Genomic DNA, 576,716 nt, shown 5'->3' with positions numbered 1-576,716 from the left:
ATTGAATACATATCTCCCGTCAATAAAATTGAGAGAACTGTTCAAGTCTTCGAAAAGCTCTAGAAGGGTCATTTCAATGGTTGCTTTAACGACAATAGTCTCAAAAACCTCTGCAAAGTCTTTCTAATCAATCTGTATGACACTGTCATCACTCCGTGGTATATTATAGAATAGATTGCAAATGGATAGTTCTTGTAATCCAACTTCATACTTTCCACTCAGTTGTAGGGGTGCATTCAAAGCAACTGTAAAATTGTCCAGTGTATTTGATGGATATAATTCAGTACAGTCATTGGATAGGAGGTACATATAAAACTCTAGGCCTGGCAACATCTTGCACTGGAACCCACGAATTAAATGAATCGTCATAACCAGCCCACTTCACTTTATAATGAGTGACTCCATCAATTTTCTTACTGGATATAATTTTTTCAATTGGATATGGGTCATCAGCCTCTTTAATAACGCGCTGCAATTCGTTTGCATAATATGTGCCCTCTTCTTCTACACCATCTGGGCCTGCAATGTAAAAGACAGGGGGATCTGTTTTCTTATACCTCGAAACTGTATAGATTATGTGAGACAAGTGTCCCGTGTACGCCTTGTCAAAGATTGATTGATTTAATAGAACACGCACTTGCTGGACAATTTTGAATGGTATTGTGATGTCATCATCTTTTTTACTGTTTAGTCTATTGAAGAGTTCAACTTCGTTGCTTTCATTCACTTCATTCGGTGCCATTTTAATAGTTCTATGGTAAGAATTGTTATAATCTTCTATAATCTTTGGAAGAATTTTAAGGTATTTGTGATGTCCTTTACTTCGGAAATATCGGAATAGGCGACGTTTAATTGTCCTAATGGCGCGTTCAGCTAAAAACGCTTTGAGTCCTGTCCTAGTATGATATATTAAGATGCCATGACGCTTACACCATGCCTGCACAACTTTGTTGAAGAACTCACGCCCCTGATCTACATGGATTAGTCGGGTTTTTTTCCCTCTATTTCGATATAGCTTCATAAATCCTTTCTTCACGTCTTCACCTCGCTTGGTCTTGAGAGGTGTGGCCATGACTTGACTTGACAAACAGTCTCTCACAAGCAGTATGTAGGAGAATCCTTTATTGTATTTCTTGAAATTGAATGAATGAAATGAGATCTGCTTGGTGGAGATCGTTCAGGTGTAGTGAGATGACTTTCCTTATTTTAAATCTGCGTCTAGCATCTTTGTGGAGAGTATAGACATCGTCGCGTTGTAATTCTTGTAGTGCTTCTTTCCTTGTGATTTTCCATGCCTTTTGATAACGTTTGACCCCTCCGAGCCCACCATCAGGTGACCTGTAGCTCATTCTTCTTCTGAGAAATATTCTTCGTCCGAAGATGAAAGCAACTTTGTTCTTTGCGGCGACTTGTAGGTCTCCCACAATATTTTCTTCTTTGATTTTCTTTTCTGCCTGATTTTATGCGATGGTAGAAGTTTTCACACCTTTACAAACCAAGCGGGCCTCACTCAATTATGACCTGAGAGGTACAATACCAATTCCATTATACTGGAGCCTTGAATGGCTTTGCCGTTATGAATGATTTCTCCTTTTTCATTCCATGACAAACTCCTTGGTAGCGTTGACACTATTCGTCTTACTTTTTTAATATTTATTTCATCTGGTAGAGAATCATAATCGAAAGTTTCTACTAATGCTTTCCGTCATTTGTAGTGGTTTTATTATCGGCGGATCTGATTCTATTGATGGTTTCAATTGATTTTTTAGGGTGTAGTACATAGCTGTTAGCATACGTTTTACCTTTACGTCTTCGCTTTCATTAGATTCCAAAATAGTGTCCACTGGGCTTAATACCTCGATTTTTGTTGCCATTTTCAAACACAGGCTACTTTATCTATAGCCCGCCCTGCTACACCGCCTAATATACTGGTCGAACCTGTCAGTAATAGTGGGACTAATGGGACCAAACCTCCTCGTTGTCGATATAAAAACTTTTGTTGCTTCTTTGGTGATTTGTGGAATGTTTTATATGCGATGTATCGAATTGTAGCTTTATATTTCTTTAAATCTTTGTATAGTGTTGGTGACAATTTAACATTGCCATTCAATATATTCTTGCAAACTTCGGATAGAGCTTCAATGCTGTGTGGAGGAGCCTCCCTCAAAATGTTTTCCCCTTCTTTTGGAGTACAAGTTGCAAGCACTTTAAGGAAAGTTAAATGATGGCGTAGACTTTTCATTTTGGTATGAAAACAAATTGTGACTCGAGCTTGGTTATACCCGTTCGCAATCTTTTATCAGACTGTGTAAGTGGATGTAGGTCAATCGCTAGATAACCAAATGGTTTCTCTGTTGCCTGTTCGAATGCATTCATGAAGTATGGTAACCGTGATTTCCCATAGATTTGACTTCCTAGAAGTTCGAGTTGCGCTCGAGACCTTAAATTATTGAATAATATTATATATGTACTGTTGTGTGATAGGGTGCGATAGTTTACATCGTTATGGAATAAGTATTGACAGAGAAAAATAATTGATGCATTCTTTTGATGTGATGCTCGCGTATAGAGATGAACCATATCCTGCATAACATTCTTTTCAGTCATGAGATCATCAACTATAATCAGTGTTGGTATGTTCTCATTCCATGTCTTTGGTAATTCTTTACTAAATGTAATTTTAGTGAATTCATTCTGCCAGCTAGCATCATATTTACTGACATAAAATATTTGTTCGGAAACTACTGTGAATACTGATAAGTTTCTCAGGATGTTACGAACTAGGTAAGTTTTTCCTGACATGGAAGGTCCACATATAATAATTCGCGCCGGGTGGATGAAAGAAAACGGTCTTATGTCCGACATTGTGTCGCAGAGGTAGAAATGAAACTGAAAATAAGATGAGTTGAAAACTAGATTTATTACCACGTAGTGCTCCCCCAACCATCGATTTGATCAAATTGACTTTTCGCCGACTGTCGTTTGAGTGCGAGGAGACGTTCGTGTGACAAAACACGCCTGATAGCATCAGCTTTCGCTTCATAAATTTCTTGTTTCAGTCGTCATTTCTTCTCTTCGGTTGACTCAACCTCCTCCTCCTCCTCCTCCTGTTCCTTTCCAATACATTGGCGAAAGAGCTTCCACATAATTATATTTGGAAGTGAGAAAGTTGATAGTTTGGGGAACGAATAGGAAAATGAGGAGCTGACCCTGTTCCACATGTAATAAATGGAATCGAGTGGAGAGGAGGTTGTATGATAATGAGGTTGAGCACATTTAAAGTGAAAGTTCCTTCCTGTCAGCACTTCAAAGATGACGGACGAGAGTGGTAAGTTTTTGCTTTGCGGTGTTGATGTTTTTTCGTCATGAATATAGTCTTTTCTTAGTGTTCAGCACAAGCCCCCTGTTTTTCTTTGAAAACGGTAAGGTATTATAATGATTATGAAAAAAAGTGTTCAAATTTTATTTCTTGTTTCAGATCATGAATCACCTCCACCGAGATGTATGTAATAAATTTGTTTAATTTTGACTTTAATATATGACTTCCATTACAGACGATTTTGCTGGAGCTACCGATTGGTGTATGTACTAACATATGACTAAGTTTAGTTATTACTAACTGCATGTATCTTTTTAGCAACTAGAGAAGAACGAGCCCATCACCAGGAATGTGAGTAAAAGTTACGGGATACGATTATGATAATAAATGAGATTCTCTTTCAGATGGTTGGGGTCTACCACCACCACAGTGTATGTATTATTGGAGTTGATATATTATTGTTGCTATAACGTCATTGTGACGATACTGAATTGTATATTTTCCAGATTATCCCATATGGCCACAATATTGTATGTATTATTGAAAATAGAATATGATATTAAATGAGATTCTCTTTCAGACGCTTGGGGTCCACCACCACATTGTATGTATTATTGGAGTTGATATTATTGTTGCTATAACGTCATTGTGATATTGAAATGTATATTTTCCAGATTATCCTGTGTGGCCACAATATTGTATGTATTATTCAGTGCGAATATAGTGTCATATAAAGATAAGTCGTCTTTCAGGTCACTGGTGTGGGGGTCTGTAAGTGATCAATTGGTACGCAATTTGACGAATGTTGATTTTATGTTTTCTTTCAGAATCTAGGGAGTGGATATAATAAATTTTATATATTATCCCCATGGTACTGTCTTGTGTTTTTTGCTTCTTCTATTACAGGTCGTGAAGGTTTTTCAGCTGGGTTTTTCTCCTTCAACTGATTGGCATCACAATTGGTAGAATTCCCAGCACTATTGGCTTTACAATTGGCAACTTGATTGGCATCAGAATTGGCATTAATAAATATATTTTGACTCGTACTTTTTGCGTATGACCCTTCTTTGCATGTCTCTGCATGTTATAATCGCGCGGACAAGCCTCCGCACACGCGCCGCGCGGGGAAAAAAACGCGCAGGGACGCGCCGCGTTGGGAAAAATACGCGCAGGGCTCAGGGCAGGGGTGCCGTAGTTTGGACCGCAAGTTTCCTGGACACCCCTCTATACTACTGACGAGCCTACGAGCGCGCCACTGGTGCCCGCTTGCATTTCAACAATACAGTCACAACATCAACAGCGTTAGTTACGCATTTACATTCAATAAATTCATGGACGTCAAAATAGAAAATTCCGTTAAAGATTTTAACATTAAAGTCGTGAATTCACTATTCTTTTTACTTCACGAAGTACGCTCGCAGATGCACATTGAACAGAAATGTTCGCAAGAGATGCCGTGGATGACTGCATAAACCAAGGTTGCGTTCGTTTATTCGACTCGAACAACTCGAGAGCCGAGAGAGTAGACTCTTGGTGGGCAAAAATGCCGCGGCGCGGCTCTCATGACGTCGCCCACGTGACACTAACTCCCGTTCTAAAATTCGAGAATTCAACACTAGAGGTGCTCAAGAGTCGACTCGCAGCGACTCTCCTTTCGAGGTGGGTCGCTAGAGTCGATGACGTACGATGGCTCTCATACGTCACGACTCCGACTCGCGGGTCGCGCGAGTTTAATAAACGAACACACCCCAAGACAACGACAGTGTGACGAGCCTACGAGCCCGCTTGCATTTCAACAATACAGTCACAACATCAACAGCGTTAGTTACGCATTTACATTCAATAAATTCATGGATGTCAAAATAGAAAATTCCGTTAAAGATTTTAACATTAAAGTCGTGAATTCACTATTCTTTTTACTTCACGAAGTACGCTCGCAGATGCACATTGAACAGAAATGTTCGCAAGAGATGCCGTGGATGACTGCATAAACCAAGGTTGCGTTCGTTTATTCGACTCGAACAACTCGAGAGCCGAGAGAGTAGACTCTTGGTGGGCAAAAATGCCGCGGCGCGGCTCTCATGACGTCGCCCACGTGACACTAACTCCCGTTCTAAAATTCGAGAATTCAACACTAGAGGTGCTCAAGAGTCGACTCGCAGCGACTCTCCTTTCGAGGTGGGTCGCTAGAGTCGATGACGTACGATGGCTCTCATACGTCACGACTCCGACTCGCGGGTCGCGCGAGTTTAATAAACGAACACACCCCAAGACAACGACAGTGTGACGAGCCTACGAGCCCGCTTGCATTTCAACAATACAGTCACAACATCAACAGCGTTAGTTACGCATTTACATTCAATAAATTCATGGACGTCAAAATAGAAAATTCCGTTAAAGATTTTAACATTAAAGTCGTGAATTCACTATTCTTTTTACTTCACGAAGTACGCTCGCAGATGCACATTGAACAGAAATGTTCGCAAGAGATGCCGTGGATGACTGCATAAACCAAGGTTGCGTTCGTTTATTCGACTCGAACAACTCGAGAGCCGAGAGAGTAGACTCTTGGTGGGCAAAAATGCCGCGGCGCGGCTCTCATGACGTCGCCCACGTGACACTAACTCCCGTTCTAAAATTCGAGAATTCAACACTAGAGGTGCTCAAGAGTCGACTCGCAGCGACTCTCCTTTCGAGGTGGGTCGCTAGAGTCGATGACGTACGATGGCTCTCATACGTCACGACTCCGACTCGCGGGTCGCGCGAGTTTAATAAACGAACACACCCCAAGACAACGACAGTGTGACGAGCCTACGAGCCCGCTTGCATTTCAACAATACAGTCACAACATCAACAGCGTCAGTTACGCATTTACATTCAATAAATCGTGAAAGTCAAAATAGAAAATTCCGTTAAAGATTTTAACATTAAAGTCGTGAATTCACTATTCTTTTTACTTGACGAAGTACGCTCGCAGGTGCACATTGAACAGAAATGTTCGCAAGAGATGCAGTGGATGACTGCATAAACCAAGACAACGACAGTGTGACGAGCCTACGAGCCCGCTTGCATTTCAACAATACAGTCACAACATCAACAGCGTTAGTTACGCATTTACATTCAATGAATAGTGAAAGTCAAAATAGAAAATTCCGTTAAAGATTTTAACATTAAAGTCGTGAATTCACTATTGTTTTTACTTGACGAAGTACGCTCGCAGGTGCACATTGAACAGAAATGTTCGCAAGAGATGCAATGGATGACTGCATAAACCAAGACGACAGTGTGACGTGCCTACGAGCCCGCTTGCATTTCAACAATACAGTCACAACATCAACAGCGTTAGTTACGCATTTACATTCAATAAATCGTGAAAGTCAAAATAGAAAATTCCGTTAAAGATTTTAACATTAAAGTCGTGAATTCACTATTCTTTTTACTTGACGAAGTACGCTCGCAGGTGCACATTGAACAGAAATGTTCGCAAGAGATGCCGTGGATGACTGCATAAACCAAGACAACGACAGTGTGACGTGCCTACGAGCCCGCTTGCATTTCAACAATACAGTCACAACATCAACAGCGTTAGTTACGCATTTACATTCAATAAATCGTGGACGTCAAAATAGAAAATTTCGTTAAAGATTTTAACATTAAAGTCGTGAATTCACTATTCTTTTTACTTGACGAAGTACGCTCGCAGGTGCACATTGAACAGAAATGTTCGCAAGAGATGCCGTGGATGACTGCATAAACCAAGACAACGACAGTGTGACGAGCCTACGAGCCCGCTTGCATTTCAACAATACAGTCACAACATCAACAGCGTTAGTTACTCATTTACATTAATAAATCGTGGACGTCAAAATAGAAAATTCCGTTAAAGATTTTAACATTAACGTCATCAATTCACTATTCTTTTTACTTGACGAAGTACGCTCGCAGGTGCACATCGAACAGAAATCTTCGCAAGAGATGCCGTGGATGACTGCATAAACGAAGACAACGACAGTGTGACGAGCGTACGAGCCCGCTCGCATTTCAACAATACCGTCACAACATCAACAGCGTTAGTTACGCATTTACATTCAATAAATCGTAGACGTCAAAATAGAAAATTCCGTTAAAGATTTAACATTAAAGTCGTGAATTCACTATTCTTTTTACTTGACGAAGTACGCTCGCAGGTGCACATCGAACAGAAATCTTCGCAAGAGATGCCGTGGATGACTGCATAAACGAAGACAACGACAGTGTGACGAGCGTACGAGCCCGCTCGCATTTCAACAATACCGTCACAACATCAACAGCGTTAGTTACGCATTTACATTCAATAAATCGTGGACGTCAAAATAGAAAATTCCGTTAAAGATTTTAACATTAAAGTCGTGAATTCACTATTCCTTTTTCCTTGACGAAGTACACTAGCAGGTGCACATCGAACAGAAATCTTCGCAAGAGATGCCGTGGATGAATGCATAAACGACGAGAACGACAGTGTGACGAGCCTACGAGCCCGCCACTGACCCCCGTTCGCATTTCAACAATAGTCACAACATCAACAGCGTTAGTTACGCATTTACATTCAATAAATTGTGGACGTCAAAATAGACAATCCGTTAAAGATTTAACATTAAAGTCGTGAATTCACTATTCTTTTTACTTGACGAAGTACGCTCGCAGGTGCACATTGAACAGAAATGTTCGCAAGAGATGCCGTGGATGACTGCATAAACCAAGACAACGACAGTGTGACGAGCCCACGAGCCCGCTTGCATTTCAACAATACAGTCACAACATCAACAGCGTTAGTTACGCATTTACATTCAATAAATCGTGAAAGTCAAAATAGAAAATTCCGTTAAAGATTTTAACATTAAAGTCGTGAATTCACTATTCTTTTTACTTGACGAAGTACGCTCGCAGGTGCACATTGAACAGAAATGTTCGCAAGAGATGCAATGGATGACTGCATAAACCAAGACAACGACAGTGTGACGAGCCTACGAGCCCGCTTGCATTTCAACAATACAGTCACAACATCAACAGCGTTAGTTACGCATTTACATTCAATAAATCGTGAAAGTCAAAATAGAAAATTCCGTTAAAGATTTTAACATTAAAGTCGTGAATTCACTATTCTTTTTACTTGACGAAGTACGCTCGCAGGTGCACATTGAACAGAAATGTTCGCAAGAGATCCCGTGGATGACTGCATAAACCAAGACAACGACAGTGTGACGTGCCTACGAGCCCGCTTGCATTTCAACAATACAGTCACAACATCAACAGCGTTAGTTACGCATTTACATTCAATAAATCGTGGACGTCAAAATAGAAAATTTCGTTAAAGATTTTAACATTAAAGTCGTGAATTCACTATTCTTTTTACTTGACGAAGTACGCTCGCAGGTGCACATTGAACAGAAATGTTCGCAAGAGATGCCGTGGATGACTGCATAAACCAAGACAACGACAGTGTGACGAGCCTACGAGCCCGCTTGCATTTCAACAATACAGTCACAACATCAACAGCGTTAGTTACTCATTTACATTAATAAATCGTGGACGTCAAAATAGAAAATTCCGTTAAAGATTTTAACATTAACGTCATCAATTCACTATTCTTTTTACTTGACGAAGTACGCTCGCAGGTGCACATCGAACAGAAATCTTCGCAAGAGATGCCGTGGATGACTGCATAAACGAAGACAACGACAGTGTGACGAGCGTACGAGCCCGCTCGCATTTCAACAATACCGTCACAACATCAACAGCGTTAGTTACGCATTTACATTCAATAAATCGTGGACGTCAAAATAGAAAATTCCGTTAAAGATTTAACATTAAAGTCGTGAATTCACTATTCTTTTTACTTGACGAAGTACGCTCGCAGGTGCACATCGAACAGAAATCTTCGCAAGAGATGCCGTGGATGACTGCATAAACGAAGACAACGACAGTGTGACGAGCGTACGAGCCCGCTCGCATTTCAACAATACCGTCACAACATCAACAGCGTTAGTTACGCATTTACATTCAATAAATCGTGGACGTCAAAATAGAAAATTCCGTTAAAGATTTTAACATTAAAGTCGTGAATTCACTATTCCTTTTTCCTTGACGAAGTACACTAGCAGGTGCACATCGAACAGAAATCTTCGCAAGAGATGCCGTGGATGAATGCATAAACGACGAGAACGACAGTGTGACGAGCCTACGAGCCCGCCACTGACCCCCGTTCGCATTTCAACAATAGTCACAACATCAACAGCGTTAGTTACGCATTTACATTCAATAAATTGTGGACGTCAAAATAGACAATCCGTTAAAGATTTAACATTAAAGTCGTGAATTCACTATTCTTTTTACTTGACGAAGTACGCTCGCAGGTGCACATTGAACAGAAATGTTCGCAAGAGATGCCGTGGATGACTCCATAAACGAAGACAACGACAGTGTCACGAACCTACGAGCCCGCTCGCATTTCAACAATACAGGCACAACATCAACAGCGTTTGTTACGCATTTACATTCAATAAATCGTGGACGTCAAAATAGAAAATTCCGTTAAAGATTTAACATGAAAGTCGTGAATTCACTAGTCTTTTTACTTGACGAAGTACGTTCGCAGGTGCACATCGAACAGAAATCTTCGCAGGAGATGCAGTGGATGACTGCATAAACCAAGACAACGACAGTGTGACGAGCCTACGAGCCCGCTTGCATTTCAACAATACAGTCACAACATCAACAGCGTTAGTTACGCATTTACATTCAATAAATTGTGGACGTCAAAATAGACAATCCGTTTAAGATTTAACATTAAAGTCGTGAATTCACTATTTTTTTTACTTGACGAAGTACGCTCGCAGGTGCACATTAAACAGAAATGTTCGCAAGAGATGCCGTGGATGACTGCATAAACCAAGACAACGACAGTGTGACGAGCCTACGAGCCCGCTTGCATTTCAACAATACAGTCACAACATCAACAGCGTTAGTTACGCATTTACATACAATAAATCGTGAAAGTCAAAATAGAAAATTCCGTTAAAGATTTTAACATTAAAGTCGTGAATTCACTATTGTTTTTACTTGACGAAGTACGCTCGCAGGTGCACATTGAACAGAAATGTTCGCAAGAGAGGCAATGGATGACTGCATAAACCAAGACGACAGTGTGACGTGCCTACGAGCCCGCTTGCATTTCAACAATACAGTCACAACATCAACAGCGTTAGTTACGCATTTACATTCAATAAATCGTGAAAGTCAAAATAGAAAATTCCGTTAAAGATTTTAACATTAAAGTCGTGAATTCACTATTCTTTTTACTTGACGAAGTACGCTCGCAGGTGCACCTTGAACAGAAATGTTCGCAAGAGATGCCGTGGATGACTGCATAAACCAAGACAACGACAGTGTGACGTGCCTACGAGCCCGCTTGCATTTCAACAATACAGTCACAACATCAACAGCGTTAGTTACGCATTTACATTCAATAAATCGTGGACGTCAAAATAGAAAATTTCGTTAAAGATTTTAACATTAAAGTCGTGAATTCACTATTCTTTTTACTTGACGAAGTACGCTCGCAGGTGCACATTGAACAGAAATGTTCGCAAGAGATGCCGTGGATGACTGCATAAACCAAGACAACGACAGTGTGACGAGCCTACGAGCCCGCTTGCATTTCAACAATACAGTCACAACATCAACAGCGTTAGTTACTCATTTACATTAATAAATCGTGGACGTCAAAATAGAAAATTCCGTTAAAGATTTTAACATTAACGTCATCAATTCACTATTCTTTTTACTTGACGAAGTACGCTCGCAGGTGCACATCGAACAGAAATCTTCGCAAGAGATGCCGTGGATGACTGCATAAACGAAGACAACGACAGTGTGACGAGCGTACGAGCCCGCTCGCATTTCAACAATACCGTCACAACATCAACAGCGTTAGTTACGCATTTACATTCAATAAATCGTAGACGTCAAAATAGAAAATTCCGTTAAAGATTTAACATTAAAGTCGTGAATTCACTATTCTTTTTACTTGACGAAGTACGCTCGCAGGTGCACATCGAACAGAAATATTCGCAAGAGATGCCGTGGATGACTGCATAAACGAAGACAACGACAGTGTGACGAGCGTACGAGCCCGCTCGCATTTCAACAATACCGTCACAACATCAACAGCGTTAGTTACGCATTTACATTCAATAAATCGTGGACGTCAAAATAGAAAATTCCGTTAAAGATTTTAACATTAAAGTCGTGAATTCACTATTCCTTTTTCCTTGACGAAGTACACTAGCAGGTGCACATCGAACAGAAATCTTCGCAAGAGATGCCGTGGATGAATGCATAAACGACGAGAACGACAGTGTGACGAGCCTACGAGCCCGCCACTGACCCCCGTTCGCATTTCAACAATAGTCACAACATCAACAGCGTTAGTTACGCATTTACATTCAATAAATTGTGGACGTCAAAATAGACAATCCGTTAAAGATTTAACATTAAAGTCGTGAATTCACTATTCTTTTTACTTGACGAAGTACGCTCGCAGGTGCACATTGAACAGAAATGTTCGCAAGAGATGCCGTGGATGACTGCATAAACCAAGACAACGACAGTGTGACGTGCCTACGAGCCCGCTTGCATTTCAACAATACAGTCACAACATCAACAGCGTTAGTTACGCATTTACATTCAATAAATCGTGAAAGTCAAAATAGAAAATTCCGTTAAAGATTTTAACATTAAAGTCGTGAATTCACTATTCTTTTTACTTGACGAAGTACGCTCGCAGGTGCACATTGAACAGAAATGTTCGCAAGAGATGCAATGGATGACTGCATAAACCAAGACAACGACAGTGTGACGAGCCTACGAGCCCGCTTGCATTTCAACAATACAGTCACAACATCAACAGCGTTAGTTACGCATTTACATTCAATAAATCGTGAAAGTCAAAATAGAAAATTCCGTTAAAGATTTTAACATTAAAGTCGTGAATTCACTATTCTTTTTACTTGACGAAGTACGCTCGCAGGTGCACATTGAACAGAAATGTTCGCAAGAGATGCCGTGGATGACTGCATAAACCAAGACAACGACAGTGTGACGTGCCTACGAGCCCGCTTGCATTTCAACAATACAGTCACAACATCAACAGCGTTAGTTACGCATTTACATTCAATAAATCGTGGACGTCAAAATAGAAAATTTCGTTAAAGATTTTAACATTAAAGTCGTGAATTCACTATTCTTTTTACTTGACGAAGTACGCTCGCAGGTGCACATTGAACAGAAATGTTCGCAAGAGATGCCGTGGATGACTGCATAAACCAAGACAACGACAGTGTGACGAGCCTACGAGCCCGCTTGCATTTCAACAATACAGTCACAACATCAACAGCGTTAGTTACTCATTTACATTAATAAATCGTGGACGTCAAAATAGAAAATTCCGTTAAAGATTTTAACATTAACGTCATCAATTCACTATTCTTTTTACTTGACGAAGTACGCTCGCAGGTGCACATCGAACAGAAATCTTCGCAAGAGATGCCGTGGATGACTGCATAAACGAAGACAACGACAGTGTGACGAGCGTACGAGCCCGCTCGCATTTCAACAATACCGTCACAACATCAACAGCGTTAGTTACGCATTTACATTCAATAAATCGTGGACGTCAAAATAGAAAATTCCGTTAAAGATTTAACATTAAAGTCGTGAATTCACTATTCTTTTTACTTGACGAAGTACGCTCGCAGGTGCACATCGAACAGAAATCTTCGCAAGAGATGCCGTGGATGACTGCATAAACGAAGACAACGACAGTGTGACGAGCGTACGAGCCCGCTCGCATTTCAACAATACAGTCACAACATCAACAGCGTTAGTTACGCATTTACATTCAATAAATTGTGGACGTCAAAATAGACAATCCGTTTAAGATTTAACATTAAAGTCGTGAATTCACTATTTTTTTTACTTCACGAAGTACGCTCGCAGGTGCACATTAAACAGAAATGTTCGCAAGAGATGCCGTGGATGACTGCATAAACCAAGACAACGACAGTGTGACGAGCCTACGAGCCCGCTTGCATTTCAACAATACAGTCACAACATCAACAGCGTTAGTTACGCATTTACATACAATAAATCGTGAAAGTCAAAATAGAAAATTCCGTTAAAGATTTTAACATTAAAGTCGTGAATTCAATATTCTTTTTACTTGACGAAGTACGCTCGCAGGTGCACATTGAACAGAAATGTTCGCAAGAGATGCCGTGGATGACTGCATAAACCAAGACAACGACAGTGTGACGAGCCTACGAGCCCGCTTGCATTTCAACAATACAGTCACAACATCAACAGCGTTAGTTACGCATTTACATTCAATAAATCGTGGACGTCAAAATAGAAAATTCCGTTAAAGATTTAACATGAAAGTCGTGAATTCACTAGTCTTTTTACTTGACGAAGTACGTTCGCAGGTGCACATCGAACAGAAATCTTCGCAGGAGATAGTGTGGATGACTGCATAAACCAAGACAACGACAGTGTGACGAGCCTACGAGCCCGCTTGCATTTCAACAATACAGTCACAACATCAACAGCGTTAGTTACGCATTTACATTCAATAAATCGTGAAAGTCAAAATAGAAAATTCCGTTAAAGATTTTAACATTAAAGTCGTGAATTCACTATTCTTTTTACTTGACGAAGTACGCTCGCAGGTGCGCATTGAACAGAAATGTTCGCAAGAGATGCAGTGGATGACTGCATAAACCAAGACAACGACAGTGTGACGAGCCTACGAGCCCGCTTGCATTTCAACAATACAGTCACAACATCAACAGCGTTAGTTACGCATTTACATTCAATAAATTGTGGACGTCAAAATAGACAATCCGTTTAAGATTTAACATTAAAGTCGTGAATTCACTATTTTTTTTTACTTCACGAAGTACGCTCGCAGGTGCACATTAAACAGAAATGTTCGCAAGAGATGCCGTGGATGACTGCATAAACCAAGACAACGACAGTGTGACGAGCCTACGAGCCCGCTTGCATTTCAACAATACAGTCACAACATCAACAGCGTTAGTTACGCATTTACATACAATAAATCGTGAAAGTCAAAATAGAAAATTCCGTTAAAGATTTTAACATTAAAGTCGTGAATTCAATATTCTTTTTACTTGACGAAGTACGCTCGCAGGTGCACATTGAACAGAAATGTTCGCAAGAGATGCCGTGGATGACTGCATAAACCAAGACAACGACAGTGTGACGAGCCTACGAGCCCGCTTGCATTTCAACAATACAGTCACAACATCAACAGCGTTAGTTACGCATTTACATTCAATAAATCGTGGACGTCAAAATAGAAAATTCCGTTAAAGATTTAACATGAAAGTCGTGAATTCACTAGTCTTTTTACTTGACGAAGTACGTTCGCAGGTGCACATCGAACAGAAATCTTCGCAGGAGATAGTGTGGATGACTGCATAAACCAAGACAACGACAGTGTGACGAGCCTACGAGCCCGCTTGCATTTCAACAATACAGTCACAACATCAACAGCGTTAGTTACGCATTTACATTCAATAAATCGTGAAAGTCAAAATAGAAAATTCCGTTAAAGATTTTAACATTAAAGTCGTGAATTCACTATTCTTTTTACTTGACGAAGTACGCTCGCAGGTGCACATTGAACAGAAATGTTCGCAAGAGATGCAGTGGATGACTGCATAAACCAAGACAACGACAGTGTGACGAGCCTACGAGCCCGCTTGCATTTCAACAATACAGTCACAACATCAACAGCGTTAGTTACGCATTTACATTCAATAAATCGTGAAAGTCAAAATAGAAAATTCCGTTAAAGATTTTAACATTAAAGTCGTGAATTCACTATTCTTTTTACTTGACGAAGTACGCTCGCAGGTGCACATTGAACAGAAATGTTCGCAAGAGATGCCGTGGATGACTGCATAAACCAAGACAACGACAGTGTGACGTGCCTACGAGCCCGCTTGCATTTCAACAATACAGTCACAACATCAACAGCGTTAGTTACGCATTTACATTCAATAAATCGTGGACGTCAAAATAGAAAATTTCGTTAAAAATTTTAACAATAAAGTCGTGAATTCACTATTCTTTTTACTTGACGAAGTACGCTCGCAGGTGCACATTGAACAGAAATGTTCGCAAGAGATGCCGTGGATGACTGCATAAACCAAGACAACGACAGTGTGACGAGCGTACGAGCCCGCTTGCATTTCAACAATACAGTCACAACGTCAACAGCGTTAGTTACTCATTTACATTAATAACTCGTGGACGTCAAAATAGAAAATTCCGTTAAAGATTTTAACATTAAAGTCGTCAATTCACTATTCTTTTTATTGACGAAGTACGCTCGCAAGTGCACATCGAACAGAAATCTTCGCAAGAGATGCCGTGGATGACTGCATAAATGAAGACAACGACAGTGTGACGAGCGTACGAGCCCGCTCGCATTTCAACAATACCGTCACAACATCAACAGCGTTAGTTACGCATTTACATTCAATAAATCGTGGACGTCAAAATAGAAAATTCCGTTAAAGATTTAACATGAAAGTCGTGAATTCACTAGTCTTTTTACTTGACGAAGTACGTTCGCAGGTGCACATCGAACAGAAATCTTCGCAGGAGATAGTGTGGATGACTGCATAAACCAAGACAACGACAGTGTGACGAGCCTACGAGCCCGCTTGCATTTCAACAATACAGTCACAACATCAACAGCGTTAGTTACGCATTTACATTCAATAAATCGTGAAAGTCAAAATAGAAAATTCCGTTAAAGATTTTAACATTAAAGTCGTGAATTCACTATTCTTTTTACTTGACGAAGTACGCTCGCAGGTGCACATTGAACAGAAATGTTCGCAAGAGATGCAGTGGATGACTGCATAAACCAAGACAACGACAGTGTGACGAGCCTACGAGCCCGCTTGCATTTCAACAATACAGTCACAACATCAACAGCGTTAGTTACGCATTTACATTCAATAAATCGTGAAAGTCAAAATAGAAAATTCCGTTAAAGATTTTAACATTAAAGTCGTGAATTCACTATTCTTTTTACTTGACGAAGTACGCTCGCAGGTGCACATTGAACAGAAATGTTCGCAAGAGATGCCGTGGATGACTGCATAAACCAAGACAACGACAGTGTGACGTGCCTACGAGCCCGCTTGCATTTCAACAATACAGTCACAACATCAACAGCGTTAGTTACGCATTTACATTCAATAAATCGTGGACGTCAAAATAGAAAATTTCGTTAAAAATTTTAACAATAAAGTCGTGAATTCACTATTCTTTTTACTTGACGAAGTACGCTCGCAGGTGCACATTGAACAGAAATGTTCGCAAGAGATGCCGTGGATGACTGCATAAACCAAGACAACGACAGTGTGACGAGCGTACGAGCCCGCTTGCATTTCAACAATACAGTCACAACGTCAACAGCGTTAGTTACTCATTTACATTAATAACTCGTGGACGTCAAAATAGAAAATTCCGTTAAAGATTTTAACATTAAAGTCGTCAATTCACTATTCTTTTTATTGACGAAGTACGCTCGCAAGTGCACATCGAACAGAAATCTTCGCAAGAGATGCCGTGGATGACTGCATAAATGAAGACAACGACAGTGTGACGAGCGTACGAGCCCGCTCGCATTTCAACAATACCGTCACAACATCAACAGCGTTAGTTACGCATTTACATTCAATAAATCGTGGACGTCAAAATAGAAAATTCCGTTAAAGATGTAACATTAAAGTCGTGAATTCACTATTCTTTTTACTTGACGAAGTACGCTCGCAGGTGCACATCGAACAGAAATCTTCGCAAGAGATGGCGTGGATGACTGCATAAACGAAGACAACGACAGTGTGACGAGCGTACGAGCCCGCTCGCATTTCAACAATACAGTCACAACATCAACAGCGTTAGTTACGCATTTACATTCAATAAATCGTGGACGTCAAAATAGAAAATTCCGTTAAAGATTTTAACATTAAAGTCGTGAATTCACTATTCTTTTTACTTGACGAAGTACACTAGCAGGTGCACATCGAACAGAAATCTTCGCAAGAGATGCCGTGGATGAATGCATAAACGACGACAACGACAGTGTGACGAGCCTACGAGCCCGCCACTGGAGCCCGTTCGCATTTCAACAATAGTCACAACATCAACAGCGTTAGTTACGCATTTACATTCAATAAATTGTGGACGTCAAAATAGACAATTCCGTTAAAGATTTAACATTAAAGTCGTGAATTCACTATTCTTTTTACTTGACGAAGTACACTCGCAGGTGCACATTGAACAGAAATGTTCGCAAGAGATGCCGTGGATGACTGCATAAACCAAGACAACGACAGTGTGACGAGCCTACGAGCCCGCTTGCATTTCAACAATACAGTCACAACATCAACAGCGTTAGTTACGCATTTACATTCAATAAATCGTGAAAGTCAAAATAGAAAATTCCGTTAAAGATTTTAACATTAAAGTCGTGAATTCACTATTCTTTTTACTTGACGAAGTACGCTCGCAGGTGCACATTGAACAGAAATGTTCGCAAGAGATGCAGTGGATGACTGCATAAACCAAGACAACGACAGTGTGACGAGCCTACGAGCCCGCTTGCATTTCAACAATACAGTCACAACATCAACAGCGTTAGTTACGCATTTACATTCAATAAATCGTGAAAGTCAAAATAGAAAATTCCGTTAAAGATTTTAACATTAAAGTCGTGAATTCACTATTCTTTTTACTTGACGAAGTACGCTCGCAGGTGCACATTGAACAGAAATGTTCGCAAGAGATGCCGTGGATGACTGCATAAACCAAGACAACGACAGTGTGACGTGCCTACGAGCCCGCTTGCATTTCAACAATACAGTCACAACATCAACAGCGTTAGTTACGCATTTACATTCAATAAATCGTGGACGTCAAAATAGAAAATTTCGTTAAAGATTTTAACATTAAAGTCGTGAATTCACTATTCTTTTTACTTGACGAAGTACGCTCGCAGGTGCACATTGAACAGAAATGTTCGCAAGAGATGCCGTGGATGACTGCATAAACCAAGACAACGACAGTGTGACGAGCGTACGAGCCCGCTTGCATTTCAACAATACAGTCACAACATCAACAGCGTTAGTTACTCATTTACATTAATAAATCGTGGACGTCAAAATAGAAAATTCCGTTAAAGATTTTTAACATTAAAGTCGTCAATTCACTATTCTTTTTACTTGACGAAGTACGCTCGCAGGTGCACATCGAACAGAAATCTTCGCAAGAGATTCCGTGGATGACTGCATAAACGAAGACAACGACAGTGTGACGAGCGTACGAGCCCGCTCGCATTTCAACAATACCGTCACAACATCAACAGCGTTAGTTACGCATTTACATTCAATAAATCGTGGACGTCAAAATAGAAAATTCCGTTAAAGATTTAACATTTGTAGGACTTTATCTGTTTTCACGTTTCGCCGGGCTGAACGTTGTTACCATTATTTGCTGGCATTATCTACTGTTGTGGCTGCGGAACTGTTGTAGGGGGGCGTGGTCGTTCGTATTTAAGCAAGCGTTTTCCCGTGCGGAAAGGTCTTCGGGTGGTTGCCGGTTGTTACGGCGGTTGCGGGTCGTGCTGTTGTCAAAGGTATGAAATAAATCCTTGCTTGTTGTTTGAACCTTTTCGCTTGCTGTGTCTTCCTTGGCGACGGAACGGACGGACTGACGCCCCGAGGTTGTGGAAACACCGGGTTTCCACAACTGGCGCCCAACGTTTGGGGTCACAGTTCGTCCGTTCGACAGCGGGGAGGACGCAGCACGCGTTGTTAATTTTTCCTTTGGTACGTTTTTCCTTTTTCTTTTCTTTCATTCAGGACCCGCCGGTTTGTTTGTGTTCTTTTTCCGGGGTGTCATTTTTTTGACCGTCGACCGTCGACTTAACGCAGTAACTGTAAGGGACTCTTACCCCTTTCCGTCCATCGAGTCTATTATGTATTCCCTGGGCAACGCTACAGTGTTTTCAACGCTTGATTGCAGTAGAGGGCTTTTGCAAATCCAAGTTACCCCGGAGGATGTCCCGAAAACAGCCTTTACCTGTCATAGGGGTTTGTTTGAGTTTGTACGGATGCCTTTCGGTCTGTCTAACTCTCCCGCCAGTTTCCAACGGCTAATGGATACCGTATTGGGAGATGCGAAGTATAACTTCGCGATGGCGTACATGGATGATGTCGTAGTGTTTTCCAGAAACTTTCAGGAACACTTGGAACACCTGTCAATCGTCCTTGCACGGATGTAGCAGGCGGGGCTAACCATAAACCCCCGCAAGGTGCAGCTAGCATCGCCTAGGATCAGCCTTCTCGGCTTCATGGTGGACGGAGGAACCATCAGTCCTAGCGATGACAAGCTAAAGGCGATCATGGAGTATCCGGTTCCCGGTAACGTAAAAGCCTTGCAGCGTTTCTTGGGTATGGTTGGTTTCTACAGACAATTCATTCCTAATTGCGCTGAGTTAGCGCAGCCGCTTAACCGGTTGTTGCGCAACGACACACCCTGGCAGTGGGGAGAGGAGCACGAACGATCATTTCGAGCTCTTTCTCACGCGATCGCTAATACGGCCAGGCTATATTTGCCTGACCTGAACAAACCGTTTGTAGTGCAAACAGATGCTAGCGATTATGGGGTTGGAGCAGTTCTCTTGCAGGAGCATGACGCTATTCTCTGTCCAGTGGCTTTTGCAAGTCGCACGCTGAATCCCGCAGAACGGAATTACTCCGTCACGGAAAAGGAGTGCTCGCGATCATCTTCGCTCTCAGGAAGTTTGATCTGTACCTGGACGGCACCACTTTCACCGTCCAGACTGACCACCAGGCACTTTCTTGGCTGCAGCGGCTCCGCAACCCGTCTGGACGTCTTGCCAGGTGGGCCCTGACGCTACAAGGCTACTCCTTCAACGTGGAGTACAGGCGGGGCTCGACGAACGTGGTAGCAGACGCGCTTTCCCGTGCGCCTCTACCGGGGGGGGGGGAGAGGAAGGCACCGAGGCGCCTTCCCAGCTCCTGGCAGCAGCACAAGTGGCACGAGACGTATCTTCGTCTTGGGGCACGGTCGTGAGCAGAGAGCAGCTCCTAGACGCTCAGAGAGCGGACGGCCTTTGTCAGCGGGTGTCTCAATGGTTAGCTGAGCAGGACTCGGCAGGCACTGGAACGACTGACGGACGGCACGACTCCTATCTGCTGGGCGAGGATGGCATCCTGTTCAGATACATACCCCAGGCGGATGACGATGACGGCTCATCCCCATTCAGAGTCGTGGTGCCACGGAAGTTGCGTAAGTCTTTCATACGTTACTTTCATGATTCGGCCTTGGCAGGTCACAGCAGTGGCAGGAAAACTTATGAAAAGTTATGTCGTGTTGCGACATGGCCAGGAATGAGGCAGGATGTAACAAAGCATGTTCGTACTTGTCCCGTATGCCAGAGAGCAAAACCTCGTGGTGGTTTACCCCCTGGGCGCTTACAGCCTATTCAGAGTAATAGGCCCTGGCAGATAGTTGCTTGTGATGTGATGGGACCGTTTCCAAGTAGTCCTAGAGGTAACCAGTATTTGTTTATGGTTACTGATCATTTCACGAAATGGGTTGAGCTGTTTCCTCTCAGGACGCTGACTTCCCAGAGAGTGTGGGAAAGACTACTCGACACCTTTTGCCGGTTCGGGTTTCCTGCTCAGCTCATCACAGATAACGCTACCTACTTTACAAGTAAGGTGTTCTCAGATTCTTGCGCTGTCTTAGGCATTCAGCACAAGAAGACTTCCCCATATCACCCTCAGGCTAACATTACCGAACGTGTTAATCGGAACCTGAAAATGATGTTGGTTGCTTTTACTAGTCAGCACCACCGTGATTGGGATCTTCGCCTTGCTGAACTGGCGTTCGCTACACGGACAACAGTAAACAGATCCACAGGCTTCACCCCGGCGTTCCTGAACTTGGGACGAGAGGCCCCTTTTCCAGTGGAGAATGCTCTGGGCCTCCGGGATGGTGCTACCCGGCCTCCTTATTCAAGGTTTGCTGAGGACCTCCGGAGTCGACTGGACGATGCAGCCCGGACGGGTCGGGGGAACCTGGACGTCGCAAGGTTGGACCAGGCTCGCCAGTACAACCGTGGGCGACGGAACCTCACCTACAGCGTCGGTGACCTCGTCCTTCGACGGACTCACCCGCTAAGTGATGCCGCACGCGGCTTTGCAGCTTCACTCGCAGATAGGTGGGATGGCCCCTTCGAGGTAAGTGCGTGCTCCTCCGTCCTCACTTACAGGCTTCGTCGCTGCAACACCGGCGAAGAGACTGGGCCAGTTCACATCTCGGACCTGAAAACTTATCACCTCCGGGACCCGGACGGAAACGAGACCGACCTCCCGCCTCCTCCCCTGCAGGACTCGGACCAGGGAGCCCCTCCCGGACCTGCAAGACGTCGCTACAACCTACGTCCCCGTAGACAGCGCACGTGACGCCACCTCATCGGCCGCTAGTTTCTAGTGCTCTCGATTTGGTTTGGTATTTTCGCTAATTATCTGTCTGTCTTCCGTTTTCACGACTGTTTACGATAATTAGTGTTGTGCGAGGGCTGGACAGACCCTCTCGGCTGGGAGTTCCCTCCTGACCGTTCCCTTCTTTTATCATTTTTTTAAAGATGGCTCCACGTCACAACCAGACCGGCCGGAGCAGTAGCCGAGGGTGTCCCCGCCAGAGGACCCAGAGGCCCACCAACACCCCTCCAGGGACGCCTCCTTCGGCCAGGCCACCGCAGCCTCGACGACGCTTGCCTCCGAGGAACATCGCTACATGGACCGTGGTTGCGGATGGGTACCCGGTGGCATGGGCTTCCCGGTCGCGCTGGGCCTCCCAGCACCAACCCTTGCGCGGCGATGACCTCAACGAAGTGCCTCGGCCCTTCAGGGGCCTTACGTTGGAGGAGAGGCATCCGGCGGACCCTCTCTCCCCCTTGTCCGAAGAGGAACGGCGGGCACTCTGCCCTATGTGTGCGGTGCCGGAGATCCACCGATCCGCTCATCGCCGAGGACGCCTACATCAGTCCCGGCTCGATGCAGCACGCGCAGCACGCAGGGAGCGTGCGGCGGCGAACGACATCGCGGCGGCTGTCGCACTCCTCCAGCGCCAACGCCCAGACCTCCTGAACGTTCCGGCCGCCCCTCCACCCCGTCTTCCCGAGGACTGCGTCATCGATATGCCGGACGACGTGTGAGGACCGCTCGACTACCTGACCCTGGTCGCCGCTTGGTGCGGCGTTGGGACCTCCGGGGGCGAGGCCCCACGGACTTTCCGGTGGCTACTGCCATTTGTAGACGTCACGTCGACCTCTGGTCCTTCTTCACATGAACTTTTCGTCTCTTCGTCTTCTGTTAGTGAGCGGGTCGCCCAGTCTTGTGGGGAGGGGGAATTGTAGGACTTTATCTGTTTTCACGTTTCGCCGGGCTGAATGTTGTTATCATTATTTGCTGGCATTATCTACTGTTGTGGCTGCGGAACTGTTGTAGGGGGGCGTAGTCGTTCGTATTTAAGCAAGCCTTTTCCCGTGCGGAAAGGTCTTCGGGTGGTTGCCGGTTGTTACGGCGGTTGCGGGTCGTGCTGTTGTCAAAGGTATGAAATAAATCCTTGCTTGTTGTTTGAACCTTTTCGCTTGCTGTGTCTTCCTTGGCGACGGAACGGACGGACTGACGCCCCGAGGTTGTGGAAACACCGGGTTTCCACACATTAAAGTCGTGAATTCACTATTCTTTTTACTTGACGAAGTACGCTCGCAGGTGCACATCGAACAGAAATCTTCGCAAGAGATGCCGTGGATGACTGCATAAACGAAGACAACGACAGTGTGACGAGCGTACGAGCCCGCTCGCATTTCAACAATACAGTCACAACATCAACAGCGTTAGTTACGCATTTACATTCAATAAATCGTGGACGTCAAAATAGAAAATTCCGTTAAAGATTTTAACATTAAAGTCGTGAATTCACTATTCTTTTTACTTGACGAGGTACGCTCGCATGTGCACATCGAACAGAAATCTTCGCAAGAGATGCCGTGGATGACCGCATAAGCGACGAGAACGACAGTGTGACGAGCCTACGAGCGCGCCACTGGTGCCCGCTCGCACTTCAACAATACAGTCACAACATCAACAGCGTTAGTTACGCATTTACATTCAATAAATCGTGGACGTCAAAATAGAAAATTCCGTTAAAGATTTTAACATTAAAGTCGTTAATTCACTATTCCTTTTACTTGACGAAGTACGTTCGCAGGTGCACATCGAACAGAAATCTTCGCAAGAGATGTCGTGGATGACTGCATAAACGACGACAACGACAGTGTGAGAGCCTACGAGCCCGTTACTGGAGCCCGCTCGCATTTCAACAATACCGTCACAACATCAACAGCGTTAGTTACGCATTTACATTCAATAAATCGTGAAAGTCAAAATAGAAAATTCCGTTAAAGATTTTAACATTAAAGTCGTGAATTCACTATTCTTTTTACTTGACGAAGTACGCTCGCAGGTGCACATTGAACAGAAATGTTCGCAAGAGATGCCGTGGATGACTGCATAAACCAAGACAACGACAGTGTGACGTGCCTACGAGCCCGCTTGCATTTCAACAATACAGTCACAACATCAACAGCGTTAGTTACGCATTTACATTCAATAAATCGTGGACGTCAAAATAGAAAATTTCGTTAAAGATTTTAACATTAAAGTCGTGAATTCACTATTCTTTTTACTTGACGAAGTACGCTCGCAGGTGCACATTGAACAGAAATGTTCGCAAGAGATGCCGTGGATGACTGCATAAACCAAGACAACGACAGTGTGACGAGCGTACGAGCCCGCTTGCATTTCAACAATACAGTCACAACATCAACAGCGTTAGTTACTCATTTACATTAATAAATCGTGGACGTCAAAATAGAAAATTCCGTTAAAGATTTTTAACATTAAAGTCGTCAATTCACTATTCTTTTTACTTGACGAAGTACGCTCGCAGGTGCACATCGAACAGAAATCTTCGCAAGAGATTCCGTGGATGACTGCATAAACGAAGACAACGACAGTGTGACGAGCGTACGAGCCCGCTCGCATTTCAACAATACCGTCACAACATCAACAGCGTTAGTTACGCATTTACATTCAATAAATCGTGGACGTCAAAATAGAAAATTCCGTTAAAGATTTAACATTTGTAGGACTTTATCTGTTTTCACGTTTCGCCGGGCTGAACGTTGTTACCATTATTTGCTGGCATTATCTACTGTTGTGGCTGCGGAACTGTTGTAGGGGGGCGTGGTCGTTCGTATTTAAGCAAGCGTTTTCCCGTGCGGAAAGGTCTTCGGGTGGTTGCCGGTTGTTACGGCGGTTGCGGGTCGTGCTGTTGTCAAAGGTATGAAATAAATCCTTGCTTGTTGTTTGAACCTTTTCGCTTGCTGTGTCTTCCTTGGCGACGGAACGGACGGACTGACGCCCCGAGGTTGTGGAAACACCGGGTTTCCACAACTGGCGCCCAACGTTTGGGGTCACAGTTCGTCCGTTCGACAGCGGGGAGGACGCAGCACGCGTTGTTAATTTTTCCTTTGGTACGTTTTTCCTTTTTCTTTTCTTTCATTCAGGACCCGCCGGTTTGTTTGTGTTCTTTTTCCGGGGTGTCATTTTTTTGACCGTCGACCGTCGACTGTCGACTTAACGCAGTAACTGTAAGGGACTCTTACCCCTTTCCGTCCATCGAGTCTATTATGTATTCCCTGGGCAACGCTACAGTGTTTTCAACGCTTGATTGCAGTAGAGGGTTTTTGCAAATCCAAGTTACCCCGGAGGATGTCCCGAAAACAGCCTTTACCTGTCATAGGGGTTTGTTTGAGTTTGTACGGATGCCTTTCGGTCTGTCTAACTCTCCCGCCAGTTTCCAACGGCTAATGGATACCGTATTGGGAGATGCGAAGTATAACTTCGCGATGGCGTACATGGATGATGTCGTAGTGTTTTCCAGAAACTTTCAGGAACACTTGGAACACCTGTCAATCGTCCTTGCAAGGATGAAGCAGGCGGGGCTAACCATAAACCCCCGCAAGGTGCAGCTAGCATCGCCTAGGATCAGCCTTCTCGGCTTCATGGTGGACGGAGGAACCATCAGTCCTAGCGATGACAAGCTAAAGGCGATCATGGAGTATCCGGTTCCCGGTAACGTAAAAGCCTTGCAGCGTTTCTTGGGTATGGTTGGTTTCTACAGACAATTCATTCCTAATTGCGCTGAGTTAGCGCAGCCGCTTAACCGGTTGTTGCGCAACGACGCACCCTGGCAGTGGGGAGAGGAGCACGAACGATCATTTCGAGCTCTTTCTCACGCGATCGCTAATACGGCCAGGCTATATTTGCCTGACCTGAACAAACCGTTTGTAGTGCAAACAGATGCTAGCGATTATGGGGTTGGAGCAGTTCTCTTGCAGGAGCATGACGCTATTCTCTGTCCAGTGGCTTTTGCAAGTCGCACGCTGAATCCCGCAGAACGGAATTACTCCGTCACGGAAAAGGAGTGCTCGCGATCATCTTCGCTCTCAGGAAGTTTGATCTGTACCTGGACGGCACCACTTTCACCGTCCAGACTGACCACCAGGCACTTTCTTGGCTGCAGCGGCTCCGCAACCCGTCTGGACGTCTTGCCAGGTGGGCCCTGACGCTACAAGGCTACTCCTTCAACGTGGAGTACAGGCGGGGCTCGACGAACGTGGTAGCAGACGCGCTTTCCCGTGCGCCTCTACCGGGGGGGGGGGGGAGAGGAAGGCACCGAGGCGCCTTCCCAGCTCCTGGCAGCAGCACAAGTGGCACGAGACGTATCTTCGTCTTGGGGCACGGTCGTGAGCAGAGAGCAGCTCCTAGACGCTCAGAGAGCGGACGGCCTTTGTCAGCGGGTGTCTCAATGGTTAGCTGAGCAGGACTCGGCAGGCACTGGAACGACTGACGGACGGCACGACTCCTATCTGCTGGGCGAGGATGGCATCCTGTTCAGATACATACCCCAGGCGGATGACGATGACGGCTCATCCCCATTCAGAGTCGTGGTGCCACGGAAGTTGCGTAAGTCTTTCATACGTTACTTTCATGATTCGGCCTTGGCAGGTCACAGCAGTGGCAGGAAAACTTATGAAAAGTTATGTCGTGTTGCGACATGGCCAGGAATGAGGGAGGATGTAACAAAGCATGTTCGTACTTGTCCCGTATGCCAGAGAGCAAAACCTCGTGGTGGTTTACCCCCTGGGCGCTTACAGCCTATTCAGAGTAATAGGCCCTGGCAGATAGTTGCTTGTGATGTGATGGGACCGTTTCCAAGTAGTCCTAGAGGTAACCAGTATTTGTTTATGGTTACTGATCATTTCACGAAATGGGTTGAGCTGTTTCCTCTCAGGACGCTGACTTCCCAGAGAGTGTGGGAAAGACTACTCGACACCTTTTGCCGGTTCGGGTTTCCTGCTCAGCTCATCACAGATAACGCTACCTACTTTACAAGTAAGGTGTTCTCAGATTCTTGCGCTGTCTTAGGCATTCAGCACAAGAAGACTTCCCCATATCACCCTCAGGCTAACATTACCGAACGTGTTAATCGGAACCTGAAAATGATGTTGGTTGCTTTTACTAGTCAGCACCACCGTGATTGGGATCTTCGCCTTGCTGAACTGGCGTTCGCTACACGGACAACAGTAAACAGATCCACAGGCTTCACCCCGGCGTTCCTGAACTTGGGACGAGAGGCCCCTTTTCCAGTGGAGAATGCTCTGGGCCTCCGGGATGGTGCTACCCGGCCTCCTTATTCAAGGTTTGCTGAGGACCTCCGGAGTCGACTGGACGATGCAGCCCGGACGGGTCGGGGGAACCTGGACGTCGCAAGGTTGGACCAGGCTCGCCAGTACAACCGTGGGCGACGGAACCTCACCTACAGCGTCGGTGACCTCGTCCTTCGACGGACTCACCCGCTAAGTGATGCCGCACGCGGCTTTGCAGCTTCACTCGCAGATAGGTGGGATGGCCCCTTCGAGGTAAGTGCGTGCTCCTCCGTCCTCACTTACAGGCTTCGTCGCTGCAACACCGGCGAAGAGACTGGGCCAGTTCACATCTCGGACCTGAAAACTTATCACCTCCGGGACCCGGACGGAAACGAGACCGACCTCCCGCCTCCTCCCCTGCAGGACTCGGACCAGGGAGCCCCTCCCGGACCTGCAAGACGTCGCTACAACCTACGTCCCCGTAGACAGCGCACGTGACGCCACCTCATCGGCCGCTAGTTTCTAGTGCTCTCGATTTGGTTTGGTATTTTCGCTAATTATCTGTCTGTCTTCCGTTTTCACGACTGTTTACGATAATTAGTGTTGTGCGAGGGCTGGACAGACCCTCTCGGCTGGGAGTTCCCTCCTGACCGTTCCCTTCTTTTATCATTTTTTTAAAGATGGCTCCACGTCACAACCAGACCGGCCGGAGCAGTAGCCGAGGGTGTCCCCGCCAGAGGACCCAGAGGCCCACCAACACCCCTCCAGGGACGCCTCCTTCGGCCAGGCCACCGCAGCCTCGACGACGCTTGCCTCCGAGGAACATCGCTACATGGACCGTGGTTGCGGATGGGTACCCGGTGGCATGGGCTTCCCGGTCGCGCTGGGCCTCCCAGCACCAACCCTTGCGCGGCGATGACCTCAACGAAGTGCCTCGGCCCTTCAGGGGCCTTACGTTGGAGGAGAGGCATCCGGCGGACCCTCTCTCCCCCTTGTCCGAAGAGGAACGGCGGGCACTCTGCCCTATGTGTGCGGTGCCGGAGATCCACCGATCCGCTCATCGCCGAGGACGCCTACATCAGTCCCGGCTCGATGCAGCACGCGCAGCACGCAGGGAGCGTGCGGCGGCGAACGACATCGCGGCGGCTGTCGCACTCCTCCAGCGCCAACGCCCAGACCTCCTGAACGTTCCGGCCGCCCCTCCACCCCGTCTTCCCGAGGACTGCGTCATCGATATGCCGGACGACGTGTGAGGACCGCTCGACTACCTGACCCTGGTCGCCGCTTGGTGCGGCGTTGGGACCTCCGGGGGCGAGGCCCCACGGACTTTCCGGTGGCTACTGCCATTTGTAGACGTCAGGTCGACCTCTGGTCCTTCTTCACATGAACTTTTCGTCTCTTCCTCTTCTGTTAGTGAGCGGGTCGCCCAGTCTTGTGGGGAGGGGGAATTGTAGGACTTTATCTGTTTTCACGTTTCGCCGGGCTGAATGTTGTTATCATTATTTGCTGGCATTATCTACTGTTGTGGCTGCGGAACTGTTGTAGGGGGGCGTAGTCGTTCGTATTTAAGCAAGCCTTTTCCCGTGCGGAAAGGTCTTCGGGTGGTTGCCGGTTGTTACGGCGGTTGCGGGTCGTGCTGTTGTCAAAGGTATGAAATAAATCCTTGCTTGTTGTTTGAACCTTTTCGCTTGCTGTGTCTTCCTTGGCGACGGAACGGACGGACTGACGCCCCGAGGTTGTGGAAACACCGGGTTTCCACACATTAAAGTCGTGAATTCACTATTCTTTTTACTTGACGAAGTACGCTCGCAGGTGCACATCGAACAGAAATCTTCGCAAGAGATGCCGTGGATGACTGCATAAACGAAGACAACGACAGTGTGACGAGCGTACGAGCCCGCTCGCATTTCAACAATACAGTCACAACATCAACAGCGTTAGTTACGCATTTACATTCAATAAATCGTGGACGTCAAAATAGAAAATTCCGTTAAAGATTTTAACATTAAAGTCGTGAATTCACTATTCTTTTTACTTGACGAGGTACGCTCGCATGTGCACATCGAACAGAAATCTTCGCAAGAGATGCCGTGGATGACCGCATAAGCGACGAGAACGACAGTGTGACGAGCCTACGAGCGCGCCACTGGTGCCCGCTCGCACTTCAACAATACAGTCACAACATCAACAGCGTTAGTTACGCATTTACATTCAATAAATCGTGGACGTCAAAATAGAAAATTCCGTTAAAGATTTTAACATTAAAGTCGTTAATTCACTATTCCTTTTACTTGACGAAGTACGTTCGCAGGTGCACATCGAACAGAAATCTTCGCAAGAGATGTCGTGGATGACTGCATAAACGACGACAACGACAGTGTGAGAGCCTACGAGCCCGTTACTGGAGCCCGCTCGCATTTCAACAATACCGTCACAACATCAACAGCGTTAGTTACGCATTTACATTCAATAAATCGTGAAAGTCAAAATAGAAAATTCCGTTAAAGATTTTAACATTAAAGTCGTGAATTCACTATTCTTTTTACTTGACGAAGTACGCTCGCAGGTGCACATTGAACAGAAATGTTCGCAAGAGATGCCGTGGATGACTGCATAAACCAAGACAACGACAGTGTGACGTGCCTACGAGCCCGCTTGCATTTCAACAATACAGTCACAACATCAACAGCGTTAGTTACGCATTTACATTCAATAAATCGTGAAAGTCAAAATAGAAAATTCCGTTAAAGATTTTAACATTAAAGTCGTGAATTCACTATTCTTTTTACTTGACGAAGTACGCTCGCAGGTGCACATTGAACAGAAATGTTCGCAAGAGATGCCGTGGATGACTGCATAAACCAAGACAACGACAGTGTGACGTGCCTACGAGCCCGCTTGCATTTCAACAATACAGTCACAACATCAACAGCGTTAGTTACGCATTTACATTCAATAAATCGTGGACGTCAAAATAGAAAATTTCGTTAAAGATTTTAACATTAAAGTCGTGAATTCACTATTCTTTTTACTTGACGAAGTACGCTCGCAGGTGCACATTGAACAGAAATGTTCGCAAGAGATGCCGTGGATGACTGCATAAACCAAGACAACGACAGTGTGACGAGCGTACGAGCCCGCTTGCATTTCAACAATACAGTCACAACATCAACAGCGTTAGTTACTCATTTACATTAATAAATCGTGGACGTCAAAATAGAAAATTCCGTTAAAGATTTTTAACATTAAAGTCGTCAATTCACTATTCTTTTTACTTGACGAAGTACGCTCGCAGGTGCACATCGAACAGAAATCTTCGCAAGAGATTCCGTGGATGACTGCATAAACGAAGACAACGACAGTGTGACGAGCGTACGAGCCCGCTCGCATTTCAACAATACCGTCACAACATCAACAGCGTTAGTTACGCATTTACATTCAATAAATCGTGGACGTCAAAATAGAAAATTCCGTTAAAGATTTAACATTTGTAGGACTTTATCTGTTTTCACGTTTCGCCGGGCTGAACGTTGTTACCATTATTTGCTGGCATTATCTACTGTTGTGGCTGCGGAACTGTTGTAGGGGGGCGTGGTCGTTCGTATTTAAGCAAGCGTTTTCCCGTGCGGAAAGGTCTTCGGGTGGTTGCCGGTTGTTACGGCGGTTGCGGGTCGTGCTGTTGTCAAAGGTATGAAATAAATCCTTGCTTGTTGTTTGAACCTTTTCGCTTGCTGTGTCTTCCTTGGCGACGGAACGGACGGACTGACGCCCCGAGGTTGTGGAAACACCGGGTTTCCACAACTGGCGCCCAACGTTTGGGGTCACAGTTCGTCCGTTCGACAGCGGGGAGGACGCAGCACGCGTTGTTAATTTTTCCTTTGGTACGTTTTTCCTTTTTCTTTTCTTTCATTCAGGACCCGCCGGTTTGTTTGTGTTCTTTTTCCGGGGTGTCATTTTTTTGACCGTCGACCGTCGACTGTCGACTTAACGCAGTAACTGTAAGGGACTCTTACCCCTTTCCGTCCATCGAGTCTATTATGTATTCCCTGGGCAACGCTACAGTGTTTTCAACGCTTGATTGCAGTAGAGGGTTTTTGCAAATCCAAGTTACCCCGGAGGATGTCCCGAAAACAGCCTTTACCTGTCATAGGGGTTTGTTTGAGTTTGTACGGATGCCTTTCGGTCTGTCTAACTCTCCCGCCAGTTTCCAACGGCTAATGGATACCGTATTGGGAGATGCGAAGTATAACTTCGCGATGGCGTACATGGATGATGTCGTAGTGTTTTCCAGAAACTTTCAGGAACACTTGGAACACCTGTCAATCGTCCTTGCAAGGATGAAGCAGGCGGGGCTAACCATAAACCCCCGCAAGGTGCAGCTAGCATCGCCTAGGATCAGCCTTCTCGGCTTCATGGTGGACGGAGGAACCATCAGTCCTAGCGATGACAAGCTAAAGGCGATCATGGAGTATCCGGTTCCCGGTAACGTAAAAGCCTTGCAGCGTTTCTTGGGTATGGTTGGTTTCTACAGACAATTCATTCCTAATTGCGCTGAGTTAGCGCAGCCGCTTAACCGGTTGTTGCGCAACGACACACCCTGGCAGTGGGGAGAGGAGCACGAACGATCATTTCGAGCTCTTTCTCACGCGATCGCTAATACGGCCAGGCTATATTTGCCTGACCTGAACAAACCGTTTGTAGTGCAAACAGATGCTAGCGATTATGGGGTTGGAGCAGTTCTCTTGCAGGAGCATGACGCTATTCTCTGTCCAGTGGCTTTTGCAAGTCGCACGCTGAATCCCGCAGAACGGAATTACTCCGTCACGGAAAAGGAGTGCTCGCGATCATCTTCGCTCTCAGGAAGTTTGATCTGTACCTGGACGGCACCACTTTCACCGTCCAGACTGACCACCAGGCACTTTCTTGGCTGCAGCGGCTCCGCAACCCGTCTGGACGTCTTGCCAGGTGGGCCCTGACGCTACAAGGCTACTCCTTCAACGTGGAGTACAGGCGGGGCTCGACGAACGTGGTAGCAGACGCGCTTTCCCGTGCGCCTCTACCGGGGGGGGGGGGGGAGAGGAAGGCACCGAGGCGCCTTCCCAGCTCCTGGCAGCAGCACAAGTGGCACGAGACGTATCTTCGTCTTGGGGCACGGTCGTGAGCAGAGAGCAGCTCCTAGACGCTCAGAGAGCGGACGGCCTTTGTCAGCGGGTGTCTCAATGGTTAGCTGAGCAGGACTCGGCAGGCACTGGAACGACTGACGGACGGCACGACTCCTATCTGCTGGGCGAGGATGGCATCCTGTTCAGATACATACCCCAGGCGGATGACGATGACGGCTCATCCCCATTCAGAGTCGTGGTGCCACGGAAGTTGCGTAAGTCTTTCATACGTTACTTTCATGATTCGGCCTTGGCAGGTCACAGCAGTGGCAGGAAAACTTATGAAAAGTTATGTCGTGTTGCGACATGGCCAGGAATGAGGGAGGATGTAACAAAGCATGTTCGTACTTGTCCCGTATGCCAGAGAGCAAAACCTCGTGGTGGTTTACCCCCTGGGCGCTTACAGCCTATTCAGAGTAATAGGCCCTGGCAGATAGTTGCTTGTGATGTGATGGGACCGTTTCCAAGTAGTCCTAGAGGTAACCAGTATTTGTTTATGGTTACTGATCATTTCACGAAATGGGTTGAGCTGTTTCCTCTCAGGACGCTGACTTCCCAGAGAGTGTGGGAAAGACTACTCGACACCTTTTGCCGGTTCGGGTTTCCTGCTCAGCTCATCACAGATAACGCTACCTACTTTACAAGTAAGGTGTTCTCAGATTCTTGCGCTGTCTTAGGCATTCAGCACAAGAAGACTTCCCCATATCACCCTCAGGCTAACATTACCGAACGTGTTAATCGGAACCTGAAAATGATGTTGGTTGCTTTTACTAGTCAGCACCACCGTGATTGGGATCTTCGCCTTGCTGAACTGGCGTTCGCTACACGGACAACAGTAAACAGATCCACAGGCTTCACCCCGGCGTTCCTGAACTTGGGACGAGAGGCCCCTTTTCCAGTGGAGAATGCTCTGGGCCTCCGGGATGGTGCTACCCGGCCTCCTTATTCAAGGTTTGCTGAGGACCTCCGGAGTCGACTGGACGATGCAGCCCGGACGGGTCGGGGGAACCTGGACGTCGCAAGGTTGGACCAGGCTCGCCAGTACAACCGTGGGCGACGGAACCTCACCTACAGCGTCGGTGACCTCGTCCTTCGACGGACTCACCCGCTAAGTGATGCCGCACGCGGCTTTGCAGCTTCACTCGCAGATAGGTGGGATGGCCCCTTCGAGGTAAGTGCGTGCTCCTCCGTCCTCACTTACAGGCTTCGTCGCTGCAACACCGGCGAAGAGACTGGGCCAGTTCACATCTCGGACCTGAAAACTTATCACCTCCGGGACCCGGACGGAAACGAGACCGACCTCCCGCCTCCTCCCCTGCAGGACTCGGACCAGGGAGCCCCTCCCGGACCTGCAAGACGTCGCTACAACCTACGTCCCCGTAGACAGCGCACGTGACGCCACCTCATCGGCCGCTAGTTTCTAGTGCTCTCGATTTGGTTTGGTATTTTCGCTAATTATCTGTCTGTCTTCCGTTTTCACGACTGTTTACGATAATTAGTGTTGTGCGAGGGCTGGACAGACCCTCTCGGCTGGGAGTTCCCTCCTGACCGTTCCCTTCTTTTATCATTTTTTTAAAGATGGCTCCACGTCACAACCAGACCGGCCGGAGCAGTAGCCGAGGGTGTCCCCGCCAGAGGACCCAGAGGCCCACCAACACCCCTCCAGGGACGCCTCCTTCGGCCAGGCCACCGCAGCCTCGACGACGCTTGCCTCCGAGGAACATCGCTACATGGACCGTGGTTGCGGATGGGTACCCGGTGGCATGGGCTTCCCGGTCGCGCTGGGCCTCCCAGCACCAACCCTTGCGCGGCGATGACCTCAACGAAGTGCCTCGGCCCTTCAGGGGCCTTACGTTGGAGGAGAGGCATCCGGCGGACCCTCTCTCCCCCTTGTCCGAAGAGGAACGGCGGGCACTCTGCCCTATGTGTGCGGTGCCGGAGATCCACCGATCCGCTCATCGCCGAGGACGCCTACATCAGTCCCGGCTCGATGCAGCACGCGCAGCACGCAGGGAGCGTGCGGCGGCGAACGACATCGCGGCGGCTGTCGCACTCCTCCAGCGCCAACGCCCAGACCTCCTGAACGTTCCGGCCGCCCCTCCACCCCGTCTTCCCGAGGACTGCGTCATCGATATGCCGGACGACGTGTGAGGACCGCTCGACTACCTGACCCTGGTCGCCGCTTGGTGCGGCGTTGGGACCTCCGGGGGCGAGGCCCCACGGACTTTCCGGTGGCTACTGCCATTTGTAGACGTCACGTCGACCTCTGGTCCTTCTTCACATGAACTTTTCGTCTCTTCGTCTTCTGTTAGTGAGCGGGTCGCCCAGTCTTGTGGGGAGGGGGAATTGTAGGACTTTATCTGTTTTCACGTTTCGCCGGGCTGAATGTTGTTATCATTATTTGCTGGCATTATCTACTGTTGTGGCTGCGGAACTGTTGTAGGGGGGCGTAGTCGTTCGTATTTAAGCAAGCCTTTTCCCGTGCGGAAAGGTCTTCGGGTGGTTGCCGGTTGTTACGGCGGTTGCGGGTCGTGCTGTTGTCAAAGGTATGAAATAAATCCTTGCTTGTTGTTTGAACCTTTTCGCTTGCTGTGTCTTCCTTGGCGACGGAACGGACGGACTGACGCCCCGAGGTTGTGGAAACACCGGGTTTCCACACATTAAAGTCGTGAATTCACTATTCTTTTTACTTGACGAAGTACGCTCGCAGGTGCACATCGAACAGAAATCTTCGCAAGAGATGCCGTGGATGACTGCATAAACGAAGACAACGACAGTGTGACGAGCGTACGAGCCCGCTCGCATTTCAACAATACAGTCACAACATCAACAGCGTTAGTTACGCATTTACATTCAATAAATCGTGGACGTCAAAATAGAAAATTCCGTTAAAGATTTTAACATTAAAGTCGTGAATTCACTATTCTTTTTACTTGACGAGGTACGCTCGCATGTGCACATCGAACAGAAATCTTCGCAAGAGATGCCGTGGATGACCGCATAAGCGACGAGAACGACAGTGTGACGAGCCTACGAGCGCGCCACTGGTGCCCGCTCGCACTTCAACAATACAGTCACAACATCAACAGCGTTAGTTACGCATTTACATTCAATAAATCGTGGACGTCAAAATAGAAAATTCCGTTAAAGATTTTAACATTAAAGTCGTTAATTCACTATTCCTTTTACTTGACGAAGTACGTTCGCAGGTGCACATCGAACAGAAATCTTCGCAAGAGATGTCGTGGATGACTGCATAAACGACGACAACGACAGTGTGAGAGCCTGCGAGCCCGTTACTGGAGCCCGCTCGCATTTCAACAATACCGTCACAACATCAACAGCGTTAGTTACGCATTTACATTCAATAAATCGTGGACGTCAAAATAGAAAATTCCGTTAAAGATTTTAACATTAAAGTCGTTAATTCACTATTCCTTTTACTTGACGAAGTACGTTCGCAGGTGCACATCGAACAGAAATCTTCGCAAGAGATGTCGTGGATGACTGCATAAACGACGACAACGACAGTGTGAGAGCCTGCGAGCCCGTTACTGGAGCCCGCTCGCATTTCAACAATACCGTCACAACATCAACAGCGTTAGTTACGCATTTACATTCAATAAATCGTGGACGTCAAAATAGAAAATTCCGTTAAAGATTTTAACATTAAAGTCGTTAATTCACTATTCCTTTTACTTGACGAAGTACGTTCGCAGGTGCACATCGAACAGAAATCTTCGCAAGAGATGTCGTGGATGACTGCATAAACGACGACAACGACAGTGTGAGAGCCTGCGAGCCCGTTACTGGAGCCCGCTCGCATTTCAACAATACCGTCACAACATCAACAGCGTTAGTTACGCATTTACATTCAATAAATCGTGGACGTCAAAATAGAAAATTCCGTTAAAGATTTTAACATTAAAGTCGTTAATTCACTATTCCTTTTACTTGACGAAGTACGTTCGCAGGTGCACATCGAACAGAAATCTTCGCAAGAGATGTCGTGGATGACTGCATAAACGACGACAACGACAGTGTGAGAGCCTGCGAGCCCGTTACTGGAGCCCGCTCGCATTTCAACAATACCGTCACAACATCAACAGCGTTAGTTACGCATTTACATTCAATAAATCGTGGACGTCAAAATAGAAAATTCCGTTAAAGATTTAACATTTGTAGGACTTTATCTGTTTTCACGTTTCGCCGGGCTGAACGTTGTTACCATTATTTGCTGGCATTATCTACTGTTGTGGCTGCGGAACTGTTGTAGGGGGGCGTGGTCGTTCGTATTTAAGCAAGCCTTTTCCCGTGCGGAAAGGTCTTCGGGTGGTTGCCGGTTGTTACGGCGGTTGCGGGTCGTGCTGTTGTCAAAGGTATGAAATAAATCCTTGCTTGTTGTTTGAACCTTTTCGCTTGCTGTGTCTTCCTTGGCGACGGAACGGACGGACTGACGCCCCGAGGTTGTGGAAACACCGGGTTTACACACATTAAAGTCGTGAATTCACTATTCTTTTTACTTGACGAAGTACGCTCGCAGGTGCACATCGAACAGAAATCTTCGCAAGAGATGCCGTGGATGACTGCATAAACGAAGACAACGACAGTGTGACGAGCGTACGAGCCCGCTCACATTTCAACAATACAGTCACAACATCAACAGCGTTAGTTACGCATTTACATTCAATAAATCGTGGACGTCAAAACAGAAAATTCCGTTAAAGATTTTAACATTAAAGTCGTTAATTCACTATTCCTTTTACTTGACGAAGTACGTTCGCAGGTGCACATCGAACAGAAATCTTCGCAAGAGATGTCGTGGATGACTGCATAAACGACGACAACGACAGTGTGAGAGCCTACGAGCCCGTTACTGGAGCCCGCTCGCATTTCAACAATACAGTCACAACATCAACAGCGTTAGTTACGCATTTACATTCAATAAATCGTGGACGTCAAAATAGAAAATTCCGTTAAAGATTTTAACATTAAAGTCGTTAATTCACTATTCCTTTTACTTGACGAAGTACGTTCGCAGGTGCACATCGAACAGAAATCTTCGCAAGAGATGTCGTGGATGACTGCATAAACGACGACAACGACAGTGAGAGAGCCTACGAGCCCGTTACTGGAGCCCGCTCGCATTTCAACAATACAGTCACAACATCAACAGCGTTAGTTACGCATTTACCTTCAATAAATCGTGGGCGTCAAAATAGAAAATTCCGTTAAAGATTTTAACATTAAAGTCGTGAATTCACTATTCTTTTTACTTGACGAGGTACGCTCGCATGTGCACATCGAACAGAAATCTTCGCAAGAGATGTCGTGGATGACTGCATAAGCGACGAGAACGACAGTGTGACGAGCCTACGAGCGCGCCACTGGTGCCCGCTCGCACTTCAACAATACAGTCACAACATCAACAGCGTTAGTTACGCATTTACATTCAATAAATCGTGGACGTCGAAATAGAAAATTCCGTTAAAGATTTTAACATTAAAGTCGTGAATTCACTATTCTTTTTACTTGACGAGGTACGCTCGCATGTGCACATCGAACAGAAATCTTCGCAAGAGATGCCGTGGATGACTGCATAAGCGACGAGAACGACAGTGTGACGAGCCTACGAGCGCGCCACTGGTGCCCGCTCGCATTTCAACAATACAGTCACAACATCAACAGCGTTAGTTACGCATTGACATTCAATAAATCGTGGACGTCAAAATAGAAAATTCCGTTAAAGATTTTAACATTAAAGTCGTTAATTCACTATTCCTTTTACTTGACGAAGTACGTTCGCAGGTGCACATCGAACAGAAATCTTCGCAAGAGATGTCGTGGATGACTGCATAAACGACGACAACGACAGTGTGAGAGCCTACGAGCCCGTTACTGGAGCCCGCTCGCATTTCAACAATACAGTCACAACATCAACAGCGTTAGTTACGCATTTACCTTCAATAAATCGTGGACGTCAAAATAGAAAATTCCGTTAAAGATTTTAACATTAAAGTCGTGAATTCACTATTCTTTTTACTTGACGAGGTACGCTCGCATGTGCACATCGAACAGAAATCTTCGCAAGAGATGCCGTGGATGACTGCATAAGCGACGAGAACGACAGTGTGACGAGCCTACGAGCGCGCCACTGGTGCCCGCTCGCATTTCAACAATACAGTCACAACATCAACAGCGTTAGTTACGCATTGACATTCAATAAATCGTGGACGTCAAAATAGAAAATTCCGTTAAAGATTTTAACATTAAAGTCGTTAATTCACTATTCCTTTTACTTGACGAAGTACGTTCGCAGGTGCACATCGAACAGAAATCTTCGCAAGAGATGTCGTGGATGACTGCATAAACGACGACAACGACAGTGTGAGAGCCTACGAGCCCGTTACTGGAGCCCGCTCGCATTTCAACAATACAGTCACAACATCAACAGCGTTAGTTACGCATTTACCTTCAATAAATCGTGGACGTCAAAATAGAAAATTCCGTTAAAGATTTTAACATTAAAGTCGTGAATTCACTATTCTTTTTACTTGACGAGGTACGCTCGCATGTGCACATCGAACAGAAATCTGCGCAAGAGATGCCGTGGATGACTGCATAAGCGACGAGAACGACAGTGTGACGAGCCTACGAGCGCGCCACTGGTGCCCGCTCGCACTTCAACAATACAGTCACAACATCAACAGCGTTAGTTACGCATTTACATTCAATAAATCGTGGACGTCAAAATAGAAAATTCCGTTAAGGTTTTTAACATTAAAGTCGTGAATTCACTATTCCTTTTACTTGACGAAGTACGTTCGCAGGTGCACATCGAACAGAAATCTTCGCAAGAGATGTCGTGGATGACTGCATAAACGACGACAACGACAGTGTGAGAGCCTACGAGCCCGTTACTGGAGCCCGCTCGCATTTCAACAATACAGTCACAACATCAACAGCGTTAGTTACGCATTTACCTTCAATAAATCGTGGACGTCAAAATAGAAAATTCCGTTAATGATTTTAACATTAAAGTCGTGAATTCACTATTCTTTTCACTTGACGAAGTACGCTCACAGGTGCACATCGAACAGAAATCTTCGCAAGGGATGCCGTGGATGACTGCATAAACGACGACAACGACAGTGTGACGAGCCTACGAGCGCGCCACTGCTGCCCGCTCGCATTTCAACAATACAGTCACAACATCAACAGCGTTAGTTACGCTTTTACATTCATTAAATTGTGGACGTCAAAATAGAAAATTCCGTTAAAGATTTTAACACTAAAGTCGTTAATTCACTATTCCTTTTACTTGACGAAGTACGTTCGCAGGTGCACATCGAACAGAAATCTTCGCAAGAGATGTCGTGGATGACTGCATAAACGACGACAACGACAGTGTGAGAGCCTACGAGCCCGCCACTGGAGCCCGCTCGCATTTCAACAGTACAGTAACAACATCAACAGCGTTAGTTACGCATTTACATTCAATAAACCGTGGACGTCAAAATAGAAAATTCCGTTAAAGATTTTAACATTAAAGTCGCGAATTCACTATTCTTTTTACTTGACGAAATACGCTCGCTGGTGCACATCGAACAGAAATCTTCGCAAGAGATGCCGTGGATGACTGCATAGACGAAGATAACGACAGTGTGACGAGCCTACGAGCCCGCCACTGGAGCCCGCTCGCATTTCAACAGTACAGTAACAACATCAACAGCGTTAGTTACGCATTTACATTCAATAAACCGTGGACGTCAAAATAGAAAATTCCGTTAAAGATTTTAACATTAAAGTCGCGAATTCACTATTCTTTTTACTTGACGAAATACGCTCGCTGGTGCACATCGAACAGAAATATTCGCAAGAGATGCCGTGGATGACTGCATAGACGAAGATAACGACAGTGTGACGAGCCTACGAGCCCGCCACTGGAGCCCGCTCGCATTTCAACAGTACAGTAACAACATCAACAGCGTTAGTTACGCATTTACATTCAATAAACCGTGGACGTCAAAATAGAAAATTCCGTTAAAGATTTTAACATTAAAGTCGCGAATTCACTATTCTTTTTACTTGACGAAATACGCTCGCTGGTGCACATCGAACAGAAATCTTCGCAAGAGATGCCGTGGATGACTGCATAGACGAAGATAACGACAGTGTGACGAGCCTACGCGCCCGCCACTGGAGCCCGCTCGCATTTCAACAGTACAGTAACAACATCAACAGCGTTAGTTACGCATTTACATTCAATAAACCGTGGACGTCAAAATAGAAAATTCCGTTAAAGATTTTAACATTAAAGTCGCGAATTCACTATTCTTTTTACTTGACGAAATACGCTCGCTGGTGCACATCGAACAGAAATCTTCGCAAGAGATGCCGTGGATGACTGCATAGACGAAGATAACGACAGTGTGACGAGCCTACGAGCCCGCCACTGGAGCCCGCTCGCATTTCAACAGTACAGTAACAACATCAACAGCGTTAGTTACGCATTTACATTCAATAAACCGTGGACGTCAAAATAGAAAATTCCGTTAAAGATTTTAACATTAAAGTCGCGAATTCACTATTCTTTTTACTTGACGAAATACGCTCGCTGGTGCACATCGAACAGAAATCTTCGCAAGAGATGCCGTGGATGACTGCATAGACGAAGATAACGACAGTGTGACGAGCCTACGAGCCCGCCACTGGAGCCCGCTCGCATTTCAACAGTACAGTAACAACATCAACAGCGTTAGTTACGCATTTACATTCAATAAACCGTGGACGTCAAAATAGAAAATTCCGTTAAAGATTTTAACATTAAAGTCGCGAATTCACTATTCTTTTTACTTGACGAAATACGCTCGCTGGTGCACATCGAACAGAAATATTCGCAAGAGATGCCGTGGATGACTGCATAGACGAAGATAACGACAGTGTGACGAGCCTACGAGCCCGCCACTGGAGCCCGCTCGCATTTCAACAGTACAGTAACAACATCAACAGCGTTAGTTACGCATTTACATTCAATAAACCGTGGACGTCAAAATAGAAAATTCCGTTAAAGATTTTAACATTAAAGTCGCGAATTCACTATTCTTTTTACTTGACGAAATACGCTCGCTGGTGCACATCGAACAGAAATCTTCGCAAGAGATGCCGTGGATGACTGCATAGACGAAGATAACGACAGTGTGACGAGCCTACGAGCCCGCCACTGGAGCCCGCTCGCATTTCAACAGTACAGTAACAACATCAACAGCGTTAGTTACGCATTTACATTCAATAAACCGTGGACGTCAAAATAGAAAATTCCGTTAAAGATTTTAACATTAAAGTCGCGAATTCACTATTCTTTTTACTTGACGAAATACGCTCGCTGGTGCACATCGAACAGAAATCTTCGCAAGAGATGCCGTGGATGACTGCATAGACGAAGATAACGACAGTGTGACGAGCCTACGAGCCCGCCACTGGAGCCCGCTCGCATTTCAACAGTACAGTAACAACATCAACAGCGTTAGTTACGCATTTACATTCAATAAACCGTGGACGTCAAAATAGAAAATTCCGTTAAAGATTTTAACATTAAAGTCGCGAATTCACTATTCTTTTTACTTGACGAAATACGCTCGCTGGTGCACATCGAACAGAAATCTTCGCAAGAGATGCCGTGGATGACTGCATAGACGAAGATAACGACAGTGTGACGAGCCTACGAGCCCGCCACTGGAGCCCGCTCGCATTTCAACAGTACAGTAACAACATCAACAGCGTTAGTTACGCATTTACATTCAATAAACCGTGGACGTCAAAATAGAAAATTCCGTTAAAGATTTTAACATTAAAGTCGCGAATTCACTATTCTTTTTACTTGACGAAATACGCTCGCTGGTGCACATCGAACAGAAATCTTCGCAAGAGATGCCGTGGATGACTGCATAGACGAAGATAACGACAGTGTGACGAGCCTACGAGCCCGCCACTGGAGCCCGCTCGCATTTCAACAGTACAGTAACAACATCAACAGCGTTAGTTACGCATTTACATTCAATAAACCGTGGACGTCAAAATAGAAAATTCCGTTAAAGATTTTAACATTAAAGTCGCGAATTCACTATTCTTTTTACTTGACGAAATACGCTCGCTGGTGCACATCGAACAGAAATCTTCGCAAGAGATGCCGTGGATGACTGCATAGACGAAGATAACGACAGTGTGACGAGCCTACGCGCCCGCCACTGGAGCCCGCTCGCATTTCAACAGTACAGTAACAACATCAACAGCGTTAGTTACGCATTTACATTCAATAAACCGTGGACGTCAAAATAGAAAATTCCGTTAAAGATTTTAACATTAAAGTCGCGAATTCACTATTCTTTTTACTTGACGAAATACGCTCGCTGGTGCACATCGAACAGAAATCTTCGCAAGAGATGCCGTGGATGACTGCATAGACGAAGATAACGACAGTGTGACGAGCCTACGAGCCCGCCACTGGAGCCCGCTCGCATTTCAACAGTACAGTAACAACATCAACAGCGTTAGTTACGCATTTACATTCAATAAACCGTGGACGTCAAAATAGAAAATTCCGTTAAAGATTTTAACATTAAAGTCGCGAATTCACTATTCTTTTTACTTGACGAAATACGCTCGCTGGTGCACATCGAACAGAAATCTTCGCAAGAGATGCCGTGGATGACTGCATAGACGAAGATAACGACAGTGTGACGAGCCTACGAGCCCGCCACTGGAGCCCGCTCGCATTTCAACAGTACAGTAACAACATCAACAGCGTTAGTTACGCATTTACATTCAATAAACCGTGGACGTCAAAATAGAAAATTCCGTTAAAGATTTTAACATTAAAGTCGCGAATTCACTATTCTTTTTACTTGACGAAATACGCTCGCTGGTGCACATCGAACAGAAATCTTCGCAAGAGATGCCGTGGATGACTGCATAGACGAAGATAACGACAGTGTGACGAGCCTACGCGCCCGCCACTGGAGCCCGCTCGCATTTCAACAGTACAGTAACAACATCAACAGCGTTAGTTACGCATTTACATTCAATAAACCGTGGACGTCAAAATAGAAAATTCCGTTAAAGATTTTAACATTAAAGTCGCGAATTCACTATTCTTTTTACTTGACGAAATACGCTCGCTGGTGCACATCGAACAGAAATCTTCGCAAGAGATGCCGTGGATGACTGCATAGACGAAGATAACGACAGTGTGACGAGCCTACGAGCCCGCCACTGGAGCCCGCTCGCATTTCAACAGTACAGTAACAACATCAACAGCGTTAGTTACGCATTTACATTCAATAAACCGTGGACGTCAAAATAGAAAATTCCGTTAAAGATTTTAACATTAAAGTCGCGAATTCACTATTCTTTTTACTTGACGAAATACGCTCGCTGGTGCACATCGAACAGAAATCTTCGCAAGAGATGCCGTGGATGACTGCATAGACGAAGATAACGACAGTGTGACGAGCCTACGAGCCCGCCACTGGAGCCCGCTCGCATTTCAACAGTACAGTAACAACATCAACAGCGTTAGTTACGCATTTACATTCAATAAACCGTGGACGTCAAAATAGAAAATTCCGTTAAAGATTTTAACATTAAAGTCGCGAATTCACTATTCTTTTTACTTGACGAAATACGCTCGCTGGTGCACATCGAACAGAAATCTTCGCAAGAGATGCCGTGGATGACTGCATAGACGAAGATAACGACAGTGTGACGAGCCTACGAGCCCGCCACTGGAGCCCGCTCGCATTTCAACAGTACAGTAACAACATCAACAGCGTTAGTTACGCATTTACATTCAATAAACCGTGGACGTCAAAATAGAAAATTCCGTTAAAGATTTTAACATTAAAGTCGCGAATTCACTATTCTTTTTACTTGACGAAATACGCTCGCTGGTGCACATCGAACAGAAATCTTCGCAAGAGATGCCGTGGATGACTGCATAGACGAAGATAACGACAGTGTGACGAGCCTACGAGCCCGCCACTGGAGCCCGCTCGCATTTCAACAGTACAGTAACAACATCAACAGCGTTAGTTACGCATTTACATTCAATAAACCGTGGACGTCAAAATAGAAAATTCCGTTAAAGATTTTAACATTAAAGTCGCGAATTCACTATTCTTTTTACTTGACGAAATACGGTCGCTGGTGCACATCGAACAGAAATCTTCGCAAGAGATGCCGTGGATGACTGCATAGACGAAGATAACGACAGTGTGACGAGCCTACGAGCCCGCCACTGGAGCCCGCTCGCATTTCAACAGTACAGTAACAACATCAACAGCGTTAGTTACGCATTTACATTCAATAAATCGTGGACGTCAAAATAGAAAATTCCGTTAAAGATTTTAACATTAAAGTCGTGAATTCACTATTCCTTTTACTTGACGAAGTACGCTCGCATGTGCACATCGAACAGAAATCTTGGCAAGAGATGCCGTGGATGACTGCATAAACGACGACAACGACAGTGTGACGAGCCTACGAGCCCGCTATGGTGAGCTAGAAGGACTGGTGTGTTGAACGGCGGTTGCAAACGGGTCGCGCCGACGGGCCTGCCGACAGGTGGCTACGAAGGGCTCGGCTCGCTGTCGCGGCGCACGCCCTCGTGGTCACGTGGCCCCATGTGCAAACAGCACCACGGAGAACCCGGGAGTACCTGCGATAGTGCGAAATTATGGCGGGCTAGAAGGACTGGTGTGCCAAGCGCCTAATTTAATGCATGGGGAGCGCGTGGTCACGGCCGTGGACAAGATGGCGGCGAATTGTACGAGCTTTTGCGCTGTCGCTCGCAGCGCGCCACGCGGAAAGTCACATTTTTGTGGGGCTCACAAACGCTCTTCTGTTGCGAGGCGACCACGTGCTGTTCCTGCAGCACAGATTCGCGCCGGCTGAAAAGTTGTACAGCCCATCTGCGCCAAAAGTCGCGAGCGCTCGCGCAAGGTCTTCTCTCTGGTTGTTTATTTAGTTTTCATGTGCAAATATAGCCCGTCCGGTACGTTGAACGATTGCTGCGTAAGGCATTCTGTGAGTTGGCAATACAAAAAGGCGTTCTGTGAGATGAGACGCGCTAAAGCAAATATTCCGTCGCCGCAGTAACAACACTGTGAAACGTAAAATTTTTGGGAATGCCCAATATGGGTCGGCTAGCTACCAATGCATACACTCGTAGACATTGATTAATAAACACCCCCTGGCATGGGCGCCGCTAGGATTTTCTCCAGGGTAGGGGGCAAACCAATGCCGACCGAGGTGGTGGTGGTGGTGGTGATGGGGGGGGGGGGGGGTCGTTGTGGGTGCCGCGAGTGCAGGGCGGGTGTGGAGGCGTTCGGGCTGGTGCTCAAAGGTACGGGATGTTCCTCTAGTTATGGGTGTCGAATGCGTCCGCAACTATATTGTTTTGGCTCAATAACCCTATGCTTCGGAATTTTTACGTTTTGCCGTTTCTCGGCAACGCAATCCCTCGTCCGTGCAAAGGTTCGCTCCTGATTTTCTGTTTCATACTACGTTTGCCGTCGCCACTCCTGCTGCCCTTTCCGTCAGCGATTATCTCATTTCTGTTGATTTCGCAAAAACGAGAACACACGCTGAAACAGCCGTGTCTACTTGTGACAAGTTGACAATATCAAGTGGTGATTTATTTTCAGCAGATATGGACATCAGTATCAGTATCGACGATAATTCTCTACCCTCACTGTAGGCGCCTTTGCTTTTCCAGCGCAAAAGAGTTGACACCTTTTTCCACAAATATGTTGTCGGCACTCACTTTTTCGCGATGAACCGTTCATCATACACAGCGCGTTCAGCCGGTCCTCAGTCATTGTGGAACAACGCCAGGTTCTTACCCTCCGCAGGGTGCTGAAAAACTGTTCCACGGTACATGTTGTAGCAGGCAAACACCATGAAAGAAAAGTGTGCTGCTCCCAATACGAGCTGACCCCAGATGGACATTGTTCGTCGTCATCCTCCAAATGCCCATTTCCACCGACGTCCCAAATCAACCAAAAGCTCATTTCATCCGAAAAAAATGTTCGGAGGTTCTGGGCTTTCGGTTGATCTGGGTACGCGAGTGGCAGTGACCCATATCCCCCAAAAGCCCTTTTCATCCGAGCGCCCAGAACCACCGAAAGCGGGATACTCGAAAGGAAACGATTCCTCTGTTTGTCAGGGAGGAAGTTTGCAAAGCAAAGGTATTATTGATGTCGATCGCGTTCAAGAAATGATCCGATCCGAACAGAGAGGTATTTCCATGTGAGTGACCGGGCTCCAGGCACTGTGTAGGTGGTCATAGTGGAAAGCAAATAGTAACAAAGCGCCCACTTCACAGGTCTCGAAGAAGGTTACAAAAAGGACCTCCTCCTTTACTTTTCTTTTATGCGTTCTGTTAATACAGTTCCGACGTTCAGAAAACATGCTATTAACCGGCTGAAACAACCCCTAGAAAAAGCGTGCAAACAGTATGAATGCATGAAACCAGCATATCGTCTGAACTGTCGATCTCCTCTGAAGGCGCTTGAGGCTTGTGTGTTTTCCGCCGTCCCGCTAAATTTTCCAGCCACAGAACATACCAGAACAGACGTCGGTGGTAATGGGCGTTTGGAGGATATGGTCTGCTACCCCCGCTGTCTGGCGAATTAGATATCGACGTTCCCACGACAGGATTTATCTGGTGTGTCCTTGGAGGCCGGAATCGTCATAACAATTCGAGACGGACATAGCGTCTGAAGAGACAATCGACAAGGAGGCTAAACCTTGAGGAATACTGGATAATGCGTACTCAGGAAAAGAAATATCCTCAGTCAACATAATGTACAGCAGGCCATGCCAGTCATCTGTAACTGCTTACATGAAAAGCCAGTCATATTAACGATGAACAGAAAGTTCATTACGCACTGCACCAAGCTAACCACGTAAAAACGGGTCTCCACGGGTCGCCCTCAAGGGTCCCGGGGCAACGGGTGCCCTTAGGGCGAAGTTGCGGGTGGTTTGGGAATACGGCCGATAGAGGTGCTATGTGCGATCTTTTTTTTCGGTCCTCATAAACTGCCTTTTGTAAGCGTCGCTTAATACTTCAAAGGGTCCCCAACTTTGAATTGCCACTCAACCATGACTCCCAAACTCTGGTGAACGTTGAGGAGTTCATGCTACATCACTGATATCAAAATGATATCAAAAATGCCTCAAGTATGCATATGTAAAATGATCACAGGGTTTGAGCCCCGTACGACTTTCCCCTGTTGCACTCGAAGAGATTGCGTTTGACAATATCGTTTCCGAAACCGCACTTGTCAGGGCATATACAGCCTAAACATGCTCCTTAACCATGAAACCGTAGAGGCGCAGCTTATTTCATTGCACTGTGGTTAAAGGCCACAGGCAGTTCGTGTAGCTTTTCGCAGTCAATTGGTATTAAAAGTTGAAAGATGAAAGTCACTGAAAAGGTTAGCCAGCTGTAGGATTCGAACCCACATCTTCTGGATTACCGGTTCTGGATTCCAGCCTCAGAACATCAGTTCTCTCATGCTATTAAGAGTGTTCGTCGCGGAGAGAAGAAGCTCTCTTCCGCAACTTTGAATATGCTACTGAATATACTAAAACAATATCTGAAACAGTGCAGTAACCTGTATGAGTAACACACACACGATCTGTACTGTCACTGGGCGCATTAGGCCAGGACACAATGCTTGTTATTCTTCGTCACCCTCAATCTCCCTTGATGGGGAAATCAAATCGTGCCTTTTTGTGACCAGCTCTACACGAACCGTCTCCTTTCGTACGCTTTGAGATGTACTGCATGGGACGCATTTCATTGCCCAGTAGTTTGACGGCTCGCATTGGTTTCGTCATCCACCAATATGCTCTACCAAAACTGTGTTCGAAACAGGCAATAATATGCCTCATGATGACTTTTTATTTGGGATACGCACCTTTGCCTCAGCTGCCCAATGCAAGATCGCCCATCACAGTACACATCGATACTAACTCACTTAATTGATACGCCGCATAATTTTTTTGTGTAAAAAGCCGTGCGGCAGTCTAAAGTTTCTATTTGTGTGCTGCACCAGTCGTGCAAATGATGTTCGCACATTACCGTTTCTGCTTATGTTTGCCATATACATGTTGATCGAAACGCGATTTGTCTTTGAGAGTGCATTTGTTGCAGCTGCCCAGACCGACAGCACGTGCGTGTAAGACAGCTATGAGCACGCGCACGCTTCGCTTTTATTTATTTTGTATTTTCGGCGCATGAAAAAAATGTCTCAAGCAGCGCATGAGAAAAATAGATGGAATCTATTTTTCTCATGCGCTGCACTGCGGAGCGCGCTCAGATGCTGTTCACATACCCTATCACGTGAGGGTGCCGTAAACAACAGCGCAAGCGGCACGTGGTAGCCACCTGTCGGCAGGTCCATCGTCCCGACCCGACTTCATCCTTCGCTCAGCACACCATTCATTCTAGCCCGCCATACCGCAAATTCGAGGAAAAGAAGCATGCGCGCGTGCTGGTGCATCACGGTGCGCACACATCGTAAACTTGATAAACCGATAAACTTGATAAGCCCTCAACATAGCTTTATCAGAATGTAACTGGAAAGACGTGTGATTTGTCGCTTTTGTGTCTGAATGTGTCTTTTGTGTCGTAAAAAATAAAGTTGATGATTTCTGTGCGCTTTTGTCTACGATAAATCCTGATATGTATAATTATGGGATGTGAATCATGGCTTGATGATTACGTGAGTGATTCCGAAGTGTTTCCCCCGAACTCTGGCTAGCTCACCATACCCGAACTATACGGCATTTCGAGAGGATAGAAATAGCCATGGTGGTGGAGTATTCATTTGTCTATGCACGCGGAGGAAATTCAGATTAATTTTGACAACTGTGAGTCTGTATGGTGGCGTCTCTTGTCGAAAGGGAAATCTATTGCATTGTGTTCTTTTTACCGTCCGCCAAGCGCAGGCGAAGAATGGTTGAGAAATTTGTGCGATCAAACATCTTTTATCTCTGATGATATTGTGTTAATATTTGGGGATTTTAACATGCCGGATTTCAAGTGATGTACTACCGGATATGAGAGATTGAATAATTCATCTGCTTACCGAGTTTTTGATGAGATGTTATCTATGCATTCTTTGCACCAATTTGTTCATCTTCCGACACGCGGCTCCAACATTTTAGATTTACTACTGTGTAACTGTGTTTTTCTGAAACTGTGTACTGTGTTTTTCTGGGCCTCTCGGATCACGAATGTGTGACTGCTAGTGGTAAGACCCACTCTAAGGTAGTATCAAATCAGCATCAGAGAAAAATAGTCTTGTATAGCAGGGCTGATTTTGAGGCTATTTCTAGGAATCTGGTAGCTAATTACCCTGATTTCGAAACATTAAGCCAATCCTCATGTCTTGGCTTTCTGTTGAAGCATTTTCGAGATATGCTAACTAGCTTTGTTCAGAGATATGTGCCGAGACGGAAAATTAAGCACAAACGCAAATGCGATAAACCTTATTTTACGAAGAATATGAAAAGGATGATCAGGCGGAAATCCGCAGCCCTCTCCACGGTCAAAAAGGACGGCAATGCTTTGAACTATGATCAGATAAAAACGTTATCTAAATGTATTCGTAACGCAATTCGCAAAGAAAAACGCTCATATTTTACAAGACTTAAGTTGAATTTGGTGGGCAATTCAAAACTATTGTGGAAGTACATAAAATCTATGAACAAGGCGCCCATGGGCATTCCTTCTATTAAGACGCCTCACGGTCTTATTGATAACGATCTCGCTAAAGCTTGCACCTCGAGTAACTATTTTCAGTCTCTGTTTCGCTCCCCTGGTGTAGCTTCACACCCTGAGTACAACGTACACATTGCGGAGCCCATGCCACCTTTAACCCTGTCGAAAAACGGCATTTCATATTCACCTTACGTACGATCTGCGCATTTAAAATCCATACTGGAATGTGTGTCTTTGGACTCTCGGAGAACGCAAGCTCGGTTGAAATTTCTCCGTGATATTTATTTCGATCTTTCTGGTATTCCTTCTCGTAACTACTTCTTCCCTTCGAATTTTATATCTAGACGCCTAGATCACGTACACAAGATTGAGCCTTACCGTTTTAGATCAACAATTTTTCAAAACTCTTTTTTTTTTTTTTTTTGTTAGAACGATCCCCGATTGGAACAGCCTCCCTCGTGACTTAATTCATTCTGCCTCCAGGGACATGTTCCTGAAAGAGTGCACGAATTTCTGTTGCGTTAAACGTTATTGTGGTGTTTCATGAGAGGATGACGTCTAGTTGCACAGAGCCAAGCTTTATTGGATGCACTTGCATGAGAAGATAGTTACATTGTCCGCGGCTAGCACTGCCGCCAAAAAAGCAACCGGGCGCACGAGAGTGCTTCCTTTAATAGAGACAAACGTGATACGCCCCCCAACACATGTGATCACTCAAGAAGCGAAACAACACATGGCCTTCAACTTTCATGACAGATAATGTCCTGAAAACAGATATCACAGTTATTGTAGTCTTGTAACTTGAAATTATGTTCATTTGTATGCACTGTTATGTTCTCCTCTCCCCTACGTAGTGCCACTCACGTGGAATTGCAGGATACTTGAAATAAATAAATAAACTGCTGACAACGAAGCGAGCTTGAAACAAATGATTCCTCCAAGTACCCGTACCATACAATAAGGATCGAGCCCCCCCCTCCCCCTTTACAGCCGCCAAATGTTTTGTGACACTCGCACCCTTTGTTTCCCACCCACCTCTAGAGGGGTTGCAAGTGTAGCTTAGACGTGTGGCAGTAGCGCTGCCTGCACCACTACTCTGAGACCCGCAATGAAACGCATCCATACACCAACAACTTTAATTTTAAGATTAGGAATGGAGAGTTTCACTAGGCATTGGAAGCTGTCATGATGCCTTTGTATTCATAATGTTACGTTACAAACATCATGCAAAAAGCATGAAACAGCGAAATCGCGGCTCGTGATGCCGCGATAGGCCATCCACCGACGCTGTTTGGTTTCGGCACCACTGATCTCGATGGTAAAAGGCTGGATCGCGGATGGGAGCGCGAGCGTGAAGAAACCGGCCGCCATCTTACTGTACCCACAACAGTCGCCGCAGCGATCATGGCAACTTCTTGCAATTACGGTCGTACCAACCGTACTGGCAAGGATACAGGGCCTAAATTTCTACAGGTGAGTAATTCTTTATCAAGGAATAAATAGGCGTCCATTCTGTATGTTTAGTTGAACATTATGAAGTGTTTTTTTGCTCAAAACGAGCACTGGATGCAGGTTGCTTGATCGCTCTTCCGAGGTTCAATCGAGCACACTTGCATTTTACCTGGAGGCAAATACAGTTTGAGTGCATAATATGCTTGGAAGAACATGTTACAGTACACTGGTAGTGTTGTCATCAATATATGTGCGAGCACTCGAACGCTTTTTTGCATGCATTGCTAACATGATACACGATGTACTCTGCGGAAGCAAGTGCCACATCCATTTCTTTGAATTACCTTACGTCATAATGAACACCCATTATAACAGTGTTTTATTAGGAATACACTTAATTAAAGAGTGCATTAGAAAACACCCATCATTTGAGTGTAAAGGCAACACCAAAAAGGTGTGCGCCATGGGACAAGCCATTTACACCAAAAAAGTGTAAAAAAGTTTACTGTGCACTATGGTGAGCTAGAGAACTATGGTGAGCTAGAGCTCACCATATGTGCACTGCGCGCCTTGCGGAACGATTTTTGTGAGGCTCCGAGAAGCTCTTCTGCTTCGAGTCACGTGCCTTCCCGTGAAACGCAGAACCTTGCACCGTGCCGACTAAGAAACCAAACTATGGTGAGCTAGACTATGGTGAGCTCACCATAACCAAACAGTGTCGGTGGATGGCCTATCGCGGCATCACGAGCCGCGAGCTCTCGCGCAGTTTAACTTCGTTTTCGTTTGCTTTCGCTGTATGCGCTTTGCGCTTATGAATACAAAGGCATCGTGACAGCTTCCAATGCCTAGTGAAACTCTCCATTCCTAATCTTAAAATTAAAGTTGTTGGTGTATGGATGCGTTTCATATTGCGCGTCTCAGAGTAGTGGTGCAGGCAGCGCTGCTGCCATACGTCTAAGCTACACTTGCAACCCCTCTAGAGGTGGGTGGGAAACAAAGGGTGCGAGTGTCACAAAACATTTGGCGGCTGTAAAGGGGGAGGGGGGGGGGGCTCGATCCTTATTGTATGGTACGGGTACTTGGAGGAATCATTTGTTTCAAGCTCGCTTCGTTGTCAGCAGTTTATTTATTTATTTCAAGTATCCTGCAATTCCACGTGAGTGGCACTACGTAGGGGAGAGGAGAACATAACAGTGCATACAAATGAACATAATTTCAAGTTACAAGACTACAATAACTGTGATATCTGTTTTCAGGACATTATCTGTCATGAAAGTTGAAGGCCATGTGTTGTTTTGCTTCTTGAGTGATCACATGTGTTGGGGGGCGTATCGCGTTTGTCTCTATTAAAGGAAGCACTCTCGTGCGCCCGGTTGCTTTTTTGGCGGCAGTGCTAGCCGCGTACAATGTAACTATCTTCTCATGCAAGTGCATCCAATAAAGCTTGGCTCTGTGTAACTAGACGTCATCCTCTCATGAAACACCACAATAACGTTTAACGCAACAGAAATTCATGCACTCTTTCAAGAAAATGTCGCTGGAGGCAGAATGAACTAAGTCACGAGGGAGGCTGTTCCAATCGGGGATCGTTCTAAAAAAAAGAGTTTTGAAAAATTGTTGATCTTGTGTACGTGATCTAGGCGTCTAGAAATAAAATTCAAAGGGAAGAAGTAGTTACGAGAAGGAATACCAGAAAGATCGAAATAAATATCACGGAGAAATTTCAACCGAGCTTGCGTTCTCCGAGACTCCAAAGACACCCATTCCAGTATGGATTTTAAATGCGCAGATCGTAAGGTGAATATGAAATGCCGTTTTTCCACAGGGTTAAAGGTGGCATGGGCTCCGCAATGTGTACGTTGTACTCAGGGTGTGAAGCTACACCAGGGGAGCGAAACAGAGACTGAAAATAGTTACTCGAGGTGCAAGCTTTAGCGAGATCGTTATCAATAAGACCGTGAGGCGTCTTAATAGAAGGAATGCCCATGGGCGCCTTGTTCATAGATTTTATGTACTTCCACAATAGTTTTGAATTGCCCACCAAATTCAACTTAAGTCTTGTAAAATATGACCGTTTTTCTTTGCGAATTGCGTTACGAATACATTTAGATAACGTTTTTATCTGATCATAGTTCAAAGCACTGCCGTCCTTTTTAACCGTGGAGAGGGCTGCGGATTTCCGCCTGATCATCCTTCTTATATTCTTCGTAAAATAAGGTTTATCGCATTTGCGTTTGTGCTTAATTTTCCGTCCTGGCACATATCTCTGAACAAGGCTAGTTAGCATATCTCGAAAATGCTTCAACAGAAAGCCAACACATGAGGATTGGCTTAATGTTTCGAAATCAGGGTAATTAGCTACCAGATTCCTAGAAATAGCCTCAAAATCAGCTCTGCTATACAAGAATATTTTTCTCTGATGCTGATTTGATACTACCTTAGAGTGGGTCTTACCACTAGCAGTCACACATTCGTTATCCGAGAAGCCCAGAAAAACACAGTACACAGTTTCAGAAAAACACAGTTACACAGTAGTAAATCTAAAATGTTGGAGCCGCGTGTCGGAAGATGAACAAATTGGTGCAAAGAATGCATAGATAACATCTAATCAAAAACTCGGTAAGCAGATGAATTATTCAATCTCTCATATCCGGTAGTACACCACTTGAAATCCGGCATGTTGAAATCCCCAAATATTAACAGAATATCATCAGAGATAAAAGATGTTTGATCGCACAAATTTCTCAACCATTCTTCGCCTGCGCTTGGCGGACGGTAAAAAGAACACAATGCAATAGATTTCCCTTTCGACAAGAGACGACACCATACAGACTCACAGTTGTCAAAATTAATCTGAATTTCCTCCGCGTGCATAGACAAATGAATACTCCACCACCATGGCTATTTCTATCCTTTCGAAATGCCGTATAGTTCGGGTATGGTGAGCTAGCCATAGTTCGGGGGAAACACTTCGGAATCACTCACGTAATCATCAAGCCATGATTCACATCCCATAATTATATCAGGATTTATCGTAGACAAAAGCGCACAGAAATCATCAACTTTATTTTTTACGACACAAAAGACACATTCAGACACAAAAGCGACAAATCACACGTCTTTCCAGTGACATTCTGATAAAGCTATGTTGAGGGCTTATCAAGTTTATCGGTTTATCAAGTTTACGATGTGTGCGCACCGTGATGCACCAGCACGCGCGCATCTTTCTTTTCCTCGAATTTGCGGCGTACTGCTTCAATTTCGCCTATCGCAGGTACTCCCGGGTTCTCCATGGTGCTCTTTGCACATGGGGCCACGTGACCACGAGGGCGTGCGCCGCGACAGCGAGCCGAGCCCTTCGTATAGCCACCTGTCGGCAGGCCCGTCGGCGCGGCCCGTTTGCAACCGCCGTTCAACACACCAGTCCTTCTAGCTCACCATACCACTAGCAAGCAAACTGGTTTGGACCTCTTGAGCTTGTTTACAGGATAGCTCATTCCATAAAGAAAGCATATCAGTTACCTCGCCGTTACCAAAAACACGTTCCGCTGTCTACCAATTGTACTCTACTTTTTCATCACAGCCAGTGCTTGTATCAAGTACTGATGATGCATGCGTTATTTTGCACGCAGCAGTTACTTGCAACATTCAAAGCTCTGTTAGTTAGCCACCTACCAATCTTTCGACTTCCTTCTGATATGTTATTTCCCTAAAAGAACTAGGAAAGGAAATGTCTCCAGTATCACACTTTCTCTGCATGCTTCAACGGTTTTCTTTATTTTATTTTTAAACAATTTATTTTGCAAAGAAATTTACACAATTGCTGACATTTTAGGGCGTGTTCACACGAGGGACAGGACCGGGGAGAAATCCACTGCCACAGAAACAGCCACAGAAACATGTTTGTCAGCCCACGCAAGGCCCGCGGTGTGGCGTATTTTGACGGCCTGGGCCCGGCCGGGTCGGACCCAGGCCCATGCAGGGCTCTACCGAGGAGTCCTTGTCCCCGCCGAGCATTCACATGGGATGGAAGAAGATAAGTCAGTAGTACTATTAGGGTGAGAGACTCAAACAATGAGAAACTCAGACATTGCCACCAGGGCAGCCACACCGTCGTTCACGTATTTTTCCCCGCGCGGCGCGTGTGCGGAGGGTTGTCCGCGCGCTTATCGGCGGGGGGAGGGCTGCGTGCCCGTTTTCCCTCTCACATTTTTCAGCCTGGGCCAACTTCTTTCGTCATTTTTCAATCTGTGCCGACTTGAATCGCAATTTTTTTCCCGCTACAACAGGTGTGCAGTAGGCAGTTTACATGCAAAGGATAGCCATACACAAAGTACAAGTGAAAATATACTTATTAAAGTCATTAGTCTCAGGAATTATGTTATGACTCTGCGTGAAGGAGAAAAAATCATGCAAAAATCTGATGCAATAGCATTGAAGGGGTATCACAATTTTTTATTAGTGATAATTACGCAAGTTTTCAATTAAGCAGAAGGAGTAGCACATTTTAATCAAAAAAGATATTTTTAATCAATACGATTGCAATCAAAATTAAAAGTTTTATTATAAAAAGGCTAATATTATTATACGTGACCACCATAGTGGAGCTTTAATTACAAGTGCCGATAGATGTAGTTAATTGTGGACAGCAGAGATCCTAAAAGACCACGGGACACGAATGACACGAACACAAGAGGAAATAAAATCTATAACACTACATTTAACCAAAGAAGATATTCTTAATCAAAACAACAGAGGAGGAGAATAATCTATCATTTTAACTATCATAAAATCATCCTCATGACTTAAAGGGAGAATCCGCATGAGGTCCCTTCCGAGATTTTCGAATATTCGTCACCTTTAGCCATCAACGACCATGCCTGTAAAATATCTCCTTCGAAAACTGAGTCAAACTTGATAAAAATGATTTTCTTCTATGACGCGCTCGGTGACAGGGTAGTGCGAGCCACGAGCGCTTTTCTGCAAGCAACACCGAGCGTGATGTAAGTCGCGAGATATCCCACGCCGTCCGCCTTGCTTTGCTGTGTGTTTTGGCAGTTTTGACGAAGGAAATTTTCCGTAGCAATTGTGTTCGTTACGTCGCACACTGATCTTACACCCACCACGATGGCCGGTAAGACATGCTGTATAATAAGTTGTGGCAACAGGTTGGATACAACAACAGACGTAGCATATTTCCAGTTTCCGACGGCCAAACAACGTCGTTTGGAGTGGGAAATGGCGCTGCGCAAAATCAAGTGGAGGAAGACCAGCTCGAGAACGATATGTTCTCATCATTTTGAGCCAGGAATGTTCGACACGAAAAGACGGCTCATGCGGGAACTCGGAGTGGCACCTGCGGGAGGCCCCGACCGCATGTGCACCTGCAACATGTTTCATATTACGCGTGCACCCGTGGCACTTATGCAGGGTGTCCCAGAAAACGTGTCATTGAATTATAATAAAAAAACTACGCCACCTAGAATCATGCGGTCAACAGCATTTGTTCTTATTAGTTTTTGCCACCTCCTAATGTGAATGTCATGTACTCCAAGTTTAATTATGTAAATATTTGCGAACTGAACTCGGAAATTTGCCAAGTAAAGGTCACTTTTTTACCCCACCAATATGAAGAGCGTGCCGAATACACTCAAATTCATGATAATTCACAGTGATATTCACGAGCTATTCCATCGGAATCGGCCTCGGTGGCTCAGTCGGTAGCGTGTTCGCCTTCTGATCCCGAGATCGCGGGTTCGAACCCGGCCGAGGACGCCAGCAACTTGGTGGCAGGGTACAAGTTGCTTAGACACGCCGTCTTCCGCGAGGGACTTTAAATACGGGGTGCCGTGTGATGAGATTTCATCGCACGTTAAAGAACCCTCAGGTGGGCAAAAGAAATCCACAGACCGACCGCTGTGGCGTCGCTCATGATCTCAGTTGTCTCGCGACGTAAACCCCCAATTATTATTATTATTATTCCATCGGAAAAAATAGCCGAATATCATGCTTTTCGGAACACCGGACAATAGCGCGCGATGACGTTTTGAGCGCAATCGCTCTCAGTGCGACGAAAGGAGGTTCCGAAGCCAGCCCACAGAGTGATAGTAGAAAAAGTAACAGTTCCTAAAATTGGGAGAGGGAAAGCAAAATCCCAGCGAAAGTCGGACATGATAAGCCGTGCCTGTTTTATCTCTTTCTGCGATGTCGGGGAGGGCTGGGTTTCCAACCTCCTTTCGTCGTACTGACAAAGATTGCGCTGAAAAATTCATCGTGCTCCATTCTGTGCGACCTCCGTAGAGTATGATGTTCGGCTATTTTCTCCGATGGGATAGCTCCTGAATATCCCTGTCAATTATCATTAATTTGACTAAATTAGACACGCTCTTCACATTGGCGGGGTTACAAAGTTACCTTTACTAGGCAAATTTCTGACTTAAGCTCGCAAAAATTTAGATAATTAAACTTACGTTACACGACATTCATATGAGGAGGTGGCAAAAACCCAGTAAGAACAAATGCCATTGACCGCATGACTCTAGTTGGTGTTTTTTTTTAATTATAATTCAATGACACGTTTTCTGGGACACCCTGTATAAGAATGTGCGACAACCTATTAGAAACTCATCATTAGTTACTCCGAGTTCGACAGTCTTCAGTGTATGGGTCCGAGGCCTCGGTTTCAAGCGACGCGCGCACTGGTACAGGGTCCGTCGAATACGGCGAGTCGTTGTGGTTTATGGTGGCGGTCAAGTCATTCTCCTCATTAGAATACACGTCTGAATCGGGCTGAAGTCCCGTGGAGTTCTATTCTGATGCGGAGTCGGTTTCCATGACTGCACGTTGAGCGTAACTTGCTTCCTGGCGTCTTCAATGCAATACAACACATGGGAATCACGGCAGACGAATCTCGCGACTGACTTCACGGCGTGGCGCTCCTCGATTCCGATGCCACCGCCTGCTCTCATAGTTTCGGTTTCGCTTTATCGTTTTCGCTGTTTATAAATTATACGCGCACGTTTATACGAAACGGAGGCTGTTGTCAGCATCTGGGGGGTGGTCTCTGCTGAAATCAACTTTCACTTAATTTTGGGCACAACCGTTGCGGACCCTCCCTTTAAGGGGGAACGCTCCGGCTTGGTGACGTCTTCTTCTTTCACTAGATGGCGCGCGGGAGAAATTTTTATGCTTTGCTTTTTTTTTTACCCTCCTTGCTCTCCTTTACGTAAGTGACGGTTTCCTCCTCGTAAGGGCGGAGCCGTCGAGAGCACGCGGGCTTCGGCCTGACCTTGAGCTATGAATCACGTATGGTTTGCTGCTATATTTGTCCATGCTTTATTGTGTTTAGCGGCGGCGCGTGTTCGAGATGTGGCGTGTGGCTCAGCTGCTTCGATCGTCTCGGCTGGGGCCCTATTCCGAGCCGCTGTCGAGCGGCAGCGACGGTGTCGATAGAGGAGTATCGGTAGAAGACGATAACGAGCACCGGGAACGACACCTGCCACTTTTGGCATTCCCATGTAGCTTTTAACGACAGTGCGCTTGGTTTGTTGACTGTCGGTAGAGGTTAAGACGTCTGGGAACGAGACGTCGCACTCTGAGCCAATAGTGTAGCAGGAGGAGAATCACGCGGAATGCCTTATTTTGGAAGCAGACGACGACGACGACGCGTTGACGATGGAGAAGTCTCGCGCTTCTCGCTCAACGCACGAATAATATGAAATTGTGTTGCTGTTCGTGATAGAGCACCGCAGTTTAGTCACGGACATTTTACTGACGACCTACACGCAATTAGAATCAGTCGCGATATTAAATTCCCAGAGAAGGAGCTGTCAGAACAGTTAACAAGTGGAGAAATGTAAGCTTTAGGCAGACCTTTGTGTATTGTTTGATATGTATGATAGTAGAGAATTGTCTCTGTGGCAAAGTGGTTTCAATAAAGACGTTTCATCTGATACAAACCCGTTGTCGCCCGATCTAAACACCGGCGCCAACCGTGATCGTGTTTAGCCACGCGACTTGCAGCCGTCTTGACAGCTCTCTCTCCGCTTAACGACAGTATCATCCACCATATCGACAGGGTGGAGGCTGTCGTTCCCATGAGCGACGCCGTCGCTTACGGGCGACGCGTTTGGAGCGCAGGGAATACCAAATTCTCTTCGATAGCGTTACGTTTCGTCACATACCACGTGTTCTCGCTAACGAACGACACGTTCGCGCTACCGACATAGATCGGAATAGGCCCCCTGGTTTGTCATCGCTTCGTAGATTTGCTGACAGTTTCGCGAATGGCTTGAAGTGATAATCCATTTGGACTTGCTTACAGAATGAGGGACGCTAATTGGGAAGGCGGAACTGAGCAAAACCGAGCGACCAACTTGTGTCTGATTTTTCGTTCTTCGCAATTTGGGTGATAACATTGTGTACATTTACAGCATGCGGATTAGGCGGTACAAATCTATCAAGTAGCTTTGCGTGGCGTATTACAGAGAAAGCCCAGGATTCTCTACCTGTCTGCTGCAGTCCCAGTTGGTGAGCAGCGATAAAGGTAGGAAGGGACATAGTCGCTGGCCATGTCTCCTGTCTATGTTGGTATCCGGCTTTCTCTTCAACTGCCCACGAGTTGGAGATAGCGAATTTGGGGAACCAAACAACCACCACATTCTGACTATGGCTGGACACACAGTACATGCTGCACAGCGGCGCATTATCGCTATGATTACACGTGCCATGCGCCTCACTTCATTCTGAGTGTGCGTGCCTGTTTAAGAATAGTGGAACACAAAACAAATAAATAAAAAATAAAATACACAGACACACACACATTGACACATACACTCACGCATACACGTAATAATGGAATGACGATGGAATGCGAAGTTCACGGAATGTGTGAGCGTTTTCAAGTGCACTGGAAAATGAGTGAACACGAAGTAATCTTGTTCTTCCGTACTGTTTTTGCACTAATGAAACGCATCAATGGTTCATTAAGGAGGTTGAAGAGGTTGGAAAAAGTAAGCCCACTTCGCATATGTAACCACAAAGGTCAGAATGGAAGAACAACAGGCGCCTGCGAGAGATTTGTTCTGTTCCCGCGGACAGCCTCTGCTTTCGACAATGCATTTTGGAACAATGTACAGGGTGACCTCTTTTATTCAATACATATTTTTATATTATTAACTAATACTAAGCGATTTTTTTACTTTGGGTGCACACGCCACCGCAGAAGACATAACACAGGGCGAGCACGTAAGCACAGTTCGTTAATTACCTTTCTGAGTAGCGTTCTCTGTTTCTTCGTTTTTTTGTTTTTTTTCGTTTGTAATAATGCGACATAGTCGTTTGCAGCCAGGCTTCAGGAACTTGATTATAGTGTAAGATGCTCCGGTGCGGGTCTAGAGCACTGCACGGGCCCGGGCTTACCCGAAAGCCCGGCACGGCCCGGCCCGTGGGCCGGTCCGGTCCGCGCTTGGTGTTTTTTAGGCGGGCCGGGCTCGGGCTCCAGCCACCGGGCCCGGGCCCGGTACGGGCTTGACAACGCCAGACATGGTCGGACGTGTAGCGAACTTATTTCACGAGACTGAACACCTGAATTTTGACATTACTTTTTTTCCCCATTGGGTATAGGATATCAGGTATTCGCATCTGAGAACTATCACTTTCTTACATGTGATCATGCTGATTTCGTGAATTGTTCTTGATTTCACGCGTGCACTCACACACATTTGAGGACGATTGGTGTGGGGTCCTGCACGAGCGTCAGTTAGGTTAGGTGTTGAGACATATTTCGTTCTCGTGAGGGTCCGGCACGAGGGTCGGATAGGTTAGGCGTTCTGACATATATTTCGTTGCCGTGAGGGTTCAAGAAACAGGAACTAACACCGAAGCATGTGCCATAGAGTCTCTTTTGAACCGCAATGTACTTACGCCCACGCGCGTACGCTGCGTGCTGCGTTCCCAAGCAAGCCAGCACCAAGCACAGAGCGGCTTGCCGGCAGAGAAACACAGCCGCCGCTGCGTTGTACCTCCTGGCTCTCCACCAGTTAGCTACGTCCTTTTCCTTGCTGCGCTGTGCTCTTTAGTAAATCTAGTACGCCTCCGAACCTCGAGAACAGATAGAGCAGGGGCGGGCTGGAACCGGGCCTCAGCACGGAAACAACCGGGCCGGCGGAGTCGGGCTCGGGCCGGGCCCGGGTTGAAAATATATAGAAGACGTCAGGCTCGGGCCGAGTACGGGCCGTAGCAGCTGGGACTGGGCCCGGCACGGGCCTGAAAATTCGGCCCTTGCAGTGCTCTATGCGGGTCAACGATGCGCCTTATACGGCCATACTGGAGCGTGTGCGCATTTAAGTTGCCATTTTGAGCGCAATAAATGAGGGTTTCTGCTGTGTCAGATCTTTTGAAAAGCTGCCAATTACAGGGTTTATTAACGAATTATTGTTAATTACATGAAGGCGGGGGAGCAATATTATTTGCTGGATGTCCGTCCTTCCGTATATACCAAAGGCAAAGGAAAAAAAAAACATAAAAGACACTTTCTTTCCAAATTGTTTTCGTTTATTCAGAACAGGTTATGAAGCGTTACAAGTATATTCTGAATACAAATTCTGTTTCGCGCTGTTGTTCCGCGAAACCAGGACAGGGGATGCCTGTCGATCCTCAAACCGGCCCTGACGACAGAAGTGGCCCCATGAGCTCAGAGCAATCTGAGATGCAGGGGAGAGGTGCAGGCGGCCGGGTCCTTTCACCCTCCCTATCTGGCACTACTAACGTACGGCAACACAGTCAGCAGCAGGACGAGGCATCGACGTCCGGAAAAGTCGACACCCCGGAAGGTGTTCGCGCATCCACATCAACACATAAGGCGAACACCAACCACATTGAGATTGAAAGAACGAAGGGAACCAAGAGAGCAGCCTTGGTTGTTGACCTGCCACTGATGCTGAAAGACCTTGACCCACCAGCAGGCTGTAGCCTTGACCCACCAGCAAAACTGTCTATTTTGTGGTGAGATACAGTTGTACAAAGAAGTCAGAGTTGGACTTATCGCCACTCCGGAGTATCGTTGTTGGAAGTAACCTCTGTGCAGTTTCACTCACTTCGTGCGGACGGAAAAAATGACCGTCACAAACGACAGCATAAATCTTGATTTTGTTAGATGGTGCCTTTCCATCGGGATCGGGTACTCGCAGGCGCAAGAGCTAACAGCGTCAGTCGGCCTCCCATTCCTTTCGCATAAGCTCTACCAGAAATGTGAGAACAAAGTTGGGGAAAACCTTCAATCAGCGACATTAGACTCCATGAAGAGAGCCGCGGCCGAAGAAGTTGAGCTTGCCAAACAACGGAAAAAGTGTCGCGATCCCGACGGCTTTTGGAACATCCCAGTCATTGTAGATGGAGGATGGAGCAAGCGATCCTTCGGCCATGGGTACAATGCGAATAGCGGGGTGGCTGTCATTGTCGGTCGTTACACGCGCAAGATTCTCTACATCGGAGTACGCAACAAGTTCTGCACAACTTGTCGACGTGCTGAGTCGGAGCATAAGGAGCCTCTACCCCACTCGTGTTCTTGCAACTGGAAATCGTCTTCAACGTCCATGGAGCGAGACATTATTGTCCAGGGATTCAAAGAAAGCGAAGAAATGTATGGCCTTAGGTACACTACATTGATTGGAGACGGAGATAGCAGTGTTTTCGTTGCAGTCCAGGAACAGGTTCCTTACGGCCGTTCAGTGAGAAAGGTAGAATGCGTCAATCACATGGTAAAAAACTATACCAAACGGCTGTATAACCTAGCAAAGGGTACTAAAACATTCGCCACAGCTGAAGGCAAAGACGCCAGGAAGCTATTGTCTACTGCTAACATCAAAGCCCTAAAAGGTCTTGCCAGATCCACAATAAGACGGCATGCACAAGAGAACACTGCAGTATCGCCTGCTGCGGTCAGTAGCCTGCGCCATCAACTGAAGAACGGCCCATACATACCACGTATTTGGTATCCACAGCGGCTGTCCAAGCGAGCACTGCTCCGTCAAGAGAGGCGATGCTGTGGAACTTGAAAGCAGAACGGAAAAGGGCAATCTTCTTCTGAGATCCAACATGATGACTGAAATCCAGAAAGCAGTAGACGTATTCGCAGACAGATCCGATATGCTGCTCGTCGACGCAACAAGTAATGCCGCTGAGACCTACATGAGCATGGTGGCGCGTACAGTCGGTGGTAAACGCGTTGACTATGCAAAGGGTAAAAGTTACGGTAACAGATGTCGCGTCGCAGCTCTTGCATACAACATGAGAGGTGCGAGATGGCACGACTTCTATCTGCGCAAGTTCGTCGCGAAAAGTCCATCACCCGCTCTGAAGAAACTAATAACATCAAGACAAAAGCGCAACGAACGAAAATGCAAAAGAGCGTTGCGGTTCGACAGGGCTCCAATATCGAGAACACCCAAATTCGCAAGCACCGTTGGGGACAAGGACTATGGAGGACAATCTCAAAAGCCAGATCTGGACAGGACATTTTTAATTAAGAAAGCCAAAGACTTTGTGCGTGGCATACAGATGACCAGCCAGGAAGCTGACAGTCTGCAGAAGTCTACACTTGAACAGAACAAGTCTGATCTATGGCACTCACAAAGAAAGATGAGAATACCATCAACCTCAATACATAGTATATGTCGCCCACATAAAAAAACATTCAAGCACTCTTCTTTAGTGAAGGCCATAATGTATCCCAAGTCGTTCCGCAGCAAAGATTGTCAGTACGGCATCGACCACGAGGAAGACGCAGCATCAGCATTCCAAGCCAGATACCCGAACGTTGAAGTGAAAAAATGTGGCCTTTTCGTCGACCCTGATATACCTTACGTATGCACCACTCCTGACCGCCTTATCGACAACGACGGAATCCTCGAAATAAAATGCCCTGCAACAGCACAGAATTACATGACCATCGCAGAAACCGCTCGCAACCATTCCATCGGCGTAAAAATATCGAAAGACGGCAGCTTATATCTTCCAGAATCACACAAGTACTTCTATCAAATACAAGTTCAGCTAAACATTGCGAAGAGGAGCTATTGCAAACTCGCAGTGTGGTCGCCGACGGACCTGCAAGTTGTAACCATCGAGAGGAACCTTGCGTTCTGGCAAAAAATATTGCCTAACATTAAGAACTTTTACGTAGGATATATGATTCCTGAGCTAGTTGATCCACGAGTCACGAGACACATGGAACTACGGGATAAAGCAGTGGACATAAGCGAACTGGACGAACTTTTTTAATTCTGTGGCAACTTCATCATCCTGGCAAGCTGCATAATAATGTTATTCGCGTGCAGCGAGTGTAGATATCGTGTGTGTATACAGTCAGTCTAGACCTATACGTATTTGGTGTACTGTACTTAAAATACTGTCTTTTAAATACAATTAGCGGTATTTTGGCACTCTACTTGATACGTTTTGTTTTGTGTATTTGTACGCTATTTAAAATGGATTTCATGGTATTTTGTACTCAATAACCCAATTACATATTTTGGGTCTCCCTCTCAAACTTTCTGTGTCTCGTCTTTCATTATCTTGCTTGTTCAGTGGAAATTTCCCGAGTCCCTAGGGCTTGACCCGGACATTGGCCCTTCCTGGAAGCCTCCATTTAGAGATCTTGCCCTGTGTGTACTAATCCTTGGCGGGTGAGGGTTCAATTATGTGTGCCCTGACGCGGTGACGCCGAATTCTGACCTCGCCGGGCAGGGACCTGCTAGAAGTTTGCTTTGTTTTGGTCACATATACTTAGTGGAGTTATGTGGTACCTCTTTGTCATCTTTTTGGGACTTGTCTTTAAACGAGTTCTATCACACAGCGGCGGCTAGCCTATTGCGCGGGGTTTAGGTGATTCATGTCACATAGCAGCGACTTGCCGCATTGACCAGTGACGTTTTGCGTTCAAGGATAAATAGTATCTTAATTGTATTTCAAATACCATTTGAAGTATTTTACTCTATCTTCTTATACTCTACCTTAATTACAATCTAACGTTAGTATTTATTGTATTTACTTAAATACATTTTCGAGTACCTTGTACACGTCTGACTCAGCCTGCATGCAATGCAATCTAATGCATGCACAACTTTATACGCTCCTGTTGGTGAGCGCATTGCGGGAGCAATCGGACTGTGCGTGGCTGGCGCTTCCCTTTCATTCTTTTTGCAATAAATATATCCGCCCTCACCCATCCCCCAATCGAAATGTTGTGCAAATCACACCATGGAGATAGGGTGACGGCAGGAATATCCCCATGACTTGCCTGCGTCTGTTATTTCACGTATCATAATCGCACAATTCAACATAAGTTCACGGCCGAAAATATGATGTGCTGCACCATCGGTGCAAGCACGCGAATAACTGTGGATGAAGCCGTGTGGTTGGTCTCACACAAATCCTGTAGCTAGACCCGGAAAAACTCAACGGACATCCATAACGAGCAAGGCGCAAGCAAGATCAACCGTCGTCTTATATGCCCAGTGTCAACAACTTTAGCTGGATTTTTTTGTACCTCTTGTGCTTACGGTCACCCGCATGCATGTTATTTGCGCTCACCTGTGTGTACGTGGTGCAACTAAGCAGAAATGAATAACACTTGTCTATGCAGATGAACAGTCCATTTGATTGGCTTTAATTTTGTCCTCTGACAACTAGTACAGATCGCACCGACACTTAGGAATGACCCAGAATACATAGAAATGGACTTAGGAACGAAGAGAAGCACATGCACGATAAAATTCCATAAACAGATGGTCTGATTTATGACGAACAGAACCTGCTGTTGTATATACCACAGCCGCACACGGCGTTCGAAAAGTCCTCATGAGTGGAATGCTACACAATAATAATGGTACACAATTCACGCGTCTTTCCGACACACTTGTTCAAAATCAAGGCACGTCTTCTCGTTCTCAAGCCACATTTCACGGCGATCCTTCCCGTAGCGGCCGCTTAGTTACATCCTCGACACCTCATCACCCACACATCGACTTGTGTTGGTTGCATGACATGTCAGCACATCTTGACCATGCCAGATTCAGGTATGAATACTGAAAAATATATCGCTCCATATTTGGGCTGAAGCATACACTGGGTCGTGAACCACTGTAATAAAACAAGCGCACTCCCGAAAACATCACGCAACTGACACACAGAAAGTACAAGTCGTACCTTCTCTTCAACACCTATTTGTATCGTGCATTACGCCACGATTACGCCAATTTATGTCCTACTGATTGCAGCCGAGGTCGCAATAACAGGCCATGCGTGAGGAATATCCATGCACGACGCTGACGCCGGATAGAGCAGGCAAAGTCATTCACCATGATAAGACACGCGCCGTTCTGGCCCGTCGCCAAGGCAGGTTGAAACAACAACCTCACGCAGTGCACGTAGCCGTTTGCCTTCCCTCTCGCTCTCGCACCTCCCATTTCGATGTATCCCCTCTCCCGGAGCGGAAGCCCACTGGGGGCAGCACAATGCAGCCTATGCTAGCAGACGACAGATGTCCACACATTTGTCCCGTTCATCTTGAATAATACGAATGTTAACGTTGCAACTTAGCTTGTACTGTCATCAGGGGACACAGATGCACGTCCTGACATATTTTTCAGGCGTTTATTTCGTCGCTGAAAGGTCTGAGGAAGTAATTTCTGCTGCTCCCATAGGACTCCATGTATTCGCATTCACAGAAACAAAAAATCGTCTAAATTCGCCTATTTGCTGTATTCAGATAAAAAATATGTCAGGACGTGCAGAATTTGCCCATGTATTACCAGCTCGGCGTACTGCTCCATTACTGCAGTAGTTTTCGAGATGAACTTCCCAAAGCAATGCCCATAGAGAATACATTGGGTTGATTCCGCCTTAATCTAGTCGAACCCCGTACAATTTTCATTCTAAGAGACACTACAAACCTTACTTTATTTTATGAACCCAACACAGAAAATATATTAAAAAATGAACTTCACCGCATAGCACGCTCCTAGCCAACAACCAGCTCTAATAATATCTGCCCTGATTTGTTGAAGACGGGAGGCATACACCTGTTTTGTGACAGTTATGAACATTTTCGAGCGCAATAGGGAAGATAAGTTTATTATTCCAACATTACACAATTAATCAATTTCTTATTAAGTAAACAGCATAGACATACGGAAATAATGAGAAACAAAACGATCAACAGCTAATAGAGAACCAAAACCCATCACGTAAACAAGAGGTACACAAAGGATTACTAATTGAAAAAGAATCTATCAAAACGATAAACATGCACGGATGAATAGCAGAGAAACACTCTAAATGGCGCATCTGTCAACGTGTAAACAACAGACAGGAAAATATTATTGAAACAAGATCAACAGCTAATAGAGAGATAAAATCCAACACGTAAACAAGAGGTACACAAAGGATAAATAGTTGAAGAACCACCTATCAAAACGAGAAACACGCACGCACTTAACACTGAATAGCAGAGAAACACTCTCAACGGCGCATCTAGCCAAAGTGTAAACAACATGCAGGAAAATAATTGAAAAAGAATCTAACAAAACGAGAAACATGCACGGAGCTAGCACTGAATAGCAGAGAAACACTTTGAACGGCACACCTTCCACACGTAAACGATAGATACATGCAATAAAACAATGACAAATACAATCAACAGCTAATACAGAACCAAACAAATGCACCAAAGCAAACAAGAGGTACACAAAAGCAAATAATTGAAAAACAATCTATCAAAACGAGAAGCATGCACGGAGGAATAGCAGAGAAACAATTTGAACAGCACACCATCCACACGCAAACAACAGACAGGAAAATATTATTGAAATACAATCAACAGCTAATAGAGCCAAAATCCAACACGCAAACAAGAGGTACACAAAAGAAAATAATTGAAAAACAATCTAAAACGATAAACATGCACGGATGAATAGCAGAGAAACGCTTTGAACGATGCATCTGCCAACATGTAAACAACACACAAACGCGAAACAAACTATGAAACATTAATAAATTGAAATGGAAATAATATATCTTTTGAACTATCATAAAATCAACCTTGCGACCTAACAATATAGAATTTTCATCCTACTCGGGCACTATAAACATTACCTTGACAGAGGTATCCAAACACGCAGCACAGCTAAGCTTTACACAGTACAACCAGACTGGAGCCCGTCGGGGTCACTCTCTCCCTCTATACAGCCCAAAGCGAAGAATCCGCACATCCTTGTCAATCTATGGAGTGGGGAAACCCTCTCTTTTTCACATTCTTTCCTCCAAAAGGAAATATTCTTAGGATCGGTGTACAGAGGCGAAATTTTTTATTGATCGCAAATAGACATTGGAATTATTCGATTCTCAAGAACACATAAGAATTCTATCAACAAACAATAGCACGCAAAAAATCTAAGAATAGACTTTTATGTCAGTGCAAATTGGTTTTAGAGAAATATTATCGGCGCAGACAGTACTCAACCAAAACGAGAAACGCCGCATTTAATGTTATATTTCAGATCTGACACAACTATTATGCATACATTGTTCTCAACTCACAAAATATCAATCGAGTGAATATCTGAAGCAAAAAAGAGAAGTCAAATTTCAATGATAGAAACAATACTCATTTGAAATGAGAATAAAATTTAATTACATCATTTTATGATAACTTTGCAATAGTAATTTCTACACGCAGGAGCCGCAAACAACTCATCTGAAATGCAAATTAATGTAAAAGTTTGCTACAACGAAAATCAACGCACACAACCTAAAAATACTTTCCCAACTAGTAGAATATTTTTATTAATATCAATCGAGCGATCATCTGAAGCAAACTCAAAGCAGTAGTTAATTTAGGGAAACACTTTCTGACCAAGCAGGGCGATACATCACAGGAAACGTCTTTTTCATTCAGAGCCCACTAACAAAAAAAAAAGTAGGACAGGGAAGCTGAGCTCCCAAGTGATGGGCAAAGTACCTCAAAATTATACTTAAAGTAAAGTACCAAGTACCTGGCGTCATTAGTACTTCAAGTACAGTACAAAGTACCCAATTCCAAATGTACTTCAAGTAAAGTACAAAGTACTAGGCAAAGTACTTCAAGTAAAGTACAAAGTACTAGGCAAAGTACATCAAGTACTCATCAAGTACATTGCCAATTTAATTTGTATCACTTTGCATTTCACTGTTTAGTATCTGTGTCTTGCCTTTTTGTCAAAACTTTAGCGAGTATTCCTGACAAATGCTCTGAAGCCATAAAGTCCTAGGTTAAGTGCTAACCCGTGAATATGAACTTCATCAGATGTCATAATTTGCAGTAGCGTGTAGAGAGGTAATCAGCAGGGAAGGGTAACGGTAATGGTAGCGGAAACAGAAACGGTATATTACCGAAATTGAAGATGGTAACGATAACGGAAATGGAAACGCATACCACGGTCCTCCATTACCGGAAACAGAAACGGAAACGAATTTATCGTCCGCTATTGAATTCGGGTAATGGCTATTCCTGTTGTGCGATGACATTTGAGTGACTTTTCACTTTTTGTTTTTATATTTTGATTACCCCATTCCCTGTAATGTTATAAATACTACGCGAGAGCATGGAAAGAAAGCGCAAAATGGATCTCGAGGGTGCATCCCTCACTTACCTCGCCCCAGTCCTCATAACTCCATGACATCGACAGGTGACTGTACTCCACCACACCACACACACACACACATATGTCCACGCTAACTGTGAACATATTTTTTAAAAATATGTATAACACTTTTTTCCCAAGATGAAATCATTGCAATATAGCATATGCTGAAGGGCACTCCCTAGCAGGGCATTAGCAAAGTCCAAAGGCAATGTCTTAATTAACTTTCATTAATTAAGTTTTTAATTATAAAAGCTACAAAGTTGTCCCAATGAGAACATCTGTTCCTTTCGGTCACCTGATATCGTAGCCGTTTTCAGAACAAAAATCCGTTCGATAGATCGCCCGCAAAAAATTAGTGAAGGAACGCCTTTTTTTTGCTTTATTTTGTTCATTGCGCATCTTCGGAGACGCGTATTTCCTTCATCCCCAACGGAAGAGTGGGAAGGAGCACAGTGCCGCCTCATGCGTCGAAGATGAGCTTTAACTTGCGGAAACAAAACAAAAACAAATGTATCCGGTGACTCTATCGGAACTGGTCTTATCTTGGGTTGCATTTTCTGTTTCCTTTTAATCTTTTTCCAGGACGCGAGAGGCGATAGTGTACTCTTTCTCCCTCTCACATTGGGGGTGAAAGAAAGACGCGTCTTCTAAGAAGCGCAATGAACAAAATAAAGAAAAAAATGGCGTTCCTTCACGAATTTTGGTCGTATTCGTATTCACGAAGACATGGTCGTATTCGGAGATATGGTGCAAATATGGAATTCAAGATGCGAGAACTTGTATGCCAAATCTACAATAGTTATAAAAATATTTGCACGTCAACATCGGAATGACCACTGGGATTGATGGTGGAGTTTTTGAGGCTTGCTAACGAAGAATTGAAATACACTAGAACAAACGTAATTGTAATCATTGCAATGGGCATTGCATTAATCAAGAAAGCAATCAGATCAAATTATCACATACAAGCAGTCTATATCGCACGATTCATTACGGATTTGTTGAAATTACACCTAACGGTTGAAATGGAATGTACATAAAAATCTTATCACGTGATATATTCCACCCTAGAGCCTCTACACATTTATTTTATTCTACCAGTAAATGATGTCGAATGAATAGAAGTGCAATATTGTCGTGCAAGGTCTGATGTATCATCACTTATTGAAACTCAACAAACATATCAATTGCGGTGGACCACCGGACGATTTTCATCTAATACTCTCTTGTACGCCATTGAAGAATCTTCATACAAAGAAAGGAAACATCAATAAGAGACTATGCAAGTTCATCGCGACAAAGTGCAAGTTGTTGAAGCAATACAAACACGGCGACAACATATCACCCGCGTTAATCAACGCTGGATTCAAGCGCCCAATAATCAGAATAAACTACTTGATGTCTTCAATACATCAATCAAGACCACAAACGAAAACTTCAGAGTTTGGAATAGAACTGTAATTTATCTAAATAAACAAGTGTATAATTGAAATAATAATTGTATCCTTTGTCATCATTGTAATGTATTCTACACATCGCAACGAAAACAGCTTATGATTAGATTGAAGATTGCTAAGGAGACATTTATTTCACACTATGTACAAGGATCTTCGCATGGAATCAGCGCTGGCAAACAAAGAGATTTTACACGACCACACTCTATACAACACAGACATCTGAAAGAAAGAAATGCAGATGAATCGCTAATTTAAAAAATATAGAGGCATGTTACATCAATCCTTGTTTACAAAGAGGATCACTAATATTTTGCGAAAGCTTATTTTATGAATTAAATTGCGCAGTGTATATATTTTCCCAAACGGTTGAACAGTTGACAATATTATATTGAAAGGAATCTATTATAAAATGACGCCATGCAAGTGACGGACAAAGCACGATGCGCAGGTGGAGTCTACAATTCTAATCATCATAACATGCGGCACACAGTTCCAATAAGATTTTGGGAGAATCGAGTCACACAATTGTCATGAGAAATGTTTAACCACCATACAATGAGCACTATGCATAAACACAATGGAAGATACCTAATTATAATAAGTAAATATCCCTTTTGCAAACTTAACCAAAGCAGCACAGATGCACAGTCCGTGCATGTTGATCGTGTTTCTCATTAATTCCTTGCATGTATTCTATTGTTTACGTGTCGATGATGCGCCGTTCAAAGTGTTTCTCTGCTATTCAGCGCTAGCTCTGTGCTAGTCACTGTATTAAAATCGTCATGTTTCTCGTTTTGCTAGATTGTTTTTGAATTATTTTCCTGTACGTACCTCTTGTTTGGATGATGCATGGGTTTGGCTCTCTATTACCTGTTGATCGTGTTCCTCGTTATTTCCTTGCATATGTGCTATCCACATAATAAGAAATTAATTGTGTCGTGTTGGAATATTCAAATTAGCTTCCCATATTCTTTATTATGTGCATTGCGTTTCTTCTGCTTTCTTTCTCTTTTTTAGTTTTTCTCCCAACTTAGCTTCCCGTATTCTTTATGTGTATTGTGTTTCTTCCGTTTGATGTTTTTGGTTGGGTTTTTCTTCTTCGCACAGAATCATACCATAATTCCTGCCACTATTGACTTTAATATATTTAATCTTGTACATTTGTGTATGGCTATCCTTTGCATGTAAAACGTCCACCTCGCAGCTGTTGCATCGGAAAAAAATTACGAATGAAGTCGGCCCAAGGCGAAAATCGTGAGTGAAGTCGGCCCAGGTGTGATGCCACCATCGCATGGTGGGGTTGTCAGTGTGCATGTTCCTACTTGTACGTAAACCGACCACCGCGCCACTGTTGTATCGTAAAAAATTACAAATGAAGTTGGCAAAGACTGAAAAAATGTGAATGAATTCGGCCCAGGTGTTGTCAGTGTGCATGACCCTACTTGCGTGTAAACCGCCTCCCGCACCGCCTGAAAATATGAAAGAAGTCAGCCCCGGGCGGAAATATTGCCAAAGAAGTCGGCCTAGGTGTGACGGTATCATCGCCTGGCTGGGATGACAGTGTGCATGTAAACCACTCACGCGCCGCCTGAAAAAATTGCGAACGAACTGGGCCCAGGCGGAAAAATCGCCAAAGAAGTCGGCCCAGGAGAAAAATACAGCACGATAAGGGCACGCGCAGCCCTCCGGCTCGCTGGTATGCACTCGGACAGCCCCTCACCCGCGTGTACATACTTGCATGTAAATCACTCGCGCCCCACCTGAAAAAAATTGCGAATGAAGTTGACCCAGGGTGAAAAATGTGAGAGGGAAAACGCGCACGCAGCCCTCCCCCCGCCGATAAGCGCGCGGACAACACTCCGCACACGCGCCGCGCGGGGAAAAATACGCGAACGACGGTGTCGCTGCCCTGGTGGCAATGTCTGAGGTTCTCATTGTTTGAGTCTCTCACCCTAATAGTACTACTTGCGCCTAGCGGCCTCTCTCCAAACCACGAGCAAAGATTCAACACCGTGGGCGTGCGGAGTATGCGGCGCGTTCAGTCACGCGCCTCTAGGAGACATAACAGCGGCACCACGGACGTGGCTTTCGGCACCGGCACTTAACTGGGACACTCCCCGAGTTTCTGTCTGTTCACGCTGTTGCTGTAAGCTTTCAACGCCGTGGGCACGTCTGTTCGGTAAATTGTGCAGCCAGAAAGTGCGTCAGACTCTGCACCAGGGTGTCGAACCGAAACGTTTTTCGTTCTGGTGTTCGTTCCGGTTCTATCATAAACGGTCCGGTACCGGTTCTGCTCCGGAGCAAAAAAATAACGGTTGATACCGGTTTTAACCGGTTCCGCTTCTGGTGGGCATATTCATTCCCAGAAAAACAAATGTTGCAAAATGTAAACCCGTTTATTCCGCATACATGGTATTTAATATTAATAGGCAGCTGAGAAATTGATATGCTCCTGGTTCCTGTAGGTGACTGTCTGTTCAAATAGGCTTTCTCCTTCCTTGAAGCGCATGATACAGACGGATTTGTTTGTCGTGATGCCGTACGTAAAGTACTTTCTTGCTGGATTGGTGTGATCGTGTCCCATCCGAATGTCTGTTGCTGCTTCCTCGCCAGCAAGCACTACCGCACGAGTACGACGCAAATCGAGGAACACCTTCATTCACAAACGCGCTCGACGGCTTCGTTTTCTTTTCTTCGTGTCCTGTCCACAAGAGGCGCCACTTCGCACGCGCTTGCCTCGCGGATACGTAAATGTATTCAACTTCGCTGCTCTCAAACAAGGGACAAGTTGCGCGACATTACCGATAGAGAAGCCGTTTCGCCGCTTCTGGAGCCAGGCTAACCTTTCCCCTCTTTCGTGTTTTTTTTTTTTTGTTTTGTTTTGCAATAAACCTATATCCCCCCCCCCCCCCCGTTTCGCAGCCCCCTTGGGTCGCTGTTTAGTTGAAGAGAGTTTGGGCAGATGAAATTAAAACGAACGCTACGGCACTTTGCTAGAGAGTCACAACTGGTCACATGTACCTCTAAGTCTATGTGCGCGAACGATAAAACGTTACAGCCTAAGAGCCTAAGGGTCATAGTATACCGACATACATTGCACCGTAACCGTAACCCTCGTAAAGTATCCATGACATGACTTCAGAACACACGACGACAGTTTCATTCACCTACTCGTAGTACAAACCGGCGAAGTTTTTGCTTGGACCGAAAACCGTTAAATAAATTTTTCGGTTTCAAAAAACGTATACGGTTTCGATTCGGTTCCGGTTCGCACCAAAATAGCGGGGTTTTTTTTCGGTTTTCGTTTCCGGTTTTCGATTCGCTCCGACACCCTGCTCTGCACACGATCGCCTTGACTGTCCACTGCCCACAACCTTCAACTGCAGGCATGGTGAATGTGTTGTGCGACGAACCTATGACGTTCACGCAAATGCAAGTGGACATTATGATATGCCGGTGCCATACTCGACAGGGCATAGTTATACGTGGCGTGAGAAGATTTCCGGAAACATTTCAAAACGTTATTAGAAATTGATTGCAACGATTAATGATCACAATGCAAATTAGCACAGTGCTGTAGTTCTGTCAAAAGTTTTATTTGAGCTGACCGTCAGTGTTCTACCGTCAATATGACACTAGCTACAAGCTTCAGAAAATCCGGGCCCATGCGTTTTCAATGGCCTATACCGCATAGAGTTAATATAGGAAGACTCTAGAGAACGTACTTGGCGCGCCGTCAATGGGATTCTCCTACACACAGAAAAATAACCGTTCGAGAAATGACTTTTTAAAGTTCTTCAGCTTGTCCGTATTTTTCACTGCGGAAACGTTCTTCAGAAGTAGGACGCCAGGATATCCTTAGCCATTCTTTCGTTCTCGAAGATAGGAAAAGTTCAGAGAAAGGTTCTAGCACGATGAAGAACTCTTGAAGAACGGTTATTTTTCTGTGTGTATCCCCGAGCGTGACCGCTCGGGCGCAGCCATCCGTTGGTCATCAGTGTTAGTGGACGAATTTCTGCCCCCTAACTACAGCGGAGCTGCTCCGTTTGTTGCCCACCCTGTGCAGTCACGTGGGATAACAAACGGAGAAACGAGCCGATGGAGGGAACGGCGTCCAGCGTAGGAAGCGAGGCAAGCCGTGTAATTGCGTTGAGTACGTACGAACCTTCAGGATACGTGCAGAATTGAGTAGTGTTATCGGAATCACAAGGTAAACGTCATATCAAACGTGAATCGCATTTTATTTATGAGATTACTTGGGACACCGCCAACCCTTTGCTTTCCACCAACACAGATGAAGATGTTTACCGCCTATGACGTGTTGAAGCGGCGTTTGTATGCTTTACGAGCGAAATCAATAAATCGTTACCCATCGTAACAAATGTAGGCATGTATTTCCGGAGACAACAACAATCCAAAGATGAATACACACAATAAACCGTCATCTTCATGCTGCTCTGTGAACCAACGGGAACCAGAAATGGCAAAAACGAAACCATATGCTCTGGTCTGTCGAGTTTCGTGATAATAAAGTGAGGAACGAACGACAGCACACAGGCAAGTGATGTAGGGGGGAAATATTCACTGCTTATTTGTTCAACAAATACATGTGAGATACCCACATAATACGCCGAATTTAGATAGCAAGTGACGAATTTAGGAAAACGAGCACGTCAAGTTTAGCAGAATGGAGCAGCCAACGGAAGGCAACGCCTTCCATGACCAACGGATGGCAGCTCCCTTGTGGTCACGCTTTTTTGAGCGAGTTCAACACCCCTGCTATACCGCCATCGTTAGGCTTAGGCCCTCTCCGTTTCATGCTGCGTCGGGTGTTGGTGCACTGCAACCAAACCCGAAACTGATCGGTCGTGGGGTCCAGTGCCCGCAGGTCAGTCTGTTCGCAACAGTGATTTAAGGAAATACTAAGATTGCATTGAGCTCCATCCCACTTCAACGTGATCTCCGTTCAGCCAAATGCACAATTTGAGCCTCCTTGCGCACTCTTCAAATGTTGTAATGGACAACAAAGAAATAATAATATGAAAAATAACGGCAGAAGCAGATGTAATGGTTCGAAATCGTAACACGCAGATAAATGTACAAAGCAAACGACAGTGTCGTCTGCTAATGAGGACAAGCGACATTGCAAATTTTCTATGTATCGCTTCATTGTGCTCGAGCTGTAATGGTGCATTATGTTTTTTACTGAGCATTAAAACTCCAAGGCAACATATTTATTACCATTTTATTAAAGGAGCAGTCTAAGACCGAGAAAAAAAAAATAGTTTTTGATCCTGGTGGAATGTCCGATCATTAAATAACGTTTTCACGCAAGAAATATGAGCGTAGCAGAAAAATATCGCGCGCAGCAGTCGATTGATTCTCACGAGAGCGGAGAGCTCTCTCCTACTGGATCGCGGATAGGAAGCGCGAGCGTGAAGAAACCGGCCGCCATCTTACTGTACCCACAACAGTCGCCGCAGCGATCATGGCAACTTCTTGCAATTACGGTCGTACCAACCGTACTGGCAAGGTTACAGGGCCTAAATTTATACAGGTGAGTCACTCTTCATCAAGGAATAAATAGGCGTCCATTCTGTATATTTAGTTGACCATTATGAATTGTTTTTTTGCCCAAAACGAGCACTGGATGCAGGTTGCTTGATCGCTCTTCCGACGTTCAATCGAGCACACTTGCATTTTACCCGGCGGCAGATACAGTTTGAGTGCATAATATGCTTGAAAGAACATGTTACACTACACAGGTAGTGTTGCCATCAATATATGTGCGAGCACTCGAGCGCTTTTTTGCATGCATTGCTAGAATGGTACACGGTGTTCTCTGCGGAAGCAAGTGCCACATTCATTTCTTTGAATTACCTTCGCGCACAAGTTCGGTATTACGTCATAATGAGACCACGATTGTCACCTTTTTTCATGTATTGGTATTGTTTTGTGCCTTGGTTTGATTCGTGACAAAGAATCCTACGTAACGGTGGTGTGGCGCGACTTGAATAACGCCTTTGTGTCTGAGCTGTATCGTCAGCTTGTTACGATAGTAATAATTTTTAGCGTGTCGTGCTATTTGTAGCAGTTTTTAAGGCAAAAGTGGTCTATCAATACAGGTTTCGTCATGAGGGCTACCCAGTGAATAATCTGTGCAGTGTGATACGGCTGGGTGTACAGGTAAGTATCACGCTCCTCATCCACTTTACAGGAAGGAACAACATATTCATTTTTAAATTGTTGCACCCAAACCAATGTTCTGATGTATTATTTCCTTTGTTGTCGATGCACCATAAAAATTGGAATAACCATCATCAATGCAGGTTACTTCACAGCTGCCTCGACATACTCAATAAATGGGTGCAGAACCTGCGTAATGCCCACAAACGTTGACTACCACAGCACCTCCAGAAAGTAAAGGCATATGTGTCACATGGGACTTTTAAAGGCATTCACAGTATATAATACCTTGTATGAACTGTTGTAGATCTAAGCAGCCTCTACAGTACACTCTCAGAAATTAAAACTTGTCAGGGAACTGTGATAATTGTTTCAGTTAATAGGCATGCACATATACGCTATAAGAAGAAAATTATTTATTGAGAATGCACTTTTCTGGCTACTCATGTTGTTTACATCTACTGTTGATCACATTCATTTATCACATATTATATTATATATTATTATTATTATATTATCACATATTCGATCACATTAAATTTAAAATTTAGCATATATGAGAAAATATCAGGAGGGAAGTTGCTATTCATTGCTCATTCCAACCTAAAATTGAGAGAGCGTACCTGACCACTGTCATTCCTAAAATATATATTGCCATTGTAGCAAGGTCACAAAACAATAAATGTAGTCTTTTGCGACCTCCCTGCACGTTCATTGTATCCTGAAACGCATAAGTGCAAGAAATAAATCATGAACTTGAATAAACTTGATGTTGTATAAACTTGACATAAAATGTTGAATAGTATAATGAATGATATAAAATATTGAATAAACTTGAACTCGTATATTCTCTTTACTCATCATCAGTGATCTTCATTACAAAAGCATATCGTGTTAGACTTTTTCGTTTGTATTTCACAGACTGGGTACACGAGGGCCAAAATGACAAAATCACAACTGTTTCAAGCTCCAAATAGTCCTGTTGCAATTTGAAGACCATACGTGGAGCTGCATTTTTTGGAACATGCTCCACATAATAAGCATGACAAAGTCAGCACTGGATAGCAGGACCCCGTCCCCAAGCAGCTTTTTTCACGCTGCAGTTGTATTCAACAAAAGCATGTGAGTGCTGGAGAAGGACATTCAGTTTGGCACAACTGCGCCTGCAAATAATCAGAACAAATAAAGGAAGAAGCAAACAAACATAGAAGGGCTGTACTTCAGAAAGAGATAAGTCCTGTGTCTCAAGGAGGTGTTACCACTTTCTAAGTAACTTAATTGATTAAGCTTACATCACTACCTGATTAACTGTCCTAACGAGTGTGATCTAATTGCGTGAAGTAATTATTTGGGCTGCTTCGGTGTGTCCATATTTGCGAGACAAAGCACCGCTGTCGTTTACTAAAGGACTCTTTCTAAGGCGATGCTTGATATCAATCATACTAAACGCATACACGGCTAAAACAACGGCTGTGATTCTACAGAACGATCTCTTTCTGCCGTGCGAGTATATCTTTTCCCGGACCGTTCTTTATGGAACAATTTTTGTCCAGGACGCAGTACGGGATATTATATACATGGTTGTTGTTAACCTCAAGTCGTTTCTTATTGAAATATTGGCTGGGAAACATGCTGTAGTACAATCCCCAGCGCTGCACTGCAGTGACGGTCTAGTTTCGGAATGCAAAACATAACGTAATTAAGAATCGAACGGCAGGACACCTGTGAAACACTGTTAGGATACATCAGTATACTGGCACCTTACAAAATTGTGTGATGACAAACGACCAATGCTTGCAGCGCAATAAATACTCACAATCTCTGTTGCCTCCCATTGTTTTCTATGGGCACACACAGCCCGAAGGCACGCCTCTCCCCCACGAGCCCCTCTCCCATGCGCGATCCAGCCTTTCTACATAGAGATCGGTGCTCCTACTCTTGTGAAAGACACGTGAGAAATGACGGGCACCTCCGTCACGATGTGACGTTGTACGTTGCGTCCACTCCTAGGGCTCGCAAGTGACCTCGGCTGTGATCTGACACCGACAATTATTGTCAAGGTGACGGCGGGCTCCTTTCGCGCGCGTTGTTCTGCCGAGAGACGCATGTCAGAAACGGCTGCCTTTCTTTCCTCTTTTTCTTTTTTTTACAGAACATGGCGTCGGAAACATTGGTCATCTGATCAGTCTGCCGCCAGTGAACTTTCTTCGATTCTTTTCGGTTGCACGGCGAAGACACGCAGTGCAACGAAATCGGGAACTCGCGTGTGGATTGAGGTCAGCACTCCTCCAAAAGGGAATACGCTCTGCAAGTAACCGAACGTTCTGCGCATACCTCCTCTCCCGGTTACTCCGCTCGGGAAGCCCCATTGGCTACGGCGGCAACCTCCCTCTTCCCTCTCACTGCCTCCTCTCATGCGCAGAGACGCACTTGCACAGCGTATGGGGACGTGCAGGTGCAGTGCAGTGCGAGTGGAAGTTGCGATCGTTGAACTAGTTCAAGAAGTTGCAAACAGAAAGAACTCACTTTGTTTGTCTTGTTTTGCAGGAACGAATTCGAGGTGAGCCGCGTCATGTTGCACCGCTTCGCGAACAGCACGAACCGCCACCCTGCGTATCGCCTCATGTGAGACGCTGGCACTTTTCGTTAGTTGGAGATGTATACAACAAACAAAAACAATGACTATAAGACACACGATCGCGTTACCATTATAAGCGTAATGTCTTATTGTTCGTTTGCACCTCTGTTTTATGCCTCAAACCATCAGAACATAATGAACCGCTGTCAACAAGGAGCATGCCGTGTCCGAAGCAGACGAATTTTCCGTAGCGAATGAGAGCACGTTTAACGTTTGACGTCACAGTCAATGGGGAGGGGCTTGTGGCTGGAGCGCGCGAGCCTCCCTTCACGGAAGCGTTTTTATAAATCGAATTGCGCTGTAACAAAACAGAGTTCAGCTGAAATATTTTACGAGAATGACTTTTACACACTGCCTGACAAATTAAAAACGGTTTTCAGCCATTCAAATTTCCTTTCCATGCTCCTTTAATATAGTAGTATCAGTTTCCGTTTTGGAAGAGGTGCTCCAACACCCGATTCAGCATGAAACGAAGAAGGGCTGAGCCTAAGGACATCGGTACAGGCCATTGAAAATGCATGGGCTCAGATTTTCTGCCGCTTGTAGCTCTTGGCATATTGACGGTAGAACATTGAGGATGAGCTCAAATAAGACTTGCCATAGCTACAGCACTGTGCCAATTTCCATTGTGATTGTTGTTATGTACAATTTTTAATAACGTTTTGAAATGTGTCGGAAAATGGAAAGCTTCTCACACCCTGTAGACTTCCTTGGTGCTGCTGTGGTGAAATAATGTTGAATTTAGTGATTGTTGGGTTTTTCGGACTGCTGTATTACTGAGGACTTTTTTCTGGTCCCCTTCACGTCCGGAAAATCTGTCAGCTACTGTCCGTACTAAAATCACAGTTCACTCAACTAGAAGTCAAAAAGAAAGCAGCAACAATAGAAATGCACTGGTGCAAACCCTCCACAAATGGTTATTTTCCCTAATGCCCTAGAGTCTGAGTCCATGATTACCAGGATTACATAAGGGGGGTGGAGCCCCTCTTTGTATGTCAAGACAGCCGATAATGGAGTGCTCCAGAGGACCAGGCCTTCTGGGAAGTTTATCAAACCGTGGCCTCAACCCTGGGCTTCGCCGACAGAAATGAACAGGCTGTGTGCTGCGTGATACACTACGGTCTGCAACAGTTGGTTATGGTGCAACACAGTCAATGTTGCACACAATACATTCCAGATGACCACATCTTTTTGAGTGACCTCTACCCCAACAACACCGAATATCCACTGGGTGTACGATTAATGTCCTAATGTCCGTGGCCGGATTCGTCCGTCTGATGAACATCCCTCTCATATCCAGCGTGGATGAAGAAAATAAAGCGCGGGAATGATATCCTCAGAGAGTCCAGAAACGGACACACTTTGTGATCTATGCTCCGACAACATGCGACAGTCCGATGGCGTGTATATGTGATGTACGTCTGAAGTTGGATGTTGGAATATCCTGGGTATAACGAGTTTCATCTGACATTTATGTACGCTCACAGGTCCAAGTGGAGAAAGGAGCCCTCATGGACGTCCGACAGACATCCAGTGTTCTGCGCTGCTTGCCCCTGACATCTTTTCTTTTGTCTGTGAGATTCAAGCATTTGATGTCACAGTGAAACTAGAATTTTTTGCACCGTTAATGTGGATGGACACTTAAGAATTGAGAGACAACATGTTGTGACTGAAGCTAGAATCAGGAATTTCATCAATTTCGAAACACAACTGACAAGAAAAAGTGACGGTAGCTGTGAGAGTACAGTCCCCCTCAATTACAAAGAATTAAAAAACCCCAGTGCTGAGTAGGACAAGGACGGGGAATAAAAACGACAAGAACTGCACTGAACTGCAACCAAGTGATTTTTTATTTTCCGAGCAAGCCAAAGCAGACACCCTTCTCACTCCCAAGGGAACAAAAGAAAAGCACTGGAGTTTTTTAATTCTTTTTAATCGAAACATGTACCAACCAGCCCAAACACTCGCTCTGTTATAATCCCCCTCCTCTACATTTTTTGTACCCTATAAACGCGCCTTTTCTTTTTCGGAAACATCAAAGAACCAGCATACTGGTGGTTCTTGGAATACTTATTCGAACTTGGCTAGTGTGCACAACACGTCAGCGAACCGACACAAAGCGAACAACAAAGATGAGAGCCGAGAAATTGAGGGACTCTCCCATTGGAGAATTTCGCGAGGTTCTGGGTGTAGTATTTACTCTGTTAACAATTTATTTAATGTAGTCCAACAATGTCGTTAGATTAATTAGATTATTCACATTAGTAATATAGCATGTATGCTTTAAAATTAAGAATATATTATGCCTGCTTTATTAGGGGCATTAGCTGGAGAAATGTCCATCAAATATTCCTCCACCGTTTGCTAAAAAACGTCCCTATCGATAGCTTTCGGACGTCTCAGAGGACTCCTCCTTTCTCTCACTGGAACATGTGAACGTACATATACCCGACGAAACTCATTATCCCCAGGATATCCCAATATCCAACTTCAGACGTATATCGGATATCCATAGGACAGCCTTGTGTTGTTGGGGTAGTAGAAGGCCCATTACAGTAGGAGATCAAAAGACTGTGACTGTGTATATGGTGACTGTGACCTACTGATGCGGTTCATTCTATCACACACTCGTTGTACTGCATGCCAGAGTACTGAAGAAAAAAGAATTACAGTAGAACCTCGCTATAGTGAACCCGCATATAGTGAAGAGTGAAGAAAGATTGCGGTCCCGATTGAGTGTCCATAGATGCCCACGTATTTTCAACACCTTTATAGTGAACACGCCTGTAGTCTAAAACCGCATATCTAGTGAAGAAAAATCTACAAAAATTTCTAAATTTCCTCGGAAAAGTTTGCGATCCGCATGAAAACGAAAGTCAGGTGGCGCCTTCACGTCCTGGAACTTGGGACACAGTCGCCCGAGACACCGTCACCATTTTGTACTTTGTCTTGTTGGACAACATGTGCGTGGTGTGTACGGCTGCAGGGCAGTTTTGTAAACTAAGAGCACTGCAAGCATGTCGAAGAGGAAAGTGCTAACGATAATCGAAAAACAGCAATTGCTTCACGACGTGGACGCCAGAACACTGAAGCGCAAGGATATCACCAACAAAATTTGAAGTTTCAGAAGCGGTAGTGTCCGACATTGTCAAGAAATGAGGAGCTGTCAAAGACGCGGTCGCGGGTGAGTGCAATGCTAAGAGACGAAAAATTAGGAACTCCACGTACGAGGACATCGATACTGCACTGTTAAAGTGGCATTAAACAGTTCCAAGAATATTCTTCAGTTATTATGCTCTATGAAAGAACGTGGCTCACGATATCCAATTATGAAATTCATTTACTTCTAGCGAGCGCCTTTACCACGAAACAATGCCATTCAAAGAGCACAATCCGCGTGAGTCTCTCCTTCCTACTGGGAGAGCACCTACGTCACACGTCTCGCACGTGTAGCAAAGCTGCATTCCAGTCACTGGAGATGGGGGAGATTTCGGACTCCTAGCGAATGACGGGCCTCGTTGACACAAACAGCAGCGTGCGGGGAGAACCGATTGTGAGAACCACCGCTGTGACCTCGTGGAGCAATACAGCACTGAAAACACAGTGCGCACATGAAATGGAATATTGTGGGCTTTTGGTACCTTTTGATCTGGCTACCTTGGGTTTGACAAGTGTAAATATGTTTAGAATTGACTTCACTACCCGAAATTAAAACAAAATCAGTGTATAGGCGCCCGCATTTTGAATGGTTGATTGTGGGCTACGTCAAAGTGACGTAGCCCACACTACTTTTTTTTCGCTGGAAACTGTTCTTCCCGCCGAGAAACAGATATGGCACAAATTTTTCCGGACGAAATCGCTCCACTCTGCGAGGAGCGCGCGCTCGAAATGTCTCTTTCGCGTTCCTCCTCTCCCGCGCACATTCTCTCGTCGATGGTGTAATGGACCTTTTCTATATTCGCGTCGCCCCTGGCGGCGGAATGTCGAACGTCGTGTCTTTTCCCCCAATAATGGTGACGCTTTACGAACTGGCACGTACGTTGCGTGGGAAAGTAGCAAGAGAAGATTGGAAGAAGAATGCGGAAAGAGGTGAAAGCGCATTGTACTCATTACCAGACCTCAAACGTCCGCGTAACCTTGAAACCGATTATCTCCCCACAATGAACATGACAGTCGCCCGCAAATGGGTTCATGGCGATCTTTTCCGTTCAAAAATGGCGGACTCAAGGGCTGGGCATGCGCATACGCGTTGTCGGAAATGGTCCATTGTACGGACGGCACTTCCGTGCCCCGTTACGTCACCGGTGTTGCGCAATGGCAAGTAATGCTGCGAGCCCGCTGTGACTGTCGAGTGTCGCCGTCCAGCCGCACATAGAAGGTCACAAGGTCTCGGGGCCCGTCTGAGGGCTGAAGTTGAAGCATTACGCTTTCTTGGTTGGAGGCGTTCGGATAACACGCTATAATGAACAGCTTTTCGCGTGTGAACCGTTTGCTACAGTTGAGCTGGCAAGTATGACATGTTAGCTGTACTTTTTCATCGAAATTATTCGTCCTCTGCTCTGCGGCCGTTCACAACAAGGAACTCAAGTACCTCCGTGGCTTTGAGAGTTTTGCTGACGAGTTACGTGGGCCTCTAGCGATTCACCTCAACGTGCATTGGTTGCATCGCTGTCACCAATGGAAAGTGTCTGGTGGTTGCTTAGCATTGCAGTTATATTTACGTCAGTTGCAGTGTAGTGTACTGCTATCTGTGCGTGGATGTTTCATCGCGGCTTATCTTTTATCGCAAAGAGAGCGTGATTGTATGAAGGACACGTGCACGTCAAAACTTACTTAAGAGCAATAAAGACCTGGTACGGGGCTTTTGTCCAGACAGAACGTGGTGCCTGGCTGAATGCACAACATAGTGTCAGAAGTTGTGGCCCCAAACGCTACGTGCCTCGCTCTGTTTCGGTTGAAGTAACTACAACTACTGACAGCATGCCTGACAACGAGGAGGTGGCTGCTATGTCTTCTGCCAGTAGGGCCAGTTGCTTCAGCGTCCCCAGCGCCGCGGACCTTCTCCCGCCGCCGCCTTTCGACTTCAGTAACACCGGAGAGTGGCCATCGTGGATTCAGTGTTTTGAGGATTATATTTCGCGGCTGGATTATATCAGGCGCAGGAAGAAGTCAAGGTACGGACACTGCTCTACTTTCTAGTTCTTCTACTACTCTACTAGTTCTACTGCATGGGCCCCAAAGCGAGAACAATCGTTGTGTCGACTTGTAAAGAAGAGGGAGTACCGAAAACGTTTCAACAAGTGAAGAGTACTTTGGATGACTATTTTATTCATCCAGTCAATGAAGTTTATGAGAGCACTCGCTTTCATAGAAGAGCCCAGGCAGCAGAAGAAACGGTGGACGAATTTTATACGGCACTGTGTAACATGGTGAAGAAATGTAATTATCGCTCAGCTGAGGTGCAAGAGCGGCTGGTGCGGGACTCTCCATTGTCGGATCTATATTGTGTCGCAACCCAAAGCTGACGCTGGCGTAAGCCCTGACTCAAGCACGTCAGTACGAAGACTCTGAAAAAGAGAAGCGAGCAAAGGACAACCAAGGCCAGAGCCGCCACGAGGAACCAAATGTGTTTAACATAGATGCTACAGACGTTGCAAGGTTCCCGGGAGAGAGGAAGCGAGAAGGGTCATGCCAATATTGCGGACGTGGACAACATCGACGGCTGGACTGCCCTGCGAGGAGAGCGGTATGCCATTATTGTAAAAAGATGGGGCATTTTCGCGAAGTGTGCTGGGCTAGGAAGAAGGCTAAGAACGCAACGTTGGATACGCTCCATTTAGAAGAGGTGGAGGACCGTACGGACAGAGCAAGGTTCACTAAACTAGCAGTTAACGGACACTGGGTCCGGTTTAAGATAGACTCGGAAGCGGAAGTTACGGTAGTACCAGAGGACCTCCCGTGGGTGTCTGAGCTCTTGGACCCAGAAGATGTAGAAGACCCAGCCTTACGGGCCCCGGCGGTCAGGCGTGGCTCCTTTCCGGCGACGCTTACCTGGAAGGATAAGACAGCGCAGCAGAGGGTGTACGTCCTGTCTTCACTGTCGCCACTTTTGGGACTTCCGGTCATAAAAAAAAAAAATAGAAGCCCTCGGCGTGGTCAAGTTCGTCGAAGGTTTGTCGGCGGTGAAAAGTAAGTTATTTGAGGGCCTTGTCACGCTACACGAGGAGTATACAATACGGCTCAAACCGAACGCGGTCCCCTTCTCCCTTTCTGTGCCTAGAAGAGTACCCATCCCATTGCAGAAAACAGTTAAAGAAGAATTAGACAGGCTGGAAGAAGGCGTTATTCGGCGTGTGAATGACCCAACCCCGTGGTATGCGGGCATGGTAGCAGATTCGAAGCCATCGGGAAAATATCGGATTTGTGTAGACCTCACGAAACTCAACCAGTCGGACTTGCGGGAACGTCACATATTACCAACCGTAGACCAGGTGCTAGGACAATTAGAAGCTAAAGTGTTTTCCAAGCTAGATGCAACATCCGGTTTTCACCATGTTCGGCTGGCAAAAGAAAGCCAAGAACTGACGACTTTTATCTGCCACTTTTATCTGCAATGAACGTCCCTGTATGCAGCCCATTCATGAAAGAAACGACTTGCGAACTGGCTTGTTGTTGAAGTGTTGGGGAATACTGAAAATTTCTTAACGTACAGACAAAACCTCGTGCAGACCACCCTGCTACAGCACTTCCGCTAGAATCAGCCACAAACGTGTTCATGTAAATATCAGCCACAAATGTGTCTTTAAAATTAATAAAGTGTGTATGATGAAAGATGAAAGTCACTGAAAAGGTTAGCCAGCTGTAGGACTCGAACCCACATCTTCTGGATTACCAGTCCAGGGCTCTACCAATTGAGCTAAGCTAACACGCCTTCTCAACCAGCCACTCTCTCTCACTCATCCTCCTTTCACTCTTACATTTTTGCTCACTCATACACACATTCATAGAGAGAGAAGGCGTGTTAGCCTAGCTCAATTGGTAGAGCCCCGGACTGGTAATCCAGAACATGTGGGTTCAAGTCCTACAGCTGGCTAACCTTTTCAGTGACTGTCATGTTTCATCGTTAATTTCTTAGGCAATTTGAGGCTTTGCATGTGTTTGTCCTTTCTATGTTGTTCCAGCCTCAGAACATCAGTTCTCTCTTGTTCAAAATGTGTATATTCTGTTAGAACCTGTTGTCTATGAGGCATTTCTGCTGTTAATGAACCATTTTGTGGGTAAAACAGGTCAACCCCTGATAGAGTGAAGATTTTTTCTGGTCAGGACATCTTCACTATATAGAGGTTCTACTGTACTTTTCTGTGTGTCATATTGTGTGAGACATAAACCCTCAAACACAGATTTGCGTCAGGTTCTCACATAGGGTTGCAATGTGGCCGATATTTCACCGACTCTGTGTGTTATTTTCTCGTTCTGGCGGTTGCTGGTTGAAAGCTATTACTGGCAGCCTCTTGATGGTATTTGCAGCTCATGGAGTCTTTTGCATGACTTCCCTTCAACATTCCACAGGAGTACGAAGATATCTGGAGCACAGGTCCAGCTCCGCAGCCACCCGATAAGGGAACTGGAGTGTGGACACAATGTAGACAACCGATGGTCTCTTTTTTACCCACACCAGTCGTTTGATGAGTTTTTGTCCTCCTGGCTACCTTCCCAAAACAACAGTTCAATGGTCCCTTGGGATTTTCTTTTTTTTCCTTTTTCTTCAATTGTCCACTACACTCTTGTGTTTTAAAGGAGCTCTGAAAGCCATCTCAAAAATTTTCCGTTCCGAACGCGTTGTGGAAGCAGGTAACTTAACTTGATGATCAACACGAAAATTTTCTCTGTGCGCGATGTTTTTCGTAGAAAAAAAGACACTTGAACATCGCCGCGCGTGTTCCCACTCGACTCGCTCCTCCGGGTCAAACGAGGAGGAGAAAGAAAAAAACGTCATTGGTGACGTAATAAAAGTTGAAAGCGGCGACCGCGCTTCTATCCAGGTCAGTGCTGACTGGTTTTCTTTTCTTTCTTTCCGTTTTCTTTCACCCTGCTTTCTCTCTGTCAAGGGATGAATAAGGGATGACCTCGATATTCATGGTCATGAAACCCCCGTTCTCGAAATTCATGTTCTGGAAACAAGGAAAAGGGGAAATGCTGCTTCGTAAGATGTTATGCCGCGATTAAGAACATAACATCGCTATTTAACCACTCAAATTCAGGAATTTTCTATATGTGTTCAAGTCGCCTTAGCGAACGAAACACACATTTAGAAGCCATTTGGCTTAGCAGGGCGGCATGTTGGTTGGTTAGTTGTGTGCTTGCAATATTATAGGTGGGTTAGTCACAGTTTGCCGTTGGCAGTTTTCCTCGCACAACATGTGCATTTTATAGTCAGCTAAAATTTACGCTAGTCACGTGTTGTTTCAGTGCACGCTGATATGTCGTCGGACACAAACTTAACCGGCGTTGTCGGTCACTATATGGTGGATAAAACTGATGCACTATATGGTGACAAAACAAATGGCGCCGAGCACGGATGAACTCAAACTTGCGTGTCTGCGTCGTCCATATTTGTAGTCTGCATCCGCCAATTCTCGTTTAGCTCGATGGTTAGTAAGTTGACCATAAATTGTGGTGGTCTTATGACACTGCTTGGCTATGTTGGTGTGTAACTCAGGCAATGAACGTTCAACTCCTGATGCCACGATGTGCCGGCGACGGCCTATTGCGATAGATTTCACTGAATTGTATCTGACAACGTATGGGCAAGAACACTCCTCCAGCTGAATAAGGAATTAACTGAATGGCTAACAAAGTTGCTAGTCAAAGTGACGGGCACTAGTGATCATAGCGAATTAGTGATATAGCGTATATTGATATAATGACATAGCGGACGGAATTAGTGGTCATAGCCATGCAGCGATCATTATGAGGCATGAAGTGAAGCAGCGCTTATTGCCGCACAGTGTTTATACGTATTTGCCACCAACAACACAACAAGAAACAGTCACCACTATAACGAACAGCATACAAAACACAGACACGGACAGAACAGCGTTCAACTGGCACCTGAAGTTTATTTTCATAATCCACCTACTCCGGAAGGTCGCTTTAGGGAAAGCAAGGTCAAGCGGGGAGAGGTTGACCAATTTTTGGTTGACTTAGCTCGGGGAGTTCAATGAGGAGGCCTCTACAATCTCACGGTCTAACCTTGAACAGTGTCTGTAGACCAGTCTTCGTTTACTGTATCTGATAAACCAAAAAAAAAGCAAAAGAAACGTCTTGCATCGTTGCAGCGGGGTTCCGAGTGAAAAATAGCAGACGACATTCTTCGAAACCAATAAGGGGATCCACCTTTCTGACGTCAAAATGACGCAAGCGGCTCGACGGCTCGTTCCGGGTACTGCCACCGTTGCGCACGGTCGCGATTTTCAAAATCGAATTCTGCGATATTTATGCACCTGTTGATAGTATTACTTCGCATGGTGCATTTTAATATGCTTATTAACCACTTGGTTCAAAAAAATGCTAGTGATTAAAGTGCTTTCCCAGCTCCTTTAAGGACACGGTATCAGAGGTGGTGTGAAGCCAGTTATGAGTCTGGTTAGGAAGTACAACCACTATGAGCTCTCCACCTGCTAAGAAGGTGTGCCTGCGTCGATGCGTTTTTCAAAGTGAGGATTTTGACCCTCGTTTTATTACGTGTAGCGTTGTTCCCCTTTTACATTGCATTTTCCAGCATCAAGAGCCAGCTTTATCTTGAGCAATCACTCTCTCAGTGAGTCTTCTCTCCTCCCACCCTTTTCCTCCTCTCCATTTAACCTTACCCTTTCCCGTGGGCTGTACCTTTCACAGTGAAAAGTATTCTTACATCTTCTTACATATTCTTACATCAAAAGAGCAAGAGCTGCTGCTCTTCCCATTCGTCTACTATCCCTATCGTCAACTGCCTTCATAATTGACAGTTGTTGAACTGAGATGACAGTGAAACATAAAATGACAAATAAATTAAGGTTTGAATACACTGATGTTTTCTGGTTGCAGTAAGATGTATTCACAAAAAGTTTTGTACCCAGTGCTAAAACTAAATGAGTACAGACAGATTCTGTAACTGGAATAGTTATGCTCAGAATGTGAATTAACTGTCATGTCAAGGAAATTAAAAAAAAGTCTCTGCAATTAAAAAGTCTGGGCATTGTAAATATTCGAATTTCCATCAAAGTTCGCGAAACCTGTATGAACGAAAAACATGTGATAAGGTGATCTACAGCACCGCAATTGTAGTAATTTGCTAGAAGTGGTATTGAATGCAATAGTTACAGTTAATCATTATGTGTACACACTTGCATGGCACATTGGTAGTCAGGCACCCAAAATATCGAAAGAATTTCGAGAAAAATTGAGAGTGGGACTCGTTTCGAAACCGAAACTTTAATGTCTAGGGCACATTTTTGTACAAAAAGTTTCGTATTACCGCGCATGGAACAGGAGATACAAGCGATTTTCTAGAAGTGGTCACATCCCTCGCCAACCAGAAGTAGGTAATTTAACTAACTTAAATAGGACGAAAATATTCCAAACGATTTCTCAACATGTTGAGCTAAACACAAGTCATAGTCTAGCAACCATTCAGTGCTGCTTGGAAATTTCCATGGTACTTTGTTTGAGCTTAGAAGAAATCGTTCCACTGTTCTCCTTTACAATTTTTGTTGCGTTTTCAAAGTTTTGATACAATATTTGTGGTCGTGCCTCAGCCAAATCGATGTGCAATGGGCAAGGGCTGTGCTGCAAGAACGAAGAAGTGAAAATTCACTCCCCACAGTGTTCATCGGCATTTTTTTTTTTGTGTGTGTGTGTGTGCAAGCGCACGTGGTTTTGCATTCGCCATGCTGTCGTCGGAAAGAGGAAAATACCGCGCCAAGACGCCACAGGACAAAATCTCGATTCTGCATGCAGTCGACGAAGGCAAGTTATCGAAGCTGGAGCTATCCAAGAAGCACATTGTCTATCTATGTCCGAAACAGAAGAACCATTGAAGAGGCATACGAAGCCGAAGCATTTGCTTCCTCTGCTTGTGATCGGGAAGTCGTCGAAAGCCACGGTGTTTTAAGAACGTTTGCACCCTTCCTACAGAATACACATCCAACTCGAAGGCGAGAATTGTTCAAGTGGTGGCTCACGAAGCTCGACAAAAAGTTCGAGCTGCAGAAACGGCGGGTGCTGTTGATTGTGGACAACTGTTCCGCTCAGAAGGTGGATGTTGAGCTCGAGTCAATTGAGCTTGCCTTCCTGCCTGCCAACAAGACAGCCGCCCTGCAGCCGATGGACCAAGGTATCTTCACCAAGAACGTCAAGTCCTTCTACAGGCGGCATATCCTGGAACGTACGATATTGTGCGCAGGAAATTACAGTGTTAACCTTCTCTCTGCCATGCATATGCTAGCGCGAGCGCAGCATCAAGTTACTGTGGCAACGATCTCTAACTGCTTCAGGCACTGTGGATTTGTTGTTGCCGACACGGAGGCTTCTGACAGTGCTGCAGCGCTAGAGGTGGCCTGTGAGGATATCAGTGACGTGCTCCATGATGTGAACTTCAGTGATTACATCAATGCGGATAGTGGTGTGGCTGTCTGCGGTGCACTGACCGACGAGGACATCATTTGTGAGGTTGTCAGCAGCGAGAACGCGCCTACAGACATTTGCGACGACGATGATGAGGGTGAAGAGGAGGACCCACAGGTGTGCCCATCTGCGTCGCAAGTGATAGAGGCGCTCAATGTTGCGCGTCTCTTTTTCTCTTGTGAAGAGAACGAAGAAGGCTCTCTGTGTCACGTTTACGCGCTCGAACGAAGTTTGTCGGCGATTGAGTTCAAGAAAAAGCAGCAGAGAATGATCGCAGACTTTTTTTCGAAATAAACTGCCGATTCCGCTATTACCTCCCGTTATTATTATTATTATAAATCTAAGAAAACAATGTCTGGACTAGGAGGAAAAGGGAAGCTGACAGACTCCTTCATTGACGGGCTTCAGAACTACTACGGCATTGCTATACGAAGCAATCCAAACGATTTGACGGCCACGAAAAGTGCCGTAGTAGTATCATTTTTTCACTGCTGTTCGTCGAAGAAGAAGCCAATGCATGGGTTGGTGCCTCTTCCAGAAGAATGCTGCTGAGGAAGGACCAGGTCAGTTCAAGGAGAAGGCTGGACTGCCCCAAGATATTGCCAACAAGGTGAAGCAGACATACATGGAGTTGTGCCGGGAGAAGCTGCTCTCAAAGTGTCTTCATGGATAGACTCAGAATACCAGTGAGTGCTTCAATGGTGTGCTGTAGCAACAAGTACCAAAAAACACTTTTGTCGGGCGTGAAACTATGAAGTTTGGCTTAGCTGATGCTATAGTACAGTTCAATGATGGCTTCACGGGCCAACTGCGGGTATTCGAACTGCTGCAAATAAGTGCAGGGGATTACACAAGTACTGGGTACATGAAACAAGATGCGTACAAGATGGGTACAAGAAGAAGCGTTGTGCAACAACATCTGCAAAACAAGCCAGGAAGGTGCTTCAGGCAAGACGGAAGAAGAAAATACAGAAGGATGAGTTGGATGAATGCCTGACCTACAAGCCTGGCGAGTTTTAGAACTCTGCGGACATTTTCTTGTGAAATATTTATAAATTTGTCAGAAAAAAGCGTTTCTCTCAATTACATATTTTCTGCAAATTTTCCACACGGAAAACGACAAAAAGTATCAGCCGCACATGCATGACATTTTGCACACTTACTGCCATCGAACATGGCTCTGTATTGAACTAGAATTGTATTATTCCATCCACAATCCTTTGTTGGGAGCCTTCTTACGTAGGACAAGCCACACTTTTCTTCTCCGAAAAATTTCAAACATGTATAAAAAATCAGTCCTCTGACTCTAGGTCATTTCATTTGGCAGGCTTCAATAAAGCTTCATGACAAACTTCAGCTGCACTGAAGCACTGGTTGCTGTGTCATAATGTACTGTGAAATTTGCGTTCTTCAATTATTTTTGCAGATATAACAAAAATTAAACAGAGAAATTTTATACTTTCACATCTAGAGCAGTGTTAACCCATTAGCAATCAGTCTACAAGCTTCAAATATGTTATTACTCCACCAGGAAAGGAAAAAAAAAAATTTGGGTGCCCAACTATCTTAATATGATGAAAGCCACTTGCATGGCATGTTTAATATGAATGAAACCATGATTCTCAACTAAAACGTGGTGATTAAATGTAAAATACGCAATAGTGTAATATATATTGAAATGTCACAGGGTCAGAAAGCGGACGTGGAAATAAGAATTCACCCTTAATGTGGAGGGGAAAAATGTGTTAAAAGAACTGCACAACATAAAGCACAAATGATTCAACACACATTACAGCATGTCATACCCGGGTCACTCACTCACGTAGATGTAGATGTACATGTACATGTACACAAGTCAGAGCTTGAGAGGAATGTTCGGCCAGTGCCTTGGTTGCTGCAGGTCACAGAAGCGGTCAAAGGAGAGTTGCATCGCAGTTTCCATCCCATGAACCATAGCAGCTGAAGACCCATAAAGTTCTTTCATTTCAGCAGTCCGCCGTCTCCTCTGCTCACTCAAAGCCACCATTCCTCCGAGGCGACCCTTGTCCTTTCCCGTTGAACCTGCCATTATTAAAAATTAAAACGATGTGTTGCATGATAATCGTAAGGACCAACAAAAGGGAGACTCAAATACTGAAAATGAAGCATTCCTATGTGTCTGTCTCACTACTGAGAAGGTAAGCTGAAGGGGCATATAATGCAACTAGCTGCAACTAGGGTAATGTAGGGAGTTCTCATTCTCAGGAAACTTAGATGCTTTCAAGGAATATAAGCTGTACAATCGTTCCATTACTCCTCAGAAGAAGTGGGCAAAATGTGGCTCTTTCACAAATGGAAGTGACCTTATCACAGTCAATTTCCTATGCAGTTGCTTCGCTTAGCACCTTGCACACGTGGTTATAACGTTCACGTTATAATGTTCCCATCCTGGTGACACACAAATGCTATGAAGATATGACTGAGTGAAACTAAACCCTGGCATGTCAGCAATGCTAATGATTATGTACTCATCTGAAGCCCTGGCTTATCAGAAGATGAAGCTCTGATGTCACCTAATGTGGTTTACATGACCAAGTTTAGTCGACAGCTGTCAGCTGAAGTACCTGATTCTAGCGATTTATTTCCACTGTGTCAACCGCCCTTTTAAGCTGATATGTGCCAGTTTACATGCAGAAGAGAAATAGACTTGTAGTAGACTTTCATGAAAAGCACTGTGAGCTTTTATTTCCTTCACCTAAACATACCTAATGAGCAGGGATCCTAGGGCTCCATTTGTCGCAGAAAATGCGGATTTTAAGTTTGGCCATGGGAAAACGTGGATGTGGCATGTCAATATAGAAATTCACCAGCTTAATTTTTTTGGTGCTGAAATACGTGAATCTTGTTCCTCCTTGGGAATGAAAGTAGTTAGTGCTACAGATTCTAGCAATTCATAGCAACAAACTAGAAAACGACAGTATGTTATGTCTCCCCGACAGAAGCAAAACGAGCCATATTTTTTCAGGAGGTCCTCATTCAACAAATCTGCATGCTCTTCTCAAATTGCAATACTCCATGCTTCAGCGTCCAGTTTTCAAGTCGGTCGACATAGAGTGGAGGTTCAGCAAATTAGGAATGTTGCTCTGCTCCCAACATCAGTGCCTCAAAGTCGGCAATGCATCTAGGTTTCTATCGATCTACTTTAACTATGTTGCATCATAGAGAAGTTACGTTTTGATAGAAATTATGAGAACATAATGGTGCAACACTTTTCTGCTTCACAGGGATCTGTGTCACTTCGGGGTGCAAGTAATTGGGTACACATATTAAGCCTGAAAATATGTAATCTCAACGGATTGGAACCATATTCTATCACAACAAATGTCATCAATGTGTGGCATCGATACTCACAATGACTTCTGGGAGTATTGATCCGTGTGTCTTCTTATTGCATTTATGTGAAAATGTTGAAAATGAAATGCTCTTCGTCTTTCAATTCTTCTATAAAATACTCTAATAAAAATTTTACCCACTATTCTGGTTCCGACTGGCATATGATGATACCTAGGTAGGCTTAATTTTTCTTGCAACCTTTAGTGCCTCAGTTGATTGTCATATAAGCCCTAACCATTAGACCTTGAGGATTAGTCATGCATGCCCACGTAAATGTCGTTAGCATTGCAATGGGCAGGTTAAATATGGTGCACAATGGTCCCTCTTCGCTAAGACTGCAAGCTTGGAGGCATACAAGTGGGAAAATGTGGCATTTCTGGAAGCCTATAGTGTCAAGTATGACATACTGTCAGGTTCGCAATTCAGGTCAGTGATCAATAAGTGAAATGACACACATACCAGCCTTCTCTTCAGCCTCTTTCTTCGCCATCCTTGCAGCTTCTGAAATGTTACAGAAAAACAGCATTTCAGTATCCTTGTATCTACACTATTAGCATAGTATTGTACTACAGTATTTATTCACAGCCAGATTTTTGCAATTTTTTTACAGAAAAAAGATTTGGTACAAACCATTAGTCTTACTGCCCCCTATCATCATACATGATGAGCCTCCAAGTATATATAAATTATAAAAATCCAGAAGGTCAACAGGGCCTCCTTACCTGATTTGACACAAAATTACTTTAAAAGTGGTTAATTTCGCAGTCTTAATAGTTTGTGCATTTGTGTGGAAGCGTGTTTCTTCAAAATTTTGCCGATGCTTAATTTTGCAGGTTTTGCATGCAGCTTGAACTTCAATTCCGTGACAATGACATGTGTGCCAGTTTTGTGCGAGCAGGCTTCTGCAATGCCAAGTGATACAGTATGCGAATACACTACTAATTTGAAAATGGCGTTTGAGTTATAGAAATGTTTGACAAGAACGAATTGGTGAGAATAAAGGTCATCAAGTAAGACAGTAAGTAAGTTAGTTTGTGAAGCTCATATCGTCACGAGTTCTAGTACCCATACTTTTTCATCCCCGCCACCTATATTTCACAAAACCTTAATTTTGCGAAGATGGTTTGACTGCAAAATTTGCAAAACTCCTTGTGAAAGTTTCTACTTTTACAGTAACTTGCCCTTTTTCTGTGGGGGAGTGTTGCGTTGGCAGATAAGAAAAAAAGAAAATGAATCAAAGGGAGAGAAAGAAGTGGCAAGCGTGTAGGGGACAGGAACATTTGGTATTTGGCATTGCAAGAGGACAGTTTATCTATATCATATAAAGACATAACACTGACCTTGCTACTTTTAGTCACCAGTGAACTTAAACAGCTACCATGTGTCCTCCCACGTTACACTCCAACACTCCTACATTATCTAAAATTTCTGACAAGGTTCTGAAGACACAATTCTCTGTTGAAATATGTACAGCAATTCCAGCACAGTGATTCCATATCGTAACAGAAGTCTATTTTCTATACCTTGAATCTCTGCTTTATCTCCATATAAGCCTCTGAATAGGGTTGCCACCCTCATCTACTATAACGGTATGCTGGGCGTAACAATTGGCGTGTTTTCGTCGTCCATGTTTGGAGCCTGCGTCAGCTGATTCTCGTTGTTTAGCTCGATGATTGGTACGTTGACCATAAACTGTGGTGGTCTAACACATTACAAGTAATTGCATTACTATTAATTAATTACTTTCTCAAGTAATTCTGCGAGTAATCGATTAGTCTTCCGAGCATTACCAACAGACGAGTTCAGAAAATCCCAGAGTGCTTAGCGTCGCTTTGAACTGTGGGAGTTTACTAATACGAAAGAAACGGGTGGCCTCCAAACTGTTCCGATTTCTCCCCTACCGGTCCAGTGTCCACGACGTGTAAAGGTCAGCGAAAGCGAAATGTGAAGGATTATTCGTCGTTCCCCCTCCCAGCAAGTGCCCAGGATGCAACATGTGCGCAAAGAGCACTGGGATTTTCTGAACGCGTCTATTACCTTTTTCAAGTAATGTGTACATGTCTGGTTTTATAACATTGCTTGGCTCTGTTGGTCTTTGTAACAGTCCATGGATGGTCAACATCTGACCTTTGGTCAACGCCTGCTACCACGACGTGCCGGCGGCCGCGCTGCGATAGATTTCACTGGATTGTGTCTGACGACGTATCGGCAAGTACACACCTCCAGCTGAATGAGACATTAAAGGAGCATGGAAATGATCGGAATAAACTATGATGGGAGAAGTAGAAATTAAGATTCTGAGCCCTGTGATACATATTCGCACAAAAAGTTTGAGCGTAATGCGCAATCTTGGCGCGGCTAGGGAGGTTTGAATCTCGCGGCAGAAATGCCCCCTCTCTCGGCTGCCAGCCACTGATGTCATATGGCCGCGCCGTCTTTTTCGTCCTGTTTTTGCGATTAGTCCGGCGTCGCGGCGCCGGCAAGCCGAGCAGGAAGCTGCGTGTTCATTGGACGTCGTGGGAAGTGAACGTTGTGCAGGCGACACGTCTGCTCTTCTTGACAAAACGTTTTATGGAGTTGGAGCCCAAGCTCCGCCAGCTTTGATTTTGAAACACGAACGTCCTGGAAACTCGTAAGTGATGCTGCTAAGTGTGAATGGACATTCGGATTGAAATATAGTGCTTCTTATTGGTTACAAATGCATAGCCATGAAGACGCGGCACAGTGACCAGTGTTTTCATTTGAAGAGGTCGTCGACCATCCTGACTTCTTCCTGTTGTGGTCAACGCTATGGGCTCCGAACCACATGGACACTGGCATCTCCGAGGCGAAAGAGCGGACCGATGAATGCCTAGCTGTGTAACATTGTGCTTACCATATCTTACTGATACCAGGAGCGCAACGTCTCCACAACAACATGGATACCAAAATAAAGTCAGTAGAGTTCATCTGCTAGCGGTCTGTGGGAAACCCCAAAACACATGGCAAAATAAGCGTTTCCTTTTTTGAATGCTCATACGCAGCATACAACAATGGCACATGGAATAAATCTCCAACTGACAGGAATGTATTTACTCATATCATATATATGCTGCACACACAGGCACAATACTGTTCACTAATTAACGACACTTCAACACAATCGGAACAGAAACCACAACCGCGTACGATCCACCTCAACCCGGGTCGTCACGGCAACACAGAGGCCTAGCCACACCTTTTACATTGCCCGCAGTCTTGTTTTATGCAAAACGCATGAGACAAATCATGTAAGAACGCACGCAAGTGAATGTCAAACGCAAATAAATAGCAACAGCGTCTCAGTCGGTATGTCACCACGATTCCGGAGCGAGCAGACAATTCTGGCGGGGAGCGGACGCTTCCGGCGGCCAATGAAGTGCTCGGCTGCCTGACGTCACCACACGCCAGACTCGGCTTGGGGGAGACTGTCGGCCGCAGAGCGCATTCTTGCAAACGAATTCTCTCAGGAAATTCGCGCTTTTCGAAGGAAATATTTTGCGTGACAGTTTATGAAGGTAGTATGTTCATATCAAGCGGTGAAAAATATATCTTCCAAATGTTTCCATGCTCCTTTAACTGAATGACTAACAAAGTTCCTAATCGAAGCGATGGGTGATAGTGATCATGGCGATGCGGTGATCATTCTGAAGCGTGAACTGAAGCAACGCTTAGTGTTGCGCCGTGTTTACACTCACTGCCGCTACACAACAGAACAACAGTAACAATCATCACGATAAGGAACGCGATACAAAACACAGACGTAGACATAACAGTGTTCAACTGGGGCAACTGAAGTTTATTTTCACAATCCACCTACCGCAGAAGGTCGCAGGAGAGAAAAGCGAACTCGAGCGAGGACGCCTCAATGAGGATCGCCTCCAGAATCTCACGGCCTAACCTTGAACCATGCCATGCCTTGAACGGTCTCTGTGGACCAATGTTTATTTACTATATCCAATAAATCGAAGGAAAAGTGAAAAGAAACACTCCTTCCACTACTGTGGCTTACAGCGTCGTTCTGAATGAAAAGTAGTAGACGACGTTTCTCTAAACCAATCAGCGGGCTGTACCCTGGTGACATCAAAATGATGTGAGCGGCTGGTCGGCTCGTCCTGGGCGTTGCCACAATTACGCATGATCACCATTTTTAAAATCAAATTCTATTATATTTATACATCCGTTGAAAGAATCACTCCGCATGGTGCATTTTAATAGGCAGGTTATGAATTGGCTTCAAAAAATTGTAGTAACTGAAGTGCTGTTTGAGCTCCTTTAATGCACAGTAGTAAATATATTACCATTAGGGAAGACACAAGTTTGAGAGCAAAATTCAATTCAAGCACAGTGACAACCTACTTACCCGGCATGACACAATAGCATACAGAGTATCAGATACAGCTTATATTCTTTGTTTGACTTTTGCTGTCTCCAAGAGGATTGTTTTCACAAGGTCACAGAATTCTAGAGAGATCATGGTGAAGCTATATCTACATCGAGCTTCAACCTTTATGGCATGCTAGAAGGCAAATGTTGGGGAGTTTCCTATGAAGTTGTCCTAAGAACGCAGCAGCGATATCCTACTAGTATGTCAGCAGACCAGCAGCTCAGTAATATAGCAACATTACCACCATCTTTACGGCATCTTCAGCGTTTTTTTTCTTCTAGATCCACTTGATACATACATAGACATTATTCTTTCTGCCTTGGATTAGACCAAACTAGGTGTAACAAGATCATATTCTAAAAGTGGCATATAGTTAGAATGCAACTAGCCCGCCTGAATGCCATCTAAACTATGCCTTTCTATTGTTTTAAATTCTTTTTTTTTTTTACATTTCAAGTTATGTATTTTTTGCAAGTCCGACGATGGGTCTCTGCTGGGATCTATTTGCGTTTCGAGACATTTTGCATTACGATCACAGCTTCAGCCAGACACCGAACAGGTACATGATTCACGTGTTGCCTGACACGTGATGACGGCAAGGAATACAGCTTCGAGAGGGCTGTATCACTGGCAACAGCGATGGAGGCTGCGGAGAAACAGTCAAGAGGACTGCAGTTGGCAACCGCTACTACTGGGCCAAGCGACGTGGATCCATCAGTGACATGGCATGGCAAGGGTGCTAGATGAGTCGCAAGTGTCGCATGAGTGGGCAAGCGAAGACAACGGAGAGATCGACTGAGAACAATAAAAGTGCACCGTGTTATCGGTGTGGAAAGGCACATGTGTCCCAATTGTGTTGACACAAACGAAGTGAGTGTTTTTTTTCCGTAAGAAGCTCGGGCACTTAGCAAACATGTGCAGGAAGAAAATTGCTATGTTGCATGTAGAGCACGAAAACGAACTGTTCAATGTGAATAGTAGGTTGAATAGGCCATATGTAGTGCATACGCAGGTCAATGGCAAAATGTTGCCCACGGAAATTGACACGGGGTCTGCTGTCACAATAATCACTGAGCGAGAATTGGAGCATGTATTTGGTAAAGCGCCTTGGAAAGAGTCCAGCATGAAGCTGAAAACATATAACAGAAGTCCTTTGAGAATTAAAGGCACAATTGATGTTGATGTGGTGAACAAAAACCTAGAGGTCAAGCTTCCTTTGGTTGTGGCGAAACAAAACCCTGGGTGTTTAATGCCAACCCTACTGAGTAGAGACTGGTTAACAACAGTTGGGCTTGATTGGAATAGCGTCGGAAATGTACGTGAGTCTGAGAACGTGTTTGAAACGTTTCAAGAAGTATTTCGAACAGGGTTTGGAAGCATTAAGCGGTATATGGGAACCTTGGTGCTAAAAGATGATGCGAGGACCGTATTTTGTAAAGCTAGGACTGTTCCCTTTGCCTTACGAGAAAAGGTTGCAGAGGAACTCGGAGCAATGGAAAAAGACGGTATCTTGTACCCTGTGCAGCATAGCAAATGGGCCACACCCCTAGTTATCTTGCAAAAAAAGGAAACTGGCAAGATTCGTTTGTGTGGTGATTATAGAGTCACAGTAAACCCACATCTAGAGGTGAATCACTACCCGTTGCCACTTCCAGAAGATGTATTTGCAAGCTTATCCGGAGGAACGTGCTTCACAGTATTGCACTTAAAGGGGCCGTAAACAGGCCACCAAACATTTCTGAAATAATGATACCCCATGAAAGAACGCAGCTCATAATACCCAAATATACATTTCGTTCGGGTCGTGCCAGCTCATTGACCCATATAACTGCTATCAAAGATGAGTAACCAGCGAGCCTCTCTCCACCACGCATACGTCACATGGCTACGTAGCGTTTTGCCGTCCAATCGGGCGGCCCAGCTGCGCTCATGACGTTTCAAATTACCAGCCAATAAACATATTTCGTTATCAGCTGTGAGTCGGAGCGCTCAGTTTGTTTGTGTGAAACGACGTTTTGCGCTCCGTGGTTGCGAAATTCAACGTCATGACATCTTCAACATCTCCGGCTGGCGCAAACGTCAACAGCTGGGCTGCTATCACATGACGCGATTCGAACCCGGGTTCCTCCCAGTCACGACGTGACATGGCCAGCACGCTATCCACTGTACCACGCGAGCTGGTGACGCGATGCCGCGTGGATCAAACCAAAGTACGGCAGCCCAGTTGTCGGAACCATTCGAAGATGACGAAGATGTTCCATCGCGCACCTACCTAAGATTCCGGAACTAGCTCACCATACCGGAACTGTAGTCCCGGATATTCATTCGCGCTCGTGGTGTGCTGCGTGCTACTACCCAGAAAACGTAGTGCGCGTATGATACCTAAATTAAACGCATTTCTTTCTCAGTTTGAGGCTGTAGCTGTTTAGATTTTGAATAGAAGAGGATTCACGTTCATCTAGTCCAATTTCGCATTTGAAATAAAATCATACGTGGAACACTCAATCGTAATTGGTGGGGAAAGCGCTACGTCAAAATGACGTAAATTTAGAGCGCGGGGCGGAGCTAAAATGCGAAAGAGTGCAGTGGATATTTCATCAGTATACAAGCGCCTTTTGTTTTTAAGCGTTAGTAATTGCAAGGAGTTTTCACTGACTAAGTTCCAATAATATAACACAAAGAAATGTGCACCTTTTTTACCTGTTTACGGCCCCTTTAACTAAAGCATATTTTCAGCTTGAAATGGACAAGTATTCCGAGGAACTGTTGACCGTGAACACCCACCTTGGGTTATTTCGCTTCACGCGTTTGGCATATGGAATAGCAAGCGCGCCAGCGGTCTTTCAGTTTGTGATGGATCAAATCTTGCACGGATTATCAGGAACAGTTTGTTACCTGGATGATGCGTTAATTTCGGGGAAGAACCGCCAAGAGTGTTCAGAATGTGTCACTGCCGTCCTGACAAGATTTCAAGCACATGGCATTCGCGTCAACAAGTCGAAGTGACAGTTCTTTCAGACACAAGTGAAGTACCTGGGGCATCACATTGATAGCGAAGGCATTCGGCCGACGAAAGAACACGTAGACGCTGTGGCTAACGCGCCTATTCCCAAGAACGTGACCGAGTTGAAGGCATTTCTTGGGTTGTTAAACTATTATGGTCGGTTCCTGCCGAACTTGGAGACTATCCTAGAGCCACTACATCAGCTATTGCGGCAGGGCACACAGTGGAAGTGGACAAGTACCACAAAACTTCGTTTGAGAGAGCAAAGCAGTTACTCTGCAATGCGACAATGCTGGAAATGTATGACCCTTGCAAACCAGTACGACTATCTTGTCATGCATCATGCTACGGACTGGGTGTCGTGTTATCACACATCGTAAAGGGCGTAGAGAAACCGGTAGCATTCGCTTCACGCGCGCTAAACCAAGCCGAAAGAAACTATGCTTAAGTGGAGCGGGAGGCTCTTGCCATTGTGTATGAAACACAGAAGTTTCATAAGTATTTGTATGGCCGGTCATTTGACGTTATTACAGACCATCAACCATTGACGCAAATATTTGACCCACGAATACATTCAAACCCCAGTGGCAATAGCCAGGATTCAGCGTTGGTCTAACATCCTCGCTGCGTACAACTTTACGATCAAGTATTGGAAAGCTGAAAACTTGCGTAATGGTCTGTCAAGGGTACCCCAAAAATATTCTGCGACAGAGGAAGTTGTTGGCTACTTATCGCCATTAAGGAATTTTCCAGTAACTGGTTGAGCATGAGACAGGGAAGGACCAGATACTATGTCAAATTCGACATTTTGCCCAACAAGGCTGGCCAAGGAACCTCACGCAAGAATTTCGACCGTTCGAAGTAAAGAAAGATGAGCTTTCAGTCGACTGTGGTTGTCTACTTTGGAACGGACGAGCCGTGGTACCAAAAACCCTACAAGAAGAAGTAAAAATGACGCTTCACGAAGACCACATTGGCGCTGGCAGAATGAAAATGCTTGCTCGAATGTGGCTATGTGGCCAGGGCTGGATAAGGATCTGGAAGAAGTGACTAGAAGATGCGAAATATGCCAGAGCCTCCAAAATGCATTGCCTCCGGTCCCCTTACAACCATGGACGTATCCGTCAGCTAAGTGGGAACGTATTCATATGGACTTTGCGAAGACTGAAGGGACCCACATGCTCATCATGGTTGATGCCCATTCGAAGTGGGTAGAGGTGGAAGTGATGCTGAAAACAATTGCAGTCCGCACAATAGAAACAGTGCGTACAGTGTTTGCACGCTACGGGTTGCCACAAGAAGTGTTGATTGATAATGAGCTGCCATTTCGCTCTAACAAATTTGAAGAATTCCTGCAGAAGAATGGTGTGAGACATATTTGTAGTCCGCCGTACCACCCGCAATCGAACAGCACCGCAGAAGGGATGGTGCAGACCCTGAAGAAATCTCTACTGAAGCTGCTCATCATGGATTACAGTGCACCAAAAAGAACAATGCGGCATCATATTGAGCAGTTTCTGTTTTCATACCACACGACCCCCCACTAATTTACGGGTAAAACACCAGCTGAACTCTTCCTCGGAAGGAATGTGCGCACTAAAACTCGCTATGTTGAGACCAGATTTTCATGCACTGATGAACTACGCACATGAACGAAGTGCGCAACAAAAATCGTGGTGTAGCGCGAACCTTCTGTGAAGGCGAAAGAGTGTATGTTAAAACTGTCAGGGGAGAAACTGAGAATTGGGTCTCAGGCATTGTAGTGAAAAGGTTGTCATGTGTGTTGTACGTTGTAACTGGGGATGATGTCGAACGGATTGTGCATGCTGATCATCTACGTAATGGAGAGGAATGGAAAGCACAGCCAAATGAGGCCAAATGATGTGACAGAAACATGTCACGAAGAGGTGCCGGACACAACCACTGTACCGAATTCTAATACTATGGATGACTATGACCCAACACCGAGGCGTGGTACACGAATCAGGAAGCCACCTGACCGTTTGATGTATTGAGTGTTTTGTTAAGTTGCTGTATTGAAAAGTGCAGTGAAGAGAGTACTGTGGTTATTGCATGTCTTGGAATTGCCTTCATTAAGGGGGAAGGAATGTTATTGACGATAGCATCGTACATGATAGTTTGCGTCTGAACCCTAGAAGGTCATTTTTATCAACGTGGTTGTATCCGCCCACCGAGGTGATAAGGAAGCTACCTGCCTTAACTTCATCGATTCTGTTCTTATGTCTGGAGCGGAATAAAGGTGTTCCGCAGTATGCCCATCCGGGTATCTACAGTACCGAGGGACGAAAGCTGGCAAAAACTGTACCCGAGCATTTCAAGCATCTCGCAGAAACCGACAAAGGAAGACACCATCTAGAACTGCATCAGGAGCTTTTGTGACAGGCAAATGGAATCCATCTTCATGCACAACTTTAGGAATTCTGGATTTTGTCCTTCTCAGACATATTTTTGTCTACCTTTAGGCAAAAAGAGAGGATGTCTTCGATATACGACGTATAGGATTCGTCAATGTCTCGAACACACTGAGACGGTTTATGTTCAGCACCAGCTCTTTTATAAGCTGGGCGGCCACACAGCTCACGGATATCAGTTCAGTCCAGGATGCAAGTTCAGTTCCATAGTCTAAGTTTTCGCTAAGTTTGTAAGGTAGAAGACGATGTTGATCAATTTATTTATTTCATTACCGAGTGACAGGAACCCGTGACAAAAAGCCACTGTTCGTGGCATGACAGGCTCAAGCCATGTGTCAGTGTCAATTCTGTGTGTCATTTCGCGGGGGTATTCCATTTGTTGTGCGACTGACCCTTTCATAGATGTTCAGCCAGACTTAATTGTCAGACAAATCCATCCTGGAAAACGCGCGATGGCAGGTCACACTGCCTTGGCAGGGATGGAGAGGTAACCACTGGTTGTTAGGGGGCAGCGGCATTGTAGAACAACTTGTAGGCAACCTGACTGGAGTTCCAGGGTATAGGAAAATCGCAATCAAAACAGTAGCAGTTTATTAGGCAATGAAGGCCAACGGAGAATGAATCGCCTGCAAAAGCCGGCAATGAATCTGCTTCACAAACATATAGCAGCTCAGCCACTCCATAGCAATCAAACTCACGACTGCAAGGAAAGGAGGGACTTGGACACTTCATAATGAGTTGTTATTTTCTACAGCTTAGCTTCCGTTACACTACACATCAATGCTGGCTAGTTCCATCTCAAATCGAACAATCCGGTACACTTGATGTCTCGAATGAACGGGGAAAAAATATATGTTGAAGCCATCGGTGAGTTAGGAGAAATAAACACTTTCCGAATTCTCTGCGCTGCGCGGTTCGGGAAGTGGGAGAGGAGGAAAAAACTGTCTCTCATAAGACGATGTCGTCGCGCGCGGGTTTGAGCGTTCGCTACAAGGCTATTTCTTGTCGCATTATAGAAATTTCTTCATCTGGCTTTAGACCACTTAGGGCACAATAGGATCCTTTGTTGGCAGTGCTGTACCGGTTTTTGTTTGTCTGCAAAAAAATATCAAAGTTCACTCAAAGTGCCGAAAAACACCATATTCACTGCAACTTTGCGGACAATGCACAAAACGGATTAGATTGAGCTTTATGCCGTTTAATTTGTCATTCATGTGGCTATCGAATGATGTATAATTTGTTGCTCTAATCTGTCTGGAACGTAAGCGATACCTCTTTCAGTAACACCGTACCACCAAAAAATGACGAATTTCGGAAGCCTTTATCTAAAAAACCCCACCAAAAACTTTCCTCGAAAATTTTATATGTTGTAGGTAGTTCCTTAGACTATGCACAGAAGAAAAATCAAAAGTCGGACTTGATTGGTAGGCGCACTGTGAATTTTTTGCCAGCCCTATACGCGGAGCGCATTCAAGCCGTGGCACCGTGTCCCGCGTGTTGCAAAATCGAATTTTCCAAAGGGACTTTCAACTTCGGTCTTCACATAAAAAGTAATTGCTATCATTTGAAACCGTTCTGAGCGCTTGCGTTTATAATAGTATTGTAATCGCTGAATGTAGATTGTGGAGCAACAATATGTGCTCACATTTTTTGCGGGATGACACACATGCATTGCCAGTGCTGGGAGCCCGTGAAGAACAGAATGCTTTAGAATACTTTTGCGTCTTTATAAGAGATATATTTGTCCACGGTGATCATATTGAAGCATATTGAGAGTACACAGAATAACAACAATTTGACAGCGAAGAAGACAAGGTAACGAAGGTAACGTAAGTTATGCAGAGCATTCCGGGTGGATGAGAGTGATCGTGTCATGAACTGCTTTAGGCCGTTGTGGAAGCCACTTCCCTTAGTGTTACTTTTGATGGCAGGTTCTTGTTAGATTTTCTTTCGAATGTGGGCAACATTGCTGCGTGTTGTGATTCAGCCACCTTTGCTGTGAAGTGCTTGAAGCAGCTTCTGCATAGCTGGCCCATTTCTGTTACGCCTTCGGCTTGATCTGCTGGAACCACAGTCTTTATCGCAGCTACGCCGATCTCCGAAGCAAAGTGAAAGTTCTTTGTCAATAGCACTTTTTTCTTGTGTATGAGGCGGTAGTCAGCAAAATCCGCAAGATCAGCGCTGTACAACGAAAAGAGGCCATCGAGGTAGGTGTGATACCAGGACGACACATTGCAGTAATACAGATGTCGTCGCACACTCTCTATAAGCGCACTCCGTGCACTTCTGTAGTCGAGAAGTGAGTGAAGCGTCTTCTGTGTGCAGGCAAAACTTTGCGCAAGGTGTCTTCAGGGAGTAAATGCGATCAGGACCTTCCCATGGTCGCAACATGTCGAACTGAATAACATATTGGACAGCGGCGCCAGTCGGGCTGGTTCGGCAAGGTTCACAAAAGGCACCACGAATTAGCCTTGAGTGTGTGCGTTTGACACTACACAACAACATTTTCCACAGTGCAATTTCCCCCGACCGAGGTCATGGGGCGTAGGAAAGGAAATGTTTCAAAGAATACTGGAAGTCACTGCGTCCCTCCTGCCATAATGCGTTAAGTAAATATGCTTGTTTAGAATAACCCTGAACAGATATACTCTTACAAGGATGTAAAATCATTCTGTTCTTCACGGGCTCCCAGCACATGCAATGCATGTGTGACATCCCGCAAAAAATGCGAGCACATCTGGTTGCTCCACAATCTAGGTTCAGCGATTATACCATTGTTATGAACGCAAACGCTCAGAACCTTGAAAAGGAAACCTTGAAACCTCAGAACGGTTTCAAATGACAGCAATTACTTTTTATATGAAGACAGAAGTCCCTTTGGAAAATTCGATTTTGCAACACGCGGGACAAGGTGCCTCCACTTGAATGCGCTCCGCGTATAGGGCTGGCAAAAAATTCACAGTGCGTCTACCGATCAAGTCCGAATTTTGATTTTGCTTCTGTGCATAGTCTAAGGAACTACCTACAACATATAAAATTTTCGAGTTAAGTTTTTGGTGGGGTTTTTTAGATAAGGGCTTCCGAAATTCGTCATTTTTCGGTGGTAAGGTGCTACTAAAAGAGGTATCGCTTACGTTCCTTACAGAGTAGAGCAACAAATTATACATCATTCGATAGCCCTATGAATGACAAATTAAACGGCATAAAGCTCAGTCTTATCCGTTTTGTACATCGTCCGGAAAGGTGCATTGAATATAGTGTTTTTCGGCACTTTGAGTTAATTTTGATATTTTTTTGCAGACAAACAAAAACCGGTACAGCACTGCCAACGAAGGGTCCTATTGTGCCCTAAGTGGTCTAAAGCCAGATCAAGAAATTACTATAATGCGACAAGAAATGGCCTTATAGCGAACGCTCAAACCCGCTCGCGACGACGTCCCCTCATGAGAGGCAGTTTTTTCCTCCTCTCCTATTTCCCGAACCGCGCACCGCAGAGAATTCGGAAAGCATTTATTTCTCCTAACTCACCGATGGCGTCAACATATATTTTTTCCCCGTTTATTCGAGACATCAAGTGTACCGGATTGTTCGATTTGAGATGGAACTAGCCTGCTGCTAACAGTCTCAAACATTGAAGATACATCTTATGGCTTTCAAATATTATGCAAGCGCAATGTCTGTTTTGTAACGCCAAAACGATTATTGGCAGATTGGGAGTATATCTTTACGAGGATACATCTATCTTCGGTAGCGTATGTAGAAATGTGTCTCAGACAGGACCCCTGCCCCACTGACAAATCCTGGATCCACCCATGGTCATAATTATGTTGAGACACTAGAGATGTTTGAACTTACTAAGCTCTTGACGATGCTTTTCGCTGTGTTGGAAGAATGCGATAATTTCTTCAGTCACTTCCATTTCAAGCCCATCGCTTGTATCTCTTGTGGCTTCCACATCTAGTGGACAAGGCTCTGAAAGGCGTCGTTTGCGCTTCACGCTACAGTTTTGCTTCTTCAGCTTTGAATTTGGCGATGCTTGTCCACTGTGGCGATGGTGATGTGTGTACCTTGGTGGTGTGCTATAGCCAGGAGGCTCTGTAAAAATAACAGATGCTCATACAAACAAAATGACAACTTTTTATGAAAGACAGCTTTTCATATATTGTAGTACTCTTTCTCTGTGTGGAAATATTTTGCATTTTCTGGCAGAACTGCCACAAAAAGTGATTTGTCAGACCTCCAGTTAATGAAAGAGACAAGAAGAAGAGTTTGGTTCTGCACCCATACGACTTCAGTTGTGGAAGCTGTGCTAATTCAGCATTTGAACGCTGTTAGTTTTGTTCTGCCTAAAGGGTATTCGGCGACATACTTGAGCTATTAGTATACACTTGATCGCAAATACTGCTTGTCTTCCGTACCTGGCAGCCATCATGTTACTGTATCAGGTTACGTGTCATATGAATGCTTATATTCACAGAAACTTAAATTCGCAATATTGGAGGGGCATGCAAAACACGAGAAACAGATTGACCTCAACAGTGCATGTGCGCAGGGCACCGTTGGGAATTTTTCAGGGAGGGGCAAGATCTTGGACCCCAGCACCACTGCACAGTCCCACATTATGTATGACAGGTCGTGTGCTGTTTGTGGGCGATGGAACAAAAAAGAAAAGATACACAGCAGGAACTTTCAGAGATGTGCAGCCTTGACCACACGTCGGCAGGGCTCTTGCAAAGTCACCAAAGAAAAAAAGATCTGAGCCGGGAGGGGGGGGGGGCCTTGCCCATCTCAACATTGCCCATGCATGTGCATGCAGTCCATGACACAATACAGTACAATATTTATAACACACTTCCAACACGTGCCAGTTTAATCAATAAATTACTAACATTAATTAAATTCAGACTATTGCCTCGATGTTATTTCAGGAACCTTTCACAAATACAGCACCTCTCTCATGACCCTATTGGATATGGAAAACAAAAAGGATACAGTCTTAACATTAATTAATTAATTTCAATTTATTATCACTGTTATTGTCAATGTTATTTTATGTATCTGTTACAAGTGTCTAACTGCCATATTCAAGGTTAGATGGTCAGTTTCTTTTCTTTTTTTTTTACTTTCGTGTTAGCGCCGCGAAGCAACTGTGGCTATGAGCGGCGGACAGATGGAGAGAGGACAGCAGGAAGGAGTGGGGGACAGGGGAGTTAGCATGCGTCCTGGGCCGACTTCAGGGGGAACTGTGCCGACATTCGTCTGGAAAGTCTTCGGAAAACCCAGGGAAAACCTCAGACAGCAGAGCCGGTGGTAGGATTCGAACCAACCACCTCCCAGTCCGCACGACACCAAAGAGCGAGACGCCTTGCCCTCAGCCATTCAGCTGGTGTGTTAGATAGTAAGTGCCACCATTTTCAAAGGGACATAAATATCCAATCCGGTGATTTTCCCAACACCCCCAATAACCCCCCTCACAGAGTATCTGTTCTCGTGGAAAATCATTTTCCCACAGGATTATTAACAGGCGACCCTAGCTTGAAAAGCTGCAGGATCAGACCAAGCAAGTTATGCATCCTGCCTGTAGTTACAGTGCTGTTCTTCCCACATGATAGGGTGCACATTTTGCCCTGTGATGTCTTCCCCTGTCATAAGTCTGTTTGAAATTGTCAACTCCTGACGACTGTGTGTGTCAAAGTGCTTACATTATACGTTTTTCTTTTTTTAAACTGACACACAGCAGCTGGTCAGAGCGACTGTCAACGTCGTACGTATACTTCGTGTCAGGGTCTTGCGTGGAGAATAAACAACAGCCCTCAAACAGCTCTTATATATGCAAGAGGCACGAGACTCACCCGAACGTGATGCTTGGTGTTCGATTTCGTACATAATTTGCTTGTGGTGATGAAACCAATCTAATGTCCCATAATAGTGTTGCCAATAACGGTTGAAAATGGGATCTTGGAACCATGTTGCCGATTTCCTTGGCATATTGTTACGATATGTAAAGACGGCGAAATAAAAGTCCAGAATGTAGTTTGCAGATACACAATTTGTCTGACCAGTAGCACACAAAACTCGAATTGGGCTCACTCGAAAGTTCGTGCTTGCACTTTTCTTACACCTTTCTGAGACTTTCCAAAGATCATTTCTGCAAGTTCACGAAAGTAACAATATTGCTCAAGGAAACTAACAAAAGTACCACGAGCAAAACTTCAAACGAAACCATATCCTCCTACATACTACATGCCTGCCCAATGATCTCGAAACACATAGACGCCGGTCGTTTACAAAGCTGGCGCTAGTGATGGGCGGGCAATACTATGTATTGGATACTGTCATACTGTTATAATATCGATCAGCGCTGTGGCTGGAAATCAGAATGCTCAAGTTCGAATTCTTGCGTCAGTGTCAGTACGTTTTATTTCGGGAGGGGCTTTCGAACTTCAGACTTTACATGGAAGATGAGGATTTCGTTTCTCTCTCCAAAATGTTCTAAGAATGCCCCACTGGCTACACCAGTGCTATCGATAGTTTTTGACTATCGATTGTCCAACTATCGAGTGAACCAGAATTTCGATAGTGTCGCGATCGTTTTTCGGTCTATCCCACTGATCAGTGGTCTATCCATAGTATCGATCATGACCTACTACTATACTACAGACCTGGACATCCGCAATGCTCCCAGCACCGGGGTAGTAGTTCTGGCAATCGCCGCTTGGCTATGGGATTTGGCGCTAGCTCCATGGAGGAAGGAAACACAGGAGCGGCCGTTTCGAGCAGATTTCCGTGGGACCCCTCTGGCGGTCGCTCCTGTCAAAACCGCCATTACTTCCTGTCCACCACGTGATCCTCTCTAAAGTTTCGGTTTGGCAACGCTTTGTTGCTCGCGCTGCTTTTCGTGCTTTTATGCTTTTCCAAAGTCACTTACTCTTAAAATGTGAGCACCACTGCGGAAACAACGTTTTGTTAACGTGTTCGTAGCGCGGTTGCGGCTGTCGTTCAACAGAAAGCAGCTCTGTCACGGGAATAACGTTTTCTTCGTAAGCACGTACTTGACCGGTTGTTTCGTACCCCTGTATGTGAGAGAGTCATCTTGAATCGTTCCTTTGTAAGCTGGCGCTGTGCTACAGCTGCAGATTCAATTGATTTCCTCCATCGTTGTACAAATTTGATTACTGGCATGCTTTACCACTTCAGCAGCAAACACACAAAACGCGGCCACGTCGTCACACAAACATCGCTGCCGCGAATGATGTTTCTAGTCCTGCGTGGTTGTCCTGCAGACCATGACCGGTCTTGTAGTAGAAGGGTAATCCAAGAGTAAACCTCCGAACACACACAAATAAAGCTGGACGCGCGGCGTTCATCACAATGCAGATATCTGAACTGCAAGACAATCACGGCTCCCGTCGTCTGCTTTGGGAGCTGGCCTGCGCATGCTCTTCGGGTCACGTGAGCGGTCACATGGTAGACAGGAGCATCCCAGAATGCAGTGCGAAGCTGGCACGCCCGTCTCAATGGCAAAAAGTTGGAAGGGCCGCTCCTGTGTTTCCTTCCTCCATGGCTAGCTCCACTGATCTCTATGTATAAAGGCTGGATCGCGCATGGGAGAGGGGCTCGTGGGGGAGAGGCGTGCCTTCGGGCCGCCATGTTGGTGGGCCCTAAAGTGCTGTGCGCGCCCATAGAAAACAATGGGAGGCAACAGAGATTGTGAGTATTTATTGCGCTGCAAGCATTGATCGTTGTTTGTCATCACACAATTTTGTAAGGTGCCAGTATACTGATGTATCCTAACAGTGTTTCACAGGTGTCCTGCCGTTCGATTCTTAATTACGTTATGTTTTGCATTCCGAAACTAGACCGTCACTGCGGTGCAGCGCTGGGGATTGTACTACAGCACGTTTCCCAGCCAATATTTCAACAAGAAACGACTTGAGGTTAACAACAACCATGTATATAATATCCCGTACTGCGTTCTGGACAAAAAGTGTTCCATAAAGAGCGGTCCGGGAAAAGATATACTCGCATGGCAGAAAGAGATCGTTCTGTATAGATCACAGCCGTTGTTTTAGCCGTGTATGCGTTTAGTATGATTTATATCAAGCATCGCCTTAGAAAGAGTCTTTCAGTAAACGACAGCAGTGCTTTGCCTCGCAAATATGGACACACCGAAGCAGCCCAAATAATTACTTCACGCAATTAGATCACACTCGTTAGGACAGTTAATCAGGTAGTGATGTTAATCAATTAAGTTACTTAGAAAGTGGTAACACCTCCTTGAGACACAGGACTTATCCCTTTTTGAAGTACAGCCCTTCTATGTTTGTTTGCTTCTTCCTTTGTTCTGATTATTTGCAGGCGCGGTTGTGCCAAACTCAATGTCCTTCTCCAGCACTCACATGCTAGCTTTTGTTGAATACAACTGCAGTGTGAGAAAAGCTGCTTGGGGACGGGGTCCTGCTATCCAGTGCTGACTTTGTCATGCTTGTTATGTGGAGCATGTTCCAAAAAATGCAGCTCCACGTATGGTCTTCAAATTGCAACAAGACTATTTGGAGCTTGAAACAGTTGTGATTTTGTCATTTTGGCTCTCGTGTACCCTGTATGTGAAACGCAAACAAAAAAGTCTAACACGATATGCTTTTGTAATGAAGATCACTGATGATGAGTAAAGAGAATATACGACAATGAAAAAATGGCTAGGAAGCAAGCGAGCTGGTGAAGATGATGCATAATTAAAAACCCCGAGACTAGGGAACACGAAGGGACAGACACAGCACGAAGTCTCAAACACAGCTGAAAATTTTACTTCACAAAACAAGAAATATATACAAACAGAAGGGAAGGGAACACTATTTGAGAACAAAATAGGAGGTCATTTCGGGGGAACCAGCAGTTTGTTCAAGGCCGGACCGAGGATTACGGAAGGTTTGCTGACACAGTTTCCACAAGAAGTTATGAAAAGGGTCTCTCTCAAAAGTCTTCTGTGAGGGTCCACTTCGGATGCCTTTACAATTGTTTCATCCCATAGAGGGAAGCAATCTGAGCATTCTTCCAAATGTTTTGCAATTTCAGAGTTTGAGAGTCCCGTCTGTGGAAAGTCAGCTTCTCCGTTTGAATGATGCTAGTTACCCCCATCACATGTTACTTGGTGCTTTAGATGTTTTGTTAAACACCTTGCTTCCTGGTTCACCTGAAACTAAGCCCTCTGTCCCCAAACGGGTGGCTTTACCCTTCTTTCACAAAGTGTCTCACAACTTGTTAGCCATTGCAAAGAAGTTTCAAATCAACATCGTTTTCAGGAACAACTTCCGTCTTGACCGCCTCACGCCTTTCGCCAAACCTGAAGTTTTTTGCAAGAATCACTGGAATAAATTTGTCCCCTGTTCTTCAAACGTTGTTTACCAGATCCCCTTAGCTTGTGGTTTCTGTTATATTGGTCAGACAAAACGTTGCTTAAATGATCGTTTGAGAGAGCATTCTTTAAAAGCAAAAAATAAAGCTTCAAACTCTGAAATTGCAAAACATTTGGAAGAATGCTCAGATTGCTTCCCTCTATGGGATGAAACAATTGTAAAGGCATCCGAAGTGGACCCCCACAGAAGACTTTTGAGAGAGACCCTTTTCATAACTTCTTGTGGGAACTGTGTCAGCAAACCTTCCGTAATCCTCGGTCCGGCCTTGAACAAACTGCTGCTTCCCCCGAAATGACCTCCTATTTTGTTCTCAAATAGTGTTCCCTTCCCTTCTGTTTGTATATATTTCTTGTTTTGTGAAGTAAAATTTTCAGCTGTGTTTGAGACTTCGTGCTGTGTCTGTCCCTTCGTGTTCCCTAGTCTTGGGGTTTTTACATTATGCAGAATATATGAGTTCAAGTTTATTCAATATTTTATATCATTCATTATATTATTCAACATTTTATGTCAAATTTATACAACATCAAGTTTATTCAAGTTCAAGATTTATTTCTTGCACTTATGCGTTTCAGGATACAATGAACGTGCAGGGAGGTTGCAAAAGACTACATTTATTGTTTTGTGACCTTGCTACAATGGCAATATATATTTTAGGAATGACAATGGTCAGGTGCGCTCTCTCAATTTTAGGTTGGAATGAGCAATGAATAGCATCTTCCCTCCTGATATTTTCTCATACATGCTAAATTTTAAATTTAATGTGATCGAATATGTGATAATATAATAATAATATATAAGAATATAATATGTGATAAATGAATGTGATCAACAGTAGATGTAAACAACATGAGTAGCCAGAGAAGTGCATTCTCAATAAATAATTTTCTTCTTATAGCGTATATGTGCATGCTTATTAACTAAAACAATTATCACAGTTCTCTGACAAGTTTTAATTTCTGAGAGTGTACCGTAGAGGCTGCTTAGATCTACAACAGTTCATACAAGGTATTATATACTGTGAATGCTTTTAAAAATCCGATGTGACACATATGCCTTTACTTTCTGGAGGTGCTGTGGTAGTTTGTGGGCATTACGCAGGTTCTGCATCCATTTCTTGAGTATGTCGAGGCAGCTGTGAAGTAACCTGCATTGATGATTATTATTCCAATTTTTATGGTGCATCGACAACAAAGGAAATAAGACATCAGAACATTGGTTCGGGTGCAACCAGTTAAAAATGAATATACATTGGACAAATGTTAAAACATCAGTTTAAAACATGGTTTACAATCCCTGTATCTTCTAAAAATTAAAAAGATTAAAAACTATTCTAAAAAGAATATGGGGAACTCTTCTAAAAAGAATTATAATCTCTAATTATTATATTGCTGGGTGAAGGAGCCTAAAGTCTAAGGTGTGTTTCTGATGTGAACATGTAAGAAAATATGCAAAAGTGAGAGAGGCTAACCACAGTGCGTGCACTGAGGTTGTTCCTTCCTATAAAGTAGAAACCAGCAGTGGATGAGGAACGTGATACTTACCTGTACACCCAGCCGTATCACACTGCACAGATTATTCACTGGGTAGCCCTCATGACGAAACCTGTATTGAGAGACCACTTTTGCCTTAAAAACTGCTACAAATAGCACGACACGCTACAAATTATTACTATCGTAACAAGCTGACGATACAACTCAGACACAAAGGCGTTATCCAAGTCGCGCCACACCACCGTTACATAGGATTCTTTGTCACAAATCAAACCAAGGCACAAAACAATACCAATACATGAAAAAAGGTGACAATCGTGGTCTCATTACGACGTAATACCGAACTTGTGCGCGAAGGTAATTCAAAGAAATGAATGTGGCACTTGCTTCCGCAGAGAACACCGTGTACCATGCTAGCAATGCATGCAAAAAAGCGCTAGAGTGCTTGCACATATATTGATGACAACACTACCTGTGTAGTGTAACGTGTTCTTTCAAGCATATTATGCACTCAAACTGTATTTGCCGCCGGGTAAAATGCAAATGTGCTCGATTGAACGTCGGAAGAGCGATCAAGCAACCTGCATCCAGTGCTCGTTTTGGGCAAAAAAACACTTCATAATGGTCAACTAAATATACAGAATGGACGCCTATTTATTCCTCGATGAAGAGTGACTCACCTGTATAAATTTAGGCCCTGTAACCTTGCCAGTACGGTTGGTACGACCGTAATTGCAAGAAGTTGCCATGATCGCTGCGGCGACTGTTGTGGGTACAGTAAGATGGCGGCCGGTTTCTTCACGCTCGCGCTCCCAATCCGCGATCCAGCCTTTTACAATCGAGATCAGTGGCTAGCTCGCACTATTTGTTACCACGTGACTTGTCGAAACCGCGGCGATGTATGGTAGGCTGTGTTGACAACGACGAAGCAGTATAAGAGAGATAATAGCGCGTGCTTAGCAACAGCCTGTGTATTGTGCACTGATCTCGATTGTAAAAGGCTGGATCGCGGATAGGGAGCGCGAGCGTGAAGAAACCGGCCGCCATCTTACTGTACCCACAACAGTCGCCGCAGCGATCATGGCAACTTCTTGCAATTACGGTCGTACCAACCGTACTGGCAAGGTTACAGGGCCTAAATTTATACAGGTGAGTCACTCTTCATCAAGGAATAAATAGGCGTCCATTCTGTATATTTAGTTGCCCATTATGAAGTGTTTTTTTGCCCAAAACGAGCACTGGATGCAGGTTGCTTGATCGCTCTTCCGACGTTCAATCGAGCACACTTGCATTTTACCCGGCGGCAAATACAGTTTGAGTGCATAATATGCTTGAAAGAACACGTTACACTACACAGGTAGTGTTGTCATTAATATATGTGCGAGCACTCGAGCGCTTTTTTGCATGCATTGCTAGCATGGTACACCGTGTTCTCTGCGGAAGCAAGTGCCACATTCATTTCTTTGAATTACCTTCGCGCACAAGTTCGGTATTACGTCATAATGAGACCAAGATTGTCACCTTTTTTCATGTATTGGTATTGTTTTGTGCCTTGGTTTGATTTGTGACAAAGAATCCTACGTAACGGTGGTGTGGCGCGACTTGAATAACGCCTTTGTGTCTGAGCTGTATCGTCAGCTTGTTACGATAGTAATAATTTGTAGCGTGTCGCGCTATTTGTAGCAGTTTTTAAGGCAAAAGTGGTTTCTCAATACAGGTTTCGTCATGAGGGCTACACAGTGAATAATCTGTGCAGTGTGATACGGCTGGGTGTACAGCTAAGTATCACGTTCCTCATCCACTGGTTTCTACTTTACAGGAAGGAACAACCTCAGTGCACGCACTGTGGTTAGCCTCTCTCAGTTTTGCATATTTTCTTACATGTTCACATCAGAAACACACCTTACACTTTAGGCTCCTTCACCCAGCAATATAATAATTAGAGATTATAATTCTTTTTAGAAGAGTTCCCCATATTCTTTTTGGAATAGTTTTTAATCTTTTGAATTTTTAGAAGATACAGGGATTGTAAACCATGTTTTAAACTGATGTTTTAACATTTGTCCAATGCATTTATTAAACAACATATTCATTTTTAACTGGTTACACCCAAACCAATGTTCTGATGTATTATTTCCTTTGTTGTCGATGCACCATAAAAATTGGAATAATCATCATCAATGCAGGTTACTTCACGGTTGCCTCGACATACTCAAGAAATGGGTGCAGAACCTGCGTAATGCCCACAAACTTTGACTACCACAGCACCTCCAGAAAGTAAAGGCATATGTGTCACATGGGATTTTTAAAGGCATTCACAGTATACAATACCTTGTATGAACTGTTGTAGAGCCTCTACAGTACACTCTCAGAAATTAAAACTTGTCAGGGAGCTGTGATAATTGTTTCAGTTAATAGGCATGTACATATACGCTATAGGAAGAAAATTATTTATTGAAAATGCACTTCTCTGGCTACTCATGTTGTTTACATCTACTGTTGATCACATTCATTTATCACATATTATATTCTTATATATTATTATTATATTATCACATATTCGATCACACTAAATTTAAAATTCAGCATATATGAGAAAATATCAGGAGGGAAATTGCTATGCATTGTTCATTCCAACCTAAAATTGAGTGCTACAAATTTAGAGAGCGTACCAGACCATTGTCATTCCTAAAATATATATTGCCATTGTAGCAAGGTCACAAAACAATAAATGTAGTCTTTTGCGACCTCCCTGCACGTTCATTGTATCCTGAAACGCATAAGTGCAAGAAATAAATCTTGAACTTGAATAAACTCGATGTTGTATAAACTTGACATAAAATATTGAATAATTTCAATTCCATTTCAATTTTGTTAGTAGTATTTGCAATACATAGTACACAGTGGGGGCCCCGTAGCATAGCTAGAGGTGGGGCCTCCCGGAAACAATCTGAATATCATGTATGTGGCGACAACATCAGAACATGGTATCCAATATAACGATGTACTGTCACAGTATGGGACAAAGCACAATACGCACAAAAATAAAAGAACAAACAAATTAAATAAATATAAGAAATAAAAACAACTGAGATTGAGCAAAAATGTGACGTTTATGAAGGTGAACAGCGTAGGCGAAAAAGCCCATGGGTGAAAGAAGACAAATACAGTTGTAGTTGAAAAAGCGTGCATGAAAAGAATGTGTATGAATATGAGTAACTAATTCATGAAATGGTTCCGTAAGATGATCCGAAAACGTTGGAACGAACGTACTGACTTTAGGTTATCGGGCAAGGCGTTCCATAGTTTGGCAGCAACGAAGGTGAATGTTTGCTTCCCGTAGTTGGTTGTTGTGCGTGGCAGGAGAAAATTACAAGGTGATCTAGATGGAACGACTACTGCAAGACACTGATTGTTGAAGACACCTGACAAATGCTTGTACAGAAGCAGTAGAACGCGGAAATGAAACAGCTGCATGAGTGGCAAAATACGCAGTGATATGAAGAGGTGGCGACTGCTGCATACTGTGGGAGTGAATGTAATGATGCGAATAGCTCTTCTTTGTAAGCGGTTTAGAGATGAGAGATATATGTGGATCCCCATGATGTGATGCAGTAAGAGAGGTGGGGAATGTATGAAAGCGTAATATAATGACACAAGTGTATGGAGTGGAAAAAAAATATTTGACCTTGGATAACGCATGAAGGCCGTAAGCCGCACGCTGACATATGTTTGAGATGTGTGCTGTGAACTTGAAATGGGTATCTAACGTTACTCCCAGGAACGTTACCTTGCCAGTAGGTAAAAGAGAGCTACCATTTAGCGTTAAAGTTGGCAGCAGCGGTAGTTTCCTCTGAGGGCTATGGAAGAGAATGAATTCAGTTTTTTTATTATTAATAGTTAGCTTGTTGGTGCGGAATATAATGAATGATATAAAATATTGAATAAACTAGAACTAGTATATTCCCTTTACTCATCATCAGTGATCTTCATTACAAAAGCATATCGTGTTAGACTTCTTTGTTTGCGTTTCACACACTGGGTACACGAGGGCCAAAATGACAAAATCACAACTGTTTCAAGCTCCAAATAGTCCTGTTGCAATTTGAAGACCATACGTGGAGCTGCATTTTTTGGAACATGCTCCACATAACAAGCATGACAAAGTCAGCACTGGATAGCCCATACCCAAGCAGCTTTTCTCACACTGCAGTTGTATTCAACAAAAGCATGTGAGTGCTGGAGAAGGACATTCAGTTTGGCACAACCGCGCCTGCAAATAATCAGAACAAATAAAGGAAGAAGCAAACAAACATAGAAGGGCTGTACTTCAAAAAGAGATAAGTCCTGTGTCTCAAGGAGGTGTTACCACTTTCTAAGTAACTTAATTGATTAAGCTTACATCACTACCTGATTAACTGTCCTAACGAGTGTGATCTAATTGCGTGAAGTAATTATTTGGGCTGCTTCGGTGTGTCCATATTTGCGAGGCAAAGCACCGCTGTCGTTTACTAAAAGACTCTTTCTAAGGCGATGCTTGACATAAATCATACTAAACGCATACACGGCTAAAACAACGGCTGTGACTCTACAGAACGATCTCTTTCTGCCATGTGAGTATATCTTTTCCCGGGCCGTTCTTTATGGAACAATTTTTGTCCAGAACGCAGTACGGGATATTATATACATGGTTGTTGTTAATCTCACGTCGTTTCTTATTGAAATATTGGCTGGGAAACGTGCTGTAGTACAATCCCCAGCGCTGCACTGCAGTGACGGTCTAGTTTCGGAATGCAAAACATAACGTAATTAAGAATCGAACGGCAGGACACCTGTGAAACACTGTTAGGATACATCAGTATACTGGCACCTTACAAAATTGTGTGATGACAAACAACGATCAATGCTAGCAGCGCAATAAATACTCACAATCTCTGTTGCCTCCCATTGTTTTCTATGGGCACACACAGCACTTTAGGGCCCACCAACATGGCGGCCCGAAGGCACGCCTCTCCCCCACGAGCCCCTCTCCCATGCGCGATCCAGCCTTTATACATAGAGATCAGTGGTATTGTGTATCCCTGCCGTGATCCCTGCGTAGCAGACTAAAGGTGGTGGCAAGGGTGATTCCCTCTCCCCAATCATGCTATGTGGCGCTTGCAGCGGTCACTAACGTAACTAACCCGTGACCCGTCTCTCCCATAGGGGATCGCCAGCTGTCCAGGTCTCTAGTATAGGCATGTTCGGCTGGAGTTTCGGGGGCGACGGCAGCGCTGCTTTTCTCCCCTGGTGGGCCAGTCTTGCAACTCTGCTAAGTACACTCATATTCGCTTCGGCTACAGTCTCACGTGTTGGTTCAAGTTTTTCGCTTAATCACTACCGTTCGTGCCACAAGCGTTCGTAGGAACAACATTAGTACCTTTATTCTCACTATAAGGGGGGATACACTCTTAAGTGGCTTGTGGGTATCATTCCCAATGGCATGATTGCGTTGTTTCTGAGCCCTATGGGGGACGACACTCAGATTCCCTCATAACAAGGCAGTCTGGTTTTCTCACACATGTTCTGCCTGGTAATGAGCGACAAGGGTTTCCCAGCGATAGAAACTATAATGGAGGAACAGGGAGCTGTTCTCCTGATGCCACCATTCAACACTGGGGGAGGTCAGCTTTCTCTAGAGGACATGAACTCTACACTTGTCATAGCACAAGTAAGAATCCATGTAGAGCGTGTAATTCAGAGGTTGAAACTGTATAATGTCTTGAACAACGGCGTACCGCTTGCCCTAATTCCCCACATGGGTAAAGTAATGAAAGTGTGTGGGGCCCTTGTCAACCTCCAGGCACCGATCATAAAATCGTAGCTATGTTAAATGTCCTACTGCTCCGCAAATGTTACCAAGGCCTGCTAAACATCCATGGAAGTGGGGTGCTGAGAGACGTGAACTAAAACATTGAGAACATACTGACTTGTGACATATACAGGGTCCGCCAAGATAAACTCCCGGGTTTGTAGTGCTGATAAAATGAATTATGCGGGACCCTCAGAGCGAAATCGCATATCAGAGGATGTATAATGCTCTAGAATTTCATCTCATAGCCTTGCTTTTGTTTAATTTGCCGTGGATAATTCGAAAAAAAGGAAAAACCGCGGCTCTTTTAACATTTCCTATTGCCTATACGGCGCTAAGCCTATAAAACCACCCGCGGGGCAAGACTGCTATCATGCCGCTAATCCCGCTGCATCCTGCACATTCACATTACAAAACTCTTCCTATGTTGCATATTGCTTGACGAGTAGCGTCCCTTTCTTGACATTTGCTGGAGAGAAAAAAAAAACATTTTGTTTGTTTGTTTGTCTGTAACAAAAAAAAAAAAAACAAGGAGAAATTGAACTCTTCTCCCGATTTGTTCTGCTGCTCCTAACGAAATTCTCACCCCACCCCACCCCCAAAAACTACTTCTCAGGTGCTCTACTCGCAAGTTCGCCATTCACTATCCACATGTTCACTAGAGAAAAAAAACTAGAAAAAAACGTCCATCCCGCGCACTTCAGAGAACGAGTAAGAGAGCCGAAGCATATCCCAGCCGTACGAAGTACTGTGTGGCTAAGCCAAACAGCAAAACCGTGTACTTAGCAGAGTTGCACAAAACTGCCACAGGCGTCTCTGAAAGCAATGCGCACTCGCGCCCTCTGGCCAGCCGTACAGGCCTATAGAGTAGGTCGTGGTATCGATGGTGGTAAATCCAGTAAATCTTCATCGAGCATCACGTCCTTTGAGCCAATCCAAGCCAGCACTGGAATCAACGGAACTACCTAAATCCTAAATTCGCGTTGCATTCTCCTGCAGACCATCAATAGTTCGCTGACTATGAATTTCGCTCACCCGCAGTTCAAAGATTGAACATATTTGCATCGGAAACAAAACCTTCTGAATTCTCGTTTTTCATATGCAGTCCGACAATCGCGTTTCGTATTGATAAGTTACCGCGCGACCAATCCATGTGAAAAACGTCTGCAGACTGCAATCCAAAATGCACGCTGGATGAGATGCCACTATGGATGCTATGGAATTCTTAACTTCATTTTATAGACTGTATCTAGTATCTATCCACTGCTACGTTCTATCCACTTAATCGAAAGAAACTGTGAAGAATTCCTATTGACAAGCTATGATTTTTCCGACCAGTGCCGCTTTTTGGCTTTCTATGCACGAGATGTATAAGCATTCTATACATGTGTCTCTAGGAGGTGTATAGAAATACATAGTGTCTATACATGGATCATTTATTGCGAGAGAGGGACTGGTGGCACTGCGCACTGTGTGGCACTGCGCATGCTTAACTTTCTACGGACGTAGTGAATGTCTCAAACCAAAACAAGTAAATAACGCAGATGTTATGTTGATGGTGAATCAATATTCCAAGCTACTCCTCATTTCAACGTTGTTGGTATGTGTAACTGAATTAACTTTAGACCACGTCACCCTTCAATTTCGCTCAGAGGCGAGCAGGACTATCGGTAATCCAGAAGATGTGGGTGCGAGTCCTACAGCTGTCTAACCTTTTCAGTGACTTCCATCTTTCATCGTTAGGACTATCGGATTCGCGGAAGCTCTGAAGACTAGCACTATATATTATACGCTCTCAGTTAGGAAACCAGCTCCCGTGGCTCAGTGGTTAGCGTGCTGGCCATGTCATGTTGAGCCTGGGAGGTACCCGGGTTCGAATCCCGGTGCCGGCTGTGCTGTCTGGGGTTTTTCCTGGGTTTTCCTCAGATGCTTTTAAACATATGTCGGCAAGTTTCCTTAGAAGTAGGCCCAGAACGCACATTTCCCCAGGGCGTAAGTCGACACGTTGCCCACCTCTGTGAGACCGACAACGGCGAGCCCTTTCACCATCACCACCACCACCTCGCTGAGGAAGAAAGCGTCACTGCCTTTCGACGTACGCTTTTTTAACTTAGGGGTCCTGGTACGTTTCACTCTCTCTATGTTTTAACACATTGTCCGTTATTGGGAGTCTGGGAAACCAACAAAAAGAAAAGCATCAGGAGAAAATGAAATGTATGGTGGCAGATGTTGAAAAAAAAAGGCTAAAGGAAGAGTGCTGATTTCTACTGAAAACCTGTGGTTTATTTATAGTTTATTGGCTCTAAAATAAGTATTTAAAGATATCGAAACATTTATTTTACTGAAGAACAAGCTTTTCCTTCATCAGGTGCGATACATTGAACACTTGGTAGAGATATTTATACTAATGTACATCAGAGAAAGGGGACAGCGAAGGTGGTGAGGAGGAGATAAAAAATTCTTATTAGAGAGGACTGAGGGCGCAAAAACGAAAATATAAAAGAAAGCGATGTACCGTCGGAGCGTTACCGGAGACCAAAACCGTTGAGAGATCTCAGGTGAGCGAACATCGTAAAGAAGACCGCTGGGAGAAATATTACACTGCTGGGGTTTGAGAAGAGATAAACAATGGCAGCACTCGTGTTTAGCCTGCATTCGAAAGTACAGAAACTGAGAAAAGGCTATCGGTTATTAGGAGTTTTGCAAAAGTGGTACATTCTTAAAATAGGTTAAAAAAAAGGAAAGAAAAAGTAATGAGCAAAAAAAAATAAAATCTGGAGAAACTGTGACATATCTGCTGAGAACACAAGGTATATGTACCACAGTTTAAAGTTTGCGGGCCCTGGAGTTGGTAAAAAAAAAAGGGGGGTATGCATTATACAATACTAAAGGGGATTGCTTCAGGTGGTCAAATGACCGATACACACATGGTCTCCTGCAGTTGATGAAAAACAGGTCAAGAATTTTTATGTTTAGCAGACGGGCAATCTTTTGGACCCTTCGGGAAAATCGGGGAAACAAGGTGATAAAGTGGGCCTGAAAAAACATTGAGACCATGTGGAGTCAAGGACTGGAATTTAGCAATTAAAAATGACTCTCGGTTTTTGCATTTGTTGTTGTCAGGAAAGCCCGATTCTAAGATGACTATCTTTAAGTGTGCGTTAAAGTCGTGCTCAGGAAGGTTAAAATGCAAGGAAACAGGGGTTGGTCACTGATGAACAATGTCCCCTTTGTGTCCGTAAAACAGTTCCCGCATGGAATTAGACGTTTCTCCGACATACTGAACGTGACATTTGGTGCAGAAGATTATGTAGCATACATTATATGAATTACAGTTAAGAGAGTGTTTTATTTTAAAAGTGAAGTTGTTTTTGTAGCTATCAATCTGTGTACACGAAAAAATAAATTTACAGGTCTCGCATCGTGTTTTTGCCACAAGGAGCACAACTATGGGGTTGATGGTGAATCTTTGACGATACTAGTAGGTTACGCAAGTTTGTCTGTCGCTTGAAAGCAACTGTGGGTGCCTGCGGGAAAACTTCCTTCAATTTCCTGTCAGCGTGAAGGATATTTAAATGGCGGTTTAGGATTGCTTTAAAGTTATTGAGAGATTTATGGAACTGAGTGGTGAAAACTAAGTTGTCTGCTTTCTATTCTAGTTTTAGGTGCTAATAGGACATGTCTTTCCTGTAAGTTTGATTTGTGGAGGGCATCACTTACTAGAGGGGGAGGATAACCACGGTTTAGGAAGTCTCTAGTCATGTCGCGTGCATGTTTAGAAAAATCTACCTGGTCTGAGCATATACGTTTTAAGCGCAAAAACTGTCCATAAGGTATGTTACTTTTCTGTTTCTGGGGGTGGTAACTGTCAAAATGGAGATACTGGCGTCGATCTGTGGGTTTTTTAAAAAGCTCGGTAACAAGTAAGCCCGACCTAAGAGAGACGGCTACGTCTAAGAAGTTAACAGATTGGTGTGAGAAGTGACATGAAAATTTAATTGAATGATGAAGCGAGTTGAAATGCTCAAAAAATCGTTTTAGAGACGTTTCATCATCAGGCCAGATGATGAATATGTCATCGATGTATCTATAGTATGCTAGGGGATGTATATCAAATGATTCTAGTGCTCTATGTTCAAATTGGCCCATAAAAAGGTTAGCATAATTTGGGGAAACTCGCGAACCCATCGCTGCTCCGTGGATCTGTACATAATGGGTGTCCGAAAAGGTAAAGTTGTTGTATTTCAGAACCAACTCTAAGAGTGGAACTATAGCGGTGCTGTGGAGAATATTGGGAGGATGTAAAGAAAGAAACGCTTCAACACTTTTAAGTCCTTCGTCATGAGGGATATTAGTGTACAGGGATACTACATCCATGGTCGCTTGAATGACATTACTAAGATTGAGCTGGAGATTGTTGAGTGAATCGATGTTGCCGAGAAAATCCTTTGTGTCCTTAACATATGATGGCAGAAGAGGAGGGATGTGGTTGATGCACTTATCTAAAACTAAAGAAATGTTCTCTGTCGGGGTATTTAAACCTGAAATGATAGGTCTGCCTGGGTGCTTTTCCTTATGGACTTTGACCAGAAGGTAAAAATTGCCTGGCTTAACGTTCTTTGGCTTCATGAATTTAGATGTATCAGACGGAACCAGGGTTTTACGCGAGAAGGCATCTATGGTTTGGTTAATAATGCAACGAAAAGATTTGGTGGGATCCTTATCTAGGATTTTGGAGAATTTCGAGTCGCTAAGTTGTCGTAGGGCTTTGGCTATGTAGCCGGAGGTGTTCAGAACAACTATGTCGCCACCCTTGTCGGCAGGTCTAATAATAATATCACCCGCCTACACGTTTCCTTTGTGCATTTTTATTTCCTGTAGCACTCCGTCCGAAAGCTTGTTCTTCAGTAAAATAAACGTTTCAATATCTTTAAATACTTATTTTATTCACTTGCGAGTGCTAGATTTCTCCCATTATTGGCTCTGATGGATATGTCGACCGGACAAATACTGATTCTTAAGTATTTTTTGTTACTTTGAACACACTTCTACTGTCAACTACATATACACCGTCTAAAGTAAATGTATACATTTTGTATAGAATGTCCATTCAAAATTCTTTAGCAAGTAGTTAGGATCTCTATACAGGTTTTATCAACACCTTCTAGAGAAATTGTATAGAGAGTAGATAAGTTTGTTTTGTAAGGTCAAGCGGTCCAAAACGTTCTATGATAATCAAAATTATACCAATCTTCAGTGTGAGGAAAGAAGCTGTGCCTTGGTATATTTCATTCAGTTGGCGTTCAATGATTGTACTACTTCGTCAGGCAAGCATTAAAATTTGAAGAGTTGCAATCCTCTGCACATGCCAATATTGTATCGTTTCACATTCGCTTGAAACTGCATACTGATGGAGCGATATCTGATCCCAAAATTGTTGCTAAAACTTTGCAGTTGACTCTTCATCAACTTGCCATCATTACTTCAGCAATGCCTGCTGCAATTTATGTAACTATAGTTCAACACGTTAACTGCAGTTTAACGAAGGAAAAAAAATCTTCCATCAGCTCTGAAAATAGTACTGCGCCGCAGATAGGATGGCTGGCCGCAGAGAGGTCATGCTCTCTCCCTGCACAAGATAATATAATCCATCATGCTCACTCTGCTTCTGTATTGGATGTTAAGACCGGCCGCATGACACTACGCTGCAGCACAAATTGCACTCTCCTTCTTTTGGCGCAGGTTCTGGTGAAGGAAAATGTGAGAGTGAATGCGTGTCTTGCTGAGCGAGGCATTGGCACATAGGCGGGATCACAATTCTGCCTCTTTTCCTGCCACCAGCACCTGGTGACCCCTTGTGAACTACGGTCCTTGAGATCATTAATGTTGGATAATGAGTATCACCGGAGCAAAAGACATGTGGATAACATAACGAAGACAAGCAACTGCTACTGTTCATCTTCTTCATGTTGTCCGCCTCTCTTTTGCTCCAGCGGTTCGTATTATACAGCTTTACCAGAGCCCAAGTCCCTGTTAATAGATGCTTAAATGTTGCCTTTGTCCTAATTGTTGATTCCACCTCTCCATTTAACGTGAGGGCCCAAGCACCACCCTGTCCAGGTACATGCAAACTGATCACCAGTGCAAGCACAAATTGACATGGCTTTAATATAAGACACAGCATAAATAGCGACCGTAATATGATGTGCCCGTTAGCTATTGCTCTACGAGCATGACCATACCCTATCAACGACGACGAGGTTAGGTTGACGACGAAGGAACGGAAGGAGGTGACACGTCAAGTCATCCTATGTTTTCCTCATCACAGTACTGCTATGTTTTGCATTGCAGCTTTTAAAATTGTGTTAAAATGGAAAAATAAGCAGTGCTAGAGTAAACCATGTGGAAACTTGGACTTTGTACTTCCAAATATGTGTTTTATTATGCACATCTTGTGGAATCATAAAACATTTTGAATCTCTGTTATGCATGTGTGTGTGCACATTTTGTACATCTCTAGTGCATAAACACACATGCCTCATTTTATATAGAAGCAAAACAAGTATCTTGTTGATGTAAGGGCATGTCCCATGCACCCCAACGTTCCATGGAAGCAAGAAAACAGGTAATAAATTAATAGTATATGTAGTGGGTGTGGGAACAAAAGAAGACCAGTTGTCCAAATATTCACGTAAAAGCAAACAAGAAGTTACAGAGGAGACACTCTCGTGCTTAGATGTTGACATTTGCACAAAGGTGATAGTATCAGCATCATTAAAAAACTTGAAGGATCAACACTGCCACCTTAAACTGTTACACACTGGATTTAGTTTGTGTAGACTGCTAATGGCTTCTTTCGCAGTGACGAGGAAGGCTCATACCACCTGCAAGCTACATCTCCAGGCTTTGAAGACCGTGACAAGAAAATACAGACCAGGAAAAGGCACAGTTTCACATTGTAGCTCCCTAGCAGTGTTGAAGCCTGAAATTTTTACCAGAACTTCATACCATCATACCCCATCCTTGCAATGAAACAGCTGCAACAGATTTTATATTTACATTTGGATGGCTATGTGGATCTCAGTCAGTGTTCCATCATAAATTTTTAGGGGGATATGTACAGTGTTGTCCTGGAGCTTTGGCTCGAAAGTACACCCACAATCAGTCATCCAATGGCAGGTTGAAGTCCTTGTGCATTTCTCGAACGGTGGTACCTTTCAGTATTGCTGTCGAAGAATTTGGTGTCAGTCTCAAAATCACTGTCACTAGGAAATGTGCGGAGAACTGAGCTTACCAAGCTGACCAAGCACCAACTGCGCTGCATCTTTCACTTCGTTGTATTCATGAAGCTTTTCAACATGCCAGTCCAGTTCCTCCACTGTATATCCTCTGAAGGAAAACTCTTGTACTATTTGCACGGGGGACGCAAAGCAAGATATCGCCAGCATGAGCACCTACTCATCAACAAGAGAAGTTATCTGTTCATCAAGCTCTTTCTCTCTAAGTAACAAGGAATCCAGCTCCTTTTTAAGCTTCTCAGGATCCTGGTTATCTGCCGGAGCTGGGAGACTGCCAGTGGCTGCCTTCATCTATAATTAGAAGAAAGGATGCAAATATTGCTTGTAAATATCGCTTATCCACCGATCTCTTCAGACTGTCCTGTTTTACACTCACAGGAGATTTGAAGGAAGTGTTCACAAATTTTGTCCTCAGGGCTCTGAAAATGGGACGCAAATTAGTTTTAGTGCTCATAATATCCTCGTGCACGAATGTTAAGCACTCGTATAAGCTACAGTATTCCCTGAATGTACACAGAAATGCCTACCTTATGTTTCTCAGAGGCGTACTAGCCTTCTTGTCCATTCTGTGGGCTACACAGAAACCAACAATCTAAAAGGCGTCAAGCAACTCCGCTCACGTTAGTTAATCAGTAATAGAACTTCCGTCGAACCTAGGCCTCGGTCGCACACATAACTTGTGATTGAAAGAAAACTTCACGCAGTCAAGCTAAGCGGGTACGCGTAACGTCGATAAAAAGTCTTCAAACTTTCACCATTTCACTGTCGCGCCCACAAGCCCCGGAAGCTTTTGGATTGTGCTCGGCTTTGGATACAGAATTGGATACGTGATGATGACGACGATGACGATTATAAAGGTAGCACGTTGGCAGTTTCGGATTTCGGTGGTTTCGGTATCTTTCTTGAAGCTTATGGATTAAAAATGGGATTGATTGATACCGTACGACAGAGGCAGAGCCTCCTATATTGTATTGTAATATATCGGCCAGACGTCGTTGTGGGTGGATATTTTCTTTCCCTTTGTAGCGAGGCGTAACGGGGGCGAACAGCCATTCAGCTCGCTCGCGCTTGACCTGTACGCATTTTCTCTACGCGTGTGTCTAGCGACAGTTCGCCATCTAAGATACTTAGCTACCCGGTTTGTCACAGATTAAATTCCGCTTCTTTCCAGTTCTTTCGTTGTTGCCTCAAAAATACCCTCGGCGCCGGACACATAGCGAGGAATAAGACCAAGCGACCACTTGGTAGAAGTGACTAAGACATATTTTATTATTCCATTCGTGTTTCTCGCCTTTAAAGGGCGCAAAATGGGACACAACCCCCCCCCCCCCCCCCCCAAGAAAAAAAAATCCACAAATCAACAGTCGGGCACCCCTTGCCCTGGTTAATGATAATTTACACAACCAATAGTGGCTAAAGAACACTCTCTCCTCAGTACCTCATGGGTTGACAAACATGAACACATGCTTAATTACAAACAGATGTACATTAGTTTTTAACGACGACTGACTACCACCCTCGCCGACAACATCAAGGACCCGAAAGCGCTTCCCAAGGTTGCATCTTGCATTATCACGTCCGGGCTTCTCCTATGGTTATGCCATTGTGTGCCAAAGACAGTTTGCCGGAGGTCCATCGAACTTCGGGAAGCGCCGAAGCACGTAGACAAACATGCTGCGCATAACAGTCACCGTTAACACTATCTTGCATGATAGGCAAGCCTGCGCGATGGGCAAGACACGTAAACAAACACGAAGGATCGAAGGCACGAAGGCGTGTTTGTTTACGTGTCTTGCCCATCGCTCAGGCGTGCCTATCATGGAATTTATCCACCAGCTAGCCTACATTTACGCCATTCTGTCAACGCTATCTTGATTTACAGTCGTTAGACAAATTTGCTAATGTGCGGTCTCAAAGTAGAGCTCTACTTGAAAGCCTCGTCGTTCTACGACGCTGAACGGCAGCAAGCCCCCAACTATCCAAGGAACTTAGCCACTTAGTCTCTGGCAGGGATATTCTTCTGTACCACAGACCTACCCTATATTCATCTCTTTCAGGGACCATCGTAATCCCCTCAAGACTGTGGCTTTTGGCCGCGACCTTGTTCGCCCCTAGCTTGGAGCGGCATAAACCAGCCCATGGTGCAGTTCGACCCTCCTAGATTTCGCTGAAAAAAAGTTCTGTGCATTCCTTTAGGGGTGTGCGTGTGTAGGATATAAACATTTTTCTCAAGATTTTGTTGTCTTGAACAGTGGGGCCGCCTCGAACTTGGCCCAAACGTGAAAAGGTGTTGTACGTTCCGCGCGTCCTTCTGACACAAACAGACGACATTTCTGTGCTTTCTTTACCTGGTGTTAGAGCGAAAGGGTGGATCTAGCTTCCCGAAGTACCCTTTACTAAAGGGTACGGAGTTAAGAGTGCATACTCCGCTGCAGCTCACTCGATAGTTGAGGTCACCTAGGAAGTGAAAGTGATGCCTTTGTGGTCCTCTCCTGTGAAAAGGCACCCTCTCCTTGTCCATTTTGAAAATCTACAAATGTATTAGTTCTCCCGCGGAAAAAAAATCGTCACCATACTCCGCTGCAGCTCACTCGATAGTTGAGGTCGCCTAGGAAGTGAAAGTGATGCCTTTGTGGTCCTCTCCTGTGAAAAGGCACCCTCTCCTTGTCCATTTTGAAAATCTACAAATGTATTAGTTTTTCCGCGGAAAAAAAATTTCGTCACCATACTCCGCTGCAGCTCACTCGATAGTTGAGGTCGCCTAGGAAGTGAAAGTGATGCCTTTGTGGTCCTCTCCTGTGAAAAGGCACCCTCTCCTTGTCCATTTTGAAAATCTACAAATGTATTAGTTTTTCCGCGGAAAAAAAATTTCGTCACCATACTCCGCTGCAGCTCACTCGATAGTTGAGGTCGCCTAGGAAGTGAAAGTGATGCCTTTGTGGTCCTCTTCTGTGAAAAGGCACCCTCTCCTTGTCCATTTTGAAAATCTACAAATGTATTAGTTTTTCCGCGGAAAAAAAATTTCGTCACCATACTCCGCTGCAGCTCACTCGATAGTTGAGGTCGCCTAGGAAGTGAAAGTGATGCCTTTGTGGTCCTCTCCTGTGAAAAGGCACCCTCTCCTTGTCCATTTTGAAAATCTACAAATGTATTAGTTCTCCCGCGGAAAAAAAAATCGTCACCATACTCCGCTGCAGCTCACTCGATAGTTGAGGTCGCCTAGGAAGTGAAAGTGATGCCTTTGTGGTCCTCTCCTGTGAAAAGGCACCCTCTCCTTGTCCATTTTGAAAATCTACAATTGTATTAGTTCTCCCGCGAAAAAAAAATTTCGTCACCTTACTCCGCTGCAGCTCACTCGATAGTTGAGGTCGTCTAGGAAGTACAAGTGATGCTTCTTGACCCTCTCCTGTGAAAAGGCACCCTCTCCGTGCCCATTTTGAAAATATTCTAATGTATTAGTTCTTCCGCGGAAAAAAAAATTCGTCACCATACTCCGCTGCAGCTCACACGATAGTTGAGGTCGTCCAGGAAGTAAAAGTGATGCCTTTGTGGCCTTCTCCTGTGAAAAGGCACCCTCTCCGTGCCCATTTTGACAATCTACAATTGTATTAGTTCTCCCGCGGAAAAAAAATTTCTTCACTATACTCCGCTGCAGCCTACTCCGTAGTTGAGGTCGCCTAGGAAGTGAAAGTGATGCCTTTGTGGTCCTCTCCTGTGAAAAGGCACCCTCTCCGTGTCCATTTTGAAAATCTACAAATGTTTTAGTTCTTCCGCGAAAAAAAAATCGTCACCATACTCCGCTGCAGCTCACTCGATAGTTGAGGTCGTCTAGGAAGTAAAAGTGATGCTTTGTGGCCTTCTCCCGTGAAAAGGCATCATCTTGTCCACTTTGACAATCTACAATTGTATTAGTTCTCCCGCGAAAAAAAAATTTCGTCACCTTACTCTGCTGCAGCTCACTCGATAGTTGAGGTCGCCTAGGAAGTGAAAGTGATGCATTTGTGGTCCTCTTTTGTGAAAAGGCACCATCTCCTTGTCCATTTTGAAAATCTACAAATGTATTAGTTCTTCCGCGGAAAAAAATTCGTCACCACACTCTTAAACCCGTACCTTTTATTGTAACTTTTAGAAACATGTAACTTCTGTATAGACGTAGATTTCGAGGTTTCTTATAGGTTACACCACTGTAACGTATATTTAGAGGTTAAAAGCGACCAAGGTCATGTCTTTACAACACGAATAGAAGTTACATCTCGGAAAAAACAAAAACAGCTTCCCAAGCAGCACAATGTACTGAAAGTCCAGTGCAACAGGGGTGGACGGGTAAGTGGAAGGCCTTGAACAGACTCGTGAAACTAAAGGAAATTGGTAAGACACATACCGTCCACCCCTATTGCACTCGACTTTTAGTACATTGTGCTGCTTGGGTTGTTGTAACTTATAAATGTACCCTCTACTCCGACACTGTAACTTCTAAGCGAAATCTCCAACGTAATCTCTTTGTTAGTTTCTTATCGTTTGTTTTCCTTTTGTTTTTCAGCATAATGCCGCGTTTCAGCCTCCCATTCGAGACGACACTTGCGAATCTACTCTGTTATTTTTTATCTGTTTCAGCGTCACCTATACGTCAACTACATGTTATCAATGCTGTATGAACACAGATTATAAGTTCGCAGTCTGAAATACAGATAGTATGTTTCTTTTTAAAGGGTGGAAAACAATTGTCAATGCCGCAACCACCAAGATTTCCGATTTCGCTGCGTAGCCGAGCCTGGTCTAGGTCTATCCACACTGAGAGCGGTTTCCTTGAAACGCTTAACGCTCGTCGTCCGTCCGTTAACAAGTGTAATCTGTTTTAATCAGTGGTTTTCCTCGCGTTTATCATAGTATCGTCAGGAACACCGGAAAAGCTAGATGTCGCTAGCAAACAAGTATATTTCCGGTGTTCTGAGGGGAAAGTGTAGTGAGTGCGAAGATTGCAAAGAATATATAACCGAAAACGAACGTCAGCACCGCAGCCCTAATTCACACACTTCATACACTGGGTAAGTGTACATTTTGTGCTAGGTACGTGCGTTATTTTGATAGCAAGAGCTCTTAGCGCATGTTTATTGTGATTATGGCAAGCGTTTTGCGGCCCTGCATATGAACGCCACTTACGCTTGCTACTTTTCTGCTCTTACTTGGTCGCCAAGTCAATACACCGGCGTGCATTTTGCGAGCTGCGGATATATGCATCGAGATATATAATTCGCAGCTTCCTACTTGTTGTATTCTTACGATATTCTAAGACTCAATCGCGGAGTGAACGCCTTCCCGCATTTATGCTGATTTGTACCTTGTGCTTTGTACGGATTTGAATGGTTCCGTAAATGTTACTCTCATTGCCCAAACTTTTGTTCCCAGGATCCCACATGCAGGTTCACATACCGTCACCAGCGCAATGCAGTACCTCACAAACTCGTCTCAGAGCGCCTCCAACGCTGATAACGCAGTAATGTAGTGTCTCCTGCGTTACTGTACACTCATATTCCTCAAGGTTGTGTGCGTTTTATGTAATACTGTATTGCCATTTGCGCTCGCCTCTGCAACACGAATGTGGAATAAATTTTTTTCTGCTGCAATTCTCCATTTCGTTGGGTGTGTTCAGCTTAGCAAACATAGGTCAGTTGTTTTGACTCGCTAGCTTCCTCGCACTTTTATGCATTGCTTCTCACTTAGAAGATAGTTCTTTTTTCCACATACATGGTAAAGCGACCATGGTTTCTCCTCACATCAGAATCGCACTTGTGCACAATGTGTCACCTCTCGACAGACTTCTGTTTTTGTAATATACATATGTTCAAGATCTGCTTTTCTGCTGGTTCATTTTGGTACCTTGGTGTGTTCTGTAAAGGTCTGTCGATATCCCACGCACAGGGTGTTTGTTTTTATTCGCATCACACCAGCGCTCATTTGACAGATGGGTTATGTTAATTTTCGCAAATTAACCCATCCGTAGTTACAAACATTTCCGACATTTCCTGACGCATGTGTTTGTAACTACGGATCGACTAATTAGCAAAAATTCACATACCCCACCTGCCAAATGAGCGCTACTCTGTTGCGAATAAAAATGAACATCCTGTATAAAAAGCCGCACGTTGGCGTAACCTTTACGGACAGCTGCTGGATTGAAGGCCGTAACCTCTAATTAGTGGGTTTCCTTGTAACTTTTATAAAAGGGGTCGCTCAGAGGGTACCTGGTAGCTTCTGAAATAGAGGGTAAAATATTGCGATTTTTTACCCTTTACTAAAGGGTACGGAGTTAAGAGTGCATACTCCGCTGCAGCTCACTCGATAGTTGAGGTCACCTAGGAAGTGAAAGTGATGCCTTTGTGGTCCTCTCCTGTGAAAACGCACCCTCTCCTTGTCCATTTTGAAAATCTACAATTGTATTAGTTCTTCTGCGGAAAAAAAATTCGTCACCATACCCCGCTGCAGCTCACTCGATAGTTGAGGTCGTCTAGGAAGTGCAAGTGATGCCTCTTGACCCTCTCCTGTGAAAAGGCACCCTCTCCGTGCCCATTTTGAAAATCTACTAATGTATTAGTTCTTCCGCGGAAAAAAAATTTCGTCACCATACTCCGCTGCAGCTCACTCGATAGTTGAGGTCGTCCAGGAAGTACAAGTGATGCCTCTTGACCCTCTCCTGTGAAAAGGCACCCTCTCCTTGTCCATTTTGACAATCTACAATTGTATTAGTTCTCCCGCGAAAAAAAAATTTCGTCACCTTACTCCGCTGCAGCTCACTCGATAGTTGAGGTCGTCTAGGAAGTAAAAGTGATGCCTCTTGACCCTCTCCTGTGAAAAGGCACCCTCTCCTTGTCCATTTTGAAAATCTACAAATGTATTAGTTCTTCCGCGGAAAAAAAATTTCGTCACTATACTCCGCTGCAGCCTACTCGGTAGTTGAGGTCGCCTAGGAAGTGAAAGTGATGCCTTTGTGGTCCTCTCCTGTGAAAAGGCACCCCCTCCTTGTCCATTTTGAAAATCTACAAATGTATTAGTTCTTCCGCGGAAAAAAAATTTCGTCACCATCCTCCGCTGCAGCTCACTCGATAGTTGAGGTTGTCTAGGAAGTAAAAGTGATGCCTTTGTGGCCTTCTCCTGTGAAAAGGCATCCTCTCCTTGTCCATTTTGACAATCTACAATTGTATTAGCTCTCCCGCGGAAAAAAAATTTCGTCACCATACTCCGCTCCAGCTCACACGATAGTTGAGGTCGTCCAGGAAGTACAAGTGATGCCTCTTGACCCTCTCCTGTGAAAAGGCACCCTCTCCTTGTCCATTTTGACAATCTACAATTGTATTAGTTCTCCCGCGAAAAAAAAAATTTCGTCACCTTACTCCGCTGCAGCTCACTCGATAGCTGAGGTCGTCCAGGAAGTACAAGTGATGCCTCTTGACCCTCTCCTGTGAAAAGGCACCCTCTCCTTGTCCATTTTGACAATCTACAAATGTATTAGTTCTTCCGCGGAAAAAAAATTTCGTCACTATACTCCGCTGCAGCCTACTCGGTAGTTGAGGTCGCCTAGGAAGTGAAAGTGATGCCTTTGTGGTCCTCTCCTGTGAAAAGGCACCCCCTCCTTGTCCATTTTGAAAATCTACAAATGTATTAGTTCTTCCGCGGAAAAAAAATTTCGTCACCATCCTCCGCTGCAGCTCACTCGATAGTTGAGGTTGTCTAGGAAGTAAAAGTGATGCCTTTGTGGCCTTCTCCTGTGAAAAGGCATCCTCTCCTTGTCCATTTTGACAATCTACAATTGTATTAGCTCTCCCGCGGAAAAAAAATTTCGTCACCATACTCCGCTCCAGCTCACACGATAGTTGAGGTCGTCCAGGAAGTACAAGTGATGCCTCTTGACCCTCTCCTGTGAAAAGGCACCCTCTCCTTGTCCATTTTGACAATCTACAATTGTATTAGTTCTCCCGCGAAAAAAAAAATTTCGTCACCTTACTCCGCTGCAGCTCACTCGATAGTTGAGGTCGTCCAGGAAGTACAAGTGATGCCTCTTGACCCTCTCCTGTGAAAAGGCACCCTCTCCTTGTCCATTTTGACAATCTACAATTGTATTAGTTCTCCCGCGAAAAAAAAATTTCGTCACCTTACTCCGCTGCAGCTCACTCGATAGTTGAGGTCGTCTAGGAAGTAAAAGTGATGCCTCTTGACCCTCTCCTGTGAAAAGGCACCCTCTCCTTGTCCATTTTGAAAATCTACAAATGTATTAGTTCTTCCGCGGAAAAAAAATTTCGTCACTATACTCCGCTGCAGCCTACTCGGTAGTTGAGGTCGCCTAGGAAGTGAAAGTGATGCCTTTGTGGTCCTCTCCTGTGAAAAGGCACCCCCTCCTTGTCCATTTTGAAAATCTACAAATGTATTAGTTCTTCCGCGGAAAAAAAATTTCGTCACCATCCTCCGCTGCAGCTCACTCGATAGTTGAGGTTGTCTAGGAAGTAAAAGTGATGCCTTTGTGGCCTTCTCCTGTGAAAAGGCATCCTCTCCTTTTCAATTTTACAATCTACAATTGTATTAGCTCTCCCGCGAAAGAAAAATTTCGTCACCTTACTCCGCTGCAGCTCACTCGATAGTTGAGGTCGCCTAGGAAGTGAAAGTGATGCCTTTGTGGTCCTATTTTGTGAAAAGGCACCATCTCCTTGTCCATTTTGAAAATCTACAAATGTATTAGTTCTTCCGCGGAAAAAAAATTCGTCACCATACTCCGCTGCAGCTCACTCGATAGTTGAGGTCACCTAGGAAGTGAAAGTGATGCCTTTGTGGTCCTCTTCTGTGAAAAGGCACCCTCTCCTTGTCCATTTTGAAAATCTACAAATGTATTAGTTTTTCCGCGGAAAAAAAATTTCGTCACCATACTCCGCTGCAGCTCACTCGATAGTTGAGGTCGCCTAGGAAGTGAAAGTGATGCCTTTGTGGTCCTCTCCTGTGAAAAGGCACCCTCTCCTTGTCCATTTTGAAAATCTACAAATGTATTAGTTCTTCCGCGGAAAAAAAATCGTCACCATACTCCGCTGCAGCTCACTCGATAGTTGAGGTCGCTTAGGAAGTGAAAGTGATGCCTTTGTGGTCCTCTCCTGTGAAAAGGCACCCTATCCTTGTCCATTTTGAAAATCTACAATTGTATTAGTTCTCCCGCGAAAAAAAAATTTCGTCACCTTACTCCGCTGCAGCTCACTCGATAGTTGAGGTCGTCTAGGAAGTACAAGTGATGCTTCTTGACCCTCTCCTGTGAAAAGGCACCCTCTCCGTGCCCATTTTGAAAATATTCTAATGTATTAGTTCTTCCGCGGAAAAAAAAATTCGTCACCATACTCCGCTGCAGCTCACACGATAGTTGAGGTCGTCCAGGAAGTAAAAGTGATGCCTTTGTGGCCTTCTCCTGTGAAAAGGCACCCTCTCCGTGCCCATTTTGACAATCTACAATTGGATTAGTTCTCCCGCGAAAAAAAAAATTTCGTCACCATACTCCGCTCCAGCTCACACGATAGTTGAGGTCGTCCAGGAAGTACAAGTGATGCCTCTTGACCCTCTCCTTGTCCATTTTGACAATCTACAATTGTATTAGTTCTCCCGCGAAAAAAAAAATTTCCTCACCTTACTCCGCTGCAGCTCACTCGATAGTTGAGGTCGTCTAGGAAGTAAAAGTGATGCCTCTTGACCCTCTCCTGGGAAAAGGCACCCTCTCCGTGCCCATTTTGAAAATCTACAAATGTATTAGTTCTTCCGCGGAAAAAAAATTTCGTCACCATCCTCCGCTGCAGCTCACTCGATAGTTGAGGTCGCCTAGGAAGTGAAAGTGATGCCTTTGTGGTCCTCTCCTGTGAAAAGGCACCCTCTCCGTGCCCATTTTGAAAATATTCTAATGTATTAGTTCTTCCGCGGAAAAAAAAATTCGTCACCATACTCCGCTGCAGCTCACACGATAGTTGAGGTCGCCTAGGAAGTGAAAGTGATGCCTTTGTGGTCCTCTCCTGTGAAAAGGCACCCTCTCCTTGTCCATTTTGAAAATCTACAAATGTATTAGTTTTTCCGCTGAAAAAAAATTTCGTCACCATACTCCGCTGCAGCTCACTCGATAGTTGAGGTCGCCTAGGAAGTGAAAGTGATGCCTTTGTGGTCCTCTTCTGTGAAAAGGCACCCTCTCCTTGTCCATTTTGAAAATCTACAAATGTATTAGTTTTTCCGCGGAAAAAAAATTTCGTCACCATACTCCGCTGCAGCTCACTCGATAGTTGAGGTCGCCTAGGAAGTGAAAGTGATGCCTTTGTGGTCCTCTCCTGTGAAAAGGCACCCTCTCCTTGTCCATTTTGAAAATCTACAAATGTATTAGATCTCCCGCGGAAAAAAAAATCGTCACCATACTCCGCTGCAGCTCACTCGATAGTTGAGGTCGCCTAGGAAGTGAAAGTGATGCCTTTGTGGTCCTCTCCTGTGAAAAGGCACCCTCTCCTTGTCCATTTTGAAAATCTACAATTGTATTAGTTCTCCCGCGAAAAAAAAATTTCGTCACCTTACTCCGCTGCAGCTCACTCGATAGTTGAGGTCGTCTAGGAAGTACAAGTGATGCTTCTTGACCCTCTCCTGTGAAAAGGCACCCTCTCCGTGCCCATTTTGAAAATATTCTAATGTATTAGTTCTTCCGCGGAAAAAAAAAATTCGTCACCATACTCCGCTGCAGCTCACACGATAGTTGAGGTCGTCCAGGAAGTAAAAGTGATGCCTTTGTGGCCTTCTCCTGTGAAAAGGCACCCTCTCCGTGCCCATTTTGACAATCTACAATTGTATTAGTTCTCCCGCGGAAAAAAAATTTCTTCACTATACTCCGCTGCAGCCTACTCCGTAGTTGAGGTCGCCTAGGAAGTGAAAGTGATGCCTTTGTGGTCCTCTCCTGTGAAAAGGCACCCTCTCCGTGTCCATTTTGAAAATCTACAAATGTTTTAGTTCTTCCGCGAAAAAAAAATCGTCACCATACTCCGCTGCAGCTCACTCGATAGTTGAGGTCGTCTAGGAAGTAAAAGTGATGCTTTGTGGCCTTCTCCCGTGAAAAGGCATCATCTTGTCCACTTTGACAATCTACAATTGTATTAGTTCTCCCGCGAAAAAAAAATTTCGTCACCTTACTCTGCTGCAGCTCACTCGATAGTTGAGGTCGCCTAGGAAGTGAAAGTGATGCATTTGTGGTCCTCTTTTGTGAAAAGGCACCATCTCCTTGTCCATTTTGAAAATCTACAAATGTATTAATTCTTCCGCGGAAAAAAATTCGTCACCACACTCTTAAACCCGTACCTTTTATTGTAACTTTTAGAAACATGTAACTTCTGTATAGACGTAGATTTCGAGGTTTCTTATAGGTTACACCACTGTAACGTATATTTAGAGGTTAAAAGCGACCAAGGTCATGTCTTTACAACACGAATAGAAGTTACATCTCGGAAAAAACAAAAACAGCTTCCCAAGCAGCACAATGTACTGAAAGTCCACTGCAACAGGGGTGGACGGGTAAGTGGAAGGCCTTGAACAGACTCGTGAAACTAAAGAAAATTGGTAAGACACATACCGTCCACCCCTATTGCACTCGACTTTTAGTACATTGTGCTGCTTGGGTTGTTGTAACTTATAAATGTACCCTCTACTCCGACACTGTAACTTCTAAGCGAAATCTCCAACGATAATCTCTTTGTTAGTTTCTTATCGTTTGTTTTCCTTTTGTTTTTCAGCATAATGCCGCGTTTCAGCCTCCCATTCGAGACGACACTTGCGAATCTACTCTGTTATTTTTTATCTGTTTCAGCGTCACCTATACGTCAACTACATGTTATCAATGCTGTATGAACACAGATTATAAGTTCGCAGTCTGAAATACAGATAGTATGTTTCTTTTTAAAGGGTGGAAAACAATTGTCAATGCCGCAACCACCAAGATTTCCGATTTCGCTGCGTAGCCGAGCCTGGTCTAGGTCTATCCACACTGAGAGCGGTTTCCTTGAAACGCTTAACGCTCGTCGTCCGTCCGTTAACAAGTGTAATCTGTTTTAATCAGTGGTTTTCCTCGCGTTTATCATAGTATCGTCAGGAACACCGGAAAAGCTAGATGTCGCTAGCAAACAAGTATATTTCCGGTGTTCTGAGGGGAAAGTGTAGTGAGTGCGAAGATTGCAAAGAATATATAACCGAAAACGAACGTCAGCACCGCAGCCCTAATTCACACACTTCATACACTGGGTAAGTGTACATTTTGTGCTAGGTACGTGCGTTATTTTGATAGCAAGAGCTCTTAGCGCATGTTTATTGTGATTATGGCAAGCGTTTTGCGGCCCTGCATATGAACGCCACTTACGCTTGCTACTTTTCTGCTCTTACTTGGTCGCCAAGTCAATACACCGGCGTGCATTTTGCGAGCTGCGGATATATGCATCGAGATATATAATTCGCAGCTTCCTACTTGTTGTATTCTTACGATATTCTAAGACTCAATCGCGGAGTGAACGCCTTCCCGCATTTATGCTGATTTGTACCTTGTGCTTTGTACGGATTTGAATGGTTCCGTAAATGTTACTCTCATTGCCCAAACTTTTGTTCCCAGGATCCCACATGCAGGTTCACATACCGTCACCAGCGCAATGCAGTACCTCACAAACTCGTCCCAGAGCGCCTCCAACGCTGATAACGCAGTAATGTAGTGTCTCCTGCGTTACTGTACACTCATATTCCTCAAGGTTGTGTGCGTTTTATGTAATACTGTATTGCCATTTGCGCTCGCCTCTGCAACACGAATGTGGAATAAATTTTTTTCTGCTGCAATTCTCCATTTCGTTGGGTGTGTTCAGCTTAGCAAACATAGGTCAGTTGTTTTGACTCGCTAGCTTCCTCGCACTTTTATGCATTGCTTCTCACTTAGAAGATAGTTCTTTTTTCCACATACATGGTAAAGCGACCATGGTTTCTCCTCACATCAGAATCGCACTTGTGCACAATGTGTCACCTCTCGACAGACTTCTGTTTTTGTAATATACATATGTTCAAGATCTGCTTTTCTGCTGGTTCATTTTGGTACCTTGGTGTGTTCTGTAAAGGTCTGTCGATATCCCACGCACAGGGTGTTTGTTTTTATTCGCATCACACCAGCGCTCATTTGACAGATGGGTTATGTTAATTTTCGCAAATTAACCCATCCGTAGTTACAAACATTTCCGACATTTCCTGACGCATGTGTTTGTAACTACGGATCGACTAATTAGCAAAAATTCACATACCCCACCTGCCAAATGAGCGCTACTCTGTTGCGAATAAAAATGAACATCCTGTATAAAAAGCCGCACGTTGGCGTAACCTTTACGGACAGCTGCTGGATTGAAGGCCGTAACCTCTAATTAGTGGGTTTCCTTGTAACTTTTATAAAAGGGGTCGCTCAGAGGGTACCTGGTAGCTTCTGAAATAGAGGGTAAAATATTGCGATTTTTTACCCTTTACTAAAGGGTACGGAGTTAAGAGTGCATACTCCGCTGCAGCTCACTCGATAGTTGAGGTCACCTAGGAAGTGAAAGTGATGCCTTTGTGGTCCTCTCCTGTGAAAACGCACCCTCTCCTTGTCCATTTTGAAAATCTACAATTGTATTAGTTCTTCTGCGGAAAAAAAATTCGTCACCATACCCCGCTGCAGCTCACTCGATAGTTGAGGTCGTCTAGGAAGTGCAAGTGATGCCTCTTGACCCTCTCCTGTGAAAAGGCACCCTCTCCGTGCCCATTTTGAAAATCTACTAATGTATTAGTTCTTCCGCGGAAAAAAAATTTCGTCACCATACTCCGCTGCAGCTCACACGATAGTTGAGGTCGTCCAGGAAGTAAAAGTGATGCCTTTGTAGCCTTCTCCTGTGAAAAGGCACCCTCTCCGTGCCCATTTTGACAATCTACAATTGTATTAGTTCTCCCGCGAAAAAAAAATTTCGTCACCATACTCCGCTCCAGCTCACACGATAGTTGAGGTCGTCCAGGAAGTACAAGTGATGCCTCTTGACCCTCTCCTGTGAAAAGGCACCCTCTCCTTGTCCATTTTGACAATCTACAATTGTATTAGTTCTCCCGCGAAAAAAAAATTTCGTCACCTTACTCCGCTGCAGCTCACTCGATAGTTGAGGTCGTCCAGGAAGTACAAGTGATGCCTCTTGACCCTCTCCTGTGAAAAGGCACCCTCTCCTTGTCCATTTTGACAATCTACAATTGTATTAGTTCTCCCGCGAAAAAAAAATTTCGTCACCTTACTCCGCTGCAGCTCACTCGATAGTTGAGGTCGTCTAGGAAGTGAAAGTGATGCCTCTTGACCCTCTCCTGTGAAAAGGCACCCTCTCCTTGTCCATTTTGAAAATCTACAAATGTATTAGTTCTTCCGCGGAAAAAAAATTTCGTCACTATACTCCGCTGCAGCCTACTCGGTAGTTGAGGTCGCCTAGGAAGTGAAAGTGATGCCTTTGTGGTCCTCTCCTGTGAAAAGGCACCCCCTCCTTGTCCATTTTGAAAATCTACAAATGTATTAGTTCTTCCGCGGAAAAAAAATTTCGTCACCATCCTCCGCTGCAGCTCACTCGATAGTTGAGGTTGTCTAGGAAGTAAAAGTGGTGCCTTTGTGGCCTTCTCCTGTGAAAAGGCATCCTCTCCTTGTCCATTTTGACAATCTACAATTGTATTAGCTCTCCCGCGGAAAAAAAATTTCGTCACCATACTCCGCTCCAGCTCACACGATAGTTGAGGTCGTCCAGGAAGTACAAGTGATGCCTCTTGACCCTCTCCTGTGAAAAGGCACCCTCTCCTTGTCCATTTTGACAATCTACAATTGTATTAGTTCTCCCGCGAAAAAAAAAATTTCGTCACCTTACTCCGCTGCAGCTCACTCGATAGTTGAGGTCGTCCAGGAAGTACAAGTGATGCCTCTTGACCCTCTCCTGTGAAAAGGCACCCTCTCCTTGTCCATTTTGACAATCTACAAATGTATTAGTTCTTCCGCGGAAAAAAAAATTTCGTCACTATACTCCGCTGCAGCCTACTCGGTAGTTGAGGTCGCCTAGGAAGTGAAAGTGATGCCTTTGTGGTCCTCTCCTGTGAAAAGGCACCCCCTCCTTGTCCATTTTGAAAATCTACAAATGTATTAGTTCTTCCGCGGAAAAAAAATTTCGTCACCATCCTCCGCTGCAGCTCACTCGATAGTTGAGGTTGTCTAGGAAGTAAAAGTGATGCCTTTGTGGCCTTCTCCTGTGAAAAGGCATCCTCTCCTTGTCCATTTTGACAATCTACAATTGTATTAGCTCTCCCGCGGAAAAAAAATTTCGTCACCATACTCCGCTCCAGCTCACACGATAGTTGAGGTCGTCCAGGAAGTACAAGTGATGCCTCTTGACCCTCTCCTGTGAAAAGGCACCCTCTCCTTGTCCATTTTGACAATCTACAATTGTATTAGTTCTCCCGCGAAAAAAAAAATTTCGTCACCTTACTCCGCTGCAGCTCACTCGATAGTTGAGGTCGTCCAGGAAGTACAAGTGATGCCTCTTGACCCTCTCCTGTGAAAAGGCACCCTCTCCTTGTCCATTTTGACAATCTACAATTGTATTAGTTCTCCCGCGAAAAAAAAATTTCGTCACCTTACTCCGCTGCAGCTCACTCGATAGTTGAGGTCGTCTAGGAAGTAAAAGTGATGCCTCTTGACCCTCTCCTGTGAAAAGGCACCCTCTCCTTGTCCATTTTGAAAATCTACAAATGTATTAGTTCTTCCGCGGAAAAAAAATTTCGTCACTATACTCCGCTGCAGCCTACTCGGTAGTTGAGGTCGCCTAGGAAGTGAAAGTGATGCCTTTGTGGTCCTCTCCTGTGAAAAGGCACCCCCTCCTTGTCCATTTTGAAAATCTACAAATGTATTAGTTCTTCCGCGGAAAAAAAATTTCGTCACCATCCTCCGCTGCAGCTCACTCGATAGTTGAGGTTGTCTAGGAAGTAAAAGTGATGCCTTTGTGGCCTTCTCCTGTGAAAAGGCATCCTCTCCTTTTCAATTTTACAATCTACAATTGTATTAGCTCTCCCGCGAAAGAAAAATTTCGTCACCTTACTCCGCTGCAGCTCACTCGATAGTTGAGGTCGCCTAGGAAGTGAAAGTGATGCCTTTGTGGTCCTCTCCTGTGAAAAGGCACCCCCTCCTTGTCCATTTTGAAAATCTACAAATGTATTAGTTCTTCCGCGGAAAAAAAATTTCGTCACCATCCTCCGCTGCAGCTCACTCGATAGTTGAGGTTGTCTAGGAAGTAAAAGTGATGCCTTTGTGGCCTTCTCCTGTGAAAAGGCATCCTCTCCTTTTCAATTTTACAATCTACAATTGTATTAGCTCTCCCGCGAAAGAAAAATTTCGTCACCTTACTCCGCTGCAGCTCACTCGATAGTTGAGGTCGCCTAGGAAGTGAAAGTGATGCCTTTGTGGTCCTATTTTGTGAAAAGGCACCATCTCCTTGTCCATTTTGAAAATCTACAAATGTATTAGTTCTTCCGCGGAAAAAAAATTCGTCACCATACTCCGCTGCAGCTCACTCGATAGTTGAGGTCACCTAGGAAGTGAAAGTGATGCCTTTGTGGTCCTCTTCTGTGAAAAGGCACCCTCTCCTTGTCCATTTTGAAAATCTACAAATGTATTAGTTTTTCCGCGGAAAAAAAATTTCGTCACCATACTCCGCTGCAGCTCACTCGATAGTTGAGGTCGCCTAGGAAGTGAAAGTGATGCCTTTGTGGTCCTCTCCTGTGAAAAGGCACCCTCTCCTTGTCCATTTTGAAAATCTACAAATGTATTAGTTCTTCCGCGGAAAAAAAATCGTCACCATACTCCGCTGCAGCTCACTCGATAGTTGAGGTCGCTTAGGAAGTGAAAGTGATGCCTTTGTGGTCCTCTCCTGTGAAAAGGCACCCTATCCTTGTCCATTTTGAAAATCTACAATTGTATTAGTTCTCCCGCGAAAAAAAAATTTCGTCACCTTACTCCGCTGCAGCTCACTCGATAGTTGAGGTCGTCTAGGAAGTACAAGTGATGCTTCTTGACCCTCTCCTGTGAAAAGGCACCCTCTCCGTGCCCATTTTGAAAATATTCTAATGTATTAGTTCTTCCGCGGAAAAAAAATTCGTCACCATACTCCGCTGCAGCTCACACGATAGTTGAGGTCGTCCAGGAAGTAAAAGTGATGCCTTTGTGGCCTTCTCCTGTGAAAAGGCACCCTCTCCGTGCCCATTTTGACAATCTACAATTGTATTAGTTCTCCCGCGAAAAAAAAAATTTCGTCACCATACTCCGCTCCAGCTCACACGATAGTTGAGGTCGTCCAGGAAGTACAAGTGATGCCTCTTGACCCTCTCCTGTGAAAAGGCACCCTCTCCTTGTCCATTTTGACAATCTACAATTGTATTAGTTCTCCCGCGAAAAAAAAAATTTCCTCACCTTACTCCGCTGCAGCTCACTCGATAGTTGAGGTCGTCTAGGAAGTAAAAGTGATGCCTCTTGACCCTCTCCTGGGAAAAGGCACCCTCTCCGTGCCCATTTTGAAAATCTACAAATGTATTAGTTCTTCCGCGGAAAAAAAATTTCGTCACCATCCTCCGCTGCAGCTCACTCGATAGTTGAGGTCGCCTAGGAAGTGAAAGTGATGCCTTTGTGGTCCTCTCCTGTGAGAAGGCACCCTCTCCGTGCCCATTTTGAAAATATTCTAATGTATTAGTTCTTCCGCGGAAAAAAAAATTCGTCACCATACTCCGCTGCAGCTCACACGATAGTTGAGGTCGCCTAGGAAGTGAAAGTGATGCCTTTGTGGTCCTTTCCTGTGAAAAGGCACCCTCTCCTTGTCCATTTTGAAAATCTACAGATGTATTAGTTCTTCCGCGGAAAAAAAATTTCGTCACCATCCTCCGCTGCAGCTCACTCGATAGTTGAGGTCGCCTGGGAAGTGAAAGTGATGCCTTTGTGGTCCTCTCCTGTGAAAAGGCACCCTCTCCTTGTCCATTTTGAAAATCTACAAATGTATTAGTTCTTCCGCAGAAAAAAAAAATTTCGTCACCATACTCCGCTGCAGCTCTCTCGATAGTTGAGGTGGCCTAGGAAGTGAAAGTGATGCCTTTGTGGTCCTCTCCTGTGAAAAGGCACCCTCTCCTTGTCCATTTTGAAAATCTACAATTGTATTAGTTCTCCCGCGAAAAAAAATTTCGTCACCTTACTCCGCTGCAGCTCACTCGATAGTTGAGGTCGTCTAGGAAGTACAAGTGATGCTTCTTGACCCTCTCCTGTGAAAAGGCACCCTCTCCGTGCCCATTTTGAAAATCTACTAATGTATTAGTTCTTCCGCGGAAAAAAAATTCGTCACCATCCTCCGCTGCAGCTCAATCGATAGTTGAGGTCGCCTAGGAAGTGAAAGTGATGCATTTGTGGTCCTCTCCTGTGAAAAGGCCCCCTCTCCGTGCCCATTTTGAAAATCTACTAATGTATTAGTTCTTCCGCGGAAAAAAAAATTTCGTCACCATACTGCGCTGCAGCTCACTCGATAGTTGAGGTCACCTAGGAAGTGAAAGTGATGCCTTTGTGATCCTCTCCTGTGAAAAGGCACCCTCTCCTTGTCCATTTTGAAAATCTACAATTGTATTAGTTCTTCTGCGGAAAAAAATTTGTCACCATACCCCGCTGCAGCTCACTCGATAGTTGACGTCGTCTAGGAAGTGCAAGTGATGCCTCTTGACCCTCTCCTGTGAAAAGGCACCCTCTCCGTGCCCATTTTGACAATCTACAATTGTATTAGTTCTCCCGCGAAAAAAAAATTTCGTCACCATACTCCGCTCCAGCTCACACGATAGTTGAGGTCGTCCAGGAAGTACAAGAGATGCCTCTTGACCCTCTCCTGTGAAAAGGCACCCTCTCCTTGTCCATTTTGACAATCTGCAATTGTATTAGTTCTCCCTCGAAAAAAAAATTTCGTCACCTTACTCCGCTGCCGCTCACTCGATAGTTGAGGTCGTCTAGGAAGTAAAAGTGATGCCTCTTGACCCTCTCCTGTGAAAAGGCACCCTCTCCTTGCCCATTTTGAAAATCTACAAATGTAATAGTTCTTCCGCGGAAAAAAAAATTCGTCACCATCCTCCGCTGCAGCTCAATCGATAGTTGAGGTCGCCTAGGAAGTGAAAGTGATGCATTTGTGGTCCTCTCCTGTGAAAAGGCCCCCTCTCCGTGCCCATTTTGAAAATCTACTAATGTATTAGTTCTTCCGCGGAAAAAAAAATTTCGTCACCATACTCCGCTGCAGCTCACACGATAGTTGAGGTCGTCCAGGAAGTAAAAGTGATGCCTTTGTGGCCTTCTCCTGTGAAAATGCACCCTCTCCGTGCCCATTTTGACAATCTACAATTGTATTAGTTCTCCCGCGAAAAAAAAATTTCGTCACCATACTCCGCTCCAGCTCACACGATAGTTGAGGTCGTCCAGGAAGTACAAGTGATGCCTCTTGACCCTCTCCTGTGAAAAGGCACCCTCTCCTTGTCCAGTTTGAAAATCTACAAATGTATTAGTTCTTCTGCGGAAAAAAAATTCGTCACCATACCCCGCTGCAGCTCACTCGATAGTTGAGGTCGTCTAGGAAGTAAAAGTGATGCCTCTTGACCCTCTCCTGTGAAAAGGCACCCTCTCCTTGCCCATTTTGAAAATCTACAAATGTATTACTTCTTTCGCGGAAAAAAAAATCGTCACTATACTCCGCTGCAGCTCACTCGATAGTTGAGGTCGTCTAGGAAGTGAAAGTGATGCCTTTGTGGTCCTCTTTTGTGAAAAGCCACCATCTCCTTGTCCATTTTGAAAATCTGCAAATGTATTAGTTCTTCCGCGGAAAAAAAATTTCGTCGCTATACTCCGCTGCAGCCTACTCGGTAGTTGACGTCGCCTAGGAAGTGAAAGTGATGCCTTTGTGGTCCTCTCCTGTGAAAAGGCACCCTCTCCTTGTCCATTTTGAAAATCTTCAAATGTATTACGTAGTTCTTCCGCGGAAAAAAAAATTCGTCACCATCCTCCGCTGCACCTCACTCGATAGTTGAGGTCGCCTAGGAAGTGAAAGTGATGCATTTGTGGTCCTCTCCTGTGAAAAGGCACCCTCTCCTTGTCCATTTTGAAAATCTACAAATGTTTTAGTTCTTACGCGAAAAAAAAATCGTCACCATACTCCGCTGCAGTTCACTCGATAGTTGAGGTCGTCTAGAAAGTAAAAGTAATGCCTTTGTGACCTTCTCCTGTGAAAAGGCATCATCTTCTTGTCCATTTTGACAATCTACAAATGTATTAGTTCTTCCGCGGAAAAAAAAATTTCGTCACTATACTCCGCTGCAGCCTACTCGGTAGTTGAGGTCGCCTAGGAAGTGAAAGTGATGCATTTGTGGTCCTCTTTTGTGAAAAGGCACCATCTCCTTGTCCATTTTGAAAATCTACAAATGTATTAGTTCTTCCGCGGAAAAAAAATTCGTCACCATACTCCGGTGCAGCTCACTCGATAGTTGAGGTCACCTAGGAAGTGAAAGTGATGCCTTTGTGGTCCTCTTCTGTGAAAAGGCACCCTCTCCTTGTCCATTTTGAAAATCTACAAATGTATTAGTTTTTCCGCGGAAAAAAAAAATTCGTCACCATACTCCGCTGCAGCTCACTCGATAGTTGAGGTCGCCTAGGAAGTGAAAGTGATGCCTTTGTGGTCCTCTGCTGCGAAAAGGCACCCTCTCCTTGTCCATTTTGAAAATCTACAATTGTATTAGTTCTCCCGCGAAAAAAAAATTTCCTCACCTTACTCCGCTGCAGCTCACTCGATAGTTGAGGTCGTCTAGGAAGTAAAAGTGATGCCTCTTGACCCTCTCCTGGGAAAAGGCACCCTCTCCGTGCCCATTTTGAAAATATTCTAATGTATTAGTTCTTCCGCGGAAAAAAAAATTCGTCACCATACTCCGCTGCAGCTCACACGATAGTTGAGGTCGCCTAGGAAGTGAAAGTGATGCCTTTGTGGTCCTTTCCTCTGAAAAGGCACCCTCTCCTTGTCCATTTTGAAAATCTACAGATGTATTAGTTCTTCCGCGGAAAAAAAATTTCGTCACCATCCTCCGCTGCAGCTCACTCGATAGTTGAGGTCACCTGGGAAGTGAAAGTGATGCCTTTGTGGTCCTCTCCTGTGAAAAGGCACCCTCTCCTTGTCCATTTTGAAAATCTACAAATGTATTAGTTCTTCCGCAGAAAAAAAAAATTTCGTCACCATACTCCGCTGCAGCTCTCTCGATAGTTGAGGTGGCCTAGGAAGTGAAAGTGATGCCTTTGTGGTCCTCTCCTGTGAAAAGGCACCCTCTCCTTGTCCATTTTGAAAATCTACAATTGTATTAGTTCGCCCGCGAAAAAAAATTTCGTCACCTTACTCCGCTGCAGCTCACTCGATAGTTGAGGTCGTCTAGGAAGTACAAGTGATGCTTCTTGACCCTCTCCTGTGAAAAGGCACCCTCTCCGTGCCCATTTTGAAAATCTACTAATGTATTAGTTCTTCCGCGGAAACAAAATTTCGTCACCATACTGCGCTGCAGCTCACTCGATAGTTGAGGTCACCTAGGAAGTGAAAGTGATGCCTTTGTGATCCTCTCCTGTGAAAAGGCACCCTCTCCTTGTCCATTTTGAAAATCTACAATTGTATTAGTTCTTCTGCAGAAAAAAATTTGTCACCATACCCCGCTGCAGCTCACTCGATAGTTGAGGTCGTCTAGGAAGTGCAAGTGATGCCTCTTGACCCTCTCCTGTGAAAAGGCACCCTCTCCGTGCCCATTTTGACAATCTACAATTGTATTAGTTCTCCCGCGAAAAAAAAATTTCGTCACCATACTCCGCTCCAGCTCACACGATAGGTGAGGTCGTCCAGGAAGTACAAGAGATGCCTCTTGACCCTCTCCTGTGAAAAGGCACCCTCTCCTTGTCCATTTTGACAATCTGCAATTGTATTAGTTCTCCCTCGAAAAAAAAATTTCGTCACCTTACTCCGCTGCCGCTCACTCGATAGTTGAGGTCGTCTAGGAAGTAAAAGTGATGCCTCTTGACCCTCTCCTGTGAAAAGGCACCCTCTCCTTGCCCATTTTGAAAATCTACAAATGTAATAGTTCTTCCGCGGAAAAAAAAATTCGTCACCATCCTCCGCTGCAGCTCAATCGATAGTTGAGGTCGCCTAGGAAGTGAAAGTGATGCATTTGTGGTCCTCTCCTGTGAAAAGGCCCCCTCTCCGTGCCCATTTTGAAAATCTACTAATGTATTAGTTCTTCCGCGGAAAAAAAAATTTCGTCACCATACTCCGCTGCAGCTCACACGATAGTTGAGGTCGTCCAGGAAGTAAAAGTGATGCCTTTGTGGCCTTCTCCTGTGAAAATGCACCCTCTCCGTGCCCATTTTGACAATCTACAATTGTATTAGTTCTCCCGCGAAAAAAAAATTTCGTCACCATACTCCGCTCCAGCTCACACGATAGTTGAGGTCGTCCAGGAAGTACAAGTGATGCCTCTTGACCCTCTCCTGTGAAAAGGCACCCTCTCCTTGTCCAGTTTGAAAATCTACAAATGTATTAGTTCTTCTGCGGAAAAAAAATTCGTCACCATACCCCGCTGCAGCTCACTCGATAGTTGAGGTCGTCTAGGAAGTAAAAGTGATGCCTCTTGACCCTCTCCTGTGAAAAGGCACCCTCTCCTTGCCCATTTTGAAAATCTACAAATGTATTACTTCTTTCGCGGAAAAAAAAATCGTCACTATACTCCGCTGCAGCTCACTCGATAGTTGAGGTCGTCTAGGAAGTGAAAGTGATGCCTTTGTGGTCCTCTTTTGTGAAAAGCCACCATCTCCTTGTCCATTTTGAAAATCTGCAAATGTATTAGTTCTTCCGCGGAAAAAAAATTTCGTCACTATACTCCGCTGCAGCCTACTCGGTAGTTGAGGTCGCCTAGGAAGTGAAAGTGATGCCTTTGTGGTCCTCTCCTGTGAAAAGGCACCCTCTCCTTTCCATTTTGAAAATCTTCAAATGTATTACGTAGTTCTTCCGCGGAAAAAAAAATTCGTCACCATCCTCCGCTGCAGCTCACTCGATAGTTGAGGTCGCCTAGGAAGTGAAAGTGATGCATTTGTGGTCCTCTCCTGTGAAAAGGCACCCTCTCCTTGTCCATTTTGAAAATCTACAAATGTTTTAGTTCTTACGCGAAAAAAAAATCGTCACCATACTCCGCTGCAGTTCACTCGATAGTTGAGGTCGTCTAGAAAGTAAAAGTAATGCCTTTGTGACCTTCTCCTGTGAAAAGGCATCATCTTCTTGTCCATTTTGACAATCTACAAATGTATTAGTTCTTCCGCGGAAAAAAAAATTTCGTCACTATACTCCGCTGCAGCCTACTCGGTAGTTGAGGTCGCCTAGGAAGTGAAAGTGATGCATTTGTGGTCCTCTTTTGTGAAAAGGCACCATCTCCTTGTCCATTTTGAAAATCTACAAATGTATTAGTTCTTCCGCGGAAAAAAAATTCGTCACCATACTCCGGTGCAGCTCACTCGATAGTTGAGGTCACCTAGGAAGTGAAAGTGATGCCTTTGTGGTCCTCTTCTGTGAAAAGGCACCCTCTCCTTGTCCATTTTGAAAATCTACAAATGTATTAGTTTTTCCGCGGAAAAAAAAAATTCGTCACCATACTCCGCTGCAGCTCACTCGATAGTTGAGGTCGCCTAGGAAGTGAAAGTGATGCCTTTGTGGTCCTCTCCTGTGAAAAGGCACCCTCTCCTTGTCCATTTTGAAAATCTACAATTGTATTAGTTCTCCCGCGAAAAAAAAATTCGTCACCTTACTCCGCTGCAGCTCACTCGATAGTTGAGGTCGTCTAGGAAGTACAAGTGATGACTTTGTGGCCTTCTCCTATGAAAAGGCATCCTCTCCTTGTCCATTTTGACAATCTACAATTGTATTAGTTCTCCCGCGAAAAAAAAATTTCGTCACCTTACTCCGCTGCAGCTCACTCGATAGTTGAGGTCGCCTAGGAAGTGAAAGTGATGCCTTTGTGGTCCTCATTTGTGAAAAGGCACCATCTCCTTGTCCATTTTGAAAATCTACAAATGTATTAGTTCTTCCGCGGAAAAAAAATTTCGTCACTATACTCCGCTGCAGCCTACTCGGTAGTTGAGGTCGCCTAGGAAGTGAAAGTGATGCATTTGTGGTCCTCTTTTGTGAAAAGGCACCATCTCCTTGTCCATTTTGAAAATCTACAAATGTATTAGTTCTTCCACGGAAAAAAAATTCGTCACCATACTCCGGTGCAGCTCACTCGATAGTTGAGGTCACCTAGGAAGTGAAAGTGATGCCTTTGTGGTCCTCTTCTGTGAAAAGGCACCCTCTCCTTGTCCATTTTGAAAATCTACAAATGTATTAGTTTTTCTGCGGAAAAAAAATTTCGTCACCATACTCCGCTGCAGCTCACTCGATAGTTGAGGTCGCCTAGGAAGTGAAAGTGATGCCTTTGTGGTCCTCTCCTGTGAAAAGGCACCCTCTCCTTGTCCATTTTGAAAATCTACAATTGTATTAGTTCTCCCGCGAAAAAAAAATTCGTCACCTTACTCCGCTGCAGCTCACTCGATAGTTGAGGTCGTCTAGGAAGTACAAGTGATGCTTCTTGACCCTCTCCTGTGAAAAGGCACCCTCTCCGTGCCCATTTTGAAAATATTCTAATGTATTAGTTCTTCCGCGGAAAAAAAATTTCGTCACCATACTCCGCTGCAGCTCACACGATAGTTGAGGTCGTCCAGGAAGTAAAAGTGATGCCTTTATGGCCTTCTCCTGTGAAAAGGCACGCTCTCCGTGCCCATTTTGACAATCTACAATTGTATTATTTCTGCCGCGAAAAAAAAAATTTCGTCACCATACTCCGCTCCAGCTCACACGATAGTTGAGGTCGTCCAGGAAGTACAAGTGATGCCTCTTGACCCTCTCCTGTGAAAAGGCACCCTCTCCTTGTCCATTTTGACAATCTACAATTGTATTAGTTCTCCCGCGAAAAAAAAAATTCGTCACCTTACTCCGCTGCAGCTCACTCGATAGTTGAGGTCGTCTAGGAAGTAAAAGTGATGCCTCTTGACCCTCTCCTGTGAAAAGGCACCCTCTCCTTGCCCATTTTGAAAATCTACAAATGTAATAGTTCTTCCGCGAAAAAAAAATTCGTCGCCATCCTCCGCTGCATTTCAATCGATAGTTGAGGTCGCCTAGGAAGTGAAAGTGATGCATTTGTGGTCCTCTCCTGTGAAAAGGCACCCTCTCCTTGTCCATTTTGAAAATCTACAAATGTTTTAGTTCTTCCGCGAAAAAAAAATCGTCACCATACTCCGCTGCAGCTCACTCGATAGTTGAGGTCGTCTAGGAAGTAAAAGTGATGCCTTTGTGGCCTTCTCCTGTGAAAAGGCATCATCTTCTTGTCCATTTTGACAATCTAGAATTGTATTAGTTCTCCCGCGAAAAAAAAATTTCGTCACCTTACTCCGCTGCAGCTCACTCGATAGTTGAGGTCGCCTAGGAAGTGAAAGTGATGCCTTTGTGGTCGTCTTTTGTGAAAAGGCACCATCTCCTTGTCCATTTTGAAAATCTACAAATGTATTAGTTCTTCCACGGAAAAAAAATTTCGTCACTATACTCCGCTGCAGCCTACTCGGTAGCTGAGGTCGCCTAGGAAGTGAAAGTGATGCATTTGTGGTCGTCTTTTGTGAAAAGGCACCATCTCCTTGTCCATTTTGAAAATCTACAAATGTATTAGTTCTTCCGCGGAAAAAAAATTCGTCACCATACTCCGCTGCAGCTCACTCGATAGTTGAGGTCACCTAGGAAGTGAAAGTGATGCCTTTGTGGTCCTCTCCTGTGAAAAGGCACCCTCTCCTTGTCCATTTTGAAAATCTACAAATGTAATAGTTCTTCCGCGGAAAAAAAAAATTCGTCACCATCATCCGCTGCAGCTCAATCGATAGTTGAGGTCGCCTAGGAAGTGAAAGTGATGCATTTGTGGTCCTCTCCTGTGAAAAGGCACCCTCTCCTTGTCCATTTTGAAAATCTACAAATGTTTTAGTTCTTCCGCGAAAAAAAAATCGTCACCATACTCCGCTGCAGCTCACTCGATAGTTGAGGTCGTCTAGGAAGTAAAAGTGATGCCTTTGTGGTCCTCTTTTGTGAAAAGGCACCATCTCCTTGTCCATTTTGAAAATCTACAAATGTATTAGTTCTTCTGCGGAAAAAAAATTTCGTCACCATACCCCGCTGCAGCTCACTCGATAGTTGAGGTCGTCTAGGAAGTGAAAGTGATGCCTCTTGACCCTCTCCTGTGAAAGGGCACCCTCTCCTTGCCCATTTTGAAAATCTACAAATGTAATAGTTCTTCCGCGGAAAAAAAAATTCGTCACCATCCTCCGCTGCAGCTCAATCGATAGTTGAGGTCGCCTAGGAAGTGAAAGTGATGCATTTGTGGTCCTCTCCTGTGAAAAGGCACCCTCTCCTTGTCCATTTTGAAAATCTACAAATGTTTTAGTTCTTCCGCGAAAAAAAAATCGTCACCATACTCCGCTGCAGCTCACTCGATAGTTGAGGTCGTCTAGGAAGTAAAAGTGATGCCTTTGTGGTCCTCTTTTGTGAAAAGGCACCATTTCCTTGTCCATTTTGAAAATCTACAAATGTATTAGTTCTCCCGCGAAAAAAAAATTTCGTCACCTTACTCCGCTGCAGCTCACTCGATAGTTGATGTAGTCTAGGAAGTAAAAGTGACGCCTCTTGACCCTCTCCTGTGAAAAGGCACCCTCTCCGTGCCCATTTTGAAAATCTGCTAATGTAATAGTTTTTCCGCGGAAAAAAAATTTCGTCACTATACTCCGCTGCAGCTCACACGATAGTTGAGGTCGCCTAGGAAGTGAAAGTGATGCCTTTGTGGTTCTCTCCTGTGAAAAGGCACCCTCTCCTTGTCCATTTTGAGAATCTACAAATGCTTTAGTTCTTCCGCGGAAAAAAAATCGTCACCATACTCCGCTGCAGCTCACACGATAGTTGAGGTCGCCTAGGAAGTGAAAGTGAATCCTTTGTGGTCCTCTCCTGTGAAAAGGCACCCTCTCCTTGTCCATTTTGAAAATCTACAAATGTGTTAGTTCTTCCGCGGAAAAAAAATTTCGTCACCATACTCCGCTCCAGCTCACTCCAAAGTTGAGGTCGCCTAGCAAGTGAAAGTGATGCCTCTGTGACCCTCTCCTGTGAAAAAGCACCCCCTTTTTGTCCGTTTTGAAAATCTACAAATGGTTTAGTTTTTCCCGCGAAAAAAAAAATTGCGTCACCATACTCCGCTGCAGCTCACTCGATAGTTGAGGTCGCCTAGGAAGTGAAAGTGATGCCTCTGTGAGCCTCTCCTGTGAAAAGGCACCCTCTCCTTGTCCATTTTGAAAATCTACAAATGTATTAGTTCTTCCGCGGAAGAAAAAAAAAATTCGTCACCATACTCTGCTGCAGCTCACTCGATACTTGAGGTCGTCTAGGAAGTAAAAGTGATGCCTCTGTGACCCTCTCCTGTGAAAAGGCACCCCCTTTTTATCCGTTTTGAAAATCTACAAATGGTTTAGTTTTCCCGCGAAAAAAAAAATTGCGTCACCATACTCCGCTGCAGCTCACTCGATAGTTGAGGTCGCCTAGGAAGTGAAAGTGATGCCTCTGTGAAAAGGCACCCTCTCCTCGTCCATTTTGAAAATCTACAAATGTATTTGTTCTTCCGCGAAAAAAAATCGTCTCCATACTCATGAGCAGCTCACTCGATAGTTGAGGTCGTCTAGGAAGTTAAAAAATAAAATGTGCCGCTGTGGAAAACACCCTCTCCCATAACATTTTGAAAGTGTATTTTGTCTTAAGCGAGAACAAAAAAGAAAAGATATTCATATCCCATCTGAAAGGTATAGCATTATCACCTTTTGAAGGAAGTTCGCCTTCTACTGTTCTCCGCTAGAACTCATAGCCGCTGCATCGCAACAGCTTACTGACAACATGGCACTGCTACGGTACACACCTTAATCACTTTTTTATTGAGTAACGTCCGAGAAATGTACTATTCTGTGATGGCGCTGCGTCGCAATAGAAAAACAGAAGATACAATTGCTAACCTTTGCCTCCATAAGCATGACTTTGGCGTAATGCTATGTAGCGCTTTTTCGCCTCATCACGTGGTAACGGGCAATGTGACCAATGTGGCAGTGTTTGCAGTGCCGTTTAAAAGGTTGGAAGCTATAGGGGTAGCTTGCAGCGCCCCTATTGAGTGCAGACAACTGCACAGTTGTTCCTGCTGGTGAAAGGAAGCTCGAGGACAGTGCATGCGTTGTGGCTCACCGCCGAGGACATGTGGTTGGAGAAGAAATTACTGAACGTGAAGCACGATGAGGTATGTTCCATCCATGGCACCCAGGTTCGAATCCTGGTGCCGGTTGTGCTGTCTGGGGTTTTTTCTAGGTTTTCCTCAGACGCTTTCAGACATATGTCGGCACAGTTCCTTTAGAAGTCGGCCCAGGACGCACATTCCCCCAGGGATATTCACATTCCCCCAGTCGTGACGTTGCCCACCTCTGTGAGGCCGACAACGGCGAGCCCTATCACCACCGCCACCGCCACCACCACCACCAGGGCACCAGGAGGTACTATTACGTTGAGGCTCTACCTTCTGCTCAGGTATATGCAACGAAAAGGTTTATTTCCAATGAAAGAAAGACAGTGTGCAGAACAGTAGAGTATCGCCCCTGGCGATGGCACCCCAGTCATCGTCTTGTAATAAAGTTGTTGTTGTCTTTCTTTCTTTGTTTTCTTTTACTTTCTGTTGTGGCAGAAGGGCGCATGAGACCATAATAAACGGTTACGTCGCGTTCTGACGTGGTATGAGCCGATAGCTATATGGTCAGCTGGCTCAGCAAGATCGGCAGTAAACAGTGGAAGAAAAATAATGATAAGGGTACCCCACAAAGCGTGATGTAAATGCGCTTGTGAAAAATTTTCCCGTTTAAGAAAAACATACCAGCAGATTTTTAGTGAGGGTCTGTTCTTCAAATTGTGATTTTTTTTTACTTCAAGTTGACTTCAGGTACGCCAAAATGATCACAAATGACGGCGATGGTGTTACGAACCAGCGACTGTGACTAATGGGTCGAACCAGGCAGAACAGCAGAAGGCGAAACTTGTTGAAAGGGTGATAATTTTGCCATGCAGACGTGATGTGAATGCGCAGATGAATCTTTTCTCGCGCAAGAACAAATACACCCGTAGGTTTTCAAAATGGAAACAGGGAGGGTCCCTTTTCGCTGGAGAGGGTCACAAAGGCATCACTTTACTTTCTACTAACTACTACTCAACTCACGAATGACCTCCAGCGAAGTATGGTGACGAAAAATTTTTTTTCTCGTTTAAGAAAAATTGCCCCTGTAGATTTTCAGTATGTAATAGGAAAGGACTCGTTCTACAAGTGGCACGATTTCTTTCACATCCCAGACGACAAATCAGTATGCGAAAACACTATCTGAAAAGTGTTAATTGTTACGAATGGTTGATATTCTCAAACTTAGCTAAACAATGAATGCAGATTATCTTGATACTTTCACATAAAGCCAGTCCCCATAAACTAGTTTATGAGCATAAATAATCTGGAACACCTGCAAGAACGCTACCTTGCCGAAAATTCATCGTAAACTAGGCTCAAAACGCGCTTCGTTCTTGAGTTCTGAGCACGTCACCAGATTTGTTCTCGTTCCACTTCGGGAAGCTAGGTCCAACCTTCGCCTCTACAGGGGCTATTCCTAAGGAGCGGTTGGGCGATCGCCCCTCCCCCCCCCCCCCACAAAAACAAAACAAAAACAAAAAATACGTCAGTTTATACATGGGATTTCTCTCTCACCCTTCCCCCACTACGCGCTCCGACAAAGAAACCGCCCCCCTCTCCTAAACTGGGGGTCTGGATTTGCATCTGGACGTCTAACACCAACCAAAGAAAGCGAAGGAATGACGTCTGTATGTGTCAGAAGGACGCGGGGAACGGACAACACTTTTTCATGGACGGGCCAAGTTCGAGGCGCCCACAATGTTCAAGAAACCAAAGTATTGAGAAGAAAAGTTTATATCCTACATACTCCCCTAGGGGAATGCACACAATTTTTTTCAGCGAAATCTAAGAGGGTCGAGCTACACCTCTGGCTGGTTTCGACTGGAACGGCCCTCTTTTCAAATGATTTGTCTCTATTTTTCTTCTTCCCACGTGTCAGGCACTCCTTGCGGAACAAATCAGGGCCGTTCTTTTGCTTCGTGTCACCGTCGTGTGGAACCAGAGTGCCAAAAGAACGCCACACTCCATTTGATTTGGTTTATTTGGATGAGTCAGGGGGGTAACTTCGCCAATCACCCTGGTGCATCCCAATGAAGGCGACTGAGGGACGCGCGCACGTTTTCGGTGGTAAGCAGTTTTCTGGGACTGTACGCAAATCCCAGAGCAAGAGGGACTGCACACTCCTCCCTCTCCTCCTGTATCACAATCATCTTTACCCCTCCCTTCCCCCCCCTCTTGGTGCACCGAGCCGCCAAGTCAGAGCAGGTTACCGCACCTTCCCCCAAACATCATCCCCCCACCTCTTGGTTTATTTGTATTCTTATCAATAAAGAACACCGACAACCTTTTTAGAAGCGGAGATGAGAGGCCACTACTTGCCCAATTAAATTTCCCGCATGTGCGGACAGCGCGTGAGCGGAAAGCATGGCGGAAAGGCAGAACAGCAGAACCAACGCCACCTATAGATGCCTCCTCACGCTCCTGTGCTACGTCGACATATAAAGTCAGAATTCGTCTGCTACCGCGATTCGCCGTTCTGCGAAACTCGCAAGTGATTCCAGCTAACTTCGCAATTTGGAACCTGTACACTAAAAGTGCAACACGCTTCTATCAGTCTTGAGAAAATATGGGACCATGTTGCGCTTTATTTTGTTTTCGCATTTAATACGGGGCACGCAGACGACAGTTGCTGCTTGCTGCACATGAAGCAGACGGTGGCTCGTCTTTATGGTTTCGACCACTGAAAGCACGTTCGTGATCGGCTACGGCCATTGAAAACACGATCCTAATTGGCTGACTCTTAGTTGCTACGTCACGTCGACGAATAAGCAGGCTTTCTGCGGTGTTGGCAGAACGCTGGCGGCAGCCCACTTTGGCTTCGCATCGTCTTGGATTTTGGTCAGTGACAGCTATAGCCATAATGTCGGTGAAGGTACTATCGTTCAAATGCAAAGGTCTCATCTACACAACACATCAATTGGACATCATCAAAGGAATACATGCACCCGTTCCGATAGTTATGAGTATAATAAAAAACCGATATCTACGTTTCGGATCTCTGGAAACCAATGCAAACTACACGTATCCCGCCGTGAAGCTATAAGATGTGAAACTGAGCAAAACAGCTGTACGATGTACTTCATGGAGTATTCTTCAGCCCCCTCGTTTCCTGCTTTCGCGGCAATGCGCTCTCTGTCGCCACCTATCGCACAGAGCGTTAACGATATTCGTGCGTCAGCGTGGTTTCTCCCTTCTCCATCACAGCTTTCTACTCTCCTCCACCTCGCTTTTGCGGAAAGGAGCGCAGTATTTATTTTTATTTTTTGCGTACACGAACACACCTTATCCAAAATGGATGCCGTTCAAGTGGGGTCTTGCAGTATTACGAGTGGTGTAGTGGACGCAATTTGCATCTCGCTAGAGCTCTGCAGCATGTAGTCGTCAGTCGGGATCTTGGCTACGGTTTCTCCCGTTTTTCGACGGAGGGCGAGCCGAGTGGCCTCAGTGTGCTATGTTGGCTTGGAGGACGCGCTATTGCTGTTTTGGCTGTACGGTTAAAGAAGGCACCCTCGTCATAGCCATCGCTATTATAGTAAGTATTTCCTACGTAGAATGACACACATTCTGTTCACGGCTATTCTTGCCCTATACTATTATAATTTCAGGGAAGCTCTACGGATTCAGATGATAGAAAGGCTTAGTATTTTTCGGGCGAGGCCAAGCAAACTACAGTGATTATTATTATCATTTTTTTATTATGAACGGTTTACACCAGAAATACTCGTACGATCGCCGAACAATTTGAAATACGGTTTATGTTATCCGTTGCATACTGTTTGGCAACACAGTGCGTTCACGCAAGTTTCTCAAAATCGACCCGTTTCTTATTTTCCCTTTGCAACTAGGATGCTGTAATCTCCTGTCAAATTCTACAAAAGCGATATAAGATGTCTTCCTAACTATGTTGCACACTAACGTCCTTTCTCCACAGGTACTACGCATTCTGAACCTTATTTTTATCTCGCTGGGATATTCTCAGCTGGATGAAATTGAAGAAGCAGCTTCCACGAAACTACCATGTAAGTGACGCACGAACTTTTGGTGAACACAAGTTAGCTATGAGATTAGCTCGAATATCGTATTATTATCAACATCACTCGAGACCACTCACGCGTTCGATGTGTGTGTGTGTGTGCTGTGTAGAGTAGGAATAACGCACTTTAGTGTCATTGTCTTGCAGGGAACATTAATTTTGCATGTCATTTGAGGTTTCTTCTCAGTAGAGGTATACGTGAGCGTTACTTCTGATGACAATGGCATCTTAGCTGTGAGGGAACGCCCTGAAAAGGGTACTTTGCCCTGCACTCTAGAGTAGTACGGGGAAGCCAGCTTTACACTTTGACGACGCCTGTGTGCCGCACGACTTACGTAAAACATTATGCATTTCCCGGGTTATGTGCAAGGGAAACTGACAAGAGCACAGTGTAGCAAGTGGAAAGGTCAAAATGAGTTCCCGATGCTTGAGATCTCAATATGGGTTGTCCTTTGAGAGACACAGCAAAATAGGTTTCAGTGAACATGTGAAGATGTCGAATTACCTTTCTTTGGGATTCGGCGAACGACCTTTTTCAAATACCCGATGCATGATATGGGCGCTGCAGTAACCCTTTTGCGTTCCTTTTGTCTTAGTATCTGCCGGAATGCAGAATTTAAATGCGGTGCTTTTGGCAGCAAGGTTAGTAATTATTCTTGGTGCTCGTCAGATCCTCATGCCGCGACCCTTGTCGATTTCTATTATTGTCGTTAACGTTCTACGTTCGCTACATCTATCCAAGTTTCTGGAGCAGGAGCACTCTAACAAAATAAACTTTCGGTTTCGTTGTTGCTGCAACACGCACGCTGTTTATTTCTCAGGAGCTGGAATTTTTTTTAAATACTCGCTGAAACAAGCACACACACACACGTATTTATCAGTATCGCACGACTGCAGTGATGTGGCAGCAGTTATTACTATTCGTGATTCAATGCAACACACTTCCAACGAATGTGACTGCTAATCATGTCATAAATCACCGGATTTAATTCCCAGACAATGGGTACACTGTGTCAGCATCTCACCCTTACGTCATGCGTGAGTCATACGTCAGCGGTGCAAACTGCAACAAAAGTGAAGGTTGGCTAAATCCCAATGACGTAATCGAAAAAGTACTTTCTCAGCGCTGCTGGACCGCCCGTTTATTACTCGCTTAATGGGAAGTACGACGTTTCGTCTCGTTCTTTGTTTTTTTTTTTTTTTTTTTTTTTTTCATTTTGGCAATGAGGAAAAAACTCGCGCTAATTTCCCTTTCCTGACGCGGTCTAAAGAGATAATAGGTGAAAGATCTATTGACACTTACTGTATCGCACACCCTTGCCAGAACACTTTGAAAATCCTTTTCAGTACAAGATGCATAGTACCGCGATGCAGTATTAGAGCGAATGAAGGTTAAACAACCTTTCACAATCGACATCGTTTGGTTCGACCATATCCCTTTCGTGACGACAATGGCAAACGACACTTGGCATCAATCATTGCTTCCAACAGGCTATATTTTGAAACAACCACCAGATGGGGACGGCGAAAAACGCATCCCGTGCTGGCAAACATTAGAAAAGAGGCAATTTTAATCCTTCACTTTCTGCTTGTACACCGCCGTTACACATGACGAACTAAATATGTTTACACGAGCCATCGCAAATAGCGAACCGAGAACAGAGAGTGACCACTCCACACTTTTTGCCGAACGAAACTCGACCCCAGTTTTCCCTGATCATGTGAGATCTGATCCTCAACTGAGCAAATAACGCAAATTGCGGTGGCTCACGACGGACGGCTGTGCAAAATTGGTGTTCAGCCTCCAAAGCTCTCTCATATCGCAGGCCGCGCTTCATTATTGCACAAATGTGCATATATATACGTACAATATGCTGTTATTTTTAACCTGCTACATATTTTCTTATAACAAGCTATGAGAGCAACATTAATACCGGTTGGGTTGTACGGCCAGGTGGACATTCTGTCGAAGAGAGTATGCATCTCGGGGACTAACTCATTACTTAACTCTTTAATTACGGCAAAAATGAGACAGCTGAATGGGGCAACGCTGGTTCAAACAATCCTATTTATGTAATAACTTGAAACGAGCACATGCGCTGAGATATTTGCTATGTCAACAGCGGGCCGAAACCGCGCGCATCAGGAACACATAGGGAAGACAAGCGCCCATAGACCTCTCCCTGTTTGTAAACAAATGACGTCACAGAGTTCGACAGCGCCACCAATTTGGTAGAGTTGAACTACGCTCGAAGCTATATAGGGGCGAACAAGGTCGTTCCCGAAAGCCACGGTCTTGAAGGGATTACGATTAAAGGGACGCGACCTTCGGCCCTACTTTTCTTTCAATTGGAGGAAGCGAACAAGTGCCCATTCGTGGAACCCAGCCCTCCCCGTCCGATTTGTTTCGGTTTCAGTATGTCTACCAACGTCATGATGACGTTTCTCGGGTAGAGGTCTATTCCACGTGGGGGGCACGTGCTTTGGAGCAAAGCGGGACAAAGTCAAACATTGCTTGGAGCCTCCGTGCCTATAGTATTTCGATCGTGTTCCAAAGTCAACAACAACAACTTTATTTTGATTCGCAGTGCAACCGTCTCTTATCGGCCTCGAATTTGCATTTTTGAGCCTCTGTTGGCATAAAAGTATCGACGCCGTGCACGTGGTCGAACAGTCAGTCGCTGCATGGTCCGGTGGCACGTAACTGATAGCAACCTCGACAGCCCAGAAAGTGCTTGTGGGAACCGGAGAGGAGCGTTACCCGAGGTGCCGAAATCCCGAAATCGAAACAAATAGCGGAAGCGGAAGCTACCAAGCGCCGCCTGGCGAAATGTGAAAGGCTCAAACAGTGAGCAGTGAAGCGAAGAGTACTGGAACGGACATTCCTGTGCCTGTGTGGGTTGTGGGGTCGGGGTCCACATCCACTTTTTCTTGGATCTTATCATGTCCCAGAGGGCAGAGGCTACTGCTTGTTCTTTTTTTATTCGTGCTGCGGAGGCCAGGAACTGGTCTTTTTTTCCTGTTTTGTGGTTTGCACTGGTTTACACGGCTACTGCTACTGCTGCAAGGCTGCAAACTTTCTACCAGCAGTCGAGCATAGCCATTGTGACGCACATCTGTGCAGCTGTGTAAGCTACTTCCAAATAACAATAATAAACGGCTCTTACACATACTCAGCTGATAAATTTGTTGGATATCCGGATTTGGAATGATATTCAAAATAGTGGCAGCTGTATTTTCGTATGAAGAAGAAGAAAATATGTTCGACGACACTTTTGTGACGTCTACTCCGGATGACGGCGAGTGGTGCTGCGTGAGTGTCCGAGGAACTGGCTCCTTGGAACTGGCGGAACACTTGACAGTTCAGTAGACGTTGTCCGGTTCATGTCTGCAGTGTTTGAGCTTTGAGCTGCTCAGCTTCCTTCGGGAGACCTCGAAGGAAAATGGCTGGAACCGAGCCGGTCATCGTCGCGAAGCGGCCAGTAGGATTGGTAGGACCCCGAGGTGACGCGCACGCACGTCGCTTCCTTCTTTTGTTGTGTTGTGTGGTGGGCAGGGCACAGGGAAAGGTAACGGGAATGATAACGGTGTACTATCGAAACGAGCTGGTAACGGAAGCGAACAACGAAAGCGATTAAATGTAAACCAGCTCTAGTAATAGCTATTACTGTTGTCTAGACATGAATAATGTTTACAATTCCCTTTTTTCACCTTCTGCTTCAGGCAAGGATTTTCCCAGCACCCCCCCCCCCCCTCCCCCCCAAGTGTAAAGCCAAAGTACCCCCAAAGTGTCTGAAAAGCCAGCATCTGCCGGTGCCACACACCCATACTGACCCCTCTCACGCTGGTGGGGATGCCTGGAATGATGTCAGAGGGGAACAAGATTCTGTATTCACAGTTTTCAACTGTTCTATTGCTCCTTTTACCGTAAAATATGGAATGTAAGCTTGAGATCAGTGGAAATAACTGTTTTAAGTGGGGCTAACTTGGAATGAAGTGTTACAACCCGTCTAAGTTTGTCCATTGACCAAAAGGTCAACTTATAGACCAGGCACAACCACTTGTAGCTCTACACCGCTAACCAGTGTACGCACCTTACTGACTGTAGGATCTGCACAATAGTGATGCAGAAAGAGCTCCTAAATATATGATTTCCAAAAATGAACTATGCTTGCTAAATCAAAATGAACTGGTGAAGTAAGACTTGTAGCCAAATTTAAAAAAGAAGCCTGAAGGTAAATTTCTCAGTGGGCAACTGGAAAGTATTGAGAAATGGAAAAGACATTTTTAATTTGAACGTGGCCGCTCTGATGCGATTTCGGCGGCTCCAATGTTGTCCATTTATAGTTTTCAGGTTGTTGGATGGGAGCTGAAGTTCTCCCATCCCTGATCTATTTTTACATCAAGAAGAAATCGATAACGTGCCGCGTTCAATTGTCGAGTGGATGCATGATGATGAGCATTGTCTTGGAGTCACCAAGCTTTTCTTACCCTTTTGTTTCGAGCAGTTTTTCCATTCACACAGAGTTGAATGGTACGATGTGTTGATATATTTTTAGTGATAAGAAACTCCAGGTAAATATGGTCCTCTGAATTCCAGAACACTAGCTATTATCTTGCCTGTCGATAAAACTGTCGCCGTTATTCGAGGAAGACAGCCATCGTGTTTGTACTGAATGTGCACATGGTTTTTTGTCTTCATGCGTGAAATGATGGTCGCACAGTCGAGTTCACAAATTTGTGTGATACTATTTACGGCATTGAATAAGCTGAGCCCCGAGACACAAATATATTTTTCCTGGGTTCAGGTTTAAGGATCACATCTTGCATGTGCTCCGCTGTACTGTAATTTCATGTGCAATATTTTCTCAACACCCCAAACCCTATGATAGGCAAGCCTGAGCGATGGGCAAGAACACGTAAACAAACACAAACACGAAGGCTCAAAACCCTACTTTGTATTTTATGGTGCAGGTGAACAAGAATTAAATGACGATTGGCTCTGACACCCATAAATTTTCTAAACATTGTCAGGTTAACAGCTTATCTTGGTCTCAGAGCATCGGGATCATTTTCCATGTGCTGCTTCGCTTTTCAAAATGATTTTGCTGAACCCTGTCTCTGATACACATTCATTCCCAAATTGTGGCTGAAGTCTAACCAACTACACTGTTTTTCAGTCCTAGTTCTCTCAGATCAACGGTTTCCAATTGGTTCTCTTCCAGACAACTTCATCAAATGTAATCAGCTTGTCACAAGATGATACCTACAGAAAACGAGAGTGCAGCTCTTGTTCTTCTGGTTCAATGCCACAATTTCAATCAGTCGACACGTGCATTCATAATCAAACCAATCACAAGACGCCCAGTTGAATGAATGACTACAACAACTGCATGGGACTTTAAATGTTTAGCGTTCATCTACTAGTGTGTGTCATCGAGAGTGAATTGTGAGAAGGAATAATTGACAATGATTAACAATTTAGCTACTAACAATGGCTAAACTACACAATCCAACAGATTTTATATGTTGATTGTGCTGTGTAAATGACTGGTTACCTTAACTGATTATAATTTTCCTTTGTAGTGCACATCACATTGCATGGTTTAAGATGCACAGTAAGAAGCTATGACAGTAGCACACTTCTAGGACATATGCTCTTCATGTGGACTACACTTCTTACCTTCTTTGTAAATGTCTAACTGCATGTGACTACAATTTTGGTCTTGTTGTTTCCTCATGCAGGGTTGCCTGCCATTTTCGTGACGGGCATAGTGGACTGCACCGTGGAAATAGTGGCGTGCATTCTACTCATCAAAGCAGCCAATGATGTAAGTCCCAATGTTTGCTTCAATAGCCTACTTTCCAAATGTCACAATGTCTTGTCTCTTGTTTGCCCTGGAAGGAGCTTTTCTCTAGTAGATGCAGTCTTGTGTAGTAACTTAGTTAAGAGGAACTCGTAAGTGTAACTAGCTAAGTACTAGTTGACGCTTTTGATGAAAGTAGATAATTGTAACTAAGCCTTTCAGGTAGTGCCATATTTTCTCCACGAATCAGTTCTGAAACTTTAAAAACACTATCTATAACTGTTTTTCAACTGTAATTAAGCTGGGAAGCACAAGTGCTATAATGGAATTTTCAAGAGTTGCACTTACTCAGCTTTTGTTTCTTAGGCAGTAAATGTAAACAGCAACCGAGATCATCTTACTGTTGCTGCTAACGGATCTAACTGTAGCTGTAATTACCGTATTTTCCGGTGTATAACGTACACCGATGTACATATATGCACCCCTCCTAAATTTAGCAAAAATGAGAAAAAGCTTGAGGTATAACACCCAGCGAAACGTGCACCACAATCCTGAATATACCAACGCTGTACTATTTAGTAGGAACTCAGTTCTGCATCGCCCTTAATGAACGCAGTATCGAAAACATGTACCTTGAGTACCAGTCATTTCTGTTTTTTTTTGTTAGGCACAATCGAACCTGTCCCTGACCCTAGGCTAGCTCACACGTGTCATGTCGCCCTCAGTCGAGAACAGTGGCGCTGAAGAGAAAGGTCACTATTGTCGCTAACCATTCAGAAACTGGGAAGTCTAGTGTCCTTTTTTGCCGGAGGTCAGTAGCCTCATAATCTCCTCAGAGATTGCCACATTGCTAACCTGCATGAGGCTATACTTATTGAGTTCACAGTTGCCCGGCATAGCTCCCGGAAAAAGCTCCAATATATAGCGCGCACGTAATCCTCTGGAAAATATGATAGTCATATTGGAAAGTCTATCTGTAGCTGTAATTCAGTTCTTATTTTCACAAGCTAACTGTAACTACTATAACTAAGTTACTTTTAGGTTAGGTGACACATATTTGCTATGGTTTATATATTATTTATGATGTGCCTGTAATTTTAGATATAAGCAATCTATCCACCAACATTATTTATATATTTTCCGTTAACTATGTGTGTATTATGTAAGCTATGCATGTATTCTCCATTTCCTGGGTATGTGTCGTCTTCAGCATTCTATAGAACTTTCTGAGTGTGCGCCAACACCAAGGCCCTCGAGGCTGTCCTTGGGCACATAATAAAGAGTGTTGTTATTATTATTATTGTTATTTAGCATCAACAAAGATCATTAAATGTGTGGCGGCCCATGGATGACGACGACGATGGCATGCTTCTGCAGCCGCGTGCTACTGCGCCTGGCAGCCAGTTCTACTGGCACCGTCCTAGCACGAGGCCACGACTGTCTGCCTGCTGGGACATTCCATCATCGCCGGTCAGGACTCATGTAGAGGAACACCATGTCCTCTACATTTGGTGACCCAAACAGCGAACTCCATGTTCGGTGTAGTTCAGCCATTCATCATCCAAAATTTTTCGGCAAACCAGCAGTACACCGCCTTCTAGCAGGCAAATCGCACCGGGACCACTGTTCCACTGGGGACCCGCGGGGAGATCACAGCAAGCTCAGTTTACGGCCTCCACCTGCTTCATGATGGTCCTCCCCGACACTTCTCTGGCGACAACCAGCATCCACGCTCTTGTACTGGTTGTGGTACTGTCGCCCACTCAGCTACAATCACTCAATGCAACTCAATGTACTCACTCAGCAACACTCAGCAACAATCACTCAATGCCCTTAACGGGATTAGCAGCCACTGAACACAATTAGCACCTACTCAGCCACTCAGCACTCACATCTCATCACCGGAACCCACGCGGATCGCAGTGGTCTTGTTCATGCCATCCCACTGCTGCTGCATCAACTGCCACAATCGCAAGCCGTGTGTCCAGTTGTCCATCATCCACGAGTCGTCCTCGTTCTCCTCTTCATGGTATAGATGCGAACCGCAACCGCATGCACCACTCTGCGTCTGAGGGGGGAATGATGTGGCGGCCCATGGACGATGACACAGCGCACTACTGCGCTTGGCAGCCAGTTCTACCAGCACCATCCTAGTGTGAGGCCACGACCATCTGCCCGCTGGGGCATTCCATCATCGCCTGTCAGGACTCATGTAGAGGAACACCACCACCTCCTCTACAAAGGCAATCTCTTCCAGTCAGCAGTTAAGATCAGGGTGTACACAAACATGCAGTTTTATGATTCTCAATATGGTAGTGTTTGTTATTCTTTTATGTTCAAGAGGCTTTCAAAATCTGTGTTCAGTGAATATGATAAGACCTCTAGGATAGTGAGGTTTTACGTAACATTACTTGATTACAGTATTGGATAGTACAGTATATTCGACAGCCCAAGAAACTGCGCAAGCTCTGTATTCTTTATGTGTAGGGTTCTACGAGAATAGCACATAGTATTTACTTACATGAATACATTAATTCTCTGCGTATTTATTACAGGACAACCGGTACCTGCTTATCCCATGGCTGGTGTACAATAGCCTGTGCATCATTTCACATGTTGTGGGAGCCATCCACTTTTTCTTCGTTTCCGTCTATGTAGGCTTGGTAAGTAAAGTTGCAGACTAATGCAAAACGAAATACGAGAGCTCCTTTTAAAAAAAATCTAAACTAAACTAAAAGACAAGGCTGGCAACTGAAACTGGTGTTCGTATGTTTTTGATGAATGGTGTTGACCTTTCAAGGCATTGATGAACGGACTGGGCTGAAAAATTTTACCGGGAAAAAATCTGGGGACAATAATTCTTTATGTCGGGGTTTACTGTAGTGGGCAGCCTGAGTGTGTCAAGCCGTGGCGGCCCACCAGAAACTTTCCTGCTAGGATCTACGGCCAGTCTGCCATCGAATGCATCCAGTGTTCATGAAGTGGTTCATTCCATGCCAAGTGAACCAACGATGCTGCTCGACCACCACCGAGTGTCAGGAAAAAAAATTGTGAGAGTTCATTGTGGTGGTGGTAGGCGTATACCAAATCCAAAATACTAGCCTCAAACAACGACGCTAGAGGGCTCTGAAGCATGCGGTCCGAGCAAGAACGATGCCCCCTCTTGAAGTGTGTCATGTGCGTTCTACTGCAACAAAGCAGGTCAAAATTTAAACATGTTTTCTAGAAGAACCATGCCACCTACTGACCAGGGGCGGGTTCCTGGCAGCACTTTAGCACCGTACCATCATAATGCCGCTCATTGCAAAAGCACGCGCTCGGCTACGTTGCTGCAGTGCACACGAAATGCCAGGAACCCGCCCCAGGTCTCGATAGTCTATTGCAAAGTTTAGGATTTGGGGGATTCTCCCAAATACTTCAAAATTTGCCCAACTTTGGTATTTTTTATAACAACTACAACATCTACAAAGAAAATGAAATTTTGCGGGTGTAAAGTCCATTAGACTACCTTCTAATAAAAAAACTTTTTTCCCCAGCGATTTAGGTGTTAAATCACGGAAATCCTTGAAAAGTGCATATTTCAGTGAGAAAATTCTCAGTGGTGATAACAAGCCAGAAAGACGTGCTTCACATGAACTGTAGAAGAACTCATTTAAGTTTAGAGAAAAAATTAGAAACATGCTTTTTACGAGTAATACTACTACAAGTATACTACTTACAAGTCATATCACACATCACAAGTAAGACAGACCCCATTAGGTTATGTAGATTGTGTTTCTCGGTATGCTAGTTATTGGGGATTATCTCACTGTTCCTTATTACTGCATTGAAGGGCTGATAAGAACTTTTAGCAGTTGCCACATAGACAATTGCAGCCATTTTAAGTAACTGTCTCGTATGTCACTAGAAATAGAAAAATAATGTAGTTTCCATTATTTTAGGCTGGAGTGATCGGAGGTGTGCTTGTTGTCATCTTGAGTGTGCGGGTAAGTACCTTTCTGCTCTTCAGGCTTCTAACAACAAGGTCCATGATCAAATCCATTTCTGTGCCTAAAGTTGCCCACCGTGTTTGATGCACATGGATGTAACTGAAACATTGCTATACTAGAAATTTGCATGACTCACGCAATAGCTGTTGACGTTTTATGAGTGACATATGATACGAAATACATTGACAACAACTTATAACACAACAACAAGACACAAGATATCAGTAATTCTGGAGGTAGATGTCACATTGATTGGCAGCTGAATGCAATACAATTTCAGCTTGTAAAATGCAGCGAGACGTCTTGACAGCAGTGGTCTAGTGAACATTTTGCTGAGGACATTTCATTATCACAGAGGAACTTACCACGATAGAAATGCGACAGCGCCATCAACAACGCTACTGGTACATAGTACACATACGAAGCGACTACGCGCCTCCTGCTCAATGTATGTCAGCATGGTGACTTGTGGAATTACAGGGGGTGGTCGTTTTTAAATGTGAACAATGTACAACCTTCCAGGGGCAGAAATCAACAGAAAAGAGAGAAACCCCATGCACAAGAAACTGTTCTTTTTATGTGTATCTGATTTGGTAAATGGAAAAAAATGTTGGTTCAAGTGCACGGGGACCTCCCATATTGTTTCTAGCTGGTTTCCACCGGGTGTCTTCACATTTCAAAATATTACCACAGAAAGCTGCAGATTCCTAGTGAATGAAATAGCCACCGATTTTTCCCACCGAATGTCGGAAAAATTGAGCACCGAAAACCAGGAACGCAAGCTATCGCCTTTGTGTACGCAACCGATAGCATGATGGCTCTGCAGAATGCACGAAGCTCTATTTATGTTCTGCGCATTCGCAGAACCACCAACACTATCGCTTACATACGCAAAGGCGATAGCAGACGATGCACTAAAACTTCTCGGTACGGATCGGTACTGTTCAATCGCCATCTGCCACCTGAGCTTTAGGGCAAACTTTTTTGTTGCTATGTGTGGTGCAACGCGGGCCACACAGGTGCCTGGTTCGCTGATGCATCGGTCGGTCGAATTATACGATGTAGACTGCTTTCACGTTCGTAATGACGAAATTTTTATCAATAGAAACATGTGGGCATTTGACAGGACCTTCGAATTCGATCGAAATAAGTGAAAAAAACAAATTATCGGAAGTTGTATTAACGGAAGTCTACTGTACTGGTGAAACATACAGAATGGAAGTAAAGGGCAATGACATGTTCAGAATGTGGGATGGTTTAGTGATGAGCACATCTCAGACGGGAAATGAGGGTTGCAAGCGCTCTCTTCTTGCACTGACAATGCCTTCCGCATTTGTCGTGTAGGCGAGGAACTGCACGGTTCCACTGTTCTCTCACGTGTGATGTTCCTGATGGTAATCCATAGTTTAGAACAGCTTCATTCATTGGCGCAGTAGAACCGCAATCCTCGACGTTGTTGTATGGCTGTGCTCATCCTACGTGATTGTTTCCTTGACGTTCGTGTTTGTTCGTGTTTAGCATTTCTTTCATTTCACAGCGAAAATCTGCACGCGCCCCTCAAAGCTTTGTTGCGACGATGCCGACGCGTGCAACTTGCAAGCAAAATCGCTCCGTGCGGGTTGGGCTTAAGGCTATACGATTGTTAGTATCATCTGCAACAACAGTTAGTGCAGTTTCAAATGACTTTGCAGCGTTATTATCGTCCTATTTGGCACTGTTAACATATGATCGCACAGCACCGGAGTTGGAGAAACTATGTCCAAATATGTTGTCCTCGATTATCGTTGTCCTCCCAGATACTATGTCCTCGATTATCGCTGTTGGGCGATCGCCCCCCTCCCCAAACGTCAGCTTATACAGGGTGTGTTCAGATAAACCTAACCAGCATTTGCGCACTTCACTCGTTGTCTACTTACCTGAGGAACAGCCTGTAGCACACAATGGCGTATTTATTCGTGCGAAGGCTACAAAAAAACCTGGAAGCCATACCCAGCATAAAAAAATAAACAGACAAAAAATAAATGTTGGCTTCCATGCATTAGAATCGGGCAACATGGCAGTCTCAGGTGAGTTGTGTGCTGGTACCACTAGGAGAGCTATCGGTGCGGAAACCGAAACCATGTCCCACGTGGAGGCTCATCGGCAGTACCCCTAGCGGTAACTCATCTGAGAGCAAAATGTTGCCCTATTCTAATGCATAGAAGCTGACGTTTTTGTGCTCAGTTTGTTCTTTTACGCGGAGTATGGCTTTCAGGATTTTGTTGCAGCTTTCGCACGCGTAAATACGCCATAGTGTGCCACCAGAAGTTCCTCAGGTAAGTAGACAACGAGTTACGTGTGCAAATGCCGGTCAGATTTATCTGCACACACCCTGTACATTGGATTTGACTCTCTCTCTCCTCCCCCACTACGTGATCAAAGAAACCGCCCCACCCCCACCCACCCCCAACCGAGGGTATGGATGTGCTCCTGTGTTGGAGACCCAGAAATATTAAGAAACAGGAAACTTCACCCCTAGGAAACAGTTGTTATAAGTATTTGCGCAGTTAGGGATGCAGCAGTCCTAGCGTGACAACAAAAATGATTGCACACTCGATGCAAACTGAGGTGGCTGTCACACCAGATACTTGTGCTGGAGGCCACATCGTGACGCAACCATCTTGTCGCACGGCCCCCATGGAGCAGCACACTGTGAAATTGGTAAAGATGTACGAGAAACGGAATGCACCCTAGTATTTTTTCTTCATCAACATCAACATCAACCCATGAAAGAAGAGGAACCCAACCCTATGTTGCAAGAGTACCTAGCTATGATGACAGTTACATTGTTGGAATGAAACGAAATATGACAGTCGTTGAAAAAGCAAGAGAGTGGCAGGGACCAAACCCGCACATCTTGATTGCCGGTCAAGTACACTAACCAATTATGCTCTCCACATGTCCTTATTGGGTGTCACTACTTGCGTCACTGTCACAGGCCCTACTATGTATCCTGCCTACTTGTGGACAAAAACCATGAGGGCAAAACAAACACGTGTGGTCACATGTGCCAGCAGAGAATGCAATGGCTTGTGCTCTTCATTTCACCAACATTTGGATAATTTGTATGTTTGCTATGTCACTAAGCTGCCCTGCGATTGAATGCACAAATTGTACCGTAGCACGAAGTAGAATTAGCTTCTCTAGGATAGATAGCAATAAATAAATAAATAAAGTGTTGTAGCTCATGCTTACTTTGCAGTAAAACTGAAACCAGACGCCAATGTGTCTTTCGTTTTTCTTGTTCATCTAAAAAACTAAGAGGTTCTGTTGAACGAAATTTTTTGCTTGTGGCTCATGATAATGCATAACTTAACGGCTGAATGTGTCTCAGTCAACCGATCAAACTGTCCCTTTAACCGACTTGTACACCTTCACATATAACTGTCTGAATGGGCCCGGAGTATTGATGAAATAGACGCAAATATATATGGGTGCTTGAATCATATCAGCCGTAGATCACAAGAAGGCATCCCCTGACTCGAGTTGGAGAGTAGTTGCTGGACGCGAGGCACCAAACAGAATTAATTAGGGGTGTACGAATCCGAATATTGTTAGTCGAATCAAATATCGAATCGAATGGGGGAGAAAATTCCAAATACCGAATCGACTATCGAATATTCGTGCAAAATTTACAATATGCGACTTTCAAACTAAAAGTTTCCATTTTGTAGCCCATGGCTTTAGTGTAACTTTTCTGGCAATAACTGTCACAAGAGAGACATGCTATTCTTCTGTTTAAAGCCCCTACTCTTTAATTTTACATCAGAGTGCTTCCTGCTTTTCAGGTGAGACTACACTTACTGGAGTACTGGAGTGGTTACCTTCATCTCAAAATTTTATGTCAGGCAGTGGCATGTTATACGGATGAGGCTGTTATTGTTTCAGACAACCACAGGCCATTTTTTAAACAAACGAATTGGCATCCTGCCTCAGCTTTGCCATGAACACCCTTTAGTTTCTGTGCTCTCACCCGAGGAAGTTGCACTGCTGAAGTTTTAGACATAAAGGACATCTTTAAAACACCCTTCTTGTTTGTGGGCTGTAGTTATTACTCAAGAGTCCTAACTTTTTAAAGGCAACCTCACAAACATCAAATTAAAGTCCCCCGTCAGTACCGCTAAACTGTATGTGGGAGGGGCGCCATCCCTTCCACAGACGATGTCTACAAAACTAAGTTTGGATAACGTTATCTTAAACTGAACACCACCCGGCCTGTGTTGGTCCTGCAGCAAGGGCAAATTCATAAAGCAGGCTTCACCTCATGCATGGAATCATCAGGTGAAGCCCACTTTTGGGTTGTGTCATTCATATTCGTAGAATAGTCGAATATTCGAAAAATCGAGTATTGGATATTCGATTCGCGAATCGAATAGTTCGAGCGTTCGATATTCGATTCAAAATCGAGAACTCGAATATTCGCACACCCCTAGAATTAATTGTTGCAAAGGATGAAGCAGGAGCCCATACTTTGAACAGAGACTGTTCTGCTGGGCGAATAGTACAAGAACAATCTCTTCTTCTTTGAGTGTGTGTATTCCGTACAAGATTGTCTACAAAGCATCAATCACGCTAGCAGGTTGCGCACCATGAGGGTCACTTTATGCCAAATTTCGGGCTTTTTGTTATAGTTGCGGACAACACTATTTCTCTTCCATAGTTGATAACAGACACTTTAATCCCCACAGATTTATATCTTCGTAATCGTGGCAGTCTACTACAAGCTTATTCTGCAGAGCCTACCGTACGTACTGCAGAGTGATGAAGAGGCAGAGTTACTCAGCCACGGCCCTTCACTAGAAGCCAACGGCACATCGCCTGGAGGGGCGCTTGCGGACTTCACGGCTGCCATCTGAATCCCTCTCTCTACGGACTTACGGTTGTGATGCCTCCGCCCCTTCTGGACTCAATCAAAGACGCCTCTGTGGATGAGCGCCAGCCTGTGCCCTTCGAGGGTGCAGTAAGCAAGGTTGTGCTCAGGGGAGGTTCACCTCGTACGGAGCCTTTTGCTCGGGTGTGTCTGAAAGAGATGTCCTGTGCCTCGTCATATCCTCAAATGTTACTTGTTACTCCGGAACTCGTTTCAGTTGCACAGAATGCTCCAGAAAGTTATGGCGGAACATTGTTTGCCTTTGCGTAGCCAGGGTGGCAGACTGTTTATGACACTGCTTTGGATGCGACCCTTGAGGAATGTAGCCCAGTTGACCCGGAGGGGGAAAAAAATTGTACGAAAAATCTTTCTTTTCTTTTTTTTTTTGTGGAACAGCAGGTTTACCTACTGTAAATTTATGACAAATTATCATAATGCCTCACCAAACAATAGCGCCACCTACGAATGTACTGTGGTTTAATTGCTGTCGTAGATCAAGACATCTCGTTACGATTCGTGTCTGTCTGGTTCCCGTCAAAATAATGCACTGAGAAATGCATAAAGTCTCTTCCATTTGACTGCACTGGCTGCACTAGTTCTAGAAAGTTTTGTGACAGTACTGTAGGCATGCTAATGCTCTGTGGTTACTTCCAAGACAAATGAGCAAGTACAGAGGTCTTGCACTTTACATTGTTAACACTGTTCTACTTCTTGTACTCACGTTGTCGGTTTTCATTTTTAAGTGCTCATCTTTCCTTTAGTATCCTATACTGCTGCAAAAATTTTGCACATGGCCATGACGTTGGCTGCGGAAGCAGACCTGCACTATCGCCTATTTGACATAATTGCACTCTTGCTATCCAGCAAGTGCAGGTAGGCCATGAACTCGTCCACAACTAGGAGCTAAACGAATAGGAAAGTGCACAGGGTGTATGCATGCGGCACTGGAAAAAATAAATGCAAAAGTGCTGCACTGCTTGAACTGGTGCAACGAGTGCGGCTAAATCAGAGACCTATGATGTCTGGCCACCCGTGGTCCTCTTTTCCCTTGTATGTTGTCTTCACGTTGAAAGCATAGATGCCGATGATGGAGGCACACGAGGAGATGAACCTGTCGAGGATGACTTGACCTTCTAGATGTACTAGAAGGGGTGGTTCTTGTACATAAATCCTAGATTATAGTCACTTTTAACTGCTCAGAATGACCGACTGGTTTACAAAATACGAACTTCCTTTGATTTCAGTTCTACCGTTTTTGGCTCGAGTAACTAGCCATCTTTTTAAAGAAAAAAAAGCCTCGTTCATCCTGACAAGGTCGTCCTCGTAGGATATACAGGATGATTCATGCAAGTGCTACATATTTTGAGAGATGAAACGATGTTCCTCATAGAGGCATCGTATAGAATTTTGCAGTCTATAATTGTGTTAGCTGTAATTGTCCTAGATTCTTTTTGGGATGTCTGTCATCCGATTGAAAGCATTATAACTCACAAAGCTGCAAGTATAGCTAAATAAATAGCGACTTTCTTTTGCAATGAACTAGTGCAGAGGTTCTCAAACTGGGTTCCGCGATGTCTCCTGAGAGGTACCACAGCCTTCCTGATGTCATCGGTAACCTCTTCAATAACCAACACGGTGTTGAAAAAAACAAAAGAACAGCTATTCTACGAGGCATATCGTAACACGATGCGTCATCCTACACGCATTTTAACACTTATACTGTAAAGAGTATTCTAAGTATGGACTTGTGCTACATGAAAAGAACTCGCAATGTACTGTTTGCCGTGAGGTCTTGGTGAATGATTTTATGAATGTGTGCAGAGCCATCCGCTTTGTTCATTGTTTTATCAAGTAATTATTAGCATGTCACCATTTGGAGGGTTCCTCACTATGCCAAAAAATGTATAGGAGTTCCTTGACCTCGCAAAGTTTGAGAACCTATGAACTAGTGGATAATATAGGTTTTTGGTGTGCCTTATGCGATATGTAGCAAATTTCACTCACTTTTGACTATGGTGCACATCATCGTTTCTTCGGCTACCTGATACATCTTTGTCAGCGCAGTCTAGACACAATGGTACCAGCCACATAGGGGTGTGGAATCAGAATTGTGCATGGCTGTATGGCAGAGGCTTTTATGAATATCGCTGAGAAATAATAGCGAAAAGACTAAATAATGTAGCAGGGTGTGTGACATTTTTCTAAGCGATCAAACTGTGCTACACCTGTGTGAATCATCCTGTATTATATCTGTGTAGCATGCAAGTGGAGTGCACGCTCAAGATAAACGCGACTTGAACAAAGGACCACATACCTGCTATTGCATTTCAAACCCCAGAGCGGGAACTTTCAATACAGTTGTCTAGAACTTTTGCAATGAGTCAGCTAGCTGTAGCTAATAACCCAAGTTTGTGCATGTATGGGGAGAAAGAGGCCCCTTTTTTTATAACCTCTTCCAGTTTTGTCGCTTGACGACTATAGCTTATGCAGATGTTCACAGTTACTGTACATAATGTCTCTACTACACTGTAGTTGAGATATCTTCTCTCCCACTTTCCCCAAGCAGGTATTCTGACAGCGTTTCTCATCGGCAACACTGTCCAAGATGACTCGATGAAATTTTATTGATGGCATATCGCCCAACACTTCTGCCGTTTCCAAGTTTAAACGCTTACAGCCTAGCAAAGGAAGGTATATGTAAAGTAGGAGTTTGAGCTGAAGCGTGAAAGAAGGCACTATATTCATGCAGAAATTGCCTACAGGAACTCAAAAATCAGTGTCTCCATTTATTTTCGTCAGCACTGTGATCGGACACTATTTGAAATAAACAGTCTATTCGTCAATCATGTAAACCATTTGCCTGTTATACACACAATTGTGCGGCCGATGCAAGTAGCATGCATTCTCTTCGCACTTAGTTTCTCTGCGATTTTTAGATGCGATAAATATGCCAACATTGTACTAGTAGGAACTTCTTGTCGCAGACCTTGTTTTTATTTTTCAAATCTTGTTCAACCATGTTTAAATCTTCCGTAAATTCACATCCGTGGAGTAAACTGTTAATCCTCCCGTTCACCTGGTGTGATACCACGTTATTATCATTCTATTAGTACATTTGCTGCTGTTTCATGGTTAAATGAAGCAAATCAAAAAAGGGGTGTATAAAGCAATACACAAGTAACCAGAAATTCGAAATACTACGGAGAAAAACTGGATGAGACATCACGTGTCCAGGTATAAAGTTAACAAATGAAAGTTGTGGATAACCTCAAAATGACATGTCTTGTGAACATGAGCCAAAGGGAACTTGAAGTGGTCACTCGCTATACTTTCACCTGCTCTGAGAAACGGTGGAGGCCTTTAAAAAATTCCGCTCTTGATTGAAATGTAGACGACATTCACTCATTTACGCGAAGCATGAAATTAATGACTGTGACTGAAGCATGAATGTTTGACCTGTTAGTACGTAGAAAGAAAATGGAAGGTTTTTACACCGACTTCGTTGTAACAGCAGGATCATTGTCGCATAGATGCTCTTAAAACAAAGTGCCTGCAATGACGAATTTACCTGATCCTACTTTTTTGCATCAGTTTCGTTCTCTACTCATTCCCTCACCCAGTGCTTTCCTGCACTTCTTGAAAGAGTCTTGTTGGTTGTGGGTGCGTTTTACAAACAAATTTTGGCCAGACGCCAGACTTCGAGTGAAATATTCAATGAAGAACTTGATAATGCTCGATAATCTCAGCGGCAGCAAAACGTCGATCATATTAAATAGCTCTTGTTTTCTACTGTTCTGGTAGTCATTGAAGGAATTCGAGGGATTCCGAAATAAAGTAAATATATGTTATGGACGGTCGTATTACCATGGATAATTACCTTTGGTTGCCTGTCGCTTGGCGATGGGATCATTAACCGTTACTATACCGTTACCTTTGACAATGTTTATGGCTGCATGGAGGATGCTCGTCGAGAAATGTACGAGGGGTTCCAAAAAGCCTCATGGTTACATGGAACCTGCCGAGCCAGTCATAATCACACTAAAATATCGCTTCCTTTCCCTCTGAAGGAGTAGAGAATGTGGGAGTCAGTCATCTGGGATGTGCTGTAGTTGGTTCTAGCAGATAGAAAAGTCTAAGCATCACCAGCGGCTATTATCCTATGCGTTTCTTCAGAGAGTCCGATCAAAGGCGTGGTATTAACGCTGTCCAGTCCCCGTTGCTTACCTTGTTGAGGCGCCCGGCAGCTTCTTCCAGGGTTGACGCACCCACACCACCACCTAAAATATAATATTGAATATGGAACAATGTGCAACACAAAAATATATATTGTAAAATGCTACATTAAAAGTGAGTATGTCTAGCCCCGGCTCAGCAAGGTTCCGAGCGCTAACATGAACGCACTTGTTGAAACCCCCTTGCAGGTGAGCATCTACTGGGTATGTGCGAAGGCGGATCAGACACTAAAAAAAAATACTGTTCTAGCTAATGCCAATTCGTTATGAGGAAATATACACTGGTATTGTTTGGTATGTTCAGAAACCAGTGTCTGTATTCAAAACTAGCAGAGTCTATTGCATGTGTGCAGACCACTACGCACAGATTATATTTGTTATGACAACAGGTCAGTTAATCGGATTTTCTTTTTCAAGTCGAAAGCTAGCACAACAAGCTGGCACATTGATAGTCATAACCGAACACAAATGCACATGTGTTCTGCTTGTTTCGCAGTTCTGTGTATTGTACAACTATTTGTGCTTCGATATACTTTGTAAACGACACACACAAACGCACATGTTTCAGTAACGTGGCCCACACGGTATTCTTCTGCATGCTGTCTCAAATAAAGTTCTCAGGTTTGGATGCACGCTGATCAGAAGGAAGCATCTGTGCTGTGCTCAGCACAAGTGCTGACTATGTCTCCCACTGGAGCCAGTTTTACTTACTAAATATAACGTGCGATCACGAATTTGCGATGGAAGCTGTTCATTGACAGAACACTAATTTGTTGACACCATTTCCTTGAGAAGATTAGAGCGGAATGTCTGGCAGCATTTCTGCCGGATTTGTGTACTAGTGTATTGTGCAGATTTTTTTCCCCCACTATCAACAATATCTTCGTTTACATGAATGCGACAAAAGCATGTTGTATCGACTTATCGCAACAGACCCTCTCCGACAGGGCCACATCAACCAATCCAGTGGTGTGGATAGGTGCGAGGAGGTGTGATAACTTGATACGATAAGCTTCTGTCGCATTCAGATAACCACAGCTAATGTCGCAATGTCTCGCTAGATAACAGCCACACATCCCATGCACTGAAAAGATACAAGGAGGCTACAGGGATGTCACTGCTTATATTCGGGGACGTATTAGGCGCTGTGCCAGTTCTCCCATGTTTTGTGGCAATTAATAGCCCATATGTTAATTCCTAGTCTACTTTATCCTTCCCTGCTAAGCCCTCTTTGGTATGGTGTATACACAGACCCTTATTTTGGGGAGGGCTGGAATCCATTTCTACCCCCCCCCCCCCCCAACAACACACACACTCCCCTGATTTTCGAAAAGCATTAAACCCTAAAACACAAGGGTCTACATTTTCAGTCAACCCTCAATTTATGATAGACTAACATTCCTGGAAACATTATTCATGAATGGAGGTTTGGGATGAGGAAGGGGAAGTATCTTGTCCCAAAAGAGAGGGCATCGTTCATGGAGAGGGAGAATGTGTAAATCGAGAGCTCATAAATCGAGTGTTGACTGTACGCTGCTATAGCCTTAGCCTCATGGTTTTGAAGCATAATTCTCTTCGTTTTGCCTCCAGCAAATGCAGGTTTCGAAATTAATTTCCGCAAGACTATGATATGCCAAGAAAATGGTGACAACATGTGCGAGTGAGTGGCTATTAATTATTTTACTATCTGCAATAAAAAGTGTATGATTTTGGATGAGCACAGCATACAGTGCATGTGAAATGTGTTACTTTATTGAGGCAGGCTCTGTAGTTTAGTATGAGTGCCACACCTACTGCCATTTCAAACCTATGTCTGAGCATGTAACGTAATGCATATAAAAAGTAGTATTCACTTCCTCGTATCTGAACGGTAGGAGTACATGCATGGAGTCAATGCCCTAGAAGAAGACAGTGGTTCAAGTGCTGCTGAATACTCTTCTTCCACTGCCTCTATTTGAATGTGACTTCTAATTCCGAGGAATTTGAATCGGGTTTGGTACCACCATCTTTCACCTTCAGTTGCTGCATACTCTAGTGCGAGCGATTTCTGTTCCACAATGTCCAAAGCATGGTAAATTATCTGGGCTGTTCCACCTCCATTCGAGGTTTTCAGATGGTCTGCTTTCTTGCAAGTTTAGTGCCGCACTGCTGAATTACTACCAGACGAAAGGTTTCCTTCCCTTTTCTAACCAGCTAGCATCTCTAGCGTAAATTCTTCACACATAGGACGCTTACGGTGCCATGCATACACTTCATTGTGCCGTAAGTGTGTTATTCAAAAGAAAATACATATATAGGTTGTGTTCAAAACTATTTGCGAACAGCTTCAACTAAGCAGGCTCCGAAAACGCGGCTATGCAACTGCTGCGACACCTTGTACATAAAGTGATAGTAAAGAAGGGAGATTCGTGCGACCCAAGCGGAAGAAATCAAAACCCGAATGTGCCATTCTGTCGCGCAGGCTTGTCCTTATACAATGTACAGGTTTTATTCATTGTATCTTTTACCAGCATAAGTTAAGTGCATCCAGGGGCGGAGGAATACAGCTGCACAGATTTTGGATGTCGTTGCGTGTTTTACTGGACAAGAAAACAGTGGTTGCTGCATTGCCCCATTTTGCTGATGTTTTACAAACGAATAAATATTCAGTCGATACCTTACCATGATTTGCTGTGTGCTTTCTCGGCTTCCAACCGGACGAAGGACACAGTACGTTCCGTCAACGGCGGACGTAGCGCTGCTAAAACACGATCTGTCAGCATTCCCTTCCTATAGTGGGCACTGGTCTGTCGAGTGTTGGTCACATTGTGCTGTATACATTTATCATTCATAATCTTTGAAGCTGGGGGTGAAGGGACACACAAGGAAATGCTGTTATTGTTGAGGCTTGCAGTGTTGGGGGGCACGCCATACTGTTCTCACCACACCTCGAAACAAGAGTATTGAACAACTCACCTTTTTTTTTTTAATTAGGTTGGGGTGTGCCAAACATTTGGGGGTGCTGGGGGGGGGTCTGGATACACCATCTTTCTTGTGTGTGTGTGTGCTGCTGCTGTCCCAACAGGTGAAGTCAAGCTGTAAATTCACTTGCTTCGTTCATACGAGTGTCATTCTTTGTTAATCATTACAGTCAACACCTCTACGTGCAAAAGTTAAGAACAGTTTTTTTTCTTCTTTTTGCTGCTTTTAGGAAGATTATTTACATTATTGTTATTGGCATCAGAACGTGATTAAGATTTTTCTACTTGTGGGATAATTAACCACATATTGGGAAGGGTACACCCAATATCTGATCTGAGAAAAGAACGATGAGACATTGTGTAGAATGCACTGCTACAGCTGGCTCAGGCACGAAAAATAAGGAATAAGTAGGAGGTGAAAGATAAGATGATCTGGAAGCTAGAAGAGCACCTAAGCTACGGAAAAACAGGCCTCAGAACAACAAAATTCGTGGCATCTAGCGTTCAACATGCAGTGGTCCTCATGGGTGAATAAATAAACGAGTGAAATGGGGTTCGCCTTCCAAAACAATTGTCTTGTGCCTTTTCTGGGTCACTCTACTTAGGCAGGCAAAACAGGACAGGTATCCTGGAAGTGGTGAAAATTAGCCTGGTTGTTTTGTTCTGGGGAAACTGACACAGGAGAGTTGAAATCGGGGGAGACTCATGCACCACTGGCAAAAAAATTAAGGGGCGGGATAATGACCCCCAGTCATTATTAGAGTGACACGACTCTCTGTATCTTTGCCGATATGTGTCTGAAGCTTAAATAACAACCCAAGTGAAAAAACGTGCTTGGCCCAAGGTCGGCTGAGAAGAGTTGGCCAACTAAGCCAACCTTGGCCCAAGGTAAGACAACATGGTTGGGCCGAGCTTGGGGATTGACAATGGCCTGAGACTGGCCATTCATTGGCCACCAACATAGGGCCAACCTTTCTGGCCAACCTGGCAAACGTTGACCCATATATGGCCCTGTCACGGCCCAGTGAGAAATTTTGCATGACAACGCTACCTCCCAGCGGCGAAAGCAATATTGGCGAAAGACTGAGCCGACGTCTGCTCCAACCTAAAAGTTGTCGGGCCAAGCTTGCAAAAAAAGCTTAAGCCAAGGTTGGGGATTGACAATGGCCTCACTCGGGCCGACTTAGCCGGCACAAGCTCGGGCCAATGTAGAGGGCCGATCTGACAGATGTAGGGCCGATGGTGGCCAATAAGGAAGCAAGCTTGGGTACTGATTGGGTAAACGTGGGCCCAAGAGGCCCAAGAAGGGTAACGGCGTAGGTGGAGAATCGTAAAAGCTCGCAATATGCCCGAGATCACTAGAATCAAACAGGTCAGTATAAAGAAAAGAAATTGCATTTCTTTCCTGAGGAAGAACAGCAGATACTATACATAGGTTTGTCTCGCGAGCTTCCACAATATCGAGAGTCCTGCTCGCGCGTTAGTCAAAATGAAGGGTGAGGTGTGTAAGTTTAATTTGATGCGTACACAAACAACACTGAAATGAGGAATTGCTTGTCGTATTAGCTCACCATGAAGATAATGTCTCTGTTTCTTACTGCTTTTGGTTTGAGACAATCACTTGGCCAATCGAAAGTTGAACTTATGCAGTGCTACACCATTCGGCGTTTCCGTCTCCCCGAGGCAACATTCTGAGATTGAACCAAGCTTGGCAAGAGCTTGGCTGGCCAGCCCAGCCGTGCTTGGCAAGTGCTTGGCAAACGAGCTCGGTACAGAGCTTTCTTGCTACAGATCTGTCCTGGCCGACTGCTTGCCAAACGTCGCTCTGCCTATCACAACGCAACATATAGAGGACGTTAGAGGACACTTTCTCTTTTTTCATATGGCGTATATGACTCTTCTGTGACAGTTTCAACGACTACAACAGAGTCTACGTGACTGTCTCAATCTTAGGTGATATGTGTGCACTCCCGAGAACTGATTGAAATCGTCATAAAGAGACATCATTGGCCACTTACCTTGGTACTACGTGAAGATGAGTTCGGTAACCGACTGACGGCAAGCTACGGTGGCGTCCCGTCGGCACGGGCTATTGGCCCAACGTCATTGGCCAGGTTCTTGCCGACGTAGTTGGCAGTTAACGTTGCCCAGACTTTAGAACATGACTGGCTGGCCGACTTAGTTGGCTGCCAACTGGTCCCCGACTTTCTGCCGAGAGTCGGCCGTCGGCCAATTTCAATTGGAAAAGGTTCCCCTGTATGAGGTACGCAGGGTACGCTGAAATGAATGTGATGGGGTGTGGCCAAACACTTGTGAAGGGTGGGGGTCTGGATAAATAACTAGCTCCAGTATCTTTGAAATCGTTCGAAGCGGAATCGAAGGGGCAAAATTATGCAAAATGCAATGTGGCACTTCCTGTAACACATCCAACTGCGCCTGGTGGTGACACATATACTGAATACGCAGCGCTCAAATTGACGAGGACACAAACACAAAATAATTATTCATTGTTGTTAGTGTGCACATGTCGGCCTGCACTGCAAACAAGCTCGAAACGAATGCAGCTGAAGAAAAGACGCTTGGACAGGCAGCAAAAAGTCGGATGACAGGGCCAACGACTCTTTCGGCCAGTCGTATGCGCAATATGTTGCATAGTGATAGGCAGAGCAAGGTTTGGCAAGCCATCGGCCAGGCCGCAGATCTGTACCAAGAAACGAGCTCGTTGGCCAAGCGCTTGCCAAGCAGCAGGGCTAGGTTGGCCAGCCAAGCTCTTGCCAAGCTTGTTCCAATCTCGGCATGTTGCGTTGGGGAGAGGGAGGGAAATACGGAATTGTGTAGCACTGCATAAGTTTGACTTTCGATTTCCAAGTGAATGTCTCAAACCAAAAGCAGTAGGAAACAGAAATGTTATCTTCATGGTGAGCTAATATGTCATTTCAGTGTTGTTTGTGTACCCGTAGAATTAAACTTAGACACCTCACCCTTCCCAATTGAAATTGGCCGACGGCCGACTCTCGGCAGAAAGTCGGAGACCAGTTGGCAGCCAACTAAGTCGGCTAGCCAGTCATGTTCTAACGTCTGGCCAACGTTAACTGCCAACTACATCGGCGAGGACCTGGCCAATGACGTTGGGCCAACAGCCCGTGCCGACGGGATGCCACCGTAGCTTGCCGTCAGTCGGTTACCGAACTCATCTTCACGTAGTACCAAGGTAAGTGGCCTATGATGTCTCTTTATGACGATTTCAATCAGTTCTCGGGAGTGCACACATATCACCTAAGATTGAGACAGTCACGTAGACTCTGTTGTATCGTTGAAACTGTCACAGAAGAGCCATATATACGCCACATGAAAAAAGAGAAAGGGTCCTCTAACGTCCTCTATATGTTGCATTGTGATAGGCAGAGCGAGGTTTGGCAAGCCGTCGGCCAGGGCAAGTATATGTAGCAAGAAACGAGCTCGTTGGCCAAGCACTATAACCAAGCACGGCTCGGTTGGCCAGCCAAGCTCTTGCCAAGCTTGGTTCAATCTCGGTATGTTGCCTCGGGGAGAGGGAACGCGGAATGGTGTAGCACTGCATAAGTTCAACTTTCAATTGGCCAAGTGATGTCTCAAACCAAAAGCAGTAAGAAACAGAGACATTATCTTCATGGTGAGCTAATACGACAAGCAATTCCTCATTTCAGTGTTGTTTGTGTACGCATCATATTAAACTTAGACACCTCACCCTTCATTTTGACTCACACGCGAGCAGGACTCTCGAATTTGTGGAAGCTCCAAGACAAGCCTATGTATATTATCTGCTGTTCTTCCTCAGGAAAGAAATGCAATTTGTTTTCTTTATACTGACCTGTTTGATTCTAGTGATCTCGGGCATATTGCGAGCTCTTACGATTCTCCCCTACGCTGTTACACTACCCCACGAGAGAATTGAGTGAGTTCGGTCATGCATTTTTTTGCAACGGGCCGTTGTTGGCCCATGCACAGGTGTTGTTTCATGGGCCATTCAAGGGCCCACGTTTCAGTACCCAACTTGGTCAATCAATCAGTACACAAGCGTGGTTTCTTATTGGCCAGACATCGGCCCTACATCTGTCAGGTCGGCACTGTACATTGGCCCGAGCTTGTGCCGGCTAAGTCGGCCCGAGTGAGGCCATTGTCAATCCCCAACTTTGGCACAAGCTTTTTTTGCAAGCTGGGCCCGACAACTTTTAGGTTTGAAGCAGACGTCGGCCCAGTGTTTCGCCAATATTGCTTTTCCCGCTGGGAAGCAGCGTTGTCATGCAAAATTTCTCACTGGGCCGTGATAGGGCCATATATGGGTCAGCGTTGGCCAGGTTGGCCAGAAAGGTTGGCCCTATATTGGTGGCCAATGGATGGCCAGTCTCAGGCCAATGTCAATCCCCAAGCTCGGCCCAACCATGTTGTCTTAGCTTGGGCCAAGGTTGGCTTAGTTGGCCAACTCCTCTCACCCGACCATGTGCCAAGCACGGTTTTTCACTTGAGCGTGTATGATTTAGGCACGTTATAGAGGTATATACGATAGAATTTTCGGGTGTATCATTCTTTATTAGCCACCTGTTGCTTCTCCAGTAGAAGAACCCACAATGAATATGCGCTGTATCCCAAGTGAAAAAACGTGCTTGGCCCAAGGCCGGCTGAGAGGAGTTGGCTATCTAAGCCAACCTTGGCCCAAGCTAGGACAACATGGTTGGGCCGAGCTTGGGGATTGACAATGGCCTGAGACTGGCCATCCATTGGCCACCAACATAGGGCCAACCTTTCTGGCCAACGCTGACCCATATATGGCCCTATCACGGCCCAGTGAGAAATTTTGCATGACAACGCTACCTCCCAGCGGGAAAAGCAATATTGGCGAAACACTGGACCGACGTCTGCTTCCAACCTAAAAGTTGTCAGGCCAAGCTCGCAAAAAAAGCTTGGGCCAAGGTTGGGGATTGACAATGGCCTCACTCGGGCCGACTTAGCCGGCACAAGCTCGGGCCAATGTAGAGGGCCGACCTGACAGATGTAGGGCCGATGTCTGGCCAATAAGGAACCAAGCTTGGGTACTGATGGGTAAACGTGGGCCCTAGAATGGCCCATCGAACACTACATGGCACCTGTACATGGGCCAACCACCCCGTTGCAAAAAAATGCATGACCCAACTATTAAGCAGCGCGCCGCAACGTGCAGCTTTGGCTGCCCCCCAAGGAGAAAAACAACGTCGGCCATATGGCATGTTGTGGCATTCAGCTCATGCTGAATAAAGCCCCAATCCATTTTTGCAAGGGAGGTATTGTTTTATAACGTATAGATACCATTTTCGCAACTGTTGTCTGGCTTTCGTACCGCAATAAAGACAAAGGCGAGGATTTTTTACGCAAAATGCCGTTTACAAAACCTGTCTAACATGTCTAAAAATTAACAGTTGTCGCGTGTTGCGTTCCAACAATTTTAGGCGACATCACAATTACAGAATTCGAAACCGATAGCAATTTCTGATTTGTATGCGTGCCGTGAGTTAGAGGACCCTTTCTCTTTTTTTCATATGGCGTATATGGCTCTTCCATGACAGTTTCAACGACTACAACAGATAGTCTACGTGACTGTCTCCATCTTAGGTAATACGTGCACCCCCGAGAACTGATTGAAATCGTCATAAAGAGACATCATTGGCCATTTACCTTGGTACTACGTCAAGATGAGTTCAGTAAACGATTGACGGCAAGCTACGGTGGCATCCCGTCGGCGCGGGCTGTTGGCCCGCACCGTCATTGGCCAGATCCTCGCCGACGTAGTTGGCAGTTAACGTTGGCCAGACGTTAGAACATGACTGGCTGGCCGACTTAGTTGGCTGCCAACTGGTCCCCGACTTTCTGCCGACAGTCGGCCGTCGGCCAATTTCAATTGGGATGCGCCGCATGAACAAAGCTATGGTTTGACTTTGGCGTCAACACACTTCCGTGATTGGGGCATCTCAAACAGCTTTGATTTCATAGAGACTATCATAAGTGTGTGACATCAAGGATAACACCACCATCCGAACTGATTTAGTGAACTTGAATAACTTAGAGGTTTGGACCTGTTGGTATGACATAACAAAAACAAGATAACAAAGAGAAATAATCGAAGCGGAAAAAATTACCTCCCTTGCACAAAACTGCATGTGTTAGCGCTCCAGCTGATAAGGAGAAGGCATACAAGGATGAGTCGGCACTGACTCGCGCCCTAGTAGCACATATCGTGGCCTCGACGTTGCAGCAACGTTGCGAATGTTGTCCAATGTAGGGCCACGTTTATCAACATTTCGCAACGTTCCTGCAACATTATCAAACGTGGACCAACGTTACTTGACATTCAGCAATGTTCAAGTAACATGGAAGGTCAACATTTGAGCAACGTTGCGGCCGAACGTTCCTGCAGTATTGTCAGATGTGGACCAACGTTACTTGACATTCACCAATGTTCATGCAACATTGCAGAGCAACGTTGGAGGAATATTGCGGCTCTACGTTTCCTGAACGCTGTTTATTGACTTTCCAGCAACATAACACTGCGTAACACTCTTACCCACAGAGTAAACCTACCGGTTTTACAGCTCCAAACAGTAGGTAATTGCATTAGAGACGAAAGCTTGAATTAAAAACACAGTATATCACAGGGAGGGATGTCAAAAATGTTGAGTACACTTGACTCTTGCAGATGCAAGGACGCATCCTGGTCACCGTTGCAAACGTTGTACGCACTGCTACACTTAATGAGCATGCCCCCAACACTTCGCATTTTAGTATATGCTCCATTCTGTTCGCAAATAGAGCCCACTGGTTGATAACAGTACCTCTATATCCAAACGGGATACCGCAGTGGTCTCCCCTAGCCCCATCCCAGTAAGTGAGCGGAGATTTGCGGAGGTCAAATCGGCTGCCAGTGGCGTGCAGCTGCTTGCAGTCAGTATGCATCAGTGATCCGACGCAAGAAAAGAAAAAAGAAAGAAGAAGTAGAAATAAATAGCCCTAGTAACACTTATTGTTGCGACAACGTTGCAGCAACGTTGCGAATGTTGTAAATAGTGGAGCAATGTTTTACAATATTCAACAATATTGTGGCAACATTGCTAGGTGGTATTCAACATTTTTCTACGCACGGCAACGTCGCCACAACGTCACACTAAAACGTTTACCGAATATTGCTGCCAGTAACATTGCAGCAACGCTGGAACAATGTTGAAAACATGTTGTCATTATGTGGCAGTATCATTGCAGCAACGTTGCAAAGCTAATTTAAACATTGTGGCAATGTTGGAGCAATGTTCGCATGTAACGTTACTAGGATGTGGCTTCAAAAGGACATATTATAGCCACGTTTTGACAACGTTTGGGGGCAACATTGCAGCAATGTTCCGGCAACATTTTCTGTTACTAGGGCGGCTGGGTGTTCGATGGACATTTAAGGACCTTTCCTGCCCAGTCAACCAGAAATATCCCAGGTACATCCAACAAAGGTCGCAGACGTCGCATATGTCCGCGTCGTCTATCCTACGTTACCTGTACGTCCACAATGTGACTTCGAAAAGTGTCTTACTTTCTATATCCCGGGGAGATCCGGTAGATGTAAAAAGAATGGAGCAAGCGCGCGTTATGTTTCGGAGACATCTAGGACATGTGACCCTTAGTGGCATGACGTAAGCAAACGGGGAAGTTTTTGGGATTCGGAAAGATGGGGAACCATGTATTCCAACCAAGAAAAAACAAGGATGACCATTACTCTAGGGGCCGCAAGTATGGACTATGACAGAGCAGTCCTCAAATACAGTGAAATGTTTCCTACTATGGTGAACTATGGTGATGAGCTATTGTACCATAAGGCGTGCATTTTCCGCGTGCATTCCGGTACCCAGAGCCGGTCACACCCAATCACTGCCAGTGGGTCGAGACAAAACAGACAAGGTCCTGAAAGAGGTAGGACATGATCCCCACGTAAATCTGCGCACCAAGGCAAAGCGAGTACAGACATCAAAGTCAAATGTGCCTAGGATACTACACGAGCACAAACTCCACCCGTACCACGTGAGCCTTCATCAACATTTCCAGCCGGGCGACAACGAGAAACGGCTGGATTTCTGTAACTGGATCCTATGTCAGATCGAGGAAAGCAGAAACTTTGCGAACAGGACTGATGAGGCCCACTTCTGCCATGGCGCTCAAGTGAATCTCCACAACGCGCATTATTGGAGCCAACCAAACCCACACTGGCTACGGGACTGCAAGCATCAGTACGAGTGGGGATTCAATGGAGTGTATGGGAAGGGATTTATAACGGAGTCATTATTGGGCCAATAATTTTTCACGGGATCCCTAAATGCCACCGCTACTGTAGCGAAATTTTAGATGCCGTGTTCAGCTTTGTTGATTATCCGCCTCTTGCCGAACGGACCCGCGAATGGTTCCAGCACGATGGGGCTCCACCTCACAGCGCGCGGCGTGCAGTACAGCTGCTCCGTCAGATGTTCCGGTAGAAGTGGGTTGTCCGATTTGGTCCAGTCTCATGGCCCGTCAGGTCTCCTGACTTAACGCCGATGGACTTTTACCTCTGGGGTCGCATCAAAGACGAAGTATACAAAAGCGAGCCACGATCGCCGGCTGACCTGCAGGGAAAAATCACTGCTTTCTGCTCGTCGCTCTCCAGATCCGAAATAAAAAGGGCCGCGAAAGTCACAATTCGGAGAGCCCACCTGTGCATTGCAGCCGATGGCGAAAACTTCGAACCCTGTTAGCCATACCTGGTGCATGGTGATATTTTGCTTTCACGCCTTTCGTTTTGCTTTCAACTTTCGTTTCCTTTTTAGGTTGGTTTGTCTTCTATTGTTCAGTGAAACGTATCCTGTTCTGCATTGAAAGTGCCGCTAATGATAACCTAATAAAAGGACACAGGAAGTGTGTTGAATGTGAAGAAATCCGCATCATGTTGAAACAAACGAATTGAAAAAAGAAGAGCGCTGACAGGCGTTCGTGAATACAACTCTCTCTCTCTCACACACACACAGGCTCATGACAATAAGGTGGTGCAGAAAAACTGCGAGACCGCTATCTGCGGTCACAGTGAAAACTGCCGCGTACAGGAGGAGCGGGTTCACGCGCACCCAAAAGCAAACAAACACACTGAGCGCGACCCTGAAACTGACGTGGACAAAGCTGATACCTAGCAGCGGAACTCTTCCGTGTGTAAGGCTTATAACCCTTTCCCCCCTAGTGTGGCGTGTCAACGCCTATCTTCGCAGCTTTGCGGTCAAACTAGAGCCGTCCAAAAAGAGACGGAGCCAAGGGCTCATTTCCACGGATTTTCGGCGAATTTCGGCAATATTTCGGCAATTGCCATTGCATTACGAGTGGGATTATGTGCTATACCGAGTAAACTGACCACGGGGAACACATTTCCACAAAGAAAACCTTAGGTTGCCTTGGAAAATTTCGGAGTTCAATTCAAGAAATTAACTTTCCGTTAATTCAATGAAATAAAAATGTTACCAACATGTGGCAAAGATTATTGGCAGAAAAAAATACCTTGACCGCATGTCTCTCCGACGCCTACGTTTTTTACTATGAATTTCTATCATGGTTGGTGGACCACCCTGTATATGTCTGGCCGGATATATGCAGGACGTCCCGTCTCGGCGGTTTCATGCATTGTCCAAATCAGGTCCCTGACGGGATGTTACAGGGAGCATTTTTTGCGAGCGAGTGAGAGAAACGCGCTCGTGTAGCACTGCAAAAGCTCACTTTCTATGGACCTACTGAATGTCTCACACCTAAGGCAGTCGCTTCAGCGTTGCTTCTGTCCGTAATCGAATTAAACTTAGACACATCACCCTTCATTTTCATTCGGAGGCGAGCAGGACTCTCCAATTTGCTGAACTGCTTAAGATAAGTATATCCGTCTTTCTTGCAATTGTGTTCAGCTATAGTGCACTTTCAAGTACATCATGATTTTGTGAGTACAGTCAAACCTCGCTTTACGTACACCCTTCGTTTCTCAGAAAATCGTTCGTAAATCGAGGTATTCGTAAATCGAGGTCCGAGGTGTGCATTGCACAAATACATCACAAAACCACGGGAAATTGATTTGAATAAGTTTTATTTTTGAAAATATTGCGTAATTGTACTTTGCACCATACTTTCTGCAGGGTCTATCCTGTTTAGAAGAGATGACAGAAGTCTGACACTTGACTCATCCACCCGGTCCTCAAAGTACCGTATCGCGCGCGGATGAGACTGTTTCTAACGGCAAATATCACGCTTGTCACCGGCTGTCAGGACTGAACGTTTTCTCTTGGAACGGCAAGATGTTTCCATCTCGGAGACCTGGTCCAAACTCACAACCGTTCGGCTGTAAACGCCCGAATTATTCTTTCAGGAAATGGTGAACCATGTTTGTGGAACGTAGTGGCGTTGGGATATTGTTTGTTTGACCTTGGCAGCATGTACTGAGGAACTTTCATTATCCTCCGATCAATTGGCCTGGGGCTAGATTTTGAACTTTTCGCTATCCCGTAACGCTCGCTAAACGCTCGTGCTCTCGGCCAATGCGCGTGACGGAATGAGCGCGCAAATTTTGAAAAATAGCTATAACGATCGCTATGTGCACATCAAGATTGAGCCCATGTCCTCTGTACGATCATAACGCCCGTTTGTATATCGAGGTCAGAATGGCTTGGCTACTTTGGGTCCGTTCCCTAATAATCCGTTCATAGTTCGGATATCGAGGGTTCGTAAAACGAGGCAAAAATACACGGAAAAAGTTTGGTTCCCTGTGGAGCCGTTCGTAAGTTGAGGGAATTCGTATATCGAGGGTCCATAAAACGAGGTCCGACTGTATATGCATTCTGGACCTCGTGCTGATATGCAACGGAAAACATGACTGGTGTGTCACCTCTACACCGCTGCTACGGCAGGGATTTCCCTATACACCCCTCAGGTGTTTTGAAACACCCCCTGAAATTTCTGAGATTGCCCAATACAGCTACCAATGTGTTCGAATCGAGTAGTCTATGCTGGGCATCACATTCCGCGTTGTAAAACTTGAATTACAAATTCACATCCATGCAAATGGCAGTATTGTTTCAATGCATTTGGAATGAAATTTCGCAACCCCTTTAACCCGGTACAATATGAAGCACCATCATGCACACATTTGCGCAATCACCAACGCTCTTCCGTCTAGTTTTTCTGCTGTTCTTCTCACCGCTCGCTATCGAATTTGCGAGGCACACATGGAATTTAGCTGCGCTTAAATCGCAAGATATTGTAGTAATGTACGTATTTGCCTACAAATAAAGTCGCATCTGAAGAACATTACTGACATGACATCTCATCAACGTGCTGTGGTGTTCTCCGTTAGCTGAAAAATGAGGCAGTCAGCAAACATATTCCCCCGAGAGGTCGATTTCTGGGGGAAACTGGCTACTGCATGGTGTGAGCTGAAACGATGCGTTTTGGGTCTTATAGGGCAACCAAGTGAGCTGCTTTTTTAAACTAATTTTATTTTATTTTTTCTGAGATGTCTGCAACACAAAATTGAGGCACAATTAAGGTATGACACCGTTGACATTCAAAATAACTGTATATCACCGCTTTCTTTATGCATCGTATCTCCTATCATTGCTTTCTGATGAATAGGACGACGTCGCGACACATTGCCGTGGTGGTCGTCGTCGGCATCCTGGGCACGTACTCAAACCACAGTCGATGAACGGAGCAGACGACCTGCCGTTCACCATGACCAGGTATCGGTACCGGTGCTGAACCCAAACCAAAAACTGCTATAAACTATCTAACAATAAAATATTATGCTGAACCAGAATTCAACTCTCTGCTTGAACTCGAAACAGATCCCGAACTGTTCGGGTTCAAGCAGGGAGTCCGGTTCAGGCAACTGACTCACTCAGTTGCCTACAGTCCATACATATAACATACAGGTATCAAAGAACCTTCTTGTACGAAGAGCGCAGTGCCTTGTCAGTAGAATAATGAACCAATGCCTTTCTTTAAACTTTTGCTGCGTACCCAGTCATGTGGGCGTACCCGGCAACGAACGTGCCGATGCAGCTGCCACGGCTGCGATATCTTTTGACATGACCCCTTTCGATGTTCCTTCTCGTGACCTTCAGGCGGTCCTCAGAAGAACAATAAATCATAAATGGCAGCAACACTGGAACACACAGCACTACAACAAACTCCGCCTAACTAGGGATACCACAGGAAATCACACACACAATTTGGGAAACTGCTAGCTTTCATGAACTGCTTTCATTTTAGCTCGGTTAAGGCTCGGACATACCTACAACACGCATGCTTTTTACTCCGTGGGGAGGAGCCTCCCCAATTTGCATGCTGCGGGGAGCAACTCTCTGTGGTGCACATTTTAACCACATGTCCATTACACGAAAATCACCGTCGTCGTCATTTTAAAGATTTTTGTCGATATCAAGTGCCTTTTCGCCCAACCCTATTGCTTGGGGATGAACCTCTTTTACCCTACGTGAGAACTTTCATCTCTTCTGTGTATGACTTTCCTTTTGCTGTGGTTTACATCTGAACTTCTGAGATTACTTGGTTTCAATAGACCTCTACCTGTTTGTAAACAAATGACGTCACAGTGTTCGACAGCGCCACGAATTTGGTAGAGTTGAACTAGGTTCAAAGCTAGTGGCGAACAAGGTCACGCCCGAAAGCCGCGGTCTTGAGGGGATTATGATGATCCCTGAAAGGGACACGACCTTCGGTCCTACTTTTCTTTCAATAGGAGGCAGCGAACAATTGCCAATTCGTGGAACCCAGCTCTCCCCTTCCAATCTGTTTCGGTTTCGGTCGGTCTACCAACGTCATGATGACGTTTGTCGGGTAGAGGTTTATTGAACAGTTACATTTTTACATTGGCACACATATCACTGTCTTGGCGCATATAGCCTTAGTTTCTCGTGCGCTATAAAAACTGCAATCATCGTCATCAGATCCCAAACTTCCCGAAATACCGCTTTCGCTCCGACTGCGCACTGCTCACTGCAGACACGAGTCGAGGAGCTCTCGGGGCAGCACCAACGCAGCCTTGAGATTCTCGACGACAGCACGGTGGAGGTGGAGCTCCTTCACTTTGGTGGTTCCAGTCAAGACCGATTTATAAATGGGGGAGCGATGTTCGGAAAAAATGCGGTCAGCTTACTCTGAATGGGGGAAGTTTGAAAGCGGGAGGGGAAGATTATTTTGGTACAGGAGAAGGAGGCATGTGCGGTCCCTGTTGGTCTGAGATACGGATAGTCGCGGAGACTACCGGTTGACCCACCAATGACCCACCAAAGGAAACATGCGAGCATCCCTCAGTAGCGTTCATTTGAATGTCCCACGAAACCGCCAGGGTGATTTGCCTTGATGCCGATTTATGAAGCGCAAAACAGGCTCCGAGATACAGCTACAGTCGGGGCCAGAGGTGGGCAAATGGCCAGAGCAGCGTTCACTGGGATGCTCCCTGTCCCACAAAACCGCCAGGGTGGTTCGCGAAGTTATCCCGGGATGTCCACTTATGAAGCGCAAAACAGGTTCCGAGATGCAGCTCCAGTCGGGGCCAGAGGTGGGCAAATGGCCTCAGCAGCGTTCACTGGGATGCTCCCTGTCACACAAAACCGCCACGGTGGTTCGCGAAGTTCTCCCGGGATGTCCATTTATGAAGCGCAAAACAGGCTCCGAGGTGCAGCTCCAGTCGGGGTCAGAGGTGGGCAAATGGCCTCAGCAGCGTTCACTGGGATGCTCCCTGTCCCACAAAACCGCCAGGGTGGTTCGCGAAGTTATCGCGAGATGTCCATTTATGAAGCGCAAAACAGGCTCCGAGGTGCAGCTCCAGTCGGGGCCAGAGGTGGGCAAATGGCCAGAGCAGCGTTCACTTGGATGCTCCCTGTCACACAAAACCGCCAGGGTGGTTTGTGAAGTCATCCCGGGATGTCCATTTATGAAGCGCAAAACAGGCTCCGAGATGCAGCTCCAGTCGGGGCCAGAGGTGGGCAAATGGCCAGAGCAGCGTTCACTTGGATGCTCCCTGTCACACAAAACCGCCAGGGTGGTTCGCGAAGTTCTCCCGGGATGTCCATTTATGAAGCGCAAAACAGGCTCCGAGGTGCAGCTCCAGTCGGGGTCAGAGGTGGGCAAATGGCCTCAGCAGCGTTCACTGGTGTGCCCCTGTCCCACGAAACCGCCAGGGTGGTTTGTGAAGTTATCATGTGATGCCGGTTTATGAAGCGCAAAACAGGCCCCGAGATGCAGCTCCAGTCGGGGCCAGGGGTGGGCAAATGGCCTCAGCAGCGTTCACTGCGATGCTCCCTGTCCTGAAACCGCCAGGGTGGTTTGCGAAGTTATCCCGTGCTGGCGATTTATAAAGCGCAAAACAGGCTCCGAGGTGCAGCTCCATTCGGGGCCAGAGGTGGGCAAATGGCCTCAGCAGCGTTCACTGGGATGCTCCCTGTCACACAAAACCGCCACGGTGGTTCGCGAAGTTCTCCCGGGATGTCCATTTATGAAGCGCAAAACAGGCTCCGAGGTGCAGCTCCAGTCGGGGTCAGAGGTGGGCAAATGGCCTCAGCAGCGTTCACTGGGATGCTCCCTGTCCCACAAAACCGCCAGGGTGGTTCGCGAAGTTATCGCGAGATGTCCATTTATGAAGCGCAAAACAGGCTCCGAGGTGCAGCTCCAGTCGGGGCCAGAGGTGGGCAAATGGCCAGAGCAGCGTTCACTTGGATGCTCCCTGTCACACAAAACCGCCAGGGTGGTTTGTGAAGTCATCCCGGGATGTCCATTTATGAAGCGCAAAACAGGCTCCGAGATGCAGCTCCAGTCGGGGCCAGAGGTGGGCAAATGGCCAGAGCAGCGTTCACTTGGATGCTCCCTGTCACACAAAACCGCCAGGGTGGTTCGCGAAGTTCTCCCGGGATGTCCATTTATGAAGCGCAAAACAGGCTCCGAGGTGCAGCTCCAGTCGGGGTCAGAGGTGGGCAAATGGCCTCAGCAGCGTTCACTGGTGTGCCCCTGTCCCACGAAACCGCCAGGGTGGTTTGTGAAGTTATCATGTGATGCCGGTTTATGAAGCGCAAAACAGGCCCCGAGATGCAGCTCCAGTCGGGGCCAGGGGTGGGCAAATGGCCTCAGCAGCGTTCACTGCGATGCTCCCTGTCCTGAAACCGCCAGGGTGGTTTGCGAAGTTATCCCGTGCTGGCGATTTATAAAGCGCAAAACAGGCTCCGAGGTGCAGCTCCATTCGGGGCCAGAGGTGGGCAAATGGCCTCAGCAGCGTTCACTGGGATGCTCCCTGTCCCACGAAACCGCCAGGGCGGTTTGTGAAGTTATCATGTGATGCCGGTTTATGAAGCGCAAAACAGGCCCCGGAGTGCAGCTCCAGTCGGGGCCAGGGGTGGGCAAATGGCCTCAGCAGCGTTCACTGGGATGGTCCCTGTCCAACGAAACCGCCAGGGTGGTTTGCGAAGCTATCCCGTGATGCCGATTTATAAAGCGCAAGAGAGGCTCCGAGGTGCAGCTCCAGTCGGGGCCAGAGGTGGGCAAATGGCCTCAGCAGCGTTCACTGGTGTGCCCCTGTCCCACGAAACCGCCAGGGTGGTTTGTGAAGTTATCATGTGATGCTGGTTTATGAAGCGCAAAACAGGCCCCGAGGTGCAGCTCCAGTCGGGGCCAGGGGTGGGCAAATGGCCTCAGCAGCGTTCACTCGGATGGTCCCTGTCCAACGAAACCGCCAGGGTGGTTTGCGAAGCTATCCCGTGATGCCCATTTATAAAGCGCAAAAGAAGCGCCGAGGTGCAGCTCCAGTCGGGGCCAGAGGTGGGCAAATGGCCTCAGCAGCGTTCACTGGTGTGCCCCTGTCCCACGAAACCGCCAGGGTGGTTTGTGAAGTTATCATGCGCTGCCGATTTATGTAGCGCAAAACAGGCCACGAGGTGCAGTTCCAGACGGGGCCAGAGGTGTGTATAAAAGTAGGCATCAGTATGTTCACCCACGGGATACGGAGCTTCTTACTGTGTGAAGTAGACGTCGGGGGTTGTGTGCAGATACCTTACATGAAGCTTGTATATAAAAGTAGACAAACGAAGCGTGTAGCGACTTCCCACACATTTAGGCGATTCAAGCAGGGTATTGCTTCAGGTTTTGAAAACTGCTCTGGCCTCTACGAAAGGTCTTCACAAACATCTCCTTAAAAACATCGTGAACAACCTTGTTTGGCATATAAACATCTGGAGTTTCGAAAGCCAGTTTATCTTTAACAGTAAGTGGTTTAAGGGTGCATTCTCTTCTTGTTGTTTAGTAGATTTTGATGATTGAGTCATTCAGTTTTGGAAGCCAGAGCTTGGTTTGGTCTTTGGTGCCAGGCTGAAATTAATTAATCCTGAGCGCTGCGTGTAGAGACTGCGAATAAAATTAGTCCCGCTAATTGAGGTTCAAAAGCGTCTCATATTAAAACAGAACAGTCTCGGTCTTATATCAATCTCGGAATCCCGTCCCAGGATTCGTCAGAAAAATCCCTAAATCCCGGGACTGCAAAAATGGCCCGGGATTCTCAACACAGCAGATGCCTTGTTGGCGGTATTTGCGACAGGCGATCCTTAGAAAATCTTCATTGGAGCTTACATATTAAGAATGTTATTTTTTATTATCATTATGTACTTATTTTAAAATATTGATTGTTCAGAATCCACGAAATAAGCAGGGCCAAATGCAAACCATGCAGTGTATTATAGGCACCATATTGTTTTTAGAAGCAAAAAAATGACGCAAGGAGCGCATTGCTGTGAAAACGGGTGTCTCAAGCCTCAATACGAACTATAACTGTACAACACAAATTTCTAACAGGGTCACGTAACGGAGGAGAAAAATATTCAAATGAGAAAAGAAGATCCATACGGAAGAAACGTCCATAGCGAGCGAAGATCCAAACCAGAAAGACGATCCATGCGGCAAAAAGATCCACAAGGAAAGAAGATCCACCAGTGGATCCTTTTTCCTGAAATCGAAATATCGGCATCCCGTGGTTTAACCGTCCCAATTTCAGGAAAAAAGACGGTTACACAACAGGATGTCAATATTTCCTGTACAGATATGATGCATGTTAGGGGCATATCAGTGTTGATGTTGCAGAACTTGTGAACCGCGTCGAGTTCGAGTCGAGGGCAGCAAACGCCAAGCTCTGGTGTATTAGACGCGTGCTCTGTTTTCGCGTGTATAATACACTTTCAGTCACTTTCGAATGACTGTGTCTACTGTTTCGAGGGAAATGCTTTAGATGCCGCTTTTCAGAAACAAATGGACAAACCAATTGTGTATTCGTAAGACGTGCCTTTGGCATCCTTCGAGCCGAGTAGTGTTGCGGTTGATATTTTCAAGGTGAGTTAGTAAACATTATTTGAAATGAAAATGTAAAGGTACGGGGACGTGAAACTTGCAGAGAGGCTACGGTTTTGGAGTAAGACGAAGCGCACGAACATATACCTGATAGCGCTATTTGACATTACTAGTTGATGAATGACAGCAAGTGAATAGTTCAGGATAGTGAACAAGCACAAGAAAAGTCATTTTCAGTACGTTACTTCTTGAGCCCAAACAGGTCATGTGCAACTGGAACGGAGTCACCAACGCTGTATTATCTCAACGATTCGTTTTATGGTGCTCAGCTTGGCGGCACACCTGTTTGTATTCTTAATGTTTGAGTTAGTCGGCTTTCCAGTTTCCACAGGCGTCGTCCGTTTGTGACCGCTTCACTCGTGACAAGTCGGGAATGCGAAATGTGCTTACTGCGACAAGGATATGTCAAGACAAGTGGTGATACATACCACTAATCTTCGTGAGCACTTGAGGAGACAGACTGCTACCGTAGAGACAGAAAATGAATATGTGAGAGCAGCACTTTGAGTACTCCACGCCTATGTCATGCGGGCAACAAGTGCTACTTTTTTCAGTTGTTCAAGTAAGGGCCTGACGGCTTTTCAAATATCGATATATCGCTATTTCTTTTCAAAATACCGATATATCGATATTCTAATCGAGTTTATCGATTAATTTTTTTACGATGTTGATATTTATCGATATCGAAAGTTTCGATATCTTTGAATTACTCCAGCCGTAGCTGTGGAACTCCATGCAATAAACACGGTCATAGCAGCAAGGTTTGTTAGCCCATGCTGTATACTACAGCGAGGTACTCAACAACACATACCAGTTAACCCTTGGGTACTGTGATATACGAGCAGTGATTTATCCAGCCAAACCCCCTAACACCCCCCGAAATGTTCAGTGACTCTTACCTAGCTTTTTCACCTGTGTACCCCTACAGGGGGTTTGTTTGTGATTTCAGGTTTAGACACATGTCGGTAATGATATGTTAAGCTGTAATGACGTATAATAATGCCCCCCCCCCCCCAATTTTTTGCAACACCCCTCCATGTTTGGGATTCTGGATAAAGCACCGTATACGAGGCAAGGATTTTGCCATACCACACTGCTACATCCCCGTGTAGCCAAGGGGTTTGGGCGGTTCAACCCCCCCGCCAAACACATACCCTTGCTAGCGATTTTTGCAGAGGATGAAATCCCCCTGCTTCCTGTAAAATATCCACAGAACTCATTCACAAATATTCTTGCTATGCTGCTGTACGATGCAGTAACACAAGCAAAGGCATGAATAGTATAAAGACCTAGCGAGCTAAAAAGGAGAAAAGAAAGGTTATGACTGCACAACTCAATGAAACGACATGGTGATTGACAGCAGTCTTGTGCCCGTTACTAAAAAAAAAGTAATTGATTACCGTTACTTCTACAGAAAAAGTAATTGATTACTGTTACCAATTACGCGACTCCAAATGTAACTGAGTAACGAGTAGAAACGCAACGCGTTACTCCGGTCGTTACTTTGCATTCATGCATATTATACTTGTCTTTGTGCGCCTCAGAAAAGAAACAAACAAAAAAGAGGTTCAACAGCGTAACAGCTGAGATAACACGAACAACAAAAAACGTGTAGGACAAGTAGATATGTACGTCTACTGTATTTATCGCTCGTGAAGACGTTGACGTTCTGGAAGAGCATTGCGTGGAACTTCCCCATGACTCACTAAACCTCCAAAGCTTCAGGTACCACCACACTGGTGCAGGAAGCGATTAGGGAGAGCGACCCTGAAATTCCAGAAGGTCAACACAACGACCTCCGGTTGCTATAGTAGAACGGCCCAACAAAGGTTGATGGCATGAGGGGCTTGGCTTGGGGCAGAACATCTGAAAGATAGGTTAATCTCTGCCAGAAAAGTAATGAATTACTCGAAAAATTATTTTGACAGTAAAGTAACCGATTACTAAAAAAATTACTCAAAAAAGTAATTGATTACAAGTAACGCAATTACTAGTAATGCGTTACGCACAGTCTGGTTTGACAGTAATTGCCAGAAGAGAGAATTCTCAGATAGTACATATAATATTTATTAAGACATCATGGGCATGTATGTACAAAGCACGACACATGGAAATATTCGTTAAAAAACAATGTGAAATCTCATGAGGTACTTTTATGTACCTTACTTTGTCACAACAGAGAGAGCTGTAGCATGCTCCACGATGCCAACAACAAACAATCTTTTGTACATTATCTTTTTTGAACAATGGGAGAACCAAGAAGTGAAACATCAACCCAAGAAAGCACCAGAGACAAGTTATGTAAGGCTGAATTGGTCTTCCAGAGATGTTATTAAGTAGAGAATGGTGTATGACTTTGTGACTTCTGAAGCATCAACAAAATGTACAGTACCCTTTTCCAATATACATCAATCATTATATACAGGGTTGCTTGTCTGAAAAACAAACAGTAGATACTCCGTTCAACCGAAGCCCTTAAATGTAGTCATCCAAACTGCTTGTCAATTGGTTGATTTCAAATTTGTTAATAACACATAACCAATGTTGACATGAAACTATATCTTCACTAAACTCGAGCCATATAAAGAGCTTGCGATGAACGAAGTATCTGCTTAAAATCACTGGACAGCGACATCACCTATCTGAAAAGCTGCAGGTCTTTGCAGATGTAATATATGAACACATACCTTAATTATTTGAGATTATGTACATCAACCATTAATATATAGCTTTATTTGCTTTTTACGGCTGGATAAACTCTGGAACGTACCCCAACTGAAAGAAAGTACAAAACAACACCTTAAGCGCTCCTCTGTCATACTAAAGTAGCCATCTTGAGAGGTACAAACATTTAGCAAAAGTCTATTCTTGTTCTGTGCCTCCGTTGTGCTTTAAAATATGTTATCTAAATGGCAGATTGTGTACTGCAATTAGGGACGGCATATTGACATATTTCTCCTGCACTCAGATTTCGGAATGCTGCTGTGAGAGGGATGTTTCTAACTATGGGGCCAAGCATTGAGTGGTAATTGTTAGTACCAAGTGGGTTATCTGATTATGTTCAGAAACATAGGATGGATATGAAGGCAGGTTACGCTAACAACATCAACAGCATCTGTTAAAAAGCACCTTTATGCTCCTCTGAGGTATTTTTTCTAGGTGTGTAGGTGTTTTGTTTTTTTTTATTCAATCTCAATTCGGACAAGTGTAGTATTTCAGTACCTCCACCTCAAGGTCACGTGGTGGACATTTTTAATCTGCTCACCTCTCCATAAAAATACTCTGATATAGTCTCTTTTTTCCAAAATGCACACTTGTTTGTCTGCAGCACGTATTTACAGCATCTTTCAGAACAAGCAAATACACAACCGGCACAAGACTGACACATGCTTTTTCAACAATAAGGCCAGCGAGCTTCTGTGTACGCATCTTCTAGAACGGGCAATCTGTCACTGTCAACTGCTCCTTGAGATGGTGACTGTTCACCCATTATACAGGTACTTAGGACACTTGGATAGCCCTCCGATACATAAACGAACCTGTATAATATTCTTAATATACCATTTTATATATAATATCCATATATTGATGTGTACATGTAGCATCTCACCAGTCAAAAGAGACATTCATGTGAGAAAAGCACACTTTCAGGCAGAGTCTATCTCATCGAACGAGAGCCACTCAAAAATAAATTACCCAAATCTAAACACCTTTCTCCGATGCTGCAAAGTCAAGACATTCAGCAGAGTCCTACAAGATTGTATAAGTGCTGCTCTACGTGGTGCTGCCTCAGCCAGAATTTCAAAGTCCTCATAACGTCATGGAGTCGATGCTCGTCTTTTTGGATGTTCTTGAACCGGACAGTACTGGACACAGACACGTAGACGGACGTTTTTGTGCAACATAGTTCGTGCTCACTGCGCACAGGTGTAAGGATCTGGAGACCAATCTGGGAGGTTGGCATGCTGGAAATCTTCCGCTCTTATGAGACCAGCGAAACTGGGCTGCATTTCCATCACCGGCCTTGCTAAGTTTCTCAACTGGTACTGTGAGAGCAGCATTTCAGGTCGACAGTATCATTGTCACCTCCCCATTTCTGCAGTGTCTCAGATCTTGGTGGCCGCCAATGGTCCGTTCTCACATCACAGGCACACTGAACACCGGAGTGAACCCGCAGCGGCGGTGGAATGCTTGTGGAAATGTCCACCATCGAAGCGCCTCCACGTCACGCTCCGGAACAATCGATCTCAACGATGTCCTTGGGTACGTCAACAAACTGGTATACCAAGCGCTGTCCGTCAACCTTGGCCAAGATGCCCCGCTGGTAGTAATACCTGCAGTAGTAAAACATTCTCTAAGTACTCGCAGCCCATGGATGACCATATTCCAGAGGGTACAACAGTGAATGTTGACGTGGCTTACCTGAGGGCACGTCCCATGGTCTCGTAGTTCATGTCGGGCTTATTCTTGTGTAGCCCCCAGAGTCGTGAGACAGCCTTGGAGTCAACCAGCTTGAAGACACCCTTCTCGCGGTGGGTCCACTTGATGTATCGCGGACAGTAGTCCTTGTCTTGTAGCAGCTTCAGAAGAAATTCCCAGAGGTATGTGGTTGAGCCTTCTCTGCTTTTGCGCTTCAGACCTCCAGGGCCACCTCCTTCCATGCTCATTGTTTTTGGTTTGCGACCAACTGCGGAAGGGAATTCTGATATAAGTTGAAGAAATTAATGTTAAACATGTACGCAACATTTACCGTAGAAAATGAGCCTCTCATAATCATGAGTTGAGTCCAAGATACCTACCTTTCTTTTTAGAAGGTGGTTGGAAGGAGAGATCTTCTGCAAAGTATCCAGCATCTTCAGCACCATGAGCTGTTGGTGTTATGACTGATGTTGGGATGCCCCCTGCTGAGTGCAGGCTTAAAGGTGTGCGTTGGGTCAGGGCCAGAGGTACAGTGCCATTGAGGCTCGAGTTGCCCTGGGGTTGATGCTGCTGCTGTGTGTGGGACTGGAGGTGGAGGCTCTGGTGATGGGACTGCTGGTGATGAAAAGGCTGTATCGTAGAGGCTTTATGATGGGACTCCATATAGGTAGGACTTGCACTGGTGGAACTAGTTGTGGCAGTGGTGTGAGACATGTTAGAACCACTTCCTCCCAGAAGAGGCCGGTAATGGGCCTGGGGAGGGTACAGGTGTTGCAGTTCAGCATCTGTATATGAAAGAAAGACAAAAATTAGTTTGAGACGTGTCTTTTAATTTCCAAGGGATACTGGTTCCACTGCCCCACATTCAAAAGGTGTGCAAATAGCGGACAACATTCTACATGTTCTATCACTATTGAAGTAAACGCCAACATGAGCGCGTTTTCTACTGCGGAGGAAATCCTGGCACAGCGTGCCTGACGTGTCGCTCCGTCGCTATAGTAACCCCGTTCCAAATCGAGCCCGCTTGAACTCCGAGTTCAAAGCTCCCGTTGCTTAGCAACACCAAAATAGCAGACGACGCCATAGCGCGCAGTCGCGCGACCAATTCCAAGTTAAATAAGGTACATAAAAGTATAAAGGCGTAGGAGAACGATTACGCACGCAAGTATTCAGAGGAATTTTCCACGTAATGTCTTAGCAGTTTAAGCGCGACAACCTAGCTTCACGTAAATGTGGAACACTGCGCTTCGGAATGATTGCCTTCAGTTCCAGTGATAAAGGCTGAACAATCCTTACGGGAATAATTTCCTTATATACATTTAGCTGAAGCCTCTCGTAACGATATCCGGATTACAAGAGACTATGTTCTTTTTTCGCTGCTGCCCGACGCGAGTTGAAGTTCCGCGTTACCCAATGCGATAACAGCTGGTGGGAAGAGCGACTGCCGCAATCGGATTAATTCATAGGCCCTGGTAGCAACGCCGAGAATGTCCAGGCGAACTTCGTTGAGACAGCCACACGCTGCTACATAGTTTCTACAGCTACCAAGGGGCGACGCTGGCGTGCCAGCGCACGCCACACGCATAACCTTGAAAGGTGTGTTGACACCGGGGAGAGCAGGTGCGGGGGGGGAGAAGGTAATGACGTCACGGAGAGCCACCGGAAATGCCTGCGCGGACACAATGGCCGCCAACGCTTTGAACGGGTCTTGAGAAAAACAGAAAGCGAGGATCAGAGAGAACAAAATTGGCGAGCGAAAATCGAGCGCGGGCAGCCCTCAAGGGCAAATTCCGGGAAAGCGCGGTCGGTCGCTTCCTCTCTACATGACGCCCTAGAAACATGCTTCTGAGACGCGGCAAAGTCGCCTGTTCCTGCTATAGCAGCTAACTGATAAGCCACATTTACCTTTCTACGATAGAGTCAAATCTGTTTTCCGCGTTCGATTGCAGCACCAAAACAACTCCATTTCGCTTCGGCAACCGATAGGCGTCAACAGAGTGCTTGTCAAAGGGCTGCTCGAGTAACGATGTGAAAGCGTCTTCACTAAAAGCCGCAAGTGAGAACAAGGAAAAACGATTACCCTCCAAAACCGGACGTGCAGTAGCCTCGATTTTCCCACCCGTTATTATGACACTATAACACCGCCTCCCGGCCCTGAATTGCGTAATCAGTGGCTCTCAGGTGCGGCTGCTGTTCAGATCGATTTATATCTTCAGTATCCTCGCAAAACATACAAAGGGGAGGTGTATTTTTAGCGAAGTTGGTCAACATTTCAGATCACAGGCCCCAGTGCGTATTTGCGCTGCAAGGTTCGTTTCTGTTCAACGCGACTTCCTTACCTAGCGGGAGTGTGTCCAGTGCAACCGTATGCTTTTATTTATTTTATTTTTATTTTTTTTTTATCTTGCAGCTTGGCGCATTTAGTGCCTGCCACGATCACCTTTTTGTCGGACGACCAATCGAATTCAGTGGGCTTCCCACTTTGCACAAATACTACGCGATCAGTTGAAAGCTCACAAGCTGCGCCCACGGGAAATATAGAGGCTCTTTCACGCAGCATAATGCATACATAGCTGAAGGCTTTCACATAAGCGGACCCCACCAGTAGGACAGGAAGTGAGAAGAAGCAAGAAGAAAGCGGCAGCAGTTCCTTGTGCGAGAAGGCGGAGTGCCACTGACCCGCTAACCTTGAAATCCCCGGCGAATGAGGAAAAGTGGGGGGCCCCCAAGTCGGCACAGGAAACAGACACGTTCGATGCTGCTGAGCTCCTCTGACGTGATCTTTGAATGACGCTTCTGTTTTTGTTTTGTATGCGTCGAATTTACGAGAGAGAGAGAGAGAAAGGAAGAAATGCGAACATCCCCAATGAAGATGCAAACTTATTATTCGACACAGAACTGAACTGCCGCGTGCTCATTCTTTCAACAGTGATGAAACAGATACATGCACAATTGCGAGTGTATTTTACCATCTGTTTGAGGTGACAGAATGTCAATTTTCTCATGATTGGTCTCGTGTAGGGAGGGTTTTGGTTTGATCGCAATCAACTGAATGTTCCTCGGTTTCGTGGGAGGTAAAAAAAAAAAAGAAACCGGAAGGCCACACAAAGTTACCTTGTTGGAAACACCTCGGTCGAGCGCTTCTCAGGGCACTTTACAACTTTCTAACTGACACCCATGCCTTTGTAAAAGGCAGCTAATTTATGTTGTCTAATTAACTGACCAGACACAATAAAAAATATTGGCAACTAATCTACCATTACACTACACGATAAGTAACACCGTTCATCCACGTATAGCGCTCCGGCTTTATTCCCAAGTCTTCGTGCGTGTTAGTTGGGACACCCTGCGTATACAGCGTCCCTGTTCTTGTCCCATTGGCTGGTCCACGAATTCCTCCCTTGAAAGACTTTCACTTTTCAACTGAATTCACCCCACACAGCAAAAATACGGGAGGGGCAAGACAAACCGAAGACGGAGAGAGACGAAGGTTCAACGACACTGGACTCTGGCGCGACCGTCAAGGGCGGCTCAAGATCACCGAGCTCCTCCCAGCGCACCTGAGAAGCTGCCATCGATTGGGCGACTGCTCGTGACGTCAGTTCAACGCGGCAGAGCGCGCGCGCGCACCCCGTTGCGGCAACGCGCCGTCAGCAGCTAGCGTCTCCCGCAAAAAGAAGAAGAGAAAAACTTGTCTGCTAACCCCGAATCGATCCCTGCTCGGAAAATGAAGATGGAAAAAGCGTGTCACGAATAAAACATCTGCAGAGCAAACACGGAAGATTTCCAAGAAGATTCCAGATCAGAAACTGAACGGCGTTTTCGTTTATGTTTTGCGGCATTACTAATTAGTAATCGGAAGCCTCTCAAATTTATCCCCAAACAAATACTCGAGCGAACAAGTAGTCGGGATAAGACAAAAGTCCGCGCGAAACACGGTATGTATTACAATTTACGTGAGCGCTTCGCGCATGCTATGGACAAATTAAAGAAAAATATGCGTATATACATTTCTGTTTTGCAACTTCTCGACGACAACAAGAACTTGGAATGGATACGTGAACCGGGAAGGAAATGGAGATTTTTGACAGAAGCATTACTGCCTGCACATTTCCTCTTCTTCTTTTCTTTTTTAAGGCAGCCAGAAAGCGATATCCGCCGGAAAAACCGCAAACAGTTACGTAAAAGAAAAATGCAACGCGCAGTCGAACTAGATTGAATACTTTGTGAAAACGGAGAAGGGACATTCACTTTCCGCACGAGAGACGTTCTCAATCAGCAGGCTATTTTACGCAATGATCGCTGGGGTCGTGTGAGATTAGGAAATACGGGAAACATGGGTAAGTGTGACGTAAGTATTGTGTAGCCCAAGGAAAGTGCCATAATAGGGAATAATACGGCAACGCGGAAATAAAAAAAGAGGGCTAGGGGGACCATAAGGAAGTCTGCGGGGAGACATGACCTTGAAATTCTGGGGGGCCGCTCCAAGGGAAGAGAAAGGAAACCGGCTTTCTTTAGGACTCCTTCTTTCAAAAAAGAAAACGGGGGTAGCACGTTTAACAGGAAGCCGTTTACATGCATTTGCGACTGTTTCCTGTATCCGGCCTGCGGTCAGTGGGTTAGCGGGTCCCGTGGAATTCCGAAACGGGCCTCCGTGACACCGGAGATCCCGTACTCTTCCTTCCCGTCTTTGGCTTTTCTTGCAGCATCACGGAAACCTTACGCGAACATTTGGTCGACGTTTTCGTCGCACCTTCTGCGTACGATCGCACAATGAAGCTTGCATTGCTTCTCTTGTCAGATTGCTCCAAGTAGTTCATATAGCGTGTTGTAAATTTCACGTGACCAACCTTTTACCCACCGCGTTGGCGCGGAGAACTTGACTGATGAACATTAAATTAGCCAACACCGAACGAGTGGATCAGAGTAAATGTTCCTATTGAATATGCTTCTCATTCGTCACGCAAAGTCGTTCGCTCCAAGTGAAGCGCTAGAACTATTCGAGCGCACAGGATGCTGCACCTGTCAATTAGACGAACGCGTTATTCCGCACCATTGAATTAAACAAAAGCAAAACCCGCGTGAGCCGGAACTTGAGCCCCACCCGCCTTCGGCGAGCGTCCAATCCGGAAACGGCTATGCACGGCCAGCTTCCGGTTTACAATCGACAGACAAAGCACGCCCGGGAAAGATAACAAAGAGGAAAACAACGCTTGGGGAAAGAAGAAGTCTCGATCTCTCTCTCTCTCTACGTCAGTTTTGTTTTTTTCTTCCTGTGTTTTAGGCGCGCGACAGAGAAAGGAGGGTGAAAGATGCAGCAGACATCGGATATTTACGACGAGGGGGCAAGTTTTCCAACGTTGTTACATAGCTGGCGACTGTTCGTTTTTTGTTTGGGTACGTGGCAGGACCGGCGGGTATTCGAAACGTCCCTTATTTGGAAGTAGGTCACGATAGGCGAGTTCCGTTTCAGCACCAGACGAAGAGGGGCCGCAGACGAGGGATTTGACGGCTCTCTTCCTTGGGGCTCGGGGAAAATGAAAGCACGTGAAAGGAGAAACGGCCGCAGATTCACCACGTAATAGAACCCCGATCTTCAACTTGTCGATATACTGTAGCAACCGTTGAAGCATTACGTCCCCCGTCATTAGATCCGGCGCCAAGGCCATTACATGTACATGGGGGACTTTTTTTTTCTTTTTTTGCGCACTGGATAGCAGCATGTTTTGATGTCTGTTTGAAGATATGGACGGTAGTACCCCCTGGAACACGTACGACTCATGCTGTTGATAGTTAATGTAAAAGTTCACTTGAGTTGTTTTTGCATGTTTGTAGTTCCATCCCGCGTCCGCCAGGCAGTACACTACCGAAGAGCGATTCCACGCCAGATATGGCGCGTGCGGACATGTTTTTGCACTGTCTAGTAGTTACAATTCTTCACTCAGACAATGTAGCTGCGCTGGGAAATGATTGAAGAAACTCACATGTAGGTGGCCTGTTGGTGTAGTGCTGCTGGGAGTGCGACGTCTGGCAGTAAGGAGGCACATAACCCAGGCTACTCGGGCTCGGAGATTCCGGGGTTAAAGGAGGTGGAACTGTGTGCAGAAAAAGAAACACGTTAAGCGTTCCGAGGATGCACGTAAATATGTTTTCCACGTTTCGCAACGATTATACTCACCAGGGGTGCTTTGCAGCCTTGCCTTTGACTCATCGTTGCTGAGTGTGCCACTGCTACTGTCCACGTCGGACACACCACTGTCCGCTGGACTTGGAGGAAGGGAGCCTGTAAGGTTACATACCTTGTCATTTATCCGCCCTATACCCTATTTCTAGGCTCTACGCTGCCTGTTTGCGGATAACACAGCGCATCGAGCAATCTGTGGCGCTTACCCGAACTGCTGCACGAGACCAAAGGGTTGCAGAGACTGGAGAGGGTAGTTGCAGTTGTGTAGGCCGATTGGTGGTGGTGCTGAAGGATGTTTTGGAGCAGCAACGTCTTAGAGTCCTGCTGTGGACCACATCGCTGCAGAGATCGCTCGCACCGGGCAAGCAGGCTGCCAACACGTACATCTTGAGGACTTGTGTCCACTGAAACGACACGAAATTGGCAAAGTTCAACCTCGGCAACAATCGTTATGTTCGTGACGCTCACAGATCTTATTCCAACAAGAAATTACCGCGTGGAAAAAGTTGGAAACACTGCTTAATTATGCGCAATAATAACGTGGATCCATTTAACACTTATGTAACACGCTGGCGTGCGTGGGTATTTCCTGAAGAAAAAAAAGCGAAAGTGAGGTAGACGATAGATGAGGGTAGCGAATTAGAGGAAAGCAACATTGGCAACAGGCGAGATGGAAGGCATTTCCTGCCATTCGTATTTCCATCGTAGTCTTATTTGTGTGGCAGCGAAATTCTAGAGAACGATGCCAGCATAACGCTTATTGGCACTCCGCCTTGCGTGACAGGAAAACACCCGCTCCAAGTACACGCACCTCTCGAAATACAGCGAAGGTCGCTGCTCGAATTCTTTTCAAGCAACGCTTCCCTCCATGCAGCTTCGGTAAACGAGAGCGGTGCCACCAAGTATGCATCTCACGGATGCGACCAGACGTTGTTGTTGCTGTTTTCTTCCTTTTTTCTTTTTTACACCCGTTTCAAAGGAGTCTTTCACACGTAAAACTCATTCAAACATTGCTACAACAGACAATTCCTTCATTTAATGTGCCAAAGTATGACATTTAAATTCATCGCCTGGACACTAGAGGCCCCACAGTCTGTCATCACTTTCTTCTCAAACGGCGTCTTTGTCCTACTTCCCCTATTAACCACAAACGTGTCATGGCACAAGAGAAAAAGGAGAAACAGATTTTCATCACCTGCTGGACAGTTTGAGCAAATGTCCCTGAAAGCGCCATTAACCGCAGTGACGCGCGGAGATAATAGGCGGAGGCACACTACGCAGCGGCGAAAGGGAAGGGGGGAGGTAAAGGGGGGAACAGGCGCACTTCCGTGACGCGCCAAGCAAAATCAAGGACAGCCGGAATATTCTCGGCACTGGGGTCTTCGAACTCCGGCGCGGAGACCTTGAAGCAGCGCCTCGTCTCGGCCACGCCAGCAACTAGCGGCCCGATCTTTACCCGTTCGCCGCAGGGTTTTGGCGTTCCGTTTTTCCACGTAAATTGTTGCCATCAGCTCTCTATTGGTTAGTTCGTCTGCACTGAAATGTCTGTGGTGGAAAGTTGGTGGAAGAACTGCGTAACGAAAGAGCCTGCTGTGGGCGACGAAAACATGGGCGAAACGTGAATAACTGGGCGTACGGTTGAGAGCTCTTTTAGAAACGAGATTACTTGGATGAGTTGGATCATGAGGATACCAGCTTTCAGACACTCCCTACGCAGACATCTACGAGCCGATAACGCATTTGTACCAGTGTAGCCACACAGCGCGTGAGTGCCTACGCCGAAACAGAGTTCCGAGAAGTGGGAAGCACTCAGACTTCCTGTATCGGCGGGAAAGCTGTTACGCGGATACAGGAAAGTTCTCTGCCAGTAAGTATTGCGTCACACTGTAGGCTGCGCGTACAGCGAAGCGTTCTGTAGCAGCAGCTGAAATTGAACGGACAGGAGAATGATAGAGGTACGCAATCAAACAAACAGTCACGAGAGAGATTCGCAAGGATTTTAGTTTTACTTCGCGGTCGATGCGTCAATCAATTAATGGAGTAAAGAAGAGGATCATCAAGATTTGCCAAATAGCAACGTCGTGTGGAAAGAGTCATTACCTGGACAATGTTCCAATTGGACTGAGAAAGGGAACGAAAATGAAGCCGGTATCTCAAAGCGCGCAACGATCCAAACAAGTGTTGTCAACCTTCTCGCAGTGTTTATATTCCACCGCCTGCTGGGAAACTTAATCCGCTTATGTCGCAGTTTTGGGGTAACTTGGAGCCCAAAAGAAGACAAAACGTAAAGTGCAGACGCGCAGCGTAGTTAAAGCCATCCAAATATTACGCCTGTTTATATCCATAATGAGCCCACAGCAATGCGCTTTCAATGTTCCACAGAGGGAAGAACAGTGCCATTGAAAACCGAGACACACATACAGAGCAGACGGGTCCACGACGGAGGCCCCTCGGCGAGGGACTGCGCCAACATTGTCCCTGACCCCATTTCGTCCCCCTCGCACGCTCCAAAAATGCGACCGTCACCTACTTAGGTAAAAGTTGACTCTCCTCGTAACCAGGAACAGGGAAGTTAGATCAGCGCCTACGAAAGCGTAACCTACTGCGCAATGCCGACATCTTTATCTGCTCTCACAAAACGCTATTGCACATTGAACTGGAATGTTCCTCGGGGAAACACAACTTCTTGGCAAACTATGGTGACTTCCACCATTTGTGGATTGTGCATGTAATATGACTCTATATAACACTGCACTATAACACTAATATCTACATATAAGGGCAAGTCGACTCGTGTATACCAAACTTTGCCCTCGTTCCTTTACGATAAACTTACCCCCCTTGAATGTTGACTGGGGGATTTTCGACACCGCAGATGATTCCGCTAAGCACAACTTACAGTGCTTCCTTAATACGTTACAACGTGCCTTTTAGTAAGCGCAGCAAACAAAGTCCAAGAAGGATTATAATAAAGGGAAGCTGGATAACCGGAGCGTGCTATTCAGTAACTTCCTTGATAGCAGTCTCTCATAAGCGTATGGATGGCCCGGTGCCAGGCACGACAACAGGAAGACCGCGTTAAGATGCAAAATATCGGATACACATGGTATTCAACGTGAACTATTTTAACTCCCCGGTAATGACGCCAAGAAAAGCCTCCCAAGAAGATGGGAGGAAATTCCCCAATGCGCATGACGTAAGTCCACCCTTTGCGGTACAATTCATGGTCGATTCCTCGCCGGTCCAGACGCTGTCGTCTGCTATGAAAGTGTGCACAACATGGCGGCAGAACGTCACGCGGTGGCTTTCCAGCCAATCGATATTTATAGCGATATTCGGTGTGCTCCCTTCGGGTCCGTTAGACCAGGAGCAAATAGAGAAGAGCTGCCGTGAGCATTCGTCCAACAACGAAAGAAGAAGAAAAAGAAAAGAAGAGCGAAGCACTTGGTAACCGCCGCCGCATGGAGAAAGGAAATAGGTACAGGTTTTTCGCGGGCGCTCCTCCCTCCAGAAGCGGGTAGGAAAAGAAGGCTCACTCACTCGCCAAATCGAGGTCAAGGCGTGCATCACGTGACCAGGTGAACGTTCTCGCCCAAGGTCCGCTCTTCTGCTAACTATCAACACTCCCCCTCGCAGCGAAGAGAGCTTCCGGAATCCTAGAGAACAGCTCACCTCTCGGGCTTGACGGACAACCGTTTGTCGGATTTGACTTTTTACATGCGCTCTGGTTCTTTGTGAAGGCATAATTTGTTCCCAAATAGGGAAAAGAAAAATCCACAGAACCTCACAGCATTTACGGCTGCAAGGATTGACGCCATCCAACAAGTTAATCCCACACTCCAGACCGGCATCATTATGGGATTTCGCTACTTCTAAGTATATATATATATATATATAACAAAAAAGAAACCGAAATGACTTCTGCGAGGTATTTACAAAATATGGATTCCAGATGAGAAACTGACTGCCATTGAAGGCCTCCGATTATATTCACAGACGACATCTACCTGTCAGCGCACAGGTTGTGGTTGCAACAGTCGCACGCGGTGTTCGTGTCGATCACTTGGAACGGGAAGTGAGTACCCGGAAAAGTCGGCTGCAACGTCGATTGCACAAGCCTACTTGGCGTCTGTGATAAGTGGCGAAGTTGGCAAGGTCTCCCTCGTCGCAGATGCCTTTTCAGTAAACACAATATAAAATGCATCTGCCAATGTTGTTGCCTGTCTTTTCCTACTTCCTCGTTACGCACATCCTGCATCACAGATGATAATGCGCAGGGAAATTCCTCATTGTGAGGATATGGCAAAAGTGTCCAACTACTACCTCGCCCTTCAGATTAGTCCCTATCCACACCTGTAAGGTGTAAGTGGAGATATGCGTCTTGTTCTCTGTAAAAAAGCATAGATCGCATGCTGGTAGCTGCAGCTGGTAACAGGTCGCAGGAATAGCAGTGGGAGACTTCGATCAGTAGAAGAGGGAAAAACACCTAATCCGTTGATAAGGAATCCCAGGTTGTCCCATTACCTGGTAGCCTTTGTATTAATTGACCATGAACTCGCTAGAAAAACAACCACACTGCATACCAAAGTCGCTCGCACAATACCCAAATCCCCTATTGTATGTCGTAACTCCTGTAATAGGCGGCGAAAGTCTGGGGTATTTCTCGCTTTTGTTTACCGCAGAAGAAGAATAGGCTCTATTTTTGGCTCGATGCATTATGGAGGAAAACCGCCTCTACTTGGCTCAACAGGAAGGTACACAACCTACTGGGAAAAAAAAAAAACAAAAAGAAGAGACGTTTTTCTTCCTGGTTCAAATAAATGTGACGTAATGTCGAAGCGGGTTTTGTTGAGCTGCCGTTTCTGAGCGAGCGACGGGGAAGTTACCAGCCATCTATGCGCACTTTCCTTGTGAAGAAAATGACGCTGTTTACACGTACTGTGAGGCAACGCGTGCTGAGGTCAACATGCGGGGCTTTTTCGTGATGCTCAGAGCGAACTCTCTATTTTTTTGTCGACGATTTGCTTTTTTTTGTTGTTGTTGTATTTATCGCGTTGTCTTCGGTCACCAGCGACATCACAGCGCATAATTACGCTTCGTATACACGGTTTAAAACTAGTTTTCTTTTTTTACTTCGCGCACCCGTTTCAGATCCAACGGCAGTGGGTATGATGTGCCGATCACAGACCCCAAAAGAAGCATACAGCTTACGAAAAGCGCATTCTTCTGGCCCTCCAGTATAGCTTTTAAAAATACAACAATAGATGTTGACAAGCGGTAGACCTACAAGCTCCCCTCTTTCCAGGTATTTGACAGAAGCGGCCTTTGCCCGGAAAACGGGCCACGTCTCTCAGAAAAACCGGAAGGGGTATAGCGGAACCCTACTCATGGGATTCACAAAGTGGGACAGATGGACTTGCTCGCCAAGGAACCTCGCATCTTCCGCTCTTTTAGGAGATTTCTAACAACCTCTCGCGTTTCCTTTCTTTTTTCATCTACCTCTGCCTAAGGAAAAGAAACGAATGGTGCGCATAACCTGTGGAACACAGGTTACTTGTCACCAAAAGCAAACAGGAGATGCGTGCTGCATCTGGAAGCTGCTCATCGCCAAGGTGTCACAAAGGTCGTTTTTACTATGCAGTTACACCCTGTCGGGGTAATTGGAGAAAACGCAACGCACTGGGCGGACCTAGGAGCGCAAAATTATTACAAAACAACTGCGCGTAAACTGCACACAACCCGGACGAATTCCGCGGTTTGCACTTCACGAGATGGTTCGTGTCTCTTCTTGGCGGCGAACATATTTGTTACGACTCCGCGAAGCGGTTCTATTCCAGCTGTCCACCATAAGTTCTCATTCAATAGACACGAGTGAATCACTGACAGCTGTAGCGCTCGGTCTCGTGCTTCCTTCGATCAGTAGAAATCGGAAATTCCCTCAGCAACCGTGGGGAGTGGGAGGGGGTCTGTTCTCCCGGGTCACGTGGGCACGATCGATACAGTGGAGGCAATGACACGATCAAGGCCACCCTCTCTTTGGAGTGGGGAACTACATGAGTGTGCATGAGCACAGAGGCCACTTCGAAAGAGGGAACTCATAGCCTGTACGAAAACGTCCGAAGATGTGCCCCGCCGTGAAAATCTAATACCAAACAAGCAAACAAAAAGCGCGTCATGAAAGTAGCAGACCCAAGGTCGAGGATGAGCAAGTTTTCGCGGAACGCCAGGAAAGACTTCGTAATGCCTGAAGCAAGCTCAGGAAGCTCAGAATATATAAGCGAACCAAGCTTCCGTGGCTCATGTGGAGGGTATTTCCGGAAGCCTATTCCTGAATGACATTGTGCCTGACGTCATCATTTGTTCCCGGCTATATGTCACTGGCGCAGGTTATCATCCTGTGCGCAACATCTCCCAGTGCAAACACTTCCCAGTTATATAGAACGGGAGCGTACACGCCGAAAAGGTGGGGCCTGCAAATAACCGACCCGTACTGTTGAAATAAACGAGGACCAGTTCAAGCTACGAGAGCAGAAAGTGGGAAATTCGCAGCGAATAAGTGAATCACATTCACGGATAAAGCAACCATGGATACCAAGGTCCCCCAAAGTACCAAGGATACCATCCAATATACATACACTCGACAAGAAAAAAAAAACACACGAAATAAAAACGCAAGTTAGAAATTTCCACGTTTCTTTACATACAAGCAAAGCAAACCCTTCCGCCAATTGTAACCCACAGTTCCCACAACCCGTTTGTACCAGACTCACAAAGCGGAGAAACGGCAACCCCTCCTAAACCCTATCGAGATCAAGGTTGTGCGCACATAAAAAAAAAAGAAAAAAAAAGGAGAGAGAGAGAGAGAAAGGAGGTGCATTGAGGAGCGTTTGGAAAAGAGCTTGACCCAGAAAAATAGGAGGGAGACAAGGTATCCGACCTCCACCTTGACAATGAGAACAGAAAGGGGGGAAGACTCGGGGTCAAGACCAGAGAACTGAAAGAAACGGCGTGTGTTCCTCCCAACTGTACCTCAAAAGGTAGAACCTCTCCTCCGAATTTTTCTTTTCGATGGGGAGCAAAACATAACGGATTGACCTTGAGCTCTTTTGGGTCACGCAATGTTCCGAGTTTCGGGATGTTTTGCTTTCTTCGGGATCTCGTGCTCGAAAATGCCCCCCCCCCCCCCTCCACCAGTGATTGGGGACTGTTGTGAGAACCCAGGTACGCGCGTCTTTAAAGTTTATAGACTCGGAACTGCATTGTTGACGAGCACTTAGGACAACACGTCCACATGGAGGATAACTAGTACTCAGGAACTGCAGAAAAATTGCGCTAGGGCATTGAAGCAACAAAGTAGCACAACTGTACAACAAGATGTTCATGTATCATAACAGGTCCGCCAATACCTTCAACAATGTACGTAAGTACAAAAGCAGGGGAGCCACAGCTGGAACAAAGAAGCACGCAAAGCAAAGATACTTCGACGACGGTGGCTCAAAGCCTCGTCTTGTCTACTTCTTCGTGTGTCCTCTCGTTCCCTCAAGCTCAAGGTATGCCACCGTAGTCGAACCTTCACCAGCTCGCTTGCCTGCTCACCCTTATTTCAAAGATACTTCCACAGATAGATCTGAAAATTCAGCGCGGCTTTCGTGGACTCTTCGCTACGAAGTTGTCTTCCACGGAGCATGCTTATGCAACACTGGCGAAATATAGTAACGTACTATCAATCTATTCCGGACATCGAAGTAGCCTCCTCGATAATTTTGTTTTTGCAATGCAGCAGGTGGACTGCACTGGCGACAGATAAACCGTATCGGACGCGTATATGCCTACACCACTATCGGATGTCCCAGAGCCAGACCTGAGTGTGCACGTTTCTGTGTGGAGATTACAACAGGAGGCTGCCGTTCGACACAGATTACGACGATCGAAATAAAACCATGCGAACGTGCTAAACAACCGACAAAACTACAGCTTCCTTGACATATTACAAAACAAGAATCTTCGTGTTCTAAGGGGGTCAGTGGGACTGCTGCTCGGCTACGAGGAAGTTACGCCGGCCCCAGACGAAATTTCCGCTGGGCCAGACTCTGCGAGAACGCGGGCTTCCCTGAAATCTCAGTACACAGCACCCCGTTCACCGCGGTGGGTCATGTCTGTACCGTGGCCCCGAAGCTGCTAGCTGCCGAGTTCAAACCCGCGACCTTGAGATCGCAAAGCGGTCACGTACGTTACAAAGAGATCTTCCGAGGACCACCATTCAAGTGTCGCATGTCATGAACCAAAAAAAAAAAAAAAAAAAGGAAAGAAAGGAAGAAACATCAACGTCGCCGAATCTTTCTGCGGATCTGGCAATCCGGATACAGCTCGTTCCTGTACATACACAAAGTATGCATGCTGAAGCACAGAAAGAACAGGAGGGATAGCGATACTGGCTCGGCGTTGTTGGCCATACACAGAAAGAAAGGAACCATATATGCCACAGAGAAAACAAATGTCCTTGTAGTGCATGTAGTGAGAGCACGTGGCGCTTGATTCGTCATTTAAATGTACTGAACACGCTAATAACTACACTTTTCACACACAAAATTCCTCCATCCGAAATGGTACGCTACACTTTGGGGCGCATTCCGTGAGTTCCGTCATTGCTGAACCAACCTCGGTGCTTGTATTCTGCTGGGCGAGACGAGTTCCCAAACGGAAGCCCCTCAGCCGCAGAGATACCTCTACAGAGCGCGATAAGACAATCGTCAACCCAAATAGCTCGCCTTTCCACTTCCTTTTCGATCCATATCGTCTGCAACCAGGAAGCTTGCCTTGTCTACCCTCGAGTAGGCACTTGGCATGCGATCACAAGTTAGGCGTTCTATTAGAACCCCATCAACATAGCCTGCTTACAGAATTTCAAAGTTAGTTTCTTAAGTCAGAAAGGTAGACCCAGCAATTACGTACATGAAGTAGCGGCAGGGAGTGTAAGGTTGGGAAATTTACGATCTCGCTCAAATCACTGACAAAGACGTCAGAAGAAAAAAATTCCGAATGTGTCGACAATCAACAGCTTCTGTGATAAATATTTGCACACCAGCCCTGAGCTGATAACAAACAAAAAAATATTTCTTTGCATGTGGTAATAATGCTCGAAACCCGTTAAAACAACTAATGAAAACGAAAAAAAAAAAGGATAAAGGGAGACACCGGCATGGCAACAAGGAACTGCCGCGACGCGTGCATTACGGGAAGCAGACGACAAAGGCCGGCGGTGGACGCATGCGCAGCCGGAACTGTGTGTCTGTGTGTGCGCACACCGCGGAACGGGAGGAGGAGGGAAGGCCCTCGCTTGCGTAAGAGCAACTAGCTCATCGCGCGGGCTCGCTAACGGAAGTAAGCGCAAGAGAGGGGGGTAGCGGCGGCTCCGAGAACGGTGCGCGTGCGCAGTAGGGCTGTCCTTGAGCGCACAGCCCGTGCCATTGACCTACAGCAGTGGCAAAATGGCGGTGGCCTTCAAAAAAGGCGACGCGTTTCCTCCTCAGTTCCCGTTCGCTCGATAATGCGAGCGCGAGACAGATACGTGCCTTGCTACCAATGCCTGTCGAAGCGGGAAGTTTCTCGTTTTGTGGATTCCGCCTGCTAAGCGGCGCACCAGGTTTTGCTGCAGGTGGTGGTAGGTGTGATTTACACAAGCCGTCGCAACAACAATCCTCTGAGCCAGATTTCAGTTTCCACTGTGAGACAGTGAACCGGATTTGTGTTGTTTTGCGAGGCAGGGAAGGGCAGTGTAGGTCCAATTCTATATAATTTCCAAGATTGAATACGCCAAACGGAACGTCTGATATGCCTTGCATGTACCATTGGTGAGACACAAGCAGCGAGCACGAAGGTTCAAACTACGCAAAATCAACAAATAAATCACACAGGAAAATCCGGAACCTTCCAGAAAAATAATTAAGCTTTCATTCTTTGGCTTCGCTCCTCATAAATGATGGAAATGCTGGATAAATATAAACGTTATTGTTACTCTTAGTCTCCCCCTTTATGTACCTCTATGAAATAAACTGTTATTTGTTGGTTATGAGACTTGTCCTGTTACTTCTCGTTCATCCCTGTGTCCTTCCCAAAGAACCGAACCGCTGGGTAGACATACGGGAACAGTTTGTTTTTACATATATGCTGTCTTTGCGCCATAAAATAATAATGTATAGATAGCTGGGTTTTATGTGCGCATCTCTCTTGAGTATGTGTCTGTGTTTATATAGAGAGTCTGTGGAGACTGTGTTACCCGTGTACAGTGTAGTATATAACTGTTGAGTTTCTTAGTTGCTTGATAAGTTCCTTGTGTCTTCAATAAATTTTCCTCTAAAACTAATACACCACTGTTGGTGTAAAACGGTCGAGAACGAAACTACTTCACTGCAGGGTCTGACCCAGACCAGCAAGTTCTTGACGGAGTAAAAATAAACGAGTCCAAACAAGCGACATCTGACCACGCAGAGCATACAAGGCTCGGAGGCGCTTGCGACAGCCTGTTCATGGAGCGGTGCCCATTCAGTATCCTTCAACCCGAGGTTTGACCTGCCTCCTCTCCCTCTCTCATTTTTCCTCCCCATGTCTTCCCAGTACTGGTAGTGGTGGAGAAGAGAAGGTAAGTGAGGGGACCTCGCTCGGACTACGACCTTTCAAGGTTTTCCCGAGACTGCTTTAGTATGCTGCTGGTCAACACCAATGTGACAGCCACGAAGTCAATTGCTGGATACCCGGCGAACTCGGCTGGGACGTTGCGGAATTTGGTGACACGGAGGGAATGTGGCTCTGCTCTATATTAAACTCTAAGCTGCTGGCACTCGGCTGCTAGTTACGTAACCTCATGTGAGCACCAAATGGTCGGTTTCTCATAAAAAATAATGAGATGCTTGGGTCGTAAACGAAACGTCTCTACTATACTTTCACGAGTGTCATTCTTAGGAAAAAAGGCCGCACACACACACAAAAAAAAGAAATCCGTATAGAAGACAGTCCAATTCACTATAGGAAGTCCCTACTGTTAGTAGATGGGGGAGCTATTTTGTTTTCACTGCCCACTGCATGCACCGAATCTTCAGAACAGCATGATGGAAAGTAACAGCGCTCAGGCTGAAACCTCGACATGTAATGGTGCTTAAAAATAAATCTCAAACCGCCGTAATTAGAGGGCCGTGAAACAAGCCACCTCGAAAAGAGCTCGCCCCAAAACTTCCTGCAGAGCCGAATTAGGCCAGTAAGTCTTGCCCTATATATCTATCAGGACATGCGGCGGAAGAAAGATGCCTCTTTCTCACAGCCAGCCGGTATTGTTCGAAAAGCGGTCAATGTCATGCGTCCGCAAAAGGAAACACAGCGCGAGCCTTATGTAACCAACGTATGCCACCAATCGACGTTACATGCTCAAAGGCACAACTGCCATTCATGCAACGCTGCACGAAACAAAGACAATGCGAAACGTCCCTCATCGTAGCTTTAGTCGTTGGCGGCAGAAGGTACACAAACCTCACCATCTCCGCAACTTCCGATTAATATATGCAGGCATACACGAGGGTGCGATAACGATCGAAAGAGCATGCAAGTGCAAACGAAAGATGAAGAAACGCTAAAGTACAGGAGAACTCATACTGTATTCAAGTGCAGAGGTGTAAGACCAGTGTGTGACGTACGAGAGGGTTCTCCTCGTCACCACAAAAGAAGTCAAAAATGATTATGCACCGGGTATGTAACAAAAGAGTCGCAACGATTTTACGAGATTTGACAGAGGGAAAACTGTCACAGGGAAGCAGGTCACACGTTACTTACGGTATCTCTTCATAAGCGATTTCTTGAACGTAGGATACTTGTTTCCGGCCCTTTCAGCACGAGCCATATCCAAAAGTTCGTCCCGCATAGTCGGGGTTCGGGACAAGCAGCGCACAGCGCCCATATACAAAGGTTGTCGGTCCTCAGACCCCAGGTTGGAAACCCGGATATCAGAAGCACGCGCTGAAGAGGCGAGACACAGCACTGACACACAACACGCACTCCCGCGAACGGAGCCCGAAGATCGACTGGCACGAGCAATGTGCGCTCCCCGATTCACTTCCCCACCGCCATTTTCTTTCCCTCTCTCCCAAATACGTCGTCTGCTAGCGCCACTTTCTCTCTGGCCCAGTTGCCTGCTGCCCTTGACAACAAAGCAGACGCCGCCTGGCGAATCCCCAGCGCACTCTGCCCTCGATTCCGCGCGGGTTTTTGAATAAATGGGCTGCTTTTCCGGTCTCCCCGTAAACGGACAAAAATATTTTCACTGAGATGGCACACGAAATGTTTTGTGGATCATTTATGATTCGCAGCATTGCGCTGACATGAACTTCATCAGTGCGGCAACATGTAAGTAGACCTCCACGTTGTCGGATTCTAATTTCGACTAATTCCGAGGTTGGGGTTAGAGTTCCCAGCGGAGTATCCAGAAGGGGGGGGGGGTTCAAACACTCCTCCCTCCTCAAAAAATCATACCTGTGGCAGTGCATTTGCGGAAGGGAGACGATGGTAAAATCCTCCTCCCCCATGGAAAATCCCCATAGAACCCCTCCCGAGATATTTTTCTAGTATACGCCACTGAGCGTTCATATATCACTTGCGGAAATGGAATAATAATAACATTTACGCAGAAATGTTCGGCTAATATACAGGAATCTGGGTGTCTTAGATCTGCAACTTTGCAACTAGTGTTGCGCCAGGCGTCATAGATGCTCATCATTCATTCGATAACAACATGTTCATTGGAAAATACTGAAATGCGATATGTCTGACCAAAGACTCAGGAACTGTAATAAATTGCGCTAGGACATTGGAGCAACAAAGTAGCACACGTGTACGCATAACTGCAAGATATATGTTCATATATCACAACAGACCCGCCCGAAGACAAAACCAATACGCCAGTGCAATAACGTCAGAAAAGTCTTTCCGAGAAGTTAAATGCATCGGGAAATAATTCCCACAGCGATGTCGCATATTTTCGAACACAGACGAATACATAAAAACGTTCCCGGGAGTGCTATGTGTACATTTTGGTATAATCCCATCACCGGTGACTTGATCTCTCTCTATATATGTGTAGCAGAACGCAAGAAACAGGAGAGATAAGGCCGCGCATCATATGCATTTCTCCATCTGCTCTCATGTGAGTCCGTAACGCCATGCGCTAGTATATAATGAAGGATGGAACTTGGCTAGAAATATTTAGGACTCCTTGGTGCTACAGCAGGCTATAGTACGAGGGGGAGGGATGTACGAGGTGAGGAGCGATGTACCGTCGAAAGTTTAATGGGAGGTGTGGCGTATCTGCTTCCACAGCGCAAATTTGGACGGTTAGGAAAGTGTAGCTGAGGTATTTTGAATAAAGGTGATCTGAGGCGGTGGAGAATAGATTCCTCCCCTCGATGTAAGTGATGACAACGTCCATCCTCTGGTCGATCAGGACCGCACAGAAAAGTGTTGGGTCGAACGGTGTCCTCCGCAAATTGACGAGTGCCACTAACACAGACAAGGCGTACCTGCAGAGGACAAGTTGAAGTGGTCCAGTAAGCAACTTGTCCCACTCTGTACTGTGAGTAAGAAGCCTTCTTGGGCCACGAACTTCGAATGCAGACTCAGATCTCCATATTTTTGCTTGTTCATCGAATCAATCGGTATAGGGCCTTCTAAAAGACTGCAAGGTACGATTTGTAATGATAAAAAAAAAACTTGTCACCCATGCGTAGTTATTACACGCACCTCGTTTACAATTTGCTGGCTTTCCTGGTTTAAAAAAAAAAAATGTCAAGGTCGAATGGGAAGGTGGGCTCTGCAAGAATACGATTTCTCGGTGCAGTATAAGTGGTGCCGGAAGCATCTCGGCTGACGAATGAAAATTTGCAACTAGCAATGTAACAAGGAAAAACTCAAACGTGTATTATTTTTTCGTCAGCATCAAACCTGTAGCGAATACAATCTCTCCCTATTATTTTTTCGCCAACATCAACATCAAATGTGTAGTACGTGAGTAACAAAAGTAGTTTGCGAGACAACAGCGTGTTTAAGTAAAAGAATGCCCGTTCACGAAACACAGACTCCGATTTTCTGCACGGTGACAAACAATGCAACATATGGACAGGACGGTGATCGGCTGCGTATTTCAGTACTGATATCTCAATCACTTGTATATTTTTGCGGTGGAAGTTACGGGCGAAAACACACCAATCGCGCACAATATGCCTGATTGCGATACGTTATACTGAGATCTGAGACTGGTTAATTTTTCCGTCGATGCAGCGAACATAGGAACGAGGACAACACGAGAGGCACGCTACACTTTCAACCAGGTTTATTACAATAACAAGAAAGGTAGAAGTTCTTTAGAGGCACGAACATGTAATTTCCGGTAATTCAGTCAATTACATGTTATTGTAATAAACCTTGTTGAAAGTGTAGCGTGTCTCTCATGTTGTCCTCGTTGCTATATTCGCTGCACCGACGGATTATGTACCAACTTGCCCATCTACTAACGAATGGTATATTTTTAGCTATATTTTTACCTGCCGCCTTCATATTAATCCTGCTCTTGAGGATTTTTTTGAGTAGGTACTCGAATTAACAGAAATCGGGACAAAAAAACACGAAGAAGAAAAGTAACCAATGCGTTCGTCACATTGCGGCTGAGCAGTAACATATTTTGCCGTCACGTGATGAAATAAGTTTTCCAAAAAGCAAACCGTTAGAGAAGAGGCCCCAAGGAAGTTGCAATCTAGCGCCACTCAGACGGCGACAGTCGACTGCTGACGCTAGGGATATCCGCTTACCTTTATCGCCGGTTTACGCGAAATAGTTCAGGGTGATTCAGCTCAAGATGACACTACGAGCTCGTGTCAGCTATTTTTTCGACAAGTTTAATCGACGTCACTGTTTCCTATTCCCCACTTTGGGCTTCCTCTATACATGACTTCCTTTTCCTTTGGTTACAATATTTCATTCGTGGAATACTTCGTACCAGAAGTCAGCTAGAACCTGACCATGAAAACGACATCCAAACGGCTCTGTCGTAACGCGAGAATACGACAACAACAGGCGCAAAAGTGCAAATGACCGCCACTCTTTGCCCCGCTGATTGATCCATACTGTTTTTCGATCGATATTAATCGACACTCTTAGTTTTTCTGGATGGCCAAAAAGCGTCCTCGTTTAAGCCCGATTTCAGTCTCCTCCTCAGACACAAATCTGTCAGCTTCTGCTTCCACCCACTAATTTAGGACCGCAACAAAAACCAAAGGACTCCGTACACGAGCAAAACTGACGGCGGTATGCCCGCTACTACAATTCCGAAGAAAATACACATGAACCAAAAACCGACGAATGCGTAATGGTGGCTGTGTGTGCCGAAAACGCACAGCCCGGAAGTGTCTTTTATGTATTTGCAGAGAAGAGTCGGTCGAAAGCGAAACCGGTCCCGGAACGGGTTTTTGGGTCGCCGCGCCTTCCCGTCACAACGGAACCGACACCGGTTATCCGGGCTGTGTTTCGCGTCATCATCAGCTGTACTATAAATATAAGCGGGCTCCTACATTTTGGGTGCGTCATTACTGGTGGTCGTGTTTTGCTTGCTTCGGCTTTTAATTTCGACGGCCGAATTCGCCCGCTGCTTTTTAACCCGCGAATTCGTCCTGACGTAAAGGGGCATTCCTCGGGTGCTGTCGACGTAAATGAAGAACAAAAATTCCTCCTTAAAAAAAGAAAAGAACCCCCAGTGGAGGTTGCCTATGAAAATGTGCGCAGTTTCATCGTGGCAGTTATTTGTTCCGTGAGTATCAAGTTCTGACCCTCGTTCTATACAGCTTCGTCCTTAGCACAGTGGCAAAGTGCTTACATAAGGCAAAGCTGCATAAGTAGCAATGGCCTTTCGAACACAATAGAAGGGACACGACACTTCGACCACTTCCAACAACTATACTACGACACTCAGACGAGCGGCGGGCACTCGCGCAGCAGTCGTGAATCGCTGCAACGTACTTATTTAGAGAACCTGCGTGAGTGGAACGGGAAAAGAGCGTCGAGAGAAACATGTACTCATAATCTGACTACAACGGGATCGGCCTACCACCTACCGTATCTGACATTCCCACCCACGTAGGGTCCAGAGATAAGTCGTGATATGGTTCAATGTACGGGTGACGTGATAAAGAGAAAAATGGGATGCCAATTTACGTGTGGCCTGTGGTACGTATTATTAGTGCTACTACTCTTTAGGTATATACAGGGTGTTTGCAACGTGTCCAGAAATTTTATTTAAAGCGAGCGATAAAAGAGAAACGAGCGCTACTTTTCAACTACTTGACAAGGAAACAGGTGCTACTAGCGAAGCAGTACCTGTTTCTTACTCAAGTAGCAGAAAAGTACCACTTGCTTTTCTTTTATCGCTCGCTTTAAATATAATTTCTGGACACGTTAGAGCAAACCACCCTGTATATATATATATTAACATTTAATTTTCTTCTTTCCTTTGTTATTTAATTGTCTTTTGTTTTTACATTCTTAAGAATAAGGTTGTGCTTTTCTTGTTTTTTGCTCTTCTCTTTTTTTTTTTTTTGTTTAACAATCCGAGTCCAACCTATTCAAGTATAGTAGAAATCGGATGGAACCACGCCTCCGGCGATGCGATGCTCATACGTTTTACAGCTAATACGTTTTACAGCACCTTCGACCTTCATATCTGACATGGCCAAGGGCCTTAAGAGTAGGAAGCGCATAGGAAGTTCATAGGAAACTCATAAGGACACATGGCCATAACCATTCATTTAGTTACGTCAGTTCGCAAAATGAAATAATTTTGAAAGCAGGGACAGATTCAGGAGGGAGTGGGTGGCTTGGGTTGCATGCTGAATACACTGTCTAAGCCCACGACACGGTTCATTCAGTGAACACCAGGGGGCGACTCCCGAACTTCTCGAGGCCAATATGTAAGAACACCCGAACACGACAGGTGTACATTTGCTGTGCTCTTGTTGTAATCAACACAATCATAACGTATGTCGTGCTCCGCGTAAAACAACAATTTTGACGCGATGACTCCAGTAAACAAACGCGATAATTACGTTCTTCTTTACACGAGCGAGTTGCTGTTGGCCACAATAAGTTAGTCAGCTGTAGGCGACAGGGACAGCGACATATAGAACGTTGCTGTTTGTTGTTTGCGACATCGAAAGAATTCTTTGAACCGAGTTAGCGAATTCTGTTTGTCTTTGCCCTGTATAGAACAAAAGGCATAAGTTATTCTAATTGCGTTACTGGTTTCATCTTATACACACGTACGTGTGTGTATCTGGAGAGCTGGATGTACTTGCTTGCTAAGACAACAAAATAATATTAAAAATTTCGCTAGTAATGTAATATACGGGACGAGAAATACAGCTGACGACAAACAGCTTCGGCAGTGAGCGGTAAGTATGTGACCACGTTCCCTCTTTCACACTGTATTGAAATGAATTCCGGAAACTTGCCCCTCCTTAATCTGACTCTGATTTGACTGAAAAAAAAAAAAAAAGAGATGCTTTTCACGAAACGTGACACATCCCCGTTCAGATAAACAATCCAGAGCAGGAAGACAAATGTGAGCTTCTGAGAAATTAAGGAAATAACAACGGATGCACTGCGCGCGCCCGAGTATACGTCATGGCGATTCCTAACACAGATCATGAATTCAGAGAGTTGCAACGCGGAAGGGAGCTACAAGCTCAGCCCAAGTCTGCAGGCAAACGAGGGCGGTTTATACGGGGCGTTTTTTTTAAATCGTTTACAGAATTTTTATAAAAAAAAAAAATACGAGAGCAGCATAGATGTCGTTCTTGCAGTTGAGTTATACGACCTGGCAGACGTCTTCACGAAGACAGCTAGTCTACGAGGTGACTAATTACCTGAACTCCATTATTTAACCTAGGAAATTTCGAGCAAAGGCGAAATAACAGTACGGGAGGCAATTCTCGTTGAAAGATATTCATCTTTTTAAAATACTGAAATGAGCGTGTGCCGTGAAATATCAATCGTGTGCCGAAACCAAAACAGCGCCGCCCCGTGGGAGCGCATCACCTCCGCCGACGGAGGCTTTATCTGGGCTGGAAGGTCTTGCCAGCGGATCAGCACTCCTACTCCAATAATCTCCATCGCTCCAGAGAACGTGACCCTCTGACGTGGAATGAGCGCCGAGCTTCCTGCGCTCCCGGTCGCCGCGGTTTCAGCCCATTCGCGTATCAAAATTCGGCTATGTATATTTCAACGCACGTGTACGTTTAAGGAGCACTTAAACATGGAATGGCTTTCAACGAGGATTATCTCCGAAGCTGCTATGTCGCCTTTTCTCGATATCCCCTAATTAAAGAATTAATTAATGAACTTTAGGTAACTAGTCATCTTGTAACATACTTTCTTTGAGAGAATGATCCGCCTTGCACTCAAATGAAAATACAAACAAACAAACAAAAAACGAAATCTGTACTGCTCCCATAGCTTTTTAAATGCAAAATCTGTAAAAACATGCCCTATGTATGATCCTCCGACCTTGGGGACTGTCCCACAAAACGGTTTTCAGGACATCGAAAAGACACAGCCCCAAGATTATCAATCTTGTTTAAAAACTCATCACTTTTCAGTAAACAAAAAAATAAAAAAAGGAAGGAATTACAGCCGGCAGCTCATTTCCACTGGTTCCAAGTCCAAGTGAGCCGATATGGTTATTCACCATTTCAAAACTTTCTGGTCCTTGTTTCGAGGGACAGAATTTTCCCGCACATTTCCTGCCAAGGCCGGCAAACAACCTGTAGTGGAAGACTCTGCTTCAACATGATTGGTTCGTTATTTTCCGACCGGAAATGGCTGCCTGGGAGTAGTCATCGTCATGTGAGGGTGCACTGGATCAATGCTGTGGAAGCGAGGTCCATGTGCCATTATGTTGAGCATAAAAGTAGGATGCAAGCGAGCTCATGATAATCTGGAAATGATGACATTCCTCGAGATTGAGGGAAAAGAAAGACACGACACACAGAACAACAAAGACTTGACCTGTTGCCTCTTTTTCCTCAATGTCGACCCTATCACCCTCAAGGAATATCATCATCTACATAAATTACTTTTCACTCTCTCGAGTAGTTTTTTTACTCTTCTTTAGCAAAAATTAATTCGCAACTTCAATTAACTAAATTTAAATTTAATTAAATTCGCAATTAAATTTATTAAAATTAATAAACTGAAATTGAATTTAAATTAACAGACTGGTCTATCGAGCTTTCGTTAAATATATTCATGTACAGTTTCTCACTCGGCTTTTGATTCCTCCAGACAAAGCACGGCGTGTGCAAAACCAACTCTGGACAAGATCCCAGAAGTTCGCTCAGGAATGCGAGAAGGAGCTGCTTCCGCCTCCTCTTACGCCATTCGTCTTGGCATCCACTGCACTACGCATTGCACCACAATTTGCCTCTCATCCCAGCAAAGGCAAAAATTCCGGTAACCGTGGCTCACGCCACCGAAAGACTGGCAGCGAGCTGCTCTGACGTCACTGCGATCCTATGAGCCTTTAAAGGACAACTGAAGCGAAAATAAGCTACAAAGCTGTTTGCCTCATATTGCGATGTGTACCAAAACAATCCGGAATTCGACTTAGATTTACGTATACTAGTTGAAATGCCGCCACAATCGCGATATAAAATTCGGCCGCGGACCGCTCTGAGCCCCTGTCGAGCGTCGCCGCGCCGCCGTAGCAGACCACGGAAGTGACGCACGTTGTCTCTCCTGTTTGAGTTCCTGACTTTCATTTTGCGATCGGAGGTTGGTTTTCGCGACAAGAAAAATTGTACATGCTTGTGAAGTCTTTCCTGGCTGTGCTACAGTATGTTGCCGACTTCCTTTCGGCAACCGGAGGACATAGTGTTCCTTGCACGAACGACACACGGATAGACAGCACAGACATTGCGTCAAACATCGACTGACGTTTATTACAAAGACAACACTACCGAGGCTGGCCCCCAAAATCCATCCGAAGGAAGGCGATCTCATTCTCTCTCGGGGTGAGAGCCTTGCTGCTTACATTGCTGTCTGTCTTGCCTTGCGTTCGGCCAGGATATGTTTCAGAACAAACACGCTCTACCAGTCTCTGGTTGTTTCCGTGGCCGTATTGGCCATTGGCGCTCGACAGGCAATCGAGAGATGCGAAGTTCAAATTCTGCCGACGTCTGACTTTTTTTAATGACTGTCAGTGTCATATTTCAACTGTTGCCGAAAGACAGGAATCTTATTCTCGCCGGGAATCCGTCTATGCCGACTTGCAGACAGGTGAAACAAGACATGTAGTGCGCAGACATATTGTTGACGAATGGTTCAAAACAAATCCAGAGGTACTCATTAGCCTTGACTTGCCAACGAAGTACAGCAGGCTGAAAGAAGGAGCGGCCCCTTCTGTATTTTGACGAAAACGGAAGGCAAAAATCTTTACCTCCACTTGGCGTTTCGGCGTACGTCTGATTCCCGCTACGGGGAAAAAACGAAGACGAAGAAGCATGTACGAACCCATCTTATGGTGAGCTAGAAGGACTGGTGTGCTTACCGGCCTATCCAATGCATGGGAGCGCTTGGTCGCGGAAATGGCACCCGGTGACGTAAGATTGTTTACATGGATGCGCTGACGCTCGCTGCGCGCCTTGCGGAACAATTTTTGTGGTGCTCCGAGATGCTCTTCTGCTTCGAGTCACGTGCCTTCCAGTGAAACGAGGAACCTTGCACCGTGCTGACTAAGAAACCAAACAGCGTCGGTGGATGGCCTACCGTGGCGTCACGAGCCGCGAGCTCTCGCGCTGTTCAACCTCGTTCAAGTTCGAAAGTATTATTCGTTCTCAAGATTGTAAGGAAAAAAAGCAATAGTGGTACATCATGAAACAACGGAGCATTTCAATCGTGGGTGGTTCACTCGCGCGCGCAGAAAGCTTTTCTTTATCAATAAGAAAGAAAAAGGAAAGAAAGCAGCGGCATTCGTCACAGGCTACAATACGTGATAACGCGGACAGATAAAGCGTTTTTCTAGAGACAAATGTGGAATATTTGAGTGTGCCGAGTTAAGGTATGGAAGAACAAGCTGGCTGAATTGCAGGTAGAGATGTGAAGTGTCCTAACGAGGTCTCGAGTACTGCACTCACATGAATCTGTCTTCCAAATTTAGGGACTCGTTACAGTACTTATGTTACTGATATTTCTTGTTATACTTGTACTTTCTTTTTTATGACCTTTCCGTTGTTCGTTGTAGATTTTTGGCGCTAAAGTGTCAAGCCAGTACACTGCACAATCGTCGCTCAAAATATCCTGGCTCTTCACATGACAGAAGTGGTCTCACATGAGCAATACTTAATCTAGTCACAACAGTCTGCAATTCGAGCTAACTCAAGGTTCATGCTAGTCCTTATGTAATGTTGCGTGACGCTTTCAGTGCCATTTGGATACTCTCACTTGAGAAAAAGTTTGGCCGATGGACGTCTTAGTTTGTTCAAGTGCCCTTGGCAGTTGGCACCCATCAGGTTGCTGGTATGCAGTGTTGGATTTACAGTGGTGGGGGCCCCGGGGCACTGTGCTGTGGGGCTCCCTCGTGCATTCTATGTATTATTCTATGTATTCTATGTATTCGTGTATTATATGTCTATAAATGACATCGTTTTGTTTCTAAAGGACGGCGGCCGTGTGGCACACTAGTCCGAGATTTTTCAGCAGTCAGGTTTTGTCATATTTTGAACATTTCGTAGACAAGTGAAATAAATATTCTATTCATGTCTATTCATGTCGGGGTCGATATGCGTGGACGGAGGACAGATTTTTACCAAGTTTCCGTTTCATTGATGCGTTTCAGGCATGCAAAACAGATTTCCCTTGGACAAGACCTTTACTGGTGGAGGCCCCTTTGTGGTGGGTGCCCCGGGGCAAGTGCTCCGTCTGTCCTTCCCTAAATCCGGCACTGCTAGTGTGAATGCCATCGCGCAACTGTGATTAATAATTAGTGTGGGATGTTATTTTCGATGCACAACTATATACTGTACGCAGCTCTAGTTTTCTGTAACAAGCACTTTTGTCCAGTTCGTGTACGGTACCAGTAGAGCGAACGACCTTCTGGAAAAGCAATGTACCGGCGGCGGTTAATTGCGGGTCCCATCATCATCCCATGTATGGGTGTGCATGCGGTTGCAACTAGCGTGCAATTACCTCTACAAATAACTAAAAAATCACGTCAGTTGTCTTTGGGATACGTGTGCCACATGGAATTCAACCTCATCCTACGATGTTCACAATGAGCCCGCGATGTGCCTTTGCCCCAGGCCCCGCACACCCCTAGCACCGCCCCTGTGTAGAATTTACTAATTGTCGTACTCATCCTCGCAATCCCTTTTCAAGGAGCCTCATTAATGCTTCTTTTACTTTTTTGACACGATGTACGGCATCATTTTGGGAATGTTGACGGTATCTGACAAGATTAGAGTCACTAAATAAGGCAAGATCACCAGCTGTTGTTACTAGCTCGTATCGATTCCGTGTTACGCCTTCCCCCGATGGTTTCGCGATAAAACGGTATCCACATATTTGTCTTTGAAGCCGGACAACCACGGCAATGCAACGATCCGTTTACATTTCTACAGTTCCTCTGCTCCTACAGTTTCTGCCACCTCTCTTCTCTGTGCCACATTCCTTATTCACAAAGGCATTGTTAAATGAGTATTTTCTATGTTTTTTTTTTTTCAACTCAGACACCTTCTGTTCATAAAAACGTAAATTTCTGATGATTCTTCACTTTCTGTAATTGGGTGACACGAGTTGGTTTAGGTATTAGTTCCTCGACAATTTCAAACAATCTGAATGTATTAACATGTATCGCTATGTTTTCGAAAATGGAAAATAGCTGATCTCAGCGGGAACGACATCAGTTGATTTGCAGAACATATACTATATTAAGTCTCAGTGTGTCTCTATATGCGAAACTTATTCACACCAGAGAATTCCAAGGATACCTTAACGTTTCGCACACAAGCTGAATTCACTCACTACAAGCAGCGTGGAACGGGGTGTATAACGAAATCCAAACCTAACCAGGTAACTCAAATTACTGTAGCGAAAATTTCGCCACCTTCTTACAATGTGCCAAAACGGGAGAATCATCGACTGACATTTTCTTCCTAAGGCGCTACCTCTAGCATACATTAAAAACGAAAACATTCCTAGGCAGAACCCTGCACAGACTTCAAGCACGCCCCGTTGTCAGCAGTTTATCAAGTTTATCGAGTTTATCAGCGTGACACACCAGCACGCGCACATCTTTCTTTCCCTCAAATTTGCGGCGTACTGCTTCAGTTTCGCCTATCGCAGGTACTCTGGAGTTCTCCGCGTTGCTCTTTGCATATAGGGCCACGTGACCACGAGGGCGCGCGCAGCGAGAGCGAGCCGAGCCCTTCGTAGCCACCTGTCGGCAAGCCCGTCGGCACGACCCGTTTTCAACCGCCTTTCAACACACCAGTCCTTCTAGCTCACCATACCCATCTCTCATAGGATATATCGCCTTCAGACTTCCACGTGATCTCCGAATCGAACATCTTCAGGCGTTATTCGAAATTCGCCGTGTTTATCCCGTTCATCGGGCAGCCGCACATGGAGCTCGAGAGATATTTGACGTCACGCGCTCCTCAGATTTTCCCGCAATGCTTCGCGGCAGCGCGTGCTCCATGGGCGATCGCGTCGGGTGGGCGACCCAGTGCGCTCGTAATCGTCAAAAAATATGCCCATCCGTACAGCGTACTCGCAAAATACTCGTGGCACCATAATTCTACGTAATATTTACACCTTGTTCGGGCCCTTTTTTGCAATGGACAAATTTCGCTTCCATTGTAGATACAGGATGGAGAGTGAAGAAGTCCACCGTAAGCCACGTGTAGATCACTGATCTCGATTGTAAAAGGCTGGATCGCGGATTGGGAGCGCGAGCGTGAAGAAACCGGCCGACATCTTACTGTACCCACAACGGTCGCCGCAGCGATCATGGCAACTTCTTGCAATTACGGTCGTACCAACCGTACTGGCAAGGTTACAGGGCCTAAATTTATACAGGTGAGTCACTCTTCATCAAGGAATAAATAGGCGTCCATTCTGTATATTTAGTTGACCATTATGAAGTGTTTTTTTGCCCAAAACGAGCACTGGATGCAGGTTGCTTGATCGCTCTTCCGACGTTCAATCGAGCACACTTGCATTTTACCCGGCGGCAAATACAGTTTGAGTGCATAATATGCTTGAAAGAACATGTTACACTACACAGGTAGTGTTGTCATCAATATATGTGCAAGCACTCGAGCGCTTTTTTGCATGCATTGCTAGCATGGTACACGGTGTTCTCTGCGGAAGCAAGTGCCACATTCATTATATTGGCTGGGAAACGTGCTGTAGTACAATCCCCAGCGCTGCACTGCAGTGACGGTCTAGTTTCGGAATGAAAAACATAACGTAATTAAGAATCGAACGGCAGGACACCTGTGAAACACTGTTAGGATACATCAGTATACTGGCACCTTACAAAATTGTGTGATGACAAACAACGACCAATGCTTGCAGCGCAATAAATACTCACAATCTCTGTTGCCTCCCATTGTTTTCTATGGGCACACACAGCACTTTAGGGCCCACCAACATGGCGGCCCGAAGGCACGCCTCTCCCCCACGAGCCCCTCTCCCATGCGCGATCCAGCCTTTATACATAGAGATCAGTGGTGTAGATACAAGTAGGAAGATTTCATCAAGCAGACGATGAGCTTCGTAGCTTCAAAGTAGAGAAAGAAAAAAAGAAAAGAAGAAGGTGATGTTCACGCGCGACAGCACCTGACAGTCAAAGCGCTGTCAATAAAATCCAATGAAAGAATCGGCCGCAAATTCAAATGAAGTATATTTTGAACTGTGACTCGATCTGAGCATCATCAGTAAATCCTTTTACACCTTTATTCGCTCAAAACTGGTGTATTCTTAAAAAAAAAAAATTCTATTCCGCAGGCTCAAGCAAAGGGTGCAAAAAAGCATTACTAAAGGTGTAATATCGACATACACCACATTCCAATAAAGTAAGGTGTTGAAAGGGGTGTTTATGTTCAATGCACTTTACACCCTATTTGAACTAGGAATATGGTGTTAAAAATCGCGTTTTAATTTGTGAAAGAAACATTATGCTGGTTTCACCGTTCCGCTCAGCAAGTAATCATATTATAGACGATAACGTGAGTTAAAAACACAGAATTTGACAGTAAGGGGTGTTAGGAATTTACCTGGTAAATTTGAAACGTTGCACGTGTACGTGTTAATTGATAAAACGCATTCCCGTCGCCGTTACAAACGTTTTCCACCCCCCGCTGCACTTAAAGGTACTGTGAAGCAGTAGACAAGCATGATATGCCGGTGATGTGACTAGAGATTTTATTGCTTCTAAATACCATATGCGGAACCATACGACCGACAGCGCGCTATCAATATTTTTAACTTGCCATGAAAGTTGCGGCGTAGCTCTGCGGCGTAGTGGAACGCTGCGACGCCTGGTGTCAAACAACCCCCTGTACAGCGGGCAACACTGAAAATTGGTATTACACACTATTACATCGGAACCTCGTTATTTTAGTACCCATATTATTAGTTTTCCTGTTTACCTGTGCATTCTGAAACCCCTGTTAACTGTTTAACCTGCTAACCCCTGTTTTTGCGAAGTAACCCAGCGCTGGCCGCTGTTCGATGGAGGCTCTCCCTACTTCTCTGCTGCGCCTGCGCGCTCCTTCTGTTCGCGGCTTCTTTCAAACGAACAAACTCCCTCTGTGAACCTCTGTGAACAAAGAAGTCCCGACGCTGTCTGCTTCTTGAACGTCTGACACATTTTTTTTCAACGGCTCAGCATTTCATTTCAGTTCGCTTACCCTTTATCCTCAGATGTGGATCGTTGTGTGGATTGCAGGGGCGGATTTCATGGTGGATTGTGGTGGATTATGTCGGGCCCAATGTTATACGCATGTAATGTGGTTGCCGCCGTATGTGTCAGGAGTACGGATTAATTTCGAATACCTAGTACAGTGTTGCCCGGAATCTTTAATTGTAATTTTCTAATTAATTGCACCGTCGATTGGAATGAAACTTGCGCAGTTTTTGACCTGGTGGCTTGGACTACCGAACAGCCACATTAAATGACATTTGATCGGTGCTGCTTTACAGGCGCCCCAACAAATTGTATTTCAGTATATGACCCATCCGATACGCCAATATAGGCTACTTCGGCACTCACACTGTTCCCACAGCGTTACCAAGCTAACAAGGCGTGCTGGAAGTCTGCCGTGTTCAGGGTGCTGCTTGCCATAGAAGCAAGAACATCGAACTGTATGTCTCGGCATGCTGCCGCGGGGTATTGCACTAGCATTTGCCATGAAACAGTTCTGTCCTAAAAGGTGTTTTCAATAAAATATTCCCCTTTTAAGGATGTTTTTGTGTTTAAACGCCCACTATAAGTGTTTTATGAGGAATACAGTCATGTCTCGCTTATCTGGAGTTGAGATATCCAGAAAACTCGTTATGCGGAGTACATTACCGGGAACGAACCTGCTACCATTGAATTTTGTCCCGGTTATCCGGAATTCGTGATCCGTATCCGGACAGCAAGTACGGGGAACAATCTTCCAGAACATAGGTCATTCTGATTCGCTTATCCGGAAAAGTCCTTTGTCCCTGGCATGTGCTGTGTTCGCATTACTCCGGAAAAGGGTCACATCTCACCGGGGCATTCTGCGCTCTCTGTTTGACTCCCCTTTCTTCGAAGGTCACTCCCTTTTGGTGCATGAGCGCACACAGTAGAAATGGTAGACGATAAGCGGAAAAGGTGCCCTGTAACCACCGGGTGCAAGAAATCCACATATGAACGTCAATGTCTAGGCTGTCCGAAAGCATCGACTGTCTTTTGGCCTATGCCAAAGGCATTTGCAAAAAGACAAAAACATGTGCGAGGGAAAACCTTTCTGAGACATTACCCTGCTCTGAACAGCAGGGTGACGCAGCGGGTACCCTGGCTGTGATCAAAATTCTGTCACACGCGTGCCTACTAATTTTAAGCGGCTCATTTCGCATCAATTTTTGAAGTAATTATGTTTTCCTTGTTTCCTTTTGTGCAGCTATATAAAGAGGTGTCCTAAATTTTTCGGGTATCCCTGGAAGCTTGCTTGGTTCGGTTACCCGGAAATTCTTTATCCGGACGAAAAGAGACGACTCCCGAGGTGTCCGGATAATCGAGACATGACTGTACACCTAATTAAAGGGTGTTTTAGAAAACACCCTTCATTAGAGTGTAAAAGCAACAGCAAAAAGTTGTGCGCCATGGGACGAGCCATTTACACCAAAAAAGCGTAAAAAAAGTTTACTTTGTTTAGCTTTAGTTTAGGTCTCAACTTAGGCCTAACGACGTCGGCCCTCCGCGTGCATGCTGTAGTATTCCCACCGCCCCCGCGAGTCACTCACTGGATTTTATGGCGGCGTTGAAATACACGCTACTGGGAAATGCCGCAGGTAATGATTTTGACCAAAGAAGGCCTCGAAAGAGAAAAACAATAAGCGACAACTCTATGACCCGTGTCGCTACGTCATACATAATAGACGTGCGACAGAAAGCGATAAATGATCGTCTTTGAAGATGCCACGAAACGGCAATAATTGGTGCGCAAGGCTCAAGCATTCCCGCAACGAAAACCCCAAATTCTTAACGATGTGTAGTCTCTGCCAACGACCATAAGAACTCCATAAGAATACTAATAATAATAATAAGAAGAAAATAAACAGCTAGGAGCGAATTGTATACTGGAATTGTCGTTATTATTTGAAATACTGGGCGGCGGCAACACACGGACTGTCGTACGTGACCTATCGAGTTCAGACCGCAATGAAAGGAAGGTCTGCCGAACAACGATACACGTAATGAGCATGCAGGAAAAATCCTGTGGGGCAGATCGACAGAGAATGAATGCAAGGGTTGTAGCTATTATTGGGGAAGAATTACGCATTCCCATGAATTTTGTATGGAAAACGAAAAGCTCACTTTCTCTCTTCTTTTTTTAAAGATGATGTATTATGATAATTCGCGGACGTGGACCGTTTCCATGCTATTGTAAGAAATACTTGCATATATCCTTCGCTTATAATAGGTCATCCCCTCTTCCTATCTTCGCTATGGTCCCCCAATACTGATGAGGGACCGTGATAACGCCTAGAAAGAGAACTCGTCGACATACGACTCATTCGTACTTAAGTGATTCTATATCACCCCCATATTACTCATTTAATGTCTCACATGTAATGGGACATAGGGTATACTGCGCCCAAGCGGTGCAGTCCCTTTCTTCTGCTTGTACTAAAACGCTATTTGTTGTTGTTGTCTGGAAATGTTCTTTCTTGGTATGCTCCGGAAGGGCAAACGATAATAAGCAATTATGCCATAAAACAGTCTGTGTGCCGTCCATTCGTTTGTTTGTTTGTTTGTTTGTAACGAAAAAAAAAAAAAAAAAGAAGAGGAGAAACTGAACTCGTCTCCCGACCTGTTCTGGTACCATTCGCTGCCGTCCACTCATGTTACATGCATCCGTGTTACCAGGAGTTCCTACTGGTCTCCGTTGACACAGCGCTCGAAAAATGTCAGCGGTATTATAGACACAACGTACAATACATAAGAAAAGTGACAATGTGAAACGTGCCATTGCTGCCGCCTCTCCCTCCCCATCCCCTCATTGTCACTTTGTATCTCAATCTCATGCAGTCCCGTCGGCATTGGGGTAGTGGGCCACCCACAACTCAGGTGGCGAATTTTCCCATTCATCATAATCACTGTATTTGTTGTTGAAGTAGGTCGACATTTGTATAGCTTCAACTGAAGTCAACGTGGCGATAATCCTGAAGCATTGTCTGCAATTAGGTGTTGTTGACACTTGGCGAATTAGAGCCACGCCTGCATGCCAGATTATCTAAGCAATTTATTCTGCCAACTGTCCTATTTGGCAACGCACAAATAAGGGATACGGTTTTGCCTTGTACGCGGCAGAAGGCACTGCGATGACGGTCGTAACAAAAACAAAAACTTTACTTTATGATGATGATGATGATGATGATTATTATTGGGGAGTTTCATCGCCAGCGACGATACCCCACCCCATTATTGCTGGTGGTGCGAAAAACAATTAGCGTACAAGCAATACAAATACGTGGCGTTTAAGAAACGAGACGAATCGCGGGACATATCGACATTGTAACATCTGTAACATACTTAACCAGAAATCCCCCCCAATGACGACTCTCGATGCGTCGACGACTGAACGGAACATTAAATCATCTAGTGGGAAGCGGTCGCACGCATAGGAAACCTGGTCCTCGTTGGCCGGAAACGGACCCTAATTGTGGCCCCCCCTGTGTGGCCCAAGGCATCCCTCTCCCTAAGTTCGCCCGGAAACGCAGAGTCGCAGCGTCACTAGACACTCGACGATGCTGTTCCTTTTCTTGATTTAGTTTGAGCATATGAGTCGATAGACCACATTTGCGATGCTGAAATCACTGCGGATGATTCGTTGTGCGAGCCATCGTGATGTGACAGACAACGACCATCCAAGACGAACAGCGAAACATTTCATGTTGGCAAGTTCTGGAAAGCAACCGACTCTTGGTTGTTGGTTGTGGGCCACGAATTATTTTAGTCGGTGGAAAAAACCTACAGTTTGAAACCATTTTACGTTACATTTTCTCTACGAGGGGATCTCACGTGGGTAAACAGACACGCCGAGTAATACGAAACAAAAAATAAATAAAACTAGAATAGATCACTATTTTTCGCCGAACGACATCCTAGACGCGTCTTCAACGAAAGTTCAGCGGACGCGTGTCATTATTCGAGGCAGTTAGGTGTTCATTTAAAACTTTGCGCCGCGATCAACTTCCTAATGGCAACGTAAAGAGGCTCATCCAACGAACCACGCAGCATATTATCCTCGTCTGCACGAAAACACGAATCCGCCGCAGGTAGCGGTAAACCGCAACGAAGCAAAATAATGACGGAAAGTTGAGCGCGGCTGAGAAAAATAAAGCGCTCCGACCGGCCGCCGGGAGTTCAAGGGCAGGAAAAACGTGCGCGCAAACACTGGGTTAACGGCCTTTCCCTTGAAGGCGGCCAACTCCCAGCGCGCCGCGGAGTGCGCTAAGCCAATCGTCGTGGAAGGCCAAGGTCAGGTGACGGTGCTGCTGACCCACTGCAGTCTCCGAAGGAGGTGCTACCACTGCAGTGTTTCTCTCATTCGACATTGAAGGAGTGTTTGACGTGTGTGTTAGATACGTTACCTTGAGCGTTCCATGAATGTATTCGTACGAAAGAAAAGGGAAATCTTGCTGTAAAGCCTGAAATAGCGCCGAGTACAAGGGAGTGGACGCCACGCGACCTTCCCGTTTGTGGTGTCGTTTTGTACAATTTGGGAGAGAGACATCTACATGACAGTCACCCATGCGTGCCTGTAATCTGGGCTACTCTTGATAAGCTCAGTCGCTGCTAAAGTCTGTTGAGAACGCACGTTTCTGTCAGTCACAAGGGTGATGTTATCGAAGAGATGTCGATGTCGGAATAAATTCGTAGGGACCACAAAAGGATTATCGGTTGACACTAACAGACATGTAACAGGGCGACATCAGGGGAGAGAAGGTCGCGTCTCGCACTATGAACTAGTACCCGCACAAAAAGTGAGAACTGAAGCGAAACAACCTTGCTCAGCAAGTGGATTTTCTCGGCAAAGTACTCGTGCCAATACAACATAGTATGCTCCGCTTTGAGCGACAGTATAAGCAAACAAAATCGTTATTTTTACCCTCCACTGACGGATGCAAGAAAAATAATTCAGCTTAGCGAAAAAAAGAAGAAAGAAAAAGTGAATGCAGGTTTTTCTTTTGCACCGTTGCCTGAACCATTCACACAGACGAACACAGTCCCACCATCTGTGTGTGTGCGATTGGCAACAACGGAAAGGAAAATGACGGGAGTGTGAGTGTGTGCTCATGTGCTTACGAATGGATATTCCACGATAGTAATGCAAAAAGTTCTTCGTGCTCTCACTCCTATTTGCGAATTTTTAGTTTTTGAACTAGGCAACAAGCAGAAGTGATCAGGTATAGAAAGACAATCTGACGTGCCAATCGCGGAGGACAACTTTTCTGCTTCTCAGAATACTTGAATGCCCACAGCAGAGCCCGAAACGATTTCCGTGACTTGCGTCGCCCGCATTTACCGGAAGCGCCATGCACGAAAGGACGAATATACACATGCAGACAGACACTGACCTTGGGGCAGGAACTTGACTACGCAATAAAACCTGAAGAGGAATTTCGAAGGGATTAGCAGTCTCTCAGGAAAATTACTACAGACAAGAATAAATGTGCCCATGGCCATGTGTAGTTACGGCACCATTCATAGCCTTTCCTAGTTTTGTATATCACTTAGTACTTCATTCCCCAACGGATTAGCGTTCCTTCGAGGCAGTGAATATGATACACACGTTTCACCTGTCCGACCAGACTTATAGGCTTCCGTTACTGAATGCGATACTCCTTCGCGTTGTGTTATCTTTTAATAGAAAAATACAGTGTAGCGTTTGCCTAGAATAAACTCAGAGTTCGAGTAGTCAACCTTCAGTGTTTAAAGGGGTATTACCACGAGAAGTTACCTCGTGAGTTGTGTAAGCTCCTGAATTGGCAAGTACCGCAATTTACCTTTTTTTAAAAAATAATAATATTATTCGTATAATAAGGCACAGCCTTATTTTACGGATATCGCGAACTGACGTTATTTCAACGCAATAATCCTCACCTGAGTCATCGTCGGTATACTGCCGGTTACCGCCCGATCTGCCGAATCCCAGTTAGCCGAATGCAGTTAAGCGGATTATCTGTGAGGGGAAGGTCAACCCCTTCCGGCCAGCTGGGAAAGAGAATACATGAGCTTTTCGGCGGGTTAGGTATGGCGGAAAATGATCTAAATAGGAAAGGGGCGGGAGCGGACATCTTGCAAGATGAGGAAATGTCCAATGGCTCCTGCTGAATCATCTCCGTTTTTTCTTTTACCAATCAGTCAATCAATCATCACTCAGTGAACTATAGCAGGAGAACTATACATGGTGTTGAAAAATGACACGCCCATGGCACACTGCAGCTAGCTGCCTATAAAACGATGCAACAACATATTGTCGTTGTATATGCTAAATTACATTATCCCCCGAGACTATAGGCAACGTAGCCAGAGAGCGCGCAAACGTGATAAACAATTAGGAGGCCGGTTTCACGTCAGTTCAGGCAGGGAGGTCCCATTGACCTCTTGGATGTTCATTATTTTTTTATATTTAGAAGCTCATCGTACATGATGACCAAAGCGGTAAAACGAATAATTTCTACGGAATAGTTTTCGCGCAAAAAAATCCAGAAAATCCGGCCCTGAATTAGGGTGTTTCAGTTTTGCCGTGTTTGCACGCATATGTCTACTGAGTCTTAAAAGATACTGCAACGAAATTTTGTTATGCCTTAGTATGCCTACAGGCCAGCAGTCCGAGCGCAAAATTTGGCGCGCAGGAGCAACGCTCTGTGATATAAAAAATGGCGAACATGTTCTCTCGTGCGGTTTGTTCCAACTTCGACGCGTGATTTCTCTGACTGTAGATATTCCCCACTACCCTATTTGGTATCACTTCACTCAGCTTTTAATGCTCTTTCATCTGGTATATATATCGTGCGTATACCCCCTACAGGCAGCTGCTGAAACAGGCAAATGTTAAGGTATATTTCGAAAAAACAAGGATTTTGAGCGTCCGTTTCTCGAAAAGGCCCCTTGTTATTTCTTTTATATTTTGCCAGGACATGACCCGATGTTAGACCTTTCATCTTACGTAAAAAGATTCTGCTTCAAAAGGCGTACACTGGCGATTAGCGCGTTAAAACGCGGCCCTAGTCTGCGTGCGTACGTGTCGGAGCCCGGCTGCCTGTACCGCGGGATGGCGGGCCTCGTGTCGATGTTCCCTTTGTTTGAGCAAGGTTGTCTGGCCTTAGCCTTACCTGAGCTATTCGTCGGCAAACTTTTGACGTCCTGCTCAAGTAATAATTCACTTCTGGGAGTTAGTGATTTCCAACAAAGCATCAGAATGAAATCCTACGTTGCCGTAAAGCCGTATTTCATGAAAAACACCCTTATGGGTGTAAATGGCTTGTCCTATAACTCACACCACTTTTTACACCGTATGGTCTGGAACGCCCTTTTTAGAGGGCGTATTCTGTGTAAAACACCCTTTGTTTGCACCCTTTAAACACCTTGTGTTGCCTTGTTTTGCACCCTTTAAACACCCTTTTAGGAGTGTTTAACACTCTTACACCCTTTCGAAAGGGTGTAAGCTCCCGCGTTTTTGCTTGTATGGCAACAACCACCCTAGAGACGGCACAGTTCCAGCCGTGGTTCCACCGCAGAACCTAAACTGGAGCGCAGCGGGTCACTGCAACGCTCATCGTCCTAGCAACACTGTGAGTGAGCAAAAAAAAAAAAAAAACGAAAAACAAAAAACAATTCAAATAAAATGAAAGCAAAACAGTTGGACATGCGTAAGGGAAGAGGTGAAGATCGCAAATCGTAACGCCGTAATCGAAATGAGCGGCGTTACGATGCTGCCATCTTCAGACGATGCCAGTAATGAGCCCGGGCACGCTCCGGAGCCTAAATTGGCGTACCAGATTGATCATATACTGAAATACAGTTCGTTGGAGTACGTTCGCTAAGCTTAGTGCGGCAAAACTCGTCTGTAACGGTGACGAAAATGTGTCTTTGCAATTAACACGTACGCCTGCAACGAGTCAAAGATATCAGCGAGCTTCCTGACATCACTCCCTGTCAAATATTCTGTTTTCAACTCAAGCTATCGTCTGTAATGTGATTACCTAATGAGCGGAGCTGTCAAGCCAATGTAATTTTTCTCTCACGAATGAAAACACCATTTTCAACACCAGTGTAGAAAGGGTGCATATAACGTAAACACCTTTTTCGACACCAGTGTTACCTGAAGGGTGTAAAGACAGGTGTAAACGCATAAAAACGCCCTTTTTGATACAGCACTTGGTGTAATAAAGAGTGTATTTTCTCATATTCCTTTTTAGCACCCTTTTTGCAGCCTTTGGTTAACTTTGTGGAATTAAAAAAGGTGTATTTGCTTAAAAACACATTTTTTTACCCAGAAAGGGTGTTTTTGAATTTACTGTGTAGGTCAAACTTAATGGTCAGCGAAGGTAAAACCTCACTCTTGCAAGCTCCGTACACGGTGATACCAATACTGTACAAATAAATATCGAGTTAGGAATTACTTTTTCCAGGGTTCCCACAAGTTCCTGTGAAGCTTGCTTTACTTCATTTTACGATATTTTTAACTTATGCAGAGGGCTTTTAGCACAAAATGCGTGTTCTGTGCTCAACTTGCAGCAGCACATTTCTTCTCAGAGCTAGGGAAGTGGGTGGGTTCTCGCATTTGTCATAGTTACATTAGATACGTTCAGAGCAGAGCCATACCGGAGACGCACCTAATGCACTTCGATTTCGCTCAAAACTGGACAGTAGCCATGCCAAGCGAAATACAAGCGTGCCACTGCGGAAAACAGATTTCCATATTCACATGTGTGGTAACTGCTGGCACGAAAACGCACAGTTTTGGTGTGGTGAGCGAAGACTTCTGTCACGATTCAGCACATGCAGTCACTATTCGATTCCATAGCTATTGAAGAATGTCTTGACGAGAATATTCCTCTTGCAGCTAATGATTTACGTGTCAGATGGAGCGGCGAGCCATTTTAAAAATCGGCATATGGGCTCAATGAGATCTCTAAATCTACTTTTGCGAGAGCGACATGGCTGTTCAGGAACAGACCACGACAAACTTGTGCGTGTGACAGGATCGGTGCACAGGATCGGTGTGACAGGAATCAAGCAACATGCCACGACACCTAACTTGCGTTCACTCGAGCAAGACGTCATCTTAGAGTCACAAGATATGATAACGTGCTTGCCAAAACACCTAACGCGCGTCCATTTACTCCATGTACGGGCTGAGGACGTGGCTTCTTTTAGAATGCAAAAGAAAAAGCAATGGGTAAACCTATACCGCATGCAGGGCATACAGGGTGGCATGCAGGGCATACAGGGTGGCATACAGGGTTCGCATACATATAAGTGGCATACAGGGTTCGCATGCGTGGCAAAGAGACACCGGAGAGTCTAGGCCGAGAAACATTCATAGCTAGTACCGTGGACAGTGAGTGCAAAAGAGTGACGTTTTCATACAAAGTGAGTGAAATCATTTGTCGCTGTCATTGCAAAATACTGCTTTTTCGCAGTCTTGTATATATATCGACATAAACTACCACTTTTCATTACACAAAGTTATCCCTTTCTTGTACGACATCGACAGGAGGCCCGCCATCCCGCGGTACCGGCAGCCGGGCTCCGACAAGTACGCACGCAGACTAGGGCCGCGTTTTAACGGTCTAATCGCCAGTGTACATCGTTTGAAGCAGAATTTGTTTACGTAAGATGAAAGGCATAACATCGGGACGTGTCCTGGCCAAATATAAATGAAATAAAAATGGGCATTTTCGACAAACGGACGCTCAAAATCCTTGTTTTTTCGAAATATACCTTAACATTTGCCTGTTTCAGCAGATACAGATACCAGTAGGGGGTATACGCACAATATATATATATACCCGATGGAAGAGCATTAAAAGCTGAGTGAAGTGATACCAAATAGGGTAATGAGGAATATCTACAGTCAGAGAAATCACGCGTCGAAGTTGGAACAAAACCGCACGAGAGAGCATGTTTATTTGCATTTTGCATGCCATTTTTTATATCACAGAGCGTTGCTCCTGCGCGCCAAAATTTGCGCTCGGACTGCTGGCCTGTAGGCATACTAAAGCATAAAAAAATTTCACTGCAGTATCTTTCAAGATCCGGGAGATATACGCGTGCAAACACGGCAAAACTGAAACACTCGAATACAGGGCCGGATTTCCTGGATTTTTTTTGCGCGAAAACTATTTCGTAGAAATTATTCATTTTACCGCTGTTGGTCATCACGTACGATGAGCTTCTAAATATAAAAAAATTATGAAAATTCAAGAGGTCGATGGGACCTCCCTGCCTGAACTGACGTGAAACCGGCCAGGAGTAGATCTGTTGAATAAGTAGACAGACGACAAATTTATCCACAGCAAGAGTAGGGGGTCGTCTCCGTATCAAACTTCACAGATGTGTTTCTTGTTTGTGTGTGATAGCGTAACGTTTCCTGGTCTAGGGCTTTTCGTATTGTATCCTTGCCACCATCTCGCGTGTTTTCTTAGCATTCTTTCATTAACAATACGTGTGTGGTTTCGTAATTTTATAATTTAGTGTAAGAAGAAAATCTCTTCAGTGTCCATTTTATTGCGATACACTTCAAACCATTAAGCATTAAACGTTGTTTTTTAAACCAAATACTTGATTACGGCTCCTATTGGTCTATGCACTTAGAAGCCGTGAGCCCTGCCCCTGCGTCACTATCGTGAGAGAACCTGTCGCAACGTTGTGACTGGATGTGAGGATGATTTCAAGGCCAATTATTAACCAATGAAAGCGTATATTATTGCGTATCAACGTAATGAAAACACTCCATGTGAGAGGAACGTAGGTGCTGGTTGCGGCGGTGGCGACGGAACTGCTCGTCGGCCACGCTCAGGCGGGCAACGTCACGTTAACCTCAGGGGGGATTGTGCGTCCTGTGCCGACTTCACAGAGAATTGTGGCAACATTTGTCCTAAAGCGTCTGAGGAAAACCCAGCGAAAACACCCAGAGAGCACAGCCGGTGTCACCTCCCAGTCTCGGCTTGAAACGCCATCATCGTAGGAACACAACGTTCCACGAACAATCTAATAGGCGAACTGCTTGCTTGCTTGCTTGGCCAAGCGATCTACCTTTCGGTGTTGCGGAAGGCACGTTGCCCTGGGAGGACCGTGCCTCCTGGGCCAACTTCATAGGGAACCTTACCGACGGATGAGGAGAATCCAGCGTAAACACCCAAGGCAGCCGGGTCACCTCCCGGTTTCGATGATCTCAGCCACTAAGCCACGGTAGCAAGGTAAATTCGGCGAATTGGGAATGGACATACCGGTCATTCGGCCGGTGGTACAGCACATTTAGAGTTCAAAGGATTAAGGCTGTCTCCCGGCCTTCAATGCATTCGGCGAGTTGGGAGGACACCATACTGGTTCACACATACGTTTCTAAACTCATTCCTGCCCTTGGGCGCAATTTGCAATATATTTTCAATACTTCACTATTTAAAAAAACTGGAAAATTCGTTCTTCCTCTTTGTCACCTTTTGCGGGTATTTTTGCGACTCTTGTTTATGCAAGTGTATTAGCCGAGGTAAAAATCTCCGTGGCCGACACGCGCGCAGTTCCTCATTTGCATCTTCTTTCCCTATGGATCTTCTTTCCCGTTTAGATGTTTCTTCCGCGTGGAACTTCTTTTTCGTTTGGACCTTCTTTCCCTTTGGACCTTTTCACCTTCCGTCACGTGGCCCTGTTGCATTTTCTTTCTCGGTGGATCTTTTTTCCCGTGGATCTGTCTTCCACAAGATGTAACGACACGTTGGATGTAGTGGCCCGTTACCATGCCAACGTGGTCGAATTTTGGTCCAGGCGCTCGACCGGTAGTCGAGAGATGCGTCGTTCAAATCCCGTCGCTGTATGGCTTTTTCGACGACTGCCATATTTCAACTGTTCATATTCCCAGGTAATCTAAGGCTTGTGTTGTGATTGTATGTCCAGCCTCAGAACAATTACTTTCCTTCATGTTAACAACGCTCATTTGCACAGCGAAATTTTAGGTAATTTACGTAAATTTAGGTAATTAGTCATCTCGTAGTTAGATACTGTCTTCTAGAGGATGTCCGCCTAGGCTTTTAACTCAACTACAAAAACGGTATATCTACGCTGCTCTCGTGAAATCTGTAAACAATTCTTAAAAACATAGTATATGTCATTCGTAAGATCCGTGAAAGCGAATGTGTGCGATTCCCATTGGAAGAAACGTTTTTTGAACGTAAGACGTAAAAAATTAGGTAACTTGTCAACGCAAATATGCTACTCATGCAGTTACAACCTTTTAGACAAGAATAAAGAAAGGACATGCTGCACGAGTGGGAAAACAAGCGGAACGGATTGGATTTGGATATGAAAGGAAAATAATATGAAGGTTGTGGCTCCACAACCTGTAGAAATTTGTTTAATTGTGTCAGTTCGTCGAGTACTGAAGATTTCCGAGTATGCAAAGTTTGCACATCTCGACTTTTTTTGCGGCAAAGATAATGCCTGCGGAGCAACCGTGTTAGTTCCCAGAGCTGTGACGTAATTAATCACAATTAAGTAATTACCGTCGAGTAGTTTGCTGCACCTAAATATGTTCAAAAATTAGCAATTGTAACTGCAATTTAATTACACGTTACCTCTATCTAGTTACAGGAATCACGTGATTAAATTAGTTACTTTCTCCTGTGTTTTAACGATGATATTTTAAAGTTCTGTACTGTCTCTTTCCAAAGGATGAGTCTTTGTGCGAACAGGTTTTGCCATTTTCTTAAAGCACTGGTTCTAGCATTCATTTAACCCGTGACATATTCGAAGAAGGTTTGAACTGTTCGAATGGACACTCATCACACGCAATCAGTTATGTAGATTTTTAGATCACTTTACATAAATATATTTTATGGCAGTATGTATCACCACTTTCTTGCTTCCACATATATATTAAAGGGTTCTGCTTCCTGCATATAAGTTTCGTTGACCACATAAATAATCGTATCATTTAGTCCACTGTGTCAATTATTAAGTTCTGATATATGAACAACATTACTTTTAAATAAGTTTCGGGAGTCTTTGTAATATATGACCACTTTAAACGGACAAGGCCAGAAGTAACTCGAGAGTAACTTAATTACATTTCATAAGTAACTGTAACCATATGACATTCTTAAATTTTCCTATAACTAAATTCCTCTTCTGAGTAACTATTACCAGCCCTGCCTGGTTATTACTACACTAATCTCCTCAACTTGAGGCACTTTTGGGATTGCTTTGGAACGGAGAATCGCTCACGCACTGGCATAGACCTCACAAATACTGCTCGACGTCACACTCAGTACCCCTTTCCACAGGAAGAACCCTGCTCCGTGTCATTACGACAGAGGCAGTAAATCTTCATAACAAAGAAATCGAGAAGGTTCTAAACGGAATCGTGTCTTCTCATTTCGCCTAACCCTTTTAGCCGATTATTTCTCCCACCTTGCGCATGCTCGCCAACCTCGAACTGCACGGGGTCCCATTTCGCCTAATGTATGCGGTAGACAGTTCCGTTTCGCCTACTGATCCATGTCACATGAAGAAAGAAGGCGGTTCCTTAGTGGCACACACAGCCAAGAATAACAGTGATGATGTGAAAAAGTTGGTTGCTACGAGTTCCATGGAGAAGCATGAAGAACTATACATCGAACTACACGTACATGCGGACAAGACAACTTATGATACTATAAAGGTAATTGAGTGCATTGGGAGACAGGCAACACCGCAGATGCCACAGAAGAACACGCAATCAACGAGGCCAGTCAGTTTGGCATAAGCTACCCAACCTGAAAGTTGTCTACATGGTACAATATGCTGTTTGTGAAAAGCCACAGAAACCGAAAGCGAGGTATCGACGGCCCTCTAAGCTCGTGAGTGATACTGAGTATCCACGATGCCCCGGTTTCCGAAATATGTTGCCCAAAGAAATAATCCAGACACAGAAAATATAGGCTCGTTCTAGTTGCTTTGTTTGCTTCGTTTACTCGCTTTAGAAAAGTTTCTTTCTACACATAAATTACCGCGCCGAGGCCCAATGTGTATGTTGAAAAGCGTTGAGTGGTGAGAAGGGGGCAAATAAACATGGGAAACTTATAATTTTTTTTTCTACAACGCTGTAAAATGCCCCTCATACTTCGAAAAGACCTTGCGACGTAACTTGAGTACTACAAGTGATTTTCTTAGACACTACGTTAGCATAAAATAGCTAGCCTGCATCTACGCCATTCTGTCATAAAATATGTGTTTTTCTTCCCCTTCGCTTCTTCATTTTTTTGGGGGGAATGGCAAGCCTCTTGTATGGCTACCTATCCCTTTCCTTTTTTTCCTAAAGTCCCATCATGTGTCCGCCCTCCACTCTAGGTTACATCCCATTTCGCCTAACCCGGATTATCGGATTAAAGAGGCCGGAGGGGAGACTGTCGTTAGGCAAAATGGGGCTGCTGCGCAATCTCATTAGGCGAAACGAGACTGTTGACAAGTGGGCGCTGCTTACATGCAAAGCCCCGATAGTGACGTCTGCAAGAAATGAATGCCCTCGTCCGACGGCAACCTTACGTCGACCGAAACAAGGACCCTTTATATTTGCAAACGAAGGTGTGTGCGACACCACTAATAATAAAATAAATCGATTATTATCGAGTACAACGTTTTCGTTGATCCATGAATTGATGGATGGATGAATGGTTCACATAAAAAAGGGCTAAGTTTCCATATGGACTGGACACGCAAATGGACCTGCTACCACTTTGCAAAATCACTAGCAGGGACACAGGTTTCTCGTGCGGCTCAGGGAACTGGACTTGGAATGAAAAAAAAAAAAAAAAAAAGAGTCCGATTTTTTAAGTTTCGCTCACCCCCCAAAAAAAGAGATATATATATATATATATATATATATATATATATATATATAAAGAAAGCAAGAAAACAACACTCGTGAAAAGAGCGGAGGGAACACGAAGGCATGACGAAGATGGTCGTGACGTGGTCCCTGTGCACATGACCTGTGACAGACCTCCTTGGTTTAGCACACAAATACCAAATATAAAAGGTAAAGTGACTTTTGGCAGCACGCTTGAATAGAACTAGCAAAGAGATAATCTTGTTATGTGGAGATGCGTAATTAACTTTGGCTTCCCGAGGGAAGGTAAAACGGGTAGGAACACTTCATTACAATTAAGATGAACAAGGCTTTCGTGCAGAGCCTGCACTTCATCAGGTCAAAGGATAACATATCCTTCGCATTTACTTTTCGGAAAGTATGTTTGAATAAAACTGTAAAGTTACGTGATGATGCAAAAGTGACTCTTGGCAGCACGCCAGTGCACCGCCTTCTTTCATCACGTGACACGGACCAGTAGGCGAAGTGGGACTGTCTGCAGCATACATTAGGCCAAATGGGACCCCCTAGAGTTGGAGGTAGGTGAACCTCCTAAAGGATTGCGAGATAATCTGCTAAAAAGCATTAGGCGAAATGGGAATAGGCAAAGTGGGGAGACACGCCACTCTATAAGGGGAACCAATCCCTCGTTCTACCTGCAACATTCATCCGTCCACCCATTCATTGATCACCGGCAACATTTTATATTCGATAATAATCGACTCGGTGGCTCAGTCGGTAGCGTGTTCGCCTTCTGATCCCGAGATCGCGGGTTCGAACCCGGCCGAGGACGCCAGCAACTTGGTGGCAGGGTGCAAGTTGCTTAGACACGCCGTCTTCCGCGAGGGACGTTAAATACGGGGTGCCGTGTGATGAGCTTTCATCGCACGTTAAAGAACCCTCAGGTGGGCAAAAGCAATCCACAGACCGACCGCTGTGGCGTCGCTCATGATCTCAGTTGTCTCGCGACGTAAAGCCCCAATTATTATTATTATAATAATCGACTCGCTTCATTGTTAATGACAGAGATGAGCATTTGTGACTCCTGCTCACTACCGCTCACGCATCGTCTGCTCAGCTCCTTGTTTGCTCCCTCATGTTCAGTCACTCCCCGCTCGATCAGCTCTCCTTTTGTTCCCGTTTCCTCAGCTTTGTTTGTTCACTCATGCTCAACTGACTCGCCGCATTGAGCATGAGTGAGCATGAATGAGCATGCTCACGAGTGATTTTTTTTTTCTTTTGCCGAGGCATGTTGTGATATTGCACACACCATCGCTTAGAAATTTAATATGGGTCCTCGTTTGGGATTATGCATTTCAATAGACTACAGCGGACAACGATAAAATATCGAATAATTAGTTGGCCAGTCTTATGTACAAGGACTTTATGAATGATATTTAGGGGTGATGCATGTACACGCACGTAATCAAGGTCACGCAAAGTACTTATATTGAAGTAAGGAACAGTTCACGCCGGTACAGGGCTCTGGAGTGAACTGTTTGTTTTTCGAAGTGATCTGGAGTAGCCGATGTTGATGTTGACGAAAAAAGTAATAAGGAGAGATTGAATTCGTCACACGACAAATTCGGAGTAGCCGGCTCTCGCAATGAGTGCCTCTTTCTCCATTTTTTTCTTCTCAACTCAACCCAACTCAAACAGTTCACGCGAGAAATCGAAATAAAAACATACGAGTCGCCGAGCAAGTACATTTCCCCTTGTTCAGTTTCGGTCATCGTTTCCGGTTGTGGAAACAGAATCAGGTGTTTCCGACCGGAAACAAATGTTTTCGTTGCCAGCGTTTCTTTCCAGCACGGAAAACAACTATAATAGTTCGGTGTCGTCTCTTCAAATTTCTTCCTTTGGTGTTAGGCCAAAGTAAAAGAGCGAGGCAGGAAACAAAGGGGCTGTTACGTTATTCGAAAACCGAAGCTAAAATGCGGTAATAAATTCAATCTTTATTTCCTTTCGCCAGAAAGGGGAAGCAAAAAGCCGAATACGTTTCACTGCACTCTCTAGCCTTCCAAAGTTTTGATGTGGTATCAACTACAGCAATAACCATCACACTTCATAACGTGCGCTTATAGCTTACACGGCTGCCCACCGAAACGCAGCGTGAAATGAAACATCTTTTTAGGAGAAAAAAGAAAAAGAAAGAATAATAGCGTGTAATGCCGCTTCGGTGGCACTTTCCCTTCCGAGGTCCATATGCCGCGAACTTATCGCAGTAAGAAAAAGAAAGGGGGAGAAAAAAATGTAATGGCAGGTTATACTAGCAATGTGGACCTTCGTTTCGATAGAGCGCGACATGTCACTTCGACCTTCCTTGTGGCCCCGTCTCGATTTAGTGAGAGGGACCCTCCCATATAACTGTACAACAGTACCCCTTTCAGAGAAAAGGGTCACGACCTCGTCACAACGAAGCAGGAAGACCCCACCCGGCAGTGAATGAAGTGGGGGTCCAAAAAAATTTTCGCTTTTTATGCGTACTGCCATTCGTTCGAGACACATACAGAAAAAATAAAAAAAAAGAGAGAGAGAGACAGAAGAAGAAGATAAAAGCGTACAAGAGTGAGGGCGAAAGTTAAGCAAAAGGTCCGCAGGAATTACACCCAGGGTTCACAAACCCGGTCAGTGACACAGGAAGAACGGAGGGTGTCGTCCCTCACCCCTTAAAAAAGGGGGTGCGCTCTTTGCGGATTCAACAGATTAATCGCACATGCTCGGAATAAAACAAAAATTGTACAAAAGTAAAGTTCTGGCAGGAACAAAGGACACGCAAGGTATCGACATGAAAGTTTAAGTCAATTTAGGAGCGGACACAGAGAGCCCTCTGAAGTAAAGAAAATCTTACTTATACGTATGCGTGAAATTCCTGTAGTTATCAGGCACTTTCACTAGCTAACCACTAGTTAAAAGGACTCAAGGCATAGAGTTTATTCACTGACGTCACCTCACAGGCAGAGAATTTCCAACCCACCGGTGGGGACTGGGGACAATGCCTCCCCCCACTCCCGGCGCCAACGCTTCAGGCTACAGGGTACTTTGCCCCCACTTCATGCACAGGGGTCAAACGGGGTGCATAGGATTTTGTGTAATTAGGCAAATTTTTACCAGACTTGTCATTTTTCAGATACTGTGTATCGTTCATCTTGAGTGTCAGCTGGTGAGACCCCCCCCCCCCCCGCCCCCAAGTGTCGGCACCCATGCGTCACCCCTCCAGAGGCCACTAGCTACGAAAAGGTGAAATTGTCACCACGATGTAAGTCCCCTCGAAGTTTGGTTCCGGTTTTCGTTCGCTACAATATGCTATTTGGATGACTATTAACGCTGAAAACGTACAAATTAGTACTGGTATGGTAATATTCACACAGTACGACGACAGAGGCGCTCTCCCACGGATGACGTCATGCGAATAAACCCTATACTTGCAGGAGTGACCAAGATTGCTATCTTCATTCGCATACACTGGACGAAGATGTTTAGGCAAATTGGCGAAATTATTAGCGATTCAGCGCTCCCGGCAATCATTAAAGCTGAATCGTTCCACGTTGCGACTACAGCGTAAACTTGCCGCGAACGGCTTCTCTATGGCGTTTCAACACAAAATTTAGTATGTGTGAACGACGTACTACGTGGTCTACATAACGGAAGCTCAGCGCGCGGTCTGCGGAAGGCGGAGCTTCCGCCACAACGTCGACATCCGGTTGTAAACTGAGTCCGAAAACTTTAAGTACTTTTAACGCCCGATAAACACCCCTTTTCAATCAATCTTTATACCGATGTTTTATTTCATTTATTGTGTCCTGATATCACTTCGTGGCCATCTCGCAACTTTTAGCGTCTACGTAGAGATGTACTATAGGAGTTCATATGCAATTTCACTCTGCGTGAACAGACGACGAACGAAACAGGTCGAAGACATCTGCGAAAGCCTTCTTTGACCAGAAGATTTCAACACTTCCGTGTATGAGACGGCGACAAAAACAACAGCAGCTTGGAGCTTAATGGAGCACGGAAGAGCCGAAAACAAAACAGAGAGAGAGAGGGAGATATGTGTAGGAGGTATAGGAGACGTAGAGATTGGGCTTAAAAGGCCTGGGATATATACCCCAACAACACCGAATATCCGGTGGATGTACTATTAATGTCCTAACATCCGTGGTCAGATTCGTCTGTCTGATGGATATCCCTCTGATACCAACGTGGATGAAGAACATAAAGTGCGGAAATGATATCTTCAGGATATCTAGGAATGGACATACACGGTGATCTATGCCCCAACAACACATGGGAGTCCTAAGGATATCCGATGTATGTCTGAAGCTGGATGTTGGAATATCCTGGGGATAAGGAGTTTCGTCCGACATATATATGTACGCTCACAGGTCCAAGGGGAGAAAGGAGTCCTCTGGGACGTCCGACAGACATCGTGTTCTGCGCTGCTTGCCCGTGACATCGTCTCTCTCTTTGTTTTCTGTCACATCCAAGCGCTTGATGTGATATATTTAGTGAAACCAACATTTTTTGCACCGTTAATGTGGATCGACAGTTAAGCATTAAGGGACAACATCCCGTGACTGAAACTGGAATTAGGATTTTCGTCATTTTTGAAACATAACTGACAAGAAAAAGTGACGGTAGCTGTGACAGTAGAATCCGTTACTGTACCCCATAAACGCTCCTTTCCTTTTCCCGAAACGTCAAAGAACCAGCACAGTGTTGTTTCCTGGAATATTCGAACTTGGTAAGTGTGCACAATACGTCTTTGAACCGACACAAAACAAACACTGAACGATGAGAGCCGAGAAATTGAGGGACTCTCCCGTTGGAGAAGACCGCGAGATTCTGGGCGTAGCATTTACTGTGTTAACCACTAATTTAATGTAGTCCAACAAGTAGTGCGTTTGATTAATTAAACTATTCACATTAGTAATATAGAATGTGTGCTTTAAAATTAAGGATATATTATGCCTGCTTTATTAGGAGCATTAGCTGGAAGACATATCCATAAAACGTCCCTCTCTCGTCCGTTTAACGTCCCTATGGTATATTTCGGACGTCCCATAGGACTCCTCCTTTCTCTCACTTGGACCTACTGAGCGTACATATATCGGACGAAACTCGTTATCCCCAGGATATCCCAACATCCAACTTCTGGCGTACATCGAATATCCGTGGGACAGCCTCGCCTTGCGTTGTTGGGGTATATGCACAAAAAGAACGAGTGCACCGCACAATCCTGGAACGCAAGAAGGTCAGGAAAACTGCTTCCTTCCCCGGCTGCCAGTCTGCGGTGTCACGTCTTCCACCCGATAGTGAGTGAGGCGGGCGTCTTTATTTTTTTTTTCTTTTTGAGGTAGTATTTGGCGCCGCCCACCCCGAGCGACTGACAGAGACAATGAGACCGGTCGCCTTGCTCCCCTCGCAGTAGCAGACGATTCTCGGCAACCAATAAATGTGCTCGTATGATCTGACATCACAAGCAACCAGAAGGCGCTGGGAGACATCGCCACCACTGCGCGCACTCTTGCAAACAAATTTTCTCACGAAATTCGAGCTTCCCTGAATAAATCTTTGGCGTGACAGATGCTGAAGGTTCATATCACGCGGTAAAAAAAAAAAATGTTCGACGTGTGCTGAATCCAGCAAACAGGGCAGCCCCTTTCGAGAGAGACGAGGCACTTCCTTTAGCAGAGGAATCGTCCTTCACATCTTGATCTTGTGATTGACGTTGCCCTTCAGCCCCTATGGAAATACCCACACATTTTCGAAATTGTTCTACTTGCATGGAATATGTGATGTATTGTGTCGTAAATTCAATTGATTTCTAGTGCTTAAGTAGTCTAGATTTTCAGTGTAAAACTTTCATACGGCGCTCAGAACACGAAAAAAAAAAATCGCATTTCGCGCTTGGTTCACTTTCATAACTACTCACACAACAAGGATGCCTCAAACGAGAAATGATGTCATGAGAGATCATTTCTCGTTCCTCCACCGCCCACCTCTCGCGAATCTCATTAATAAGTGCTAAAAAATGCACATCTGCCTACTTTTTACGTTCGTGGTTACTGGACTTGCGGACCTGCAGGATGTTCCAAGTTGACCTCATTTTCCAAACTCTGAGGTTCAGAAACGTGAGGAAAAAATTAAAGGCCTCTTTAATCCGTCCGTTGTGGCCGTTTTTTTAATATTCTTTTTCTTTTCATTTTCACGTTGTTGTTGTTGTTGCTGCATGCCTGAAATCTGGTTCTTATTCACTTACCGCGCTCATCGTCACTTCATTTATTTGTCGTTGTTGACATAGCAAGTGAACCAAAGACTTGAACCAAGTGACACAGGGTAGTGAACTCTCTGTTCGCACGTCCTATACAGTCGGTACAGCGGACTTCGTATTCTACGATTGCTCGTTCAGATTATGAATACTGTTCGACGAAATCATTCATACGTAGCGATTTTGAGAAACACTGATGATTACCATCACCCATAACATGTAGCAAGTAAACATCGAATCACATCTCTTTACGATGCACGCTTCAAACGCCACGGACGACTGTGTTGGAGACCTCGGGAAAAATGTGATGCCAAAGTAATGCTATTACTTCATGAAAACAATGGCATTGGCATTACTAAGCTCGAAAGAGTAATAACTTATGATTCGCAACTTCCCAAAACTGCAATGAGTAATGCAACGCATTACAAAGTAAAAGTAATTTCCCTACCTGTGTACGGCTGGGACCTCCGTCGCGGAGGCGGTATCAACGGGTGGACACCTGCTTTCGAGAACCAATAGAAATTGCCTCTTGCTTCCCCGACGTCAGAACACCACGCAGAGGTGTGTTCCAGGATTTATATCTCGACACCAATACGACACTCGGAGACATTAGAGAGTTTTAGTAAACCAATTCGCAATGTCTCGGTACGGTACATGGTACGATAATTCCAAACGATATCACGATATGCGAGACTGGCGCTGTTGGGGTTGTAGCACACCGTGGAAGGAAACGGTGCGGCTAATTAACGTCGTAGCGCTCCTGCGTGGCAAATCCCGAACCCTGAACCGTGAAGCCTTTCCATGTTACGCTGTTCAGGAGTTCTGTTACTGTAATTCATTTCCGTGCAATCGCAAAAGGGGTACTCGCAATCACCTCGAGCAAATGCTACGGGAGTCCGCACCGCCATCCTCTTCTTCTTCCTCCTGAGACGCTGGCCGTTGCTTTACCGTTGCTTCTCGCGTATGGTTGGCCTAGTCATCTTCTTCCTCGTTCTTTCCTTTCTTTTTTTTTTTTTTCAGATAATACTTACGTACTTACTTTCCTCCTCTCGCGGGCCCCACAACCGATATACGAGTCAAACGCGGTACGCTAGCTGAGCTCCCATAGCGTCGCGCATGCGCCATGAGACCAACGCCATACCGGCACCAGCTCGCGTGGCGGAGTGGTTAGCGTTCTGGCCATGTCACGTCGAGACTGGGAGGTACCCGGGTTGGAATCGTGGTGCCGGCTGTGCTGTCTGCGTTTTTTCCTGGGTTTTCCTCAGACGCTGTCAGACATATGTCGGCACAGTTCCCTTAGAAGTCGGGCGAGGACGCACCCTACGTTGCCCGTCTCTGTGAGGCCAACAACGGCGAGCTCTTTCGTTAGCACCGCCACGACGTAAAGGGTATCGTATCGGAGATGCAAAAACGGTCCACTAAACCTCTATTTTCCATTCTTCCTTCACCAGTCCTCTAGCGAGCAGCAGAATGCGTACCGATAGACATTTGTACGGCTGTTATGCCATCAGCCTTTAGCACTTTCGGGTGTTGAACATTTTCCTCGCAGCTGCAACTTAGAATTACGTATTACGAAAAGGCGTATTCTTGCGCAAAAAAGCGTAGAAATAAAAAAATCGCGAGGCTCTTTGGCGTTTATTTTGGGTTGTATTGAGCAGCCGATCCGAGCGCGTTCCCCATAGGGGGCGCCGGACGGCGGGGGTCCCGGAAGTTCATAAGGCTCGGCTAGGGTAATAAAGCGAGATTGGAGGCAAGTTTCACCGTAGAATTCAGAATAGATTTTGTTCGAATCCGTTTGTCACTTTTTCACTTTTTCGTAAGTTAGAATTTTTCTGTAGAAACTTGAAGTTAGAACATTTATTTATTTTTATTTATTTATAAAATACCACAAACCCTAAAAGGGTCCAAGTAGGAGAGGCACAGAAAGTCTAAAATAATTTACAACGACGCACATACAGGGTGTTTGCTCTAACATGTCCAGAAATTATATTTCAAGCGAGCGACAAAAGAAAAGCAAGTGGTACTTTTCTGCTACTTGAGTAAGAAACAGGTACTGCTTCACTAACAGCACCGGTTTCTTAGTCAAGTAGCTGAAAAGTAGCACTCGTTTCTCTTTTCTCGCTCGCTTTAAATATAATTTCTGGACACGTTAAAGCAAACACCCTGTATATCACATCACGTAATCGCGTTTGGGCCTTTCACAAATACCGTGACAGAGCGGTGTGAGACCTGAGCAGATGGCAGAGAATTTCATTCATCGACGGTTCGAGGAAAGAAGGAATATTTGAAGCAGTCAGTCCAGCACTGGAATGCTTTGAGTGTGCGCTGGTGGCTTAGCCGTGTTGATCTGGGTACGTGTGGTGGAGTGATGTAGTTCTGATGATGGATTCGAAATTGACCATTGAGTAATTGAAAATGCATTTATGCAACGGGATAGATTATAAGTCATACCTGCGTAGCGCACACATGTAGATGCTAGGCCTACTTTTTTTTTTTTCCTCGCTAGTGTGCAATCTGGGGCGGTCCTCTACGGTGGTTCTGCTCCAGAATGAACGTGGCCTCAGGACGGCTTTGGGCATACTATTCCCGGATATATTTTCGTGTTTCCATTAATGTAGGCAGCGCGTAGGCGAAATGTAGGAAGGGGTCGTTTTGTTCTGGTTGTTGTTGTAGAGAGCTTACTATTCCTAAAGTGCGAGGGCTTGAAGGAGCTCCTCGCAGATATATTACAGCGTTTACCCTTTTGAGTCTTAAAATTGCATTGCAGTGTTCTTCCGCTCAAGTATAATTATTGCGGAAGACGGAAGTCAGCATCCATCTAATTCTAATGAAAAAAAAATGAAAAAAAATAGACACACACACAAGCTTCATCTCACACCAAAACATACCGTGGACGTTACATAGGACGACGTTCACAACAGCTAGGGACCGGTGCAGGACTTTTCTGAGGTGGGGGGTCCAGCCTTGGATAGCATGCTACGTATCCTACCTGGAGCGGGGACAATTGCTCACCATAGAAATGTTGGAGCCTCTGTAGGCAATAAGGGGTATAGCCGAAAAATCTCAGACAGAGAAAACTTTAAGTGAATATTTGGTAAAGTAATTGCAGGTGGGTTTCCTCGAATAACGCAAATGCAAAAGGTGTAACATGTACTAGTGTATATGCCTACTATACATGCATGTCCTGGTAGCATCGTTTTCGGGTGTGTGACTTAGCAGAAATTGAACAAAATCCACGAGCTTGATACGAGGGTGGTTTCATAAGTTTCCGGCCCGAGGTAGAAAATGCGCGCGAATTTGAAAATGCAATTAAGGAGCGTGGCGCCATCTGTTGGAGGGCCGGAGCACCACCCTCAACCCTCTCCATGCTTTTGTCGGCTGGAGAGCCGCATTTCAAACAGCCAGGGTGCACTCTTCAGTTAAAATGGAAAAACATCGAGTACCGCGCTGTGATAAAATTCTTGACAAAAGAGGGACTTTCGCCTAAAGAAATTGAAGCGCGACTGGACAACGTGTACAGTGAAGCCTCTCCGTCCTACACAATGGTAAAAGACTGGGCTAAGCAGTTTCGACTGGGACGAGAGTCCATTGAAGATGATCCACGCGATGGTCGTCCAGTGGAAGTGGTGGCACAAGAAAATGTATCTCTTGTCGAGGAGGAAGTGCTGAGCGAAAGGCGCCTGAAGGTGAAGGAAATCTCAGAAAGGCCGGTGCTTTCCAAAACAACCGTTTTTCGCATAATCGGCGAGGGCCTTCACTTGAAAAAGGTCAGCGCGAGATGGGTGCCACGACTTCTCTCGTCAGTTCAAAAGCAACAGCGCGTCGTCTGTGCCAAAGAGTTTTTGGAGCTCTGTCAAGAGAACGAAGAAGAAATATTGAAGTCAACTGTCACAGGGGATGAGACTATGGTGCTCTACTATGATCCCCTTTCGAAAAAGGAGTCGATGGAGTGGCGCAAACCAGGAGAAGCACCCCCAAGAAAAGCCAAGGTCACACAATCCACAAAGAAGATCAGGGCAACAATATCTGGGATTGTCACGGGATCCTCCTCATCGACTTCAAAGAGAGGAACACCACAGTGAATGCGACTTGTTATGCTTCACTCCTGCACCGACTGCGAGACGCCATCAAGGAAAAGAGGCGCGGCAGGTTGAGACGAGGTGTCCGGTTGCTCCAGGACAATGCCCCTGTCCACACGGCTTCTGCTGCCAAGGGTGCACTGAAGGAGTGCGGATTTGAAGAAATCCACCACCCACCTTACAGTCCAGACTTGGAATCGAGTGACTACTTCCTGTTCTCAAACTTGAAGAGGGATCTCAGAGGACGGGGATTTCAAAACGATAGTGAGGTGCAAGAGGCAATTTTCCAGCATTTTGCGGACAAAACTTCGAACTATTTTTTCAAGGGTATAAGAATGCTGGTTAAAAGGTGTCAAAAGTGCATCGAAGTTGAGGGTGACTATGTCGAACACTTGTTTCGTCTCTATGACTATTAAAAGTTGGTCGGGCCGGAAACTTACGGAACCACCCTCGTATTCAATGTAACCTCCCCTTTTTCAATGTAACACCGCACGCACAGGGTTTTCATGCAGAAAAAAGAAGAAGAAGAACAGTTTTCACTAGTCGGACTTTGATGGCAATGCCGGAAAGCGTGAAGTCACCTTTGTGTAGTGGAGCAGCCAGGATCGGATTTATCGTGCTGCTAAAGGAGTACAATCTCGAAAATAATGCCCTATATATGATCAGCATAACATGACTTTTTTGGTTACTGCACACTTTTTTCCTATTACAGTGCTCAATAGCACTGCTGACACAGTCACGTGAGGTAGGGAGAACGTGTTTCTTGAGTGGAAGTCGAAGTTCATGTCCGCATCGTAGTAGTGTGTAGAAATGTAGAAAAGGAGCCTTATCTGACTGTCCGTCCCATCGACACACATGCATTTCCCGTTTCTTCCCTCCTGTACAGTACCTCCAATAAATTGCAGAACGGTCTTACATTTTTTTGGCAGGCACATACTGGTATGTAGATGCCATTGCAGCAAATATACTAAGAAAGGGATAAGTCGGCTTATCTCGTTATTGCATACAGAGGTTCAATCGCTCACCGCCTCTTTCACCATACTTATATTGTGATTTTATTTCGCGTTTATGGCGCTCACATACTTGACTTTTTTATGTTGGCTGATCTTCTTTTTTAGCTTTCTAAGTTTGATTCAAATAGATCTAGGAAATCCACCAGTGAAGAGGGTGAGGCAGCCTGAAGTGTCTTCGCCAGGACTACCTGCGTCACCAGGATCTTCCAAGACACATAGAAGCCGTGGGGAGATGCATCCGTTTCTGAACTCATTACGACGATGAAAATAAACACCACGTGGATTGAAAAGCAGCACGTGTCTTTGGGAGCAGAGCTTTCTTTGTCCACGCAAAGGGTCAAGAACTCGCAAAGAAGCAGGCGAGCTGGTGATGACGGACATCCACAATTAAAACCCACAGACGCATATATGACAGGACACACGCAGGACATTTGGTCAAAAACCATTTGATCGAACGCCGTTTGATCGAAACGGCAGTGGTCGTTTGATCGATTTTTTTAATTGGTTCACTTGGAGTGTTGAAAATGAGAAAAAAAGACAAGGAAAAAAAAAGCTGCAGTTATCCTAAGGAACATGTAACTTTGTGTAATGTGCTTCCCCGTAAACACATTCCTCATGCTAACCCACTTTTTCGTGTCCAAAAACAGTACAAGGGCCAGGGTTGTTCACCCTTAACCTGTTAGACAACCGAGTAGGTTTTTCCGCTCTGACACATAGTGACTAAACATGCTGTGAGGGGGGGGGGGTGATGGCAGTATAGGCTCACCGTTGTTGGCCACACAGAAGTGGGCGTCGTCACGACTATAGCCAAAAAAAAAAAAAAAAAAAAGAGAAAACGCATAGCAAAACAAAACACAAAGGAAGGACGGACGGACGGAGGATAGAGGAGGTTGAAGGATGGGGATGCGGTGAGGTGCACGAGTTCATCGGGGAGAGTAGAGTATTAGACTAAACATGTTGTACTTGTTAGTCTCCCAACCCTTTGTCGAATAATAATTGATGTCAAGTATTAAACATTTTGGCAAATGAATTAAAAAATAAGTAAATGACATTTTTGATGATTTATTCCCGTCGAATGTGGACAAATTTTGAAGGGTGCCCAGAACAAGGATAGATTATCGGCTGCTCTCAACCTGGGGCAGCTTTCTTCAATATGTGTCCTACTGAGTCGTAAATGACAAACGTCTGCAACTAACCAGTGGTCTCACCTCTTCGGCTGCAAAAAGCAAAAAAGCAAAAAAAAAAAAGAAATAAAAAAAGCAGAGGACACTGATTGCCTGCTCCGTATGCTCGAGTCAAAAGTTACAGAAAAAGTGGTGCAGACAACACAGTGCATGCAGCTTTGAATTCCCTTCGAACAAACGTCTTTCGAACAAACAGCGTCGATCAACCGGCTTTCGATCAAACGGCTTTCGACCAAGCGGCGTTCGATCAAACGCCTTCGATCAAACGGCGTTCGACCAAATGGGCGGACACCCTGAAAGAGGCGGTGAGTAATTGTCCGGCTTTTGGTGAGCCACTGTCCGGTGAGCAACTGTCCGGGATCTACACTACCTACGGTCAATTGAGCACTATGCATGTAACTGCGGAGGGTGTCAGGACTTCCGGATCGCCCCTCTAGATCCGCATCTGGTTCACCATAACCGGAAGGTTATCAATGGTGGCGGTATTATACGTTAAAATGATGTTTCTCAGTTGTCTCGCGACGTAAACACCCAATTATTATTATTAAAGTGATGTTTCAATAATCACACACATAAATTGTTTCAAAATACACGCACAAGACCACTCTGACAGACTTTTGCAGGCTTTTTCGTGAAACTGCACATCGCTTCAGCAAGTGCGGGGTAGCTGGAAAATAATTTTTTGCCATAAACACTTTCACCTTGTTGAGAAGCAGCCCAGTCTACCGAATTTCAGTTCGCCAAACGCAGCTAAGCGGATTAGCTGTGAAGGTTAACCCTTTCAGCAAGTTCGACCGAAAAAGGCACGAGAGCCTTTCCGTGAGGGTACTGATAATGCGTTGCTTTACGTCGCGAGAAGACCGGGTTGGGTAAGGTGGAAACTAACCTGAACAGGGAAGAAACGACGGAGTTAGCGGAAATCTTCTCCAACATGAGAAGGCTTTCCCAGCTGGCTCACTGTCATCTGGAACTATAAATGATTAGGGAGGGAGAAAACCGAGAGACAAATACACGCAACCACAACACGTTCCCAATGATGTAGGAATATGAAAGCGCTAAGAATGAAGCCCTGGTGCTCGGCGTCCTCCAGGCACAGCAGGTCATCAAACGCGGTGAAACAATATATCCATGATGTACGCCTCGTATATTTGGAATAGAAAGATAAGCTCTGCCGGTTTGCTTCTTTGTCTTCTTTCTTTTCCGCGACGCTTCAGTCAGCATGTTGTAATTCCTGATCGCTGTTTCGGATGCCCCATATTTTCCTAGGACTTCCATTAGTACAAATAAACAGCTATAAGTCATTATCGTGAGTGAGTCCTATCGTAACGGTAATCTCGCTATCGCTATGAGGACCTTTTCAAGGCCTCTATAATACCGTATTAACGAATAAAGGCACATTACTTACAACTGCAACGAAAGCGCTCCGCCACAGACGAACCGAGATATTCCACGAACAACTGATTGTGCGAAATGGGGTGGACATATAGGTCATTGGGCGCGTTGGGAGTTGGGACAGAAACTTTGAAGGTCGAAGTATTGACGTGCATGATTAAAGGAGTCACTGCCGGCCTTCAAGACGTTCAGCGAATTGGGATTCAGCGGATTGGGAAGACACTTGAGAGGTCGTTTGGGAACAGAGAAAGATTAGAAGCCCTTTCAGGCTAAATCAATCGCTCACATTTACCGTTCTCTCCCTCCTTCCTGGTTGCTTATTTGAAGACTCAAGTACAACAGCGCGCATTTTTTTCTTACTTTATCTCATGAGACAGTCTATATTCATCGACTGTGACATCAGTGACTGTGTGAGTACGTTTTTATTAGAGGCTGCCAGCTACCTCTACAAGCGATATATATATATATATATATATATATATATATATATATATATACTATACATATATATATGCAGAAGGATAAAAGTTCAGAAAAGCTTCAAGACAGTCTTAGTCTTGACGAAGGCGGAGCTTCCGCCACAACGTTGACCATACCCCTAGGTACCTTTCTAATAGTTTAAATTGTAATAAATCACCTCTTTTCATAACCCTTCTTTTCATTTCCCCATCTCACATTGGGGGTGAAGGCAAGACGCGTCTCTTGAGATGCGCAATGAACAAAATTAAGAAAAAAATGGTGTTCCTTCACGATTTTTTTGCGGACGATCTATCGAACGGATTTTTGTTCTGAAAGCGGCTCCGGTATCAGGTGACAGAAGGGACCAGATGCCATCATTGGGACCACTTCGTAGCTTTTATAATTAAGAAGTTAATTATTGAAAGTTAATTAAGACACTGCCTTAGAAGTTTGCTAGAGCCCTCCTAAGGAGCTCTCTTCAGCATATGCTATATTGCAACTGATTTTTCTCCGAAAAAGTGATATATATATATATATATATATATATATATATTTAAATACGTTCGCATTTAGCTCGGACACCGTGCATACTTTATAGATGTATTTATATATTGCAATAGAAAATAAAATAAATATAATTTTATATTAAAAGTTAGAACCCTGAGATTGAGGGAGAAGTTGGGGATCTCAATCTCAGGATTCCAGGCATGCATATCATTTTATTAGTCCGTAATGACGTTATATGGATAAAATTTTTTATTCCGGGCACTTTAAGAGGCTGTCCAAGAATTTCCTAACCGCAAAATATCCTTCCAGTGCTCGTATGTGTTGGAGGTTTTGTTGTAGCCACAGCGCACAACAGGATCTGTTCGAAACGCAAATGTCGGAGATTTTTGCACTGAAAGACTTTTGTGCAGAGAATGATATAAAACGTGCTTCCGTCAGCTCCTGATACAAATGTTTCGCACGTTGCTGCTGGTATTCGATGATCGAAGTACTTAAAACTCAAAATGTTTACGCGTGTTTTAGGCCCCAACAAATGTTTGTCGACGCGTTAAGAAGGTATATCTCGCCTTGTTTAAAACAACACCTTCCCAACATCCCACAACGCACAAATAATCTCCTGATGGAAAGTAGAGTAATCAGAGATAGAAAATTTTCAGAAATTTTGAAATTTGCAAACAAAAAAAAGGTTCCACTCGTTCTTTTTACATTTTTTATAATGAAAACACTAATTTATTATCCTTGTACAACTCAAATGCGAACACTAGAGGACCTATCGCTATATTACCTGCTATTCCTTATTTTCGGGATCGAAAGTTTTGGCCAATCTTTCCGGGATCGAGCGGGAAAAAATGGAGAGAAACCGCCTTTTTACCCAATTTTCCCGTTTCTTTCTTGCTTATTGTTTTTTTTTCGCGGCCTCGCATCCCCGAGAGTCATGCGACCAGGAAAATACATATTTATGCCTCAGATGCGCTATGTATCACTGAATCTTTTATATTCGAAAAGGCCTTTTGTCTTTCGATCAGCCCAGAGCTTTAGGATTCCTCATCATATATCGCAACTGAAGCTTTATTGTGGCGCCCTCTGGTGCCTCCTTTTCTATTTTAACGGCACGATGGGCGTTACACTGAAGAATAAGAAGTATGCTGTACAGAGGCAACTATCCCCTGGCGACTACATATTCACATTTATTTACCTCGCACGACATCAGCTGCAGCAGAGTGTGCAAGCAACATACGCAAAACGTTTGAGGTACAGGAGAGCTTGTAGGAACTGATGACAGCCTTATATCCTGATCCTTCTTTATAACGTAGAACGTGAAGAAAAAACAATGTACAAGTTTCCGGCGATGCAGAATCAAAAATAACAAAGACGGTTAAGAGCATCAACTGTTTACTATATACATAAAAACAAGACTTTCGTGCAGTAGGCTGCACTGACCTGAAGAAGTGCAGCCTACCTGAAGAAGTGCAGCCTACTGCACGAAAGTCTTGTTTTTATGTATATAGTAAACAGTTGATGCTCTTAACCGTCTTTGTTATTTTTTCCTTCTTTATAACCGTTCATTTAGCTATAGGCATTGCGGAAGTTTGCCCAATTTTACCACCCATCTGGAAAAGGGGGGGGGGGCGAGAAAGCGTTTCCCGGGACTGGCAGCAAATTCAACACCGAACTCAACTGTACCAAATCCAAGACAACAACAATAAATGGAAAAGTGATGATGGCATGGGATGTTTGACCGTGGTAGCCACAGGACCCTACCGCACTTCGAAGAGATTAATATGAGAGGATGAATTGAATTAATGGCGAGGGAAGTAATCCAAACACGAAAACAGACACTTAACCTAAAACGGGGTATTCTAAAACTCAGCCCCGAACCTTGAGGTTGGAGACATCAACTTCTATAACTAGGCAACCAGTCAACGCGACTGAAGACGTCCTTAAAGGGGTGCGTCCTCCACCTGTTTCTCAAAATGAAACGCTCATCTGTCGTGGAAAGCCAGACTTTTTTTTTTCTACGTGCGTGTCTTCTGCATGGGGGCCTGCTGCGCGTCATCCGTTCCACTGTGCGTGATAATCGCAATCTCAAATCATAAATTATCGAGTTCCAGAAATAGATGGTGGAAAACAGTCGCACGAGGCATGCAGTTGTGCCAAGAGCGTTTGCCACCTGTGCTCGTTTCCGTGTGTCGCGACCCGGATTCCGGGTTCCAGGCCACCGGGTCAGCTTGCCGAGCACCGCCCGGAGAATACTTATGTGCCATAGACACGAAAGCACGCCACGACCCCATATACTAAAAAGGCATTCCGCTGGACACGCTGGGATGCCTAAGATACCAAACCAAGCCCGTGCTACTGGTGACCAGAATGACGTTTTTACTCGCTGAGAAGCCCCCGTAAAGTTATTCATCTCTGCATTGGTACGGCCGCTAGAAAATGGGTTTCTGCTTCAAACTAATACCTCCACCTAATACCCTCCACAACGATACCTTATCGATTCGCTCGAATCTATTCAAAACCGAGCAACTCGCTCCATCGCTAACGATTACTCATCACTTACGTCAGTAGCAATATTAAAATACAATTTTGGTCTTTCTCTTCTGGAACACCGGCGCAAAATAACGAAATTATCGCTATCACCGATTTTTCCACTCATTTCCACCAGCCCAAGGTCCCATGTCTCGTTCCGAAGTTATTTTCTTACGCATTGACCACCCCAACAAAATTAAACGCTTCAATTGCAACACTAATTTATTCTCAAAACCGTTCTTCTGTAACACTGCTATCGAATGGAATGACCCCCCACTAACCTTGCACTCATCGAAGAAAACTGTACCTTCCGCAAGCAAATCCTCACTCTTATACCATGATCACCATTCACATCAATGTATATAGTGTTGTTTAATAATAATTGGGTGTTTACGTCGCGAGACTACTGAGATAGTGTTGTTTTATTGTATTTATACTTTTTGTCTATACGCATTCATGTTTTTGTATTGTTTATTTTAACACTGTGTACACTGCTCTATCACACCTTAGTACTGTATAACTGTGTACAGCAATCATTCCTTTCTTAATTATCACTGTATTCCCACCCCCATGTAATGTCCAGGACCCTTGGGGGTACTGTGAAATAAATAAATAAATAAATAAATGAAATATAGGAGGATGAGTCGTTTTTATTCGAGGAGGAAAGGAAAGAAAGGAGGAAAGGAAAGTAATTCCCGAAAGTAATTCCCGAAGATCCAGGGAAGTGACCGAAATGGCAGGAACCAGCAGAGGGCACGGGGCCTATGGCGGTGTTATTACATCTTACGAGAGACGCGAGTGTATCATCTTTGCCGCTCGGTAAACTTCACTTTCCGACTTTCGGGCTGCTAAAAAATTATCCTGAGGAATGGACGACGACAATCGTGTGCTCACAGGCAGAGGAATGGCCAAGCTGGCCCTCCCACGTACGTAACACCTCAATCGAGAGCTCTCCAGGCTATGCCAAAACCCGTAAGGGTCATACTTGGAACCACAAAACAACGACGACGGCTACGAGAAAAATGTTTCCAATGAGTATCCAATGTGCACCGCCTATATTAAGCACTAGTATAAGCACTATAGTTGCTTCGCGGCGCTAACACAGAATGATTAAAAAAGAAAGAAAGACAACTGATAAGCACTAAGGCTTTGTGAACTACTATACAAGGAGGGAGCACTAATCACAGCAGGTGTTGAATAGCGGATATCCATCGCTACGCTTTGGCTTCAGAATATACACTTAATGTGCCCGTTCCATCGAAGATCCAAGTCGACGACCACGCCCGGAAATCGATGGAAACTTCTCTAGCTTCCCATTCGGCTTATTTTTTCCACGCGCCAGACGAACCAAATTTCCTTTCGGGTCAGTACCAGGAAGTATAATTAAGGGAATAAAGGGGCACGGGTAAATGAGACTCGAAATACCCGGTTATTCTCGCGGTCTTGCACGCGAATACTGGACAGTATGCAATGAAAGACCACGACTTAAGCAATATTATATGTTGATGACATGGTAAGAAGTACTTTATAGTGTTGGCTCCGGGCAACCCTATCATAGGTGTTATTTCATTAACAACGAAAGACCGACACGAGTCAGCCTGCGCGTCGTGATTGTGAAGCTGTCCTTCAGGAAGGCGCAAATTCGCGAACGAGAAGTTAAGCTTGTGATGGCAAAATAGCTTTGCTGCGAATACCGTGTGACACTAACGGCAAAGAAGCGAAAATCAGCTTCGAACCCCATGCTAACCTCTCCTTTTTTTTTTCGACCATTAAATACCCCCCCCCCCCCCCCGCCCTCATGCTCTGCTGAGTAATGACAGCGTGAAGCTTTGTAAGTTTTTTTGTAAGTTTGAAATTGCTGCTTCTCCATCACAATCTTCCACCCCTAACCGGCTTAACACTCCAGCAGAAGTTGGAGTTCTTATGTATGAATGTGCACTTTGTTGCAAACCCGTGTATACCGCAACGTGTACGAAGCAGGCCACAGCTTAGTTCACCAATCGGTTTTAGACCCACTGCGCTGAGACTTCTAGCAGACGGACGAGTAGTGCGCTGGTGGGAGGTCATTCCATTCCGCTTAATGGCACTCCTGGCTTCTGGCCAGCAGGGCCGGAACTCACATTCCTTCCACGTCTATGCTTACAAGAGTTGGTCCGACGCTCTCCGAATACCACGAAACATATCTCTCATCAGGATGCTGCGTTAATTCATCGGATGCGACTCGCATTTATTGCTCCGTCGCAACAGCGCCTGCGACAAGTCCTTTCCTATATAGTGACATGAAAAATCTGAGACAAATCCTTCTCCACTGCAAACCTTTCAGGACTACACTCACAGTGTATCTAAATCAGCTGGACTCTGCCCTCTCACTGTGTCGAAATTTCTCGGTACACGGTAAGATCCAGCTCACATTACTGCTCGCCCTGTTGGAGTTCTTTCTGTAGAGTCATTATTCCATTTCGCCTCCACCCGTCTCCATTTTATTTTTCCTTCCAATCAATCAATCAATCATCATTCTATTTTAACCAAATTACCGCCAACAATGTCGTAGAGTAGTATATTGCTTGTTGCGATAAAACATGTGACTCATCGTGACCAAAACAAGCCGTTGTTGTTGGTGCTAAAAGTTAAAAATATTGTTTGAATGTTCGTTCCTCCTAAAACTTCGCTAATTACTACCATCAACAGCGTATAATTGTGCAATAACTACAAATTGTAAAGGGGAAATTGCAGCGCGGAGACTGATGAGGCGACCTTGCGAAAAATCAGACGTAATTTTTCTCATCTCAACGCTGATATACGGGGCGTTCTTTTTTAAAAATCCCTTTACGAATGTTTTATAAAATACGGTTATGGGAGCAGCATAGATGTCGGTTTTGAAGTTGAGTTATATGGCCAAGCGGACATCCTCTCGAAGAGAGAATGTACTACAAGGTGCCTAATTACCTAAAATTAATCAATTAGCTCTGATTGCCTTTTAAAGTTCCGTGTTAGCGCCGCGAAGCAACTGTGGCTATGAGCGGCGTACAGACGTGGACAGGTGGAGAGAGGACAGCAGGAAGGAGTGGGAGACAGGGGGGTTAGTATGCGTCTTGGGCAGACTTCAAGGAGAACTGTGCCGACATTTGTCTGGAAAGTCTTCGGAAAATCAAGGGAAAACCTCAGACAGCACAGCCGGTGACAAGATTCGAACCCGTGTCACCTCCCAGTCTCGGCGTGGAACGCGATCATCCTAACCACTATGCCATGGAAGCTGGCAGCTCTGATTGATTGATTGAGATATTTCAGGCAAAAAAAAAAAAGGGAAAAAAAAGGAAAAAAAGAAAACGAGATAGCAGAATGGGAGACAATCCTCGTTGAAAGCCATTCGATGTTTAAAAACACCTGAAATGCGCAGGTACGTTGAAGTATCGCCCCTGGCGATGAAACTCGCCATTCATCATCTCACAATAAAGTTGTTGTTGTTGTTACATAACCGAATTTTGATATGCAAATGAGCTGAAACCAAAACCGGGAGCGCAGGGAGCACAGCACTCATTTCACGTCAGAGGGCCACGTGCTTTGGAGCAATGGTGATTATTGGAGTAGGAGTGCTGATCTGCTGGTCAAATCAACTGCTTTCCAGCGGGTCATTTGTGGGGGGATATACGTGCCGCAGACCGCAGGGTTGGACTGCTTGACCTGGTCAGGAGATCAGCCAAACATCTCCATCGCTCCAAAGCACGTGGACCTTTGGGGTTCCGGAAAAAATTGTCCCGAACCAGGGTTGGGCAGTAATACTCATATTTTGTATAACACTAATACATAATACTTCCTTGAAATCGGTATTATAATACTAATACATAATACTTTGATTCTGAGGTATTATGATACAGAGTACTAATACTTGTGTGTGTTTTACACGAGTAATACTAGTAATAAATTGATACATAGCTTGTGGAGAAAAAAGGAAAAGAAAAGCAGAAATATATACATATATACAATTTGTGTATTACTTATCGAGACAGTCATTCTCCACTCACGTTTTATTTCAGGTGCTTACATTTTTAGCATGTTCTCAAAGGGGTAGTCCTCTATATGCCCTTCCTTTCCTAATTTCATGAGATAGCGCTGATCAACTCGACCACAATGAACAGCTTGCTCTCATTGTGGTAGAGTCTTGATTTCGTTCAGGTTGGATGATAAAATGTGGGCGGTTCAAAAGTGTGTGACTGTCCATAGTGCAACCACGTACAGAGGTGACTGGACTGGACGCACCCTTTCATTCGATAAAGCACCTGAAATGGCATGACTCGTCCTTACGGACGCCCAACTGGAAGGAATGCGGGGAAGCCTCCAGTAACCTCTGGCGCCAAGGTCACACCCTTTAGGATAATTTGGGGCAGGGGAATAATAGGGGCCTTGTTTTTTTCTTGTTTTTTTTTTTTCGAATGCTTGTGGGACACGAAAAAATACTGATAAAGTGCACTGGTGACACTCAGCAGGTCGGACTTATGGCCTCTGGGAAAGTATTACACCTTCAAAAGTATTATAATACATGTAATACCTCGATTTTGTGTATTATAATACAGATACAAATACATTTCGAAAATGAGTATCATAATACATAATACAAATACTCAAAAGTATTACAGTAATAGTACTATAATACGAAGTATTACTATTACTGCCCACACCTGTCCCGGACGACAAGGGCGGAAAAAATGATCCCACGTCCGAAGTTTCTCTGGCTTGCGAAATAACCAGTGGAAAGAGAGCGCAGCATGGTGGCTAGTTTATTATTAGGTTAATTAGATTATTTATATGTCCAGGTTAGTCTCAGTTCGCCGTTGGCAGTTTCCCGCGGGCGACTGGGATGGGGCCATTTTTTTCGCCTTTGCCGTCGGGACCATTTCTTCTGGGACAATTTTTTCCTACGACCGGCTCTCTGACGTGGAATGTGCGCCGTGCTCCCTGCGCTCCCGGTCACCACGGTTTCGCTTCATTTGCGTATCAATGTTCAGCGACGGTTATTTCAAGGCACATGCGCGTTTCAGGATTTTTAAAAGATAGAATGGCTTTCAATGAGGATTGTCTCCCATTGTGCTATCCCGCTTTTTGCCAAAATCCCCTACTGAAAGAGTTAATTAACGAGTTTTTAGGTAATTAGTCATGTTGTAGTTGCATACTCTCTTCGAGAGGATGTCCGCCTGATATTCTAAGTTTAAATAATAATGAAAAATAAGCATAAATCAGAATTAGACGTGTTATTATTGTGGAGATAAAAATCTTGTGGTATCCAGCATGGTCGCACTTCCTATTCCTACGTGCCTATAGTCCGCTTTACTTCGGACACCCGTAAATGAAACCGGAAGGACAAACCGGAGGAAGCGCAAAACGTTCCTTTTTTTCATTATCTGTTTCCAGCTGTTGTAGTATGTCTATCTTGAACCTTGCTAGACTATAGAGAGTAAGTACTCGTTAAGGATATGTGTACTTTGTACCATAATGGAATTTCTATAATATATATATATATATATGTGAGTATTTATATGACATTTTATATCATATCCACGCATTCAAGGTATTTATACCTTGCGATATGGCAGAGAAAATGAATAATTTCCGTGTGTACTATGGAACACGTAAACACTAGCAATTATGTAGCAACCACATTTTTATCGCCCGCAAGTTTCTCTCCAAATTATTACCATTGACTGTGCATCAAAATAGCTCTGATATTGCTTACTGCAATACAATACGTTACAATGAGCAGCTCGTTATTCAATGCAGAACATTAACGTACCATAACGATGGTTTCTTAGGATGTATTTCTCATTTCTGTTATAATGTCCACCCTTGCGTTTCAATTTTCCTCGCATAAGCGAAAATCATTTAGTGTGCGGATGCGGTTAATATGACGAGATATAAGCCCATTGGTGTTTCAAAATAGCAAATAAGGAAACAGAGGAAGCTTACCTGCGTTGACAACAATTCCCATAAGAGGAGGACACGACATGAAAAGAGAAGAAATATAAAAAATAAGCTGCTGGTCAATGATGATGATGAGGTTTAACAGTGTCGCTACACATTTCCGCCGCCTCCTATGCGGAAAAGCTCGACATGCAACCTGCACGCGAACAAAAGACATCATAGCACGCGTACGACACTGAACAAATGCGCAAGAAGCACAACACAGTTTGAGAACTTTGTCTGTTCGTTAGTTTGTAAGAAAACAAAACGGAGAAATCTTGAAATGGAGGATGAGAAAATAAATAAATAATTCTTTAACATGCGCCGAAATCTCGACACACGGTACACCACATTTAACGTCCCTCGCGGGTGTGTCTGAGCAACATGTACCCTTCCATCAAGTTGCCATCTTCCTCGGTAGGGTTTGAACCCGCGATCTTGGGATCAGCAGGCGGACACGCTACCGACTGAGCCACCGAGGGCGGCGGAGGATGATGATGACAGCTTGAGAAGTCTTGGTACCTAACAGGGTAGATTACATGCTGTTGCATGCTGCGGATATTTTTTACACTACGTCTCTAAAGCGATACATTCGTAGGAACAAGTGTCGTGGACGTCAAGGGACAGCACACTCAGGAAGAAGCACTCAGTGTTAGAATTGTCCATTAAATATTTATTTATTTATTCCCATTATTTTGAGTAATGCTGCCAGCCCTCCTGGGTCGTAGCAGGTGGTAGACACGATAGAAGCATAAATAGCTGCACACTAGAGTGCTACGTTGGCGTCTCGTAAACACTTCCGTTAGAAAGCATGACAACAGTACAACACTAAGTCAATAGTCAATAAAATGAGAAGCGAAACGAATCATTCATCTCTAATTTCCTATGTGGCCTGAAAGAACGATTAGATATGTTCTGTTAACGCAATCACAAGGTCATTCACTACAGTACTGCCTAGTATTCCCTGTGGAGGGCTGTTCCAGGCAAATATATTTAGGGTCTGACTCTTTCGGGTTAAATGCATTTAGTGGATTCGGGAGGGAAAAGATGGGCGTTATTTATTTAAACAGATTTAAATCCGTAATTCGGGTAAAATCGGGTGCTACGGATACATTCGGGTGTTATCTGGCTATTATGTTTTGCTTTCTGTCCAGCTAATGGCCCGTGGTTAAAGTGCATATGTAGTGGCCAAACATACACACCTAACGATTTATACGGACTAGCACTAATGGAAGTCTCTATGCAACGCATTGACAAGCGGCCGTTCAACCTAGCGAAGATCCTCGGTCCGTGGTCGAACGCTGCCCACCAGACGCAGGGCCTTCGTCTTCTGGCGGAGTACTTGTGCTCCACCGGTCTGGCGACGGCTCTTTGAAAGCCCGCATCATCATCCCTTCATCCTCTCCCAACGCGCAATAGGGCAGTGTACCGCCTCAGCGGCGGTGAATCGCCCACCCCATCACCATCCAATGTATGTTTGTGTGTGTGTGTAACATCAAATACAACGTATTGACAAACGGCCGTTCAACCTCGCGAACATTCTTGCACCGTGGTCGGACGCTGCCCACATGATGCAAGGTCTTCGTGTTCTTGCGGAGTTCTCGCGCTCCTCCAGTCTGGCGACGGATCTCGAAAAGTGCTCCCCTCATCATCATCCCTTCATCCGTTCCCAAAGAGCAATAGGGCAGAGTAACAGCACAGCGGCGGAGAATTGCCCACCTCATCATCATCATCATCATCTCTGTCTGTCTGTCTAACATCAAATGCGCTTCGCACACTTATTGTTGCACTCAAATAGTATCTACATCACGCATTCGCATACACTGCTAGCAAATAGTGCACGTGATACGTGGGAAAACCTTGTACGCGATTGGAATTCGAGGAGGTTTTCCCTGGGTTTTCCGAAGACTTTCTAGACGAATGTCGGCAAAGTTCCCCCTGAAGTCAGCCCAGGACGCATACTAACCCCTCTGTCCCGGCTGCTTCCTACTGTCCTCTCTCCATCTGTCCACGTCTGTACGCCGCTCATAGCCACAGCTGCTTCGCGGCGCTAACACGCAAACAAGCAAAAAGAAAATCCGGGAGAAATCTGGTTTAACTTCAGTTGGCCCCATATATTGATTTGGGAGGGAATCATCGGGAGAAATCAGGTTCAACCCGAAAAGGTCAGACCCTAAATATATTCCAAACAGGAAGGTGGACAGAATTTGGCGTGTGAAGGAAAAAAGTCGCGTGGGGTACAACGTCGAAACAGAAACCAGACCATGGACTTCCGCGTTACACGTCACGTCGACGCTGTTTCCGGTCCAGTTGGTCAGTGCCAAGGTTGCCCATCGACCAGTAGCAAATCGACCGTCGACATGGCTGTGACATGTCTCTCGTTGCCCAGGGTACCGGTTCAAACAGGACCTGCATCCACTTTTTTCTCAAGGGCGGCCCAATCGCATGTAGGATACATTGGATGGAGGGACCATCACATGTGAAAAAAAAAAAAAGACATTTCACCAAAGCAGTCGATTACGAGGAATGCTCGCCGAACTCTCGAAAACGAATACGTGAGCATGGTATATTATACTGGGCGTGAGGTATTATTATCGGCTCGATGCGTTTGACCTCGTCGTAAGTAGCTCGTACACCACACTGGGATGACGTCATGAGAAGGAAAAGAAGTCTTCCTTTGTATCATTATAGCAGAGCTTCTATAAAATCACAAAGATTCTTCCGATCTGTGAGACTACACAAAATGTTGCAGATCTGCCTCTCTCTCTCTCTCTCTCTCTTTTTCTTGCTCTTTCGATCTTCATCGATACGTTGATTTTGAAGCGGAAAAAAATATGGAGACAGCCTTTTTTTTTATTCCGTGTTAACGCCGCGAAGCAACTGTGGCTATGAGCGGAGTAGAGACGTGGACAGATGGAGAGAGGACAGCTAGAAGGAGGTGGGGGACAGGGCGGTTAGTATGCGTCCTGGGCCGACTTCAAGGGGAACTGTACCGACAGGACACAGCCTTTCCAGAAGACTAAGTGCGGCTACTCCAGACAGACAAGGACACGATAGTTATTAAGTAGGAACAAAAAGAGAGAAGAGCAAAGCGCATCTACATAGGGGGGGGGGGGTAATATATATTTATTCAGAACAGAGGAAAACAAAGAGAGGAAAGGTCAGTCAAACGGCGGGCAGGCAGGAGCAGACACTCGTCTTTTCTTTCTTTTTTTTTGGGGGGGGGGGGGCTAATGTTTAACCTGCCGCCCTTGAATCCGCCACTGAAAATAGGTAGGAAACGCTCCTATCCGTTCCTTGCAAAACAGTTTCCCCCACTCTTTAGCGGCGGTAGCGCCCTCTACCATCCACGTGTTAACGTTTGGGTGGTACGAAGTACCTTCTGCGCGGTACTCCTGCTTTCATTTTCCTTCGATTAGCCTTGAATCACTAAATAAGATCCGCTAAAGCGAATCCTATTGCAATTACTCAGCACAGTACACACCTAATTAGTGACCCTAGGTTTAGACTAAGTTGCACCACGCGTTCGTAACTTTTCCTTATTGTACAGTGTGCGAGGCAAGAAGCCTGCCCGACAAAACTTCGCAAAAAAAAAGAAAGAAGAAAAGGGAAAATCGAATCGTCTGCACTGCTCACTTGCGCCTGTGATTTTGGTTTTCTTTTCCGATATATTCTGGTTGCTGGCGCGAGTTGGTATGAGCATGCGATTGGTGCTTTGATGCATTCTCTGTATAGAAATCGGGGTGTCGGGAGAGACCGCGGTGCTAGGTGCGATATCCTTACAAAAGGCCTGCAATAAATAATAAGCGCGCACAGAAAAACACGCGGGAATATAGCACCCCAAAGCTTTTCTTAACGACTTCAGAAGGACAGGACCATAGCTCGGAGTCTCGGGCCGCGCACTCACCAGATATCATCGCATTTGCTCTGTTTATCAGTGTGATATGATCCGGTGAGTGCACCAATATGCGGCATGATCGAGCTCCCCGATACGCGATGTCGACCTTCACGTCGGTTCGTAACAAGGCCCGAACTCACGCCTTATCAGATGATTGTGATCGTGAGTTTCGAAGGCCCGAAACGCCGAGCTATGGACAGGACAGCGAGTAAGGATGTAGATGAGCCGTTTATTGTGCAGAGCCTGCGCTAAGAATGAACGTGATACCTTCTTGTGGTGAGCGACCTTGACCTTATTTTCTTTGTTGACATGACATATTCAACAACGACGAGCTAAAAAAAATATTATGTAAGGTTTAAGGCTACCGTCATGTCATTTATACTGTTTAGTGAAAGGTCAAATATTGCCGTGTAGTTCTGCATTTTTCAAAGAAAAAACTGAGCAACGCCGGAAATTGGAGCACTTTCGCAGACTGTTCTAAAGTTATGCAAATGAGCTCATACAGACATAATTTCTTTAAAGCCAGACATCCACCAGGCCTCCGAAAATGCCAGCTCAGCACTCGTGGCAATTTTAATCTAAATTTATGAGCTCAACTGGCCCGCTCGCGAATGGTTCATGCAAACCCGGCGACCATACTAATTCAAGAAACCGGCAACTGAGATTACGTGCGTCGTATTCACATGGCCAATGATCACGTCCAATGGGGCGACAATAGAATTTCCTAAAAGCCCGCGATTTTGACACCAACCCTGTACTTCATGCCCATCACAAACTAGCACACACAGTCACAATGCACCGGGACATCTTTCAGTCAACTGAGGTGCATTCCCAGGTGCTTGACGCTTTGCCAGGGCAACTCTGTCTAAAAATCTGTCCACGGAGCTCACGTGCCGGAAACCGTGTCATAACAAGACTCATCGAACTTTTGGCTCAAGATTTATTGGCCCAAATGTAGCACGAACAGCAGCAACGTAGTCAAATCGCGTAGTCAAACCGAGCGAAAGACGCGTACCTTTCACGACCCAAAAGTGTGAGCAGCGCCGGCAGGGGACATCACACACGACGCTGGCTCCACCTGGGCGCACCAAGGAGCGGATACGACCCCGTGGTGACAGTTTCACAAGCATCCAGAAGTTCCGGAATAACGGCTACTGCTTTCAAGCCTTAGTCAATAACTCCACAAATACTTGGAGACAGCGGCGATGTAGCACAGGTACCTGACAAGCGCGTGCAACTGCAGCGAGGCAATGGTTTCCTGCTGATACTGTAAATATTCGCCTCTCCGTTTCGTGTATCTCACATTACAAGAATACTGGATTACACAATAATTACACATTATACAAGAATACTGGTGCAATTAGCATCGCAATAGCCTGGTAATTTCATGTTCCACATCAAAACTTGGAACGCTTTCCTTTTCTCCGCCGATTTAACTCCGATATTAATTTCACCCACAGTCTCAAAAATGGCTCATATTCACCACTGTACCCTTGGCACACTAAGCGGCTATCATATCATAATCCCGAGCTCGAAGTACAGCACAGGGTGTGCGCAGATAAACTACGTTTGCGCACAGCACACTGCCTGTACATTGTGCCGTGAGTGATATCATATAATCTGCCTCTGCTCAGCGTATATTTAATGTACTTACGTTTCATCACAGTATGATGTATCAGCTTAATTTTTAGAGCTTCAATTATAAAAAAAAAACGCGGTATTTTGTCTATTTTCGTAACGGTATTAGTCAAGGGCGCTGGCTGATTGAACCTTCTTTGATCCGTTAATCCCCAGAGCACCCAAAACGTCTTGCGTAATCTCCTCTTTTGGACAATGGACATCTTCGGCGCGCGCCTTCTTTTCAAAGAGCGAAAGCGAGTCACCAGATTTTGAGTGTCGTCGTACGTGTTTTGTAGTCACTTGTTTCGGAGTTGTTGGGTTTGGGGAATTGTTTATGTATCGTATTAGATTAGTATTAGATTATTTGACAAAATCGTTGCGCTTTTGACGACACTAGGTTTGTTTGTTTTGGTTTTTTATGGCACAAGGCCAACTAACGAAGCCCAGTTGGCTAAGTATCGCAAGCCAAGGCAAGCCTATGTGCGATGTGTACACCGCACGGGGGCGGGGTCGACTGGGAACGAAGTTATTTCCCAACAACAAACAAACAACAACAACAACAACAACGACGAACAAAAGTTATTATATTCGTAAAAAGTACTGGAGTACAACTTTTCATTCGCGTTTCATTCATTCGGGGGAGATATTTATTAGACGAAAAGAAAGAAAAAGTTCAGCTACTATATAGCAGTAGAGGTGGGACGAATTTTCCAAATCCGAATCCAAGGAAGGTTCTACGAATCCACTACGATTCCCGAATATTTCGAATCCTTTCCTAAAAAACAGTTTAAAAAGCCAGGGGAAAAACGCTTCTACTGAAAAAGTGTTTTGAAGCAGGATTTGATATATTCGTTTAATGAAAAACAAATTAAATAATAGTTCACTTTCGGGAGAACACCTACCCATATACTTCTTCTTAAACGTAATTTATTTAACGTGTTGTTCATCAACTACAGGAAATACATAAACCCTCGAGTCTGAATTATTTCCATAAAACTAAGAAACAGTCAAAAGCCCTTACTTTAACAATAACAAACTTGCAATGTCGGAGCTTTATGCTGTGGTGGTACTGCTGAAAGACCTCGCCGTTGTCGGCCTCCCAGAGGTAGGCAACGTCACGACTAACACCCTGGGGGAATGTGCGTCCTGAGCCGACTTGTAAGGGAATTGTGCCGATATATGTCTGAAAGCGTCTGAAGAAAACCCAGGAAAACCCCAGACAGCACAGCCGGCACCGGGATTCGAACCCGTGTACCTCACAGTCTCGAGACAGGCCAGCACGCTCAGCGCGGCCATGGGAGATGGTTTATGCTGTGATTTTGGCACGCCCCGGAATCCGCCGGCCAATCAGGCTTTCGGCGGACTCAAAGGCGCTATTTTAAAAAAAATAAACAAACAAACATGGTTGGTGGATTCGAGGATTCCCTGTGCTGTACTTCGAGCTCGGGATTATGATATGATAGCCGCTTAGTGTGCCAAGGGTACAGTGGTGAATATGAGCCATTTTTGAGACTGTGGGTGAAATTAATATCGGAGTTAAATCGGCGGAGAAAAGGAAAGCGTTCCAAGTTTTGATGTGGAACATGAAATTACCAGGCTATTGCGATGCTAATTGCACCAGTATTCTTGTATAATGTGTAATTATTGTGTAATCCAGTATTCTTGTAATGTGAGATACACGAAACGGAGAGGCGAATACTTACAGTATCAGCAGGCATCCCTACTACAGCAGCAAATCAAGGAATCATTCTCGGGAATATAGGTCACGGTTGCTTTGCGAATTATTGGGATTATTTCCCAGTAGTCGTTCGCCCCCGAGACCTTTTACCGCAATTTGTGGCCGGGAGCACCCAATTTTCTTCCGCATTACAAGTTTTCAGCTACTATTTAATCCGGAAACATTGCCTGGAAAATATCCATAGCAACACTTCCCTATGCAGGGAATGGAACTTACAACAATCGAAAGTGCGAAGATAGTTTCCACTTTTGATGTGATTTCTTGCACCTTACTTGCATATCCAACACACCCAGGATCACTTCGAAGGTTGAATGCCGACATTACTGCTTTCTGTACTTTGCTTTGGCAACGTCATTTGCGTGACGCATCGCATCCTAAGCAGACTTGTGCCCGTTACCGAAAAACAGGAACTAAATACCGTTACCCGTTACTTCAGAAAAAAGTAACTAAATACGTTACTCGTTACCAACATACAAAAGTAACGAGTTCTCGTTACTCACAGGTAACGAGTTACTTTTACGTTACCGCAGCATAGTTAAAGGAGCCAACAAACATGCCGTCACTTGCCTTCAACTCTTTATTAATGCGGAATTGCACTTCAGAAGAAGCTCATACTCGAAATTTGTCGTCCGTCCTTCGTGTTCCGTGTCTCTCGGCCCGTTACCATAAATCTATATCAGTTTGCCTGGACCTTCTCTCTTGTTTCCGAAGTGGGGGTGATCGGAGATTACGAAAACGCAAGAAAAAACACTGGTTTTCGTGCCACCGATCACCAACGGTTCCCAAAAACAGACGAGGTGCTGCGTCATAATTTAGAGCTATCAGAAGCTTAGCAAAGACAAGAAAGGCTAGAAGTCGAAACGCGTTTTTTGTAGCCATAGCACAATTGGTGGCCATTCTTGGGAAAGAGTGATGGTCGGAGATTACGAAAACAAGAGAAAACACAACAACACATCCAGTGAGGGACTGCAATAATACTTTGAGTCACACGTCACACAGGTCAAATCTGCACGTAATGCGCCACACGGAGTGCCGAAATGTGCTCCCACGTGCTCAAGAAAAGGAACGAGTAACGTCAGTAACGAGTTACCAATTTTTGTAACTGATTCCGTTACTATTACCATTTTTTAAAAAGTAACTGAATCGCTACTTCGTTACCAAAAAAAGTAACCGTTACCAAGTAACGAGTTACTTGTAACGAGTTAGGCACAACTCTGATCCTAAGCACCATATTGTACGAAACATAGCACCACGCAGAAAACGTGCAATAGGCATCTGTTTCCTTTACATCCTGTTTACACCACAGTGAAACAAGGTCGCCGTCTATTTAGCATGATGGTCTCTAAAAGCTAAACCTAACATATTATCGAGGTTCCTCATAGTTGCACGTTGTCCACAAGACGGTCATGAGGGTATAAGGGACGTTAAGGAGCCAGAAAAATTGGCTCGGTGTAATTAACATTGCATTGCATTCGATGTACTTCTCAGCTACTGGTTCGAGAATGCAAACGAAAGAGCATGCTCGAACAGCGGTGCGCCCGCTAAATCATTCGTCTGCCCGTCGGCTGAAGACATTATGGCGCAGTGTTGTCGCAAGAAAGGCAGCGCGGTGCAGGATGGCGCAATTGGCGCAGCACTTCCACCCCTATGTTCTTGAATAGCTCAGTAGCACGATTGGAGGGCAGACTACAAGTTAGAGAAGTCACGACACGAAGGACACCATAAATGTCGCACCACGTATCGCTTGCAACATATCTTCCTTCAACACTATACCATGCGCCGAGGCAGATGCAGATTGCAGTCGTTGGTGTCTAGGTATTCAGTAAACACCATCAAAATAATTAACGCTTCAAATGACGAGCGACAGCACGCAAGAGATGTTTCGCATAAGTCCACTGGACGTCGATTGCGGTGTATATGGTAACGGACTTCTTATTTGTGTGTAGGTCTCTCAACACAAAAACTGTTCCAGTTTCCTCATAGGAGGTACTTCAGTTCTCGTCATTTAATCTAGACAATTATCTTTGCTGCCTAAAAGTTAATGGGTGTATCTTCGTTCAGCGAATAAAGTAAGCTCCCCGAATACGGAAGCGTAACTGGGTGCTATAGCGTTAAAACTTCAGTGCCAAAAGTTACAAATGACGGACAAAAAACCGCTTAGGACACGGCAACAAAATTACTTCAATTACGAACCGACTTTTCTTTAACAGGTCACTCCCCACTGTCGACCAAACCAGTAACTAAGGCCGGTTTCACACTAACGTTTTTCCCCGTCCGTGTTTTTCACGGAGCTAAAACGAACCCAGTGCAACCTACGGTATCGATTACCCTTAGGTTCTATTTTTGAAACAAACAGACGGCAAAAACGTTAGTGTGAAATGGGCCTACCGGATAATTTTATCTTTCTGGAACTCCCTTTCCCACTAAAAAGGCACGCATTATGTCCGAACAGTATATCGATCATACTCTAACGCACCTATCACCTCATCTTCAGATATGCCTGACTTCTTCAAATAACGGGGCTCCTTTCCCATTTGGCAAATTCTCTTTGTCACCGTTCTCGCTGAAACTGCTTCGATGAAATGTACGCCAGAAACAACAATGAGGATCTTTACCTCACTTTTTACTTATTTTGATCGATTTATTAAATTAATTTTCTTATATAAAACTAGCGAAAGGAATGATCGCTGAGAAAGGCCACCTTGGATTGTGTGCCGCGCGTACAGGTGCGGACGATCCTCGTTGGATGAGGAGTCGTCCGATCGGTCGCCGGACCGGCCCTGAGTCCGTGCATTGACTGGGAGGAAAAAAGTGTACGGGTAGCCAAGCAATAACGCTCCTCTTTTTATTTGCTGCGTCCGTTTTCTTTGATTGCCATTCTCCGTCGCGACAACGGAAATCCTTGAGGGGCAAAGCATTGCCCCGCTGCCGAGGGCCAGGGTCGGCCACAGGAAAACCTGTCGGGGTAAGGAAAGAATGCGCAGCTTCTCTCTTAGAGAATGGCGCAATCGGAAGCACGGACGAGGGCTGTCATGGAGAGTTAGCGTGCGAGCCTTTACAACGCGCACGTGTAATGCTGCAAGATGTAATGAGGAGTATTACTGTTACGACACCCGCAATAAATTGTAGCGAAAATGGAGAAGTAGGTGGCGTCAAATACATGTTCACCCAATCATTAACTATCCAAGTACACGGGTGGAGATGATCTACCGGAGTAGCGGAGCCTTCGTTCGGCTGACGCAGCTGGTCAAGGTCTCCGACTCTACAACTATGATATTGCTTGGCCCCGGGTAATACGCAAATCTAGACTATATGAAAAGCTCATCACCCGTTACACTGGTCCGTAGTTGTCCACCGCATCTCTGACGTGAACTACGGAGCGTATACCGATGAACGTCGATCACACTTCCGACACCCGACGTCGATCGCTCAAGTGAATGAATCTGATGCCTACGTAGCCCGCTTCGAAACACACATCCCACCATTCATTTAAACCTTTCACATATATACACACATATATATATATATATATTATTGTAGAACTCCAAAGTTATTATTTTTCTTCATGCAAACCCCATACTTTACCTTGCAGGATATACCTTAGCTCGCTTAGAGCACAGCAAAGTTACCCTCGCATTACGAGTGGCTTCCATCCAGAAAGGTTAATTGGAAATACATAGAAAAACTGGGAAACAATTAAACTAATGCGTCTATGTTGGTTGTGAAATCGGATGCGGTATGGTTTCTTCTCCCTCGCTCTCTTTCTTATTATAGCATCGTTTGAATCACGCTTGATTCGCCCAATGGGATTACGTATTTCTCGCATTTCCCAATGACTATTAGACAGCTGTACGCCGAAATAATATTTTAAAATAACACATTAAACAATCCAAGCTTAAAATTCCACCCTTCAAAATCCATTTTCTGAAATAAACCGCTTAAAAATACACATCCTCAAAATAAACGCTGTTAAAATGAATCATGGTTAAGCTTAGCAAGGTAATGTTCCGTATGATAGCTTATGGGCGACATGCGGTTCTCTTGGGCGGAACAAGCTATTATGATGTTTCTTACTCATGTTTGTACTCCGTCCGTTTGTATCAGTCCGGTCCGGTTCGTAAGGTGTATTTTACTCCCTCTGACACCCGCTTAATGTTGTCTGCTTTGACGAACAGACTAAGCAGAGACCTGTGGCACAGTGATTCTGGAAGGCCGTCACTGACCAACATAGACCCAGACTTTTCGTTCGTGGTCCCACCCTCGCTTCCTCGATCCATGGAGACCCTAATAGACCGGTTTCGTCTGAAGGTCCCATACAGCCGTAGCTTTCTACACATGATCGGGAAAGCAGCCTCCCCAAACTGCTCCATGTGCGGTGTTGTGGAAGATGTAGAGCACACTTTGATGTCCTGCGTACGATACACTGAAGCTCGTCGTCTTCTACAGTCGGAGCTGGCAGCAGTGGACGGCCGTCCCCTCAGCGTTTCAAAAGTACTTGGGCCCTGGAATCACAGTGTCAGACACCGGGCGTTCGCCGCCATAGTGAAATTTTTCCGGGACATTGATGCAGACAACAAGTTTTGAGCCTATGTGTGTTTTGTGAGTTTTGCTGTTCGACTGTTTGCGTGTTGCGTGTTTGCGCGTTCTGTGACATCTCAGTGCGTGTGTACTTTCTTTCTGTCGCAATCACCACTCCCACCACCACTAATCATCATCATCAGCATCAGCATCGCCATCTTCCTGCTCACCTTCACTGGCATCATAGTTCAAGGAGTTTTCCACCAAAGTAACTGGTGCAAGTGATGTGGAGTTGAGGGCCTCACATTAGTGAGGACAAAATCTCCATTTTATTTTTTTCCTTAAAACCAAACCAAACCATGTTTGTACTGTTATCAAGTACATTTCTTCAAATAACAACTTTGGATTTCTAAATATCCAGTTTAAAAGTGATGAGGACGATGCGCGAATGAATACAGGACACACACTCTTGACCCTTGGAGGATGGAGGACTCTTGATCCAGCTCAGAGTTGAGCTGTGAACGAGCATAACAGGCTTCGGGGGGGGGGGGGGGGGAGATAGCTATGGCTGTGTTGTGGACGGATTGCGTGGCGACGGTCATTCGCACTCTTTGTTATTATGCCAGAGAGAGAGAGATAAAGCCGGCCAGGATACACGACCAATAAAATTCGCCAGTCGCCCAATCAGAAAACATTCCCCCCACTAAGTTGGGAACACTGGCCACGGGTCACATAGAGAGAGACAACCTACTTCCGGTGTAGAAAAATCCTGGTTCACAGTTCTTGCCCCTGCTAGCCCCAAGCGCGATGAGCGCACTATTTTCCGCGGCGGACGTAGGGCCGTCGGTTCTCCACCAATCAGGGACGGTGGATTTTAAAATATTTATTTCGAAACGTTTATTCTTCCAAGTTTATTTTTCGGAGTTTATTTCGACAGCGTGGATTTTCTCATGGGAAGCCTATCAAAAGGCCGAAAAATCAGAACGCCGAACTATCATAAGGCCGAAAGCCAAAAGGTCGAAAAATCATAACGCCGACGTGTAAGAAGGCCGAAAGCCAAAAGGCCGAAAAATAATAAGGCCAAGCAAGTCAAAAGGCCGAAAATCAGAACACAGAACCGAACACCGAAATAAAACGGCCATTGAAACGGAAGACCTAGTGTAAGCATCCCTGTGAATGACCACTGAAAGGGAATTGCTCTTTTCATTTAAAAAAAAGCAATGCACTATAACCTCGTATTGCCAATCTAATCTAGCAATAATCTATAACATGTTTACTACAAGGAGGAAGTGTGTGGTAGGTGAATGCCAGTGAATGACTTGTATCACGCACTGAATGAATTGTACAGGAAATGGTGTTTCTCTACATTTTTTAACCCGAACCTGATTGCCACCGTGTACAATAAACACACAATAAATAATGGTTCATATCTCTACTTTTCCTTTTTGTGTTCCCCTAAGTTATCGAAAGTACGTTATTAATGCGGTGTTCGACGAAACGATTTATTTGCTGTATTAATTCCCAACAAGTTTATTCTATTTAATCTGTAGAGATTTTTTTTTATTTTTTTTTTGTCGCAGTTGGAATACCAGTTCTCGTATCCTGGGTTCCTCATTTGTCGGCATTTCGATAATTCGGTTTTGTGACTCTTCGGCCTTGTGATTTTTCGGTATTTTGAATTTTCGGCCTTATAATTGTTCGATGATTTGATTTTTCGGCCTTTTGAGTTTTGGTCTTTTGATAATTCGGCCTTGTGAGTTTCGGCCTTATGATTGCCACCCGACGGAAATACGCTGTCGTCAAACCGCTTTGAAAAAGAAGAAGAAGAAAAAAAAAACGAATACTAATCAAACAAAGCCCCAGAGCAGAAACCACAAACATCTTACGCTCCCGTTTCGCTTCTTTCAAAGGGAGGTGGCGCACGACAAGCATCACCTGCCGATGGTCGCGTGTCCTAACGGGCTCTTTCACAATTCTTGCAGAACACACAACTTCCGTTCATATAACACACACACGCCGTGACATCATCCCAAATACCTTGACCTCAATCCCTCAAAACTCCCTGGCAGCTCGTGGGTTTTGCAACTGAATCGAGGTCAAGGGTTCCCCGGCTTGTTTATTTTCAAACGTTGCACGCAGAAAGAAAGAGAAACCAGACTCCCACCCAAACAGTCGTCAAAATCTAGATCGCACCTGCAAATTCCCGGTCGAAAAAGGAAAATGGAAGAAATCTCCGCGCTCACAAAGTCGCGTGCAGCGAACGCGTGGCTCATTGGCTGAGATGGTCGCGTGCGGCACCCAGCGGGGAAAGGTGATTGGAGCAACAGTGGAGGAATGCAACGCCGCCGCGCGGACACAAAAGAAACACCTGGTAGGAAAAATGGGGCACGAGACCGGCGCGTGCAGCGGGATTTTAGGAGAAAAAAAGATGTCTGACCCAGAAAACGGTTCGCTAGGAAATTTGGAATGTCCTTTTCAAAGCGCCGTTGTGTTCTCGGGGGCTCGCGTTCTTGTCGGAGAGGGGGGGCCGTATTTCCTGCGATATATTTTAGCACGGCGGCTGTATGCCTTCCCGAAAAAAGAAAAAAAGAAAAGAAAAAGAGGAAAAATCTTAGAAAACGGTACTGTGACTGTGGATGATACACACCTGGGGACACCAGGTGGAAGCTACTCCAAATGACCAAAGGGAACGACACAAAGGTTGGGAACTAACCATAATCCTTGACCGAATTGTTAGTGTGTAGTACCCGAAAGTGTATAGTACGCCAACCAGTACAAATATGTACCCTGTATAGGAATCGCACTCCCACCCACATTCTTCAAGGTCGATTGGTGTATAGGCTAACCTCATTTCTCTTGTCTGTGTCCATGGCAGATTCTCGCCAGGGGACTGATATTTCCTTTGAAAAGGGAGTTCAATTCGTGAACGACGTTTGCATTTTATGCTAACGAGACAAAGTGATCAACGGTACAGAGCCTTTGGAAGCATCTTTCAATTCCTCACTGCAGCATTTCTATGTGGCTCATCAAAAACATTCCCAAGATCTTTTATTTTTCGGTTCTGAAATCACAAGGGAACTCAGGGTACCTAGTTTCCGCGAATAACGTTTCTTAGTGACCGAACACTTATCTAACTTTTTTTTCCTTCTAACGTTGACTTTTCTATTGTTAAACACACACCTTGAACGTTCAAATTGATCTCCCAGTAAACTTCATCATGCATAACTCACACACGCACACACACACACATACATTGGATGATGATGAGGTGGGCGATTCACCGCCGCTGAGGCGGTACACTGCCCTATTGCGCATTGGGAACGGATGAGGGGATGATGATGGGGGGAGCACTTTCAGAGAGCCGTTACCAGGCCAGTGGAGCACAAGTACTCCGCAAGAAGACGAAGGCCTTGCATCTGGCGGGCAGCGTTCGACCACGGTTCGAGGATCTTCGCTAGGTTGAACGGCCGCTTGTCAATACGTTGCATAGCAACTTCCGTCAGTGCACGCTCGTGGTGATATTGCTCACAAGCCAGGATGACGTCGCAGAGGCCGCCGTGGCAGGAAGATGCTGGTGTAAATGCCGTATCTAGGGTTACCACCTTCTTCGGAAAATACCGAATACAGGGAGGAGTGGGGTACCTTACACGCCGCATGTGGGATGTGCTTGTGGTAAACCACGTTACAATTCCTCTATAACTTGAACTCTGACAGTTCGACTTTATTGCCAGGAGGCGACGCTTCGTTTTCGCGAATTCGTAAAACACCTGGCAGGTTGCGATGAAGTTATATTTGCATTTTCAAGCCGTTTTCGGTTTTCATTTTACGTACCTGACTAGGTTCGACGACAATGTCGACGAGCGCTACCATAACAACGGTTTTTACCTTTCCGCTCCGTTGCCGACCATTTCGCATCCGGATCAAACGAACACTGAACACAAAAGTTTCCGAACTGTCCGGGTGAAATCCCGACAGGTGGCAACCCGTTCGCGGGCGTCTTTTTTTTATCATCAGGTGAGCACGACCTGTGCTGCTCATTTATGTGTACAGCCCTTCCGTAGAGGAATTGTTTATTGACGAAGGGGAGAGCTTCCATAAAAACAGGTGCATCAATCCAGATTACCGCCACGTCCATGTCTCCATCCAGTGTCTATGTTTATATGCTTTACAAAGGCGTGCATCGTGGACATCAACAGCCATCCATCAGTGAGAACGTACATCCGGAAATTAAATTTATTGATGTCCGTGTCGCAACAGCTTACGCTACACATTTCTCACGGACGTTCAGAAAGTACGTTTCTCTTAAAATTAGTCTGGAGTGTGGAGTCCCCACGCAGAACCGCAGCATCTCGAGTGCCAATCTTTTTTTCTTCCATACAGCGGTCTCAAATGAACTAGCCCTAAGCGAGAACTGTTTACGCGGAGCTTTTTCGATGACTGCTGTAGACGGCAACCGACAGCGAAAACCGGAGATGCGCCCCAGCGGCGCTGGAGGACGTTCACAAACCGTCCTTTTCACCCACCACAGTGCTCGTGTGTATGAATCTGCGCCTTCGATGTGAAACGTAATCTCACCGCCTCGTAGTAACAAAGTTTTCCAGGTATCCGCGCAAAGGAAAGCACTACGTTGCCTCCTTTAAGCGCTTTGTACGAGCAGCACGTATAGCTATAGGCACGACAAAACAGCTGGTCAATGGAGGCAAAGCCTGACATGGCGTCGCGTAGATGTAGCGTTATACCTCGCTGGAAAAAAAAAAGAAAAGAAAGAAATTGGCGGTTGTACTTCAAGGGTGCCCAACAAGCAAGCGCTTGGATTTCAAAACGGCGCGAAATGAACGGGTCACATTGAATTCCCCAGCGCGGGGTACTTCCCCGTCGATGCCGGTCAATAACGCAAGGTGGTAACAATGCAACGATATTATTGAGACCAAAGGGAAAAAAAGCGAATCACTTTACGCAAATAATTTTATTACCATAACTTAAATGAACGGTATTTATTTGCCTAGATGTGGCTTTGCAACTTCGGTCTTGGTTTGCATTCGATGTCTTATGGGGGTACGTGAAGTGAAACATTTTGCACAGTGCAATGTATGGAAGACCGGCGGAAACGAATTTCTGGCCTACATTTCCATACACGTCTTAGAACACAAAGCTGAAGTTATAGATGCCCCACAACAGTAATGCAACATGAGTATTAAAGGGTAAGCATGTGTGCTGTAACCTTTAACGAGAGGATGCCGGAAGATAACGTCAATGTGCCGCCTTTTTATGACTGTCAGTCCCAGCTGTGTGCCCAGGTGTATTTCCCTGTTTTGCCGAAACGTAGTTCATTCAACACAATTGAATGGCACCAAACAATGACCAAACAACAAAGATATGTGGAGGCTGATTCAATGACTGTTGGTGAATGGCGGTATGGTTATACTAAAGTTGGACAATGGCAGAAAAAAAACGTCCTACGCACTTGTCTTCGGGAGATATTTCCGGTTCTGGGACATGGAACGCCGTTTCATCGAATTAAATTTGTTACAAGTTACTGGGGTCACATCGTAAAAACATTAACTCAGCGGATCATCCAAGCGGTTTCCCCCTGATTGCTAACAAAAAATGCAACTGTGGTTACAGTTGAAGCAGACTACTCCGTTCGTGTATCCGGTTTCTGCAACAGTGTCTTAGATTAGCGCGTGGCAACCAGTGGCGGATCCGGCGGATCCCCCCCCCCCCTTCCCACACCACCACACACGCACCTCCGAGATGAAATTCCGAGCACAAGCACCTCGTTACTCCTGGCCACCCTAAGCGTGCTGGAGTAGCAGTCCTAATCTGGAGCACACTGCGCGAAACAAACAGCAAACGAGATGGGAGGGGAGAAGGGACACGGACAACTGCTAACTCCCAACTCGGTTAATGAGTTGAGAGTTAACAGCAGAGTTAGTTCTATAGATTAGCCCCAATGTGTGTCGGCAGTGTAGTGGGGAACTGATCACACTGGGCGAAAGATGCAGAGACGAGACGGGAGTAGGGACTCGGACAACTGCTAACTCCCAACTCGGTTAATGAGTTGAGAGTTAGCAGTTGTCCGGGTCCCTACTCCCGTCCCGTCTCTGCTTCTTTCGCCCACTGTGATCAGTTACCCACAACACTGCCTACACACCTTGGGGCTAATCTATAGAGCCCCATATTATATATATATATATATATATATATATTATATGTTTGTAAGTGCTCAAACGTTGACAGCTGTCCAGTACTGGCATGGCGACGTTTGAGCACTTACAAACATATTCTATACGTGCAGCCAAAGAGCTCCGGCTAATTTTTCCCCTTATATATATATATAGCGCCCGTGCCAATTTATCCTGATATCTACCAACATGCCCAAAGCAGTATCCTGATCCCATATTACTATTTCTTTAAATTTGATATAAATATATATTTATATCAAATTTAATTTAATTTAATTATTTATATATATAAATATACGTAATAATATTTAAATACCGAATAATTCTTTGCCGATTTGAATATTTTATTATGTTTTCCTTAGCGTCAGATAATATATCCGGGACGCGCCAGAAAGGACGCTCCAAGACCACGTGGCACTTCAGAATTTCTGCTGTAAGAGCACGCCCAATTGTTTATCATTATTTCGAAAGACAAATGCATCGAGTAAGAAGAATGTCAAATAACGTTGATGAAGCCAAATCCCGATCATCGTGACAAAAGCGGCCCTCGATACAAAAATGTAACGCCCGAAAATCTCTGAAAGGAACCTTCTCCTGATCCCCTCACCAAATATTTACTTTCATCTCTCCTTCCAAGAAATCGTCCCGCACTTCGCGTAATCGCAGCCGGACGTGTAGCGACCGCCATCACTATCATTCCGGCCGCATAGCGCCACCTGGGTGGAAAAATAGAAAAGATCCTGAGACTCCTGGCGGGGAGCTTCATAAGCAACGCGGTACACTGACCCCATTCCTCCGTCCCCGATTGGTTGGCAGACACGTCAGAAAACAACTGCAAGGCACGGATGGAGAGAGCGGGTGAAACACTCCGTTGTGGGGGTTTCTGCTTCCCTCTCTGCTTCCGTTTTCCCTGTTCCCCGTATGCATTCTGCATTCGTAATTGCTCTGCATCGCCTCCACCAGTTACAACACTGGGCAAGAAAAGAAGGCTCGAGCTTGTCATCGCCTTTCAAGGTTGCCTGTGGGATACCGCAGGGCATGCCTCAATGCCGTAACTATGTAATAGCTTTGAACGGGGGCGGTACGAAACCAGACAATGTTGAGGGACGGTTTTTAAGTGTTCCACTAAACCCCTCATAAAGTGTTCTGGCGTTGCCTAGTCTTTGCCTTTATCACCGAGCCGAGTGCAAGAAGTAAGGTCGCCGAGCTGCTAAACGTCTCCCAACATGCGCCTTTCCGCTACGTATCGGACGCCGAAGTGCCTTTGGAAAGCTTTTTGTTTTGTTTTCCAGAGTTGACCAACACACGTGGCTTGAGGAAAACGGGGGTGTTTGCATGTTATGTGCACTATAAGGGAATACGAGAGATCAAGTGTCGTTATGATACATCACGCGTGAGAGTAAAATACAACCGCGAAGGGAAGACGTAGCAAACACTTTTTCTTTTTCCAGGATGTGCTGTTGGGTAACTATGATTTGTTAGCAGAAGACCAATTATTGTACAGCGTATCGCGATATGCGCTAAATATTACACCAATAAACTTTCACAAATTGAAAGAACTGATGTTCTGGGGCTGGAACAACATAGAAAGGACAAATACATACCAGACAAATAATCCAGAAGATGTGGGTTCGAATCCTACAGCTGGCTAACCTTTTCAGTGACTTCCATTTTTCATAGTTAATTTCACAAATTATCTATTTACCGATGGACAGATCACAGATTGGTTTTCCAGCTTGGCCTTCATGATCAGGCCATCTTGGTTTTCATCTGAGGGGAGGTGACAACCGTATCTACTGTTTTTCTTCCTTTTTTTCGGGGGGGGGGGAGGGGGGCGTGGTACGTAAAGCTCAAATATGCGGGCTTTTGGGGGGAGGGGTGTTCCGGTCGTAACGGTGGTGCGCACGAAGCCGCTATGTTCTCGTACTTGGAAGCTAGTGTGCACATTTCATAGTCTGGCATAAAGGGCGTTGCGGTGCTTAATAAGGTGTGAAGTAGCAGTTCTTATTCCGTTCTTAATTTCGAGTAAAACACACACACATACATACATACATACATACATACACACACACACACACACACACTGGCAAATGTCATCCATATACTGTGGGAAGCAACGCTATGCGTGTGTCCTTCAGAAATACATAACACTTTCATGCATGCTTGGTGAGCAACATCCCCCATCGGCATGTTGTGAGAATGGAGGGAGAACATGTCGTCAGAGCGGGGCATTCAATGTCAACTGCTCGGACAGACTATGTCACGCAATTTGTGGCAGTTCCTTCGTGGCACCATGACACTCACTTTCCTCCGTTATCTTTGGCTCTAGGTAGTGGATGGATTGCGTATGACCAGATAGACATTCCACGAGGCTCCGTGGGGGCTATGCTGGCACACGGCCGGGCTCCTTCAACTACGTTGGTCGAGATCCAACAGTGGTGAGCAAAATACTTCCCTTTAACTCTGACCCTGAACGTTCCTCGGGGGTAACGGCCCTAGAGCGGTAGCTCAGCGGGACTAGTATAGAGAGGGCGGTCCCGCGGTAGACCCCTATTTAGCCTAGCAGCCGACGTTACCCGCGGCGACCCTTGGGGCCCAGAACCCCTCTCGAACAGTGTCAACGCTCTTCGCTTGGATGACATCGCACGCTTAAAATGGTAGGCGCCCACGACAGAGTCAATTTTTCTGTGGCATCACTTCCGACAGTTACGTGCTCTGAAAACCGTCATCCGACAAGGAGCGCATACAAATGTCCTTAGAACACGTGCAAAAATGTGTATTGATTCGCTGATACGGCCTAATATCGCCTAAGCGGGCGTTTGTATTTCTCACGCCTCGGGTAATACGAGTATAGAGCACTGCACGGGCCGCGTTCTTAGGCCCGGGCCCGGCCTTCCTTTGATATACCCGCCCGGGCCCAGCCCGACGGCTACATACATAGCCCAGGCACGGCCCTAGCCCTGCCTGAGAAATTTATAGGCAATCCGGCCCTGACCGGCCCAGTGTATCATGCTGTAAAACTGGACCGTGTCTAACTAGCAGAGGGCTAACACAGGCTCGAGCCGGCGATGTACGGGAGCGGGCTCATAATGACCAAACCCGAGCCCAGCCCAGGCCCGCAAAAAGAAAGCTTTACCGGGCCCGAGACCGAGCAGTGCTCGAAATACGAGTATTCGCGCAAATTAGTTTCCTAAGGCAACGACCGTTACTACACCGATGGCAGCTACACTGTCGGCTATAGCTGACTCACCGAACGCGAGAAACCGCATCGGTAGCTCGGTCGTTAGCTCTACTAACCAGCACACTGATCTCAAGGTTGCGAGTTTTATTTTCCAGTCGAGAACGGAAGCGAGGGATGTTGTGCTGAGAGTTCATCTCGAGAACACACTTTGTCGGGACTCAGATATCCATATTTTTCTTTTCCATCAATCAATCAATAAAGCCACTGTTGTGCCAAATAAAAGCCGACTGCCGACCACTGTGATAGCGTGAAACAGCCGACGCTGACCTTACGCCTCCCTGGACGAAATCCACCACCGCGAGGAACGCGAAGTAGTCGCAACGCTATGAAAATTACGTGCGGACATAAATTGCTTTAGCGATCCCATCAAATTACACTGGGCAAACATTCAACCATTCAACTAAGCCCAGATGAAACCAACGAACCAGGTGAAAGAGAGGGGAGTTGATATAGTATTCATCCCGTTTCCTCCAGTGCACGATGTAAAAGTTTCATCCTGGCAACCGGACTACGCGCACGCTCCCGTTATCCCCACGGCGACCTTGGTCCTTTCCCGTGCTCCCTTTCTTCCAAAGCAGGAGGTCAGTGACGCTGCGCGTGCGCTGCCTGCGCCCGTGCGCGCGCGCCGAGATAGAAACGGGATCTCTCTCTTATTCTTCCTCCCTGGATAAATTCTGCCCATTCTTCTTCTCACCTTTCTTTTGATTTCGTGCTGAAGAGACGCAGCTGACGTACACGGCGGCAGTCTCCTTTCATATCGCGTGTAGCGAGCGAAAATCAATACGCATTGAAGGACAAGGCATGTGTGACTCACTCTCAAGTCACTGTTTGCAGTGGCGTCCAGAAGAATATTTCGAGAGTGGTTCAATTGGGACTTTATATGGGGGAGGAGGATTTCTTCACAATGTCCCTTTCCCAAATGTACTCCCAAAGGTACGAGTTCGGGAAGAGGGGGTGATCCCATGAAACCACCCCTCTGGCTACGCCACTGACTGTTGGGACTGCTAGCAAAGGCCTTAGCAGCGCATTGTTAAAGCGGAATTTTATGGCGTTTCAGTTGAGTTTTCGATGATAGAGGAAAACGACCTGCTTCCATTACAGTCACTTCTCATTAATAGAGGGTTATTAGGAAAGTTGAAATCGTATCTACGTGATCATGACAGAATGATTAAAGGAGACCCCCAAAATGTGGCAGATACCACAATAAAGAGGGTTAAAGTAGGGGCAGTCATTTTTGATGACACAGGAACGGTAATGGCCAAAAAGAATTAGGGTTCAATTACAGGGCGGTGAGAACTTTGTAATTGAGCTGAGGAATAATGATGGGGTTTCTTCGGTTAATCTACCGTGCCCGGTGTTGATATGATATCATGACTCGGCATGACACGCACGGGAATGTAGCGGGACAAAAAGGCTGAGTTTGTGCAGTAGGCCTCTGCCGGATTTAGACATGTAGACACGAATTAAGCCACGAATTTTAGCATCTAGATTTCGCGAAGTTTAGTGGCCGCGAATATGTGCACGATTCGCGAAAAACTGGGGCCGCGAAATGAAAGGGTTGCAAAGAATGGTTCATGAATCATGAAGCATAAGAGGCTGCGTCTTTCCCTGTCGTCTGCCACGAAGTATCTTACTCGCCGCGTACAGTCAACTGTATAATAGTGCACGAACTGGAGTATTTTGGGAAATGTACCCCGTGGGGGTAAGATTAATGCTGATAAAAAAGGAGGGAAAGGTTAGTCATGACGGAGGCTTGCTATTACCGAAAGCAAAGACAAACAAACAAACAAAAAGGAAAAAAAAACAGAGGCGCAGAAACTGTTACTGTTGTAACTGTTAACTGTTGTAACTGTTAACTGTTGTACAGTGGTAACTCTTGTGTTCTGGTCTAGAGTAAAATAGTCTTATAGTTTTCTCCAATGACTGACTCCATTTTATTTTTTCACTTTCAGATCCACGTATCGATGAAGCTTAAAAGAAAAAAAAAGAACAAAAGAGAGAAAGATCTTCTGCATCACCTCACAGATAGGAAGAATCACTTTCAGTTCAGTTCAGTTCAAATGTTTTATTTTACAGCTTGTACAGAGGTAATGCCATACAAAATGGGGTAGAAGGATCAAACGCCATAGGCGATTTCCTTGTGATTTATTGCATCCTTGTGATTTATTGCATTGCATAAGCATTAACTTTATTTTCCTTGCTATCGTTAGTTAACTGGCTGGCTGGTGGCGCTTTCGTGCTGAGTGGTATACCTGTCGTGAGCCCTTGGGCGACTTCAGAGGAATCTGTGTCCCAGACAGCACAACCGGGATTTTAACCCGGGTCACGTCCCGGTCCGCTATCATCACCAGCAGGAACAAAAAGAGTCGCAGGTTTCAGTTTCGACGTTGTGCTTTGTGCCTCGTTTTGCAGAATAATTTCGTTACTCCTACGTTGATCCATGGCATTCTCACCACAGAAGACATAATACTCCGTCGAAAAAGGGCTGCCTGTGTTATGGGGGCAGTTACACGCACTTTAAACGAATTTCTGGGCCTGGTACGGAAGCAAGGGCAATACAGTCATTTGTCACGCCATATCGCTTCACCAGCGCTCTTCGGGAACACCTCGTATCATCCATAACGGGGCGATATAACGTGCTGGCCGGCTCGATATGAATACCGGCATTTCATGCTGAGGTTATTACACCCAGTAGCCTACTCCATTTGCAAGCAAACTGTGCAGGTATTTGAGTCAATTCCAGTTAAGCATGACATGAGTTTAAGTATGCCGTACGCAAAGGTGATAGCGAACAATATACTAAAACTCAATTAGTTTTGCTGCCCGTACGCTATCGTCTTTGCGTACGCAAGGGATTGCGTGGTGGTTCTGTGCACTGCGCAAAGCTCCATGTGTTGTGCGTGCGAAGAACCATCAACGTTATGCCCTTACGTACGCGAAGGCGATAGCGTAAGATGCACTAACAGTGTGTCATAATCTACTGCCCTACTATAGGCCATTCCCTGGGAGTTGGTGACGAACCCGACCACATTCGTGACACAGTGATTTTTAAATGAGGTTTAAGGGATAGCGTAGTGGTTCTGAGCAATGCGCAAAGCCCTCTTCGTTTTGTGAATGCGCAGGACCTATATCCCTCAAGTGGGCAACGGCGATAGCGCACGATGCACTAAAACTCATTACTGTATCCGTGAAACGTTAAATGGCATCCAATTTTTCAATGAATTGGCTTACATTACTTTGACTTATTTATGATACCTTCTACAATCGTGTCTTTCAAAAATATTCTCGCAATAGTTGTAAATGATGATCATGATTGCTGTTTTTATGGCGCATTAGCAACTTGGGCCATAATGCGCCAAGACAGCGTTAGTTGTGAATGAACTTTCGCTCCATCCTTGCAGGCTCCCTAGGACGACAACAAGTACTACACGAATGACGATGGCATGAGGTGATTCCCCGCAACAACTGCGGTTCCATACCTCAGTGCATGTGGGTTAATATGTGAGTGGGATGGCAATAAAGACGATGAGACATACACGCACGCGCACACACACACACATGACACACTAGAAGAGTCCCTAGACGATGAGTCTATTTTCGCGGTAAAAACAAGTGGGCTTCTGGAGCCAGGCTAACCTTTCACCTCTTTTTTTTTTTTTTTGCAATAAACCTAATCCCCCCATTTTCGCATTTTATCATATTCGGCCGCCAATGTAATATCATTATTTACCCAAGACCTTGCCATTTCCTATCTCGTACTCTAGGGTAGTCAGCCACAAATTAAGCGGCAAATTTCCTCACTCATCTCACTACATGTATTTATAATAGTGATTCCAATGTGCGCAATAAACGTATAAAAGCACTTTCGCTGACACTGTATATAGTTTACTCGTAACAGAAACTCGTTTTATACGCGTCCTTTTTTAAATGTTGCGTATAAACGGATGCGCATATTCCGACCACAGAATGCATACGAGATCCCCGGCGAATATAAGTGGCGTCTCACGATTCTTTGCAGAACGGGGCCATCCGGAGCAATGAAAGTACTACCGGGAAGTCGTCGATCGAACTCCTGTCCCCTGGAGGTTACGAAACGATGAGTCAGAAACGTGTTACCGTATTTACACTGCCCAAAACGGTCATATAATAGAGTCTCCCCCAGTCGATTGCATACAATAGGTCGGCTTCAAGTGGGGGAAAGAAACCGTAATTCCTCGCCTAAGGCTCTATAGAAATGTCACCGCGGTTGAAGGGGGAGTATCCGGGTCAAAGTGTGATTTATGTGTCTGCGGTAGTCAAGTTTCGTGTGTCCCGCCTTAGTTTTGCCGCTTTTTAAAAGACCAACGTCCGGTCTGGACCGATTTCTTCATCGAGATCCCGTTTCTCGGCGATGGTAGCGGTGGGAGCTTTCTGGAGATGTCACGTATTTAGACAGGATGCGACTTTGAAATAGAAATAAATCGTACCAGTGAACTTAAACGTCAGCTAAGTACCTGAGCTGCACACATTAAAGAAAAAGAAAAAGTAGCGATGGCTAAGAAGGGTAATAGAGTCGGCGTGTTCATTTTGTCCATCCATAACTTGGGAGTGCACCGGAGAAGAGTAACAAGAACGGCACGGACAGCGCACACTACCAACTCTGTTTTATTACGTGCAACTGCTTATCCGACTGGTTTTAACCAGGAGCAGCCTGTTAGCAGATTAACTTCTTTCTTGGATAGTAAACTGATTCAGTAGTGATGCACTGGTTCGCGGAAAGATAAATATAGGTATCTTCTATTATACGCAACATTATTGCATGTCCATAAAACTTCGCAATCGTTGAGAAGTGGAACACATCCGCATTATTCGACATGTTGTTTTACAGTGACTGTCTGTGTCGTTCTTGTACTTCATCTCTCCTGTGTTCCCGAACCGAGCACCTCGCCCGCCCCCCGGAAGTTATGGATAGCCATGACACCATGACCCCTTGGCGGTGCCCGCTTGAACAGCGACTATAGTGTTGGAGCAGTTCTCCTTTTTTTGTTTTTAGGGAATAGCAGGCCTTTTGCATGACTAACATTTTCCTGTTTTTTTCCCCTCTTTTTAAGCCATTAAACATACCCCCGTCCCCTTCCCGGCCCCTTGCGGTGGTATATAGTGCAGAGGGATTAGAATCTCGCTGCCTTTAATCGTCATACAGGTCAATCATTATCACGAAGAAGAAAACAGGCGCATCCAGCGTTGCAAGAAAGTGGCAATTCAGACCGTATAACATGAGACAGGATTGGAGAATAGCGAAAGTAATTGTTTGACGCGTCTCTTTTTGATCAAGCATCGGAGCCTCATTAGCCAGTGGCGATACATTGAACCTCTCCCACGGGATAGTATGCGCACGAACCTCATTAGCGGTTTCTTCTTCAAAGTTAGTGGATACCTCCTCATTAAGGACTAAGGACTGGACTGCACAAGAGCTGATTTTCGCCTTTTTTTTTAATGTTTCACGTGGCACAATCCTTTAAGAAAAATCAGCTCAGAGTATGACTGCTGTCACACGGACATTTCAATGTCCGTGTTAGCGCCACGACGTGACCGCTATGAGGCGTACAGACGTGCGTGGGCAGAGGACAGCAGAAAGGAGTAGGGGACAAGGCGGGTAGTATGCGTCCTGGGCTGACTTCAGGGGGGAACTGTGGGAAGTCCGCCGGAAACCCGAAGAAATCCTCAGAGAGCACAGCCGGGATTCGAACCCGCGTCGTCTCCGTCTTTGCGTGGAAAGCGGTCATCCTATAACCACTATGCCACGGGAGCTGGTTTCTCTATATTTTGCGCGTGCGCTGACCCACTGACGCTATCGCTTGCGCACGCAAAGGCGATAGCGTACGGTGCACTAAAACTCACCGTTGACGGGCGACAAGGCCCTCAATCGGAATAAAATCGTGTCGCTGTTTCCACTTCGCCGTGATAAAGGCGCGGAGCCGAGAGCTCCGCAAACGCAAATTTCATCGAGCATACTTCGCCCAGAGACGGATTTTCGGCTGTCAAAATTTTGTAGAAATCTTGTAAAAAAAACAGCGATTTTGACTGGAATAGTGTGCTGTGGGCCGGCGATATTTTTTCTCCACGGCTATACCGTTACAGTCCATCAAGTGGGAAAGCGTGGGCCACAGAGAGAAAGAAAGCGGGACAAATTTTCTTCAGTTTTTTTTTTTTTTTTGTCATCTACTTCTCATTCAAGCAGACGTGTATGGAGGTCTTCTTCCATGTCAATTACTGTCATAAGATAAACTAATCGAATGTACAAAAAAAATCAATATCTTTTCTACGAATTTTTCAACCGACAGTAAGAAGAACAGTGAAAGAGGACAGCAGAAGAAACATGCCAGTATGATGTAATCATATATAGTGCATTTGAAGGTGAAACGTGACAATCACGTAATGTACGGGTTCGAATATAGTCGTTCATTGGGCCACGACTGTCTTCCTTACTTGGCGTGGGGGCTCTTTGTCCGCTTATATAACGATAACGGTAAACGATGCTTTATTGCAACTTCCACATAAAGAATACAAGAGGACAAGAATACAGAGGCTGCTTGACAAGGGCATTACCCCTTATATGTGCGCTAGCTTCGGCGTTTGTTACGTTCCACCTTAAAGAGGTGGTGTAACAGAAATAGTACATAAATAGAATAGAAATAGAAGGGACACAAACAGTACACCACTGGATTCCGTGCAACAACATCCAACGCGCCGTTACGTCCATCGTGCTCTTACATCCAAAAACGAGTCGTTACATCCACCCTGCCCTTACATACAAACGACCGTTACCATCCAACGAGACTTTACGTCCATTTCTGGCCGATACATCCATAAGTCAGTACATACAACGAGCCGTTACATCTAACGGAAAACCATACACAACGAGCTGTTTCGTCCATTGCGCCATTACATCCACAGACGTAGGAAAGTGAGGGACAGTGGTTTCAATGCCAGCGCAAAGAACGCAGGTGTCGCTGAATATATAGACGCCTGTGTCAAACCTAGATGCCAACGCGGGATTCCGTGCCACTACATCCAACGCGCCGTTACTTCCATCGTGTTCTTACATCCAAAAACGAGTCGTTACATCCACCCTGCTGTTACATACAAACGACCGTTACATCCAACGAGACTTTACGTCCATTTCTGGCCGATACACAACGAGCCGTTACATCCAACGGAAAACCATACACAACGAGCTATTACGTGCATTGCACCATTACATCCACAGACGTAGGAAAGTGTGGGTCAGTGGTTCCAATGCCAGTGCAAAGGACGCAGGTGTCGCTGAATATAGACGCGTGTGTCAAACCTAGATACTAACGCGGTACCTCACGGGTACATTCTTTGAATAGGAAAAAAACTAACTAAATAAAAAGAAGTGACCTATAATACCGATTGACATTGATTGGTTCATAGACAGCTGCTATATTGGTACAACAACAAAACGACAGTCATTAGGGTATGAGGCATGTTACTGAGTTCCCTATTTCTTCCTATTATTTTTTTTTTCATCAACATCAACTGAGTTCTAAGCATTGCGCATGTGTGGAGCAACGCGCATATTAATAAAATGTTAGGTGTACAGCAGATGGTTTTTTGTATTGTCAACGGACGACACTTTGAAAATAGAGAAACTCGCAATGCTGCGTCTGCATTCCGGGAAGTTATCTTTGTCGCTGCTTTGTTGTCACTTTTATCGTTGGCTGCCTTCGCGCCATTCGTAGTCGCAAAGCCGTGTTGGTGCTTTCTTACTTGTGCACAGTCCGCCCGTGCTGCCAGGCGGTTTTGCATGGGTTTCCCCCGACGATCACATGCCGGTACGGTTTCCTTGGAAGTCGGCCTAGGACGCGCGCTCTTCGGCTCGCGCTCGGTCGTGACGAGCGACCCGCCCTCAGCGAGGCCAACAACGTACGGCAAGCAGAATATGACACAGAGGTTTTTTAGCAGCAGCTTTTTTACCTAATGCGCCACTATATTATTTCGTGAATATTTTGAGATTTGGGGATTTCAACTTGTGGACCAACTTCGTAATTTAGAACCTGACCTAATTTATTCTCTCACGACAGCAACTCTGTCCTTTACTTGTGAACATATCAAATCATAAAACAGCGTAATTTGACGGACTCTCACGAAAACAAAAATCATCATGTCTGTTTTTCATCATCTCATCATCTGTTCGTGTAAGAGTACTGGGGTAGCCAGTTCGACGTCATCGAAACTCACATCCCCATTTTTTTCTTTATCACATCACATCACATCACATCACGAAAACAAACAAACAAAGACATTCCCAGGATACGCCGCGAAATATGTGTTACGGAGTGGCTGATTCCAAAACTACATCGATGCCATATTAGTTAGGACACGACCGACATATCCTGAAGCCGCTTATCCATCGAGCATTTACATCCAAAAGATCACCAAGTCCACCGTGCGGTTACATCCAACGCGTCTGTACATCCATATACCGTGCCGTTATAGCCAACGAGCTGTTGCATCCAATGCGCCGTTACGTCCACCGATGGATGTAACGTCTCGTTGGACGTAGCGACCCCAGACCCAACGCGGTACCTCACGGGTACTTCTTTGAATAGGAAAAAAATAACTAAATAAAAAGAAGTGACCTGTAATATGGATTGACATTGATTGGTTCATAGACAGCTGCTATATTGGTACAACCACAAAACGAAGGTCGTTATAGGGTACGTACGAGGCATGTTACTGAGTTCCCTATTTCTCCCTATTATTTTTTTCGTCAACATCAACATCAACTGAGTTCTAAGCAATGCGCATGTGAGGAGCAACGCGCATATCAATAAAATGTTAGGTGTACAGCAGATGGTTTTTTGTATTGTCAACGGACAGCACTTTGAATATAGAAAAAATCGCAATGCCGCGTCTGCATTCCGGAAAGTTATCTTTGTCGCATGCTTTGTTGTCACTTTTATCGTTGGCTGCCTTCGCGCCATTCGTTGTCGTAAAGCTGTGTTGGTGCTTTCTTACTTATGCCCAGTCCGGCCGTGCTGCCAGGAGGTTTTGCCTGGGTTTCCCCCGACGATCACATGCCGGTACGGTTTCCTTGGAAGTCGGCCTAGGACGCGCGCTGTTGCGTTGGTCGTGACGAGCGGCCCGCCCTCAGCGAGGCCAACTATGTACGGCAAGCAGAATATGACACACGCGACCAGCAGCTTTTTTACCTAATGCGCTTATACCTTTTTTACCTAATACTATATTATTTCGTGAATATTTTGAGATTTGAGGATTTCAACTTGTGGACCAACCTCGTAATTTAGAACCTGACCTAATTTATTCTCTCACGACAGCAACTCTGTCCGTTACTTGTGAACATATCAAATCATAAAACATCGTAATTTGACGGACTCTCACGAAAACAAAAATCATCAACTCTGTTTTTCATCATCTCATCATCTGTTTGTGTAAGAGTACTAGGGTAGCCAGTTCGACGTCGTCGAAACTCACATCCCCATTTTTTTTTCTTTATCACATCACAGCATGAAAACAAACAAACAAAAACATTCCGAGGATTCGCCGCGAAATATGTGTTACGGAGTGACTGATTCCAAAACTACATCGATGCCATATTAGTTCACGACCGACATATCCTGAAGCCGCTTATCCATCGAGCATTGCCGTTATGCCGTTATGGCCAACGAGCCGTTGCATCCAATGCGCCGTTACGTCCACCGATGGATGTAGCGGCGCGTTGGGTGTAACGTCTCGTTGGACGTAGCGACCCCATACCACACCACTGTAAGATACACAGGAGAACGAAATGCCTGAACGACGAGGGTACAGCGGCGGAAAAATATCGGGAAAGTATTTACGTTATTTATCTTGTAACGGTAGTGGGTTACATTTTCAAATTTGTAGCGGTGCTAGTACTGCGCTACTTTTGAGTCGAGTACCGGGTACAACACTGGCTGTACGCAGGTACCCTTAGTACGCTGCGCGAAAGCGCGTCACTGGCCCCTCCTCTGGGCAAAATGCGCTTTCGTTGAAGTCGATAAAAAGCATAATAAAAATAAGTGGGTAATTAAATAGAAAGCGTTTCTTCGAGACGCATCTGAAGAAACGACATTCTTCGATTTCTTTCACGAACGAACATAATGTTCCGAATTTTGGTACAGGTGAAGCCCCCATGAGTCACACGATATGAGGATACGCAGGAAAGCTGGCGCATGTCTAGTATCTCTTTGCATTGTTTCCCAGCTGTCGATGACACGACGGTAAAACGAAAATAAGGGCGCCACTTCCGAACGTTAGGAGCACAGTCGGCACAGTTCTGGAAGTGGGGAGAGGGCCATTCCTCCGGCGCGTGCGACAACACGCGACATTGACTTCTCTCCCGAAGAAGTCCTTGTTTTTAAACGAGCGTCCCGGACGGACGGAAACATCCCCCATGACTGAAAGGTGGTCTAACGGTTGTTCCCCCAATGAAAGCGAACCCAGACATTGACCGAGAAACCGACATGCGATTTCCGTTGCTCTCATTCAGTATCGGGCTGACCCCGCACATACCCAGATGTCCACCGACAGACCCCCTTGATCCTGAAGGAGAGCATTTCAAATGCGCGTGTATACGATACAAAAGAAAAGCGAAGAAGTTCGTGCGTGGTGTTGCTTTGTTGTCACGTGTGTTTGCGCGGCGAATCTTCGCGGATGACGGCGATGTAGCCGACAGGAAGGGGGGATCTGATAAGGGCTCTATGGGAGGCGTCAACGACGCCACTCAAAGCGATGGGGGCTTCATCGGTAATAAAATGAGTAAAATGCGAGGAAAGCACGACCCTCGTATAGCGCAAATACCATGTAGTTGGCGTTTGTTTATTATCATTCGTTCGTTTATTTAATATCGAGCTCTGAGCATCAACTGCAGATGACTATTGGAGGCGCGTGTTACCGAATAAAGTTTCACTTCCCTTTGCTCATGAAGGTGCAGTGGCAATGAAGGCATCTTTGAAGCCAATTATGCTTATCAATATGGGCACATGGCACGATTAATGCCTGCCGGGAGCACCTAATTCTCAACAGCATCGAAGAGCTACAACAGACTCGATTTATTGTACGAATGGCTGACGCACACGGATGAAACCAACATAATAAACTAGGCATTTGTTTCGACCAACGATTGAGCTACGTCCAGTCATCGGAAGTTTGTGGGTTCGCATCCAACCCGAATCTTTCATCCAGTGTCGTTAACCGAGTGTAGTGTAAAGGAAAATGCACATCGTAAACAATTAGTCAAAGCGGGGCAATTTACGGTGACGAACGTGCTATATCAATTACTTATGTGCAGATGAAGAAGAATCCTGCCACGGATGATGCACATGCACGGGATGCATGCCTACGTGTTTTATTGCTTAGCGGCAGAGGTGTGGAGTAATGTATTACACCTCTGTATTAGGCAGGGTTGATTACCGAAAATATTATTGTTTCCGGTTCCATTTCCCGTAAATGAAAAACTGCGTTTCGTTTCCGTTTCGGTTTCTGGACGATTTTCGGTAGCGGTTTCTGTTTCCGTTTCCTTTTAAGAATTTCGTTTCCGTTTCCGTGGCGTAATTTCGGTACTGGTTTCTGTTTCTCATCCGGAACTCGTACTGTGGTAACATTTCATTACGGCCGAAGTCTCATTATACGGCCGAAAATCCTTTAATCCCCAAGTGTCTCATTACGGCCAAAGTCTCAATACGGCCGACGGTTCGGCCGAAGATGTTTCGTTACGGCCAAAAAGAAAAAAGAAGTATCCACCATATTAGCAACCGCTGTGTTTTATGCTTCCCAAAGTGTGTCCGTGGCGGTGTGCCCCCACGGCTTGTGTCACACGCAATGGTCCATGCACACAATACTGCAACACAGTTGCATGCATCCCTCGTGAAAAATGTTTTTATTCCCATATGTATCTGTTACGACATTTTCTCTCAGTATTCGAGCAACGTTCTATTCATTGGTTCTGCAAGCAAACGGTCTGTGTGTGTTCTGAAAAGGTTACTCCACAAGGGTATGTACCAGGAGCCACATGACCTATGCTATGACCATGACCTTTTCCCCCACTTCCTTCTGCTGCCTTCTACAATGTACGTCCACCTGAAATTAAAAAAAAGTACATAAGGTGCTGAACAAAACGACATATGCTCTTGTTTGATGATGATCATAAGACATATGTTGTCAATCAGACTTTTTTTTTTTTCATGTATTCAAAACATATTCAAGAAACTACGGTAAACAATGACAATTATGTCATCATGATGCAGTTGCATAGTCAGAAAAATATTTCAGAAGGTGTTACATGGGGTGGAAGAGTCCCCCTCGTTCATGTTTGAGGGGCACTACATTAGTGCTCAAGCCACTGCACTGATGTCACAATGTTGTAAGCGTGTGTCACCCTGGGCATTCGGAATTACTCTAAGCTAGAAATGAAAATTCAGAATCAATATGTCAGAAGGGTAAGCAGCAAATGTTACCTGCGGGCTTCACGCTGAAACGCTTGTGCGCGAAACACTTGTGCGCAAAACACTTCCGCCGTGGTGGGCGACGTCGTTAGTTTAATCATACACCCAGTACAATTGCGGGCACATGGAGCAGTGGTAGCAACCTGAAAACGATGCATTTTCTCGTTATATATGAGCAGTCAAAAATATGCCTTCCCACATGTTTGGTTTTGTTGTTTGTAGGAAGCGCTAGTAGGGGAACAGCTCTTGGTTGGTCACATGCAAGCTACAACACGGGAGGTGCCGATATTTTGATTACGCGATCAAAAATAAAAGGTCAAGAACCATGCACACTTCCCCAGCATCGCGAGACACCGTACCCATGTATCCACGTAAATCAGGTGCAGGAATGAAAAAGATGACAACATACCTGTAATCCAGTGTCCCATAAGTTTGCTTCGATTTTCTGGCAGCTACCATGAAGGCAATGCACGATTCACAAGTTTCGTTTCGCCATTCTTCTCATTGCTGTACATTTCGCAAGCGTCACGCAATCCCACGTGACCTCCTTTGGATCAGTGAAAATTACTCGCGTCATGAACATATATGTTGATCTCAGCGCTAATCACGTTTTGCATTCTATAGAAGGAGGGGGATCAATACTCTTCCTTCGTGTTTTGATATCTTGTTGTTTTGCTACTCTCACTTCGGAGTTCGGATGGTGTGTAGCAACGCTGGGTATCTCGTTTCTTGTGTGAGCGAGTAGTTGCAGTTTACGACGTGTTCACATATCGATTTGGAGTGCTGTAATGTGCAAATTAACGGACTTTATAGCGGCTCTCTATTTTCCGTCGTTTTCTTTCAAGCAGCGCGTGTTGTTCCGGTTAAAACCGAGTTGAATGAATCGTCACAGTCGCAACGTATATCGTGCAGTGTTGACCAAGACAAGCAGGAATTCTGGTGAGTTATGCTTTCGTAGACTGTCTAGTTTAGTAGTGTGCTGTCCACACATAGTTGCATTCTCATACGAGTAATTTGACTGAATCAAAACAGCCGAAGTGCCTGTAATAGATATAACTCGGTATCTGTTCGTAGGTTTGCGCCGTTTCTAGTTGGTTGCGCGTTTAGGAACAACAAATTTATTCGAAGACGATAAGATACCGATAATGCATCACCGTACAGCAGCATTTACTCGTATCATTGTGAGCCATATATCATTTGTTAAAATTTGTCGTCTTATTTGTTCAGAAATAAAAGCGCAAGTCGGCGTACTTGAATTGATCTCCTTGAACTGCTTACGTCGAACGTCTGCAAATGTTGTACTTATGCGCCTTCGCGCACCATACTAGGCACAAAAGCATATCTGATTAGAATAAATACTTCAAGAGGAAGTCATTCAAATACATTGTTATTTATAGTTGTTTTTCCATTGCAATCATGGTATGTGGCTGCACGAAGGATTCCGAAAAAGAAAAACAACAACATGGCTAATAGGGTGTTGCTGCCCAGGGAGTCCTGGCCGAAGCGGTGAGCTCATAGCATCATAGGGTTCTGTTGTGAAGTGAGAAATTTTGTAGCAGTCCACGAATGTTAATTCGTGCACTACTTTTATAAAAAAGAAGCCAGAAATGGAAAGTTATGCATGCATCTTTTCATGAATTGTAATGTATCACTGTTTGATATTCACATGTTTCCATTAAGGGAATGAACTGATGAACTGATGAACCTAAATTCATCTCATGGTCATGCTCTGTGTTTACCTGGAAGTCACATTTTTAAGGCTTGTCATTCTTTTGTCTAGATGAAGATTTATGTTAGCCTTGTATGAAATAACATACACATATCAACACGTGTGCAGCTTGTGCACATTAAAACCAGCCATGTAGAGTCAAATGCTGGTTTCTTTTTTTTTTTTTTAATATTCTAGCCTATTCATGGTTTCTCTTTGCTTCTTGCAGGTTTATTCATTCCAGAAGCAAGAATTGTACCATTGTAAGGCGAATGGAAATAAACTGACATCGACTGAGATAGGTGTTCCTTCTTGGCCAGTGACTGTAGGATGACTCCAAAAACGTCACAACAAAGTCAATATTCATCTAGCTATCCACAAGTAGCTAACTCCACATAGTAGCCTGCTTCACAGCAACATCAACACTACCTTGTGGGAGTACACATTACACAATATGTTGCATTGTGCTGTGGTATGATAACATACCGTTTGTCTCACAATATCTGTATATAAATATGATAAGGGCCCTAAGGGCACACTGCATGGTTTATACCTTGCTGAATGTATATCCATACCCTGCTGCGACATTGCATATCAATGCAGGTTACAATACACATTTTGACATTTGGCCGTTATGAGACATCTTCGGCCGTAATGAGACTACCTTCGGCCGTATTAAGACTTTGGCCGTAATGAGACACTTGGGGATTAAAAGATTATCGGCCATATTGAGACATCGGCCGTAATGAGATACAATCTGTAGTGTCTGGTTTTGGCTTTTCCATGTCAGATATTCTAGTTACATAATGGATGCAAAAGGACAGCCACACCAAACACAAACACTAAAGACTTTAATGCAAAGTTCGTCACGAATCTTATACACCGCAAGTAGATGCCTCTCTAGCAGAGATGGGCATAAATACATTTTTTGAGTATTTAAATATAAATACAAAATACTTTGTTGAAAAGGGTATTTAAATACTCTTCATAAATACTTTAAATACTTTTCAACATGAGTATTTAAATACAAAATATAAATACAGTATTTAAATACCGTAACTACTACTATAAATACTGCGAGGAACATGTCATCTGGAATTACTGAAATAACGATGATCATAACAAGAAATCAGCAACGAACAATAGCATTTATTTGTTAGAATATCATGGCAATTTTAATATTAGAAGTTTCTTGAAGATTGCACCTGTTAGACATCTTCTGTTCGATCGTAAAATCGGATTCGCAAAGGAGAACAACATCCCCACAGGTGCCGATGAACAAATGCTTGTATTAAATTTGACGAAGATGCTTTGCACAACAAGGTAATTGGGTAGTCGCGACCGCTGTCGGCGACGACAGTGAGAAACTTGTCATCTAAAATGGTTTGTTGCATGCGCATGCTAGCGCAAACATGGCATAACTGGCGCCCTGAACTCACCCTTCGTCCCGAAAGGTTAAATGCAAGGCAACTTTAAGATACGAGTCAGTACATACTATATTTAGGAGTATTTATAAAGTATTTACAATAATAAGTATCCGAAAATTGGTATTTAAATATAATTAAATACATTTTTCGAGTCTGTATTTAAATACAAAATATAAATACATGTGTTTATAATTGAAATAGTATTTTAATTACAATGTATTTAAATACTGCCCATCCCTGCTCTCTAGGTTGCGGAAATACATGCCTTTAAGTTTCAAAAGTCTCCGCTCGTGCGCAAAAATAATAACACGTCATCCAAAAGTTTCGCGTCCATCTTGCTGCGCAGTGTGCTCAAGACGAAAGAAAGTCCCGAAAATGACTGGAAGAATAGTGCGGATATATATAATTTTCACATTAACGCGAAAACACTGAGGGAAACGTCCTGCGAATTTGGTTTCCGTTAGCGTTACCACTTTTGAATTCGTTTCCGTTTCGGTTTCTGGTAGTGGGAAGTACAACAATTTTGTTTCTGTTTCCATTTTCATTTCCTGTTGAATTTCGGTAATTACCGCTTCTCGTTTCCGTTTCCGGTGGCCAACCCTGGTATTAGGTAATGCTAATGCATTACATTTTGTTGGGGAGTAATGAGTTTTGGTATTGCTCATTCATTCTTCAGGTTGAAGCTTCATGCATTCTCTAGAGCCAGCAGTTACGAATTGTGCCTGGTATAGGTAAGGAAAATCCCAAAATTTCTTCTGCCCAGCCACCATTGTCGTCACCAAGGAGGACGATAGAGTATAAGTGGAGTGTGTGCATGAATACCAGCTTCTTCTACACTACAACTAACATTGTATATATGAAGGCTCATTAGACTATGCATATATACTGCTCTCATCTCTCGACGGAATCATTCAGATGTAGCGATTTCGCCGAAGTTTTTATTACTATCACCGGGAACGTGTAACGAGGAAAAGGCATCACCTTTCCCTTTACAATTCGCACTGCGACTCTGTTACAGACTTCTGGGAAAATAGTATAATGCCAAGGTAATGTCAGCACTTCATGAAAGTAATGACATTAGTAGTGCATTACTAACCGTGAAAAAGCAATGTGTAATATAATGCATTGTATACTTTTTCCAAAACTGTATTGGTAATGCATTACAAAATAAAAGTAATTTTCCCCATCTCTACTCAGTAGCTTTGTACATCAATTCAATGGCTCTCCGCAATAACTACGCAAACTATAGCTGATGTCGCTTTCAAGCAAAGTCTTTTAGAAGGTGGTAAATACAGACCCATTTTACGTGTCTCTGTATAAAAAAAGCTATGCACTGGTGCATTACAAAATTCGGGCAGTAAACTCCAATTTGAATAAAAAGTTTTCCTTTTTTTCTCTCCAAAGTACAGTTTCACATACACCAACGACAACAACAGTAGCTTCATGGTACATGCATGACGACGGAGAGGGGCATTGCACTTCCCTCATTATTGCACAGAGTCATTCAATTGAAGTCTGCCCCATGTTTCACATTTGGTTCAGCTGGGATCACAGATGGTGTGACCAGGACCGAGCAATCGCACCCAGCACGCGGAAACGTCATCACCGCACCTGCACGACGCCCTATAGACTAGACTCTATAGACTAGACGCTACACCTCGCTAAACTCGACGCGTCACGGCACGTTCGCAGAAAATACAATTCTTATCTACTAATGCAACATTCAATTGAGTACCATTTGCGGTGCTGTTCCCGGGAAGATTTTTTTCCCTAAAAATGCAATATATGGACTTGTATCCTCAAATATTCTTGAATTGAATATTTTTAGATGATGAAATGTTCGAGAGGACAAGCGGAGAGAATGACTACGGAATAGATGTGGATGTGGAAGAGGAAGGGACTAAAGAGTAAAACAAGCAGTGCCGAAAAGAGTATCGAAAAGTCGAGACACCTGGAGAGGAGGATGAAGTTGGGGGAGGAACAAGCAGACATTTTCCTGCTTCGATAAATAAAGCAGCGAATCTCAACGGATGTAACAGAAAACTTTTTTAACAGTTAAACGCGGACGCGTGATTCCTATCTATGCTTTCTGGAGCTCGAAGGTCGTTCAGCCACTCTGCTATGCTGGAGTCGCACTTTATAATGGTTTAATTCGAGCGAAGAATTTGAAGGAACCTGAGCGCCAAATTCGTGGAAATAAAAAAATATATTAATCATAGGATTACTCCACCCATGTTCAATTAGCAGACGAGCTGTCAATCTTTCTCTTGGCTCTGAGTACAGCACCGAATATTGCCCAAACAGATTTGTCTTGCCAAAGTAAGTTCCCTCTCCATATGACAATCTCAAAAGGACACTCCGCATAACCCACGGTTTACCTCGCACGAGTATTATTAGCGACGGCGCGTGGCACATAAGGGGGGAGGTCGTACAGAAATACTCCCCCCGACAAAAAAAAAAAAAAAAGAAAAGATGAAATGGAAGAATACACGTCTAACGGAAAGCGGTGCGTGAAAGCAAAAGGGCGTCAGCTGCTGCCACCAGGCCACGAGACATTGACCGAGAAACCGACATCCCGTTTCCGTCGACCCAGAAGAGTCGTCGTGCGATGCCCCGGCAGAGGATGTGGTGGTAGCCCATCTGGGACGGACGGACTCTATTCACCAATGACTGCGACGGTATTATTCGCGCGCAGCTACATTTTCCTAAGTTCATTCGATGCTACACCGATAGATTCGACAGTTAAAGTTACTGCATACATTTTCGTTCGCGATGGATGGTGGTGAAGCAGGTCTGTGACGTCAGCGGTCAAACTTCATTTGAAGCCTAAACTATGTTTTTTGTTTTTTTTTTGCATCGGCAGTTTGTTCACTTTTAATTATTTGGAGGACATTTCTGGCCCTTGACTGCATAAAGCTCGTGTACGAATCAACACGGGGATGTACCTGCATGAAAACTGAGAGAGTGAGATAATCTGTCAAAGCGTTAAATCATTATCGATTGCCACGAAATATGGCGCCGCCCGACGTATAATGTAGGTGCTAATGCCATTTATGCGTATCGTGATGTGAGCCGTCGAAACGACACGATTACGGAAGGGTTGCGTAACTCAGCGCGCTTCGCTGTATAAAAAGAAAATGTCACTGCGTGCAAATACGGGTGGTTCTCCAACACAGACTTTTCAGTGTGCATGCATTATAATCTGATGCACTTGCGAAAAGTTCGTCGCGGGAGGCGTTTATATAAGAACATCTTGGGGAAAGGAAAACTATTAACGTCAACTCTACAACGAAGTTTCGGTAATGCGCCCCACAGACGTAGTAAGTCCGATGTGTGGGTCTGCTGCAGATTTTCTGGGAAAGATGTAAAACACTTAACTAGATTATAATTAAGGCTCTGTCAATCCCTATTATACCATTTGAATACACGCTCCACAATATTTCTCGCGCTAAAAGCTTCCTCGAAAGGCCATCGACTAAAACCAGCGTGTGTTTCTTTGCTTTTTAAGAACATGAAAGGGGGACATACTATCACGCATGCTTTTTGGCCCGTTGTAATGCCAATATGGCACATTCTTTCTAGAAAAACATTATTAGCCTTTCTCTTCCCGTTACTTTTCGAAGAAATACCCCTCAAATCTGTAAAAGAGAACAGTTCAGGAGAAAGATCCTGCAGGATGACTGCGTAAGACATCATCATCTCCATTATCTTCTTTTACAAAAAAAAAGAAAAGAAAGAAAGAAGAAAAAAAAGAGAGACGACCGATTGACTATATCGAAAACGCATTTGCACACTTTTGTCTTCCGCAGTGCCCTATCGCAGCTGCGTGTGACGTCACTGCGCGGGACGACTTCCCCGAAAAACGGCGGGCTAAATCGGTATGGGCTGCCATGACGGCCGCTAAGTGCAGCATAGCGCTACAGTTGAAGCATCCGTAGTACGCAATGCGGTCGCACGCGGGTCATGGGACTTGGCAACCTCTACATCTCGCTCGAAAAAGACACGCGCGAGGATTGTGCAAAAATATTGCAATGGCGCGTAGGATGACATACGTGCAGTGTGGGGGAGAATGGCGCATAAAAAATACTATGTATTATATACATACATATATTCCAGCACGTATATGCGCTTCATTCTCCCCTTTGCTTTTGTATTCGCGTCGTATATTGTGTCACCCATTTTCCAATACGCGTTTCTGTTTTCTTTTTTTAATGACGCATTGAGGGGATGCTGTCCGACTTCCTCACTGCTACCAGCACAGGCACGACGCACACATACGCAGCTTTATGTGTGTCGTAATCATAGGTACCAGCCTGTGAGCAATTCATGTCTGTGTCTGTTTAATTCTATTTGACGTACGAATATCAACGAGGGATGTTTTCGGCGTCAGATCTATGTCTATCTATATCTACAACATCTACTGATTACTCTTATTAGTTACTAAGAGTGACTTAACCCCCACAATCGACACGTCGGCGTGCCCTCATCCTCTACATGCCATTAGCAGCTAGCTCCCTGTATTTCCCCCTTCTTTCCACGAGACAGCCTTCAGAAATGCAGAAGAGAGGCTAGACCCCTAACGCTTTCGAAATTATATGTGCACATCACGAGGGACATGAGCTGATCATAGGGGATGTCCAAAGAGACCACACGCCTTGATGCGCAAAAATGTGCGTCTTACGAGAATCACTCGAGCAATTATTTTCTTTTTCCGCACTAAACACTTCTCGGAGAGAGGTTTGAGGACAAAACGGCACACGCACACACACACATAAATGGGATGATGATGTGGTGGGTCATTCCCCGCCGTTATGGCAGTTTTTTTCAGTCCCCATGTTGGAGAGGTGGGGAAATTACTTTTATTTTGTAATGCATTACCATATTACATATTACAATTTTGGAAAGTGGCGCATTGCATTACTAATGCCATTACCTTCATCAAGTGAAGACGGGATTTTTCTTCTTTAACGGTGATCGTAATTAGAGTGAATGTAAAATCGATTGCCCTCCGGTGGGCAAAATTATGTCTACAGACCCTTCTTGCTTTTGAAGTCGTCAGCGGCAATTGGCTGGACGACACCGTGACTCATGTGGGCAGGTATCGGCGAATGACCACGAAGACACCTAGTGGTTACGATGATAGCATTCTACGCCGAGACTGGGAGGTGACCCGGGGTCGAATCCTGGCGCCAGCTATACTGTCTGAGTGCTTTCCCTGCGCTTTTCTCAGACGCTTCAAGTTTCCCGACGGCACAGTTCCCTGTGAAGTCGGCCCAGGACGCACGATCTCCTCCCGCGATAGTCGTGACGTTGCCCGCGCCTGAGCGTGGCCGCCGATTACGGTAAGCAGTTCCATCACCACCCACGTGATCTCGCTCAGATTGGGGGGACCTGACACTCCAAGGCTCCAAGCTAGGTAATAATGACATTAGAGAAGAAAAGGTCTCGTCTTGCCTAATCTGCGAGTCGTTGACACTGCCAGCGCAGAACCGCCACATATCGATCGGTTACAGGAAAACGTGTGACTGTGTGGGCACGGTTTCAACAACGGCCTTGGCAGCGACCGCAGGTTCCCTTGTATCCATCTTCTTATAAGCTCCCTCCTGCATCTCACAATGTGATTGTGAACGCGGTTACCAACGCCTTCTCTGCCAGACCGTGGGAGGAAGTAATAGCGAAAAAGTAGTGTTCTTCGGTTTCTATGCCTATACTACGAGAGTCACTAAATAAGCTTATCTAGTGACGATGGTCAATATTAATACGGCGCATAAATCTGTTTCGTAGCCTTTCTGACATTTTCCGGTGACTATAGTATCTTCTTACTATTCACTTTGGTGAACTTTTCCCAACTTGCTCTACGTTAACAGGGAGATATTTATATACGTAAGGTGAATTGCAGCTCTACGCTGCTCACATAACAGTACCAGTTTTGTTAAGAAATCTGATACGTATTTAATTGAATTGCACGAATAACTGCAAGGGGAAATGCAAGCTCGCGACTCAAAGCTTCCCAATTGAAGGGCGGCGCAAGGGAAAACGGCAGAACAGTATAGGTAAAAGTAGTTGGTAGAAGCGGGGGGATATCGTATGTCATTAAACCAAAATCACTACCACCCGATATGATCCCGTATTTTCCAACTTGAACTATAGAATTCAACTGCGGCTTACAGATACTTCTTAATTCGGTCCATAACACACTCGCCAATAACATTACGGATGCTGATAATTCGTACGTATTCCGCCTTTCCAGATCGTAGGTTTCGCGTATTAACAATCATATCTGTTGGAGCCCTTCGTGGGGCTCTCACTTGAAGTTGGCACGGAGAAAAAACAGATGACACGGAACACATTCTTCACAGTCAAGACGGTGTCGTCCCCGTATAAGCCAAGGAGACAACAGCAAATGTCCTGATCCAAGAACGAACTGGTGATTTATGACGCGCGCTCCGTGCACCATCGTTGCCATCACGTTTCGCTGTGCACGTTAACAAATATCATCTCTCCTAGCACAATGGTTCTTATTCGAGGGAACCCGTGGTCGTGCCTGCACGACTTCAAGGAACCTACTTCTAGAAGTAACTGCGTTGAAGTGGGTAAGGCGAATTAGATGGTGTACAAGCAGCAAAGTACTTACTTCGTTTAATTAGTATCTATTTAATGGTGTAATTACAATTAATTTAATCGGGGAGTCTACTAAACTGTAGCGTTTAAATTCCCTGACTTTTCCAGGTTTTCACTGACTATTTCGAGCGAATTCCTTGACCAAATCAAAAGTGAACTTGGTGCGTGATGCTACGTTTTGATATCCCAGATCCCTCATAAAACAGATCATTTACTGAGAAATTCGTAAGATTGCCCTACTTTTCTTGCCTCTGAGCTTGTCGTATTGGCGAGCTGCTACTCGCGGCAACGTTACTGTGACGTAGCTTCTCAACCACTCATCAGCACTCACTGCGCATCGTGACGGCACTTGTCTGCGATTTTCTCTGACTTCAGCTGCATTTTTGGCAAATTCCCTGACACTTTTCCAGTCACATCAAAATTTCCCCATAATTCCCCCTGTTTTCCGGGTTGGTAGACACCCTGTTAATGATATCTTGTTTCGTCGCAAGACGTCGCTCGAACCATGCCCGTATACTTAGGGTGCCTGAATACTAGCTCCCTCTGCACAGAATGAGCTAGTATTCAGGCACCCTAGCCGGATTCACTGAACTGTTTAACAAAACTTCCCCGCAGATATCGAATTATGGTGGGTTGCAAATGGAAAGTCCATCTAAGCAGAGGAATTAGCTCGGAAGTTTCTCCGAAGTAGCTCCCACTCGCCATGCTTTCGGCACACAAGAGAAAGGCAACGAGGGTTCCACGTGATGTGGAGAATGGTGGGCTTGGATCGCCGGTACAGAAAACAGACTACTCTACTCTTTACAGGGAGAATCCGGAGATGCAAATCCAGATGACAACGATAACATGTTTGTCACAGTCGGATACGAAAGCTCGCTTAGGCAAGCCTCAAATTTCGTCAGCTCGAGAGTATTAGGTACGCGGAATCCCGGTTGAGAACCAGTGTCCTAAACGATGTCACGATGTTGACAACGATAGTCCCTCTACAACAGTATCGGTAAAGCGCGCACCAACTCGAAGCAAAAGGCACAGAAGCTTTAGAGGTTTCTTTCCTTTTTTTTTCGTTTTCTTTCCTTTTTTTCGTTTTCTTTTTATGAAAGGAATAGCAAGTCGGTCTATGCCTGACTAACCTTTCCTCGTTTTTTTTTTTTTTTTCAATAAACATACGCCCCCCCCCCTCTCCTTAGAGGAGAGAGTGTATGGGAATCTCTATGATTCAGATTAGATACGCGAGTTTTGAAATGATGTAAACAAGAGCAATAACAGATTCTGGTAGCCGTCAGCAACGAGAAAAAGGCATCTGACAATGGTAATTTATCGTGAAGTAAATTCGTCGCACTAAGTGGAATGAATGGCAGCGTTTTCTATGTTTTTAAAGCTTGATATTGCGCTCTGGGCTTTTCCTCGCTTTACGCCTGGGGTCGCTGAGCGATCAGTGGCAAAAAACATAAGGTTATAGTTCAAACGATTTACTCTGAAGTCATGAGTTGTAAAATTTGCACCTGTCCAGGGACCCCTAATTCGGGCCTCTTTGGCTCCTTTACTTTCTCTTACAGCTTTCTTACAGCGTTCTTCTACAGCTCGACGGGCTTATGGAGAAACTTTGTAGTTTTGCGCCTCTATAGTGCCTTGCATCACAGTTCCTAGTTCACAACTTTGCACGGGTGCAGTTCCATTCCTCGTAGAAAATATTTCAGCATTTCTGCGTAGCACGAAGCTTCTACTTGATTCCGTCTATATCGTTCCAAGAGCGCAGCTTTCTATGTTGCGTAACGACCGAGCGAATCAGTATTTCTAAAAACGTTCGATTAAATGGTGGTGCACGTATTAACGAATAAAGTAATGATCGAATTGGCTTTTAACGTAATGCTGCACTGTAACATACTGCACAATTGAGCACGGAATTCCATGCCTCCATCAGGATAGGAACTTTTTTTTTCGACCACGTCTCTCGCAAACAAGTAAACACCTCAACGGTTTGATTCCACATTTCAACATATCACAGCATATTCTCATCGTAAGCGTCACATGTGCTCCGTCAAAACTGACATGTATGAAGCTCCGAAGGCCGCTCGGCCGATGAGCCCAACAGACAAATCGCGTGACGAGATTATTTCGAGTCACAACCCGTTACGGCCGACAGCAGAGAAAGATCCCCGCTTATTTAACCCTTCCTTCCTCTTTCACCGGAACATGTTTTCCTAGAACGCCGCCACCGAAAACATGCAGCGACGGCGAACAAGCTACAAAGAAGCAGGAAGGCAACAGAAAAAAATCCTGTTGACCATGGAAGCGAGCAAAGCCACGACGAAGAGTTGAAGGCCGGTTATGCGCCAACAACAGCGGCACCAGCGCCATCCATTGGCAGTCGAGGAAACTATCGCGCCGGATTGCTTCACGGTCGGATTTTCGCTGAGGCTGGTCTGAAGCAGGAATAATGTACTCCAATAAATAGACGCGCTCATTAGCGTGTAGCCAAGAAAGAAAGGGAAATGGCCTCAACTAGACTCCGCAAAAGGGTACTTTGTTGAGTATTGAAACGCTCAACGCACGTGTGGGAAAAACAACTCATAACGCGCTTTGTATTTAATTTTCTTGTTTTGATGAACGAAGAAGTGGTACGACATTGATGTTGAACCTATGACCCGCACCACCGACACTGCCTTTTACGCACCTTTTGCCTCCATATTTACTTCATGGGATCCAGTACATGGCAAGAAACATCGTGAATAGCATTTGTTCGTGTCATGCATACGCTTGTAGGGCTTTATTTAATTGGTTTATGCATAAAAAAATATTCCGAAGTGCCCCTGGTGCACCAGAGGTGCCATTCTTAGATTTGACACGATACACAAGCTGTGACAATGTATCCTGGATATCAAACCACGTGTCCAAACGTTACGTAGCCGTTATCTTCGCACACTCCGCGAAGAGTTCTATATTTCGAACCGCGAAATGAGATAACCGAGATGTCGTCCGCGAACGTGAGGTAAAAAATAAATAAATAACAATAATCATAATAAAAACTAAGCAAGACAGCCGTTATGTCAGACAGGAGACGCGAGATTTGGCATGCTTCGTTTGTACTTGTTCGGTCCCTATTGAGTCCCGAAACTTCTCAAGGCGTTTTGTACGCTATTTCAGGAGAAAAGCACCCAGGAACGCACATCCTGTGGTAATAATAGAATGGGAAGGGCGATATTAATCGTACGTGCTGTAACAGAGCGCGTGCGGAAAGGGGAAAATTCGGAGAAAGATAATGCACTCCCATCTTCCTCCTTCCTGCCATAGAGGAAAGCGAAAAAAAAAAAAGAAAGGCGTCAATGTGTGTCCACTTTCTGACGCAACCCTACATATCCGCAGTGGGCGTCAGAATTTCCGGCCATTTCTGAGGAGAGTCTCTTTAAAGGGGTAGCCAACTGGCTGACTCGGCAATTGTTACGCGCAATCGCTTCGAAGAAATAAGCCACGAATGAGAAACAGTTAAAGAGGAAGAAGGACGACGCCGTGGCGCAGACGAGAAGTCCCGTGCATATCACGAAGGGTGTCGTGCATAATGTGCGCCCGTAATTGCGATCACGCTTCTTATCCACAACTGTGCTTGGAGGTCGTCTAATATACGGCCGTCTCATTTCTAAGCTGTCCGCAATAATGACATATTACTCGTCATTTCATCACTACTTTAGGCTAGGGTGGTGAAACGACCAATGACGCTGTGATCGACGAAACGTCGAGGAAAGCTTACACGCGACCGATGTTAAAAGAAGAAATGTATCTCTCGATATCTCTTAACTGAGCGCCTGTCAGGAGGTGGCATGCTGCTCGGGAGAGGGTGTATCCTGGGCCAACTTCACAGGGAACTGTACCCAGCTATAGCTTTGCAGGGATCTGCGAATATTCGCACTTCGGACAGAAAAGCTATTCCACTCAAGTTCCAAATTGAAAATGAAATTCTGCGTACGAATTTCGAATCGAAGGAACGTACGTTTCTTTAGATGTAGAACGTTTAGAACGTTTCTGTGAATACATCCTGTACTCTAAATTGGAATTAAATGACCTACTCAGTTCGTTCAGTGAAATCTAAATGACGTAGGAATCAGTTATCAATGATAGTTGAAATATTCGATCATGCCGCTATAAGGCCGTCTACACTCTACGACCTGTAGTCATCAAGTCAGGTGCGACCCATGCAAGGAACTGCCAAGCTTATGCAATAGGAATATACAAAGACTATAGGCGTTGGAATGAACTTGCTTCTAGGAGATATGACGAATAATCTGCTCAAGTTAGCTGCGCAGTGGAAGCCAGAAGGTTGTTTGCAGTTGCTATTTGCGGAGTAATGCGACATTTATGGCAGGCTCGGCAGATAACACTGTTAGCAATTGCTTCCAGGAAAGTCTGGACACCCCCCAGTGCGACGCCCACAAACACAGTCTTATGTTCCATTCGTGTGCCCCGCTGAAGTTTGTGAAACAAAACATCGAAAGAGGGGAGCGTGTATCAACCGTAACGGGCAACGAGTGTATTCCGTAGGGTACTTTAACCGAATTCACCCAACAATATTAAATATTAATCGAACTGGACAACCCTCGTAACATAATGTTGGGTACTTCGGCATTTGGCAAATATTTGTAGGACAACAAGCGACGGGCTGCCGCGGTGCCTTGCAGCTTTCGACAGGAAAATTCTGAGACAATAACACGAGAAAAGGGACTTTTTGGAACCGCTGCACGAAAACGACAGGGTAAAGCTGTCAACTCAAAGGTCAGCAGTGTGATGTCAGGGTAAATTATTTGGACGGCAAGAAAAGAAGTGCGAGTAGATGGGTCGGTGACAGTGTTACGTGCACAGATCCCCGTGACGGAAGGCATTCTCGGGCAGGCGGCAGCCATAGGAGACGAGCTACGAACTCTGAGAACATCCTCAAGATCCCTTTCTGCAGTTTTCCTAGCCTCCAAACTTTCGTTCGCTTTCACTTCATCCTATATTCTAGGTCTCCTCCAGACTGTGGAGCACAAATATTCCGTGTATACATCATCTTTGCCATGCCATGCAACTTCATCTTGACGGCAAGTTTCGTGAATCGATGTCCCATCCACCAATAATTCGTATTAAATATATCTCTGCGATCGTTCGTGTGTCGCAGTTCCTGACCGCGTGTCATCATGCTAGTCTCTCATCTCAACCTTCAGTGATGGACTTCAAAGGAGTAAGGCCACTGATTTATCATGAACACTTTCCGGTGTACTGAAACTCACTAATATTTGACACACTTCTCCGTTAAATGCTTACGTGTCTTGATTATTTTTATCGCAAGAGCTAACGTTACAGCAGCTCACTGTGAAGGGACAAACGCGTATATGCTCAGCAAGCTGGAAAAACATACCATATATTCGTAGTTTCAATGCTGCTGCATTTGCATGATCTCCTGCTTGTAGCACTAAGTGTCACTACTTGGTAAGGTAAAAAGAAAGCAAGGTGGAAAAGGAACCCCGAGAGAGCCTACAGTTGTGAAGTGTACAACACGCGTTTCGTGCCGCCGAAGGCAGGCGTTCAGCTGCAGTTCAGAAAGCAGGGAATGGCGCAAAAGGAGAGTCAGGTCCACGATGGCAAAAGCACTAGAAATATAAGAACAAGGTACAAGTACCTAACGAAGCGTGGTCCACCACGAAAGGCAGTTCAGAATGAAGCAGGTACAATTAGACGCAGTATTCCAGTTTTGCAGATTTTTCTTCGTTCTCTTTTTTTCTTCTTCTTTTTTTTCTGCAGGTATGGTAGGCAAACCTTTTGTGGACCACGTGACAGGAAAGAATGAAGCCGTTCCGAAGCTGTTACATGCGCCGTCCCTCTGTGCGATACTTTCATGTCACGCAAAATACACACAACAACAAAAATCGTAGTGTCGAATTCACGACAATACGTCAATTTGGTTTGTGCTTAATTTAATAAGACAAATTCAACAAAGCCACACTCTTAAAAAAAGGGTGTACAGTAACTCCTTTTTGGGGAGTACACCCTCGCCACATATATCACTCCCTTTGGAGTGTACAATTACTCTCCAGTAGGGAGTGAAAGGGTCTCCTCATTCCCTGAAGGGTGTGAGGAGGCTCCTTTTGTGAGAGTAATCGTACTCATCCAAAAGGAGTGATATATGTGGCAAGGAAAATGAGTTAAAGTACACAATTTTTTTTATTAGTGCAGGTATTACATATGTCATAAGCCCAATCGGCAGAAAATGTCCGTCGTGTGTCACTCTTTGTTTCTTTGAAGGTTTCTACATTCAACGAAGATGGCTCGCGTGATTTAAGTCCCTTTGCCACCTTGTTCGGTGGTTACCGAATCGAAGGGTGGAGAGGATTCAAACACCTTGAAGCGTTATTTCGTTTCCTTTCGAGTTAGCCTCTCGTAGGTACATATTTCCTCTATTTTATTACTCGGAAGTGGTACCTTTTTCGCCCACGCATTTATACAAAAGCGCTTACAAAATCCAAATATCAATCTTGGTAAATCCGAATGACAAATCCCCGTTTTCACGATTACTAAATTCATTTGTACACAATACATTTTTAAGAATAGATCTCTAATATATTATAGGCAGTGGTGGGATGTATACTTGAAGTACCAAGTACTCTACTTTAAGTTTTTTATTCAGTGTTGGCGCCGCGAAGCAACTGTGGCTATGAGCGCCCTACAGACGTGGACAGGTGGAGAGAGAGGACAGCAGGAAGGAGTGGGGGACGGGGGTTAGTATGCGTCCTGGGCCGACTTCAGGCGGAACTGGGCCGACATTAGACTGGAAAGTCTTCGGAAAACCCAGGGAAAACCTCAGACAGCATAGCCGGTGGTATAGGATTCGAACCCACCACCTCCAGGTCTTCAGCCCGACCTTGGCTATCTGCTTTAAGTACGTTTCTCAGTACTTTCCTTTCAACATGGCTCCTACTAAATTTTGGGGTGTAGTTCCGTATTGGGACCACTCGTTTTTAAAAATTAGTGAAAGGGTTAGGAAGGTAAATATTGCATAGAAGTGGAAGAAAGTCATATACTGAATCTAAAAATGCAAGGATTATAAAATTCTGTGGACTAGAAGCTTTTTATATGCATTTCAACAACCCCATCTGATCCACTTTTAGCGCAGGAGAAGCACGGGAATGCTAAGCCTAACGGATTCGAAACTTGCCATTTTGCAAGAATGAATTAGGCTCGATCACCTCACTTTAGTGAGGTTAGTCTAGGTTAGGTTCTACAGATTGGGGAGGGGGTCTGGGCCCCCCCCCCCCCCTTAAGCACGCAATAGGCGGTGCCGGCGTCGAGACTGTGCCTCGTGTTAGATCAGAAGGTCCTCAGTAAAGATGGCGGATCGCCTTCAATGAACCGGCGATAAAATTTAATTTGTACACGTTTTACGCAGTTTACGAGGGTCATTCCTGTTTAATTTCGTTACTAATTAGCTCCTCTTTCACGTAAAAGCGTTTGATTTTTGTTTTTCTTTTTTCTGTAAAAAACGCCGGTGGTCCCGATATGGAACTACATCCAAATTTTGTAACAAAAGGGTCTTGCAAGACCCTCTTAAGACTCAACCGTCATTTTATGTGGGATATGTAAAACAGCTTATGGCAAGGACGTCTACATTTCACAAAAACATTTCGAACCAACAGGAGGTGTTAAGGCAACGTATACAGGTATATCACACGCGAGAACACACGGGGACTACACAATAGTGATGCCTTCACAAAGGTGACTGACGTCTCCTGAATGAAGATCATAGCACAATACAGAAAACTGTTTAATGCAATAGTGGGCCCCTTTCATTTCTCACTGCTGCTTCCTATTGCAAAGAGCACTAACTCCTGTGATTTCGAACTATTGTTTCGAACTATAGTTAAATGATAGCTCTGATTCCTGCGAAGTGGACTTAATTGCACTATATAGCAGTTCCATGAGAACGAGAAAAAGATGCAAAATCGAGGGTTTCAAGGACCAGTGGGAATCATGTTTCAAGTACCCAATTGGCAATACAATCGCAAAGCTTGGTCGCAAAATCATTTCTTTCAGCTCATATTAATGAGTCAGCTGTAAACTATCCATGTTTTCTAGCTAGCACTCGCTAAAAGCTTCCTACAGATAACAGTCGAAACATAAGTACCTCACGTTTTATCACTACCTAGAGTTGAAACGTCCAGCGATGCGATCTAAACTTGTAATGTGCTTGATGAGTACTTTAAAGTACTTCGCCAACGACTTTGCACATTACTTAATTACTGCTCGCGACACGGTTGTCTGAAATCGCCTGTCAGATAGTTCTGCAGCCGATATTTCCTTGATTGTCCTGGGACATGTTGTTCCAATATTCTGTTTAAAGGTGGACCATATGCAGCACGTGTTTCTTACACAAAATAAATGACCTCCCATCACCTCGAGATTTGAGATGGTTTAAACCACAGGGTGCTGATTTCAGACATCCGTGTCGCAAGCAGTACATTTGTAATATGGTACTTATGGTACTGTACTTAAAGTACAACATGTGCTATAGGTACTTTACCTGAAGTACAGTTCTGAGGCACTTTGCCAATCACAGGCTCTCAGGAAGCATTTTCTTTTTGGTTTGTAATTCGCCTAATTAGAAAATCAAGTTACGTAGCAGACTTCATGCACTATATGCTGCATTAAAATACCAGTAGTTAACGTCAATGCGCGTTAGCTTTCCTATAGGCAAGGTACTGTCCTTTCACGTCAAATAAACCCCTGGTCCATCACTATAGAATCCAGTCATCAATAAGGTATATTTTTCATATTTGAACGACGCGCGTCCATCGACCCTGTGGACCAGACGTCTCATGGCGAGAAGTACGATGGAGTTGACGACACACGCGTTTCGAGCTCCAATTGGCGTGGACACTTTCCCCTCGGTCCCCCTGCACTGCAGCTGCGTACCAGGCAGGGTCACCGTGTCTCCGGGTAGATACCTTGGGAGTGTACGCGAGGTCGGGACCTCCACAGGCACTGCGCTACTTGTGGACCGACAGACAAACCGGACGGCGAACGGCATCTGGACCCAACCCCCGACTAACGGGGCAATGCTCCGTTGTCCAGCTGAACCCATTATACGGCACGATCTGTGTCTGTACAATGACGACGGGGAGAGGCACGAGCACAGGCGCGTGCGTGCGAGCGATCGGAGGTCAATGAATGGCTCATTCCCCGCGCTTGTTGTAACGGACGTGGAAGGGGAGCAGGGGGTCAAGCCGGGTTCCGCAGGATCTACACATTTGTCGACCTCTTCAACGAGTGCTTGAAGTGTGCAAAACGACAAATATCACTCGCTGCACCACGCATGAGCAGGGGAATTAAAAAGAGACAGACAAAAAACAAGCAGACAAAACAAAGATGGGTGTTGTGGATATTTTTGAAAGTTCATGCACTTAACTAACTTAAAACAACACTCGCAACCCGTAACAAAAGCACCCATGTACTGATGGCTCATGTCACTGCGAAAACGGTATGCCATTCGTTTGCCTCGATGAACTACGATGTTATGCTGGATAAATTTTTGCATATGACACCTACTCGTAACTCCCACTTGAACACCACTCTAATCTCAAACAGCTCCGGAGCGTCCCTTTAAAATGCTCGAACGCTGGCCCTGTACTTCAATTATTGCGAACCACGGAACGCCACCTGCACAGACAGCGCGCAACGTACTTACGCGAATACGTGACGCAGATACAAAATATCTGCACAAGCGCCCTTACAAGAAGTAATGACCACGTAAACACCACAACATGATACATGTCGTGTGCCACGTCGGCGCACCTACGCTGCTGTCGCTTCTCTCCATACGTGCACACAAAACAGCTAGACGCAGCGTCATGTGTGTCCCTGACGCAGATGGTGCAAGGGCGACAACCCCTTGCGGACCAGATGCCGACCATGCAACGAAAGAGCGTGGCAGGTGCACCACTTGCCCATCGTTGAAACGCTGCTCACGCTCAACTATAAAGCCTTGAGGAGCGCCCTGCAACGTCCTATTGGCCAACCGGATGTTGACGACGCAAATCTCGCAAAACGTTCCCCGTGCACTGGCGATTAGAATCTCTTATCGATACCTGACTTCGGTGTGTCTTCAAGGTTGATGACGAGAACTTAATGTATTCCGCGTGCATTCCGTTTGAAGTCGTTCCGTTGTGGTGAATGATTGTGTAAGATTGCGTAACAGAATGTCAGCTCGATTGATATACTGCCACGGGGTTGGATAGGAATCGGTGGGGAATTCACGGCGAATAAAGGAAACATTCGAGGTACGGTTCTGGTGATGTCCCCCGGGGCTTCCGTCATAGCAACGTGACATGTTACAAATATTGTACGTGTTTATAGGTTATCGATCCTCATTGCGATATTAAGTGGCGTGTAGCGCTTTCCTACGTTTATTTTCTCGCTTCTCGCGGTTTTGGCTAACCCGCCTAAAACAAGGGCATGTACTCAGTGTCTTACATTTCTGATGCAAGTGCTTAATTTTCAATAATTCGGGAATAATATCGGGGCAACTTTTTTGCCACACGACTTGCATCGTTCTTAAACGGACGGACGTTCTTCGTAAATGTTGCGCTAGATCGTACTAGGGTTTCCGGTTTTCGGCATCTGCCGAAAGTATTTTTGGCACCCTCCAAAAAGATCGAAAATACTGCAAAACCTTATAATTTCGTGGCCCCAGTGTTTGACGAATCGGGCACAGGGCACAAATTCGCGGACACTAAATTTCGCGAACTCTGGATGCTCAAATTCACGGCTCGACTGGCTTACTTCGTGCATATTCCAGCATAGTTTTCAAAGCGTGTTCCGGTATTGGCTGCCGACTTGCTGCTACGTTTCTATTACCCGCCTTTGGTGTAAAGATCTTACAAAAACAAAGAAAATGTAACCGTCTTTAACATTTATTTGTCATAACTTGTGGGCACAACCTCTTTAAAGTCCTCCTCATTTCATAAAGTCATTTCCTTTTGCCGGAATGAAAGATTCCGTTACCTTTACAACAACATAAAAGGAACGGGATTAATCCATTGCGTCCTTCGTGATTTATGACTGAAAGAAACCGCCCTTCTCCTCATCAAGAAGCGCCTCAAACGGCGCTATTTTTTACATAGCGACACTAAAACAATAAAAGTGCAAGTTTTAGGGCTGTGCGAAGAGTAACGAAGCGAAAAGTTACGTACACGAAGTGAATAGTACTCTCTCTCTCTCTGTCTGTCTGTCTGTCTGTCTGTCTCTGTGTGTGTGTGTGTGTGTGTCTGTCTGTCTCTGTGTGTGTGTGTGTCTGTCTGTCTGTCTCTGTGTGTGTGTCTGTCTGACTGTCTCTGTGTGTGTGTGTGTGTAGATAAAGTATACCCACGTCTGCGCGCAAGAAAGACGTTGTGGTTAGACTTTATATCGAAGCAAATGCGAAGCGAATAGTTTATGTAACTGAAAACATATACAGGGTGTCCAGGGCTCGGAACCGTTATTTTTTGGGGTTCGGTTCAGGTTCAAATTCAAGGTTATCGGTTCGGTTCGGGTTCAGCGCAACCAAAATAGCGGTTTGAACCGATATTAATCGGTTCGAACCGGTTTACGTCTGCTGTACTAATCAGCAGAGTTCGAGGTAACTCGTTACTGTACCTAAGTTCCTTTTGATGGTAATTTGTAACTTAACTCGGTACTTTTGCACCGTGGTAACTTTCAGAGGGACTCGTTTCTTTTTCAGGTAACTTTGTCAAAGTAACTAAAGCTAAGTCACAAGTTACTTTTAATTCGCTTTTCACTCACGTGCACTTATTTTTAACTTTTTTTGCGGTTTTCGGTTACGGTTCAGTTCCGGTTTCGACCCCTGGTCCAAGCTAAGTGTGAACATATTTTTTAAATATATATATATATATATCACTTTTTCCGAGATGAAATCAATTGCAATATAGCATAAGCTGAAGGGCACTCCTTAGGAGGGCATTAGCAAACTCCTAAGACAATGTCTTAATTAACTTTCAATAATTAACTTTTTAATTATAAAAGCTACGAAGTTGTCCCAATGAGAACATCTGTTCCCTTCGGTCACCTGATATCGTAGCCGTTTTCAGAACAAAAATCCATTCGGTAGATCGAAACATCGATTCGGTACATCGATTCGGTGGATTGTCCGCAAAAAATTCGTGAAGGAACATCGTTTTTTTCTAGAGGAGGAGGGGAGGAGGAGTGTCGTTCGGAGGAACCCGAGAGGTCTGCCTGCCTGATTAGGCGGCATGTTTCTCGGGAAGGGAAAGGTGGTGGAGAGGAGGAGAGGAAAGGGTGAAGTGGATGTGAAGTGGAGTGGAAGGATAGCTGCGTCCATGGGCCGACTTCAGGGGAACTGTGCCGGCATACGCCTATTACACATCCGAGGGAAACCCAGGAAAAACCCCAGACGGTACAGCCGGCTCGCGGATTCGAACCGCGGACCTCCCAGTCTCCAAGCGCACGCGTTACCGCTGCGCCACCGGAACTGGTATTTTTTTTTCTTTATTTTGTTCATTGCGCATCTTCGGAGACGCGTATTTCCTTCATCCCCAATGTGAGAGGGAGAAGGAGCAGGGAGAAGGAGCACATAGAGTCACTAAATAGGGTCACTCCCTATTTAGTGACTCTAGGAGCAGAGTGCCGCCTCATGCGTCGGAGATGAGCTTCAACTTGCGGAAACAAAACAAAAACAAATGTATCGGGTGACTTTATCGGAGCTGCCCTTACCTTGCGTTGCATTTTCTGTTTCCTTTTAATCTTTTTCCAGGACGCAAGAGGCGATAGTGTGCTCTTTCCCCCCCCTCACATTGGGGATGAAGGAAATACGCGTCAGCTGTTTAAGTGAAAGCCGCAGGTGCTCCGATGAAAATGTCAAATGGTCATGGAATATGTGAAAAAAGTTTACTTCTTCAGGTCTTTTGCTCGATGAAAACTGCGAAGAATGCCAAAAATAATAAGTTAGAGTGGCGAAAGGTTAGTTCGGCGGATGCTGGATGGGGGTTTATCCGCACTGGTCGCGGACGCATGTCGGGTACAGCCGCATTTTATCCCCCATCCGCGGCGACATCGAATTTCTACCCGCAAATCGTAAAGCTGCGCGGGTATCTATGGGTAACCGCGCGTATGCCCGCGCTCACCTCTAATTATACCAAATCTAATTGGTAGCACATCTCTCTCCCAGCTTTCCACGTTCGCTGAGCGCTTTCGGTTTGACAACCGGCTTTCGTTTTTTTTTTTTTTTTTCGTTTCTTTCTTTTATTTTTTTTCTTCAAAAAAGGGGAGGCGCTTTTCACAACCTGTATTCTGGATGTCGCTTTTTAAAGGTGCTCGAGCATTTGTTTTCAGAGTGAAATGGTACACACAAACAGGGACGGTAACAATGTGGGGAAGGTAAACATTGCTTCCAGCACCGTGTGTCGGAGGTTTCCGGCGCACGTCAAAACAACTCCAGGTGGTCCAAATTATCCGCAGTCCCACCATGCGGCATGTGCAGCGTGTCGCCACAGAAATAGGCTGACTCACCTAACGTGTAAATCTACTCCTAATTATTATTCCTCGTCGATATAGAAGCGCTACGTTTTTTCCGGGCGCGACCAATGAATTTGTGTTCCTAGCTGAGGAGCCTACAACGTGAGCCAAAAAAATTAAAAGTCTTAATTAGTTTTCACTAACTTGCCCCACCAATTAATGAAAATAATAGACACGTACTGTGGTATCAGACTTGGTTAGTGAGTCAAACCTCTCAGACAGTGCGAGAAAGGATTCCCGAATTTATACTCACTTTTGCTTTTATTTTTTTAGTTCTTGCGCGGCGCGCTTTTCAACCTAAGGCTAACTAAAAGGAAAGCGTCTATTTTTAAAAATCTGTATCGACTAAAATGAATCACCCTGTGCACACAATAAGGAAGAGTTTAAAAGGCAATGTTTTGCCCTGGTGAGGAGCAAGTTAATCTGCCCTCGCACCTGAGTCCCTTCAATACACAGCTTGCCTGCTAATAAGGGGGATTGGGAATATTTGTCCTCCCCGAGCTGCGTTTCGCCACCGGTCATCGTTTTATGTAGGTATATTCTGTCCCTATGATCTTATTATACTTTGCCAAATCTTGCAATCTCTGTTTCCAAGTTTTTCTCCTTCCTACCCAGTTTTTGCTTCTTTTCTTTTTCTTCGCATGATATTGCTGGCTGTTTCTCGGGTGTTGCAATCTGTGACAATGTATTTGATGCTATTATGTACGCCTATACTAAGGCCGCTGTGGCCGTTCTTTGGCACTAATAAAACGTTATTATTATCATTATATTTCAGTCTTCGAACAAACAAAAAACGCCTTATTTATATCCTGCAACAACTTGATGGACTGACTGATTGCTATATGACCGTGTTTCAAATGCAGGCACAAATGGACTAAAAGGAGCATGCCCTGTCTCAAGCTTGGGAACAAGTCGACTAGGAGACTAATCATCACAATGCACCATCACGTTAACGGATCGTGCATGAGAAAGAAACGAAAAAGATTGTTTCCGCTGCCTTCATAATGTACATTATTCCAATTTGTAGTTGACTGTATTATTCACGTGAATTCTTCAGTGCGAACTTTCCATCCGCATACTGGACGCAGCTGGTCTCCGAGTAAATGCAGGCCACAAACACTACACGCTCGTCTGTGCTAGACACTGCGCATAGACACATCTTCAATGTTTCATCTGCGAAAACTTCTCCTCTGATAATTTTACGTGGTCTCACGGGTTAATAGGGCCAAAGCGGACATATAAAATTTGGGAAACCGTCGCAACACGTACCGTACGCACCTAAACTACATCCGCGAAGGCGTGGATACGGCGTCAGTACCAGCCCGTTACGGACGAAATCGCCACGGGTGTCGCTGACGTTCAAGCGACGGCTCTGAGCGACCGCGCGCGGCGCTCTCCAAGTAGTGCACGGTGCCCTATCTGCGCGCCGTTGCACATCATTTGAAGGAAGTGCTTTAGAACAAAACTTTCGCAAAATCTTGGCACTCTAACACAAAGAGAACATGCGTTCTCTACGAAATCGATACTCATTTACTAGTGATAATGCAATTATATCTAAGAAATACAAAAGACAAATGCGCAAACAGACAAACTTTATACTTTTGACGAATAGTGACTGCTGGTTCGGTCGTTCGAAAAAACACAAAGAAATGCTCTTTAAAAAGTTACATTGTCTCCCGAGCCCATGATCTATTAACAGACGTGCTCCTAAAAAAAAAAGAAAAAAAGGAGAGAGACCATTCTTTTTGGTCTTGGTTGTCTTGCGGTCCAATTTTAGCTTAGCGGTTGGAGCACAGTAGCATTGGGCTTAACTACAATACCAGTTATTGTTTTTAGTTATTTTCCAATTCAATAATAATAACAAAGACGTTACCAGCTGACCAGTGCTGGTCGGACCAGGGTGAACCCGCAGAATCCAAACGTTCATCGCATGTTACAATGAACATCTGAACCCCAATCATTATCAAAATAAATTTCTCCTTGTTCAGTTATGCAGCCATGCAATGCAAGTGACACCAGCGCGCTACCTACTTCATTCCACCCACATGCGAACATTGCGCCACGCTTCCGCCATCTACATTCAGCGAAAACTAATACGCGCATGGTTCGGGTCGCCATCTGTGGACATCCCCTCCAAACCAAGTGCCGTCGCTTCGCTTCGGGCTGCGGAATGCGGAAGCATACAGCGACTCCCCACGTCGCCACGTCGAACCTGCTGAACGAACGTTTTTGCTATGGCGTGCTTGTAGGTCCACGTGGAAGCGCTCGCAGGCTTAACAACAAACGTGTTTCGAGCTGCATCCACAGCAATGGCAGTGTTTCGACGTGAAACGCCCAACATTCTCGTCACAGGAACCCCAGGTACAGGCAAATCAACCTTGGCTTCCGAACTGAGCGAAAGAGCAGGCCTAGAATGGATAAACGTGGGCGACGTGGCCAAAGAGAACAACCTCTTCGACGGTTACGATGCGAAGCTTGAATGCCCCATCCTAGACGAGGACGGCGTCATCGATGAACTCGAAGAAAAGCTATCCGAATCTTCCGGTGGAAAGCTAGTCGACTACCACGGCTGCGATTTCTTTCCAAAGCGCTGGTTCGACGCAGTCTTCGTGCTCAGGACGGACAACACGCTGCTCTACGACCGTCTGCGGTCTCGCGGGTACAGCGGAAAGAAGCTCGAAGAAAATATCCAGTGTGAAATATTCCAGTCCTTACTTGACGAAGCCAAAGAATCGTACGACCCCAACATCGTCTTCGAGTTACCCAGTAATACGCCAGACGACATGGAAGATAACTTGGAAAAGCTAGCTGTGTGGATTCAACAGTGGCGGGTCGCTGGTCGGTAGCAAAAGGATACCTTTTTCTGCAGTGTAAATGATTTTTGACGTCGTGTATGGGATAACTGCATGTGTGTTCATGTATGTGAATTTTGGTTTTAGTTCGAATACAGAACTCATGAAGCACATTTGTGTACTGCGTCGCTGCCAATCCTTGATGAGTGTTGCATCATACACTATACGTGTGTTTGTTTGCTTTGTCTTTTTTTTTTTTTGCATGGCAGTATGTCAATTCAGCGATTGCTAACACGACGCCGTGAGTGTGTCGTCAGAACACTCGAACAAGCACTTTATCTTTTATCGCAGAACACTTAACAAATGAATTGGGTTTGCCCTTGCATCGCGAGTTCGATGTGGACGTCTGTTATGAACATAACTCGAGGTACATAGTACTGCTGATTGCGTGGTGCACAAACTTGATCAAGTAACACAAAGGGGTTTTCTTCAAGTAATCCTTGGTGTCTTGTGTGATCTAATTTTAAGTACAAATAATGTTATAACTGCATGCTTTGAAGGACAAATGGTGACTTCAAGGTGATGCAACTTCACACCATCTTAGGCCTTGAGTAAGCTTTGGCACATGGTCAAAGTCTGCTCTGTAACAGTACTGCCAAGATCTAGGCCTGTTCGCCCATATCTTAACGGTGTTCCTAGGCAGACGAGCTTTCGGATGTTGTGCAGGCACAAATGAATAGTAATTCTTGAGGGGATGACAGTTCAAATAAATTTTGTCACCTACCACTTCCTTCTTGCATTCTCTTACGATTTGTTACGAAGCATTTGTAAACAGCAACACTTAGTAGGCTGTATCAACACAGTATTTGTTAACTGCACTGTCAGTCTTGAAGAATTCTAACAAACTGATACAAACGAAGCTCCCCCAATAGCAGATATATGAACTGTATTGTAGCTCGAAACAAACACTCAATTGACATTAGTTGCAAGGGGCATAGGTGTTTGCAGTTTCATTGTACAGAAAATGTAAGTGGTATTTCCTTTGGTACACGAAGAGTGATATTGGATGGTTTGCAGACGAGATATGCTTCACAGGTGTACAGTGAGGAAATAAACATATTTACCAAAATAAGGACTGAATTCTTTTCCTCGATAAGAAGCTACTGAGTGAGCCAGTGTATTTCTAATTGTGTGCATTCACCCTTTTATTAATGTGTGAGCATTAGAGTCCTCGCTACGAAGGATCGCAGTGCAGTGAGTGCACAGGGAAGGAGAGGGCTCGTGGAGAGCGTGCTGGCAGTGCAACTGTGGTAGTCAACAGGTTCACGCGTGGGTGTGCCATGGGTTACGAAAGCTGTGCGAAGGAGCACCTGCGAAAGAAGGCTGAGACAGCGAGGTGGCGCCACCAAGCTGAATCAGAGGAAGCCCGGTAGGCTCGTTTGGTTGCGGATGCTGTCTTGTCTTAGCGTTGTGTAGGGTCGTATGAAGGGGAGTTCCCAAAGGGTTTTCAAGTTTTAATGCTGACGCATTTCTGTCGGATCCACCAATGGATCGACCATGATCTTTATTACCTTATTTGCACACCTTAAGCGTCTACTGAAGGCCTCATCACATGTGGTGCGAGGTTTTGCTCTTCTTTTTCATTCCGTGTTGGCACCGTGAAGTGATTGGGCTATGAGCAGTATGCAAACACGAACAGAAGACACAAGTGTCGGTATGCGTCCTGGGTAAAGATGCTAGGCACCTCGGGGGGGCAGGACCAGAAAAAATGTGGGGAAAGACTAGCTTCTCTTTGTGTTTTCCTTCTGTGTCTGGGAAAAACTGCCCAAAGTTTCCAATCCCCGAAAATGAAAGTATAAAGTGCTGGCGGAATATAACGCATAAATGAGGCAAAATATTTTAACAAAAGATGTGCCTTTTTTAGTTGGACCAAATAAAACCTTTTCCACTTTTATTTATATGGTGAACACTGTTGTAAATTCAGTCATTGAACTCTGAAAAGTAATTGTTCCTCAAAAGAAAATCTGGGAGAGCTGTTATTTTATTTCAGAATTTTTCTCCTTCACATAACTTCATGCATTTGCTAGTTCTAATCAAGCGTAGCACTAATGGTGACACTGACCTAAACTTCTTATATTTTGTGTTTGTGCACTAAACGAAGCAGAATGTAGATGAGGGGAACCAGTCAGCATCCAGGTAGAGGCAATACAAAAGAGAACCAACGATGAACACTTGTTCTTTAATGGACGCTAGCTTTCATGTAGCAGACTACACTTCTTCAGGTGTGAAGAAATGTAGTCTGTTACATCAAAAGCTAGTGTCCATTAAAGAAGAAGTGTTCATTGTTGGTTCTCTTTTGTAATGCACTAAACGAGTAAAATCTATATAATTTATATTTTGCCATGATTTGTTATCTAATGTTAGCTAATCAATCTAAGTCGTACAAGGCTGAAAATCTCTGATTTTTTTACTTTTTCACTAAACAAGAAAACGTATACGAAGAGGGGAGTCAAGTCCTGTAGATCACATAAACAAAATACAGAAACCGACACTGAAGATTTTTGTTTAAGTTTAATTTGTACAAGCTTTCGCGTGGAGGTCCACACTTCCTCAGGTAAAAAGTGAAGTGGTGACACACATAAGTATATATAGCATAGACATATACACAGTGGCATAGCCAGACCTCCAAGGCAGGGGGGGGCTCGATACGAAAACTCCCCCCCCCCCCCCCGCTGATCCTGTGTCGACAACACACACATACTTGTGCACACTGCAAACTGAGGATTAAAAAAAGGAACGAAAATAGTTGATTTAGACATTCACAGTACGATTACATGTATAGGCTGTCATGACCAATGAGGTGGTGTCACGAGATTGGAAGTATTTTGAAAAGCTCATACTTTGAAAACCATTCAAGAGTGCTTCTTAGATAGACGCCATGAACTGCAAGAACTTTCGCGATCGTCACACTGGTCCCCCCCCCCCCCCCTCACACACACATATATTATGTTCTCGGATTTGCACGATTTGTGTGGGTAGGTCCGTGGCAGGTAGGGGGGGCTCGAGCCCCCCCTAGCCCCCCCCGTGGCTACGCCACTGCATATACACGACTAAACACACTGCTGTACAAAGAAAGGGAAGGGGAAAGGAGATATGATGCTCCTTTTCCCTTCCCTTTCTTTCGGCGTTTCGGTAGTCCTCCTTCACTCAGAGTAATGGAAAATGAACAGTCGCTGCCCATTTTCTTGCCCGAGTTTTTATATCTGGTCTGGTCATACGAATTTCGGATGATACGAATATTTGCCGGCGTCCCGACAGATTCGTATGATCGAGATTCTACTGACGACGACGACTGGACGTTATGACAGTTCCTGACAGCGACCGGCGGACACGAGCGAAACTTGCGGGGCACGATCGCTACTGGTGCAGCGGTTGCCCGTTTTCCGATGTGGAAAAGGGGACATGGTCCCCTTTGGACCTGTTTTACTCCTTATTCCAGCCTTTCCAGGTCCAGTTAAAGTGGGTCATAAGGAAGAAATAAGTAATGCGCAGTTCATTGAGTCCCGCATAGCGTCATGCGCACGTGGTGAGCTGGTGACGGCCGTTGGGACGTTCTCGCTGGCGGGCATACAGAATCCGAAATATTGAGCGACAGGGTCGTACGGCGTTCGAAATTTTGGATGTTCTTATACATTAACTCTATGGGGACCGTGGCCGTTCCGCGAACGCGTCCGAATAATCGAGCATGTCCGAAAAATCGGTCGGCGGCTGTCCTAGGCTGACTTCGGGGAAACTGTGACAAGATCTGCAGTCATAGTGTAAAATCCTTTACTGCACTGGCTTTTCGTAACCATAAAAACAAAGAGTGTAAACGTTTTGCCACCCGGGCGATTCCACGCGAAATGATCCAGCGGACCTGCTCGTCCCTCACAAAACTATCGCGAATTTTTACGAATTTTTTTAGCAGTCCCTAATAGTGCAAAACGACATACCACGAAACATTTCTTCCCAAATCTCAATGTGGCGGATGCTAGACACGAGCTAAGTTCGGAGCGCTGGCGAGCCGTGCCTGGCGTGAACGGCAGCTGCGGCTCATAGAAAGCACCTAGAACTGTGCGGTTTTCTTTTGCGTATATAGGAAACCATGCTCTACACAGCGTTCAAATCCCGGTTGCCGTGCTGTAATCTGTGCTGGTATACAAAGGCTGGAAGTTACGCAATTTTCCTCCGTCTTCGCGATTTTTTGTGGAAAGTGAAACCATTAAATTTTCATGAATATTTTTTCCTGACAAGGCGTCATGAAATACGTCAACAGGAAAAAATCGCAAGACACGTAACTTTTGTAGTCATTGCAGGAAAAATAGGGGAAGTATGCGATTTTTCCAAAATTCGCTAGAATCGAGCGTAAAACACGCAATGAAGAGGTCGGAAGAGAAGTCTGAAACCAACGCTGTCTTATAGAACGAGCCTTCCTCTACAATATATTAAAAAATCTCGAGGGTGTTTTTTTCGTAGTAGAGGGTATTACGACCACAGTGACCCACGTTGCATGTATCCGGTGGGGTGCTATATTTGTTTCTTGGGCTCCGGTTTTAATTCCTTCTATTTCCAATTTTTCTCTGGTCTGGTTGGGTTTAATGAGCAAGCGATATGCTGTGGCACAGACTTCTGCAAGGTTACCGTAGTCTTTTCTTCTATAGCATAACGCGCGTATTGCAGTCCTGGGTGGTTAAGTTTATGGCATTGCTTCCGGCGTGCACGATGCCGGCGACGGAGATTGGGGATTAGCGGTGATCGGCAGGTCTAAGTAATACTCTTTGTCGTGTGAGCTAAAGCCCTGCGCGGATGAGCTTTTTAACATCCGCATCCTACCCGAAAAATCCGCGTCTCCCAGGGCACCCAGCAATAGTTAAGTTTCTCGATATATCAGTCCAATTTTCTAGGAAATAAACGTTATTTCCCATTAGCACAAAACAGCACACACAAAAAAAGGCTAACAAAAACAGCTGTCACCAAACTTCATCCACACGGTCTCTTTCATTCTGGCAGTGAAAACCCCGGAGCGGCATAGCTTTTGTAGCGAGGACAGGTCCTGAGCGTCCATGATGCTACTAAAGGATACACGACAGCAAGTACAAATTTAGCTGCCATGGAAGAGTATACGGTACCAAGAACAGCAACACATTTTGCAACAAACGGGATAAGTAGAGTTTATTGCAAGTGAAACGCAAGATTGGCGCCGAACGCGCACCTCGACTCGAGACGCCAGAGATCTCTTCCAGACGCGCGAGCGGCTTGCGTACACATTGTACTCTATGTGCGGTACCTAGTGTGAAGCAAATTGATGGCGCAGTCTCGCGGTTTATCCGCATCTGATCCGCTCCTGATCCGGCGCCATCCTCGTCCGATCCGCAAATCACAACAAGCGTCCATATTTCATCCAAACCCAGAAGTTTCTTGCGGATATCCGCGGGTATATGCTTCCATACGCGGATGGTGCAAGGCTTTATATAGCTGTGACCTCACTGGAATCTAGGACAACATGGACGATGAACCACCACCACGAGATTCCGTCGTTTCCAGTAGTTCTGCCATGTAAATGACGTTTTTTCATGTTCATTTTCTTCCTCTACCGTTATAATTTGTTACACATTTCGTGGTTAATATTTTAACTGAATAGTTCAGCATTTAAATGTGACAGTTAAAGGGAACTTTCATCAACTGAACATGCATCTACGCGCCTAATATTCATACTGGTGAATTGGAAATCCACAGCGCTCAACTGGAGCCATGTTCCTATGGTCCGGATGGTTGCCATATTGAAAACCAACCAGAAAAAGATCGGAAATACGAAAAATTAAAACGGGAGCCCAAGAAACAAATATAGCACCCCACCGGACACATGCAACGTGGGTCAGTGTGTCCGTAGTACCCTCTACTACGAAAAAACACTCTCGAGATTTTTTAATATGTTGTAGAGGAAGGCTCGTTCTATGAAACAGCTTTGGTTTCAGACTTGCCTTCCGACCTCTTCATTGCGTGTTTTACGCTCGATTGTAGCGAATTTTGACGAAATCGCATACTTCCCCTATTTTTCCTGCAATGACTACAAAAGTTATGTGTCTTGCGATTTTTTCCTGTTGAAGTATTCCATGACGCCTTGTCAGAAAAAAATATTCATGAAAATTTAAAGGTACTGTAAAGCAGTAGACAAGCATGATATGCCGGTGATGTGACTACAGACTTTGTTGCTCCTAAATACTATATCCGGAACCATACGACCGACAACGCGCTATAAATATTTTTAATTTGCCATGAAAAATGCGGCGTAGTGGAGCGGTGTGACGCCTGGTGTCAAACAACCCCCTGTACAGCGGGCAACGCTGAAAATTGGTATTACACACTATTACATCGGAACTTCGTTATTTTAGTAACCATAATATTGGTTTCCCTGTTTACCTATGCATTCTGAAACCCCTGTTAAGAGTGTTTTTTTGCGAAGTAACCCAGCGCCGGCCGCTGTTCGATGGAGGCTCTCCCTACTTCTCTGCTGCGCCTGCGCGCTCCTTCTGTTCGCGGCCTCTTTCGAACGAACAAGCTCTCTTTGTGAACCTCTGTGAACAAACAAGTCCCGACGCTGTCTGGCTTCTTGAACGTCTGACACATTTTTTTTTTCAACGGCATTTCAGTTCGCTAGTCCGCTTATCCTCAGATGTGGATAGTTGTTTGGATTGCAGGGGCGGATTTTGTGGTGGATTGTTATGTCAGGCCCAGTGTCCTACGCATGCAATGTTGTTGCCGCCGTATCTGGCAAGAGTACGGATTCATTTCGAATACCTAGTACAGTGTTGCCCGTAATCTTTAATAGTAATTTTGTAATTAATTGCACCGTCGATTGGAATGAAACCTGCGCAGTTTTTGTCCTGGTGGCTTGGACTATCGAATAGCCACACCAAATTACATTTGATCGGTGCTGCTTTACAGTACCTTTAATGGTTTGATTTTCCACACAAAAATCGCGGAGTAGGAGGAAAATTGCGTAACTTCCGGCCTATGTATACCAGCACCGATTACAGCACGACAACCGGGATTTGAACGCTGTGTAGAGCATGGTTTCCTCTATAGGGACTGTGCGACAAACTGGTGGCGCCGCGATGCGGCCTCCGGAGAAAGTACCTTGCGTGATAGCCGCCGGGTAGCCAGCTTTGTTTACATGTGAAGTGCGGGCATCTTTTTTTGCCACAGCATCGCTAACTGTGCCAGCACCTAAAAGAACTCTTCATTACGGACCAGATGCTTAATTTCTCGTGATTTCTACGCTTCCAATACCAGCGTTTGTGTGACGCGTGACGCCATAATAGCGTTTGTGATGCGCGTTCGGCCATTGCATGAGGTGTGCACAACATGAGCGAATATATTCTATTTCTTTTGTTCTAGTTTCAATGAAACTGAATGAGGACCTGCAAAATGATCAATGATTTACAGTCGCCACTTTCGTGACGGTGAAACGGCGCTGGATACCACCGTCAAATGCACCGACCAAACGGCAACCTATTTCGAGATAATGATTGAGGTTTTTCATCGCCAGTGCCCAGAGCCGATATTGCTCCCGGTATGACGAGTCTCACAGCGAGAACAGAAGTTCTACGTTGTCCAAAAGGTTTAGTATTTACTCACCGACCATTTCACAGCTGTCGTCCCGCAAGCCTACGGCGGTAGCCGTGGTAAAAACTCATATACTTTCTTGTTTGAGGATCTCTTTAGCGTTATTGTATCTGAAGATACTGGAAAAACTGCAGTACAAGTTCAGGCAATAAGTTGTGACCCCACGTGTTTATTTGTATGGATAAAACGGACGCACGATGTAAATTTCAGTGACGAAGCTATGTGTGTGCAAAGACGACAAAAGGAATACAAGAACAAGACTCAGTCAAAAACATGATATTACAAATGGCTGGAGTCAGAGGAATACACGTATATGCCTTCGCTAGCAAGCCAGGATTTTGTGAGGAGTCAAGTAACCATCCTCCCGACGTATCACTTACAGGTGTTTCGACCGGACAGACGCGAGTGGCTGTTCTCCTTCCGTACTGCTAGATGCATTATAAATACGGTGGTTGCTTCTGTGCAGTTTGTCTCCATTCACTTCGTTCGCGCCCCAGAAAGGTTCCACATTATTTGCACTCCGAAAATTAGCCCTTCTAATTACGGCGGTCGCCACGCAAGCTTGAGAATGCATAGAACGGGCGGCGTGGTGTATCACGTCGGATACGTCCAAGACCGCCACTGGCGGCGCTGTCGCGACGGAGCAGCGCGCCCTCTTTAGGTGTCGCACGGTCCCTATACGCAAAAGAAAACCGCACAGTTCTAGGTGCTTTGTATGAGCCGCAGCTGCCGTTCACGCCAGGCACGGTTTTCGCCAGCGCTCCGACCTCAGCTCGTGTCTAGCACCCGCCACATTGAGATTTGGGAAGAAATGTTTCGTGGTATGTCGTTTTGCACTATTAGGGACAGTTACGCCCCATTTCGTCCAAACGTTTATTTCGTCCAAGTACTCACAACGTCCAAATATTTAATTCGTCCGAAAAAAATCGGACGTACTGAACACCTGGACGAAATGAACAGGCGAGGAGAAACTTGCCCAGCACGTCCAATACCCGTACCGTCCAATAGCCCATTTCGTCCAAATGGGGGAACTCCCAAAGGCTCTGCTCCTTTCGGCAGGCGACTGCCTGGCTGCATTCATGAAAGCACAGGCCATTTTGACAATGGGTGAATGGCAGGTGACTGTATTCATGAAAGCAAATGGACTGTCGATCAAACGGGGAATCACAGAAAACACAAACCCGTTCACAGGACCGCTGACCTACAGTGACCGTCCAGTTAACGATGTGTTGTTTTCTACAACTGTGTTCTCGCTAAGTACCGCGTCTCCCAATGTCAGTGATCTTTCTTGGAAACATCTAGGGGTCTGAAAGGAAACTTGCGGTCCTTTGCCTTTACGTAGACTACTGTGGCCTACCAACGTTCATCTCTGGAATTAGTTTGCGGATGAGGACGATATCCGCACAAACAATCACGTCGAAGGGTGGCATAATTCGCTGCGCATGAAATTCAAGAGCCAACCCCACATGACGTTTTCGAAGTTCCTCGTCGAATTTGAGTCAACCATACACAATGTAAGCACAACCAGGTAAGCAACAAATTTGCATAATCAGGGAACATCATCATGATAATTAATAGAATATAGCATATATACTTCCTCGCTTGCTCTCTTTGTATTCATGCTTCTTACCCCCATTTGCAGGTACGCATTCGGCTGCTGTTGAACGGGCCTTCGCCAAGCAGGAGACAATACAAGAGGCTCGCCCTTCCTTCTCATGGGCGTACGGAAAATACAGCTCAGGGGAAATGATGCTGGGAAACGAAGCACCCTTCACAGACGTAACAGAGCAGTTTGCTCATGTCATCAAGGCATACCTGCAGCGCATGTCCCACTTGCTGGGCCATGCTAACTAATAAGTTAGTTTTCAAATGAAAAAAAAAAAACTAAACGGAGCAGGCTTAGCATTTGTTTCTCGTTTTACTCGGTGTATAATATCTTTCAGTGGGAATGTTTAAATCTTACCTTCAACCAATAAGTCAGTTGTTGGAATGAAAAAAAAAGAAAGAAAGAAAAATAAATAAACAAAGCAGGCTGAGCATTTGTTTTTCGTTTTACATGGTGTATGGCATGGCATCTTTCGGTGTGAATGTTTATATCCTACCTTCAATCGTAAACAAAGCAATTGTTCACTCCCATTCGGAGATCCCCCTTCCTTTTCGGACGAAACAAGCGTTTGGACGGTACGGTTATTTGGACGGGTTGGTCAAGTTTTCCCCCCTTTGGTTCAGTTCGTCCAATGCCCACTATGTCCAATTTTTTTCGGACGTGCTGAGTAGTTGGACATTGTGAATAATTGGACGAAATAAACATTTGGACGAATCGGGGTGCTACCATTAGAGACTGCTAAAAAAAAAATCGTAAGAATTCGCGGTAGTTTTGTGAGCAGGTCCGCTGGATCATTTCGCGTGGAATCGCCCATCTGTACGGGTGCCATCATCAGTACAAAGTGTCCAAAGATGACGTCGTTACCCGGCATCTGGAATATGTTTTCACATCTGCGTGGAGAGCCAGGAAGCCCGAAAGAGTGGTAGGATTCGATCCCACCACATCCCAGTGTTTTAGCATGGCTGTTGGTGTTAGGTCATAATCAACTGTGTCAAATATTGCCAAATGAGAAGTCTGTGTGAGACGCCTGATACCACCAGCCTACACCAGCTGATAGGGGCCTGTAATAGAGTGAAAGCTTTGGGTAAACGATGGCATGCGATGCTTCACTGCCATTTCTTGTATACTGTACAATTTGTTCTGTCATGTAGTAGTACTTTAATTTTTGTGATAATCTAATTTTGCAATCATCATTTGCCAGTGAAAGTAAAATTCCACATAATGTTGGTAACAATGACAGAATTGTACTAGCATAGTATTCTCCAATGTATGAGTTCACGAAGGCAGAGTGACTCATTGAGAGAGACCTACTGCACTGTCACCTCCTCTCTTCCACTGCCACTCAGTGTCACTTCCTCAGCACTGTCACATTTTAACAGGCTTTTTGAATGCATGGCAACGTTTTAAGCCATATTTGTTCTGCTGTCATGTCTTCATTCACTATATGGTTTGTGGTACAGCACGGTACAGATTTAGTGTCTTTTCTTTCATAAAAGAATGGTTTTGCAAGTGGGATACAAACTGTCACAGTATGAGACAAATATCTCTGTATGGACAGTCTGGGTTCGCTTCATTGGTATATTTTTTTTTGGCGTCCATGTGCCTTCGAATTAACCAGGTTTCACTGTACATCAAAGTGTCCTTGTCTACCTCTCCGTCAACTCACCACCCATCGCGCTATTCACGGAGTCAGAATCTGTATACATATTGTTCACGGATCTTGGGTGCTACGCATCAGGAACCCGAGGCCTGTGAGATGAGCAAGCAGATATTCTTTGCAAATGAGTACGTAACTACTGGATGACTAATTGCCTAAAATTCATTAACAAACTTCTCAATTGCAAATTTCTGGGCAAATGTTAGATCCCAAAATCGGGGCAGTCATTGCTTAAGGCCATGGCATTTCTTACAAGTTTGTATTCAAGTTAAATGTGTATACACTGAGATATCCATTGCGAGATTTTGCTGTTGCCAATACCGAAACCATCCCACTTCTTCATCATGACCTAGTGACATTGTACCCAAAAGCTAGCCTGCATGCTCATGCTTAGCTTGGACTTGCACTCCCAAAATTTAATTTTCATGTCCTCAGATGCCTAGAACTTGTACGTAGTATGTTGTGTCCTCAACTTGCGTTTCAGATGCATAAGTAACAATACAAATGTAATTTGTGAGAGTGATAGCAAAATGTAATACAGTCGAGCCCACTTATAACAACATTGTTGGATAACGCGGAATCCAGTTCTCATATATCAGAGTACAGTCATCCCTCGATTTGTGACAGTTTCCTCGAAAATCGTTCACAAAACGAAGGTTTCATAAATTGAGGTATGAAAGTGGGTGAGCACTAATGGAAGGAGAGAGGCTCCTGACAATGTCAGATGGCAGTTTTAGCCCATTTTTATTCGTTTACTTCGATTAATTACAAAAAAGTTACGTAATAATACTCTGGTGCATTGACTCTCCAGTGTTGATTTTGCCCAGGAGAGCAGACAATAACCTGACACTAGAGACATCATTCTTGGCCTCGAAATCATGCATGGCCTTCCATTTCGGAGTAGGTCTCTAAAGTGGCAACACACACGGGACGAAAGGCCCAAACTGACCTTGTGCAGACACTTCTGGAATTGCCCACTGTTGGTCATACGAGCCACTGTGTAAAACGTCCATAGTCACTGACCCTTCACTTGCTGAACTGGTCATCCTCCCTATAGTCTCTACGCCAGACAATGTTGGACCGATAATGCTGGATCTCCTGTGACCTCCATTTACTCTTCTGTGCTATTGACGCGGTGTCCAGAATTGTCCTGTTCTTAAATCGAGGTAAAAAATGGTAAATTTCCTGGGTTCAGTGCCTGCAAAATGTGTTCACTGTTTGGATATCGAGGGTTCATAAACCGAGGGAGGAATACCTGGGAAGTGTTTCGTTCCGCGACCAACCGTTTGTAAAGTGAGGGAATTCACATATCGAGGGTTCACAAGTCGAGGGTTGACTGTATCGTGATGCGAAAACTTTCACGAAGCGCCTTTCGGGATCACGTCAACAAAGTAGAATGGTGGAAGTAGAATGCTGATGAACATGCACGTTTCTTGAAAGCACGAAACCATTTTATCTAGCTCTAGATTGACAGAAGCTTTGTGTCGAAAGCTTTTCCAAAGACAATATGACTGCTGATATCACGTGATGCTCTGCACCTTTTATGGGGCGCTAAAATGCAGAAAACAACTTGTACAGTATAACAACAGTATAATGCATGCAAAATTAGTTCATACAGCGCTACCGCTTACAAGAAAAACGCTACGAAAACGGAGCAGTCTTTGGTGGCAACCAATGAAATCCTCAGGAAGCAGATAGGTGGCATCCAATCAGACAGCAGCAGAAGTGTGTGCACATGCCTACCGTGTGTGTGTGGATTTGGAACGGGTCCTGTCGTAGCGTCGTGTACATGAGCAGCATGATGCACATTGCCGCATTTTTCAATACCGATTTACTAAATCATAGCCCACAACAGTAATCCCAAGTGTCCTAGTAGTGACCATTACCTTCACATTCTTCGGACAGCGACACCAGCGTGCTTTGTAAGTCACGCTATGTTTTTCGCCGGAACTGCTCCATGGTGTGGCAGGTGAATACATGCGCAGCATAGACTAAAAGCACCTGATGTATAAGTGATGCACGAGATGAAGCGACATACACTGCGTAGTGCCGAGACAAGAAAGGGTCCGGTATAATTCTGATTGTAGCTTCGTAACGGAATCAAAGTTTTGAATAACGACAACAAGTACAAAATTAACATAGTGTGTAACATAATTTGAAGTGAACTTGTCTTGGCATTTGAGTGCCCCTTTAAGATCGATTAACTTCGTTCATTGCATCCAACGCCGTAGTTATCACCGTCCACACTGTCGAAACTGCGTTCCCCATTAGAACGCACCTCGTCCATGAGTAATTCATCGCAAATAAGTTCGTTCACATGGCACAAAACATTGTTGACTTTAGGCGCTAAAGATGAGCACGGTTTTATAAAAAGGTCTTAAAATGAGGTTAGGTATAGGTAGCGGCTTTCTTCTACTGTTATTGCAGAGACTGCAGTGCCAGACCCAGAAAACTGCCCTCTCATTTTTGTCATGGACCTTTTCACACGTGCATCGTATCCTAGCGGCTCTCCAGCAAACCACCCTCGGCGCGCACCAGAACAAACCCACGTGGGTAGCACAGAAGATCAAAACCGGTCCTGAAGAGGGGGCTGACGAGTTCTTGCGGTGTGCCCACTGGTCCCCACTCCCGCTGGCCACATCCAGCACCATCTACCGAACACATAGATAACCTTGTCTGGTGACCCCAACGTCACTGGAGCTGCAGCGCACGCGCATAAGCAAATTGTGAAAAGGTCCAATATACGAAGTTCAGGAACCAAAGAATGTATGTATTACATAGTAAGCAACCCGAAAGTAACCCATTAGTTTTACAAAGTACCTTGGGAACTTCCAAGTTCATTTTCATAGCTTGTAACCTTGTTCCTAACTTACTTACATTATTTACACACTAGCTTAACTTGTAACACGTTCCTTTTGTCGAATAACTTCCTCATCTCCGTTTGAGCATCAGCCCTTCATTCCAGCAGAAAGTCGACTAGCAACGAAGGATAAATAGGAAAATGCACTACACAAGCTCCGATAGTTCCCGTTTCGTAAAGTCAGAAACATTGTAAAGCCAGCCTTTCTGCAGTGCTGCTTTTATAATCTCGTAATGTGATGGTCAACACATGGAGGCATGAAACACATAGAGTACTCACATGGCGTGAGTTGGGTGAGCGTGCTGGCAACATCTCCAGTGCTGTCTGGCAGGCTTGCACATGATGTCTGGAGTGGATTCTCTGTCTTTATGCAGGCATGGTGCACACCATTACCCACTGTTCCATTGGTCCCTGGTTCTATTTTGACTGTCACCTGTAAGAAAAACAAGTGCCTCAATTCATTACATCAAATTTTAAGAAATTAGTGCATTACAAAGATTTCTGTTGTATGACATACACAACAGCCCATCTTTTAAAAGCAACAGAAAATCTTAGATACTAGATATTGTAACAGTCTTAAATTCTGTGATTGGTAAGTCAATCATTGGCTTGTTGATTGGTTGAACCAATATACTGCATAGCAAGAGCCACATTCAATGCAGTATATGATTAGTCATGTTCAGCTTAATAAGGAAAAGAAATCTAGTCCGCCAACTACGTATGCCGTTGGAGATAAGGAGATGCAATAGCATGCCAGGAGAAATACTGCAGCGCCACCACGCAGCGTAGTATCATGTGGCAAGTCTTAACAGCCAATACAGAAGCAAAGTGAGTATGATGGGTTACATTACCCAGTGGAAGAGCGAGCGTGACCTCTCCGTGTATATAGCCATCCTATGTGCGGCACAGTAATATTTTGAGAGCTGACGGACTAGATTGCTTTTGCTTCTTAAGTTGTACACGACTATAGTACATGTGGACGCAGGTTTCATAGTGCGCATGTAACCCGTGGCTGGGCTCTTGATGTGATGGCATGTTGTACATAGCTGCATGTTTTGCAGCGTGGGAGTTGCAGAGGCATGCTCGATCTTGCTTGGTGTTGTTTTCGGTAATTTTAGTGTTGACTACGATGTCCCCAAGGTATCTTCTGTGTTGGTATGAGACATGTGTAGGACAGGTAAATATGCTCTTGATTACTTTGAAGGGGGTGCTTGTGTTTCTGCAAAAGAGCTTTGATGTTTTGCAATCCCATGGAATACGCTGTACAAGTGCGTCTCTGCGCATGAGAGGAGGCAGCGAGAGGGAAGAGGGAGGGCGCCGCATAGCCAATGGGGCTTCCCGAGTGGAGTAACCGGGAGAGGAGATATGCGCAGAACGCTCGGTTACTTGCAGAGTGTGTACTTAGTGATGGGATTGCCTTGAGGAGTGTCAGACTCTCGGGAAGGCTCGAGGACCTCACTATGGTTGAGCGTGAAAGAATTCCGCTGGGCGTGTGTGTTGACAGTCTCTTAGGGAAAGGGTGTTGTAGGGTTCAGCCTTACAGCTTAACATGTACACTTTCCTCCAACTCTTCCGCACTTCTTTTCCTGTATGATCACTATGCAACTATCTACAATGTTCTAGATCCTCACTGATCACATACTTTTACTACCGAACCCACTTTGACCCACTTCACACCAAGAATGAAGGTTGTTCACTACTGTCACATGTTGCTGGGATTTTCCATCTATGCAAGAGATGACTGATGATACCCCATACTTCTTTAACATGTACCATATTTTCCAATATATAATGCACACTGATGTGTAATGTGCACCCTCTTAGGTTAGCGGAATCTGAAAAATGTCCCGTATATAACGCACACCACAAGGTGAAAATACCGATGGCATTAGGAAACTGTAAACTATGCATCACTGTTGGTGTCCATACCTGTCGCCCCTGTCCGTGGCTGCTGTACTTGTGCTCTCTGTCTATCATTCATTTCCCCCCATTTTCTATGAACATGAGGCTTAAATGAACGATTTACGCCTATGTCACATGGGTGGACCAAGGCTAGAGGCCAGAGATTACACGGCGTCTCCTTAGGAATGGCTCATCGGAGGAAAGCTCTGATGCATTATGTGCACCGGTACATAACATGCATTGTCTCGTTGGGACACTTTTTAGAATGCATAATGTGCGCTGCATACTAGAAAACAAAGTGATTCCCCAACTCTTTCAATATAATAACAGTGACGAGGATGGTGCTCAGTACAAGGGTTGTTCAAGGTTGACCGATACTTTTATTTCTTTAAATACAATGGAAAATTCGGGAAGCACCAAACTACGTCAGTTTTTCAAAGTATTCACTGTGTGCATCTAGACAGTGCTGCCATCGCTGTGGCAAGTGTTTGATACCTTTGATGCAGAAAGAAGTGGGCCGCTGTCATAGCTAGTGCAGAACACTTTCCTGGAAGGCTTCATTTGTGTGGAACTTGTTTCCTCCAAGGTGCTCCTTAAGGGGCCCAAAAAAATGGTAATCACTTGGGCCAAATCTAGGCTGTAAGGGGGCACGCGGCAAAACCTCCCAGCACATTTCGACCAGGGTAGCTACCGTCAAATTCGCCGTGTGAGGCCGGGCATTGTCTTGAAGAAGAATGATCCTTCTGGACAATATCCCAGGCCTTTTCTTGCAAACTGCGTTTCGCACGGCACCCTTTATCAACGTGTACTAGCACTGGGCTTCAATCGTGACCCATTGCTCCAAGAAGTCCACATGGATGACACCCCACATGTCGCAGAAGACAGTCCCCATGGACTTCCCAGCAGATGGTTGGATCTTGCTTTTCTTTGGCAGTGGGAAAGCCTTATGTCACCATTCCATGCTGCTGCTTTTCATCTCTGGGGTGAAATGATGCATCCAGGTTTCATCACATGTGATGACTGATTGCAAAAATTTGCCCCCCTCGGATTGAAACCGGTTCAGCAGCTGCTCACAGACTGCCCAACGAGGTCCCTTCTGGACACAAGTGAGGTGTCAGGGGAACTAATCTTGCGCAGGCTCTGCAGAACAGTAAGTGCTTGTGCATGACTGTCTCCACATTTCTGACGCTAATATTATGCTGGTCTCCAATGTTCCAAAATGTTACTCGACGGCTCTCGAGGATAGCTTGCTCACGGCTGCGATGTTCACTGGCGTGACTGCAGCCGGACGAACGTGTCCATGTACTTCATTCATCACGATATCACGTCCTTCGCCAGACTGTCTGCGCCATTCATACACTCCTCCCCTTGACAACGTTTGTTCCCCATACTATGCCCGTAATTTTTTGCAAAATCTCAGCTGGTCTGACATTCTCCTTCCCAAGAAACTTGATTATGCACCTGGTCGCAGCTGACCCGAGGAGGATTGCGCTTAGCCCTCCGAAAGTTTAATTCAATTACATTTACTCACTGATTTTTCACAAGTCTTCACGACACTTCTTGTCCTCTTCCTTTGTGCTGCAGTTAAGCTGACATGAACATGTACCAACTCCCCTGCTTTGTGCCTGTTGTCTACAATGGACCATTTCTGGGTGCGCATGCCCAGCCACTTCTGGCGGTGGCCGCCATGTTTGTTGACATGGAAACATGCTGTAGGCTGTGATGCGAGTTGGTGAAGCTTTTTCTCGCAATGCCCGTATGTGTGAACTGCCGAAACATGAAAGGCATAAATGTCGGTGTATGATTCTTCCACTTCCCACCCTAAAAGCATCACCGAAAGATGCGGGAGCTTTGCATTCGCGCCGTTGGGTGCGTGAAGAAAGATGGTTTCGTGAGGATGCCGACAAAGAACTCACGTGTCACGCTCTCCGTCTCCAACGTTTTTCTCTTTGCCGGTGTTGGCACATGCGCTTTGAAGCTTCTCGCAAAAACTGTAATGTGTTGTGCCGAACTGTACGAGCGTCGCCATGATAGTTGCCATGAAAACATGGAGTGTTATGAATAAGCCTTAACAAGTTTTCTTGTGGTTTTTTGGGGTGCATCACGTCTTGTTTGCTTCCACAGAAGCAGGCTATACCATTCAAAACAAATGTTATCCTGCTATAGCCTCAAAAAATGCCAGCTACGCTCATGTGGTGTTAATTTGTCATCATTGCTTCGTCGTCTTCTCATCATGTCGTCTCTCGCCGCCAAGAGCGACGCGTACATAGAAATGGTCCATTAGCTATGTTTCTGGATCACTCTGATGATGATGATGAGGGTTTTTCTGGCACATTGACAACTAGGATCGCTCTGACTTTCTGGAATATTGAGCTATATTAAGTAGGTTGCATGAGTGCACATTAGGAAAGAAAGATGTGCCTTATTTTAACTTTGATATGTGTATTCTTCAACAAACTGCAAAGCAACGGAGAATCTGCTGACGTCGACATTGTTGTCGCAGTTTGGGACACTATGGTGGCACACAAGGTCAATGAAGGTGAGATCGAACTAGGTTACTCTGCATGTGTTGTGTCTATTGCGGAATTGAAGCGTACTAAACTGGTAAAACATTATGCCTCTGAGTAGAATGGGATTCCTAACTGGGCATGGTCACAACTCCACAACGGTGAATCAGCTAACAATGCTGTGTTACAGGGATGATTGTTACAGCACAACTGGCCAATATCCTTGTCATTTCGTACAAAAGTTCCCCTTGCTTGCGAAAGCAAAGTCACCACCATACACAGGCCACATATAAAGAATGCTGCATAGTGTTTCAGGTGGGGGCCTGAACTGCACCAATGCACAACATATGTGAGCCAGATGTGCAGGAGTCAAAATGCTTATTTGTAGGAGAAGAATGGTAGTTATAAATATTAACAGATGTGCTAGTAGAAAGCAGCATGCTTATTTAAAATTTATTGTGCAGCTTCCGCATTGCCATGATCAAAATCCGTCCAGAGCTCAGTCTATTGTTTTCTTGCTCTCAATGTGCAGAGGTTAAGGCCATGATCTCTCGAAAAATGACACAAAATACTTCAAGGCGATCACCTATAGTAACCCCTAATCACACGGACTTAAGTGCTGATTTCAAGAATATGGCACAAAAGAATGCCGACAGCTGCGAGAAATATGGCAGTTTTGTAGGTTTACTATATGTGTAACTCACGTGGTCTAACTACACTGGTCTTACCCATCCCCTCATTAAAATTGCAGCAACAACACAAATTATTTTAGCGTTAGTCAGAAGTGCTATGCTATGATTGGCAAATGGTAAAAGTTTCTCAAGTGGGAACCAAACAAAATACTTGCGAATGAACTTGACCCTGCTACGACACCACGACTGCTACAACCTGCTTAAACAATGCTTTAGCACTGAAATATCCTTTCCAAACTTTAATCAGGGAACTATGTCCCCTAGCTGTCCAGAGCAACTTTGGACTAGTTGAGGAAGAAGCTATAAAGTGTCAGCTTATTGAAGATATGGGAACTGTGCAGCTTTGAAAGCATCTGCTGATTGAAGGACAGATTCACACTGGAGAGAGTAGTCATTTTGGCAGTAACCATGGAAGCAGGTCCATACCGAATTCGTACACCAGAAGACTTTGCAATGCTGAAAGGAACGTGGGTCGTTCCACATGAAGCGATCCAATCGTGTGGCTCGACCACTACGGATGTTGTATTTTTTATTTTTTTTTACTGGTTGATACTATAGAAAAACCAATGCTCACAAAATAGTTTTGCCGAATTCAGAGTCATTTTCACGTTAGGTGGAGCTAGACATCTGGGTTTCACCTAAAAGTTAGGAGCTTTTGAAGGCTTCCCCTCGGAAAGTGGCTAAAGGTAAACATCTGTAAACGTCAGAGTGGTTGTAAAGGATTGCTCTTTCGTTCTGTATAAAGAAACTCCCATGCTGATGCGCCTTTCATACCACACTATAGACTAGAAATCCACGTTTTCGCTGTATGCTTGCTATTTTTTTCAGAGTCACTGCCTACACGTAGGGACATTAAATTTGGTAGACATGAAGCTGGTCACTTGGTGAACACATGAGAAAAAATATTATTTCTCAGTACAATGAAACCCGTGTATAGCAGTATCGGTGGTTATCACTAATTTAATCATTATGCGAGGCATATCGCTGCGGGGGGGCTGACCTAGGTCAGCGCCACCCTACGGGAGTCGCCAGCGACGCTAACAACGTACGCTATGAAAGAGGGTTGAAATACCAATATTTTATTGAAATCGCTCATTTGTTTTGATTGCTTTTGGTTGCCATTGTATATACACACAACATCACGTTCAACTGCGTCAAGGTGCGCGATGTAATGAGCAGGCAGCACGCCCTCCACGATAAAATTCTTCAGAACGTCGACAGCATGAAGCGCGCATGCATACGTCTTCAACTTTTTCGTATACGTCTTAGGAATATGAACCACGTCACGAGTGGGCGAATATGAAAAATACGGTGCCGAAGTTGCGTGTTTTTACCTTACCACCCCTCACAAAACGCATGTCAGGAAGTATGTCCAACATTTTCTTTTATACGAATGGAAAGAACCTTTAAAGATGAACAGAATGATGTCACACATGTTAACCTTCTGGTATTTGCAGAGAAGTGATTTTATGCAGTCGAGGAGACTTTGCGATTTTTTATCTGGACACCTGCAAATCCTAGAGCCTCAAAGATAGAGCAAACAGTACAGCAGCACATAGGCAATAAGCGTGAAAAAGTTAACTGAAAAATGAGGCCTGAAAATTGCGAGGAAACGCAGTGCTCGAAATGGTCAGTCTTCGAGGTTATTTTTTAAAAAAAGCAGCTATAAGATATTTTCGGCTATTTCCTCAGCCAATATACTTCCTAGGCACTAGGCTTCAATATACAGGGTGTTTGCTCTAACGCGTCCAGAAATTATATTTAAAGCGAGCGATAAAAAAAAGCAAGTGGTACTTTTCTGCTACTGGAGTGAGAAGGAGGTACTGCTTCACTAGAAGCACCTGTTTCTTAGTCAAGTAGCTGAAAAGTAGCGCTCGTTTCTCTTTTATCGCTCACTTTAAATAAAATGTCTGAACACGTTAGAGCAAACAGCCTGTATATATATTGGAACGAAAAAAATCTGAGAGGTCGACCGAACCACCCTGCCTGACGCTGCTTGAAATCACCCAACTGGTACAGAAACACTACTACTGGCAGGGCTTGGAAAGGTTGGCAGAAGAGTTTGAAGAGTCTATGTCATCTTCCAAGAAGCAGAGAAGTCAGCCAAATCAGCCAAGCCATTGCCAACACCTCTACAACAAATTCTGCTTCAGGAAAAGCCTTGGCAAAAGTTGGCAATTCACATAGTGGAATCCTTCTACGTGGCTTCACAGAATGCAAGTTTTGAAATAATGTTAATGAACTTCAAAGGTCTGTGCCAGAAGTCGGGTATGCGCAATGTCACAGGTGGTCACTAACTTTTATCAAAGCGTTTTCAGCATGGAGAAGCTCCCTGAAAAATCGGTTTCAGATCATCACCTGCAGCTCTCCTGCAGTTCAAAAAGTTTCTTCGAGAATGGGGGATAAAGTCGTGTTTTAAAGTGATAGCGTTATGGGGCCAACCACCGTGTAGGTTCGTCTGTGGCTGAAGGGTCATGTGACCTATCACGTGCCACCATCATTTGATTGCCACATCGTGTAAGTGGTATGCTGAAATTGTGTAACTACCACAATGATAATGCAAAAAGTAGACAAGAATTTAAAAATATTAAACGGCTTTCAATAACATTTAACAGCATTTCAAAAAGAGTTTAGCCAAAAATTTACAGCCAATAAAGGTCCTATAAAGATACCACGTTTAAACGTGTTTGGCACAATTCCCAAAAGTGCAGCCAATTCCTTTTCATCTGTGTATTATCCTCGGGCAAATGGACTGGTTGAATCAAGCTTAATCAAGGGTTTAATCAAGTCCTTAAAATGCCATTACGGACTAAATATCATGTCATCAGAATCTTACCAAATTTATGCCACAGCAATCCACATGTCTCACACTGTACTCTCCCGAACAATTGTTTCTCCGAAGACGAATAACCATAAAAATTAATTTCGAGTTTTGAGAATCATGGTGTTATAGGGTATGCAATCTGCAATGCATCTGGCAACATTGGTCCTCGAAGATTGATTTCCGCCCTCGAGGTAGAATCCAGATCCAGAGAGTTTTGTGGCTTCTTCCAAAAATTTGTGGAAGCGCGTGACGTTCACCGACAGCATTTATATTTTGCCGACTTAGCCTTTGAGTGAGGATGATTTTTTTTATTTTAAAAAAAGAAAATAAATATTTTTTTAAACCCGGAGGGGTTATTTAGATAAGTATTCAATTAGCGCCTTTAGAGCAAAATGCCTCCCGACAGGAGTTAAAGAGTATGTGGGAGTCTTCTGTTGTGTACCTGATATATCTACACAGCAGGTTCACCTGCAATGCGACTGCATGAGAAAGGACATTGAAGTATGCTTCATTTAGCCCTACTTCCAACAGTTCAAGAGACACCATTCTGGTGTGGAAGTAGAGGTTTGAGAAAAACTGAATGAAAGGCAGAGGAACATGAGACAATATAAGGACATGTGATGCAAAAGACAGAAGGTCTAGTATAGAATAAGCCTACGGGACATGTATCATAACCCCTTTGCAAACCATTAAAAGTGGAGGAATTAGAAAAGACGGCAAAATTATTACTGCAAAATAATAAAACATGGAACGCTTCCTACCTACCGTATTCCCGCGCATTAGCCAGCAATCCGCAAAAAGGCGAGGGAGGCCAGCATGCCACAGAACCCCGTATTTTACGGCATGCCGGAAAACCCGGGGGAATTTTTCTTAGGGTGAACAACCTGCCGAGACCAGTGATAAATAAAAGAAGGTCACGGAACACAAAGGCAGTAACCGAGAAAGGATTAACGAGAGTGCTTCTTGCACCCTGACAAGCGACCACAAGAGTGACAAACACCAGTAGGTCAGGGAGCAGAGGGGTAAAACCCCGATACCCCACCCGCATAACTATAGGACAAAGGCTTGACAGGAAGGAGATAAGGAAGTACAGCAGTGGTGAAACCAAGAGGATGCCGTGCATACTCTGTTTCCGAGTTCAGTCGTGGATTGTGCACCATTGGAGATGGACGGAGCATACGAAATGCACACTGCCGTTCAGCCCCCGGCAACATCAGCGACAGATGGAGAAGTGCCACGAGGAGGACAGTGCGGACGCTCCCGGACCCGAAGTTATTCGATCGCATTCAAGCTGGATGTTATAAAGAGACAGGATGAGGTCGGCGGCAACATCAGTGCAACTGCAAGAGCATTTGGTATTCCTCGCCAGTGCGTGCAAGACTCACGAAACGTCAATGTCTGTTGTTAAAATTTTAATTCGTTGTGTATGTCGTGTGTATTTTTATCGCTTTTATAAGCAAGACTGGTTGAAAAGCCGGGATCAACTACAGGCCTGCACATCAGTTAACGACGTTTGCGTTCGGAAAAGACGGAATCTGCCTTCCAGTGAGGGAAACAGGAGGAAACGAGCCAAGTTCCCTGAGATGGAGCAGGAACTGTCGTCATGGGTATCGCTGCAGCGTGAGATTGGCTTCCCCGTATGTTCCAGCACGATTAAGGTACGAGCTCAGCAAATATTAGAAGACAGACATGCTCACGGACAAGGGTTTCATGCGTCGAACGGCTGGCTGGAACGGTTCTTGAAGAGGCACGATATCGTCAGCAGGACAGTGACAAGTGTGGGACAGAAAGTGCCAGCAAATGCAGACTTGTTGTGCCAAAACTTTTTCACCTTTCACAACTCAGTCCTTGATGCCTACATCCTGCATTGGAAACATGGATGAGACCCTTCTGTGGTTTGACATGCCACAAAGCAGGCATTCGACTTCAAGGGCGTAAAACAAGTGACGTGCAAGACGACGGGGAAGGAAAAACTCAGGTACACAGTTGCTCTGAGTGCGATGGCTGATGGAACAAAGTTGAAGCCAACGATTATTTTCAAGGGGCTTAAGAACGTGCTAAAGTTTGAGTTCCCAAAGGAAGTTGTCGTCACTGTCGCAATGAAAGGAAGCATGACGGCAGAATTAATGAACACCTACAAGCAGAAAGTGTGGGGCGCCCGACCTGGAGCATTTTTCAAGCCGAAGGCCGTTCTTGTAATGGATAGCGCACCCGCGCAACTTGAAAACCACTACGAAGACCACCTTCAAACAGCACTATAGCACATGTCTGTCTGTCATTCCTGGTGGTCTGACACCACTTCTGCAGCCAGCTGATGTCATTTGGAACAGACCGTTCAAAGCAGCAATGAGGGATCGATGGTTGAATTGGCTTCGCAGTGGAGAAGTAGAGTTCACAAAGACAGGGAAACGTCGGAGTGCTTCATACTTGATGGTTGCACAGTGGGTGAAGCAGGCGTGGGAAGAGATCACTCAAGATTTAATTCAAGAGTCCTTCGTGAAGTGCGGACTGGTGGGGCACCAGGACGAGGAGAAACTGCACGGGTGCCTGCGAGAAACAATGATGTCTGGCACACCGCGCTTCGAGGATGACGACCGGTCGGGACTTACAGACACAGAGAGCGACTGAGAAGATGAAGAAGACGAACTTCAGCTTCAAAATATGCTGGAGCAACGATGACCGCAACCACAGAAAGACCAAAAACGGATGCAAAAGTACGAAGAACAGAAATAAAGTCTGTAGTTGGTTTACCACGTTCACTGTCTGACATCTTTATTTTTCCCTCGATTTTTGCGGCATGCCGGAAAGTACCAAGTTTCCTAAGCCCAGAATTTGGTCAGCCTCGAGTTATGCGGCATGCCGGCTAATGCGGGGGAATACGGTAGTGTTGGTTCATCCCAATGTTAACCATGGGAACTATGACACTGTGCAGCAGATAGCCAAAGCATAAGTTAAGCATGGTCAGCATTCACGGCTTATGCTGGAGTGGAAGATTCCAGAGGAGATAAATGCAGGAAGGAGGTATTGGATAGAGTACCACATTCAGGGAGATGGACAGCAATCATCACACCTTGGGGGCGTAGCACTGGATAGAGTAGGGATCAGTGGCATGACCACGGGGGGGGCTAGGGGGGGCTCGAGCCCCCCTACCTGCCACGGAGGTCTGGCTACGCCACTGGTAGGGATTGAGTTGAGTACAAAACTGAAGACATGCTGTCGTTACGTCACTTGAAAAGCTTACCAGCAGCTTTTGTACCCAATTGATGTGGCTGATAGATTAATGTCTGCCTGAATCGTAAGATGCGTGTAGCTGCTGTAGCTATCTCCGCCTTTCTTTCTCTTTCGCTAGGGGGGTGTTGAGATGCTGCATCATCTGCTTGAACAGGATGCTCATGAAGACAAAGCTGTTTTCACCCTTCTAACTATATATTAATTCTAATTACTAAGGGAACTTTTCAGAGCTGACATAGCAGGGGCAACACAACACTAAAGTGCAGTATGACGCCAGTATCCGGAAACACTTCAATGCAAGTTGTTCTGAAACACATGTTGCTAGTGGATGCTGTCTGTATCCATCCCTGTCCTCCCCTTAAGCTAGTTTATTATGCTAAATGTTTGGCTGTTCCAAAGTGTATCAGCGGGTTATCCCATCTAAGAACTGACCTGTACAGGACTATGTTGCCTGCCACCTCTAGGCGCAGGATAACAGTGTTCCTACTAGTGTCCTGCCAACCAGGTTTTGACGACAGCTGAACCAGTGTCCTGCCTCAATAAGAGATTGCTTCCGTTCTAAGAAGTGGAAGTACATTGCAAGCACATGCAAGACTTGTCAGCAGAAGAAATCCTTGAATGATAATATGTTGTGTTAGATTCAGAACTTGACATTGGATTTTTAGTTTCCACAATGACCAAGAACATCTATAAGAAATATGTTGCAATATCCTCTGCAATACCAAACAGCTGTGCTACTTCCAGACATTATTTGTGCTTGATGGTCTCCTACCAGATGGATATCAAGAAAAAATGACAAACTGACAGCTGCAAGTGATGAGTGTTCTGGATCAACAGTGCTGGGTCGGGAACGTGCAAGTGTTTTGAGACTCCTAAATCACAATGAATGGTATTCAGCAACTCACATGAGCATAGACTGCAGCTTAAATGGTAGCAGAACCAGCTCACCTACGTCTGGTCCGCAGCTTTATTCTAGAAAAGACAATCATTGTACTCGCCCTTGAATTCATAAATATTGGAAAACAAAGTTGAGCAATTATGTCGAGCGACAGCAGCCTAACAAAGAGCTATAACAACTGTCAGACACCAACACAGTGCGAATTGTAACAATGTAGAAGGAAGATGGTTCAGCACCATTGTAGTAGCTGTGGACAATGAAATATGGAAGTATTACCACAGCACTGAAGGCTCACAACTCCCAAACACATCAGCTGCCATTCATTCATGGTTCAGTGCACATCAGTTGCAAGTTGTCGAGAGGAACTTATCGAGAGGAACTGTTTGAGAGGAACTGTTTGAGATGTTCTTCTTGCCAATAGTGGATTACTTACTCTCTTTTTTTGGGCTGTGAATATGGCCTATTAAAACCCGATCACTATGGCACATTCCTGCAAGTATCTTGCATGAAAGAGTCGCAAGAAATTCAGTCATAAGCATGCACCACAGGCAGTGTTATAATGAACGCAGTTGCGTTGCCACACGATGCATCTATTGTCACTGGTTGTCGCTTTCAACATCATGTGCGGAATCACACATCATAAAGAACATATGTAAATGGCATACTGCGCTTCCATGATAGTACTACAGCTGGACTATGCCAATACTGTTTGGAATCCATATCAGAATCAGGGAGCGACTTCCTGAAGAATTTAGTTTTTCATTGGAATTTCATAAGCTGGGGTCCATACAGAACAAAGCCGCACATTTCATAAGCAAAGGTTACTCTCCTTACTCAAGTATATCCTCAATTAAGATAAGACTTGGCATACCCAACCTCAGTGATAGAAGGACACTCGCTAGTTTAGTTATTTTTCACAAAATGTTTTATTCCAGCTCAGATCATCGCCTGCTCTACTGCTGTCCTCCACCTCATGTCCATACATCTGCATAGGAGCCTCTTTACAGAAACCACGGAAAGCCTATTCACTGGGCACAAGAACGTGCTTCAGAAACCCCAGTTTTGAGTCGCAGGCAATGAGCTACCTTTATAAGCGACATAAGAAAAATGGACAGTGAAGATTGCTAGGGAGAACCTCTGCCAGTCAAGCTGATGGCGTGACCCTGATGATGTGCACCTACAAGCAACAGACGATACTTGACTCTCAGGCGCCAGCTCCAACCACAGAGAAGCCTGTCGGCATGCAAGCCTCCTGGTGATTCACTTGGCATGCTGACCCACAAAGGGGACCTATGAGCCTATAGATGTACAGAGACCAAGGAACACTGCGCCAGCAACAAAAGAGGTCATCATGCTCTACGAATGCTGTATTCTATTACTACTATATACTAGCAGTACTGGTATATGTTTATAAGTGCTCAACGCTGCCATACCGCACTGGACAGCTGTTTCGGCCTTGTTGGGCCATCATCAGCAGTGTGCAGGTAGGTGACGTTTGGGTGAGTGGTATCAGAAAGTAAAGTGTACAAAAAGTTACAACAAAATGCAATATAACAAAATTCACGATAGAGCAAAATAATTTGCATTCCCTGGCACGGGGCCATAAAGACCAATGTATTTTAACTCCCGCTAACAAAGGAAACACAATGAAAACAAAAGGACACAACCAGCATCCTGTTCCCGCGGCAAAGGAAGGACACTCTCGACTAGGGTCAGAAGATATCTGTGCCTACAGAAGGTACTACTAATGAAGTTTCCGATTATGCCACTAGTTTGAAAGTGTAAATATTTGCTCAAAGTTTTCGCATGCCCTTAAATTTTGCAAACTTTTTAATTTGCAAAATATGTGAAAATTAGAGGTGTGCAAGCAATACAGGTTTTACAGTATGTATTTGCGTGTGACCAAACGCTCTGTTTCAGGCACGTTGCAAGATACCAATGAAGAAAGGAGGGGGAGTTGGTAAAAGTTTATTTCTGAAACTGCAGCACCAGACAAGAAAAAACAGAGTTAGGAACCAGGTAATCGATCTGCAGGCATGTTGTCACCGCGTTCCTAACTCTGTTTTGTCTTGTCCGGTGCAACAGTTTCAGAAATGAGCATAACTTTTCAATACGCATGTCCTTGACTACGTCTCATTTCGGAAACAGTGAAATGAGGATATCGATGATGTTACTGCGATAGTAATGTTCTGTAGAGGCGTAGACACAAATTCATCGATGATCGAGACTTGTCATCACTGCTTGACGCTTCAGCAGTGTTGGTATCAAAGCCACCTTCAGCACCAACAACGTAAAAAAAGGGTAAAAGCTAAAAACTACAGCAGCGACAATGATGTCATTGATGCATCCCCGTTCACAGTGGCAATCCTTGCTGCTGTGACTTTACTGATGAACATGTACAAGGATAGTACTATACTTACTGAAATTTGCTGCAATAGATTATTGCGTGCTTATGCTGTGAAGCAGACACGTGAGGGGGGGGGCTTCACGTTTACCCTGCCCCGGGCGCAAACTCTCCTCATGACGGCTCTGCCTCGCGTAGAAGAAATACATCCCATTGATACTTGTCACAGAGCTGCTCTGTGGAAGGCATAGTTTTGGCCGTGGGGCAACACGCCTTTACGAACTTCCCGAGCTCGCAGTCAAGGCTGATTCCGTCGTAGGCAAGTACTCGCACGTAGTCATATGCCTTGTCCTAGTTTTTCAAGTTCCCTCCGACGGATAAAAGTGTCCGACAGCATTTGTTGCAGCTTTTGTTCTCTTTGAGCTTTCTCCACATTTGCTTTCAGTTTCAAGTGCAGAGCTAGCCAACCCTCAGCTGTCTTGCTGCAACGTCCCATTCTGCATGTGTACTGGCTGTAAGCTTCAGTTTCAGTGCCGCTGTGCCTACTACCACTACTGCTTTTGGTTTCCTTCCACAGGAACCACGGAACACACAGTTTCAAAGTCAGGGAATCCCTGCAGATACGAGGAAGCGTGCTGCTGGTGTTAGTTGAGCCATCTACCGTCAGTCTTGACGAACAACCCCAGACTTCATGAGTCGTAAGCCAGATGGCGACAGCTTCAAAGTTCCAATTGAAAGGTGGGTTCACGGGTATTTATCTGGTTTAACCTGAAACTGGCGAAATTAAATTCGGGATGCAAATTCGGGGAAGAATCAGGTTGTCGTATTTTCTCCAATCCAAGACAACTCCCCCCCCCCGAGTTCAAGGTAGACGAATTTGAAAAAAAAAAGTAAATAGGGATTGGGAAGCACTATAACAGTTGGAAATGATGGACAATACCATTTACAGTGGACTCCTCTTAAACAGAACTCCAAGGGAATGGAAATATTGTTCCATTTATCGGAAGTTTCATTTCAGCAAAGTACACAGATTTCGTGAAATGCAACTTTATTTCAAGATAATCAACTTCCACTACGGTAGGTAGCAAGGAAAAAAAGAATTAACAGCTGTTCTCTTCACATTTTTCGATTTGTTTACAAAATATACCTGCATGCCTGAGACCTGGAAAAAATTTTATGCGCATCTCAATTGTCTACAATGAGGTTTATCTTTCTGTTCTGCCGGGCAAACTGCGCATCCTCTTCCCGCATCCAGGTTTCCGATATTACGTGTCAGCATCATGTGGCATCATCCACATCACACTTCAATGCACGGTATGCTATGACGACAGTGTTGACTTTGGCATATCAAATTTCACGGTTTCTATTTTTGATTTGCCCTCGCCGATTATGTCCCCGAATTATCCGCAACATTGACGCAAGCGAAGCCCCTTCATGTGGCTGTTTCTGGATACACTTCATGAAGACACATACAGACGCGAGCTAAGCCTAACATTGTATGAGTGACTGATGGATCGGATTGCACTGGCTATGACTTCTGCACGGGTTGTCAGACGTGTGTCTTCCAGGTTTGGCAGCATCTCGGTACCCCCAGTTTGTTCCGTTTACCCGCCGTACATAAAACGGGTTGTTTCAATTATCCGAAGATTTTTATCATTGCATATATAGGAAACCAACCAAAGGTGACCCTATTGTTCCGTTTATCCGTAATTTCCGTTTCACCGAGTTTCGTCTAGTGGGAGTCCACTGTATTTGTCACCACTTTCTTCACCATTATCTGCCCACAGCTCACTGTGCTCCGTTCTGTTCAAAGCGTTAGACAAACCATACATCTTAAAAGCGTGCACAACAACGTTGTCAAGCACATTGCACCAAGCATTTTACCACTGCTCTGGAGCAATTCTTGATCTCCCCCTGTTGCTTCAGTCATCTTCTAACATTTGCTTCCGGTACCTGAAACTGCCTTGCCGCCGCTAAATTGATGCCGCATTTAGTGGCAAATGCGATAACTTTCTGTTCAAACGCAGCAGTGACGACGCCATGACGGTGCGTCCCCATTTGCACTGCTTCGTTTGTTTCGCGCTGAATGGTGCTGACAACCACAACACGTGGTATCAGTTGTGTCACACTATTGGCCCGATCATATCACTCGTATTTGTCCCGGAAACTGCATTCCATTCGTAAGAACGTGGATGCAAGCTAGTTGGTTTTAATCGTAAATGTTCATGGCATACAGGGGGATGATACACAAGAACACAAAATAACTGCCGTCCATGAATTGGCTGTGCCACGTCAGCCACCTCCCTCTCTGGGTACACAGTCGCCTGCTAGCCAATAACACGCTGCGTGACCAGTACGCCGATCAGATGTGATCCCTGCATGCTACGATCTTTTGCCTTGCCAGCAAGGTATGGTTGAGGAGAGAGATAGAACAGAAGCACAAAAAAAAAGGAACACATGCTTGTGCCTTTTTTGTATGTGTGTTGTGTGACCTTCGTGCACGTGTTAGGGATAGAGTAAATACTGTTTTGGGTAGTTTTATTTCTTGAGGAGAGAGATAGAACAGAAGCACAAAAAAAGGAACACATGCTTGTGCCTTTTTTGTATGTGTGCTGTGTGACCTTCGTGCACGTGTTAGGGATAGAGTAAATACTGTTTTGGGTAGTTTTATTTCATTGTACAGTTGAACCTCTCAATAACAAACGTCGATTTAATGAAATCCTCTGTTTGACGAAGGATTTCCACTGCACATACGCGTCCCCGTAGACGCCAATGTATTTTTGTGCTCGATTTAACGAAATACATTTGTTTGGTCACCTCTATTTAACAAAGTCTCTGGGCACGAAAGCCTTCTGCACGTGTCTTTTTCCTTCCCCACGAAGAAGAGGAGGAGGAGGAGGAGGAGAAACCTTCCCCTCTCTGTTCTCCTGACGCGAGTTTTCGTTGATTACTTCGGCTGTCACGTGCTGTAGGCACAAGCCTGTAGACATCTGCGTCGCCGACGCCTGTAATTTTCGGTGCGCTGACGCCATTTCGAAACCGGCACGAGGACCTCTTCACACCTGTTTTCGGACAAGAAAACATGCATTGCTGGCCTCTGACGAAGTCTAATTTGCTTTTGTTGATGCCGATGACAGCAGGTTGCGGTTTTGTGCCGTTTCTTTACTTGTTTTTGTTCGCGGCGCTGATGCTAACAGTGGTAAAATGGGCATGATGCCGCCACCGTTCAAAGTTCCATCGGCGCAGACGTCTACGTGATATGTACCCATTTCTCGTTCTTTTCGGTATTCAAAGGCGGTGTACTCTCGTTCTTTCCCGACGTCATGAGTGCAGGTGAACCAACCAAGAAACGTCGATACGCGAGCGCGCAGGAGAAAGCAGTAGAGGTCATCCGGAGCTACGAAAGTTATGAACGCTCAGAGCGATATTGTGCACAAATTACGTATTACCTAGCGTTATGTGGTGATAAAGCTTAATATTTTGTGCCCTTCTTAGCTTGATGCCTGTTGTACGACAAATGGCGTTTTGCGGTACTCGCGGCGCAGGTAGTGGCGGCGGCCATCCTTGTTTCACTTGGCGTATTCCATTTAACGAATATCTCTATTTAACGAAACAAAGAGCCAGCATTTACAAATTCGTTATATAGAGGTTCAACTGTCAAGATGCCAACTTTTTTACTCTTTCGTTGCTAAGTGATTGATGTTTGATGTTTTAATGGTGCAACAAGTAAAATGCATTGTGGCATGTTAAATGGCAACCCCACCGAGAATGTCAGATATTTTGTAAAAGCGTGAATTTCGTGGTATCATGTTTCACTATAATGAGGTAAGAATCAGGTTTCACCCGAATACACTTATGGTTCCTTTGGTGAGTAAATATGAGGAAAAATCTAGTTCAACCCAGAAACATCTGGTCCTAGTTATAATGCTGATGTCCATGATAGAATATGGTGTAGATACCCACGACTACTACGCTGCGAGTGTTCACGGTTCCAATGTCGACAGCCATATCTACTATGGTTGATGATATTGATGCAACAACATGAAGAAGGGGAAGCCAAAGTAAGAGAAAAGTATCAACAGTGTGACTCATAATCTTCCTGAGTTAACATTTATGCATCCCAAAAGTCTGACAATCTCCCCTTCTTTTGTATCAGAACTAGGGTCTGTTAGTGTTCTTGGGCATGGGCTTGCAGTGTGCAACAACAACAACAGGAAGAAAAAAAGAAGAAAAAAAAAGTACTATTATTTTTACCTGGTGAAATGGTGGCAGCACTACCATCCCCCCATTTCCAAAGTGGTCCTCACTACGCCGGCGTCTTCTCTTGCGACATGCTGTCTGCTGTGATCCTATGTCGTCCATGCATGTCATACCCACAGGTGTTGCATGAGGCTCAAAGTCAGCAAAAATGGCTTCAATCTCAAAGGTTGGGTCAGCCAACTGTCGCAGCAACTCTGCTTCTTCATCTGCAGCCAGTCCCTGTAGGTCCTGCTGGCTCAGTTCAGCGAGCACATCATTGTTTCCACCACCCTGGGGGGCTTCCAACAGCACATTTGGTCCGCTATCCTATAATGCAATGGAGGCACGAATAACAATTATTGCTTTCCCATGCAGCAGCACTAACTACATTCACCAACATTTCTTGGCTCAGCACACTGTTCAGCACAGTGGCAGCAAGACATGTTACAAAACAACAACAACAAAAAATAAAATGAAAAATAACAAAGAGTTAAATAAAACTCCGCCCTAACTTAAGTTTGTGCACTGCACATTACCCTATGTGAAGGCCCGAATACAGGATTTCTCGTGATAATGCATGACATTTGTAATGAAACAAAAATTAATGAAAAGCAGCATGAAACTTAAAACCGTATATTGAAGGATGTATTAGTGGACACGAAGGCAAAAAAATAGGCGATGTCAAGTTGCTGGTGATGAGTAAATTACTTTCGCGGGCAAAGTCTTGTTTACCATGTGTAAATAAATAAGTTGCTCCTACCATTTAATATCACTCTTTGATGTATTAGCGGCTTAAAATTGCATACAAATTGTTTTACGTTGTTGTACATTTTGAAAGCTCTGTGAAAAACATTGTGAAAATTGTGAAAAGAGAACCGTGCACTTTTGCTGCCTCTCCTTTAGTAAATAGGGCTAAGAAAACAACCAAGGAGAGCTCAACAAATGGTGGGATGTGCTACTAAAATTATATTGTTGTGAATTTTTTTAGGTTTTATGGAACTTCAAATTTACAGGAACAACAACATTTAGTACACCAAAGAGCGCTCGACCTGTCCAATCCTTTACTGTGTTTGTCCCTGCCATAATGCTTCTGTTTCTAAATATATGAACCAACTAGACCAACAGCACGCTTGAGGAACAAATACGGAGCCTCAAAAACATTTCCACGATTTCTAAGCGCTTCATATGCAATTCATGAAAGTCTCAATGACTAAAGCGAATTTTTTTTTATTTCAGCGCAGAGAAATGTAGTGCTTTGTCTGCAGAAGAATGTGGAATATAAGACTGATTTATGCTATCTTTGCCATAACTAAGAACATCAGTGCGATTTCAAAACGTAGTTTTGACTGTGTGTCAAAAAAGAAAAACTAAGCAGTACAAAATGTAAGGGAACCTTCAATGAAGTTGTTAGGGATAGGGCTATGCCATGTGAAAGATCATTGCATCAGCACCACATGATATACCTTGTCCACCACTAGATCATGCACGACTGAATATGTGCAGCCAAAATTAACTTATATGTCTACTGCTGTAAAAATGATCAGGGACAAATATACAAATAGCACTCGTCAACAGTTCCTGTGTCCAAACTGATATGTTTGGGTCATACTGTGGCAAAAACAAATAGAAGGAGCATAACCCAATGTGGAAAGTATGCCTCACGCGTCCTTCGCGACATCACTAGAACAAGGTGACAGCAAATTTTTGCAATAATTTTATCCTTGGTCTGAAGTAGATGCTGCTAAACTGACAAAATTTCATGTAAAGGAAGAAAATCAGCTTGCAGGGAAATGACAATGATGGATGGATGGAAAGATGCTTTATAAATTATGCAAAAAAATTGCTTTTCATTAAGTTATTCAAATAGGTGATTTTTCAAGGATTGGAGGATGGATAAGGATGATCACATAAAATGTAAAGGGTAAAAAGTAAAAGAAGAACTAAAAGTTTTGCACATGTGACAGCTTGGAATCAAACAACTTTCTAAGATTTCTGCTACACTGTTCTATTTCTTTTTCCATTTTGTCCTATTCAAACTAATAGGAATGTCATGGTACCCATAAGATGAAGAGCAATTTATGGAGATGACGAAGGACAGTTCAAGATACTTAAGGTAGTTGCATCACTCACAAGGCAGGAGAGGTCAACCATCTTGCCGTCTGTATTTGGGCACCACAGCAAGTCGTCTTCGATGAATGGCATCGCACGTGCGAACCTCTCCGCTCCTCTGTACAAAATTTAAACATCAAACTTCATCACACGTTGCTGTATTCACATTGCACAGAGAGGCAATGCCTGGCAAAAGCCTCGTAAAATGGTAAAGTGAGTCCATTAGGCCAGCGCCACGTTACCATTCCATCAAGAACAACAGTAATGTTTTGGGTTCCAGTCATTTCAGAATTGTGTCAACTTTCTCTACAGACTTTTGCACTGCCCAAGTCAGTTTCATACGGCAAAGGGTCTATACTATGATTACAAGATGCGTTAACATTTACTCAGCAGGGCAGCTACATATTTGACTAAGAGTCAAGAGTAGCTTTACCATAGGCATTCCTATAACACAGTGTGTGTGACAACTGAAGATGTCACAATATTCAAACATATAAATGTACTATCATTAAAGCTGGGACAAAAGGGTCCCCCAATAAATGCCTTCAAGATACAAAAGGTGTGTTCAGAGGAAGCTGTCAACTACAATTGCAAAAACAATATCAAAGTGCACAGAGTGCTTGATTTTGCAGCATGATTTCACATACGGTAATAAACTACACGCCACATGATAACGAAAACTGTGTGCATCTTACTAAAAGTTTGTGGGGGATGTCGGATTCCGAAGAATTCTGAACACTGAACTGATGTCACAACAGTGTGTGGCACAAACTGCATCGGCTGAATGTTCAGGACTAAAAAAATAGCAAGTCACTGCCATAGTTCCCAATAACACTGTCATTTCTATCTCAACTCGTTCGTGCTAACTACTTTTGACGTTCCATAATAGAGGGTATTAAATAATACACCGAAGGTACATGTCACGGCAACTCGAAGTCTGAACTGCTGCGCAGTTCACTACGAAACATCCAGATAAAATATACTACTGCATAAAAGCAGCTTGAACGCTCAACGTTCTGAAATATGCGCACAAAAAATGTCGACACACAAAAATATATGACAGTCAGAGCGACGAAGCTGCTTACCAGAGGCACTAGTCACACGCAATTCGTGGTCAGTAACACTTCCCACCACCTCGGAATACTCTCATCACAGGTTGAAGGTATCTGTCCTGCAAGAAAGAAACGAGAGGTTATACTGCAAGTTCAGAAGAAACAAAGCGACGTCAGCAAATAGGACGTCTGAAAGCTCATATAGTAAAGTATAGACAGTGTTTACGCTGAATTGCGATGACCATTTGGTGAGAAACATTCCGTGTTTGCGTTTGACAAGACGCGAATATCTTACGTGATCGAACAGAAGGCATGCTAACTACATAAAATACTTCAGTCCCACGAAACCAAAAATAGCCGTGTTTACGTCGAACGGCGTCAAAACACAGCTGATCTCACAAAATCCCCCGGTGAAAACACGGAAGACGCAACCCGGAGGCAGGGCACGGAACAACACGAATCTACGCCATCTGCCGACCACGAGCAAAATAAAGATTTGTGGCGGGAAGTCTGTTACAGTTTTTACGAATATGTTGCAAAAAATTGCTCTCATGAAAGGCGATAACCGTCTGCTCCGTTAAAATACAAAGACGATACAGAGTGTGAGCAATCCCCGCTTTTAAATGATGCCGCTCCAGCAAGACCACCTCTTTAGTGCCACCCAACGGTTTGTGACAGCCCGTAAGGAACTACGTTGATTAGGTTTAAAAGGCCATCGTTTGAATGGACGTGAACCCGCAACCAAAGTTTTACGGTAGTGAGCAACAACCTCGTAGAAAGTGTGAGAATGACATCACGTCACAGCGCGTCGCTCTGCCAGCTGAAAGCTGCGGTCGCTGCGGTAGACTTCATGGGCGTAGGGTCACTACATGGACGTACCGAGAGGGGGGCAAGGGCGGGCCGTGCCACCCCCCCCCCCCCCGTGGAGATCCAAGGTCGCTTGTGAAAATAGTGCGCTCTTTAGTCATAGGTCGTAATGATTATTCTTAGATGTCATAATAGGAACATCTGAAAAGCACGCAACGTCCGCCTCCAGAAAAAGAGGTGGTAGGGGAGGGGGGGTTACACGCTTGCCCCCCACGAGGAATTGATCTGCCTACTGTAGAGGAAAAAAAGACAATCATAGCATATGCAGATGACCTCACAGTCATTGTTAAAAATGAGGAAGCCTTACGAGCGACCATGGACACCATCGACCAATACAGTAGAAGCAGCGGATCCAAAATAAACAAACAAAAAACAAAACTGCTCTACTTAGGAAACTCGAAACCCCGAACTAACATAGGACTAGAGGTTGTAAACGAAGTTAAGATACTAGGAATTCATTTCAATAGAAAAGGTATAACAGATAGAACGTGGGACATATTAGAACAACAATGCAAAAACATTTTTAGTGAGTTAGCACAAGAAGATACATCCCTCATGGCGAGAGTACGGATATTACACGGTTTAATCATACCAAAATGTAACTACTTTCTTGCTGGAGGTACCCCAACTGTACGGTATTGTAAAAGAATGGAAAAGCTATTTTTCCAGTTCTTGTGGAAAGGTGGTACACAGTGGGTATCCCAGGAAAAAATGAAAATGACAATGGAAAAAGGTGGTCTAAAAATACCGGGATTTTGTGAACTAGCCAATGCTCATGCACTGCACGGAGTCCTGAGAACCTTAAAAAATGGAACCGCAGGCACTGAAATGGCACGTTTCTGGCTTGGCCTCAGTGTATGCTATTTTGATACAAATAAAATAGACTTAAGAGGCCCCAAGTCCGAAAAATTACCAACTGTCTACAAAAAAGCAAAAGAACTCATACTACAATTAAGAAAAATAGATAACGATAGCGAATTGCCCAATCTAACAGCGATGCAAATATACAGAGAAAGCAGGACAGCTCACGACGACAGGTACGCTTCACTCGTAACACCCGAAGCTTGGAAAAGAGTAAACGCGTACTGGATGGACAGAAAACGGAGAACGCTCACATGGAAAATTGTGCATGGGGTACTACCTGTAAAGGACAGGTTTTACCATTGGGGAAGAAGCTCAAGAGAAGACTGCTCAATATGTAAAAGACTAGAAACTATAGAACATGCGGCCTTCAAATGCAAAGTAGCAGCCTACCTTTGGAAATGTTTTAAGAAATATTTTAAATTACCTAGTCTAACGTACGAAGAAGCTTTGGGTATACATGCAGCCAAAGTTCCAAAAAGACAGCAGAAATTTTACCAATTAGTAGCTAGTGAAATCTCATATCAAATCTGGATTAACAGATGCAGAGTAACACATGGTGGTGATTGTTGGAACAAAGGAAAAATACGAAACAGAATTAGTTTTTACGTCAGACTCCATTTAGGAAGAGAACTTGTAAGATTAGGAGCGGAGAAATTTAAATTACAATGGCAATGTAGTGGGTTTAAAGTACAAGGAGGCACAATAAAATTCCAACTTAAAGACCATGGCAAAGAATAACCAAAAACGCGTTAAAGGACTAATTCGGGGTTTACAAGGTATAGTAGATAAAGACAAGCACAAGGGAGCAAGCACGGACGCCGTGAGAAAGGCATCAGTGTCAGACCAAAGTGCGAAAGAAATGAGGTCCCACTTTAGAGCTTGTCTGAGTTGCAAACTTCTTGTATAATAAAAGGCAAAATTAGGAAACCTGGGGCAAAATCTAGTTGGATAAAGATAAAAGGAAAAAGATGAGCACCCATTATGGTGCATCATCTCCAAAGTTTGCAATACAAAAAAAAAAAAAAAGAAGACATATTCGACAGAAATCGGTCTGACTGGGTGCAAACAGCTCCAGCCTTTATTTCCAATAGAATGCAGGTAAGATGACTGGGTCAAATCCCTGGATATGGTTAGCACTACGGAGGTACTGGGCTTCAGGAAAAAACACGGCTCGGGGTCGGTCTCGCAATCAACAATATTCACGGCTCTCAGGGTCTTCAACAGTCTCTCGCTGAAACTACATCTGTATGAATTCGCTGGCAGTATTTTAGCGCAGACTCCGCAAAATGGTTTTGGTTTAGAAGGTTATTCGACTTTTCAGTTTGGGATAGTGCAACTGTGCAAGTTACCATGTTTTAAGCATCTTACGTCATTGAGCAATATAATGTACAGATTGCCACAAATATTATAGCAGGCTTCTTACACTGTAGCAAGAAAATTATAGCATCCGTCAGTAGGAATGGATCTTATCTTATCTTCCGTCACCCCCGTGTGCCAACCAGGCGTATGAACACGAAGTTGCATGACAGCCGGATAGGTGATCCAAAGAGCGCATTGGTGCACTGCTCCGCGCAAGAAATATGTTAACCGAAACCGATTAATTACTCGAAAAAATCACCAAGTGTCGACGCGTTTTTCTTTTTTTTTGGAGTATTTTTCGCTGAAGGTCCCGATACGTAAAACAGTGGTTCCAAAAGCGTGTGAAGTAAAATTTAAAAGTTAGGTTGTTTATTTAATTAGTGAGCGTACGCAAATGAGTTGCTCACTACTCAGTTCATATCCGATGTCCCAAGGATCTTTACCAAAACGAAAGTTTTTCGATGGCGCCACCAGTTTACGAATTACTCGACCGGGGCCCCCGAGGACCTTCATGAGACACCTGGTATGTATGGGCGAATTAATGCTGAAAAAAGAGAAAACCTCATCTTCCGTGGTTGGGTGGTGACCGGGTTCGAATGCCGGCCGTACTGACTAGGTGGTTCCCTTCGGTGCCCAGAGGGCACGATCCCACAACGAGCAGTCATCTGGCAAAGCTGATCGCACGGAAAAAACACATGGAAAGAGGTTGGCCCCTACACTGGCGGTGTATTACATGTTCGAGTGTAGTCGATTATAAACTGAGCTGGAATATCGTCGACATCAAATGTTAACCCTAAACGTCTGGAGCTGATTTTGGGATTAAAGTTGTATTCGATTGGAAATTAGGTATGGATGCCGAATGCAAAATTTCATCCAGCAGAGCGTCGTATTTTTCCGACGAACGAGAAAAACGAACAGCATGTTTACATCAGGTTTCGGTTTCATGGTGACGTAAGCATGAGCTTCCGCACGCTGGCTCACGTCACGAAGGTGTGCGACCTTGACAAAATTGATTAAAGACTGTTTTGACATGTGGTAAAACGTAATTAGCTAGCTTTCTCTCGAATCGATGGATTAATTGCTTGGCAGAACAGAAACTGAAAGTTATTCACAGTGACGTCACGGCAGCGAAAGTTTATCCACTGACGTCACTCCTCCAGAGGACACTAGCTTCGAAACCGCCGCCATGATGAAGGACCCTCGAAGTTCGGTTCCGGTTTTCGTTCAACATGGAAATTACTTGGATTGTGGTACAAGTAATATTCACACAGTACAATAACTTTGAAACACCAAATGTACTGAGATGCAATGTGCGTGAGGCTAGACAGTCAAAACCTGAGGGACCTATACATTATGGCGGCAAATCTGCCAGCGACGGTGGCGCTCTCATGCGGATGACGTCATGCGAATAAATTCAATGGCCCTTTTCCGATTACGGGTACGCGCATGCGCGGCCGCCTGCAGGCGGCCGCCATGTTAGTTGGGGGGAGATAATCGGCTTCAAGGTTACGCGGACGTTTCAGGCCGAGACTTCACGACGCTTTGTACTCGAAATCACAAAAATGCACTTTCGCTCTTTCCGCATTCTTCTCTTGTTACTTTCCCGCGCCACGTGCCACTCCCTATAAGCGCCGCCATGATTACTGGGGGAAAACACGACGTTGGACATTCCGCCGCTACAATGTTCTGCGAACATTGCCGCTAGGAACGCGAACACGCCGCTAGGAGCGACCCAGGCGGCACACGACATCGGGCCGATGTCGGCAGCAATTTTTGCACGTCGGCCCAAAATATCCCCGACACTGCCAACTTGTGACCGATATACGACAGAAGTCGTAGTAGACATGTAGTCGACAATGCCAACTTGCGACAGATATCACGTTGAAGTTGGCGTTCTTGGTCACATTAAATACAAAATTATGTTAGCGCAACATCAGTCACAAATCGGCAGCATGTCGAAATGACATCGGTAGCATGTTGGCAGCATGTCGAAATGACATCGGCAGCATGTCAGCAGCATGTCGAAATGACATCGGACAGATATCCTGACGCGACATCGGCCCAACTCTTTGCGATGTTGCAAAGGTATGGTGAGCCGATGCCTGGGGTGTCGGTAGGGGCACATCGAGCCGATATCGGCCCGATATCGAAGTGCTGCTTGTGGAAACTGTCTATTGTGAGTAATTGAAATCCAATTAACATTTTCCACGTCGACACTGAACAGAGCAAGAAAGCACATGGCAGCATTTGTTTAGCTTCGGTTTGGGTCTGTACTGTCGCTTTAATGGAAGTGGAAGTGTGTATAAAGAGCGTTCATATACGGAAGTGCGCCCCATAACCCCCCCCCCCCCCCCCAATGCTCGTAGAGCACCTGACTTAACATAACCTTTCCTCTCGTATGACACTAAACATATCACCCTCTTATAGAACAGACAAGTCAACAGCAAAACGTACGTTCAAACTACGCAGTTTCCGAAATGAAAAAATGCGTGCGGGATAAATACGTAAATAGTATAGTGGATGCACACATCCACTCCCAAGGTACGTGCTCGTTCCAGAATTTCCTTTTTAATAAAGAGGGTGGCTCTAAATAATGACTGCATGCCTCCAATTCTGCTTCACACATTTCCTCGAAACACAATAATTGAAAAGTTAATTAATTAATCTAGTAACTATTTACTCACATACACAGGAAAAACGCTATCTATGCTGTTATATCTACGCTATCTATATCTATGCTCGTATCTTTTTCATAAAAAAATGTATGGCATTTAAAAAAAAACATTTCGCAGAAAGCTCCGTAAAATGTGACTAAATAGCAAGTGGTACGCTGCTTTTAGAAAGCAGCCGAGAATATTGAATGAAATAAAAATAAGCTACAACTCAATGCGGGGAGTGCGAGTCATGTCTCTACGGTTCCCAAAGCAAGAGACATGAAAAATAATGAGATTCCTCTATAATTGTGAATACTGACTTATTTCGAATGGTCCCTTAGAGTGGAATATCGTTGTACGATAAGCGGAAGTGGCTATTTAGGGACTGCACTCGTGGGAAGCGCATTTCATTCGTTCGTGGGATACTAAATGAACATTCCAAATTTGCATATTTTAGTATAGCATGACGCGTAATAAATATGGAATAGCACATAGTTCAAAGTTGGATATGTTTTATATATGACAATGGCTACTCAATGGACTTTTCAGGTTGGTCCCAGCATATGAGACTTTCTTCTCTTCATCACTAAAAGTAAAAACTAAATAAAATAAAAACTGAAACCGAAAACATCACTAAAAACTTATATTCGTCATTATTTCATTTCCCACATCACTACCAGCAATGGGGTAGAGTATCACCCCTGACGATGAAACTCCCCATTCATCATCTCAAAATAAAGTTGTTTTGTTCTCTTCATCACTGCTTGATATTTCGAGGGATATGCACGATCAAGTGGGGAACCTAGTACGTCTTTTAACATTCTGTCATTCCACTGTTTTAGGCAATATGTTACGGACGATGTACGGAGTATACTGCTGAGCACCTTGAAGCGTCTCCGCCCTCAAGTTCATTCACGCTTCGTTGTCAAAGGAAGGAAGATGCTACTGCCAGAAATAACTTCTGCTTCTGGAACAACAGTAAATGGGAGAAAATTCAGCCAAGTAGTTGCTGCATCTTATTTTTGCTGTAAAGCGTTCCAAGAGATTCGCAAACGTCTTGACAAAATATAATGTTTTGAGGACCAAATACAACCCCTAGAGGAAGCAATACAACCAACTAGTGTCAAGGTACATAGTATTGAAAAAAGCGTTTGTATTATGTCTGCTAAACTTGATGACCTGGAAAATAGAGGTCCTCGAAATAATATCATTGTGTATGGCATTGAAGAAGCAAGTGACGAATCTTGGGAGGCGCTTATACTCGCCGTGTAAAAAAAGACATCTTTGAGGATGTGTTGAAAGTCAATATTGAAGGAATTGAACGAGAGCTGTACGTAACGCGTTACTCTTTCTGATAACTAAGTAACGACGAAGTTACTTTGCAAAAAATGTAACTAGTAACGTACTTAGTTACAAAAATTGGTAACGCGTTAGTGCAAGCTACTCGTTCCTTCTCTGTTTTTTTTTTCTTTTCTTTTTTTCTTTTTTTTTTTCTCACTGCCATCAACTACGGCTGCTAGCGGTCGGTTTCCCCGCACTCATGACGGCATTCCACGCTGTTGATGCGTGAGGTTTGGACACCTCATGGAAGACAAGTAGCTCCTCCTTGCTGCGACTGTCATTCCGCGTTTCAAGGTTTCCTGGCTGACAGACACTACCCGCCGAGAGATTGTAACTGAGACGCTGAAAAAAGAGTTGTGCGACGTCAGCACGCCAGCAACGAGGACACCAACGACCACACCGAGCTCTAGCGCAGACGACTTCTTCGCATTCACACGTCAGAGTCGTATGATTGAAACTGCCGAAGACTTCGAGCTCACGAGGTTCTTGCGCATCGAGGAGGACTACACCCTGTCGAGGATGAAAGAAAACTTCCCTCGCTTCCACGAACTCCACAGGGTGAACATGGCGGTCCCTTCGAGCGCGTCAGTGTAGCGGCTCTTCAGCTCTGCTGACATATTTACAAGGAAGCGAACTAGCTTATTAGATGCCAGTTTCGAGTACCAGTTGCTATTGAAATGCAATTCATGGATGACGTGAGGAAAACAAAGCAGGTCGTGCCTTCGTATTTCTGCTTTTTTTCTGTATTTCTGCTGCAAATGTAACGTATAAAAGTAACTCGCTACTTCCGAGTAACGAGAACGCGTTCCTTTTATTTCTTAGTAACGAGTAACGTATTCAGTTACTTTTTTTGGGTAACGTGCACAGCTCTGAATTGAACGTTGTCACAGACTGGTTGTACGGCAGCCAAGCAAAAACAGACCTGTTATTTTGCGTCTTAACGATTTTCGCGAAAAGACACTTGTCTTAGCGAATGCGTACAAGTTTCAAGGCACTTCGTACTCTGTTGGGGAAGATTTTTCAAAGATAATTCGGAAGATACGAAGAAACTTATGATTAAGTTCTGTAGAAGAGAGGAGTAGGGGAGAGCGCGTAAAACTGAGGTATGACTAATTACATGTGAATTCTAACATATATGCTTGGAATGAAGCTACTAATCAAAGAGAATAACTAAAGGCACTGCGTCATCGCATGAAGGACTGACATAATGCTAATCCTGGTGCTTGCAAGCAGAAAGATTTTGTTTTGCTAAATATGAATGTAAGAAGTCTGATGAACAAGGTTACAGATTTTCATTCTATAATAATGACATATAAGCCAGATGTAGTTGTTTTAACCGAAACTTGGCTGAGGAATGGCAGTTTGGACTCTGAATTTGTGCCTTGTAATTATGTAATCTTTAAGAAGGACTTGGATGGAAGGGGAGGGGGAGTTGCTCTCGTGATCAAAAAAGAAATACAGTACTTTCCTATATGGAGCCCATGAATATCGAGGGCATTTTTTGTAAGATAGGTGGCAGGTAAAAATTACATTGTCGGAGCAATCTAATAGGCCACCAAATCCTCCTCTTTCCTTCCTAGACACTTTGCATGATTACTATATGACCTTACATGTTCCACCGTTGTCACGTGTTATTATGGCGGGTGATTTTAACTTGCCTCAGATCAACGGGGAAAGCCTTAGTGTTAGCAACCAAGATATAGGGACAGTGCAAATGGTTTAATAAATATTGCTTTTTCATTTGATTTAGAACAATTTCATTTCATTTCATTTAATTCACAATTTCATTTCATTTAGAACAGTGACTAAGTATACAAGAATTCAGGGTAGTTCCTCCTCTGTGTTAGATCTAGTTCTCCTGTCAAGCAACATCGTTGATTGCGGGTGGAAGTATGATGTCCTTGATGGTCTATCAGACCACACACTGGTACTGCTGAGGGGTTTGCCGTATTTTAAGCAGAAGAAAATCTATAAGGTGCTAACCTTCTATAATTCTTCTCAAAGTGATGATGTCTCAATATTGGATGCATTGGAAATACAACTTGAATGACTTTAGAACGTCCTTTTCGTCGAACCCTGACGCGAATAGCGCATGGATTACTTTCAAAGCTCCAGTTTTTCGTTGTATGCACCAGTTTGTATCGAAGGAAACAAGGAAAGTAAACTCTAAAATCCCTTGGGTGACTAGGGACATAATCCACCTTAAACGCCGAATGGCGAGAGCCAGGAAGTCTGGTAATAAGCTCTTGGTTTCTTTTATTGTCTTCCGAGCTTCATACTCAACTAAAGGAGTCTAAGAAAAGGTTTTATAGTAAGAACTTGCCCTCGTTTATACGTTCTGCACCTCGCAAATTTTGGCGCACCATTGTTCAAACTAAGCAAATTCAAACGCATATAACTTCGAACCAGTGTTGCGGAATGGGTCGATCCATTCAATTCCATTCCGAGGAGTGGTCGCGAGTCGGAATTCCATTCCTTTTAATTCATCGGAATGAAGAGGTGGGGCTCATTCTCATTCCACCCAAGAAAGGGGCATTCCCATTCCCACTCCGGGGCTAACGTGATGCACTCTAAGTTATTAACTGGTGCACTGATCAGTGAAAAAAAAAAAAAAAGAAAGAAACATGTAACGGGATACTACATATCCCACCAACAGCCAGCGCACAACAAATCGTATACTGTTTTATTTTGATGAATTTTATGTTCCTTTTTTTGTTTCCAACATTAGCATCTTAAAACAATAACCAGCGCCGGGACGAGCGTTTACGAGCATGATTGCCTGCACGTACAGCGTCCGAAGGGATGACTTTTTTCTTGCGTTGTAATCCGAAACTACGGACGACCTTCGGTTGAATGGTTGCCACACACTTACTTTGAGTGGCCTCCGCTCAAAACCCAGCGTGCTGGAGGCCAGCAATTTAACACCAATCGCTGGCCATTCCATTCCGGCCCCAAACAGGTATAATTCCATTCCAATTCCATTCCGAACAGCTCGTGACTTAACTCCATTCCCATTCCGTTCCGGTGCGCTAAAAACAGGGCATTACTCCGGCATCATTCCAATTCCGGAATTTTAATTCCGCAACTCTGCTTTGAACGATAGGGCTCCTGATGACGATAATGCTGTAAATTGCTTTAACTCCTACTTCCAGACAGTTTTTAATCCTGATAGTGGTACAGGGTCAGACTTTTATATTCCAACTCCTGGTACTCCACTGGCTAGATTAACGATCGATAAGCATTGGAGGTGTTGGAACATTACTACTAAATCTAGATGCAAAAAAGACGGTGGGTCCTGATAATATCCCGAACGAATGGGTAGCGCAGTATTTAAAAATAATTGATGATAATTCACTGTCTTTCTCCGTCTTGGCCGATGAATGGCAAGAGTTAGTCCAATATTTAAAGCTGGAGATCGGTCCCAGTGTTCTAACTATCGTCCTGTTTCGCTAACTTGGACGTGCTCAAAAATACTTGAGCTGATTATCTTCAACGGCGTTTTCACGTATATTGAAGAAAAGAGGATACTGACAAGTGCTCCACACGGTTTCCGTAAAGGCTTCTCAGGCGGCTCACAGAGCCCAGTGTCAGAGTTTCTGAGAACATCCAACTTGTGAAGCGCCTGACCCTCAAGATAACATGTCTCCGACAGATAACATGTCTCGAACTGACTCGAAAGACGGACCTTTCTGTGGGAACGTTGAACACTATCATTCATGAACACCTCCAGTTTCGGAAAGTTAATGCCCGTTGGGTCCCGAGGCAGCTCTCCGTGTTTGACCGGCAGAGAAGACTGGAAATCTCCCAAGAGCTAAGGTAGCCGCTTCGACACTGAATGACAGCCGTTCCTTGATCGGATCATCACGTGCGATGAAACGTGGGTGCACCATTTCACTCCTGAGTCTAAACGCGCATCAAAACAGTGGAAGCATCCGGGCTCGCCAGCTCCAAAGAAGTTCCGAAGCACCCCTTCTGCGGGTAAGGTCATGGCCACGGTTTTGTGGGACAAGGCTGGCGTTGTTTATCTTGATTTTCTGCCCAGTGGTACCACCATCAATAGTGCATATTACTGCCAGTTTCTCAGGAATGTGCATAAGGAGCTGAAGCAAAAGCGGCCGGGCCTCATCACCGAAGGAGTCCTCCTCCTACAGGACAATGCACGCCCGCATACCGCGCATCTCACGACACGCACCTTACATGAACTTGGCTGGGAGTTGCTGCCACATCCCCCTAACAGTCCAGACCTCGCCCCCAGCGATTTCCATCTCTTCGGGCCACAGAAGGCGTTCCTTAGGGGCCGCCACTTCAGCTGCGACGACGAGGTCAAGAATGCTGTCCGATCATGGCTGCTACGCGCCGGTAATGAGATCTACGCTGCTGGCATCCAAGCCCTCGTGAAACGTTGGTACAAGTGCATTAGTGCAGCTGGAGATTACGTTGAAAAATAAAACTAATTTCTCGCCTGTAAGTTCCTTTTACTTTTGCGAAAAATGAGAAGTCCCGGTTTGACTTGAACACCCCTCGTATTAAATATCCTGATCCGGAAATTGAGAATATACAGCGGCGCGCGCAGCTAGGTTTATATACATGTGCAGAAGTTTTCGTAGGACTGATTTCCCTACGGCGATGTGCCGCAGAGCAAATTTGGACACAATAGCACTGTCGACACTAAAGGAGAGATTGAAATTTTTGTGCCTACTAGGTTGGTTTTGTCCGATGTTCACTTACGTCTAACATGCATTCCAAAGAACTAATGGCATTAAGGGCACATCACTTGTCATCCGTATCAGAAATTAGGTACAATACTAATGTTTTTAAATATTCCTTCCTGCCGCGTATACCACAGAGGAATGGAACAGGTTGCCGTTTGATGCATGTAGTGCAGCTTCATAGGACCTTTTTCAACAGGCACTATGTCGCCATTTTTCTAGTCAGGATTAAGCAGGGTAATTCTTGATTTTTTTTTGTGTGTGTGTATTGAAGTGTTGGGTGTAGTGTGTTGGTATTCATGTGCAGATACAGGATGTCCCAGAAAACGTGTCATTGAATTATAATAATAAAAAAAAAAAACTACGACACCTAGAATCATGCGGTCAACGGCATTTGTTCTTACTAGGTTCTTGCCACCTCCTGATGTGAATGTCGTGTAGCGTAAGTTTAATTATGTAAATTTTTGCGAACTGAACTCGGAAATTTGCCAAGTAAATGTCACTTTTTTACCCACCAATGTGAAGAGCGTGCCGAATTTACTCAAATTCATGATAATTGACAGGGATATTGAGGAGCTATCCCATCGAAAAACATAGCTGAACATCATGCTTTTCGTAGCACCGGACCATAACGCGCAACGACTTTTTGAGCGCAATCGCTGTGAGCCCGACGAAAGGAGGTTGGAACCCAACCCACAGAGTGACGGTAGAAAAAGTGGCAGTTCCTGAAATTGGGGAAAGGAACGCAGGATCCCAGCAGAAGCCAGATGCGATAAGCCCTGCCTGTGTTATCTCTTTCTACTATCTCGGTGTGGGTCGGGTTTCCAAACTCCTCTCGTCGGACTGACAACGATTGCGCTGAAAAATTCGTCGCGCGCTATGCTCCGGGTGCTCCGTAAAGCATGTTGTTCGGCTATCTTTTCCGATGGGATAGCTCCTCAATATTCCTGTCAATTATCATGAATTTGAGCGGATATCATGATTTGAGAGAATCCGGCACGCTCTTCACATTGGCGGGGTAAAAAAAGTGACCATTACTTGGTAACTTTCCGAGTTCAGTCCGCAAAAATTTACATAATTAAACTTACGTCACATGACATTCACATCAGGAGGTGGCAAAAACCTAGTAAGAACAAATGCAGTTGACCGCACGGTCCTAGGTGGTGTAGTTTTTTTTATTATTATTATTATAATTCAATGACACGTTTTCTGGTACACCCTGTATATGTATCTGTTCAGTGAAAATTGGAAGTGTACGCTTGTTGTAATGTACTATATAATATACTAAATACTCCTGTAATGGCTCCAGGAGGAGCCCCCAGTATCATAAATAAAATAAAATAAAGATCACCTTCGATTTAACTGCTGTATACTCGGTTTTACCTGAATTACCCTTGCCGTGCCACTTTCTAGTGTAAATGTAGAGCGTGCATTCTTGAAACTATACGTGTTGCAAGCCCGAAGGAGTGTGCTGCCATGATGATGTAGACTGGGGTGTAGGAAAAAATGGTCCCGGAAGAAATGGCCTCGGAAGAAATCGTCCGGACGGCAAAAGCGGAAAAAATGGTCACTGCTAGTTTTTTTAATAAATATGCTCTGACGAATAAAAATAAACACCCTGTATGCAGGAATAAGTATAGAACTGCGCATCGACAACTTCCCTCTGTTTCCGTGAAAGATTCGACCCCACTTGCGACACAGGATTCCTTAGCGGAGTAGCTAGAAATACTCACGAATTGCTGTAGTATTTTCTGTTTATAGCGACGCACATGATCCACACAAAGGACGTTGAGTACTGGATACGTCACAACGATGTCGCACGGGCAGTGAGCAAGGAACAGTTGAATATTTGGAAACCACTGAGAACTCGGCCAGAGATTCACCTTTCCGGATTACCACTGACCACGAAACTTGACAAAGTAGTTGGTCCAAAGCGTCAGCAAGGTCATTTTTGTTAGGACGTCTGCATAGCTCGTGGGAAAGGATGTGCTTCGTCGTAAAATACAGCACCATCGCGATATGCGCTAATGAGAACGACCTTTCTCGGCATGGTTTCAAAAATGCGCCATTCGTTCGTAAAATTTTGCTGTACGGAATGTACGCGCAAATAAATTTCTAAGTGTAAATACATCCTTTTTTTCTATACCCAAACACGGAGTGAAAGTTGTCGAAAGCAAAACTAACCGGATGATAGATGACATCAGGCGCTGACACGGTTCCGTGACATTTCATCGGAGGCCATTTCGTCGAAAAAGGGACGTTTCATCCAACGCCGTTCCATCGAATCGGTGGCCGCCGTTTTTTCTTGCGGCAACGTGTGAAACACGTAAGAGGCACTCCTGACTGACCTAACCTTGGTCAGTCTCCCCAACGTGTGAAATACGTAAAAAGATCTCCTGACCTAACCTTGGTCAGGCGTCGATGAAACGGCGTTCGACGAAAAGGCATTCGATGAAATGGCGTTCGATGAAATGGCGTTCGATAGAACGGCGTCGATGAAACGGCGTTCGATGAAATGGGCGGACACCCGCTGACACACACAGCAACATCACGTAACAGTAGCCGGTTGCTGTTACGGGGAGGACCTCGATATTCCCGGTTGCGAAATCCCGATCTCGAAACCAGGAAAATCAAAGAGAATGCTAGATTGCTTCGTAAGATGATGTATGCCGGGTTTAAAAATACGACATCACTATTCTGGGCTGTAAGGGGCATGCAGCCACAACTAGCCACTACAAGACATGTAGCATGTGATACAAGAGATAAACTTCTCATGTAGCATGTATTTATTTTTTGTTTGAAATTGTCCACCAACGGAGATATCCTTCCGGGTGGACTCTAAGTCATAATGCAACATAAACATGAAATTAAATTTTACACACACGTTACAGGTGAAATGCTACTGCTGATCGATGTCAACAATGCTGTCACAGAAAGTCACATCAAACACGTGCTGTAACTAGACTTGGTTTATAACAGACAAAGGGGCAGAAGGGTAAGAAGAAAGGCGTTAGTCTGCACTGATACCACTAGAAAGGTTGTATAGTAGTCAGGGGCGGATCTCTCAGGGTCGGATCAAGTTCTGTCCTTACATAAAGTTTCAAGTAACCTTGGTAGCGCAACAGCATGCTGTGCAAGGGAGGACCCCCCCCCCCCCCCCAGAAAAATCCTGTACCCGCCTCTGATATAGTGAACAAGTGAAAGTTTTATAGTCAAAAGCAAGTGTGGCGGTTTTCAAAAATCGGCTTACAAACTTGACGCGTGTTCTCAGAGAGCACGCGATTCTAACTAACGTACCTCCTCTACCGAATTATCTACGGCCACGAGAAAGCTATCATTCGAAATAGTTTTTAAAGGAGCACAGAAAGCCATCTACAAAAAAAATTCAGTTCCGAACGCGCTGTGAAAGCAGGCAACGTCAGGTTGCCTGCTTTCACAACGCGCTCGGAACTAAAATTTGTTTGATGACACACAAATTTTCACACATTTTCTCTGTACGCGATATTTTTCATAGAAAAAAACACACCCGAATATCGCCGGACATCGAAACCTGCCGATCATCGCCGGCGTACTGTATCTTTCCGGAAACGAGGCTGAGAAGTTTGAGCAAAATGCGCCGTCAAGCGTCTTTGCGATTTTGCATAAATATTATTGCGCGGAACACCTAAGAAATTTTGTAATGCCGTTCCGGTTCAGTATGTGAAGGATGTACAAAAAAGGTATCTCATCTGTAACTTTTACGCAGAGCGAATGAGGCGGCCTCAATGTGGTAGGACAGCGCTACTCTACGTGCAGGTGCAGCTGTAGCGCGCGCAGTGCACGTTTCACTTTTTTTTTTTTTTCTGCAATCTCAAGTCCGAGGCTGTGATTTCACATCAAAATAATGACGAAAATCGAAGAACTGAAAGGGACAGGCAGTTCATGTTGGCTGCGTAGTTTAACAGTTTGTTGCTTGCTGTGTTGTACCCGCTACCAACAAACGGAATACCGCTATATCCGCTACTCTACACAAAAGTAGCGCAATACTAGCGTTGCTACAGATTTGAAAAAGTAGTGGGATACCGCTACCGTTACCCAACAGAAGTAACGTAATTACTATTCCGCTACTTTTCCGCTACCGTTCCTTTCTCTAGAAAGCACCTTACCGTAGGCGTCTCCTTGCCGAATGTGCCTAAAGACGGTGAAGTATTTATGTTCCCTCACATAGCCAGCGTGCAGCAGAAAGTAGTATACCACTACTTACAACCAAATATATTATTTCACATTGATCCTGACCTTGAGATGATGCGCATTCGAGGCACAATTTAACGCACATAGTGCATATGTGCATTTAATAATTTCCTCATCAGAACATATGTTTCAAATACAATACTGTTTTTCTGCAATAACATTATTTTGTTCGAGATATCCGTGAATCCCAAACTTTTCAGTCTGCTTACTGCCGACGGATTGGTAATTTTTTTCCTGTGGTCAAGTGGCGCAGCTGCCATAAGAAGCGACCACTCATCAGTCATCAATAAGTATCTACCAGGTGGTAAAAAGATCAAAGAATGGCCCAATGTTTGCTCATGCTTTCACCAGGACTAACGCCTCCAAGCCTTAGGTCTCACAGGAATTAGGAGTTACTGTTGTTGCCTACCTCCCGCTTCCATTCTTCCAACCACACAGCGGCTTCTCTTACAAAGCGTTTGACAACACAAAAGCCTACGGGCCTACCAGTGTGAGATTACCGCCGTAGGGAGAAATGAAGAAAAAATAAAATAAAACTTGTAACTTCTCCGTAAACATGTCGAACGCTGTAAACAACGCATTGCTTTAAAGTTAATCGTCTGTGTACCGTCACCAAGCAAGTGTGCAAAGAGCATTAATAAGGCTGTCGGCATACACTGTCTCCTGGATAATATTATTTTTTCACGTATTTAATGTAAGAAAATAACTAGATCCACGTCGGCAACCTGTGTAAGCTTATTTAATTCTATCTTGCCAGAAATGCTTTACCTGCGGCACGTTTGGAGCACAAAGACTATGCGATATTTCGTTGCGTTTCCGATATATTTTCGTATTCCTGTTCCAAAGGACAGGATGCTTTGTTTATATGCTCCGAACAATAAAGTTGCAAAACACAGTTTGAAATGCGCTATCAACCCGCTCACACTAGTTTTGCGACTGGTTTGTATGACGAAAACTAGCTTCGTAGCCCATATTATGCAATATGTTATACAGCGTGGGACAAAAGTTTACGGAACACCGGGGTGTCGCGTTTCTCCATTGGAGGGACACCCTGTACCAGAAACAGGAGCGGACACACATACTGAGAGATAGAGATAATAGCAGATAGATAGTATTATATATATTATATATATAATATACATTATAAATTATCAATAGATGTTTCCCCGTCCCATGTCATCATCACTTCTCCATTTATTGTTGTTGTTGTTATTAATTGATAATATTCTATATCTTCCCGATAGCTAGCAAGGGACCGCTCCGATGAAGAAATATACGCTAGTGCCTGGTTCCGTAAACTTTTGTCCCAAGCTGTACATACCTGTTTGTGTTTCGCAAATGTGAGCTAAAAAGATAAAACGCACGCTTTGCTTATGTGAGTTAGTGAAACCACGGTGAAACTAAGAAAGGGCGTCACATCAGCCTGATTAAGGAATCCAGAAAAAAAAAAAATCTGCTTCTCCGTTATCCCGGTTTATTTCTGTGAAAAGTAGCGGTAGTGAAGAAAGAGTCCGCCGCTACGCTCATTTCTAGCGGAAATACTTTTCCCGTTCCCGATTTAAAATGTAGCGGGATCACTATTCCGCTACTGAAAAAAGTAGCGAATACGGTAGCTATATATGTATGACACCATAGACTTGCTTGTAAACCTTGCGGTAAAATAAAGCCTTACGGTAAAAGGGTTATAGGGGCGACGTCTGTTGGGAAATTATGCCTAAGGTGTGGTTTGTCTAGAGAAAGGCACGGTAGCGGAAAAGCAGCGGCACAGTATTTACGTTACTTTTATATGGCAGCGGTCGCGGTATTACTTTTTCGAATTTGTAGCGACGTTAGTATTGTGCTACTGTTTTGCGGAGTAGCGGGTAGCGGTAGTTCGTTACTTGGTGTTGGCAGCGCGTACAACGCTGGAAATCCCCAATTCGCCAGACAACACTGATCTAGTCGTGTGCAACTTAAAGGGACGATCGCATCCGGAAACCCATCAATGAAACCGATACCACTGTGTTCGGCACCGGCCAACAGTCTACCTGACTATTTTTTTCGTTCCAAAAGTGCTTAGATATTAACTAAACGAATTTTAAAGATCGGCGGTGCCTTCGCGCGGCTACAGAAGCTCCAGCGGCGTGACGTCACACCGTTAGCGAAGGAGTGAGAAGGCGGCGCACAGAGGAGGAAAGGCGCCGTCCATGCAGACGCCCACACGGCCGCGGCATTCTTTTTCTCAAAGGTGTGCCATCATTGGTCGGTTGCAGAATGAGGTTTTCTCGTTTTCCCAGAGATGCAATTCCGGCACAGTGATTTCCCCAGAAATTCACTGCTGGGGGGGTGCCGAGCTTTCAAGGGGGGGGGGGGGGGTAGGCTTGGTGAAGGTTCCGCTTACGGAATTTTCCTTAGACACGGAAAGAACTGTGGCATAATGGTGACATATGTGCACAGCTTTCCCGTTTTATTTGTACATGTTAGAACACAGTACATTAGAATACAGATTCATTATGAACGGCATTTCAACATTAAGATGCATATTGACACGACCGACAAAGAAAAAAGATTAGCACCTTGTCTCACGAAGCTCAATGAATACCTAGCAACCAATGGTGAAAACCTTAGACGAAAAAAGCAGAATACCTCGCTTGATTGAGTTGGGCGCAAATGGTTCTTCATGATCCACATTGAGTTTGCGTGTCCGCAAGCATTTCTGCTCGTATATGCGTGCAATATATGCCTACTGAACAGTCACTTTCAAATGCTTTTGGACAAATGCATGGTACATACGATCATCTGCATGGCTGTGGTCCTACAGCCCAAGCTTGACAGTACAGGATGTAATTCCCTGCGCCGGACTCACTACCAGCTAGAACGTGCTGGTGGCCGAGTTGGTTGGGGTTACTTCTGAAATTTCAGGGGGGGGGGGGGTGTTGCAAAAATGCAGGGAGGGTGTACACCCCCCCTGAGGGGGGTGTAGGGAAATCCCTGTTCCGGCATACCCTCAATATTCGTCATCTGCTCTTGTCATGTATTCCGTCGAATAACAGTGAAACTACACCAGTATTTCGCGTGGGATTTTCGATACCGCGCGGATGCGACTGTCCCTTTTAAGAAGGAAAAGAAACCTAGTCCGTCCTCTACATACATACGCAGTTGGAGATAAGGACGCACCACCATGGGGCGGGCTCGCGTAGTGTCATGCGCCCAGTCTTAACAGCCAATACGGAAGCAGAGTGAATGTGATGGATTACATTATCTGGCGGAGGAGGGAGAGTGACGTCTCGGTGCCCATCCATCCTATCTGTGGCGCAGTAATATTTTGAGAGCTGACGGACTAGATTTCTTCTTTCTAGACATGACTACAGGGGCCCGATAATGATTTGCTTTTCCTGTTGGCTAAACAGCAGACCTCCTCCTCCTCCTCCTCCTTCTTTTTTTTTTCTTTTAGACTCAATACTATGCATCGCAATGTACTTTTGCGCTGTATTTGACGAGTAATGCGAAGCTAGTGACAATTTCTACACAGTGTTCCCCATGATTTTCAATTTTAATTTTCTAAAAAAGTATGAGTGCCATTGGGGCGAAAATTGTGACGTAAGAACACTGAGGCTATCAAAGTAGATGAATGTTCTAGTACTGCGCGTTTACTACTTTACGGTACCTCTAAATATTTTCTTTCTCTCTTGGACTTATATTATGGTGAGTGCTGTAATTGCGACGACGGTAGCATCTCATAGAGTTTCAGACGTTCAGTACAAGAACAAATAGGCTGAAGACGTTTGGAACAAGTTTATTCCTCCAATCAACACTTGTTCTCAACTCCTCCAACTCAAGGAGATACCGTCGCTGCAAAGCGACATCTGTTGTACACATTACGAGAGCCTGCAGGAATAATGGGAAATACGTTCCTTCACATATGATGTTCTAGACAACGCCATATCGTCCGTGGATTACTTTTTCGGATAATTCCATTTCGATTACACGTGAATTGATATTCGGCATAACACGTGGTTATTTTACGCGTTATTTCTTCTCTATACTAAAAATTGCTGTTGTATACGTGGCACGGCATGATTGTCGTGTTCGAGGCGCAGCATCGTGGTCCTTCTTTGTCATTTTGCGGCAGCATTGCCTGCTGGTCCTGTAATGTCTATATATTATTTACCGAGAACGATGTTGTGTCGTCATCGCGGCGTGAGCGAGCTTGCCTTTTTCGCGTGGTTCTTCACTGTGGCGTTTTGGAGTCGAACTCGAATGCACTTGCGGTAAATTTGAGCGGAAATTTGCAATCAACTTGAAAAGAAACGTTACACTGCTGCACGTTCGCACCGAGGATAACATGCAGGGCTCGCCGAAGATACGCGCGGACAGCGCGGAGCTCCCACAAGTGCGGTTTTGGGCTCCCTCCTGGGATTTATGTCTGTTGTGGGCAGCGGCTAAGCTAGTTCAAGCTTTGTAATCTTACTAGAGTACTGCAAGCTGGCCACACTGGTCACGGACACGAAAAACGATATTATTGTCGAATGGCATTCGGGTCTCGAATGCCATTATTTATAGAAGCTCGTGCGGGTCGTGCCACACTTCATTTTCTGATGCCGTTAAACGCAACGAGGTCGATACGGCTCCCTCGCAATAAGTAACATGTAAGTTAGTTAAACATGTTGAAAATGCATGTGATATTCTGAAATGGGTTTTCACGTAAAGCGGTTCTAATGTATTTCTATGTAACATGCGTATGTTCTACGGAACATGGTCAGGCAACGTATTTGCCAAACGGCGCCGAATCCAAAACAAGCACTATCTAGGCACCTCAAGTTCTTTTGCTGTTGTCGATGAAAATGTCTAACGACTTGAGGCTTCTGAAGGTCAAAAGATGATTGAGAAAGCTCAAATTTATCAAGTCACATTGCGTCGTACAATAGAAATTGGTTTTATGGAAACTAAAATTGTTATTCTGCGCTAACAATGGGAGCGAGAGTTGGCATTGCATGGGCGTTGTGCGAACTCAGTAAGCAGAAAAATGGCATTAAGGCAAATACAATTAACGAATGGCATCACGTGCACGTGTGGCAGGTTACACCACACAACAATGTTTTGGCTGATAATCAATGGCAAACTGATTATAGGTACAGATGAGTATAGAACATTTTCTGGCTTAGATAAATCACGTACCAAGCATAGTAGAACCATAAGACTATGTAAATGTCGTACAGAAAAATATAAACATTCGTTCTTCCCTTACATGCGCCAACAATGGAATTTCCTAAATGATACTATTGTGTGTTCTGAAAATTTTGAGATATTTATAGACCAGGTCTCATCCTTGTTTAAGTAGTTCTGTGCTTAGAGTTTTTTAGAGTGGGATTACATGCATGATATTTTAGCGTGGTGTTGTGCTCTAGAAATACATACTTCGCAGTGTCTATTTCGGCCGTATGTTTAAGTATATTTTATATGCATAACCGTGGTATAACTAACGTAGATACTTGGGGTAGCTGGTACATAATTGATACGTTTTGCGGCGCAAGAACAGCACAAGGGCAGAGAGACACACGCCACGACGCCGAAGTCGTGTCAACGTGATGTGTGTCTCTGTATACGCTGTCTGTTCTTGCGCCTCAAAGCTTTTCATTTTTATGTGTATGTTTATTTTGTAAAATGATGTATTCGTTTTGCTTGCTTTCTTCCACTCCTGTAACGGCCCCTAGGGTCAACGGTATTACTAAATAAACAATAAAAATAATTCCTTTCAGCTCCGGAGAAAACGACAAGGAAACAAAACTATGATTTTCGTTTTTATCTTTCCAACTCTTTCGTGCTTTCGTTGCGTACCATCTCTTTTCTAATGACGCTGTAGAAATTATCTGGCTGCCCTGATATCCTTCCTCGAAGAAATCTGGTTCGTACAATATATTTTGACTCTCTGTGGGTTCTCAGGTTCTCTCTTCCTTAAGTTACGTACTTTTTATCAGTCAGTTTGTCTCCAGGGCCACATATACATCTCTCGACGCTTATTCCTTCAAATAAAACAGTCGTCGAAAAATCCAGACAGCGGCGGGAATCGAACCACACACCACTCTATTGTCGGTTACTCTTACTTCCCATCACTTATTTCTTATTCTTTTTGCTTCATTACCTTTCATTACCATGCAGCACGCTGCTATAAGCGCTATGGAGTCGCTACAGAATTTATAAATAAAACAACAACTTTATTTCGATGATGATGACGATTGGTGTGTTTATGAATATAGTATTTCATTTTTCATCACGCAAATACCGAAATTGTGAAGCTTACGATATACTGTATGTTCGACTATTAAAGTAAACAAAAATATGGCTGTCATCGCGCACAATTGGGTTACTTGTTGCCTAGCGAAGGTGTACCTAAGGTAAAATCTCGGGGCATCGTAAAAGAAGGCTGGAAGGAGAGGGTCATTTGGAGTTCGGGAGGAAATCGGCCGGGGGTCCCTCTGCGACTGTGTTCGGCTGTTAGCTCACCGACACTACGTAGCCAGTGGCCCATGCACCTATACCATTATATTATTCGCCACCTTTCGTCGTTTTGATCTAATGAACATGTCTCTTCAAAGCCGAAGTAATCGATGGATGTGCATCGTTAGTGACATATAGGCGGTAGTTCGTCACCACCGCAATGGGCTGTGTGATTTTAGGTTCTTAGTGACATTCTACACTGTGGAAGTTACTCCCGTCTATATTTCCCGCGTGGTCGATTTTTTGTTCGCGTCCTTGTTTCGTCAAGCATTTTATTTCGGCTTTGATTCGGTCACCGCTCTTTCAGTTCCGGTTGAGATTTTTTCTTCTCTCTCTCTCTCTTGTGTGCGTGTGTGTGTGTGTTACCCGTTTCCAACACATCAATGAACTTCCAGTTAAAGAGAAGGAGTAATGAAGGCCATTACGATGTACAATGGTGAATCAATGCGCACGCTATAATTGGTTTACATCGTTATTGCAGAGAGGCATTCAATTGGTCTTCAGCGCCCACACTGCGTAACCGCCATTTCTGAAGCGTTGAAGAAGAGCCATTCTGATGGCATATTTTTCACGCCTTGAACTAGTATTTCTATAACAATAAATAAATAAATATTTCAGCAGCTTCCTTAATATGAGCTATCTGTGTGGACACGTAGGCTACCTTTCTTGGTAGGAAATATCCCAGCCACGCGTAAACGTTGTATGAAAAAACGTGAGGCTCGATTATATTCCCTGCACGAAATTGTTGGAACTTAATATTGTAGGACGCGTCCCACGTAATGACCATTGTTTTCGGTCACTGTTTCTCAAGAGTAGAAGTACATATGCTCACTATGCGATCGGGAAATTTATTCTGAGACCGGGGACTTCAAGACCGGGAATTTCGCAACCGGGAAACCGAGGTCCGCGCGTACGGAAATAAGACGCCGAGAGCATGTGTGCCTGCACTGTTCTCCAATGCCTTTCTATGGCGACAATCGTATAGAAAGGGAAATAAGCCATTCACATTGGGAACAATATTATGTATTGCGCGGCATCGAAATAGTTGAATGTCATATGGGTCCTCTGTGCGACAGTAAATAGTAGCAATACGAATGTGCATCGTTTCTAAAGAGAAGCGTTTAGAAGTCAGTCAATACATATACCTACCTTACATACATGCGTAAAAAACACGTGCACTGCTGCATTTGAAAGTGGGAGGAGCAACTTCCAGTTTTGAAAAGTTTTCATTATTTCCAGTTTTCTCCACTTGTCAAAAGTACAAATTTTCACTTAGATCATTATAGCAGAGAGCCATTCAAATGATCTCTCCCTGCTGCCTTTTGAGTTTTGTACACAGCTCCTTCGCTTCACGTGTAAGCGACATCCATGTTCATTCAAATATTCTACGGTTGTTCTGTGACGTCAGAAATTAAGCAATACAGGAGCTGCGTCTTACGGTGGATATGAACATTAACGTATATTGTTCAGGCTGAACGAACCCAAGCAATGATACGAAATACGGCAGTTGACGAGAAGCCCTCAGCGAGAGCCGGCGGTGGGACTCGAACCCACATCACGGTAGTGCTATATTGAACTATTAGTAACGAAAATTACGTCCGGGAAATGCGCGACATTTTTCCTCAACTACAGATGGCATACTAATGCTTTCTTGCAGTTCTCGTTTTTCGACTTTTCTGCTTTTATATTGGGGGCGGAAACAGAAAGGGGGATGATGCGAGGTTGACAGCGAAAAGGGCCCATCGGAGACTTTTCCAGTGCTCCCCCCCACAACCCTACACTGGCGTAACCAGGGGTGTTCACCCACCTCACACCCGAAATCGTACTTACCCGCACAGTAAGCTTTTTGACACTTTTTTGCTGTAAATGGCTTGTCCCATGGCGCACACCTTTTTGGTGTTGCCTTTACACTCATATGATGGGTGTTTTCTAAAACACCCTGTAGTTAAGTGTATTTCTAATAAAACACTGTTGTAATGGGTGTTTAAAAACAAAAACACCCTTAAAAGGGGAGTATTCTATTGAAAACACCTTTTAGGACGGAATTATTCTCTGGTAACTTCCGCGGCAGCATGCCGAGACCAGTGGCCGAGACATACAGTTCGACGTTCTTGATTCTGGCAAGCACCACTCTGAACATGGCCGGCAGACTTTCAGCCATGGTTCAATCGTAGAACGTAAACCGGAGCGCAATGCGTCACAGGCACACCTCGTTAACTTCGTACGTGAGTGCCGAGGTTTGAAGAGGCACCCTAAGTTGCCTATATGGGCGTACCGGATGGATCATATACTGAAATACAATTTGTTGGGGCACGTTCGTTAAATGTGGTGGGGCGGGAAACGTTTGTAACGGTGACGGGAATGTGTTTTTGCAATTAACACCCACGCTTGCAACGAGTCAAAGATATCAAACGAATTCCTAACATCCTTCCCTGTCAAATACTGTGTTTTTAACTCAGGTTATCGTCTATAATGTGATTACTTGCTGAGAGGAGCTGTGAAACCAGCATAATTTTTCTCTCACGAATTAAAACACCATTTTTAACACCAGACTCCCAATTCAAATGAGGTATAAAAAAGGTGTATTGGACGTATACACCTGTTTCAACACCCCACTTTACACCCTTAATGATCAGCATTGGATAAAACGTGATATATGTCGATATTACACCTTTAGTAATGCTCTTCTTGCACCCTTTGCAGTATAGAAAAGGGTGTTTTTATAAGAATACACCTTTATTGAGCGAATAAAGGTGTAAAATGATTTACTGTGTGGTAGCTAATGCATACGGGAGAGGGAAAACGAGGGTGGAGTCCTCCCCCCACCTTTTAAAGTTCCCTACTAAACCTCCTCTCCCCCCACGCAAACACACACACACAAAAAAGCCAAAATACGTGTCAATCCACCGTCAAGGGCTAAGATTCGAATCCCACCGTTGCCACAAGGCTTTGCGCCTCGTCCTGGGCGACAGAAAGAATACACGCTAGAAAGATCAAAAGCCAGCAAATACGGCTGCCACACATGCCTTGGAATTCAACACCTCCCCTCATCGTGGGACAAAAATTATACGCAAATTCGCGAGGTCCATGGCTTCCCGTATCAGCACAAACAACTCCATACGGTTCTTATTCGAATACAAAGAGTTATGTAAAAGAAAGATATAAAAACATCCGAATAGTGCTTCCTACCTGTTCGTCACATATCACATCCGCACACGTGGTTCACAGTCTCGTGGTTCTCACCATTCGCCGACAAAAACGCCATCCAATTGGTTCACTGGCTCGCTCATTGTAGGCATTAAGAGGAAGATGACATTCAAAGCTGTTGTGTCTGCTGAACTGTAGGTACTGGAACATTTGCCTCCTCCAAATGGCGAGCAGACGCCTCAGTTGACAGGCCGTCCGTCATAGCGCCGTCCATATTCTGCGTTGGTCGTCAACATGCACGAGGGGATTCCGTTCAAAGGTGCAGTGAAGGTACGCTCGATGTGGTCGTGCCGTAAATAAGCGCCACACGAACTCGCGACCCTTGTGCGATATGTGGCGTTGCCTAGCGTTAAGACGCACGTTCTTTCAGCTATATACAGTGTGTGTATTTTCAGTTAATTTAGATGTGTACCCATTGAGTCATTTTTGGTCGGGAGCTACCATCTGATGCTCTTAACGTATTCATTGTGAAAAAAAGAAAAAAGCACGCCTGATGAGTGGTTTCAGGTAGACGGGCACATTTCGGCGCATCGAGAAACTCGCAATCCTTTGCAGGGGAGTTCTTCGGTGACACGTCTCCTATATTGCTTATGCTACAGTCTACTGGCCTATAGCCTATGTGCTAGGCTGCAATACTACAGCTTTGGGAACAACATGTGTTTTGTGGTTTCGCTGGACCTGCTGTATACCAAAGTAGAGTTTCTCTAATGTTACTACTGATGTAGTCATAAAGTCACATGTGGTCAACACTAAACATGCCTTCAGGAGGTAGCGGACTGCATTTCCGGAGAAAACAGCAAGAGAATTGCGGCGTAAATTTGTCGTCACAAAGGAGTGGTGTGCGCTCTGTCAACTCCCTATTGAAATATCTAAAGCAATTCAATGTTCAATGTCTGAATAGAAATTCCGTTAATAATTGCACACTCCTTGAGGAGATAGGCAAAAGTAAGGAAAATGAGCTACAAAGGCATGAAGACAAAATCTTCTTTTCCAGTGCCTTCTTTTCCAGTTTCACGCACAAAAAGCTCACGTTCACAGTAGCATCACTGGTAGCATCCCACAGTTTCTACAGTAGCTGAGACACTGTCACGCGAATAGGTCACACATGTTCAAAGATGCTCTGAATGACATTTTTTTGGGGTACTAGCCAAGTAGCCGAAGACGTGCGCTTGCTGAAACCACACATCCCCGCGTCACTCCGGACAAACACTAGAAATGCACAGCCAATGCTCTTCAGTGCGCTATACTATTCTACATACTTCCGTGAACACCCACTGAGCACAAACGAAAACCGTACTACGGAACCGCTAGCTGTGGACTCACCGACAAAAAAATGGACAATGTGCTGCGTCCCAGCCAACACCAACTGTCTGTCACTTCGAATTACTCCATTTCCACCCACCGATATGGCGGGCGTCACACTCAACCCGCCGTCGTCTGCTTCCATTAGGCGAACTTCAGAACGCGACACCCGCTGTTGAAAACGGAAGTTGCTTTTCATATTTCATTCTTCTTTTTTATTATTGTTCTTCGTCGATTTACCACAAAAACAACACCAGCTGCCTCTAGACGAGCTATCAGACGAGCAGTAGAGAAATCAGAATAAAAAATACGAAGCTCCCTTCCACAACCCTCGCCGAAAACGCCCTCCTCCTCGAAAGCTTCAAACCAGACGGTAACGTATTCAAGGTTACTATCCGTCTAGACCGGCGTCGCTATAAGCTCACGTGTCGTAATAGTTATTGAGGACTTTTGCTCATCCTTTGCAGGACCGGGTAAATATACAGACGCCCTAACACTGATCTTATTTCGCCAACGATAGCAGTGTCAGAGTATCTTGGAATCCCACAAAGAGGGAACTGAGCGTGTTCAGGGAGAACGCCGAAATAGCGATGCAGCAGACGACAGAAATGGCGTTGCAGACGACAAAATGCCAGTGTTGTCAGCCCCGCATAGCGCAGCGGACGAAAGGAGCTGAACGGGCACAATCATTTCGCTGCTGAGGAGTGTCCGGCAACTCGCGTTAAAAAGAGTGAAACAGAGTACACACAATGCTAAAATACCGACGAAATGTTTCTTTTCCGCACTGAAAGGTAGAACTGGTCGAATATAGACAAACCGATAGGAACCTTCAAAAATAGCTTTCCTGGTGGCGTATACCATAGGCGAGGTCATACGGATTGTTCGTGACAGGCAGGGACGCAAATAAGGGAGCTACATTTAGGTTTATCCACACCAGCTTCCCAACCTAGACCGTGTATACGACTCGCAAGGATTACATTTTGCTTACAAATGCGTCTATCCGTGTGGGCGCATGCCTTCGATGACGCTTATTACATTAGCTATGATATCATTCGCAGATTATTCCACTTCGTGCAGTATCATACCACATCCACGGGAACATCATTATTCTCGCAAATGAAAACGATTCTGATGACTAGGAACACCATAGCTCACATTCAGGCCCTCTCGCTCTTCCGCGCGAGATTGCGCAATTAATAGAAACTCCGTTACTTCCGAAACATGGCGGTCACGTGATGAGCTGCGGCAGACAAGAGACGCAAAATAACTCGAGGAAAAACAACGTGTGGGAGACGAGAAGGACCGCTGGATGGATGCCCGGCGATCCCGTGCACCGAAAGAGAAAAACGAAAAAAAAAGTGTGAGAGAGAGAGAGAAAGTCAAGGTCACAGGAGCAAGCGTCCTCTGAATGTGCTGGCTTCCGCAGACTATCCCGCATCTTGACGTTGTCGGCCGCGTACGCTTGATAACTGTGGTTGTCGTTCCAGCATTTATATTTCTGGTTATGTGGGACTTCGTCATTCCGCTCACATCGTTTCGTGATGGTGCATACAGGGATTTTCTCAGCACCCCCCAAACCCACAACCCAAATACCGGCCAGAAACGTAAAAAACGCCACAAAAGCAGCACATGCATATTGGCGTCACCCCCCCTCCCCCCCTCCCCCCTACGGAACACCAGCACCCCCGCGATGAAAATCCTGGGAATATCTCTGAGTGCATACATGACCGTAAACATGAAATTTCGTATCGTACGCATTTACACGAACCTCGATTTACATAACAGGAGTATGCAGACTAGCTGGTGGTGCCTTGATGACGTTAACAGTGTTGACGTCAACAACAACATCGTCCTGCGACCCCAAATGAAACGCAACAGATGTCGTTTTTCTGCGCTAAATCCACGTGGATTTTTCAGCGTTTTGTTTTTCAGTTGTTTTGTCAAGAGTACTCAAGCGCCATTCAAAGCCTATCTGTGCACTTCTCTGTCTCCCCGTGTGTTCCCGTCGTCCTCCAGCTCAAGCAATAAATGCTATACCATCAACTCAATTAAAAGCAAGCTCAAAGTCGGGGCCCCGATTTTCAATTGTGTCACGCGAACCTCACTATCCTCACGCATCACTTCGTGCATAGTTCCTGTACTATCATTAATATTCCAGGTACTTGAGTTTTGAGTGCAGGCAAATTTTCTTTTCTAAGGGATTTCTTTTCTTGTTCTTCTTTTTACTTTTCTTTATTTAATTTATTTATTTCGAATACTTCTGGCATAGAAAATGCCGTAGAAACAGACAATAAACAATACAAGAAAACAGCCACAACCTCACTTATGAGACCTTACAAATCAAGGCAACTCATATGAAATACTCAACGCAAGAACACTTCAATAACAGCGACGAAAGAAGGCAATGGTTCATATTAGTGATGTGCCAACCGAATCCGCGAATCCTAGGCATGGATTCGAGATTCGCGAATCGGAATCCCATTGCCCAAAACAGCGAATCCAATCTTTCGAATCCACCAAGCACGTCTGTTTGTTTATTTTAAAAATCGGCGTCTCCAAGCCAGATTGGCCGGCGGGCCCCGGTGCGCGCCAAAACCACAACATAAAGCTCCGATATTTGAAGTTTAAAAGCAACACGGTTTTGCTTTCATTGTTTCTTAGTTTTACGGAGGGAATTCAGACTCCTGGGTTCCGGGACATTTGATAGAACGCCGTTTGGTCGAAAGCCGTTTGATCGAACGCAGGACATTTGCTCGAAAACCATTTGATCGAACGCCGTTTGATCGAAACGGCAGCGGTCGTTTGATCGATTTTTTTAATTGGTTCGCTTGGAGTGTCGAAAATGACAAAAAATGACAAGAAAAAAAAGCTGCAGTTCTAAATGCAGTTATCCTAAGGAACATTTAACTTTGTGTAATCTGCTTCCCCGTAAACACATTCCTCATGCTAAACCACTTTTTAGTGTCCAAAAAGCACTACAAGAGCCAGGGTTGTTCACCGTTAACCCGTTGGACAACCGAATAGGTTTTTCCGCTCTGACACATAGTGACTAAACATGCTGTACTTGTTAATCCCCCAACCCTTTGTCAAATAATAATTGATGTCAAGTATTAAACATTTTGGCAAATGAATTAAAAATAAGTAAATGACATTTTTGATGATTTATTCCCGTCGAATATGAACAAATAACAAATAATAATTAACAGTGTATTATTGTTTGTAATCAACTGACCACTGGATAGGAGAAAGAGCAGTTTCAGTTTATTTACCTTTCGCCTATGTGCAAGTGACCCTAAATTTAGTTCTTGCAACAGACATGTATCCGAAGAAGTCCTTCGAAACTTACACAAGATAAGCAGGGCAGCAGACCTTTGTACTTCCTCTATTTCTTCGGATAGCGTGCATGTGTAATGATTCGAGGCTGCAGATGCATACTCTAAGGTCGAACTAAGGTTTTACATGCTGTTAATTTAATATCTCTCGTTGTACCGTGGCGAAATTTCGTTCTTAGCACCCACAGACTTCGCGTGGCTTTGCACATATGACTATCCCGTTTCAGAGCGTTCCCTTTAAATATGTCGCCAGCAATAAGAAGGGTGCCCAGAACAAGCATAGACTATCGGCTGCTCTCAACCTGGGGCAGCTTTCTTCAGTATGTGTCCTACTGATTCGTAAATGACAAACGTCTGCAACTAACCAGTGGTCTCCCCTCTTCGGCTGCAAAAAGCAAAAAAGAAAAAAAAGAAGAAATAAAAAAAGCAGAGGACACTGATTGCCTGCTCCGTATGCTCGAGTCAAAAGTAACCGAAAAAGTGGTGCGGACAACACAGCTTTGAATTCCCTTCGAACAAACGTCTTTCGAACAAACGGTGTCGATCAATCGGCTTTCGATCAAACGGCTTTCGACCAAGCGGCGTTCGATCAAACGCCTTCGATCAAACGGCGTTCGACCAAACGGCGTTCGACCAAATGGGCGGACACCGATGGGGTTGCCTTCTCACGAAATTTGTCTTTTTTTTAAAGAAATATATCAAATTCTGCTTCAAACACATTTCAGTAGAAGAGTCTTTTCCCTGGCATTTTAAACTCTTTTCGCAGAAAGGATTCGAAAGATTCGTGGATTCGCAGAACCTTCCTTAGATTCGGATTCGGATTTGGATTCGAGAAATCCTGGATTCGTCCCATCTCTAGTTCATATTGAACAGCTCCTTGTGGTAACGAATTCCAATCAGTAATCGAAGTTGAAAAAAAAAAAAAAAAGAATTGTTTAAACACTTGGATCGAAAGAGGTACTGTTCAATACGTTTGTTGCGAGAGGGTTGATGTGTTTCTAAACGCTGAACCCTTACTATGTGAGATAATGAACCCTCACGGCATCCAATAGTTGTGACGGTGAGTCATATCGGGAAGATTTATTAAAAACAAGACGAATTGCTTTTCTTTGTATCTGCCACAAGTAATTAATTTTTATAGGCTGCTGGATACCATATCACGGAACCATAACCTAATATGGAACGAAACAAAAGATTTATATGCAAATATAGCTTCGTATCACTGTTAACATCTTTTAGCGTTCTTCGTAAGGAGTACAGTCAGGAGTAACTACATCTGCACTAAACAACTAACCTAAATACTTAAACTTAGTCATCAGTACAATACGAGTGTAACTAATCGTGTAGTTGGCTAAGATCCAATTTTTCCTTTTCCAAGTGAAGGTTTGCTGCCTGATGACCATCTGCCATTTTTTGCACAATTTCCTTACCTCATCTAAGGAATTCTGTAAGCAGATTTGATCATCCGACGATCTTACCTCATTGTACAGAATACAATCGTCAGCAAACAGCTTTATATTAACGTTTATACTATGACGATATCATTTTTATATACTAATACATCCGATCGTTATTGTGAAGGGGCTCGTTCTTTTATTCCCCCCATTCCATCCAGCAATGGCGTAGAGTATCGCCTGTGGCGATGAAATTCCCACTCTCCAAGGTCGAAAATAAAGTTGTTGTTTATATATTAAAAACAACAAAGAACTTAGAACGGATCCCTGAGGGACCCCCGAATGAACAGGCAACTTTGTAGATGATGTTTTGTTAGACTCAACCAGCTCTAGTGGGCCATTTAGATATGACGAAAGACGACCTACCAATTTTACATTTCTGAATATACAGCGCAACTTATGCTTATATATTTATATATTCTTTATAACTTAAATATTTTTTGTTTGTTGCGTGTGTGTGTGTGTGTGTGTGTATCGGCATCTTTGGAATTCATAAGCGATCATGCGCTAGCCAAAGCAAATTTTTCAGAGCACCCTTGTACTTGGCTTAAGGTCGTGCGAACTCAAAGCGAATATTACTGGACGCCTAACGGCACCGTGGGCATCATCAGAGTAAGTCGCTGACGGAATCCCACATTTTCTTATATGTGCGTCAGTATACCAGTACCCCAAACGAACAGCAAAAAACTGCTCTTTGAAGCGATAATGTTCAAATGCAAAGGGATAGAAGGAGCGATTTAAAAAAAAAGCATTCGCCCCGAAAAGACCGACGCTTATTTGCGTCGATCTTCCGCCGTATCTTTTTGTCCCATGCACAAAGAGCAGGTGTTCTAATCGTATGACAGCCAGCAGTGACCTTGCGCCCTTCCTCTGGTTAAGTTACGTTAGAGTTGGTCCTCCGCCCGTATAATGACAGCTAGGCAAGGTCAACTAATAAATTCCAAGTAGGAAGGCAGCTGCCACGAAAAGAAGCGGCCTCGGACTGAGGCGCACACTAGGAGTCATCATCATCACCACATTCCGGATGTTGCAAACCTTCTTGGAAAGTTTGAAGTGTAGTTAGCGTTAGCGTGTCTTTGTTAACTGATGATCTTCCAGGAATATCCCGAATATTTCAGTGCCAGCGAATGGCGGCATGTCCGGATTTCATGTGCGCGCTTTGTCACTTTTGTTATTCTTCGCTTTGTCGATCACAGTTTCACCGATATTAAAAGTATGTGACTAGCGAACAGCAACCTAACCGGAAAATTATTTCAGGAAGAGTTGTATGGGAACTTTACATGGAGGAGGAGTATTTCCGCCTCGTTTTCCCTCTTCCAAATGCACTACCGAAGGTACGAATTTGAGGGGGGGGGGGGAGGAAGAGAGAGAGAATGATACGCGGAGGAGATTTGGGAGCAGAACCCGTGGATCTCCCCGGGGCCCCCGCTGGCTACCACTGGCTACCACCAAGCAAATAGTTGTTTCATTCGACAGTCTAGTCTGGTTCAAGAAATTAATAAGATACGTAAGTTAAAAATAAATGAAATAAATAATTTTAATTAAATGTAATACGTGTATATGCAAATTTCGCGTGTACATGTTGTCTCAAGGTACATATTGCATTGACACAAGCGTCTACCCTGGATTTAATTGATCACTGTTAGTTGTCTTGCTCTCGATGTTTCGATGTCCAACCAGTATTATAAGCGGAACACATTTCTCCACTCCAACACTGGCTAAAAAAAGTAGAACATCCGCAAACACACGATGCGTGTTACCGTGGCGTTACGATACAGTAGGGACCAGGAATTTCCCTACCCCTCCCTGCATTTTTGCAACACCTCCTCTGAAATTTCTCAGGTGACCCCACCCAGCTCGGCCGCCAACACGTTCTGGTAGTGAGTCCGGCGCAGCGAGTTACATCCTCTACTGTCAAACTTGGGCTGTAGGACCACAGTCATGCAGGTGATCGTACCATGCATTTGTCCAAAATCATTTGAAAGTGACTGTTCAATGCATATATTGCGCTCATATACGAGAAAAAATGCGTGCGGGCACGCAAACTCAGTGTGGATCATCAAGAAGCATGCATTTGCGCCCAACTCAATCAAGCGAGGTATTCTGCTTTTTTCGTCTAAGGTTTTCACCGTTGGTTGCTAGGTATTCATTGAGCTTCTTGAGATAAGGTGCTAGTCTTTTTTTTTTTTTTTTTGTCAGTCGTGTCACTATGCATCTTAATGTTAAAATGCCGTTCATACTGAATCTGCATTCTAATGTACTGAGTTCTAACGTAATAACATGTGCAAATAAAACGGGAAAGCTGTGCAGATATGTCACCATTGTGCCACGATTCTTTCCGTGACTAAGAAAAATTCCGTAAGTGGAACTTTCACCAAGCATGCCCCCCCTCCCCCCCCTCCCCCCCAACAGTGAATTTCTGGGGAAATCACTGGTTGGGACGGCTGCGCGTGGAGTAAACCAAAACCGAAAGCGTATACAAGTACGAGAGGGAGGTGCGGCTTACTCGACGCTGTCGCGTACGCGACTGCGGCGGCAGAGCGCTACTCAGGAGGTGTCTCAAGGAATATGGCGGCGCCCAAGAATAACGAGACGTGTGAGATGAAGAGTGGCGATGAAATAGATCTGACGCGGGAAATTCGAGATCCATTTGCTATTTTTGAAGAAGAGGCTGTGCGAGTGCCCGTTCCAGAAGCTCAGCCGCTCGGGAGCCTTGAGGAGTTCGAGGAAAAATTCCTTTCCGGTGCAAGCGTTTCCACGAAGGCTTCGGCACGCGATGTTCAATCGGAACAGACCGGGTCGGCCACGTTTGACGTAAGTATTGCTGCTTCAGTCACATACATGCAGGGAATAAATTGTTTTCAAGGCAGGCTGTGTTGCAAAATGTAAAAAGGGACAAAATCCAGGACTGTCTTGTTGCCGTCTGTATCAGTGAAGCGTCCACCGTTTACCGCACTCCATGCAGCTCACTGCGCCAACACCTAAACTAGACAAGTCATATGTAACAATACTGGTTGCTTGCATCAACGCGTAAAAGAACGCGGTCTATTTATGAGGTACTGCACATTTGTTGTGTGCCTAATATTCCAGCGTTTTTCTTTTCTATCCTGAAAGCACGAAATGCGTGGGGATATCATCAAGTCTATTCGATCTTTTCTTCTTATTCCTTCGTTATAAATTGTTGAAAATATGGCAAATGGTTATATTGTCAATATTGTAAAAATTGCGTCTACTTCTGCGGGTAACCAGTAAGCACAATAATGTCGCGATATTAAGTAATCCTACCGCATGTTATCATGACGAAGTACTAATGAACAAGAAAGCCACGCAACAAATACTCTGACAAAACTCGAGACCACGATTTCGAACGGGAATTTTTTACCAACGTCCGTGTCCCTTATAACCATTATTATATTTTATAGAGTCAAGCAATTACACCGTTCGGCTGAACATCACGTTCGCGATTGGACATCAAGTTTGGGTGAAGGGCTTCCCTCGTGCCCTACATCTTCCGGTGGCTAATCCCGCAGAAGGGATAAAATTCCACTGTTATGGTACACATAATGTTTTATTGCTGCAAGAGTACTACACTTCGCTCAGTTCAGCTGAAATTATACTGCGGTGTTGCACGCTCTTCAGAGTGCCAAAGCATGGTAGCCCGTTCAACGTGATACCATACCCGGTGAAGTAGCAGTAGCACCTGTTAGACCGGTCATATCGGCTCTAAATACATCTACCATACTAAAAAAAAAATCAGCTTCCCATATAACGAGCGCTGCATAACTTTTGTGAAATAACTTTTACGTTATCATCCGAGACACGTTCAATGGTACGCACATAAAACAGAAAAATGTCGCCTCTGTCTCAGCACGACGTTCACTTTATGAGTAACGTATCGAACAGGATGCCAGTGGTAAGCTACCATGCTGAACTAAATCAATGAGCAAATGATATACGATGTCAGTCATTTGCGTCAAAGTATGTATAAAATCATACATATACATACCTAATATAATACAATAATCATTGATAATACATATCAAAATCTTCCTTTTTCTTCATTTTTATTAGAACACACAAATACTGATGCCTTTGGTAAAAGCTTCATTGATGTTCTAGTCCCACATGTCTCCCAGTATCACCATTATGCTGCTTCTTTTTCGTTATAAATTCAGTGTTAGCGCCGCGAAACAACTGTGGCTATGAGCGGCGTAGGGACGTGGACAGATGGAGAGAGGACAGCAGGAAGGAGAGAGGGACAGGGGGTTAGTATGCGTCCTGGGCCGACTTCAGGGGGACACGTTCGTCTGGAAAGTCTGCCGGAAAACCCAGGGAAAACCTCAGACAGCACAGCCGGTGCGGGGATTCGCACCCGCGGCATGGAAAGCGATCATCCTAACCAGTATGCCACGGGAGCTGATATGCTCCTGCGAGGATAACAAGACACGCGCAGTTCGCTATTGGCGGCTGTACGATCTAGAGCGCTCCCTCTACAGCGAGAGCCCCTACCATTTGCTATACCGCATTCCTTCATTCTGTTTTCGGTTATGTGTGTGTTCGGTTTTTTGCGAGTCTCTGCAGGTTGATGTGTTTTCTTTAGGAAACACAATTCGTTTGAGAACACGAAACATCCTTACTTTTCCGACACCTTGAGACCCGTTTGTACCTAGTCCCTCAATTGTCCAATGAAAGCTACTGCGCTTCAAATGTGCTGCCGCCGAGCTGTGCCAACGCTCCCACAGAAATACAGAAAGTCTGCTTATTGCTTTCTCTCACTCCTTCGCCACGTGGAGGGATAAAGTGAGTATGTCGTCTGCTTCAGTCAATCGCCGCAGACGATTTCAAGCGCAGACTTTCTGTGGATACCAGTGGCTTCCCATGTGGCTGATGGCGTCTAGTATCCGCCGAAAACACGTTCGTGGCTGGTGGACTGTTAATGACGTCGTTCGAGCAATCAGGCTTTCTTTATCTGGATGGCGCTCCTTCCGCCTCTGCTGCTTTCCTTTTCTGATTTGTGTCTCCCTCCCAAGTACAGCTCGGTCGACAAACATCAGAATCGTAAGAACGGTAGTTTCTGTCGACATGAGCTTGTCTCTATATTGTAACGTAAACAACGGGAATTAGCCATGTTCGTGTTTGTCCTGAAATGTAAGCCTGTCTCGGCTAATTCCCGCTAATACTCTTGCGCATACTTGGTTCCAGGTGGAAGCCACGTTGCAAAGCCGGCCTCGAAGAAAAATACGGAATGTTCTCACTAAAATGCAAGACGAAGCGCAGAATATGGGACCGATGAGCATCCTATACCGCGCCGTCCGAGATTCTAGGAGAGTCAAGGTGAGATAAAACTAAAAATAATAAATACAAATGAAACAAAATAAAATAATGAAAAATAAAATAAAAATAGGTGGAAAGTTTTGAATTACCGCACGCTTGGGCGGTGACGTTCCTGGCTTATGCGTGAAATTTTAAAACAGCTTTAAAAACACCGGTGGAATGTTTCAAGAACACCCTATATATGTTCATGTTCTTTTCTGTCGAACCGGAATTCCTTGGAGATTAAGTGACTGGAAAAGAACTTGGGCAATTTTGACATTTTTTTATATCGCACGAAAACAAACGACACTGAATACGCTCCTTTCAGGGACCTTACCTTTATTTCAAGGGTTACTCCGCCAACTCAAAAGACTGGAAAACATACAGCACACGCAGGAAAATCTGCTTCAGCAGCATGACAAAACAGTGATGTACTTGAAGTACCAAATACTCAAGTACCACTTTAAGTACACTTCAAACTGTGTAGCTTTTACTGTACTTAAAGTACTTTTTCTGGTACTTTCTCGTCAAGTATTAAGCACCCAATTGGGACTGCGGACAAAAATCAGGAAAAATGCGAAGAAGTAATTTTTGTTTCTTGAAGGGGCATCTCTGGAGAAAGTCCATTGTTCCATGAAGGGAATTGCCTCAGGACGAGAGCCGCCGATATTTCGATCAGAGACAGTTCTTCTTCTGGACACCGTCATCGTCATTGGCATGGTATTAAAAGGGTTAGGGTAAATACCATGCCAATGATGAGGACGGTGCCCAGAAGAAGAACAGTCACTGTTCGAAATATCGGCGGCTCTCGTCTTGAGGCAATTCCCTTCATACTGCCCTACTGGTTCGCTGGATTTCTACCCGTCTCCATTGTTCCATGTTGTTCTACAGTTAGACGTTGGGAACAGAGACACGTTACGACACTGCCAGATAGGTTGCAAAATGACTTTGGTTTGTCTCTCCGGTTCTCTCAGTACGTGATTCTAGTACATTTATATAAAAAAAATTCTCCGTTGTCAGTTAGTAACCATTCTATTTCACAATACGTGATTGGGCTATACGTATTACACCATTAAGTAAAGAAAGGGACTGAAAGGTGCTTTTGGTTCATGCATTCTGCCATTTGTAATGGTTCACATGGATCACATCTCTACAGATAACACATCCACATGAAAAGCGAAAGTTCGCTTTGCGCTTTTCGTACATTTACAAACTCGTAAAAACTAACCTGGCAGTAACTTGATGAGTACTTTACTTGAGGTACATTTGCAATGTGGTACTGTACTGCACTTAAAGTACTACTTGTGTCAGGTACTTTGTACTTTGCTATAAGCACAATTCTGAGGTACTTCGCCTATCACCGTGACAAAACCATTTCTTTCGCCAAATTTGAGACGACTGCTCATTTTACAGCAAATGCTTGCAGTTGAAGTTTTTTTTAAATATTCTACATATGTCTACGGATGATTCGCGAACTGCAGGCCCTTATTTTGAGATTGACCAATAGCGTCGCAGTGGATTCTCACGTGCTCTCCCCCTCACTCTTTCATTTTCCGCTTTGAGGTGTCCCCGATACGGATAGCCGTGTATCCATCCATCCCCGTGATTATACTGCGCGTGCTGGACATCTTTGCGAACCCTCTGGTCTGTGCCGAAACCGAATCTGCCTACGCGAGTCAATGACCTCTAGCAAGTGCTCCCCGCAGCCGCATGCTGTCGCGATCGTCGCTGCCTGAGCTCGCACATTTCGAAACTGTTCGAAAGCTTGGCACTCATAAATTTGATCAATTTTGTTTTCGCTATACCATTTAATATCGTCGACGGCGTAATCCGTAGGCCGTAAGAGAAGTTTGCAATTGACGTGTCAGAAAGAAAGGTCAATGTTTTTACCTTTTTATATGTTGACTTTATTTGTCATTGGGCTTTCGATATTTAGCTCTAGAATCCGAAATAACATTTTTTTTTTAGATAAGCATTTTGATGAGTCAAGGACAGCGATAGAAAATAGATGGCGGAAAGACATTCCCGTGTACGTTTAATAAGCTGCAACGAAAGTGCAACGCAGGTACTATATGCAGGTATAGCTCTATAACGGTCCCTCACCCAACGAAAGAAAGGGAAGAAACTTCGTTTCTATTTGCAATTTAGCGCGAGACTCGCATCTGTGCGAAGCGAAGAATATTCGTCACGGGAGATATCCGGAGCGGATGTCGTCGAAAAAAGAAGTAGAAAAAAGACGATTTTGTGACATTTATACTTATGGATGGACATGCATGTCCATATAAAATGCTAACATGCACGTCCTGTGCTGCTCATGCAATGAACTCTTCCGTGCCTGTCGTGAACAAGTGTAGCCTTTGGATGGACGAAAGCTGGCTCTGAGAAATCACGGAAGCCGGTTAGTCTTGCGATTAGGCGCAAAGTGCGAAACGGAGATAATGACATGCCTTCATCTCTGTTCGACAAAAGGGAGAGGGTGCAGACTAACTGGTGCATGATGACGAAAGAACTAATAACCGAGAGACACGGGACACGCAGGCAAACACGAAAAGTTCTCAAAAACTTGAGAACTTTTCGTGTTTGTCCACGTGTCCCGCGTCTCTCGGTTGTTCGTTCTTTCATCTTCATCTCCGTTGCGTCGACTATGTATTGTTGTGACATCGCAAAGCAGACGTAGCTCAAGAAAAAGGAAAGATAAACGAAATAAATCAAGATACCTTTTACTGTCAGGAAGGGTGGGACGAATGTGCCATATTTTTGATAGTAGATTATGTGGTCCCTTATATATAGTTTATCGGACAATCTTGGCGAAGCACCAGAGTTCTCGGGCATTATGCGCGGAATAAGTGTTAGCGTTAAAATGGTCTCAACGGGTTCTCAAGGAAATGAGTAACGATGTCCAACGCTGAATGTCAGTTGTTGCGCAGGTCTGGACCCGTAGCCATACCCGTGTTCGCGGCGTGCTCACGGCTTACGTGCTCGCTTACGACCGCCATCTAAACCTCGCCCTGTCGGATGTCGACGAAGTGGCCATGCTTCCACGGAGAATAAAGACGCCTATTTACAAGATTGTCCAAGCTACGCCAAAAGGTGATCTACCAGGAGGAACGAGAGGACCGGAACAGAAGACAACGACAAGCTCCGGTATGTGTGTGATCATTTCTTTATTTGTTCTATATGCAGAGCGCGTCATTGGCGATCGAACTATCTTTCTTCCATTCCGGGCCTACCGTATGTGACCTCACACTCATTACATCCTGCAGTGAACTATGACATCGGGTGTGAGCACGCGTCCTGTGTGACGTAAGCCAACCGAAGGAAAGCGCGCACGAATCAAACGTAATGCTGCGCTCCGCTCGTATTCCCTTCACGAAAACTGCGTAGTTTTCGAACACCACAATTTTGATTTGCGCCTCTGTCTGGTCCTCTTTCTGTGACGTCACCGTTGCCCCCCCCCCTGAGGGGAAATAAATTAAGAAATAAACACGCGACTTCAATGAATTCCCTACGGGTGCAAAACTAAGCTGTTCACCAGATGCCGCTGCTGAATAAGCGCAGGTCTTCCGCTTAACTGTTTTCATTATGCGTTGTCAATCATTTCAGTATAGCTGCTCCATAAGCAGGCCGCCGTGGTAAGCTACAGAAACAATATGTATACATGCACCTAAAAAGTGAGGATGTGTGTCTCTGCGAGACATCCGAGAATCTGTTTGTCTTGAGAAGCTTGGCTTTCATGTCATTAGCATGGGATCTGTACCTATATGCCTAGTGCAGCAGTCGAGAAATACACCACCGTGTCATTTCAAAGACAGGGCAAGCTCGCTAATATCTACATCCGCACATTATTTAGAAACAACTGAGTATGAGAGCAGGCACTAGTATTTTGCATATGGCGTCGGCGGCTGTCAACTCAGTCCTAGCTGTTTCTCTCGATATCGGGGTTTGATGGCTCCATACACTTTGATTTCTTTTGTCTATTCAACTTCCTCGGAAAAGTATTTGGTTACGACATTCTATGGTTCTGAACCAGTAGAACTGTTCGTGCTTTCACGGGCGTTTGTCGAAACAATGTCCCGATACGAGATCTCTGATAACTACGTGTATTCACGTAACCAATGCAGACATTTTATTAGAACCGCAGGGAACCGAAAGTGGCCCTCATACACCACCAGGAACCCCGCCCGAAAGTTCGGACGACGAGGACAACGTCCGTCCAAGGAGGAGGGAATCACCTGGGCGCCGGACTAGCCACACCGAAAGGCATCAAGAACGTGATCCTGGCTGCAGGACGAGACCGCGGTCTACAAGACGTCAATCTCGTACAACGTGCAGTACAGACTCGCCTGAAGCGGATATAAAGCCTTCCTCAGTTTCTGGAAGAGCTGAGGACCCGTCTTCTCCTCACCCAACAAGACGTCACGGAAAAGAACGCGTTGGGACGCAATGCTCAAAGGACCAGTTGGCTTCTGTAAATGCTACTGGTCAGAAAATACCCGCTGAACATGTGGAACCTGACGGACGGAAGGCGAATGTTTACAGTGAGCAATTGCGCGTTCATGAATCGGGTTCCGAAAAGGCTTCCTACACACCACCTGGAACACCTCCCAGTAGGAAGGGCATCGTACTGAGGCATACTTCTCAAGCTCCTGATGAATCTGTACGATGTACACAGCCAGGTAGTTGGTCTCCTGCGCTCCCGGAACAACAAGAACTAGAAACTAAGGTAATGACCTCAGACCTTATCATATGGGATGTTTATTGTTCGAAATTATCGTGATGAACAGTATCATTCCTATATACGTATTCTGAAGGAGTAGCAAGAGGTCTTCTCTCGGGCTGCCTTCTCATCATAGTGAGGCGCGCGCTTTTATTTTTTTCTTTCGTTCCATTTCTTTCGTTTTCGTACTTGACGCAGATCAGTGGGCCAGTCGCCTTGATCCCACGCTGTAGCAGACGATTCTCGGCAGCCCATAAAAGCGCTCGGATGATCTGACGTCACAACACGCAAAGGCAGGGCACGGAGGATCCATCGTCGCTGCGCGCACTTTTGTAAACTAGTGGCGAATTCGCATTGTCATTTCGTGGCAACACTGCTTAGAGCTCGGAGACTGCTAGTCATCTGACGCCCGCGCTGGATCACGTGACCGTTACCACCCGACCGTGAGAGCCATGATTCCAGCGGTTTAGTCATTCTAGCGGTTCTAGTAGTTTAGTTTAGGATCACGCTAGGGGCATCGCGGTCAATCGTGTTCCGGTTCCGTCGTCTGCTCTAACCCTTGTTAACTTCTACCTGCGGGCCCTCGCGGTGCGGAAGTGACGACAGCGGATACAGTTGGGCAACGCCGCCATTGCGCTGCCCGGTCAGATCGGGACCGGTAAAAAAAAAAGTGCTAGCTGGCAGATTCCTGGCGTTAGGAAAACGCCACACGAACAGGCGAGATTGCTACGTTTAACTCACTGAGCGAACAACAAGTGCTCAAAGTCTGACAACGGAAATCTGCCAGGAAATGACAACGCGAATTCGTCATAATTTTCTTAGGAAGTGTGCGCTTCCCAAAGGAAATGTTTTGCGTAGCAGCTCCTGAAGACGATAGTATATTCATATCACGCGGCAATAAAAATATATGTTCGAGGACTCCATACTCCTTAAAACCGTGAGAGAGCATCCGGTGTAGAGGAAACACAGTTGGCACAAGCTATTAAGCTTGCGCCAATCAAAAGTCAGACTGGATGCTGGAGGTGAGGAAAACGCCAAGACAATTCTATCACGCGGCAATCTGAAATGTATTCTGCTGTTAAGCACTAGTGCAAATGATAAACGCGGCACGACTTACTCGATTTAAACGCATTACTCGATCGCATTCGCCCCATACGCAATTGCAGCGGCTGATAATAAGCGGATATTGAACTGAAGAACAGTGAACGTTCTTATCACACGTCTCAATGCCGTCGCTGTGAGACAGCATCCGGAATAACAGGAATGCTGAAGGAAACGCGTGACCTGTAGCTAAGTTAATAACTGTCTTTATTAAGTGAAGAAGCATGGTTATAGGCTGTATAGGGGGAGAACATACCCAACGATGATTTTTGATGATTTTGTATTAGGCTTTCTCCCGTTTGTTCTTGGTCTTTCTCTCTCTCTTTTTTTTTTCTTTCTGCGAGCAAAGCTAGCTGTGAGCGAGGCGCAATATGTCAACAGAGGGCATTGGGAAATATTTACAGGCTATGCTTCGTGTACACGGTGAGACCCACGAATTTGGACTACAGAAAGACCCTTATGCATTAATCCTGCTTCGCCTTCAAATATGTCTGTGCGCCTGAAAATTTCACTTTACGAAGCCTTGACTTCACGTTTGTTGTTTGCAAGGCTGAGCACCATTTAGTGTGCAATGTCGTCAAATGGGAGAAGTACCTATGGAGTTGAAACTGTTTAGAAAACTGAATACATTTGGTCGTGCAGGAACCATTAACAACCGATGGCGACCAAAGAATCGAAGAAGCTCTGCAACATCTTCGTCTGCACGGCGCACCTAGCGGAGATACGACTCGAAAGAAGTTAACGGCAGATGACGTCAAGATACCCGTTCAAGTACGGCACAGGAAGAAAGAAAAAAGTGAGGATTTGGTGCCGTGGCAGAGGCACGTCAACCAGTTGTTTCTTCGAGGGAATAACGTTGTGTCCGTCGCTCTGCTCCCTGTTTGACTCGCAAAGTGATTTTCTTGCATCTTTGTACATTCGTCGCTATTCCACTTGTCCAGTGTTGGAGGTTACCGAGGTTGCGAAATGTGCCTGGTGAGTTTCCTCGATCGATATAATAAAGCGCTCTCGATGCCTCGAAGGACAACGCTGTGCCACTGCATCGTACTTGTTAGTCGAGACGGACGTGAGAAAAATAAGGAAATTGCCCAAAATTAGACAACTAGACTTCACACAACTCAATTGGCTAACGCGCTTACAGCGTGTGATAGTCAGCGTAGCTATGGTCACCGTGGTAGAGCACCGCACGGGCATAAATTTATCGGCAGAGCCTCGACCCGAAGCCACGAACACTTCCCCAACCAGACCCGACTGCCGACAACCCTGCCCGACCTATAGGCCTGGCCCGTGGACGCATTAGTCTACCCTACCCGGACCCGACAGATTTAAAATGCAATCCGCCCAACAAGTCCTAGCTGGACAAACTCCTAAGATTTGGTGAACAAAGCAGTTACCATCGATGACATGGCATGTTAGGGTTATTGCACAGTAGAAATGAGACGGTCGTCGAAAAAGCCACACAGCGGCGGGATTTGAACCATTTGAACCACGCACATCTTGATTGCCGGTCACCATAGGAACATGTCTTTTTCTTTTAGTTTGAGACGAAGTTGCGTCATCCATTAAATTATTTTCACATTATGAGTTTATAATGTTAATGCAGCCACGTACAAATCAAAATCGCAAGTACACAGCACGGCATTTGGTGATAAGTGCCTACAGCCCATAGTTCAATTTTATTTTACGCTGATGCCATTTTTGCAAAGGCGCAGGATCACATGCACGCGGTACATTTTATGTCTTTTTTTTCCCGCAGAATTAGTACAGTTATGCGCTGAACATCCGCCTATTTTCGAAAACACGCTGACGCTATGCGACTCCAGCAGAACTTCGGGCCGGAAGCGTAAAGTCACGTGACATTGCAGCTTCCCTTACGTCACTTTGACAGGAAGCTGCAAACCACCTTTACGCACCGCCGTGTTTCTCATTTTCGCGACCACACTATGCAAGTTCTGCTCGCCATGCGGCGCCACCGTACCCCACATTCCGCCATCTTTGCGTCAGATGATATTTCGCCTACGCGTCCATACGTATGTGTGCAAACACGAAACGAGAGGGCCGAGCAGCATTTACCACGAAGCGTCAGTCGTGACGTCGAGCTTGATGATGCATTCCCGGTCGTGTGGGCAAAGAAAGTACACAGGTGGCTGGAAGTAGGTCATCGTCGGACAGTGACCCCCCCTCACTCCCTGGTACCTCACCACTCTTCTGCGAACAAAGACCATCCAAGGGGTCAAGCGCCGCCTTCCTAGTATCTGCGTAATTCCGTTAATTTTGGAAGACTACAAATTGCGAAAAGAGAGTCAAAAAAGCAAGATGAAAATCGAGTGCAGTTTACGGATTCCTTTTTCCATTGTTGGTGTAGAAACTGCGGCAGATATTCCTCATCTGGATGGTCTTAGAAGGGAAGCCCGCTTCGTCGAATAAAATATTGGTGTAAAATTCCCTCTTTAGTGTTGATTCGTGCGCAGCTGACGCACGCCATCAACTTCTACTAGCGCAAAAAATATTCCCCGGCTTTTAACAGCAGATTCCGCATTCCAGCAAGCCGCCATTTCCTAATCGTCTAGGTGAAGCCCGCTATGGTGGCGATTTCAAAGACCGTTTTATATTCTATGTGCGCATGCACTCTACATTGTAGACCTTGAGTCTTGCCGACTACACGGCGACTGCCCAATCCCACGTTCCTGAACAAAAATGTATTCCGCAGAATCCGGAAATTTGGGAAAGTTAAAAAGTTCATGTCTTCCTAATTAGTATTCTTGACTATAACAGCGATGCACTAGACTTCCTAACTACACGTTGCAGAATGCGGTAACTTTTCGACAGAAAAGTCACTCGATCCGATTCGAAATTTCCACTTATTTTGATTGGTAGTTCAGTGGCGGGTACTCATGGCGCGCGGCTTTTTTTACACACCTATTTTCGATTGCATACGATCGTATAAAAACGCCTATAGCGTATTTAACACGATGTAGTTTGTTCTTCACAATACGCTCGCACAAACGCGTGTGCGCAAACTTGTACAAACCTTGTGAAAACAAACTATTCCCTCTTCAGTGTTCCTTGAACTCTCCTTTCTTTTTTTTTTGCAATTATAGATTGTATTGCGGAGTATCATGTAACAAAGTATGGTGAAAATATGTGGAATTTTATGTGCCTATTCTCTCTCCTCTCTCCTCCACCTCCTCCTTCCTCTCTCCTCCTTCGTTTCAGGTTCCTCTGTGCTTCGTGGATTTGAAATTCATAGCATGAGACAAGATGGAATAACTTGCACGCGTGGGCAGGAAACGATTTGTCAGGTTCACTTCAAGTACCATATGACTTTTATACGGATTTTAAGGTTCATTTTCAATAAGAAGATGGTAATAAATCAGCATCATGGAAGGCGAATGACGTTTAAGCCCTTTAGCGCGTGCTAGTTATGGAAAGAGAAGGTGCGTGTGTCGACGCATATATTCGGAAAAGTCATTCATGAAAGCTTCGCATGCCGAACATCAGCAATTTTTCCAATGTGTTCTGCACCACAAACAAAAAGGAATATTCTTCCTGCGCCATCATTAGTTGGGTGGTGGTGGATGGTGAAAGGGCTCTCCGTTGTCACAGAAGTGGGCAACTGACGGGGCATTGTGCGTCCTGGGCCGGCTTGACTGGGCCTGGGGTCTCGTTCACTGTGCAACAGTTCTATGAAGCTGCCTTTAGCACCATGAGCTCTGTCTAGAGCCATCTGAAGAAGCGTGGCTTTAGAGTGCAGTCATTAAAGTACGCGTAGACGGTCGACGCCATTTTGTTCCCCCGAGGTACCTGATCTATCGCGTATGCGAAGGAATACGTCAGACACACCACGAAACAGTTACAAGTCCGTACGTTGCTGGGTACTGCGTTCTTTCCGCTGGGCATGGACATTCTGCAACAGATTCACCGAACGTTCGCGAAGCCTCGTAAAAACAAACCGCATCAGCTCAGCACTCCTATAGTACTGTGAACGTGAGCGCTCTGGATAACGGAAGAGCTTACACGTAAGGTTAATTCGAACCAGGGTTGCGGAATGGGGTCAACCATTCCATTCCAATTCCATTCCGAGGAATGGACATTTGTGATAATTCCATTCCTTTCAATTCCTCGGAATGAAAAGGTATGGTCAGTTCCCACTCCTGGAATGGCTTGGCAACCCTATTCCATTCCTTTAATTCCATCAATAAAAGAAAAAAGATCGGTAACCGTGCTGGGTAGCGGCTACCGATCCTTTTTCTTTTATTGATGGAATTAAAGGAATAAAAGGGGATGGAATTAAAGGAAAGCAGTGCTACAGGAGACTGACATTTATCCAGCACAGAAAAAGCACGAAGACAAGGTTTTTTGAGGGCAGAAGGGGACAAAAACAACCTTGTTGAAACCGAAACTATTCCTGCATTCCTGCAAAAAAAAATGCATAATTCCATTCCCATTCCATCCCTACGACAGTTTCCGCCATTCCATTCCAATTCCATTCCAGCCTTTGATAAATCTGGAACCATTCCAACTCCGGAATGGCAACTCGGCAACCCTGATTCGAACCATATAGCTCGCATTCAGTAAACACGCTAAAGAACAGGACAGTATCACAATGGGACTGTGAACAGACCCTGCAAAACCCTTTGTGGTTCAGTTCCTTCTTTCTTCGTTTCATGCATTGTGTGCTTTATTTCATGTACTTTTACTCCATATGCAAACCGGGAATGAATTTCATATCGGCATATCAGTCCAAGAATATTTATGACCGCAGTAAAAGTAGAATATTGCGAAATATATGTCGCGATATCCCTGGGCGTGTGGACGATATGACGTCATGTTTCCGTCTGGGCGTTCTTCTTTTTCTTTTCGATAATGGCCCGTGTGTAGGACGTACCACACTCTTAAAACAGAGCTTCACTGCATAACGTAGTTACGAGGAGATACACAAAAGGGAATCTCGTATCGTCTTGCCCCTCCGTTTTTTAATTCCGCGATAGCGCCGCGAAGCAACTGTGGCTATGAGCGGTGTACAGATGTGGACAGCAGGGGGGAGTGTGGGAAAGGGAGTTAGTATTCGTCCTGGGCCGACTTCAGGGGGCTGTGACGATATTCGTTTGGAGAGCCTTCGGAAAACCCAGGGAAAACATTAGGCAGCACAGCCGTTGGTGTAGGATTCGAACCCACCACCTCCCAGTCTTCAGCACGGCCTTGGATACCACAAACGCCGCTGGTTCCCTTCTTTGGGTGTCTCCTTGTAACTATTCCGCAAACTCTAGGAAATGTTGCCTTCATCCCATCCGTATTTTTAACCTATAGCGCCCACATAGCAAGCTACATTTCAGAAGAAACGCTAGTGGGGTCGACTGCTTAGCAACATAAACCACCGGGCGGTTTGATTGCACGTTGCTCGGAGAGGATGGTGCGTCCTGGTCCTACTTCATAGCGAACTGTACTGTCATTTGCCATGGAGCGTTTGACGAAAAACCCAGGGAAAATACCCAGACAGGCGGGATTCGAACACGTGTCATATCCCAGTCTTTGCCAACCGGTACCACCAGGCAGAAAAACACAAAAATAGTCATAGTGAGCGGATTCGGGAAGCGAAAGCGGAACCTCGACGTTGGCGGTAGTCGCAGTTTCTCGAAGTTAGTTTTTCTAATATTCTCCGTCGAGACCAAGTTGAATTTAGAAATAAATATACCAGTTTTAACTTACCAGGCCTCTTATTTCTCTTAACCGAGTGGCATGTGCTTTGCATGCGGACAACCGTTGTCTGGTGACCGGCGTCTGGTAATCCACAGGGTCCTCGTCTCACTACGTCTGGAATAGAAACAGTGCAGACACTTTTATGGCACAGCCTCACCTTTCTGAATAAAAACACACACACACAGCACAAGCAGGTGAGTCGTGACAGTGTGACGTAATGGTTAGCACACTTGACCAGTAATCAAGATGCGCGGGTTCGATACCTGCCGCTGTGTGGCTTTCTCCATGACTGTCATATTTGAAATAGTAATGCTCCTCCATTCCGTATTAAAAAATTATATCGTCGTTTTACAAACCCAAAGCAAAATATTTTTGAATGTACAATAGGGGATTTGTGTGATGTTCTGAGAGCCGAATAAACGTTCATCGCAGTGGCGTAGCCACGGGGGAGGGGGGGTCAGAGGGGGCTCGAGCCACACACACACCCCTGCCACAGGGCGGCCCACGCAAATCGTGCAAATCCGAGGAGAAAAATAGTATACAGGGTGCTTCACGTAAGACTGACTAGAATTTTTATAAAAACCCTATGAGAGCAGCATATAGATGTTGTTTTCCCAGTTGAGTTCTACGGCCAGGCGGACATCCTCTCGAAGAAAGTGTGCAACCATGAGATGACTAGTTACCTAAAATTCATTTATTAACTTTTTAATTAGGGGATTTCGGGCAAAAGCGAGATGGCAGATTGAGAGACTATCCTAGTTGCAAGTCATTTCACGTTTTAAAAATCCTGAAACCCGCACGTGCGTTAAAATATCAATCCCCGAATTTTGATATGCAAATGAGCCGAAACCGAAACCGCGGCGACCGGCAACGCGGGGAGTACTGCGCTCATTTCACGTCAGAGGACCACGTGATTTGGAGCGGTAAAGATAATTGGAGTATGTGCCGCTCAGCTGGCCAGATAAACCGTTTTCCGGCCCAGATAAACCGCCGTCGGCGTGGGTGATGCGCTCCTCAGGCGCGCTTTTTCTTTTTCGGCTCATTTGCATACCAAAATTCGGGGATGGATATTTTAGCGCACGTGCATGTTTCAGGAGTTTTTAAACGTGGAATGGTGTGCAACGAGGACAGTCTATCAATCTACTATCTCGAGTTTGCCCAATATTCCTTAATTAAAAAATTTAATTAAGAAATTTCAGGTAATTAGTCATCTTGCAGTTGCACACTTTCTTCGAGAGGATGTCCGCCTGGCCGTAGAACTCAACTGGGAAAACAACACCTATGCCGCTCCCATAGTTGTTTAATAAAAATTCTGATCAGCCTTACGTGACACACCCTGTATATAGGGGGGGGGGGGGGGGGGGGGCGTTCGGCGTGACAATCGCAACATTTCTTGCAGTTACCGCCGTCTATCGAAGCAGCATACTTGAACACTTTTGAAACTACGAGCTTTTCGAGCTATACTTCAAATCTCGTGAGGCGGCTTCACCGCTCAAGACACCCCATATGTATACGCACTAGTGAACGTTCAAGTATTCTGTATACTCATCTCGCTGTGTGCACAAGTTTGAGTGTGTGGGCGTCCCCAGCATCAGCGGCGTCGGGAGGAGTGGGTTTTTCTATCGACCCCCCCCCCCCCCCGCACACGCACACACACACATACACACACACACACACACACACACACACCTTGGTGGTCTGGCTACGCCACTGGTACCTCATCATAATTGTTTACGTACAACGAGGTGTGGATTGGATTGTCGAACGCTTATATTCAGCGACGTGTGCGCTATGGTACTACGCGGTGGGGAGCAGACGGTCTCCACGTTGGTGGAGCCAACATCTTCATTTTAATTTGTTCCCTTTCATATGCATCTTCGTATCGAACGCTTTTTATCCGGAAAATATTTTCTCCATTCTCTGTTGGCTACAGTGGTACGGAAAGGAGAGCTGCCTGAGTACGACGGTTCACCCGAGTACATGTAGTAGTGTTCGCTCGAGTCTTCTCTTGTGTGTCACACACGTAACATGTTTGGTGGCAACACATCCTGCTTTCTGTAACAAGGCTAAGTACCACTCGAAGCAAAAACAGAATTCACCTAACTACAGTGTCACTGAGGTTGATTTTATGGAGAACAAAGTCAACTCTCCTTTTGTAAAGTGTGAGGAACACTACGTTCAGGAGTGTACCTTATCACGTTATGCGTGATGCGCCGTGAGCAATTAGTAATGCGTGTTTCGGCGAAGGAGCTTTGTCTTGATTTCTCAGCGGCTGCTCCGAAAGAACTCCCGCATGACGTCGCTTCAAACTGTGTATTCACTAGTACATATTTCAGGTTCGAGAGAACCGTACGGCTTTTATTAGCGTAAAGATACAAAATTCGTAGCATTAACATCGTTCGTCCATGCACTCCGACTATATCTGACAGTATAGTTATATTAATGACGTAATGCCCTGTGTTTCGTGTCATAGTTTCAGCAACCATAATATCCTAAGTATAGATTTCCTCCCGTGTTTTCTAAGCAAAGTCACACGGTGTACGTACGCAAGTTGGAACGGCATTTCGACTTTCGTTTTCAAGCACGCCATTTTCTAAGAGTCGAAACGGCGAACAACACACAGGAAAACGTGGGAAAGACAATATTCTTTCGCTGATGTACGGATATATACAAAAAAAAAAAAGAAGAAAACGTTATGATGGTATATCCACAAATATCAAGTTTCATACGAGTACCTAGACAGCACAATATCTGACTGTGACGGGATTTAACCGCGCGTTGCAGCGCAAAATGGGCAACGGAATGCGAGCGATGCGTTGTTGCGTGTAAGAAGTTGACGCTTCTATTGCAGGCTGTCAAACAGCGCAGTTATTGTGGACAATTTTAAACTGTGACGAACTAAGTGAGAAAACCACTATTGGAGGCAGAGAAATGTGGGTCGCTGGATAACATGCGAGTAGTTCCCCCTGAATGAGCTATTTAGTTTGAACCAATGCGACTTCCGCGTCAAATGGTTTCCTTCCGTTCTTGGTATTTCTCTCTCTCTCTTTTTTTCTTTCTGCGAGCAAAGCTAGCTGTAAGTGAGGTGCAATATGTCAACACAGGCCATTAGGAAATATTTACAGGCTATACTTCGTACACGTAGTATACGGCTAGGCTGACGAATTTGGACAACAATAGAAGCTAGCTGTAAGTGAGGTGCAATATGTCAACACAGGCCATTAGGAAATATTTACAGGCTATACTTCGTACACGTAGTATACGGCTAGGCCGACGAATTTGGACAACAGAAAGAGACCTTCGTGCGTTAATCCTGCTTCGCCTTCAAATAAGTCTGTATACGCCTAAAACTTTCACTTTACGAAGCCTTGGCTTCACGTTTGTTGTTTGCAGGGCTGCGCGCCATTTAGTGTGCAATGTCGTCAAATGGGAGAACTACCTATGTAAGTAGGCCAGTTTACGCAGACAGAAACTCGCATAGCGGATAACTCCCAAGGAGAGATGAGATCTCAAGGGGGAGGAGATGTCTGTTTGACTAATAGCGAATTCAGCTGGTGGTTTGAGTGCAGGTCAGTGTAGTGCGCCGGTGTAGGGCCGGTGCAGGAAAACCGCGCCCAGCATGAGTTTTTGGTCAACACTGGCACTATCTATAGATAGTGCCAGTGTTGACCAAAAACTCATGCAACTGATGCAACGGATGTACAAGATGGAGTCGTGGCCGCAGGACAACCACTTTAATAAACACTTTAAACATAAAATAAGTGGCAATGCCAGGAATCCACATTCACAACCCACATTCGAGTCCCAGTGTCATCGTCCGAGTAGCGCGAAACAGCTTCCACGACGTATAGTTCTCCACCTTTGGACGCTTTGCTCGGGGGCCAAAAAATATGTCGAACGCCTCAGCAAATCGACAAACCTGACTTATGCAAAGCATCCAACATCTGCAGTACGTCTGCCGGTTCCATGGCGGCCATGTTGAGCGAGTGTAAACAATGCAAAGGAGGGTGAGAAGGAGCGGAAAGCGGAACTTGAGTAATCTGCACGGATTCAGTGCCCACGAGCGCACGCTGCACGCGAACGACCAGCGGAGCATGTTGCGAGTTGCCCTGAAACGACCAACAGAACATGCACTCTTGAGCCAGTGCAACTTTTTCTGTACGAAAACGACCAGCTGAATTCGCTATAAGAACGACGAATGTTCGCAAGACATAAACGAAGGTGAGCGACGCGTAACTTTACTTACTACGCGGAACTCTCCGTAACTTTACATATTTTCCCCTCCCCGTTATTCTTCAGGGTGTTTCGCGTAACGTGTCATAAAATTATATTTAAAAATCTACTTGTCCGAACATTATGGGATCAACGCTATTTACCACTGGGGAGATTTTGCCATTACGTCTGAGCACTTTCATCAAATTTAATACGCGAGAAATTGAATTTTCCCAATTGAACTCCGAAATTTGGCAAGTCAATCTGCCGTTTTTTTATAGAAACAGAAGGCGCATGCAGGATTTATCCCATTCTAGCGCAAAATGCACTCGCTACTACAAATGTATTAGCCCGAAAAAATTGCGAAAACCGTCCTTTCGCGGCCGCGCTCAGATCTCGCAAAGAAGCGATGCGAAGAGGCCATGTACCTGCCCATTCACTTTTCCCTTTCCAACCTTCTTCTGATACCGGCAACACGGTTCCAACCAGAGCTCTACGTAACGCGTTACAAGGAACGCGTTACTGTTTTTGGTTACTAAGTAACGACTTAGCTACTTTCTAAAAAATGTAACTAATAACGTATTAGTTACAAAAATTGGTGACGCGTTACTGCAAGTTAAGCATCTCTCTCTCTCTCTCTCTCTCTTTCTTTTTTTTTTTTTTTTTTTGCTCGCTGTCACCAACCACGACCGCCAGTTGTGGTCTTTCCCGCGCACGTGGCGGTATTCTACGAGGCTGAAGCACGCGGAAAAATCCTCAGAGAAGAGAAAAGGATACCAGAGAGCAGCGCATTTCTCATTGCTCTAGTGTCCACAGTGTTTCAGCACACTCAATGTGTTCCTCCTTTCAAGTATTCGAGTATTCACCATGATCATGTGAAGGCCTCCTTCTGAATGAACACCGTTTTCTCCCTGAAAATCCCTCTTACGGATCACCGCCTTCAACCCTGGTGTTTGATGTACATTTAGCCTAGGGCTTATTTGATGCAAGCGCTGGTCGACACGACAGTGTACATGAGACAATCGGATATGTAGGCGATATAGATAGGCGATGCTTTCGTATTTCTGCTGTCTGGTATGCAAATGTAACGTATAGAAGTAACTCGTTACTTCCAAGTAACGAGAACGCGTTTCTTTTATTTGAAAGGAACGGGAAACGTATTTAGTTATTATTTTTTTTGTAAGGAACGAGTAACGTAATTAGTTCCTTTTCTCTTGTTCTTTTTTTGTTGTGTGTAGCGTGTACAGTTCTGGTTGCAACGCGAAGTTATCTGAAAGACGAGAGACAAGGAAACAGGAAGGGGCGGGTGACCGTTTTCCTTACGCCGCATCTTGCATCATCTTGATGCAGAACTGAGCTTGGCCGCCAATGTGCGCTCTTCGAAAGGACAGCTTTCGCATTTTTTTCCCGGCTATTACCTTTGTAGTAGTGAATGTATTTTGTGCTCGAATAGGATAAATCCTGCATGCGCTTTCTGTTTTTGTCCAAAAAGAAAGTTGAAAAAGTGACGTGAAGTTGACTTGGCAAATTTCGGAGTTCAATTGGGAAAATTCAGCCTCTCGCAAACTAAATTAGATAAAAGTGCTCAGAAGTAATGGCAAAATCTTCCCTGAGAATAGCGTTGATCCCACGATGTGCAGGCAAGTAGTTTTTCAAATCGAATTTTATGACACGTTAGGTGGATGGAACACCCTATATACGCCCGAATGCAGGAAGGAAGTACAACTAAAAAGCGAATACCTCGGACCAGTCAGGAGTAGAAATCCTCTTCCACGAAGCTTTTGGACTCCCATCAACGGTATATGACAAGTTCCAACGAGTTTTAACATGAACCAGTCGTTCACAATATCGTCCTTAACTTATGCGCACACCTGTTTGAAATCCTGCCTCTGACAACTATAACATTTCATTCCAATATGCTCATTGTTATGCAAGCATTTGCGTCAATATGACATCCGGTCAGCCAACTTATTGCCCTTCCATATCTCGCGCAAGATGCGTTTGAACTTTGTCGTTTTAATATCGCGCGGAGAAGTTGACATTCTTATATATACTGCATGGTATAGCTCGCGGCGCGGACTTTATTGCACTCAGAGCGTGAATACAACGTTCCTGCAGGCACGCAGATACTCGGCAGATAGATCGGGTAAAAATAGGTACTAACTCGTTATTATAAGATACTATCATATCTAGGTACAATTTGTGAAAGTTACTGCCAAAAAAAATACAAGCAAGTCGAAAAACGGATACTATCGTTTCCCCCTGATATCTCCTCTTCACTCTCCTTCACGTACATCTCGCCTGATAATGTCGCTCGCGCGGACACACGTTGCTGTGCTCACAAGAGGAGGAAGAGTCACGCAAAACGAACGTAAGCGAGCAAGCCATCTTAAAAGACGTATATTGTTTTGATCAAGTGTTCATTTCAGTTATGAACATATAGCCGTCCTCACTCGCTATGACCCCATGAAACTTTGCCACATATGTAAGTATATATATTTAAGTCAGTACTTTTTCCAAATAAGCAGAAGTCTGCGCGAGTGGTAGCCTTGAAAAACAGCGGGAGCAAAACTGACCCCAACAACTACTGGCATATATCGATTCTTTCAGTTTTTTCTGAGGTGGTAGAAAAACCCGTAAACGAAAGGCTCGTATGCTTCCTGCTATCAAGCACAATATCATCTGTAACAAACAATATGGCTTGTCAAAAGGTAAATCCACTGAGTTGGCTCTCTCTAGAGCCAAGGACAAAATAGTTGAAAATATCGAATATAAGCTCGTAACGATTGCACATTTTTTCTTTTACTTAAAACAAGCGTTTCATTCCATTCAGCATGACATTCTTCTACAGAAATTACAGTATTATGGACTCCGTGGAAGTGACCTTTACGGTTGCTCGGAACCTCGCTCAAAGTGGGACTCCCGCAACAAAATCGCCAGAAAGGTTGTGTATATCCGTAACCTTTGGCATGTCAGGAAGATGTGTACGAAATATCTCGTTCCCAAAACTGCGCAGATTTTATTCGAACGAATTTATTACGAAGCGAGCGCTTCGCCTCTGTGAAGCGAGAGGGCGCTGAAAGCAACACACTGCTGACATCATCCCGGCGCTGCTTCATTTTACCTGCTCGTGTTTTGGAAGGATACGGCCTTTTTCCAAAGCGTACTCGTTTCTATTCCGTTGCAATCGACGCCGTAATGGTCGGCTCAATATGTTGCACGAGTGGTTGCGGCATGGGATTCGCTACATGACGGCAACGGCAACTACATGGGACGTCCTTTTGTTTCCTTCAAAACGCAAGGGAGGATGCAGGTTTCGAAGCAGACGACAATGCTCGGTGACTTCACAGTATTTTCCTCCGGACGAACCGCCGTAGTATGGAGCCCTTCACAGCTCGGTTTCGGTTAGCTATTATCATCATTTACGAATTAATTACTCGCGCAAAGTGAATGCGAATGTGGTATTCGGTATCGAGAAGGCGGTTCGTGTTCGGTATGACGCTCAACTATTTTTTTTTTCGAACCCTTGCGAAGTCATGACCAGTGAAATGACTCAGATCTCGGGGTACGGCAATTTGTAGATTTTACGCCACGGGGGCGTCCAACCGGCAACCTCCCAGGATTGCGATCTTGGGCTATGTGAGCTCATCATACTGTGACCGGTGCCCAGCACTACTATCACTGCGCCACATGCGCCCTTTTCTAAACAGCGCGGTATTGTTGAAATCGGACTCAACTTCAAATTCGTTCTCAGCAATCCAACCCCAACCCCCCCACAAAAAAAGTTGCCTTGTTTACTTGTCGACACCTGGAAACATCATGCTACTCGATGAAACTCGCATGAAACTCGATGCTACCAATGAAATGCTGCGTGGTACTGCCTGGTACCAAGAACAAGAGGGTAATAACTGCATGCAGCAAGAATAGTAATAATATGTTGTAGTGTTATAGATATATGGAGGTCAGGAACGTTCCGTACGTTCTCCGTTAGAACCTTTTTTAATCTCTTCATCCTCTTCATCTACTACCCTATCCTTCACCCACTTCCTCTTCTCCAAGTCCGTAGTACCACTATATATGTAATAATAGTTTCTAGCGTTTTGTACAAGCCTGCCTGATGTTTAATTAAATACTTTATCATTGGGTTGCATAGTATTACGTAACAACATATTACATTTAACGTTTCAGAACATCAAACCAGGTGGTAATTAATGCTGTTGCAAATAGTGTTCTATTGAGAAAGAGCAGGTGCGCTACATACTATAGTCGCGTGCTTTTAGTTGCCGCTTACGCAACTACGTGCTTTACACACATACATACATACATACATATACATACATACATATACATACATACATACATAAAGAGACCATGATGAGATGGGGCTCATGCCGGCCAGCAGGCTATAAACACACACACACACGCACACACACACACACACACACACACATACATACATACATACATACATGCATGCATGCATGTGTTATGTGTATGTGTATGTATGTGTTATGTATGTATGTATGTATGTATGTATGCATGCATGCATGCATGTGTGTGATGGGGCTCATGCCGGCCAGCAGGCTGGGCGCTGCCCCAGCAATGCAATGTTTTCCCCTGCTTCGCTTTTTTTAAGATGGTGGGATCCTGTTCAACGTGTCGAAGCTTAGAATGGGCTACATTTGCGTGAGGCTCGAAAAATGTCAGCGTGATATAGGAGGTGGTGAGGAAATTAATAAAGAGAAATCAAATGAAGCCAGTGGCCCATTTGTTGCATTGCGTGTCTGACAGCACAGGCAGTTTTCGGATGGCCTATATTTCAGGACATGGTTCAATACAGGTTTCTGTTGCAATTTGTAGAACTGGTCTAAATACTTCAAAGGCTGTGTATAGAATAGGGACTCCGGAGAAGAGAGTTCAAAATTCCGATCCCGTCGGAATCACCAACAGAAAATATTATTTTTTTTTCCCATCTCCCGTTCTTCGCGCAGTTAACTTCAATCGTGTTATCTCTGGCATTGGCGCTTCTCGCTCCACAGGCATTCAGGGTACAGCATAAGCAACCTAATGGAGGACAACGTGAGTATAGTTTCACTGAGGCTAGAAACTTTAACTTGAAGATTGTTGGGTAATCAACGGAAAACCAGTAGCCTGTACAACTGATTTTGATTATAACAGCAACACTTATTCTAAGGAGAAAAAAAGGAAAAAAAATTAAGAAACTGAGGCTAATCGATTGCGAAGAAAGAAGGGATACAAAGTACTAGCATAACGAATGGTTAGAGTATAAACAGCGTTTCTTTCAGCTATGTTTGGGCGTTGTTTCGTTCACTTACTAAACGTTCAATGACCTTCAACTTGTTAATTTACAGGTTTCAGTTTCATGAGAAAACTTGCAGCACTCGAGACGAGTCGTCTGTTCAACATCGTGCACCTGAAATGCAGGACAACGTTTCATTCCATATCCGCTATACGACTCGTGGTAGTAGCAAGGAACGTTCACAATAATTGTTTCTATATAAGATATCCAGTTATATTGTAAGGCGCCAGCTTTGTTGTTATGGGGACGTTACACACACACGTCCCACGGTACTACATGTAGGGATTATTTACAATTCTCCAACATCACACTTTCCGCACACGAGTATATGTGAATTGCACGCGATTAAAATACACGTGACAGCTGTAGGAACGATTAGTGGCTATGTACATACGAACGATTATACATGTGCAATTTATATTTACGGTGTCTCGCCAGCGGTGTTGACATGTGCATGGTCGTGAATGGAAGGGTGGTCGCGCCATCGATGCCAAAGACAGTGTTCCCCTAATGAAAATACTTGTGCTCCGTTGCCAGTTGGTAAGGCATACCCACAAACTGCGCAGCAGCGAGAAGAAGGGAATTATGTGCCGATGCCGCAGCCTTATAGAATGCGCTCCACAAGGCTTGTGCCTCATATACCGTGATGAGAACGTTAATTCGGTGGCACGACTGTCAGCGACGGAAAGGCAGATGATGTCTGTGTACCGCCGAACTACAGTAGTACCATTAGTACTACAACTAGTACTACAGTAGAACTACAGTAGTCTGTAGTTGCCAAGGGACCAGGTCCAGGCAAGGGTGCAGGAAGACAATAGTGGAAATTAGTGTTTAGAGTTAGTGACGCATATTTGAAACAACAGGAGCAACAAATACATAATGACGACGATGATGGGATGTCCCTGAGGATGTGCTCCAAGGGGTTTTAGGATAGCATCATGCTGTAGATTAGCAATTAGTGCAACGGAAAATACAAGCAAACAGGACAACACTTTTACTACAATCGAAAAATTAATACGATGGACAAGCCATGGACATAATTTCTTCCATGCGATTGCTTAATGTACGTGCCCATTCCAGATGGCGTTGGCATGCACTTCGCTCGATAAAACTGCTCAGGACATCTGAGTAGGGGAAATAGAGCTCGGCGACACAGAAGCGAGAATGAGCATGAGCTTGCGATGGTAACATGAATGACTGCGTGAAGCTGTTGTGGCGATCGACCCGCCGTTGGCGTGCTGGCCATGTCACGTCGAGACGGGGAGATACACGGGTTCGAATCCCGGTGCCGGCTGTGCTGTCTGGGGTTTTTCCTGGGCTTTCCTCAGACGCTGTCAGACATATGTCGGCACAGTTCCCTTAGAAGTCGGCCCAGGACGCACGTTCCCCCCAGAGCATTAGTCGTGACGTTGCCCACATCTGTGAGGCCGACAACGGCGAGCTCTTTCATTAGCACCACCACTACCACCACCAGCTGGGTATGATGGGTCGTATCTCAAATGACTGTGAAAGATCTCACGCTAGTGGTCCCATTCATAACCCACTTGAGTTGCCTTTGGCTCGCCGCAGAGGATACGCATCGCGGTTTTTAAAGCAGGCCCTCTGTTCGTATACGTGGCATCGATATCTGGCAGGCCTACTCTTCCTCGGGGCAGCAGAAGAGATAACAAAGCGAGCTATTGGCATAGCGCTGCTTCCTCTAGAAGAAACACAGCTAGCACTGCGCTGCGGATCCTTGCCATCACTGAGTGAGGCGCAACGAACACATGATTTAGATGCCACACGTGCCCACAGAAAATGTTCAGAAATAGGTATGCGCACTCAGGATAGGACAGTTCATTGGAATAAGCGGCTTGGTGTTTTTAACAGAGATCTTGCAACGCGTCCGTCCAGTTGGTGGCGTTTGGCCCATTATAGACGTATACCACGCCTAAGATTTTAAGGGATGCAGCGCGTGGGAAAGGCGGAAATGAGTACGACACTTTCAAGAAGCATGTTAGTTTACTCTTCCGGTAGTTCAACATTCCACCTGATAAAGGCGCGTATGATATCACAGACACGTTACGTCTCTACCACTTAAACCGCATGGTGCAGCAGGACCGTGACGTCATCAGCAGCATGAGCAGTCACCTTGTTCCGGATACTGGAAGGGGTAATCCATGAGTGTGGGCGTCCGTGTCGATATTCCAGAGGAGATGGTAGATCTCCGTAGTAGAGGAAAGGTGCCAACATTGCCGAACCCCTCTGGGTACAGTGAACTGTTGCCACAAATGATGCAACAGGTGAACGTAGCTGCGATAGTTGATGCAAAATTGCCTATAATGAGGCTGCAGATCCATTGAGCGTGAATGCTTCATGCGATCGAAAGCTTTTGCCTGATCAAGAGACACCAAGCAGTCATGAGCCGCAAAAGAAGCGGCGTAGGCCATGCCAGAGACCGTGTCACACATACTTCTACTTGGAACCGAACACATTTGTAAAGGATGTATGAGCGACAGCAGAAACTTCTGGAATTGTTTGAACAAAATCAATTCGAAAGAGTGATGGGCCTCCAATTTTCTCGATCACCATGATCTTCACTGCTCCTAGATAGCACAACAACTTGTCCAGAGCCGAATGGCTCCTGAAATGACTCGCCATTTAGGCACTTTATTTGCAGTGCTTCGAAAAGTGATCCTGGGGGAACGAGAGAGAATGTGACATAAAGCTCAGCAGGTAGACCATCGGGGCCGGGCTAGTACCGGAAGCAGTTCATTGTATTGGATGATCGAGACCACGACGTATTTTCCGCTTGACCGTTGTCGTGCTGCCGACCTCCAGTTCACTCTCACGGGAATTCGGTGTGAGGACGATCTCAAAATGGTTTGTATATCGCCTCGGTCTCAAATCTGGGATATTACTCACTGGAACAACACCATCGTCATAACGAGAGTTTTCCAATCTCCAGCGCGTGGCTTGACTTGTCTGGAAAGGTGTGGCGTCCGTGTCCACCAGAGTGGCGCTGTGGTAACTCATACGAACATCAAGTTGATTTGTGGAGACCAGGGATTTCCCTACACCCCTCGGTGTTTTGCAACACCCGCAACCTACCTAGAAGTCCCCCCCCCCCCCCCATCCAACATCGTGGAAGGGTCCAGGGGCAGACAACAGGGAAGCTGAACCCTGGGGATCTGTTAGCTCTATGGATGTACGTCCGTTCAAAGGCGAACCACTTTTTGTCTTTCGTATTTGCTTTCTTCTCTTCTTTTTCCTTGTGCTGTTTCTGTCGCAACAAGGAGGCATAATGACCTTTAGAAATGTCCAGTCGCTGGTGGTAGATACAGACACATGCATCATTAAAGTGCCACGGACTAAAAATCGAAGGAACCCGCAAAAGGAACCCGGATTCTCCAAGAGTAGGTGAGGTCATGAGAAGCTCTGGCGTCTGTCTCCTAGCAACAGCACAAACACCTTCCCGGTCTCCGCTCTCCGCCCTATGTTGGATGACTGCCAGTGTCAGCCCTGTTCGCAGCCTTGGCGAGGAGGCGGAAATCAACCTTCGAGGAGCAATTTTGCTATATGCATGGCAGATTACGCGTTCTGATGATGTCATACAACCGAAAACTAGAAATTAATTTAGTTATACTTCCGAGTCACACAGAGAAACAATCTTTGGGAGAGAATACAGTGTGGCACATGTGGATTGCAATGGCATAACGTCGGTAGGATTCTGAAGACACGGGAGATTAGTCCGCGTACTGGGCACTTTAAGCTATGCGAGCGCAGAAAGTATTTCAGTCTGAAGCTTTATACTCGAGAGATTGTTAGGGACACAGAAAAAGCTTAACCTTTCCTGCATAACAGCTTCTGTCGCTTCCCTTGCTTTGTGTTCCTCGTGACGACACGCGTTCAATGGCACATACCAGATCACATATACAGAGTTGGATTTGCGTTCATCTTCTTGGTTTGAGCTCTCGTATCACGTTGGGTTTCTTCCTGCGTAAGTGATGCTAGAGGCTTGTAACAGTAGCCGAGATCATCTCCGCGAAATCACAAATATAACAAGTCACACTCTCATACTTTCTGCGATGTCGTCGTAGCACTTTTGTTCATGCCATCCCCCTCATATGTCCTCACCAAAAAATATTATTTCCACGCATCTTTCTTTGTTATGCACTTCGCGCTACCTTTGTCCTTTCTCCGTAAGATCATAAGGTTTCTGTATTTCCTTTGCACTCGCGTCATTCCACTTTACCGCCTGCGAGTGTTGCTCGCGAACCCAATAACTTTCCCTTCGTCCGAGAGCACCTGAGAGCGCACTTCCCGAAGCAAGGGTATCGCTCGTACGTTCACTCCGCGTTTCTTTTTCTCGCGAGAGATGGCGCTGGCTCTGCGACGCCCTCGCACTGGCCGGCCTACGCGCGGATGAAAATAGCGGCTGTGGGGTGAACGTATCCCGGGCGAAGCGTGCAGAAAGCGTTTTCGCACAGGCCACTTCGGGACGTTGTCCCACTTCTCGGCCGAGTAGCGCTCCTCTCTTTCTTGGCCGCCCGTTCGCTTCCTCGAGGTGTCAAAGACCTCGGCTGAGGAAAGTGAAGCGGACGATCGCCTCGAACACATCGTACGGATTTAGCCCATAAACTGGGTCACTGGCCCTTGCGCCGTCTTTTGTTGGCCGCTAGCTTTTATTTGTATGCCCCGGCAACAAGATGGATGCCCGCACGGCAGCATCATTGTTATTCCTCGCTTTGTAGTTTCGTTGCCGCACGCGACCGTGTGTACTTGAGTTGGATGGAGAGGTTTACTTTTGCTTTGTCTGTCTTAAGTCACAAGTAGGAAGTGTGATCTGTCCGGACGTGTCGAGTATTCTCCGTGGCCAAAGTGATGTTTCACCGCTTCAGCCACTATATGCAGTTGGCACTGGTGCACCTCAGAGCTATTGTGTCATCATGGTGGTGTACTAACGTAGAAAGTCGTAGTAGTTTGTGATTCATGCTCACGAAGAAAACAGCAGAAAAAGGAAGACCCAGAAACATAGAAACAATACAGGACAACTGCTGTTTCTACGTTTTTACGTCTTCCTCTTGTAAGTCTTGTTGGTTTTTTCTTCTTCGTTGTCATTGTAACGGTGAAAGGAACACCAAACTTATCTCTTTTGCCTTCGGTGTAAGCTTTTCCCAAAGAATGCTCTTGTTGTTTTGCTTGTGTTATGTCTTGATTCAAGATCAGCAACTGGGTACTGACAACACCATTCAATTAGTTTTTAACAGAATGGCCAAGTTCTAAGGTTTTTTAAGTGATCTTGAGCCGGCCCTCGTAATGAGTGCCTCTTTCTCCTTTTTGTTTTTCTTATCAACTCAACTCAACTCAACTCAACCGCAACTCAAGAAGAAACTGTCCAAATTCTAGAACGTACTTTCACTTTTGTACTTCCTCTCCTTCTACAAAGAGCGCTTACAGTTTTTTCTCCGATAAGGGACTACGTAATTCGCTTAACGAGGAAGTGGAATTTAGGTAGAGCTAAATCATCCTCTGCCAGTGCATACGTAATGTCGTAAGGAAACTCTATTGATACGCTAGTCAGGGTTGCCACTGGGCTACTTGTAATCACCCAACTAAAATTGCCGATAAAATATCACCACCTCTGTGCATCGTCCGAAAGCATCGATCACAAGAATCTCCCTTTAGTTCTCTTTGCACGACTCTGTCCGCTGTTATGTTGAACGATGTATAGTTCAGACCTTAACACAGACGTAACCCAAACCAAATATATAGGACCATCCGTTATCGAATGTAGTCAAATGCCGTTACGTAACCAACTATATCTGTCTTCGCTGTAATGTTGACTTTGTCTTGTTGTGCCGTGTAGGTATACAGGGTGTCCCATGCAGAAAACGTGTCATTGAATTATAATAAAAAAACTACGCCACCTAGAATCATGCGGTCAACGGCATTTGTTCTTACTAGGTTTTTGCCACCTCCTGATGTGAGCGTCGTGTAACGTAAGTTTAAATATGTAAATTTTTGTGAACTTAAGTCGGAAATTTTCCAAGTATAAAGGTCACTTTTTTACCCCACCAATGTGAAGAGCGTGTCTAATTTACTCAAATTAATGATAATTGACAGGGATATTCAGGGGTTATCCCATCAGAAAAAATAGCCGAACATCATGTTCTATACAGAGCTAGCGCGCGACAAATTTTTCAGCGCAATCCTTGTCAGTCCGACGAAAGGAGGTTGGAAACCCAGTCCACACCTGCGTATCGCAGAAAGAAATAACACAGGTATGGCTTATCGCGTCCGACTTTCGCTGGGATCGCACTTTCCCCCACCAAATTTCATGAACTGTCACTTTTTCTACTATCACCCTGTGGGCTGGGTTTGGAACCTCCTTTTGTCGGACTGAGAGCGATTGCGCTCAAAACGTCGTTGCGCGTTACGGTCCGGTTCTACGAAAAGCAAGATGTTCGGCTATTTTTTCCGATGGGATAGCTCGTGAATATCACTATCAATTACCATGAACTTCAGTGAATTCGGCACGCTCTTCATATTGGTGGGGTAAAAAAGTGACATTTACTTGGCAAATTTCTGAGTTCAGTTCGCAAATATTTACATAATTAAACTTACGATACATGACATTCACATCAGGAGTTGGCAAAAATCTAGTAAGAACAAATGCCGTTGACCACGTGATTCTAGGTGGCGAAGTTTTTTTATTACAATTCAATGACACGTTTTCTGGGACACCCTGTATGTACTGAAGAAAAAAAAGTACTTTTGGAAATCATTTCTGGCAATGTTTCCAACAGCAGCACAACGTACCCCGTGTACTCAAGCAACAAACATCAGTTACATATTTTACGGTGAGCTCAGCAGAGCCTCGGATGCATTTCTTGGTGTTTCATCGGTGTATACGGTGAATACGTTACAAAAATTATGTATGTTGCTCTAAATGGCTGAGACCGCCCGAGATTACGGTCAAAGTTTCCAAGATTTGCGGGATTCTTGCTTTTAACACACGCACAGAGATGCACTCAACCCTTCTGATTGGGGCACGATTTATTTGGCAAATGCTGCGCATGTTCAGGGCACACAATCGAACTTCTACGTGAAATGCCTCGAAGCATACGCCGTCTGCGTACAGACACATATACACTAAAATCAGTGATGGGCAAAGTACCTCAAAATTATACCTAAGGTACAGTACCAAGTACCTGGCATCATCAGTACTTCAAGTACAGTACAAAGTACCCTATTCCAAATGTACTTCAAGTAAAGTACAAAGTACTAGGCAAAGTACTTCAAGTACTCATCAAGTACGTTGCCAATTTAATTTGTATCACTTTGCATTTCGCTGTTTAGACCAGCGGCATGGCCGAATGGGCGAAGTCGTCCGCTCGTTGGTGGTAGCCAAGGTCGTGCTGAAGACTGGGAGGTGGTGGGTTCGAATCCTACCGCCGGCTGTGCTGTCTGAGGTTTTCCCTGGGTCTTCCGAAGACTTTCCAGACGAATGTCGGCACAGTTCCCCCTGAAGTCGGCACAGGACGCATACTAACCCCCCATGTCCCCTACTCCTTCCTGCTGTCCTCACTCCATCTGTCTACGTCTGTGCTCCGCTCATAGCCACAGTTGCTTCGCGGCACTAACACGCAATAAAAAATTCACTGTTTAGTATCTGTGTCTTGCTTTTTTGGCAAAACTTTAGCGAGTATTGTTGACAAATGCTCTGAAGCCATAAAGTCCTAGGTTAAGTGCTAACCCGTGAATATGAACTTAATCAGATGTCATAATTTGCAGTTACATGCAGAGAGGTAATCAGTCAGCAGTGCTGTGATTATGCAAAATAGTATATGCCCTGACTGATCCAAGATCACCCGCCCCCTAATGTAGTGTTCCGGTACTAATCTTCTGCTATAACAGGCTAGGAAATTTCAAGGGGAAAAAAGTACAAGCCAACAGAGATTATATATCTCTGAACATTCCTGGCTGCTTTTTGAAATACAACATGTTTAAAAAAAGACTATGAAGAAAGGAAAAAAGGATGAAGCACAATGTAAGCCATCATTTTTGTACAACTGTGATCTGCGGCAATGTAATCCATGTGACGAATTAAAAAAAAGTAAAATGTAAAAATGAAAGCCTGTGTGTCTTTCACAATGTTCATCATGTAATGCAAGCACACATTGTGATATAAAATGATTATTAATCGCTAATGAAGGAAACAATATAAAAAAGCATAGAACCCCGCATTGGGAGAACTCAAATGACAATAGACCAAATCATTGTGGTGCCGGTTGCAGTGTCATAATGTGTGTGTGTCTTTGCATTCCATTCGTTTTACATAATCATGGAGGCGTTGATATTTTTTCAACATTTCAAGCTTCTTAACAATAGATTTGCTTCAACAAATATGCTCTTTAAAAGCACAACAACCCTTTTTGGTAAAATGTCAGACTGGGACTCTTGGTACTGCATCCCACTAAAAGCGCTAAAATGACGGCAAGAAGACGAAAACTCAGAGTTAGCCCTATCTGTGTGTTTTCGTCTTCTTGTGGTCCTTTTAGCGCTGTTAGTAGGGTGCATTTTTGATACTCTATTGTGATTTTTTGTCTGGAGTCCAAGTTTGGGTACTTGAGTACTTGATGGGAAAGTACTCGGAGAAAAGTACTTGAAGTACGGTACAAAGTACACGATTTACAATGTACTTAAAGTAAAGTACAAGTACACAGAAATGTACTTAAAGTACTACTTGAGTACTTGGTACTTGAAGTACTGCCCATCACTGACTAAAATGCAATGTGTGCTCGAACAAGCTCACTACACCTCACAATACAGCGATTATACAAGGTTTCAAACCCGAGGCCGTTGAAAAAAAAAATATTTACAAATTGCATCGCTTTAAATTTGTATTGACACGAGTAGGTAATATTTCGTGAGTCACGAATTGCCGGCTGTCTTACCACAGACAGTTCTACCTCCCGAATACTATATTGTACCGTAGCAGGACATGAAGAGCATTATGAGTGAAACCACTTAGCGCACCATCTCTTATTGAAGACTGGCCGGTAAGAAAGGATTTAAGCGAAAACGGTTTCCGTTTCGATCTACCTTAGTTTAAACTGGCCAGATATTCGTGCTATGGTTTGTGAACTTCCAGCGAATCTCAGTCGGTAAATCTCTCGTAAAAGTCGTGACTTCCGGTAGAGAGGTCCAGGTCCCTTTCCGTCGCTCATGCTCTTCCGTTTTCATTTCGCGCCATACATGACGCTCGAACGAAAAGATTTTAAGATGTTGTAAAAGAAGATCCTGCCCCGTATCTGTCGTCCAACGCAAATAGTGCACGTGTCAGTGACCTTCAAAGCAGCGCGTATACAAGATTCCTGGCGAAGCAGGAGGGCTTGCACAATAATCGACGGATCGCCTCATCGTAAGAATTTCAGCTCGGGGATGGCGTTTCTCGGAGGAGAAAATATAGCGCTTTCTTTCCCTTCTTCTTTTTCTAAGAATCAGGATATGACTTTGTTCGTCTTTACACCCCATCTCACACCGGCCTCGGTGGCTCAGTCGGTAGCGTGTTCGCCTTCTGATCCCGAGATCGCTGGTTCGAACCCGGCCGAGGACGCCAGCAACTTGGTGGCAGGGTACAAGTTGCTTAGACACGCCGTCTTCCGCGAGGGACGTTAAATACGGGGTACCGTGTGATGAGCTTTCATCGCACGTTAAAGAACCCTCAGGTGGGCAAAAGCAATCCACAGACCGACCGCTGTGGCGTCGCTCATGATCTCAGTTGTCTCGCGACGTAAACACCCAATTATAAAAAATACACCCCATCTCACCACCACGGAACATACCACAAAGCTTACGGACAGCCCTCCACCGAACTCGCCTGGGTGCGTCGCATCATCCCGTCCGTCCCGCATCATCATCCGTTGCTAACACGCATGTAAAGCTCACATCAGCACCGGGATGTGCTTCACATCCCAAGTCATGTACACATGTATAATTTTTATGTGTTGTCGCAAGTGCCTTCTGTTCTGTATGTCTATTATTTTATTTATGCGTAATTGAAACGATTTCAAGAAATGGAGCAGCAGACCCATGATAGGTGTCACCCAATGTTTGTAAATAAACAGATATTTCCTCTTCCTTCTCCTCCTCACATCTACATTATTACGTGTTACATCTGGACATCTCTCACATTATATCACTGTTACATCTTTACATCTACACATCTCCTGAGAGCGCTTGAGATGTAAGGGAAGATAGTCACATCGATTGACACGAGAAAGAGAAGGTTCTTCTCGAAACAATATACAGAGCTGGTTAAGAGATCAGCAAGCTGGCGAAGACACCTGCGGCCACAGCGAAAGTTTCCGAAGGAAATGGAGCTGATAGGCGTAACGCAGCGTGGAAGGTGTTGGGTTTCCTCGTCTTAGACCAACATTTGTCAAGAAGCCGATCGGATGAACATATGTGAAAGCAAGGCGCGTGGTATTCGCGAGTAATTGTAATTGAGCTTTCAAATCGTCCCAGGTGTGCACGAGGCTGTCCTGCAACTGCTATACGAATAATTCGAGACATTTTTCATTAGAATTCAATGATTGATTAATTGAGTGATTGATTTAAAGAAAAATAAAATGAAATCAATTAGTTTTTCCACGTCTTCACAGGAGAGCGTGCAACGTGAAGTGGCCACCTATAAACGGCGACGCATCATGCAGAAACTCGGTAGCTCGCGAAGAATATCACGCTTACACGTTGGGAAAGCTGACGTTTTGGAAACAATAAGAAAAGGTAGCTCCTTTCGAGAACCCATTTTTAAAAATTAAATCATTTTGAGTCCCCACCATAAGCGTTACTGGGAACTGCAAGGAATGCATAACATTAGGCAGTTGTAGAACTATAGGGTACTGAAGCGTTCTGGGGCATCATAGAAATAAAGCGACGTCACAGCCCATGCACAGAACCCAAAAAGAGTGTTGCGCAATGTGCAGTGACGAGTCCTTATTCATTTGGGGCCTCGAAGTACCCTATATTGAGAAACTAGCTATTTTGTCTTTATATCTTCTTCAGGCGTTCATGGCATTGATTTGGCCGGGCAAGCAAGATGCATCTGATCTACCATTGCGCCGTGCCAGTATAGTATTTATTAAAGCATGCTATACGATTGCACATGCCAGCAGTTCATTGGAGACACATTCGTCACTGTACTACATCCAGGATTAAACCTCGAGATGTCTTTGTCACCACAAATACAATCGTAGCCTTGCGAGATCGCGCGGCGGAGCTGCGTCCTCGAACTATAATGAGCAGTTGAGGACACGGAGCACGTGATACTAGCGTGCCAGCGGTACAGCATAGCTCGTCGTGCCCACGTATTCGTTAAGTTTTGGAATTGCCAACCTCAACAGCCAATCCCAACAGACAAGATGAACTGGTTGGTTGCGTGTTAGTGCCGAGCGATCTGTCTGCTGGTAAGATGAAGACCACGATGAACAAGATGAGACGCACCGCGAGAGACCAAAACCAAAATAATCGAGTCTGTTGCCAACAGGTTTGCGAGAGACAAATTTGCGCACCAACTGAGAGAAATATGGTCATCCACAGGAGCAGCTATGCGTAAAAGAAACACTCTATTATAGATTAAGTATAAACTGCAGTATGGAGCCAAAACTTATTTTGATTTCGTATCGTATGAGGGCGGTAATGTGTCCCTTTGATATCCCCTTTCCCCTCTTTCGTGTTTTTTGTTTTGTTTTGCAATAAACCTACACCCCCCCCCCCCCCCTTTGATATCGTCAGACATTTTTCATTGCTACCGCTCTTTTTATCTCTCTTCGGTGTGATATTCCCACTTAGGGGTTTTGTTAAACTACAGCTTGAGCCTGAAAACGGTGTTACCAGGATGCTCCAGCCCACGACAAAAAGTGACGAAGCAGACCATATATCATTTGTATGCTCCAGAACTGCCGTGAAATGCAACAACGGGGATGTCTCCCTCTCGACAGAAAGCGTCGTTTTTGGGAGCACAAAAGAGAGATTGATATGGGCCGCGCTGACCCACCGGCAGGGCAAGGGCTACCCACGAGCCGTTTCTGGCATCTACCTTACCAGCCTTTATTACGATTTCCTTAGCTACCCCCAATAACAGAAAATGAATGAAGACAACAAGATATCCACCGGTTGCTAGGTAACGTAACCTCCGCTAACTACCGGGTGCTAGCGAAGAAGACAGGGGGGCTGTGCACCTCGGCGCAAAGAAAGAAAAAAAATGCTGCTTTCTAAACGAATGGGGCCCTCATAATCCAGTACGGCTGATGACGATGATATTCAGGAGACAAACCGGAGAAAAGCTGGTTCGCAGTGTGTTTACAGAATGTCCTGCGTAAGGAGCGTCGGCGCAGCTGCTTATGTACAAGGGTCGTTCAACGTTGACAGAGACTTTTGCGCGAGAAAAATCAGTGAGTAAATGTAACTGAATAAAACTCTCGGATAACGAAGCGCAATCCTTCTCGGGCGGCACGTGCGGCAGCTATCATGACGGCGAGCAATGTGTGAAGAAAAAGTGTGTGTGTTAAAAATGAGTTTTATTATTATTATTTTTTATGGAGAACAAACGATGTCAAGATAAAGAGTGTACAAATGGTGCAGACATTTTGGCGAAGGAAGGGATATGATGACGATAATATCGATACGTTCGTCCGTCTCCAGCAGTCACGCCAGTGAACATCGCAGGCATTCGTCAAGCCATCCTCGAGAGCCGGCGAGTAACAGATTGGGACATTGCAGCAATATTATAGTGTGGGCAGTGTGGAGACAGTCATTCACGAGCAATCATTCACGATTCAGCGTTACTGTTCCTCAAAGTCTGTGCAAGATGGGTTCCTCAACACCTCACTTGTGACAAGAAGGGAGCTCACATGACAGTCTCCGAGCAGCTGCATGCTGAACCCGACGGTGACGAATTTTTGCAATCAATCATCACCTGTGATGAGATCTGGATGCATCATTTTACCCCAAAGACAAACGGCAGCAGCATAGAATGGCGATATCAGGCTCCCTCGCCGCAAAAGAAAAGTAAGATGCAGCAGTTCATGGGAACTGTCTTCTGGGACATACGGAATGTCACCCATGTGGACTTATTGGAGCAAGTGATCACGATTAATGACCAGTACTACTCCACGTTGATAAAGGGTGCGAAACGCACTCTCAAGAAAAGGCCTGGGACGTTGTCCGGAATCTTTTTTCCTCTACAATAATATTAAGCAGCGAATAAAAAGTGAAGTGTATGATTAAGTATATACCAGAAATGTGTAACCAAATACACTCGTGGGGTTTCATATCGGCTATTCGCAGCTCAAGCTGTAACGGACTTCGGCAATTCAGATCTGCATAACACGGCGTGTGGGTCTGTGGCGGGTCCGAGCCGGGCTTTGAACCAATCTGGCCCGGGCCGGGGGCTTGGGTCCTTTTTAAAGTCTGACATCCGGGCCGGGACGAAAAATAGAGGCCCGCGTTAATCTCTAGCATAAAGCACCATTTTTCGTCAGCTGTGTGAGAACCTCTACGGATGTTTCTGCCGTCCGTAAGGTTCACATCTTTGGTTGGCAAGTGTGAAATGATTACACCTACAGGATCCTAAAAGGACAGGAGCGTAAGAGCTGGGGCGAGCGCGCTGAAGAAGCGAGCCGAAAGTATTACGTTGTCGGGCTGCAGTTGCCCAGCCACACACTAAAGCCCATGTATACAGGAAAATACTACGCCTCTTCTTTGTTTTGTTTTCTGTCTTTTTTTTTGTTTCAGGAATACCTGTTTGTCACCTGCATTCCTGTAAGCACTTACTCACATACTCACACTTACATACTCACGCTTTTGAATAAATCCCGCTACAATCCGCCCCTTTTCGGATGGTCGGGACGCAATTTTGGGCCCGAAACGAGAATATTCTTGGTTGCAAAGCTCACCAGCTACCGAGCAAACAGAGATATACTTAGTTTTTATTATAATATTATTATAGACTTAGTTTCTAATAATATAATATAATATCGCAATATATAAAATCTAATATCCATCACTACAAGCTCGTTTGAAATGTCACCCAGCGACCGAATCAAACAGATGAGCTCGCTTTAACAGACGGACATTCGTCCCGAAGCAATGGCGCCTTCATCACCACTATTTTCCCCCCACAAATGAAATACTGGTGCATCATTTAACTTTCGATCATTTAACCTGCGGTGTGCCTGGAAACGCATAAGTTGGTAGAGTACAATGAACCTGCACCACCAGGAAGTCCCTTTGTCCCGTCAAGCGCTCAGCGAGGCCAATTAATCCGTGGGCTCCGTGTATCAGATCATTGGTTGCTACTCATATGAAAGTCCCATCGGGCTGGTCCCCTCCAGTGACCCGCAACGGCGGGAGAAACGCCCGTGAAACTCCCAGAGCAAAGGACGTCATATTCCAGCGGCAATAAACACAGAGGCAATAAACGGAAACAGCGGCTCTCATGTACAGTGTACTGTTCATAAGTGAGTTTCATAAAGTTTTCCTTGCACAATCAAATTTGGTACTCCAGAGCAACGTTCTTCCCCTTTCTCTTCCACGATCGGTACTAACCACAAGCGGTACAATAAAACATATCTCTCATCAACGGAGCTCTTGGGACACATCATTTTAGAATACAGTTTGTCGCCAGGATGAACACCTTCAACGGTACGACGTAAATACCATACCAAGAAGAAAACATATTCCGAAGCAAGCGACTTGTCAATAATTTACTAGATGTACACCACTGTGGGTCAGGGCCGTCCCGAGGCAGATTTCCGCCTGCAGCAGGAAGGATGATCGTGAACCCCTGGCGTGCCGCGATTTAGGTGTATAATTTACATGCGTGCTCTCCATTTTAGGCTATATGCACGTATGACCGGTAATTTATTATGTTGCGGAAATGTTCACATGAATTCGATCTATGCACAGTCAAATTCTAACGAAAAAAAAAATGAAACGGTGAATTAAAAAAATTATATTCGAAAGTTCCGCAGTTAGAGTCATCTCGGCTCTCGCTTTATTTGAGACCTTTATGAGCTTCCGGGACCCATGCCTCTTGGGAATGCGCCCGTCTTTTTTTTATTCATTACAGATTTTTCATTAGAAACCTAAGACAGCAGCACACATGTCGTCTTTGCAGTTGGGTTAAATGGCCAGACGGACATGCTTTCCAAGAGAGTACTATATAAATACAAGATGACTAATTTTTTACATAAAATTCAATAATTAACTCTTTCATTCGGGGATTCCAGGCAAACGCGAAATAGCAGTATGGGAAACAATCCTTGGTGAAAGCCATTCTAATTTCACAAAATCCTGAAACTAGCACGTACGTCGAAATACCCATCGCCGAATTTTGCTATCCAAATGAATCGAAACCGCGCAGATCGGGAGCGCGGAGAGGACAGAGCTCACTCCACGTCATAGGGCCACGTGCTTCGGAGCGATGGAGATGATTGGGGCAGGTGCCCATCTGCTGGACAGATCAACCAGTTTGTGGCCGAGATAATTGGCCGACAGCGAAGGTGATGCGCTCCTGAAGCGCGCGGTTTTGGTTTCGGCTCGTTTGCTGAGCGAAATTCTGCGATGCATATTTCACTGCACGAACTCGTTTCACGGTTCGTAAAAGATAGAATGGCTTTCAACGGGGATTTTTCTCCGGTTCAGCCGTCTCGCTTTTGCCAGAAGTCCCTTGATTAAAGAGATAATAAATACATTTTATGTAATCAGTCCCATTGCAGCTACATATTCTCTTCGACAGGATGCTAGACCCGCCTGGTCGTGTAGCTCAACTCCAAAAACGACAACTATGCTAATAACTCTGTAAAGAATAAAAAGAACACCCTGTATACAATATATGCGCTTCGTGTACGAAATCAATGGCTAAGGAAAGCGCTCAAATGAGTTCTCTGGTAGCTAAGAATATATTTTTACTTTATCCCCATGCAGAACATAAAATGAAGACAGAAGCCCGACTTTCTCCTTTCTTTTTTCTGCCAATAAATTCCCCCCACCCTACCCCCCACCCCCGACTTCAATAGTTACACGAGGCTGCAACGATTGAACAGCTCGGAAAGTACCGTTGCCTTTAGCATAAATACGCGAAAAAGAAAACTAGGAAATAAATAAAACATATAGAGACCACGGGGCAGTGGGAGCCTAGGGTGTATATACACACAAGCTACACATCCGGGATGCGAGCTGTAAACTCTGGTTGCAAAACGTGACTCAAAGAAATATGTTTTTGCCTATGAGGGGGGAATATGTTTATTAAAAAAAGAGAAAAGGTGGGGGGGGGGATTGTGTTTATTAAAAAAGAGAAAATAATAAGTGGATGGCTATCGCGTGTCCTGTCTGGTAACGTTTCTGTCGCGTACCTATAGGTCGCTTCAGAGGGCTGGAGCCAGAAACAGACATAGAAATAAAAAAATGGAAACGTAGGGCGCACTGGTGCGACCAGCTGTTCCAGGACGTTTGACGTGTGAAAGCACTGAATGATGATTTAAAAGATTATTTCAGCGCGTATGTCCTTGAGGCAGTTCGTCAGTGCACACAGCGCAAGTTGCTGGTGCTACCTTGGCTGGAGCCAATTATGCTCCGCTGTGCTCCGTGTTCGGTTCATGGAGACCTTGCTCTAGCCTTGCTTGGCGGTAATAACTTCACAAACTTCGCTGACTTATATGCAAACTTACTCAATTAGTAACTAATTTTCTCACATTGCGAAAAACTTTAAATGGTCTTTAAGATACCTCGAGATGGCGTCGAAGAACATGGAATATATGAGAGGGATATCAGCTAAATTAAACTGATGAGCAAATTAGAATGGTCCAAGCCAGCAGGTGTACTGTAGAAAGAGGTAACATTTGCTAGAGTTTGAGGAACACCCAATACGAAGAGGACAACACAAGACTAAACTTGTGTAGTCTTGTGTTGTCCTCTTCGTATTGTGTGTCCCTCAAATTCAAGTAAATGTTACCTCTTTCCAAATTAAACGCACGTTCCTTTTGAAATACAGTGTCTATTACCTCTCAGCATCTCCGTAATTGGCGCGTTCCTGAGAACTTTCTCGCGTGATACGAAATCGTTTAAATGCGTGTAGTACCTGCATTATTTAATCTCATCAAAACGATAGCCAGAATGTCCAATAGCCAGTATGTCTTACTCGTATGTCTCGTATGTCTTACTCGGTTCAGAGGTGGTGATGTAAGGTATTCCAAGAAACTGGCAATGGTCAAATTATATACAAGTATGGCCAATCAATGGGGTTAACAGGCGGATAAGGTGTCGTTTTCAGCAAGACCACAATGAGTGGGAGGCAACTGCTATCTCTCAATGGCGATCGCGCGCGGATAGGCACATTCAAGGTGCCTTATCTCAGAGTCCGAACCTTGGTCTCTGTCTGACATCAGCGCGCTGTTTGTAAACACGTGCATGACCTACTAGAGATAACAGCCGATAACACGCCCTGAACGCGGTGGACACCTCCTGGTAGTGACAGGACATTTCTCCCCTATTCTCCTCTACCCACCAGGGATGTGAGCGCCGAGAAATACAAATATCGAGAAAACACACAAATCGAGAAAAAGAAGTATTTTCAGGGAAACTGGAACTGAGGTGCGCGCCTGATAATGATTTGCTATGGGGCATATATTTACATATTTTTACCGGATAACCATGTCCAGCATGGTACAATCATCCTGTCATAAATAACGTAATTAATTAATTTTATTAAAGTCAAATGATCATTGACAAAATTAAAACAGATGACAAGGTCTAAAAAGCTGAACCATGTCTGCTACCATGGCTGAATCCCCAAAGCTGACCCCCCCCCCTCGCTGGTTACATCCCATTTTGCCTAATCCGGATTATCGGATTAAAGCGGCAGGAGGGGTGACAGACGTTAGGCGAAATGGGACTGCCGTGCAGTCTCATTAGGCGAAACGGGACTGTCGGCAAGTGGGCGTTACTCACGCCCCGCCCCGATGGAGACGCGTCTACAAGAAATGAATGCGCTCGTCCGACAACAACCTTACGTCGTCCGAAACAAGGACCCTTTATATTTACAAATGAAGCGAAGGTAATGTGCGACGGGGAGCGGACAATTGCTCAACGGACATTTTCTCAACAGACATTTTCTCACCGGACATTTGCTCGCCCCGTCCTGTTTTACCGCGAGCCCACCCTGGCAGTTTCATAATTTATCTTCATCTTTTCCAATGCGTGAAACAGTGAATTATAGTAAGATAATAAGCGTTGCAATTTTCAGATCAATTTTATTTTTTCTACCTTTCAGAAACGAATGCATCGTTCGACACTGACAAAAAACAAAAACAAAAAAAAAAAACAGTTTCGGTCTTCCCTTGGTGGAGGTAATGACTACCATAACGTAAACTATGGCAATCTTAGATGCTGGCAATTGTTTTGGCCCATTATAGCCGTGGCCACAGCTCGCTTTTCTTTGTTGTTTGGAGGCATTCAACACAAAATTTTAGTCAGCATTTGTGGGGTACTCATTTTCAAGAGACAAGGAAATATGTGTGGGGGGGGGGGGGGACCTTCCAGTGCTCGTTATCTGTACAGGGAACACTAGAAGGAATAACACCACCTGAGATACACTAAGCAGGACCGCTCCCTGAGATACGAAGTAGAAAATGACCATTTCGACGTTTACCTACCTATGGAATTTCCATTTCTTGCAGTAGCTGTTGAAGCATACCATTAAAAAAATAATTTTTGTTGTAAATTTTCACGCGACACGACCATAGGGATTACATGCGCCCCCAGTGCATTCGCGAAGTCAGGGTTGAAGCCTCTGACTGGACTAGGTTACTTAGCGCTGAGCCCGATATTACTCTCACAGCATTTCGTAAACACATTATCTTTGCATAATGTAAAACCCCGAGACTTACCTTTATTCGCTTTTGCACTTGTCATGCCCGCGAAATTTTCGCTAGTTAAATCAGTCAGCTGCGCAACCATTAAAGATATTTTTTCGAAGTAAGTGAACGACCAATAAATGCCTTCAATAAACGAACTTTCTTCATGAATACCAGCCTCTAAGGCCCCCTTTTGTGTTTCTTGGATTTTTTGTTTTTCTTTTTCTTTTTTTAAACGAATAGCAAGTCAGCGTATGCCTGACTAAGCTTTCCGTCTTTCTCTTTTCAATAACCATATCCCCCAAATAAATACTCGTGCTTTGGCTTTGCCGATATAGCGTACTATCACTTGAGTCCTACATTGCTTCTCTGCTTGTGCACAATTATAAATTATTTTACTATTAAGGAGCTACAGCAATGCGCGTGGTTGAAAACATGACGCAGCAACTTGATGTTTCCCGGTACGATATGTTGCACGATATCCCAGCGTTCAAAATCCCAGATCTCAAAATCCACAAATTGCGAAATCAAAGCTTGCATCTGCGAGGTCTGAGAATGACCGTGTTTCAACTTGGGACATCGCTGAGCAACGTGCCAGTTTCGTGTGTTTTCGATGTCCATCGAAAAATCGTCCCCGGAGAAAACGTCCCCCGGAGAAATCGTCCCCGCAAGAAAAGTAGTTTTCGTCGTATAGCGTAGCGTAGCGCGCGTGCCCAGCTGTCGGTAGCCCCCCTCAACCGCATGGTGAACTGTCAAAAACAAGCCTAAACTAACCTAACCTCTGAAAACTAACCTAGGACCCGGTTCTAAGTAACCTAGGCTCCCACCGGGGACGATTTCTCCGGATCCCACCAAAGTTCAAGTTTTTTTACTATACGGTTCGCGTGTTCCTGTTTCGTGTTGTAGGCGGTACCATCATTAGACTGCAATTTAGGATTTTGAACATCTGGGATTTTGAACATGCGGATCAGTCATTTATCCAGAATTCCAAGCACGGAGGGAGTGTTACAAAAATTGAGAAGGGGGGGAGGGGAGGTGTCATTATTATAGTTACGTCTCAACAGCTTAACATATCATCACAGGTTATCAAGAGCTTAGGTGTCTGATGCTGAAACAACCAAGGACACCCCCTGTATCGGGGTACACAGGTAGAAAAGTTTCGGGATGTCGCCGAACATTTGCGTGTGTGTGTGTGTGGGGGGGGGTCTAGATAAATCACTGACATGGATTCATAAGTATGGGATGTCGGGAAACCTCCTGTTGTACTCTTCTCTAAGGAGTTGGTGGTGGTGGTGGTGGTGGTGGTGGTGGTGGTGGGGGGGGGGGGTTGACTAAAGGGTTAGGAACATCGTTCTTAAGCAAGTGTGTATGTTATTTGTTGCGCAATCCGCTGCAGCCAAAAGCGAAACAAATATGGTGCTGGGGGTTTTCACTGTTCCTCTAACACTGATCATGGTTGGGAAGCACTTTATAGACAAGGAATAATACAATCCCTTCCCTTCCCTTTTGTCAAGTTCTCGAACAAGAGTAGGGCTTGTTGTTGTTGTAGGACAAGGATACCGCTGAAATGCACAGCTTTCTTCATCGTTTCGGCCCTAATTTTCATGTTTCTTTGACAAGTAACATTTGGAGAGCCACCGGCTTTACGACCTATTACCTCAGACACACATTATGGATGGGTTGCGTAAGGTTGGCTATAGCAGCTGCGCTTTATGTACAGCAGCTGCTATATCAGCTGCGTCTTTATACTAGCTCCGTGCATGGACGATCCTGACTATATAGGAGGCCAGGGGAGTTCACGAGAAAATGTCACGAAAGGAGAGGCAACGAGACTTGACCTTGGATGAACCTTAAGTTAATGTGACACTCAGTTGTGTGGCTAAAATGTAAGAAATGAAAACGATTGCCACCAATTAGGTGTTAAGCACAACTGTTATACACTTGCTGCGAATCAGCGTTAGAACCATGCCACATATCTCGACTAAGTTCATTGCAAAAAGGCAGGAGAATAAATCGTCGGAGTATATATTCTACCTCTCGGCGACTAATGTGAGTAAACTTGGTCTAAACGCATCCAGATTAAAGCTCTGCACGGGGCCGACTTTTCCGGGACCAACCCGGCCCGGGAGCATCGAAAAATGGATGCGCGCAAGCGCGTTATTGTTTTACTACCAGCTTTTGTGGAGGTACAGGATGTTCGAGGACTCCTGCTTCCAATAGCTATCCCTCTCACCAAGCTTTGCGAGCCTGATTGTGAAAGATGTGAGGAGTCATGAGCAACGCGAAGTGGTCTCGACAAGGTTCCAGAGGGTCAAACCATACGCATAATGCAGCGTCCCTTACTTGTTTTTGCAAATATATGAATAGGATCGACGCAAGCACGTGATCATATTAACTAATAGTACTGCATTATAATAAATTAGCTGCGTGGCCCAGACGGGCTCACGGAGACATGTTTGTCGGCCCGTGCCCGACTCGGGAACACAGAGCAAAGAAGATGCCCGGCCCGCGGGCCGGATCGGGGCTCGTGCAGAGCTCTAATCCCGATACTTAGGCATCGTAGATCGATACAGCGTAGATCAACGACGGGTCGCTTTTAGACCATTCCAACTCAACCCGTAGAACTGATGAACGATATCCATGAGGAGCTGCCGAGCGAGTCCGCTTCCGATTCTTTCTGAAACCTGTGCATTGAGCACAAAGTGTTGAAAAATGACATTTCTTCATTTCTTTTCTGGTACGTATATTGCCTTTTTAAGAATTTCGTGTTAGTGCCGTGGAGCAACTCCTAATCTCCTAATTCTGTCTCCTAATTTCTAGTTGCAGCTGAAGTTCTGTTACGTACATCAGACTATATCTTAAAAGGACTTTCCCAACCTCTGGATATATTTAGTACATCGAGAGCCTAGCTGACGCCATAGTAAAACGTGATGGGCTGCGACAACACTACTATCTAAGAAGAGCAAAGCGGGTGAGTTGGACTATCCTAGAAGACAGTCACGCACGCGGTCAATGCAAGAATAGAATCCTGTTCCTGTCTTTTATAGTAGGTACTTGGGAACCATGACGTCATGAGCTTCCGGTTTCTGCCCCGCCTGCCTCTAGCCACAACGCCGTTATATAACTGCTGAAGGTATTTTGAAGGAAATGTGAACGATATTCTTCAGCCTTGACAGAGGAACGTCATGCACGCTAGACCCCTGTGTGGGCCGCCTAGTGATGCACTATAAACCTCCCGCGAGGATGGTTCCCCCTTTCGTTTGCCTTACTATAGGGAAGATTAGCAACACCAAACACCTCGCCGAGAGCGCTTCAAAGTGCCGTTTCTTCCTTACAATCCTCACAACAGCTTGTGAACGGCAGTGAGGAAACACAGGAGGGCTATACAAATACGAAAAGCAACACATATTTGGAATGAGCTGATAAGGAGACCAGCATTCCAAGTCGTTTGGTTACAGGCAGTATATCACTGTGGCGATCGCGCCGAATTTATAGGGTACCGTGCCCGCATTTGGCTTACAGCGTCTGAGGAAGACCCATGGAAAGCACCTACACAGCACAGCTGATGCCGGAGTACGATCCCGGAGGCTGGAAGACGATCATCTTAGCCTCTAAGCCACGGGAGCTGGGCTTGCTTGCACAAACGTTGAGGAAATTCTTCAGTAGCTTTGGCAGTATTTTACGCACAAGCAGCGTTAAGGACTGTATAGCGCGTGCCTAAAGCGCTATCGAGAGGACACCACAGGGGAATCTACTCAACCTTCGTGCAAGTGGTCCGTGGTCAGAAACAAAATCGAAACCTCTTTAGACGATTACTGTATGGATGACATCGAGTCTGCCTATTAGAGTACATATTGGCCAAAGCCACCGTAAGGCAAAGTATCATCACTTGCGTCTACCCATTGGTTTGCGAAGCCGCTCCTCTACCCGCGTGCAATCCTCTCCAGGGTCACTGTCAATATTTGTTGCCTGTTGCGTGTGCAGGCTTCGTCCAGTATCGACTTAGAGTTCCTACGACATCTTAGCTACCGGATATCTGCGATATGTGCCAGCACTACGTTTCGTTGGAAGACACCGTACTAAAACACTGTTCCGAAAAGGCATTCCTAGGACAACTCGTCATGTTAGTTCTGCATGTCACGTGGTCGTAGCAGAATCATTCTTTTAGAAAATTCCGCAACCTTCGAATCGTTGGACGTTCGAGAGACGGAGCAAACACTCCGCGGGTTGAAGAGCACGGCCTCCACTTATTTGCCAAGGCCAGAGCGCCTTCCATCTGGAGTGTTCTATATCCGAACCTCCCGGAGAAAGTTCCTGCGGAAATGAGCCTTGGGACGAAGCCAAGTGGTGGCACGGCTATCTCCTTTCGCCTCATAGGACCTGTTCATAGACCTCTTGTGGCCGCTTTCTGATGTTCCTCTATTACACTCGTATAACGGTGAGCTCCATAATAAACGATGTACGCATACGAGACCTCGGTCGTTCCTCGCTATGTGTCTAACGAGCTTGAACCGTTTGGGTGGCGTAAAAGAGTACAATTGAAACTCGTTTGCTTTTAGCGTGATACATACCGCGCGAGTAGAAGAGTCCTTGTTCTCTTCGCTATGGCGATGTGACAAAGGAATCATCTAACACATATTTTCTGGAGCCGTCGAGCACTTGGTGGCAAGTGTGAACGGCTTTGAAACAGCGTCCGTTGGAGTCAAGGAAACTAAACCATAGATGGGTCTCCACACATTTCAAGTTTATCCGCTTTCGGTTTGTCGTATGTCCATATCACTCCTCTATTGAGGACTAGAGAATGGGCCAATATCGTTGATCCATAGATGCACAGAAAATGTATTTACGTGTGATCGAATGGCTGACGATATTTACCATGCACAATGAAATATATCGAGTACAGTGGATCACATTTATGTACGAGTACTGCAAAGATCAATACTAATGCAGCGCAATACAAATAAGTTACAAATACTATAAGTTATAAGTTACAAATAAAACTGAACAAAGTACAGCTACCCATAACGTCGTAAACATGCGTGTATTATCACGAACTAGGGAACCTAGGCCACTTTCATGCCATTGTGTAGGTGGTGTATCGTACGAAACGACTTAGAATGTGTTCGCCTTCCGTACAATATCTCCACTCGCGCTTTGTCCGGTTTTTATTCTGAACAAATGACGAATAGATTGGTCCTTGCCGAGCTGTCCTGGAAATCAACCACGAGTACACCATACTGCTTCATCTGCCTTTACTTTTGTGCGGCCCGCGCATCGCCATGCTGTACTATTAGTTTTACTTTCTCGACCCTCAGGATGGAACAGAATAAAAGAGGTAACAGAATGACTTGTGTAAACTCTGACGACAGCCAGACCATTAGTGTTTTCCCGGCACCGAATAACATCGTGTCTAGACCATGGTTCGTTTAGGTGGATTATTTCCAAGGATTGTTACCGTACATAATGATGTTTCCGTTTCTGTTTCTGATACTCGAAAATCACAGCTTGCTGTTTTTGTTTCCGATCAAATTTTGGTATCGGTTTCCCTTTCCGTTCCTAAAGTAGATATTTCGTTTCTCCGCTATTTGTGTTTCGGGTTCCGTTTCCGTTAAAAAACAAAGGAGAGAGAAAAGGAGAAAAAAAAAAACAACACCTTTATTTTGGCTTTGGAGAGTGGGGAGGTTCATCGCCACAAGCGATACTCTACCCCATTCCTGTTGGGGATGTAGGGAATAAAATAACGAGCCCCTTCACAATAACGATCGAAGTCCGATGGTGTCCAGAAATGTCAGAAGAGCTTTGAGCGCAGAGCGTTGCTGGGCTTGATTAGGCCAGGGACCAAGCAATTTCGATAGGGAAAAGGGGCGAGAGTCCAGCTGACGAAGAGACTCGGAGAGTGTGGTTCGGGAAGGTTGGTAGTGGGAGCAATGAAGAAGAATATGCTCCAGATCCTCAAGAACACCACAGTGGCAGCAGGTGGGAGAGTCAACTTGTCTCAAGCGGTAACGCCACTGAGCTGTAAAGGCCACATCGAAAAAAAAAAAAAAAAAAAACGACCGGTGTAATGTAAGAAACGCGGTATTCCGGCATTACTTCCTGTGCCGTACTTAAAGTACTAGTACGGTTCATTCACATGACGTCATCTACAGGAGCAGGCGGGCGCTACTGCTGCTAGCAGATTTGCCGCCATAGTAGGCCCTCAGCTTTTCACTGTCCAGGCCTCAACCACATCGCATTCACCGTATACATTTGGTGTTTCAAAGTTACTATTAAGTGTGAATATTATTTGTGCACAGTCCAAGCAATTTCCATGTTTTCAACGTTAATAACCTTATAAATAACATATGCCAGCCAGAACCAAACTTCGAGGGGCCTACATCATGGCGGCGATTTCGCATCTTCGAAGCTAGTGCCCTCTGGAGAGGTGACGTCAGCGAATAAACTCTACAGACAAAGGAAGATGGTGGCCTTCCTTGAGCATTCAAATCAGTAGATTTAACACCACGAAACAGACAAAGCAGTTCTGACTTTCTTGAGCGATTCAGGTCTTATGAACAGCCTGTGAACTCAGTCGTGCAATCTCATTCTTCTGTGCCCCACTCTCACCTTCAACGCGTTAACCTCATGCTTTCCTTTTAAAGTCATCTTCTGTGATCCATCTCACCATTCTTTCACCGTTTGTTAGTCATCTTTTTTTTGTCATCTTTGCCTTTAATCTACCTCATCCTTCTTTCATCCTTTGTTAGTTTATCCTTTACTTCCTAATTCCTTTTCTTTTCTTTGTATTTATTTCTTATTACTTAATTTTCTTTGTTTATTTATTTATTTCCGGAATAGCAAGCCGACGCCCCGTTTGGCTGACCTTTGCCCCGTTTTTTTTTTTTTTCCTTTTCGTTTAATAAATATACCCCCCACCCCCACCCCCACCCCGGAAGGGTCTTCTTTTCTGTTAAACATTTCCTTTCGCACGAGTGTATATTGTAACTTCTTTGGATGAGGATGCGACACTTATGTGTGTGCTAACAACAACAACAACAATAATTAAATTATGAACGATGATGTCACCGGGTGTTTCCCCAGTGCATGTGCTGCAATATGATTTGATGAGTTATCCTGCGCGCTAAGTGAGAAATGATGCGTGCTAGAACTACGCGACGGTTCATGTATTTTTGTTCCTACGTGCGTATACGCATCTTGTACTTATAGTATACTTATACGAGTGGTTGCGTGCACGTTTTACGTTATAAGAGAGCCCAGATCTACCACGGATAACGGCCACAGGGGAGCACGGAGGAAGAGACGGAGAGCAAAGGAATGTTCATTGTGAAGAATAACCTTCCTTCTGACTGGAAATAAAAGAAACATGGCGAAGCGAATCCTGTGGAAGTGCCGTGATAGCCAACCAAACATTCGAATTAGCGATGGGCAGCAGATAACTGCTTGTACCTAGTTAGATTGCTAGTTGGAATACCTTACGGGAGTTAAAACGTTATAAAGTGTGGAGCAGAATAGCTTTATTGTCCGCTCCGTGGAGATGATGATGTTTTCCTATTCACGAATGAGTCCTGACCGGCGGTGATGGAACGCCCCACGGATGCGCTGGGTAACTTCTCAACTCGATCGTGGCTTAACTCCACACTCTAAGGGAAAAAAAAGGAGTAAAACGGGGACTAATTGCAGCTTCTACTCCCCTAGACTGCCAATTACTCCCCATTTTAGTCCCCTAACCCGACATTTAGTCCCGACATTTACTCCCCAGGACTGCAAATTGTCACTGAAATTCGCGAATGGTCTTTTAGTGCAACAGTCTACGTAAATATGTGCCCTTGGTCAATTTGATGGCATAAGGCTGTATATGACTCAGCCAACTTAGCAATTTTCCACCACACAGAGTAAGAAACAGTTAGCGCACCTTTCTTCGCAAATTGTGCACTATGTATGGCGCAACATCTTATATCACTCGATATATCACGGCGGACGGTTTGCTTCAAAGTATTTTCATGCATGCACACGAATTATGTACCTGGGACTCTTACAACAGCGCGTGAAATGCAGTCTCCACTCCGAGACATTCATTTACTCCCATGCATTTACTCCCGAAAGGGACTATCTTTTGTGGCAATGCATTTAGTCCCCCAAAAAAGTAGAAGTACTCCTTTTTTTCTTAGAGTGCAGGACGGCGTCGATTGTACTCCGCCACAAAAGCATATGTGAGAATGTGGTTACAACTATATACATAGTTAACCTAAATTTTCTGGTAGTTAACCAGGGTATAGCCAAGGACTTTAACTTCGTTTTTTCATCTCGACGCTCTCTCTCTATTGGTCCTTGACACCCGAAAGTTAAAAACTGCTGCGCTCTCTGAAGCAGATGAGGTCATCAGGAACCCTTTAGCACATATAACTGGCGATCTGCGCTGTTCATTTTTGTGCAGCGTAGTGCAGCGTAGCACAGTACAGCCTGCCGGTGTGTGTCAGTGTAGCTTCCATCCGACGCGGTTAGAGCATCGACCGAAAATGGAAAATAAAACCTGTTCGCAGCTCCCCGTCCAGCCCGCGTCGTCCATCGTGCCTATCAAAAGCTAATAAACTGAATCAGAGTTGTACACGTTACTCGAAAAAAGTAATTGATTACAATTACTGTTACTACTGCTCGAAAAGTAATTCTTTACCGTTACAAATTACTTCATCAAAATGTAATACGTTACCGATTAAAAATGTAACTCGTTACTTTTCTTGTTACTTTTAAATTGTGGGCCATAGCAAAGCCAACAAGTCTGCAGTCAATGCAACCATGCAGCTCTTGTTGCAAATTCTAATATGAGGCACCAATATACATGATAAGTGAAAATCACAAATACATTTGAAAGTAACATACAAAACACATAGACGCGTTTATTACAGATTTATATACACATTTAAAACAACATCGAAACATCCGCTTCGTTTTGTTACTATTGTTATGTTCAGCCCGCACAATTTATCAATACAGTCACTTATTTTACTGTTGCTCCAGTAGGTCGCGGTTGTAAGGGATCTACGCGAGTGTTCCATGCACACCACAGTAATAGTACTGTGGTGTGCATGGAACACGTGTGGACTAGAGACGGCCGTCACAGTGACCTCTGCGTCATTGCTTCAGTCGAACTCGTGGCGGAACATAACAGAAGATTGGCTTAATGAAAAGGGTGAACAGCTGAACAGTTCCCACAACCCCTCCGTGGTCGCTTGCGCTCCCATCACTCTCCCTATCTGTTCCTGGCCTCAAGGTTCCAAAACATCAAGTGCCACCTTTAGTTCTTCAACAGTTGGCAGCGGACATGATGCACCTTAAATATCCTGACCACACCGCCGTCTTCACTGATGGATCTACCACACGGGAGGGTTCGTCGTGTGCTTTTGTCGTCTCATCTGATGCAGTCTCACGTGGATATCGTCTCTCACATCGTACGTCATCAACATCGGTGGAGCTGTATGCCATTCTACTCTTTCTGCAGCAGATATCCCAAGTTCCACCGCGTGTCTGGGCGGTCTACACCGATTCACGTGCTGCTCTGCAATGTGTGGCAACCATGGGGCTTGGTGAGTCGCTAGCCTCCATCGTATTCGTAGTAGACATTCTCCACCAAGTTCAGCGTCTACATGATGAAGGTCATCATATACCCCTGCAGTGGATTCCTGGTCACTGCGGTTGAAGAGGCAATGAGGAGGCTGACAGAGAAGCAACGGCTGCCCATGAGTCCCTGACAGCCGTGCTCATTGTGCTGTTTAGAGGTGACAGAAGGACCCTACTAACTGCGTGGTTTCAATCCTTGGCCCTGCAGCAATGGCGCCGGGACATCACGGCTCAATCTCTCATGTATTCGGTAGGCACAAATTTATCGTTTTCTTTCCCTGCCCGTTTATTACGCCATTTTACCTCCCTCCTGTGTAGACTCCGCCTCAATGTGGCTTTCACCCCACAATTCAAGTGCATGATCAGATTCTGTGACACAAGCCTCTGTTCTACCTGCGGTGTCGTGGCGACCACCCAGCACATTCTTATGGAATGTGCACTCTCTGCCCGCAAAGGCGGATACTGTGTGATGAGCTTGCCCGTATCAGCAAGAGGTCGCTCAATTTAGCTGCACTCATTGGCCCCTATGAAGATCATGTGCTCCATCGTCGGGTTCTTCACCTGTTCATGGACTTCCTGTCGTCCACTGGATTGCTCCAGACGCTTTAATTCTTTCTCGTTCTCGTACTTTCATCCTTCCTTCATCATCTTCATATAATGTTCCACGTGCAATGGGATAGGGTACCGCACCGCCGCGGTGAAACACCCCATCTCATCGTCATCATCTATTGTTGCTGCGCAGTAGACGCGTAGTAGATCAGCACGGCTCGTTCCGACATTCATCTGGCTGAGGCATCACGGTAGGCGTCTCCGTGTCAGACGGCAGCGGGAGAGGTCACGTGCTTATGGGATCCAATAGGAATATTGCGGAGGCCCTCGCTCATTTGATATCAGGGGTATCTTCGCGGGTTTCTTCAGTGGTATATGTCTCGCGCAAACTACGACACGTAGAAAAATGATTCTTTTCTCTCTCTATCTCTCGGTAGTCTGGCATACAGTGCAATTCGTGCGTGATATGATGAACCACAATTATCGAAGTGTCACAACCCCTCTAAGCGCGGCTTTGTCGTAGAGGGAGAGAGAACGCAAGTCGATGCAGGCGTGCAGGTATGCAGGCATGCATACGGCGCCTGGTATATCCCAAGTTTGTCCCAGGCTACATGTAGCTTTGTGCTGTTAGCTGTAAGTAGGTACGCGTAGTGTTCTGCACAAATTGAACAAGAAGCTCCTACAAGACGAATACTTGTTCCGCTTGTGGCATTTCCTCCGAGTCAAATCTGCTAAGCACGATTAAAGGAGTTCTGGAAACGATCCGTCACAGACACTAAAAAGTATCAAAGGTCTGTTGGGACTCAAGGAGAGACAAAGAGAACCGGCTGGTTTGACGGCGAGAGCCCAACAGATTTATTTTCCGCGGCTACGCGGGCGCGAGATGATGAACGAGGATGATGATAGCACCGCTGGGGCTGCTACAGGTCTTTGCAGTCTCTTTATTGCCGGAAAACAGAGGAAAAGGAAGAGCGTTTGGACAGCGCCATCTAGACGAAACAAGGCCTGGTCTCCCGCACATTTCTCGCCCGCAGCAAAGCATGCAATTACATGCAGTTTCAGCAAACAGTTGCACCAGCACCACCAATACCACGATCGTGTCTCGTTAGTAATGCTTCTCGTCAGTAATGCCACTGCCTTTATTTGTAAGTATTAGTATTGGACAGTTTTCGAATAGGGGACCCAAAAGAAGTAGCGCCGTAATCGCTGTACATGCCCTGAAGCCAAACAACGCTTTGGACTTTAGGTACGCACGTTATTTTTCGAAATTAGCCTGGCGCCTCAAAGCTGGCTGGTGTCGTTCTCTCGGCCAGTCGGCGTATGGATGTCGTCCGCGAACGGCCGAAAACATTCACAGGAGAGCCTTTGTTTTGCGATACCAGTTGTTTTTGCTAAAGACGCAATATGTTTACAAAAGGCGATTTTTTAGTACTTGATATTTCTTTTTGTGTGTGTGTGTGTGTGTGTGTTGTAAGTTGTTTGTTGCAGGGCTGCAAGCGACGAATGCAAGCGCACAGCTCCGCGTTATGACAACTGTAAAAGTCGTATGCAGGGAGACGCCGCTGCGTACATTACAGCGCTTCCGTATTGGGACTTCCATACTCACGCAATCCTACTTTCTTTTATCTTCTGTTGGAGATTTAGAACATTACCGAGCTGCCCATTTGATGCACAGCCTTTAAGATATAGCGAGCAAAATGCAATAAAAATACCTTAGTAGCCCCTGTAACGCATTGAACGAAATTACGGCTGCGTTCCAGAGATATCCTGGGGAATCAGTGCTTCAAGCTATACCTATAACATGACTATGCTCCAAGGCACAGTCTGGAGCTGTCGTGTGCTCTTGAGATTAGCGTTCTGTTTGATTGTGATTTACGCGTAGAAACCGCGTGCATTCAACACAGCGCAAATCCGGTTTCGGTTTTACCGAAGCGTAGGCGGGCGCACTTTGGTCGCAGGTGCGTGTACGACCGATATAGGGGCGAGTGAGGACTGTTCTGTGATATGCGAAAACGTGTAGAGCCGTCATGGCTTTTTACTCTTTCGAACTGCTAACTTGGATGCTTCCACCACTCTAAAAACAGATGGCGGTGGTGGTGGTGCTTCTGAAAGAGCTCGCCATTGCTCGCTCATCGTCGCTCGCTCGCTCTCGCTCATCATCGCTCGGCATCACAGAGGTGGGCAACGTCACGACTAACGCTCTGGAGGAAAGTGCGTCCTGGGCCGAGTTCTAAGGGAACTGTGCCGACATATGTCTGACAACGTCTGAGGAAAATCCAGGGAAAACCCCAGACAGAACTTCACCGCATAGCACGTCGTGCGCCGACCATTGCCACGAATGGTGAGGGCGAAACGTATAGGGCGTAAACCGGAAGCTTGTGAATGTGACGTCATGGCAGCTAGAGTCACTGTGACTCTAATTGCAGCCAGAACCTCTCGCTATAAAATTTACTTTTATAGTCTATATATATTCTACATACATTCTATATATTTATATATAATCTATTTAGATTCTATATATATTCTACATATGTTCTATGTATATCCCATATATATTCTATTTATATTTAAAAAAATTTAAATTTACTTTTATATTATATGTTCTGCAGAGCGACCCCGGACCCCACATGAACCTCACGCCCACTTTGCCACAAAGGATGAATAAAGTGTTCAAGCAATGAGCAATTACTGTGCAGGCTAAACGATGTGAAAAATGTTTCTTCGGCAACACTCACCGCCACATGAATACCGAGTGGGGGGGGGGGGGGGGGAGAACCTGGAAAAGAAACAGGAATAAAAGCATTAGTCGTCTATCCAAAATGGGTTCGTCAAAAAAAGAGTCATGCCGAGACACATGTTTTTCACTCCAAGGAGAGCCTGAAGAACATACCCATTACTTTTTTCACGCGCTATATCATGGCATGGAGAAGTCACAAAATGCAGGTCAGCTGGTGAATCATGATATAGAAACGAGAACCCCGAGACAGAGGAACACGCAGGGACGACAACATATTCTGTTGTGTCGTCCCCGTGTGCAGTGATGGGTAGTACTTGAAGTATACAAAGTACTCAAGTACTACTTTAAGTACGTTTCTGAGTAGCTGTACTTTACTTTAACCACATTATATCCATATATATGTATATATATATACACATTTCCAATTGCGCGTAAGTACTAGACAATGGTCTAGTGCTTCCCATGAAGGTGCTCAAGTACTCGACCGGAAATGCAAAGACACAAAAATGGAATACATATATCAAGTAAGTTTTGTGTCCAGAAGCAGTATTTTTGAACAAGAAAGTCCTCCTTTTTCATAGTATACCGAGAGGTGCAAGGAGGAATAGTCTGGTACTAGTGTAGTAATAGTCTAGTAGGAACAACAACAGCATATATATATATTCTGATGATGAAGTGGGGAGGTTTTCCACTCTAGGAGTGGAACGCTACCCCATGGCTAGGGGGTCTAATATGAGTGGTGACAATGATGAGTGATGACGATGAGAGATGACGGGAATGATCGGAGCGGTGATGGCGACGGTGAACGTAATCGTGATGGTGGGAATGTCCGAGAGCGCTGCTGGGGTCATAAAGTCTAGTAGGAGAAGCCTAGTCTAGTACTTAGCTTAGTCTAGTAATGTGTGTTTAGTGTACTAAATTGCCTTCATATGTGTACTATTCAAGTTCTGCTGCAGGTGTTACTTTGTACACTGTTTCTTATTCCCTTCTCTGTATAAGATTATGTTTCCTCGCTACTGTCACCTACAGGGGGTCGATGGGCTCAGCAGTCCGCACTGTGCGGCTTTTCCCCCAGGCCCCATTCATCGCTGAATGGGAAAATAAATGGTTGAGATGAACTGAATAAATCAAGAAATAAAAGTATTTTCCACCAACACAGCTGATAGCCTGAGCAGCTGTAAGCGGAAAGTATGCCATCTGTTACAGTTCACACTCATAGGCAAGCACAATCATTAGCTGGGCTTCAAAACTAGCATCGGACAAAAGAAAAACTACTTTGCAAAAATTTGCAAACAAAAAAACACAAATTCGCAACACACTCTCTTCCTTAGTCCCATTTTTTGCATGCTCATACACATCGGAAGTTTTTCGTCTTCAAGATGTACAGACTAGCCTGGATTATACAGCCTTAATTCGCTTGCAATGTACTCGCAATGTACTTGACTTTAAAGTGTTGCAATGTACTCGCAATGCACTTGACTTTTTGACTTGTGCTTTAAAGTACAATTCGCAGTACTTTATACTTTAAGGATGTGGCACTTTGTACTGTACTTCAAGTACCGCGATGAACTTTTTACCTTACCTCAAGTATATATAATTTTGGGTATCTTGCCCATCACTGCCTCCGTCTCGTGGTTTTCGTTTCTATCATCCCATAGTCGGCGCTATAGACAAACCACTTTCTTACAAGATGATGAATGGGGAGTTTCATCACCACGGGCGCTATAGGAACCCAAACTTCAGAGCCGTATATTGAAAGGGAGTCTTGCCATTGGGAGGAGTCGCAAAAAGAGGCTCGGCCTGTCAATCACAGTTTCGCTCCTCTGATTGGTTTGTCTTTTACCAAGGGGGTCGCCATGACAACATACTGCCACCCAAAATGGCGACGAAAACACACACAGTGAAGCGGGGATTTCGTGACAAAAAATTTTCACAGCCTACCTCTCCTGTTGTTTGCGATATTATTTATTTTTTTTGTTTTGGCATCGTTATGATTCAAAGGTTGCTACTGCACTAGGGGGTACCTGTGTGTGGCGTATTAGGTATGTTGATGATTTCCTAGTTTTGTATAAGACAAGTCCCCACTTTGGAGATCTTTCTGAGGCCTTCTTTCTGCGTGCTTTTGAGGCTCATGCGGAAGGACTCAGATTCACTTTCGAGTTGCCGGAGTGTGACACTCTCCAGTTTCTGGACCTAAAGTTGAGTCGGAGTAGTACGCATGTGTGTTGGACTTACAGTCCGAGGTCTAAAAAGGGAGTCGTACCTTTTGATTCATGTCACACCAAACTGGTTAAAAGGGGAATTGCGTCAACGGCACTTTGGTCTTCTTTGAGAGAATCATGTGAGTACGAAATACAAAGCAGCTTCGCCTCTCAGGTCCAGAGGCTGATGGAGGGAGGCTACCCGCTTTCACCTTTGCAGAACGTTGCTGAGATCGTACTGCAGAAGGTAAAGGGCAAGGAAAGAAGGCTGCGGAGCGAGTTGAGGGGCAGGCTTATAATAATGCCAGACATTCATACCTTGTCTCACAATTTTAAAAATGTGGCAAAAAGGCATGGGATAGTTCTGACTGCTCCTATGAAGCTCCAGGTTTTGTGCTCTATAGTCAACAACCCAAAGCCCACACGTGAATGTAAAGTGCAACACAAAAAAGAAGCTTTTGTGAGTTGCCGACAGCAAGTACAGCATACCGCTCTCATGCGAACGACGATATATTGGGCAAACGGGGCGCTGCCTCAACACACGGATGCTTGAGCATAGGGCAGCAGTGTCCAATTCAACTCCCTCAAGACACCTTGCCGTTCACTGTCGAGCATGCGGGTGCAAGCCACCTTTTAGACAGACAGTGGTAAAAGCTATGTTTAAACAAAGGATAGCAAGGGAGGTAGCTGAATAATAAAGAACGGGGGTATGTGTGTAAGCCAGCCCTCCATTGACCTGTCTTTGGAAGAGATAGCATATCTGCATACGATATGATCTCTGATGTGGATTAATATGTTCGGTACTTTGCCAGGCATGTGTGGCAGGTGTGAAGGTGTTAGATAGTGACGGGTTATCTGTTAAGTATGAGTGGTAACAGTGGGGGGAGCAGTGGAGCTTATTCGGGTGTTTAAACCTGTTCATCGTAGATGCCATTATTTTCCTTGTCCGTCCTGAAATAAATATTCTGTCAGTAGTGCGTAAGCAGCAGTGGCATCAACTTCGTGTCTTCCCTGTGTTGTTCATTGCTGCATTCAACAATATTTCACAGACTACTGTGATTATACGCCGCGAATGCACATCTTCATACACGTTTCTCGGAAATCAGTTTCAACTTGCGCTCACTTATCGATATCTACCCCAAAATAATACGTTTTGTCGCCGGTGTTACGCCTAGTTAACATTTGCGATCGCGGCGATGTTAACGAAATCATAACAAAAAAACGGCACTGTGCTGTACAATCTTATATGGGACCATGGGACACACGAAAGCAGATGTCCGTCTTGAGACCCTTCATCAAATTCCTGCAAACTACCGGCCTGATTGACTCTCTCTAAAACCCTGTGAGCGTCGTCAGCATCATCCTCATCACCATCCTCTCATTTTTCCCCAATAGCAATGGGGTAGCATTCTGCTCAATGAGCGGAAGTCATCCCCATATCATCGTCATCATGTATTTCTCTCTCTCTCTCTCTCTCTCTCTCTCTCTCTTATATTTAAGTGCTGATTTCATGGATATAAACATTCTTGCCTTTTATATTCGAACTATTCATGTAGATTTGTTTAAAAATCATACCGACGACAGAATGTGTCCCAGCAGGTGGTTCTGCCGGCAGCGGTACAGCAACGGAAGCAGACGACAATTCCCGACGTGCATTACGCTCCCTAGGTGGCGTTCACCAAATTTGCACCAAAAAATCACTAGTTTTGCGGACTGCGAGAGGTATCCATTTCAACCCCATCCAATCCACTTGCCACCCAAAATTGCGCAGCCCATGTTGGATACGGGGACAAATAGTGAGGATAGGTTGATTGATAGCGCCCCATATTTCAAGACTCCATTGGTCGGAAAGCTGAAAAAGTGGGTGGAGCTTCAGGTATAGGCATGACCCATTAATGGCCAGACTCCCTTTTAATATGCGGCTCTGCCAAAGTTGGAAGCAGATTCCTGTTATCGTCGTAAGAACTACAAATTCAACATGCGGGATAGGATGCAAACGAAGAAAAATACGACGGCGCTATTTGACCTTGTGGTTTATAAATACGCTTTATGTCGTTCTCTCACACATTACAATGAAGAAATGTGGCTGTGGCAGGGAGCACATTTAGGTTTTAGAAAAATATTAACTCGGCCGTTATTACACGTGACACCTCACGCGTTAATGCAAAGCAACGCGATTGCGGTTTTCGGTTGTTCAATGGTATGGCCATTGACATTGCCGAGTTACCAGCCTGAGTCCAATAAGACGCCCTTACATGAAAAGTCATCGTGCAACTCAGACCCAGTGAGAAGATTTCAAAGTCAACCCTCGGTAATGTATGGCAGCAAGTGTCTTGTCTTGTCGTCTTGTAGAGATTACATATGCGTGAAAGCTACGCCTTTCATATTGCTTCCTAGGGTGATAAGCTGGAAAAGGACTGATAACCTGGGTGAAAGTTTAACAAGCAAGTTGAGAGTCCAGTAATTGTTTGCCGATCGGAGAGAAATGGGATAACATCTGAGCAAACTTAGTAGCCACCTAAAATAAATAGCTAGAAATATTGCCATAGTGCAAGCGTAACATCGCTTTCAAACTTTTTGCTATTTCTATAATCAAAACAGCCCTAACGCTGTGTGAAATGAGAGCTTCCACTTAGGACGCACGTAGCGGTATCTCCTTCTAGTGGCACACGTCTTCTAGAGTAGAGTTTTCATAACGCAGGACACTGTTGCGTTCTTTGCATGCAGGGACGCTATACGGCTGACGACCAAGACTTACAAAAGTAAATGATATAGGGGATTTTTTTTTAAATTTCGAAAACATGTTGCGCCGTTAATAGTATAACATAACTGATATCGCAAAACTTTTTTTTTTCTTTTTGTTTCGGCCGCCTGCAAGCAACACGGCCACGCGAATTCTTGCCGGTCGCGAGTGCAGCGTGCAACTTTAGGGCCCCACGCTATCGAAAAATAACGCGCGCACCCCAAACTCAAAGCGCGGTTTGTGTTCTGGGCATGCGTTGTGGCGACGACGCAATGTCATTCGGTCCTTGATTGCGGTTTACGTGACCACGAGAGGAGGCAATGAGTCCGTTTTGCGTTCGATTTGGACGTTCCGGCAAAATAAGAAAACAGGTGCAGCTGTCATTTTCGCGGGTTCTTGCGAATTTAAAAACAAATTGTCAGTTGCAACGAAACAAAACAACTAAACGTGTCGCTGCAGTTACGACGTAAATAGCCTGTGTGCGGACGCAACAGTACTGGAAATGATTGTTTGAGCTATATAAGTACCCTGATGGATTAATGACAGTGTAAAGTGCGCTATTTCTTGCCAGTTATATGACAACCCAAGAGCGATGCCTTCCAACTGGACTAATAGCGGAAATAGCGAATGTGAACAATAATAGAGCGTGTCTGTTTTTTGTGTCCGTGCTTCTGGTTTCATACGTAATAGAGGATGAGAGAAGCACGGAGGATTTTGTTGGAAAGGCTACACCACGCGCCCCTCTCATAGCGGAACACTGACTCGCATCCCTCGGTCTCCCCCCCCCCCCCCCTCTCTCTCTCTCTCTCTCTCGTTGCTACTGCTCCTCACTCCTTGGAAACTGCTCCTCGCCTCTCTGGAGCTTCCCCTTGCACATATGTAAAATAAACGGTTCTCTGCTACGCTTGGAGTTGGATGTCTCTTGCTGAGGCTCAAATACACACAAGTCCGCCACAGAGATAAAACATATTTCACTGATCCGAGGCCATTTTGTGCGTTCACCTTAGCCTCCCCCCCCCCCCCGTTGCAAAGTGTGTATAATCTGAGTGGAAATAAAACAAACAAGCAAACAAACCTCTCGTTGATGACCGTTCATACTCTTTATTCTTACACTCCAGTTCCCTTAAAAGCTACCCGATAGATTATACATAGGCTATGCATTATCAAACGAGTTGCACAACATGCCTCAACTGAGCCTTATTTCCTGAAGCGAAAAAAGAAAAAAGAAGAAGAATATGAAAGAGAAAAAGGAAAGTGGTCCACCAGTGTACATTTTGGATAGCACATGCGGCCTGCTGAGATAGCTGCCTGTACGAAAATTGTTGTGTTACGTCCGTAGAACGTTTTGTTTTGACATTTGTACAGTCCTACAATTCTTATGCACAACATACACAACATAAAAAAGAGATGCAGTTTTGTAATTTCCCCTCTAGGAAGTGTGCCAATTCGCTAATGTTCGTAACAATTTTTTAAAGTAACGATAGTGAAAGGATATGCGTAGAAATGTCCACTCTGTTCGTTTCATTTCACCAATAACAGAGCAGGGGCCAAAAACAAAAGCAAGGTCAGGACCTACAACGATACTGACGAAAATCAGCTCCCTTTCGATACGACCTTGACTATCGCAGCGCCATTGGATGGATGAATCCTGAAATGTTTTTAAAATAGAAAAGAAGCGCTATGTTCGGCAGGATTTTGCGCAACATTTGTCCGACTGATACTTTCGTAAAAGGTCCTACAACCGCTGTAGAACGCCATGGTCCTAGAATTGAAGCTCTGCATAAAATAAAGCAAGATGCGTTCTCCCACATGTACGCTAATACAGTTTTTTTTTTCCTTCTTCGTTTTTTTTTTTTTTTTTTGCAGCTGCAGCAGCAGCTCTAGATTAAAAAAAAGAAACAGAGCTATGAGAGCAGCATATAGATGCCGTGTTTGCAGTTAAGGTACAGCAGGTAATGCAGTGCGGACACCCCTCGAAGAGAGTACGCCACTGCTAGACTGACTAATTAATACCACCTAATAGGTTAAGGCGGGGCAGGATGAGACACGGGGCAAGACGCGACATTTTGGGTTCCACGCCGGCTGTCGCAGAGACGCGTTATGAGTATTATCCGGATTGGTGTTTGCGTTGAAGAGAGAGAGAAAAAAAAATCGATTACTTCTGCCTGGAGTGTAAAGCCCGCAAAAAAAAGGCGCGATTTTCTGTAGTGTTTTTTCTTGTCATATGTGCAGTAGCGTCTCGCAGGATTATTCTGCCAATGTAAGTCCACATCCTATTTCTTTATTCATTCATCTTGATATATGCAATAGAAATAGAAATAGAAAGAAAGAAAGAAATATATGCAAAATATGGGCATTCTTCGTTACCCGTTGTTTAACAGAAAAAATAATGAATCCGATTATATGCACGGGGCAAGACGCGGCAATTTAATGTATAATTTAAGTTTAATGCAATTTAAATTTAATGTAATTTAGAAACTGATAAGTCAACTATTAGGTGTACGCTTGTTCCTCAGATATTTCTTTGTTGCATATTGCCTAGTATTTACCAGCAAATTTTCCTGTTCCCTGGGATATTTCCAGCAAAGCAGAAGCGCACTCAAAAACGAGCGAGCAGCGACACATCAGACTGGCGGTGCCTTGTTTGCAAAGGACGGTGGAGGGAAATAGCACCGGGTTCTGTGTGGTTGTATTGCACATCATGTGGGCGGTGTACTTAAGGGGGCTGTGTAGGTGCTTGTATTGCGAAAACTAATTTGTATAGTTAATTACCACGGCGTGTCATCCGATGTCTCATCTTGCCCCGAGGGTTGGGGCAAGATGAGACAATCTGCACTTTCGAATAGTTTTGTTCTGTGTTTATTTTAGAACCGGCTACATCCGTTCTCATATCAGAAGCTGTAGACCTCTCGGAATGTGCCTATGGTTAGCTTTTTTGAAAAACACGAAAAATAAAAATTCCATATTCAATTGCAAATTTATCATCTTGCCCCACCTTCCCCTACTAATATTAACTGACTAATTATCCGATATTCATTAATTAACACTCTTTCACTAGTGGCTTTCGGGCAAAAGATCTGTTTAAAAAAACCTTGGAACGAGCACAGACGTTGAAATATCCATGGCCGAATTTTGCTATGCAAATAAATCGAAACGACGCGGAATAGGAGAGCGGGGAGCACGGCGCTCATTCTACATCAGAGTAAGATCATCGACTATATAGCACTATATACATGCCGCTGAAAGGACTTTCCCAGGATACACAAACCAGACTTGTACTTAGCCTAGGTGCTCTATACTCAAGTTACCCTATCTTAAGTACTTTTAGGAGTAACTTGGTATCTTAGAGGTACTTTTATAGGTCACCTAGCATATAGTATCTTAAGCACTTTTTAGCAGCAACTTATGCTCATTTCTTAAGTTACTCCTGAGATACTCCTGTTTCAAAATTTTTTTTTCGGGAGACAAGAAGGTCGAGAAAAAGATTTAACGTAACGAATATTAAGATTTTTGGTTGGCCGTCTGGTTTGGTCATATATGGCGAGCGAGGAACGGCTGTAGGTGTAATCAATTGAAAGAAACAGTTTATTACAACAATGGATGCAGTTTAAGGTGGCTAGCTCGCTAATTACGTCCGTTTTCCGTGGCTCTTCCTCTCCCTCCTCCTCTGAGCACAACATCGGGTATCCGCGCGAGCGACATTATAGGGGCGACGTGTTCGCGGAGGAGAGCATGCACCAGGAAGATACAGCGGGGAAACAAGAGTATCCGAATGAGTATCACTTTTTATCTTCGCTTCGTTTGTATTTGTTTGACAGCAAATTTCACAAACTGTAACTTGATAGTATGGATTGGATTGGATTGGAAAAGAAAAAAAAATATGGAGTATCTCGACGGTAAATCCATATAATCACTTTCATAAGTATTCAGTATTCTAGAAGATACGAAGGCAGAAAAAATAGGCGATGTCAAGTTGCCGGTGGTGAGAAAATCAAAGAGTGATATTAAACGGTAGGAACAACTTATTTATTTACACATGGTAAACAAGACTTTCGTGCACGAGTCTGCACTTCTTCAGGTACCTGAAGAAGTGCAGACACGTGCACGAAAGTCTTGTTTACCATGTGTAAATAAATAAGTTGTTCCTACCGTTTAATATCACTCTTTGATATTCAGTATTCTACTCAAATACTTTTTGAGTAATTTAGTTTCTACTCAGTTACTCTCTTGGTAGTAGCTAACTTAAGCATTTTAAAATCACTTTTGCCTCGCAAACTCTTATTTTCTTTCTTTTTTATTTTATTTTGTGCAGTTATCATAACATTTCGACAACGTCCGGTTGAAGATTTAAAAATACCACCCGATCTACCTCTTGCAATTTGGCATGTCGAAGCAACGTGGATAGAGCAACGGAGGAGTGGACCTCTATATTCCCGGTTGCGAAATCCCCAATCTGGAAATTCCCGTTGTCGAAACAAGGAAAATCAAGGAGAATGCTCAATTGCTTCGTAAGATGGTACGCCATGTTTAAAAACACGGTATCACTACTTAGCCACCCAAATGCACGGGTTTTCGATGTATGTCCAAGTCGTTTTAGCGAACGAAAGCCAAGCTTTAGCAGGGCAGATACGACGGAACACCATGTCAATTAGTTTATTATTAGGTTAGTTCAAGTTCGGTGTTTGCATTCGTATGTCCATGTTAGCCTAAGTTCGCATTTTATAGTCTGCGCATTTTATAGTCAAATAACGCTTATTTTCAGTAGTTTATTTTGCAGCGGGGATTTCGGTCACTTCATTTCGAGGTACACCCACGGCCAGCAGCGGTACGCGCCAGGCCATCGTGCGTCGATTCAGTACTCTTTTGCACTTGTGCGGTGACAACACAACATATGCATGTGAGTCCACGACGGACGATAGGAGCTTCCTACAAGGACATTCCTTCAAGGCAAAGGGAAACCCGAGAAGGGAATCGCCACTTTCACTTGTATGGCCTACAACGTAAGTCACGAGGAAGGAAGCTCACAAGGACGCTTCTCCCGTTGCTTCCCCGTTATCAAAGGGGGACGTTCTTTATAAAGAGACCAACCCAGTCAAGTGGTGCCGTGCAACTCTTATGTACGAATAAAACGACAGAAAAAATTGTCTGAATATTGGGCTGCTTCGTGAAAGCACTTGGAGCTTACAAATCATTGTTGAGAAAACCTTATGTAAATCTACTCCCAAGTATAATAATTATTATTGTCGAGTAAATTTAAGGCATTAAAAATCGTTAAAACGAGGGCAAAGAAGCAGAAGTGCTGGAACAGTCGAGGCAATGCACCCACACTCTAAAAACAGAACTTCACCGCATAGCACGCTGTGCGCCAACCATCGCCACGAATGTTAGGGTTATCGCTCCTGATACAAGGAGAGAGTAGGGCGTACGCCTTTTTGTGGCAATTATCATATATCCAAGTTGCTAGACAAAGGCGTACGCCCTCCTCTCTCCTCGAATCAGGAGCGATAACACTATCATTCGTGGCAATGGTTGTCGCACAGCGTGCTATGCGGTGAAGTTCAGTTTTTAGAGTGAAGATAATATCTGCCGCAGGACATTCGCGACGATGAAGGACATGCAATTTCAAAGCCAAATCGTAAATTAACAAAGCGATGTACGGACGGATTCTGTGCATATATGGGTTCGAGGTTACTCACTCATTTTTAAGGTGACATCACTCCAATTAACTATAGGTTGAAAGAGAGCTACAGACAGACTGAAACTATACGGTGAGGGTGGGTCAAGAATGCGACCAGGACGAGCCAAACCGCTCCCCACCCCACCCCCAAATGGCGATTATAAGGTTAATTGCCAAAGGAGATAATGCCCTTGCTTCTCACCGATTTAGTCCAGAGTTACCATTGTGGCAAGTGTGCCTCACCTCAGTGTGATCTCTATTTTCAGACATTGGATCGTAATTCCAATAGTTTTCCCAAAACGTAATCCCCCCCCCCAAAAAAAAAAAAAAATAAAGAAATAGATATGGTCTCAGCACGATGAGAGCTGAAAAAGAACTCTCAATTAATTGTCCACCACAACGTAACAGTTCGGTCAAAATTACGTCCTACCAAGTTCTTTTCGGGAATCGAATCCTACAGAAGCGCTATTCTTACAGTATGTGTCACGTGTCTTTACCGCTTCTTGCTAAATTCGAGCAGGACTCGAAAATGAACAGGCTGAGCTTGAACAGGAGAGAAACTTGGAGTGATTCTTGAGCCGGAGGTGAAGCGACAGGAACGGTGCAATTCTCGATTGGGTCAAAGCTACGGTGCGGGTGACATGGTACATACTGACGCGAAAAAACAGCGCAGAAACGGGACGTGAAATAGAGAAAAACGAAGCGCTGAGTGTCGACTGCGGTTTATTGGGAAGGATTGGAAGGACCTCGTATCGAGAGAAAGTGAATCTTGGAGCACATATATCTTTTTCGTCTTGCCCTTGTAATGTACACGATACGTCAGTATTGGCTCTGTCGCGTAAATCTTGCCATGTGCAATCTTGTCCCGGTGAAACAGAGCCACAAAATAGGTCGAGATGGCCCACGGTAAGCCATTTGCCGCAGCAGTCGTCAGGCTCAAGTTTCGAGTTACTGCTGCCTCACGCGACGACGTACCGTGTCGCAACGGCAATCTGTACTGCATCTTGTGAAACGTTTCCTATTTTTGCAGCTAAAGATTTTAATAGGTAAAACGGAGACTTCGCGTGCGCTAATTTGTCGACTATCATTTTTTCTGTTACAGATATGCAAACCTACCCCTGGGGGTGGGGGACTGATCACCAAAAGGTTACTTTTTAACAAGTTATACACCACGACTTTAATTGTAGTAGCTCGTTGGCGTACACCGCCCGCGAGACCTTTTATTTCGTCACCACCACCTTTCCAGATATAATCCTGCCTGATATTCGACAATACCCTTTGGGCTCACTTTGTGCCGCAAAGAACTGGACGTCAGGGCACTCTCACTATTTCGGGGAGCACCACATAGACACCATTCAAATGCACACACCAGCGATTGGTCGCTGATACCAATTTTATCTCGACAAACACAGCAGTCGATTATTAATCGATCGCTGCGCTTATTCCCGCACTGTGTAGAAACTGAGCAAAAGCACAGAGGTGCCTTCCACGTTGAAATTTGAAACTGCTCTGCAACGCGTCGATCAACGCCAGTTCGACTTGGCCAAAATTCTCGGGCCATGGTCAGACCCCTCACATCTGATGCAAGGCCTACGAGTTGTTGCTGAGTTCCTCTCCAGCACTGGACTAATGAACGAACTCTAACAGGACACCTTTCCATCATCATCACTTTCTCATCCCTTCCACAAGCGCAATGGGGCACCGCAATAACGCCGGGGAATGACCCACCACATCACCATCCATTTATATGTGTGTGTGTGTGTGTGCGTGCGTGTGCGTGTGTGTGAAATTTCGTAGCGATCTTATCTGTCCTGAGGAACACCTGGCATTCCAGCCCCAGCATGTTGAGAGAAAATGTTTGAAATCCTTGTGAATGAATTATTTGGAACTTTCGTGTAACACGCTAGAATATCGCAATAGACAACTTGTAAGCCCCCGCTTGACAAGAACGTACAAGATATGTCGCCCTCATTAGTCTCCACAACTGGCAGAGGCCCCGCAATGGGGATGGGAACGTGCAAAGGGGAGAGCAATTAATGCGTGCGAAGTGCACATGCTCGGCGACAACCAGAATTCCAACGATGATGAGTGCCAGACGACTCGGAGTCACCAGCAAGAAAAAGCGTTGGCCAGAATCCAACGCATCGTTACGTATATACTCCCTTGGAAGTTGGAAGCGCCTTCTTTGAACGACGCGTAGGTCACGGCACACCATCGAGCCCAAAAGCTGGAGGTTTCCGGATGGTGGCTCACTTGAGCGCACGTTCCTGTTCACGCAGTAGACAGGAGGAAGAAAATTGCTCATGCTCGTTGTCTCCTTCCCATATTCTACCGCCGACGTAATTTGTGATCAATTAAGGCTCAGTATAGTTGAACGAGCTAAGAAAACGCGAATAGATGAGGAAAAGGCCGACATGGGGGGGGGGGGGATATGTTTATGGAAAAAGGAAAGGGAGGAAAGGTTAGTCAGGCGTAGGCCGACTTGCTATTTCTTTAACAAAATAAAATAAGAAACGAAAGAAAAAAGGAAAACACACACGCACACATACACACAAAAGGGGCCTTAGAGGCTGGTCGAGAGGACGGTGGCACGAAGAAAGCTCAAGAGAGTAGTCGTAACCGCCCCTGGTTGTGCAGGACCGGGCCGAGCAGGGTGGCCAAAGAGACGTTAGGGTAGTCAAGTTGTCGCAAGTGGCGTTGGAGGATGAGTCTTTGAGAGAGATACCGGTTGCAGGGTAATAGGTAGTGCTCAATGTCGGCTTCCACGAAACAAGTTGTGCAATTGGGCCGAAATGGCTTTATTTCATACTTCTAGCATTGCTGTGAAAATCACGTAGAACGCGTTTTAAGTTAGTTTCGATTAGGGACGAGCCAACCAAATCCTCGAATCCTCGAATCTTAGGGATTCGAGATTCGGGAATCCGAATCCCAGTGCCCAAAACGGAGAATCGAATCTTTCAAATCCACCAGCCACGTTTCTTTGTTTCTTTTTAAAATTGGCGCCTCGGGAGTCTTCCGAAAGCCTGATTGGCCTAAAAGGTTCATGACCACCCCCATGTCAGAACTCCTGAACACACACACACACACATAAAGAGACGATGATGAGATGGGTCTGACGCCTGCCAGCAGGCTGGGCGCTGCCCCAGTGCCATTTCTAGATAGTGAGAGATGATGATGGAGATGAGGATTCAGGTGATCAAAGCAGGGTGGAGAAGGCCTGTTGATGACAGGAAATCCCAAAGGTGACGGAGACCTTGGTGCATATGAACGCTACTGACTATGGGCACAGCACCTTGCCTATGGTAGACGGGCGGTGGTCGATTGCATGCATTCCGCGCTGCAAAATCTCGCGCTCCCGCTGGTAGTCAGTGTAGTCCATAAGTAGGTGGTGCAGGTCAGCGCGCACATTGCATGATGCACAAAGGTCCGATGGCGCACGGCCAAGGCGCTGCCACATAACTGGGGTAAATGCAACATTCAGCCGCATACAGTGAAGAAGAGATGCGTAGTGTCGCGGAAGGCGACGAGGAAGCGACAGAGAGATAGACGGATCTACTGCGTGGAACAGAGAGTAGGGTGTCATGTCATGCAGCCACTGTGATCTCGTCTTGTCTGCAGAGATAGCACGAACGAGGGCCCGACGGTCACCTTTGGGCAAGATGATAGAGTGGGCTGAAGATATCTGATGACCTCGTAGGGCAGCCTGGGCAGCCTCTTCAGTGCCGGGTATGCCCACATGCATGACCAGGTACCCACTGTAATACTATGCAATGGCCCAGGTCCAGCAGCTCCTTGTAGGATTCAAGCACGTCAGCAACAATGGACATGAGAGGACCGCCGCGAATGCCCATTGTTGCGAGGCATTGGAGAGCAGCCTTTGAGTCTGTGTAGAAGACCCATGGTCGAACTGAACACTGCAGAATCTTGCGCATGGCATGGCAGAGCAAAGCATGCAGCTCAGCACATGTTGACGACGTCGGATGCAAGAGACGGGAGATACCAGTTATGTTTTCGGAGGGAATAACATAGCCGCATGCGGAGCTGGTTTCTGAGGATGAGCCGTCCGTATAAAGACAGCAGTAAAACCTGCATACAGATCGCTCATCATATCCAATGTGAACGCACTGGACACACCTGCAGCAACATCATTCTTTCTCTGCAGTCCCGGGGGGGGGGAATTTATTGACAGAAAAAAGAAAAAGAAAGGGGGAAAGGTCAGCCATGCAGCACGCCGGCTTGCTATTCCCGGGGAACAAATAGCGAAGCAGATGGTAGAGCAAGGGTCCAAGGTGGAGTTGAACGCGCCTGGGGCTCAACTTGAAAACGTGGCAGGTCAGGCTGAGCACATCGGATGCATAGCTGATAGAAAACGCAGTAGGCGAGACCCTGAGCGGGTGAGGATGCTGGTGTTTTTTTAACAAAAATCTGCATTAATTTAAAACCTTCAGCTGTGTTTTCTTGTTTGTTTGTTTATATCGCTCTGGACTGAAAGAGTTCAGGCAAGGACTCTTACATTAAGTTTAAAAGTAACATGGTCTTGCTTTTGATGGTTCCTTGGTTTTATGGAAAGAATTCAGACTCGAGAGTTTATCTATTTCCTGTAGTCGATGAACATCATGTTAAATAAATTACATTTAAGAAGAAGTAATGAGTATGTTTTCTCCTGAAAGTAAACTATTATATAATTTGTTTTAAACAAACAAAGATATCAAATTCTGCTTCAGAACACTTTTCAGTATATATATATATATATATATATTTTTTTTTTTTTTTTTCATTTTGGACTTTTTTTAAGAAGGGATTCGAAAGATTCGAGATTCGTAGGATTCGTGGATTCGCAGAGCCTTTATTGATATTCGGATTCGGAAAATTCTGGATTCGTCCCATCTCTATAGTTTCCATATTACATTTGGCGTCACATCGCTATAAATTACATAGAGCCTATGACGTCGACGCTCTGCTGTAGGCGAAGTCTTTCGAGTAATAGCTCATGTTCGCAAATTCTATTATGCATCTGGAGCCGCGTGTTAGTTGATCTAAGAGCTCGGTATCCTGACTAAGGACGGCAAGTTCGCCTGCACAGTTAGCGGGTCTGCCCTGGTTCATGTCTCCGCCTTTTTATCGTGGTTTTAATGGACACATCTCGTTGTTCGGCGAGCTTTTGGCATTAACGAATCAGAAAACTGAGCCAATTTCTCCAGAAGGTGGAACGCGGAGGAACTAGAGATCTTCGGCTTGGCATTTGCGTCCAACGAAAAGCTGGCTTCATGTGGAGGCGCCTTGTGGTATGGTCGCGGTAACAAAGTACACCTTGCCGCTTACATCAGGAACTCGCAGTACGAAAGAACACAAAGGGTGTGCGTGTGTTTGGGCGGGGGGGGGGGGATCTGTTTAATCGGCAGGAAAAGGACACGGGGAGAAGAATCTGTTCGATTGCCTATACCGGGTGTTTCAGTTAAATCCCCGGGCTAAATAATTCGCGAACGGGTGCACCAATCCACGAACTTTCTTTTTTACAAGTATCTGTCCGATACCACCTACAAGCTGCACACCGTGTGAATGAGTGGGAGGCGCTCATTATTAAAATAAAAATGCAAATGAGTTTCGTAAAAAAGCGTAACTTCTGAAGCAGGGCGCTGTCGGCATTAAAATGGGTACTACCCCTTTTGAGACCTTCAATGGACACCTTTTAGAGAAAAATCTGCCATCGAAGCGGGTCATTTGTTGCAGTAATTAATTGGTTTCGGTTTACGTATTTTTGTCGCGGCTGGTCGCGGCGCAGCGCAAAAGGACGCTCTTTCACTCCCTTATCCATCAATAAATTACGTCCTTACATTAATGAATTACACCAATGAATTACACCAATGAAATACGCCCTTTTGCGCTTCGCCGCGACCAGCCGCGACAAAAATACGTAAACCGAAACCAATTAATTACTGCAACAAATGACCCACTTCGGTGGCAGATTTTTCTCTAAAAGGTGTCCACGGAAGGTCACAAAAGGGGTAGTACCCATTTTAATGCCGACAGCGCCCTGCTTTAGAAGATACGCTTTTTGACGAAACTCATTTGCATTTTTATTTTAATAATGAGCGCCTCCCACTCATTCACACGGTGTGCAGCTTGTAGGTGGTATCGGACAGATACTTGTAAAAAAGAAAGTTCGTGGATTGGTGCACCCGTTCGCGAATTATTTAGCCCGGGGATTTAACTGAAACACCCGGTATAGGTGGGGGGAACTTCATTTGCTACACTTAAGGCGCAGATATAGTCCAACGTTTTTGGCGTCGCACTTGGCGACAGCCGAAGTCAGACACGCCAAGCAAAGCGATCCGGGAAATATGCGTTTATAGTCAGACGCGCGTCAGCAGTGGCCTGCGACCGTTGCGCATGTGCAAAGTCGCTCTCACTTCAGCAGCGCGACTGCGACTGCGCTGATCTGACTGCGCGAGCGCGGTCGGCGAAAAATAGAACATGTTCTATTCTGCGCGGGCGACGTCCTATAGCGCGTTGAATGCCGCCGGCCGCGCTAGCCACTAGACTATAGAGGGTGTGATTTACCCCGGCGTAGCGCAACTGTGCAGCGCACGTACGCGCAGCACAGTTACGTCGGACTATATCTGCGCCTTTATTCATCCGTCAGCTCGTCTGGCGTGTGTGTTCTCTTCGAAAGGATCTGCACCTTTTATAGGAAGAGTTACCCAGGCATAGTTGTATCTACAGCGTACGACACACCACACCACCTTTTTTGTTTTCTTTTTTTACAAAGACATTACAGATTACAGACACATTACACTTTATGGCCAGACTCTTTTCGTAGTGTTTGTTTTTCAGTCATTTCCGCCACCGGTCGACTAATCGTCTCATTGATTGCGATTGGTCAATCGTTCACTCTATTTTCCCGCTCCCAGTACACCAACTCATCTCTCAACTCTCTTCTCCCTTTTATTTTTTTCTTTTTTGGCTATAGTCGTGACGATGCCCACTTCAGTGCGGCCAACAACGGAAAGCTACTTCGACCCCTCCCCCCCTTGTATACCTGCAACGCTTTGGCCCATGCCCTAGGGCTGGATGTGCTTGCGCCTGTGAAGCAAATGCTACTTCGTAGTTTCCGATTCTCCAAGAGTAGGTGACGTCACCGACGTGAAACATACACGCGTATCCTTACCTGTTTGCTTTCGTGATTTGGAGAAGCCGGCGGTTGTAAAAGTCGCCGTATGATTTCCCCCACAACTAACTTTCGAAGCACTTTTACGGAGGATGTGCGCATAGTACCACCATGCAGTGTCGCCACACCTCCACAGAAAAAAAAAAGGGGGGGGGAAGCACGAGACGAAGGAGAAGGCAGGTATAAACGTGGATGGCTACTTCCGTTTTAATATCCAAGATCAAGATTTTCTTTTACCAACGTGATGTCACATATTCCAATGTCATTCGCGTATATCAAATCTGATGTAGCATGCCGTGTATAGCTTTCATAGAAAGCGAGTGCCACTTCTCGTTCCTTGGCGTTTCTACGAAGGAAGCAGTCGCTAACCGAGAACGGGAAGGAAACGTCAAAAGGAGGAAACATCGGTTACGTGCAAGGAACCATTTGCAGGATTGCGTTACCGAGGGGGGTGCGGTAATTTCCCCTACAAACACTGGGAAGGCCGCGGAAAACAACGCACACTACTAGGCCGCATGCAACTGACCGCTTGGTATTGTGTAGCGAAAACCCTAGAGATGCCGTAACTATGTTCAAACTCAGGGACGACCAGGCATTTTCCCAGCAACCCCCGCCACACACACCCCTAATCCCCCCCCCAAAATCTTACATCACCCCTCCCCACTCCCAAATGCCTGCCAAAGACCAAAGTGTCTCGCAGAAGGGCCGAAAAACCCTAAAACGCAACAAATACGGTGGCAAGTACCCCCTACGAAAGTGCAACACCCCACACGCATGAGATACAAATCCTGCGCAAATCCTTGCGGTGACAAACGCTAAGGCAAAGTGACCCCCTTCCCTCGGACATCTCTAACGGAGTTTACCCCATAAAATGCCCACGACTACTCCACCCTATACGCACTATCGCACCCCTCACACTAGTAGCGCGTAGAGTGCCCCGATGAACTCCCTCTCTCTCTAACAAACATAACAATGGATGAATGCGATAAAGAACACTGGCTCAGGGGTACGCGCTTTCCAGGTGTTACTTGCATAAGAAATGTCTAGAAAACGTCCTTACAGAAACCGAAACGCCCCTTCTCGGGTTTAACGCAGCTGTACAAAACATATAAAATAAAGAACGCAAGAAATGGATCGTATAAAAACCTCGCGTGTATGACTCAAAACTACAGCTTTCTCAAACGTCGGTTGACGAGAGTACCAGAGATGCTTCGGCCGACGAGCGAGGTGAACGTGCCGTGGTGGCTTGTGCGTTCACCTACATAAAATGAAAGCGTCCTTCCGAAGGCAACAGGTGGCCACGGCGTCGAACGTTCCGCGGCGAGAGGACGTTGACCATGCCAATGACCGCGTGCAGCGGCTACGCTGGAGCTTGGCGTAGCGTTGCGTCCGCTCACCTTCGCCGACGCACTGCCATAATAATTGAAGACTTGACGAAGAGATAAATGAGAGTGTTTCAGTGTTACGAATGCAAGTTTGCGGAACGAAGTTCGTTTACGGAATTTGTTTCAGAAAGGGCGACAAGTCGGTGTGGACATATTCCACGTTATCGCTGCTGTAAACCTGGCATTTCGTTGATTACGGAGCAAAACGTAATACGAAATCAGAAACAATGCACGACGACAGATGATGGCACTGCAGAAATGTAAGGAAATAGTGCTGTGGCACACTGTGTCATGGTGAACATACCGCGTCATGAACATTATGAACAAACCGCGAAATACTCGTATTAATAAACTTGTTAGCTGTATGTGCACCGTAGCCGACTGTCAACTCCCACAGAACCAGTGACCTAGCCAAACAAGTAGGGCGACCCCCCCCCCCCCCAGAAATTGTGCCTTTGTGAGTGCATCTGGGAGAGGGAAATGATAGTGAGATGCCCCTCCCGCATGTAGAGTCCCCGTAGAACCCCTCCCGAAATATTTTTCTGGCTACGCCGCTGCACAGAACTGTAGGATATATCGGAGGTTCGTCGGCTTACTGTGGTCATCACGAGCCACCACGTGAGTCCGTTGTGAGTCTCACAACGCAATGAGAGTCAAGACAACTAACCTTAGAAGCAACTCGCGGTTGAAGCTGTACGAATGCTGCTGCTCACTCGTTACAGACATCTCATTTTTTATTTTTATTTTTTATTTTAGCGGTCACCAATCACTCGTTGCAGACGCAAAAAACGAATAAGAGCCGGAGAGAGGAGTTTCCCGGATGTAGTGAATCCCATCTCCAATTCCCCGCTAACTTCCGTAGTCCTTGCATATTACAGCTTCGCATAACACCTAATAATCATGCTTAGTGCACTTCTTGGAAAGCGGCGTAGCAAACTGTGCGGCAGTGTACGAAGAGCAAACAAATGACTTATTCTTCTTGGCCCCCTAGCGCCTGAGATCCCGCCTATTTGTCCGCCTTGGTCTTTGGTGGGCTATTCCACGGTGTGTGTTTCTTTTGCGCGCAACAAAAGAAAATATGTAGAGAAAAATGTAGGCGACCCAAACAAGCAGAGGGACGCGCCTGTCACACCCGGACATAAAATAGTAAAAAGAAAGAACGAAAGCGTCGTGCTTTCGCGGTCGCCAAGATCCGGGAAAGAACAAAGAAAACATGCTGTCGTCTGCGAAAGGGAGAACGTCACCATCTTCACACAATTCGCTTCAATAGAGAGCTAGTCCATCGTACGCTATCGCCTTTGCGCACGTACGAGATAGCGTTGGTGGTTCTGCGCACTGTGCGGCTCTCTTTCTGTTATGGGCGTGCGCAGAACTATCAACGATATCCCTTACATACGCAAAAGTGATAGCGTACGATGTACTAAAACTCTCTAATGCCTCGTTTCCTTCCCTATATAGTATTAGGATGAGGAGGCGAGGGACAGCATCACACAAGCAGAGATGGGGAGTAATGTTCGGTAATTAGTAATGTTAATGCACTATACACTTTGTGGAGGACTAATGAGTGACTAATGAGGAGGACTATGAGGACTTTGAGACTTTGTGTTGTGTCGTCTGTTTTTCGTCTTTTCCCAGTCTCGGGTTTTCGTAATGAATAATGTCATCACATTATTTGGGTTGAAGGTTCACGCATTCTCTAAAAGCCATAGGTGGGCATTTTGGTGAAACCTCACTCGCCCTCACCCTCACTCGCCCTCACGAGCACATGCCCTCACTCGCCCTCGCCCTCACGGCCCTCACAGACACATGCCCTCAATCGCCCTCACCCTCACGGCACTCACAAACGCAAGCCCTGAGGGTCTTACCCTCATAATGTCTCCTGTGAGTGCACTCATGAGGTTGTGGCAAAAGGGCAAGGGTGCAGGCCAGCTGGTACATGGTGAAAAAAATTTTTCACCATGAGGTTGTGTCCCTCATGACACCTCCTGTGAGTGCACTCATGAGGTCTGAGGGGCGCCAGGTCTCTGTGAGTGAAGTCACTGGTGAGGCCTGAGGTATGTGAGGTCAGTATGAGGGCATTCAGGAATGAGGTCAAATGACGCATGATGTGGTTCCAGCGACACAACCACTGGCTGTGTACACTTTAAAGGGCTGGTGTGCACGTATTTAGCAATTTCGTCTACGTCGCGCTGGGAACACAGCAAAGCGTCCTGAGCTGACTGATTACTTTACGATATGGTTTCAGTGACCTAACTACAGGCAGGGTGCACTTTAAAGGGCTGGTGTGCACGTTTTTACAAATTTAGTCTATGTCGCGCTGGGAACACAGCAAAGCGTCCTGAGCTGACTGATCACTTGGCGATATGGTTCCAGCGACCCAACTACAGGCAGGGTGCACTTTAAAGGGCTGCTGTGCACGTTTTTACAAATTTAGTCTATGTCGCGCTGGGAACACAGCAAAGCGTCCTGAGCTGACTGATTACTTGGCGATATGGTTCCAGCGATCCAACTACAGGCAGGGTGCACTTTAAAGGGCTGGTGTGCACGCTTTGCGGCGCTAACACGGAATTAAAAAAGAGAGAGAGAGAAAGTACTAGTATTAGTGTAGCGTAAAGTCGGAGCTTTTCGTGCGCAAGGAAATAGTGGGTGCACACTGCCAACTTTGCTTGCTTCGGAGCGGACGCACCAGTCGCATTGTCTTACCAGATGGCGCAGTAACCATTTGCGTTTCGTAAGAAACAAAGTATACACTAACCTCTCACCGGTGGCATCACACTGCGTGCCCCGAGTTCTATGCGTGCAGCGTGCACAAGAGGCTCAAACGCAATTTTGAGTTAGCGGTCGTGGTGGTGGTGGTGACGAACCGGCTTGCCGTTGTTGGCCTCACGTATGTGGGCTGCGTCACGACTGTAGCCAGGATGAGATGATATGGTGTGATAACAGATGAAGGAATGATGACGGCCGAAATTTAAGATTTAGGGCTGTCAGTGCAGAGTTGCCGAGAAGTCCGAGCGACGATAGCGAGAGTTAGCGACGATAGGGGCCAGTACGCTTTGCACCACTTGGAAGCAGTCATGAAAAGAAATTTCCTTGCCCGTTAGAATGGTTACGTCGTGACAAGGAAATAGCACATGCGCACAGTTTTATGTAACTCGTTACCTATAGTAACGGTCGGCTCTGAATAGAATAGTAGACAGACTCGCAGCGGACCTACAGTTTGGTATTCAACGCCCGAAACGAAGGAAAGACTGGCGCCACTAATCTTGTTACCGTCTGGGTACATTCGTCAGATAAGAAGTTTTAGTAGGTCTGACGCAATCTACGAAAATGATACGATCAAGGATGCCGCCAAACCCAAGTTCAGCAATGTGATGTCACCGTTATCGTGAACACCTTCTTGACTACTATAGCCCCTTATTTCCACCGGTCCCAACGTCTCGTTTCCCCCGCCTAATAATGGAAATGGCGGCGTGTATTAAGAAAGGAGGAAGTGAGAAAACGTGTAAGAGTGAAAGTGGAATGAGTGAGTGAGTGGATGTGTTTGTCCCTTCAGATGACGAAACCTTGGAAGTCATTGGAGAGGCGTGTTAGCTTAGCCCAATTGGTAGAGCCCTGAACCGGCAATCCAGAAGATGTGGGTGCGAGTCCTGCAGCTGGCTAACCTTTTCAGTTACTTCCTTCTCTCTTCATTCATTGATTGACTGATTTGTAAAAGCAAAAAATAGAGCTGTTAGTCCCGAGCCACTCGGGACTGGCTACTCCAGGACGCGTTATTCAGAAAAGAAAGGGAAACTACACAAATCTATACACTTTGAAAGGAATGGATGAAAACATCACAACAAAACTTGGCACCAAAGGCAACAGTTTAGGAGAGTCCATTTCTCTTCATTCATTGTTCTTAGGCCTTTGTGTGTTTGTCCTTTCTTCTGTTTTCCAGCCTCAGAACATCAATGTCCACAGTGCGTATTACACGTAAGGTTTGTCTGCCTGTATGTCTGGCGACATGTTGCACGTGCCGCAGGGTAGGACTGAGGACAATTTCGTATACCTGGGGGTACAAGGGCGACTGTAGGAACACGTGATGCATAGCAGCAACTAATGTAACTGTTCTCCCCTTCCCCTCCCTTCCTGTTCCCTCCCCCCCCCCCCGGAGCAACACCGCTCGTCTACCCAACGTTACCCCCCCCCCCCCCCCCCCGCGGGGGTTCTTTGAGGAGTTAGTGAGAGGTAGTTCTTTGAGAGGAGATAGTGGTTCCCCTACATGGAGTCCTAATCGGCGATGATGGAGCAACTGCAGATGGGCTTTGGTCTCCCTCAAGGTTGTAATTAAATGCGATTTTTCCAGCGATAGCGTCGTGCGATTTTCAATGAAATTTTCCTGTAGCACTCGTACTGTCGTATGTACCCACACTGCGAATAACGCGAGAGATAGCCAGTAAGTATAGATTGCCTGCGAATTTGGTAGCTCAGAGCGTCCGTAAAACTGTATTTGGTATAGCTTGCAGTATAGCAGGCACAGGTGATGTTGTTTCAGACAGAGATCAGCTGCTATTAAGTGGTTAATATACGGTATCCCTTAATCGTCGCACATAGAAACTTAATTTCGCATCTCTCTGACATATAACGAGCAGAGACCTGTTCAGTAAGAGTGGTACGTGTAAAGCAATAAGGCCCTGCTTGGCTGGTTAACACACCAGCGCCGCCAGAACGCGTAATTAAGTACGCCCCTGGTATCAGAACTACGTAATTGAAAAAGACCTACAGCTGGCTAACCTTTTCAGTGACTTCCATCTTTCATCTTTCATTGGAAAAGACCCCTGCAGTTCTAAAGAATTTCATCACTATAGAGGGGAAGCGAATGTGTAAAGTGAGAAACTATATGTTGGCGAACCGGTATCGTCGTCAGGACTCTCACCCCCCCCCCCCCTCCATTTTTTTCTTTGTCACATCACCATCTCGCCGTCGTCATCAGCCCATATACTTGCTTTAGCGCCTGGGCCCGCAGTTGAGACTTTGTGTATGGAAATATGTGGGCTCACCTTACGTGTCAACTTAGTCAACTTATAATTATATTGCGTGTACAAATTGGTTCTGTATGCGGACAACAGTTTTACGACGTCTTACAGAATTAGAGGCGCTTCGGGTAATGATAACCTGAACGTCTAGTACCCTGAGCATTGCTACGAGTTCCGACACGCGCATTCCGTTTGTTGAGAATGCATAAAGGCAGCAACAATTACACCGCAAAAGAGGATATACTAGAATTAATAGTTTGGTACTTATTCCATTAAATGCAGATATAACATGCGTAATCCGTATTCACACACACGGAGTCGTACTGGGCCATTCTGTGGGGACGTGCATAGGAACCGAATAGCTTTTGTCATTTGTTTTGTGTATACATAGCGATAAATCGATTCGGCAACGATCTGTGATTTTCGTGTTGTGCACCTTTTGTAATCTATCCTTACACAGGACGTTTACATCATGCAGTATTCTATGAGTTATGGTTTCCATTGTCGCAGGGAAACATCCCACATCATCATCCATTCATCTATGTTGTTGTTGTTGTTTTCGCATGATGTAGGTTTCCCGACCGTGGCATTATCACGATATTTTCGTTGTTTTGATGCGACAATGGGGTCGCGGCTACAAAAAACTGTGGCTATGTCGAGTCCGTGGCGAAACGTTATGTCTATCCTGCCATTTCCCAAGAAGGTCTCAGTGGGTAGTTCTAGATAACGTCCCTCATGCTCCACCAAGGAGCTTTCCCCTGGGCACTCCAAAGCAAATATCGGCACGTTTACATGTGAAGTCAGCCAAAGATGCGGTTCAACTACCGTTTCGCGAGTCTCATTTGAGAGAATTGCGTGAAGGAATTTTAGTGAACAGGTGCACTCAAGTAATATTTACATCTGACAAGCATACAGACTGCTACTAAATAGTTCACCCGATACAACATAATATGTGGTTGGAATTGGAGGAGATACCGGGTTAAACCCAAATTGGTCTAAAACCTAATTGGTTTGAAGTCCTCAACTCCCCTTTCTCCCACCTTCTTTTCCTTTTTTTTTTTGGCTATAGTCGTGACGATGCCCACTTGAGTGCGGCCAACAACGGCAAGCTACCTCGACACCCCCCCCCCCCCTGGTCTAAAACTGATTCGGGGTGGGGGGGGGGGAGGGGATCGGGAGGGATCAGGTTTAACCCGAAAAAAATCAGACCTTAATTATACCACCTGTGGGCGGTGCTCGTGCGACAGCAAAATCATTAGCTTCCGGACGTTTTTCGATGCTTTCAATTATCGATTACACTGCATGTAATCACGCGGTTTCCCGAAGCAATCCTCAAACAGTACGAACTAGAGCTCCCACAGAGAACAGACAATCGTTTTGATGAATTTCATGATTTTTTTCTGTTATAGCAGGCATTTCCATTCTGATTATCCGTCTCTACAATATTACAATTAGCAGATGTTCTACCGGAACACCGCGAATGTAATCGAGCGCTCAAAGCGTCCAACGCTTGTCTTCGGTGACATATAGCATGTATCCAAACGTCTCAGTAGTTGCAATTATTGCGAGAGAGGAGTATTGGCGTAACGAACACTCTAAACATTAGTACAATATCGTTTTACGACCATGCACTTGGCTGTGTGATTCCTTTTTTATAGTCGAGACAAATAGTCGAGGGGTGGAATGGACAGTCCATCTATATCTTGTTTTCTGTTCTATACAGAATATTCGTATAATTGAAAGGGCTGTGCACCAACCTCCTTGTGATATTGCATGTGTGAACACAGATGCATTTTGTTCCGTTTGTACATCTGTGCTCTTTTGTAGTCCGTAGAACCTTATTTGAACGAATGTCAACGGCAGCACAGGTGGCGTTATGTCATATGTCCCATCCGACAAAAATCAGTATTACACGTTTAACATTAAATCAACGTCCGGTAGATTCGCGTGTTTTACCACCGAGGAAAGAAACCAAGCCTAATTTAAGCCAATGTGAAGCCATAGGTACTTCAACAATTTTCGCTAAACCTCTTGTCGCCATTTGCGCTAAAACGTTATCCAAAAAAGAAAAGACATTAAAAAAGAAAACGCACTAGCAGTCTCTCAAAGAGGTTGGTTAATACGAGGCTCGCTAAATGCTGTCGCGTCATATGCCATCTTATCGGCAAGCTTTTAGTATATATCCCTATACACCCCAACGAAGCAGAGATTCGTTGTTACTTCTAATACACGTGTAAAGAATTGTTTGAAGCAAGGGAAAAATTGTTAAACAGAAAAAGTGCTGGTTATTTTCATAGCAAAGGACGGATCATTTGTACCTTGTTTTAAAAGTAACCAAATGCAACCAATCTGCTTTCAGTTGTGAAATATCGGGAAGTGTATTCTGATAAACATGGGTCACCCACGTGACCTTAGTTTTATCGAAATTACCCATCTCGAATGTGTTATTCACCTATATATCAACTTAGTGTCACATCTCTTTTTTCCCGCGCGTAACTTGCTGCCTTTCGGCTTCGAGCGCTTCCGAACGCCATAATTGAATGTATGGATGCAACCGACGTCCATTCAATGGGTGAAGCAGATGTGCTTGTGTGGGACTTGCAAAGCAGTTCATCTAACGGTGCCAAAATTTGCCAAAATTTGGTTGTGGTGGTGGTGGCTCTAGCTATTTAATTGAATTTGATTTCACGCAACGCCTTTCCTTTTCGATATTCGAAGGTACCCCTCTTCAACCCGGTACTCTCAATTTGTTACGCAATTGCCTCGCATAATGTTCTTTCTCTCGTTTCGTCCACGTCATACGACCGCCGGTGTTGCTAGTCCACTATCTGACAAGCAAGCTACGCTCACAAACGTGTCGATGCAAAAAACTCCATCTCTGGGGTTCCTTGCACCCCGACTGCAATGACGAGTTGGAAGATTTGTTTGAGAAGACCCACTTGAAAGAAAGAGAGAGAGAAAGAAGTTCACGAGTGCGAAAATGGAATTGGAATTAGCCGGGGAAAAGCGCACGGACCGGACGAGGAAAAATCCGACTCCATCGTTGCTTTTTCTTCTCGGAAGGAAGTTCCGGGTTTCCGTCTCAAACTTCCTGTTTACGCTTTTACCTGAGGCTCACACACTCTCTCAAGCGGTTACGCTCAGCGAATGGGAAAGACCATCACGCAACAGGTACCTTTTTTTGCTGCATTCCGTCGCAGGTACGTGACGTTACAAGTCGGTGCGGGGAAGAAAGTATACGCACTCTGTCGGTCGAAGACGCACAAATCAGAGCGCGCCTCGCTATTTTTGCGTTGTGCAAAGCACTTGCCGGGGGTCAACGATGTAAGACTGTATGATGCATGTCTGTTGCTCGGTCTACTTCCATGGGTAGTTTGATGCGACAGCTATCCCGGTTTCCTCTCCTAGCAATACACGAACATATGGTGTTGCAAAAAAAGAAGAAAAATAAGAAAAGAAAAAAAGAAAGCGTTGATCGTTGTCCATGTCGCCGGTCTTAGTGTTGCATAATTAACAGGGTGCAACACGCAAGTGTATATGCTCGTAAGAGTGACTAAATTACGAGGAAAGAAGTAGACTGATGGCGTGCGTGGTATGGTCACGCAGATATTGGAAGGGACACGACACCAAACCAACGAATTCCTTGTCACATTTTGAGTGTTGATGCACACTCTTAAAAATGAACTTCACCACATCGCACGCTCCTAAGCCAACCCTATAATCTCGAATGATATCGTTATCTGCCCTGATTTGTTGAAAACGGGAGGCGTACGCCTTTTTTGTGACAATTATGAACAGCATAAGTGCCACAAAAAATGGCGTACGCCTCCCGTTTTCGATAAATCAGGGCAGATAACTATACACTCTTAAAAATGAACTTCACCGCAAAGCACGCTCCTAGCCAACCATTATCTCGAATGATATCGTTATCTGCCCTGATTTGTTGAAAACAGGGGGCGTACGCCTTTTCTGTGACAATTATGAACAGCATAAGTGTCACAGAAATGGCGTACGCCCCCCGTTTTCAACAAATCAGGTCAGATAACGATATCATTCGAGATAATGGTTGGCTACGAGAGTAGGAGCGTGCTATGCGGTGAAGTTCCTTTTTAAGAGTGTACCATTCGAGATAATGGCTGACTAGGAGCGTGCGATGTGGTGAAGTTCATTTTTAAGAGTGCAGCGTCGATGTTATAATGTTTGTATTAATTCCCTGGCTGAACCATTGACACGCCAATTGAGCTGGGCAACACCGTACCTTCTTATATTTCAATTTCTGTTTCACACAACAACAAATTTAATTTGGAGTAGATTTACACGAAAGGGGGGATATGTTTATTAAGAAAAAAGAAAGGAAAGGTCAGCCAGACGGAGGTCGGCTTGCTATTCCAAAAAAAGAAAAAGGGTGAAAGGTGAGTCTGCCTCACCAATCTATCAGCATACACTCGTTGGTACACTCTAAAAAACAGACCTTGATTCGGTGAAGGCCAACCAGAATGACACCCTTGTCTCTCTCGATTTGCGGAAAGCTCGAGGGATACGCCTTTTTGGGACAATTAACGTAACTGCATAAGTATCCCAAAAGGCGTACGCCTCCCACTTTGAAACAATCAGGGGTCAGAACGATGTCGTTCGGGATGGTGGCTTGCGAAGAGCGTACTATGTGGTGAAGTTCGGTGAGTCTCATGCACCCTCTACGCACCTCCCGCCCATCATCCTCTATCCCCCATCAACTTTTTTATTTATTTATTTTTTATTTTTTTGCTATAGTCGTGACGACGCCCACTTCTATGAGTCTGTGAGGCCGACGACGGTGATCTCTTTCAGCACTACCACCACCACCACCACACCATCTGTTTTTAGAGTGTAGCGACATACGTCTCAGGTGATGGTCATGCTTTGTGGGCGGAGTTGTCAGATACATGTCAGAGTTCCCTCTGAAGTCGGCGCGCCACGCATTAAGCCCCCTCACCAATCTAAGGGGGGGGGGGATATGTTTACTAAGAAAAGAGAAAGGAAAGGTCAGCCAGACGGCAGTCGGCTTGCTATTCCAAAAAAAAGGAAAATGGGGGAAGAAAAGGAAAAGAGAAAGAAGAAAAGGAAAGGAGAAGGAAAAAGGAGAAAATAAAAGGAAAGGAAAAGACAAACAAGAAACGAAAAGGAAAGGAAGAACACGAATCTAACTCTCTCCATCCGTCTACGTCTGTCATGGCCACTGCTGCTTCGCGGCGCTAACTCGCAGTCAGTACTTCTCGTCATATTTCACGGAACTGAATGTGAACGAGAAATGAATCACCGCGAGATAACGCTAACCGATGAGTGAGGACGAATACACTGTTCCGCGTCACCTCGTTACCATTTTGTAACAACCTGCTGAAGCGGCTATTTCCACCCTGCAGGATATAAAGTAACACTGAGTGGCATCATTTCCTCACTGTCGAGTTGCGGGTGATGTAGTGTCTGGTGCTGGCGCAACGACATTCAGCTGTTGGCATCTTTCTGAGAGGATGCAGGCACTCTGCCAAGGCCTGTCAGGCTATCACTAGGGCTTTTTTTACACTTCCATTCATCTCCGTTGGAAAGAAAAAGTGAAAGTAGTATAATATCGAATCATATCGTGACCGTCGTCACACTGACGCCATTAATGTCACGTTCATCATTGAAGCGTTGCATGCACGGTGCCTTTAGCGTGTTTAGGTGTTGTACATAATTCGCATCTACATGACTCATCTTCTTATCTTATTTTATGACCCATCTTCCTTTCCGACACCTCTCTTATGTACATATCTTTCACACTCTGCCATAGCACCTCCATATCTGCATGCCCTCATACTGTTCATTAAAAGTGTCAAAAACTAGAGCCACGCTAGCTCTGATGGCTTGCTGAGCTCAAGATTGCGGGTTCGTTCTCTGTCTAGAGCATTAACGAAAGCTCAGATTCCGTGCATATCCAACTCATTGCTTTGCATCACTGACTTGGTGCTAGAGTTAACGTTACACATCCACGCAACGACCAGACCAGTAAACGTTTCTGGAATTGAAATTTATCCGAGAGTCTCACCGGTGGAAGGAACGAACCGTGGGATCCAAAAACGACCTACCTGTTTCATTCCTTGAAAACTTCGCAATCACTGACCAGTATGATAGAATTCCAACGGGCTCCCATTATTTCAATTTCTATGCTTATCGTGTAATGTGCTTTTCTTTCAGTTATTTCTTTTCCTTGTGTCTTTTTCCTTCATTGCAGGCGTCTAAGTGCATGTATTGCGTTGAATTTGTCACACACAAAAAAAAAAAAAAAAAGAAAAAAAAAGAAATACCAGGCCGTGGTTCTGGTTAGATATACCAGAGGTTGAACACGATGCTCTGACGGCTTCAGCCTTCGCTAGTTTCAGTAGGAGGAGGCTCATGGTAACGGTTCGCGACAAGTAGGGTGTGAAGTGGCTGACACCACTATTGCTGGGCTTGAGGAGGGGGGGGGGGTGTAACGTTGGGTAGACGAGCAGTCTGCCTGCCTAGCTGGCGGCATGTTGCTTGAACTTGACAACTTCCGTTAACATATCGTTTTCGTAGACTGCTTTTAATAGGGAGTTCTGCTTCCCCTTTTGGCACTTCCGATAAGTCTCCAACTCAGTGCAGCCGCGACTGCGCATGCTCCGGCTGAGTAGGAAAGGCTTTCGTGTACGAAAGGCTATCGCGCTCCCACTCATTCGGGATTTATCGGAAGCCTTTTCGTGTGTGTCTCCGTCACCCGAAAAGTTTGAAAGCAAGACGACGGACGTGTGCCCGTGCCGTTGTGGTAGGAAAAAAGTTTCACCTGTGACCTTTCCCAATGCCAACATTCACCCTAGTCGCATGAAACAGCAAAAATGTATTTAGTGCCACCGAAGGGCGCTTTAATGCCGAAACAGTACTTCATGTTGTGTAAATGCTTCACGACAAATAGCGCTCTACACTCTTAAGACAGAACTTCACCCCATAGCAAGCTCCTAGCCAACCACCATTCCGAATGATATCATTCTGTGTCCTGATTTGTTGAAAATGGGAGGAAGCGCCTATCTGGGACACATCATGCATGTCCCAGATTGGCACCTCCCCCTGTTTTGAACAAATCAAGGCGCAGAATGATACCATTCGGAATGGTGGTTGGCTAGGAGCGTGCTATGTGGTGAAGTTCTGTTTTAACAGTGTACACTCTTAAAAATCAACTTCGCCACATAACACGCTCCTAGCCAACCACCATTCCGAGTGACATCGCTCTCTCCCCCTGATTTGTTGAAAACGGGAGGCGTACGCCTTTTCGTGACACTTATGCAGCAATGTTAATTGTCACAAAAAGGCGTACGCCCCGTGCTTTCCACAAATCGAGAGTGATACAGGTATCACTCTGTACAATGGTTGGCTTTCAGTGTGCTATGTGGTGAAGCTTTGTTTTAAGAGTGTAGGCAAGGCTGGACTGAGTCGTGTGCACTCTAAAAACAGATCTTCATCGCATAGCACGCTCTGCTCCAACCATTGCCGCGAATGATAGCGTTGTCGCTTCTGATTGGAGGGCAGATGGGGGCGTACGCCTTTTTGTGTTCCACGTGCAATGAGGTAGGGCACCGCACCACCGCGGTGCAACACCCCGTCTCATCGTCATCATTTATTGTTGCCTTTTTGTTGAAATTGTGTTGTGTTTTTGTTGAAACTCATAAGACTCGGAATATGTAGCAGAGGCACCGACGACACTCACAAGAACGCGTGCAATAGTAACGTGGCCACAGAAACACAGTGGCAAGTTTGGAAACTTGCCCCCGTGTGTGTGTCAGTTTGGATATATGATAATTGACACAAAAAGGCGTACACCCCCCTCTCTCTTCAAATCAGAAGCGGTATCCCTATCATTCGTGGCAATGGTTGGCGCAGAGCGTGCTATGCGGTGAAGTTTTTAGAGTGTGTGCTTTACCTGAGGGTTCTCGCGCCGCTATGCTAAACCACGCCGATGAGGAGCCATCGATTCCGAATCATGAGCCAGCCGATTCCCTTTCTCCGGGCTGTTATGAGAGGGAAACGATTCGTTGGGCGCACTAGAACTCCCTAATACTTAGCTAGTTTTAGTGCATCTTTTTAACTCACACGATTCGCGAACGGTTTCCCGGAGGGCCAATGAGAAGGGGGAGTGACTCAGAATAGAATCACCTGATTGGGCTGGGGCAAAACCGTTCGCGAACCGTTTGAGTGAAAATGATTCATAAAATTCCCTAAACTACGAAAGCGCACAAGTGAATATCTCCTAGACAACCCGGCAGATAAACGACAACCAGCATTGGTAGCTAATAGCGAATTCCGCTGGTCATTGTTAAAAAAAGAAAGTTACACAAAGACAGTTACTGGAAAAAGTTACACTGGCTCGAGCGTGCATTCATTGGTCGTTCATTCATTGGTTGGCGCTTGTTCATTGGTCGTTTCATTCGCTCTTCGTTCATTTCTACTCAGGTAATAGGCTGACACGCCTTACGTGTAAATCTACTCCAATTACCATTACATATGCTCAACCCACATCGGCACACTACACTGCACTGCACGAAAACGACCAGCGGGATTAGCCGAAAATTTCGATGGCAAAAAGGGGAATTTGTGCGTCATAAACGAGGAGGAGATGCCAGACACGAGCATATCTTGCCCCCGTGTTTCTGCGGCCACGTTACTATTGCACGCGTTCTTGTGAGTGTCGCCGGTGCCTCTGCTACATATATTCCAGGTCTTATGAGTTGGCTTCAGCGCATTAATTTCCGCCCTCTCGCGTAGCGCTTTGTTGTTGGTGCGGCAGAAGGCGTTACTTCTCATCCGCCACACAATGCGTCTGTGGGTGGCTTCACAATGTGTGGTTACACTAGGCGACCTTACCCGTGCTCAGTAATATTACTGCGTGGTGTGTGACGTGAGAATTTATAACAACGCGGGCAACTGGGCAGCGTCCAGCTCATACGTTACGCAAGCACCGTGCAAGTTTTCGTCAGGTTAAACGGCTTGTAAAACGATTAAGGAATAAGGGGCCCGGCGGTACGACTATAGGGTCACAAACCTTAACGCCTTTCGAGATTCTTTGCTGGGTATTTGCACAAAGAGGACCCAAAGGTGAAAGTAGAAACAAGAGTGGTACGAAATACAGGACGCTTTTATATCATCACATAAATGAAATATTGCTGATTAGCTTTTTGCTTTGGGACCTAAACTCCACAAACGGCACATACACACTACACAAACCTCAAGAAAACGAGCTAAACGACTCAAACTGACACGAAAAATGTGCCAACCTCACTCTGCATGGTGCTTCAATTTGTCCGACTAACGGATATTGACATTATTATTGTTTTCGGTACGTAGAAGTAAGACAAGACGAGCAGTCAAGCGAAGTTAAAGGGGCACTACACTCTTAAAAATGAACTTCACCACATAGCACGCTCCTAGCCAACCATCATCCCGAATGACAACGTTCTCGCCCCTGATTTGCTGAAAACGTCAGGAGGAGCCTATTTTGTGCCCATTATGCACGGCACAAAATAGGCTCCTCCTCCCGTTTTCAGCAAATCAGGGGCGAGAACGTTATCATTCGGGATGATGGTTGTCTAGGAGCGTGCTATGTGGTGAAGTTCATTTTTGAGAGTGTAGGCAGCTCGCCAAACGTTATCGAATTATCAAGTTCCATTGAAGAACGTGCACTCTTAAAAATGAACTTCACCGCATAGCACGCTCCTAGCCAACCATCGTCTCGAATGATATCGTTATCTGCCCTGATTTGTTGAAAACGGAAGGCGTACACCTTTTTTGTGACAATTATGAACAGCATAAGTGTCACAAAAAAGGCGTACGCCCTAGTTTTCAACAAATCAGGGCAGATAACGATATCATTCGAGACGATGGTTGGCTCGGAGCGTGCTATGCGGAGAAGTTCACTTTTAAGAGTGTGGCATCGCAGTATCGAAATACTGCACGTAATTTCTTTGGTTTCAGCAGGAGTATCAACCAAGAGATAAGACTATCAAAAAGCATAATCCGCAAGACTCGTTCCTTCCTTATTGGCACTCAGCTACGTCACGAAGTTCTCACCCGTATAGCAACGGCTGCGTCCCAGGCATTGGAGATCGCTGATTGTGGAAACATCGCGTTTACCTCGCGGAACCATACAGCGCTCAAAACATTGTGCGTATGTTTTTTTTTTTTCGTTTTAGCGTCGCGAAGCAACTGTGGCTATAAGCGGCGTACAGACGTGGACAGATGGAGAGGGGAACAGGAGAGGGTTAGCAAGCGTCCTGGGCCGACATCAAAGGGGACTGTGCCGACATCCGTTCGGAAAGTTTGGTGGTGGGATTTGAATCCACCACCTCCCAGCCGTTAGCACGACCTTGGAGGAATCGCCAACCAGCGGATGCGCTTTTTTTTTTTTATCCCCTCGTCCATGCCGCTGGTAGCGCGCACATGAAATGGAACATTGAGAGCTTTTCAATATGCTATCTTAGGAGTTTTATGTGGGAAGATTGTGCGAATTTAACCTCACTTTGCGGGACCACAATAAGCGTTCCACATTTTGAGTGGTTGTTGGGACGTGACGTCAAAATAACATCATGTGGGCATCTCAGGGCTGGGCATGAGCACGAAAGAGCGAGAGTCATTATACGCTTTACTGCGCTAATAATTTTTGGAAAACATTCACCACCAGCAACGTAGCACAGTGCAACAACAACAACAACAAAGTTTTCTGCTTCTTTATTTGTCGTTTAGAAATCGCCATAATACGAAGGATATCAATAAAAACAGGCACGCGAAATCAGGAGCCACGCCAAAGTGGTAAAAAAAAAAGAAAATAATAAAGAAAGAAAGAAAGAAAGACCCGTCACTGTAGGACCACAAGAAAGCCGCTGCTTGTTATATTTATATCCCACGGCGGGGTGCACGTGGGGCCATCGGCCTACTTATCCCCTCATGCGCCCGTAATCACGGCGCCTTTCCAATGTGACGCCAGCAACACAATCCTCCTCTGTCAAAAGAAGACAAGTGTAATCTTCGAATACACCCTCTCCAAAGTATATAGCTCGCTTTGTATAAGCGCCGTGCGTTACAGTTTCCAAGTACCGGCACCGGACGACAGATGCAATTGTGTAGACGCATGATGTACGTGTGCGAGGAGGACCCCCATGAAATCAGCTGTGGTTGACAAGAAACTAAAGCGGGCTATTGTCGCGTTGTTCGCTCTGCCGACAACCACGGAAATCGTGATAACATAAAACGCAACTCACGGCGCAATGTACCCGAATTAAAATGGTAGTCAAAATGACATTCGAATGGTTAGGAGCATCTCGTTTCAATGACAAGCTTTTGTGCGGTGTCTGCACTGCACAGATTGAGTCATCAATCACTAAATCATTGGTGCAAATTCTGAACGAAAGCTTGTCATTAAAACTATATGCCTTCTAACCGTTTGAATTTAATTCCATCTCCTTCGTGAACTTGATGACGTTTTTGTATTTTCTCTATTACGAATTAAAATGAACAGTGTAAGCGCGGTGTGTTGTGCACGAGCAGGATAAATGTTTACCTTTGTGCGGGATTCATTCATGATAATAACTCTTTTAGCGAGTTTTTGTAAGCTGCATGCAAACTGACGCTACATTTTCTCGTTCAACACACACACACACACACACACACACACACACACACACACACACATAAAGATACGATGATGAGATGGGGCTGATGCCGGTTCTCGTTCAATAACGCACACGTGGTACATGAATTGTGGTAAACAGTTTGTAATCCTTTTTTGTCATCATCATCTCCGTTATAAATTTACTGATTACGAATATCATATTTTTCACTAACCTCCCACTTGGGGTTTCGAAAGCAGTAAAACTGATTCCATAAATACGTACTTTCGAGCAATGATTTTGATGCGTGTTCAGATAAGATAACGTTACACTTGGGTCTGCTGTAATTTCCATGATTCCACAAACAATGTCTGTGCGTGGTTGAAAGTGTACGTCATGAGTTGCGTTGAATACTGGGACGAAATCGGGTGAATCATGATGGGCCGATATCCAGGGAAAGGCTCCTGCTGAGTGTGACTCATCCTCAGTGTGCACTTATGTGGGTCAGCCTACCTTTTTGGAACAGGTCTGCTTCTACTGGCTCCCACATATGACAGCTGCGGGCCATCGGCCCCACGAGAAGAAATGCAAACCAGCACATCCCATTCGTATTTTTCACACGTGCACGACACCTTGCCCTTGCACTGCGTCAGGCTCAGTGCGCTTCAAGTTGTCCTAGGCTGCATATTGTATCAATCACGGCATGGGACACCCGTTGCTATTTCTGACGTAATTTAGATTATTCTGCGCAAACTGCACGCGTTTCTTCTTTTTCTAGATTACGTGTTAGCGCCGCAAAGCGGCGGTGGCTGTGAGCGGCGTACAGCCGTGAACATATGGTGAGCAGGAAGGAGTGCGGGACAGGGAGGCTACTGTGCGTCCGGGGCCGACTTCGGGGGAACTATGCCGTCATTCGTCTCAAAAGTCTACCGGAAAACCTTAGACAGCAGAGCCGGTGGTATATAGGATACGACCTTAGCCGCGCCACCAACGCGCATATGCTTTTACCCAATCGTCCATGCCGCTTGTGCACGCATATCGTTTTTCTTCGTGAGTGCCACTAAGTGTACGTTTCCCCGATAAAGGGGGACAACTTCCCGCAAGAAGGAAGATCAAGTCTGCAGTTCTGGGAATGCTTACGAGGCCTGTTATGTAACGCGTTGAAGGGCTGGAATTTTCCAAATACGACAAATAAATTCGAATATCCAACATCACACCGGCTGTTGGCGTACAGAAAAGCTTCGCAGAAATTCGCGAGATGCCACCCCATACCCCGCGAGAACTTGCGCGTGTTGCATCGAAGCTCTTCCGCCTATGTTTTCAGATATCGAGAAAGGATCGAGGGGGGCGACGTAGGGTAGGGGTTTCCAGCGGTCTGCCTGCCTCCAGAGAAGGCGCGACCGAAAAGTGAAGCTGAAATGAGGCACGTGCAGATGACGTCACGCGCACCCTTTGAGCCACGTGACATGGGAAACCATGGGGAGGCGTCACAGGCGTCTTATACGGCGGGCCAAATGAGGCAGCTGCGCGTGATTTTACAATTTACTCTGGCAATTGCACGCATACCGCAGCAACTCACGGCATGCCCTCCTACTGTAACTCCGGTACGGCAATATGCTTTCCAATGCCACGTGATCTAACGTGACGTCACTGCACAAGCCTCTTTCCGCTTTCGGTTTTACAGTTCTCTGGATAGCTGCTCAAGATTAGTTTCGGAATTTCAAAAGTGGCCCTCTCTGGTAAAGTGACTGTGGTGAAACTGTCCCCATTTCATGCGACACTTGCCCCACGCTCTTTGCCCTCTCGCATAGATTACCTTCTTTGTTCCACCACGTTTCAATGGGGATTCAAATCACGTACACTATTTGGGAATTCGAGGATTGTCGGTAAAACAAAGTAAAGAAAATGAAGAAACAAAGCTAGAAAATGGTGGTGTGAGATGGTGGTTATTCACGTTTGTAAAATAAATCAGGCTGGAAGTGCAAAATGGATAAACTGTGTTTGGAATTTCTTGTGCACTCTTAGAAAAAAAAGGTGGAGCAGTTAGACCTTTTAGGGGGTAATTGTCGCATATGTTGTGCCGAAAAGGTTGCAAAGTTCTACCTGCTAGCTACGAATGATAGGGATACCGCTTCTGATTCGGTGAGCGAGGGGGCGTACGCCTTTTTGTAGCAATTTGGATATATGATAATTCCTTTTACCACCCTTTTACACCCTTTATCTGACGCTATGTTGACCTAGGTGGTAACTATAGAAGTTACCACCTTTTCACACCCTTTTTTCTTAGAGTGTGGTCGTCATTTCGGTCATCCCACCTCTTTTTCTTGCAGGAGGAGGAAGCCGTGGTCCTGCAAAAAGTGGTCTCCCATGAAAAAAATGGTAATTGGATTAGATTTACACGTACACTCTAAAAACAGAGCTTCACCGCATAGCACGCTGTGCGCCAACCATTGCCACGAATGATAGAGTTACCGCTTGGGATTGGACGAGAGAGGAGGGCGTACGCCTTTTTGTGGTAATTTTCATATATCCAAATTGCCACAAAAAGGCGTACGCCCCCTTCTCTCTTCGAATCAGAAGCGATAACCCTATCGTTCGTGGCAGTGGTTGGCGCACAGCGTGCTATGCGGTGAAGCTCTGTTTTTAGAGTGTAAGGTGTGTCAGGCTAGTGTGGCGACATACTGCACGTGCCGCAGGGTAGCACTGCGGATAATCTCGCAGTCCTCCCCTCTAGTTAGGATGAACCCACAAAGCAGCAAAACACTTGCTTAGAATCGGTCGCGCGCAATTTTTCATTGCACTTGCCAGAATACAGTATGATATGCTCTACGTATCGCTTCGTGCCCTATCTTTCTGTGCGGACAATGGCGACATGTACTTGCTCGAAGTACTGCACCCTGTTATCGACACTTGCCCTGACATACTCTCGAAGTATGTCAGGGTAAAGAGACATACTTTCCAAGGGAGTATGTAACTACAAATTGACTAATTATCCTTAAATTCAGTAATTAGCTATTTAATTAGATAATTTCAGACAAACGCTAGATAGCAGAATAGGAGCCAATCCTCGTTGAAAGATATTCTATTTTAAAAATCCTGAAACCAGCGCGTGCCGTAAAATATCCGTCGCCGAATTTCGCTATGCAAAGGAGCCGAAACCAAAACAGCGCGCTTCGGGAGCGCATTACCTTCTCCGACGGATACTCTGGGCCGGAAAGCGGTTGATCCGGCCAGACTAGGCAGACAAACCTTACGTGTAACATTACGGCACCATTATTATTATTATCATTTCTGGTCAGCAGATCAGCACCCACTCCAATCATCTCCATCGCTCCAAAGCACGTGACCCTCTGACGTGGAAATGAGCGCTCTGCGTTCCCGGTAGCCAGGGTTTCGGTTTCGACTCATTTGCATAGCAAAATTCGGCTATGGATAATTCAACGCACGTGTGCGTTACAAAATTTTTTTTTGATGCGTTACAAGATGAAAAACTTGAAAAAAAAACGGATGAAATGACTTTCAACGAGGATTATCTCCCACTCTGCTATCACGCTTTTGCCCGGAATCCCTAATTAAAGAGTCATTAATAAATTAGTTAACCTGTAGTTACATACTCTCTTCGAGGGGATGTCCGCGTGGCCGTATAACTCCTATTCTTCTCTCGTAGCTTTTTTTGTTAAAAATATGTAAATGATTTAAAAAGCGCCCTGTATATGCTATACCGGGTGTCTCAGTTAAATCCCCGGGCTAAATATTTCGCGAACGGGTGCACCAATTGACGAGCTTTCCTTTTTACAAGTATCTGTCCAATACCACCTACAAGCTGCGCACCGTGTGAATGAGTGGAAGGCCTTCATTATTTAAATAAAAATTCAAATGAGTTTCGTAAAAAACATAACTTCTAGAGCAGGGCGCTGTCGGCATTAAAATGGGTACTACCCCTTGTGGGACCTTCCGTAGACACCTTTTAGAAAAAAATCTGCCACCGAAGCGGGTTATTTGTTGCGGTAATTAATTGGTTTCGGTTTACATATTTTGTCGCGGTGAAGCGCAGAAGGACGTAACTCACTGGTGTAATTAATTGGTGTAAAGACATAATTCATTCGTGGATAAGGGAGTGGTAGAACATCCTTTTGCGCTTCACCGCAACCAGCCGCGACAAAATATGTAAACCGAAACCAATTAATTGCAGCAACAAATGACCCGCTTCGGTGGCAGATTTTTCTCTAAAAGGTGTCCACGGAAGGTCACAAAAGGGGTAGTACCCATTTTAATGCCGACAGCGCCCTGCTTTAGAAGTTATGTTTTTTTACGAAACTCATTTGAATTTTTATTTAAATAATGAGCGCCTCCCACTCATTCACACGGTGCTCAGCTTGTAGGTGGTATCGGACAGATACTTGTAAAAAAGAAAGTTCGTCGATTGGTGCACCCGTTCACGAATTATTTAGTCCGGGGATTTAACTGAAACACCCGGTATACAGGGTGTCTCAGTTAAATCAGTAGCGGGAAGGGGGGTCTGGATAAATCACTGCCGACGACCCTGAGATCGGCTGTGTCCTTCTGGACATTCCCGCTCCCTCCTTGTCAGGAACGTTGCATAAAGCCATACTAAGAAAACCCCCTCCCAAAATTTTAAGCACGGAAATAGTACTGAAGTTTGGACATGCCTGATTTCACAGTGTTTGCTATTTAGCATCCACTCAGAAGCAGCAGAACGGGCTGCTAGAAATAGTAATCCATTCTGTTCACATACTGTAATAGCTTCTGTGGTCATGATGTCATATACAGGTGTGCACTTGTGTCCGTTAAGCGAAATGGAACTCTCCCCTCCCCAAATACGCACACACATTGTCTGGAAGGCGCGAAACAAAAGCCCGCGTGGCCAACGGACGACTGGTAGAGAGCCACATAAACCGGAAGCTCCAAACCTTCTGTCAGCGAGGCAGCACAAAAGAGAAATTGAAACCGAAACCAACGGAAGCATCTTTTCCTTTTGCAGACCTGACGCAACGCGCGCCATTTGTCTGCTATATATGTCCGTCATTGTGTTGCCCATAATCGCCTCGGGTAAAACAAAGCAGGAACCTAGTTTTATAACAAGAGGTAACACTTTCACAAAGGCCCTCGCAGTGAAAGTAAGAGGCAGTGAAACCCAAGAAATCGAGGTCACGTTGCTTATTTTAGTCCGCTAGAGAAAAAAGGAGCATGAAGGGGTTATATTTAGCGCGTGTGGCAGGCCTAGTTTGGTATGTAGGTTGGGGGGGGGGGGGTTATATGTTGAACGCGAAAAGTCCCGCGCAATCATGCCATCATCAGTGTCGCATAACGGCTGTTGAATAAAAAACGTGAGAGAAAAGAGCGGCAAAAAAAGGGGGTCACGCAGTGCTGGACTGGGAACACCAGAGAGGGAGGGGAAAAAATGTACCCCTTGAGCAGCCCGTGGAGGTCAATACCTAAAGGGGTAAGAATGAAGCGACGTGACACAAAGAGGCAACGCAAAAAGGAAAGTGTGGCACCGATGTGAGAAACAGAGCAGTGCGAGATTGTTCCAATCACGTGTTACTTATTTGGTACTGAGTTGCACAGTACTTTTTTTTTTTAGAAAACTCGGGGAGAACATATTGTCACTTTTGCAATGTCATGCCTTGCACTCGACGAGAACGCAATGCGTAACATTTCGCAAACCAATCGAACTATCTTTCCGCTCTGTCTCTGGTTGCAACGGATACTGTGCCAAGCGGCTCGAGGTCCGACTTACTTGTATTCTCCACGACAGTCCGAGATGGCAGCCATAGTTTTCCCCACAGAGTATTGTTTGCGTAGAAACCCCATCCAACAAGGTTTGAAATTGTCAAAATGTACGGTAGAAGTGTGCCTTTGAGCGTGGTCGATTGTCGTATGCTAGACAATGCAATACTGAGCAGTTTCTCGTCAAGTCCCCAAACTCAGCAACCAGCTGCAAGCAATGTTCATCAGTAGCCGTCGTTTGTTTTTACTCAATCTTCGGTTGTATAGGTCACTCGAAGTTAGCGAGTCGGACGTACGGAGGGCTTACGTACCCGCGCTAAATACGGTGACGTACATAGTGTTGTCAATGAGTACGGCCTTGCTGCGAGCAACTGACACATTTTAAACGTGCCCCCTGTGTCTACCATCATTGGAAACAAACCACGAAGAAAGCGACTGAGATGCGGCCAGACCAACAACCGCGTTTTTCACGACCACCATTTTTTTTGTATTTAATTTGTATTTTGCCCTAATAATTTTTCTATGACTTTTACTTAATTGGCTTCACTCGCAGTTTCCCCTATGACTTCATTATCCTGATTTAAACTAGTACTTAATTTTACTTGGGGGGGGGGGGGGGGGTCATAGCAAAAGTTGCAGACAAAAAATCGATCCCTACCATCATTGCTCCCTCCAACAATTTACGAAATGATTTGGAACTGCATGCCACAGTTCTCGCTGGTTATTGGATGTGGACTTTTTTCCGACTAACGCTCTGGGAGGAGTGTGCGTCCTGGGCAGACTTCTAAGGGAACTTGCCGACATATGTCTGACAACGTATGAGGAAAATCCAGAAAAAACTCCAGACAGCACAGCCGGTACCGGGATTCGAACCGGGTTACCTGCCAGTCTCGACGTGACATGGTAATGAAAAAAAAGCCGGAGATAAAAAACGTTGAATGCACACAAACGAACCGATAATTCACCTCATGACACCTAAGGAAATAAGGGCCCTATATGCTGCTGACATTACTGGCGAAAATCTGGTGGACTTGCTGTTTGAGTCACAAGTTGTAATTAACAAGTAGATCGTTATTTTTTTCTTTATTATGGTGAACTGTATGGTGAACCGAAGGTGACCACCGGATGACACAGCCACTGGACTTTGCCATGAACGGATCATCGCTATGTGTCGTGTGTCTTGTTGGTGTGTCCCGTTTTTCATTTTCCCCTTTTTCTTGTTCTTTTTTTTTTTTTTTTGCTCTTTCCGCCTTGCCACCCGTCTCGGCAGGCAGACCGCCCTCTCTTTCTTATTTTTGTTTCCTTTCGACAAACGATACCCCCCCCCCCCCCCCATTAGTTATATATTGGCATTTGGCTACCATACCTGCTGCCATTTTCTGCAGCTTCCTTGCGCAGCTCTTCAACTCACATCGTCAATTGCATAAGGCATCATCGTGGATGTCGTAACCATAATTTTTTTTTGTAAAAATTACAATTATTAAGGTGCAGTAAAAATGACATTCGTGCTGCACGCGCTTTTCTTCTTTGTGTTTTGAGCTCAGACATCGCGGAATACCCGCAACGACAGAGAAGGAAAAGACAAAGAAAAAGAAGTGGAGAAGCTCATATGAGCTCTGAGTCAGCTGTAGCTACGTATTTTGAGAATCCAGCGAAAGACCAACGTCTCGAGCCCCAGTGACAACAAGCAGCTTTGTTCAAGATAACCAGATCGGAGATATCACAATAAAGCTGCATCTAAAAAACGTCCGGGTCGCGGAAGTTAGCAGTGTAACTGAACGAACTACGACTGTCACACGACACGCTAAATGAGAGTTCAGTAACTGCCATTTAGGATAAATGACATTTGTGTCGGTGTCACGCGACAGTGGAAATAGCCTTTAGCAACAACTGACATTTTCGACCAACGTAGCCCGCTAACGGCCTTTAGAGCATAAACGGCGTAGCCTCGACACCACAGAGCTCGCGTGTGTCCTCGCTCCAATAGATTGTTTGCGCTGTTTCAGCGCGAATGATCTCCATTCGTATTTTGTTTCTGCTTATTTAACTATTGTGTTCCGTAAGCTTGAAGAGTTAAAAGGTACGGTCACATCGGGAGACTCATCTATAAAAACGACACCGCTATCTTCGGCATCAGCCTATAATATACTTGGCTAATTTTTTCGTCCGAAAAGTGCAAACGAATTTTAAAGCTCACCGCTGGTGCCGCAGCGTATCCGGCGGCGTGACGTCATTCCCTAACCGGAGGAGTGAGAGGGTGGCGCCGTCCAGACTCTGTGAGACGCCCGCGACATTCCTTTCCTCGAGGCCGTGTTCTGATTGGTTCTAAGGGAGCGACGTTTTATCGTTTTTCAAGACAGGGAATTCCGGCATGCTCTCAACGTCCGTCGTCTGCTCTTGTCGTGTGCTCCATCGAATAACAGTCAAACTACACCATTATTTCGCTTGGAATTTTCGCTATCGTGGTCAGTGGTCCACGAGGAACAAAATGACAGTATAGTTTCGAAATCGACTGGAATGGATGCGACCGTCCCTTTCGCGAGGAATCCGAAATTCTAAAGTTAACGTGATATCCACTTGGAGATGCCTTCCAAGAAGAAAAAAAAAAGTCTCGCAAAATTCGTTCCTGCTTTTTCATAAAACATCAAAAACATCGAATTCGAAACCAACCGCCGGCTTCCGGTTGAAACGGCCCTTCCCTGTTTTGCCTCTTCCGGTGACGTCAACGGCATTGCCGGGGAGATTCCCAATAGCTCAGCTGACGGCGTCGCCAGGCTGGTTGCAATCCGATACCATCGAAAGCATAGTTGGAGATGCTTCTACCGACTGTTCGGCAGGAGATTGCGAGTCGGAACACCGCATTTTGTGACGGACAGCCTGCATTCATAACCGACTCCAGTGACGTCGGTCCGCGCACTGTTGCCTGACTTCAGCCGGGAGCGCGAAGCCGGCTACAGAATCCGATTAAATTCACTTTCTAAGGTTTCAAAACGAAATATTCCGGTTACATGTATTTCGGGCGCCCACTATTCCGATCGCACCTGCTGTTCCACTGCGTTTTTTGTTCGGACACCACCTTTTTAAGGTGTGAAAGTACGAGGCAGTTTCCGATGGTTGTTCATCGCTGCGACGCCGCCCTTGCTGCAGGACGCCATTTCTCAGAATGGACACGCTGCTCCCCTTTACTTAAAAATATACTGCTGCGGTGGAGATCGCGTGGCCGAGTGCTTAGCGTGCTGAATTAGGTACGAATCCCGGTGCCGGCTGGGCTGACTGATGTTTTTCCTGGGTTTTCCTCAGACGCTGTCAGACGTATGTCGGCACAGTTCCCTTAGAAGTCGGCCCAGGACGTACATTCCCCCAGAGCGTTAGTCGTGACGTTGCCCACCTCTGTGAGGCCGACAACGGCGAGCTCTTTCAGAAGCACCACCACCACCCAAGAGGGATAAAAATACGCTCGAGTACATTTTCTCTTGACGTCGAGTGCTGATTCGACCTGTATTGTTGGGATATTATACGCGACTTGTCTTCCACCTTGTACGCGAGAGTATTACATATTTGGTTATCCGTATATGAACATCATTGGTCAGGAACGTCAGTTAGTGCTCGTCTGACAGGTGTCCAGCGTAAGGAACAGGTAGTAAGTAACACAAATGTCAGTTTACTATTTGACATTTAATTTGCCGTCTGACTGGGGTATTCGTTGCGAGATCCACCTATAGGGGGCGACACCGTCACCTTTCTATAGTGTGGATAACACGCCGGCCGATGTTCGGTTCTTTTCCTTAATCCTTGTGTATATGCACTGGAAGATCACTTATGCTGCGATGGTACGATACTGTTCGGTTCCCCAATGCTCCGCCTACTGCACTGAACGCGGAAAATAAATGTGTAAAAGCAGACGACGCGAGGAAGCTACCCACACTACGGTAGTTGATCGTTTCTCCGCAGCGCGTCGACACCGTTCGATCTCCGGGCGCATAAACCTACCGTGCAAAAAAACAGCGAGGACCGTAATATGTCAGAAGCTATAGAAGAAGAATCAAAAGCTTTCCGCAATGGTACTGAGTTTACTTGCGAGCTACTCCATCTGCTTACTCGAATGACGTGCAAGCAATAGGCGCAAATCGTATTCTGTGCAGTCATAACTCTAGGAGACACCTGTACAATATTAAGGGGCAATTACTACTTGGCTTCACTGATGCTCCTGAAACAGAAGGAAGGGAAGGGCAAAACTACTATGATATGTTTTTTATCCTCTGTTCTGATCCCGCTAACGAAGAACAAAACACGCACCGATGAGCTTAGTAAACTATCTTTACGCAAGAAAGACCACACGAGGCTGTTTCTTAGTGGCTCTCGTGTACGAGGATGATGCAGTAAATGAAGTTCAACGGGAAGCATAACAAAGACACGCAGCCTTGACAGCGAGTGCTTTGATGTGCCATAGCATGTATAACACATGGTGAAGAAAATGAAAAAAAAAAAAAAAAAAAGACTCAGCTCACAGTTTATAGCGATGCACGAATAAGAAATTAGAGCTCGCCCCCAGTCTTCCTGTTGAAGTCAATGAAAGGAAAACGAGTTATTAAAAGCACTAAAGTCGTAAGCTAACGATCTAAGAAAAACAACGAGGCTACTTTAATTCGCTGCAGCGGATACTTGTTCCGCATGCAATGGATACTTGTTCCGCTTCTACGGTACTTTCTTTTCTTTTAGGCATGCATGGAGAGTGCGCCTTTGTGCAGTTGCAACGCCAACCTACGGCGCTACTTATTGGACAACTCCACATGCTCCACCTTCGAAGACGTACGAAGACGCATCCCCATCCAAAAAAAGACACCAGCACAGAGAGAACTGGTGGCAAGTTTTTCCAGTCTTTGGCGGACCGCTCGTCGATAAAGGTTGCGAAATGCACCAGCGGCCGTTGACCTCGCGGCCTATTGACATTCGGGAAGAATTCGAGACGCTCCAGTGGATCACATGGCATCCATCGTGGTCATGCATTGCATGATACGATTCACTTATAGGAAAAGTTGTTCGTGCAATACGAAAGTATATTTGTGTCAGGCCGTCGTCAAATATGTCTGAAAGTGCACGTTTATGGTCACGGTCTTCCTTGTACGTCGAAATAACTGGTGGTCTTAAGGCACAATCCAATCAAACTGAGGAAAAGCAGAATTTTGTGGATGTTCTTGCAATGAGTGGTTCCACAAAATTCTGCGACATGGATGCGAGATAAAGTCCTCAGCCACCCAAGCAGCACAATGTACTGAAAGTCGAGTGCAATAGGGGTGGACGGGTGGGTGGAAGGCCTTGAACAGACTCCTGAAGCTAAAGAACATTGATAAGACACATACCGTCCACCCCTATTGCACTCGACTTTCGGTACATTGTGCTGCTTGGGCACCTACATTCTCGATGGAAGAAAATTCTGTCAAACTCGCGTTTGTACGCATTTCTTTCTTTCTTTATCTTTTTTTTATGTTTGCTCAATAGCATGACCAATTGTTTGTCTGGCAGCATTTATATCGTGCTAAAAATACTCGTTTATGTGACAACAGACACCGACTACGCATCTTTTTCTTGGTACCTAAACATTGGGAAAGTGCGACTTGTCGGGTTCCTTCCTAGGACTCGTTCCTCCCATTAGCAGAGGAGGAACAATTGACAGGTAAAGCGCCAATATTTGTTCACGTTCTCGGCTGGCGACAGCGAAACTTCACCACGACAAATACTAACCGTTCGCTGCACGTTGGTCATTGATATGATGTTTGGAATGTTCTTTACGGTTTCGAATAGCGCACGTAGAGACCACATTACATCCAAACTGTAATGAAGGTGAGGGACGGAAAACTTACTTGCTTGTAGAAGACATGACCCTGAGTTTGGGGTAAATAGACGAAGACTATTAAAATCAATTAAAAACCCCAGAGTAGCAGGTCATGGCGAAAACAAGAGACGAAACAACGAGACGAGGACGACGAGGCACTGAGGCACTGACAGTGCCTCGTCGTCCTATAGTCTCTTTGTTTCGTCCTTTGTTTTCGCCATTACCTGCAGCACTGGGGTTTTTAATTGATTTTAATATGACATACCAACATGTCCGAGTTTTAACTTTATTCAGACGAAGACGACACACGAGGTGTCTGCGTCTTTGCCCCAAATTCAGGGTAATGTCTTCTACAAGTAACATACACTAGCTAGCTTGTGTTCTTCTACTATGTTCTACATTAATAATTTAGACAAGGGTGTAATTATAAATTAAAAATAATTTTTTTATTGCGAAACGCGATACCCCCTTGGACGCAAGAGATCATCTCGTAAAAGATCGTTGCTTTCCAAGACCACCGTTTTACATGTAAAACTTGCACGTGGATTGCACTGTACGCTGATGTGACGAAGGGACCGCGCAATAATACAGTATAAATCAAATGAGCCTGGCTTAAATCTCCTTTCTTACTTCGTATGAAAAACCGAAAGCAAAAATGAGGACTGAGTAAAGTTCGTCGTGGACACGAAATTAAACATCACCCCAACCTCAATAAAATATTTCATTCAATTGGACCAGATGTGTCAGGGATTCAAATAACAACACAATTGCACACATGTATCAAGCTATATGTAATTAGAGACTACAGTAAATGACTCGCAAACATATTCGAACCGGCCATCATCGCAGCTGGCATTTCTTCCTTAACGTTTATTCCTTACTGATCAATTCAAACACATAAACGAGTCTCATACAGCTAAGTCGTGCTCTCAGAGGACGGATTCTCAATTAACTGACAACTTGCCACCCAAAGAGAGACGGATAATGGACAGGATTTCATGCTCTCAGTCATTAAATTGTGACAGGAACAGAAATACCGAACGAGGAAAGCCACGAATTAACTTTTTTTTTTTTTTTGTGTGTGTGTGTGTGTGTGTGTGTGCGCGACAAAAAATAAATTTTTATAATGACCGAGAAATCTGCATCGAGTTCATGCCGTGACATATCGAGATACTTTCGTCATTCTCTTTCCCATAATACTCACGATATCACATGCGGAGATCGTCAAACGTGGGATGTTCCAGATTTGTCGTTTTTTTTTGTTTTTTTTTCTACGATACCTCGCACTTTCTCGATTATCCAACCAGTTGACGCCATGCATGACCGTCCAATCAGATTTGTGTGCCGCGTGTCCTGATTTAACGCTCACCACGTAATCCTTGTACGATTTCCTCGTTCCTCGTAGAAAGTGACTATTTTTGAACGAATTTCTTTTTATAGCCTTTCTTTGTGAGCTGCAGTGCAACGTAAGATGCACTGGTTGACGTAATAGTTAGACATCCTCCAACGGCGCCCTGGAAACTAGAGCTCAAATACGGACCTCGCAGGCGTAAATGTTGTTCAGCAGTTGCAGCAGCAACATTTTGCAAATCGTAATAACGGCTACGCGATTATTCGAAGTAAGAGTGCAATTACTTTCCAACTACTCATTAGCATCGCTTGCTAGATGAATTCCAACTGTTACGCTTCATCATTTCAGTTCATGGAGGAGCGCACCACCTGCAGCTGAAGGCAAGCTCTCCAAAACGATGTCATTTATTTTCGATTCTTTTGATTTCCATTACACGCAAACTACGCTGTATAAAAGACTTTCCATTTTTCTCGCTCAACCAACGAGACGTCCATCTCACAACGAGCAGCGAAGGAGCCGCAGAACTCGGCGGAAAAGAGGCGTCCGCCGAAATGCCGACACATAAGTTCGCAATAACAGCAACCCTGAGACGTTTGTTCTGCTCGCACAACCCAAAAATTCAACTCCGAAGGAATCTGGTGTGTTTTCCCCAGCTGTGAAATGGGAGTATTCAGGATGGTTTCAAAGAAGACCAAAGAAATAACTGTCGGGGCGCGTAAAACACAAGAGGGGGTCCAAATCAACGACCACAAGAAAACCTCCCCGGCGGCCCAGCTCGGCGCCCAGTTCAACGACCCGGCTCTCCCTTCCCCTCCCTCCCTCCCTCCGTGTAGCCAATTCACTGAGATGCCTGGGCACGTGATGGGATTCATCCAGTCTCGGATACTTTTTTTCTTTTTGCCGAAATTCGGAGGCTAGAAATTTCGGCGCTATTATTCGTAATTGAACACAGATCCGTTGAAGAGTAGAACTTAGAGAGTTTTAGTTGCAACGTAGGGAATCGCCCTGCGTACGCAAGGGAATAGCGTGTTCACACTGCGTACGCGGTATACGCAAAGTGACGTTGCGCACCTATACGGAGTATCCACCCGCTACTACCTCGCCGTACGCAGCACTAGAACTCCCTATTGAGGTACAAGTTTTTTGCAAGGCCCTCGCACATCGCGAAGGTAAAACGGAAAAGTAGATACTAAGATGAGAACGCACACTACGTAGAAATTGCACGTACTAGGCTAAACTTTTACGCGGTTGAACAGAACAACCATTTTGGGATCAAGTTCCCTCATATACGAGGGTACTTTCGCAAAAGAATATCCACAAGAAGAATCGATTTACCTTATCTCTACCCTCTAGCCAAATTCAGGCACGCGAAATCCGGTGGTGTTTCATCAAATTCCACAGTTCTCCCGCTGCTTTGAATTTGGACGGCTTCTACACTAGCGCCTGATAGTGTTGCAATTTCCACATAAGAAACGAAGAACGCTGCTTGTCAGGGATGTGCACAGGATTTTAATCCCGTCGAGGGTTTGTGAACGCCCGTTTTTCTTTCTTATTTTTTTTTCTTTCGTATTTTGGAGGTATTTTGGCTTATTTGGCATGTTTTTTTGTACGTTTTTTGTGGGGCTGTTGCAAGACCTTTGCAAGGGAGGGGGGGAGTGATGGGAAAATCCCTGGACTGCTTGCGGCCACTCAGGAAAACATCATCTTACCTCACTGGGGAGAAAAAAGAAAAAGTGTAAAGTGCTTAATTTTTTGCGGGTATACCACGAAAACTTTGTCAGCGAGGTAGAACGTGCAATTATAGACAAAACTGTACGACTCTACTTCGTAGCGACTTAAATCGTCCATAAGGCACCCAAGTGATGTTCACATGTTTGGTGTGTGTTGCATCGACACACATCTGTTTCTTACTGACACTACGGTCCTCACTTCTATTTAATAGCGCTTCTGTGTTGGGCGTACAGATTTCGTGCGCTGAATTATCCGAAATGAATCACGACAGTGCAGAACTTCGATCGAGGGAGTCGTGTTCACGAGGTATTTATCCCACTTACGTGACTTTATCCAAGACTATAAATACCTCGATGAGAATTATGTCGCTTAGACTGGACTGGACGTTACGACTTTGCAACTACTGGAGCATTAACTGCTGCATCTTCAATGTTCTATATAGAAAGCCGGATTTCTGTACCCATGTCCTACTTTGGTCGAAGGCATTGCCAACAAGGCTCCCCTAAGAATCAGTGTAGTGTCCATTTCTTACGTGCAGAACACCTAATCCAGATAACAAAACAGACACCGTGGTGTTACTGCGAACGCGATCTACCGAACGAATGAAGGAAGGCATCCCCGTGCGATTTTTTTTATAATGTCCAAGATAATCTAAACAACAACAACAACAATAAATGAAAGAGTGAGAAGTGAGTGTGGAGTGGAGAAGTGATGATGACATGGGATGTTTCCCCGTGGTAGCCACAGTACCCTACCCCACTTCACAGCGGTTAATATGAGAGGATGAATTATGGTGAACGCGAAGCGACGACAGGTCGGAGTTCTGTTTAGAGCCCTTCGAGGAGTCCAGTGGCTTGCATGAAAGCAAAAAGGGAGCGAAGAGCCTAGCACTGATGCGCAGGGGAGCTCCATAGGCCAAGTACTTTGGACAAGCTGAACGGTCTATGCTCAAGGAGCTCAAGTTGGCGTCGAAACACCCGGCGTTCACAGGTGTACCGGTCACAGTCCTCGATGATATAGAGGATCGTAGCTGGAGATAATCTAAAGCTTCGTATTTTCTATGGTGGAAATGGTGATAGTGTTTCTCTGCTTTTGTTTCTTTTTTCCCCCTTCGTTGGAAATAAGGTAAAACATTAACTAAGTGAAGGTTAAGACAGCCGCCCATCTTGAAAGGGATATCTATTCTGCCTAGTGTCGCATGTCGCTTAGAAAGAGTAGTACGGGAATCCAATGTGTCATGAGAGTAGGTTCCGAACAATAAGTAGGGGAACCGAAAAAAAGTATGGATGTCACTTATTTATGGGTGGGTCCTGCCAATGCAAACATATTGAGCAGCCGCATAGGTACAGGTCTTAAATGGTAGTCAACCTTGTGCCCATCTCGGAAACTTTAGCCCATCCATGAATTTCCAGCACCCACGAAGAGTTGCAGCTACAACATATCCGAAAAAAGTATTGACGTAAGTACAAAGGACAGTTCCGTAAGTTTTGTCGTCGCGGTGGTGGTACGGCGTCAGTATACAAATAAGGCCAATTTCACACTAGCGTTTTTGTCGTCCGTTTGCGTCGAAACTAGGACATAAGGGCAATCGAGCCCCATAGGTTCTAATGTGTCCGTTTTGGCTCCGTGAAAAATACGGACGAGAAAAACGTGAGTGCGAAACCCGCCTAATCGGAATACTCCAGCCAACGAGAAGACACGATAATTGTTGCAGTGGCAAGACTGGGTTTCTCGACTTCTACGAATCTTGACAGGTGACATTAGAGGATGGCGGTGGAAAGTCGCTGCGCTCAAACGAAACGTCAGCTAGCCCTGGTTTACCCGTCTCAGTACAAAACTAAAAGGAAAGCGATATGTTCTATACTTGATCCACAACGAAACACCTTAGTCAGCCATCTTTATGTGGAACGCCTTGCCGGATAAAATGGGGGTCACATCCAATGGGCAAAAAATCCCCACTTGCAGCACGTTCGGGCATTGGTATCCCCCACTTCACCATTCAACTTCTTCTCTGATTTTTCATTACAGGAAGGCGGTCATTCTTTCATAGATCTGAAAGGACAATTTCCCCTTGCACCGCCCTGCAATTGAAATATTTGGACGGAACGGTCAGCCCACAGCAACAAATACGATACATATGCGGTGGTCATGGCCGCGGTGCACGAGTGGAAAAGAAGTATTCGTAAAACGGCGCATTTGGCCCAAGAAGCAAGCGAAGGGTGTTCAACGCTGGCTGAAAAACGGCTCCGTTCAATGACACACAGCGAGGGGCAGTGAACTCGGCCGCGCGGGCGACTCGCGCTGTTGCGCGCTCACACGTCACCACACTCAGCTAAACAACATTGCGATAATACGAGATAGCGAAAGAAGAACGTACGTTCTGTGTCTAGTCGAGACATGACGCGCCATAAAATATACGTATCATAATCGGACGTAACTAGGAACGGAAACGGTCGCCTCATAATTCTGTGGCGGTGACCGCTCGCTTTACGTCGACCCCTTCGTGTCCCTAAGATCAGTTCGGCATATACTACATGTCGCTCTGAAAGCGAAGTACGAACGATGAACCACAAAAATCCGCAAACAACTAAAGCGCCCCTACGACTATTGTTTTTCCAAGTTTTTATTAACTCTCTGCGAACATCAAATTTGCCGGAGACACGACAAGTCTTGTAGAAAAAAAGGAAGAAGAAAAAGAAATCGGTTTCACGTACTCCACACGCATCCACTATTACATCACCATGTACAGTCGCCAGACTCAGGCGTTGGTAACCGACGCTAGTAAGCAGCAACTGCATTGCTTCGTTTTCGTGGAATATTCTTGACAATATCAAGGTCGGACAAACATCGGGGCAGCATCGCTAGAGGTTTGGACCAACGCGATGTCGCATTATCCAACTGGGACTTATTTAATGAGTCTCAATTCTACTCTCACGATTCACGTCGACCTATCACGTAAACTCACCTGCGGTTGGTGCAATTCCTCGAATGCCCACCCACGTTTCTCCGAATTACTCATATTCTAAAACCGAAAACAGTAAATGAAGTTGTAGGTGTGAGCAAAAACTTACGCGTCGTATTCATGCATGTGTCTGTGCCTAACAAGTATGCATCCAAGTTACGCAATTAGATATGCCCACCATTGTAGTGGTAGGTACCCCTAGTATCGAGGAAAAATAGCTCCCACGCCAAGTTTCCAACACAACTGGTATCCAACTGATATTAAACGGCCATTCCCACCGACACAGTCAATGGACGAGGTCAATCGCCCCGCATCGTGTTACGCGTGGTGTACCTAGAACCTAATCCGCAAAGTACAGTGTACGAATTTGTGAGAAAACGGCAGAACATACTCCAGTATAACGCAAACGTTAGCAGCACACATACTCCAAACGAAACTTGGCAACATAACCGGTGCATTCACCCCACTTGACGACCCATAGCACTGACAAGCGCAATAAAAAAAGAAATGAATAAACTACTCAGGAGCTGGTGAAAACCATAAACTAAGTGACCCCGTATTATATGTGAGTTTTAACCGTAAGTTCTTCCCATAAATTGCAAGAAAAAGTAGAGATTTTACAGCAGCGAAACACCTCAATGGCTGTCAGGGACATTGCTCCGGCCGAGTCAATGCCCGCTCACTGCGAACCGACTACTCCTTCGCTCATCGTTAACATTTCAGAATTTGTATTAGAGGTAACTTAAAAGTCTTCACATTTAGCATAATTGACATTCAAATCGACATCACAGGGACAAAGTACGGCTTACCTTTCAGTTAGGGGCCGATGCAGTATCCAAGGTCATTGACACAGAGTCAGTGCACTCAACACAAGCTCCTGGCCAACAAAATCACGTTCAAAACTGATTCACCACCGTTAATTATCCACAGCATCGATGACAACACCACAACGGTTGATATCCGAACGTGTAAAATCCTAGGATCGCGCGTCTTTCGCCGGAAAGAGAGCAATATACGGTAACCACAACAACACAGCCGTCGGCCGACACTGGCTTTGCGGACATGAACACATGGAGCGCGGCTTCATTGGGCGGGCGGTAGGTGGAGCCGTAGCGGAATCGTCACTTCCCCTACGTCACATCCTTGCCGCCTCGTTCCCTCGCTCCTTTGGCTTGCGGTGCGCGACCGGCGTGTCCGGCTCGCTGTTTCGAGTGCGCTAGGCATGGAGCAGGTGCAGTTATGGTACATATAATTGGTTCGTGTGCACGCTGGGTGATGTGTATCAATCTCGTTAGCCATTGATGAATGCAGCAACATAAGAAAGACAAACCAGAACAGAACTTGGAGAGAGTGCGTTTTTATAAAGGTTTATCTGCCAGTTGGGCGCCAGTGGTCCCATGGTGTAATGGTTAGCACTCTGGACTCTGAATCCAGCGATCCGAGTTCAAATCTCGGTGGGACCTCGTCGATTCTTTTTTTTCTTCTTCTTCTTTTCTTGTAGTGAATCTTAATACTTTTCGCTTGGGTTTTGGGAGCTGGTTGGGAAGTTGCTCAGCTTCTTTTCACCTTCCTATCGTAGTTGGAATACAAGAATTGCCAAGCGAGCTGGCGATTAAATTCATGTTTCTAAAACCTTCAAGACTGGGGACTTATGTAAACAGACACGCACGGACAAGGTGTCGAACACAGCTGAACTGAACAGGCGGACAAAATTAAAAGAAAGCAACACGTTTTTGACCCTGATGTTTTCTGTAAAGGTTTTTTTTTTTTTTAATTTTGCCCGCCTTTCCAGTAGTTCAGTTGTGTCCGACACCTTGTCCGTCTGTGTCTGTTTACGTAGTCCCTAGTCTTGGGGCTTTTAATAATACCACGGTAATATGAATAGTTGGAATAGTCGTAGTTATGATGCTGGCAACATGTTCCTCAGTTCGGGAAAAAGACAACTGGACGACATCGAAAAGAGTTAAAGGTTGGGCGGTTGGTCATGCATCATTATTGGTTGCCAGTCCAGTGTGTGTGTGTGTGTGTGTGTTGTCCTTTCGTGTGCCCAGCACTGAGGTTCTTTTAGCGATTCCAATAAAAGACAGGACTTTGTACTTTCTGTTTCTGTGTTCTGTTCATCTGTCGTGACTAACCCTCTACAGCAGTTCCTGGTTGCTTCAACTCGAACCACATGTTGCAGGTTCATCTCCGGGAAACTGGGTAGTCCACAGACACAGATAGGATAATGATAGAATGGGTCATTTACACGGGTCAATCAGTACATAAGGCTTCGCTTTATAGTTCAATAAACTCTTACTTGCTAGCACTGGAATAACACCGTGGGACACAAATTATACATACTATATGTAAGAATCTTGATTGTAGTTTATATTTACCATTTTACATAAAAAATCTGGTACGACTCATTTTCTCCTCACTGGCCTCATTTACTGCACATTTGTCTTTGTGTCCCATTTTGCCTTGGGGTAGTGGGCCGCACCTTACGTGGCGAATTTCCCCATTCATTATCATTAACTTCTTTGTTGTTGTTGTCTTTGTGTGTATGTATGTGTGTGTACGCGTGCGTCATGCGACATTCGATGAGGTGTTTAGACAGGTACGGTGCTTCGGAAGTTTGTAGGAAAAAGACAAGTAATTAGCATTTATGCATGTAGCGCCCCCAACCAGAAATAACAGAAACACTGTCCTGCCCGGAACGGTCTGGCGAATGATTTTGTTTTCCTTCTTTCCCCTATCTTGTTACTCCTCCTGGTCCAGATACTAAAGCAGCTTTTGCGTTGTAGTCACCTCTTATTGCCTCTCTAACAAGAACTGCTCAGTTTCTTGCCATCAACTGATCGGTTTAAGGGTTATTTGAAAATGTGTCCGAAAAAAGACAGTGTCGAATAATATAAATGAACTAAGATGCTCAGTTATTCTCGTGCGATGGTAATGCGTTCAATATTTCTCAAGGTAGTATTTGGAAGCCCGATAATGATCACCATAAAAAAATATGACGCATTCCAGCGACCCAATGCCTTTCAATGGTGTTTTTAGTACGGCAAGTGTAAAACTGCAACAATTCTAAACACCATCGGACAATGTGTACACAAAAAAGTCTCAACTGACGCAATAAACCATTACCGATGGAGGAAAGTCCTTCGCTTTGCAACTCTTCCTTTCGATTCCTGTGTTCTACTACGCAAACCAAGAAGTGTTGCTTCATGCACTCTGCATGTATCGGCCAGCGGAATGGAAAAAGTGTAGTGCATGAACCAGAAACTACACTCCTGGGAAAGTTCACGGCAGTGGCGACGTGGAAAGAAAATAAGAAGAGGTGGTGCCATCTGTTGCTAGCCCCACGCAGCAAAGCGCTTCCGAGTACAGCTTCCGTGCTCCGGGCGGCACTGTTTCAGTTTCGGAGTCCTGCATTGAACCGTATCCGAGATCAGTTCGGAGCGACAGTTTTGCGTTGTCGGGAATTTTTTCTTTTCGACAAACCTTCGAGTTTTTTTACAGGTCCGGGCAGGTAACTGTAGAGCTGGTTAGGTATTTCAGAGTGAAAGGTGGAAATTCTGCAATGGTAGGTACCGGTCAATGCAACAAACATGTCATTCGGGAACGGTATGCGCTTCATTTTGGTGTCACAATTAAATTCGTGTGTGTACCGGTATGGAAGCTGACCTTTCGCCCACTCACGTTCAGAAATCATGACGCTCTTGGGACTTTACAGCAGGGTCATTCCATTGCACTTCTATCATTCCACAAGAAGCGATCCAATCGCGTGGCTCGACCATCACGAATTTTGACACTTTTTTTTCTCAGATTAGGATCATGGAGATAGAGATACCCAAAGAATATTTTTGCCGGATTCGGTATGGTTGAAGCGCAAGGCGGCGCTGAAAGTCAGCCCCTGTCCTAAAAGTGGGGTGCATATGAGTACGTCTCCAGGAAAAACAGCTGAAGATATTAAGGTCCGGTCACCGTCAGCGAGTACAGGAAGCATCTTTCTTTCATTTTGGATGAGAAACATCCAAGACGTAAGCGTGTTTCGTATCGAGCTGGGGCCTAAAAGTATACATTTTCACCAGAACTTCCCCATTTTATTGCTGCTCACTAGGTCGAGGTAGGAAGATGAAACTCGGTGAGCTGGTAGTTAGGGGAATGGCAAACACGTGAAGAAAGATTCATTTTGCTAAGTGCAAGGAAAGACTGTGAAATATTTAGCCGAATATGGCAATTTTACCAAAATTCGCAATATTGAACCGCGAAAAACGTGATGTGGGCATCGTGATTCGGACGTTTCGTTAGCGGCAAAACGAAGTGCTATCTGCCTACATGAAGCCTGGAAAAAACTAAAAGGCTTACATATTTGTTGTCTTTTAGTAGTAACTTTTTAAGTTTACTAGGCTCCGTAACTGCTCGCTCCCTTCGGACTTGCGCAGAATCAGTCGTGCACTTTGAAATAGATGGCGTAGTTTATCTGAAATCTCCCGCGACAGGAAATAGTTACAGCTTCTCATCAAGTCAAAATTTTCTATTCATAGCTGTTTCTCTTGAACAGGGCACACTGGGGAAGGCATTCAGTATCGGTCCATGCTGACTTTGTAGGTTTTTGCTTCACCAGAGGATGACGTCGTGCGCACCTGGACCTCGTGTGTGGAGAGTGGTTGAAAGTAATGAAAATCACGCTTGCCAGGTATGGCTTTGGCCCTTCGAACGTCCTTTCAGCCTGGTCTGTTCTTCCAGTACTTCAGAGCAGGAGACCCACAGTGGGAAAATGTTGCGAAGATTCTCCACAGAAGGAAAACCTTCTGATATATGTGGACAGATGCGTTGTCATGAGTGAGAGAGCCGGAGATGACGACATAGGATGAATGTTCCAATTGGTCACCTGCTCCATCTTAGATGTATACTACAATGGGGTGTAATGTTGCCTGCGACGTATTCCAGTAAAATGACCGCGGGGAATTTTGCGCTGTATATGTGTTGTTTTCTGAGTAGTCCAGCTGCACAACGGCTTCTTCTTGAGGAAGGCCTGTCTTCAAGCTCTTCAGATATGCGGACTGCGCAGAACATTGATTGAAGAAGGCGCGCGCTTTGCACGTGCGGATACCAAATACTCAGGGGCGCCGTCAGGGGGGGGGGGCGGTAAGGGGACAGTGCCCCCCCTGGCCCTAGGCTCCCCGGCCCATCTAACATGGTCGTTTGAACACAATCACGTTTTCTTTCTTTTCTTTTTTTACGTGGTTAGCTTGGTGCGGTGCGTAACGAACTTTCTGTTCCTCGTTAATATGACTGGCTTTTCATGTGAGCAGTTACAGGTGAGTGGCATGGCCTGCTGTACATTATGCTGACTGGGGATATTTACCTTCCTGAGTACTCAGTATCCAGTACTCCCTATCCAATGAGTACAAGGGTTAGCCTCCTTGTCTATTGTCTCTTCAGACGCTATGTCCGTCTCGGATTATTGTGACGAATCCGGCCGCCAAGGACACACTAGATAAATCCTGTCGTGGGAACGTCGATATCTAATTCGCCAGACAGCGTAAACACGGGTCAGCACCTTGCAAACAAAGCATTTCATCCCTTACTTCCCAACACATTTAACGACGATGAACAATGTCCATCTGGGATCAGCTCGTATTGGGAGCAGCATACTTTTCTTTCATGGGGGGGGGGGGGATATACGTTTATTTCGGAAAGGTCAGCATCACCGAAGGTCGGCTTGCTATTGCTAAATTAAAATATATCACAAAGATGCCTGCTACAACATGTACCGTGGTACGGTTTTTCAGCACCCTGCGGAGGGTAAAAACCTGGCTTCGTTCTACAATGACTGAGGACCGGCTAAACGCGTTGTGTATGATTAACGGTTCATCGCGAAAAAGTGAGTGGCGACAACACATTTGTGGAAAAACATGTCAACTCTTTTGCGCGAGAAAAGCAAAGGCGCCTACAGTTTCTGTTTAAAGAGTGAGGGACTTAGGGAGTGAGGGTAGAGAATTATCGTCTATACTGATACTGAAGTCCACATCTGCTGAAAATAAACCACCACTTGATATTGTCAATTTGTGACAACCGGGACACTGCTGTTTCACCGTGTGTTCCCGTTTTTGCAAAATCAACAGAAATGAGATAATCGCTGACGGAAAGGGCAGCAGGGGTGGTGACGGCAAACGTAGTATGAAACAAAAAATCAATAGCGAGCGTGGCACGGGCAAGGGATGGCGTTGCCGAGAAACGGCAAAACGTAAAAATTCCGAAGCATAGGGTTACTGAGCCAAAACAATATAGTTGCTGGTGCATTCGACACCCAGAACTGGAGGAATATTCCGTATCTTGACCACCAGCCCGAACACCTCCGCTCCCGCCCTGCACTCGCGGCACCCATACGCCCCCCTCCCTCCCTCCCCCCCGGAGAAAATCCTAGCGGCGCCCATGCAAATACTGGTCATGTTCACTAGCTTGCCGCTCTTTTGTCCGGTGTGTCCCAGGGCTCTGTACTTGGTCTCTTACTTTTCTTAATATACAGCGGGTGTCTTTTTTTTTCGATACAGATTTTTCATTAACAAACTATAAGGGCTATAGACATGCTGTTTTCACTTCTATCATCTCTGGGCCGGCAGACGTTCTTGGCCATATGTTGCTCGACCGTCAAATGACTAATTACCTAAAAATCGTTACTTAACTTTTTAATTATAAAAGCTACGAAGTTGTCACAAAGAGAACATCTGTTCCTTTCGGTGACCTGATATCGTAGCCGTTTTCAGAACAAAAATCCCTTCGGTAGATCGTCCGCAAAACACTCGTGAAGGCAACATTTGATCTAAGCTGCGACATCAGAAGGAAAAACGTGCCCAGCACACTTCATCATCACTCCTTCATGCGTTCCTGGACCATTTTATCTTACACCCTAGTGCTGTACATTGAGGAGAAGGTTACATCCCACTTCGCCTATTCCCATTTCGCCTAATCTGGATTATCGGATTAAAGAGGCCGGAGGGGTGACAGGCGTTAGGCGAAATGGGACTGCCGTGCGATCTCATTAGGCGAAACGGGACTGTCTGCAAGTAGGCGTTACTTACACGTCCCACCCCGATGGTGACGTCTGTAAGAAATGAATGCGCTCGTCCGACAACAACCTTACGTTTCCGGCACAAGGACCCTTTACATTTGCAAATGAAGGTGTGCGCGATGGGGAGCGGACAATTGCTCACCGGACATTTGCTCACCCCGTTCTATTTTATCATGAGCCCACCCTGACAGCTGCATAATTTATCTTCGCTTTTCCACTGTGTGAAACAGCGAATTATAATAAGCGTTGTATTTTCCGGATCAATTTCATTTTTCGAACGTTTTGTAAACGACAGCATCGTCCGACAGGTGATATCTGTATATAAAGAAAAACGATTTTGGTCTTCCCTTGGTGGAAGTAATGGTTTCGATAACGCAAATTATGACAATCTTAGATAGTGTCACTCGTTTTGGCCCTTTATAGCCGTGGCCACATAACGCTTTTCTTTGTTGTTTGGAGGTACTGAGCACAAAATGTTCGTCGGCATTGTGTGGTACTGATTTTCAAGAAACGAGGAAACTGAGATATGAAGTACAAAAAGACCTTCCTGACGTGACGAGGAGTCAGTGACGAGGAGAGCTCAAGTGTTGTACTTGTACATAACTTCATTTTCATATCTCACATCTTATGTTTCGCGTGTAATGGGGTAGTGTACTGTTCTCCAGCGGTGAATCACCCAGGCCATAGACATGATATATTTGTTGTTTGGTTCTTTCAGCGCCACCATCACCAGCACAATGAGAGACTCTCGACGCGGCTGAGCACGTGGGCTGCTACGTTGTCAAAGCCTTTGATGTGGCGAATGTCGGTACAGAACTCCGAGATGGGCTTGATTCTTCAAAGGTGGACTCCAGTGGTTTATGATCAGACAGAAGGGTTAATTGGCTCCCGTACAAGATTTTCCGAAAGTGCTTCACGGACGAGTATGCCGCCAAGAGCTCAGGCCCGAAAGTACTGTAATGTGACTGAGCACTGGGGAACTTTCTTGAGGCACGATGAGGCACGTTGAGGAAAATTCGATGGGTCGCCAATGACCGGAAATCTCCTGCTGGAGAACAGCCCCTACAGCTTGGTTTGAGGCGTCTACCATTAATCAGGACAGGCTTTACAAGAAGACCATCATTCGCGAGACTGGACTTCGCAGTGTCAAAAGGCTGTCTGGCGCTCAGGAGTCCACACGAGCGGTCCTTCGGTTCGCTGCAGCATTTCCTTAGAAGACCGATGAAGAAGATGAAGAAGAAGATGAAGAGGACCATGGCCGATGGGGTTAAGGCGTCCCGCTCGTTGGTAGTACCCAAAGTCGTGCTGAAGACCAGGAAGGTGGTGGGGTCGGATACTACCACCGGCTGTGCTGCCTGATTATTTCCCTGGGTTTTCTGAAGACTTTCCAGACGAATATCGGCACAGTTCCCCCTGACGTCGGCCAGGACGCCTACTAACCCAACTGTCCCCTACTCATTCCTGCTAATGTCTCTCCATCTGTCCACATCTGTACGTCGCTCATAGCCACAGTTGTTTCGCGGCGCTAACAACAGAACAAAAATTTCCTCTACCGGTCGGAGTATGTTAGCGCAGAAAGGCACAAACCGACGATAGAAGTTGATAAGGACGAAAAAATGTCGAAGTTGGCGCAAAGCATTGGGTCGAGGAAAGTCCATTATGGCCTTGGCTTTCCTGGACAGGGTTTGATACCGTTGACGTCGAGGTGGTGACTGATAAATTTAAGTGAGACACTTCCCAATTCGTAAAGTACACAAATACTTTCAAAAAACGAGTATCTCTAACTATAATCTAATTACATTGTGTGGAACTTGTACTTGAGGGTGATCACTTTCTCCCGTGGGTTAAACTCATGCGGTCTAGTTAACGTTCGCTTCCAGAGAGAGTTGGCTGCACCGTCCCAAAATTGTTTTCTTCGCATTGCATTCCTTCCGCGCTTCAAGGAAGTAATGATGTCGGCGCCAGCGTACACAACATGATAGCAAACGACAAAGCCATTATTTTCATTCGCAGGGTTCTGGAAAACTGCAGTACGCTCGTCGAAGTTGTCGATGGCAATCAATTCCCCGACTGTTACTGTAGGGAATGACATCATTTTGGCCCGAATATCGCGGGCGGGTGTGCCGAGAGAAGCGATTTTGTTGCATCTCCCGTAGACTCCCGTGTATTGAAAATCTGACAAACTTTAATTCGGCAAAAATCAGTGGATCGCGTCAGGCCTTCAAAAATATGTAATTCCCTAGATAAACTCGAGGGGAACACGCCTGCACCTGTTTTGTGTAGAAATTTTTGTTGTAGCTATATAGCTATATACTGGTCTCGCACAGGTCTCAGCATTAATTAGGACATGACGTATTCAAGCTAGATTTTGACTGTTCGTGTGGGCATGCATCACACCCAATGAATTATGTCAATTTCACATATTTGTTTTACGGTGGTATGCATGCAGCACTTCAATGATGAGGACCACTTCTATGGTGCCGCCATATGGTGACTCATTTAATGTCGATGTTAGGCATTGTTTCTTCCTTCTATAGGATGTCCTGTTTTCTGCACGTAAAATTCATTGTACGCAAATATTTGTATCATCGAGTTCATATTGCAAATTATCAACTTCTGACATGAACATTATAGTTAAACATGTTGTGAGAGACGCTGTAATGTCTAGCCACTCCAGACGGACACCGCCTGAAGTAACTCACCGGGTAACCGTCAATTACGTTTCATGAGTAACTTAATTGAATTTCATTTTGATTCCGGTGCTGGTCCCGTCAGGGTCCTGTAACTTAGTTACCTGTTCTGAGAAGCTTATACAGCTCTGACCATAAAACCCTAAAAAGGAATGCTTTCATCGAGTGAAGAAATGCTTCCGCACGCAGATTATGTCGTCCAAGACCAGTATATACGCTGCCATAAGTAAAAGTCGTGAAGAATTGATTGAATTAGAAGTACTTTCCCGACCCCCAATCCAAGCAGTAGCTCTTTGAAACGATAGCCGCGAGTATTGTCTGGAATCCGGCCTCTAAATGTGATATTAAAGGTACTGTAAAGCAGCAGGCATACAATTTTATGTTGTTGGCTCATTTGACAGCCTGGGTGTTCAGTACACAAACCCCACAAATTTCGTTCAAATCCACCCCATAGTTTTTTCAGAAAATTAAGTTTCAATATTACGGGCAACTGTGTGTCTAATACCCCTGTCACATGGGCATTTTCGATCCTGCTCGACCGAACCTGCTTGAACCCAATGCAGATCGGATGGTGCTACACGGCCGCTTCCAAGCAGGATCGAACTTTGATCCTGTTTGACTCAAGACAGTTCCCATAACAGGATTGAGAATTTCAAGACGGCTCGACGGCCGCCATTTGCATCCTCGACCCCCGTGAACTGTCATAACTTAAGACGGACATGCGCGCGAAGCTACAAATGATGCTTACATCGGTATACGATAAATTACCACTAATATCGCTGTTATATAGGAAACGCGAAATTAATGAGTTCCGTTTATTCATTTGCACAGGTCAACCATTCAATGCGCATTGAAAGTGGCCGTGTAGCAGCGTCAAAACTCGAGCGTGCTCGGGAAGTTCGATGCAGATCGGATTCGAGAAGGATCGAAATGCCCGTGTGACAGGGGTATTAGACCCGACACGAACTCCGCAGTTCCCGCCATGTAGGGCGGCTGACATAAACATGCAAATAACAATGGAGTAACGAGATTTGGCCGAGGCAGGCCACAATTAGGGACGACACAAACAAGTAAGCCTCAAACGCCCAGAAATCAACGAATGCAACAACTCAGGGAAAAGAGGAAGAGGAACTGACGCCAGGAATCGAACATGGGTCTTCTGATTTCCCGTCAGATATGCTACCACTACACCACACCAGCACGCAGTTTCCCTTGAGCCATTGAGTGCCTCAAGTACGGGGGGGACGGACAACCAACCACGCTATTCCCATTCTCTCTTACACCTTTCTCACTCACATCAACATCTGTACACAACAACGGAGCGTACATCGACATCTGTGGACCACTACCATCACCACACCGGCTTGCCGGACGCGGTGCATTTTTGCGTAGGTGGCTTTCATGGTGATTCTGCTGGCAGGTTGTTACTCATTTACACGATGTACCAATGTTCTTGCATTTTGAGAGACAGCAACTACCTCTTTTGAACAAACTTTTAAAAGAAAGTTCATGAAGCCGGCTACTTAGCCTATGACTTAGCCGATAGAGGGTTGGCGACATGTAACACTGTTGCTGGACGAATAGGCGATTGTTTCCCACCAGGTGTCGCACCGCGCGTCCTTGCACCGCAATTTTGGAAGTGATTATAAAATATTTAGAATTCTCTGTCGCACATAAAATTTGCACAGTGGGCTTGTTTCGGCATAAGCTTTCAGGTGCCGCTGCCAATATTAACAGCTTGCCTGCTGCTTTACAGTATCTTTAATACGCTTGAAAATGTTCAAGCACTCGTTTTTCGTCAGAATCATTCAAGACTGGAATGGGTTGCCTGTGTCAGTGGTGGATAACGCCGTAAAATTCGAAAAAGCTCTGACTGGGCTGAATAATGATTGACTTTTAATATAGACTTTTCTGGTATACTGGAACAACATTTGAGCTGGTAAAGCCTGTTGAGCATGCTAGAGAGAAAATGCCTCAGAGAGCATGCTTGGTCCAAACTGAGATCTCTCCCTATCAACATGATTGTCGAATATATATTATGCTGTTGCTCACACCTAATATATGCAGCCTGAGCCGCATTACGTATACGTCCGTAATTCAACCACTTTTAATTGCACAAAAAGGGCTCAGCCTTGCGCACAATACCAATGGTTCCCCCCAGCCGGGTGATTCCGTTATTAATTTTCTTTTTTCACAGCCATCCATGATGACTGCATATACTCTGATTAAGTAGAAAGTCAGTTTATTATTATACATAGTTATATATATATATATTATTATTAATACACAGGTCAATCATTTCTCCAAATGTGCCACATGCTGCATGTTCTTTAGCTGATTTCAACTCATCGTATTCATTACACAGTATGATTTTCACCTTAGGTTGTCCTTACCACACACACGCTTTGGTATCTATAATCACTAGGTTATCTTGGTGTAAGTTTATGTGGAATCTTCTACCACTAGAACTGCGTCACATTATAGCTACTTACTTTTTAGAAGAGAAATGTTTTATGCAATAATTCCAACATGTTGCACATTCTTTGTTGCTTACGCGTGACAACTCGCAAATATTACTAAATGACAGTTACTTTCGAGTTTTTTTTTCCTTCTTTCTTTTTTGTCACACCAGACATTAGATACTGCCTGCGTACTTACTTTTAGGATTGCGTCACAGGCTTGTCCAAGAAGGCCTGCATTCGATACGGCTTTTAAGCCTGGTCCGCATTATTGCGTCTCAATGCGTCCGTCAGTCAGCGTATCTGTGTGACGGACGCATGGGTTTCCAATTCACGTCCGCACCTTTGCGACACTGCTTTGCGAGAAACGGCTTACAGCCGACCACGTGAAGTACCACTGGCATTCCTTGCGTCGCTCCGTCCCAAAATCGAACACGGCGAACCTATGCGACCGTCGCTTTCGAAGCGGCTCGCGTCGTTTCGCTGAAGGACGCATTGAAACGGAATTAGTGCGGACCAGCCTTTAGTGTATTTTCCATAAATAATAAAAAAGCAGCTACTGGAGAGCTCATGTTGCATCGTGCGTAGTACTATACCCATGTAGTGAACTGTATCGACTGTCTTTTTTTTAAATATATATATGTAATCTATCACTACGCGTTTACGGTGGTTTTGCAGCGATGGCAGTCGCATAGCGTGAGAGATTGGAGGCGGACAGCCAGATTGAAGTTGCGTTTTATTCCAGCCGCATTCATTTTGGGCGCTGAGATTCTTATGTCAAGCGGCGGTACTTCACCTTTAGACATAGCTTCATTACATAAGCACAGCAAAAGACGCTGGTGTCTATTTTTACATCGATTAATGTTCAGTCGCGTTCGGGCAGTGGAATGTAAGAGCAGAGTCCATTGTAAACAGGAGGAACAAGAACAAAGAAGTAAAAAAGAAAAAAAAGCACGGGCGCAGGCTCCCAGAAAAAAAAGAAAGAAAAGAAGAAGCACACACACACACACGCAACAGAAAACAAAAACAAAAGAGAGAGAGAGAGAGAGACAGAGAAGATTTATGAGAAAGGAATTTTCCCCTTGCACTGGGGGTTTCATCGGTTTTAGAATGTACCACCAACCCGCAGGATTTTAACCTTGTTTTGGTATGCGACTAACACCATCCTTATACAACTTAGTGGACAGCATCAGACATCAGTCTCGGTGCAAGTAATAAACTCTCGAAAGCAGGACAACTCTAACATACTCTATTCTATTGCATCATAATTTAAAGATTTTCCCCGATGTCATAGGGAGCTCAGGGACGTCTCAAGGATCCTATGAAAAGGACTTCACTCGGTTCAACCGATATAATAGAAAACATGAACGGATGATCCGCTTTAAAAATCTCCTCTTCGCATACCATCAGGCAACGCTTCTGTCGAATTACAGCCCCCGATGCAGCCGCAGCTTCGGTTCCTTCCTCGTTAACTTCCACAAAAGCCTTGTGTACAACTTCGGAAACCTTGAGATCATCGTAAGCGCTGATTCCTGTCAGGTCAGCCGTATCCTTGAACGCTTGCTGCATTCCCATCTTACGTAGTATGCCCTTCAATGTTGTTCCCTGTTCCAACTTGAACTTAGGCAGGTACAAGGAAACGTTATGTTCGGCTGCAGTGTTGAAGAGGAGGGGCTTCAATTTCTCTGGCGTCAGTGCAGCTTCAAGGAACGTCAGACCCTCAATATCGTCCGGAAGCAATATAGCCATAGCCACGTTATTACCCTTGTAGGGCAAAATTAAGGCGGTAACTTTCAAGTCATCACAGCGATTGATCCGGAACCTTCCTTTCTGAAACATCATCTCGACTTTACGTGAAATTTGAGAGGTTTCATAGAAATCCATTTCTTTGGTGGAACTCTGCTTAAATGCTCGATCCCAAAGACCCTTGAAATAAATGGCGTTCACAAGTACCAGGGTTGTGAATTCATCCAGTACTCCTTGCGGAAGAAGGTCCCTTATTTTGCCTTCTGTCGCCTCATCGACCCAAAGGTTTATTTGCTTCCTGGATCCTTCTACGTCGCTTCGGAAATTGACGGATACGGTTGTGGTGTCGTAGAAGTCCTTGAGAAGCTTGCAGAAATCTTGGACTGGATCGAATGTTTCTTCCAGGAAAATTCGGTTGGCGATGTGGAGTGTGGTGTCTGGAGTAAACTTTTTGAAGCAGTCTCGAAGTTGCGAGAAATGCTTGTGGAGCGGAAAACCACTCTCCACCCGCATGGCTGACATGATCTCGTCAGCCGTATTACCCCGTGCGCCCGCAACTGTCATGGCAAGCGCCGCTGCTATGCTGAATGGGGAGCAGAAGACGTTCCCGCTTTCACTGGCGTGCTCAACTTGAATGTGCTTGTAGATGTCCAGGGCGAAATTTAGTAACGGTGTCGTTGGGATACAGGCCATGGCACGATGATGGGAATTCGGCAGGTCTCGTCTGAAATAAAAACAGATAATGAAAAAGCTTTCGTCGTTCTGTGGACATCATGGACGTCATCCTGCACTTTGCCGGTTTCTTCTGTTCTCTTTTTCTCTTTGAGTAGCCCAAAATGTGCACATCGTCTATTCATGCATGCGTAAAGTAATATAACTTGAGTACTCGAAAAAAGGAACTAATTACATGATTACATGTTACGTGTCGAAGAAACTCGTCCGCAGGAGGTGTCTACGCGATGGCACTGGAACAAGTGTCCTTTGGAAGGACTTCGCTGAGGAGGTCATATAAAGGCTGTATGCACAATGGGAGGCAAAACAGTGGTTAATAATTAACTAGCCCAAGAAACGCTCGAAGTGATCGACGAGGATGAGGTCCAGGTAACCTTGAATGGTCTGTAGTTTCGTTGAAAGAGGCTGAATGCCGTCACACTGCGGCCAACAAAGGTGACCAGCTCGCGTGGTTCAGTGGCTAGCGTGCTGGCCATGTCACGTCGAGACTGGGAAGATTGGTAAGTCTGGGAAGATTGGGAAGGAATTGAAAGACTGGGAAGATCCCGGTGGTTTATCCTGAGTTTTCCTCAGGCGCTTTCAGACATACGTCGGCACAGCTCCCTTAGAAGTCGGCCCAGGACGCACATTCCCCAGGGCGTCAGTCGTGACGTTGCCCACGTGCTTTCTGTTCGAATTGCCCCACAAAAATGTTTGCATAGTTCGGGGATACACGTGATCCCATAGCTGCACCTTGCACTTGGACAAAGTGGTTGTCATTAAAAGTAAAGTTATTATATTGGAGAACGAGTTGAAGAAGGTGAATAATGGCGGAAATTTGGAGGATCTCAGAAGGGAAGGAAGAGAGGTAAGTTTCCACGGCGCTAAGGCCTTCGTCATGTGGTATATTGGTGTATAGTGATGCAACGTCCATGGTAACGAGAGTCATGTTACTAAAATCCATAAAGTGGTCGTTTAACGAGTATTTTGACTAGGATATCATTGGTGTCCTTGACGTATGATGGAAGAAGCAACGGAATGTGTTTTATGCAGTGGTCAACAAGAAGGGATATGTTTTCAGTCGGTGGGTTGATGCCTGAAATTATCGGTCGGCCTGGGTTGTTCTCTTTATGTACTTTGATGAGGAGGTAGAAGGAACCAGGTGTGGAGTTCTTTGGTTTGATGAAGTCTGCAATGTTGCGTGGAATCAGATTTTTGTCAAGGAGCTCGGTAATACTTTCGTTGATAATCTTACAAAACGATGCCGTAGGGTCATGGTCAAGGGGTCTGTAGAACGAAGGGTTAACCAGGTGCTTGTTAGCCTCACTAATGTAGTCTGAGGAATTCATAACAACGATGCCGCCGCCTTTGTCAGCGGGCCTAATAATGATATCATTCCGAGATTTAAGATTTTTCAATGCAATTCTTTCTGATTTTGACAAACTGCAACTTGAAGACGTTAGTGTGCGTTTCATGTCATTAAAGACTGCTTTGATGTAATTATCAATTTGATGGCTAGTTTTGGAAGGGCTTATTTAGTGACTCTAATATTAACAGGTATGACACGCAAAGGATTTAAAAATGTAATTTTCAGGGTCTGGAGAATCCTGGAATTTTCAACAGCCATTGAAAACCCTTGTCTTTGCACTATTTCTTGTTCTCGTGGAGCTGCTAGTCCAAATTACGCTCATCCGGAGTCAGAACGATAGTTTTGAAATCGCGGGAGTTAGCACTCTTTACAATAGGAATCAGCAGCAAGAAATTAACGGCTCGCTTGGTTGTATTAGTCAACTTTCCTTTCTGCCCTGCGATCTTTATCATTCAGGAGTCGTCAGTCACATCAGTGAACTGATTCTTCCACGTGATACCTGCAGCTCATAGACATTTTTGTAAGATATTGGAGCCGTGGTAGTAAACTATGTACTGTAACTGTAACTACTTACATTCCCGACAAAATGACGGCTGTAGCTTAAACGATCATCGAAAAACCCTCGAATTTTTCTCCCCAAATTCAGTGCGAACTGTGGGTTACAGTTGCACAGTTCTGCGTCGCGACTGTACCTAGCTTTGCAGTATTCTCTTCAAGACCCGAAATCCAGGGACTTCAGAATATCCAGTGTCTCCCAACACTAGTTCAGGTGTTCATATTATTATGACGTCTCAGAAAAATCATGGCGACCTAGAGCACAATTTTCCCAAGTGACCTTGAAGCTCCGGGGGGGGGGGGGGGGGGGGCACAGTCCCCTTGCTTCCATCTCGGTACGCCCAGGTGGTCGAAATTATCCGCAGTCCTACCATGCGGAACGTCCAGCATGTAGCCACACAAATGTGGGCCTCGTAGCCAGTGCATCCCCAGAAGAGCACCGTACTCATCTCCGGCAGCTCTTCACTCGTTCACCACGAGTTTGATGTTCCATCTTTCACCTTTGTTGGGTGTTGGTGAAAGGGCTCGCCGTTGTCGGCCTCACAGAGGTACTGGACTCTTTCTCTCTAGTTTTGCTTAGATACATCGATGACATTTTTGTTATTTGGTCCAGCGATGAAGATTCACTGCGCTCGTTTTTTGAACATTCTAACTCTGTTCACGATACAATCAAATTCTCTTGTAACCATTCTAACACCTCGGTAAATTTCCTCGACGTTAATATATCTATACAATCTGGCAAACTTATTACCGACCTCTACAAGAAGCCAACTGATAAACGTCAATACCTACACTTACCAATATACGTACCACCCAAATTTCCAAAAAAGGAATATACCGTACGGCCAATTTACACGCCCTAAGCGCATATGCTCTAACGAGAATGATTTTCTTGAACGCGCTAGAGAAATGTCAGTTGATTTTCAGAAACGCAATTATCCGCCGAAACTGATAGAGAACGCTCTATTAAAACGTAGTGTTTTGCAGAGAGATACATTGCTCTCTCATCAGCCTATTAAATAGCGCCATCATATCGCTTTTGTCACCGTCTACAACAAAACATTGAACAACGCTAGATCCATTCTTGAACGTCACCTGAACATACTGCACAGCGATGAAAAACTAAAGATATTTTCCCAACTGCTCCAGTTGTAACTTTCCGCAGATTTCGCAGTATTCGCAACATCCTCACCTCCTCCCGCTTAGTGCGACAGCAACCCGGTTGCTCTCCTTGCAATAAAACACGCTGTCAAACATGTCATTTCATAAACCCATGTACATCTATCTCTAGTAACGCTAATTCCTTTACATTCAAGATACGACACTCTTTAGATTGCAATTCGTTTAATTTATGCTATTTGATTATGTGCAAAAAATCCAACGTCCAATATATTGGTGAAACATCAAATGTTTCACCAATATGCGAGAAAGATCTTATGGCCACAAATCTGACATAATTAATAATCGCCCCACCCCTGTTTCTGTACACTTTAATGCATCGGGACATGACTTTAATACTCATCTATCAATTGTACTCCTTGAATCCGGACATACAAATGACATAAAACGAAAAAATCGCGAATCCTACCTGATCTCTAAATTTTGCTCCCTTCAGCCACACGGGTTAAACATATACGCTGGCCCGTTACAGTTGTTCAACTTTTAATTATGCTTCAAGTGGGTCGTCCTTCCGTTATTCAGGAAGTGTGGATGTTGGGGGTGGATGTGTTCGCCGGCCGGGGGGGGGGGGGGATGGCAGCGCGGCCGGCTGGGGACCGCGGAGTGACCTTGAGCCTTCCCCGGAACTTACAGGGAGCATCGGAAGGGTCGCCTTGCGTTTTTCGGCGGTCTGCACTGTGAACTTTCCCCTGTTATGTGTCTGTGACACATGACCCTGGGCTGTATTATTTGGTCTTGTCCGGTCTGCTTCGTTTTTTACTTATTTTGCTTATTGCTGTTTTCAACTCCCTCAGCTAGATAAGTTTCTTCGATTGTGTTTTTGCTTGTCTATTTCCCTTTCCCCCTCCCTTTCTACTGGTATATATACGTCCGGTTGTATGGCTACTCTGTAACCTGATGAAGTGCAGACTCTGCACGAAAGTATTGTTCATCTTAATTGTAATAGAGTGTTCCTACCCGTTTTCCGTTCACTCAGTGTTGCTCAAGTAGACAACAAATCTCCCTTCACATCTTCACATCTACACTCATTCATATTCCGAGCCGATGCGGTGAAAATATGACAGGGCCTTCATGTGTCAACGAATAGACAATTTACAAACGGCAGCCACAGTGGCATCACCATCACAACAACAGGGCAGTAGCGGCACCTGGTGCACGACCGGCATAGTGCCCGTTGTGTTTGTACCACGTTTATACAAATCATGTTCATTCACGAAAAGTATGGGGCCGGTTCCGACGAGTAGGTGTGTCCTGTCTTTGATGTACTGTTCCTAGTTTCGCAGTGTTATGGTGTTACAGTCGCCAACAGTCAGCCATGTTCATTCATTCTGCTTGAGAATAAGAGGATCGTCGGCGAGAGGGGCCACCCAGGGATAGAGCACGCCGGCCCAAGGCACGATCGTTGCTAGCACCTGCAGACGTCGGGGGGTGCAGGACTCATCCCCGGGGCCCGTAATTGAACCTCTGTATGCAATAAGGGGATAGGTCGAAAAATCCCAAAATGAGAAAATGGGAATGATATAATTATCCGTCCCATTACACACATGCATTTCCCGTTTTTTACCATGCTGTAGCGGGCCAACAAATCGCAATAAGGTCCTAAGTTTTCATTGGCAGGTGCATACTGGTATGTAGATGTCATTGCAACAAAAATAGTAAAAAGAGGATAAGACGACTTATCCCCTTATTGCATACAGAGGTTCAATTTCTCTCGACGGCCCTGTTTACGATGGGGTACTACAAAGGAGCACTGTCGGCACGTACGTACGGTGTCTTTGCATATAATGACACTAACGAGGCCCAGTTAATTTTGGATAAATATGTACAATTTTTTTAAAATATGTCAGTGACAACATAGTGTGGCGCCGTCGGAGTGGTAGCGTTCGTTCATGTCCCCAGCAAAACGGCAAAGTACATAGAGCCGAGGCAAGCTCCATCTATGGACGACACAAATACCTAGAGCCTCTAAACAACGATGAAATTCAAGTAAAGTCCAATCCTAATAGAACCTACAACGTACATTTGTTCTCGCAGCAGGGTGTTTCCTTAACGGGGCGAGCCCAGCAACGACGGCGTTTGTTGTGTTGGCTTTGGCAGCATTAGAAACTGTGAGAAACCTCTGTACTACAAGGACCGCGCCGCCCTCTGACGCCAACGTGCGCCATATTTGATGAGGGAAACTGCAAACGCGGGCTTTCGTAGGGATTTGAAATGTGACCCTACAAAAGCCGGATAGTTTTTGTGCTTGGATGACGTTCGGACAGTTTGGAGCCGTCACATCTGTGTGTTATAGTTAGTGTGCTACAGAACTAATTATCTTAAAGCTGTTTAATAAGCTACTATCGCGTTAGTTCCCTTATGTAATATTCGACTCATGCAGGCTCCGACTTCATGTCAACCCGACTCACTTATTTCTTAATCTGTTTTCTTCGCAGCTATCAGACACTCTCCCGCTAGTTTCTGCACACACCCATTTTCTGCTTGCGATTCTGGATAATTTACTACTCCCTGTTGCCGCTGTTTTAGCAGCCTTCGCATCAGTAGTGTGACACAGTAGTGTGACATAGTGTGACATCTCCGGTGTGATTCTCCTAATTACAAAGTTAGAAAATTAAATTAATTAATTAATCAGTTAATTGCGTGACAAAAAATACTATTAAATGCTCCAGGTCACTGGTAACACTATGCACTTGGTTTCATTCTTCTGCGATGATTCATTATTTTTTAAAGGTGGGGTCAATCTTAAATGGAACACCCTGTATATGCTGCACGTGCCGTAGTTCGACCACCTGCGCGGTTCTTTTTTGACGGAAATCTCCGACAGACGGTGCTGGAAGCAATGTTTACCTCCCCCACATTGCTACCGACCTCGGCCGGGATTCAACCCGTGATATACAAAGAGTTCATAGTTGGATGATTCACTGTACCATACAGGCAGGGTGCGCCTCCTACGCCAAAAGTACAACTCTACAACACAGTGGAAATACTGATACAACAGAAGGGGTGCCATTTGCACCGACGCACCTTTAATATAACTGCGTCCAGAATAAACAGGACCTCCGACGATTGCTGAATAGCAATCTCGTATAGAGTCTTCACGCATTAGAGCAAATCCGCCGACGTTGCGAATACTAACGCGACTTTAATGAAAAGTACTATCCATGCTTTTTTAGCTACACTGTGCCCATCTTGTGCCCCTCCATGTTCGCCCAAGCTCTGCAGACTTCGTCAATGCAGTTTAATCCCGTTTGGAAGCTCAAATTGAGTTTCAGTGTGTAAACCTCCAGATATAGAACGCCATATGTTCCAATGGTAGTCCATAATGGCTGTTCTGAGACAGGAGTACAATCCCTGACCGTCGCGAAAGTGAGGGACATTACGCTGTCGCAGAAAAATTGAACGCCAAGGATAATGATGTCACATTGATTGCGATATTCCTGACGGTGAGATGACCACAATCGTCAGGTTGAGTGATTGTAACGTCGTACGCCGTCTCGAAAGCAGGTGTAACCCCATTCAGTCCTGAAGGAATGCGAAAAGGGAACGTCTTGCAGTTCAAGTAGCAGTAGTCGCGCCTCAGATGACCATCGCCCACCGCCCGGGCTACGACATCGCCACTGCCCAAAGCTCCTTTTATATCACGTAGCCGTTGATAATTTCAGTTTAGCTCTAATCGCTGTCCTTACCCGTCCTTCTACCTCCCCACGCGTCCAACATTTGTGTGTTTGTAGCCAAAAAGGTGAAAGTTAGGATGACTTGCAATGAATACCAGCTGCAACTATACAACTGGCCCTGCGTGTGCTTGACTGTAATACTTTGTTGTGCTCAGGGAAGCATGACATAGAAAGAAGAGGAAATAGGAGTGGCGCCAGTGTTCGATTTCGAGGGACAGCGTAAACATCGGAAGCTATGGAGAATTACACCAAAGTTTGCTCCACCACGATAGACGGTGATCTGCCCCTGGTCAAGTACAAGTCCTCAAAAACTGGCATCACCGTTTGCGTTTCGGAGTATGACGGCCCACTCGTCAACGGCTATCTTTGCGTCGGTATGTTGACACCTTTTATCGCTTTATTGCAGTACTGATCTGCACTGTTAGTTGACACATGAAGTTTATTTAGTTTATTTATGAATACATCTCGGATGCAATAGTGAATGCCCTGCATCTATAGCTACATGAGCACGAAGGACTAGAAAAGGCGAATGATGTCCGAAGAATACAATACGATTGTTGGTACGAATGGTATGGGATATGTCATGCAACGATATGTATATAAAATTTTTATTGGTCAGAGCAACTCCACACAAGAACGACAGTACATTTCGGGACTTGTAGCTGCCCAATTATTTCGACAACATTCGATGAGAGGGGCTACATTTAAATCCAGCAGTTGCTTGCATTGTAATCATGCCCCTTAATTGTTCGACGTGGTCGTTGGGATTAATCCTATAATCGGAAACTAATTAATAAATATTGTACTCGACGTTTCGATGAAGCAACACATGAAACGGCGCTTGAGCTGCGGAGGGTCAAGATAAAGGGGAAACGACAGCAAAAATCAGCTTGATTTTATAGACTTGTATGCTTATTTGAATATTTGCTTTAGCCACCGAAGCAAGTGACGACGATGGCCTCCCGCACACACTGGAACACCTCGTGTTCATGGGAAGCGAGGACTATCCTTACAAGGTAAGAATAATGTAGTAAAGTAATGGCGTATGTATCGATTCTTCGTTCCCCATTCAGGGTATCCTGGACCAATTGGCCAACCGTTGCCTGGCGTCGGGTACAAACGCCTGGACGGACACAGACCACACCTGCTACACTATGACCACAGCAGGATCAGAGGGATTTCTAAATTTGCTTCCTATTTATATCGATCACGTGCTCTACCCTTTGCTTACGGTAAGTCGGTTCAGGACACAAACTTTACTTGGCTACTGCTACGACTGTTTGCCAGGCGAGGGTGCAATAATAGCGACAATAAAAATGCATTCCCCTCCCCCAACATATGTATTGCTATAATAACCGAGTAACACTGCATACAATACCTAACTACAGAAAGGATTATACTAGAGAAAGGCGTGAGCATAAAAATGCAGTTCCATCATTACTACTCATTCTTTCGTCTGGCTTGTAATTTGCAGTCACCTACACAAATTACAAGAAAAACAACAACTTTATTATGTGTGGCATTCCGGCAAAACGATGTAGTACTTTTCTGGTTTCACTACACACTACACCGTTGTACTTTGTACATGTACATTGGGACGACAGAAAAGTATTTGGCGTCATTCTTTGAAATCCTCGACCAAGGTCCTAAACTCTCGATGCCGTAATGCCGCCCTCTGCAACGTCCATTCCGTGTTCCCAGGCCCTGGATTGATAATGTAACTCAGGGACATACCTTTTTTGAGTATGGATCAATGTCCGTCGATGGTCCTTGCGATTCTGTGCAGAGTTCCTGCCATTGAGGAAAGCTCTTCTCGTAGTCACTCTCATTTTCATCGCGTTCGTTCGCGTGAAATGGCTACACAGCGTCTCTATATCTCGTCAACTGTCCATCGGCTATGACCATAGCCCGTGGAAGTGGCCTTCGAGAGCCAGGGGATAAGCGAGAGAAGTGGCACCAATGCGTCAGCAGCCTATGTGCAGCAAACATACCCATGATCTACTCCGTGCAGACGACATATCAAATATGTCACGTCCGACTGTCTTTCTCGCTTCTCTCATGATTTAGTCCTACTAGGATTGAGCTTGTTCATATATACGGGGCCGTGAGCCAACCGGTCGCCAAGAAGCTTCCGATGTGTGGTCCATGTATACTGTGCAGTCTGGTACGCGCCGCCATATACAGTGTGGTCCACCAACCATGATAGAAATTCATAGTAAAAAACGTAGGCCCCGGAGAGACATGCGGTAAAGGGGTTTTTTCTGCCAATAACTTTTGCCACATGTTGGTAACATTTTTATTTCATTTCAATAGACAGAAAGTTAATTTCTTGAATTGAGCTCCGAAATTTGCCAAGGCAACCTCACGTTTTCTTTGCGGATATGGGTTCCCCGTGGTTATTTTACTCCTTTGCTGTACTTGTGCATTATCGTCCTGATGCACGGCACCACCTTTCGGTGGTAATGTTAGACTTATTGAATGCACGTGGTCCTTCAGAATGACCCTATACTGTATAGCCTTTAGCAGTGATGCGCCCACCGAAATCAATCAGTACGCATAAAGGTTACCAGGTTATCGCGTTTCAAACCATCTCTAATGCGCTTCCGTCTTTCACTCTGGGCAGAAGACAGTCCGCTTCGTAAGCCTGTGCTCACGTATACACAAATGAGGAAACAACAGTAAGGATTGACTCATCTTATAACACTGCATATGTAATAACATTGAAAGACCAGTACATACTTGTAGTAGTGGCACCATAATGCCGTAGCTTGTCATTGTCACTAGTAAAGAAGCGTTTGACAGTATGTGTCCTGCGTATTCCTCGAGACGAACAGCACTGGTGGAAATAGGTAAGTCAAGGTGATCTCTTTTCCGGACAGCTTTCTTCTGCTCTGAAAGCTTCTCTTATTTACGTCCCTCTCTATGTATGCCGACGTATTACTGGGTACATTGGCTTTCTGCACCGCAAAGGGTTGCTTGGTATGGGATGCACCGTGTGTGTGTCCTTTTTCAGACTATACGATATGTCTCCCATTACGTCGTTTGAATCGAGCCACTTGACTCACATCCGTGGTACTACTATTGTAGTTGAAGTACTATCCCTTTCTTTGTCGAATGCAAGTTCAGGAACGTTGGGCAGGTGCTCCGTTCTCGAACACGTGGTACTACCTACAATCGCCAGGGTTTCGTTATTCAAGCATTATTCGTTGTGTGTGTTTTTGTGTTAATATGTCTGTACTTGCAGGAGGCGGCATACATCACAGAGGTGCACCACGTAACGGGAGAGGGTGAAGACGCCGGCGTAGTTTATTGTGAGATGCAGGCGAGAGAGAATATGGGCGAGAGCCTGTGCATGCTCAACATGCTTCGTGCAATGTACCCGGGAAATTGTGGATACCGGTACGAGACTGGGGGACTTATGAAAAATCTACGGGAGAGCACAACGAACAAGAAAGTAAGTTGTCGTGCCTGTTCTGTCGTTGCCGAGGCAGCCGCTAGCAGCTAACTATGTTCCAGTTTAGTGGCTAAAAATCGAAACGGCCAGTCGGTAGTTCTGGAAAATGCAAAACCCCCAAAGAGCACATCTGGTGTGTCGTCTGTGTGCCGTCAAACGAACGGTGATGCCTCCCTGCCCGTCACCACCCGCCGATAATACAACACAGGGTAGTTATTATGATTGTCTGACATGAAACTCAGCTTGTTTCTCCTTCCTTTTAGAGTCACTCAATAGGGGTACAGAGTATCGCATTCCTTTTTGCATGCCGGAGCCGCCGTTCGGTGTTCGCGATTGCGCCGATGGTGTCACGTGGCTTCTCCTTCCAAGGACGCGCCGCCCATGTTGGGTCCCCTCCATCCAAAACTGGTTTCTTCAGTGGCGAGCTGGCTGGACTGAGCGCTGTTCTCCGGCGGAAAAGGGGGAGATGGCGTCCCTAGGCGACGCAGCGGCGCCGGACTCAAGATGGCGGGTCCGCTCGCCGGAGTGGCTCAGTGTCGCTACTCTGCTCCCTATTTAGTGGCTCTACTTCTTTTGGCTCTCTAACTGGCCTTATGAGAATCTCTTGGTGGACTTTAAAATTCAAAACAAGACACCCTTAGTCACCCATTAGTCGACCTCATGCGCGTCGAAACCCGCAGTTTCCGTTTTAGAGGCTCGGCTGATGATTGCAAATCACCTGACAGGTGAATAGATGTTCGTGTTATACTCAGCCGTGTTTTACTGCTCCTCCCCGTTGCTCAGGTTCGTAGTTATCACCGAGCCTTCTACCGGCCTGAAAACCTCTGCATCATCGTCACCGGGAGCGTCAAACCTGAGCAAGTCCTCAAGGCCATTGAACCCATGGAGCTGAAAGTAATAAAAAAGGTAAAAGGCTCGTCTTCATCCGTACAACTTTGAGACTTACGAGCACCCATAGTAAATGCAGTAATTAATGTTCCTATGCAGGTATACATCTCAAGGACCATAAAGCTCGAAACCGCGGAGAACATTGTGATATCGGTATAAAAATAGCAAGCGCGGGTAATCTGGTTAATAAAATCTAGGGTTAGAAAAAGCCTGAACATGGACAATATAGATAGACGTTTTTTTCACATTTAAGTAAATGTAATCCTCGGCAGGGCATCTACAATACAGCTTATGAACTCTTCCTGTGGCATAGAACGGTTAACATGGTGCATGACTCCTGACCGTATGTGTCGAAAATCGTCCGGATTCTTTCCGAACCGAATTCGGGACGGAACTTCCTCTGGCGGCCGCCGTTTCGTGCCCAATTTGGTCGCAGGCTAGATTTAGGGAAGGGTAACGGTAATGGTAACGGAAACAGAAACGGTACATTACCGAAATTGAAGGTGGTAACGATAACGGAAACGGAAACGCATACCACGGTCCTCCATTACCGCAAACAGAAACGGAAACGAATTTATCGTCCGGCATTGAATTCGGGTAATGGCTATTCCTGTTGTGCGATGACATTTGAGTGACTTTCCATTTTTTGTTTTTGTATTTTGATGACTTCATTCCCTGTAATGCTATAAATACTACGCGAGAGCATGGAAAGAAAGCGCAAAAATGGGTCTCGAGGGTGCATCCCTCACTTACCTCGCCCCAGTCCTCATGACTCCATGACATCGACACGTGACTATACTTCACCATAGCACGAGGATGCCAGTCTATGATTTTTAGTTACTTACTTTTGTACTTTTTTATTTTCACTTTGGCCATGGCAGTATTATTTACCATTGAGAGCGTCCGTTTATGAATGCGACATTGGATGGAAGTTACGCCCATCTTGAGTTGCTGGACTCAGAGTGACTGAAGACTGAAAACATGTTCCTACATATATTTTATCTTGCAAGATGTGCACATCCTAACGACGTAAAATTACTTGTGTAATGTGTACGCGTGACACCGAAGCAGCACTTGGGCAAAACAGGGTGCTGACAGAGCCGGACGGGCTGTCCTCCAGCAGCTCTGTAACAACCGTTTCATTACCGGAAACAGTAACGGAAACTAAATGGAAACGAAATTGAAAGGCTGGTATCAGAAACGGATAACGGAAACGAAATATAGTAGTAACAAAAATGGAAACGGTAACCAAAATGCGTCCGTTATCCTTCCCTGGATTTCTGTTCCGAAATCGGAAGTGTCGTAAACCGAAGAAGTAGCAAGCATCCAATAGCTGAAAGAAGGAAGTCACTGAAAAGGTTAGCCAGCTGTAGGACTTTTCAGTGACTTCCTTCTTTCATCATTAATTTACATATATTATTATATATTTATATTACTTTGAACAGCTAAATGAAGATGGTTTCTACGAATGTTACTCACGGTTGCCTTGCAACTTGCAAGTCACCATAAGCGTATAAGAGCTATGCTCTCCAAAAGGACACCGATGGTTACGTTTTGACCTCTAGCGAAGATGCCTCGCTCTTGCAGAGTTGACCCTGAGCTCAAGTTTCGAATGCCATCAGGACTGCCTCGGCGACTTGCATCCATCATCTGTAGGCTGCGCCTCAATGTTCCCTACAGCGGTCGTGACCTCTTTAAACTCGGAAAAGTCGCCTCGCCGAATAGACGAGTTCAGAAAATCCCAGTGCTCTTTGCGCACGCATTGCATCCTGGGCGCTTGCTGAGCGGGGGAACAAAGAATAATCCTTCATATTTCACTTTCGCTGACCTTGACACGTCGTGGACACTGGACCAATAGGGGAGAAATCGGAACAGTTTGGAGGCCACCCGTTTCTTTCGTATTAGTGAACTCCCACAGTTCAAAGCGACGCTAAACACTCTGGGATTTTCAGAACTCGTCTATTGTAGAGAATGCGACCTCGTAGATGACGCTGCGCACGTCATTTAAGACTGCACTCAAATGCAGAGACCGTCGCGGCGTCTTAGAATCATCGCTGGCCCACTTGGATAACAGCCATTTCAGCACCGAAAAAATGCTTGAGTGCTGTCCTGTGGGTCTTCAAGTGCCGGCCATACACGCAGCTAGGCAATTTTTAAATCATGCGCTCTTCTCGACACCCTCTGAAGTCTCAGTGTTTCTCGGCTACTGCCTTTAGGACGGAGCACGTTGCGCAGTGCATTGAGGGTCATCGGTGTATTTAGCCTACGGTCATTTGGACTATTATCTCGTTTACTGGCACCGGCCTTAGGTGGCTCTGTCGATAGCGTGCTCGCCACATGACACTAAGGGGGTGTGTTAGGACCCGGTGTGTTCGAAGCTTCTTGATGGCAGGGTACAAGTTGCTTTGACACGCCGTCTTCCGTGAGGACGTTAAAGGTACTGTAAAGCAGCACCGATCAAATGTCGTTTAGGGTGGCTATTCGATAGTCCAAGCCACCAGGACAAAAACTGTGCAAGTTTCATTCCAATCGGCGGTGCAGTTAATTAGAAAATTACAATCAAAGATTACGGACAACACTGTACTAGGTATTCGAAATGAATCCGTACTTCTGACACACACGGCGGCAACCACATTGCATGCGTATAACACTGGGCCCGACATAACAATCCACCACAATCCACCATAAAATTCGCCCCTGCGATCCACACAAGGATCCACATCTGAGGATAAACGGATAAGCGAACTGAAATGAAATGCTGAGCCGTTGAACAAAAAAATGTGTCAGACGTTCAAGAAGCCAGACAGCGTCGGGACTTGTTTGTTCACACAGAGTTTGTGCGTTCGAAAGAGGCCGCGAACAAAAGGAGCGCGCAGGCGCAGCAGAGAAGTAGGGAGAGCCCCCATCGAACAGCGGCCAACACTGGGTTACTTCGCAAAAACAGGGGTTAACAGGTTAAACTGTTACCAGGGGTTTCAGAATGCATAGGTAAACAGGAAAAATAATATGGTTACTAAAATAACGAAGTTCCGATGCCACAGTGTGTAATACCAATTTTCAGTGTTGCCCGCTGTACAGGGGGGTTGTTTGACACCAGGCGTCGCACCGCTCCACTACGCCGCATCTTTCATGGCAAATTAAAAATATTTATAGAGCGTTGTCGGTCGTATGGTTCCGCATATGGTATTTAGAAGCAACAAAGGCTCTAGTCGCATCACCGGCATATCATGCTTGTCTACTGCTTTACAGTATCTTTAAATGCGGTGTGCCGTGTGCTGAGGCTTCGGTGCTCGTTAAGGAACCCTCGGAAGTTGATTCGCATACCGACCACTGTTGCGTCGCTCATCATTGTAGTTATAGCGCCACGAATAATTATTATTCATTTACTGAGCTCATGCGCTAGTTGGACCGTGCTTGTTCTTTCTTAACCTCTTGGTCGTCTTGGGGTTGACTTTTCTATTTTCTTTTCTATTAGCGTGTTCTGCAGTAGCCCCACACCCCCATATTTTCTATTTTTCGATCAATCAATCCGAAGTATATGCTCCTTGTATTTACTATGTACCATATACGTGTATACCATATATATATATATATATATATATATATGGTATATATATACATATATACATATATATATATACCGTATATACCATACGTGTATGCTCCAGTCTTACAGTTTAATTTTGGTTCATCAGTTAATTATAGTTTTCTCGATTCGGCTCAATTTCATAAATTTATCTACATGATTCGATAAAGGATTGTAGTAATTCGGTTCCTGCTGTAGCCGAATTATTACCGTAAATTATTTTCGTTTCGTTTTTTGTTTCAGGAATTCGAGGTGTGTAGGATATCGGTTTCTCTTCCTGTTACCGTTACCTACTAGATTTTCGGCATATAATATGCCGTTTCCCCGTTTCTGTTACCTTTCCCTGCTCGTGAATGTATACAGCCAGAAATCTCGATGGTCTCACCATATCTGCATGTCCCAAAAGTGCAGAGCCATCTCCCAAACAAATGACTAGGAAGGACAATTATCACGATTGAGAATATATTTTTTCCTTTATATATTTAGTCACGCCATCACCAACTCGTGTCTCACCCATTTCATCGTATCGCATCGCATTTTCCGTCCCTCGATAGATGTCTGTACGATATCATCATATCATCGTGCTCTTGTATTGGACTGTGTTTCAGGGTCCTCGAACGCCGTTCACGAAGCCATGGCAAACTCCCGTGCCTCCTCTGGGTAACGGCACAGACATGGTCGTGCAATACCCTTGCGACGATAACGACCATGGTTTGTGCTACATCGCCTACCGTGGACCTCCGGTGCACGTAAGTTACACCGGAAGAATCCTATACGCACCTCGCCGTACCCGTGTTTACGTTTCACGCGTTTATTTTTGACCACATGTACTAGGAGGCGAGGGCTTCGGTTGGCTGTTTTCCTGACGGGTATAGTTGACAGTATACCGTATGCATTGGATACCTGGTCAGCAGCCCACATATATCCATCTTCGTTGTACATCGCCGTTGCATGCGGTTGTGTCGCGATCGCTGTGATAGTGACAGTTGTCTATTACGACGTTCATCGAATATGGACAAACGTTTTGGAAATAATTCTTCATTGTTAAAAGTTGTCAAGAACAACATTTTCCATTTCGTCGAAGCAGATGGGAAATAATCTAATAATAAAGTTCATTCATGCGCGTGTTTTTCAGAACTGAAATCGGATATCAACAAGACCTTCAAGTGAACTAGCACGTTGTAATTTGAAAACATAAATTAACCCGCGCCGTAACTCAGGGACGTTGTCATGCAATATTGTACGCACGTTGTCTTCATGATGATAGCAAAGGCCTCTATCGAAACGGAACAGGAGATAGTAGAGAGTTTTAGCAGACCGTTGATAACGTGGCTAGCGTCTCACCGTATCAACCGGAACCAATCAGTGGATAAGATTCTGAGTCACGCACGAGTGCGATTGGTTCCGACAGAGACGATAACTTTATCAACGGTATACTAAAACTCACTAGTGTCTAGGTCATAAGCGGTACCATGTCATAAATCGCCTGGTATTGTAACCCCAATTTTTGGTGTCAACTTCAAGCGCTTCGAGGGTTTCTCTTTAAAGAATCGCAGAAAGCACTTCAAACACTACCTTTCTTTTTTCTTTTCTTTTTTTATGTAAGCCGTTATCCTGCCTGTTAAGATGCACTATGCGAAGTTATTCCTTCGACAGATGCATAAATATCGCAGAATTCCATTTTAAAAATCGCGACTGTGCGCAACGGTGGCAACGCCCGCAACTAGCCGCCCGAGTCGCTTTGACGTCATTACGGTACAGCGCGCTGATTGGTTTAGAGAAATGTCGTCTGCTACACAAGGAGAACAGGGAGAGAAGCGGGGGGAAAGAACGAAAAGCGGAACGCGCCTGCACAGGTTGGAGCGCGGTCACTCATGTCACCGTAATGACATCATCGGTGACGTTTTGCTTCCTCCTCCTCCTCGTTTCACCCTGCAGAGCCAAAGACACCTAGATACAGAAGGCCTGCTCTTGCCCCCTCTCCCTCCTTCGCTACGTGGACATCCGTCAAAATCCGTCTGCTACTGCTGGGATGCGCCGTTCTGCGCGAATTTAAGAACTCGCAAATGATTGCACCTAACTTAGAACCTGTAGACTTGAATCTGTAGACAAAAAGTGCAGCACGTTTTCCAGAAAATCAATCTTGAGAAAGATATGGGACCGTTTTGCGCTTTATTTTAAAGTTTTCCCATTTAGTGCGCGGGGACGTTCAATCGCTAGTTGCAGACGACGGTGGGTCGTCTCCATGGCTACGACTGCTGAAAGCGCGTTCGTGATTGGCTACGGGCGTTGAAAACACGATCCCGATTGGCTTTATCTTAGTTGCTACGTCACGTCGACGAGTGAGCAGGCTTTCTCTATCTAGGTAGTGTTGACAGAGCGAGCTGAGCAGGAACGCGAGCGTCGATGTTCGTTGGCGATTTTTTATTTTTTTATGATAAAAATATTGCACACAGAGAACTTTTTCGTGTTAGTGGTCAAGTCAGGTCACATGCTTTCATAATGCATCACCAACAAGAAAAGATTTGGGATGACTTTCTGTGCTTCTTTAACGCTCCCCCGTAAAGCGTGCTTTGCCTGCGTTGCAGGGGTGTATGCAGGGGTAGCGCTCGTTATTTATGACAAGAAGTAGTACAGATACTGTAAAAGCAGTAGTGTTTGCTATTGTATCACTTTTCCACGAACTAAAATCGCGTGAGGCATTTTAATTGGTGAAAGAAAGGTAGAAGCATTACAATTTGCAGCGAATGGGTTTGAAGTGACTTACCGTGTACCGCCAATTTATTGCAACACAATCACTATTTTAGAACACATTTAGCGCACTACGGCAAATGTTTCATCCACATGATCGTCAACCTCTAGTTTATCTAGGAAGGGTTAGTCTGGAAACCAAAAGACGTTTCCTGATGCACTGGCAAAGTATCGGACATTCTGATCGAGATCCATCCTTATTCGCCAATTGTTAGAACCGCTAAATTAACGACTTTTACAGTACACGTAGTTTTCAAATACCGCACGTTGACGTATTCGATGCAAGTCTGAGGTCGAACCTGGCAAATTTTATTCGGTTTTGTTAACGTGTACAGCTTACAGTCGTATACGTTGGAATAAGAGAAACGTTTGTATTTCACTTTATGACGGTGGTGTGTAGAGATGCGTCGCTCAGATATCGAAAAGCCACACTGAGGCCCGGTTTCACCAACCCCTCAACTTGAGTTTAACCCTAAAGCCAGCTTCACCGTGGGTAGTCATTGTCACTGAATCACGCATCATGTTACTAACTAAGGTTAAGGTTAACTACATGAGCTTACTAATACCTAAGGACACACGGCCGCTCCAAAGGCCTTTTCACAAAAGGAGTGCCGAAAATCGCTCGTTGCGCCCGTTATCGTCTGGCAAGCGAACCTTCTGATAACAGCAAAATGGAATGCTGTTTTCATTGTTCGCTTATCAAACGATAACTGGAGCCACGTGCGATTTTCAGCACCCCTTTTGCAGAAAGGCCCTTAGAGCGTGCCGTGTGTCTTACTTATAACTGAGGCAACCTGAAGAAGTGCAGTCTCGTGCACGAAAGTCTTGTTTACCATGTGTAAATAAATAAGTTGCTCCTACCGTTTAATATCGCTCTTTGATTTACTCACCACCGGCAACTTGACATCGCCTTTTTTTTTTTGCTTCATAACTAAGGTTGTTAAAAAAGTTGAGTGTTAGCTTCCAGTCTTAGCAACAGTTGACCTAGGTTCAAAGTTAACCAGCGTTGGTGAAATCGTGCCTGAGGTACTTTCCATTCCTCAGTCCTTTCAAGATGTGGTGGCGATCATGATATTACAAGACTACCTCTCGGATACTTCCGTATCTCCCCTCCAAAAGTTTTTCGTAGAGTCCGAGGATCCTTACTGCTGCACGGTGAGTTCAGACTTTCGGTTATCTCCTACGTGTCCCACAAAATTGTCGAGTCATAAACCTGATATTATCCAGGATTCCTGAGTGTATGGACTTTGTCATTACTGAAACTGTAGGTAAAGGGAGGCTTCCTTGAGAACATCGAGACCTGCTTCTACTTTGTCTTCGAAAATGTCTACAAGCAGAAATTACTTCGCATGAAAGACGCGTAAGTTATCGTTTACCCATTGTCGTCATATACCCCGTGACACAGTGCTTTCCCTTGCAGTCTGACTACGGTGTTAGCTAATCTGCACAAAGACCCAAACGCCATCAGCATGGACCGCATGGCCACAGTCATCGAGAGAAGGAAGCTACGTATTCTCAACCAGGCAAGTATAAAAGCGAGCCACAATACACTGCTGTGCCGTCAAAATTAAACAGGGGTGGTACTCGTTTTCATAGAATAAAAATCCACTTAACTTGTCCTATATAACGGCGATACGGGAAAGTAAGCCGACTTAAATTGTTTCCTTCGGTATGATTGGCCGCTAATAATATATAGTATAAATATGTTATATTGAAGTACTTGATTACTAACGCAATTACTTGTAACGCGTTACGTACAAGTCTGATATGTAGTCGAAAGCCGACACGATTGGTACCACTGTACTCAACGTAGTCTACTGTGTGAAACCGTAAAGTATTCGTTGCCATTCATAAGACTAATCTACACAGATGGAGTCTGCACCTCATGAAACCATCGCTGGGTGTGTCATTCAGGATTTCCTCTACGGACGCTCATTGGAAGACGTAAGGGGACCCTTGTCAGATACCAAATTCCAAACATTATATTGAAAATAGATTTCATAAGGAAAAACAACTTTCTTTTGCAGCTACAGTCACGCATGTGTCAAATACCAACATGCACAGCCTTGTTGAACAAGGACCAAAAATTTTGGACTGACCTGCTCAAGACGTACATGATAGATAATAAGATTGTCACGGTACGTATTGCACCGCATGCATGTTTTTATTGTCAGTGATTACCCTCGTTAATCCTAGGTGCTAGGAGAACCAAGTCCTACGTTATTAGCTAAGCTGACCGAGAAAGAAACTCAGCGCATCCAATATCAGCGAGACTTCCTCAAAGAAGAGGGATTGCAAAAGAGAGCCGAAGCTCTCGAGAAGGCCATCGAACTAAATGAGGTACGAACCGACGAATGACCTGAACGACAATGTAATTTGACTCCTCTCAATTTACTATTTCCGCTTCTTCACTTGTACTACTTCCTGTGTCCTCTGTGGAGTCCGTTTGTGAGTGATCGGTCGGTTAGCATTATTCCTGGTGCTGCACTGCACTGCACTGCACTGCACTGTACTGTACTGTACAGTACTGTACTGTACTGTACTCTGCCCATAATTTTGGAAATCGCTCATGGACCACGTAGATATAACCCATAGACATTTCCGCAATTCGCGCATAAGTGCACCCCTCTCATATGCAACGCAAATACGAAAGTGTGCATAAGGAGCCGTTTTTGACCGTTGTTCTCGGCCTGTTGCTTCGGCACACAGTTGTGACACCTTCCAACTATAAGACTATGCCTTTCAGCGGAGGTGGGCACCATCACGAGGTCACACGAGGCCGAAGAGATCCTGACTCTCTCCTCACCCTCACCTCACGGACGTTGAGGTGAGGAAGTGAGGCGAGGAATATTTCCAGCGAAAAATATTGAGGCGGTGTGAGGAAATTAATTAGGCAAAATATTGAGGTCAGTTGAGGGATAGTTTCAGGAAAAAGACGGAAGTGAGATATTTTCGGAAGGAAGGTTCTGGAAAAAACGGGTACGCCTGTTAGTTAAAGATAATTATTACATTTTTAAGCTTAAATAAGCTGAACCCGAAACATGAAATATGCGCAGGGTAACCAGAATTATAGTTACCGGACGTCGTGGAGGTGACCTGCAGCTTTTATTGCACTTGACAAGCGGATCCTACTTTCATGGGCAATGTGCTTTACTTCCGCAGTTTGTATTAGCTGCTACTCTCAATAACAAAAGTTAATTAACGTACTTTGTTAATGTAAATAAACAGCTGATTTCGTAACACTACACTGCACTACAGTACACTGCTTCCCACAACCTGAAGCACCTTGTGAAGTACGATGGCTTACTTCTCATTTGCGTGACGTTGCTGCAGCTTTCCCCCCATGTCTTGGGACTTGGGAGGTATAGCATACAATGCTGTTCCCTGCAAAAACGAGGGAAGCGATTGAGATGAGATCAGGAGGTTGAGCAGCTCGAGGAAAATTTCAAGAAAAAAGATTCAGGTGAAGTGATGAAAATTTTCGCGAAAAAGAGTAGAAATCTCTATTGGCAAAATTTGAGATGAAGGCAAAAATTCGTAATGTTTACCTCTGCATTTCAGTGCATTGCGAAGCTCTGCTCATACTGACAGCAGTCCTGTTGCTCGCAGGCATGCAGAATAGCGTAGGTTCATTATCAACCTGTTGAATGATTGAAAAGTCATTTATGCAAATGCAAGGGATGTCGACGTTGAGACACCGGCTATTGTGCTAACATAGAATTTCTGCCAGCGCCCCCTTTTTTCACTTAGAAGTCCTACCGACCGGCTTTTCGACCTTTCACTTTGTAACACACACGCATACACGCTCTCTCATGACGACATTCCAGTTGAAAGTCCGTACACCTACATAAATATCTTTTGCCTTCCACTGTAGGTGGATCCTCCGAAGGAAATGATCCAGGCCGTAGTGGTTCCTAAGCTTTCCTCCATCTCATATCATACTGTGATTCGCTCGTGCAATGAGATCAACCCTAATGCCATACCGCAGTTTGACCTATCTGGGCTGCCCTTCCGTTTCGAGCTGGACAACATCAAGACAAACTTCGTTTCGGTAAGCCTTCTGCCATTTAACAGTGGCATGTCCATATTCGCCTACAGGTATACGTCTATAAGGGCCATTTCTCGTCCCTGCAGATAACAATAATCATGAATACGAGCGACCTAACCGCCGATCTTCGACTGTACGTTCCGTTGTTCCTGGAGCTCTTGTTGGAGTCGGCCGTTGTAACTAAGCAGGGTATGTATCTCTCGCTGTGTTATGTTGACGGATGAGCAATGCTGTTTTTTTTTTCTTTTTTTATCGCGTGTCTTCTAGACGTGTCATTTGCGTTGGTCTTGCTGACTCCTTGCGTACTGCTTTGTCGGAAAATGTTTACGTCTCGCTTATAGCCGTGCCAGAAATCACCTCCGTTTCAGGCACGATGCGGGCGACATTTTATGCGGGAAGCGCCGGTCAACATTTAAGATCCTGGTGAACCAACCACTATTTCGGCTTCAGTACTGTTCTTGCCGTTTACGGCGAAGTAAAACACTTACAGTCGGCCCTCGTTTATCCGGCACTGGTTGTTTCCTGCGAAAATGCCCTGATAGCGGGGAACCCGGATAAGGCCCGTTTCACACCGGTTTTTTCACACGGCCGATTTTTTCTCGTACGTGTTTTTAGCGCAGTTAAAATGGACCCATTGGAATATACGGAGCTCGATCGCCCTTACGTTGTATTTTTGAAACAAACGTACGACAAACACGGTAGTGTGAAACCGGCTTAAAAGAAACTGGAGAGCAGACGAGCATTCACTTATCTGCGAAACTTGTGGTTATATCTCGGACGACATAGGAAAGTGTCCATGGCCAACTGCGTAAAATTAAGCTCCCGTAAACTCTTCCTGGTGACGTTAATTTGAAAAACATTACTATTAAACAAAGTAAAAAATGAGAAGAAAATGCCAGGCCCCTTCTCCGTGAAATCCGAGGTCACTGGTTTCGCGTGAGAGGACGCAAGGACGCTGCTGTCGAAGTGAATAGCTTTCATCATTCACGAGGTAATGGGATCACCTGCGGTGGAGTGGTGGTTAATGTGCGGTACCATGGACGCAATGGCAAAGGGGAAATCCCTCAAGATTGTCGCCCCCGCGAGACGAAATGCAGGTCACACATTGTGTCAGAATCAACACTGGATAAGTGAAGGTGCTTGTTGGACATATTTCTTGGCGGATCCTGGAAGCCCTCTTCTGCATCCGGAAACTGAAGCCCGGATAAATCAAAGCACTGAAATCTGTCCTAATGTTTCCTGTCGGGTAATCGATGGTTGACTGTATTACAGTTAACTCCTCCATACCATACATGGTACCTTATGATATGGAGGTTGAATGCCATGACGGGCCAACTGCAGGACTCGAACCCACATCTTCTGGATTGCCGGTCCAGGGTTCTACCAATTGAGCTAAGCTAACACGCCTCTCCAATGACTTCCAAGGTTGCGTCATCGTTGCGGCAATCCAGAAGATGTCGGTGCGAGTCCCGCAGCTGGATAACCTTTTCAGTGACTTCCTTCTTCCTTCATTCATTTTTCTTAGGCACTTGAGGCTTTGGGTGTTTGTCCTTTCTTCTGTGTTCCAGCCAGAGAACGTCAATTTCCAACGAATTATGATTCCTTTTTTTTCCTCTACGTTCTAGAACCTTAGGGTTTCTGAGCCAAGACAATGTAGTTGCGGGCGCAGTCGACGCACAGAATTACATGCAGATCCCCTATCATGAAACCCCCCACCCCCCAAACATTCTGCCCTGCTCGCCCTCCCCCGGGAAAAAATCCTGGCAACTCCCATGTATGCTGCTTCATGCATTCGACTGGCAAGCAAAGAGATGCACGTGCAACTCGTATACTGTTTCTTGAACTATTGTGCTACCTTGATTGTTTCACTCACGTAACCACACTAGACTCGTACATTCGAGCGCAGCAACTATAGAGCCTTGAGCGTTTCACAAAGCACAACTAGAGCGTTTCACAAAGCCTCCATGATAAGGAATGGATTTCACTTGTACCAACATGAGCTTCCATCCGTTACATTCGTTGCTTCGAAAACCTGGATCCAGAGCCAAACCGGGAAAGTGAGTAAGATTCTGGGATCCTCGTGTATTGCCTGCAGACCTGCACTGTGACCTCTGGTGCCACAGGAAGGCGCGCGATATGTCCGGCTGGCAGCGTGTAACTTACTTTCATATTTTACGGCATAGTGCGGGAACGTCGCCCTGGATACACATGATTCCAGTATGAATATGTTCTAGAAAGGTTTGTGCATTGAGAGAGTAGAAAAACTTCGCCTCAATTTTTTAAGATATGTCAGCTATATGCATCAAAATTTGAGTGTCAAACTATGAATCTTTCTGTGTTTCCGTAACACCTCTAGAAATACGAATTAGGAAAACTAGTAATGCGCTCCATAGATTCAGTGGGGTAGAGTACGCCCTTGGCGATGAAACTCTCTATTCATCACCTGAAATAAAGTTGTTGTTGTGAATTTAGAACAACTGTCGATATGAACCCACAACCTGGAATCCGTCAGCTATTTACCGAAAAGCAGTGTCAAGTGCATCCCACGGAAAATACGAGGTGTTAACCCATCTCAATACGGATGCCGACGCTGCGGCCCGTAGGGCAGACGCAGCCCATTCCAGCTATATCAGTGTGGCCTGCGCAGCTATGCTTAGGCAACATCCTTGCAATTAATGACAGACAAACTGCTGTAGATCAAACGATGCGTTATACCCAGTTCGCACGGGCGCGGGCACGGATTGCGCGTAATCGTGATCAGGCGGCGATCGCGATCACTCTCGTGTGCGGACAACTTGGGTCCGAGTAATCGGGATTAACAACGCGGACATCGGTCCCCATTCGCGAACCGGATGAAACAGGTAAACAACGAGAATTGGCCTAGGCAGTCCACAATTAGGGACGTCACAGACAAGTAAGCCTCAAACGCCCAGAAATTAACAAATTCGAGCTCTTTTCCCTGAATTGTTTGAATGGGATAAAATGCTTGAGGGAACGTTTGCACAGGCGTAGTACACCCCAGTTACTTTCCTTCTCCTTCCGGTTCTCGGCGCTACAGCACGGCCGTGCCTCGCTCAGGCTTTCAGCCTTTGCACCGCCTCTCTGCACCGCACTTGGCAACATGACGGCTGGGAACGATGGTAGTTCTGTTTAGTTTAGCCTTCCTTCCTTCGTGTCAAATGTATCATTCGTGATAAAATATTGGGGTGCAACTTTTCATTCGTCTTTCATTTCTTCAAACGGTTTATCGTTGTTGTTTTTGCTACCTATCTACTGCGAGGGTACGCAGTCGGTGCGAAAGTGAAAAGCGAATGAGTTCCTCCATGTTGCCATTTGGTTTCACCGTGTGACACGAAACGACTGTCATTCACTGGGAATGACATACAATTTGCCGTGTGACAGGGGTATTAGAAAACCAAAGAGTCTTCCTGTTTATCAACATGCTGGCGTCGGATCGCCGGGTTTTCCTTCTGTCAACTATCTGCTGTCATTTCTTCAATTATTGAGCCTAACATTACCAATGTAGGATAAGTGTGGATGCAGCAGTGCTTCTTAAGTCTATCTTGCCCACAAGATCTGATTCAGGTCATGCACAGTGTATTTATGCACAGTACAGGTTTATGAATTGGTGTGTATTTTAAGTCCTGTTTTCTGCAAGTTTTACGGGCTTCCGTTTATTTCATTCTCGCAGGCAAGTTATCACACGACGTGGTTGTGCATCAACTGGAAGCTGACACGGTGCATGTTGGAACAGCCCTTGGATTTGAAAATGGACAACGGTTCTTCTCGGGATCACACGCTCAATGTGTTGTTCTCTTTATGTTGGTACGCCTTTGCTTAAGTGATACGGTACACAGCCATTGCAGTGATACTATCCAAAGACCGTCGGTCAAATCTCTAGGAATTCCCTAACGGATCCGAAGGGTGTTCAACCCACGACCTGTCCAGTGCAACAGCGCACAGCACACTAGGTTCAAACTAACAAGAATATATTTGTTCTTACATCTGCTATCTGTTCGCTGCTCAGTCAGCACTACAATAATGCGCTCCTGCTCAGCTGCCACAAGAATGACCCCCTGCCGACTTTTTAGTCACTCCGCCCCGTGTTTCGCCCCCACACCTTCCAGGGCTACGGTGCCGGGGCGAGCGTCCAGTGGTCGTGCAGGATAAAGCAGCTCTAGATGCACAGAGTCTTGGTAGCAAACTTTTTAAGAAATTACGTACACGATAGATTTTTTTACCTGTAGAGCCAGTGCTGATACATCGTACACGCTTCCTAATTTCTGTTCTTTACATGTGGAAGTAGAGGCGTGTATACCGGAACTCTTGAACTGTATACGCTTTTACCGTCTCCACATTTTTGGGAAATGCCTTGCATCCTCTTCCACGCGGGGTCTTTTATTCAGAAGTTGCCTGCAGAAGACACTTCGTAAGGGATTTGCCCCGGTTGCAGCGCGTAAATCGGTACAGCGGCGGAGAGTTTTCAATGTCCCGGGGGGGGGGGGGGGCATGCGCACGACGCCCTCCCCCGCCCCTTTTCATACACAGAGGTCTCGCCGGGTGTCGGGAATGTTGTGACGTTGTGAGGCAAATTTTTTACAGGATTTTCATGATCACTCGCATGGAACACGCGATTCTTAGGATGCCCCTCGAAAGTTCATCTTGAGCGTCACCTGGGTAGACATACTGGAGGTACCCCCCCCTCCCCGTCCCCCGCAGTCGGCGCCTACGCTTAATTTCATGCCGACAGATTTTTTAAAACTGAATATTATGGGGGAGCGTTTAGTTACCGAAGGACGGTAACTAAAGCCGCGTGTATTAATGCGAGAGAAGCTCATCGAATCGAGTGGAAACTGGAATGAAGTCGATGCGAGTATCCTTTGAGCTTGCTGTGGTGGTGGTGGTGGTGGTGGTGGTGTCGATTACCCCTTGCCGCAGTTGCTTGCTGTGCTGACGAAGAGCAAAAGAGGCTCCGCTTCCTGGATGCGGGCCAATAGGACGACGTGGAGGGCAAGCACTTCCCAAGCCTCTGCTCTCGCCTAAGAGATGGCGCAGCGTTACCGTTGTTTCGCCTGCCGCAGGCTTCTGCCATGGCGCACCAATCTAACCAACGGTTTCGCCGTCCGTCAACATGGGAACGAGGCCAAGCGGGGGTCGCGCGTACTCCGGTTAACGGACGGCGAAGCTTGTTGGTTAGATTGGTGAGCCATTGCAGAAGCCTTGCGGCGGGCAAAGCAGCGGCAGCTGCGGACGACGAAGCTGTTGCTTAGATTAGTGCGCCATGGCAAAAGCCTTGCGACACGCGAAACAACGGTAACGCTGCGCCATCTCTTAGGCGAGAGCAGAGGCTTGGGAAGTGCATGCCCTCCGCGTCCTCCTATTGGCCTGCATCCAGGAAAGCTGAGCCGCCCCAGCTCTTGGTCAGCAAACACAAGGATAGTGGGCAAAGCGACATCGCAATGTCGCATTTCCATTGTTTGGGCGTTTGCTCGAATGGGTGCGCCCTGTAGAACTAACGAATCACCCCGAAGACAATAAGGACCCGGATACAGGAGAGAAACCCAAAGTCCAGAAATGGAAGCGCCTGGGTTTTTGTGAGGAATACACCATGTGAAAAAGACATCAGGTCATGTTTAAATAGATCCTCTCCTTTCTTTTGTTGTATACCGCGTCGTTGCCTAAAGAGGACTGCTTCGCATAATATTGCGAGACTTGGCTGCAGCACAGCAGCCAAGGGCAACAATAGGGCAATACGTCTGGAGTCACCAGATTAGCTTCGTAATGCTTCGTTTTCTTAAAAATGTCGCTTTGAATAAGAAAGGAATGAGGTACTGCCATACATTTCGTGCGTGAGCATGAAAGCACCTTTCCAGATGGATGGGAACGGAAAACTTTCTCGGATATCGAAACTTCCTGTCAGGGCCGGTTCTAGGGGAGTGCGGGGCCTGAGGCAAAGGCCCATCGCGGGGCCTGTTTCACACGATTAAGTGCATACTTGATATTTTAAAAAAAGTAATCCCTGGTTGAGGGCTTCGTGCGCAGGGCCTAAGGCGGTCGCCTTACTCGCACCCCCCCCCCCCCTCTATCGCCGGCCCTGCTTCCTGTATTCTTTCAGCTACTTCCAGTATGTTGCCGTGCATCTTTCTTCTGAATTTGCTACGTACAGTTATGTAACGATTATCTCTATTTACATTTTTTCTCTTCAGGTAGACAATAAAAAGTACAGTAAGGCGGTACAGTGGTGTCACGACTTGATAGTAGGCATCCAGTTTGAAGTGGACCGCATTCAAGTAGTGGCCAATAAGATGGTGAAAGACGTGGTTAAGAAGAGGAGATCCGGCCTCAAGGTTACGGGAACCATGATCCGTAACCTGTGCTTCAGCTCCCCCAGCAACCAGGTTGCAGCGAGTATGGTTCGCCAGCAAGCTTTCCTCCAAACTGTCTTAGATGCGCTCAAGAAGAACCCGGACAGTGTGAGAAATTTTCTCATGTTTTTGAGGGGCACCGATAATGTATTATCACTAGGGCCCGGAAATTTAGGCACTACAACGATGGAAATAGGCGGGCATTTAGGCCCTCACAAACACCGAAATAGGCGAAAATATGCAAAAATAGGCACGTTAATCTGGTACGCTCTTTGGCTTTGTTGGTGTTTCAGAATGCTCCATCCAGGAATACTGGCTTGTTTAAAGGCTACGGTAGCGTGCAAGCTTTGACTTCTGGTACACGAATGCTCAGGCAGCCTAAAACCACGGTATACTAAATAATACTTCAAAGAAAGGCCACACACTTAAAAAAACGGTGTACTTTAACTCCTTTTTTGCCACATATATAACACCCTTTTGGAGAGTACAATTACGCTCAAAGGGGTGTCTCCTCACACCCTCAAGGGAGTAGCATAACACCTTTCTCCCTACTGGAGAGTAATATTACTCCTCGGCAGGGAGAAGGTGTTACGCTACTCCCTTGAGGGAGTGAGGAGACACCCTTTTGAGCGTAATTGTACTCTCCAAAAGGCTGTTATATATGTGGCAAGGAAAGGAGTTAAAATACACCCTTTTTTTTAAGAGTGCAGGAAGTGCCAAATCTTTCGATCAAATATACATCAACTCCTCCTAGCAAACCAAGGTACTGAAGGAGACCAAACGCTAAAAAGGACAAAAGGCGCAAACACGCAGAAACTAAAAGCAAAATGCAGCATGAGCCTGAAAGGTACACTCGCACTTACACATCTAAAAAACGCTGTTGTGGCTTCCAACAATGTGAAAAAAAGCTACAATTCAATACACCATGCGACCTCGAAATTTAGGCGCGTTTATAGGCATTTATAGGCATCGCACTTAGACATCTAAAAAAGGCTGTTATGGCTTCCAACAATGTGAAAAGGGGCTACAATTCAGTAGACCATGCGACCTCGAAAATGTAGCATTTAGGCGCTTATAGGCGTTTATAGGCATCGCACTTACACATCTAAAAAAGGCTGTTATGGCTTCCAACAATGTGAAAAGGGGCTACAATTCAATAGACCATGCGACCTCGAAAATGTCGCATTTAGGCGCTTATAGGCATCGCACTTACACATCTAAAAAGGCTGTTATGGCTTCCAACAATGTGAAAAGGGGCTACAATTCAATAGACCATGCGACCTCGAAAATGTCGCATTTAGGCGCTTATAGGCATCGCACTTACACATCTAAAAAGGCTGTTATGGCTTCCAACAATGTGAAAAGGGGCTACAATTCAATAGACCATGCGACCTCGAAAATATCGCATTTAGGCGCTTATAGGCGTTTATACGCATCGCACTTACACATCTAAAAAAGGCTGTTATGGCTTCCAACAATGTGAAAAGGGGCTACAATTCAATAGACCATGCGACCTCGAAAATGTCGCATTTAGGCGCTTATAGCCGTTTATAGGCATCGCACTTACACATCTAAAAAAGGCTGTTATGGCTTCCAACAATGTGAAAAGGGGCTACAATTCAATAGACCATGCGACCTCGAAAATATCGCATTTAGGCGCTTATAGGCGTTTATACGCATCGCACTTACACATCTAAAAAAGGCTGTTATGGCTTCCAACAATGTGAAAAGGGGCTACAATTCAATAGACCATGCGACCTCGAAAATGTCGCATTTAGGCGCTTATAGCCGTTTAGAGGCATCGCACTTACACATCTAAAAAAGGCTGTTATGGCTTCCAACAATGTGAAAAGGGGCTACAATTCAATAGACCATGCGACCTCGAAAATATCGCATTTAGGCGCTTATAGGCGTTTATACGCATCGCACTTACACATCTAAAAAAGGCTGTTATGGCTTCCAACAATGTGAAAAGGGGCTACAATTCAATAGACCATGCGACCTCGAAAATGTCGCATTTAGGCGCTTATAGCCGTTTATAGGCATCGCACTTACACATCTAAAAAAGGCTGTTATGGCTTCCAACAATGTGAAAAGGGGCTACAATTCAATAGACCATGCGACCTCGAAAATATCGCATTTAGGCGCTTATAGGCGTTTATACGCATCGCACTTACACATCTAAAAAAGGCTGTTATGGCTTCCAACAATGTGAAAAGGGGCTACAATTCAATAGACCATGCGACCTCGAAAATGTCGCATTTAGGCGCTTATAGCCGTTTATAGGCATCGCACTTACACATCTAAAAAAGGCTGTTATGGCTTCCAACAATGTGAAAAGGGGCTACAATTCAATAGACCATGCGACCTCGAAAATATCGCATTTAGGCGCTTATAGGCGTTTATACGCATCGCACTTACACATCTAAAAAAGGCTGTTATGGCTTCCAACAATGTGAAAAGGGGCTACAATTCAATAGACCATGCGACCTCGAAAATGTCGCATTTAGGCGCTTATAGGCATCGCACTTACACATCTAAAAAGGCTGTTATGGCTTCCAACAATGTGAAAAGGGGCTACAATTCAATAGACCATGCGACCTCGAAAATATCGCATTTAGGCGCTTATAGGCGTTTATACGCATCGCACTTACACATCTAAAAAAGGCTGTTATGGCTTCCAACAATGTGAAAAGGGGCTACAATTCAATAGACCATGCGACCTCGAAAATGTCGCATTTAGGCGCTTATAGCCGTTTATAGGCATCGCACTTACACATCTAAAAAAGGCTGTTATGGCTTCCAACAATGTGAAAAGGGGCTACAATTCAATAGACCATGCGACCTCGAAAATATCGCATTTAGGCGCTTATAGGCGTTTATACGCATCGCACTTACACATCTAAAAAAGGCTGTTATGGCTTCCAACAATGTGAAAAGGGGCTACAATTCAATAGACCATGCGACCTCGAAAATATCGCATTTAGGCGCTTATAGCCGTTTATAGGCATCGCACTTACACATCTAAAAAAGGCTGTTATGGCTTCCAACAATGTGAAAAGGGGCTACAATTCAATAGACCATGCGACCTCGAAAATGTCGCATTTAGGCGCTTATAGCCGTTTATAGGCATCGCACTTACACATCTAAAAAAGGCTGTTATGGCTTCCAACAATGTGAAAAGGGGCTACAATTCAATAGACCATGCGACCTCGAAAATATCGCATTTAGGCGCTTATAGGCGTTTATACGCATCGCACTTACACATCTAAAAAAGGCTGTTATGGCTTCCAACAATGTGAAAAGGGGCTACAATTCAATAGACCATGCGACCTCGAAAATGTCGCATTTAGGCGCTTATAGGCATCGCACTTACACATCTAAAAAGGCTGTTATGGCTTCCAACAATGTGAAAAGGGGCTACAATTCAATAGACCATGCGACCTCGAAAATATCGCATTTAGGCGCTTATAGGCGTTTATACGCATCGCACTTACACATCTAAAAAAGGCTGTTATGGCTTCCAACAATGTGAAAAGGGGCTACAATTCAATAGACCATGCGACCTCGAAAATGTCGCATTTAGGCGCTTATAGCCGTTTATAGGCATCGCACTTACACATCTAAAAAAGGCTGTTATGGCTTCCAACAATGTGAAAAGGGGCTACAATTCAATAGACCATGCGACCTCGAAAATATCGCATTTAGGCGCTTATAGGCGTTTATACGCATCGCACTTACACATCTAAAAAAGGCTGTTATGGCTTCCAACAATGTGAAAAGGGGCTACAATTCAATAGACCATGCGACCTCGAAAATGTCGCATTTAGGCGCTTATAGCCGTTTATAGGCATCGCACTTACACATCTAAAAAAGGCTGTTATGGCTTCCAACAATGTGAAAAGGGGCTACAATTCAATAGACCATGCGACCTCGAAAATGTAGCATTTAGGCGCTTATAGGCATTTATAGGCATCGCACTTACACATCTAAAAAGGCTGTTACGGCTTCCAACAATGTGAAAAGGGGCTACAATTCAATAGACCATGCGACCTCGAAAATGTCGCATTTAGGCGCTTATAGGCATTTATAGGCATCGCACTTACACATCTAAAAAGGCTGTTATGGCTTCCAACAATGTGAAAAGGGGCTACAATTCAATAGACCATGCGACCTCGAAAATGTCGCATTTAGGCGCTTATAGGCATTTATAGGCATCGCACTTACACATCTTAAAAAAGCTGTTATGGCTTCCAACAGTGTGAAAAAAGGCTACAATTCAATAGACCATGCGACCTCGAAAATGTCGCATTTAGGCGCTTATAGGCATTTATAGGCATCGCACTTACACATCTAAAAAGGCTGTTATGGCTTCCAACAGTGTGAAAAAAGGCTACAATTCAATAGACCATGCGACCTCGAAAATGTCGCATTTAGACGTTTATAGGCATTTATAGGCAAATTCCGAGCCCTAAATCACACTAACTAATGCCAAGAGGTGGAATTTGCTGTTTTTGTGTTGTTGTTTCTTTCGCGCACGTAAAAGCGTTAAAGAATGTGAGCTGATTGAAGCTTAGTATGTGTAGTGTCCATTCTGCCGTCCCTCTTGTCTCCGTTTGTGTGTTCTTTCACCCAGCCATGACTAGCCAGTTTTATCGCCATGTGTTCAGGTTCTGACAACCTTTCGGTTAGATCTCAGACGCCTGTCTTGCGGGGAAAGGGAAGGGAATGGTGCATTAAAGCACGAGCTCCATTCAGGTATAGCCTTCTCTGCTGAAAGAGGTTGAACGAGAAACACAGAGAGAGAGAACACAAGAGAAAGAGGACACACACACGTGTATATGTAGCCGAAAATGATTCTTTATCGCTGCCAGGTGAAAAAGCCGCTGCGGGAAAGTGCACGCGATATAGAAGAAATAAATTTTTTAAGGGATGTCCTTTAACTTTCGCGAAGAAATTGTGAACAGTCTGCTGATATTTCTCCTCCTGCAGCGTTACGAAACACTCCTTGACCTACGCGAACGCCATGCACCTTACTAGCAAACATTTCCGTGCCTTTCACGGTTTGTCACATAAATATTCCATCTTTTAACACACATTTCTTTGCGTGTGTCCACTAACAACAACCTTATTGGGAGATGGTGAATTGGGAGTTTCATCGCCAGGGGCGATACTCTACCCCATTGCTGGTGGTGATGCGGGGAATGAAATAATGATCCCCTTCACAATAATGATCGAGGTCCTATGGTATCCAGAAAGGTCAAGTGAGCTTTGAGGGCAGAGCGTTGGTGGGTTGGATGTGGCCAGAGACCAAGCAATTTTGTGAGAGAGGGGGAGGGGGGCGAGAGTCCAGCTCGTTAAGGAATCCGGAGAGTACGGTTCAGGAAGCTTCGTAGTGTGTGTAATGAAGAAGAATGTGCTCCAGATCTTCTACAGCACCGCGGTGACAGCATTGGGGAGAGTCAATTCGTCTTCGTCGTGGGGACTTTGACGTGGACGTTTTAGTGGGCAGAAACACGGCGTTCCCAGAAAACATGTCCCATCAACTAGGCCTCACGCTACGCACCGACGTCCGCCAACCAACCCACCAGAAGACACGGATCGTACATAGACTTGGTCATTGAAAACACCTACTTCGTTCAAGACCTCACTCATCTTGCCAACCATTTCAAAGACCACAAAGCGGTGGCCATCACACTGAAATAGACGCTTTACTTTAAAGGGACCATGAAACGATATTTGATCAGCCCACGATCATTTTTAATTAGTTCCCCTGTACTAAAGCATTCACTCTGTGAAATATGAAGTTGAAAATCGTACAAATAGCGAAAATATTCGATATTTACCTCAGGCGTGAACAGCAGCTGCTACGGCCCGCCTCCAAGGCGGCCCGAACTGGCCGTGACATGATACACAGAACATGTTGCCGATTCGCGGACGGGCTTTTGCGAGCAAAGTTCAAACAAGCTTGTATACTTCGTCATGAAATATGTTTTAATTTGACTTGGAGACAAGATTGTAACTAACCGTTTACACAAAATCCTACGAGAAATGTAATATAGCCGTTGACTGCCTACATGGTTACCGGAGCACGTTTTCCCCTTTAAATTCATCTTCGTCAGAACGTATCTTCGTCGGTGACATTTTATGAGCTGTTGCGTACCGAACGATACATAGACGCTGTGTGTGTAGCATAACCTCTTCCTCCATTGCTGATAATTTGCCTTTCGCCATATTTCAAATGATTTCGACGGGAGATATACGCCGTCGTTGTTGTCCAAACCGAAACCATGCACCCACGTGGTTCGACGGGGCGTGTCCTCCTCGTCGTTCACAGTTGGCTGAGAGGATTGGATGGCGATGACGTAAGCCCACTTCGAAGGCATATATCCGGCGGTCACGCCCTGCTATTTTTGTCTGATAACTGCGCCCCCGTTGTACTGAATACGGCCAAAAGTCGATGTGTGCACGATAGTGATGGATCATGAGAACGGTTTCCTGCAGAGTACTCAGATTTCTCGAAAATCATTTCATGATCCCTTTAATGCATCCTCGCTCAACCACACAGAGCTGGCGCTGGAATTCGCGTTACAGGAGTCGTAACGGCATGCGAATTTTTTTTTTCCTGTCCCATATGACAATTTCATATCACGAGCTACCAGCTCGCGTGGCGTATACATGACACTGTTTTTTTGTTTTCTCGCGTGGTTAGGAACTTAGGATGATGACCTTGCCGAGACTGAGAGCACGCGATTTTTCGTTATACGTATATCACGAGCTGCGGGAGCTGCTCCCGGTGGTCGCAGTTGTCTGCAATATAATGTACCTTGTATCGCCAACTGTAGGATGGCACGCTTCAAAAATAGACCGCCTGAGATCCCTCAGAAGCCTTCATTGGGATCGCAAGCGCCATCTGTGGCACGCAAGGGCTCATGGGAACTTCGAGCGCCTTCAAGCATTACGAGACGGCCAGTGGCGGAGGTAGAGGAAGAGCAACAACATTCCCGGTGTGCGCAGCAGTAGCGTCAGCCGTGGTAAACCATGACCAAAGCAGACGACAGAACAGTCTCCCTCAAAGTTCCCATGCTGCTTTGCGCCGCGCGCTTGGTGGCGCGCGTATCTTTGTAAAATCGTCTATTCCGTGCCGTTTCGCACATTATTTTTGTCCTGCGGTAGAGTCGCGCCACAGTGATTCTATATGTCGTAACATTCTCGTGTAGTCTTCCACCGTGACATTTAAAAATCGCTCCAGATCGTGCTGAATTCGTCAGACGATGTCTCAGGACCTTTCATACTTTTGTTGCGCAACCCCCTATCACATCGTAATTTAATTTAAGAGATCACTATAAATATGCAGCCTGCCGAGTGTTCTCAGATCAGGGAGTGACAGGCCCATCCCAATGCTTACGTCGCTCATAGCCACAGTTGTGTCGCGGCGCTAACACGGAATAAAAAAAAACGATGCCATCGGAATGTGTAATGATTGCTAGACAAACTCTGTATATTAACTATCCGAAAAAGTTTCACAAGATTCCGGTTGCAAGTTCGAAGTGACGATGACTGAAGTTGTGGCCTGGATTTCCAGATTGTGGCCAAGTTAAAGGCGCTACGCGAGTCTTTGTCCAAAGCAGAGAGCATCACAGTACACATGTCGGCGAACGTGACACCGCTTTGTGCCCTGGGAGACTTGAAGGCGTGTTGGCAATCGTCTCTGTCCGCTCCTGCCCGTAAGCCAGTCAAAAGGTAAATACGATCCTTTCTGTCTACGTTCAGCATGAGGTTGAATCCAAGTTTCCCACTTAGGATTGGCTTTCACGTCCTCTTTCACTTACTTCCTCTTGAAACGCCATAACCTTTGCCCGAAAGTGTCAAACGCTGTTGCCGTGGAAGGACGTTTCTTCTGGCTCGTCTTTCACTCGCCATTCCGGTGTCCCACAACAGCACAGGAGACGTTGCCGGCTGTGCTGTCTGGGGGTTTTCCTCAGACGCGGTTAGACATATGTCGGTACAGTTCCCTTAGGAGTCGGCCTAGGACGCACATACCCCCCAGAGCGTTAGTCGTGACGTTGCCCACCTCAGGTTGACAACGAGCTCTTTCATCACTACCACCACCACCACCACGTGGCGCGTCACGTGCAACTGACCATGCACATACACATGCACATGCACTCTCACATGCACATGTCCATGAAACTGTATCTGTAGAGGCGGTTGATGATGGTCCCCACAGGGGGAACTGCTAATGTATGGTGAGTGGCGCCACCCACGGCCCCATGCAGTCTCAAGGTATTCGTACCGTGCCGAGAGGATGGAAGTCGAAGCCATAGAACACTCTATAACGGTAGCTGTCGGGGTGTTATTATTGGTAAATGCCCTTGGTCAATGTAAATATTTTGGCTCACGAGAACTGTCCAAAGAATGAAGGGTGACAGCAAGTAAAATAGCCTATCTTTAGGGTTTAGGTTTTTCGAACTCATCCGAAAAACTCCCTCGCTCCCTTTTTGGGGGGGAGGTTTCAGTAAACGAGAGCTGCGCAAGAACAGCAGTGCCTTGATGATTGGTGTTCGAGGATTTTCTCTTTATTTCTTTTTTTGTTGCATGCATGTAATTTGGGTAGACTCTATCCCTGCGAAGTGGCTCATCGATATTGGAATCTCTCCATTTAGTGCCTCTTCTCGGCACGGAGTAATTTTGAGCTCATTTCGGCCATTTCCCAGGTCTATACTTGGAGAGCCGAGGGTTTCAAGGGAGCACAGATGACATAAAAATTGTCTTCGCAAAGGGCAGCTAGTTGTTGCAATGCAGTCAGTAAGATGGGAACGCAAATCAAAGCTGCATTGCGACTATGCCAGCGAATGTCCAGGTTTCGAGACATTCACGTGGCGAGGTGATCGTGACACAGATGTCGCTGTCTGCAAGTTCTTCCGCATAACAGCAAGCGCTTTTGCAAGGCAACTTCTCATTCCGCTTGCATGTCGCTTCATAGCCGCCACTTTTTTTCCAGTTTCTGTTATTCACTCAAATGTAAAAAATCGAAAAGCTCCGAATTCTCGGAAATCAATAAACGACGAAAAAAACCGGATTCTCGGGAAAACAGTAAACTCCTCCAAATAAACTCCGACGGCCTGGAACCTTTATGATAAGAAAGCACGTGACAGTTTGTTTGGCTTCGTTTTTCTGTTCGGACTGTCGCTTTAAGCGTCAGTTTAGTTGCAATAAGATGTCTCTTCAATGTGAGCTTCTCCACTTGTGTTATTCGCTGTTGCAGCAAAGAACTAGTTCAGTGCTACTCTCTGCTGCTGGGCTCGGAGGCGAGCGTCCCACGTGACATCATCGTTGGAGTAGGGTCAGTGGAATCTGCATTTCTCATGCAGTGCACCCAAAGCCTCAATTCCTACACCAGTCCCGACCTGGCTGCCATGCTGGTCCTCACACAGTACCTCACTCAACTCGAGGTATGTAAGTTTATGCATAGATTGAGAAGTTACCCGACAAAAAGAACTCGTTACAAGTTAAGTTACCGTGTGAAAAATGTAACTAAGTTAATAACGAAGTTCTTCAGCCTGAAATGTAACTCGCAGTTACTGAGTTACTTAAAAAAAGAACGAGTTACTTCCAAGTTACTTCGGACACAAAATAGCATTACGCAGGTGCAGCGCGCGTGAGCAGTTGAGTTAGACCTTGAGTTGCCTGCGGAGGAGTGCAACACGCTTAGATCGTTTTCGTTTATGTCCAACAATAGACCTCTCCCTGTTTATAAACAAATGACGTCATAGTGTTCGACAGCACCACAAATTTGGTAGGACTGAACTACGCTCGAAGCTAGAGGTGAACAAGGTGGCGCCCGAAAGCCACGGTCTTGAGAGGGTGACGATATGGTCCCTTAAAGGGACGCGACCCTCGGTCGTGCTTTTCTTTCAATGGGAGGCAGCGAACAAGTGCCCGTTCGTGGAACCCAGCCCTCTCCCTCGGATTTGTTTCGATTTCAGTCTACCAATTTTTTAGTCTACCAATTTAATCTACCGATTTAGTCTACCAATGTCATGATGACGTTTCTCTGGTACAGGTTTATTCGAACGCTTTGCATCTTACTCGACCCTGTGGGCGCGCAATGGTTCAGCTTCATTTCAATGGCAGCGGTTGTTACTTCCTGAATAAAATACTGTCATTGATTGATTTTATGGAAAAAAATGCCATGAAGGACCCGGAGAGAAAGCAAGAAAATATGTGGACATGAGTGGAAAGCGAGTTAAAGTAACTTGGAACTTAACTTAAGTTACTTTGGCAAAGTTACCTGAAAAAGGAACGAGTTCCTCTGAAAGTTACCACGTCGCAAAAGTACCGAGTTAAGTTACAAGTTACCAAAAAAAGAAACTTAGTTACAGTAACGAGTTACTTGTAACGAGTTACCTCGAACTCTGAGTTTATGTACGTAGCCGTGCGAGTTACAGGAGCGGCTGTGGCGGTACACATGATCGATGATTGACTAAGGCATTATTATTATTTTTTTTTTTTCAGGAGTCACGGCCTTTCCTTGTCCGTATTAGTCGCACGCTGTCAATCCGCTACTTCTCACATCATGATTTGCACGCATATTCTGTCATTTTGCATTAAAGAATTGTCAATTGGCTCTTACTTAACGACGACAGCGGCGACAATCGTTTCATTATGTGAGCAAAGTTATACGCTTGTTCAGTTTGACGTATAACCCGAATGTTTCGTTCGTCAGAGCCTTACAGTTGTGCAGTCTCTGGAGACAGGGCCTCATTTCTACAAGGTTTAGGAAGTTCTCTGCGTGCTGTTTTACTTTTGGACCATTGTAAACCCCCCAAATGCTGCTTTGTAACCTGAAAGATAGAGAGGGAGAGAGAACAGGAAAATACGAACAATATATTTTTATTATGTTTTCTATTCCATAGGGTCCAATGTGGAGGCAGATTCGTGGTCAGGGCCTGGCCTACAGCTATAATCTCTATGTAAAGCCCTGCGAAGGTCTTTTATACCTCGTTTTGACAAAATCGTCTGTGGTGGGAACAGCCTACAAGGAAGCACTAAACATCATCGTAAGTATGCCTTTCTGAATGTCACCTTGTAAGAACAGACATTTTGTAGCCAAAATGTAGAACGAAGGGATGCTGAAGACTGCCGTGGTTCTCTTGTCTTGTTTGGGAATAGTTAAATGGAAGAGAGTATCAGGAACAGAGTGCTAGGGGTACGAGCCGGGCAGACTATTTTGGCGGTGGAGGCAGCGTGTGATATAATTATGTAGCGTAGGCAGCGCGGCACACCGTATGTTGATGGCGGCGGCGGCGGCGGCGGAGCTCGAAGTTGTGCCATGACGCTACCACTAAGGAGAAGTGTGCCCGACAGAACATCTGGCGGCGGAGCATCTTGCGTGCGGACGTTGCGCACTGTGTGGGTGGTCAGAGGTTCCTATTATGACATCTGAGAATAATCAGTACAACCTATGACTAAAGAGCGCACAATTTTCGCAAGCGACCTTGGAGTTCCAAGGGGGGGCACGGCCTCCCCTTTCCCCATTCTCGGTGCGCCCATGAGCGCCATATATGTTTCGTATTCGTCTGTCTGTGAGTTCTGGCTTCGGGAAATTGTTTTTCTATCGTGTTTCTTGTATACATTGCTGGAGTCTGGTTTTGGAGGCCGCGGTTTGTGATTGGCCCAGACATGTCACGAGGCTCGTGCGATATGGAACGAACGAGACCTTATAAGGAGGGTTTCCCCGTTTTCGGTAGTTACCGAAAAGCACCGATAAACGTAAAATTTTCCGGTAAAATTTTCTCATGTTCAGTGGAAACGGATTTTGCACCGACAGCCACCGTAAATGACCCTCTCAGGTTGCTCGGTTTTGCACCAAAGAAGCGGATCACTCAAGCAACTGATGAACTCCACTTCCCTCAAAGGCAAGAAAGCGGAGAAAATGCGGAGCCTGATGCTGGGAGACTCTGCAGTACTGTATGCTAGTTGACCTTTCTGTCAGAAACCTCAAGCATTCTTGTTGAAATCATGAAATTCATTGAGTCAGAGCGTACAATACTAACTGATGTTTTCTACGTGCTTGGACTGCGATTGCAAGCGAAACTGCAGACGTGGCGTGGAGCAACACCGTGTTCGGGTTTTGGAACAAGAACAACAACTATTCTAGAGACGGTGACGGCCAGTGCGTGACAGCATTCAGTAGATTTTACGAGACTGCGCACAAGGTGGATCTCTTTAAGGGAAAGGAACCTGCCTCTCACAATGGACATTTCAGATGAGTCCTTCTGGTACAAAGTCAGTGTTATTGATCCCACCAACGAGTCCGAAGTAGGCGGCAACGCTGAGCACATTCTTCACGCTTTTAAGTGTGTCGTGTCATCCAGTGACCTACCATAACTCCAGGACGAGTTGGCTGAATATCTTTTGGTGACTGTGACCCAAACAAGTGACTTTTCTATTGGCGGCTTCTGGGCGGCGCACAAGGAACAGTGGCCGCTGCTATCGGCCGCAGCGTTGGACTTGCATGCACTTTCGGTATCAAGTGCTAATGTAGAACGCGGTTTTTAAAAACCTAACATTTTTGCAGCGAAAAGAGCGATGTGTGACGTCTGCCGAGTCTCTTAACATGCACCTGACCATCTATTACAATAAATTCAGGCCATAGCCGTTGTAGCTCTTGTAAAATCTGAAAATCAAGTGCTTTGTTACTGTACGTATAGCTAGCGCCAGTGTCGTTTCAAGCCGATTTTCACCGAGTGTCTTGGTGTTTAAAATATTTCCATCGAAAGCCACCCCTTCGTGGTGAGCGGAATAACCACCTTTTTTTTTTCACCGTTTCTCTAAAAAAATAAGTACCGAAAACTGGAAGCCTTACTTATAAGGCACCGTATGACGTCACGAGGAAGAGCCAGAGTCGAGAGTTGAAGCCAGGAAGGAGAGCGAAGCCAGCGGACGACTAGGAGAATAGAGCAGGAGCCCTGATGGAGGCCTGGAGGGAGATCGACAACGACGGCATCCGAATGCCTGGGATTCAGCTTCAACCGACAGGTTCGTCGCCGAAATCGCCTTCCACATGCGCTGACGTCCGGGCAACCAAAGCGAAAGCTGGGAACACCCAGATGCAGTGACTGCACCACCAAAGGGGCACCCGACGACGACCACTGGCAGGACGGATAGACGACGGCGGCAGCCGAAATCCAGGGACTCTGAATCCATCTAGGACAGTAGGCCAACCGCCGTAGTCCACCGTCGCCGCTACCGCTAGACTCTAGTCGCGGACAGGGAGCTGAGACCGGGGCCAAGGGAGACCGACGGAAGCGGCAACCGAAACCTGGGCCAGAAGAGTTGGACTTATACGTCACCGCTGAAGTCATCTTCCAGGGCCTTCTTCTACAGCTTCGTCTGCGGCAGGGGAAGCCAATCGGTGCCGTCGAGTCCTCGTGACGTCATCGCAGTTGGTTCTTGCTGAGGCATTGGGTCGGACTTTCGGACACTGCATGGGCGCGTTCTGTCGTTTTTGCGAGTTCATTATATTATTTCATATGCTTTTATCATTGCTACTATTTCGTTGTGTGTAAATATTAAATCATATTTGTTATCGTTAGACAAATGGTTTGGTCTGATTCCTTCTCACCTCTGCGGGTGCCCACGAGAGCATTACCTTGTTCATGGGTTTTGTTTTTGTGACCTTAACCGAGCGTCAAACAGGTGACGTCACGCTACCATGAAGCCCACGGAGCAGACGATGTGGAAGCCTGTAAATATAGCCGAAATAGTAAATATGTTGTCGTTGGCCTGGAACCAGCTATGCTGTCTGGGTGTTACCCTTGGCGTTCCTCAGGCGCTGTCATGCAAACGTCAGCATAGTTCCTCATAAAGTTGACCCAGTACGCCCCCCGAGCAACATAGAGCTAGCAGGCAGATCGCTCGGTAATAACACGTCACCAAGCAACCAAATAAATACATTATCTCATCATGCATTCTCATCGAGCGAGTGCGAGTTTAAGTATTCTTCCGATTTCTTTGTTCATGTGACCTCTCGCTGTATAGGACAAGAAAAAGAAAGTCCTACTTCACTTTTTCCAGTTATGGCAGTATTCATGGCCAGTATATTTGTGTGGTTGTAATGAAATTATTTGTGAATAAATCTATAGAACTATAAAATAAAAATAAGTTACTGGGTAATTCTGCCTCCAAACTAACGTCTCCATAACTGGCGTCCGCACAAAAAGGACTGGCGCGCCAGTCTGAGCCGGTGTGGCTCGTAGCTCTAAGATGGACTAGCCATGGAGCGTATATAGTGGGCGGCTACGGCTTGACTCGCGTGGGCCGCCCGGCACGTATACTTCACGGTCGAGCCGGTACACCACCCGGAAAGAAGCCTTGTGAGTCCCGCTTCCCGGGGCTAGCTTACGATTTCTTCCCGGGTATTACCTGTCGCCCCAGTACGCATCTGGGGAAGGTACACGTTTTGTCTTCACTACGCGGGCATTTTTGAAAGGCAAATTAGCAGGGATTTTACATGTGGGTTTCGTTGGCGTTCTCTTCCATCTTGGAAGTTGAGGTGATGTGTTCTACATTCTATGTTTCACTGACTACTACTGATTGCTACTCTTCCAGCAACGTCATTTGAACGAGGAGGAAGAGTGGGATGATGAAATGTTGGAGTCGAGTAAAAGCAGCCTCATGTTTGAACAAATTGAAAGGGAAAAAACAGTGAGCGATGTGGCGCTGCAGTCTCTGTTGGCCTACCGCAGAGGATACGACATGAACTACACAAAGTAAGTACTATAGCTCTAATTATGCGATGTCAAGTTGCCGGTGGTGAGTAAATCAAAGAGTGATATTAAACGCTAGGAGCAACTTATTTATTTGCACATGGTAACGAGACTTTCGTGCACGAGACTGCACTTCTTCAAGTTACAAAAATATGAGCATGGTACAGGAACATGTATACAGTTGACGGGGGAGTTTTGGCATGAGAGGGTAACAGGGTAGTGGAAAGGATGCAAATACAGGTAGAAATGAAAAGAACATAAATACAAACGCAGGGGTATCAGAAAAAGTGCAGTCTCGTGCACGAAAGTCTCGTTACCAGTGTGTAAATAAATAAGTTACTCCTACCGTTTAATATCACTCTAATCATGCGCTAGGCATATTTTTTGCGGACGTAACCGCGTGGAAGCCTGAGCTTCCTTTTTTTTTTTTTCGGAACTGTTCCCTACTTTCTGATACAACCGGGTAGTAATATATTCTAAGCATGCCTCAACCTTCGCCTTGCTTTAGTTAGAGCGGAAGTACGCGGAAGCAATGATGCGCAATACACGGATGTCCCTGATCGCCTATACTGGTCGGGATGGGTAGTGATGCCCTCGGCCTTGTGTTGCACACGGGGATCATCGACGCTTGTTGGGACTATGGTATGAGGCACAATAGTTGCGTAACTAGGGTAGACGAAGGCTGATTCGCATGACTCCGTGGCATATGTTTTGGAATACGTAAAATAACACGCGCTCGTAAACCGGACGGCATAATAAGACCGTACACTTGGCCACTCATATTTGTTGTACTGCCATAAACTTTTATATGCAAACTAAGTAAGTGTTAATATTTTGGTTGTCTCACAGCACAATAATACACTCGCAAAACGTTCTAGAATCATCAGCGTAATTCGTAATGTCTGCTCGATGCACGTCAGGATGCACCTGTCCGGCAACATTGCTCGTCCGATGTCGTTGTCCGCCTCCCCAACAGAGCGGCTGACAGTCGTGCAACGTGTTGCGAAGAAGGTGCGTGAGCTGTTTCTAGGCGACAGTCGTCGGAGCTTATGGTGACGTCGTACACCTTTGAAGAATCCGAAACTATGGAGTTTCGTGGGTTCTGTCGAAAATACTTGAACGGGCGTAATGTTCACTGTCCGCATCTATACTTTGCGCACCCAGTCTCTGAGCGAGGTCGATTTGTAACATACACACACACAAAAAAAGGGGGGCGGGCTCAGTAGTGTTCGAGCCGTAGTGTTTTACATGAAAACGTCACGATCTCCGATTCCTTTGCTCCTTTGCGGGATTTTAGTGAAAGAAACCGTACACGTAGCTAAACTCATTCCCCTCGAACGATACAGTGAAGGTGAGTTATCGCGTCATGAAATTAGGCATGATTTCGTTGCATCGTAAATTTTGATCTGGCTACCAAACCGAACTTTCAGACGTTTTCAGCGGTCGTTGGCAGGAGCGTCGTGGGAAGAAACTTGCCATCGCTGTTCACTATTACGTCACCGCGCACCGAATTGAACGCAAATGATTGACCGACGCTCCTTTGTGCAAGCCGTATACGATCCCAACGTAAGGAGGCAGTGGGAACTATGGAGAACCACCACCGCGTGAACACGCGGAGGAGGAACCCGGATGAGAGGCCCTGAAGGCGATTTCAACCGCGCTTGGTTAAAAAAACGGTGCAAATTTGTGGGGGAAATTGGGGAATTTGGGGGGAAAAGTGGGGGGAAATTTCTGGTGTTGGAGTTGCTTAACAGGAATAACTTTTTCCAGCAAACAAATTTATGGAGTGCTCGGGAAATTTCATAATCCATTTCAAGGAGCTTGCAGATCAAGGACCTCGCTAGGTCGTCCGTTCATCCTATCATCCCATCGTTGCCAATGTCCTGTTGTCCTTGCATCTTTTTCTTTGCCCTGGTGATGAAACTCCCCAATCATCATCATCAAATAACGTTATTGTTGTTGTTGTTGACGTCGTTCTCGTTCGTTTAACAAAGGTGCAAAACTTATTCGTGTTTTCCTGTTGGGACAAATTGCTACTATACGAAAACAGAAAACTCTACGTTTGTAATTTGTTTTCTGTCGTAACGTTCAGAATGTACTTCTTGCAGGATGCTTCTTGAGCAAATATCTCGTGTGAAAGTGGACGACATGGTGCGTGTTGGGAAACTATACCTGGCTCCGCTTTTTGATCCAAACAAATCCCGGTTGGCAATTTGTTGCCATCCTTCCAAGGTGCACGATACCGTCACACAGTTTGCAGAGTAAGCAGTTCCTCAATATCCGTCCGATTTCTGCACGCATATAACGCATAACGCAGCATAGAGATTTCTGTGAGCATATAACGCAGTAACACATTTTTAGGCACTTCAGGTAATTTGAATGAATAAATGCTTGAGTTACTAGTGCCTACTTAGCGTACCTATCCTAATAGATGAGTCTCGCAAAAAAAAAAAAAAGAAAAAACGAAACGAAACGGTGCTGATGCTTCTCTTCTCAGTGTTATGTATTCATAAAGGCATTACAGATAAGCCCTGCCCTTGAGAAACCCAACGACACCACCTATGTTGTAACCCTCAGTAGAAGTGTAGCCAAAGCAGAGGAGAAGTGTAGCGAGTGAACTGATCATATTCACTAAGAACGATTTTCTAAGGAAGAGAGATTGTGTCACCCCCAATATGCATGGCGTTTTTTTATTCGTTAAAAAATTTTTATTAAAAAACTAGCAGGGCAAAATAGGTGCCGCTTTTGCAGGAGCTATATGGCCGGGCGAACATTCTTTCGAAGAAAATATGTATGCAACTACAAGATCACTAACTTATTTTTTATTTAGGCGATTTCGCGCAAAAGCAGTGTAGCAGAACGGAAGATATTCGTCGATGAAAACCATTCCATGTTTAAAAAACCCTTAAGCGCGCACGTGTGTTGAAATATCCATAACTGAATTTCGCTATGCAAATGAGCCGAAACAAGAACTACGCACTTTTCGAGCGCAGAAATCAAGCGACCTTTGCCTTATCTGGGTCGGAGAGCGGTCTATCTGCCCAACAGGTTAGCTCCTACGCCAATCAGCTCCATCGGTCCAAAGCACCTGACCCTCTCACGTGGATTGCCTGTCGCTCTATCCGCGCTCGAAACGTGCGTAGTTCTAGTTACGTAGTAGTACTCATTATCACCGTAGTTCCAATCTGCATAGCGAAATTTAGCGATGGATATTTCAACAAACGCGCGCGTTTAAGTGTTTTTTAGACATGCAATGTCTTTCAACGAGGGATATCTCCCGTTCTGTTAACTCACTTTCGCGCGAAATCCCCGAATTAAAGTAGGTAATTAGTGATCTTGTAGTTACATACTTTCTGCGAGAGAACGTTCGCCTGGCCATATAACTCAACTGCAAAAACGGCATCTATTTTGCTCTATTTTTTAAATAAAAATTCTGTAACGAATAAAAAAAAAAACACCCTGTATTTAACCTTCAATGCGGTATCTGCCTGTGTGAAGCGAAAATGTTTGTGCGGGTGGGCCGCATGGCAGGGTTCACCTGAATAGGATCAAGATTACCAATCGTGAAGGTTCTGCATGTAAGGGTTGCTCTCACCTCTGCATGTTTTTTCAAATTGCTTTCTTTTTCTTTTTATATAACAATTTTGTTGTTAGTTTGCACCGTGCAGCTTTCTGGGTTCTTTTGTGTGGTATTTCAATGTGGGGGCCATCGTTTAATGAGAAATATTTCAACTTATTTTGCAGGATGTCCCGCAAGCTGGTGGTGATTCCTTCGCTAGAAGACAGCTTTCTTGCAAAGTTTTAAAAAGTGCTGAGAAATGTTTGAAATTAAATCTTCTCAAAATAAGTCTTTATGTGAGAACCTGGTTGTTTTAATGCATTTGTGCAACAGCCAGCCGAATTATTATTATCAACTGTGCAACCCCTCCATCCCTCCCTCCCCACTTCAAAGAACATCTATTTTATCACCCACATCATGCTTATTGACGAAGCGTTGTGGTCAAATAATTCTGCGCAAACACACGTTCGCCATATTTTTCGCTCTCTTGCCAGTGTGCTTCCATATTAAACTTTGCAATTGGGTTGGAGACCAGGATGCATGCGAATGGGTTAGGGTGTTTCACTAGGATACCTTTCATTGTTGAGTTGATGCGTGCGAAAACGGCAAGAGCTGAGCCTCTCACACAGTTATTTCTTTTTCACAAAATAGACTACCCTAGCGAAACAACCTGTGCTACGGCTGATTGTCATCGTATATGGGACGGGTGTGGGACG

At 45.1% G+C, this 576,716-nt stretch overlaps 9 protein-coding genes, 1 long non-coding RNA gene and 2 other non-coding genes across 18 annotated transcripts; 7 read left to right on the top strand and 5 right to left on the bottom strand.

Annotated features, from left to right (window-relative positions):
* Positions 1-87,494: 87,494 nt before the first annotated feature.
* On the bottom strand, positions 87,495-87,567 carry Trnat-ggu (transfer RNA threonine (anticodon GGU)). Its single transcript has one exon. It is a non-coding gene; the product is annotated as a tRNA-Thr (tRNA).
* Positions 87,568-90,358: 2,791 nt separating this feature from the next.
* Positions 90,359-111,778, bottom strand: LOC135394471 (gem-associated protein 8-like). Its single transcript, XM_064625219.1, has 5 exons — positions 111,371-111,778; positions 109,374-109,613; positions 96,137-96,178; positions 94,128-94,366; positions 90,359-93,011 (listed from the first exon to the last, which is right to left on the bottom strand). The coding sequence occupies exons 1-4, from the start codon at positions 111,504-111,506 to the stop codon at positions 94,161-94,163; spliced, it is 624 nt and encodes a 207-aa protein (XP_064481289.1). The 5' UTR covers positions 111,507-111,778; the 3' UTR covers positions 90,359-93,011; positions 94,128-94,160.
* LOC135395841 (tigger transposable element-derived protein 6-like) lies at positions 91,634-92,599 on the top strand. Its single transcript, XM_064626930.1, has one exon. It carries the CDS (start codon positions 91,634-91,636, stop codon positions 92,597-92,599), a length of 966 nt encoding a protein of 321 aa, XP_064483000.1.
* Positions 111,779-128,678: 16,900 nt separating the features above from the next.
* On the bottom strand, positions 128,679-130,368 carry LOC135396031 (DNA repair protein SWI5 homolog). The gene is made up of 6 exons (XM_064627094.1): positions 130,101-130,368; positions 129,950-129,992; positions 129,734-129,864; positions 129,570-129,664; positions 129,335-129,501; positions 128,679-129,257 (listed from the first exon to the last, which is right to left on the bottom strand). The coding sequence occupies exons 1-5, from the start codon at positions 130,136-130,138 to the stop codon at positions 129,437-129,439; spliced, it is 372 nt and encodes a 123-aa protein (XP_064483164.1). The 5' UTR covers positions 130,139-130,368; the 3' UTR covers positions 128,679-129,257; positions 129,335-129,436.
* A 30,961-nt stretch (positions 130,369-161,329) lies between these two features.
* LOC135394470 (uncharacterized) lies at positions 161,330-179,657 on the top strand. 2 transcript variants are annotated; one of them, XM_064625217.1, is made up of 6 exons: positions 161,330-161,608; positions 162,008-162,095; positions 167,855-167,940; positions 170,472-170,579; positions 171,858-171,902; positions 176,633-179,657. In XM_064625217.1, the coding sequence occupies exons 1-6, from the start codon at positions 161,528-161,530 to the stop codon at positions 176,798-176,800; spliced, it is 576 nt and encodes a 191-aa protein (XP_064481287.1). In that variant the 5' UTR covers positions 161,330-161,527; the 3' UTR covers positions 176,801-179,657. The 2 variants fall into 2 exon arrangements, with proteins under 2 accessions (XP_064481287.1, XP_064481288.1); XM_064625218.1 differs by lacking the exons at positions 161,330-161,608; positions 162,008-162,095 and adding an exon at positions 165,261-165,613.
* Positions 179,658-203,494: 23,837 nt separating this feature from the next.
* On the bottom strand, positions 203,495-461,727 carry LOC135394468 (ecdysone-induced protein 74EF-like). 6 transcript variants are annotated; one of them, XM_064625211.1, is made up of 12 exons: positions 461,687-461,727; positions 420,363-420,467; positions 371,760-371,845; positions 370,696-370,792; positions 368,581-368,892; positions 350,208-350,361; positions 212,264-212,461; positions 212,052-212,156; positions 211,858-211,968; positions 206,254-206,658; positions 205,877-206,156; positions 203,495-205,788 (listed from the first exon to the last, which is right to left on the bottom strand). In XM_064625211.1, the coding sequence occupies exons 4-12, from the start codon at positions 370,765-370,767 to the stop codon at positions 205,680-205,682; spliced, it is 1,746 nt and encodes a 581-aa protein (XP_064481281.1). In that variant the 5' UTR covers positions 370,768-370,792; positions 371,760-371,845; positions 420,363-420,467; positions 461,687-461,727; the 3' UTR covers positions 203,495-205,679. The 6 variants fall into 6 exon arrangements, with proteins under 6 accessions (XP_064481281.1, XP_064481283.1, XP_064481282.1 ...); XM_064625213.1 differs by lacking the exons at positions 420,363-420,467; positions 461,687-461,727 and adding exons at positions 397,417-397,651; positions 398,758-399,006; XM_064625212.1 differs by lacking the exons at positions 420,363-420,467; positions 461,687-461,727 and adding an exon at positions 398,758-399,006.
* On the top strand, positions 335,491-336,926 carry LOC135396030 (adenylate kinase isoenzyme 6-like). Its single transcript, XM_064627093.1, has one exon. It carries the CDS (start codon positions 335,658-335,660, stop codon positions 336,192-336,194), a length of 537 nt encoding a protein of 178 aa, XP_064483163.1. The 5' UTR covers positions 335,491-335,657; the 3' UTR covers positions 336,195-336,926.
* LOC135396029 (uncharacterized) lies at positions 406,061-415,680 on the top strand. Its single transcript, XM_064627092.1, has 5 exons — positions 406,061-406,336; positions 408,725-408,856; positions 411,763-411,979; positions 412,969-413,558; positions 415,296-415,680. The coding sequence occupies exons 1-5, from the start codon at positions 406,091-406,093 to the stop codon at positions 415,536-415,538; spliced, it is 1,428 nt and encodes a 475-aa protein (XP_064483162.1). The 5' UTR covers positions 406,061-406,090; the 3' UTR covers positions 415,539-415,680.
* On the top strand, positions 426,876-510,679 carry LOC135394469 (uncharacterized). Its single transcript, XR_010422912.1, has 5 exons — positions 426,876-426,936; positions 426,995-427,050; positions 499,835-499,883; positions 507,975-508,929; positions 510,529-510,679. It is a non-coding gene; the product is annotated as an uncharacterized LOC135394469 (long non-coding RNA).
* A 5,844-nt stretch (positions 510,680-516,523) lies between these two features.
* On the top strand, positions 516,524-516,595 carry Trnaq-cug (transfer RNA glutamine (anticodon CUG)). Its single transcript has one exon. It is a non-coding gene; the product is annotated as a tRNA-Gln (tRNA).
* An 11,469-nt stretch (positions 516,596-528,064) lies between these two features.
* Positions 528,065-535,015, bottom strand: LOC135394467 (leukocyte elastase inhibitor-like). Its single transcript, XM_064625209.1, has 2 exons — positions 534,922-535,015; positions 528,065-529,811 (listed from the first exon to the last, which is right to left on the bottom strand). Exon 2 carries the CDS (start codon positions 529,778-529,780, stop codon positions 528,641-528,643), a length of 1,140 nt encoding a protein of 379 aa, XP_064481279.1. The 5' UTR covers positions 529,781-529,811; positions 534,922-535,015; the 3' UTR covers positions 528,065-528,640.
* LOC135394466 (uncharacterized protein C05D11.1-like) lies at positions 534,049-576,291 on the top strand. Its single transcript, XM_064625208.1, has 23 exons — positions 534,049-534,145; positions 536,731-536,949; positions 537,509-537,591; positions 537,649-537,807; positions 539,820-540,029; positions 540,813-540,935; positions 545,112-545,252; positions 548,299-548,409; positions 548,523-548,614; positions 548,675-548,777; positions 549,124-549,198; positions 549,282-549,392; positions 549,451-549,594; positions 551,129-551,305; positions 551,389-551,491; positions 554,994-555,127; positions 557,509-557,775; positions 565,253-565,410; positions 566,936-567,122; positions 568,587-568,730; positions 572,284-572,444; positions 574,550-574,702; positions 576,186-576,291. Exons 2-23 carry the CDS (start codon positions 536,811-536,813, stop codon positions 576,244-576,246), a joined length of 3,036 nt encoding a protein of 1,011 aa, XP_064481278.1. The 5' UTR covers positions 534,049-534,145; positions 536,731-536,810; the 3' UTR covers positions 576,247-576,291.
* The last annotated feature ends 425 nt before the right edge of the window (positions 576,292-576,716 follow it).

Source organism: Ornithodoros turicata, chromosome 5, assembly GCF_037126465.1.
Source record: "Ornithodoros turicata isolate Travis chromosome 5, ASM3712646v1, whole genome shotgun sequence".
Classification (NCBI taxonomy): domain Eukaryota; kingdom Metazoa; phylum Arthropoda; class Arachnida; order Ixodida; family Argasidae; genus Ornithodoros; species Ornithodoros turicata.
The sequence above is the reverse complement of the archived record's forward strand: the minus strand, read 5'-3'. Positions and strand labels throughout refer to the sequence as shown.

Coding starts and splice junctions, on each gene's coding strand:
- LOC135395841 (XM_064626930.1), top strand. CDS start 91,634: ATGCAGTCGACGAAGGCAAGTTATCGAAGCTGGAGCTATCCAAGAAGC.
- LOC135394471 (XM_064625219.1), bottom strand. CDS start 111,506: ATGCCAAGGAAATCGGCAACATGGTTCCAAGATCCCATTTTCAACCGT. Junction 109,614..111,370: donor ACACCAAGCATCACGTTCGG/GTGAGTCTCGTG, acceptor TTATTTTTACAG/AGCCTCCTGGCTATAGCACA. Junction 94,367..96,136: donor AGAGGCTGAAGAGAAGGCTG/GTATGTGTGTCA, acceptor TAATAATGGCAG/GTTCAACGGGAAAGGACAAG.
- LOC135396031 (XM_064627094.1), bottom strand. CDS start 130,138: ATGGACAAGAAGGCTAGTACGCCTCTGAGAAACATAAG. Junction 129,665..129,733: donor ATAACTTCTCTTGTTGATGA/GTAGGTGCTCAT, acceptor GTTTTCCTTCAG/AGGATATACAGTGGAGGAAC. Junction 129,502..129,569: donor GTTGGTGCTTGGTCAGCTTG/GTAAGCTCAGTT, acceptor ATTCTTCGACAG/CAATACTGAAAGGTACCACC.
- LOC135394470 (XM_064625217.1), top strand. CDS start 161,528: ATGTTGGCTTGGAGGACGCGCTATTGCTGTTTTGGCTGTACGGTTAAA. Junction 161,609..162,007: donor TCATAGCCATCGCTATTATA/GTAAGTATTTCC, acceptor CTTTCTCCACAG/GTACTACGCATTCTGAACCT. Junction 162,096..167,854: donor AGCTTCCACGAAACTACCAT/GTAAGTGACGCA, acceptor TTCCTCATGCAG/GGTTGCCTGCCATTTTCGTG.
- LOC135396030 (XM_064627093.1), top strand. CDS start 335,658: ATGGCAGTGTTTCGACGTGAAACGCCCAACATTCTCGTCACAGGAACC.
- LOC135394468 (XM_064625211.1), bottom strand. CDS start 370,767: ATGCCATTCATCGAAGACGACTTGCTGTGGTGCCCAAATACAGACGGC. Junction 212,462..350,207: donor GCTCACCCAACTCACGCCAT/GTGAGTACTCTA, acceptor GTGTCGTTTCAG/TGGACACAAGTCCTCAAGAT. Junction 211,969..212,051: donor AAGGCTGCAAAGCACCCCTG/GTGAGTATAATC, acceptor TTCTGCACACAG/TTCCACCTCCTTTAACCCCG.
- LOC135396029 (XM_064627092.1), top strand. CDS start 406,091: ATGGCGGCGCCCAAGAATAACGAGACGTGTGAGATGAAGAGTGGCGAT. Junction 411,980..412,968: donor GAAGACAACGACAAGCTCCG/GTATGTGTGTGA, acceptor ACATTTTATTAG/AACCGCAGGGAACCGAAAGT. Junction 413,559..415,295: donor AACAAGAACTAGAAACTAAG/GTAATGACCTCA, acceptor TTGGTCGTGCAG/GAACCATTAACAACCGATGG.
- LOC135394467 (XM_064625209.1), bottom strand. CDS start 529,780: ATGGCCTGTATCCCAACGACACCGTTACTAAATTTCGCCCTGGACATC.
- LOC135394466 (XM_064625208.1), top strand. CDS start 536,811: ATGGAGAATTACACCAAAGTTTGCTCCACCACGATAGACGGTGATCTG. Junction 536,950..537,508: donor CAACGGCTATCTTTGCGTCG/GTATGTTGACAC, acceptor TATTTGCTTTAG/CCACCGAAGCAAGTGACGAC. Junction 545,253..548,298: donor ACCGTGGACCTCCGGTGCAC/GTAAGTTACACC, acceptor TCCATTCCTCAG/TCCTTTCAAGATGTGGTGGC.